The 479399-nt window shown below is 41.4% G+C and overlaps 26 protein-coding genes and 1 long non-coding RNA gene across 42 annotated transcripts; 14 read left to right on the forward strand and 13 right to left on the reverse strand.

Annotated features, from left to right (window-relative positions):
• Positions 1-2390: 2390 nt before the first annotated feature.
• On the reverse strand, positions 2391-16422 carry LOC135495885 (WD repeat-containing protein 89-like). Of its 4 annotated transcripts, none has more exons than XM_064784887.1 (14): positions 16396-16422; positions 15700-15879; positions 15345-15442; positions 14840-14924; positions 14544-14593; positions 14142-14256; positions 13807-13870; positions 13482-13613; positions 12983-13069; positions 12709-12753; positions 11421-11503; positions 11099-11204; positions 5811-5888; positions 2391-2595 (listed from the first exon to the last, which is right to left on the reverse strand). In XM_064784887.1, exons 2-14 carry the CDS (start codon positions 15822-15824, stop codon positions 2521-2523), a joined length of 1143 nt encoding a protein of 380 aa, XP_064640957.1. In that variant the 5' UTR covers positions 15825-15879; positions 16396-16422; the 3' UTR covers positions 2391-2520. The 4 variants fall into 4 exon arrangements, with proteins under 4 accessions (XP_064640957.1, XP_064640958.1, XP_064640955.1 ...); XM_064784888.1 differs by having other exon boundaries at positions 15700-15871; positions 16396-16415; XM_064784885.1 differs by having other exon boundaries at positions 16313-16413.
• A 244-nt stretch (positions 16423-16666) lies between these two features.
• LOC135495826 (partitioning defective protein 6-like) lies at positions 16667-26021 on the forward strand. The gene is made up of 3 exons (XM_064784799.1): positions 16667-16824; positions 17587-17812; positions 22248-26021. The coding sequence occupies exons 1-3, from the start codon at positions 16759-16761 to the stop codon at positions 23066-23068; spliced, it is 1113 nt and encodes a 370-aa protein (XP_064640869.1). The 5' UTR covers positions 16667-16758; the 3' UTR covers positions 23069-26021.
• Positions 26022-26829: 808 nt separating this feature from the next.
• Positions 26830-39896, reverse strand: LOC135495639 (GA-binding protein subunit beta-2-like). Of its 4 annotated transcripts, none has more exons than XM_064784456.1 (10): positions 39821-39896; positions 38834-39163; positions 38475-38599; positions 37873-38038; positions 37551-37649; positions 36114-36575; positions 35523-35751; positions 35038-35172; positions 32851-32952; positions 26830-28935 (listed from the first exon to the last, which is right to left on the reverse strand). In XM_064784456.1, exons 2-10 carry the CDS (start codon positions 39045-39047, stop codon positions 28689-28691), a joined length of 1779 nt encoding a protein of 592 aa, XP_064640526.1. In that variant the 5' UTR covers positions 39048-39163; positions 39821-39896; the 3' UTR covers positions 26830-28688. The 4 variants fall into 4 exon arrangements, with proteins under 4 accessions (XP_064640526.1, XP_064640528.1, XP_064640525.1 ...); XM_064784458.1 differs by lacking the exon at positions 32851-32952 and adding an exon at positions 30372-30404 and having other exon boundaries at positions 39756-39888; XM_064784455.1 differs by having other exon boundaries at positions 39756-39888.
• Positions 39897-40432: 536 nt separating this feature from the next.
• On the forward strand, positions 40433-44289 carry LOC135495670 (NADH dehydrogenase [ubiquinone] flavoprotein 2, mitochondrial-like). The gene is made up of 9 exons (XM_064784507.1): positions 40433-40564; positions 41037-41096; positions 41403-41465; positions 41760-41850; positions 42179-42278; positions 42588-42691; positions 42844-42953; positions 43245-43321; positions 43648-44289. The coding sequence occupies exons 1-9, from the start codon at positions 40526-40528 to the stop codon at positions 43739-43741; spliced, it is 738 nt and encodes a 245-aa protein (XP_064640577.1). The 5' UTR covers positions 40433-40525; the 3' UTR covers positions 43742-44289.
• Positions 44290-44955: 666 nt separating this feature from the next.
• LOC135495634 (cytochrome c1, heme protein, mitochondrial-like) lies at positions 44956-52804 on the reverse strand. The gene is made up of 8 exons (XM_064784448.1): positions 52688-52804; positions 49720-49764; positions 48973-49121; positions 48440-48566; positions 48114-48284; positions 47766-47913; positions 47436-47536; positions 44956-46497 (listed from the first exon to the last, which is right to left on the reverse strand). Exons 1-8 carry the CDS (start codon positions 52757-52759, stop codon positions 46396-46398), a joined length of 915 nt encoding a protein of 304 aa, XP_064640518.1. The 5' UTR covers positions 52760-52804; the 3' UTR covers positions 44956-46395.
• Positions 52805-52861: 57 nt separating this feature from the next.
• Positions 52862-59467, forward strand: LOC135495633 (glycosylphosphatidylinositol anchor attachment 1 protein-like). The gene is made up of 13 exons (XM_064784447.1): positions 52862-52949; positions 53549-53750; positions 53961-54045; positions 54544-54649; positions 54907-55066; positions 55343-55444; positions 55773-55969; positions 56369-56568; positions 56853-57006; positions 57134-57250; positions 57543-57733; positions 58021-58197; positions 58570-59467. Exons 2-13 carry the CDS (start codon positions 53579-53581, stop codon positions 58853-58855), a joined length of 1947 nt encoding a protein of 648 aa, XP_064640517.1. The 5' UTR covers positions 52862-52949; positions 53549-53578; the 3' UTR covers positions 58856-59467.
• Positions 59468-61033: 1566 nt separating this feature from the next.
• On the reverse strand, positions 61034-64560 carry LOC135496299 (H(+)/Cl(-) exchange transporter 7-like). The gene is made up of 7 exons (XM_064785555.1): positions 64470-64560; positions 63681-63858; positions 63328-63413; positions 62860-62983; positions 62457-62621; positions 62028-62110; positions 61034-61849 (listed from the first exon to the last, which is right to left on the reverse strand). The coding sequence occupies exons 2-5, from the start codon at positions 63792-63794 to the stop codon at positions 62595-62597; spliced, it is 351 nt and encodes a 116-aa protein (XP_064641625.1). The 5' UTR covers positions 63795-63858; positions 64470-64560; the 3' UTR covers positions 61034-61849; positions 62028-62110; positions 62457-62594.
• A 30363-nt stretch (positions 64561-94923) lies between these two features.
• LOC135496362 (uncharacterized) lies at positions 94924-101154 on the forward strand. Its single transcript, XM_064785650.1, has 2 exons — positions 94924-100628; positions 101095-101154. Exon 1 carries the CDS (start codon positions 94926-94928, stop codon positions 99462-99464), a length of 4539 nt encoding a protein of 1512 aa, XP_064641720.1. The 5' UTR covers positions 94924-94925; the 3' UTR covers positions 99465-100628; positions 101095-101154.
• Positions 101155-111033: 9879 nt separating this feature from the next.
• LOC135496126 (E3 ubiquitin-protein ligase rnf213-alpha-like) lies at positions 111034-175138 on the forward strand. 2 transcript variants are annotated; one of them, XM_064785266.1, is made up of 78 exons: positions 111034-111171; positions 111489-111680; positions 112127-112329; positions 112508-112812; positions 113404-113660; positions 113938-114186; positions 114500-114701; positions 115085-115161; positions 115469-115811; positions 116360-116458; positions 116755-116859; positions 117228-117411; positions 118385-118723; positions 119152-119738; positions 120112-120262; positions 120485-120702; positions 121215-121355; positions 121726-121899; positions 122122-122725; positions 123091-123286; positions 123763-123884; positions 124128-124202; positions 124356-124462; positions 124580-124721; positions 125087-125270; positions 125459-125681; positions 125830-125979; positions 126452-126563; positions 127025-127160; positions 127358-127657; positions 128181-128378; positions 128643-128886; positions 129142-129380; positions 129690-129912; positions 130310-130396; positions 130670-130816; positions 131373-131557; positions 131689-131914; positions 132203-132373; positions 132512-132687; positions 132894-133188; positions 133725-133798; positions 134198-134330; positions 134859-135241; positions 135585-135711; positions 136042-136239; positions 136724-136854; positions 137016-137220; positions 137488-137664; positions 137841-138056; positions 138410-138590; positions 138872-139019; positions 139330-139670; positions 140082-140254; positions 158216-158443; positions 158993-159180; positions 159365-159473; positions 159730-159830; positions 159943-160122; positions 160462-160828; positions 161148-161660; positions 162030-162143; positions 162774-162827; positions 163066-163392; positions 166304-166401; positions 166925-167075; positions 167549-167720; positions 168209-168303; positions 168712-168769; positions 169043-169236; positions 169603-169741; positions 170035-170118; positions 170421-170601; positions 170929-171220; positions 171579-171770; positions 172242-172331; positions 172778-172968; positions 173240-175138. In XM_064785266.1, the coding sequence occupies exons 2-78, from the start codon at positions 111538-111540 to the stop codon at positions 173403-173405; spliced, it is 15090 nt and encodes a 5029-aa protein (XP_064641336.1). In that variant the 5' UTR covers positions 111034-111171; positions 111489-111537; the 3' UTR covers positions 173406-175138. The 2 variants fall into 2 exon arrangements, with proteins under 2 accessions (XP_064641336.1, XP_064641334.1); XM_064785264.1 differs by lacking the exon at positions 166304-166401 and adding an exon at positions 166457-166554.
• Positions 175139-176244: 1106 nt separating this feature from the next.
• On the reverse strand, positions 176245-184263 carry LOC135496129 (glucose-6-phosphate isomerase-like). Its single transcript, XM_064785271.1, has 13 exons — positions 184108-184263; positions 183725-183824; positions 183146-183283; positions 182752-182886; positions 182318-182461; positions 181954-182025; positions 181405-181503; positions 180962-181102; positions 180558-180804; positions 180106-180311; positions 179355-179430; positions 179049-179115; positions 176245-178629 (listed from the first exon to the last, which is right to left on the reverse strand). Exons 1-13 carry the CDS (start codon positions 184242-184244, stop codon positions 178506-178508), a joined length of 1686 nt encoding a protein of 561 aa, XP_064641341.1. The 5' UTR covers positions 184245-184263; the 3' UTR covers positions 176245-178505.
• Positions 184264-185305: 1042 nt separating this feature from the next.
• LOC135496127 (DNA replication licensing factor mcm4-A-like) lies at positions 185306-195110 on the forward strand. Its single transcript, XM_064785267.1, has 16 exons — positions 185306-185344; positions 185883-185999; positions 186338-186379; positions 186552-186713; positions 187409-187578; positions 188015-188462; positions 188681-188923; positions 189854-190192; positions 191276-191378; positions 191699-191875; positions 192172-192265; positions 192604-192758; positions 192980-193097; positions 193406-193647; positions 194018-194231; positions 194352-195110. Exons 2-16 carry the CDS (start codon positions 185912-185914, stop codon positions 194445-194447), a joined length of 2691 nt encoding a protein of 896 aa, XP_064641337.1. The 5' UTR covers positions 185306-185344; positions 185883-185911; the 3' UTR covers positions 194448-195110.
• A 2300-nt stretch (positions 195111-197410) lies between these two features.
• On the forward strand, positions 197411-201812 carry LOC135495872 (sodium-dependent organic anion transporter-like). Its single transcript, XM_064784869.1, has 3 exons — positions 197411-198103; positions 198874-199045; positions 200659-201812. Exons 1-3 carry the CDS (start codon positions 197417-197419, stop codon positions 201393-201395), a joined length of 1596 nt encoding a protein of 531 aa, XP_064640939.1. The 5' UTR covers positions 197411-197416; the 3' UTR covers positions 201396-201812.
• A 265-nt stretch (positions 201813-202077) lies between these two features.
• Positions 202078-242929, forward strand: LOC135496128 (H(+)/Cl(-) exchange transporter 7-like). Of its 3 annotated transcripts, XM_064785268.1 has the most exons (22): positions 225125-225748; positions 229904-229936; positions 230964-231197; positions 231524-231637; positions 232026-232091; positions 233026-233158; positions 233723-233832; positions 234223-234366; positions 234896-234979; positions 235330-235423; positions 236055-236119; positions 236415-236525; positions 237411-237465; positions 237747-237955; positions 238479-238572; positions 239155-239324; positions 239628-239804; positions 240086-240171; positions 240644-240767; positions 241006-241170; positions 241517-241600; positions 242019-242929. In XM_064785268.1, the coding sequence occupies exons 1-22, from the start codon at positions 225689-225691 to the stop codon at positions 242196-242198; spliced, it is 2592 nt and encodes an 863-aa protein (XP_064641338.1). In that variant the 5' UTR covers positions 225125-225688; the 3' UTR covers positions 242199-242929. The 3 variants fall into 3 exon arrangements, with proteins under 3 accessions (XP_064641340.1, XP_064641338.1, XP_064641339.1); XM_064785270.1 differs by lacking the exons at positions 225125-225748; positions 229904-229936 and adding an exon at positions 202078-202214; XM_064785269.1 differs by lacking the exon at positions 229904-229936.
• An 89-nt stretch (positions 242930-243018) lies between these two features.
• LOC135496125 (E3 ubiquitin-protein ligase rnf213-alpha-like) lies at positions 243019-295866 on the reverse strand. 2 transcript variants are annotated; one of them, XM_064785262.1, is made up of 83 exons: positions 295731-295866; positions 293976-295502; positions 293425-293712; positions 292130-292336; positions 288732-289609; positions 288160-288257; positions 287525-287716; positions 286918-287114; positions 286435-286742; positions 285809-286065; positions 285175-285426; positions 283180-283375; positions 282726-282805; positions 282158-282500; positions 281713-281811; positions 281380-281484; positions 280983-281160; positions 280400-280738; positions 279455-280047; positions 278909-279059; positions 278467-278684; positions 278099-278239; positions 277553-277726; positions 276727-277330; positions 276166-276361; positions 275583-275704; positions 275268-275339; positions 275008-275114; positions 274749-274890; positions 274199-274382; positions 273788-274010; positions 273401-273550; positions 272817-272928; positions 272220-272355; positions 271723-272022; positions 270967-271164; positions 270460-270703; positions 269889-270127; positions 269357-269579; positions 268874-268960; positions 267960-268106; positions 267220-267404; positions 266863-267088; positions 266404-266574; positions 266089-266264; positions 265588-265882; positions 265091-265164; positions 264531-264663; positions 263620-264002; positions 263167-263293; positions 262629-262826; positions 262034-262164; positions 261668-261872; positions 261152-261328; positions 260760-260975; positions 260224-260404; positions 259794-259941; positions 259137-259477; positions 258540-258712; positions 258061-258288; positions 257036-257223; positions 256742-256850; positions 256386-256486; positions 256094-256273; positions 255379-255754; positions 254547-255059; positions 254067-254180; positions 253313-253366; positions 252746-253072; positions 252047-252144; positions 251527-251677; positions 250883-251054; positions 250302-250396; positions 249839-249896; positions 249375-249568; positions 248871-249009; positions 248522-248605; positions 248041-248221; positions 247401-247692; positions 246853-247044; positions 246290-246379; positions 245742-245932; positions 243019-245466 (listed from the first exon to the last, which is right to left on the reverse strand). In XM_064785262.1, exons 2-83 carry the CDS (start codon positions 295477-295479, stop codon positions 245301-245303), a joined length of 18117 nt encoding a protein of 6038 aa, XP_064641332.1. In that variant the 5' UTR covers positions 295480-295502; positions 295731-295866; the 3' UTR covers positions 243019-245300. The 2 variants fall into 2 exon arrangements, with proteins under 2 accessions (XP_064641332.1, XP_064641333.1); XM_064785263.1 differs by lacking the exon at positions 252047-252144 and adding an exon at positions 252200-252297.
• A 403-nt stretch (positions 295867-296269) lies between these two features.
• Positions 296270-402552, forward strand: LOC135496064 (leucine-rich repeat and coiled-coil domain-containing protein 1-like). The gene is made up of 27 exons (XM_064785176.1): positions 296270-296339; positions 296937-297238; positions 297770-297987; positions 298346-298450; positions 298838-298884; positions 299042-299191; positions 299503-299580; positions 299769-299850; positions 300144-300267; positions 303891-304032; positions 321164-321263; positions 362212-362330; positions 362925-363059; positions 364856-364995; positions 366444-366560; positions 370143-370227; positions 377162-377275; positions 394519-394590; positions 394832-394906; positions 395591-395690; positions 396398-396486; positions 397899-397973; positions 398715-398828; positions 399666-399760; positions 400500-400637; positions 401085-401220; positions 401869-402552. Exons 2-27 carry the CDS (start codon positions 296952-296954, stop codon positions 401992-401994), a joined length of 3063 nt encoding a protein of 1020 aa, XP_064641246.1. The 5' UTR covers positions 296270-296339; positions 296937-296951; the 3' UTR covers positions 401995-402552.
• Positions 301014-393134, reverse strand: LOC135496065 (FMRFamide receptor-like). 3 transcript variants are annotated; one of them, XM_064785178.1, is made up of 5 exons: positions 392689-393134; positions 344307-344443; positions 333918-333944; positions 318239-318312; positions 301014-303088 (listed from the first exon to the last, which is right to left on the reverse strand). In XM_064785178.1, exon 5 carries the CDS (start codon positions 303052-303054, stop codon positions 301717-301719), a length of 1338 nt encoding a protein of 445 aa, XP_064641248.1. In that variant the 5' UTR covers positions 303055-303088; positions 318239-318312; positions 333918-333944; positions 344307-344443; positions 392689-393134; the 3' UTR covers positions 301014-301716. The 3 variants fall into 3 exon arrangements, with proteins under 3 accessions (XP_064641248.1, XP_064641249.1, XP_064641250.1); XM_064785179.1 differs by lacking the exons at positions 318239-318312; positions 333918-333944; positions 344307-344443; positions 392689-393134 and adding an exon at positions 307840-308304; XM_064785180.1 differs by lacking the exons at positions 318239-318312; positions 333918-333944; positions 344307-344443; positions 392689-393134 and adding an exon at positions 304264-304341.
• A 2037-nt stretch (positions 402553-404589) lies between the features above and the next one.
• On the reverse strand, positions 404590-409914 carry LOC135495630 (uncharacterized). Of its 2 annotated transcripts, none has more exons than XM_064784441.1 (2): positions 408646-409914; positions 404590-406533 (listed from the first exon to the last, which is right to left on the reverse strand). In XM_064784441.1, exons 1-2 carry the CDS (start codon positions 409809-409811, stop codon positions 406314-406316), a joined length of 1386 nt encoding a protein of 461 aa, XP_064640511.1. In that variant the 5' UTR covers positions 409812-409914; the 3' UTR covers positions 404590-406313. The 2 variants fall into 2 exon arrangements, with proteins under 2 accessions (XP_064640511.1, XP_064640512.1); XM_064784442.1 differs by having other exon boundaries at positions 406392-406533; positions 408843-409914.
• Positions 409915-411531: 1617 nt separating this feature from the next.
• On the forward strand, positions 411532-414490 carry LOC135496168 (uncharacterized). The gene is made up of 3 exons (XR_010448624.1): positions 411532-411575; positions 411767-411896; positions 412458-414490. It is a non-coding gene; the product is annotated as an uncharacterized LOC135496168 (long non-coding RNA).
• On the reverse strand, positions 413918-416809 carry LOC135496166 (programmed cell death protein 5-like). The gene is made up of 5 exons (XM_064785318.1): positions 416736-416809; positions 416247-416370; positions 415800-415897; positions 415568-415639; positions 413918-415031 (listed from the first exon to the last, which is right to left on the reverse strand). The coding sequence occupies exons 1-5, from the start codon at positions 416802-416804 to the stop codon at positions 414990-414992; spliced, it is 405 nt and encodes a 134-aa protein (XP_064641388.1). The 5' UTR covers positions 416805-416809; the 3' UTR covers positions 413918-414989.
• Positions 416810-417010: 201 nt separating this feature from the next.
• Positions 417011-418547, forward strand: LOC135495903 (cytosolic iron-sulfur assembly component 2B-like). The gene is made up of 3 exons (XM_064784918.1): positions 417011-417140; positions 417476-417727; positions 418026-418547. The coding sequence occupies exons 1-3, from the start codon at positions 417011-417013 to the stop codon at positions 418121-418123; spliced, it is 480 nt and encodes a 159-aa protein (XP_064640988.1). The 3' UTR covers positions 418124-418547.
• Positions 418548-419059: 512 nt separating this feature from the next.
• LOC135496106 (ankyrin and armadillo repeat-containing protein-like) lies at positions 419060-428976 on the reverse strand. Of its 3 annotated transcripts, none has more exons than XM_064785243.1 (7): positions 428436-428976; positions 424164-425809; positions 422452-422696; positions 421544-421700; positions 421094-421241; positions 420504-420623; positions 419060-420062 (listed from the first exon to the last, which is right to left on the reverse strand). In XM_064785243.1, the coding sequence occupies exons 2-7, from the start codon at positions 425737-425739 to the stop codon at positions 419759-419761; spliced, it is 2550 nt and encodes an 849-aa protein (XP_064641313.1). In that variant the 5' UTR covers positions 425740-425809; positions 428436-428976; the 3' UTR covers positions 419060-419758. The 3 variants fall into 3 exon arrangements, with proteins under 3 accessions (XP_064641313.1, XP_064641312.1, XP_064641311.1); XM_064785242.1 differs by lacking the exon at positions 428436-428976 and adding an exon at positions 428308-428355; XM_064785241.1 differs by lacking the exon at positions 428436-428976 and adding an exon at positions 427202-427783.
• Positions 428977-429417: 441 nt separating this feature from the next.
• On the reverse strand, positions 429418-441180 carry LOC135495776 (mRNA (2'-O-methyladenosine-N(6)-)-methyltransferase-like). Its single transcript, XM_064784687.1, has 14 exons — positions 441081-441180; positions 439704-440062; positions 439200-439396; positions 438735-438889; positions 438335-438566; positions 437934-438033; positions 437502-437664; positions 436952-437124; positions 435004-435090; positions 434410-434594; positions 434085-434178; positions 433623-433723; positions 433367-433447; positions 429418-433137 (listed from the first exon to the last, which is right to left on the reverse strand). Exons 2-14 carry the CDS (start codon positions 440022-440024, stop codon positions 432933-432935), a joined length of 2094 nt encoding a protein of 697 aa, XP_064640757.1. The 5' UTR covers positions 440025-440062; positions 441081-441180; the 3' UTR covers positions 429418-432932.
• Positions 441181-442122: 942 nt separating this feature from the next.
• LOC135495508 (protein amnionless-like) lies at positions 442123-449000 on the forward strand. The gene is made up of 12 exons (XM_064784227.1): positions 442123-442387; positions 443626-443786; positions 444167-444263; positions 444416-444636; positions 444972-445127; positions 445377-445473; positions 445765-445844; positions 446027-446159; positions 446730-446816; positions 447182-447284; positions 447515-447650; positions 448021-449000. The coding sequence occupies exons 1-12, from the start codon at positions 442354-442356 to the stop codon at positions 448114-448116; spliced, it is 1401 nt and encodes a 466-aa protein (XP_064640297.1). The 5' UTR covers positions 442123-442353; the 3' UTR covers positions 448117-449000.
• LOC135495510 (cytochrome c oxidase subunit 4 isoform 1, mitochondrial-like) lies at positions 448345-451067 on the reverse strand. Its single transcript, XM_064784229.1, has 5 exons — positions 450980-451067; positions 450327-450463; positions 449861-450031; positions 449370-449501; positions 448345-449168 (listed from the first exon to the last, which is right to left on the reverse strand). The coding sequence occupies exons 2-5, from the start codon at positions 450460-450462 to the stop codon at positions 449035-449037; spliced, it is 573 nt and encodes a 190-aa protein (XP_064640299.1). The 5' UTR covers position 450463; positions 450980-451067; the 3' UTR covers positions 448345-449034.
• A 52-nt stretch (positions 451068-451119) lies between these two features.
• Positions 451120-455564, forward strand: LOC135495511 (protein SYS1 homolog). The gene is made up of 4 exons (XM_064784230.1): positions 451120-451224; positions 452014-452272; positions 452698-452765; positions 453230-455564. Exons 2-4 carry the CDS (start codon positions 452111-452113, stop codon positions 453468-453470), a joined length of 471 nt encoding a protein of 156 aa, XP_064640300.1. The 5' UTR covers positions 451120-451224; positions 452014-452110; the 3' UTR covers positions 453471-455564.
• Positions 455565-456420: 856 nt separating this feature from the next.
• Positions 456421-464171, reverse strand: LOC135495851 (vacuolar protein sorting-associated protein 35-like). The gene is made up of 14 exons (XM_064784835.1): positions 464163-464171; positions 463240-463344; positions 462509-462605; positions 461958-462264; positions 461436-461646; positions 460968-461161; positions 460560-460656; positions 460210-460358; positions 459675-459882; positions 459331-459486; positions 458879-459181; positions 458052-458291; positions 457725-457868; positions 456421-457561 (listed from the first exon to the last, which is right to left on the reverse strand). The coding sequence occupies exons 1-14, from the start codon at positions 464163-464165 to the stop codon at positions 457382-457384; spliced, it is 2394 nt and encodes a 797-aa protein (XP_064640905.1). The 5' UTR covers positions 464166-464171; the 3' UTR covers positions 456421-457381.
• A 67-nt stretch (positions 464172-464238) lies between these two features.
• LOC135496046 (origin recognition complex subunit 6-like) lies at positions 464239-470828 on the forward strand. Its single transcript, XM_064785154.1, has 7 exons — positions 464239-464303; positions 467253-467385; positions 468002-468165; positions 469282-469374; positions 469724-469839; positions 470264-470341; positions 470710-470828. Exons 1-7 carry the CDS (start codon positions 464239-464241, stop codon positions 470826-470828), a joined length of 768 nt encoding a protein of 255 aa, XP_064641224.1.
• Positions 470829-479399: the final 8571 nt, after the last annotated feature.

Genomic DNA, 479399 nt, shown 5'->3' on the forward strand with positions numbered 1-479399 from the left:
CAAAACGAGGCCGGTCCACTGCGTCCGGAGTGCAGATTGTTAGATGTTGGTACGGTGCCCTGTGATGTGCCTCCCCTTCTTTCCGGGTATCTTCCAACCAGTCTATCACAAGTTTGTTTTGTCATTTTTGATGGACTGTGCATGACCTCTAACTGTGACCCGGAAAGGTTGCCGGAAGAAAATATGCGTAGTCTATTTCTGTCACGAGAAGGGCTTTTAATGAGTAACAATCGCCATTATTTGGTGATAAATAGACGCCCCGGGGACACTTCCTTCAGACGCCCACTCAGACGTAGGCCTACTCAACCTATAATCCTGTGTAGTCCATTTCGTCACCATCGATCAATAGTCTTTTCCATCACGCGCGACAAGACGAGGCCGGTCTACTGCGTCCGGAGTGTAACTAAACCTTCCGGCCGTGTGTTCTGACGTCACGATCGTCTGCTCATGTTGTAACCAGGTCGGGTTGTGTTGTTCTTGGCAATAAAATCCTCATGACGTCTTAGATTATTACTATGTTTTTGTTCTCGAAATCTGAACCAAACCTCAAACCAAACTCTCCGGCACAACCACAGACAACGTCAGACACATTAGTGGTCTCGACCAGCTAACTGATAATGTCGGTCACAATTATCCTGACAACGTTGGTTACACTGTCACAACCATATCTCTGGCGTCAGGCTGGTGGTGACCATGTTCATATATCTGATGCATCTGGCTGTGTGTGACCAGCCTGATAACGTCAGACACATGGTGAATATCATCCTGATAACGTCAGATACATGGTCACAAACAGTCTGAATGCCTGATAACGTCAAGCAGCCTGATGCAGATACACTCAAACCCTCTCACAACCATTGGCAATGTCAGAAACATTGTCACAACTAGACTGATAACATCAGCCACACTGTCACAACCAGCCTTATAACGCCAGATATGGTCACAACAAGACCAATTACATCAGCCACATTGTCACAACCAGCCTTATAACATCAGATATGGTCACAACCAGACTGATAACATCAGCCACATTGTCACTACCAGACTGATAACATCAGCCACATTGTCACAACTAGCCTCATAACATCAGATATGGTCACAACCAGACCAATTACATCAGTCACATTGTCACAACCAGCCTTATAACATCACATATGGTCACAACCAGACCAATTACACCAGCCACACTGTCACAACCAGCCTTATAACATCAGATATGGTCACAACAAGACCAATTACATCAGCCACACTGTCACAACCAGCCTTATAACATCAGATATGGTCACAACAAGACCAATTACATCAGTCACATTGTCACAACCAGCCTGACAATGTCACATACAGACTAACAACATCAGATGCGGTGTCACAACCAGTGTGCCTGATAAAATCACAACAAGCCCACCTGAGAATGCTACAACCAACTAGCAAACTAATGGTGGTGGTCACAACCCTTGTAGTGGACTATTGCAGGGATCAATGCCATTAACCTGCCTTGAGGAGATAGTCACAACCATAACAGTTGCTCCAACAGGTATCGGGAGAGAATCTAACCTGTGACTGTGTAGGAGGCCAGTGTTATCAATACAGTGGAACCTCCCTTAGCGGACACCTCTCTTATAAGGACAACCTCTCTATTAAAGACACTACTTTTGGTCCCAAATTGGTCGTTTCCATTCAATTTGACCTCTCTAATCAGGACACCTCTCTATTAAGGACAGCCCTTGTCAGTCTCGAGGATGTTCTTAATAGAGAGGTTCTACTGTATATCTCATTCTTTGAGATCTGTCCATTTAGATGTAGAATTCTTCATCCTGAACTCAGTATGTCAGCTTTGGTCTGGTCAGTTTCAATTTGTTTCTCATGCAAATAATAGCATCTCGTCTCCGGCACAACCATGCAACCCCCTTCGGCTGTTTGTGCAACAGAGCTTCCTTCTTTTATATTCTATTAATATGACCATTTTCCCACGTAGTAGGTTCAAAAGCCACAGAACTCAACCTGCGGACAGGACAGAAACACTCTAGGGACACCCAGTACAAATAAGTGAATTTTTCTCCGTCTGATATTTGTTTAGATCAGCATAAAATGATCTGTTTCATTGTGAGTGGAAAACTTGAGTAAAGAAAACCTTTTGTCCCGAGAGTAATTTTAGTGCAAGTAAACTATCTTGTATTACCAATGTATGACCCGTTGGGCTATAAGCACGACATATCATCTTGTCTACAGGGTGTGACATTAACAAAATGTCTTCAATTTCAATGGCCCAGAACCAGCAAATGGTCTTATCATTTTGAAATAAGAGGTATGTATTCATTGCTGTAAGTGGGACCATGGACAGAATAGAATGCAAATAAGAGAACTTCTTCTTCTTTTTATATAAAATTTATTACATAAAAATAAATGCAGTACAATTACGCATATGATTTTCAATCTCAGAGTCATAGCAATTATTATTTCATAGGCATATGGCCTGTACAGAAGTCCTCCAGAATAGTAAGAAGCAATTCATTCTGCACATCAGTAGGGTTTATCCCGCTGCTTTTTACCTCGCTCTTTTTTCTTTGATTTAAGTTTTGCTCCATCCTCCACTTTCTGAAAAGATAAAAGCAAGTAGAAAGATGAGTACACAGTCATACATATTTTCAGAGGATTTTTTGAGAAGTGCTGCAATTCCCAGTCGCTGAAAAAAGGCAGCAATGTTCAGGAATAGATATGGTACTCAGAACAAAACACCCTGAAAAACTGAAAATGTTGTCCAGAGAACTGCCCTTACTTGCAATAAGAGGACTCTAAAATGCTCATTTTTTGTCCGATTTCAAAACTTCAAAGGTCAACTGTGAGCTGAGGCATGAATCTTTCCTTTTTTGCTGTCAACTTAACCCTTTTATGAGCTGAAATAACAGAAATCTTCAAAAAATCGAAAATGTCACATCCCTTTATGTTTACTGCAAACACAGTCAGGTACAGTCAGTCACATCCTTCAAGGTGGCAATGGGTGATATGAATAAAGACTAGCAAATGCTTTTATCTAAAACTCCATGTACAATTACACTAGGCCTTTCTGTACAAAATTGAAGTAAAAGCATTTGCTAGACTTTATTCATATGAGCCCTTGTCTTGGAATGTGACCATCTAGAAAGTCGTGATGGCTCCTGACAGATATCGCAGTAAGTTTTCATTTGGAAGAAAAATGCCTCTTCTGAGCTGAAAGATCAGATCAAAGCATTAGTCCAGGCTAGTCATTTTACTTTCTGAGCAATGTGTGTATTATAAAATTACCATATCATGCCAACGGCAAGAATCCGGAAATTATATGATGTGGATCATTTTGAAACGATTGAATTTCAAATTAGAGTCCTCCAAATGTAAGTAGGCCTACAGCCTTAAGACTATTCATAAATTGCTTCTTGCTGTTTTTATGAGGTTCGGTCATTTGTAACAGTGTGTATCAGTGTGTCTACTGGTTGACACGAATTATTGACAAGTCAATGCCAGTAAGGCCTTCTTCTTTTGAGGAAAAAAATCAATGACAGTTTTCAGGCAGCAGCTCAAGGATTTCACATTTCTTTTTACTTGCAGACACTGTTGACAGTGATGCTGATTGGTTACAAACACATTTTGAGATAATGGGTTTTGGTGACAACCATGATGAAAGAAAATTTATAACACTGAAAAAAGTTTGTTTGTTTGTTTGTTCTGTGCATTGGTGACCCAGACCATGTTTTCATTCAGAATAACAAATAAGGAATGAAGTTTTTATTGAATGGTAGATAAGATGATTAAAATGATCCTTCACACAATGAAATAAAATGCATTGTCCAATGTACATTCCGATACGGTTAATCCTTAGATATCAAGTAACATTGATGTTACATAACACAGGACAAACAAGCAAGTAGAGCAAGCATCTTAAGTAGACAATTTTCTGGGACGAACATGGAAGTTACACAACAGGAATAATATAAACATGATAAATTCATACCAGCAAATAAGAAGGAAATGACACTCGGAAATCATGAACTGATACAAAAAGGACATTTCATCAACAACTGGTGACACCAACTGGCCAGATCCCCCTTCCCACCCATCAAAAAATTAAATAGAATATGAAAAGCATGGACAGTAATCATCTCGAACCCTCAATGTATTGATATTGCTAAGCTTTACAGATAACGCACGTCCAATATAGGCGAAGGCAGCACAGCTGGAAGTTCAGTAATGAGCCATCCTCTTTTAAACGGGGACTACAACACGACATTGAGGGAATAAGTATGCATTGAGTGACATGGCCTGATATTGTCAGGGTATTAATGAGCTAGCCAGCTAACCAGCTCAAAAAGAAAAAAACATGTTCTAGTATACTCATTATACTAAGTACCACAGTATCAATTTATGAAAACCTTGCTTTGATCACCACTTAATTTTTTATACAAAGTAGTTGAACAAAATAACCTTTTCACGCATTCCTTTTGATCTCAACCAGTTCGATTAGACAAACTTGACATACTCCAGAGAAGGAAAATTGCTAATTGAACTTTGGACTGATCAACTTAGGTGGCACACCTGTTATTGACATTCATATATAGATCATTGATAAATCATATTTCGTTGACACTTTTGGGGGCAATCGGCACGATAAATATAGGACAATTAGATGTCTAATACAGTACCTAGTTGAAATAGACACTCGGTATGAGAGATGACCAGGTCTGTGGCCCTATCAACTGGACCACTTGAATAAATTCTAGAAAATTTTTTAAATTTTAAATTTAAATTTTTTTCACCAATTATGGAAAAAAAATCGTTTTTTCAATAATTCATCATTTTAATTTTTGCGAATTTGATTATTCGTGAAATCCACGAAAATAAAAATAAATTTTCACAAAAAATTGATGTTTACAGCATAGGGTTCACACAATCATCCAACATACATCCCACTACTTTCAAAATTATCGAACAAAATTGTGCAACAGTAGGTGAAATAAATATCATCATCCAATAGAAATATCAGTATAGATTTTGATATTGAAATTTCAGACTGGGAAGGTAAGAATCTAAATACAGCTTTGAGTGTCAACAGATAAGGCCTCAAGTGGGAAGGTCTACCTCAAGTGGTGGCAAACAGGGACAGCCTAAGTGGACATGAGAGAGTTGAGGACATCAGCACTGGACAGGTTATCACTAGACAATTTAGCCGTGGAATGATACGTATCAGCGATTGTCAACAGGGATTCCCTGGACTACTTTTTTACTGATGTAACTGCCTTACCGCATTTTCAGAGCATGGCAAATAGACCTGTCTGAGTGATAAGAGAACTATAGGACATCAGTACAAGTAGATGTTTAAAATTATTTGATGTGTAACTTGGGAGAAATAAGATATGAAAACAGAAACACAATTTCAAATCAAAAATGTATTTCATCATTGCACAATCAATACAAATTACATCGAAGAACTGTACCTTTAAGTTACCAAATAAATTAAAATCGATGCACTGGATTGCCCCTCAAAATGAAGTAAAACAAAACTCAAACTGTTAGTTTCAATTTGATCTCAAGTCGGATATGTCAATCAAAAATGACATTAAGTGGCCAATCCTTGATTAACTTAAGAGAATGTCAAACATGAAAGAGCATGAATTTAGAAAAATGACACAGACCACATTCAGATATTTACTCCCGATAATCGATGGGCAAGATGGCAGTCACACTGACAGGAACCTTGGCAGTGGCAGATGTAGGGGGTGGCCAATGAGGAATCCCCCCCCCCCCCCCCGAAAAAAATCATCAAACTGATTCAACCTTACCTTTTTTGGTGAAGTAACTTGATCAGATTTCCAAAGACAAACCATAGAATCTTCACCTCCTGTTACAAGGGTCTTGGACTGAAATGATAAAATTATGAAAAATGTGGTGAATTTCTCACATCCAGGATAATCATTTTTGGCTAAAAGTATAGTTTTACCGTTGTAACGTTCAGGTCGAACATAATTCAGAATTGAACAAGAAACATATTAACAATTGATTTGGCCTCACTGGATAGGTCAAAAAGGATGATCAATCTCCATGTGATTCCAATTAAATTTAGGTCAATTTACATCTAAAAGATGATGATGAAAGATAATCAATTGTCTTCTAGTGTCAACTGTCCTGTGACACTTCAGATAACCGCATCTCAAGATACTAGTGCTTTATGGGAATTGAAGTGAAAACGTCATCACGATCGCAGAAACTCCTTACTTGCACTCCTGCACAAGAGATGTTGCGGGCTGCCTGCTGCTGCAAATTTCCTAGAATGACCAGATATTTATTGCGTTGAGCTTACAGCGAAAACTCCCTGCGTGAACACCTCTGTTAGCAGGAGAGACTCTCAAATAAGAACATTGATTCTGCACCAGAATCCTTTCCATTGAATTCTGCCTCTGTAATCAGGGCACCTCTCTTTTAAGGACATTATATGTCTGTCCAACAGGTGTCCTTCATAGAGATGTTCTACAGTATTTTAGCACAGAGCATAACATAAACTTATGGACCGGTGCGAGAGTTTGTAACACCCTGTATAACGACATCCCTCTGCTATGCCTATAATTAACATGGTATTCCTAGAATAACCACATGGTTGTGGTACAGAGAGTTAAAACTTTAGCAGCATATTTCTAGATTCTGGTTTGTGGTGTCCACACCTGTAGACTGTCTGGCTGCTCATATCTCACCGGACAAACAGTGGAGAGGCTTGAACTCGGTGCAAATCATAGTGCACCACTAGAAATGATAATGGGTATGCAGCCCCCCCCCCCGCCCCATGTAGCAAGTTTTTTTGGTCAGTGGCAGCAAAACACTCTTTTTTGCTTCCTCCAGTCTTCATATTGGCCAAAATCTGCATGAAACACTTGCTGACGGGGAGGGGGGGGGGGCTGCACAGTCTGCAGGTTTTGGTGATGACGAACCTCATTCCAACCCTGAAAGATGAGGGGGGGGGCAAATACGGTAATAAAAGTGCCTTGACAAAGATCAAGGCAATATGGTCGATTCTATTCTCAAACCAGCATTTCTCATATCATAGGTGGCACAATAAACAAACACCTCAACAAAATGTAATTTTCACACAGAATGGGTATGATACGACAAAATCATACTTTCTTGATAAGCTTTTCGTTTGCTGGGTCGGTTGAACCAACGAACGGCAAGCAATCCGCCAACAGATCAGGTGGTCAGGTAAAACAGTAAATTTGATGAGTGGAAATTCCTAGTTGTTGATCTAGGCAGTGAGCACTGGGCGAGGTATTTGTGTATCGTGTTTATTCTGTCTGAAGGGAGTGCATCTCGGCCCAATCATTAATACCACAATCAGCGAGGACTACGGCATGGGATGTTTTCACCCCCCTCCCATTGGAAAAAAAGGTTAAAAACGGCCCTGCATGAAATAAGACAGCTCTGAAAGAGTGTCTATTCGGCGGTGTTTACAACAGGGTGACCCTCAAATAAGAAAGCTAATCATAATTTTCCCCGAAGGTCTCAACCTACAGAGCTTGTGATAAACTCGGAAAGTAGTCCACACAATGACAGCCCATAGTAATGACCCCCTGAATAAAACCACGAAAACATTGCGTAAACAATGTTTAAGAAATGAGGCTCACATTTAAACTGAACTCCAAGTGTGTGTGCTTGTACTAAAACTATGCAAGGTTTAATGTCAGAACATACTGAAACCCTCACTGGTATCTCACTTTAGGCCCAATTCTAAAGGCCCGTGTGTACAAGAACTAACTCATAGGGGCGGGTATCTTGTTAACCCTGATCACTTGATGTTATTAAAAACATTTTTTACGCTGTTTTGACTATCTCTAAGGCATTCTCATGACACAAGAAGAGACGACTCAGACCAAAGCATTGTTGGACTACAATATAATGATCAAAAGACTAAACACAGTTAGATTTGAACAATCTTTCTATTCAGCACTTAAAAGCCTAGTGACTTTTCAGCTTGACATTGAAATGTTTGTGTGTGGAGCAAAAACAGTCTTATGCAATAACTGTTTAGTATCAAACAAAGTTAGGAAATATGTTTGAGTGCTCCCCAGGAAAAGGGAGGAAATGTTAGCATTTTTCAGTTGAAGTATTCTAAGAATTTCAAACTTGGCAATTAGCAATGCTCTGGTCGTAGTTGTTGATGACTGGATGTGGGGAATGCATTTGGTGCAATCTCAAAATCGTCAACACTTTCAAAAAACATCCTTTGGGTTTTGTTTATCACAATTCTTCCACTACGCCAAGCCCACGAGACTTTACTCCATACGTGATTGTCCCCCTCCGAAACTCACTCATGAAGCAAAGTGACTGTGTTCAGACCATGAGGCAATGAAAGCAAAGGAAATTGACCAAGAGGACTAGGGCCACTACGCTCATGCTTCATCAAAGTGAGATGCCTTGGATGGTCTGGGCATGATACTCAATCTTGAATCTCTAAGGGTCATTGGTGGCCAGAAAATGGTTCAAGGGATAAGCAGACGGACAGGATCGAGTAGGCGAGATGGCTGGATAAGGTGGAGAGACAGAAAAGATATAATAATCAGGTGCCTGAATTTGCCGAGCACCATACGACCCACAGGAAACCAATAAAATGCTTTATAAATATCAACAATCTTACCACATTTCACATGAGTCAAAGCAAAGAAACCATATCTCATCATGTTCTTACTGAACCTTGGTGCCAATGAGGCCCGGAGCATTTTACTTTTTTTCAAAAACAAAGATAAAATTTTACTTCTTTTGACAATGAAACTACCAACACTTTTTGCCAGAGAATGCATATTTGTTGAAATATCACAGTGTGTGGGATAAATCCCTTTATAAGGGGATATTTTTAGACACAGACAAGCAAATAATCAAATATGTAGGTTACTTAAAATACTCTTCTCGCAATTAGGGATTTGGCAAATATTGAATTGGCATTTGTTAACTGGTATTTTGAGGTCTTTAGCAAATTCTCAAGAACACTTCAATCTTCGATCTAATATAAATCATCTATAGTACAACAACATAACAATGTGTTACCAGGGCAACAAAATATTCAGATAGAAATGGTGCACAAGAATCTTCTAAAACGAACTCAAACAGAGAGTTGGCTTCAATATTTAGCACAATTCTTCTACAAGGTTTGGTTCTGCCTTTGAATTATACAGAACATTAAACTTGATATTATCAATTTATTTTGGAACATAGGGCAATTTGCTTTTTTGCGAGGTATTGTCTTGTAACCCGTTTATGAGTGGAATATTATGCTTTCATGACTGTTAAATGAATTTATACATGCATTCTGGTTGTGACTTCATCCTCATCAGACCTATTTCGGATGAATATTTGCATGGGGGAGAAGGCCACTAAAAGGCCAGACCTCCAACCTGCCATGCTAACCTAATAAAAAGAAGTTGATTTGATATGAATTTAAACTTATGACCCCTTCATTTTGTCTTTTTGTCCAACAGTTATTTCAAAGAAAGGAATTTCAAATTAAACAAAATGATTTTTAAATATTTTCCACGGCATAAGAACCATTATGTTACTTATGTTGGAAAATATTGACATTTGAACTGCATTGTGGCCAGTTATGTTTTTCTAATGTATTCAGAGATAGACAGATATTGCAGAGTCATCTTGGTTCACTTCACAGGTCAAGTCAACAGGAACTACTTTTCCATTATCAATTTGAAGCTGCATTGATTTTCATGGGTTTTTATAATCCGAAGGTTTTTTTCTTAGGGGCCTGGAACGGGAAAAAACCTTGTCCCATTAGTTGTTACTGGGATGTTAATGATGTAAACAACCTGGAATATGATTCCTGGGGACAGGGTTTGTAAACTTTGATATTGCAGCTCAGACTGTGTTGACATCGCAGATTAGTGATTTACACCCTCTTCACGGGAGTCAATCAGTGCAGCGCAAGTGTGCCAGAAATTTCAGACCAAATTTTCGTCAAAACAAAGGTATACAATACCAGGTCAGCAAGAGTCAGATCACTGGTTGTGGTACTCATGCATAGGAGAATTATTGGTGAATTTTAACTCCTTGTATTGAAAAACCCAATTTAAGAAGAATCTTCTCGGTCAAAAATACTGAAAAAGTTTATTTTGGCTTTTCAAGTACCAAGGGCGATCAATGGCATTGCGGTTAGAGTGGGTCATAATCAGGAGGTTGTTGGTTTAACTCTAGGAAGGATCGCCGGTTTCATCTCGGTGTCCTTGAGCAAGACACCTAACCCTGCCTTGCTTCTCTCAACCCAGTAGAAGATGGGTACCAGTTCAGATTGGGGAAGTCAACCAGTGTTAGACCAGCATCCTATCCGAGGGAGTGATACTCCTAGTCGCTTGATGTTAGGGAATCCAGGATAAGCTCCAGTCTGATCGGCCGTGCCTGGCTAGGGCTATAGCCCAGCAGGCTTTATCTTTTATTTAAACTTTCTAATACCAAAAACCTGCCATCTCCACCTTGGCGAATCAATGTCATACTAATTAGCCCTCCACAAGGAATCCAAGAGGTTTCTTTACAGACACTTGAGTTATAAATAGCGACAGACATGTTGTGCTGAGGAAAACAAGTGTCTAATTAGCTTGGGTTGGTAGCCTATGCATAGCAGGCTCGACCATGGTGAAGGACCCTACACCCACGTTATCGTTATAACATACTCTAGTTTCACCATTCTAAGACCGGTTCTGAATATTTAATCCAAGCTTGATATCACGCACATATCTGTTCGATGCACTTCAGCATGTTCAGTTTAGATAACCAATTGGTTGACGACACCAAGTTGTCCGATTGTCATGGCATAATGATCCCACGTGGCATTTTTTTCGTTTTCCTGGTACTTAATCAACGGGTCTTAGATCTGTGAAACAAGAGTATGCTTGATATTTATCATAATGCAAGCATAATATGCAGTGAAAACAACATTACCACAGAAAGTTCTCTAATGCTTTTAACCCTGAGAAGTCAGGAAATAAAATGACTGTGGAAACAGTATTTACGGGTTTCCAGTATTAGACATTTTCTACAACAAGGGTTAAAATGATGCAGAGTTGAGTAATGAGTTGAGCCCTACCTTTTGGTCCCATGTCAAACATCGCAGTGTTGCTTTGTGACCCTTCGACAGACTATGAACGTGTGGCGCGCTGTTACCATCGACTGAGAAGATGTGGGTGGAGCCACTGAAAAAAGAAATAAAATAAAGAAAAAAATTGACATTCTCAATAGGTTGATGCAATTTGAACTATCCATCATCGCAGATGTCAAGGGATGGGGTTTGCGGATGAAATCCATAGTGTATGAATGAAATATCTACTCAAGGTAAATTACCTTAATTGCTAATGATAAACAAATTCTAATATATTTAATTCTGTCCCTGTGACAGGGGTCTTGCTTACCTATGGTCTCCAGCAACAAGATACAAGTTGTCCGCCTCGTTGTCATAGAAACAGTCAACAAGATAGTCAATATGGTGGCTCTCCTGAAAGGCAAAACTTTTAAAAAATGTAGGGGAAATTCTTGGGCCTAACATAAACAAATCTTTGTAACATTACTTTGTTCATCATCTGATGGATGTCAGACACTGCACTATCATATAGACTCACCATACCGGTGAGCAAAAAATTAAGAGTACAACTTTAACAGGTTCAACAAGAACATTCCTATTTTTTACAAAGTATAGCACTGGGCAAGACATAAGAGGTGAAAAGCGCATTGTACCCGAGTTCATATCATGCAAACTTTGTTTTCCCATTATAAAAAGACAGCATGCCCAGGGGGCAGGCTTTGACGCAAATGATATGCGACGTGGTCCCACCTCATTGTAAAGCATTAAATAAGATCGCAGAGCCTAAATAAACATATCTTGCCTTGACATAGACAGTGTGAACTGACTGCACCCAGAAAGGTGTGGTCATCCCCACTGGCCACAGGGAACTCATTTTCATATTTAGGATTACCATCGAGAGTGATATATATGTACCATAGATAAGTTTTGGTGCATAGCAGCTGCTCCTTGACACACAAGGGCGCACCCTGTGATGCCAGGAGCACTTTGAGAAGGGTTGACTTGAAAAAGTGCTGTAGAAATGCCAAAATTTAACTTTAAGAGGCACAACAAGTTCAAAATTCACAGATTCATTAAACTTTCAAATATTTACAATCTTATAACCAATTCATTTGATACTTATAAGTATTTTACAGGAATACCCTCAGTTCTAAAAAAACTTTGTTACCCTAAGACACTGCATTTGTATGCACCACTTTTGTATGAGAATTAATCTGTTGAATAAGTGGTTATTGGCAGCTCGAATTTTCCCTCAGAGACTATGATCACAGATCAATTAATAATACCACATATTTTGCAGTTATAGCATTCCCTGCTAGATGACAGCACCTCCTGAATCAAATTTTCTTGGGCTCAACCAAAGGAGGAGGGTTATGCCCGAGGTATGAAGTGCGAGTTGACAGAACATGATTGCCAGGTTGCAATGGTGGAAAAACGTTGGGGAAAGCTGTCCTGTCACGAATATAAATAGTGGGTAATGAGTTTGGGGTGAATTCCATGAGGCATGACCATCAGACAGTTGGAAACCACTGCCACCTTGGCCAAATCTCTGTGGCGATGAGACATTTTGTTTGCCGCGGAGCCAACCTGAAAATCTTGTATTGGAAATAAACACCTACCTCATTATCTTCTCGCAGGGACTTCAAATCACTCAGCATATCTCCCTGAAAGAAGAAAGACATTTGAGGGAGTACTGATAATGACCTTTTGGGTATGCCCCGAGATGGGGCTGAAAATTGCTGTGGGCACTTGACTTGGACAGGCCAGGATACTTATTGTAGCAGGATTAAGGATGAGTGGCAAGTTTCATCTGGATTTAGCAATAAAAGCTCTGACAGAATGGCATAAAGGATATATTATTCTTTTTTCCCCTCCATCACACTTTTTTCTTACCTCTTCATTCCATACATACATAGTTTCAATACTGGTTGTGCAGTAGATGCTGTCCATGCCATCCCGCTTACACCAACCAATTTGATTCTGAAAAGAGGATCACAGACAAATATGAAAGTGTACTTGCCAGAACTTTCGAACTGTTTTCATAAGAGACAGATACTGTGACAAGATGGCAGTACCCAGGACTGGAGGACAAGCTAAAGCCCTGGCTTTGCAAGGACACTTACCAAAAACAAGCCAGTACACCATCTTCTTCCTTGAATTTGATTTTCTTCAAGGCTGTATGCTACAACAACAGGCCTATGTTCTATGTCCAAGAGCTTTCTCTGCATGAATAACTGTTCAGTCATGGCTACATTGTTGGGCCATGTGGCCAATTTCTTAGTTTCCTAGAGTGGGCAGCTTTGCTTTGGTGTGGCCAGTCCACCAATCTCACACAAGACTCCACAGCCAAAACAGATAGTTTGACTTCACACAAGTCAACTAGTTTGCTCACCACTGAAGACTCTGCATTGAGTATCTGTGTTATTGCATTGTCTTCCCCCTGTTCTCTCAGGTCGAACAGGCAAACGAGGCCATCAACGGATCCACTCGCCATCTTGTGGAAGTGAGAGGGGTGGAATCTGACCTACAAGAAACAAGCAATTTATGAGCAGAATCTTCTCATTGTGTTCACTTGTCATGACGACAAGCAGTTGTTTTATTGTCTCAAAGCTAACAAGTCCATGAAAAGCAATACACTTGGGGAATCTCACAACAGATTCATATGTTCCTGTTTGGCCTGGCCTTGAGACTCTGGTCATGTCAACAGTATAACTTACTTGCGTTATGTGATCAGAATGTGAATCTGTAAATGTTCCAGTGGCATTTTTCATCCGCACATCCCTAAAATCAGAAATAGAATAAATTGGTAAATAGATACATATAATGTTGGCTGGTTTTAAGATGCCTTTAACTGCTATTGAGATTTAGTCACATACCATAACACACACAAAAATATATTTGTTTATGCTGCAGCAGATTTGTTTTCTCCGACGACCCAAGGCTAAAAGGAATGCCAATCAACCCTAACAATGACATTCAAATTTCCGCACCTTTTCATAAAAGCCTGAGGGTCAGGTCATGTCCCAGACCGATCATACACATTTTCACTTACCAGAACACAATTAGAGCATCTTTGGATGACTCATCACACTCTGTGCCAGCACACAGCAACGCATCCATCGCACTGATATCACAGCTTAGGAATCTATTACCCGAAGACTCATACCCTGGAAGATGGAACGAAAGGGGGTGAATCTGATTCAATGCATGGCAAAAATAACATCAAGACGCCCTGGACAAATCTGGTGCTGAACATCCGGCCGTATTGGGTGACCTATGCCTATTCGGTTCCCTAAGATAACAAAACACTGCACTGCAGATTTGCGTCTACTCATGCAAGCGTAATAGTTTTCTCCCAGTCGATTTCATCAATTGGTGGTGAGATAACTGACAGCTTTGACTCAAATCATGCAAGAAGACTTCATCAAAGTCCAATAAGAAGACCATGATTTACCTTTGAATATTTGAGCTTCTTTTTTCCCTTTAATTCTAATATCCCAGCATCTGTAAGTGAAGAAACAACAAAAGTCAAGGTCATATGAACCTAACAATCTAAACCTTATTCCTGGAAAATTTTGAGAAGGTAGTATGAATTTGACCAAAGAGATTTTTGGATTTGGTATCACAGATTCTAAGGCAATTTCACTTTATCAAACTTCTCATATCCTTCCCATGTCACAAAATACGGTCTGTCATATTTATTTCTGTCACATGGTGACCGCAATTTTTGAGGGAAAAGTTGTGTTGTACCTGATTGTTTCATCGATAGAAGATGTATACAGAAGATTGGAGTCAGTGTGACTGAATCGGATATCAGTGACGACATCAGTGTGACCTGCAAATTCAAGGCAAAGATGCATTTTCCAAGTTTCCCTGCGAACAGATTGTGCAGACGCACAAGATCTGACTTTAGCAGTAGACATTTGTCAGATCGCTGTAATAATCCAATGTTTCTTTAAAGCAAATTGCAAAAAATTAGATGAAGAAATTTATTCACTAATTCTATTTGGCGGCAGATGGAAGACTTTTCTAAGGAGTTAGATAGAAAATATATTGGTCTTATTTTTCTATTTTTATCATGTTAGCTAGGTCTATTGTGCATCACAACAGTTGGGATGCCAATTAGGATTATTTCTTAGTGACTGCATCTTCAGCCAGGGAGAGGCATTTATCACAAGCTATGTAGCTAACTGAGGTCAAATATAATGTGAGTTAATGAATTAGATCATTCTTAGCCAAGGTGTCAATCACTCACCTGATAACACTTGGAAGGAAGCGAGGTTGGATCTGTTGTACAATCTTACACAGTAATCGGACGTTGTTGCAGCAAGGATCGGTGATGAATCTGAATATCTGCGAAGACAAGTTGGTTTCTTTATAACATGAGAGATAATCTACTGTGCCAGCGCCAGCCACTTCTTAAAGGGGGACTATATGCAGGAGCAGCGGGGTAGAATAGGCCATCTGCGGGTGACTACCGGTAATATGCAGAGTAAAGGCACTTGGTCATGTTTTATTCACCACTAAATATATCCCTCGTCAAGTGTGGATAGTTCTGACGTACTCTGAGGTAGGAGATACCTCTATTGGGGACGCTGACTTTGACTTACTCTATTGGTGATGCTGTATGTAGCACATATTCAGGCTCCTTCTCTTTCAATGACACTGATGATTTGCCGGACAAACACAAGTCAGAGAGACGCCAAACCATTTCTGTCAATTCCTCTGCCGTCATGGGTTGTGACAATAGTTTGTTTCAACTTCAGCATCAGTTATGAACACCTGAAAAACTAACAATGATAAAGCTTTTATTCTATCACTTAAATATAAGATGTGTCATCTGTCCTTTGATTGAAGTGTAGGGCAGCAGTCTTCGATCTTTCTTATTGTTGTTGGTATTTTTTTCACATGTCACTTCACTTCAGACTCTTACTCTTGGCTAGCTGGAATACAAGCGTGCGGAAAGAAGACATGAGGATAACATTGCATCAGTCTTTTATAGGTGAAGAACAGATGCTCATAAACAGAAGGTAAACAGCCCGGCATGCCGTACAATAACTGGGCTAGAATCTGAACAGTTACCAGTACGTAAACTAAATACTAAATGGCAGCACCAGTCAATGTCCGAAAAGGCCAATTTTGAGCTACAAATCAATTTCTTTGGGGTTTGTCAAGGAGTAGAATCTTACACAAGTACGTAGAATAAGAACTTTAAACACATACGAACAACTTGGTTATCAGAAAGCAAATGAATAATTGTGATTATCGAGAAAATCGAAGAAAATAAGCAAAAAATCGTGCCCTACTTCAACGTGTTGTGACAAACGTCATCAATTTTGCAACTATTACCTTATACTTAAATATCCTGTATAATATTCACTAAATTTTATCCGAAAAAATATAGAAAAACTTTTCCGAATGATTTAATAGGCGATATAATGATGTAGAATTAATACTTTAATGAAATAATTATTATGATGTAACACTTCTGTTTTTGTGATTGAGGTAAATTTCTAGGAAATGTTTTCTTCGTCACCACAAAGTGTCTTCTACGTCGCGCGCACCTGATGCCCTCGATTCTGTGTTTTGAGTAGAAATTAGGTCAATCAACTTCATCAGGTTGCTGGTTTCCTGCATTTCTGCCCTTGGATAGGGCTTCTTTCCAAATCATGTCGTTTAAGAACGCCAAATCGCCTCCTAGAGGTCACACAAATATCGTAGAAGTCAAAAGCAAGGTAACAACGCAATTTATTTCTGTTTGAAGAGGTTACGCCTAAAGTTTTAAAATATCTTTTTCGTGTGTCACCAAGTTTGTGTACATTTTTATACAAACAGCAGTACATTACTACTCTACTGTACATGGATTCACCTCAGTATGTTGAGTACCGTTACACAGACACAGTGTCCAGTGACACTTTGATACATGTATATCATTGTCATGAAGCATGATGACTGACAGTTGCCGTATGTGGGTTGGTAGCAGGCTCGGCCTTGTGAATGCGATTCATGCGGAGATTCAGTGTTGCAAAATCGTGCTCATGATGAACTGTCGAACTGACAGTGACATACCCATAAGGCTTAAGGACAAGAAATTCGAGGAGACATTTCGCCGTGCCATCGGCCATGTCTTTCCTTTGCTCTTTTGTTGGGATGATTATCGCCCAAATTACATTGGGGGATTAACATGATGCATGATGACACCCATGATGTGGCAGACGTGCTAAGACCTCTCCAGCCATTCTCCAAATCTAAGGAACCACAAATGTCTCACCTTCTGTTTTTGCCGCTTCATAGCCAACGTTGCCTTCTATTTTTGCCACATTAATAGATTTCATAACGAATATATTATAAGTCGGTGACAAATGCTGAAGAAAAATAACTTTTGGAAACATTTCCTGAGATCTCTCATGGAGGGTTGGCAGGTCTGCCATACATTCAGTTCCCAAGCTTCAGTTCAACACTTTGACATTCATTAATGTCCCTTTTTCAAATTTCAGCTTGATGCAGAATTCCGTCGATTCGCTGTAGACAAAGAGAAAGATACTTCATTTGAAGCCTTCCAAACAAAATTAGAAAAATTGCACAAACTAGAAGACATTCCATTCCTGATATGCTACACTGATCCGGTCCACCAGGATTTGTTACCTGTCAACAATGATGTAAACTTTAGCAAGGCACTTTCTACTTCCAAACCTTTACTGAGGATATTATTGCAAAGAAAAGGTAAGAATGATTATCTCGATGTTCAGGAACAATTCTCAACTAATAATAACTGGATGTACATGCCTCCAACGACCTATATATTACTAGGTCATCGCATAAACCTTGAAAACCAGTCTGATCAATTGCATTATTAGCCGGAAAGAACTAAAATGATCAGTCACTCTAACGCTACATGAAGTATCTCATAGCTCAGTGGCCAACTTTGTACATACCCTTTCAAAGCACAACTAGAATTGTCTTATTTACAAGACGTTGGAGAGGGAACACTTCGAGCAAGGAATAAGTTTCCATGGAATTGCGCTGTACAGATTCAAAAGACTCATTATATTATCGTTATTATTTATATTTTGTGCTGTTAATCAGTCTGGCGATGTGAAGATGTAGATTGTCTCACCACCTTATTGTCCCCAATTTGAAAATAATGGGATGATGATGACCTAATCGAGATTGCATGTAAGATATCCTTTTCAGGCCGGTGTTATGATGGCCTGATTGTAACCAATTATTCAATTATAAGAACAAAGTGTCCATGAGAATTGTGGATCAACAGCAAATCATGTTTTATCTCAATCTATTAGTATGATCAACTAAATTAAGATTTTTTTGTTTTTCTGCACTGTCTGAGCTATCTGGATTGTACCAGATAGAATTGATGCAGTATTGAATAGAAGACTACTTGACACTCGTGACGACCAAGTCCTGTAAAGACTGGCTGTACCATATAAATATTTACAAATAAAAAACTTAACTTTTGATTGTATCGGCATCCTGTTTTCGGATGTTGAAATTAAAATAATTTTTACATTGTTGCTATTTCATGAAACTGCTGCCAAACCCTTTAGTGCCTACTGCTGTACTGACTAGTATACATGTACGATTCATTTATTTGACAGCATCCCGAGTTGATTTCACCTCAAGTTAGGGAGAGATTCCTTCACATTGCCCAGCACAATTTAATATCAAATCCACTGACACAAACTACGAGAAACAATTACATTCCTTGGCTTTGGAATGTCGATTTGATATTATCAAGTTTCATAGTAGAACACTGTTCCACCTTATTTCCATTTAGAACTGAATGCTAATTATTGCCATCAAGGCAAGCTGGACTGGTTGTTTTACAATAGGTTACTTTCAATATATTATGCACATGTTTCATTATTATATTAGTCTCTCTGAGTCCAAATTACAAATGAAGTGCATCTAACTAAGGAACCCAAAGGATGCAACACTTTGTTGCTATGCATCAGCATCTTTGGTACATGTCCAATAACTACATCTTATGGACATGAATTGCGACTCGACTGTTCGTTCTTGGTTTCTGTTCAACCAAGTTGTCTTTATACATACATAATGTAAGTTAGAGCTTGCGCAAGTCCTTGTCACAGTGTGCATGATAGATGTGCACAAATTGTGGCAAACGTAAGTGGTACTCCCAGAAACACTTGAACCCTGTGAATTATGAGCTGTTCATTATGGTCCTACAAAGGACCTGGCATATGCCAGAACTGGCGCTTGATTGCACTGGTCCTTTGGTAAAGCACTTTACCATATTATAATACATCACATGCATAAATGATGCAGGCCTACCCTTGGAATGGAAGAGCTGGATTGTATCTTTCAAAAATATGCTTAAGTCAGTTTACTAAATCTTTATTGTACATCACTTAGCCTAAACATTGCATTGTGCTGGTTAAAATGATGAGGCACAGGTCTAATCTACTGTGGGGATCTTTGATCGAACTACATTCATGGCATTCCAGAGCCAATCTCATTGAGTGTTCCTGCCGACTGTCAGGATCCTTAGTATAAAAATGTAGGCCTACATTGTATGCATACAACGTCCTGATCAACGAGATTGATCCAGGCCTGTTGTATACATATAGGCCTATAGACAAGATTATTTGGTTGACAGGAGGGCCTATCGTTCCTCGGTATTCCAAGTCTCTTGGCCATTCTAATCACAGCAAATCCACGAGTATTGTTTACATAACAAATACAATGAGACCTACTTTATTTGAACAATTTTATGCTGTCTTTGTGAAGTGCTCAGTTGGTAGTGAAATCTTCTGTCTAATTTGCATACATAACATGTATACTGATTTTGTCTAGTGTAACCAAATGAAAATTCAAGTGGTACTGTTTCTTTGCTCTGCTTTGAGTGTGATGTTAATCTCGTGGTCGGAGCCATCGCTGCACTTTCTAGAAATAGTTTTGGCCCCATGTCTCCAAAATATCGGCCGGTTTTCAAAGTTGTGTGGATGGCTGGTAACACATTTAGGCCTACACAGCGATGGGTTCTCTGTGTAACATCAGGATTTGGTGGGGTGATCAAGTCCGGTAACTACACAACAACATCGTCAGTGTAGGTCCTATCTTAAAGTCGAACATGCCAGACCACCCACCTTGCTCGATTAATATTGATAATCAAAAATTGAGGCTTATCATGTTTTCACTGCAGAAAGTTTGTGATAAGTTAAGATACAGACATAATGTATGTAGTGAAACTGAGGTGAACACTGAACTCCTTGGTAGAGAAGTACAATGTAACAAAAAAAGTCAGTCTGTTTTTAAAATGGATTTCTTTCACTCCTTTTCGTTGTCAGTGAAGCTCTGCAGGCTTCAATTCAAACTCAGTTGATAATGTTTGATCTACCTTGATTTGGTAAATCAGTCCTCTGGCGAGAATAAGACATGGGAGTGGGCTGTGTAACACTAACAGCTACCTTGGGGCAAGTCAGCAAAGGGTGTGGTTGGCGAGACGGAACCAACTGAATGCGTAAATGTCAAATTATTCAGAGGGAATAGATTTTCTCTTCACATTTTTGGGTTGAGTCATTGACATTGTCTTGAAGAAATATTGGAAGGCATGACAGTCACACTCACAGGGCTAGATTGAAAAACTAGACTCAATTCTCAGCCAAATGATGTGTTTAGACCAAAAGAGGCTGTTGGTATCAGGCTGATGGTTTGGTATGGGATGGTGTTCTTTGAAAATGAAATCTGACAACATCTTGGCAAACATTCCTACCGATTAGATTTTGTTGAATGTTTGAACTTCAGGCCGCCTTTATTTGTATTGTAATGTCAAAATGTTGGAACAGTGGTCGCCACCAGTGATCAAATTAGGTCAGATTGCAATGGACATTGCACTACACATATACGCAGTTAAGATATCAAAGTATATGATTCACGAAGAACATGAGAAAAAAACACTTTTTGACCAGGAAAAACTGAAGTATTCTTCTTCTAAAGGTACTTTAAATAACTGATATTCTGCTCACTCTTCAAGATGTGGGTTTTTTTGGGAGTTAACGTTCCCAAGTTCTTGGAAAAATGGTGATGATCTATAAACCAAACATGACAGTTGATTCCTCTATGATGACGCTTACTTTGTGTTCCACGGCCCTCTATGCTTGGACAGTCAATTAACCAGCAATGGCTTGTGCTAAATTGGTGTGTTTTATGGTGCAGAACTAATTAAAAATCACTAACTGTTCAATTGATATGATCAAGTTATTGATTGTGACTAATTAGATAGTGGTTATTTTTGTTGCACCTGAGTCTAGCAGCATCCCACAAATAATCATTGCTTGTGATGAAATCTCCCATTTTCTCTGGTAAACGTAGATCCCTGCGACAAAAATCAGTCGCTGCCGATGAGACCTGGGATAAAGATCAAACTAAAACAACCAACAGCTGATTGGCAATGATAATATCCTATGACTGGCAGTGCTAAAATCAAAATACATTTTCAATCCTATTTTGACAATCAAACCCAAAAAACCTTGGCACATTAACTACATGTATACACAGCAGTATGTATTGATTAAGGTAACAGAAATACCATGATTCAGACCGTTCCTGGAATATTAGATCAGATTGGTCGGCTTGTTTTCATGTGACGACTCCCGTTCATTGTTATCAGCATTCTTCAGAGAAATAATTGGTACTCTGATATCTGTGTGAACATCCACTTGAGATTTTGTTGAACTTTTTTTTAAAATCAACACTTTGAGTGTCAGCATGACACTTCTCAAAATTCGGTCTGTTTCAACAGTGTTCTTAAAGGTTCTGCTGTAGTGACCTTTCTATGAATTTCTGTGTGTCCTTTAAAACTTGCTGGGATAGTATAATGATTTGATTGACCCAAAAAGTTTTTTGACATTTTGATATTGATTTTGCTATGCTGTGTTCATGTATAAACACAGTTATTCTTATCACAATGTTATAGAAATATGATATGGGCCTACCAGTTTTAAATATCCTTCAAGTCTGTGATAAAAGTGTATATATGTACACAGGAGATGAGTGCATTATCAATACATTGACAGTGGAACGTCCATTAGCAGACATCTTTGTAGCATATTGTTGATTATCGCATTTAATCTGACATGACTTAATGATATTTTCATATCGCTTGTCTATTTTTCAGGCGAGAGCTACTTTGAAGTGAACGGATATGGCGCTCAAATCGTCAGAAAACGTAACCCAGTCATCAGTCGAATCATCGGCGAAGAGGTCAAAATGCGCCCGCAAATACGTATCAGTATGCCAGAAGACTTTCGTCGAGTGTCCGCCATTATTGATGTGGATATTGTCCCCGAGTCGTGTCGGCGGGTAAAACTTATGAAAAATGGAACAGATAAGCCGCTAGGGTTTTATATCCGTGATGGTACGAGTTTGCGTGCCACGGCGCACGGGGTCGAAAAAGTTCCCGGGATTTTCATATCAAGATTGGTACCTGGTGGTTTAGCCGAGAGCACAGGATTGATTGCGGTTAATGATGAGGTCCTCGAAGTGAACGGTATTGATGTTGTGGGTAAAACCCTTGATCAGGCGACCGATATGATGGTGGCTAACAGTAGCAACTTGATCATTACTGTCAAACCTGTAAATCAGCGTAACACGCTGGCTGGGCCACACCGAGGTGGTCATCGCGGGTCTGCTATGTCGACCTTATCAGCGAGTTCATCGCAGTCGAAAACATCGGTGGATTCCGACGATGTTGTGGATTATATGAATAAGGAGGACGAGGAAGACGAAGACGAAATTGAGGATCATCAAAGGACGGAATCAGAAACGTCACCGTCCGAGTCGCGGAAGGACGATTCTAAAACAGACACTGAGCCCGATGTGAAAAGTGAGACGTCAGATACGAAACCCGAATCAAATCAAGACAGTTTAAAATCTGAAAATATAACCAAGATTGATTCTGAAACTGACAAGAAAAAAGAACCGGTGGCGACTTTGTAAACAGTTTCACCCTAACCTGAGCCTGTTGTCGTCTGTCATGTCTGCAGTATCGTGTGGTTTGAGTTAGGGTGGAGAGAATGTTGATATTTTTCTAACTTGTAAGGATGCAACTGGTCAGTGGGCTAAAATGAACCAAATCTGCCCGATATGGGACTTGGCATACTCGTTGGACTTGGAAGACTCGTCCATATGCAATTGCAAGGATCTGGTTAACGGTAGCCCGATGAAAGCAAGGATAACTTTATTTGTCCTCCCACGACTCAGGATCAATATGTTTGATCAAGTCGCCAGATGTTGCGAGTGTGATTTTATACATATCATTTTTATTTGACATGAATTCAGTGGTTGTGTCGATTGAAACTGAAGATTAATATTTGAACACTTCAGCATGCCAGCGTGAGTGTGACATTGAATATTTTTGTATTAATGCAGTCATAAATGGGATTGGATTGGAAGAGGTTTTTGTTTATGTGGGTGACCAAATGGATAATATGATAAATTTTTCAAACAAATTACATGTACAATGCCAAGATTCTTGTAAAGGTTTAAAAATGCATGTCACACGATCATAAAAACAGTTTGTATTTAACGTATAACTCTTATTACTTTCAGTATGCATATGGTATCAAACTTATATGACAAGCTTGCTACTTGGACAAATTTCTGATGGTTTCTAACATGATATTGATAATGATATGGAAGTAATTGAAAATTTTAACTTATCACGGTCATCAAATTTTACAGTGAGGGCAGCTTACTACTGTCCAGGATGTATTCATGTAAAGAGGCTGTGTGTTTTAGCCTGGTAACTGCAGCTAGTAAGAAGATGCGAACGCCTTGCCTCTGATACTATGAATTTCTGGCCATCTTTCAAAACACATTCCTTTTTTTTTTGACAAACTTGATTCGATAATAGCATAATAATATTGATATTTTCAAGAATTCATGAAGACTTAGTCCTTATGAATTCTTGATATTATTTTTTGGTTGGGATTTGATTTAGGGTTCTTATTTTAAATTGTAGTATGGTTATCATAACTTGTTACATTTTGTAAATTTAGTTAGAAGTACATGTACATGTAATGTGAAAATCATAGTGATAATTGTAGATAAATGGCAGAGTAATTTGAGTGCTGGATTTGGAGACTGAGTTGCCCAGTATTCAAGGTTGAGGGAATGTGGAATGCACATCAGGTGTATAATTTGTATAACAAGCTCAAATGGTTTGAAAATGGACTTCATCTTTCTTTGAGAAGTTGCTGTGCCATAACCCAAATCTATGCAATATCCGACAACATCTCTGATCGAGTTATTCACTTTTTAACATAGGTCTGTCTAAAGAATTAGGGGAGGGGTGGGACTGTCTTTTGAACACTTTCATTCTTAGTGTAGCTGACTCAGTAAAATTTTTAATAGGATTGAATTTCTTTTAACCGATGGGTAAAAAAATGACAAAAGTTGCCTCCCTCGTGTGCAGCAATTTTGCACCAATCATGCCCTGTACATGTATGATGTGTTATGTGTACATGTATGAGTAAGGGAAGATGGTACAATTATAGGCTGGGTGTACAGTAATGTGTCCTACCAGCTGTGCTCTACACTGTAGGGACTATATAATTGCACCACTTTACCTTACAGTGTGATTTACATGATGAAGTTCTGCGGTTGGATTAAAACAAATTTATGAAAATTATGCATAGAGGCTGGGAACATATTCCTGTGAACTTTTTGGACATTTTGTGATGTTTTACATTGAAATTGATGTGCTTTTACAACTACGGATCACACCAGGAGTTTACGGTTACAAGCTGTCGACTCTTTTTGGGATTCACTTTTACTTATTAAGAAGAAATCCTCGGCTTTATCTATTATATCTATAATCTTTATGTATTTGTGCTACTTTAGCTTATATGTGCAACCACTCATTGAGTGTACATTTAGAAGGACACTGTTGGAGCAACACTGTGTTGCTTCAACAGTGAGTTGGTTCAACATCGTAACCAGATTGTTCTAGATTTGTTTTTAGGCCTGGTTTTAGATGTGACAAGGCAAGAGTATGCAACCATACCCCAAATGCTGGTATATGTGATCCCCAAATCATGAGGTGAACCTTATTTCCTTGCATGTGTATGTGCAGTGTATTCTCAATGAGTGGTGCATCTAGCACCTCTATCTAAAAGCTACTTCACACTTTTTGTGGGAACAATGTTCTCAATGTCTTTCGCCATTTTCTATGTCTTTTCACAATATTCCAAAGTTTGACTTGACAAATGTAAATAATTCCAACGGAATCTGTGTTTTGGTTGTGTTTATTTATGAAGGAGGGGTAAGATAAGTCTGAGATGAGGTCTAGGAAGTTTTTATATAACACATATCATTATGCTGCATCTAACAACAGTGGTTTGTAGACCTGGCTGTCTCTTTCAAGCAGATTAATTTACTTACCAGACATGAGACAGCTTGGTGGGCAACTATGTTTTACCAGACCAACTACATGTACAATGTACCATGTTTGCAGTATCTACCAGTCTAGCTACATGAACCAAGGCCACGAGTTCCTTGCCACCAGATGCCAGGAAAAACCAATGTTAGCAACTAAACAATGAAATCATGTAACCTTCTTATCTGCCTATTAGATTTTGCCTACCTGTTAGTCTGATCTGTTGATATACAAGGTAGATGAGGAAAGATCTGAGCCAGTGGTTCCTGGTAAAACATGGTTGAATATCTAGACCTCCTCCCCGATTTGGTCATCGTCCACACCAACCACTCCACAGATTCCTGTCATATTATAAGGGCTTCAATGCATTGTCACTTTACACAGCGACTTGTTACGATTTTTATCATATTTTACTATCAGTATATAGATGTAGCCACTTTCCACATCTTGGGCTTGCATCCTTGTTGTATATTGTGTATATATGCTAATAAAGAAATCAATACATGAAAACTATTATTCTCGTCTTTTATCTCTTTTTGAATGTGGGCCCCCCCCCCAAAACACATCCAACTATCCCGGGCCCAAGGCCCAAGACAAGAAATCCATGTCTCCGAGGAGAACGGTGTGAGCAGACTTGCTAACTCTCGTCCTGCGCGGAGGTCTTTCATGTCCGTCACATGCAGGCCTATCTAAGCGAGCACAAATTCAGACCACGCCCAACTACCAACAATGCTATCTGGACCCCTCGCAGCAAAATGTTGCACAGAAGATGAGCCCAAATGACACCAGGAGATAATGAAAGGAATTGATGTATCCGGATTTCAGAGAAGGTCAACCACAGTGGAATTATCGACCAGTCTGTCTCAACCTGCCAAGCTCAGAGCAACATGCACCTCGTTTTGTTGTGACGTGTCATGTATGGGGAACCGAACAGTAGACATTCCAGGTCTTCTGTCGCCTGGCACATATTGAGACAGTTGAATTGTTGTCGATGGGGACAGGTTAGTCTTTACTTCAGATGGGCAGTTTATGACCAGAATTCTTTCTCCCAGGAACCAGAAAATATCCAGTCCAATCCACCCATCAGCCATTGTGGGCTCAATTTGTTCTCAGTACTGGAAATTGTAGGTAGCCATGAGATAGGCAACACTGCCAATAGCCCTGGTTCTACTGTTAGCGTGCTGGACTTGCCCACGGAATTGACTTCACCTTTATGGACCGGTCACATGACGTAATTTGTCCAGGTAGGTGCGGGAATTCGTGAGTGTCAGGTGATAATGCCTCTTTGACTAGATAACACAAACTGTACTAGAAGAAAGTATTTGAATCCAACAGTTTATTTCAACATATTTTCATTGTTATCACAAAGAGATTGAGTAGTTTTTTGACAACATCACCGTAAAGTGGCTAGGTTATTCAACCAATGCCCCACTTCACCAACTTGAACATTTTAAGTGTCGGAAAAATAGATGTGTTGGAGAGGCCAACTAGATCACTGATCAGACACAAGAGGGCAGCACACTCTCCCTGATCTTTTCAATTCATTGGAACAAACTTCAAAAAGACCTAGATTTAAATGGTTTGTTACATATTGAACGTGGGATAGACACTGGAGTAATAATCATAGGACGGATAATTTGAAAAATCTTGGCACTGGAATGTATTTTTGAAATGAATCATATGAAATTAACTTAGAATAGATGAAGATAAGCATATAAAAATATCCTTATCACAATCACGGACGAAATTAGATTTATAATATACTGGTATATAATAACGATAAAGACTTTTTATATAAGGAATGCCTGAATAAATGAGTATTTACAGCTTCTATTGAGATACAATGTACTGTATACCAGACAGAACTCCTAGAGAGTTCATAGTTTTGATTTTCGCTCAACAAATGCCTAATCAATACCAGTACTAAAGCCAAACAAATCATAACTAAATACTGGTCTCTCACAGAGCGCAGGCCGTCATATGTAAGTTAAACACATGTCACCTCTAAAGAAGTTTGATAAGGTTTGAAATAGGATTTGACCCACTTGACAATGTTGGACTGGGTTCCCTGTTCAGTTCATCATGCGAGTCTCTGCTGCTTCGAATGCTGACACAACACACAACAGCAGTCAATCCTACCCAGAGACAAGTTTCATAGCAGAGCAAATTGGTTAATGCCTTTATTTATATGTCAACTTCAGAATTTATGCTTCAGAGTAAAATTTAGAAGCTTTCCGTCATCTGTTTTTCAGGGTACAGGCCAAACATTCCCTGAGAGGGCACTGAGCTCTGATGAAAGACCAGATCGACAGCTGTGCAAATGCAACCTTACCTGAAAACACCCAACACACCAAAAACACATATGTACAGAAATATAATCATTATACATCAAAGAATTTGAATTATCACATTGACATTATGACGTGTCTTACAATAATGGAGAAGCACATTTTGACACTTTTCAATAAAACCTGTCATAAAATTAGCAGAATGGCCAGCCTTAGTTCATCCCGAAGAAATCAGGGGTTAATATTAGGTGCAGGACCAGCGAAGTGAGTGTTAACCCCTGATAGTGGCCTTAGTGAGGAAAGGGTCAGTCACTGAGATCTTCAATAGATGTATCATGTACCGCTGAGTATATGAAGTGAATTTCAATCATTCTAAGTCTTCCATCTGGCCAAGGTCTGTAAATGTCACAATGCCAAATTTATCCCACACATGGCAACACTGCAAGTTCAAATTAACAATCCCTGACCGAAAATGGCGTGGTTTGATCAATATAACTATGAATCCTTTGACCAATGATACTGACACTTTCTGACTAGATAGTACATTCAATATTCATAGTACCAGTATAACTATCAGTATATGACAAAATACTTCATCACAGAATACAAAGCAATTCATTCAGAAAGACCTCTGTATACGTAACAAGTTCTGCTTCAATCCTATAAAGTCGTTCATGGGATGGCAGCAGGTTCCCTACAGCTTCTGTCAAATCATCTGGCCATACGGGTCATGTGCTCCAAGCTACTGCTTAAGTGCACAAAGACTTTGAATAGCGACAGAAGTTTTTTAAGCCGAGTCTAGACCTATTGGACGTAAAATAGGTCTTTTGTACAAGTGCTCATGAACCAGCTTAACTGCATCGGCACAGTATCTTTTGATACTCCATTGAACTCAATCCAACACTGCGACCTTCTCCAACGTTTCCACTTCCTTTCTCATCAGCCACATATCGTACGCCGACATTTCCTTATCTGCGTACGATTTGAGTAAATTCCGAATCCGTCCTGTCACGTCTTGTTCGTCTTCACCAGTCGGTACCTTTTGTCCGGTCGCTGCAGCAACCCTCGCCTTCTCCGCAGCCTCTTTCTGAGCCATCCAATTGTCGTATGATTTCTTCTTGGCACTATCCGCTCTTTTTCTGAAAAGGTCAATTTCTTGAGATGAATGGACGACTTTGAAAAAGATGCCACTGAGAATGACTAAGGTATTTTCAGCTTGGGAAATTATGACAGGGTCAACTAGGGACCCCCACTACCAGTCAAATCGGATACCACATAGTCGGAAGCTTATCTCTCCAGCAAAGGCCACAAACTGAAGATAAAAAATACTTCATCACCTTCACTTCACCTTAATTACAACTTTTTAAGAAATTTGTGATATGTTTTGATTAGGCCTTTTATGGGACTACTTGTTTTCCTATACATGTACAGTAAACAGTACAGAAACTTCAAATTTGACAGCCAAATTGACTTAGCAAATCACAAATCTGAATTGACATGCAAAGCATACAAATAGGTAAGAGCAAGAGTGTCTGTGACCATGCAGATTCAACAATGTGTTTTTATAGTTAGGAAGCATCATCAAGTTTTATTGGAGTTCAAATTTCAAAAGCTGGAGGTTTTACAAGTCTGAAGTGAGTGTTTCTAAAAGTCTGCCAAATGAGTATAAGGAGCAGTGTGATTTATGTGATTGGAAGCTGTAAGATGCTTTTCAAATCTGCTTGATTTTAAGCCACAGCAACGGTGTATGGAGGCAGAAGATGAGAGAGGTCAGCCCTGTCAAAGCTGGTAGCCTTCCCCAACAGGAGACAGAGGCTCACATCGACTCATGACAGAAATGACACAGATTTGCGATCAACCAAGCGAAGCAATGAGAAAGAATAGGGGCTGTTTACATGCTCAAGATAAAACAGGTTAGATATGTGGAGAACCAATGGCAAGTCGATGATCAATGCAAGATCTTTAAAAAAAACAAAATTGTCAATTCATCAGTGTTTTGGTCAAAGTGGTGAATTGTAACAATTTCACTTTCATTGTCAGCGACTTCGTAAGAAGATAAATGAGAAATTTTGAATATAAGCCACTTTGATATTCCATGAACTCTTAAAAGCTATGAATAGATTCTTTTGTTTTAAGACTTTCGAAAGCATAACCATGCTATCTGCCCTAAAACAAGCATGATAATGTGAAGAGGGTCTCCGAACAGAAGTCCCGAATTCCTTCTCAAGAAGTGGCAAATGGCCATCAACTTCATTGGTTTCTCATAAATGGACAGTGCATAGCGGATTGCTTTCAACTGAATGCAATACAAACATCTCCTCCAAGTCGGGATACATGTAGGGGATTTTGAAAGCGTCGTCGCTGCTGAAATAACGAAATGATGGCAACATAATGAATGGGAGCATGCACACATTTACAAACTCTGCTGGACCTGAGGAGCAAAACTGATAAAAATTACAAATACACAAGAAACGAAAAGCAGGATAAGAAACAAAGACAACAGAACAATCTAACATTATACTGGGACATTTTGAAGCAACTTTGGCGATTCGTTGAGAACAGTTCTATCACTTACACTTTCTCAGCTTCCAGCTGTTTAATTTCTTTCCTGTAAGAAATACATGCTCAAGAGTTTAGAAATACATGTACAGTCAAAACTAACAAAGATGAGGTGTTCGCGACACTAAGTTTCTTTTGACAACTGCTGTAACCATACTTTGATACATTTTAGACTTTAATTCAGTTTTGTCCTGGTAAACAGCAAACTCTGTGTGGGCACTCTAAGATTAAAACCATTACTGACTCCACAAATCTGTCCGGGTGATTACCTTTTTGTTTGGGTGCTATTAATGGAAAGAATTATTTTGTTCAGGTGCTTCACCTGGACAGAAAGAACTTTGGAGAATCCTGGGCCATCTATAAAAAAACTTGAAAGTGTCAAAAGAAGGATGTTTCAATGTTTTCTTTGGTATAAAACCTAGCTATACCTTGCATTGTTGGTTCCTCCAAAGTGTACGTCCCATTTCAGTACACAAGTAGAACGTCTATGCTATCAAATGACCGGTTGGTCCCTATTGCAGGTTCTAATACAGTTACTATTGTGTTTTATATGTACATGTAGATGCATAGGCCCCTGAATGCTAATTAGCGGGATTATCGGGCTAAACAATTTCCTAGCTAATCCCATTGTTTAGCCCGATAATCCCGCTAATTAGCATTCAGGGGCCTATGGTAGATGTGATTGCATTGTTTCACCGAATGACAATATTGGCAAGTGAGTTAAGATGAAACTGTAAGTTTTACTCTGTGTTGTGGTGTAATGTATTTAAGTACTATGTAGTAACAACGTCACTGCACAGTGGTGGCGCTAAGAGGGTACAATTGGAAAAACATTGACGAACCAACCTTTTCTCTTGATCATCATGCATATTTGTAAACATGTGTAGAACAATCAAATAAATAATAAATTGAGTATATGTCATTTAAAATAGAGTAAGAAATCGCTAGCCTAAGGCGTGACATACAATGACAAGGCATACGAGTGGCAAGTGATGATTCGATGATTTGTAAAATGCAAACTGTTTTTACTAATTTAAATCATGTTTTCTAGTTTGACTGTTGATCTAGAGTGTTGTGTTCAGATGAAACGATCGAGTGAAAAAAATTCACAAAAAAGTCCAAAGTTGAATCAAAGAACTAACTATTCGAGGTGGTGGCATGCAACACTTCATCATAATGACGTTTGTAATACCTTAGAACCTCCCACAACAAAGATGGTGGCTTGTTGGAATGGTGTAAGCATGTGGCACAGCCGTACCGCCAGCGAAGCCTTATAGGCCGAAAGAACAGAAGAGATAAAGATTATGTTATAATCATTGGTCCATGATGGGTGTATGCAGACTGTCTACTTGTATGATGTTGATGATGTTTCTGCAACTGTCTAACAGTAAACGTTTGATTGGCAGATGATGTAATAAAAGTGACTTGTCAAAGGTTTCAAGCAATGTAGTCTATAGTGAATATTGAAATCAGGATGTCTGGATCATAAACCTGACACTGTTTTAGAAAACCACAACAAGCAGACAACCTTTAATAATGTGTGATCACATCTATTCATGAAGTAATATAAGTTTGATGGGTTAATATGATCACACCAGGATTGCTGTGCGCATTCTGAAATATTGATGCATTCCTGATGATAAAGCATAATGTCACTTTTAACACCTTCAGCGCCGATCACGTAGATCTACGTGGCCCAAATCCCCCCTCTTTGAGCTGGTTATCGAAGTCTCACGGACTTCATGGAAGAACTACGCCATCGCCATCTTCAGGGCAAGATAGGAACTGAAAAGACCAAACGGTATTTTCAATTCCTACCATGCCCTGAAGATGGCGATGGCGTAGTTCAGAACGTAATGACTTCATGAAACTACGCCATCGCCATCTTCAGGGCAAGGTAGGAACTGGAAATACCTCTTCTTGTCTTTTCAGTTTCTACCTTGCCCTGAAGATGGCGATGGCGTAGTTCTTTCATGAAGTCCATGAGACTCCGATAACCAGCTCAAAGGGGGAGGGGATTGGGCCACGTAGGTTCGGCGCTGAAGGTGTTAACCTGTAATGAATATGGTTATCTTATCAATGATTGATATACAGATTTTCCACTGCAATGCAAGTCAAACAGCTGAAGTAACAGTGCTCAGTCTTCAGGACTGTAAAAATTGAAATACTGCCCATGGTTACCAATTACCGGTACACAGTATGAAATGAAAATAGCAGTGAAATTGGTGCATGTGCAGCTATCTATTAAGACTATGCTATGCATCCATTTTGGACATCAACCCATGCCCTAGAGACCCTACTGTCATCACTAACAGAGCGGCCCAAATGTGGATGGGACGTCACCACAGTTCAATACTGCCATTATTGAGCTAATGACAAAGTGTGCCAGGTGGATGAATGTCGTGAATTTGATGTCCAAAATGGTGCCTTGCTGTGCTGAGGTCATCTGCATGGCCTCTATTAGGCTCATGCAAGTGGTATGAATGAATACCAGCCTTTCAGGAGGAGGATCGGGCTTAGGTTGCGCAGGAGGGACAGATACTTCTGGTGAATGTTGCACAGGAGGGAGAAGATAATCAGGATGGTCAGGACACTCACTGGAATGAAATAGTTGAATGACAGTAGCAAAGCTTTGATGTGAGGGAAGGAGAGTTTGTGATAGTTTGTTGGCAAGATCAGAATCAATCTTAGCAACAAATTGTGAATGTTTTTAAACTCAGAAATGAATTTTCAATTCGAGATTGGAATGAATATGTGTATAGACAGGACTGCTAGGACAGGTGGACATTTTAACAGCAATAGTTGAAAAGACTAAAATTCAAAGAAGAAAAGGAAACTAGTACAAAAACCAAGCCAGGGTGTAAGGAAACTCTTTAACACCTTCAGCGCCGAAGCACGTAGATCTACGTGGCCCAAATCCCTCCAACCCCCTTTGAGCTGGTTATCGGAGTCTCATGGCCTCAATGAAAGAACTACACCATCGCCATCTTAAGGGCAAGGTAGGAACCAGAAAAAGTATTTTCAGTTCCTCCCTTGCCCTGAAGATGGCGACAGCGCAGTTCTCTCATGAAGTCATTTAAAGTTCTGAACTACGCCATCGCCATCTTTAGGGCACGGTAGAAACTGAAAAGACCGTTTCCTTGCCCTAAAACCACAGTAAACTTCATACCTTTTGACAGATGGATGTCTAGCAGACAATATTTAGAGCAAACATATGATATCGAGACCGGCCGGTGGCGCCCCAGTTTCTAATGGTTTTGCCATTGTGGCGTTTTGATGAACTAGCTGCGTGTGATGTGTACGGGTTTGTTCATAGCGATATGCTATACAGTGAGACCGGCCGGTGGCGCCCCAGTTTCTAATGGTTTTGCCATTGTGGCGTTTTGATGAACTAGCTGCGCGTGATGTGTACGGGTTTGTTCCTATCGATATGGTATATATCGAGACCGGCCGGTGGCGCCCCAGTTTCTAATGGTTTTGCCATTGTGGCGTTTTGATGAACTAGCTGCGCGTGATGTGTACGGGTTTGTTCATATCGATGTGGTATATATTGAGACCGGCCGGTGGCGCCCCAGTTTCTAATGGTTTTGCCATTGTGGCGTTTTGATGAACTAGCTGCGCGTGATGTGTACGGGTTTGTTCCTATCGATGTGATATATATTGAGAACGGCCGGTGGCGCCCCAGTTTCTAATGGTTTTGCCATTGTGGCGTTTTGATGAACTAGCTGCGCGTGATGTGTACGGGTTTGTTCCTATCGATGTGACATATATTGAGACCGGCCGGTGGCGCCCCAGTTTCTAATGGTTTTGCCATTGTGGCGTTTTGATGAACTAGCTGCGCGTGATGTGTACGGGTTTGTTCCTATCGATATGGTAAATAGCGAGACCGGCTGGTGGCGCCCCAGTTTCTAATGGTTTTGCCATTGTGGCGTTTTGATGAACTAGCTGCGCGTGATGTGTACGGGTTTGTTCATATCGATATGGCATATATCGAGACCGGCCGGTGGCGCCCCAGTTTCTAATGGTTTTGCAATTGTGGCGTTTTGAAGAACTAGCTGTGCGTGATGTGTAGGGGTTTGTTCATATCGATGACCGCCCGGTGGCGCCCCAGTTTCTAATGGTTTTGCAATTGTGGCGTTTTGAAGAACTAGCTGCGCGTGATGTGTACGGGTTTGTTCATAGCGATATGCTAAATATCGAGACCGGCCGGTGGCGCCCCAGTTTCTAATGGTTTTGCCATTGTGGCGTTTTGATGAACTTAATGAAAGAACTACACCATCGCCATCTTAAGGGCAAGGTAGGAACCAGAAAAGGTATTTTCAGTTCCTGTCTTGCCCTGAAGATGGCGATGGCGCAGTTCTATATTTTTGTATGTTTTTAACCTGCTCATCATCATGTAAACAATGTATATCCTCAATGTACCGCAATATGTGGTTTGAGTGCAATAAAATTCGTAATTCGTAATTCATGAAGTCATTTAAAGTTCTGAACTGAAGATGGCGATGGCGTAGTTCTTTCATGAAGTCATTTAGACTCCGATAACCAGCTCAAAGAGGGGGAATTAGGGCCACGTAGATCTACGTAGTTCGGCGCTGAAGGTGTTAAAGAGGGTTGGAGGGTTTGAAGCACCCAGGAGTACTACAAAGTCATGTTATCATTTCTCTTCACATGACATCACTTACTTATCGTCCTCATTTTGTTTTTTCTCATCATGCTCCGCCTTCTTAATCTCAGCAATCCTCGCTTCTCGATCTTTTTTCTGGACCAACCAGTCATCAAAAGACTTGGGAGTAGATTTACGTTTATAGCCATAGATCCTACAATAAGAAAGGAAGAAAGAGCTCTGTGACAGATGGCTTGAAGTTGGATACTCCTAGATACAAACAATCATTCATTTAGTATTCAAATGTATGCGTGAGTACGTACTGAAGAAACAGCCTGAATGAAAGTACCACTACCGCGGTTAGAATGCTGGGTAAGTCTGGTGCCATTGGTGTACCTGGACAGATTCATAGAGGAGCGATGACTAAGGAGAGATATAAGTCACTTGCATGAGGACACAGAGACATGACGTAATTCGTGGTTACAATCTTTCATGATCATCATATCCCTGCCACCACACGTACAACTTTCCCAAGAGAAAACAAAGAGGATTTAGGCCACTTACATATTATAAGCTTTTTGTCTACCAAATCTGCTCGCCCGAAGCTGTTCCTTGGCAGTTGGATCATCGATATCGACTAAACCATAAAGCTCCGTATCATCAGGGACCTGTTTCATCCGTAACACCTTGTTAGACGCCATCAATCGCCGAGTGGCCGGATCAGCACTGAGAGGCGGCTCCTCCTCAAGATCGTCTAACGTTGCAGTGGCTGTTGTTGCCCGTGACTTTTTGTCTGAAGAAAATGAAACATAAACGGTCTACTTCTTGTCCATTCGCTGACATAAGTTGCTATAATTTTCCACCAGGTGTTATCCCTGCAACGAGAGACTTCAGGCACTCTGTGGATTAGGTGTCACCAGCGTAAAACTCTATTGAAACTGCTGCCGTCTAATTTAATTGTTTTGCACAGCCAGCACAGTCTTGCCACCAGTAGAAATGAAGTCCCTCGTAGCTGTCTGCTGATGGTAGCAGAATCCAAGGGTGGAAAATTATGAAATCGGCGTCATTTTGGCACAATATTGTCCAGTTGCAGGAGTGAGTCAGCGAGTGCAAGCTAGACATAAAGAACATTTTATATGACTGACCGATACTTACTTGGTGTTTTTGTGAGCAGCGATGCCAGATAATGTTTATGTTGGTTGGCCTTCTCGTCCTCCTTCTTCACTGCCATTAACGTCTCCTTCCCAAGCTCGACTTGGACGTTCTCTGCCAAAACTTTCTTCTTACGTACTCCCTTCCCCTTCTTTCTCTCCAACGGCGCAGACGACGGCCGATGACGCCTCTTTGGAGAGTGGAAAACAGTACCTTCGAATTCACCAGGTGGCAGTATTTGCGTGTAGTAAATCTGAGTTTGCTTTCCATCCAACCAGACGGGGAATTTCGAGTCGCTGTATTGATGGGCCATGCGAGGAAGGTTCTGGAATTCTGGTTTAAGACTAGCGGCACGTTGTTGCCATTGGAAGAGGAAAAGATGGCGCTCACAGTCCTTGTGGCCCATTTTGCTGGCAATGTTAAGAGCTGTGTTCCCGTCATTGTCAGTCTCATTGATGTTAGCACCTGACAAAGTCAAGAAAATATACAAGTTTGTCACTATTTCTGGGCAATGAGTTTTAGAGTTGAAGGGTTTTCCAAGTGTAGGTAAGCCTATCAAGACAGTTAAGGGTTCCTGTATAGACAGCAACCCTGACAAGATTTCTTAAGGACAGGTGTCATACATGTACAAAGAACTCTTTAGCTTCATTCAATCCACACGCCGTTTACCAAACTAAAAGTTTCCATAACTGTGGAATAAATTCTCATTATGATACAAGGACTTCCCATTAAAGATTAATGCTAGTTCTATCACAAACATTCAGAGTCACCCCAGGCACAACACAACAATTTGTATAGACCAATATCCATCACAATTAACTATAAACTCTTTTATTGAAACCTGCTGATAAGCTTCTCACACTCAATTGTGAATGACATCTTAATCAATCAAGAGCACAAAGACTGTTCTCAAATCATACTTTAAAATATTTATGTATTATGCCAGTGCCATATGACATATAAAAAGATCGTCGCGCTTCGCTAAGTATTAGAATATCGCTGAAGGCGGTTTCACTAAATATGTCCTCATTCTATGGGAATCACTTAAGAGCTTTATCTTAAGGATCAACAGGAAAATGATTCTTCTTACGTTGTTTTGCACTTGGATGAACATCACTTGAAAAAATTATTATTCAATAATTTAAAGACTTGACCAAAGACACGTTACGCTCAGACAACTGTACTGTAGGCCTATGCAGATAACCTAAGAATTTCAAACCAGAAGTAGATATTTGTATAAAATATCACAGTTTGGGTATGGTGATTTAAAAGGAACCGCTTAAAAGTATGATTGGTGTGAAAATACATTTTGACCTGTAAGTTGTGCATGACATATTTGATCACATTTAAAAGTGTGGTTATTTAGAATTGGAGGCTCAGTGCTTGAAGCGTTGTCTTTGAGTGACACTAACCGCTCAAAAAATCGACGCATCCACTCACCCTTTTCTAGCAACAGATCAATGATCTTGCCATTGCCCCTGGCAGCAGCCACGTGTAACGCTGTCCGCCCCATCGGTGTTTTGGCATTCACATCAGCACCTAAAATATGGAGAGGAGTAAAGTAGCATGAGCAGTAACTGAGATTGAACAAAGGCGATGATAAAATTCATCTGATCTTAAATGGCCACCATGCACACTTGGCCATGCACACTTTGATTCCAGATGAAGAGTAAACCTAGATTGTTGCAAGACACCTCGCTGCGCATTCAACTGGGATTTACCAAAATTCTGCTTCTACCCATCATGAACGGTCTACTCTTACCTGCAGTAACCAGCTTTTCTACCATTTTCATATTTCCTCGATGTGCAGCCATGTAGAGTGCAATAAATGCCCTCTCGGCCAACCACACCTGCCTCGACCTCATCGTCATGTAATCCAGATTTGGAGTTCGATAATCGGTGTCCTGGGTAACACCAAGCTTGAAAACCTGGAAATGATTTTAAAAGTTTCAATTCGAGTTTCTCCACTGAGTATGTTTATTCATTGCATGTATTGGAAATGACTATGAAACAATATTGATTTTAAAAGTGATGCCCCAATTGACCAAGGCATAATTGGTCCAAACTACAGTACAGACTCTCTGAGAAATTGTGCTTGTTTAACATTTAAGAACTTCTTTCAGTTCTTTCTGCAACGAATATACTTGCGCCAACCAAATCTTTAAAAACACATGAACAGTAACACAACAGTTACCATGTCTCTACGATGGACCATTTTGCAGTGCAGTGTGTCATGAAGTCGCCACGACCTTTGATGATGCCAAACATTGCATCAAGTCATGACCTTATAAGGCCACAAGTGCAGTTTGAAATCAGCGGGAACAAATTTATTTAGTTACGTAGTCTAAGAAGGGCGTGGCTTACCCAGTCGACATCATTGGCAGCGACAGCATCAACAAGGGTCTTCCACATGTACCACACCTCCAAGTGAAGAGTAGCACCAGGAACAATATCATTGTGGCGAATATCCGTCAAGTCAAGCAGGTCACCTAGTGTGAAGTGTAAATCATTTTACAGTTATTTTTCTGATCATACAAAAATCTTAAAGGCCAACTGCAAGCCATTTAGTAGAGGAAAATTGACATCAAAATTTGATGCATTGATATGATGTCCACCCTGCTATGTTACCAGATGGACTCGTGTGGGGAATTGTTGTCTAGGATCATCATGGTTTCTGGAAACAAGGAAGTAAAAACTTTGCAAGAAATTTCTTTTTTACTTACCATCATCAAGGTAATGAAGTTTCTGAAGGTGATAAGGTATTCCACAAGCAAACTCCACCTGACCCTTAAGTTCACTGATTTTCATATCCGAGGAAACATTGTTCACATGAAACACTTCATCCGTGTGTAGTTTCACTTTAATTTTGAAAGCTTTATCCTTCGAGTATGAGTATGCTCTTGGGCGAAGGAAATGGGGTGGCGGTCTTCCTTTCATTTTGAATTTTAGCACTCCAAGTCCAAAGATATCCTCACATTAAACAATTTATGGCAAGCCAACCGCACAACTGTCAGGCTTCTCTAGCATGGTTTGATCTTGGGTGTCACATAACTCTGAAAATTCAAAATGAGTAAATATAATTAAGGTAAAATAATTTTTAGAATGTAAATTTTTCAGCTTCAGGCGCTGACCTACCTTCCATTCTTCAACTTCCCATGTTCTATGAATGATAGGCCTAATAGACCACATTTGAAAGTCGGTAAGCCAATTGGGTACATGTCATAACAAAGGCTCAACCTTCAATAATACTACACAGGCCACACCGTACTGTGTGTGTCAGTGGCAATCCTGGCATGATCATCCATGATCATGATGGATGGCATACTCTAGTGTCTACTGATCACTATCAGTCAGTGAATGTGTTACTGTTAGCCTAGGCTAGGCTGTAGGCTAACGTGAGTAAAAGATGCAACAAAATTAGAGTGTGTCAGAGTCAGTGCATTGCAAATGCCAACTGCAATGCCAATGAATGAGATGTCACTGCCCACTGATAGTGATACTGTCATGTAGCCTAGCTGTAGGCCTACATTATTTATACATAGCAGATAAAGCTAAATGATTCCCCTGGGCCTGCTGCTCACCGAAAAATAATGTTTTGATGAGCGAAAATCCCAAATTTGAGGAAAACTTTTAGCGTATACAGACCTGTGAATCAGTTAGCTTCTTTTTGGTTTACAAAATATGCAGAATTGATGATTGACAAGACCTACCAAAGCAGTTTTCTGAGAGAAGTTGGAGCTACAAAAAGTTGTAGAACCATGGAACCGCCATGTTGTTTACATCGACCACGTGACCACCCTGGCAACATTTCAGGTCTCGTTAGGGAGTTTTTCCCGAATGTACGCGATGATGACGTGCTCCATTAACAGGACGTAACATCTATTTTAAAATGCGTTTCCAAAGTGATTGCATGAGGACAACCCATTTGTGTCGTATATCACTGGAAACGCCTGATTCCCCTGATTCTGCAGGATGTTAAATCGGGCATTTTGTTTCTTTAAATAAGTTATAAGCGTCGCATTTACTCCTTGGAAACGCATTTTATGATAGATGTTACGTCCTGTTAACGGGCACGTCATCATTGCGTACATTCGGGAAAAACTCCCTAACGAGACCTTGGGAACAGGAACGATTCCCAAACGCGTTCTCGCCTGTTCGACTTCTTCGAGAACACCGTCATGTTATTACATAAAAATACGCTTATTGTCATGATTGTGAAGTTTTATTAAATCACATTTTTCAATCGTTTCTTGTCCAAAATATCAAAATTATGACCAATGGTCAATAAGCTTAAATTCACCTATTTTGAAACAGGAAGTCAACTGCGGGACCAAAGTTAAAAAGCCCGGATATTGAAAAACAAAATTTGCCCTTGATTTTGACCATTTTCTTGCATAAAAACGTTTCTTTCAACAATGTTGACTACTTTTGCAAAAAGATGCATAGTGTCTGCAGTAAGATTAATCACTATTCTAACAAATTCAATACTTATGGACTCTTTTGCACTGTCAAGACTAACTCCACAGTGACTGGGAGTGGGTTCGGAGACCAGCTGAGTCTGCTCCAGCTCCAGCATCATGATGACGATGATCTGATTGATCATCCATCGGCCACGTCAATCGCCATTAGTCACTTGCAATGTTGCATCAGTGGTTGAAAGCATGACTGTCAACGTATGCATGCTGCACCTGCAAATCACAGCTTATCAGGACTGGAGTTTGGTTTAAAGGCGTGATTGTGACCCAACCGTGCCACCCCCCCCCCCCCCCCCCCGTGACCCAACCTACCTGCTTGATCCTACCCTCTACATTAATCCTGACAGAAACCCTAGATGATGCTGATGACGATGAACTGTACGTTCTACAAGAAGTAAGAACCGGTAGGCCTATGACATGAAGGATCTGATCTATATTTTATGTATTCCAGGGTCAACAGCTGAGAGCCTTGCACAGATCAGCACCAGTCCTTAGCGACACACTGGCTGTGGTAAGTAGGGCATTACCCCAAGAATGTTAGCTCAGCATACTTCAACATAAGACTGAGAGAGTCAACTTTAAGAATGTGAGGAGGATTTGCAAATGCTCTCTTATTGATAGAATGATAAGATTTTATGTAGGAATGAACTGTACATGTACATTGAACTGATTTTAGAGTATCCATTGGCACATGTACATCGTGTGCATTGCAATTTCTAATGGGTAACAAAGAGGTAATGAGGGCCTTTACAATATCTTAAATCTTTGAAGCCTGAAACAATTATCATTCCAATAATGTTACTTTTTACTTTTACAGCATAGAGACACTCCTGAAAATAACCCAACTGTTAAATTTGAGTTCACAGCGGAGAATCTGAAGGTAATTGAAGCAACGAAAATATCTGTCTTCATGAATATTGTTGGGTACTACATCTACCATAGTGGATGAGTTCAGTACCAGTAGTCTACTTTTTATATCACTCTTTGATGTGGTGCCTCCGTAACATGTAAATCAAATAATCAACTTGAAACTAATGAAAGTTTATTTATCATCAAAGAATTCCTGGTTTATTTAGTTGAAGTACACAGGAACGCACTCTGCAATACTTTTTCTCGAGTTCAGAATGCTAAAGACAAATCAGTATGTAAAACAAAACCAATTGTTTCTTTTCAGCGTGCCAATGACATCATTGCCAACTATCCAGAGGGCTATGAAGTGGCAGCAGTCATCCCTGTTTTAGATTTAGCTCAGAGGCAACATGATGGTATGTGAACTCTCAGTTTTCTCCTTGAAAAAACCCAGCAGTTCCTTATGTTGAGCAGGGTATGCATGTCTGTGTCCGAGTTTTGGGTGGCAAAGGTTGCAAATTCCTATCAACTTGGCAGGCTACACCAGCAGTAAAAAGCCCCCATTCAGTGTAGCATTGCCTGCAGAAGCCTTTGGAATTGCTGAACCTACCTTTTTCGGCACTAATCTTTACCAAAAAATGCACTGTTACACCGTTACAAATGGGCAATGCAACATCGTTTGCTGCGCCACATTCTCGTTCACAGATCAAAATTTGAACCTCTCTATCATTTCAATATCTGCAGGTTGGTTACCCCTGACCGCCATGCACTATGTTGCTGATCTCCTCAAGATGCCTAGGATGCGAGTGTATGAGGTTGCCACGTTTTACACCATGTTCAACAGGTAAGTAATGAAGTCCATTGTTGTAAGAAGCCGCTGGGGTGAAGTGGCTCGGACTCTCAACTAGCGGTCCAGAGGTCTGTGGTTCGATCCCCGCTGTCAGAATGAGACAAAGGAAGGTATATCTGTCTAACTTGCCTTACTCAACCCATGTTGGGGTATGGGTCCCGGTCGAAATGCTCTGATTGTAACTTTTCAAACCCAATGATTGCAGAGGACTTGCATACATTCTACAATACTGTTGGGATTTTATTAGATGACCCTGTGCTGTAATCTGACTTACACTCAGTAATGTGGTAACTCTTTTTCTAGGAATCCTGTTGGCAAATACCATGTTCAGATCTGTACTACAACACCATGTATGCTTGGTGGTATGGGCAGTGATGTCATCTTGAAAACCATTGAAGACGAACTAGGTAAGCTTAATTAGTTTTAATTGAAATCATTTAGGCAGTTTGTAAATGAAAAAAATACATCGTCGCTTCCTTTAGGATGTCTGTTATTGCACAAGCATCACTGCCTGTTTTGAATCCTTGTTTCTTAAAGCAGTTTCAATGTACATTTTCAGGTATCAAACCTGGTCAGACGTCAGGGGATAAGATGTTCACACTGACGGAGGTTGAATGTCTCGGAGCTTGTGTCAATGCTCCAATGGTACAGATCAATGACAACTATTATGTAAGTTCACATGACAAAATGTCCATATTTGTGAATCATGAATTCTGTTAAAACGAACTTGGGGGAAAATTCGGCTTGTCATGGAGGGCAGGGATGAAGCTGGCTTTGTCATAGAAATCAGGAGTTGAATCGAATTAGGAATTGACCAAATTTGCACAATGAGACTAGAACCAATTTCTGTTTGGCGCTTGGATATCTTCATCCTTCGGAGGGGGAGACAGCCTAGTTTAATGTTGATTGTCAATTCACCTTATCCTACAATGTGAATCATGCTACCCTATGTTTTTTCAGGAAGACTTAACCCCTGGGGATATGAAGGAGATACTGGATGATATCAAAGCAGGGAAAACACCAAAAGCTGGGCCGAGGTAAGACGATATTTCAGTTTTTAGGACAACGTAATGTTTAGAAGGTATTTCCAGGAAGGACAATCTTATGTTTTCCTCAATCAAGACTGCTTGTGAAGATCGTAAATTACGTCCAAAACCCTGGGCTGGTGCCTCAGGTTTTGATCTGCATTTTGGCCTCCCTGAGCACACTTGATTAGACAACTTTTCACCTGGGAGAGACATGCTGTCTTTTAGGCATCGACACCTTTTCAACACAAATCACATCCAGAGAATCACTTAAAGTACCAATGTCGTTTATTATCAATCTGAACTTTATTCAATGCAATTGTTTGTCTGCTTTTCAGGACTGAGAGATTTGCGTGCGAGCCAACGGGAGGGCTAACAAGTTTAACCGAGCCACCAAAGGGACCTGGCTTTGGCTGCATGAGTGATCTATGATCTCTAGGATTGTGATAGGACTTGTTATTATACATATGAGTGTAAATAGTCAATAAAGATGTGCACACCCACTTAGCCTTCAAAAGCACGATTCGGATGAATGGCGATGACTGTATTTTTGCTACCGGGTGCAAAAAAATTCTGAAAGGGTATCCTGAAAAAGTTATCACAGATGTTCAAGTACATGATTTTCATGAACATTGTTTAGCTTTCCCAGCCATTGCACCCACTGGATCTGGTAGAAGAAAGTACATCAATTTGGTAGGACAAATAGATGTTGACAAAGGCTGGACTCGATGTGAACAACCAAGAGAATGTTCCTGATTTCATTGATATAAAGTTTGGAGACTTAGTCTGTTGAAGTACATGTGACCCTTCTCAGTTCCATTGTAGTCCGGGTGTCCTTTTGTCTGTGGATTACTGAACAATGCTTGACTATTGTTTTGATAGATCATTTGTCCATTATTGTCAAGAAGTATTGTGTGTTGTTACATCATTCTATAATGTGCAGTACTTGAATTAGTGAATAAAAGTACATCTATTTGTTTTTAAAATGCGGTCTTCATTGTTGTTTCAACCTACCACAAGTGGTGTTACACGTTATAAGGCCTGCTTATATATTGGTCAATGCAGGCCTGTTTGTCTGCAGTGAGTTGTTCTCATACAAAATGTATGATTGCCATGAGCATAGCAATGATCCAACACTTGGTAGACAGTCGAGGATAATCACATCCCATAAAAGACAATCATACATGTGAAACCTTACCTACAGGACTGACGATCAGTCCTCATACTGCCTCCAGATTGGGTTCCCGACAAGATTGCCTGGTTGACCCTGGCACTTGGCATTCAGCAGAGGCTGCACTGCAGTTTGAGCAACCAACTGGAATTGCCCTTTTGAGAGACTGCTCTGTTAACCCTGGACACATGGCACTCAGCAAAGAATCTGTACTCCTCATCGAACTCCCAACTGGAACTGCCCAATTGATACTGCACTTGGGAGGTGCAGCTTCTTACTGAAGTGATATGATACACATATCGGAAGTTTCTCCTAATGACAACCCCACCTTGTCGACACCCAGGCTCCAGGGTCAGCCCCCTTCATTGTGCATTCCACATGAGAAATTTGCTGCCCTTTTGCATCTGAACTCTTCTAGGCCAGAGATCAAAGAGGAGGTACAGTTGAGTCGTCACCATATAATGAACAAAAAGAATTACAATCCAAAAGAATTTTATTGATATTTAACTGTACATTGAGTGACTCAGCACTACGAATCTAACACACAAATTATGGTCAAGAGAGCCGATTTCTTGATGGCCATGACTTAGTTCACAATTGTGCCACTATGGCTGTGCACAATCTTTATTTCTCATGTACGAGCGTCTGGCCGCAACCTGAGGCCTTTACAGGGTGAGCAAAGGGTATCTGACTGAAACCAACAAGGGACCGTTTCTAAATATTTATGAAACAAAGTTAGTGAATACGAGGTACACCATTGCAACTATACAGTAATAGCAAGGACCCATATACACAGGATCAGCGACTCGAGGTGATGATGTCACAATCAGCGTCATTAGGCTTCCTATTAGCTCACTAGTTTGACCACGAGACCTGAGCAAGATTTCTCGTTTGGGACATTTCCTCAAAATCTGCTACAAATCCACAATAATTGTCGTTGGACACTGGAAACAATAGCTGGGAGCCATGTTGCCAACCCTGTGTATATACAGGTCCGTAGTATCAGTGTGCACAAATGCTATAACATTATAAAAAGATATTTTTATCAACGAAGTCCAAGTCACAACACAAGTCTTTACAGTGACGATTCAAATTAGTATACCGGCAACAGGCAACTACAAAATCGCCGGAATCATTATGACTGGTGAAGTTGAGGGGCAAAAGTAACTGAAAGAGAGCTATTGACTCTTTTAATAATCCTCAAAAAATCCAGCCCAATCTATTGTGGCCCAGAACTGGTAACTAATTTGAATCAGTCACAACTGATGGTCACATCAGGACTTGGCACATTTGTTGGTAATTGGACTCCAGTTGACCAGAACAGGTTATCTGATGTGAAACAACTGCCATAATCAAAAAACTAGTTATCCAGACCTAAACATTATATAACCTAACCATGAGGTAATGCAGTGCAATATGTGCCCTAACTCAAATGGATCAATTGATAATAAAACACTCATAATGTTATTGTGCAGACAGACCAGTATCGATAATTCACAACAAGTTCATGTGTCCAATATTTTTCCAGTTTTCAAGGCTGCCTGGGAATCAATCCCATATAAAAAGTGTTTAAGGAACTCAAGATGACCATGAAAAGACCACACATTTCCATGAAGCATTGAACAGTGTCTTCCTTAACCATTGTATCGAAAATTCACCCTATTCTCCGCAGCAGTATATTAGAGGCATCATACAACTGGTGCACTGAAATCAACTGAAGGCGGACAGTAGTACTTGAAGCATATCTGCAGTTATAGGAAGATGAATGCTGCAACTAATACACTGCTGGTCTGAGGGATAATAACTTAATTGCTATTCTGGATGAGGTGTTAACTGTCCACTCCAGAGAAGTTCAGGTCACAGAAGTCCACTCTGCAGGCAAATTGTCCTATAATTTCCTATCATGTTATTCAAGTTATCGCGGCCGGTAAGCGAGCTTCCTTGTTTTGAGAGTTGACCACTTGTGGCGCTTCATGTAGTAGGTCAAGGCGCATAGAATGGGGAAGAACATCAGACACTGAAGAGGAAAAGAATCAGAGTTAAAAAACCTGCTTGATAAAAATAAGAATTATGAGAGTTTATATAGCGCTGAGATGTTCAAAGCGCTTCAGAAGGAAATATTCAAATCCCAAAGAGTTACATGCAAAATTAATAAACTTCCATAATTGAGCAAGGCAAGCACTTTCTTTAACTAAATGGGACAAAATTGATAATTTACACTGCATGCTCTGCACTAACCCATGGCATTGTTGGCAAACATAAAGTTGGGATGTTGATGTGTTTCTCATCGACGAATGGGCAAGTGCATGTAGAATATGTTTGCAAGAAGTTTTACAAAGCCCGCACCAGTGACGCAGACCTATTTAAAACAGCGTTTAACTACTGAATACACAGATTCTGGCCCTTCATGTGAATCTTCACAGAATATGAATAGGCCCTGAAACTGATTAGAGAGAAGTTGTACATGTCTAACCCTTAAACGCCCTTTGTGAATTTGGACCATTGACTTTGAACCTTCAAGTCATAAGTTGTGGGAGATGATGAGTTTATGCAATCCAGCTCAAGCTGGCAAAAGTGCAAATTCAGTGAAGTCGAAGTTTAATGGATAGAAAGTGCATTGTTAAACAACGAAGTTATAATATGAAGTTGTTGTGAAGTTATTGGTTGGACTCCTGTAAGAAAGAGAAAAATCATTGATATGGAAAGAATGTGTCATCACCAGTAAAGCCTAACATAGAAATTTGGCATCAACCCAAGCCCAAATTCGACACAAGTCATTTTTCACACCTTCCATCTAAACAGCCATTGTTCGCTTTATAATGGTCACCATGTATAACTTTTAGACTTGGTTAATCAATAGCCATTTTTTCTGAATAGTGTCATTTGAGTGACTGAGTGACTCCAAACATCATGACGTGTAGCCCACTGACTGCGCCGTGGGAAATATCAACTTACTTTCAGTCCCAACTTTTTTCTTTCATCATGTTCAGGTTCACCAGCCCATTTGAGAAAGACGGTTACATCCTTAGCCAGTTGACTCTGTGTAGCAGGGGTACCTGCAGGAAAGGTAACAAGAATGGTACGATTAGCAGGTGACAAAAGTATTGATATGAAATGACTTGACTTTCGAACACATCACTCAAATAACAGATAACACAAATCACCATTACAAATCTTCAAGTGGCTCAGTCAGCCATTTCCCAGGGGGTGGGGTAGTTCACTCTTGGAAAGTAGGCCATTCTTGTCATGACATCAGAAGAATGCAACTAGAACAATCAAACCTACCATCATCATATTCAATGATCTCATTGTAGAGCGCCTGGGCCATACCAATAGCTCCACCAGGGAAATATGGATTATAGTGCTGTTCTTCGGCCATCTTTACACCCTCTGGTGGATCACAATACCCGGTCAGTAAAGAGAAGATGTAGTCCTGAAAGAGGCAATTTAGGATGTTACAAGTGAAGCATATCACCATTACTCCTGAAGCAGTTCAGTGATTGACTGAATATTATTTAAAGATGTCAACAGAGTAACTTAACACGCATCTGAACTTTTGCAGCCAGGTTAACGGTTCAACCAATAGAAGTCTTTAAGCACATTGCACCAGAACACCAAAAAAACTTTTCTCACCTCTCCACCATGCCTTGCCAGGGCGATGTAGCTTAGATCTGGTGGCAACGCTCCATTGTTGGCACTGCGGGCCGCCTCATCATTGGCGTATGGCTTGGGGAACTTGTCCGAAAGTTTGCCAGGACGCTCAAACATGTGCCCTTCCTCATTAGGGCCGTCCATTACCAAGACCTAGAATAAGAGGACGTGAAATTTATATGATTGATTATATGAGGAACACAGGAAAATTTGACATTGCCTTGAAATCTCTACCATTCAAAATCTGACATATCCCATTTTAATGATAGACGTCAAGAGTCAATTGAATTAAAGGTCACAAAGTTTACCTCCTCAGCTTCAGCCTTGGCCTCATCCTCAGAGTGGCTCACTCCGACCAGATTCCTGTAGCATAGGTAGTCCATGCTGTGACACGCGGCACACACTTGTTTATAAACTTGGAAACCACGACGAATACTGCAAACAAGAATAGCAGGAGAAGGTGTACATCGTTCAAAATGAAAACATGATCACGATATTGACAACTTTTTGAAAAGTAATCACCTCTATGTATTGATAAGAAAATATTCATAGCCTACTCAGCAGCTTGAGGCAACAGCACCAGAAACAAGAAGGTGCCAACTCGGGGCTTCCATTAGCCACTTACCAACGTTGATACCTGCAGTGTCTGGAAAAAGGGTTCTTATGGCCAACACAAAAATCTGCAAATTTCTTTCATACTTCATTTTAGAAATTCAAAATCTTATAAGGATACATGGCTAACAAAAATTCTTGCCAAGCGAAAGCCCTGTTATAGACCATGTTCCACTCCTAATCGTCTCCGTGATAGGGTTGACAGAAAGTACAGCAGTTGAAGACTTACGATCCATGATCTAAAGCGCTGAACCATCCATTATGTGACCATGGGAAGCTGGGAGGATGAAGCATCAGGTCACGGGCATGCACTGCCTGGTTCAGGGAAACCACCACACCGACACCTCCAGCAGTTGCCACACCAAGGGCACCAAGAGCCTGAAACATGAACAGTTTACAACGTACAACTCAGAACCTCGTATATTCATCCTTTTCAAGGTAAAACCTTTACTGCCATTCCTTTACTGATGGAAGCAAATTCATGAATGTAGTAACGTGATATGTCCTCTCTAAATTTCACTGTTTTAAAAACAGTCATCAGCTTCACACTGGTTTAAAATGTTATTCATTCATTGAGAGAACATCGAAATGTATGCTTTATTATATTACTACAAGGCAAACTCAGAGGGACAGGATGCTCAAAGATGACACAATTTGCACATTTTGAGCCTTGCCAGTCGGGGCTGAAAGCAGCACACTCAATCTGAAGAATTCCTTCTTGTCCACACGGCAACCTCTTTACTCAAGTAACTTGTCAATCAGGTAATTTGGTGATAACTTGGTTTCCCAGGGCAAGTGGACAAGTGGGAAACGCAAACTCTGTAAATCATCATCATCATTATCATCAATGTCAATGGCAGAACGATCCGTTTGGATCCTTGTCCCTTAGTACAAGCTTTGATTTTATTATGACTTTTTTTGTCTGTGTTCACGCCTGATGTCACCTATACATGTACACAAATACATGTTTACTTACTATTTTCTTTCCTTTTGAAAGATTTCTCACTGTTGATAGATTTGCCTGCAAGATAAGAAAAGTACACATCACGTCAGCTCTAATCTGTATCTTACATCGCCAACCAAACAGGCAGTGTCGAAACTGACATCTAACATGTCCCAGTCAGTTTTTACTTGACAGCTGATGATACCAAGATCTGATATCTAAGATTTCTTTTATATATGCCAGTCTCTGCCAGTGATGACTTCCTGGTTGAGTATTAAAATACACCGTACTGACATGACAGGAATGAAGGATTTTACTTGCGCCACTGTTTAGGTGCTAATTGGGTTTATTAGCCTAGCGACTCTGTCTTCAGTCAGAAGGCAATATGATTGGCCTAGCAAACTGGAAATTCTGAAAGGCACCACCTATTTTTTGGAACTTTCAATTCAACCAAGATTCAGATATTTCATTGGTGAATCTCAAAAATAGTTTTTATAATTTTCTCTTTTGGAAGAGCTGGAAAAAAAGATCAAGCTAGCTGTCACACACTTGCTATGAGATAATCCCTTAGCTTTGGCAGGACTCCGGACCTGATGTTCAAGTTTTATGTAAGGGCCACGTACATAACACACAGGAACGTGATGCAAAATATGGGTTAATATGGTAAAGACAGGGTCCAGGGTGGGCAGAGAACACATCCCGGGGCCTAGTTTGTGATAATTTTACAAATTTACAGCTGTTGCACTTTGCACAGAGATACATGTAGCCCGGACAAAGGCCTATGTCACAGTCACAGATGCTCAAGGGTCATCAGTCACATTTTACCCAACGTGTGGCTTCCTGAAATGTCCTGAGAGCGTAATTGGTCAATCATGATGTATTTGGCTGTCCTGGGCCCCTCGAGATGTGTAGCAGCTGGATGTTAAAAACAGGGTTACTCCCCAGTAGTCACACTCTGGTCCTCATTGATTCTAAATCACTGTCTTCACATCATATAATTTTTTTCATCAGACTCTATAGTTCGTCGTGATATGACGTTCAATCAGAGACAGAGTCGATCGAGGCGGGGATGGAACCTTATAATCTCAATGGGTTAGAATTTACAATCCCCGATCGGAAATGACAAAGTTTGATCGCATTCATTATTCAACTATAATCAATTGTGGCATTGAATGAATAGTGGCGCTTCTTTACAAGTCAACCAATGATCTTTTTTTGGGCCGTTAACGGGGATTGTAAATTCGTTCCTCTCAATGTACAGTAATGTTTACACTGTCCGGAACGAGTTTAGAATCCCCGATCACACCCCAAAAAAAGGTCATCGGTTGACTAACCAAGCACCACTGTTCAATGGATTTATAGGGAGCTCTAGCGAGCTTTATGGTTAGAGAGTGTGTGTATACCATCAACGAAAAAAACTTGACCCGGAACCAGAAAACCTCCACACCCAGGTGACATTTTTGCACGCGAATCGTATACGCTGATGCACAGCAATTTACCTGGGGAGAGATTTTCTTTTTCCAAACAATTCAGCGGGACGCTACGATGTTTACGCACAGAAGTTGCTGTTCGGTTGAAGATTTCGTCAAAACAGGGCCGAATCAAAGTGTAACGATACCCTGGGGCGAATCGAAATGCATTAAACAACAAGCTGCATCGCTGCCAGAGATTATTTTTCTCTTTCCGCGAAGAAATCGTGCTTTGAACTGGCAAAATTCCGCAAAAGATTTTCCGTCTGCTAACTTTTCCGTAGTTTCAAGCGCACCAACATGATCAGTCCGGGGCTGCCCGTTTCGACGACGATTTCGTCAATATAATGGGGTGGGACAATATGTCGACGGTCTGGTTCCATTAATAATGCAATAATCTTGAAAGTACATTGGTCTCAATGTCTATTTCCCCGTTTCCATGTCAAAATCCTACCGTGAAACCTGAAACCACTCGTCCACAACACTGGCCATTTTAATTTTCCGTAGAAAGCGCATGCGCACTTAACTCAACGCACGCGCTACCCTCAGGTCTCACAAGCCGGTGCGGAGGCCAGGCCTACCTGCCTCCAAAAATGACGCGACGTCATTTCATGCATACCCCTGTTCCAGCGGCTGTAGACTTGGCAGTACGTTACTCTCACACAAACCAATACATTTCTGAATAGCATGTCTCTTGTATTGTAGAATACATCTGACCAAGTTTGACCAAGTGATCAGGTGTTAATCTTGAAGTTATATGGCATAGAGGTGAATTTTTTTCAAATTTGCGTTATACAGGGTGTCTCATGCATTGTGCTACATCAGTCTATGCATGACTGTATGTCTAGGCGACGTTGGTCTTTTTGAATTAGAATATAAATCTTAATTACACTTGGGTCTTGGGATCATTATGCTTATCTCCGGGCAAAAATACCTATCCTTCTCCTGTTGTGTTTAGTTTCCCACATTCTCCCCACTTATTTTCTATACTGCGACAGCGTCTATTGGGTCAACTGCCATGATGGCATCATCCTAACTATATCCCCCCTCTCCCACCCACCAACTACTCGCCATCAATCATTGACATTGTGTGCTAGCCAACTGCTTCTTCGGTAAACTGCCATGCTAACTATATAACCCCCCCCCCCCCCCCACCGAGTCTTCTCGCTCACCAGCCCTATTAACGAAGAGCTCCCTATCAAGGCCTGAGCCTTCCTCATATTAGTTGAATGCGATCAAACTACGTCATTTCCGATCGGGGATTCTAAAGTTTAGCCCACTGTCCTCTTTATGTCAATTTCTTAATTCATACAGCAAAAATGCAAAGAACGGGTCAAGGCCAAACAAGGACAAATGACCCATGCGAATACATAACGAAATGTACATAAAAATGTACAGCAGATAACACTCAAAATAACCGATCCATAAATGGTCGATTTAAACAGATCGTCGCAGTGACCAGGTCAAGATCTTCACATCAAACGAAAAAGAACGACAATGTGTTCAATACTAAATGTTGCCTTTTAACTTACCTGCGATATTTTGACCGTGGAAGGCGCCCGTAAAAGGGCCTGTTTCGTCGCTCCGCCAAGTAATCCGGCCATTTTTGCTTACCACAAATACTCGTGTCCGATTGAGATCGACTGAATCGAAAATGCACTGTTACGAAACGCGGATAGGAGATTTTCAGGTATGGGGTAATCTAGTTTTGTAATCGTCATCTGCGCATAGTATTTGCGCAGCAAGATAAACTTCCGGTGCCGGGTAGCCAAATTTTTCGAAGAACACAAATTTGTAAGCGAATAAATCTTGTTTCCAAATCAAATTTGGTAAATTGACAAATGCAAAATCTTAACTGCAGTGTTTTGTAACGATACTGTGATTTGCAGTATTCTGTGACGCACAGTTTTGCTGCAACTAGTCGTTCAAAACGCCCGTTGTCCGAGTTTAGATATATTTTTCACACAATTATCTCTATGATTTCAGTTTATCGGACTGTGCATGCATGGTCTATTTATATGGTTTGGTTCAAGCCATCATCCTGAACGTGGTTGTGGTACAGGTTATACGATACTTCAGAACTTTGGTCCTGGATATCTATGTTTGACTGATATGACAATACTGATGGTACGTTTTGCGCATAAACTCTAAAACTGACAATGTCCTCTAGCTCTATATACGAGGCTCTATCGCTTATCTCCTTCAAAGAAAACACTGTAACTGTCTGTGTAGTGTGTGTTGCGCTCAGCTACAAATCATGCATAATCAGGTGCGCATCACAGTGTTTTCTTTGAAGGAGGTATGCGTCAGAGGTCTTGTCAGTTATACACAAACCGTACCATCTAATGATGCCCAGGGTGGTGACAATGGCCTTAATCCTTTTGGTATTTCAGCTGTTAAAGAAGAGTTGATCGTCGGAAATCATGGGCTTTTTGACAGGAACCTCAAGTAGGGCCCGTATCGTCAGAGTGGTCCTTAAATCTCACCGGATCTTGACCTTCCTGTGTTATTTTGGAGGAATTGCTGGCTTCTTGGCGATGGCATATTTTCCTTTCAACAATAGGACATATTTCTCGGAAAATGCTTTGCTACAAGGTAATTATGTGAGCTGTTATAGTTGGCTTTTTTAAAAGATGAACATTTCCTTAGATATTTATAGCACTTTGAAACCCCTTAAATGTGGCAAAGTTTGACTCTATGTTCGATAGTTTGGACCGAAAACTTCCTGAGGTTTTAGATGTACAATTGAAGGGAAATTTCTTGTTTTATCAATGAATACTATTAAACTTGTGAATCATTCTTCAGGTCTGGTTGATGATAACTTCAATCTCCCTGCAGATGCTAAGACCTACTATGATCAGTTCATGGAGGAGGTCAAGAAAACTGACAGGTAATCAACAAATACTCAACAGTTTAAAGCATTCCATTTGATAATGAAAGCATTTTGGTGTTTTTGAGACATCTGTTAAGTAATTTCCATGTTGCTGTAGTCACCCTGGAGGATTACTTCCCAAACTGACCATGAATCTTACCTTGGTCTTCTGTATTCCGAGCAGGCCATCTTACTTGCTGAGCAGCCTGCCCTGGACAAAGTCCTACATTGTGCCTGGTAGAGTTCTGGGAAAATGTGTGATCGCAAGAAAAACATCCATATTGTGTGCTCATTTGTTCATTTTCTAAAATATCCTTTGTCCATCTGGTAACTTGGACAATATCATTCTTTCTCTATGAGACACAATTGGAAAAGTTCTCTATCATGTCGCATTCATGGACTGTAGTGACATATAAAAAGGTAAAGTTCATTTTGAATGGGGAAAGTCACACATGACGTACAAACAAGTCAGATAACTACTTCAATAGAGTAACTTTTCTGTTCTCGTGTTTCTAGCGAAATCCCGCACAAGTGGCTGAAATCAAAGTTCCGGGAAATAGGATTGGACACCTACACTCAGACATACCACTTTAAATTCCCATATGGGATTTATGGGGCACAGGTAAGAGCGTGGCTGTGGCAGAGGTGAAACCTTTGATATTTCGTACTGCTGTGCAACTCTGAACCAACCATGTAAAGATTTCATGATGAGTCCTTGAAATTCTAGGGTGAAAAAGTATTGTTGAAACATTTCAATGATATTTTTCCCAACTGAAATATTCATTCTCACTGTAATTTGTTTATCATCAATGCAGTTATTACTTTGTACTTGTGTTTGTTTATGAAATTTGTGAAATGTCTCTTGTTCTATATTCACAGATGACAGAAGGCTATAATGTCTATGGAATTCTCCGAGCCCCAAAGGCTGCCAGCACAGAAGCCGTAGTGTTATCTGCCCCGTACAGAAGACCAGAAAGTGCTCTTCCCCCTAATTTTGCTGGAGTGGCCCTCATGTATGCCTTGGCAAAATATTTCAGAAGTGAGTTGTTTTACATATATTCTTTTTGACTGTTTATCTCAGATTTCAGCGACCCATTGCATGAAAGTCAGAGATACCAAAGAAAGTTTTATGAATTTTATAGACTTTGGAAATTGAAATTTTCAGATTCAAGTCAATGTGACTCACATGCGCTGCTTCTAATAGCCAAGTGAATTGTGAGACTTTGTTGTCTACATGACAATATTTTTATCGGAGTAATCAAAACCATCACAGCAACCAGCTTTTTCGACTAAACACTGTCATTTCTTTTCATAGGGCACACATACTGGGCTAAGGACATCATTTTCCTGGTGACTGACCATGAGCAGATTGGAATGCAGGCTTGGTTGGATGGATATCACAATACTGAGAATGAATGTAAGGAAAACAGTGATGCGTTGTCTTACATGTCCATTATCCAACCAATTGTCTCCCCTTCAGTCAAGTTTGTGGTTGTCGTTGTTGTTGTGGTCGTTGTTGTTGTTGACAATGTCACAATGATGATGATGATAGTGTTCAAAATGACTGGCATTGCAGCCATCTTCAATTTGCTTGTTGAATCCATACATCAATTACAACTACTAGTTGCTGATTTTCTTAAGACTTGGGCAGGTCTTTTTTTAATAAAATTATATCAAATAAATACCATGTACTATACCGAGAGCTAAAATAAAACCATAATTATAAATCAACTTTCCTTTTCTAGACATCTTCCCTGGAGAGTTCAAAGGTCACAGTGGATCCATCCAAGCAGCCATCAATCTCGAGATTCAGACACCAAACATCAGGAATTTCGACTTTCGTATTCATGGTCTGAACGGGCAACTCCCAAACCTGGATCTGGTCAACTTAGCTATCTATCTTTGTGAGAAACATGGTGTGCCTCACACGCTACACAATCGGGTGAGTCATGGACCATTTGATCCCTTTCTCTAGAGGAGGACTTGGCATGATGTCTGGAAGCCTTTCACAGCTCTGTTACAAGTGAGGGCTAATACAAGTACCTAGTCGATTCTGACGGACCAATGAGCAACTTGGCATTTTTCAAACTTTGAGAGCGGTTTAGGTTATAGCTTCTAATATTTCTGCTTGACAAGTTTATAGTTGTCCAGAAAAAATGATGCTGACAAATAGTAATGGCCCTAAATGGCATGAAATCTGATGAGTCTGTAGGATTTCATTGTAGATGTCTTTATATAACTGAATTTCTGTTCAGACGGCAAGCTCATATAGAACTAACATGTTCGGCACATTTTCCGTGAATGAGACCCGAAATATACATTGGTCTATCGTCTGCTTCAGGGTGACCACAGGAACCCAGTCTCCACCAATGGCTACTTCCATTCACTGAAGACCTACACGCTGATGATGTGGAACCAGGCCCATTGTGCTCCATCCGGTAACCATGGCTTGTTCCATAGATACAGAATAGAGGCCTTGACCTTGAGTGGGATCAAAAATGATCGAAGGCGGGGAGGAATTGGATTTGCTAACATGGGCAAGTGAGTAGATTGGCGTAGTGGTTTATCCGATCTGCAAGGGGGTACTATGATTTGTGTATCATTTCAAGGCTAATAAGGAGGTCAGTTTTAATACCAGGAAGTCAACAAACTAGGTCAATGACAACAGCGAAAAAGGCCTGGTCTTTTAGCATCTGGCTTTAGTACCACAACAGTAAGAGTAGGGTCAGGATCCAAGACTACTGCATAACGCCTTGTGTGCTGTTGTCTGAAGTCAGAAACTCGATGGCCATAAACCTCATCTGACACTGTCTTCCTGCTTTCAGGGTTATTGAGGGTATATTCCGCAGTTTGAACAACTTGTTGGAACGATTCCATCAGTCGTTCTTCTTCTATCTCCTGCCAGCTTCGCATCGTTACGTCTCCATTGGCAACTACATGCCAGGTTTTGGAGTTCTAGGTGCTACAGTTGTCATTGAGGTATCCTTTTGTACTGAAGTGAACACGACCTACATGTTAATAGTTGGAAATCATGCTGGCTGTCTTCTTGTGCATGTACTGTTAGTGTTGAAATCACCCTCCTTGTTGCAAACCTTAACGTGACCAGGCATTCGCTATGTGGCTCTCGAGTGGTGACATCGAAGACAAGCAAGGCAAAGAGAATGGTGATGGAGACAAGAAGGGCAAGAAGGAGAAGAAATCTGAGGTCGCTGAGGACAACAAGGTGGGTAGAAAAATTTGCTCAGAAATTGTCAGATTAAATCGCTTCTTTAAACCATTGGTATCAACAGATTAGGCCCTGCCCAGTGGTATTAGGTTTTGACACATTTTGAAAGAACCTTTTCCCAGGTTTCTTACATCGTGTCAGAAATGTCTGACTGATGATATTGTATGAATTGGTCAGCATTGATGACGGCAAGGGCCACCTGTAATGATGCACACACCAGTTTTATTTGAGTGTTATTTTTAATGGGGCAGACTTTCTGTTTTAAAATATGTTATATTTTTTATTTCAGGAGTCCCCAACTCTCTTCAACCTCATTCCCACTGTCCTTATGAGCCAACTATTCGGACTGGTTGCCTATTTTGGTCCTAACTTTGCGGTCTGGGCATCGAAGAAGCTACAATTGGCTCCGGATGAGGGACTCGCATTGAGTGTGACAGCCCTGCAGGCATCTGCCATGATGTTTCCTTTATTGTTGAGAAGGTAAGGAAAGAGCAATATCTCAGTTAAAGAAAATCTGTTGAGGCAGACGTTTCAGTTTGATCTTGAGCAAATCACATTGTAGCTTGCGTTTGTCATCACTATGTATACATGCCGTGAAACTTGCAGGGCCCAGCAGTAAGTACATCCTGCTCCATGTTCCAATTCTCCTCCTTCAAAACCACCCATGATCTGATCATTCAAGACAGATTTTTGCATATCAAACAAATGGTTGCCACAAAGTCGGCATCCACGATTATTTCTTCAACTGTTTGTCTTCTGCATTCTAGGAGAGCTAATAAGAATGGCATGGCACCCCTGATAGGATGGAGGTTGTTAAAGTCTGTAGCGCTGCTCTTTCTCGGCGTAATACTCTTCTCGGTGTCAGTCATGAACATATCGCTGGCGTTCTTCCTGGCCGTCACAATTATTCCCGCTGCCATTATTGTCAGGCCTTGCCAAAGCAGGTAAGTTAATCAAAACTTGGTAGGTCAACAGATTTCGAGCTACATGTACCATGATGACAGATTTCGAGCTACCAAATATCTGCCAAGGCTGGGGAATGGTGTTGCAGCTCGTGCGACTGGAAATTAGGGAAACCGCCAATAATAAAGTTGTCTGATTGCTTGTCAACAAATACCTCTTGCCTGGCAATGGCAGCCTCTTCTTACATTGCCCATGCAAACCCTTTGCACAGTGATCAATTAAATCAATATACCGGTTAAGGGCCAGACAATACATTGTCCTAGCAAACTGGCTGGCAGGAGGTAGGATGCAAAGGCACTTTAAAAATATTATTCGGAACATGTTTTTAAAAATTATCTCCTTCTTTATTAAAGGATCCTCCTTGTCCTCCAAGGGCTGTTCCTCCTTCTGTCATCACCCGTTGTGCTGATATTCCTCGCCAACTTAATCCAAACAGCTCTGACCTTGAACCCTGTGGCGGCGGCAGCTTTACGACCAGATGGAAACCTATTCACCGAGGCTTGGCTCAGTTTTCAACACGGTGTGTTCTGGACAGTCATCGATGGACATTTGTTCGGCAACTGGTTGTTTAGTTTAATGGTGTTTGCCGTGTTCCCGTGTTGGTTGCTGTTCTGGGCAGTACTGTGGGGAAATGTTTAGATACGGTAATGATTCTATTGTTTCACTAGCAAAAAGGGCCGTTTGTTATCAACAAGGGGAAGACCAAGATATGCACTCTTCGTAACACTAGAAGCTGCACAGGTGCTTGTTCATGCACATGTGCTTGTTACATTCTAAAAAAACCTGTGGTTTAAGAATGGGGATACAACATTAAGTGAAATACTTCAAAGGTCACATGTCCTGTTGGAATTTGCCCAATGGGTTTATTCAGATTCAGATTTAGATTTTGTAAGTGGTGTAGTGTCCACAAACATTGAACAACAGACTTTTTGAAAAGTTTTCACATGCATTTCTGCCTGGCTGTGTAACATGAACGAAAAAACTGCCTGGAGGGAGTAGCTTCAAAAGCAATATCTTTATTGTGTCATGATCTACCTTTCTAGTAAGTGGGATGAATCAAATTTGAAATGCTTGTAGGGTTTAGGTTAGCTTTAAATTTAAATGATAAAATATCAAAGTCGGACTTGATATAGATTTGAATTGTAGAAATCCGTACCTGGTTGTTCAAAAGCACTGGTCTTGTAAGATGCTGTTTTTGTTTGACAAAATGTACATTCCTTATTTTGTTATGCCAATATCTCTATATCACGTTTTATAATAAACAATTTATATGATGAAATCATTTCTTTCTGTTCGTTGTGTTCAAGATAAGCAGACGTCTTCTTTTTAATTACGTTCATGCAATTCAAGGACAGAGGAACTTGCTTCATGGATTGGTGTTCTCAAAATGTGTAGTAGTGACCCAAAGATGATGATCCGTAGTCCATAGACAGACCCGTTTCACAATCCTAGAAAGGGGAAAGGGGGAAAGGGCTTCTGGCATACATTGGTCCATTTGCTGCGTATCCATAGACTGTTATGAACATGATTTCAGCCGTCTCAATACACGTAGCTTATCCCTGGTGCAACCAATGGGAGCATTCAGTAAACTAACAAAGTTTCATTATTGGGTCACAAGCTGCTAAAACTGAACAAGAAAAGACTGCACAAGCAAACAGGCTTATAAATAGGCCAAGGCTGCATATCAATAGATGGCTTGCGGTGTCTCCCTGTTCCATGTTTGCTGGTGATGCGCCAGACAGCCGACTTTCCTTTGGCTCTGCTGCTGCTAAAATTCTGTCAAAGCCTCCCCAACGGCTTGGGATTTTGCTACATTTGAGCTCACCCTTGAGGGTTTCAGCATCGAAACGATGACTGGACGCCAGGGGTAAAATTCCTTGAAGCTAATAACACCATTTGCCATCGCAGAACACTCAGACTGATACGTTCGTCACCAGAGAATGTAGGATCAGAAGAGTTAGATCTACATGGACATGAAGACTTATCTTTTTGAAATAAACAAGAAATTTCATCTTTTGACCAGTATTGCATCCATTTTATTATTATTTTGACTATACATCAATCAGTATTCCATTTGACAACAATACTCCTTGATAGCGTAATACGTTGCATACCAACCACTACCACATGCACCAAATGAAATACATACAGTTTTTAACGGTTTATGCCTGTTTCGCCTATTCCTGTTTCGCCTATAAAATTCCTGTTTCGCCTATTCCTGATTCGCCTATTCCTGTTCCGCCTATTCCTGTTCCGCCTATTCCTTTTTCGCCTATTTCCTGTTTGGCCTATTTCCTGTTTGGCCTATTTCCTGTTTGGCCTATTCCTGTTTCGCCTACTTTCCAGTACCCCTACAATAAATCGACTCTCCCACGGGGAACCTTAGGGATGCATGTCCATTTTATGGGGAAAATGTGAGGGGACAATTGGATGATGTTAACGATGTGATGACAATTTGACTAATCAAATGCCATCAACTTTGTTAACAAACCATGTCATGACCGTTTTGAAAGAGTCACCTTGAAAGCGGGAACAGTCCGGGACTTATTTGACCATAGGACCATAGGACCATACTGACACACAGTAAAAACTAATAGATTAAGTAGAGTAAAGCAGTCGTTTATTTTATGAAAACTGAATTCATGAGTTATTGATAAAAATACATAATACTGTACATTCTCATAATTATTTGATCAAAATCAGCTGTAAAACCCATGTCATAATATACATGTAGGTACAGCACATACACAGCACAAACAAGGTGGAAAATACATATCATGATATTATGTCAGACAAGGTAACTGATGGCATCAACGTAACTCATTATGTCCCTCTCTCCATTGACGTATTGTTCTTTGAGGCGTAACATGCGTTCGTCAATGCGTACATATGTGGCTCTCCTCGGGTTTGGTCGGTCAGTCAGGGACGGTTCATATTCCTACGTCTGTGGGGAGGTTAGCAATACATTTGAATAGGCGAAACAGGAATAGGCGAAACAGGAATTAGGCGAAACAGGAATAGGCGAAACAGGAATTAGGCGAAACAGGAATTAGGCGAAACAGGAATAGGCGAAACAGGAATAGGCGGAACAGGAATAGGCGAAACAGGAATACACCTTTTTAACTGTAAACAATATTTTGTAAATGTGTATCTGTAGACAATATACACCCTACTTCTATACAATTCATCAGTACTTATCTTATGTGTTAAGTACACATCCGATGTGTATGTGGTCTACATGTAACTTCAAGTTACACATTTACTCCCTATGTTAGATTCTTAACCTGCCCTGGTACGGACACTCGTTCAGGTGCAGAGAATCTTTGAGATTCTGATACTGCCCCCTATGTATGAGACTATGAACTAAGCACTGCACACTGCTTCCCCAATGATCCATGGCAGCCTTTAGGAAATGACCACCAGACAACTAAAATCCCTGTTTTCGTGAAGAAGCTAGGAGTCGATGATATCTAATTTGTCAACTTCTTGTCCAAGACGGCGCGTGATCTGCCGATAACGTGCCAAGTCTTTCCGACTGACGATTCTGACGACTTCATTGTCTTCATCCACAACCACAAGATGGCGGAGGCCAAGACCTCGGAACAACTTGATTATTCTTGGTAGCGAAACGTTCTGGAACAAGAAGATTTTTATAGGAGTCAATTATTTCATTATCATATGCACGGCTAAAAATTAATTGCTTACAGAATCCACCATCCGACCTCTCAGTTGGACAAAGAGGGAATTGCATTGGAATTGACTACATTTGCCTGTAGGCTACCTTCAGGTATGAGAAATGATCAGTCATTACCTCTCTGGCTGTGTAAGGCACAGGATTCATGTAGGTGTCAAATCAATTGTGTAGTCACGTTCCTCCTCTTTTATAGTGATATCCTGAAAGAGCGGAATAGAAACGAGATCATCAAGCTGAAGACTTGGAGATTTCCTATACCTCCTCTCTCTCTCTTGCGGCTGTTTTTCCTTGTTGAGCCAAACCCCATGCATCACTACCAACAAAGTTTGTCAGCTTTCTGATTTTAGATTTTCATGACCATTTTATCCTTCTGTTGTGCATCTAAGAGTGGTTGTTTGTACCTGATGGCCAGCTTCAGTTGGCATAGGTGTGGTCAAACCCTGAAGCAACAAAACATGGCAGGCCAGCCTGAAAGTCTGTGCAGAAGAGCAGTCTCACTTGGCCGTGTCTCTCGGCACTTGCATGGACAACAGTAATTCAACTTACGCTAAGTTTTGTATGTCTGGGATAATCGTCCCTGAAGTTCTGTGGCTTCAACTCCTTCTTGAGGAAGCATTCACCCTCGTGATTAGTGAACGCTCTTTTCTTGAGCAGGAAGGTCAGCTGTGAGTGCAGAATAAAACCTTACAACTTCCCGTAACTTTCATCACTCTGAAATTGAAAAATTCAGAAATCAGAAGAAAGATGGGATATAAACACAGTTAACCCCTTGGAGACGACTGAACGTCTCTTGTTGCAATTAACCCCTTGGGGGCTGCTGAACGTCTGTTGTTGCAATATTCTGGTCATAGGTATCACTCTAGAATGGTAATCATTGCATCCTTTTCGATAATTCTTTCAGGTTTTAAATGTTTTATTGTTTTTAACCTGGCAAAACTGGACCACTTACTATATCTGACTGTATGACCTGTACAACTGGGAAACCATTATGTGTGACCTCCAACAGTGTATCAAGGATATTCCCCACCAACTCCGTCTCCTGGAATGCTACCACGGGCATACTCATGATTTTTCTGAAAGAGACGATTGAGGTCAGGAATGAACATTAAAGGGGGACTATAGGCAGGAGCTCGGCGGTCAAATTGGCAGTCTAAGGTGGTTAGTATGCATAATAAGGAACTGAAGTTGTTGTTCTCAGCAAAATCATATTCCTCATACAAAGATGAATAGTTTGACGTACTCTGACTGAGGAGAGACCCCTATCAGCCACCTCTACTAACTTAATCTGTCCTACCTGGCTCATGCCAATTATAGTCTCACTTTAAATTCACTCTGGAAAGCTACGCCTGCCTGTTGAACAGAAGTCTAGGACAGGTTGTCCTTGTCCGAATAAGACTGGTTGTGGTTGGATACTTACTCAGAAGTAATGTTTGAAGACAGCTCTGGTGGGTCCCATGGCAATATTGGAATACCCAACAGCTGAATATGCATATCATAAAGACCCTGAAATGATAACGTGGATAAATTTGAAAAAAAATCAAACTTCCTAGACAAATAATGACAGAACTGACAAAAGGCTAGATTTACAGACAGGTCAGTTGATAATGAAGATATTATGTTTTTTCTGTCCCTTTTGGAAAATAAATATGAACCCACACTTTGTTGTTTAACAAAATTACTACGGTTTACACTACAGTACAAGAACATGGGTTAGCTGGTTTGAATTTGTTCCCAAACTCGAGAGGATTATAAAAACTCTAGACAACTTACCTGATTGAAGAAATCACCAGTCCATTTGGCTATAATGAGCACCATCATAATAGGAAGGCCGAATCGAATGTCTCCGGTACACTCGACCAAGATCACAGTCAGGGAGATCGTCATACGGACTATTCCACCAAGCTGACATGCTGCTCCCAATCAACGCATATTTACCAATATTATGGGACTGAAATAACAAAATGAATTTCAGGAAGGCCGGTGGGGCATAGTTGGGGAAAAGGGCAGGACCAAGTTTTGTAAGTCTTGGGATTCAAGGCTTGAGATCGTGTATCCCTTCTGTGATCTCTCAATCAAGACGTCTTATATGTAGGTGTAAGATGGTTTTATTCTGATTATCATTCTGCTAAACAAAGTTGAGAGATATACCCTGGGGAACATTTGAATTCCATTTGTGACTTTCCCAGGGCAGGAAACAGAGCTTTTTCATTTGAGAAGCATAGAGTAGCTTGTGATGTACTCCTGAATCCTGCCTAATGGCAAAGACCACAAAGACACTGGGTTGGCCAAAAACCCAAAATGAATACTGTAGTTGCATTTGATAAATGTTCATCACGGAAAGTGCAGAGAGAGAGGGAAACTGGTCTCAATCAGTGTGGAGAAAGTAACTGGTCTGATACAAAAGAGCCAGAGAAAGTAACTGGTCTGATACAAAAGAGACAGAGAAAGTAACTGGTCTGATACAAAAGAGACAAAGAAAGTAACTGGTCTGATACAAAAGAGACAGGGAAAGTAACTGGTCTGATACAAAAGAGACAGAGAGAAAATCTAAAGCTATACCTAGAGGATCGTGGAGCATGATTTTCAGACTTGATTCGGGAGATCTAAGGAGGAGTCTGGAAAGTGTGTTGTAGTGACCTTCAGGGCAGAACATCTGAAAGAGAGTCGGCAGACGGTAAGCAGAGTGGCATTGAGCAATGAGGAGTTTCACTCCATTGGACAAAACTCACATCAAATGCTAAAAATTAACATTACTGGTAATATTTCAAGACTGATCTTCTCTGTGAATAGGTGTAGAGTGTAGAGTCGATAAACAGTTAACTTCTGGTGTCTAGCGCTCCTTTTATACCCGACTGTGTACTGCCTGTTCATTGCAATTCTGTCCAACGCTTTCATCGGGCGGCAATGAGTATCGACTTCGATGTTGAACCACTTTAGTTTCCGTCGCCCGCTCTCGGCTATGTTATGGTTCATTCTGTGGGCTGCTGAATGGAAACAGGGGGTTGAGTTTCTGCTCCTGGTCACAATCTTCAGATCGCTGGCCCACAGACCTCGATTCTTGGACTCGACTCCCTGGGTTGTCACTCCAAGACTCAGCTGTCGCAACGCTCCTTTACCAAGACATACCTCCAAAACGAGATGTACCAAGTTCTTGTCAATCACTGTCATTTTAAACTTGGGAATCTCACCGTAAGATGACAATCTTTTTGATTCGTGCCACCAAGAACCAGTTGTGCCTGAGCACAGTGAGAATTCGTTCTGTGGACAACCAGTGCAGTCACCACCATAACAGTTCACAACACAGGCAACAGTGTCATACAGGTATCCCATGATCCTGTCGAGATCACCGTTGCAGCGCGTGAATAGAGATTGCAAAATCTTGGATGACCTTACCCTAAGATCATTCTGAAAAGTTGTTTTTAACAGTGTCCTCTCCTCTGCAGTACGTCCCAGGAACATATCTTTACTGAATTCAGCTCTATGTCCTGCACGCGTCTGGGCTTGATGCAAATGTATCGAGTCAAGTTGATGCTTCACCATGAACAAGCCGAAGAGCTTTTTTGTTGCATCGGTTAAGCCTTTGAATGAACTGGAATCACCATCTGTAGTCAAATGTTCCACATATAGGCCCTGTTTCTCAAAAGTCTCGGCAAATGCAACCCCAAGATCATATTCTCTGAATGCATCTGCCTCAGGAAAGTTAGCCGTGCACTTCGAGTGTCGTTCGTCAACGTTTGTGCCAGTGGCACCACATTTAACTTCAAAAACTTTCGCCCGCATTGCAGCCCCTATCCAGCAGAGTTTTCTTTTAACCTCAATGTCAATGATTTTGTGTTCATCTGTCACATTTTCAACACATAACCCAGTCATTGTGCTGGAACAACAGCCCATCTTGTTCCTCGAAGTGAGGTGTAAACTATTATAGCGTCCATCAGCTTGAACGTTGATTCCTGTTTCGTCCTGGTTTCTTAGCCGCAGTATCCTTTTCAAGTTCTCGCGTATGTCTGCCATATCAGCCACATTCATTTTAACTGTTTCTTCACCAACTTTATTTGCCTGCATTTGCATGATACTCTTACAGGGGGGCAGGATTCCCATCATGCTCAGTATGTAACTCATACTCTCGTTGCCAATCATTGTGTCCTGCAACGCAATCTGTAATGCAACATTTGGAAGAGCGGCTTTTTGTCCGCGCTTGCCAGTGTCTATGTCCTCAAAAAGTTTTTACAATTTCGACTCAAAACCACAGTTTTTACACACCATAGTGACTGAACAACACACCCCCTGCTTACGTACCTCTCCATATTTGAATATCGGGTGACAGTTCACGTGATATTCACTATGGGCCCTGTTAACGTCGTTGAGCACATCCATCAGTTTGGTTGTCTGAACAACGAAACTCTCGTGATCATGCTCCATGGTCTCATCTGGTATCTCCATCTCATCATCAGTGTCGTCTTTCATGTTGACCCGTAGTAAGTTCACATTCTTGGCAGTACGGTTATTAATGTCTGGTATATGTCTTTTGCCATCGTGTCCCATCGTTGTGACCTGTCCGTACTCCTGGGGCGTGAGTCGTCTCCGTGCGGGTTGTAGGCCTACTTCTTGTTCGTCGTCGCTCACCACCTCGACACCTCTGCTCCGCACATGTCCACTCTTAAACATTGTTCTCATTGCTGCTTTCGATGCCCTATGGATGGCACCTCCTGCAACTCCGTTTCTCTATCAACTTCTTCTCCTTTGTCCTCATCTTGTCTTTTCGTAACTTGTCTTTCTTTGCTTAGAATCGTACTCCTAGCAGATGTCTGTTTTGGGATGCTTCCTTCAACAGACTGAAAATACACAAGAAAGGACAAGAGATTACAAAAGGGTGGATGTTGAAATAACGATGACAATAGCTGTGACAATGGTTGCTGCTGTGGACGTGTCAGACTTGGATGTGACAGGGAGATAAGATATGGGTTAATCTTTTTGTCATTTCACACCTTACTAACAAGCCTCCATGCTTATTATGCATCATATATTTGTTGTTTTTTCAAATTTCAGACAGAGCTAATATTGTTCGATTTGAAATTTTGACATTTTGAGCACGATACCACTGTCACAACCTTGGAACATCCTTAAAAAAGACAACTTTTTTCAAAAAAATTGAAATTTTTGAATATTTGTCATGAATTAAAATTGTTTCAAATTCCTATTTCAGATTGACTGAAGACCACTGGTGATTTGTCGAAGATTCGGTACCATTCGATAAGAATTTTACGAGTTAATGAGCTTAACTTGAAGACAGTCTGTAAACAATTTGAAGACGAAATATAAGGTAGGTTGTCTGTATCGGACAACATTTTAAAACGTTAATAGCTCGCTCAAATCAAGTTCATTTTTGATGAAACTTGTTCATGTTAGTCAGGACATCTCAAATGCTTGGGAAAAAGCATATTTCATTAATATCTCAAGATGATCCCTCTTCATTGAGACAAGACCACTAATGAATATTCATAGGTTGGAGGGTCCAGGGCTATCAATTAGACGAGTGCATGTTTTTAACTCTCAAGTACATATTTGGAGAGCTATTGAAAAAATATTTGCTGTGGCAAGTCTACAGATATAAATAGTTTGGTAAAAAAATTAATTTTGAATTTTGACAACCTGGCCATAGGGGGTTGATTCAAATTTGGAGTGAAAATGGCCGAAATGGGTAAAAATGTCCACTTGTGTCATACTTGTCAATATAAAAAAAAAATTTCCGTGATCAACTACCAGTTTAAATCGCACCAGTTACTCCCAAGACTAACCTGTATATCATATCCGAATTTCAGTTTCACAACCCCACGCAGTATTTGATGGCGGGCATTTGAAATAACTGGAAATGGCTTGGAAAATCAATTGTGGTCTTGTCTCCATCACACTTGTCGGTTTTTGCGGTCTCGTGAGAATCAAGACCAAAACCAATCACTTGTGTGTAATATTTTCACTCAAGGCTACAGGGAAGGAACCTGAGTGCTGCCATCTACATCTGATACATAGAACTGAATGAGTGCTGAACAAACGGTTACTTTCCACTTTCTATTCAAGGGGATTTTCTTCATGGGCTGGACCATAACCCAAAGACAGATGGACACCAGGCCTCAGTTGTAGCCGAATCCATTGCTAATACAGCAACTATATCCTACTTCTGGGCTGTGGCCAAGGACTGTCAAATACGCTTCGGCAAAAGAAAACATACATACCTCGATTACATCAAACCTGCCTCTTCTCACCGCTCCCCTCTTACGTAGTGTTTTCCACTATTGGTCTTTAAACATCAAGTACTTACATTCCCTTTTAAGTGGTGCTTTCCACTATTGGTCTTTAAACATCAAGTACTTACATTACCCCTTTTAAGTGGTGTTTTCCACTATTGGTCTTTAAACATCAAGTACTTACATTACCCCTTTTAAGTGGTGCTTTCCACTATTGGTCTTTAAACATCAAGTACTTAATTACATCGAGTACTTAGATTGCATCAAACCCACCTCTTATCAGTGTTCCCCGTTTTCCTCAGCGTTTTCCCACCAGCCGTTTTTTCCTGGGTGTTCTACTCGGGCGTTCTTTCCTTGGTATCAGATCATCATCACTTTCATCCGAGATGGCTGCACCTAGAAAGAAGTGAGAAATTGGACTCAGTCTTGGAGCATTCTGTGTCTAGCCACCTGTACCAAGTCAAGTCATAAACAAACTGGAAACTAGACTTGGTGTCAAACATTTCGAGTCACACTGACACACAGGCAGTCACTACCTGTACTTAGACAAGAAACAAGACCAGACAACTTTAGAGAGCATGATTTCAGATTAAAGTTTGCAGGAAAACCCTATCAAAACATCCCATTTGTAATATCAAGAACAGACTGAAGTCTAGTAATTCTTGGTATAGATATATACTGTGACTAACCCTTTTTATTTGCCAATTTCGTCTTTGTGGTTTTCGTCCCTTTTACGGATCTTGAGCTTGTGTCACCATTAGACCCAGCAGACTGTAACAGAAATAAGTATAGATGCAAAACTGGAATTGAATGATGTTTTTACTGAACCCTTAAAATCCTGTTTGGTTGTAAACCACAGATCAATCAAACTTCAAAGAAACTTGGCAGCAGTTTGCACCCCACAGCCCAAAACATTGCAGACAAAGAACAAATGAATAATCTGCAGGGGCTCAGGCCTACTGTTGTATTTGCACAGGTTACAAACGTAATAAGTCCTGAATTTGCCTTCTAACGTCCGGATCCTTTATTCTAACACTGCTTCACAAAATTATACACACCAAAGTCATAATTGATAAAATAGTTCGTCGGGATGACGATTCGTGCACGTGATTATAAAATACTCGGGAGACTGGAATAACTCTCTATCGCTCTCTTCTCTCTCTCTCTCTCTCTCTCTGCCGAGAGCGTGCGGACAGCTGTTTTGTATTCACGCGCAGCTTTGTCTGCACCAATCAGGGGGCAACGTTGATGCGTCTCCATCCAATGAGGAGCCGCATCAATGCTGACGTAATTGATCACGCTGGGGAGAATGGAGGATTAAAAGTAGACCGTGGTAATTTTCACAGGTATCTTATCTGAACCCAATTCCAATAATCCCGCACACTTAATTCCAAGAATTACACATTACAGTGCTACTCATAAGAAAGGTTTTACAATTACTATACAACATCCCGCGGAACTGGTAAAATATTTTACGAAGTTAAAATATTTTTTTTTAAAAACAATTAGAGGAATATGACTTTGGCTTAACACATAGTATTGTTGAATGGGGTACAATCAATGATAATAAGGCTTTAAACGAGGTGTTCATGCAGCGAATGAACTTAAATTACATCATATGGTTCGGGGTTCCCAACAGTGTTCAGCCAGCGGCCGAACTTAGTTACAATATATGTATTTTGTTCCACTTACTAATGAATGACCACTTCATTCATGACAAAGTATGAGCATAAGGTTACAATATAATTATACATTGAATCATTAATCTCATGCTAAACAGCAGGTTAAAATATGCAATGATACAATGAAGTGTCAAAACCTCTGCTGGGAATATTGCAAACTGACTGGACCGGTCGACGAGGCATCTGAAAACTGTGGAAAATAAAGTTTAACTCGAAGAACTTCTGGATGACACGCGTATTTACAAATTTCAACGAAAAAAAAAATGTTGTTGTCACAAAAGTATCCAAATTGCTTAAATCATACACTATTGTGTGAGCTGTCTCGAAACAGCAATTGCCACAAGCACTGCTTGGAGACAGAAACCCATCACGAAAATAAATCAGTCCCAAGACTGATGAGAGTTGGCTTTGCTAACATGTAGCCGTACAAACATCCAATAAAATAGAGTATTGATAATAAAATACTCAAACTGGAAAACTGTTCAATAGACAGATTACTGTTGCACAAAGCTTCATTGAAGACAAGTAGAAAAAAATATCACATCTATAGCTAATAGATGTTTCTACAATTATCCAACTAACAACTCACTAGCTTTTATAAAAATAGCAATGAGGGTGAAATAATTATTCTCGTAAAGATTTGTTTTGATAAGCAATATAGTAACGTCTTGTTGTAAACACCAAATGACATCATTACCATAACAACGACAACAAGAAACCACTTGAGATGTTTTAAAAACAAACCATATTCTCAATAAATTGTCGTCTAATCACTTTTCTCTTGGCTTTTCGCCAAAATATGTGACTTATCATGAATGGTCTTATCTTTGAACATTTTTAACGGGTTGGGACACCCTGTACATCTTATATCCTTGGCACTTAACACAAACTGGACAATGTTGACAACATGTGGTTCAAATTGAGGTGACCACCAATAGCTAAACTGTTTCTGCCCAAAAGGCACAGAGAGCAAGAGTTCTAGGCATCCATTTTTGAAACGCGCCCGTTTCAAAGTGGTGTAATCAAACTCTGAGGGAGATTGCCAAGTGAGCCGAGACAAATCATCCTGTTGCTTAGTGGACAACACAGAGGGAGCAATCATGCCATGGTTACCCTCGGCATGAGACAAATGAATATTGAAATCACAAAGTTCAGCCTGTGAGGCATAGATGTCGCCTCTATAGGTGGTGGATTCATGAGCAGAACCTGTCTCATCAGTGAAATCCAAAGCATAAGCAGCATGCACAGCTTTCTCATCCTGTGCCTTGTCTGCCTTATGAAGCAAGTTTTGCAACTGCTGGAGATGGGCTACATTTTTCTGACCTGTGGCCCTCAAAAATGCTGGTTTCAACCTTGCAAAATTGAAGATATCAGGAATGATGTTTCCCTTCAAATCTGCTATAATATAGTGTGTCCTATCCAAAACCTGGTGTATAACAAATGGGCCAACCCAAAGAGTCTTAAACTTTCTTGTGTTGGCCGTCATCCCTGTAGTGTTGGGTTTATGTAGATAAACCAACTGACCTTCAGCATAGATGGGAGATTTCTGAAGTTTGTTAGCAATCTTGGCATTTTGAGACAGTTGCTGGTGCTCTTGGAGCTGCAGCATACATTTGGACACATTCTGAAATTTCTGTCGCAGATGTTGGACATACTCAGCATGTGACCGTGAGAGACCTAGACATGGTTTGAAATTCAAAGTGGACAAATCAGCTGGTTCACGCAAGAAGAGCAAATAGAAAGGAGAGTAACCTCCCAAGTGAGCACTTGAAAATGAATTGTATGTGTACACTGCTGTGGACACGAATTGAGTCCAAGAAACACCATACTCAAGGAGATTTGCTTTGATGAGGTCGGCAATGGATTTGATTTGCCGTTCAGCCATAAGACTACCATGGTTTTCTACAGAGACAAGCTTCTGTTGAATGCCAAGTGTCGCACACAGTAATTCAACAAGATGACCGGTGAGAGATGCTGCTGCATCTGACACAATTACAGATGGGACGCCAAACAGAGTAATCACCTTCTGGAGAAGGGCTTCACAAACAGTGGGGGCGTCAATTGTCTTTAGCGGGACGGCCACAACAAACCTGGTCATGGCACATGTCACCACTAGCATATGACGGTAACCTGATGGAGATGTGGGCATGGATTTGAAATCCATACTAATGGTCTGGAATGGTTCAAAACTGGCTGGAATGCGTTCATGAAATGTCCGCATAGTATCAGACTTTCCCTTAAGTTGTTGACACCTATCACATGATTGAATATACGAGACAATGCGTTGGAACATAGATGGAAAATAGAAATTTTTCCTAATGGTGAGATAAGTTCTGGTACATCCTCCGTGTCCCAGAAGCAAACCTGAGCCATAATGTTGGCCTATGATGGTATCTATATACTTTTCCGGAACTGCTAATTGAAAACAGAAATTCTCAGAATTGGTGGGAAAGAAAATCCTGAACAGAATGCCATTGAAAGTCAGATACTGCTCAGATTTGATGCTAACGACCCTAGCAGCTTTCTTATCTGCTGGCAAGATATCATGGACTAAGTAATCATAGATGGGTTTAAAATACGGAGATGTCTGTTGTGCGGTACTAAGCTGTTGTGCCTCAATAGGGAGATTGTAATCCCGAATCACCTTGCGTCTGATGATCTTCAATACCTTATTCAGAGATGCCTGATCAGGGACATGCTTGGTATGCATGCTATCAATCCTTGGAACCAATGGTGTGGGTCTAACCAGGAGATCTAAAATATCATCTGAATACTCTTCAACGACAGAAGATGGAGGAAGAGCGGAATCAATGAGCCTAGGTTCATCAGCAACCTTGGTTGATGATTGAGATTTGTCATTCTGTTGGAGAACAAATGGAATCACTGACACTGGTGGTGCCACTGTTGATGTAACAATGGGCACACGTGGAGCTTTTGGTAGTATAGATACTGGTGGCACATTGTTTTGAATGCCATTAACAAGAGGAGTGTGTGTAGGTGCAACAGACACTGTCTGCTGACAAGGAACATGTGTTCGTGGTTTGGGAATTGGTTTTGGCCTATGCAGAAGAGGCACAGGAATGTTCATTTTCTTTGCATATGACCTGGTAACAATCTTTTCAGGAAGTGGCAGTGTATAAAATGCATGCTCCTGAACAGGGGTTGAAAGAGACTCTAATTCATAAATAACAGGTGATTGTGCCTGGAACGCGATTGGCATAATCCTATCTAACTCAGTATCATCATCTAGAGGAGCACGTGACAAGAAATCAGCTAACACAAGTTCTTTGCCTGGCATGTACGACAACTGAAAACTATAGGGAGACAGTCGCTCAAGCAGCTTTTGCAACCTAGTGGTCGGTGGCTGCTTCTTTGACTTTACAATCTGAACCAAAGAAGAATGATCAACAAAAGCCTGGAAAGTCCTGTCTTGTAACAAATACTGAAAAGCTGTTACATTGATGAGGAGTCCAAGTAATTCAAGCTCACTAACAGAATAGTTCTTTGCCGCCTTTGGCAAGCGCTTGGAAAAGTATGCGATGATGCGTTCTTGCCCATCAGAGTATTGAGCAAGATATGAACCTGTAGCAATACGTGAAGTATCACTATACAATCTGAATTCACCTCTAGTAGTGGGTGCATTCAAGACAGGTGGCTTGATGAGTAAGTCTTTGATAGTATGAAAAGCTATCTCATGATGGGGTTGCCAATGGAAATGCTTAGATTTGCGTGTCAGCTCATGTAAAGGTGTAAGCAATTCCTGCAATCTAGGTAAATATTGACTCAAATATGACACAGCACCGACAAACCTTCGGACCGCTTTCTGACATGTAGGGGTCTTCATATTCCTAATAGACAAACACTTGTCATTCATAGCCGAAATTTGAACAAAACCATCAGGAGAAATGGACAGAACATGACCCAAGTAAACAACTCTAGTCTGAAACAAGCGACATTTCTTAGGAGAAATCTTCAAGCCATTGGCAATCAAAGCCTGGAAAATTTGTTGCAGATGTACAGTATGCTCTTTCTTATCTTTACTGAAGATGAGAATGTCATCATGTACTGCACAGCAAAAGAGATTAGAGTTGGGAATATTAGAAAGGATATCATTGATTTTCTGAGAGAAAATGGACGGAGAAATGGACAAACCCATTGGAAGTCTACGATAGTAAAAAGTTCGACCACCGTTGTAGGCAGATATGCCGGTGTAGGCCTGTGCCCTACGAGACAAAGGTAGACAATGAAAAGCACTTTTCAAATCTATGACACTCAAGACTTTACAATTTGACTGACCGATTCTAGCTAAGATGGTTTTCAAAGGAGTGAAATCTTGATTTGCACAATGAACTCGACTATTTAAAAACCGAAAATCTGTTACAACGCGCTTCTCAGTAGAATCCTTCTTCTTGACAAGCAAAATTGGACTGGAATATGATGTATGTCCTTGATGCAAAATGCCCAACTTGACTAATTTATCAAGTTCCTTATCGATGAGAGGTTTGTTTTCCTCAGCGACCGGATATGGTCGGATATAGAAAGGGGTTTCATCCTTGAGATGGATGTCCACCTCAAAATTGGGACAAGTCCCAACCTCACCTCGAAGACTAAATGCTGGAGCATGGTTTTCCAAAATATCATACACACTGGCCTGTTCTGGCGTAGACAGAATACTATGGTCTAATTTAACATCTCGCCTTAAAATGTCCCTAGCTGACAAATGCGAGTCTTGATCATCAACAGGTGGTTGTGACGGAGCACAGGCTTGATTTTGCTTGAGGCAGCTTGGAGACAAACTTTGAGTTACATGAATAAAATCATCCAAGTTGGTGAAGACAATAGGCTTGTCAGACCGAATATTGACGGGTTTACGAGAATGGTTATAAATACGAATAGGAGCTAAACCGTGTTTCAATTTGACCATCATGGTTGAAGGACAAAACCTAGACAAATGAGACGATGAATTCAATATGAGTGCCGAGTTTTTCATGTGATGGGGCAATTTGCCTTTAACATGAATGACTCTAACCTGACCTGGTCTAATGACAGTATTGACAGTAGGACGTAACCAAGCCTTCTTTGACCTGACCTTGAACGAATTTGTAATGAAATCCAAAGAACCTTTGAGTTCCTTCATGGTAGATGTACCCAAAAGAATATCAGGACCAATGAAATTTTCAGCTATGACACAGTATACATTGAAATGGTTCCCTTGAATAGTAAGTTTAGGCTTAATGGCCTGTTTTGCAAACAAAAATTCTCCATTACCAATACGAAATTTGATTGGTTTAATATCAACCTTGGGCAATTTGGACAAATAGGGGGAGTCCCTTACAGTTTCCAAACCAATCAGAGTCTCAGTGGCTCCTGAATCAAATAAAATGACCAAACCTTGGCCTGTGGGTAAATAACCTTTGGCATAATTCCTAGAAGTGAGCTGAATGTCAGCAGAGGATTCACCAAGATATTCAGAATGTGGATTATACGATGAAGAGAAATGATCACTAGAATGTTGATCACCAGAATGCTGAGCAGAAAATAGAGTCGGAGAGGCATCTAAGTGGCAGTTAGTGCTTCTCCTATCTAAAAATTTTGCTGTTGTGGTCCAGAGTACTGATCAAACCTAGACCTGTTATCTGGCTTATAGGATTGGAACGGGTAGGGTTGAGGACATCGAGTGTCCTGACGAAACTGTTGACCATTATCTGATGGCTGATAATGGGACGGAGAAAAGGGTGGCGCTGGAGGCCTTACGGGCATGAAAGTAGGGTTCATCCCACGACTGACCATGTTCTGGTAAGTATAACAGTTTCTCCACACATGATTGGGTTTGTGGCAGAAATAACAGACAATGTTGGAGGTGGCACGACGGGGAGAGTTACCAGAACGAGAAATACCATAGGAACCCTGAGAACGACGACTGTCCCTACATGGGGATCTGCTGGATAAACGATGACTATCTGAATAGGAACGATAACGGTCTCTAGCCGGACTACGACTAGGACGTCTAGACTGATGACTCACAGGAGATGGCGAACTTGAACGGTAGTTCGAGCTATATGTACGAGCACCAGTATCAGAGTTGGACTGTGGTTGACTAAAATGAACCTGAGGTTGAGTCCTGACCTCTATAGACAAATCTTGCACTTCTGTGCGAAGAGCAGCAAGTTGCTCAGTAAGCCTGTCAACTGCACAAGCACTACTGTTAGTGGATGCACTAGCAGTGGTCACATGGACCTGATCAGTGATAAATGATACCTGCTTATTAGCAGTAGTTGGCCTGTCTGGCTCAGAAAAATCTAAATATTGTTGAGCACGTTCAACGAGAACTGCCACGTCTGCATCTGCAGGGGCAGCCATGATGACTGCTGCCTGACAATTGGTAGGCAAAACCTGTAAGAATTTGTCCCGAACCTGGACCTCATTATAATGAATACGCTGGGCTGCTAAGCGTATCTTATTGAGAGTCATTTCGGCTGAATCGCCTGGGGTATGGGAAAGAGAATGAAAATGCTTGACATTGGCAAAATTTGAATGGGTTGGACTGAACCGCTGCATAAACTGTGCTCTGAGATTAGCGATAGTGGGGAAAACTTTTCCCTCTGCCCACAGACGTGCTTTGCCACGAAGTCTAGCCTTGAACAATGTTATGATATGAATCATCTCTGCAGCATTTGCTGGCTCGTGGAGATTGTGGAAGTGAAGGTAGTCCATAAACGATAAGATATGTGCATGACAAATGTCATGGTCGATCACTTCACCATCAAACAAAGGAGGTAGAAAATCGGTGCCCCTGAAAGCAGGTGGTGCTGGATCTGCTGGCCCTTCCATTATTACTGTAAAGGGGTAAAAGTTAGTTATGAAGGAATAAAAAGTCAGGTATTTGGGAAGCAAAAGTTAATTTCTTCTGAAAAGGAAATGCAACATTAAAGGTTGGGTTGGTCCGTTGTCTATCTTGCTGTAACAGGGCAAAGCTAAACAAAGTTCATATTATAGATATACAGTTGTCAAAATCCTCGGGGTCCGGTTCCAGTCAGTTTGCAATAACGAGTGAAAATTTAAGATTAAATGCATTAAATGCTATGAATCGACTGATATTGCAAAGTATTGTACTATACTCTGCCAAAATTGAAATGATGCACAAAAATATTGTCCTATTACTAATTAGTTTATAAAATGTCTTTCAAAACAGTTAATATAAATGACTATCAAAAAGTTTACAAATGTCTCTCAAAAGTTTATAAAATGTCTTTCAAAAAGTTGATAAAATGTCTCTTTTAAAACTGCAACACTGGATCAGCTGGAGCCTGGAACGGTATCGGATCTCGAGTAGACATCAGGGCGAATTGAAGAGTATTCTGGCTGCTGGGCACATCATCCGTGAACGTTATAGCACATGTCATGATGTAGAAGTTGAATAGTTCGGTACACACAGAGATAGACGTGTACTATGCGTACTGACGAAGACGGTGTCCGTCAATCGATTAAAAAATGCTGCGCTCACACTCACAGTGATTCATGGCGATCACAGTGATTTATAACAAAAGTGACGATATATAAATATAATGAAATTCGCACTTACGTCACGAACAGTTTAGAAAAAAATTCACGATTTTATAAATATTATATTGACAAACGAACGTCACTATTCTGCCTCCCGATGAAATGAGCGAGTTAGAAATCACGTAGGTGTACACGTAATGTACATAATGGACTGCAGTAGCACTAGCACGTGGCGTGAAAAACGGAGTCCTCGGTTAATAGAATCTGCTCCAAGACTGAAACGCATCCGGACTCACTGTCACGAATTGAAGATCCTGGGAAGGTCGCCATGTTGTATTTGCACAGGTTACAAACGTAATAAGTCCTGAATTTGCCTTCTAACGTCCGGATCCTTTATTCTAACACTGCTTCACAAAATTATACACACCAAAGTCATAATTGATAAAATAGTTCGGGATGACGATTCGTGCACGTGATTATAAAATACTTGGGAGACTGGAATAACTCTCTATCGCTCTCTTCTCTCTCTCTCTCTCTCTCTCTGCCGAGAGCGTGCGGACAGCTGTTTTGTATTCACGCGCAGCTTTGTCTGCACCAATCAGGGGGCAACGTTGATGCGTCTCCATCCAATGAGGAGCCGCATCAATGCTGACGTAATTGATCACGCTGGGGAGAATGGAGGATTAAAAGTAGACCGTGGGAATTTTCACAGGTATCTTATCTGAACCCAATTCCAATAATCCCGCACACTTAATTCCAAGAATTACACATTACAGTGCTACTCATAAGAAAGGTTTTACAATTACTATACAACACTACCTTCTTTTTGGCCATTAGCTCAGCCAGCTGCCTCTCAAGTTTCTCAAGCCTCTCTGCACTCTCTCCTCGTAAATTGACCTGAAGAACCAAAACGTATCCGTTGTTATTTAGAAGTACCAATACCTCAGAGTAACAGATCAGGAATCCAGACAGCAGTCACCGGTCTGAGAACAGATGCCAGCGTGCATTAGCATTATATCAACAATAGAAAGAGACCCTCTATGCTTGGCATCATTTTGTAAATGTATGACAAACCAATAAGGACTCTACAACGATATGACAAGGGGGTAAGGATCTACAACTAAGGCAAATTCTTGCAACAAAATGTCCTTTCCTGAAAAGAAAAGGTGGAGCAAACCATACTCCTACCTCCTCTCTGGGAATAAGCCTCGTCGGAGCAGTATGTTCCTGGTCGGTGGTTGAGGTAGTGGTAGTATCGGACATGATCACTGGTTCGTGCTTGAACTTCTCAAGGGCAGCGTCGATCCGCGGGGTAGCTAAGGCAATTGGGTTCACATCCTGAAATGGAAAACAAGCACTAGCTTATAACCTCCCAAGACAAAATCTTTTATACATCCATGAAGTCCCTTGGACTTACTAAGTTGTCAAAGGCCCTCATCTACACAAGTATATCTCGATTATCTTGTCCATGTTGATGATAAGAAACACTACTTACTGAAGTTGACGTGGATGATATCAAGAATTCCATGTAGTCCTCCAAACCTGAAATAAATAAAAAGACTTTAAAAAGAGAAGAAGACTTTTATTGTTATTGCTAAGACAGTTTCCCTTTGCAAGACAGCTTTCTTACCACCACAGGTACAGATCAGGTAATTCTCAAGGACTTCAGTCGTCTATAAAAGGAGGGCGAGTAGAGTTAGCCTGACATTCACTCCTATAGCACCATAGGTAAAGGTTCTCATTGTGCATCAGGCTTATGCATCATGGTATAGTAAGCACCTTGGATCAATCAATCAATCAATCAATCAATCAATTTTATACTGTTTAACACCCATCATGTGACTGATAAAACATAAACATGACCATTTAGACTTCATGACCGAGTTAGACCTGTTGAGATACCAGAAAATCGTTCATCAGTTAGAATTCTCACCTGGAATATCCGAGAGGTCATCCGACTTGATCAGTTGTCCTCAGCCTGTCAAAACCATCCAGGCTCTGCAGTATTGGGAGGCTCTTTAGGAGGTTCATGCGATAGCCTGGAGGTAAGACGAGGTTACTCCCGAGGATAATGAACAGTTAAAGATCAAAATATACAACTATGTGTTGCCTGCAGAACATGGAGATGGCTAAATCTCGTCACTGCCTGGAATACATTCATCATTACAACAGGCCGTAAAAAATTTACATCCTCAAATGTTCAGAATTTTCTAAGATATGTTACTTTTTAGCAGAAGATTTTTACGAATATCTAAGAGATGGCTGAAGCTCAAGAACACAGACATCTGCACCATAAGTCATCCAGAACATTTTTAGAATTCAGACAGTTAACGGTTTCTTGACAGTTTTAGTTTTTGAACTTCGATTTTGAAAAGAAATCAGACCTTTTGAACATTCTCTGCACCATCCTTCGCAAATATCAAATGTTTTAAGTTGGCGCATCCTCTGAATGCATCAACGACAGCTTCCTGCGAGACAATCTGGTTGCCGTGGAGCTCAACATGCATCAACATGTAAGAGTGGCCTTGTAGGAGGAGAAAGCCAGCCAGGTTGTGGATCTGGTTGTAGGAGAGGTTTAACTTCACAAGATTTCTGAAATAAAGCACATGATCAGCTGAAAACAGCAGAAACCTTGTCTCTGACCAATCAACTGAAATTCGATTAAACGATCAGGTTATATTTCATGCAACATCTCGACTGGTCCCTTCTCTTGTCCTCTGCACTGAACAATTTCTTTCTGCATGCAATAGGAATCTTGTGCAGTCTAACATCTTGACCCCAAGACTGATATCATTTACATACAAACTAAGGGAGCCTTAATGGCTGTTTGGATCAACTCAATTCAAACAAAGTTAGTGTGAAAAGTTGCATCTGTTATCTAGTCTGCCATTCTCGACCAAGTGTGACAGTTAGCTGGGATGTTTTCCGGATGCAGAAGCAGAAGAAGCTGGGATGTTCAGGCCAGGTTGGTTCAACAAACATCATGAAGCTGCCAAAGTCAGCTCCATCATGCCTGTTTCTTATCAAAACAATTGAAAGTGAAATCAAGACTTCAGCCTTTTTCAATCTAGCACCCTTTAGGCCTTACCTAAGATTTTCAATACTCTTGACAACTCTGATATTGTTACAAGACAAGTTAAGTGTTTTGAGCGAGACAAGACATTCCAGGCCCTCAATAGAGTTGATCTGATTGGAGGAGAGATCAAGATGCAATAGCGAGCGCAGCATGTGAAGATTTTCAATCTTCCTGATGTAGTTGCAGTGAAGATTCAAGACCTGTAACCCAGGATGAAGAGGCACGTCTTTCAGACTTTGGACGCCCGAGTCCAGGATGCACATCTCGGTCTCAGCATTTTCAAAGGCATCCGACTCCATCCCTTATGTTAAATCCTGAAATATATACAATCTTTATGGACCAAGAAATATATAACACTGTCATTAAAGCAGGGCCAAAGCAGAGCATTATTGGCCCTTCAGAGGTATGGGCATCAGCAGGGGTAAATAAATTATTGTCTCTTGGCATCAGCCTTAAAGGAACACTGTAGTCTGTATACAATTCAAAATTAATAGCTTGGCTATTTGTGTTGCTATAAAATATTAATAATGTGCCTAATTAACATGAGAACACAAATGAGCGAGTAGGCCTACTTGATACCGATTGGCATTCTTCACAATGTGCTACACTGCTAACAATCAATCAATCAATAACGGAGCATACAAGCCACCCCACTCTTTCTTGGCCTTCCTGACTCCTGTCAATCAAAATCTTATCCCCACAAATTCCCAATCACCCTAATTACAAACTCCTAACATATAGCACTAGCTTGGCTATTTGTGCTGCTAATAATGCGCCTAATTAACACTAACAGACTACCAAATATGAGTGAGTTCAATTCACCACTCTCCTTTCTTTCATCTTTAATCAACATTCATCATTCAGTGTCTATTCATCAGCATGGTTATACCAGGTTACACATGACCGACCTGGACTTTGCTGTTAATTCTATTCTACACACATCACCTAATTGTTTGATAATAACTGTGACAAAGTAACAATTGTCATAAAAGCACATGAGTCAAGAAATAAAGACCTCCTGTTGATGTAGCTGGCCTTGCCAAAATAAAACAAGAATAAAACCTTGTTTAAAATCAAATATGGCGGTACATTCGGGTGGGTCTAATTTTCATAATTTGCTGATAATGTGATATTTCGTTGTCATACGGTTTTCTGCTGACTTTTCAACAATATTGGAAGTACTGGAATCTGTATTGCTAAAGAATTATCAATTCACATCACTTATCGTTTATAAAATAGTTAACTACAACCCAGATCGGGGTATACTAGTATACTATAACTAACAAAAGATTCATTTGTGGTGATGAAATATCAACCCACCGACTCCTCCGCCTGATAATCCTTACTTAGACTTGGGCCTAAAGCGAAACTGAAAGTTACAAGTGAAACTGAAAGTAACAAGTAACTTGCATTGAGTAATGTCGTCTGAGTTGCTGACTCCGAGTTGCTATTGGCTTTTTAGCTACATTAATTGACTCCTCCGCCTGATAATCCTTACTAAATTCGAGAAAAGTTCGTGTGTTTGTTTGTTTGTGCGCTCATATCTCCCAGACCGAATGGCTGAGCGACCCCAGATTTTGCATGTAGCATTTAACGGGTCCCGAAAGTGTCCTTACGAAGCCCGATTTTTGAATTTCCAACTAACATCCGATATAACGCCGTTTATTGGTTTTATCTAACGTTATTCAGCTTGCCCGCGCGGCGATTTTGCCTTCGCGTCATGCCCGTCACGGGCGACGTCACTCCCGACACAGCCTGATCGCGTCACGGCTCCGACGTCAGGATGGGTCTGCTGACGTCATGACGTCACAATGCGACGTCTCGAGCCCCGTCACTTCAGTCAAAAGCTTTTGCGCGTTCACACACAACTTGGTGATCGATTTTTGTTCGGAATCAAATTGTGAAAAGAAGGTTTGTATTAAATGTATATGACGAATGAAAAAGATTGATGATAGGCCTACTGCTGGCCGGTGGGCGTGTTAAGTATCGGCCTTTTGTGTACTGTTCCATTGGCCCACTTACATCTCACTTCTCATCGGTGACTTCACTCAGTGGGCGACATGACCGTCTCTAACTGATACTTCTTCCGTCTACTCCATCAATCAATCAGTGGGGGACATGACCGTCTCTATCTGATACTTCCTCCTTCTTCTCCATCAATCAATCAGTGGGGGACATGACCGTCACTATCTGATACCTCTTCCGTCTTCTCTATCAATCATTCAGTGGGGGACAAGACCGTCACTATCTGATACCTCTTCCGTCTTCTCTATCAATCATTCAGTGGGGGACATGACCGTCACTATCTGATACCTCTTCCGTCTTCTCTATCAATCATTCAGTGGGGGACATGACCGTCTCTATCTGATACTTCCTCCTTCTTCTCCATCAATCAATCAGTGGGAGACATGACCGTCACTATCCGATACCTCTTCTGTCTTCTCTATCAATCATTCAGTGGGGGACATGACCGTCTCTATCTGATACTTCCTCCTTCTTCTCCATCAATCAATCAGTGGGAGACATGACCGTCACTATCTGATACCTCTTCCGTCTTCTCTATCAATCATTCAGTGGGGGACATGACCGTCTCTATCTGATACTTCCTCCTTCTTCTCCATCAATCAATCAGTGGGGGACATGACCGTCACTATCTGATACCTCTTCCGTCTTCTCTATCAATCATTCAGTGGGGGACATGACCGTCTCTATCTGATACTTCCTCCTTCTTCTCCATCAATCAATCAGTGGGAGACATGACCGTCTCAATCTGATACTTCTTCCGTCTTCATTTCTGAGTGAGGCACTAGCCTTCCTTTTCGTTCGTGCACATTAACATTGTAAATAACATGTACAATGTATGCTCAGCCTACATGTACATTTCTTTTTTGTCCAATCATGTCCATGTAATAAGACCCGGCTCCGTTTTTCCCTGTGATAATTTATTGATTTCAAATCAACTTACAGATACCTTCAAATAAACTTGAGTTTTTGTTATTTCTTTTCATTTATCAATACATCACTTATAGTACACTGAAACTCTGATGATGGCGGCCACGGGTACAGTGAACTGGTTAGAATAAATACCGCGAATCCATTCCAGGAAATGGGGATTTCCCATTCCTATCTTACCTCGTTTCCAATTATCTTTCTCTATATCGTTTGTATGGAGAGAGTGCGTGAAAATGAAAGCTGGATACCAGTAGACCGAAACTTATGACGTAATTGGCACAGTGTGTCATTTTGTGATGTTTGCAGAACATTTCCGTCTTTAAATCACGATTAAGTTACTTTATTACTCGCAAAGATAAAATAGTTTTGTTAATACTAACAATAGATTCATTTGTGGTGATGAGATATCAACCCACCAACTCCTTCGCCTGATAATTAGAATAAATACCACGAATCCATTGAGGAGGGAATTGGGGATTTCCCATTCCTATCTTACCTCGTTTCCAATTATCTTTCTCCATATCGTTTGTATGGAGAGAGTGCGTGAAAATGAAAGCTGGATACCAGGAGACCGAAACTTATGACGTAATTGGCACGGTGCAAAGTCACTTTGTCTTGTGATGTTTGCAGAACATTTCCGTCTTTAAATCACGATTAAGTTACTTTATTACTCGCAAAGATAAAATAGTTTTGTTAATAACAAGCTTAAGGAATCCAAGCATCATTTGGATCAAGGGTGAGTAGGCTCAAGTGGTTCACGATATGTTAAAAAGTCTGATCTGTTGTTGCAGAGTTCATTAATCAGATTTTAAGACTTGGGCCTAAAGCGAAACTGAAAGTTACAGGTGAAACTGAAAGTTACAAGTAACTTGCATTGAGTAATGTCGTCTGAGTTGCTGACTCCGAGTTGCTATTGGCTTTTTAGCTACATTAATTGACTCCTCCGCCTGATAATCCTTACTAAATTCGAGAAAAGTTCGTGTGTTTGTTTGTTTGTGCGCTCATATCTCCCAGACCGAATGGCTGAGCGACCCCAGATTTTGCATGTAGCATTTAATGGGTCCCGAAAGTGTCCTTACGAAGCCCGATTTTTGAATTTCCAACTAACATCCGATATAACGCCGTTTATTGGTTTTATCTAACGTTATTCAGCTTGCCCGCGCGGCGATTTTGCCTTCGCGTCATGCCCGTCACGGGCGACGTCACTCCCGACACAGCCTGATCGCGTCACGGCTCCGACGTCAGGATGGGCCTGCTGACGTCATGACGTCACAATGCGACGTCTCGAGCCCCGTCACTTCAGTCAAAAGCTTTTGCGCGTTCACACACAACTTGGTGATCGATTTTTGTTCGGAATCAAATTGTGAAAAGAAGGTTTGTATTAAATGTATATGACGAATGAAAAAGATTGATGATAGGCCTACTGCTGGCCGGTGGGCGTGTTAAGTATCGGCCTTTTGTGTACTGTTCCATTGGCCCACTTACATCTCACTTCTCATCGGTGACTTCACTCAGTGGGGGACATGACCGTCTCTAACTGAGACTTCTTCCGTCTACTCCATCAATCAATCAGTGGGGGACATGACCGTCTCTATCTGATACTTCCTCCTTCTTCATCATCAATCAATCAGTGGGGGACATGACCGTCACTATCTGATACCTCTTCCGTCTTCTCTATCAATCAATCAGTGGGGGACATGACCGTCTCTATCTGATACTTCCTCCTTCTTCTCCATCAATCAATCAGTGGGGGACATGACCGTCTCTATCTGATACTTCTTCCGTCTACTCCATCAATCAATCAGTGGGGGACATGACCGTCTCTATCTGATACTTCCTCCTTCTTCTCCATCAATCAATCAGTGGGGGACATGACCGTCACTATCTGATACCTCTTCCGTCTACTCCATCAATCAATCAGTGGGGGACATGACCGTCTCTATCTGATACTTCCTCCTTCTTCTCCATCAATCAATCAGTGGGGGACATGACCGTCACTATCTGATACCTCTTCCGTCTTCTCTATCAATCAATCAGTGGGGGACATGACCGTCTCTAACTGATACTTCTTCCGTCTACTCCATCAATCAATCCGTGGGGGACATGACCGTCTCTATCTGATACTTCCTCCATCTTCTCCATCAATCAATCAGTGGGGGACATGACCGTCACTATCTGATACCTCTTCCGTCTTCTCTATCAATCATTCAGTGGGGGACATGACTGTCTCTATCTGATACTTCCTCCTTCTTCTCCATCAATCATTCAGTGGGGGACATGACCGTCACTATCTGATACCTCTTCCGTCTACTCCATCAATCAATCAGTGGGGGACATGACCGTCTCTATCTGATACCTCTTCCGTCTTCTCTATCAATCATTCAGTGGGGGACATGACCGTCTCTATCTGATACTTCCTCCTGCTTCTCCATCAATCAATCAGTGGGGGACATGACCGTCACTATCTGATACCTCTTCCGTCTTCTCTATCAATCATTCAGTGGGGGACATGACTGTCTCTATCTGATACTTCCTCCTTCTTCTCCATCAATCATTCAGTGGGGGACATGACCGTCACTATCTGATACCTCTTCCGTCTACTCCATCAATCAATCAGTGGGGGACATGACCGTCTCTATCTGATACTTCCTCCTTCTTCTCCATCAATCAATCAGTGGGAGACATGACCGTCTCAATCTGATACTTCCTCCTTCTTCTCCATCAATCAATCAGTGGGGGACATGACCGTCACTATCTGATACCTCTTCAGTCTTCTCTATCAATCATTCAGTGGGGGACATGACTGTCTCTATCTGATACTTCCTCCTTCTTCTCCATCAATCATTCAGTGGGGGACATGACCGTCACTATCTGATACCTCTTCCGTCTACTCCATCAATCAATCAGTGGGGGACATGACCGTCACTATCTGATACTTCCTCCTTCTTCTCCATCAATCAATCAGTGGGGGACATGACCGTCTCTATCTGATACTTCCTCCTTCTTCTCCATCAATCAATCAGTGGGAGACATGACCGTCTCAATCTGATACTTCTTCCGTCTTCATTTCTGAGTGAGGCACTAGCCTTCCTTTTCGTTCGTGCACATTAACATTGTAAATAACTTGTACAATGTATGCTCAACCTACATGTACATTTCTTTTTTGTCCAATCATGTCCATGTAATAAGACCCAGCTCCGTTTTTCCCTGTGATAATTCATTGATTTCAAATCAAAATACAAATACCTTCAAATAAACTTGAGTTTTTGTTATTTCTTTTCGTTTATCAATACATCACTTATAGTACACTGAAACTCTGATGATGGCGGCCACGGGTACAGTGAACTAGTTAGAATAAATACCGCGAATCCATTCCAGGAAATGGGGATTTCCCATTCCTATCTTACTTCGTTTCCAATTATCTTTCTCTATATCGTTTGTATGGAGAGAGTGCGTGAAAATGAAAGCTGGATACCAGTAGACCGAAACTTATGACGTAATTGGCACAGTGTGTCATTTTGTGATGTTTGCAGAACATTTCCGTCTTTAAATCACGATTAAGTTACTTTATTACTCGCAAAGATAAAATAGTTTTGTTAATACTAACAATAGATTCATTTGTGGTGATGAGATATCAACCCACCAACTCCTCCGCCTGATAATTAGAATAAATACCACGAATCCATTGAGGAGGGAATTGGGGATTTCCCATTCCTATCTTACCTCGTTTCCAATTATCTTTCTCCATATCGTTTGTATGGAGAGAGTGCGTGAAAATGAAAGCTGGATACCAGGAGACCGAAACTTATGACGTAATTGGCACGGTGCAAAGTCACTTTGTCTTGTGATGTTTGCAGAACATTTCCGTCTTTAAATCACGATTAAGTTACTTTATTACTCGCAAAGATAAAATAGTTTTGTTAATAACAAGCTTAAGGAATCCAAGCATCATTTGGATCAAGGGTGAGTTCTCAAGTGGTTCACGATATGTTAAAAAGTCTGATCTGTTGTTGCAGAGTTCATTAATCAGATTTTAAGACTTGGGCCTAAAGCGAAACTGAAAGTTACAGGTGAAACTGAAAGTTACAAGTAACTTGCATTGAGTAATGTCGTCTGAGTTGCTGACTCCGAGTTGCTATTGGCTTTTTAGCTACATTAATTGACTCCTCCGCCTGATAATCCTTACTAAATTCGAGAAAAGTTCGTGTGTTTGTTTGTTTGTGCGCTCATATCTCCCAGACCGAATGGCTGAGCGACCCCAGATTTTGCATGTAGCATTTAACGGGTCCCGAAAGTGTCCTTACGAAGCCCGATTTTTGAATTTCCAACTAACATCCGATATAACGCCGTTTATTGGTTTTATCTAACGTTATTCAGCTTGCCCGCGCGGCGATTTTACCTTCGCGTCATGCGCGTCACGGGCGACGTCACTCCCGACACAGCCTGATCGCGTCACGGCTCCGACGTCAGGATGGGTCTGCTGACGTCATGACGTCACAATGCGATGTCTCGAGCCCTGTCACTTCAGTCAAAAGCTTTTGCGCGTTCACAGTCACACACAGCTTGGTGATCGATTTTTGTTCGGAATCAAATTGTGAAAAGAAGGTTTGTATTAAATGTATATGACGAATGAAAAAGATTGATGATAGGCCTACTGCTGGCCGCTGGGCGTGTTTAGTATCGGCCTTTTGTGTACTGTTCCATTGGCGTACTGACATCTCACTTCTCATCGGTCACTTCAGTGGGGGACATGAACGTCTCTAACTGATACTTCTTCCGTCTACTCCATCAATCAATCAGTGGGGGACATGACCGTCTCTATCTGATACTTCCTCCTTCTTCTCCATCAATCAATCAGTGGGGGACATGACCGTCTCTATCTGATACTTCCTCCTTCTTCTCCATCAATCAATCAGTGGGGGACATGACCGTCACTATCTGATACTTCTTCCGTCTTCTCTATCAATCATTCAGTGGGGGACATGACTGTCTCTATCTGATACTTCCTCCTTCTTCTCCATCAATCAATCAGTGGGGGACATGACCGTCTCTATCTGATACTTCCTCCTTCTTCTCCATCAATCAATCAGTGGGGGACATGACCGTCTCTATCTGATACTTCCTCCTTCTTCTCCATCAATCAATCAGTGGGGGACATGACCGTCTCTATCTGATACTTCCTCCTTCTTCTCCATCAATCAATCAGTGGGAGACATGACCGTCTCTATCTGATACCTCTTCCGTCTTCTCTATCAATCATTCAGTGGGGGACATGACTGTCTCTATCTGATACTTCCTCCTTCTTCTCCATCAATCAATCAGTGGGGGACATGACCGTCACTATCTGATACCTCTTCCGTCTTCTCTATCAATCATTCAGTGGGGGACATGACTGTCTCTATCTGATACTTCCTCCTTCTTCTCCATCAATCATTCAGTGGGGGACATGACCGTCACTATCTGATACCTCTTCCGTCTACTCCATCAATCAATCAGTGGGGGACATGACCGTCTCTATCTGATACCTCTTCCGTCTTCTCTATCAATCATTCAGTGGGGGACATGACCGTCTCTATCTGATACTTCCTCCTTCTTCTCCATCAATCAATCAGTGGGGGACATGACCGTCACTATCTGATACCTCTTCCGTCTTCTCTATCAATCATTCAGTGGGGGACATGACTGTCTCTATCTGATACTTCCTCCTTCTTCTCCATCAATCATTCAGTGGGGGACATGACCGTCACTATCTGATACCTCTTCCGTCTACTCCATCAATCAATCAGTGGGGGACATGACCGTCTCTATCTGATACTTCCTCCTTCTTCTCCATCAATCAATCAGTGGGAGACATGACCGTCTCAATCTGATACTTCCTCCTTCTTCTCCATCAATCAATCAGTGGGGGACATGACCGTCACTATCTGATACCTCTTCCGTCTTCTCTATCAATCATTCAGTGGGGGACATGACTGTCTCTATCTGATACTTCCTCCTTCTTCTCCATCAATCATTCAGTGGGGGACATGACCGTCACTATCTGATACCTCTTCCGTCTACTCCATCAATCAATCAGTGGGGGACATGACCGTCACTATCTGATACTTCCTCCTTCTTCTCCATCAATCAATCAGTGGGGGACATGACCGTCTCTATCTGATACTTCCTCCTTCTTCTCCATCAATCAATCAGTGGGAGACATGACCGTCTCAATCTGATACTTCTTCCGTCTTCATTTCTGAGTGAGGCACTAGCCTTCCTTTTCGTTCGTGCACATTAACATTGTAAATAACTTGTACAATGTATGCTCAACCTACATGTACATTTCTTTTTTGTCCAATCATGTCCATGTAATAAGACCCAGCTCCGTTTTTCCCTGTGATAATTCATTGATTTCAAATCAAAATACAAATACCTTCAAATAAACTCAAGGAGGATACCGCGGTGACGTCACGGCTTTTCCAAGATGGCGCTGCATATTGTAAACAAACTCGATCCACGGCCAAGGGAAAATCAAGTCATCACAAAAGTTAGATTTTTCGCATCAAATCAGAGTTATCAGTACTTTTCTGCTTTGAAATAAGTCTTCAGACAATAAGCTATCATTTGAATAATGAAAAGTGCTGTTTTGATGGGGAAAAATAGGGTTTTTTAAACCAAATAGCCGGCACCGATCTTCCAAAATTAGCGATGGTTTCAAAACAGTCTCCCAGATATGGGGCAATCTCTTCATTATCATAATGGGATTTGGAGGCATGTTTACAGATTTTACAAGTTCGAGACCTGTAATACCTAAAACTCGCATAGATCCCCATAGATCCCCTCTATTTGTCGAGTTAGCGCCCCTGTAAGATCATGCATTTTCGGACACTAGAACGAAATCTTCCTGCGGATATCGCGGTTTCGGTGATGATTTAAGGAGAAATTGACTGTTCTTAGAGTTGTATGGGACAGAAATGAGTTCATACTTCATGAATACATGAATATATTATGATATGGGCGGGCTTCTAAGTCAAAACAATAACAAACTCAACTGCATCTCTACCGTGTATCGCGTAGTGCATTGCCTAGTGTATTTCGTAGTGTATTTTAGCGGAGACATTATTTCCCATTATATCCGCACTTTGGCCACGGCAAACGTCTTTTTTATTCGTGGAAGTTAATCTGCTCTGTAAATTTTATTCTACACAGGAAGAATCCATACTAGGTATTGCAATATTTCATGTCTATTGGTGTTTTTGTGTACAGGAGCGCACCAGACAGTGAGACGTAGAGACGTGTTCAGCGCTGGTGCTGTCAGTAGACTGATCTGATTGGCCATAGCGATCACTAATATGGGTCGGGATCACGTGATGTGACGTCACCGCGGTATCCTCCTTGAAATAAACTTGAGTTTTTGTTATTTCTTTTCGTTTATCAATACATCACTTATAGTACACTGAAACTCTGATGATGGCGGCCACGGGTACAGTGAACTAGTTAGAATAAATACCGCGAATCCATTCCAGGAAATGGGGATTTCCCATTCCTATCTTACCTCGTTTCCAATTATCTTTCTCTATATCGTTTGTATGGAGAGAGTGCGTGAAAATGAAAGCTGGATACCAGTAGACCGAAACTTATGACGTAATTGGCACAGTGTGTCATTTTGTGATGTTTGCAGAACATTTCCGTCTTTAAATCACGATTAAGTTACTTTATTACTCGCAAAGATAAAATAGTTTTGTTAATACTAACAATAGATTCATTTGTGGTGATGAGATATCAACCCACCAACTCCTCCGCCTGATAATTAGAATAAATACCACGAATCCATTGAGGAGGGAATTGGGGATTTCCCATTCCTATCTTACCTCGTTTCCAATTATCTTTCTCCATATCGTTTGTATGGAGAGAGTGCGTGAAAATGAAAGCTGGATACCAGGAGACCGAAACTTATGACGTAATTGGCACGGTGCAAAGTCACTTTGTCTTGTGATGTTTGCAGAACATTTCCGTCTTTAAATCACGATTAAGTTACTTTATTACTCGCAAAGATAAAATAGTTTTGTTAATAACAAGCTTAAGGAATCCAAGCATCATTTGGATCAAGGGTGAGTTCTCAAGTGGTTCACGATATGTTAAAAAGTCTGATCTGTTGTTGCAGAGTTCATTAATCAGATTTTAAGACTTGGGCCTAAAGCGAAACTGAAAGTTACAGGTGAAACTGAAAGTTACAAGTAACTTGCATTGAGTAATGTCGTCTGAGTTGCTGACTCCGAGTTGCTATTGGCTTTTTAGCTACATTAATTGACTCCTCCGCCTGATAATCCTTACTAAATTCGAGAAAAGTTCGTGTGTTTGTTTGTTTGTGCGCTCATATCTCCCAGACCGAATGGCTGAGCGACCCCAGATTTTGCATGTAGCATTTAACGGGTCCCGAAAGTGTCCTTACGAAGCCCGATTTTTGAATTTCCAACTAACATCCGATATAACGCCGTTTATTGGTTTTATCTAACGTTATTCAGCTTGCCCGCGCGGCGATTTTACCTTCGCGTCATGCGCGTCACGGGCGACGTCACTCCCGACACAGCCTGATCGCGTCACGGCTCCGACGTCAGGATGGGTCTGCTGACGTCATGACGTCACAATGCGATGTCTCGAGCCCTGTCACTTCAGTCAAAAGCTTTTGCGCGTTCACAGTCACACACAGCTTGGTGATCGATTTTTGTTCGGAATCAAATTGTGAAAAGAAGGTTTGTATTAAATGTATATGACGAATGAAAAAGATTGATGATAGGCCTACTGCTGGCCGCTGGGCGTGTTTAGTATCGGCCTTTTGTGTACTGTTCCATTGGCGTACTGACATCTCACTTCTCATCGGTCACTTCAGTGGGGGACATGAACGTCTCTAGTCTAACTGATACTTCTTCCGTCTACTCCATCAATCAATCAGTGGGGGACATGACCGTCTCTATCTGATACTTCCTCCTTCTTCTCCATCAATCAATCAGTGGGGGACATGACCGTCTCTATCTGATACTTCCTCCTTCTTCTCCATCAATCAATCAGTGGGGGACATGAACGTCTCTAACTGATACTTCTTCCGTCTACTCCATCAATCAATCAGTGGGGGACATGACCGTCTCTATCTGATACTTCCTCCTTCTTCTCCATCAATCAATCAGTGGGGGACATGACCGTCTCTATCTGATACTTCCTCCTTCTTCTCCATCAATCAATCAGTGGGGGACATGACCGTCACTATCTGATACTTCTTCCGTCTTCTCTATCAATCATTCAGTGGGGGACATGACTGTCTCTATCTGATACTTCCTCCTTCTTCTCCATCAATCAATCAGTGGGGGACATGACCGTCTCTATCTGATACTTCCTCCTTCTTCTCCATCAATCAATCAGTGGGGGACATGACCGTAACTATCTGATACTTCTTCCGTCTTCTCTATCAATCATTCAGTGGGGGACATGACTGTCTCTATCTGATACTTCCTCCTTCTTCTCCATCAATCAATCAGTGGGGGACATGACCGTCTCTATCTGATACTTCCTCCTTCTTCTCCATCAATCAATCAGTGGGGGACATGACCGTAACTATCTGATACTTCTTCCGTCTTCTCTATCAATCATCAAGTGGGGGACATGACTGTCTCTATCTGATACTTCTTCCGTCTTCATTTCTGAGTGCGGCACTAGCCTTCCTTTTCGTTCGTGCACATTAGCATTGTAAATAACATGTACAATGTATGCTCAGCCAACATGCACATTTCTTTTTTGTCCAATCATGTCCATGTAATAAGACCCGGCTCCGTTTTTCCCTGTGATAATTCATTGATTTCAAATCAACGTACAGATACCTTCAAATAAACTTGAGTTTTTGTTATTTCTTTTCATTTATCAATACATCACTTATAGTACACTGAAACTCTGATGATGGCGGCCACGGTGTGTCGTGTCTACTTGCTCAGCTATGTCACAACCGGTCCTCCTGGAATTGGTCCTGGAGGAGACTACTTTATGTAACAACGACAACAGACACACATTTATCGGAAAGCCAAGGGGTTTTCCTTTTTTCTGATGCTGTATAAGACAGCTTAATTTGAGGCTCCTGCATGAAAGGCATGCATTGTTTATTAGCGGGTTGAGGAGCAAAGTGATGTAAGTCATTTTGGCGGTATTGTTAAATGTATATTTACACCTCGGATGAGGTGTTTTTGCCTGCCAAAGGGGCAGCGGTTTCATGTAAAAATGGTGTTCGTCTGTGTTGTTCCCGGGTTTTAGTCACGTGCTTCGTGCGAACTGATTTGTCATCTGTTCGGTCTTTATTGTCTAAATACCTCTGTTAGTACATTGATTAACATAAGTTAAACCATAGATCCTGTAATTGGAGGAAGTTCCTCTTGTTTTTAGGCTCAAGTAAGGGCACAACCCCTGTCCAATTTCTATCCTGTGTTGCATGTGCACAGTACAGTGTACATTGTTATAGTGCGTGGTGTTTCTCGCAGGTGGCAGCACCGTATGGTGTCTTCAAGACGTCCTGTCTTCAGGTTGTGACTTGATGAGATTTGTTTTTTAGTTGTAGTTTAGAGATGTATTGACGCTGTCATGTTATTTGTCTTTACAGTTTCACCTCAGGCAATAGAGGTAAAATACAAGAGTTTACCAAATGAGAGTTATCTTCCTTTATAATCCTACGAGACCCGCAATAACGTCGTGAGCGGACGTTACAGTGAAAATCACTCCATACGAAGGGTGAAGAAGAAGATTGAAGATGGCGACCGGCAATCCTCTGGATCTGCTCACGCGAGCTGCTGCCCAGGAGATGGAGCGGTTGGATAGAGAAATAGCTGATCTAACACGTGAAATTACCATCAGAGATGTTAGTCCCATAGTTGCGACACCAGGACGTCGGAGACCAGTACGTCTGGAAGAGGAGGGGGTGGTCGCTGAACCACCCAACTCAACACGGAATGACGATGCTGCGACTGGAACAGCTGCATCACCAACTCATCCAGCTCCTGCGAATGAGGCGGCTGCAGGGAGTGTTCCTGCTGCCGAGAACGAGTTGTTAGTGGCAGTAAAGGAACTTTGCACTATGTTGTGTCAGACTCGGAGAACATCCGGTAATGTCACAACCAGAGCAAACGAAAGCATGACTTCTGCAATTGAGCAATTGACACTAAAAAGTGCACTACCACCACTTGAGGTAGTTAAGTTTACCGGGGATGCTACCGAGTATTTCCGCTTCATAACAAGATATGAAACGATGGTTGGGTCTCAAAACCTAACTGAGGCTCAAAAGATGGCGAGACTGTTGCAATTTGTTGATGGGCGGGCCAAGCGTTCCATAAGCGGTTTTGATGGTGTCCCAGGTGGTCTTGCCCAAGCATTAGAGACTTTAAAGAGACGCTTTGGTCAACCACATGTAGTGGCCGAGGCCTGTGTAGAAAACCTGATCGGGGGACCAAACCTTGATACAAACGATGTGCAGGGACTCTGTGACTTTGCTGATAAGTCGAGAACCCTGTTCGAGACTCTGAAAGGACTCAAGGCTGTTGGTGAAATGAACATGTCTAACATGCAGAAAATGTCCAGAAAAATGCCCGTTAGGCTGCAGGTGAAGTGGCGTGATGAGGCACAGCGTGTAAAACGAGACACGGGCAAGCTGCCTGGTGTAGAAGTCCTTGTCAGGTTCATCGAGAGGGCGGCGGAAGCTGTGAGTGACCCCGTCTTTGGTAAGATTGCTGACAATCGGTCAAATAGTGGTAAGCCGAAGACGACACAAGGAAAGCCGACATTCGGGGGTAAACAGGACAACGCTAGACCTGTTGCCTCTACGTTTGCTACCAGTACCAGCACCTCCTCATCACATCTGAAATGCTATGATTGCGGAGACAACCATAGGCTGGGGGACTGTGAAGTTTTCAAGGCCAAGGACCTGAAACAGCGTGCCACTTTTGTTAAGACACACAACCTGTGTTTCAACTGTCTGGGAAGGTCCCATGTATCCAAGGACTGCAACGTTAAGGTGCAATGTCAAGTTTGTGGTAAAAAACACTCTACGTTACTACATCGCTACCAGGTGAGCGGAAATGCCAATTCAACTCAGCCTCAGCGAGTACAGCAACCAGTGAATGCCAATTCTACTGGGGTGTGCACTATAAATTCGAACGTCCTGCAACGCAACAGTGGGCAAGTGGCCCTTCAAGTGGTTCCGATAAGAATATACGGTGAAAGTGGTACAAGTCTTACTACTCTGGCCCTGCTTGATTCTTGTTGTCAGGACACATTTGTCAAAAAATCCCTAGCAGACAAACTACACCTCCACGTTGCAAGTTATGAGCCAATTGAGATTCAGACAATGACTGGCATTGGTACGGTTCTCAGTGGACATGTCGATTTTAGTGTAGAGGGGGCAAGTAACCCCATGAGAAGAGTTCAAATTCGAGGCAGGGCAGTAGAAGGCCTGACTGTTAACTCTGTTCATCCTGGTGACCTACAGAGGTGGGACCATCTCAAGGATATCAAAATGGTGGACGTGGAGATTCCTGAAGTGAACCTCATCTTGGGCGCCAACATCCCTGAGGTGTTGGTGCACATCGAATCCAGACTTGGAAGAAGTGGTGAACCATCAGCCGTAAGAACGATCCTTGGTTGGAGCGTCATTGGTCCGACGGGGAATGGTAAACGTAGTACATGCAGTGTGAACTTTGTAAGTAGCACACGCAATAGTTTTGCTGTCAGGACTGAGTTTGAAAAGGACAGTCAGTTGTCTCAATTTTTGGAATTAGATAGCCTCGGTGTCAAGGAGAGCCCTGGGATGTCTGTTGAGGATAGGAGAGCCCTGAACATCCTACAAGAGAGCACCAAGCTGGTTGATGGCCGATTTGAAGTCGGGATGCTGTGGCGAGAGAAAGACTTGTGGCTCCCCAACAATAGGAGCACCGCTGAAGCCAGGCTGAACTCCCTAAGGCGCAAGTTGGGAAAGGACCCCGAGTTGAGTAAGAAGTACGCAGAGTTCATGGCTGGGCTGATAGAGAAAGGCTATGCAAGAAAACTTACCGTAGAAGAAACACAGACTACCACTGACAAGACTTGGTATTTGCCGCATCACTCGGTTGTGAATCCAAGAAAACCTGGAAAGGTGAGAGTGGTCTTCGATGCAGCCGCATCCCATCGCAACGTCGCCCTCAATGACCAGCTAATGCAGGGACCGGATTTGATCAGTAGCCTATTGGGAATCTTGATACGGTTCAGAGAGAGACCGGTGGGTCTCGTCGGAGACATTGAGGCAATGTTTCTCCAGGTGGCTGTGCCGGAGGAAGACACCGATTCGTTACGCTTCTTATGGTGGCATGACGGTAATGTGAATGGCCCGGTGGAAGAGTATAAGATGCAGAGACACATCTTCGGTGCCCGAGACTCACCGGCATGCTGCAATTTTGCGTTGAAGGAGACAGCAAAATCATGCACTGGCTTTAGTGAGGGAGCCCGTGAAGCCGTCTTGAAGTCGTTCTATGTTGACGACAAGGTAGGATCTGTAGACACTGAGGACATTGGCATAGCTAGGATCCAAGAAGTTAGCGAAATAGTTGCTACTGGTGGGTTTCACATTCGAGGATGGATAAGCAACAGCTTGGCTGTCATGAAGTCCGTACCGGAGTCTGTTAGAGCAGGATCAGTGGTCAACCTGAACTTTGATGAGTCACCAGTAAATAGGACACTAGGCATGGAATGGGAGGTGAGACGAGACGTCTTCAAGTTCAGTGTAACGCTAGCTGAGAAACCAGCAACAAAGAGGGGTGTCCTGTCAACTCTCAGTTCCCTCTTTGACCCCATGGGACTCATCTGTCCTGTTGTCTTGAAGGCGAAAAACATCATGCAGAATCTCTGGAGACTGCAGATTGGTTGGGACGAGGATATTCCCCCAGAGGCGCAGCGAGTTTGGGATGAATGGAAAGCTGAATTGTCCAATTTAGCTAAGATAAACATCCCCAGATGTCACCTGTCACAATCCATGGACCACCTGCTGGAAGTATCCCTGCATATCTTTTCCGACGGTTCCACCATTGGTTATGGGATGTGCTGTTATCTCAGAATGGTCTATGAGGATGGGACCATTCATTGTTCTCTCTTGTTGGGGAGAGCCAGGTGTGCTCCAGTGAAGACAACTTCAATACCAAGATTGGAGCTACAGGCGGCCAGGCTAGCAGTAAGGATCTGTCAAACCATCCAGGATGAGATAACGTACAACATCAGCTCCCTGGTGTTTTGGACTGACTCACAAACTGTCTTGAAATACATTGCCAATGACAGCAGACGTTTCAATGTCTATGTTGCTAATAGAGTGGCAGAAATCAGAGATGTGACGAGCGTTGATCAATGGAGACATTGCCCAGGAGTAGAAAATCCAGCCGATGACGCCTCCAGGGGACTGAGCCCTATGGACATGAACATGCAGCATCGTTGGTTTCGCGGACCGGAATTTCTATGGATGTCAGAAGATAGCTGGCCCCAGAACCATGCCGATGTGACAGACCTTTCAGCACAGGATCCAGAAGTAAAGCATTGTACAGCAGTCCATGTGACCAGTGTGACTGAAAACACTGAAGGAGAGGCTGTCCTGCAGTTGGTTGAAAGATCTAATTCCTGGCAAGAGCTGGTACAACAAGCAGCATTGGTCATGAGAATGGGACAAATATATGCCACCAAAGACGAGTGTACGCCCGAGACTGTGAAAGAAGCCACAGAATGGATCGTCAGAAATGTACAACGCCAATATTTCGCCGAGGAAATAAGAAGACTGCAGGAAGGGAATAATGTGAAGGCTAGTAGCAAAATTCAGAGCCTAAGTCCGGTGTTGGTAGACGGCATTCTACGAGTGGGCGGGAGATTGGAAAATGCGCCGACACTGACTTCAAACGAGAAATATCCCATCATCTTACCCAAGGATAAGACTGGTCGATTGGTAATGCTTGATGCTCATCAGAGGCTGGCACATGCCGGGAGGGAACAGACCTTAGCAGAAACAAGAAAGGAGTTTTGGATATTAGGAGGACGTCATCTGGCTAAGAACATTATTAGAAACTGTTGCGATTGTCGTCGTAGAAACGCCAGACCAATGAAACAGGTGATGGCAGCGTTACCAGAATTCAGACTCGTTCCCTTCCAACCAGCTTTCACCACGACTGGATGTGACTTGTTCGGTCCCCTAGAGATCAAATGGGGCCGCAATACGGCTATCAAGAGATGGGGCTGCCTATTTACGTGTTTGGTTACCCGAGCAGTGTATTTGGAGATGGTACAGTCTCTAAGTAGTGATGATTTTGTGCTGACACTGAGACAGTTTATCAGCAGGAGGGGACCTCCAGAAGAGATTCGATGTGACAATGGGTCAAATTTCACTGGCGCAGCCAAGGAGCTGGGGAAGGCCATAGAAGAGTGGAATCAGCAGCAGATTGTGACGGAGATGCAACAGAAGGGCATTAAGTTCATATTTTTGCCCCCTAATGCCCCACATATGGCCGGTGTATGGGAACGTCTGGTTAAGATTTCCAAGAGACACCTACAAGCACTTTCTGGTGGATATTTGCTGACAGACAACGGTCTTCGAACTCTGTTAGCTGAAGCTGAGGCCATCATGAATGGACGACCACTGTGTCCAGTATCAGAGGACCCAAAGGACTTTGAAGCGCTCACACCCAACCATTTTCTTGTTCAAAGAAAATTGGTAGGATTACCTCCAGGAGTTTTTGTCAAGGAAGACGGTCTCTTACGTAAGGAGTGGAGAAAGGTCCAGTGGGCAGCAGAGCTCTTTTGGCAGAGGTGGTTAAAGGAATACCTACCGTCTCTTCAGCACCGGCAGAAATGGAGGACGACTCAACGAGATGTACGTGTTGGCGACCTTGTCCTTCTCGTGGAGGATGGAGTAAAACGAGGTCAGTGGCCCCTGGGCCGAGTCACCAAGGTTGTATGTGGCCAAGACAATCATGTCCGATCGGCATTTGTGAAGACCGAGCATACTGAATTGCATCGTCCAATCGTCAAAATGTGTCTCCTGGAAGCAGCTGAGGACGATTCTTCCAAGGATGATTCTGAGTAGGAGCAGTAATTATGAGACTTAAGACGATTCTCCGCTAGACGTAACGGGAGAAATTCATTCATTCTGGAGAAAACGTCATTGTGTTCAGAAACCTGTGTTTAGAAAGTTGTGTTTGATATTCAAGGGTTAAAATTATCTCTTTTGCATAAGCTCATGTTGCAATTTGAATCCAAGTTGACACCTTTAAGCCTTGCCTATTCATGGGATGCACATTTTTAGGGAAAACTGTTCATTCACTCAATATCAGTCAATAGTTGACTGTTTTCTGGGCGGATTCAATCTGTTAAAATTTGTCTATTGTCAAGGTTACAGGTTGTCAGTTTTGGAGGCAAATAGCACTCATGAGTTTTAGACTGTACCAGTGATCATTTGGTGATTTGTGAGGGTGCAAGTGAATTACTGCTCTCTATTTGAAATTCAAGGATAAAAGTTGCGGATTTACAGTAGTGGGATCAGTAACTGGAAATTCAGTACTTCAGTTGCGTAAATTGACTATGTTAGGGTGTAGGCGGATCGCTGCCCTCTTCATAGTCTTGGTGTTTGTTTCATGGTTATAATGTTTTATAAGTTCACCAATTCAACATGTTTGCAAGTGACAATTTCGTTATCATATATATTAGTGGACAATCAGCCGAGACACTGCCTTGAAGTCTGGATGTTTTGAGGCAACTATTTTATGGACAGTGAATGAAAGGATTCACCTGTTAGAGACCTAAGTTTGAGTAGCCTTTTCGGAGGCAGGTCATACCTGTAAGCTTCATTTGAACTTGTGTGATTCATGATTTGGATTCTAGTCTACTTTGAACTTGTGTGATTCATGATTTGGATTCTAGTCTACATTTTGAAATTACTCTAAAGTCACTTATATAAGGTTTATTGTGATGTTGGTTTTACAGACACTCCTGTTTGGTTTAACAAGCTCCTATAAGGTTAGTTCGCTTGTTGGGGCCGCTGTGTCGTGTCTACTTGCTCAGCTATGTCACAACCGGTCCTCCTGGAATTGGTCCTGGAGGAGACTACTTTATGTAACAACGACAACAGACACACATTTATCGGAAAGCCAAGGGGTTTTCCTTTTTTCTGATGCTGTATAAGACAGCTTAATTTGAGGCTCCTGCATGAAAGGCATGCATTGTTTATTAGCGGGTTGAGGAGCAAAGTGATGTAAGTCATTTTGGCGGTATTGTTAAATGTATATTTACACCTCGGATGAGGTGTTTTTGCCTGCCAAAGGGGCAGCGGTTTCATGTAAAAATGGTGTTCGTCTGTGTTGTTCCCGGGTTTTAGTCACGTGCTTCGTGCGAACTGATTTGTCATCTGTTCGGTCTTTATTGTCTAAATACCTCTGTTAGTACATTGATTAACATAAGTTAAACCATAGATCCTGTAATTGGAGGAAGTTCCTCTTGTTTTTAGGCTCAAGTAAGGGCACAACCCCTGTCCAATTTCTATCCTGTGTTGCATGTGCACAGTACAGTGTACATTGTTATAGTGCGTGGTGTTTCTCGCAGGTGGCAGCACCGTATGGTGTCTTCAAGACGTCCTGTCTTCAGGTTGTGACTTGATGAGATTTGTTTTTTAGTTGTAGTTTAGAGATGTATTGACGCTGTCATGTTATTTGTCTTTACAGTTTCACCTCAGGCAATAGAGGTAAAATACAAGAGTTTACCAAATGAGAGTTATCTTCCTTTATAATCCTACGAGACCCGCAATAACGTCGTGAGCGGACGTTACACACGGGTACAGTGAACTAGTTAGAATAAATACCGCGAATCCATTCCAGGAAATGGGGATTTCCCATTCCTATCTTACCTCGTTTCCAATTATCTTTCTCTATATCGTTTGTATGGAGAGAGTGCGTGAAAATGAAAGCTGGATACCAGTAGACCGAAACTTATGACGTAATTGGCACAGTGTGTCATTTTGTGATGTTTGCAGAACATTTCCGTCTTTAAATCACGATTAAGTTACTTTATTACTCGCAAAGATAAAATAGTTTTGTTAATACTAACAATAGATTCATTTGTGGTGATGAGATATCAACCCACCAACTCCTCCGCCTGATAATTAGAATAAATACCACGAATCCATTGAGGAGGGAATTGGGGATTTCCCATTCCTATCTTACCTCGTTTCCAATTATCTTTCTCCATATCGTTTGTATGGAGAGAGTGCGTGAAAATGAAAGCTGGATACCAGGAGACCGAAACTTATGACGTAATTGGCACGGTGCAAAGTCACTTTGTCTTGTGATGTTTGCAGAACATTTCCGTCTTTAAATCACGATTAAGTTACTTTATTACTCGCAAAGATAAAATAGTTTTGTTAATAACAAGCTTAAGGAATCCAAGCATCATTTGGATCAAGGGTGAGTAGGCTCAAGTGGTTCACGATATGTTAAAAAGTCTGATCTGTTGTTGCAGAGTTCATTAATCAGATTTTAAGACTTGGGCCTAAAGCGAAACTGAAAGTTACAGGTGAAACTGAAAGTTACAAGTAACTTGCATTGAATAATGTCGTCTGAGTTGCTGACTCCGAGTTGCTATTGGCTTTTTAGCTACATTAATTGACTCCTCCGCCTGATAATCCTTACTAAATTCGAGAAAAGTTCGTGTGTTTGTTTGTTTGTGCGCTCATATCTCCCAGACCGAATGGCTGAGCGACCCCAGATTTTGCATGTAGCATTTAACGGGTCCCGAAAGTGTCCTTACGAAGCCCGATTTTTGAATTTCCAACTAACATCCGATATAACGCCGTTTATTGGTTTTATCTAACGTTATTCAGCTTGCCCGCGCGGCGATTTTGCCTTCGCGTCATGCGCGTCACGGGCGACGTCACTCCCGACACAGCCTGATCGCGTCACGGCTCCGACGTCAGGATGGGTCTGCTGACGTCATGACGTCACAATGCGATGTCTCGAGCCCTGTCACTTCAGTCAAAAGCTTTTGCGCGTTCACAGTCACACACAGCTTGGTGATCGATTTTTGTTCGGAATCAAATTGTGAAAAGAAGGTTTGTATTAAATGTATATGACGAATGAAAAAGATTGATGATAGGCCTACTGCTGGCCGGTGGGCGTGTTAAGTATCGGCCTTTTGTGTACTGTTCCATTGGCCCACTTACATCTCACTTCTCATCGGTCACTTCAGTGGGGAAAATGAACGTCTCTAACTGATACTTCTTCCGTCTACTCCATCAATCAATCAGTGGGGGACATGACCGTCTCTATCTGATACTTCCTCCTTCTTCTCCATCAATCAATCAGTGGGGGACATGACCGTCACTATCTGATACCTCTTCCGTCTTCTCTATCAATCATTCAGTGGGGGACATGACTGTCTCTATCTGATACTTCCTCCTTCTTCTCCATCAATCAATCAGTGGGGGACATGACCGTCACTATCTGATACTTCCTCCTTCTTCTCCATCAATCAATCAGTGGGGGACATGACCGTCACTATCTGATACTTCTTCCGTCTTCTCTATCAATCACTCAGTGGGGGACATGACTGTCTCTATCTGATACTTCCTCCTTCTTCTCCATCAATCAATCAGTGGGGGACATGACCGTCTCTATCTGATACTTCCTCCTTCTTCTCCATCAATCAATCAGTGGGGGACATGACCGTAACTATCTGATACTTCTTCCGTCTTCTCTATCAATCATTCAGTGGGGGACATGACTGTCTCTATCTGATACTTCCTCCTTCTTCTCCATCAATCAATCAGTGGGGGACATGACCGTCTCTATCTGATACTTCCTCCTTCTTCTCCATCAATCAATCAGTGGGGGACATGACCGTAACTATCTGATACTTCTTCCGTCTTCTCTATCAATCATCAAGTGGGGGACATGACTGTCTCTATCTGATACTTCTTCCGTCTTCATTTCTGAGTGCGGCACTGGCCTTCCTTTTCGTTCGTGCACATTAGCATTGTAAATAACATGTACAATGTATGCTCAGCCTACATGCACATTTCTTTTTTGTCCAATCATGTCCATGTAATAAGACCCGGCTCAGTTTTTCCCTGTGATAATTCATTGATTTCAAATCAACGTACAGATACCTTCAAATAAACTTGAGTTTTTGTTATTTCTTTTCATTTATCAATACATCACTTATAGTACACTGAAACTCTGATGATGGCGGCCACGGGTACAGTGAACTAGTTAGAATAAATACCGCGAATCCATTCCAGGAAATGGGGATTTCCCATTCCTATCTTACCTCGTTTCCAATTATCTTTCTCTATATCGTTTGTATGGAGAGAGTGCGTGAAAATGAAAGCTGGATACCAGTAGACCGAAACTTATGACGTAATTGGCACAGTGTGTCATTTTGTGATGTTTGCAGAACATTTCCGTCTTTAAATCACGATTAAGTTACTTTATTACTCGCAAAGATAAAATAGTTTTGTTAATACTAACAATAGATTCATTTGTGGTGATGAGATATCAACCCACCAACTCCTTCGCCTGATAATTAGAATAAATACCACGAATCCATTGAGGAGGGAATTGGGGATTTCCCATTCCTATCTTACCTCGTTTCCAATTATCTTTCTCCATATCGTTTGTATGGAGAGAGTGCGTGAAAATGAAAGCTGGATACCAGGAGACCGAAACTTATGACGTAATTGGCACGGTGCAAAGTCACTTTGTCTTGTGATGTTTGCAGAACATTTCCGTCTTTAAATCACGATTAAGTTACTTTATTACTCGCAAAGATAAAATAGTTTTGTTAATAACAAGCTTAAGGAATCCAAGCATCATTTGGATCAAGGGTGAGTAGGCTCAAGTGGTTCACGATATGTTAAAAAGTCTGATCTGTTGTTGCAGAGTTCATTAATCAGATTTTAAGACTTGGGCCTAAAGCGAAACTGAAAGTTACAGGTGAAACTGAAAGTTACAAGTAACTTGCATTGAGTAATGTCGTCTGAGTTGCTGACTCCGAGTTGCTATTGGCTTTTTAACTACATTAATTGACTCCTCCGCCTGATAATCCTTACTAAATTCGAGAAAAGTTCGTGTGTTTGTTTGTTTGTGCGCTCATATCTCCCAGACCGAATGGCTGAGCGACCCCAGATTTTGCATGTAGCATTTAATGGGTCCCGAAAGTGTCCTTACGAAGCCCGATTTTTGAATTTCCAACTAACATCCGATATAACGCCGTTTATTGGTTTTATCTAACGTTATTCAGCTTGCCCGCGCGGCGATTTTGCCTTCGCGTCATGCCCGTCACGGGCGACGTCACTCCCGACACAGCCTGATCGCGTCACGGCTCCGACGTCAGGATGGGCCTGCTGACGTCATGACGTGGTTCATGCCCATTTCGCCTTGTCTTTTTTCGCCTTTTCCCATTTTGCCTTTAAAAAATATACATTTCGCCATCTCCTATTTCGCCTTTTCCAATTTTGCCTCATCCCAATCCGCCTTATTCTATCTCGCCTTTGTCTTTTTTCGCCTTTTCATTTTTCGCATTATGCTATTTTGCCTCTGTTTTATCTTGCCTTATCACAAGTTGCCTTATCCATTCTTGCCTTCGTCTCAGTTTGCCATTGTCTTAATCTGCCTTCTCCTATTTCACCTTGTCCTAATTTACCTTTGTCCTAATTCGCCTTCATCCTATCTCGCCTTTACCCGCCCCGCCTTTGTATTATTTCGCCTTCTTCCCATTTCGCCTTCTTCCGACTTTGCAACAAACTTGGTGTCTTTACCCATGTTTGTTGAGTCAATCTTTCATATGAAAGTGTCTTCAACAGTGTTGAAGGGCTTCTAGGGTCCATTCGGGGGTACCCGCAACCAAAACCCGGTGGACATTGCCAAAATTACAAGTGTAGATAACTTCTCAGCCATTATAGTCATATTACATTACATACCATATTACAAAAGACTTTTGTCTCTTTTACCCATGTTTTACCCATGTTTGTGGGGCCAATCTTTCATATAAGAGTGTTTCCACGAATAATGTTTTGGTACCCTACCCAAGGCTGTTGCTAAATTACCAATATTTTCAAATCTTCATAACTTCTGAACCATCTACATGTAAGCTTACATGTATCTCCAAAACCAACTTTTGGATTGATAAAAGGCGAGGTGAGATATGGCGAAACGGGAGAAGGCAAAATGGGAAGAAGGCGAATTGACATAAAGGTCAATCAAGAAAAGGCAAGATGAGATAAGGCAGGATGGAACCAAGGCAGAATAGGACAAAGGCGAAATAAGAAAAGGCAAACTAGGATGAGGCAAGATGAGAGGAAGGCGAGTTAGGAAGAAGGCCAATTGGAACAAAGGCGAGATAAGACGATGGCGAAATCGTAGAAGGCGAATTGAGAAAAGGCAAGTTAGGAGAAGGCTAAATGGGAGAAGGCAAAATTGGATAAGGCGAATAAGGTTAAGGCGGAATGGGCAGATACCCATGACGTCACAATGCGACGTCTCGAGCCCCGTCACTTCAGTCAAAAGCTTTTGCGCGTTCACACACAACTTGGTGATCGATTTTTGTTCGGAATCAAATTGTGAAAAGAAGGTTTGTATTAAATGTATATGACGAATGAAAAAGATTGATGATAGGCCTACTGCTGGCCGGTGGGCGTGTTAAGTATCGGCCTTTTGTGTACTGTTCCATTGGCCCACTTACATCTCACTTCTCATCGGTGACTTCACTCAGTGGGGGACATGACCGTCTCTAACTGAGACTTCTTCCGTCTACTCCATCAATCAATCAGTGGGGGACATGACCGTCTCTATCTGATACTTCCTCCTTCTTCTCCATCAATCAATCAGTGGGGGACATGACCGTCACTATCTGATACCTCTTCCGTCTTCTCTATCAATCAATCAGTGGGGGACATGACCGTCTCTATCTGATACTTCCTCCTTCTTCTCCATCAATCAATCAGTGGGGGCCTGACCGTCTCTATCTGATACTTCTTCCGTCTACTCCATCAATCAATCAGTGGGGGACATGACCGTCTCTATCTGATACTTCCTCCTTCTTCTCCATCAATCAATCAGTGGGGGACATGACCGTCACTATCTGATACCTCTTCCGTCTACTCCATCAATCAATCAGTGGGGGACATGACCGTCTCTATCTGATACTTCCTCCTTCTTCTCCATCAATCAATCAGTGGGGGACATGACCGTCACTATCTGATACCTCTTCCGTCTTCTCTATCAATCATTCAGTGGGGGACATGACTGTCTCTATCTGATACTTCCTCCTTCTTCTCCATCAATCAATCAGTGGGAGACATGACCGTCTCTATCTGATACTTCCTCCTTCTTCTCCAGCAATCAATCAGTGGGGGACATGACCGTCACTATCTGATACTTCTTCCGTCTTCTCCATCAATCAATCAGTGGGGGACATGACCGTCACTATCTGATACTTCCTCCTTCTTCTCCATCAATCAATCAGTGGGGGACATGACCGTCTCTATCTGATACTTCCTCCTTCTTCTCCATCAATCAATCAGTGGGGGACATGACCGTCTCTATCTGATACTTCCTCCTTCTTCTCCATCAATCAATCAGTGGGGGACATGACCGTCTCTATCTGATACTTCCTCCTTCTTCTCCATCAATCAATCAGTGGGAGACATGACCGTCTCTATCTGATACCTCTTCCGTCTTCTCTATCAATCATTCAGTGGGGGACATGACTGTCTCTATCTGATACTTCCTCCTTCTTCTCCATCAATCAGTCAGTGGGGGACATGACCGTCACTATCTGATACCTCTTCCGTCTTCTCTATCAATCAATCAGTGGGGGACATGACCGTCTCTAACTGATACTTCTTCCGTCTACTCCATCAATCAATCAGTGGGGGACATGACCGTCTCTATCTGATACTTCCTCCTTCTTCTCCATCAATCAATCAGTGGGGGACATGACCGTCACTATCTGATACCTCTTCCGTCTTCTCTATCAATCATTCAGTGGGGGACATGACTGTCTCTATCTGATACTTTCTCCTTCTTCTCCATCAATCATTCAGTGGGGGACATGACCGTCACTATCTGATACCTCTTCCGTCTTCTCTATCAATCATTCAGTGGGGGACATGACCGTCTCTATCTGATACTTCCTCCTTCTTCTCCATCAATCAATCAGTGGGGGACATGACCGTCACTATCTGATACCTCTTCCGTCTTCTCTATCAATCATTCAGTGGGGGACATGACTGTCTCTATCTGATACTTCCTCCTTCTTCTCCATCAATCATTCAGTGGGGGACATGACCGTCACTATCTGATACCTCTTCCGTCTACTCCATCAATCAATCAGTGGGGGACATGACCGTCTCTATCTGATACTTCCTCCTTCTTCTCCATCAATCAATCAGTGGGAGACATGACCGTCTCAATCTGATACTTCCTCCTTCTTCTCCATCAATCAATCAGTGGGGGACATGACCGTCACTATCTGATACCTCTTCCGTCTTCTCTATCAATCATTCAGTGGGGGACATGACTGTCTCTATCTGATACTTCCTCCTTCTTCTCCATCAATCATTCAGTGGGGGACATGATCGTCACTATCTGATACCTCTTCCGTCTACTCCATCAATCAATCAGTGGGGGACATGACCGTCACTATCTGATACTTCCTCCTTCTTCTCCATCAATCAATCAGTGGGGGACATGACCGTCTCTATCTGATACTTCGTCCTTCTTCTCCATCAATCAATCAGTGGGAGACATGACCGTCTCAATCTGATACTTCTTCCGTCTTCATTTCTGAGTGAGGCACTAGCCTTCCTTTTCGTTCGTGCACATTAACATTGTAAATAACTTGTACAATGTATGCTCAACCTACATGTACATTTCTTTTTTGTCCAATCATGTCCATGTAATAAGACCCAGCTCCGTTTTTCCCTGTGATAATTCATTGATTTCAAATCAAAATACAAATACCTTCAAATAAACTTGAGTTTTTGTTATTTCTTTTCGTTTATCAATACATCACTGATCGTACACTGAAATTCTGATGATGGCGGCCACGGGTACAGTGAACTAGTTAGAATAAATACCGCGAATCCATTCCAGGAAATGGGGATTTCCCATTCCTATCTTACCTCGTTTCCAATTATCTTTCTCTATATCGTTTGTATGGAGAGAGTGCGTGAAAATGAAAGCTGGATACCAGTAGACCGAAACTTATGACGTAATTGGCACAGTGTGTCATTTTGTGATGTTTGCAGAACATTTCCGTCTTTAAATCACGATTAAGTTACTTTATTACTCGCAAAGATAAAATAGTTTTGTTAATACTAACAATAGATTCATTTGTGGTGATGAGATATCAACCCACCAACTCCTCCGCCTGATAATTAGAATAAATACCACGAATCCATTGAGGAGGGAATTGGGGATTTCCCATTCCTATCTTACCTCGTTTCCAATTATCTTTCTCCATATCGTTTGTATGGAGAGAGTGCGTGAAAATGAAAGCTGGATACCAGGAGACCGAAACTTATGACGTAATTGGCACGGTGCAAAGTCACTTTGCCTTGTGATGTTTGCAGAACATTTCCGTCTTTAAATCACGATTAAGTTACTTTATTACTCGCAAAGATAAAATAGTTTTGTTAATAACAAGCTTAAGGAATCCAAGCATCATTTGGATCAAGGGTGAGTTCTCAAGTGGTTCACGACATGTTAAAAAGTCTGATCTGTTGTTGCAGAGTTCATTAATCAGATTTTAAGACTTGGGCCTAAAGCGAAACTGAAAGTTACAGGTGAAACTGAAAGTTACAAGTAACTTGCATTGAGTAATGTCGTCTGAGTTGCTGACTCCGAGTTGCTGTTGGCTTTTTAGCTACATTAATTGACTCCTCCGCCTGATAATCCTTACTAAATTCGAGAAAAGTTCGTGTGTTTGTTTGTTTGTGCGCTCATATCTCCCAGACCGAATGGCTGAGCGACCCCAGATTTTGCATGTAGCATTTAACGGGTCCCGAAAGTGTCTTTACGAAGCCCGATTTTTGAATTTCCAACTAACATCCGATATAACGCCGTTTATTGGTTTTATCTAACGTTATTCAGCTTGCCCGCGCGGCGATTTTACCTTCGCGTCATGCCCGTCACGGGCGACGTCACTCCCGACACAGCCTGATCGCGTCACGGCTCCGACGTCAGGATGGGTCTGCTGACGTCATGACGTCACAATGCGATGTCTCGAGCCCTGTCACTTCAGTCAAAAGCTTTTGCGCGTTCACAGTCACACACAGCTTGGTGATCGATTTTTGTTCGGAATCAAATTGTGAAAAGAAGGTTTGTATTAAATGTATATGACGAATGAAAAAGATTGATGATAGGCCTACTGCTGGCCGCTGGGCGTGTTTAGTATCGGCCTTTTGTGTACTGTTCCATTGGCGTACTGACATCTCACTTCTCATCGGTCACTTCAGTGGGGGACATGAACGTCTCTAACTGATACTTCTTCCGTCTACTCCATCAATCAATCAGTGGGGGACATGACCGTCTCTATCTGATACTTCCTCCTTCTTCTCCATCAATCAATCAGTGGGGGACATGACCGTCACTATCTGATACTTCTTCCGTCTTCTCTATCAATCATTCAGTGGGGGACATGACTGTCTCTATCTGATACTTCCTCCTTCTTCTCCATCAATCAATCAGTGGGGTACATGACCGTCTCTATCTGATACTTCCTCCTTCTTCTCCATCAATCAATCAGTGGGGGACATGACCGTCACTATCTGATACTTCTTCCGTCTTCTCTATCAATCATCAAGTGGGGGACATGACTGTCTCTATCTGATACTTCTTCCGTCTTCATTTCTGAGTGCGGCACTAGCCTTCCTTTTCGTTCGTGCACATTAGCATTGTAAATAACATGTACAATGTATGCTCAGCCTACATGCACATTTCTTTTTTGTCCAATCATGTCCATGTAATAAGACCCGGCTCCGTTTTTCCCTGTGATAATTCATTGATTTCAAATCAACGTACAGATACCTTCAAATAAACTTGAGTTTTTGTTATTTCTTTTCATTTATCAATACATCACTTATAGTACACTGAAACTCTGATGATGGCGGCCACGGGTACAGTGAAATAGTTAGAATAAATACCGCGAATCCATTCCAGGAAATGGGGATTTCCCATTCCTATCTTACCTCGTTTCCAATTATCTTTCTCTATATCGTTTGTATGGAGAGAGTTCGTGAAAATGAAAGCTGGATACCAGTAGACCGAAACTTATGACGTAATTGGCACAGTGTGTCATTTTGTGATGTTTGCAGAACATTTCCGTCTTTAAATCACGATTAAGTTACTTAATTACTCGCAAAGATAGAATAGTTTTGTTGATACTAACAATAGATTCATTTGTGGTGATGAGATATCAACCCACCAACTCCTCCGCCTGATAATTCGAATAAATACCACGAATCCATTGAGGAGGGAATTGGGGATTTCCCATTCCTATCTTACCTCGTTTCCAGTTATCTTTCTCCATATCGTTTGTATGGAGAGAGTGCGTGAAAATGAAAGCTGGATATCAGGAGACCGAAACTTATGACGTAATTGGCACGGTGCAAAGTCACTTTGTCTTGTGATGTTTGCAGAACATTTCCGTCTTTAAATCACGATTAAGTTACTTTATTACTCGCAAAGATAAAATAGTTTTGTTAATAACAAGCTTAAGGAATCCAAGCATCATTTGGATCAAGGGTGAGTAGGCTCAAGTGGTTCACGATATGTTAAAAAGTCTGATCTGTTGTTGCAGAGTTCATTAATCAGATTTTAAGACTTGGGCCTGAAGCGAAACTGAAAGTTACAGGTGAAACGCTGTGTCAGCTTTATTTGCACCAAGGTGCTGGCTCCTCAAACAGCCAATTTAAATGCCCGATGTTTTCATGTGGCAAAATTTCAGCACAGAAATTTGGTCAGTGGTGATGGCTTTTCCAAATAAACTGTATTTGGAACAATTTAGAATGCAATCTAGTGAGTGAATGGATATTGAACTGACAGATTTTTATTCCTTTCAGTAAAGCCAATGAGAATTCAGCTATCCACCAAGAATCGCATGCCAGAACAATGAGAAAGGTCACATTCCATCTAGTAGTGCACAAAAACTTCAAATTTGATGAGATGATGGATGACATTGTCATCAGATTCAAACATTCTCATCTTGGTGGATTTACCGATGCTACAAACAGACATTGCATGAAAGTCATTCAGTAAGTACATGTAAATTATAATTTGTTCCTCTTTTTGACTCATTTATATACGATATCACCTGGGGGCCAAATCGGTAAACCTTGAAAACAAGATACAACTTATTTCATATCATGGGTACATGTACATCGAACATGTCCAGCCACCATGCAGTATATGTCTCATAAGTTTTTGATTTGACCTACTTTTCATTTCAGCTCTAAACTATGGCATGTTTCCTAACCAGCATGAATTATTAATATGGTTAGCATATTGGCCCTGACCTTCATTTTTTGCAGGGATTTCGGAGTTGAACTTGTTTCATCTGATTCAGGCATGTCTGTTGATGATTTGTTTCTATATTTTTGGAAGAGTGAATTAGAATTTGGAATTTTTATGTCATTTCATAGTTCATTTTGCATCTGGGTACTGTGTGCGCGTAATTGCTGGTACTTTTCCATCTTTGCAGGAAATACAGCAAGGGCTATGTCCTCATGGAACTGACTGTTGAAGTTCCTGATGATATTTATGACACCGAATACAAATATGTTTATGTGCATAAATTCGACAAGAAAGAGCCAAAGTATACATGGGAATGGATGCCAATGGCTGATAAATACCATCAAGAAGGAACCAATAGATGTTTTCTTATTGATCACAAGGATGCGAAAGGTAGTGCCTCTAGTCTTAAGGAATTCCTGTTCACATAAAATATTCACTGTGACGATAATTGTGGTTCAAAGATGCAAGAAACGCCAGGATGAAATCCTAATATCGTTATCATGATGAAAGCTAAATATACTAGTAAAATCTTAGTTCCTTATATGTTAATGTTTTCTTTGTGCTTCAGCTGCATTTGAGTTGTACGATGGCTTGATGTACCCACCACCAGACAATTCCGCATGGACTCAAGTGACAAAATTTGGGAAAAGATTACTTGGATATGAAAAGATGGAGTTGGTTAATGAAGTAAAAGAAGCTGCGCTTGCCATGTTACCACATTGGCACATGTTCTTCTTTGAAAAGAAAACTGGTCAAAAGATGGATCATGCAACAGCAGAAGAGGCCGTTTGTAATACAGAGAAGGTGTTCACGTACATGGAACGATCACTCCGTGATGTCGGCGAAAGATATTTCAAAGAAGTTTGGATTAAGGTATGGATGTTCTGCTCTGTTTGCCTTACTGAAAGTCAACTTACTGGAGTAAGTCAACTTACTGGAGTAAGTCAACTTACTGGAGTAAGTCAACTTACTGGAGTAAGTCAACTTACTGGAGTAAGTCAACTTACTGGAGTAAGTCATCTTACTGGAGCTCTGTGCCCTCATGGGCTGTCGCTAAATAGTAATATGTCTTCCATACTGATATCATATTTTGTTATAAAATAACCTATAAATCTGTGTGAAAAACATCCAAGGCTTGATTGTATCATTATCATCATCATATTTGTATAAAAATTGTGATTCACTTACAAAGGATATAAACAAAATGCACATTACAATGCCTCATCACAATAATATCACAACAACCTGTCAGGACCTCCTACTCCTGCAGATAACATATTGTTGTACTCGTACCAAAAATTCATCAGCGAGCTCGCCATATATATTTTTGCTCATACGTAAAGAAGTAGATATATTTTGTGTTTGATCCCCGGTGTATGTTTGATTAGGGATGGCGAAGATATTTTGTTACTACCCTTTTTTGGGTCCAATCGCAATAATGATGTTGGTGCCATTTTAACTTAGGTGCTTTGGGACTATCTCTCATCCTGGCAGTCAGCCATGAAATCCCAAATCCAAGAGAACAAGTCCAGCCCAGAGGCCTTGGAAACCCGACTTGTATCAGCACTATGTGTTCTACGACTTGCCCACAAGTTTGATACCATCCTTGTCTCTAACGAGCAACTTGACCTGCTGTGTGATTGCCTTCTGTTGAGACCGGACAAAGATGGCAAGATTCTGGATTTGATGCCAGTGCTAAATAAGCACTTCGAAAACCCAAAGTAATTATAATTCCTCCTGAATGTTTGTAAAATTGTTTTTAAATCTCCTTGAATTATGACCAGGAATAAAACTCAATGTAAATGAGAGCCATTTAAGTTTATATCTTCTAGTGGTTTATGAGTACATGTAATGTACCTTTATCTAAAGAAGCTATTGTTTTGTTGCCTGCAGGTTTGGCCTGGACTGTTTCTTTATATTTCCCTTTCAAGTTACATTAAGATTGTCTCCCAGTATCATACAAGGTTTAATGCAATAAATATACTGCTTTCGATTCAGATTTTTGGTGACACAACTTCTCTTCCTGTGCGAGCGAATGACAATGGATACCTATAGAATGGATGAAGAGACCCAGCACAAGTGGCTATTTGTTGTTCCTCTTTTGCACTTTCTACATGGACTCACAACCCCCTATGAGCAGGCCTGGGACCAAGGTGTAGATCATGAGAAGCAACTTTGGTGGGGCATAAGTGTGTTCGTTCGTCAACAAGCAAAATTCAAGAAGAATGTGAATCTGCAAGGCAAACTGTAAGATTATTAAAGACTGCTTGAGTTGATTTGTGGAGTTAAGCATGCTATATAGGCCATTGACCAAATCCCAAAAGCTGTTGTTCTTGATAATTTTGGGGCAGATTAAAAATGCTCTTATGATGTATTTGGTGATAACATCACATAATTATGAAGCTCCCACCAAAATAGTCTATGTTATCAGGTTGTTGTCCGTCATTGATTCACCTAAATTGTTATTTCATTTCAGTTGAGTCTTTGTTTAAGGCTAACTCTCTTTCAAACCTTACTAATTCACCTGTTGGAGATTTCAGTCATAATCATATTCTTTCAGGAAACTAAAGTTTCTGTTGAGGCATCTGGCACCCCTCTTCCATTCGGATGCACTGCTTCCAAGAACTGTAATGTCAGTCATTAGTTGGCGTCACGTCAAGAATGCCTATTCCGAGGATGCTTTCCCACTGGATTGTATGATCGCTAACTGCTACTTCTTTGTAAAAGCAGGGCCAGATTACAGTTATGTGTCAGATGAAAGCGTAAGTTTAGAAGATGATTTTCATATGGTAAATTATCTTATTCAGACTTTTGTCATTTTTCTGCATTTGCTCAATTAACCCTGTGGATGCTTTTCCCAATCCAGGCGTGTAAATGGGTTTAAATTGTAAAGTTGGGTTTAAATCCGAAAGGAGCAAATGATGCATTGTTTAAGAAGCTCCTTGAGTGATTTTGAAAGTTTCAGCAGAGACTAGGAAATGTTAGTAGGTCCAAACTGCTGTGTACATCAGGCTGCGATCTTTATCTATTTTATGGCTGGGTGTCAAGAAGTTGACTAATTTTGTCTATAGAAAGTTGTTGATAAAATTATACCACTTATTATTTACATTCCCTCCCTGAAAAAGTTTGTTTCACCATATTTCAGATTGAAACCCTGCAGCATTGCGTCACATTAATTCTTTCGAAAGCTGAACAAACCCTCAGCACTGATGGTGTTGAAAAGTGAGTAAAACTGCTGTTTATGGGTACTGGTTCAAAAGCAAGTTCTGGTTTCCCTTTTTTTATCCTCATTGGAGAGGTATTTACCATTGTCCCGGAACTTTGATTCCAGTGGCGTAATGAGAATCCTTGCACTTTTTGTGTTCACTTTTGACAGTGTATTTGCAACATTCTTAGGGTTTATGATTCATTTGTCAACCGAAAAACATAAGTATCCAATAATGGCTCTGCATGTCCAGGGAACGATGCCAAGATTGATGATGGTCATGAAAGCCAATCTGATTCTAATGGTGTCATTATCTTCTTACAGGAGCAAGCAAGACTCCTTGATGAAAGAGGTGATAATTGTCGAGACACTGGCTTGGAATTTTCTCAAACTCGTCCTGAATGCTACAAGGCCCAACTCTCTTTGGAAGAGGGGCTCGATTGTGGTCCCTGTTGCTCTGAATCTGATGGTTACCATTCTCAACGCTCATTTCCGTATGATTGAGTGGATTCCTAAGGAAGAGCAGAATACTGTCCATGCCCAACATAAGGTTGTTACTGACTACATGAATGAGATGAAGAATGGTATCATTCCTTGGCTTAAGTCAGTGCTGACTTGGCCCCTTGCGGCTACTTATGGTGTATTCCACGTAGCAAAAGAACCTCAGGTGTGTATTTATAGACTCGGCGCTACCATACATGTAAGAGTACAAAGCTATATAGATGGATTGGTTGAATACAAATGATAACTCTTCAGCAATATAGATGGATTGGTTGAATACAAATGGTAACTCTTCAGCTATATAGATGGATTGGTTGAATACAAATGATAACTCTTCAGCTATATAGATGGATTGGTTGAATACAAATTATAACTCTTCAGCTATATAGATTGATTGGTTGAATACAAATGATAACTCTTCAGCTATATAGATCGATTGGTTAAATACACACGATAACTCTTAAGCTATGGATGGATTGATTGAATACATGTGATAAATCTTCCTGCCATAACATGAGATAAAGTGGTAAAGCAGTTTGTACAAATGCTGGCATTTTAATTGAAATCTATATTGAATACATATAGTTGACTGTGTTTTATGCCCCTGTGGCCAAATAAAGGGCTGGGGGCCCCTCACTTTATAAAATGAAGCAACTATGATGTCAAGTGTAACATACTTCAGATATCAATCAGTGGTATTATATTTCTTTACAGCTTTGGAGCCAGTTGCTCACAGTTGAATTTTGCACTGAACATGCCAAGACTCTTTGGAGGAAGACCTTGTTGAATGCTCTGGAAAGGAGGATTGCTGAGGTGTGGATATATTTGTATAACACATGTTCTATGATGAGGTTCATGTATGAACTGAAGGTTGTTTCAATGGAAATGTGCAATGGAAAGCAATGTGCAGTCAAAAGCACTAAGATTAAGAAGCAGTAAAGAACGTCGTAATGTTGTTTTTGAGTTTTTATGTACATGAATTTCCATGTGAAATCTTATCAATTGAAAACTGATCGAATGAGCCTGCAATAGATACACTACAGACTGCGCCATGACCTCATTGACTTCTTACAAGCTGCTTAAGTAAGCTTTCAATCGATCTATTTCAGCTGCCTCTCGCCACACAAGTAGAGGTGTACTGTGGAAAGACGGACTTCAGTTCTTATGATCCAGGTATCGATGAAACATTCAGCAAGATGGCCTTTGAAGCTGTGGTAGGTACTGCCTTAAATTTATAGCCTCATGAAAGCAAAATATGATTGTATTCTGTAAGCATGGTTCTTCATGTCAAATTGTCTGTCTGAGAGTATTGGTGGGTTTGCCTTAGAAAGTGAGTTCATTTCTTTTAGTTATATTGGGGGTTGGGTGACTTTGAAATAACTTGCAGTCTAATAAATTGAAGTCATGTCTTCCTTGGACTTGATATTGATTAAACTGGATGTCTTCTATGAATCTTGTCTGCCCCATTAATATCCATTGTTGTTGACACATTTTTTTAGATCCCATTCTGTTTTGTTTTAACACTGTGGTTCAAATGTCCTTGCATTTGTTGCTTTTTGTAAGCTGGGGCATTTTTTTTCAGAAAGAAGAGGTGAACATCCTGAACATTACCAGCTACAACAAGGACAAGTATAAAAGGCTTGTGTGCCAAACCTTTGAGGAGGCTTGGAAAAAAGCAATCGGAACTGACCAGAACATCAAAAAGATCATGACTCACCTGCTGTCATGGCCATCATTCTCGAGGTGTTTAGAGATATTCAGTACAGGTACTTGAAATATTTCTTCACCAGTTCTGTTCTGCATGAAATCGTTTATTTTTCCTTGATGTTTTCCATGTTGTCAGCAACTTTGTTCACAGGTAGTATATTCATTAAAGAATACATTATATATGTACATTATATTCATTAAAGAATACATTATATAGGTACATTATATTCATTAAAGAATACATTATATAGGTACATTATATTCATTAGAGAATACATTATATAGGTACATTATATTCATTAGAGAATACATTATATAGGTACATTATATTCATTAGAGAATACATTATATAGGTACATTATATTATATTCATTAAAGAATACATTATATAGGTACATTATATTATATTCATTAAAGAATACATTATATAGGTACATTATGTTCATTAAAAAAGTACACTATATGGGTACATTATATTCATTAAAAAGTACATTATATAGGTTCCTCTATTTTGTGCTGTTTCGAAGATGGCCCTACTGCACAACACTTTACAGAAAAGCCAATTAAATGCACTGAGCTAACTTCACCTTCAAACTAATAAAATGTATTTAAATTATGTATAAACCATTATTCAATTATGTTCACGAATAAAATATTTAGCAGTCAAGTCCTCAAAGTATGTTTTCGTTGGGAACAAAATGTTCAAGTGTGTCACTCAGTAGATGAAATTTTTTTCAATTTTTGAGGGAAAGAGCCAGTTCCCTGACATGTTATGTCAGATGAAAATCGGCAGATTTGTTTTTTTCACTATATTTTCTTTTAGTCATAACATGTAAATTTCTCTGAACTAATTCATCGGACAGCTGCTGCTTCGTTCAAACTGGTTTTTGTTTCGGGGTGTTATTTTTGCGCTGAACAGCTATCAAAACGAGTTTTATGGTGTTCATGGCAATTTTGGTTTGTCAGCATATTTGTGTATATGGTATGAGCATTCATAAAACTGCTATCTTACTTCATGAAAATCTATTTCAGACAAAAGAAAAATACTCTTTGATGATATCTGTGTCGAGCACATCGCCACAGCCCTATCAGTTCTCTCGTATGAGAAGAATCTGCTCCTGAATAACAGCCTCTCAGTGGCTGACTTTGAACTTCTCACCAAGCACCAGGAATCGTTCATCACGCTCTGCTGTATCGAGGCTGCTCGTGAAGATGACACCAATGATCCTGAGGGAAAGAAGGCGAAACAGGAGCCTTTGCGGACTCACTTGACACAGTTCTTCCAGCTGAGACAACAGGAACTGGAGTACTTCAGGTGGATGTCCGATAAGTACCTCATTCTGCTGGGACACTGTAAAGACCTTCCATGCAGTAAGTCTCCATTTGTTAAGCATTTTGATACTCCACCATTCGAAGTTAACAAGGTTACTTTTTTTGTGTCGTTTGATCTCAAATCTTTTGCAAAAAAGGTGGTGTTTGAGCAGCTAATTTAAGCTACTGTAAAACAGGAAATTTTTGTGGCTGTTTAATTTTCTCAATCAGCAAAATCCGCAACAAATAAAATGCCGCGGACAACAAACTTGAACTCAATTACTGTTAGTGTCCTCAAAACGCTAAATCAAAACTACCCCAAAGATGCGATTTCACAAAACTGTGAACAATGATAGCCATGAATATTTCCTGGTTTACAGTATTTGAGCTCTGAAATCTTGGAAAGTAGGATAAATCAAAAACCTCTGTGTATGTAAAAAATGTATGGCAATAGCATTCTGACTCTTGGTTGTATTGTCTACTTACAGATGTCCACACGGAGTCGCTCTCTCGTCTGCTCCAAGGAGATCTTGGTAAGAGAATCTTGGGCGAGATAGTTGATCCAGCCAAGGCACCATACAAGGATGGACGCTTACCAAGGATCACACTCTTTGGGATCTCGGACACAGTCCTTCGCATCCTGGACAAGGTCAGGGCTCTCTCAACGAGCATCATTTTGAATCGGCTGTGGGCGTATTTTGGACAAGTTGAAAAGGACGAGATGGGAGCTGATGCTATTGAGCTGCGGCTAGACGAAGCTGTTGAAAAAGTTTGGGAGCCATCATGGAACAGATGGTCTCAGCTGGTCCAAAAGTTGAATGTTGGAAATGTCACCTTGAATCAGATTGATGAGCACTTTGGTTGCTTTAAGAAGAAGATGTCAGACATAAAAGTCGAGTTGGAATGCATGCGTGAGTATGTGGAGAGTACCCTCAATTTTGATGAGATTTTGAAGCAGCTTGACCTCTACTACAAGTTGGATGGTTACACCAGGGGTGCTGTGACCATTCTCAAGGTCAAGAAAGAGATGGAGCTGACAGGAGACTTCAGTCAGGTCGAGACACTGGCTTATGTGGTAGGTAGCAGTTTGTACAACCTCCTTGATCTCTTTATATTACCGTATGTGATGATAATTATTAGTTTGGCTAAGTTCAGGTGTAGTTCTTCTGCATTCTGCTCGGCTATGATGAGCCTGCAACCGGTAGCACCGGGGGTCATCCTGGGTCCATCAATAACGCCGTAATGGTGTGGAGTCCTTGAGGCAAGGGGTCTGGTGTCTTCCTCCCTGGCTGTGAGAGGAACAATGAAAAGTGTTCAAAAACTGTCTTTGAGCATAAGCGTTGAGATGGAAGTCAGAAGTAGTTGATTTGTCGCTTTCCTTTAGCAGCAATTTGGGACTCGGAATAAACCGATAAAAAACGTGGTCGTCCACCTCTTGTTCATTTCAGACTGAGCACAAGCATAAACCACTCAGGAGCATGAACAGGAACCTGCTGACGACAGGAAAGATCTTGGAAAACATCACAGTCGAGCAGGTGGAGTGTCTGAAGGCTGTGGCCAAGTGCAAGGAACTTGTGAAATGGTTGAAAGGCATTGGTGGTAAGTTGATGAGAGTTTTTGAACATTGTTGATTTCCTTGAGCAGAACACTTTTGCCGAAGTACTTCTCCTGATTTCAAAGCTTAACTGTATGTATGTTGTCTAGAGTCACCATTAGAATATTCTTGTAAATGCGGATGTTTGAAGGTGCACTGGCTCTCGTCTAGTGATGATAATTCTTAACTCCTTCGGCCCTGCTCTTAACTTATTGCTATGTCTGCAGGTACAAAGGAGCTAAAAGTATTTGTTGATTTGGCGAGTACGACCGCTGGTGAGGGAGATATGGACCTGGATCGCGTCTCCATGCTCCATGCTGTGGTGACCGGCTATGCCCCACTCATCTGCGACCTGAAGAAAGATGCTTCTGCCGAGGTTTTCTTGGGCCACTGTAAGATGGTTTGGCGCGCTTTGGAGTCGGATAATAAGCTTACAAGCAAATTGGTAGGTACTTGTACTGAAGTTCTTACTACCTTGATTCACCAGGTGGAGGTTGTAATGTTTGAGAGTAAAGTGCTCAATGATTCGAGGAAGAGATTCGAGATATTTAATTTCAAAGAATGGTGGACAGTTACTTCATATTCTAAAAGGCCTTAGTCACAGTATATCATTGTTTCTAATACAAAATACATTACGCCTCGTTTTGATCGGAGCGGTCTTGGTATCGTAACCAATGACCGCCTGGGTGCGTGACGTCATCTTCACAAGGATCATTCTTTGACGAAAACGGAACATATATACCTTTCAAATCGTATTTAATTTAAAACCCTCGGTGAAGCGCCTCGGGTTTTGGACAGCATTTTCGGTCTACCCGAGCGGTCTTGATTATACAACCAATGACCGCCAGCTCGGTATTAATTCCTTAAGCCTTGGCTTTGGTTGTGGTGAGGGCATTGAGCTGTCTGTTTTTATAAGCACTTTACCCAAGGACACAAGTTTACCGCAATCTTTTGCAGCTGGACACCAAGAGGCACATGGCCAGGCTGAAGTTCATCAAGGACTCCCATGGGTCAGTTGAAGTCTCTTCGCTCAGCGAGGTGGACGCCATCAACGGGCGAGGTGTCTACAAAGTTGGCAATCTCAAGAAAGGACACAAGGTATTCATACAGTCTAAAGTTCCTGTTCTCTTCTCGATCTTATTGTACTGCTGGGTGATGGTTCCACACGAAATGCTCCTCAGGAAATCTCTAATAGAATTGTTTGAGGAAGAAATCCTTATTTGCAGATGGTATCTTTCATAAATTTACATGCAAATCAAGCTGGAAACTTTCATTTTCAAGAGATATTATTCTAGGGGTATTCACTTTTTCAGTAGACTTGAGGTGAACTGGGATGGTATCATTTGTTGGCTTGTTGTTGAGTAATTGAGGACAATCATGAGGTGTGGGTTGGAACCCCAACTGTTTGGTTTAAAAGACACTCATTTTACCAGTTTTGCAGATTAGAATATCCTTCGTTTTTCTTTAGGACATCCGAGATGTCATTCAGTTGACGGTGCCTACATTGAAAGACGATCCGAAGAGAATGTACAACATTGATCAGCTGAATGAACTCCAGAGCAAACTGATGTTGATGTCGTCTGGGAAGAGAGGTAACAAAGATGAGGGTGTGCAGCACAGCCAGATTGACAGATTCACAGAGGTAGGTTGAATTTTGTCCAACACCGACCTCACTCGCATGCGTACAATAGAATGAGTGGGGTATGGCTAAAATGTGGACACATGTCCTCTTCAACATTTTTAGTAAATGATTGATCCGCAGTCTGTTAAAAGTGCTGCTTGTATAAATCACCTTACTTTTGCTGCTTTAGGTTGGTTTCCCTCCCCTTCCGTGTCGTTCAGTGTCACCTTTTCCACATTTTAGATCTTTGAAGGTGTGACCAGGCTTGCCAAAGCCTACATCAGAATATGTTCTGCTGGAAATATCCTCTTCCAAGATTGGGTGTCGACACTGATTTGCAAGTTGACAACGAAAAACAATATCCGGGTCGACTTCCATCTGAAGAAGGGAATATTGATGGAGAAGAACCAAGGTCAACTGACACAACAGATCCACAATCTGGCCGACTTCATGGAGTCTTGTTTACAAGATTGGCAGGAATATCTCGTCAGGCAGCGTGGGAAGTATCCGCAGCTGAATCATTTCACAACGGCACAAATTGTCCTACTTCGCAGTGAGTTTGCCACGGTCACTAGTGCAGACGTCAAAAGCTTGACGTATAATATGCTTCATAGCGTCAAAACCAATGCCAGGAGAGAGGATTTGATTGGGGCAGTGCGAGCTGCTCACAATTATCTTGAGGCAAAGGCATCGCCGCAAAAGGAAGAGGAGGACACAGAAATGCCTGAGGAACCATCAGAGAACTTGCTTGATTTGAAGGAGCGGCTAATCGGAGCGGGCTTCAGTGAGAAGTTGGCGTGTCTGGCTATCCGGGAGAATGTAAGGGTCGGCTACGATGAGGATAAGTGTAAGTGTGTTTACCTCCAATAATTTTGAAAATCCCGTTCGGAAATAATTGAAGTACCTGTGGTCAAATGCAGGCAACTGAGGTTGTCTTAATGAGCACTTTTTGCTAGGTAATCAGAAAAGGGAAAGGGGTACAGTTATAGCCTCCACAATATAGAAAACAGCTCGGCCCATTGTCATAAAGTGTGTTACCTAATAACATCATGTTGACAAGTCATTTCATCAGACTGTGCAGTACGCATTAATGAGTACAGAGGCTATAATTGTATTTGGCCATAATTGTACCACCTTGCTTTACATTCGTGTAATTTCCTGAAAATGCACCCAATGTTACCCTGTGACTGAACCAAATTGAACTTCGTTCAGGTATGGTCTGGTGTTTTGAGAATCGGGACAGAATCGACAATGCCAATAGTGATGATGATGATGATGAGGATGGGGATGTGACGATGGGCAATGATGGAGAGGCTGAAATGATGAGAGATCTTGATCGACTGCAGCCAACCACGTCGATGAATACTGTGACATCAGAACTGTTGGGTCAGCTGGATAGGCATGAGAAGTATGTCTGGCATCTGATTCGGTTGAAAAAGATTGTGCCGTGTATTTACTTCTTACTGGGACTTCTTAGCTGGTTGAGCAATCAGAAGAGCTCTATCATGCTTGTTCGGCCCAGACAGCCTCGGCAATGGGGTTTACAGGGCTTCTGACTGGGCGGTACCCGAGTGGAAGGCCCACATTCTTGCTCGGGAAAGTGGCAATCTCAGCCCGCTCATTGATATTGTGAAAGTCATGAGACAGAAAACGAAACATGAGTCGAGTTTGAGACCAGTGTCATGGACGCAGCAAGCTTGGGGGGCTGAAGTTGTCGAAAAAGTGTGTTTTTGACCATGATTTTCGGCAAAAGTTCTGCGAAACTTTCATATTGCCCCCCCCCCCCCGACCAAAAAGCTAGCTATGCCCTGGAGTGTTATTTGACAGGGGTTAAGTTACTAGTGCTGTGGAGTTTCGGCTCATAAACTCCTCGTTCACTTCCAGGGCCCTGTGTGATCAGCTCAAGGAACTCTGGGTCAAGTTTCTCAGTTCGGTCTCGATGAGCGTGAAGGACTACCGCAGCGTCGAGCATCTCGGATTGATTCTGGACCGGCTCTCAGACAGAGGTAAGAGAGGCAAAAAATCTAGTCTGAGAACTTCCATGTAAAATTAAACCTATCTTCATCATTTTAAGGTTTACATGTCAGCTGACTTCAGTTTGAATTTTCTGATTTAGGTCTGTTTCCCTAGCAACTGGGAAGAATTGTTTTCTTAAAATTTGATGAAAAGTGTGTATTGAGTGTAGTTTGAGGTCACTCATGTAAAATAACTCGTTGACTTATTTCATTTTTCAACCTCTACTCTTTCAGAGGGCAGAATATTACTTAGGACCTTCCCACCATTTCTGAGATCAGGGCGACCCAACTTGATTGTCTGCCCAGAAGGTAGGTGGCCGTCTGCTTGAAATCTTATCTTTTTCCTGACCTAATCTTATCCGCTAGTATTTCTACTATTGGCTAATAACTGATAGTTGTCTCAGTCAAAAACGGTTCCAAAAAAGCTGAAAGCATAAAATGTAACCCTGCTCTCTTTTTCAGCTGATATATACAACATGGTACTCAGCCTTTACATGGATGACCCCAAGCTTCCTCTACCAGATGATGAGGAGATCCTTCTCTGTACAAACTCAACTACCACAGAGGAAGTAAGTGACTAGGTTTCTCCACTATGCTTTTTGTGACTGGTGATGTGTCCTACTTTCTGGCCGAGAGTTCATTTTCTTTTTTGTTGTCATCTTCTTATTCCAACTCCTCCTTGGTAGGTTGACTTGCTCTGGCAACGAGCGACTTGCGATCAGATGAACCAGGGCAAGATCTACTGCCTGGTGAACGCCGACAGACTTGACTATGATGTCAGCGATAGCGTCGAGAAGTCATTGGAGAAGCACATCAAAGGAAAGAAAGGTAACAGGATTTTTCTGCACTTTATCTTGATCTACTCTCGGGGAAATTGCTAGACAACAAAAACTACTCATTGTCGATTTCTCCCCTGGTGGCACATTGGATGCATGTAAAGTATTGGGTTTTCGCTACAAAGTTGGTCAGTTATGGCTGCCTTAAAGTTTCTTATGGATATATCTCTGAATAGTCTGCATGTCTTCCTTGTCTATTTATATAATGAACTATTTTTCCACATTGCACAAAAACCAGAATACCATAGACTGTAGACCTGTCAACCCCATACAATGTAAACATTGCAGTCAATGGTAGTGTTTTTTATTTCTGTCAAAGTTGCAGTCAACTGTAGTGTTGTTATTTCTGTCTTGCAGACTATCGCCTGGTCATCGTCTGCTCGTCAGAGCGAGAGGACAAATCCCGCATGGTTACGGCACTTGACCGTGACAGATGCAACCTGCTGATCCGTCCCACAGCCGAGATCAGTGAATACCTGAAACAGCAGTTCAAGAGAGATTATCCCGGGGACCAGTCAGCACCAAAGTTAGATTACGATAAGTAAGTTCATTTGGAAAAGTGCTTTGTGCAGTGAATCTGCCTTGAATTTAGTCCTATTGAAGGCTCATCATCACTATCATCATTATGGGACTGGAGTGCTAAGATATTGATTTCAGATGATTATGTAATGTTATGTGAGTTTGGCCCAATTGTAATTTGTGATTAAGCATAACACCAAATTTTTTCAGCTGCTCTGTTCGCCTTGTGAAATCATTCACTGCGGGGGTAGGCAAGACCCTGATTGCCACTAGAATGAGTGCAGACTTGAAGAAGGAGCATGGTGCGACTGTCAGCATCCCTCTTCACGAGAGATACGTTACAGAATCTGACCTCGTTGAAAAGCTGATCGTTCGAACAGAAGCTGGGGGTCGGAATGTTGCCAGGTTGTTTCACATAGACATCGGACACGACGTAAGTTCATGTCTGGCTTTCTATAGTTCATACTGTTGTTGATTTCATTAAGATCGTCCTATCAGATCAAGTTGGTTTTGACCTTGGCGTCGAGATTGTTGTTACTTGTAGTCTCATCGAAGGCTCCGACTTTTTGCCCATATTTCAGGTTGTGGATGGCGTGGACCATGTCCTGTTCAATCTCCTTGTCCTTCGCTGCATCAAAGATGCTTCTGGGCAATGTTGGAGGCGGTCGCCTGCTGACCTCTACCTGATTGAGAATCTGCCCTTGCTCAAGCGAGAGGTCCAGAGAACAAATGTAAGCCTCAGTGTTTTGCGGTGTTGTGGTGATTGTGATGCGATTGTTCCCTTGAAAATAGATTTGGATTATGTATCGCAAGCATACCCTGCTATACAGACATGAAGATCAGTCCAATGGTTACGGCCTCTGTTTTTTAGGGTAAACGGGCACATTTAAGTGCATCTGGTGTATAGCTTATATGAAAATACCCCAAGAAACAAAGAATATGATCAATGGGCTCGTCTCCTGGGGTGTATAGCCTGGTATACTCGCACACAGTGGATTAGAACTTGATCATTTACAAGTTACTTCAACTAGAGGATTAATTGATCTTGGGGGAGAGGGTTCAGCTAAAATCGGATAAATTTGGCCTCGTAAAAACTGGATAAAATCTCGAGTAGCACTCTTCATTTGTGCCTTTTCAATGAATGATAAAATACATTTAACTTTCATTTGCTTGGCTTCCATCTTGTTTCTTTCCTATCTTCAGCAAACAGAAAAAGTTCAGTTCGTTCATCGCATGCTGAATATTCTTCCAAGTGTAACCTGCCGACCGCCAAAGGAAACGTTGAAGATATTGAGGAATGAATATCGACCAGAAGGTAAACAAAACAAACCTGGCCACAGCCGAAAAAGAACTGTGCTAAATTCATCAATGAATAATCGGTTAAAAGGAGCTCAACTCAGCTGATTAATTCGATTATGTCTCTTGAACTCTGCCAAGAAACCCTCTACTCAATAAGTATCATACCTGGAAAAGCTGAAAGTTGGAAGAAGTTATCCTCCCTCTTCTACTTTATTTGCTCTCTTTAGAATCAGGGTGTCCTATCAAATGCTGAACCGTGTTTGTTTTGTAGATTTTAGCCAGGATGACCCCCCTGCTGCATGATAATATATGTACTAGCAAAGAGTTTCAGAGACCGTACATATACTTGAGGGACTTGACAGCCAGGAGACCGGCTGTTCCCCAACCAGAATTGATGAATACGGATAGAGTTCCAGAGCTAGAACTGCTGCTCAGGTTCAGCATAACTTTCAGCTAAAGTGTTGTGTCCTGTTTTAGATTTCAATCGTGATGACCCGCTGCTTCACAACGACATCTCTACCAGCCAGGAATTCCAGGGACCGTACAGATACCTGACGGAGTTGACAGGACGACAGGACACTCCTCCGTTCTTTTGGCTGGACTTGCTCCTGAGGTATGACATGATTTTGTCCTGGTTTTGCAAGACCGAAAATCTCATAAAATCAATGGAGAGTATCTCTGTTTGAAGGGCAGCAACAAATGTCACTGATTGACATTTCAGACCACCGATGCAATACATTGTGGAAGGTTTCCTGTTTAAATGCTTTGATAATAGGCCTAATGGCTGACCTCAATGCTTAAACATTTCAGATACTGTGGGGTTGAAAATCCGTCATGGGCCGAACTGCGTCACTTCATCTCGTTCCTAAACATCCAACTCCACGACTGCGAACATTCCGACTTCTGCTCAGACATACTGAAAGACGTTTTCCCAGGATTCACAGCGTTCGTTGTCAACTTCATGATTCAGATGTCGAAGGATTTTGCCACTCGGTCGTTGAAGATGTCGGAAGAAACGCCCCAGTTACAGCAGGACATGAAGGATGAGGCTATGGAGGAAGAGGAGGAGGATGAACTGCCCATTGCTCTTCGCAGGACGTGGGAAACAAGGTACGTCAAGTGTCGTCTGCTCAGGGCTTTTGCATGAGCTGGTGTCTGTTGATGTTTACTCCATGCTGTTAAAATAGGTGACGTCTGCTCCTACTGGCTGTTACGTCTGCTCTAGGCTGTTGAATTAAGTGACGTCTGCTCCTGCTGGCTGTTGAAATAGGCGACGTCTGCTCCAGGCTGTTGAATTAAGTGACACTATCTCCAGGTTGTTGAATTAGGTGATGTGTGCTCCAGGCCTTCAATTTAGGTGATGTGTGCTCCAGGCCTTCAATTTAGGTGATGTGTGCTCCAGGCCTTTAATTTAGGTGATGTGTGCTCCAGGCCTTCAATTTAGGTGATGTCTGCTCCAGGCCTTGGAACTAGGTTTCATCTCCTCCAGGTTGTTGAATAAGGTGTCGTCTTCTCCAGGACTTTCAATACGGTGGCTTCTGCTCCAGGCATTTGATGAGGTGACCTCTGCTCCTGGCGAACCAATGGGCCGACATCTTCTCGTAACTTATTACTCCACTATTTTCAATTTCAGCCCCCATCCATATATTTTCTTCAATCCTGACCATCACTCCATTACATTCCTTGGCTTCAACATTGACAAGGAGACGGGTAACTTGATCGACCACCAGACGAAAGCCGTTCTGAAGGAGAAAATCATGTCAAAACAACTGTTCGAGGCACTCAACAGACAGGGTGTGAACCTTTTGGAGAACTTTGATAACCTAACAAGGTCAGTTTAGCTCCTTTCTTGTTTTGTCAGCTAGAAACCAGGTGGGACTTAGATTTTCAATTGTTTGATTGGATGTAACATTGATTTTGTGTCCAGGGTTTTGATTTTGATGAAATCGTCGAGATAGATGTTCAGTCACTTTTCTTTATCCTAAAAATTGATCTAATTGATGTTACATGTAGATTGGTGGATGTCCCTTGTTTGGGTAAAATGGCAAAAAAAATGTCTTAGTCAGATGTCAATGTGATGTTGTTCATATTTCAGGGCTGAAAAGATCACCAAGCTGTGCACAGTGATGGGAACTGAGATGGTCCACGACCCAGATGAAACGTACGAACTGACGACGGACAATGTCAAAAAGATGCTGGCAATCTTCATGAGGTTCCGCTGCAGCATCCCAGTGGTCATGATGGGCGAGACGGGATGTGGTAAAACGAGGCTCATCAAGTTCATGTGCGACCTTCAGACCCAGCCGGGGGAAGAAGTCAAGAATATGGTGCTCATGAAGGCGAGTATTTAACTTATTTGAGAAAAATTGAGTGTTTGTGGAACAAGTACTTTCTGTAGCATGTTTTGAAGAAGGTTTTTTTGCAACCTACCACAGTTAGGTACAAGATTGGATCGTTCAATGGCTTATCTGTTTCCTGGTTTGAAGGTCAAGGTCAGTCAACAGCTTATCTGTTTCCGGTTGTGGAAGTGAAGGTTGGTCAACAGCATATTAGGTCGCTGTTGTGAAGTTCAAGGTCAATCTGTTTTTCTTCAGGTTCATGGTGGTACATCACATGCAGAAATCATTGCAAAGGTTAAAGAAGCGCAGATGCTCTCGGCCAATAATCGAGCAATGTTCCCCAGAATGGACACCATCTTGTTCTTTGATGAGGCGAACACGACTGAGGCGATCGGTCTGATCAAAGAGATCATGTGCGACCAGAGCATGAATGGTGAGCGCATCAACACCAACGCAGGTCTTAAATTCGTCGCTGCCTGCAATCCTTACAGAAAGTAAGTAGTTTTGTTGTTTTTGGGAGAGAGCTCTTTTATTATGGGATGCATCTCCAACCAAATATCTAAGTTATCTCTTGTGTTCATTTTGAGATGCACATATTTGGAAATTTAGCTATGGTGGAACTAAAAGGAGACACAGCTGCTGCTTAGAGTTTCAAAATTGATGTCTTATGCTGACAAGGTGAGCTCTCACTGGTGGTCTTTTGACACTGATTGGTTGTCAATTTCCCCTTAATTGAATTCCTTCACGAACTCGAACATATCAGATAACATTTGCCTGACTATGTTTCGATGTACTTTTTCTAGGCATTCACAAGAGATGATTCACAACCTTGAACAAGCAGGTCTCGGTTACAACGTCAAAGCCGACAAGACGGCTGACAAACTCGGCCGCGTTCCCATGAGGCAGCTGGTGTACCGGGTGCAACCTCTGCCGCAGAGCATGCTGCCTCTGGTCTGGGACTTTGGACAGCTCAGTGATGAGGTGGAGAAGATGTACATTAGACAGATTGTACAGAGATACATCGAGGTAAGTGTAGGGCAGATATTGGATTCAATTTCTTGTAGTTCGGTTGCTTGAAATGGAAACTTGAGATGGACCACAAGTCTTCTTTAAGCACCTTGAAGGTACCCTAGAGTACCATTAGTATGTTGAATTGACGAAGTTTGATGAGAGGGTTACTGTGTACAAGTGGTTTACTTCAAGACATCCCACAGCATCTGTACTACTTTCTGTGGCCTCTTTCAAGGCAGTGATGTTACATGCCATCATATTATGCATCATGCATGAACCATAATTGCATCATGACACCATAAGGCCGGTAGCCAGTATTGCTGGCTTTCATAGCATGCGTAAATGCCTGTGACTCTGGCAAATGTTGTAGAAACCGATATTTTGGCGTTGAATTTGTTATTTCGTTTTGCAGCATGGCAAGCTACTAAATTACCCCGGACTGAATGCGATCATCACAGACATTTTGGCTGCCTCACAGGACTTCATGAGACAACAGAAGGTAGGCGGTTGATTAATGTTCAACTTCCCTTGCTCTGATATAAATTCATGGTCACACAAGATCCCTATCTATGATTCCCCATTGAGGTTGCCTTGACGTACCTGACTCGTTACATGAGCTTCTCCTTTAAAAAGGAAAAGCTCTTATGTGATTTTTGTAGCATTCACTTAGCTAGGGTTATGATGTTGGCTGCGCTTCTGACAGGTTTGCTGATACGCTAAAAAGTGATCTAGAATCTAGAATTTCAACTGTTTATCGTTTTCCCCTCTTCAGAATGAGTGTAGCTTTGTGAGTCTGCGAGATGTCGAGCGGTCGATGGATGTGATGTCATGGTTCTGCAGCCAGCGCAGACGCCTCTACAAGCTGATGGATGAAGATGAGGCGGGGAATACGGAAGACAAAGATGAAGAAGAAGAAGAGGTAATGAACTTGGTCAGACGGTTTATTCAATCCAATTGCCGCGAGTTTATTATCCCCAAGCAGAAGAAAGAGGGACTATTTCTCAACAAGAAACTTATTGAGAAATTCCTCAGTTCACTTTGCTGAAGCCAAGTTTGAAGTGCCTGCTCTCCCCGACAGTTTGGTCTCCTCTGAGTTCTCCAGTCCCTTCCTACATTACATTACAGATCACTGAACATGGTTATAGAGCTGCTGGTGTAACGTTTTTGAGTGTTTGCCTGCATTGGCTAATATTTATAAAGACTAGTAAATGCTTTTACTACAGTTTTCTTCAGAGATGGCTAGTGTAAATGTACATGAAGTTTAAAGTAAAAGCATTTACTAGTCTTTTATAAATATCAGCCATTGTTAGGGAAAGCTGAAAGATAGATTGACATGTTCTCTCTGTTTGAAGTCATGGTCTCTCTAGGTGTATATTGTAAGGAAACACTTAAATATGATAAACAACCAAAAAAAGTTACACCTCTCTTCAATACTTTCCGGCCTCAGCTCATCTCAAGAATTTATTTTTCATCAGACGGAAGAAGATGAAGAACATTGTGATGACGTGACGCGGTCGTTGATCCTTGCTCTTGGCGTCTGCTACCACGCGTGCTTACAGGAAAAGACTAGGGTCGAGTACAGAGATCACATTGCTAAGTTTTTCAAGCAGCCGTGTGTGTTACCTAATGGATCGGAAACACTGCGGAATGAAATCACAAGGTAGATCATGTTAAAAGTCTGTTAGTTCCTTAAACGAACAATTACATTGATATAGCCTTACTTGATGTTGTCATTGTTTGGAATGAGAGGGTTGTACAGTTTTATTGAATTGGCTTCATTTCGTTCTACAGATGTCAAGATGTGTTCCTGGAGCAAGTGAAAATCTCGGAGCCAAACATCGCCCCCAACCAGGCACTGAAAGAGAACCTCTTCATGATGGTCGTCTGTATCGAGCTACGCATACCGCTCTTCTTGGTCGGCAAGCCTGGCTCATCCAAATCGCTGGCAAAACTCATTGTGACTGATGCAATGCAGGGAGAGACTGCGAGGACACCTTTATTCAAAGCATTGAAACAGGTAGAGTTTGTTTCGTCACTGATTAGCCAATTTTCAGACAAACTTGGTCAAATTCTCTTGTTCCTAATCTGCAGATGTGGTGTGTGACAACAGTAGAAAGAAGCCTCCGATAAATAGTGCAGAAAGTTAAAATAAAAACCTTCAGAAGCTGACAACTTAGATGGAGATGTACGTCTGTCTATGTGCTCTCTTTGGCCTTTTGATTTGCACCAATAGCATAGCATGACAGTTTTGGCAATCTTAGCTTTAACATATTTTCTCGGCAAACTCTTTCAAATTCCATTTCAGGTCCACATGGTGTCGTTCCAATGCTCTCCCCTGGCGACCCCTGACGGTATCAAGGGTACGTTCAGGCAGTGTGCCCGGTTCCAAAAGGACAAGAACCTCGATCAGTTTGTCTCAGTCGTGGTGTTGGACGAGGTTGGTCTTGCTGAAGACTCTCCAAGGATGCCTCTGAAGGTGAGTGGGCAGTTTTGAATCATCTTGTCATCATCATCATCGTGTCCCGGAGCACTGCTACCGCTGGGGCAACCTGCGCATTTGACCAGTTGAATCTGATTGAGCGATTGATTCACCTTCTCCTTTTGATGTTTGCAGACTCTGCACCCCCTGCTTGAGGATGGGACATGCGGCAGTGATGATGAGCCTCTGCCCCACATGAAGGTCGCCTTCATCGGCATCTCCAACTGGGCCCTAGATCCGGCCAAGATGAACCGGGGCATTCTGGTCCAGCGTGGCGTACCAGACGAAGAGGAACTCAGAAAGAGTGCTGAGTAGGTTTAGTGGATGTTTTGCACCTTATAATGTAACAATATCACGAAGCCTTTTTATTGGGCGTCTTTGGTCCCCTGGTTAACTGGATTTACATCTTAAAAATTACTCAATCGGGTTGACAAGTCTTGATCTCACCATTTACCAGGTCATGGTAAACTGGACCTGTTAATCACAGATGATTATGTTATAAATTGTTTACTTCCAGGGGTATATGCTCCACCGATGTGAGGGTCCTCACCCACATCAAGGCCATCATCCCCAACATGGCTAAAGCCTATCTCCAGCTTTACAACTCTGCGTTAGAAATCAGGGAATTCTTCGGACTTCGAGATTTCTACAGTCTCGTCAAGATGGTGTATGCCTTCGCTAACCATTCCTGCCGACCACCCACATGGTACGAACTCGAGCATGCTGTTTTGCGTAATTTCGGTGGATTGGAGAAGGCGAACCCCGTGCAAGTGTTCACCGAGCATTGCAACATGCTGGGACATCATGAGAAGGTGAGTGATCAAGTTTCTGAAACATTCTACGATTATGGTGATCTCTGTGTCGATACGCTGTGTGATATTTTAACAGCCAAATTTTATCATTGTGCTATCATGCCCTATAAAAGGTGAGTGATCAAGTTTCTGAAACATTCTACGATTATGGTGATCTCTGTGTCGATACGCTGTGTGATATTTTAACAGCCAAATTTTATCATTATGCTATCATGCCCCATAACAGGTAAAACAAATTGAATAGTTGAATACAACATTGTATTGCCATTGAAGCCAACATAACTCTATTGATTCAAGAAGACCTTGTCTTGGAGAAGATGTTTCAAAAGAACTTTTGCAGCAATCTCTAATACTTTTTTTTCTCTGGGGATCTGAAGAGGGGTGTTGGGGGGTGAAACACCCGCCGTGAAGGTGTTAACATATCACAATGATATTGAGTTCCACATTGGTCAGTGACATCATTTGACGTCAAGCTGGGCAGTTTTTCTCTGATGATGTCATGTGCACAGTCGCTGTAGAATATGTTCTTGTTCCAGCGTGGTCGTGGCGACCCAAGGTGCGACCCGACTGGATTGATTGAGGCATGTCTCCTTGGAAACGAAGTGTACAGGTAAGGGTTTCAACCAATGAGTACCAAGTTCTGAGGAATATTTCCCTTGGTTTTTTGTGCTGTTCTTGACTCATTCCAATAAGAAAAATGATGAATCTGGTTGGCTTACTCAATCTAAAGTACAATTCAACCTCTCCATTAAGGACACCCTTGGGACTGACAAATGCTGTCCTTAACAGAGAGGTGTTTTGTTTAGAGAGGTCGAATTGAATGGAAACAAACAATTTGGGACAAAACTTGTCTGTAATAGAGATTGTCCTTAATAGAGAGGTGTCCGCTAAGGAAGGTTCCACTGTACTTCTGTTCAAAATAGCAGAGTAGCAGAGAAAATGTTTGAAAGTGTCCGATTGTAATAAGTACTGGGCATACGAATAAACGAAAGTTTTCTTTGTATTTCAGAGAGAGTCGCTACCTGCTCATCCTGACTGAAAACTACGCAGCATTAGGAATCCTCCAGCAACATCTTCTGGAGATGCAGGACACCATCATCATCTTCGGCAGCAGTTTCCGTAGCGATCAAGAATACACTCAGGTGAGCGGTTGGATCAATTTTTCGACTGTCGTGGCCAGACTGAAAAAAAACCCATAACAATTCCGTGCGGCTGGGAAATCTCCCCAGACGCACAGAAAGAGATAAGTCTGATTCTGCTACCTACCTCATGACGTTATTTCTAGTGAAATTGTGGCGGCAATTCGAAACGATGATGTGGTAAATGCAATGACTGAATGTTGATGACATGTTGTGCTCTGTTGATATGAGAACGGGTTTTTGATGCTGCTTGTCCAACGGGTAAGACCGTTGTGACTGAGGTTGTGTGAGATCAGAAAAAGTATCGTTGGTGTGTCCTGACGTCTTGACGTCCCCACCTTATTGGTGTGGCGTCAGATGTCCCTTGTGACGTCACCCGTGGTGGTGAGGATGCACCGGTCTTGACATGTGTGGTTGTCAAGGGTTATGATCTGTTGCCTTTTTTCACGTCACAATTCCAAAATGAACATAAATGTTATATGACTCTTAAACAAATTAAGATGTTTGACCCCGGCTATTGTTTCTCTTCAGGTGTGTCGTAACATCAACCGCATCAAGAAATGCATGGACACAGGAAAGACCGTTGTGCTGCTGAATCTGGAGTCGCTGTACGAGTCGCTCTATGATGCTCTCAACCAATATTACGTCTACATGGGTGGGCAACGATACGTGGATCTGGGACTTGGAACCCATCGCGTCAAGTGTCGGGTGGATGAACGATTCAGGCTCATTGTTGTTGCAGAGAAGGATGTTGTCTATGAGAAGTTCCCTATTCCCCTCATCAACCGTCTCGAGAAACACTTCCTCGCCATGACGACTGTTCTCGACGAATCACAGATCAGAGTTGCTAAAGAAGTCGAGAAGTGGGCGACAGACTTTGTTACAAGGTCACAGCCAGTGATGTTTGGTTCAAGGTGAGAGCAAGTTGATCATTTTATCACCAGGGAGTGGGGGGGGGGGGGGGCTTTTAAAAGTACATGTAGGTACATGTGAAAAGACTCGAGAAAACGCAGCTTTTCTGCTGAGAACCTTATAGAAATATCTTATTACATGAGCTTCAATAGTATTGTTGTGGTTTGCAATAACACAAAATTGTATTGAGGTCCAGGGTACTGTCAGCTTTCAATAGTTATCTCAGTTATCTTCAGTTACAATATTCGTGAAGCACCAATGTTTATTTTTACTGACAGCACTTGTCAAATATTTGAGTTCTCTTGTTAACAAGTTTATTCATGACTAAAATTGTTTTGGTTCCAGGGTTCAAAAGCAGCTGAATCCCGGTGATGTATTCTGTGGCTTCCATGCCGACACAGCCGCGTCAATCGTCCTGCAGATCACTAAAGCCCTGGGAACTCCTTCTAATACCCCTGGATGGGCAAGAAAAGTGCGTAGACTTTGAATGAAATTTTTTACGTCTTAACTTAGTCATCGGATCGTCTTGGCCTTAGCTAGTCTGTGACGTCCTGACGTCAATCAAGCTGAAGTGACGTCTGTTTGGCTCAGATCCTCAAGACCCAAGTTACTGGACAGTTGTGGGTTCTCTGTGTGCTTTGATTGAAACAGCCGGAGAAATCCTTGGAAAGTTTGGAAAAACCTGGCAATGTTAAACAGGAAATCTTTACAAAGTGTTTTAAAAACTGATATAAAAAATCGGCCCATTCAGGGAAAGTAACTGTCGATATTGGTATGCTGACCCGCCAAGTTTTTTTCACAGGTTTACACCAGGTGTAAGGACATCCTCCTGGCGTGTGCCACCCCGGACTCCGTCTTGAGGCTCAAGAACACCAGCCTTATAGCAGAAGAGACGGAACTGGTTGAGAAGTACTTTAAGGACAACAAGCACCGGAGCCTCCAGGATCATGTCAGGTATCTCCTGAAGGAATATAAAGCGAAGGAGGATGTTTTCTTGGAGGTGAGTGAAATTGGTTTACACTACCTGTGACACGGTACGGTTATTGACTTGAGTCGAGGGTGAGCTCCAGCCGGCCGGGAGGCGATCTTTTCTGTTGTACGTGTGTGTCCAGTGCTGGATAAAACTGGACTAACTCAACAGAATGTGAATGGTCCGATTCTTCCAAACACCCACCAGTGGCACCTCCGAACAAACTAGTCATGGGCATTTGGTCTAACGTTTGTGTGGACTAGAAGAAGCCGTGGGCTTTTGGTCTTACATATGTGAACTGACAGTGAGTAGATTGTAGCTCCCAGCTTCATGCTTTAACAGGAAATGACTTGATCATTTGAATAACATTGATTTTTGAACTTTGCTTGTGGTTATGGAAACTTTGGACGAGATTAAACCAAGCTGATTAAACCAAGCCAAACCTATTTGGATTTAGTTAACTGTTGGTTGAAGAATCATGTTTTAGTGATTTTTAAAACATCTTTGATAACAGGTGACATCGCGATCCCATCTTCTGGCCAAGAAGGATGCCAAAGCTTTGGGCGCATTCTTGAAGATCCCCCACTGCCGTCTGCTTGCCCTACAGGCCATGGACACCAAGCAACAGTTCTCAAGGGAATTAAGGTAACTATTGTCGACCCTTTTTAGGTGTTGTGAGTACATATTTACACAATTGGAAGCTTTCAAATTCAAGTTCTGTTTTCAAACTTTTGAACTGATAGTAATTTGTATAGTGTGTTATTTTATGATGCATGTAGTTGACAAAGTCTGTGGTGTCATTCTAGGGAGTTCTTCAAGCAAGAAAATGACGAGCGTGTGATGTTGCTTCAGTGCGATTCTGGTGACCAGAACAGTAATCTGATCGCGTGTGCGCGTTATCAGATCATGGAGGAGTACAATGAGGTCAAGCCGACCATGCAGGGACGCGCCCATTTCGTCTTTATCGTTCAAATGCCGAGAGTCGTAGCTGGCTCGTTTGTCGGATTCCAGGTGAGAACAATCCTACTAGAAAACCACTATCAAAAAGAGGTGTTTCAAGTCCGAAATTATTGTCAGTTTTTAAGTGCGACACATGGTTGTATCCACCTGGAGCCCATCATTTATTCATATGATGGACGTCTGACCCAAGCAGAAGCAAACCGATGTTAAGAGAAGTTGGTTAGTATAGACCAGGCTGTAGTTCACTGCCAAATGAAAATGCCCAAATTTTAGCTCCTCAAACATGTCACGGTTTATAGTTTACATTCTGCATTGTAGGGTGGAAAGTGGCACTCGGTGCACTTGGATGACCTCCGACCCCCAGCGGGGACCCAGCCGTCTGTCATCAACATGAAACAACAATCGATCAGCAGTCTGATCCACGATGCGGTGGAGAGACTCGCCATGCCCAGACAAGAGATGGGTGAACGACAGGAGACCGAGATGGAAACTGAGGTAAAGTTCAGATTAAGAATCCCATAGCTGAATAATACTTAACCTAAACATTGCTGTCTGTGGCAATCCATCAGTCGTCTGATAAAAGAAGCGGGATTGATTCTCTTCAGTGGGCTTATACAGAAAGGAGCTGGTAACAAAAGTTGCATCTATTGATGAGTTTGTATTTGTTACAGTCCTCTCTGCCGCCTGGCACCAGCACCCCAATGCCAATGGAGGTGTCAGAAACCTCCCTTGACATGGAGCAGATCAAACTCCTGGGTCTTGATAAACTGCCCCGCGAGCCGTCCGCAGATGAGTTGAGACGGGTTTTGGAGATGTCGATTGGGAGAGCACAGGTGGTTGAAGGCTGTGCTGGCACGCCGGAGGAGGATGGAGGCATGTCAGTACCGGTAAGCTTGATTTCTCTGCGATATTCATAGTTTGTGGTGGTGTCGTGCCAGCTTGGTTCATTGGTTCAATGTCCTCCGAGTTCTCAACTGCATACAGATTTTAGGTAAGATTATTTCACAGCTTGAGACATTTAAACAAGGTCCTCCTCAGTTGGCATTTGCATTCGTTGGACCATCTTTGCTAAAACAAAATCTTGTGATGTCCAAAAATGTATCAGAACAAGTCAAAAACGCCATCTTCAAAACCACAATAAGCCTTGCACTTGCAAGATGGAAAGTGTAGGTATAAGTGCATTATCTGATTACAACCAGCTCTTGTGTGTAATGATATGCATTCTGTCCTTATGTTTCAGTGTCCAGGCCCACAACCAAATCGGGTCTTTGACAGGACCCAAGAAGTTCTCGATGTTGACGGTTTAATACACGCCTGTCTACAAGGGTCGGGTGCGATGATAAAAGATCCAGACACCGTCGCGGCAGGCAGGCCGACAAGACGTCTGCAGATCCTGTCAAAGGAACTGTCAAGACAACATGGTGAGCATTTTTACCGATATGGGGCAGAGGTCAATATAAACCCTGTAACCCGCAAGAAAATGTGGTGAATTCCTGACAGTTGAATTCAAGGCCAGGGGAATTACTGTTGAATTGTGGCCCTAGAAAAAAATGCAAAGTGTCAACTATAAGAGTCAATTGCCTGACTGTGTCTGTGTGTGAAGAATCTTTTTTACAAATCTTGGTTATTCGCAAAATCCATAAGAATAAAACGCCCCCGACTCGGAAAATTTGGCATTTGACAGTATCTGTCTCTCACCTAGGTGTCACATTGATGGGTGCTCTGAGGATCCGTATTGATCAGCTGCTCACAGAGAAGGAGAATGCTATCATGACCCAAAGCTTGGACCAAGATTGGCTGAGTAAGGACGCCGCTGCCCCCGAGAATATCAACAGAGCGGGAACATTCAGGTAAATAATGAAGATTTGAGAGCTTATTCTAACGCAAGCAGTTTTCAAATGTATGCTGAAAATTGGGAATACATGTTTAACATTCCAAATATTTGGAATACATTTCCCATTGCATCAACTCCTTGACTGGTACTTGGATGCCAGTGTTGATATAATATTGCTGTAGAAGATTTCTTAAATATAGGTGAATTCGAATCTGGTCTAGATGGGAATCAAGATCAGGACCTTCTGATCGCTCTGACTGTGGCCTGTGGCTGGTCAATTTCATTTCTTAGTTAGCACGGGACAACTTCTTGACCTTATTTTTCAGCCTAGCCATACATATGATAATTGAAGGGAAAATCATGCCAACTCTGGCTGGTCTTATAGCGTACCTCGACACCAACAGTAACCTGGATATCCTGCAGCGACAGAGGACCGCACGCGATAAGTGGATATGCACCCTGTGGCTAAAGATGCTCACAGATGTTCATGTGACGCCACTGTCATACGAAAAGTTGCTCCTGTCGCCGAAGTCACGTGCAGAACTGACGGAGATGATCGCACAGCAGACGGCCGCCGGACGTCAGACATTCCAACCACAGTTTCCGTTTTCGTGGGAGGTCTATGCGCAGATGGAAATAATCATCCAGACTGCAAAGACGATGAAAGGTAGATATTCCTAGCGTTGGGGCATCATTCTTGGAGCGTACTGGGTGTGTTTAATTCCTATAATTTTGCAGGGGACGAATGTCATTTATGTGAATATAGATAGCCCATACTCATACACACATGTGGAGAACATAACGCAATATCTCAGTTAAGTTTAGTAGAACCTCTCTACTAAGGACACTCTTGGGATTGACAAATGCTGTCCTTAATTGAGAGGTGTCCTGATTCCTATGGAAATAACCAAGTAGGGACCAACTATGGTTTCCTTAATAGAGAGGGTGTCCTTAGTAGAGAGGTGTCCGCTAAGGAAGGTTCCACACTGTGTGACATTAGAATGATATTGTGAAGTAATGGACAATTCCTTAAGAAGCACAGGCAATCTAACTCCTGATATATTGTGGACTTTTTCAGAGGAAGGCCTTGAAAAGATCTGTCAGAGGTTGTTCAGCGACAGTGCTATCGGAATGTTCTTCAGGGACTTCTTGAATGATAAACCAGAGACAGTGTATGATGAGATGTTGGATCTCTACATATCCGACTTCATCCACATGAGTGTGCGTTGTGGCCAGGAGGGGATGCAGGAGGTAGGTTGGCCCAAGGGGGTCACAGTTCTAAACCCAATGCCGATTATCGACTAATTTTCTAGCTGGTGATGTATAGTAACCTTTCTTATGAGTAGCACTGTAATGTGTAAATCTTGGAATTAAGTGTGCGGGATTATTGGAATTGGGTTCAGATAAGATACCTGTGAATAATCGTGGAAAATTCCCACGGTCTACTTTTAATCCTCCATTCTCCCCAGCGTGATCAATTTCGTGATCAATTACGTCAGCATTGATGCGGCTCCTCATTGGATGGAGACGCATCAACGTTGCCCCCTGATTGGTGCAGACAAAGCTGCGCGTGAATACAAAACAGCTGTCCGCACGCTCTCGGCAGAGAGAGATGGAGAGAGAGAGAGAGAGAGAGAGTTATTCCAGTCTCCCGAGTATTTCTAGTCACGTGCACGAATCGTCATCCCAACGAACTATTTTATCAATTATGACTTTGGTGTGTATAATTTTGTGAAGCAGTGTTAGAATAAAGGATCCGGACGTTAGAAGGCAAATCCAGGACTTCTTACTTTTGTAACCCGTGCAAATACAACATGGCGACCTTCCCAGGATCTTCAATTCGTGAGGACAGTGAGTCCGGATGCGTTTCAGTCTTGGAGCAGATTTTAACCAAGGACTCCGTTTTTCACGCCACGTGCTAGTGCTACTGCAGTGCATTATGTACAGTACGTGTACACCTACGTGATTTCTAACTCGCTCATTTCATCGGGAGGCAGAATAGTGACGTTCGTTTGTCAATATAATATTTATAAAATCGTGAATTTTTCCTAAACTGTTCGTGACGTAAGTGCGAATTTCATTATATATCGTCACTTTGTTATAAATCACTGTGATCCCCATGAATCACTGTGAGTGTGAGCGCAGCATTTTTAGCTCACCTCTTAGCAGAGGTGAGCTTATCCCATACCGTGGCGTCCGTCGTCCGTCGTCGTCGTCGTCGTCGTCGTCGTCCGTCGTCGTCCGTCGTCCGTTAGCAGGGCACGTTTCGTAACTGTTAGAGCTATTGAGTTGAAACTTGGTACACATGTACCCTTATGTAATGACACCTTGGAGACCAAGTTTCGGTCCGATTCGTTTCATGGTTTGGCCACCAGGGGGCCAAACGTTAAAAGTGAAAATATGCAATATCTCCCTTAATAGTAGTCGGGAAATTTTGAAAAAAATATGGTAGGTACTTCTAGCAAAGGTGCATCATATATCCTCCGGGTTTTTGATTTGACCTCCTTTTCAAGGTCACAGAGGTCAAATGGTGTAAATTGGCCATTAGGATGTAACGATGGCACGTTTCTAAACTGCAATGACTATTGATACCAAATTTGGTACACATTTACCCCTTAGTCAGGTGATCTCAGGGACCGAAGTTTGGTCCAATATGATTCACCACTTGACCACCAGGTGGCAAAATCCAAAAACCTTAAAAATGTGATTATTCCTTAACTTCTTGCCCGATTGCCACCAATTTGATATCATGGGTACATCTAACCACCATACAGTATATGTCACACAGGTTTTTAATTTGACCTTCTTGTCAAGGTCACAGAGGTCAAATGGCGTAAATTCGCCGTCAGGCCGTAACTATGGCACGTTTCTTAACTGCAATGACTATTGATCACAAATTAAGTACACATGTACCCCTTGGTCAGGTGATCTCAGGTACCGAAGTTTGGTGCGATCTGATTTGCCGTTTGGCCTCCAGGGAGGGGGCCAAATCCTAAATTCTTCAAAATGCCATTATTTCTAGTAATGACTTGCCCAATTGGCACCAATTTTATATCATAGGTACATCTAATTCTAACAACCATTCAATGTGTCACCCGGGTCTTCTTTGATTTGACCTGCTTTTCAAGGTCACATAGGTCGAATGTACTGTAAATTGGCCATTTTGGGGAAATTGTAATTGCTTGGACCTACATCAAACCTAACACTACATGACACAATACCATGCTCTTTATCCATCTTTCCTCCACATGAGGTGAGCACAATGGCCCTGGCCATTTCATTGTTTAATCGATTGACGGACACCGTCTTCGTCAGTACACATAGTACACGTCTATCTCTGTGTGTACCGAACTATTCAACCTCTACATGTTCTATAACGTCCACGGATGATGTGCCCAGCAGCCAGAATACTCTTCAATTCGCCCTGATGTCTACTCGAGATCCGATACCGTTCCAGGCTCCAGCTGACCCAGCGTTGCTGTTTTAAAAGAGACATTTTATCAACTTTTTGAAAGACATTTTATAAACTTTTGAGAGACATTTGTAAACTTTTTGATAGTCATTTATAAACTTTTTTGAAAGACATTTATAAACTAATTAGTAATAGGACAATATTGTGCATCATTTCAATTTTGGCAGAGTATTTGCAATATCAGTCGATTCATAGCATTTAATGCATTTAATCTTAAATTTTTACTCGTTATTGCAAACAGACTGGAACCGGACCCCGAGGATTTTGACAACTGTATATTTATAATATGAACTTTGTTTAGCTTTGCCCTGTTACAGCAAGATAGACAACGGACCAACCCAACCTTTAATGTTGCATTTCCTTTTCAGAAGAAATTAACTTTTGCTTCCCAAATACCTGACTTTTTATTCCTTCATAACTAACTTTTACCCCTTTACAGTAATAATGGCAGAGCCAGCAGATCCAGCACCACCTGCTTTCAGGGGCACCGATTTTCTACCTCCTTTGTTTGATGGTGAAGTGATCGACCATGACATTTGTCATGCACATATCTTGTCGTTTATGGACTACCTCCACTTCCACAATCTCCACGAGCCAGCAAATGCTGCAGAGATGATTCATATAATAACATTGTTCAAGGCTAGACTTCGTTGCAAAGCACGTCTGTGGGCAGAGGGAAAAGTTTTCCCCACTATCGCTAATCTCAGAGCACAGTTTATGCAGAGGTTCAGTCCGACCCATTCAAATTTTGCCAATGTCAAGCATTTTCATTCTCTCTCCCATACCCCAGGCAATTCCGTCGAAATGACTCTGAATAAGATACGCTTAGCGGCCCAGCGTATTCATTATAATGAGGTCCAGGTTCGTGACAAATTCTTACAGGTTTTGCCTACCAATTGTCAGGCAGCAGTCATCATGGCTGCCCCTGCAGATGCAGACGTGGCAGTTCTTGTTGAACGTGCTCAACAATATTTAGATTTTTCTGAGCCAGACAGGCCAACTACTGCTAATAAGCAGGTATCATTTATCACTGATCAGGTCCATGTGGCCACTGCTAGTGCATCCACTAACAGTAGTGCTTGCGCAGTTGACAGGCTTACTGAGCAACTTGCTGCTCTTCGCACAGAAGTGCAAGATTTGTCTATAGAGGTCAGGACTCCACCTCAGGTTCATTTTAGTCAACCACAGTCCAACTCCGATACTGGTGCTCGTCCATATAGCTCGAACTACCGTTCAAGTTCGCCATCTCCTCTCCTGTGAGTCATCAGTCTAGACGTCCTAGTCGTAGTCCGGCTAGAGACCGTTATCGTTCCTATTCAGATAGTCATTGTTTATCCAGTAGATCCCCATGTAGGGACAGTCGTCGTTCTCAGGGTTCCTATGGTATTTCTCGTTCTGGTAACTCTCCCCGTCGTGCCACCTCCAACATTGTCTGTTATTTCTGCCACAAACCCAATCATGTGTGGAGAAACTGTTATACTTACCAGAACATGGGCAGTCGTGGGATGAACCCTACTTTCATGCCCGTAAGGCCTCCAGCGCCACCCTTTTCTCCATCCCATTATCAGCCAACAGATAATGGTCAACAGTTTCGTCAGGACAATCGATGTCCTCAACCCTACCCGTTCCAATCCTATAAGCCAGATAACAGGTCAAGGTTTGATCAGTACTCTGGACCACAACAGCAAAATTTTTAGATAGGAGAAGCACTAACTGCCACTTAGATGCCTCTCCGACTCTATTTTCTGCTCAACATTCTGGTGATCAACATTCTAGTGATCATTTGTCTTCATCGTATAATCCACATTCTGAATATCTTGGTGAATCCTCTGCTGACATTCAGCTCACTTCTAGGAATTATGCCAAAGGTTATTTACCCACAGGCCAAGGTTTGGTCATTTTATTTGATTCAGGAGCCACTGAGACTCTGATTGGTTTGGAAACTGTAAGGGACTCCCCCTATTTGTCCAAATTGCCCAAGGTTGATATTAAACCAATCAAATTTCGTATTGGTAATGGAGAATTTTTGTTTGCAAAACAGGCCATCAAGCCTAAACTTACAATTCAAGGGAACCATTCCAATGTATACTGTGTCATAGCTGAGAATTTCATTGGTCCTGATATTCTTTTGGGTACATCTACCATGAAGGAACTCAAAGGTTCTTTGGATTTCATTACAAATTCGTTCAAGGTCAGGCCAAAGAAGGCTTGGTTACGTCCTACTGTCAATACTGTCATTAGACCAGGTCAGGTTAGGGTCATTCATGTTAAAGGCAAATTGCCCCATCACATGAAAAACTCGGCACTCATATTGAATTCATCGTCTCATTTGTCTAGGTTTTGTCCTTCAACCATGATGGTCAAATTGAAACACGGTTTAGCTCCTATTCGTATTTATAACCATTCTCGTAAACCCGTCAATATTCGGTCTGACAAGCCTATTGTCTTCACCAACTTGGATGATTTTATTCATGTCACTCAAAGTTTGTCTCCAAGCTGCCTCAAGCAAAATCAACCCTGTGCTCCGTCACAACCACCTGTTGATGATCAAGACTCGCATTTGTCAGCTAGGGACATTTTAAGGCGAGATGTTAAATTAGACCATAGTATTCTGTCTAAGCCAGAACAGGCCAGTGTGTATGATATTTTGGAAAAACATGCTCCAGCATTTAGTCTTCGAGGTGAGGTTGGGACTTGTCCCAATTTTGAGGTGGACATCCATCTCAAGGATGAAACCCCTTTCTATATCCGACCATATCCGGTCGCTGAGGAAAACAAACCTCTCATCGATAAGGAACTTGATAAATTAGTCAAGTTGGGCATTTTGCATCAAGGCCATACATTATATTCCAGTCCAATTTTGCTTGTCAAGAAGAAGGATTCTACTGAGAAGCGCGTTGTAACAGATATTTGGTTTTTAAATAGTCAGGTTCATTGTGCAAATCAAGATTTCACTCCTTTAAAAACCATCTTAGCTAGGATTGGTCAGTCAAATTGTAAAGTCTTGAGTGTCATAGATTTGAAAAGTGCTTTTCATTGTCTACCTTTGTCTCGTAGGGCACAGGCCTACACCGGCATATCTGCCTACAACGGTGGTCGAACTTTTTACTATCGTAGACTACCAATGGGTTTGTCCATTTCTCTGTCCATTTTCTCTCAGAAAATCAATGATATCCTTTCTAAGATTCCCAACTCTAATCTCTTTTGCTGTGCAGTACATGATGACATTCTCATCTTCAGTAAAGATAAGAAAGAGCATACTGTACATCTACAACAAATTTTCCAGGCTTTGATTGCCAATGGCTTGAAGATTTCTCCTAAGAAATATCGCTTGTTTCAGACTAGAGTTGTTTACTTGGGTCATGTTCTGTCCATTTCTCCTGATGGTTTTGTTCAAATTTCGGCTATGAATGACAAGTGTTTGTCTATTAGGAATATGAAGACCCCTACATGTCAGAAAGCGGTCCGAAGGTTTGTCGGTGCTGTGTCATATTTGAGTCAATATTTACCTAGATTGCAGGAATTGCTTACACCTTTACATGAGCTGACACGCAAATCTAAGCATTTCCATTGGCAACCCCATCATGAGATAGCTTTTCATACTATCAAAGACTTACTCATCAAGCCACCTGTCTTGAATGCACCCACTACTAGAGGTGAATTCAGATTGTATAGTGATACTTCACATATTGCTACAGGTTCATATCTTGCTCAATACTCTGATGGGCAAGAACGCATTATTGCATACTATTCCAAGCGCTTACCAAAGGCGGCAAAGAACTATTTTGTTAGTGAGCTTAAATTGCTTGGACTCCTCATCAATGTAACAGCTTTTCAGTATTTGTTACAAGACAAGACTTTCCAGGCTTTTGTTGATCATTCTTCTTTGGTTCAGATTGTAAAGTCAAAGAAGCAGCCACTGACCACTAGGTTGCAAAAGCTGCTTGAGCGACTGTCTTCCTATAGTTTTCAGTTGTCGTACATGCCAGGCAAAGAACTTGTGTTAGCTGATTTCTTGTCACGTGCTCCTCTAGATGATGATACTGAGTTGGATAGGATTATGCCAATCGCGTTCCAGGCACAATCACCTGTTATTTATGAATTAGAGTCTCTTTCAACCCCTGTTCAGGAGCATGCATTTTATACACTGCCACTTCCTGAAAAGATTGTTACCACTGGTCATATGCAAAAAAAATGAACATTCCTGTGCCTCTTCTGCATAGGCCAAAACCAATTCCCAAACCACGAACACATGTTCCTTGTCAGCAGACAGTGACTGTTGCACCTACACACACTCCTCTTGTTAATGGCATTCAAACCAATGTGCCACCAGTACATATACGGGTAGTTGTAAAACAAGAAACACAGAAACGAAACAGAAACACAGAAACACAGAAACGAAACGCAGAAACCAGTCTTGTGGCGAATTCTGGTCTGCAGACTCCATCTTGTTGCCATGGTTGTGGCCGCGAACGCGGGTGTAACTAAAACTGGTATTCAGTCGGAATGGAAGGAGGAATGCTCATTTCCCAATACCCCTTTTAGCCTCATCAACGTGTGCGCAGATTGGCAGCATCCGGCCTTGATCGTGCCAATACACTACATGTATGTACTACACGGCGTAAATAGAAAATAGTCCTTCGAATAGCGAGTCCTGTTCTTTTGTACATTCCATGGCCTGTGCACGACACTAGGCTGAACTTCCCTACTGCAACCTCATTAACATAAACAGATATTTAAAGGGACTATTTAAAGGCAGCAGCTGGGCAGGCAAGATTGAGTTACTCCAATTCCAAGTCTAGTGCCCGCCCCCCCCCCCCACTTTACTCTATTCTAGTCGCCAAAGTTGGTCTCTCACGTCTCACATAACGTCGAAATGATTCACCCATGTACTGGTACCGTACCTTGCATTTAGTGCTGCATCAGACGGGATTTGTAGGATGATCCTGGTACTTCATGTAAATTGAACACTACAAGGCAAGATGTTGCACTGCACCTTCATTTAAAATTACATGCTGTAGGAATCGAATCGAACCTACCAAAGTACTACACCACCACCTCAAAAGACTTCACCCATATCGTGCCGCCCCCTCCCCCCCCAAGTTGCTCCATGTATCCCCTCAACAACTCTATTGCATTCCGGCTGGCCGCAACCCACCAACCTCAGATTTTACTTTTAAACGACAATAACAACGGATTGGGCAAGGAAAGTATCGGCGTGCCGCTTGATTCCAACTTTTATGAAAACCCGTTTGATTTTCGTTTCTGCGTTTCGTTTCTGCGTTTCTGTGTTTCTGTTTCGTTTCTGTGTTTCTTGTTTTACAACTACCCTACATATACTTCCAAAAGCTCCACGTGTGCCCATTGTTACATCACCGGTGTGAAGGTTCGCACGGCCAAGCACCAGGCTTATATCATCATAATCAAACTATATCAAACAGCCTAGAAACCAGGCTTATCATCCAAATCACAATATATCAAACAGCCTAGAAACCAGGCTTATCATCCGAATCACAATATATCAAACAGCCTAGAAACCAGGCTTATCATCTGAATCACAATATATCAAACACGAATACAATGTTAACTTTTGAACAAACTTACCCCACAACTTCGTTCTACCATAATATACATCCTACCATTCTAAACTCCACCCTAATACTGACTAAAGCTAAAACTCCAACCTTAAAACCTACTTAAAACATATTTACACAACAACGCACTCACCCAATAACTCAGTCACACAATAGCACCATTCAACTCTTAAAATTACCCTATATACACCATTCAACTATTACAACACCATAATTATTCACCATGGTCGGTCATCGGTCAATTCGTTACATATCCCCCATCTCAGGGGAAAAAAAGGGGATCTCAAAAAGATTCAACTTTTTCGCAGAATTCAGATTCGAGACAGTTTCTCTAAGTCCGACTAAGGTAATCAGCTCCTACGTTGTCAACCCCCCTAATGGCTCTCACATTGAACCGATAGGGCTGCAACAACAGTGCCCACCTCATGAGTCTACTGTTACTAGCCTTGTTTCTTTTCAGAAACGTCAGAGGTTGGTGATCTGTCTCCAAAATGAACTCAACTCCATATAGATACCTGTGGAACTTGTGAACACCCCACACCACCGCTAAGCACTCCAACTCAACAGTTGCATAGTTCTGTTCTCTGGGCAGTAACTTTTTACTGGCATAGGCAATGGGTAACGTCACGCCATCCACTACTTGCAGCAGCACAGCACCAAGTCCCTTGTCAGACGCGTCTGTCCGAAGAATAAACATCTCATTCAATGCTGGTAGTCTCAGAATGGGCTTTGAACAAAGCGCCCGGGGTCGAACACTGTGATCTGGTTTATCCGACGAAAGTCGATGCAAAACCTGTTGCTCCCGTCTTTCTTCTTCACGATCACGACTGGTGATGAGTAAGGTGAATCACATGGCTCGATTACTCCCATATCCAACATATTCTCGATCTCATGCTTCACAACCTCAACCATGCTAAATGGAATAGGGTAGGGGCGAACTCTCACCGGATCTGACGTGGTCAATCGGACATCATGACTCAACACTGTAGTCCTCCCTGGTGAATCAGTTAGTACATCTTGATAGCTACACAGTATCTCCTTTACCTCCTCAATCTGTTCTGGCCTCAAATCACCACAGATGTGGACATCTTCCATGGTTTCACCCACTTTGTCTACCACTTGGTCCTCTAACCTTGGTAGCTGAGTCTCTACCTCTGGGGGTTCTGCCTCAACACTCTCTAAAACCACAGCGTACTGCTCTTCTCCATCCTCCACTACAACTGCAACTTGATCTCGTGCACGTGGAATATATTGCTTCAACATGTTTATGTGGAAGGTCCTCTCTTTCCCATCCATCATCAGTCTATAGTCCATGGCATTAATCTTCTTAACAACCTTGTAAGGGCCTCGCCATTGCATCAGCAGCTTGTTGGCGTTAATGGGTAACAGTACCAACGCCTCATCACCCTCACTCATCTGGCGTACTCTAGTGCGCTTGTCAAAATACTGCTTCTGTTTCTTGGCTGCCCCCTTCAGATTGTCTTGTGCCAACTTCAATGTCTCCTCCAGACGGTTCCTCAGATCGAACACGTACTGGTATGTAGTTTTCACCTCCTGGTCCAAGTCCTCTTGTGACCATAACTGTCTAAGTATAGACAGTGGTCCCCGCACTGACCGTCCGTACAGGAGTTCAAATGGGGAAAATCCGGTACTATCTTGCGGAACTTCTCGGTAGGCAAATAGCAGAGGGTTGATATATCTATCCCAATCCTTCGGACGCTCAGCACACATTTTCTTGAGCATCTGCTTGAGCGTTCCATTGAACTTCTCCACTAAGCCATTACACTGGGGATGGTATGGTGTAGTTGTAGTTCGCTGGAAAGATAGTAGTCTGCTCACTTCCTTCATCAAATCAGCGATAAACTGCGAACCTAAGTCGGTCAGTATTTCTTCAGCCACACCCAGTCGACTGTAAATATCAACTAAAGCCTCCGCCACCCGTTCTGTCTCAATCTTAGGTAGTGCGATTGCTTCCGGGTACCTGGTTGCGTAGTCCATGAATGTAAGGATGTAGCGGTTGCCTCTGTCAGTTGGCGGAAACAGGGGTCCAATCAAATCCAGAGCCACACGCTCAAAAGGTGAACCCATCAACGGCATCTTTCCTAGTGGCACCTTTAGAACCCTGCCCTTCGGGATAAAGCGCTGGCATAGGTCACAGGAACGGCAGTAACGAGTCACTTCTGACTGTATCCCAGGCCAGTAGAACTCGTCCAATACTCGATGATAGGTCTTCCTGCGGCCTAAATGCCCTGCCATGAGAGAGTCATGGGCCAAGTACATCACCTTGACACGGAACTTCACTGGCAGCAGGAGCTGAAGATACTCCTTTCCATTGTCCACTCTTGGCGAAACAAACTTTCGATACAACAGCGATTTCTTATATCTGTAAGATGTCACCGCCCCATACTTGTTCCGCTTTTGCGTTCCATCCTTTGGATATTGGTGGAACTTGGTAAGTGAAGGATCAGTTGCCTGTTCGATCCGGAATATTTCCTTGTCTTCCAGGTCACCAACTATTTTCGGTACTCTAAGTGGCTTCAAATCCATCTTCTCACGCTTTTTCTGTGCTCGAGTCAATACCGCTGCAACTGTCCAATCGAGATCCGGGTCTCCGGGTTCCCTTGCCCCTTCGATGTTACCAATTATGATGTCATACAACGGCTTCTCCATGCACATCGCCTCAACCTTCCCCTTATAGAAGGGTGTGTCAACGGCCACTGCAGCCATCGGAACTGTCAAGGTCGATCCATCTATGAGGGTACATCGCTGAGTCGTTCCTAAGTAACGGGCCGGATCAACCAAGTCCTTCCTAATAACAACTCCACTGCACCCAGTGTCTCTCAACACCTTTAGCACCGCGGGATGTCCGTCAATTTTCCCTGAGTGGACCGGCATACTATTCAGGCCACCACCTGTGTGAGTAATTGACGATGAGCAGTTTGTGGATATGAGGGTTGGGTTCCCACCAGTGACGGAATTGAGAACTGAACCCGTCGTTGGAGTCACTCCCATACAGTATGACACCTCATGATCAGAGGCTTCACCCCCGCTGGAATCCATCTCAGTAGGCTGTCCCTCAGCTCTCATACTTGCTGCTGCAAGTCGAGTATGACAAAACCTGGCTATGTGACCAATTTTACCACAGTAGTTACATTTCCTCGTATCCTTATAAAAGCTACCCTGTTTCTGACCAAATGATGAATCTGATCTGTTTCCAGCACTGTTAGCAGTTGGAGTGTTCCTCAAAGAGACCTGCTTTACTTGTTCAGGCTGCCTGGGATCTGGCCCGAACGTTGCTCTAGGCCGGTAAAGAATATTCAGGATGTTACCTCCCCTTGCCTCTCTGTACTGATCAGCTAATATTGCCATACCCTTGACAGAGTTTGGGACTCTCTCCCGTAAGAATAGCTTTAACTCTGGTGCACAGACACGGAGAAACTGTTCTCGCATAAACAGGTCAACGATTCCCTCAAAAGTTGCACTCGCTTTCGCCAACTCCTGCCATCGGTCTAAATAGTTCCTTAGGCGAGTGGTAAACTGTCCAAAGGTTTCCCCTGCGTCTGGCTTGGCTGACCGAAACCTCTTCTGAAAACCATCCACGGTCAAATCAAAACGGACCAACAGCGCCTCCTTCAACTTCTGGAAATCCATGGCCTCAGTCGATGAGAGGCGGGAGTAGACCTCTAATGCTTTTCCCTTCAGCAGGGCCCCAAGATTTACACCCCATTGGTCTTTGTCCCACGATTGGGCCTCTGCATAACGCTCAAAACGATGAAGATAGGCATCCATGTCATCCTTTGTCTCGTCAAATGTGGGAAGTCTCGGAGTCTTTGGCGTAACTTTGGTGGTGCTGGTGGTGGTCTTAGCTGTTGACACTGCCAGTTTCTGTTGCTCCTGTAATAATTCCAACCGCCGCTGATGCTCAAGTTCTCGTTCCTTCCTATCTTCCTCACGCTCACGATCCTTCTGCTCCCTCTCTTTCTCTCTCCTCTCAGCCTCTCTCTCCTCTCGTTCTTTCTCCCTCTCGGACACCCGTTCTTCTCGCTCAGCATTTTGCTGTTCCGTCACAAATGCCTTCAAATCCTTGGCGGTTAACCCCATCTCTTTTCCCAACTGGGTAAGCTCCTTCAATCTTTCCATCCTTACTCGTTACACCCAAACTTTAGAACAAAATAAATTATATCTAGTTTAAGTGGAAAAAACAATACGACCTGAAACACAATGACCTGGAATATAATGACGTGCAGTGTAATGACCTGAACCAGAACACTCAAACCGAATTTATTCCCTACTTCAAGTTACCCTCGCACTTTCACCAACATCCGCACTCGCTTCCACTCATCATCCGACCTGTACTATAATATCACCACAATCCTGGTAAACATTCAACTCTAGGACCAATACAAACTCATAACATCTTCAAACTCTATAGTATAAAATGAACATATATACATACACCAATAATATCTTCAGCAAAACCACCTCAACTCTACCCCACTTTCAAAATTTGTAACTAAAGATGTGGGTTCCTCTTAACACACCAACATTACATAAATAGCGTACCAAATTCAAATCAAAACGCAGGGTGGTCACGTCTTTCAATCTCCAGTTAAAATAGTTTTAAATATATGCAGCAATTATGAAATATTATACACCTCTCTGCCCCAATACAAACACATACAAGATGAAATAATGATATCACACGTTATAACACACCATGTTCAATCAAGGACTACACAATTAGGCACAGTCTGATCCTCCAATGTCCGGCCAACCTCCGAGTCCTGCTGCATCCGTTTCAAACCTGATGTACTATTAGCAGATGTTAACGATATCGTTGCGCGCGCTTAGGAAGCCAGCACCCTCGAGGTCACCGGTTACTGAACTCCAATCATAACACACTGTGATCGAACACTCCGAACTTGGACCCTTGCCACCGTAAGTTGTGATCGACTCGGAATCCTGATTTGCATGTATAAAGTGATACGTAAGCTACTCCTCATATACCAATGACGTGATGTAGCCTATTGTCGTGACCGCATGGTGTTGACATCGCAGAGAGATCCTGGGAAGGTCGCCATGTGAAGGTTCGCACGATAAAACAGACTCGACACGTTCAGTCAGGTACAGGTGTCTTTAATAACTCAATGGAGGAACTGCAAATATAATAGAAGTGGGATTACAATTCAATCAACATATCTAACACAGATCAATGACTCCACACTATATCATCCTTATTACAATACATCAAACAGCCAAGCACCAGGCTTATATCATCATAATCAAACTATATCAAACAGCCTAGAAACCAGGCTTATCATCCAAATCACAATATATCAAACAGCCTAGAAACCAGGCTTATCATCCGAATCACAATATATCAAACAGCCTAGAAACCAGGCTTATCATCTGAATCACAATATATCAAACACGAATACAATGTTAACTTTTGAACAAACTTACCCCACAACTTCGTTCTACCATAATATACATCCTACCATTCTAAACTCCACCCTAATACTGACTAAAGCTAAAACTCCAACCTTAAAACCTACTTAAAACATATTTACACAACAACGCACTCACCCAATAACTCAGTCACACAATAGCACCATTCAACTCTTAAAATTACCCTATATACACCATTCAACTATTACAACACCATAATTATTCACCATGGTCGGTCATCGGTCAATTCGTTACAACCGGTGGCACCACCAGTGTCAGTGATTCCATTTGTTCTCCAACAGAATGACAAATCTCAATCATCAACCAAGGTTGTTGATGAACCTAGGCTCATTGATTCCGCTCTTCCTCCATCTTCTGTCGTTGAAGAGTATTCAGATGATATTTTAGATCTCCTGGTTAGACCCACACCATTGGTTCCAAGGATTGATAGCATGCATACCAAGCATGTCCCTGATCAGGCATCTCTGAATAAGGTATTGAAGATCATCAGACGCAAGGTGATTCGGGATTACAATCTCCCTATTGAGGCACAACAGCTTAGTACAGCACAACAGACATCTCCGTATTTTAAACCCATCTATGATTACTTAGTCCATGATATCTTGCCAGCAGATAAGAAAGCTGCTAGGGTTTTAGCATCAAATCTGAGCAGTATCTGACTTTCAATGGCATTCTGTTCAGGATTTTCTTTCCCACCAATTCTGAGAATTTCTGTTTTCAATTGGCAGTTCCGGAAAAGTATATAGATACCATCATAGGCCAACATCATGGCTCAGGTTTGCTTCTGGGACATGGAGGATGTACCAGAACTTATCTCACCATTAGGAAAAATTTCTATTTTCCATCTATGTTCCAACGCATTGTCTCGTATATTCAATCATGTGATAGGTGTCAGCAACTTAAGGGAAAGTCTGATACTACGCGGACATTTCATGAACGCATTCCAGCCAGTTTTGAACCATTCAAGACCATTAGTATGGATTTCAAATCCATGCCCACATCTCCATCAGGTTACCGTCATATGCTAGTGGTGACATATGCCATGACCAGGTTTGTTGTGGCCGTCCCACTAAAGACAATTGACGCCCCCACTGTTTGTGAAGCCCTTCTCCAGAAGGTGATTACTCTGTTTGGCGTCCCATCTGTAATTGTGTCAGATGCAGCAGCATCTCTCACCGGTCATCTTGTTGAATTACTGTGTGCGACACTTGGCATTCAATTCAGAAGCTTGTCTCTGTAGAAATCATGGTAGTCTTATGGCTGAACGGCAAATCAAATCCATTGCCGACCTCATCAAAGCAAATCTCCTTGAGTATGGTGTTTCTTGGACTCAATTCGTGTCCACAGCAGTGTACACATACAATTCATTTTCAAGTGCTCACTTGGGAGGTACCTCTCCTTTCTATTTGCTCTTCTTGCGTGAACCAGCTGATTTGTCCACTTTGAATTTCAAACCATGTCTAGGTCTCTCACGGTCACATGCTGAGTTATGTCCAACATCTGCGAAAGAAATTTCAGAATGTGTCCAAATGTATGCTACAGCTCCAAGAGCACCAGCAACTGTCTCAAAATGCCAAGATTGCTAACAAACTTCAGAAATCTCCCATCTATGCTGAAGGTCAGTTGGTTTATCTACATAAACCCAACACTACAGGGATGACAGCCAACACAAGAAAGTTTAAGACTCTTTGGGTTGGCCCATTTGTTATACACCAGGTTTTGGATAGGACACACTATATCATAGCAGATTTGAAGGGAAACATCATTCCTGATATCTTCAATTTTGCAAGGTTGAAACCAGCATTTTTGAGGGCCACAGGTCAGAAAAATGTAGCACATCTCCAGCAGTTGCAAAACTTGCTTCATAAGGCAGACAAGGCACAGGATGAGAAAGCTGTGCATGCTGCTTATGCTTTGGATTTCACTGATGAGACAGGTTCCGCTCATGACTCCACCACCTATAGAAGCGACATCTATGCCTCACAGGCTGAACTTTGTGATTTGAATATTCATTTGTCTCATGCCGAGGGTAACCATGGCATGATTGCACCCTATGTGTTGTCCACTTAAAGCAACAGGATGATTTGTCTAGGCTCACTTGGCAATCTCCCTCAGAGTTTGATTACACCACTTTGAAAGGTGCGCGTTTCAAGAATGGATGCCTAGAACTCTTGCTCTCTGTGCCTTTTGGGCAGAAACAGTTTAGCTATTGGTGGTCACCTCAATTTGAACCACATGTTGTCAGCATTGTCCAGTTTGTGCTAAGTGCCAAGGATATACGATGTACAGGGTGTCCCATCCCGTTAAAAATGTTCAAAGATAAGACCATTCATGATAAGTCACATATTTTGGCGAAAAGCCAAGAGAAAAGTGATTAGACGACAATTTATTGAGAATATGGTTTGTTTTTAAAACATCTCAAGTGGTTTCTTGTTGTCGTTGTTATGGTAATGATGTCATTTGGTGTTTGCAACAAGACGTTGCTATATTGCTTATCAAAACAAATCTTTACGAGAATAATTATTTCACCCTCATTGCTATTTTTATAAAAGCTAGTGAGTTGTTAGTTGGATAATTGTAGAAACATCTATTAGCTATAGATGTGATTTTTTTTTCTACTTGTCTTCATTGAAGCTTTGTGCAACAGTATTCTGTCTATTGAACAGTTTTCCAGTTTGAATACTTTATTTTAAATACTTCATTTTATTGGATGTTTGTACGGCTACATGTTAGCAAAGCCAACTCTCATCAGTCTTGGGACTGATTTATTTTCGTGATGGGTTTCTGTCTCCAAGCAGTGCTTGTGGCAATTGCTGTTTCGAGACAGCTCACACAATAGTGTATGATTTAAGCAATTTGGATACTTTTGCGACAACAATATTTTTTTTCATTGAGGTTTTGTAAATACGCGTGTCATCCAGAAGTTCTTCGAGTTAAACTTTATTTTTCACAGTTTTCAGATGCCTCGTCGACCGGTCCAGTCATTTTCGCAATATTCCCAGCAGAGGTTCCGACACTTCATTGTATCATTGCATATTTTAACATGCTGTTTAGCATGAGATTAATGATTCAATGTACAGTGGAATCCCGGTAACATGACCACTCATGGGACCGTGGTCTGAGTGGTCGTGTTACCGGGGTGGTCGTGTTAGTGAAGTTGGGAATCCCCAGACGAAATACATGATTATTTTTCCCGCCAAAATTGCCGACTGCATGGCGTGTGTACGCTGTACTACCATAGCAACGCTGCCTGATTGAGATTATGCACGCTCCAAAGTTTTGTTATCATGCCTCGCAAGAACAATAAAATTACATGTTACATTCTCAGAATGAGTTAGAAAAGGTAATTTTGTAACTCATACCGGCAAAATCACATTGTATTTTTTGTTTTCATATGTATTCCCATGGCCATTGTCCCCGTCTCAACAAAGCTTGGCAGCGAGGTGCTAATTACTATGCCGCGGTCGCGACCGATTACGGCAATTAGGCCTGGTGGTCGGGTTAGCGGGGTTGATTTTCAGTTTGGGACCGGCCAAGCCAGTGGTCGCGGTCGGGGTACCGGGGTGGTCGTCTTAGCGGGGGTCTCTTAATGGTAATTAGAGAGGAAACCATTCGGGACCAGAGAATCGTGGTCGCGTTGGCGGGGTGGTCACGTTACTGAGGTGGTCGCCAACCGGGGTTCCACTGTATAATATATTGTAACCTTATGATCATACTTTGTCATGAATGAAGTGGCCATTCATTAGTAAGTGGAACAAAATACAAATATTGTAACTAAGTTCGGCCGCTGGCTGAACACTGTTGGGAACCCCGAACCATATGATGTGATTTAAGTTCATTCGCTGCATGAACACCTCGTTTAAAGCCTTATTATCATTGATTGTACCCCATTCAACAATACTATGTGTTAAGCCAAAGTCATATTCCTCTAATTGTTTTTAAAAAAATATTTTAACTTCGTAAAATATTTTACCAGTTCCGCGGGATGTTGTATAGTAATTGTAAAACCTTTCTTATGAGTAGCACTGTAATGTGTAATTCTTGCAATTAAGTGTGCGGGATTATTGGAATTGGGTTCAGATAAGATACCTGTGGATAATCGTGGAAAATTCCCACGGTCTACTTTTAATCCTCCATTCTCCCCAGCGTGATCAATTTCGTGATCAATTACGTCAGTATTGATGCGGCTCCTCATTGGATGGAGACGCATTGACGTTGCCCCCTGATTGGTGCAGACAAAGCTGCGCGTGAATACAAAACAGCTGTCCGCACGCTCTCGGCAGAGAGAGATGGAGAGAGAGAGAGAGAGAGAGTTATTCCAGTCTCCCGAGTATTTCTAGTCACGTGCACGAATCGTCATCCCAACGAACTATTTTATCAATTATGACTTTGGTGTGTACAATTTTGTGAAGCAGTGTCAGAATAAAGGATCCGAACGTTAGAAGGCAAATTCAGGACTTCTTACTTTTGTAACCTGTGCAAATACAACACTGGCTCACCGAAAATAGTTGAGGGAGTTTTTTATCATAGCCTAAATGAAACCACAATACATGTTCACATTTCTGGTGGTAGTATAAGGCTATTTTTGTTTATCATTTTCACCACTGTCACGTACCGTCTGCTAAAACAGCTAAACATTATTGAATTGATATTTGATTCATTTGATGAAATCTTCAGATCCTAACAAAAACGTTGAAGGCCGCCTTCCGCGAGACTCGCCGCGACATTGACACAGAAGGTAACGACCTCTATGGACAGCTGACGATTCCAAAGCTTCATCTGACATTCATGAAGTTCCATGAGCGCTTCGAGCACTTTATTCAGGCGTGCGTCGTCTGGAAGGAATGTGTTGCTTGGCTGAAGAAGGAGCCGGGTCATGAACTGAATACAACCCGAACCGAGATGGTAGGTTTCTGTCGATCCCGTGTGTCAATCTGAGTAATACATGTAGCTATTAGCTGCATTATGATGTAAGGTGTAATGTCCCAATAGGGCCGTTTGGATGGACCAAACCCATCTAGATGATCTGGGTTGGTCTAGACTGATGTAGGCACGCACGAATGTGATCTGGTCTGGTTGGATGTTCATACTTACGTTGTTACAAGACCTACGTCAATCATGACGCGGTTGGCGATGTGATCTGGTCTGGTTTGTTTTGGTCCTTTGTAAACGATCCTAATGACTACATCTTTGACCCAGAAGAATTACGTCCCAAGCTACTCAGAAGGAGTCTTTTGCTTGTCAAGGATCAAATACCTGGGTTTATGTCTCATTCAAAGGACACAACAAGAGCAATAAGGGAGTTGTCCAAGGCCACAAGCAATGTGATGTGTCCATTGTTGAAATTACAATGTTTGGATTATTAGTCCAACAGTTTAGTCACAAGAACCTCCAGCCCCTTGGCATTGAATGAGTTTCCTGTGCTCCACTGATCAATGATCTGCCTCTTTTCAGACACTTGATGTGAACATTCTTGTAAAGATGGTCGACTACATCAGTTCGTTGGATGAGAAACTCAACTCGCTCAAAGGCCGCCAAGAATGGAGCGAAACCGTCAAGAAATTCAAACCTGTGATTGACAGAATCCTGCATTCTAAATATACAATTGGTCCAATCAGCCAGCAGTACATGCAAAAGTACAGGTAGGCCTTCTGAACTAGATAGTTCATTGATTTGATCTCAAACTAGAGAGTGTGACCAAAGTTGAGGCATGATATCATTGGACCAGTATTTCGTTTCAGGAGGCTTGCATCATGACGCTTTGGACTTATTTACCAGTCCGCCATTCTGAAATTAATGATCCGAATTTTGTCTTTTCCTCTGTAGGCCTTTATGGATGCGTATTTGCGTGATTCAGCTGTTCATAGACCACGTCTGTCCTCCCCACATCAAGGAAGAGGAGGGGCGTGTCGATTCCATCAGGCCACTCTGGATCGTAAGCTTCATTCACCTTAACATTTGCAGTTTGGAAATGTATTTGTGCCACTTTTGCAGCAACAGTGTTTAAATTGAATTTCACACTACCAGCGATTATTTCCACTCATGCACAGGTCTGGTCCAGAATTTGAAATATCATTGTGTAGATGCATGAAGTTTATCGGTATTTGAAATTTGATGATTATTTCACAGTCTCCATTTCACAGCATTCTAATTTGACTTTCTGGTGACTAGTTTATATTTCAATATTTCAGTTCCTCAGAGAAGAGGTGAACTTCCGTACGCCAAAGTCACTGACGAAGGTAGCTACGTTCTTGAGATCCTGCAAGTTCAACGCAGTCAAGAAAATCTACAAGTATGTCTCTTAAACGAAATGTCTTGTGCTCGTTTTATGGAATATTTTCTCTTTAACTAGCATTCATTTTGTCGTTAGTTGCCTCATATTCCTTCCGTCCTTTTTCCTCCAGGATCAACTCAAAATGTATCGCATGTGAAGAGCCAATGAAGGACCCTATGATACTCCCCTGCAAACACGACATCTGTCGAACATGCTTACAGGACCAAATCGATGTTGACCAAAGGGAATGCCTCAGATGTAAGGCAGTTATACCTGAAGACTTCGTAGCTCCTGAGAGAGGGGCAAATAGGTAGGTTGACACCTAGGTTAATCTTATGTTTGCCTGGTTTTGTAACAAGATTGACTTCCATTGAGCGTTTCTACTATTCGTCTTGTGCTTATTGATAATATCATTGGCTTGGTGATTTTCGGCCGGAATGCTTTCAGGGTTTAGGCCGCTCTCCTTGGTTCCCTGCCCTCAAAGTTAAAAAGCCGAGCTCTATCATACTGATCTCACTGGCGTTATTTTGCCCTCCAAGTACTCAATCATAAAACCTTGCAGACGTACTATAGAACTCAGCAGACGCTAAACACAGCAATGTTTGGCTTCCCAAATTTACCTTTGCAGTGTTTCTCTCAAACTTTTCAGGAAGGCTGACGAATCCTACAACCGATATATCTGCGCCTGCAACGAGTTCTTCATGGACCTTGTCTCCCAGCTGTGTTTTGCCGAAGACCAACCGCCAACCCAGGAAGTCATCAAAATCCTCATGTCATACGTCATCCACGAGCCCAAACGTGTCGGGATGCGTTCACATACAAAGGAGTTGACTGTTTACGGCGAGTGCATTGACCCAACCCCCGTGCTTCGATCGCTCCTGTTACAGCTCTTACTCCGATACAGCTCGAATGACGTCTGCGATCACCTCCAGTACTTCTTTAAGCGTTCTCAGGGTCTCCTGAAAGATCCGGGACATATCGTCGAGTTGTCTCTCCTCTGTGCTCGCTGCTTCGAGGTGAGTCTGTTTATCATAATCTCGGTGAAATTTGTATTCATTGCTCGGTTGTTGAAGGTCGTGTTACTTACTTGGTTACTTGGTAAGTGTATTCCTCCTCTTAGGCCGGAGAAGCTCTGTACATTTCCCAGTAGGGTAGTCATTCTTCTTCCCTTTTTCGTTAATTTCCAAGTAGAACTTCATCAACAGGAGAATACTTACTTACTTAGTCCTCTTCGTGCCTAGAGGGCAGTGGGCGCATAAGGCTTCAATTTTCATTCTTCACCTTGTCTTGTGAAAGTGCAAACTTCATTATATTTACATTTTTGCCTGATTTCAGGATTCTTATCACAGCCACTGTGGCTTGCAGCCTGGGAATGCCTTGAAGACCAGGGTCGAGTTTGCCACAAGATGCATGGAAGCGGCTGAAAAAGACATTGGCACCAATGCCCTCGACATTAGAAAGGTCGAAGCAATCGCCAAGACCAGATTCGGAATGAGCGTGGCTGCCAAAATGATGAACAGGATTCATATATTGAAAGAGGAGAATCATGACGTGCACGCTGCCAGACGACTGTGGGATGTGGCCAAGCGACTCTCGGAATCAAGCAATTCAAAGTGGCCGAGGTTGTTTCTCGTGAAGCAGCTCTGCAGAAATTATGGGATGGAGAGCTTGGACACCGTCTCGCAGCTCCGCCATCTGGCCTGGGTGATGCCCGATGAAGCTCGGGGCAGAGATGATAACGGGGTTGATAGGTTCATCCTGTTTGGTGCACAGTACAAGACCATACGTGACGAGGTGGCTGCTGTCATTTTAGGGGGCTCAGTTGAGGATTTTAGGGGGAAATGTCAAGTACGTTGTTCTTCTTCTCATTAGAATACTTTAAGAAGGTCTCTTGCAGAAACGTCAGAAGTGAAAATTACCCTTGGTTCGACTACCGGTCGAGTTGCTACTTGGTTCCCCTACTGGTCGACTTCAAAAGAGCATCTTCTGGTTGCTCCTTGAAACCCCTGATTGATTTCTGTGGAGAGCGAGTAATAATATGATATCCCAAAAGCGCTTTGAACAGGGAAACATGGAGAAGCACTGTATAGGAACTCAATATCATTATTGATATTGATATTATTATTACCTACTTTTGAGTAAATGTGGTTAGTTGGTTGTTAAAGCTAAACCTCTACTTCTTCTTTTGCATTGTTTCTTGAATTTCGGTTGTTACAGGGATTGAATGGCAACAAGCAGGTTAAGGAGGTCTCCTGTCTGTTGGCCCTGCATCGTGAGGTCTACACGCGCAACTTGTTTGAACCGAATGTTGCCCAAAGAATTACAGATCAGGTATGTCTTTTACAGGGTTTTTTCAGGTGGGTGAGGTTTTGCTGACAAGATGGGTGAGGTTTTGCTGACAAGATGGGTGAGGTTTTGCTGACAAGATGGGTGAGGTTTTGCTGACAAGATGGGTGAGGTTTGCTGACAAGATGGGTGAGGTTTTGCTGACAAGATGGGTGAGGTTTTGCTGACAAGATGGGTGAGGTTTTGCTGACAAGATGGGTGAGGTTTTGCTGACAAGATGGGTACGGTTTTGCTGACAAGATGGGTACGGTTTTGCTGACAAGATGGGTGAGGTTTTGCTGACAAGATGGGTGAGGTTTTGCTGACAAGATGGGTGAGGTTTTGCTGACAAGATGGGTGAGGTTTTGTTGACAAGATGGGTGAGGTTTTGCTGACAAGATGGGTGAGGCTTTGCTCGAACTAATGTTAATGTTATTCGATGTTACCAAGCCTGGTATCAGGTTCCTACAAAAGATTGGTTATGTATTGTAACTTTAAAGGTTTGAATAAGAATGGCTCTAGAAGTTTAGCAGATCATTTGGTGAATATATCTCGCATGATATTGGGCAATTTCTTAATGTTTGCATCAATAAAGGATGATGTTTGAGTTATCATTTCTCCTTTTCTTTGTCTCAGACCATCGACAACATGCAGAATGTGTGTATGAACCAGGCATTCATAAACAACAAGGTATGTCTTCTTCCAACATCGGGGAATGCCCAGCCTCACTCCATCAAAGTCGTCATGTCATCAGACACCTTCTTAGTCTTAATTTGTGTTGATATGTCTTAAATCAGCATGCTTTTCTATAAACTTCCCCCAAAAAAGAAGTAAAAATCAGTTGGTTTTCATCTTTAAAAGTCAGAAAAAGGATAGGTAATTTCGAGTCTTGGGTACCATTTTGTGATTTTTCCCTCTCACTTTCCAGCAAGCAGTGGTTGATACCCTCGAAAAGGTCAAATCAAACAAAATAGGCCCTGAACCAGTGGAAGCCGACAAAATGACAAAGGATGTGTGGGATCTCTTGGTGCAGACGACTCTGGTCATGCAGTCCTTGAAGGAGACACCCCTCCTCAAGCCCTTCAAGGTCATGGCCTCCCAGGCCGGGAGGATGAAAGATGCGTTTCTGCCGGTGATGCCTCATGATCATCTGGAGGAAACTCGTGCGGCTCTGCTTGCGGCCACGAGAGGTGGTGGCGATGAAAATCCTGTCTTCTACTCCTGTAGTCGAGGTCACCCGTACGTCATTGGAAATGTAAGTAATATGTGTAGAAGCTACTGTAAATGCTAAATTTAAGGTCTGCAGAATTTTTTGTCGCAGCAGTAAATGAAATGAAATGTATGTTCTTATACAGTACTTAGTACTGTACAAGTGTTCTGTCTCAAGTGGTTTATAACTATTTGAGAGCTGAAAACCAGAAGCCTTTCTGTTGAAAATGTGGAGTACACATTTTGCACTACTGTGCCATCAAAGTTGCCACAGATATTTCTGGCTTTACAATATTAACCTTTTTACCAAAATGGTGATTGTTGTTCAGTGTCGTTGCGAATTACAACATGTTAGTTATAAACATCTGCTCAAAAAAAAGCTTTTTTCTGCCAAAAAACCCTCAAGCTTGTAAAGTTATACGCAAATTTGCATGAAAAATATTCAGTTAAAGATGGTGCTTGGGATGAAAATGTCTTTTCTTTGATTTTTGGCTCACCGTAGGGGAGTCTATGTAATACCGCAGTGTCCGTCGTCGTCCGTCGACCGTCGTCCGTCGTCCGTCGTCGGTCTTCCGTCGTCCGTCGTCGTATCCTATTTCAAAAACAGTGGCACGTTTCTTAACCGCTAGGGCTATGAACTTGAAACTTTGTACACAGCACCCCCTAGGTCAGGTGACCTCTGACACTGAATTTCAGTCCGATCTGATTCTCAACTTGGCCACCAGGGGGCCAAATGTCGATATCTAAAAAGTGTGATATCTCGCTTATTAGTGACTTGTTTTCGATGAAACTTGTCTTGTAGCAAATATACATCTTATATCATACGGATTTTTAATTTGACCTACTTTTCAAGTTCACAGAGGTCATATGGCATAAATTGGCCGATAGAGTGTAAACTATGGCACGTTTCTTAACCACTAAAGCTATGAACTTGAAACTTAGTACATATAACCCCCTATATCACATAGCCTCTGGTGCTGAATTTCAGTTTGATCTGATTCTCAACTTTGCCACCAGGGGGCCAAAAGTGGATATCTAAAAAGTGTGATATCTCGCTTATAAGTGACTTGTTTTCGATAAAATTTTTATGGTAGGTACTCTTAGGAAGAATACATCACATGTTTTACGGGTTTTCAATTTGACCTACTTTTCAAGGTCACAGAGGTCATATGGCGTGAATTGGCCGTTAGAGTGTAAACTATGGCACGTTTCTTAACCAGTAAAGCTATGAACTTGAAACTTGGTGCATATAACCCCCTACATCAGATAACCTTTGATGCCGAATTTTGGCCTGATCTGATTCTTTATTCGGCCACCAGGGGGCCATAATGGAAAAAGGAAGAAGTGCAATATCTTGCTTATTTGAGTGAATTGTTTTCGATAAAATTTTTATGGCAGGGACTTCTAGCAAGGATCAATCAATCAATCAATCAAATATGACATTTCTAAAGCGCCCAAATTTGGTGAAAAATTTCACCAACTCTCAGGCGCCTTTGAAATACACTGGAAAAAGGTGTGCTTTTATCATCGTTCCAAAAGCTGCCTTTGACTCCGCAAGTCTAATGTGTGTGGGCAGCCCATTCCATAGGAGTGGCGCCGCCTTGTAGAAGGATCTGTCACCAAAACGTATGCACTTGGTGCGTGGCTCCTGTAGAAGGAAAGCGGCATCAGCCCTGAGGGAATAGGCTGACCCACGTCGGCGTTGTACCACATCAGTCAGGTAAGCCGGTGCCGCTCCATGGACTGCCTTGTAGGTGAGCAAGAGTATCTTAAACTCAACCCTTGCCTTGACAGGCAGCCAATGGAGCCGCATCAGAACCGGACTGATACGGTCAAACTTGGGGATCAAGCATGTAACCCTGGCTGCAGCATTCAAAACACGCTGCAACCTACCATACTGCTGTTCCGTGATGCCGTAGAGGAGAGCATTGCAGTAGTCCAAGTGAGATGTAACAAACGCATGCACCAGGGTTTTGGTGGTGCCGACAGTCAGAAACCCGCGAATCTGACGAATCTTGTAGAGGCCAAAGAAAGCTCTAGAGCAGACTTTACTGACATGAGTTTTCATCGACATGTGTTCGTCAAAAAAGACACCCAGATTTCTGACTGACGTACTGGTGCTAACTGTCGAGTTCCCCACCCTGACTCCGTCAATGCTCACCTTCCCAAGCTGCTGCCTGGAGCCAATCAACATGCATTCTGTCTTAGTGTCATTTATGCAGAGATGGTTGTCAATAAACCATGCGCGCGCATCGCGTATGCACCGAACCACTGTCTCCACAGCCCCCTGCACATTTTCGACTGTGACTGGTCTGAATGACATGTACAGCTGGTTATCGTCAGAGTAACCATGAAATCCAGGGGCATGTAGAGCCAACAGATGGTACAGACGTGATAGGTAAAACAGAAAAAGGACTGGGCCCAGAGAGCTTCCCTGCGGGACACCACATGTCCTACGATTTTTGGATTTGACCTCCTTTTCTAGGTCACAGAGGTCAAATGGCGTAAATTGGCTATTAGAGTGTAACTATGGCACGTTTCTTAACTGCTGAAGCTATGAACTTGAAAGTTGGTACATGTAACCCCCTACATCAGATAATCTCTGACACCGAATTTTGGCCTGATCTGATTCTTGATTTGGCCACCAGGGGGTCAAAACTGAAAAAGTAGGACGTGCAATATCTCGCTTATTAATGACTTTTTTTCGATGAATTTTTTATTGCAGGGACTCTTAGCAATCACACGATATTGATCTTGTTGATGTCATAGACAATTATTGGTTGGATCATAAACTTATATATACTGCCCTGTCTTATTACTTGACATCAATACACATCTAAAAAAAGTCTTCATGCCTGATTGTGTTCACCATATTCACCTCTAAACTAAGCATGATCCTGCCTACTAAAAGATGTATACGGTGAGCACAATGGCCCCTGGCCGTTTCATTTTGACAGTGTGGTCGTCCGTATTATACCGGTCGATGCTGGTGTGGGTCAGATATTGGAGGTCAAGGACACCATCTGTCAGCCGGCAATGTCAAACTGGATCATAGGTAAGCTATGAGACAAGTCCGCTTCTTAACTCGTTTGCTTCCATCTTTTTCATAGTGTGGTCACCCAGTTAAACAAGGAAAATGTCAGTGTGGTTCGGATATCGGTGGCATTGATTACCAACTGAGAGAAGGCAACGCTAGAATGGATCATAGGTATAGTATCAACCAGAATGAGTAATGATGACATATTATCACCCAAAATATTCATTGGGAGTGACGTCAACTGCAATAATATGCACGTCGGTGATACTATGTCATTTGAAGTCACAGCCTCAAACTTTTCAGAGGATTTGCGTTGGTTCTCACTTGTACTTTGGAGAATCTGGACCATTTCTGAGAAGTCCAACCTCGAATCAAGGAAGACATACTAGAAAAGAGAATCACTTTCAAATGCTAAGTAGATGCATAATATGGTACTTCAATGACATATTTGGTTTGCAATTATCCACAAAAAACTCAAATTGATACGTAATGATATGACTTTGCAAACGTCCATCTCAAACTGACGCTTTGAATATTTCAGGGACAACACCCAGAAGGGTTATGTCCTTAACGTCGCTGATATGAAGAACCTCACCCCCATCCCGGAGAGAAGCATGTCTCCAGCTGCCACGACTATCGTCCGTCTGCTGCTGCATCTCTCCATGCACATTGGGATCGAGAGTGACCTGCCGGTGAGATGTTTGGACTATATTTTATAGATACTTGGTGTTTATTTCGTTTTATGAACTACGTGATGCCTTGAACCTGGGTGGAATTGGGTGAATCAAGGAATCGGAGAAAGGGAGAGCACCGTTGAGAAAAGCGGGTACCCAGAGGGTATTTATGGTGCATTTACCAAAATTACTGGTTAAATTCAGAATACTTTCCCAAATATTGGGGGAGGGGGCTTGCTCCCGATGCCCCACCCCCTTGTCAAATCAAATACTAGCATAAGAATGACAAGATGGTAGAATTGCCAGATTGTGTTAGGAACACTTAATAAATGGCAAATATTTTGCCAGATTTATTTCCATCGGCACCAAATTTTCCAATTTTTTAATTCGCTTACGATTTTGTCAGTATTACACACAACAAACAGGATAATTGACAGGATGTTGAAGTTGTTGCTCTCGGCACCAAATTTTCGATCGCATCTTCACTACAGGGTGTTACTGCACTCATCCAGCCACCAATCCCAGCTGACCAGGTGCGAAGATTCCTCCTTGATCACATCCGCCACGACATCCAAGTCCTGGGCCGAGCCATCAACAAGTCCCCCGACGACTGTCTGACGCTCGTGACCATCCTGATTGAAACATTCATGGAGAATAAGAACAGTTAGTGTTGGAGGAGTTTTTAATTGACACCTCTTGCATCTAGGGTTAAGTCCTGGGTAGGAGAGATAACTTCAATAAGGTTTATGGAACATCCCCCTGATAAGAAGTCTGGCAAAAAAAACACTATTTGAGATGATCAGGGTTGAGGCTGAGGTTAAGGTTACAACCGAATTTCACTCCTACAGACCTGAAAATTCTGTGTTGTCATTGGCAGCTTTCAAATCTCTTATTTCCATACGGACCTGTGTTGCGATGAAGTGGCCAAACTTCGCCAGGGAGTGAGGTCAGTGCCGTTTATGTTGACATCATGACTGCCGTAATATCGAAAATATCAAAGACACACCAGAGGTCGGCCGTTTAGTTTCCCACAGCAATGCTGCACAACTGGGAGAGCTGAAGGAAGCAAATTGGGGCTTTTATAGTTCCATTTGGGTTCATGTTTGCAAAAATTACGCAGAAGTTGTTCTGAATTGGTTTTCTTCTTGTAGGTGATGCGCACGTCAATGCTGATCTTACCACTAAAGAGGCACGTGCTGCCTGGGAGAAAGCTTTCACCGAGGCCTATGTCAACCCACTTCTAAATGTAAGTGAGTCGTGATACGAGGGCAGAGGGAGGTCTCTCTAGTCTAGATGCGTGAGGTGTGGAAGATCAGTGACAGTCCTAACTTACTTACTAAGGACTCCTCAGTACCGAAAAAAACAGCACCAAGGCATCCACTCAGGCCCGCCATCCAATTCTTGGCCAGTTTGGAGATGGTTTCCAAGGTCTATCCTTAAAACTTTATTCGTAAAAGATTTCACCAAGTTCTTCATCAAGGTTGGGGGAGGGGGGGGTTCTTTGTGCCAACTGCTGCCCCCCTGCCCTTTCTGGACCAAAACTTTAACTCGTTTCTATTCCCTAAGTGCCCACCAGTGGCAGTTTATTCCAAACTTGTCACATGAAGTGTATATGTATAAGATCCTATAATTTTCAGTATGGCTTCATTTTCAGGATTTAGATGCCATCCTGAACAGAGCAAACGCCGCGCTGGTGAATGACGATCGTTTGAGTGAGTAGTCCTAGTCATTCTTTGAAGGCATTTCTTCTTCGGAAGAACACTATACGGCATGGATGAGGTGTTGTAAGGCTCTAAAATAACCACTTTGTGGAGCCCTTTTCTTCCCTGTGTTTATTTTTGGGTGGGAGTGCATATTAGCACAGTGTTACATATTATGGCTGGAGGTGTTGACTTGGCTGATTTTGCATTGTAACTTTACTGTCGGAAGAAATGTTCCTACAACTAGGTAACACTTTGATTGAGAGCTGTTCAACCCCATTTCAGGTAACAACCCGCTGATCAAGATCGTACACGAGGTAATCAGCCTCGGGGACCAGGTTGATATCAGCCAGATCCATGACTGTCATCTGATGTGGCAGTTCCGCAGCCGTGTCACGGTGGAGCACCTGACACAACTGATGAATGAGCATGCGGGCGATAAATGCCCTGCTGAGACCCTGAAGCTGTTCATTCGTGAGGTAAATATCGGCTCAAGATTCATGCAGTTTGACTCAAGAGGTCAAAGTAACTTTTCTGTTTCAATGAAAGATTCAAGAGGAAAACTTACACCCAGTGGTGGCAAGTAATAATGGGTACAACCAAGGCAGACGATACCAGCAGACTGGAGAGGGAAACGGATGTGGCCATTTTCTGACTGAGTCTTGGACATTTCCGCATCAATCAACACCTGAGAAGGCTGGGCCTGCTCAATGCTGATATCTATAAGTGCGGGTTTTGGGTGTAAGGTTTCTGTCCATCAGTTCTTTGGCCGAATGATTTTGTTCAGTGGATTGTTTAAACTTGACTCGGATGAAAATGATTATTTGCGAATCTTTTTCTTCAAGGAACCCCACCTGCGTCTGTTGTCACGGTTACCTGACATCATCCGGCTCCAGCAGCTGTTAATCCAGCATTACCAGCGTCGTATCACCCAGGCTGAGGCCAGGACCACATCGATCAAGGAACTGCTCCACTCACTCACTCGTAAGTCATATTTTTCTACTTGAGAAACTTTGATAAAATTAAAACATATTTCAATTTTCTGACAAGTGCTGTCCTTAATAGAGAGGTGTCCTGATAACAGAGCTGAGGTCAAATCACACAGAGTGGATCCATTTCGGACCAAAATCACTGTCCCTAAGAAGACAGTGTACTGCTAAGAGTGGTGTCCTCGTGGGGAGGGTCCACTGACCTAAGTTAAGCACTGTACTTGAACTGACTCGGCCAGTTGTGTTTCAAAACAGATTTCTTAACAAGGTTACTCTAATCCGTTGCAGTACAACAGCGAGGGGAATGGCAACGTCTCGTGGACGTCTTCACCGATGTTTGGAAGAATGTCAAAGATAAGCTTGTCGATTACAGTAAGTGCTATATCTGATTACTGGTACATGGTCAGTTTGTGATAATGACCAATCCAATGATTACAAGTATTCCATTCCCTATCAAATGGACCACTATCACAGACACCATAAAACTGTTCAGAGAAAACCGTCAGATTTTGAGGCATTGTTCGAGGAAAAAAGGTCCCCCCAGAAGTCAAACAAAAACGTGCTTTTGACCATGATGTTGGCCTTAAAAATTCAAAAAGTGTGATATTGCCCCCCCCCAGAGAGATTACACCCCTTTTCATCACTCAAAAGTTTAACCATTTCTTCTCTTTCAGGCGCAAGTGGCTACACCCTCCCTGAAGAGATGTGTAAAATGACGGTCATCCCCAACACCCCCATCGCCATGCTGATTCCAAGCTCCAGGGGCCTGGGTCTGTGCTCCATGATGCTGGTCGAGTACCTCACCAGGAGACAGAACGACTTCATCATGGCGTATTGTCGACACAGAAACAAAGAGTAAGTTAAAACATGGACAAAGTAAAGTTGAAGTTTGTTTATTGGGCCAGACAGAATAGGCTTATGAAGCACTCTTTACTTCCAAACTCAGATCAATAATGCCAGGCCCCTGGTGAGGAGGCAGTCTGTTCCCTATATTCAATTGGCAGCTAACCAACCTGCCGCATCATCGGTGGGGCCGAAACCTTTCTTTTGACTTTTCTTTTGTTAGTAAATGTAGTTCTGCTTGGAGATCCTTTAGTTTAAATGTCGAGAGCATCATGCTGAAACTGATGGGGAGTGTATCAGATGCAAGGAATCTATACCAATGCAATCTTCTCATTCCAGCTCCAGAGAGCTCCCCAAGTTTGGTGTGACAGAAGCTACAGCCGCTCACCTGATCTACTACGACCCTGAGAAGGACCTCCTCCCCATGGTCCTCGCTCACTGTAACTACTCCCTCGAGGTCGGCAAGGGCACTGTCATCAGTTACGACTTCGTTCGCCTGGAGCGCGAGCTGGAGGAGAGACTGCTACGTGGCAAGCCCAAGCTTGTGTTCGATGTGGCACCCATGGTGTTCCAGACCGAGTATCGAAATGCGATGGTCATATTTGGTGCGTTGAGAGACAACATAAGCCAGGTAAGAGATGTCTCGGATTCATGGTTGGCTCTGCTAATGAACCAGACCTCCAAAATTCCTCTCTGCTCTGATCACAGGAAACTTCCTTTCGATGGATGTGCCATGAGGCCTTGTGTAAAGTCTCTGTATTCTCAGTGGTTGGTTAGTCAAGCTTTGCCTGTCAGAAGTATAGTCAAGGTTGATATCTATCTGAAGTTCTGTATAAACTAAAGGCATCTGGACAGTTTGCAGCAGGCTGAGGCTCTCCACATTCTTGCCAGTTTAAACCTTTTGCCTATTTCAAAACCTTTCAATATGATGTTCTCCATAACAACCCATCAAATCACCTTCCCAATAACATCTTTCCAAATATTTTCAGGAGCCAATGAGTCATGCAGTCAAGGCGGAGATTCTGCTAGAGAACCGTGTCTACCAAGATCTCTGTGAAACGATCGCCAGCCTGGACATCACGATCGCCTGGCTACGCGACATTAGGCGCGAACCTGAAACTAAGCTTGTCACCTTCATGCACAATACGCTTGAAATGGACAAGGAGATTCTCTCACCGCAGGTCTGTTTAACCTTGCTCTTGTTTTCAGAAGTCTTCAAATAAAGTTTAAAGTTAAAAAAGATCTGACTTGAAACTTTCCCTCGGTGTATCCTGAAAGTTTTCAGCAGACCGCAGCTGTTAAATCAGTAGCGGGACTGGCACCTGAGCATTTCTGACTGGTACCTATTTACATAAACACGCGATTCAGGAAAGGAAAATAAGACAAAAGGACCTGCCTAGCACCTCACACCGACTGTGAGGCTCAAACTGGGGACCTCTTGACCACTAGCCAATAGCACAAGCTGCAAGTCTTATGGTTTCGCAATCGTAATTTTGCCTCCTTTGTTGTTTTCGGGTTTGAAAACCGACCTTGTCAATGAGCGCTGAATTGGCACGGTGCGACTTCACCCCCAGCAGATTCGTCTAACTACTACACCCAACCGAAGCCTTCCTTATCAATCGGTCATATTCTACCAATCTCCTCCATTACAGATCCAGCAGCATTGTTCACTGATGCATGTCCAGTCCTTGTGGCTCTTACTCACCATGGAGCGATCCAAACAGCTCAAGTACTTCAACCAGGTAAGGCACCATTTGTTAGAATGTTGCCCATCAAAACACTCCTTAGCCAGCTGTTTCACCCACATTCGGTCTTTACTTCCTGGTTTATACCAACTGTGCATACAAGGAGGGTATTCTTGACCTCCAATGTACAAAAGTTTGATCATTGTTACTGCAAAAAGAGTAGCATCTGTCCAAAATTAACTGTTTTAAGACTTTTGGATGCCGAAGAATTGCAGTCATTTCTCTGTCTGTGCATCCTAACTGGAACAATCTGGACCCTGATATCCTGAAGTGCAACCAGAGTTCAAATTGTTACTGAGACTGGCTACCCTAAAACACATCCACACAGAAGTTGCCTGAAATTCTCTGCCAAATTAAGTTGTTTCGTAGGTTTACGAAACATTGAAACTGCTCTCCACCTTGCTTCTGGGCACCGCGTAATCTTGTTTATTCCATTTTCCCAGGATGCATTTGAAGACGTCTCCGAGGAGTATCATGAACCATTAGAAGGCGAGGCCCCCTTCGACATCGAACAAGCCTTGCAGCACCTGAACATTGACAGGTTTGTGTCGGAACTCTACGAGTGCATTCTACTTAACATCAACCTCCAACGAACACCCAATGATGAAGATTTCCAGGACAATACCGAGTACATGTGAGTATCGACAATTGTGCAGGCTCTGATGTAGGTTTTTCTGTTGGGAATCCCCGAGAAGGTGATGTTCTTCATTTTACCAACAAGGTTATTCAGCAAAAACTTATCAGTGCTTTGAGAAATATCTATTCCTCTTTGTCAATGATCCTCAAAATGAGGCTGTAGAAGGGGTACCAGCTGTCTCCTAGGCTGTGACTAGTTTTGCTGTGGAGGGTGACGAAGGTCAGTAATGGTGAAATTCTAACTGAGTGATACGTGTGTTCCTTTTCAGCCTTGCCGATGTGATGACCGAATACATCAGCTCGAAAGACCGCACAGAGATTCTGGCACTGACGAACGGCGTCTTCCCCAAAGAGGTCAAGGTCAAACATGCTGTGGCCGTCTGGACGGAGGCCATCAAGGTGCAGCTCAAGGAAGAAAAAAAGAGACGACATTAGATTCGTTCCTTCATTGCATTCTAAATCCATTGACTTAATTCGAGTGTTGCACTCAGAATCACACAGGAACAAAAAGAGATATTGGATCATTATGGAAAGTATCCAATTGATGTGATTGATAGATATCAATCCTGTGAAAGTTGAGAAAATGCTTAGCTGATGGAACGGGTGAGGTCAAAGTCAAGTGATAGTTCAGTGTTAGATGTTGAATTTTTTATTTTGGAGGTGAAACTTGGCAATTTCAATTGTTCAAACTGTCAATGAATACAGTGCCTTTGACACTAACAATACAGTACTTGACTTTGACCCCTCTCAGATTGTTGGAGAGAGGTCTACTTCACGAACTTCTCAGCTTAGTCTCTTGAGTGCCAAAGTGTTATAGTATCCAAAATTATAAACTGTTGGAAAAAAATGCCATATTGCCATGCTTTTTGTTTTCATGTACTTATAGACTGTGAGAAAATGATTGCTTACATGTTAGAACAAACTACTCAGTCCTGACCTGTTCAGCCACTAATTGGGCCTTGATTGAGCAGTTTGTACTGCCAGATTTTTGGCACGTTCTCAAATATAATATTCCAGACAGCATCATTAGAATTTCTCATGTATAAGAAGTCGTTCTGTGTCAAATGAATTTGATTGTGATTGGTGGAGGACTTTTTTTGTGTTCCCTCATTATGCTGAACTTAACTCTGTTTGTGTGATCGTGTATTTTTGATTGAGTCTGACACTATGTTGTACTCTATTCTTCTAGGTCACAGTTGGCTGATGTTATTGTTTTGCTTGCACTTACAAGCTTGTATTTCAGTCAATGTACTCAATGTGCTGTGAACTTTTTGAATTATTTTCTCTTATATGATCATTATCATCTGATATAATATGTGTTCATCTTAGCAGCTGTATAATCACACATGTATACAATAGGAAGATGTCAATGTGCTCAATGCAAGTGCTGTGAAGTTGCTGCTTTGAATTATTTTCTCTTATATGATCATTATCATCTGATATAATATGTGTTCATCTTAACAGCTGTATAATCACACAGGTATACAATAGGAAGATGATAATGTGATCTCCTGAATATAGGACTGACTAGAATGATCATGCAACTTATCTCCGACTTCACACGGATTTGCATTTTCGTCATTTGGTCCTGGTGCTCATAGATATTGACACGGCCTAATGTGATTCAAATTGAGAGGTGCTACTTTAGGCCGGGACTGTTTGGTTGTTTTCCGCCATTTAAAAAAATTGCGGGGCAGCAATGTTTTCACAAATTATTCGGGTTTTTCAGTGGAGGGATATTGGCCAGGATTTGGGATAAACCCAGTGGCTGTGTTTGTGCAATTTTGGTTATTTTTGCATTTGATGGTCAAGTTGCAAAAAATGTTGATTGGTGTACCTCCAGAAGATACTGATAAGAATTGAAACAGATGTAAATAGAACATAAATATAATTCATTTTGAGGGTCAAAAAAGCCATATTGCTGAGAAGAAGAAAAATGTTGATTGGTGTACCTCCAGAAGATACTCATAAGAATTGAAACAGATGTAAATAGAACATAAATATAATTCATTTTGAGGGTCAAAAAAGCCATATTGCTGAGAAGAAGAAAAATGTTGATTGGTGTACCTCCAGAAGATACTCATAAGAATTGAAACAGATGTAAATAGAACATAAATATAATTCATTTTGAGGGTCAAAAAAGCCATATTGCTGAGAAGAAGAAAAATGTTGATTGGTGTACCTCCAGAAGATACTCATAAGAATTGAAACAGATGTAAATAGAACATAAATATAATTCATTTTGAGGGTCAAAAAAGCCATATTGCTGAGAAGAAGAGCTGGCAAAACCAGTCAGGAAAAAAGTGAACCACCCTTTTTGCATATGGCTAAAAGTTTTATTATAATAAGACTGGTGTTGTAAGCAGAGGTTAGAAAACCGAAAAATTAGTCGCACTGTACATGTATAAGAAATTTTGTAAGAGAACTTTAAATGCATGTTAACTGTTCTTCATATGACAAAGATTTCATTGTATCCCATTTGCAGTACTGGCTGTGTGATGTGCAGCGGGATCTGTAATATTTATTTCTCTGCTTTGCGAATCCTTAATAACCAAATTTGATTTCTTCATTCAAAACTATTAAGTCTAACATACATAACGATGCCTTGCTGTAATTTTGTAATCATTATTAAAGTCCAATATCATAATTTACTGTGTTGCTGTTCTTTTGTCCTGTTGAGTCTCCTTGGTAGAAAGCGGTGGTCTGGGCTTTCTGTCCTCCAATGATGAGAAAAAGGAACAGACGTTTAAATACAATTGATAGGCAACGATTCCACACAGAGCGGGTTAATTTTGAGAGAGAAAAAGGTATATCCTTCTCATAAGGCAGAAATTTGGATAATGTATGCACAGAAATGCAACTTCACGCAGCCATTTTTATTCTGTGCCGTCATTATAGAATAATGCCATACAATAGTAGAAATTATCACATGGTCACGTGGTACGGAATAACGCGCTCCGATTGGTTCACATATTAATGAAGTTTGTAAAAACCAAGGATTAATGCATACTTGATATAACTAACTAACCCTCAAAGAAACAGGATTTTATTCCAATGATAAATATAACATAACCATTTATACTTCACAAACTTTCAGCTAGGGGCGACTTTTCCGATGAAGTTCAGTCCTAACCATGCTATACACATATCACAGGTTTCCCTCCTGCTTGCTGCTCACGCGACATATTCGATATTAACATATTTACGATTTACAAAAGCACATATACAAATCATAACAATGCTAGTAGAAAAGTCCTCGTATTAAAAAACAAACCACAGATTTTGGAAAAGGGAATATCATACGCTCCATGTCACCCTACCCAAACCAATAACACACACTGTAGATAATAGAGTAGAGTCACAATGGGGTTTAAGGTGAAAATCACAGATCTAGACTTACCCTCCAAGTCCAGTCATTCCTGAAAGTGCACTTTGATTATGAATTGCATAACACTGTCTTCATTATCATTCAGTCTGATCATTTTAAGCTTCGCGGCCCATTTTCAGATTGTTGCAATTAGATTTAGTTACATGTTTTATTTCCACAGGTTACAAAAGTAAGAAGTCCTGAATTTACCTTCTAACGTCCGGATCCTTTATTCTAAAACTGCTTCACAAGATGTAACACGCCAAAGTCATACATGTAGTTGATAAAATAGTTCGTCGGGATGATGATTCGTGCACATGACTAGAAAGACTCGGGAGACTGGAATAACTGTAATCACTCTGATAACTAACTCTCTCACTCTCTCTCTCTGCCGAGAGCGTGCGGACAGCTGTTTTGTATCCACGCGCAGCTTTGTCTGCACCAATCAGGGGGCAACGTTGATGCGTCTCCATCCAATGAGGAGCCGCATCAATGCTGACGTAATTGATCACGTAATTGATCATGCTGGGGAGAATGGAGGATTATAAGAGGACCGTGGGAATTTTCCATGATTATCCACCAGTATCTTATCTGAACCCAATTCCAATAATCCCGCACACTTAATTCCAAGAATTACACATTACAGTGCTACTCATAAGAAAGGTTTTACAATTACTATACAACAATGTATAGCACATCATGAAAATTAAGTAGCACATATTACTGACGATCGGCTTTTACTTTTGACAGTACAATTTAGTTTAAGATTATAATTTGATTAATGCAAGAACCGAGAAAACATAACTACATGTATATGGCACCTATCATTTCCAAATATTTCATCCCCCTGAATAGCCTTGGGCCTTGTTTCATAAGTGCCGTAAAATAATTTAACTCTATTGGTGCTAAATTAAGCAAGACTTCAGTACAAGCGATATAACTTAAGAAACTTTTTCTTCATGGCAAACTAATCCAGGTAGTCGTCATGTCAACAGAGTAGAAAGCGACATTTTGCGCCGTCGTATTCCGATTTGACTGGTTAGTGGTGAAATCTGCTTTTACTTTTGCAAATTAACATATTCGTTTTTCTAGTTCTAACGTTGTCTGAATTAAAGATGCTTTCCCAATGCTTGACTGGTCTCGCAAGAGGCATTGCCAGGAAAACGTGACGTCATTTTGGCTATTCTTCTTACCGCGCGCCCTCCCTCTCCGTAAAACTTCCTGACATGGTGTGAAGTGGGAGGGCGCACAATGGGAACCACACTGCCGCGATGTTAATAGTTTCTATTTATAGAATTCAGCGGCAGAGATTTTAAGCACGGAAAAAGTAGATTAACTCGGCTGATCTCAATGGATTTTACCCAGGAATGTTTTCAAGGCGAGAGAAACATCTGATTTAAGTACTGCGCTTATTAGATTTCATGTTCATGCCGAAGATTGGCCTCAAACGTGGACGAATGAGTGCATTATCGAGTGTTGGAGAGGTCACGTGATTGTACGAGAAACCTGAGCGAAAACAATACTGACTCCAACTGAGGAGCTGGAGTCATAAAAACGCATCTAAAGCATCGGGAAATATTCTGAATTTTGAAAATTTTTGCGATAGTCCATGAATCGAATTGGGTTTCTTTATAATACCATCGTCCCATCGCTCGACCAACTCCTGAGAATAATGACGTCATTATGACGGGGCGGAGCTTATGCTAATGTATCAGCGTCTCGCCTCTGCGCATGTCACAGCGCATGTCAGATTGAATCGCGGCTTCGGCATGTTGGGAGAAGACGATCAGACGAATCTCAGCAAAAAATGCTTCAAAAGTATCGAAATACTCAGGATTTTTAAAATACTTTTGCGATAGTCCATAGATGGAATTGGGTTTGGTGGTGTAAGGGTGATTGATTTCTGGTTTATTTAGCCGTTTTGCTGGACTACCGCAATAAATGTGTTGGTGGAAGAAAATAACAGTTTCGAGAATTCCAGTGATAACAATATAGTCCCCAGACGGGATCTGGGGCCTATAATAATAACAAATAACATGAAACTCCCCAAAATAATTAGTTCGAGCAGCTGTAGCATAGTTCCAATGCAAAAATAAACAATCTCTTAAAACAGTATGAGGTCAGGGGTCACTCCAAGATGGTAGATTTCATAGCGGGGCCAAAGTCTTTCATTTGCGATTAGCCTTGATGAAGTTGATGAGACCGTTTGTTGAGGCGTCATGGTTCTTGACTGGCGCATCTCCCTTCAGATCTGCATGGACTTTCAGTGCAAGTTCTTTACCAAGCTCCACACTGAAATTGAAAATAAGAATTTAACATTTGTAACAATATAAGAACTTTACACCTCGGGGCAGCCATGTGATAAACAAAAGCTCTTTCCTTTTCAACATGTACTGGCATGAATCGATACAAAGAAGTGAGAAACCAAAATATCATTGTAATTGGCCTACCGGGTATCTTGTTCACACTGAGTTTACAAGTATTCACCGAGTCGTTTGTGACGATAATTTCAAGTCGGAGTCGAGTGGAAAGCTGATGTATAGCCATCTGAGCAATCCAAGGAAGTTTGTTGACGCCACTCTCGGCTCTACAATGGTTAAAGTTAAATGAAACTGAATGGAGAGCAACTGTTTAATCATTATGATAACACTCAAAATATTCGTGGTCCTGTCGGTGCTTCATTTGATCATGACAGTAACAACATCACCTACCCCCACTGATCGTAAGAGTTGACATCCCAAATGACTCCTTGGGTGAAAATCTTCTGTTCATACATTGCTGAAAAAGACAACTTTCTAATGAGATTCCAATCGATAAGTTTTGCAACTTGAAGGACAATACTTATACAAACTATCAGAGAATATCAACCACGATTCTGCGTACAAGTCAGTGTGCAATGTTTACGAATATCTTTTAGGTGACAACTAGTGAAACAATATTTCAACGGAAGACAAGAGACTTAAGCAATCTGCAGTTCGAACCTGCCGAAGCAATTGAAGAAATGCACATGACCTTACCTAACAATGCTCCAAGCATAAAGGGTGTTAACTTGTTGAAGAGGATCGAATTGCTTGGCTTATTTCCTGCGAAAACCTGCAAGAAAGCATAAGATCATCAAGTCTTTTTTCAAATCTTCTTTGGATTTGCTGAAGAGTTACTCCAATCTTGAAGAAAAATAAATTGTCATTTGGAACTCCTCTTAACACCTTCAGCGCCGAACCACGTAGATCTACGTGGCCCAAATCCCTCCCCTTTGAGCTGGTTATCGGAAACTCATTGACTTCATGAGAACTACGCCATCGCCATCTTCAGGGCAAGGGAGGAACTGAAAAGACCAACAGTTCCACCCTTGCCCTGAAGATGGCGATGGCGTAGTTCTCTCATGAAGTCATTTAAAGTTCTGAACTACGCCATCGCCATCTTTAGAGCAATGTAGAAACTGTTGGTCTTTTCAGTTCCTACCGTGCCCTGAAGATGGCGATGGCGTAGTTCTTTCTTGAAGGCCATGAGACTCCGATAACTAGCTCAGAGGGGGATTAGGGCCAAGTAGATCTACGTGGTTCGGCGCTGAAGGTGTTAACACAGCAAGCAAGTTTCCTTAGCGTTGCTCAATTCTGACAGATGCCTGTCTTTAGACATCTGATCAGGATGCCTTCCTGTCATGGGTTCTGCGTCACAGGGGTGGAAGTCTCCAATTTGGGTATGACCTCAGAACAAGATCAACGAACATCTTACGATGTCGATGTCACGAGAAGAAAACAGGCAAACCTTGTGGGGTAAAACTCTAGAAATGAAATCCTGATCTTTGCCAGCCTTTGTTAACTCAGCCTCGACCACATCTCGCGTCTTGCCCAACATGAGAGCTTCAGTCTGAGCCAGGTAGTTCGAGAGCAGGAGCTCATGGTGTAGGCCATTCTGTACTGGGTTGTGGGTGTTGACTGGGGCGAGGAAGTCACACGGGATCAAACGGGTACCTGTGGGAAGAAATACATGAAAACTTCAGAGTTTTTTTCAGATCTATCTAAATCTGTGCATTCTTACTTGAATACATTGCTCTGTGGTAGGAACTGAACAATTTCTTAAGTTCGTAAGTCTCAGTGATATTGTTTTTGAGGTCTTAGACAAAGTTATTAACCCTTTAAATGTGACCATACTGAGTGCCAGCTTCTATTCTAATTACCAATATAGAGAGACAAGTGTCTCACTCAAGGTCCTCTTACCTTGATGAATGAGCTGGTAGAATGCATGCTGTCCATTTGTACCAGGTTCTCCCCACACTATCGGTCCAGTATGATAGTTGACATTCTGACCACTTCGCGTGACGGACTTGCCGTTCGATTCCATGTCCCCTTGTTGGAAGTACGCAGCAAATCGATGCATGTACTGGTCGTAGGGCAGCAGGGCATGGGTCTCAGCCTTGTGGAAGTTAATGTACCAGACGCCTATCACTGCCAGCAATACTGGGATCTAAAACAATAACAAAGCATCATACAAATAAGGCAGCCATGAAATGTTAAAGTGTCTCACAAATGAGATATTTTAGTCATTTGAACTCTCTCATGCCCTGTATTATTTCGTTACCAAAAGTTCAAAGTTTTACTCCTAGGTGAGCAAGACAACTTACATTTTGTTCAAGAGGTGCTGTCCTGAAGTGGTTGTCCATAAAATGGGCTCCAGCAAGCAGACGTTCAAAGTTATCCATGCCAACGTAACAAGCTATGGTTAGACCAATGGCAGACCAGAGGGAGTAGCGCCCACCGACCCACTGGAAGAGGAAGGTGCAACTAATTAATTGACTTAATTGGCTGTCAATCACTTGCAATTAGTTTGAGTAGAAATCTAGAGGAAGAGACCCATCGGCATCAAATCCGATGGCCGTCGGATTTTATGCCGAAAAAGATCCAAAGGCCTGCTATTGGAGGGTGATTAAGTGAGAATGGTTTGGACAAAGATCTAAGTCCAGCTGACTTTGTATATCAATTGTAGGCCCTATGTTAGCTGGCCACGCATGACACAATGTAAGACTAGATACCCAACAGAAAAGTAGTCATCTTAACTTATACTCACATCCCAAAACTCAAACATATTTTTCTCATCGATGCCAAAGTCCTTTACTTTGGGTCCGTTAGTCGAGAGGGCCACGAAGTGCTTGGCAACATGGGCAGGCTGAAGAGAAGAGATAACTTAGATGGTTACGATATCACCGGAAATGTACTGTTGTTTCTAGAGGCTCCACATAGCAGATGCATATTTCTGCTTGAGAACTAGATTGGCTTCAAATCTGATGTTAAAGGCCGAGTGGTGTATTCTGTTAATGGTGCATGCACCGAAAAGGACCCTTGGATTCTTAGCAAAGAGTACGGGAATCTCCCCATTTACAGGGCTTCCTTCTTGACACTGGCGTCAAACACCAGTACCATTCGGCCAGCAGTGTGATACGACTCACGATGAGTCTGGGCAAGAGCATCACCCACTGCAGGATTCCTCTGGCGTAAACCAACCAAACCTGATAGTGATAACTCACAAAATGCCTTGGGAAGTGGCCTGTTGTTAGTGAACCAATGAACACAACAGAAAAGAGAACAGTCCACAGACTGAGACCAGTCAACAACCTACATCTTTTGCATGACCTAAGAACCACTGCTTTGCTGAGTTGGCATTCGTGATCGTCTCCAATGTTGTGAACGTCTGAAATAGAAAGGACAACATAAGCAAATAGGTGCGACCTTCTTTGAAACATTAGGTCTCCACAACATTAGAAGAACACTTTGAAACACTCCGTGCAAGTACATGTATAATTCACTTCGAAGATGCAGTGCTCAAAAAGTAGGGTTTTTTTGTGAATGACTACAAGAAGCAGAGATCCCAATCAGGTTTACTGACTTGGCCCTAACTGAAAAGGACAGGGATTACTGCCCGGTGTTTCACTGACTAGGCCTTTTTGATAAATAAGCACCCAGCCTTGGGTTTTAAATCTTACCTTTGAGGCAATGATGAAGAGTGTCGACTCGGGTCGAAGATTCTTCAGTGTCTTGGCGATGTGCGTCCCATCCACATTGGAGGTGAAGTGTACTCTGGGCCCATCTCCGTAGGGCGTAAGAGCTTCAGTCACCATATATGGACCCTGAATCATGATCACACAAAACTTACTTCAGCAACATTTTTTCCAAACCTCCTATATTCATTAAGATTTTGAAGACAAATATTTCCTAGCACTGCATCAGTTTAGATTTGTTTAGACTTGATCATCATATCAATTCCTGGGAGGCAATCTAAGAATCTTTCCATTGATAATTTGGCAATTTGCACAGTCAGTGACAAATATGGCAAAGGTCTGTATCTGTGAACCAAGATGCCATCTATGATGATGATGATCATCATCATCAAAACTCTTTAAAATATACATCAACATACCAGATCTGATCCACCAATACCAATATTGACAACATCGGTGATTCTCTCACCAGTATATCCCAACCAAGCACCACTTCTCACGCTGTCTGTGAACTCACGCATCTGTTTTAAAACTTTGTTGACATCTGGCATCACCTGGAGAAAAATGAATTACTCGCTACACAATCGGAAGTATGATTATCCATTATCCAATAACAAGCATTATGTGGACCTCGAGGAGACAGTCCCCAAGTCATTTAGAGATGGGTGTCTCTTTGATATGCGCTCTCTCAGGAGTCCTAGCATTCCTATCTTGAGATTATCCTCCCATCCTTGCCAGAGAATGGATATCCAACTTGGAGGAGATGGTCTAGGATTCTGGAGGAGCCGACACAAATAAACACAACAGACTTACATCTTTGCTGTCAACGTGAGTGGCTGTGTTGGACCTGTTGCGTAGCGCTGTGTGAAGTACTGCTCTCACTTCAGTGAAGTTGATTTTTTCACCGCTGAACATCGCATCCCTCATCTCTGGCACTTTACGCTCCCTTGCCTACAATAACATTAAGTATTTTTGGTTTGCTGTGGTTATTAGTGGTTATTATGGTTTTCTGGATTTCTACACAGCAACCAAGAAATCTAGTTGTCTGTTTTGGATGAACATTGCCCTACAATGTTCACATGTTGTGATTCGAGGTGTTGGCTATTCTTCATGACCCCAAAGTGTCATAAAAATGATGTGATCATATTTCACTAAGACAGTTAGGATTTGTACCGTCAGGAACGGTCAACAAATCCTATAAGAAATGGGAGAATGAAAACCTGTCCACGAAAAAACTAGTTTTTTGTAAAGTTCGAGATTCAACAACTCTAATTGACAGACAATTACAAAAGGGTCAAGTATAGCACTTGTGGCAAGGTCATCATTTCTGAATAAAGCAATGTTATACTGTGCCATGTACTTGACGACATGACAACTAAAATTTTTACCCACCAAGTTCAAAAGAAGCTTGAGAACTTCAGCATCGATGAGGTTCTTGGAGAAATCGACAAGCAGACTTCCTTCATCTTTCTCACCAGTTGGTAGATTGACACTGAAATAAGGAAATTAAATGGAAAGGATGGAATGTAGCCTATGGCTATGGGACCAACGCCATTTCAATTCATGAAATAATTACATTCAAGTGTGGCTCAAAAGAAAGCTTTCCTATGAGAAGCATAAACTGAACTGAGTGAAAGGGGGCGTGGCACCCTGGATTACTGTATAAGCATAGTGTAGTGCATTGTTGTGCAAGATGAAAGCATACTAGAGATATGTCAAATCAAGGTCGTCACTTTGAACGATGTTTATTCAAAATTTCGACAGTGTCTTTTTACCTAAACTGATTGAACCGATTCGGATCACTCTGAAAGAGCTGTTGCATTTGAATCGTCATCCCATGCTTGTCATAGTAGTCGGACAACGCCTTGAAAGACGACTCCGAAGTAAGATTTGATCGCTTGATATCTGCCATCTTGCCAAGGGGTGCAACCTCATGCCCAGGTTTGGCCAGATGTTTGAGGTAGCACTACACAGTGCGGAGGACGATGTCAAGGGCAGCGTCAAATAGGCCCCGGGCAACCGACACGAGGTATATGTTGCAGTGTCGCTTACAGCAAAAACAATACGAATATGCGACAGTGGCGCCACATAACGGAAATTGTTTGAACTGCTATCGCTCACGAGATAGTAGCGCCACATAACGGATTTTTTGGAACTTCTATCCCTCACGAGATCTATCACTCACGGTTCTAGAACCTGCAGACTCTGGAGCTCGCGGTATCTATCCCTCACGACGATTCTAGGAAATGCAGATTTTAGAAATTACAGCTATATATATACGCGCCACGAACTATAACGCCTCATCGGCTTCTAGGAGTCACTTGCTATCCCTCGCGCGTTGGTGAATATTTGCGGCAATAACCACCCATATCAGCTAGCTGACAGATTATTTGGGTCGAACATGTTGCTGAGATGTTTTTGAAGAGATACTTGTGGCTGTTGAAAAGACTTCTTGTTTAAACAGTTCCATCTGCCCCCTCTTAAAGGCATTCGATGGTAACTGTTGAGCCCAAACTGGGGATTGAGACCCGCTTCAAATGGCACAGATTCTAGGCTCATAAAATCGCCAAAGATCCCTCTACACATAAAAACTACGACCAGGGCGTGAAAATAAATAGTATTTGGAACAGGTTGGACCCATTCATGAACATGGAAACGGCCTGCGTCTTAAGAACTACATTTCTCTGGGGGGGGGGGGGACAAAACGGACCCCGTCCCCACTGTGTAGTGCCACCTGAGAGAACTTAGAAATCGTTATTCACAAAGGTTTTACACGCTTGATTTATCAGTATGACTTCAATGTTCTTAATGATCTTATACATTTCATCCATTGTCTAATCAAGTTGAGATGTAGCTCAGAATAGTGGGATTTGATTGTTGTTGTCCAGATGAGTTGTCCTCTGAATTTCTCGTTTCATTCCCGCCAATTTTGACACGTGATTTAAAGTGCCTTGTTCGATTTCAGTTTTGTGATTATTCCAGTTATTTTCACCATATTTGTGTTTTGTAGAGGTACGATTGCCAGTTATCACCATTCATTATATATAGCTTCTTATGCACAGTAAATTGTCTTGATCTAGAAACTATTGATTAAACAATGAAAACCCCTTCCTCCAACAAATTATAGGCCTGGACATTTCTTCTGGTGAATGAAATGAAGTCATGTCAAAATTTATGAATGTGTTTTCATATAGGGCCTAGGGCCTAGTGGATGTAGTGCGTTCGATTTTACGCAGCAGATCTCATGCCCGAAAGTGCTTGCCTAGTATGGTCTGAAAGCAAACCCTCTTGCGCCAGGCCAAGGAACAGCAATGCAATGTTGTCTGAACACACGGCCTTAGTTGGCCATGTCAATCGGCTTACGTAAAAGGAGGAGACGCCACCAGTGGCAGTGGCAAAAACGGCGCTGTGGTACCTACTTGCGCTACGCTTGTAATCAGCAAACGTACTTGAATTCAGCCTCATTAGGCCAGTCTTGTCCAAAAGGGAAGGACAGATGTCGTTAACCAATACAATATAGGCCTATGATATTTCCAATTATCCTTTTCAGGTCTTGGGTTGACTTGATCAAACACTGCCATGTCATCACCAGCACCTACCACACCTGGACGCCGCAGCAAGCGAGGACGCTCCACTGAGGAGGACAAGGAGACCGATCCAGTTACTCGTAAGAAAAAGTTCTCTCAAAAACCAGAGATGGCCTCTTTTGGGGGGGGGGGATGAAAAAATCTTGCTCAAAAATCTGAAAGAAACCTAAAATATCACCTTTGGATTTACCCATATGTTGGCCCAGGAGCATTACCATTCAGTTCAGGAACTATTAGGAAAATAGGGATATCCTAACAACTGATACATCTTGCTTTGTTAAATTGTTGATGGACCATTGAGTTTTTGGGGTTTTTAAAGTCGAAAGTAGCTGCGGACAAATCACTCGATAGGCGTGTTTATTTTTTCGTAGGCCTATATCTCTTAAGTTGTTTGTAATTTATATCATCTTTCCTGCAGCATCAAGAAAAAGTGGCCGTTCAACAAATGCTGGTGCAACACGTAAGTATCTTGTGACCAGAACTTGTCATATATGCTGTGCCATCCTTTCATTCCGAATGCAGTGGAATGACATGAAGTTACATTTAAGAGTCTTTGAAATTAATTCCTTATTCTCGTGGCTCTCGTCAAGTTTTAACTGAAGTAAAGCCTTTCATGTCTTCATCATTTCCAGCTAGGAGTACTCGTAAAACTCAGAATGAGGGGATACAATCGCCCCCCACACGGCGAAGGAAAATTGACCCGTCTTCTCCGGGAATGGACCTGCCAGCAATGCCGTCATCTCCAGCTTCCGTTCAGCAGCAAGAACAGGATATCTCGCTCACGGGGAACTTAGGTAATACTTGACTTGCCAAACTCAGAAATGCAGCGCCACTCGCGGACAAAGATAGAACAACTCGACATTTTTTTCACCGGTTTTCGCTGCGCATGCGTACCAGCCATCCGGAAACTAATATAGTAATAATGGCGGCAATCTGAACTTGTTTTGTGTAAGTTTTTGAGAGTTCAAGAAGTTCTTTAAGGCTCATGATTTAAGATAATTTAGCAATCTGATAACTATTACGTGTTAAGAAACAGACGTACCACAGTTATAACCAGTTTACCTGTGTGAATTTGCTTTCACTGCGTGTAGAACAGTTGTTTTTCTCGTCCGTCGCCGCGAAAGATGACGGCTGGTACGCATGCGCAGCGAAAACCGGTGAAAAAAATGTCGAGTTGTTCTATCTTTGTCCGCGAGTGGCGCTGCATTTCTGAGTTTGGCAAGTCAAGTATTAAGCTCCATACTCAGGTTAAAGTTCAACTGTCGGAGCGCGACTCTGATCAGGTCTCTTTGTCTTGCACCACCTTACCCAGATGTGTCAATCGGTACAGTCAAAAATGTTCAGGTTGTGGCACTGATAGAGCTGCCCCTCGGAGTCGTCAAATGTAAAGTTGGATAACCTCTACCAGTGTTGATATCGGGCTACTGTTTTTGGTGTTTATGGGGTATTGAAAAGCAAAGATTACTCATTTCGTCCTTTTTACTTTCAGGCACAAGTGAGATTGATCTAAGCTCCCCACTCAACTATGGTACCCCAAGTTCAAGGCTGGGTGTGGGTACCCCCAGGACACCAGGAGGCACACAGATCAGAATGAGAGCAGATATAGGCAGCACGAGGAAAATCAGACAGGTCAATCTGGGATCAGATCCAAGTGGAATGGTGCGTCTTTTGGTATTTTAATAGATTATAATGTAGAGCCCTTAGTACCAGGCAAAACTGAAGCACCTTCCAAGTTCCCCTTTGGCCATGGAATTTATAGGGTTTTAGTAATAATGATGCGTCAATTAGAAGTAGGAAAAGAGCGACATCCATCTTAATAAAATAATCGCTTTCAGGATTATTTGGCTGGGTACTTCTCCTGTGTTGCTCAGATTTTTGGAGATGATCGGTCAGTTGGTTTTTTTCGGTGCCATAACGAAGTCAGCTGTCCTAGAGTGTTCTGCCTTTGAGACCCAGAGTTTTGTGGCGAGGGAAGTTTCCTTTGGCCAATATTCCTCTATGGCTTATTCCAGTGTTGTAGACTTAAAGGGAATGCATTCAAAACAAAAACCTTTCGTCGATTTGAGGTCTGAATTACTTCGTTCTTCTGTTTCAGGACACGTCAATGAGGGGCGTAAGCAGTGAATTGGGAACGGATCCTAATGCAGCGCCACAAATGGTCATCTGGGGAACCGATGTCGTTGTCAGCCACTGCAAGGAGAAATTCCGTCGATTCATCGAACGTTTCGTCCCAGAAGACATTGCCGATGACGAACGATTTGAAGGAATGGACATCGAAGTTCCAATCTATCAACAGCGGTTGGAAGAGATCAATCTGATAGGGGATCCATTCCTCGACGTAAACAGCGGACATTTGAAACAGTTTGATGCCGATTTGTATCGTCAGTTAGTGAGTTATCCGCAGGAAGTGATTCCAACGTTGGACATGGCCGTTAATGAACTATTTTTCGATAAATACCCCGACACACAGCTGGAGCATCAGATCCAAGTCCGGCCATTTAATGCGGAGACCACCAAAAATATGAGGTCGCTCAACCCTGAAGGTGAATATAACCCTACTTAAGAGTAGCCAGCTTTCGTTCCTACTTTAAGCCAATGTTTTCTCATAAAAATTCAAAATCTGAGCTCACACAAAATTGGCGTGTTATCTGCTCTGTGCTGTGTGGGAAAGTCCAACCCCTCTGGTCCTTTCCTGAATTGATTGAATTAGGATAAAAAATCGTTTTGTTTCTGAATTGATAGTCTTGAAATCTCATTTTAGATATTGATCAGTTGATCACCATCAATGGTATGGTCATCCGAACGTCCCCGCTGATCCCGGAGATGAGAGAGGCATTCTTCCGCTGTTACGTCTGTAATAATAGTGTTACGGTGGAGATCGATAGGGGGCGCATCAGTGAACCGACGCTCTGTCAGAACTGCAACACAAATCACAGTTTCGCCATGGTTCATAATCGTTCACAGTTCACGGATAAACAGATGGTCAAGTTACAAGAGTCACCAGGTAGGTCATCGTTGACACGTTCACTGCCTGTACAGAATTTTCAGGATGTACCGTATTTTGCTGCGTATAAGGCGCAGCTTTTTGACCCAAGAAAGCCCTAAAATCGGGGGGTGCGCGTTATACGAAGGTGCGTGTTATCTATGGCCTAGACCTAGGAAGCCACCGAATGATCACAAGATTTTTTCCATCAACTCATTTCTTTTGACGGCTTTTTTGGCTCGCAACCAAGTCGGCGCATTTTATATTTTTGCACGAAAGAAAAATCGGGAATATCGATGCACTTTGCATAGTTCACCGATGCTAACTCGCCTGTTCTGTACGCAATACATATTAGTATCCTCATTATCATTTCAGTTACTTCTATAAATGTTTTTGAGGGTCCTTAGCGGCAATATTCAGAGCGTAGATGCGAGATAAATCCAAATCGATAAATCAGCTGATCGTGTGCCGCCATGATTTTTAAAGCCTCGCTTTGATGTTAAAACATCAAAGCGAGGCTTTTACGAAGGAAAGATAGGCAGGGGGCATTTCAGAAGTACTGCGTGTTATACGTAGGTGCGCCTTATGTCTGGATTTTGTCTACGGACTCAATGGGTGCGCTTTATACCCCGGTGCGTTTTATACGCAGCAAAATACGGTAATGGCAGACCCGACTTTAGGAAAGGTGTTTATGTCAAAAACAGAGCTAGATGTCAGGTTGGAGGGTGGCATGCCATGAGCAGGACCTTTGGTTGGTGCAAAATGGAAGTAGCCAAAGAAGTCAAAATCATAAAAGCGGTACCAAAAGCGACATGGTTGATTTCCTGTTTTTAAGTAAATTCTGTATTTCAGAAGTTTTCTCGATCAATCTGAAATTGGTTTTCAACCGTCCCGTCAGTCTCACCAAATGATAATCATCTACATGTTTTCAGTTTATCTCTTTGTTTTCAGAGGACATGCCAGCTGGTCAGACGCCGCACACTGTCTGTGTCTATTCCCATGGTGACCTTGTGGACAAGGTTCAGCCTGGGGACAGGGTCAAGGTGACTGGAATCTACCGAGCGACCCCGCTGCGTGCGATGCCACGTGCAAGAAACGTCAAATCCGTCTACAAAACTCACATCGATGTTGTCCACTTCCGTAAGGCTGATCAAAAGAATATCCGGGATAGTGATAATGATGATAATACGGATGTGACAAAGGACATGCGATTCACGGAGGAGAAGATTAACGCGTTGAAGGAGTTGGCGAAGAAGCCTGATCTGTATGAGAGACTGGCAAGGGCACTTGGTGAGCTGACGATGATTTGTAATATACCGTACTGATTAACCCTTAAAGCGCCGAATTAACAAAATCATATTACCCCTGAGCGCCGAATTAACCGAGCATTTTTGAAAATGATTAATAACAACGTTATTTTTGTTACAAACACCATGGAATGTACTGATGATTTTATACAAATGGTAATTCCCGTCGATTTTTGTGACATTTCCCGCCAAAATTTACTAATTAGGGGTTAATTAGTGCAAATACCCATAATCAACAAAAATATGGCCAGAACATACCTCCATCAGCTTTTTATACCTCCCTTGGTATTTTAATATGAAGTCTGGGTCTAAATACATCGTTTCCATCCGATTCCTGGTCGAAGCATCCGTCTAATTAGTCGTAGCAGCGCTAATTACTCCTGATGACGTCATTCCCGCGAAAATGGGGCTTCAAGTTTTTGATAAAATACTCAAAAGCTTGTATAGAAACTTGAAATTTGTTCGATGCCATTTTGTGCTAAGCATCACTGTCGAAGTACCAAAGAGCGTACATGCACACTCACTGCCATCTCTTAGCAGACAGGTGGAACTAAATGTCTGCTGTCGACGATCGTCGCCTCTGGCGCTTTCCCCCTTATGTCGACGATCGTCGCCTCTGGCGCTTTAAGGGTTAAGTATGATGTTAAATGCTTTCTTATTTGGTGACAAAACTTCTCTGGTCCTGGTTGCCAGGGGCTGTTCTCACTCCTTCGTTCCAATGAAGTGTCTTGATGGGATTTTCCAAGTTTATGGTATCATAGATACTCAATTTTTCAAAATATTGACAAAAGCGTTTCATGTTAAAAATTATATCAGCATGAAGTGTTTGTTTTGTTTTTGTTTTTGTTTCCTCTCCGCACTTATGGCTGACCCCTTGCGCCGTCAGCCAGGCCCAGGTGCGCCGTCAGCCAGGCCCATACCTGGGCCATGATGCCATCGATGATGATGATGATGATGAAGGATCACAGTTCAAAAGCAGCTCGAGATTTGTGTATGATCTTGTGAATTTGATTTTACTCTTTCAGTTGATTGACATTGATTGTGAAATTATTCACCTATTTTCCAGCACCAAGTATCTATGAACATGAGGACATCAAGAAGGGGATTCTGTTACAGTTGTTCGGCGGCACGAGGAAGGACTTCACCAACGCTGGACGGGGGAAGTTTAGGTGAGCGAGGGATCTCGGTGCATCTCCCAACTATGCTGTGCTTGAGAAATGGCTCATAGAAAGCAATGTCTTAGGTTTTGAGCTGAGATTACTAACGAAATGAGTAAGGCTAATGCCCTAACTCTTAAGTTGAAACAAGTTGTCAGTTCACAAATTGCAAAATCAGCCTGCAGAGTGTTGTTGTTTTTTCACTTCCGTCACACTCTTGATCTGGTCAGTCATATATTAGCATGATGTGGATATCGCAAAATGCAACAAGCAATAAAATTTTATTATGTTACTATTTCCTAGTAGGTAAACCACTTTCCTAATCTCTGTAGGGCTGACGTCAATATTCTTCTGTGCGGAGACCCGGGTACTAGTAAGTCGCAGTTGCTACAATATGTGTTCAACCTGGTGCCAAGGGGACAGTACACATCTGGTAAAGGCTCCAGTGCAGTTGGTTTAACCGCTTATGTAACCAAGGATCCAGAGACTAGGCAGTTGACTCTTCAAACGTGAGTAGAACTCCATATTTCTAAAAATTTCAACCAATGGTTCATGTCAAAGTGTAAATCTTGCACACCATTCTGTGAATCCTGTTTGCTTCTTGTTGAGAGCCTTTGGCAGGAGCGACCTAGGGCAGATTCAGTTTCACCAAGTCCCTGATAGGTGTCTCTGCTATCTCACAGTACTTTGGCACCACCCCAATGTGGAGACCTCCCCCCATTGCTCTTGCCTTTAGTTTCCCTTTGAGTTCCTGGTGATGATTACAACCCTGTATCATACTGACTGCTGTCCATTTTCTTTCCAGTGGTGCCCTGGTACTCAGTGACAATGGTATTTGCTGTATCGACGAGTTCGACAAAATGACCGACAGCACGCGGTCAATTCTTCATGAAGTCATGGTAAGATCCTTCAAACTGCATCAGATCCAATTGATTCCATGTATGCTTTCTCTTCAGTTCATTTTGTAGTCAATTTTATCCTAACAGAACTCTTTTCAAAAATCTTCGATTTTGATTTTGATCTGACTGTGCCCCAGTGCTACCAGTGATGCAGGCAAACCCAGCTAACGCGAATCCTCGCCGTGCACAAAGAGATGTTCGGGGAACATAGTGTACCAGTAATGTCTTATTCAGTATATGCTTTGACGATGGAACACTATTTCACCTCAATAAGACTTGTTCTTATCATGCAGTCCTTTACAAACTTCCTAATAACCTTCCTCGTTTCTCTATGACAGGAACAGCAGACGCTCTCTATCGCTAAGGCTGGTATCATCTGTCAGCTGAACGCGCGAACCTCCATTCTGGCTGCCGCTAACCCCATACAATCTCAGTGGAATAAAAACATGACTATCATCGACAATATACAGCTGCCGCATACACTTCTCTCCAGGTATGCAAGGGGGTCAGGGGGGTTGGCGAACAACAGCACTTTCCAGGAAAATGTTTCAAGTGGACTGTAAAAATTACCAATGCTGTATGATATCTTTAAATTTTGATGCTAACATCCCTTAATTTTTGGAAAACGCTCCCTCAGGTAAAACAACTTCCTCTCCAGAAGTTTTTGCTAGGCTTGTGACGATGATGATGATGATGTTTTTGTCTTTGCTTCAGATTTGACCTCATCTTCCTCATGCTTGATCCCCAGGATGAGACGTTCGATCGTCGCCTTGCCAACCATCTTGTTTCCCTTTATTATCAGGGAGAGGATGAAGCAGTGGATGAAAATTTGGTGAGTCGTCTGCTTGGGAAAAAATCGATGGGAAATTTGGTTTACTTGGGAGTATCCTGGCACTAGCCTCACAGCCCTCCTCAAAATGCTGACCAGTGTGTTCTGGAAATAATTGTGCTGTACATGTACCTTGCAAGTATTTAACTAGACTGGCCAGCTTTTTTTGTCGGTTACACATAAGATACGTTTTTTTACATCACCAACAGACTCGAGACTCAGAAGATCTGTCTGTTGTATGCGAGTATCCGGTTTATACCTGTCCAATATATGCAAGGTTTACGTTAACTAAACTTTGGCTTTTATTTCAGGACATGAGCCTTCTCAAAGATTACATTGCCTATGCGAGGAAATACGTCCAACCCAAGATAAGCGATCACGCTTCCCAGGCCTTTATTGAAGCGTACGTCGAGGCAAGGCAGGTCGGCAGTGGTCGAGGTCAGGTGTCCGCTTACCCGCGACAGTTGGAATCTCTGATCCGATTGGCTGAGGCTCATGCCAAGATGAGGCTGCATGAGACTGTCGAGATCGATGATGTTCAGGAGGCTAGAAGGTGAGCAGTCGATATTGATGTCTGAAAAAAAAATTTGCATCCCATATTCCAGATTGGATTGAATCCCAGTTGTGCGAACTCCTGAAGAGGCCTCAACTTCAATGAGAACTGCGCCAACAATCACTCGGACCTGCTTGAAAGAGCTGTCTGCTGTCTGCTGTCTGCTGGGGTAGTTGTTAACTGTCCATTGTCACACTTGTATGTCTGGTCTGGTATCCCATTCAGATTTTCGTTGTTTGAATGGAGAACTGATGAACACAGAGTTAGTGAGCCAATGTCTCGCTTTAGACAATCTAGTAAGGTCTTGATACTCCGTAGTTTATATGTTTCCAATAGATGTCTTGGTCCCTTATGAAAATTTTCCTTTCAGACTTCACCGTGAAGCCCTGAAGCAAGCGGCTGTGGATCCTTCTACCGGGAAGATCGATATCTCCATCCTGACCACCGGTATCAGTGGCGCCGCCCGCAAACGCCAGGCCGAAGTCGTCAAGGCGATCGTCAAGATCCTTGAAGAGAAGGGAAAGAAAATGCAGACAATAAAGCATCCAGTTCTGCTGGATGAGGTCAGGGAGAGATCAGATATTGTAAGTATGCAAGTCCCCCTTCTCGTGCAAACTCCCATCTCTTGCATATCCGCTGTCATTTTATTTCCATGTCCACAATGTATTCCATGTAATTCACTGTACTGATTGTGTATTTTTCAGTCTATCACCAAGGATATGTATGAAGATGCATTGAAGGAGCTACAGGATGAAGAAAAAATTATGCGCACTGGGAATATTATTAGAATTCTTCGCTGAACATTCACAACTGATCGTGCTTCGACCAAGAAGTCAATACCATGAACTCTCTCATACATACTTGATTGTTGAAACTCCAAGATTTTCTGATATGTAACTTAAAATTGGACATACTCGTACTATGTTTTCAGGATTGTTGGAATTATTTAGTTGCAGAATTTATTGCGATGGTGAGAAAGGCAACATAATGGGTTTCAAGACACAATTTTGTTGGAAGATTAAATAGGTCGTTTTGGTTTCTATCCATTTCAAATCCAGCCTTTGGTACCCTGAATTCTCAAGAGTATAACTTCAGGATATAATCATGCACGCTTATGTACTATGAAGCACTGTTTTTCTTAGCATTATGTTTGTATATAAGTATTTTGCTGCAAAACCTCTTTATTACTGTGACATGCCTTGAGTGAAGCAAATCTGAATGATGCCTTTGGTTGCAAGTCCAGGTGATGTTTTGTTTGTGTGGCAAATTCAGTTGACCCAAAACTTCCTTTTCTTGGTCTTTCTCATAACATTATTGTCTGTTCAATGAAATAATTTTTATTATTACTATCAAAATAGGACAATTCATTGCACGTTACTTTATATTTTGTATTGGCTGCATTTATCATGTTTATACATTTTGTTACTGCATTTAAGAACTCTGAAGCCATCACTGAATTGTCTAATGGCTTTCAATAAATATGTACATGATTGTACCTTCAGAAATGATGTATTTCCTCCATATGTTCGTGTGCACCAAAATAGAGACAGGATGTGACTTTGTCTCTCTTTGTTGAAAGCAATACTATGTCAAATTGCACGGGCTGAAGTTTCCATCATAACGTCTTTGATGGTCACTCTCTGTCTTAGATACTATGATGGACAACTTGCCTGTGGAAGGATTCAGTTTTCTTGTGTCCCAAAGCCACTTTGTCACAAAGAGGTTGGTGGTGATCACATCATATTGTCCTAGATTTGAACTAGGGAGCATATGCTACAGAGATGCGATTCCAATCTTGAATCCTTGTCGCAATCGGCTGTGAATAGCAACGATTGGGTAGATCTGAAGCCAATCTACTCGTCTCGCACTGTTGATTTGGGACACTGGAGTGTGGTGATGTCTGCCAGTCTTGTGCCCCTCGGGAGGCAGCCAAACAATAGATACACACAATCTTGAGACACTCGGACCATCTCTCTACAATGGACAGTCTTATTGTGGCATGGATGATGATGTCTTCCGAATGCAGACAACCTAGAGACGCTCGGACCAACTCTCCACAATGGACAGTCTTATTGTGACATGGATGATGATGTCTTCCATATGCAGACAACCTTGAGACGCTCGGACCAACTCTCCACAATGGACAGTCTTATTGTGACATGGATGATGATGTCTTCCATATGCAGACAACCTTGAGACGCTCGGACCATCTCTCTACAATGGACGGTCCTATTGTGACATGGATGATGATGTCTTTCATATGCAGACAACCTTGAGACGCTCGGACCAACTCTCCACAATGGACGGTCCGATTGTGACATGGATGAGGATGTCTTTCATATGCAGACAACCTTGATACGCTCGGACCATCTCTCCACAATGGACGGTCCTATTGTGACATGGATGATGATGTCTTTCATATGCAGACAACCTTGATACGCTCGGACCAACTCTCCACAATGGACGGTCCGATTGTGACATGGATGAGGATGTCTTCCATATGCAGACAACCTTGAGACACTCGGACCATCTCTTCACAATGGACGGTCCTATTGTGACATGGATGATGATGTCTTCCATATGCAGACAACCTTGAGACACTCGGACAATCTCTTCACAATGGACAGTCTTATTGTGACCTGGGTGACGTTGTCTCCCGTATGCAGACAACCTTGAGACACTCTGACCATCTCTCTACAATGGACGGTCCTATTGTGACCTGGGTGACGTTGTCTCCCGTATGCAGACAACCTTGAGACACTCTGACCATCTCTCTACAATGGACGGTCCTATTGTGACATAGATGACGATGTCTTTCATATGCAGACAACCTTGAAAAGCTCGTACCGTCTCTTCAATTGGCGGTTCTAATGTGACATGGATGACGTTGTCTTCCATATGGAGACAACCTTGAGACGTTCGGACCATCTCTCCACAATGGGCGGTCCTATTGTGTGACATGGCTGATGAATGTCTCCAAACCTTGAGACCGAACAATCTTCCTACAATTGGCAGTCTAATTCTGGCATGGATGTCTCCTAATGCAGACAACCTTGGGACACTCCGACCATCACTCAACAATGGGCCCCCAACAGCCGTGCGCCAGTGGGATGTTTTCTTATGGTTTCCATAGGTACCAGAGTAGAAGGAGAAAATGTCCCCCTGGGAAAAGTGTCCGGCCCTATTGTATTCCAACAGATTATGGTATATGGTTCTCAAAAGCCATGACCATCAATAGCTCAGAGACTCAAACGCATAAAAGTATCCTTTGTTCCCTGGACATACCATTCAAGGACATGTCTAACTTCTACACTGGTACGCATGTTGTGATATCACAAACTACATGAACTCGCGCCTTTGCAGCCTCGCCGTGTGTTGTGCTTATCATTCCGCATTAAGTACAGAATCGTCGATATTGCACACTCCGGACGCAGTGGACCGGCCTCGTCCCGTCGCCGGGAGATACGATTAGGATGACGAAATGGACTGCCGCGGAAGTCCACGATATTTAGGTCAAGCAAATGTAGAACTCATTAGTATCACAGGCTTTTTAAAATAATTTCTCTCGGCAATTTATTGGTTTGATTATATTCTTGACCTGGGATAATGTAAACAATCTACATCCATAAGTCACGATCTGCAAGATGATGATGCTTGGATTGTAATCGGTGATCGGCGGCAAATACTCGCAGCGCCCAGGTTGTTCCATTTCAATCAATACATCATCCAGGGATGTCGTCAAACTGACAATGTTATCCGGTGATTACTCATGTCGTCTGCAGCGATGAAGATCACCATTCTCCTCGCTGTCGTCTGCTTCTTCTGTCTCACAGTCGCAGAAGGTACAAACAACCCAGGAACGCTGATTTCTGTCAATGTGACCAAAGATCAACCATTTCTGTTCCTAATTGCTCCACCTGCGCTGACGTTAGACCTGCACGGCGAGGACACCTTGTCGTTCTACTACAAAAGGACAACAGATGATGGCGGGAAATTGGTTCTGTGGGCTGTCTCTGTGGATGAGACAATCGCTTCAGTGAAAACAGCATCGGTCGAGTTAAAAGAGTTGGATATTTTACCTGATGCAAACACCACCCTTACCAACGTTACAGCCAGCGGCAATATCACTTTACGTGGAGAATTCTTAGGATATACTGAACTCAAATTCTACGTCTGTGACAATTCCTCAAGGGAATGTAATGGCAGTTCGTCTTATCAACATGGTGGCGTTTTAGCAGACGACGTATGGCTCCTCCTTGAATTCCAATACGACGTGACTGTTATCCGTAAACATCGACTCGTGGATGACATCTTCAGGGCGACAATCGCCATTTTGGTTATCTTTATAAACGTTGCCATGGGTTGCAAGGTCCAGCTGGATATTGTTAAGGAGGTCCTGAGGAAACCTGTGGCGCCAGCTATCGGTTTCTGTTGCCAATTTGCTTTCATGCCCGTGGTAGGTAACCTTTCTTTTTAGACCGTCAGGGTATGTCGTCACCCTCCCCAATAATTGCCTAACTCATTTTAGCTACTTTTGAGAAAACAAGAAAAAACTAATTCTATTTCAGTGGAACAAACAGGATTTTTGCATCGTTCTTTTGCTCCGAGATGTTTTTGCGACTGATTAGAATGTTTCTTTCCAGTCCCTGAAACGATGTAGCAAAATGTAATGGCATTCGGCCGAGGCTAAAGTTTAGGAATGAAGACAATTGCACAATCGGGCATCTAAATATTTTCGGATACAAACAGTTACTGTTGCTTTTGATATCCGGGATAGAAAAGGAAAATAAATTTGTGGTCATCATACAACATGATGTACCTCGGCAGGTTTCGCTACCCTTACGAACGACGAAGTAGCCTGGCTCCCACGAAATACGAAGGTCTGTCGGGTCTTCAAGTCCTTCGCATTATTACGCGAAACGCAGTTACGAGGAGGCGGGGAAATCGTTTTCAAAGTCTTCGATAAAGTACATTTACATGCTTTCTACTTCGTCGTTCGTAGCTCTTCGTAAGGGTGTCGAACCTCCCTAATGACGAATTAAATTAACCGAAATGCATTTTGCGAATATTACTCCACTTTGCTCGACCTAATTTTTCAACAATCATAGAAATCGGGTTATGCAAAGTGCTGACTCAGAGGTAAATTGAGTTGAATGGTACATGAAGGAAGCGCCCGAATTGTTGTATGTATTAGTATAAAAATAATGATAAATCGTATATTTCCAGCTGTCGTATGCTGTTGCCAAGTTAGCTAGCCTGTCCCCAGGAGAGACCATAGGCGTCTTCACTCTCGGTTGCTCCCCTGGTGGAGGAGCCAGTAACATCTACACCTACCTCATCGGTGGAGACGTCAGCCTTAGCATAACGATGACTCTGATCAGTACCTTTGCCTCATTCGGTAAGTTGGAGACGATTTATAAATTAGTTCACTTTTTCCGTCGCAACTGGTCCCGAGATCCGAGGGGGGGGGGTCGTGGTTGGTGTGAGGTGAGAGGGGGCATCCTGCAATAACATGCCAGTCCAGTCGCTACAATAAACAACTCGCATTTTTAGTGACAGCCACACCCGAAATACATCCCAGTTTGCCCTGTGTTCGTTTTAAAATGACAATGAGCCCATTGAACTGCTAGTGAACCGTGCTGAATTTGTACTGGCTACCGCTCTCTCCATCATCACCAACGGTATGTGCCGGTGCCGGTCGTGCGAGGGCGTTTCAATGAAAAGGACGCACGCCACTGCCGTACCGGTACCTGATAAAACGTGCCGTTTTTAGTTTGAAAAGTTTGGGTGCGGGGTATATGATAATGATAATAATGAAAATTTTGACATCTGTGCACGGATGATTAGATAACAAGTTAAGGAAGAAGCAAAAAAAGATAAAAATGAATGGATGATTAGATAACAAGATAAGGAAGAAGAAGAAAACAAGAGAAAAATTACGGCAGATTCACCGGGAGTCGAACCCGTGACCAGCCGATCCACAGTCATTCACCCTTAGCGCTGAGCCGTCAAGGCTGTCATGCTGAAATGGAGGATTATTTGCATCTTATATGCGATATGCAAACGAGCGCGCCGCAATTGTGACAAGGTAGCGCAGGTGGCAGAGTGATTGACCGAAATAGATCCAAGTAATCGTATATTTCGATAGTTGTACAGATTTTTCTCAACATATCGCATCTATATACCTCAGTGATATAAAAGATTATCTTTGCAATTGATTTGACGTTTGAATGGCCTTTTTTAAAGTTTTTAAAATTCGAGGTCAGCAGGGTCAAAGTCATGAATCAATGACTGTTGGTGTGAGGTGATAGGGGCCATCCTGCACTAACATGCCATACCAGTCGCTACGATAAACAACTCGCAGTACCAACCACACCCAAAACCCATCCCAGTTTGCCCTTTGCTTTAGCTTCCTGACTACAAGGCCGGGCCACTGCGTCCGGAGTGGTGGTGTGAATCTGCGCGACTGTACTCGTTACACTTCGGACGCAGTGGAGCGGTCTCGTCCTGTCTCCATAAGGATGTCGAAATGAACTGCCCCACTGAGAGTCTATTAATAATAATAATGATGCGTCTTATATAGCGCAGTATCCAGGCCGTTTGCCCGCTCAAAGCGCTTTACATTATTACCCCGGTCTCTCCTGAAACCTTTCAGTAGAACTCAGAAAGGCTGCCGTCAATTCAGCGCACTAGCTGATCATTCCAATCGGTACCCATTTATACACCTGGGTGGAGAGAAGCAACTGCAGGGGTAAGTGTCTTGCCCAGGGACACTGAAACCAGTATTGTGGTTCTAACCGGAGTCGAACCCACGACCTTTCGGTTATGAGTCCGGCGCTCTAACCATTACTCCACTGATTCCCCATCTCGTCAGCAACTACAAAACTAGAGGCCCGAGGGGCAGTTTATGTTGTGTGATCTGATACAAACTTAGAAGCAGAGTACACAGTGTAATCTAGGCGGTAGCCTTTGTTTTGGCTTATTTCAAATATTTTTTCCATGTATTTCCAGCCATGGTGCCACTCTGGATGTTCACCTTGGGTAGATACATCCTGGAGGATCTCGGCAGAGGTGAAGTCAACATCCCGTACACCAACATTATTGCGACATTGGCGGGAATTCTCTTACCAGTTGTCATAGGAATAGTAATACAGAAAAAGGCGCCAAAGGTTGCGAAGTATATCAAGATGATCATCAGGCCATTCCTATTCGTTTTTCTCCTTTTTATGTTCACCTTTGGAGTTTGGGTGAATTGGCCACTTTTCCAGTTGTTCAACACAAGATTGGCCTTCGCAGGGTTTACATTGCCCTTATTTGGATTCGCCAGCGGAGGGATTGTAGCGGCCATCTGTCGATTGTCATGGAAACGGGTCAAAACTATCGCCTTGGAAACTGGAATACAGAATACAGGGGTGGCAATAGTTATGCTTTTATTTTCCCTCCCAGCGCCCGAGAGTGACTTTTCGATCATTGGCTGTATTGCGATTTCGACTTGTACTCCTATAGGCCCACTCTCAGCTGCCATCTTTTATGAGGTTAAGAGAAGATGTGAGAAAAAGAAGGAAGAGAAGGGCGGAGACGGTGGCGCCACCGACGGAACCGACGGCGATGATGAAAATAAAGAAGGAGAAGAGGAAATGAAGGATGTCAACAAGGCAGCAAACGGAAGTGCAAATGAGGACGACTCGCTTAAAGTTGATCGCCAGCATTATCGCCGAAGGAGTTCTCAAGTCATTTTACCATTTTAAATAATCTAATTTACAATTTGCCGCAGCCGAGTTAAAGGCTATGTAGCCTCTAGTTTAGTGAGAAGCTGCCGCGGACCCGGCAGCAGCGTAGTTTTATAACTCTGCCAGTCAAGTCAACATGACTAATAAACCTCTAGTTTAATTTTGCGTTCGGCTATTAGAAATAAGGGGCCCGGTGGCGATGGTCAATTTTCTCTGGGCAACACAACCACCTTTAATGACTTTTATGATAGTTAGGATTATGTTTATTGAGATATAATTTAGAACAGAGACTACATGTATTGAAGAATTTACGGAGTCATTATAGTCATTATCTAATTGTCGGGTCGATTAATATGGTTGTCCTGAGATTGTATGCCTGCACACCGTCCGCGTCCCGGCGGTTGTCTTTGCTGAAGAGAGTGTCCAAATGTTTAAATAAAGTCCATACTGTATCTTACAAATAAAGTTTCTTGTTCGATGTCCGTCTGATTTCCGTCAGACATCAATTTATTTCCATGATGATATCACACAGTGCACTCGGGCTCAGGATTCCAGTATCAGCGTGGGCCCGTCTGCTTCTTTGACGGTTTCTAACCGAGTTTACAGCAGGACATACACTTTTTAGTACTGCTGATTCGACTTGGTGGTAGCACCAATTCATGAATTGAATAGCAGAAGACACATGCATGCAAATGCCAGTTTCTTATTTAATCTACAGTCGAATAACATTGCCTTGTACATAGGATAGGATAATCTGATGAATAGATAAATTAACTGTGATATCTAACAACAAATTAGGCAAATGCATATGACATGTCCGCGGGAAGTAAAGTTAGGGTAAGTGTTAACAATGTATCTTTTTTCCATCCATCCCATCTCCTTGTACAAAAATATCAGTGTGCTACCAAGTGAAGTCAGATCCCAATGTGATGTGAGAAAGGGAGCCTTCTCCGAAAAACACTTTCATGCATGTCATGTTCATCCCCATTTCGCCTACACCCATTTCACCTATTACCCATTTCGCCTATTACCCATTTCGCCTATTCACCATTTCAACTACAAATGTGCCCATTTCGCCTAATCACCATTTGCCTATTACCCATTTCACCTATTACCCATTTCGCCTATTCACCAGTTCGCCTACACCCATTTTGCCTATTCACCATTTTGCCTACAATCAAGATTTCTTGGTGCTTTACTCAAATTTTGTCATTTTGTAACTAGATCATTCATACTTCATATTCATATTCATCATTGCTGATTTCTCAATAAAATATCTTAGAGCCAGTTTTTATAAGAACCAGAGAGATTTCTATTAGAGGGTAATATATGTCTCCACCAGACTTGTCCCAACTTTTTTTAGTGATAGGGTAGTACTTTTTTACAGGTTAGGATAGGGTCAAAACAGGCCTAATTGACAAAATAACCAAAACTGGGTTTTCAAATGCCAATAATTTTAATAATTTCCGAAAATTTTGATGACTGACTAACTGCTCAGCCCATAGGTGGCACTCTAAATCACTACATTTTACAATTATGTCCCTTTGCATGGTACCCCCCCCCCCCAAACCTTTCCCAGGGTTCAAGAAAACTTGGTTTTCTAAGATTCAAGGTATTTTGGATAAAGTATAGGTTTCTTGTTTTTGTAAAACATTAGTTTCACAATAAAAACCTAGTTTTATTGTAAAAAAATTAAATGGGTGTAGGCGAAATGATGAATAGGCAAAATGGTGAATAGGCAAAATGATGAATAGGCAAAATGATGAATAGGCAAAATGATGTATAGGCAAAATGATGAATAGGCAAAATGGTGAATAGGCAAAATGGTGTATAGGCAAAATGGATGTAGGCAAAATGGTGAATAGGCAAAATGGGTGTAGGCAAAATGGGTGTAGGCGAAATGGTTAATAGGCGAAATGGGTGTAGGTGAAATGGGTGTAGGTGAAATGGGTGTAGGTGAAATGGGTGTGCACCATTTAATCCATACTTGATGATATGCATCTTACTAAAAAAATGAGATGTTACTCAGAATAGACTAAATTTTCTGCTGGGATTGTTTCATATTGCATAACAGGCATGTGAACTAAACTGGGTCAAAATGAAGCTGATGTAAGTGGATATAAGGCTAACAAAATTCAATAATCTTGCCCAAAATATCTTAAAACCAAAAAGTTTTATTGTAATTTAATTGATAGAAAGGGTGAGGTTTGTCTATGACTGGGCATCTTGACACACAATTAAGGCTTCAAAAGTCCCTTTGCTGGATAGTCCAATTCCACCTTCACAACAGTCCAGGGCTTGTTAAAAAGGGCTGTGCAATCTCGGGGACTGGTGTGTCAAGATGCAGTTTTAAAAAACTGCTTATATGCCTTTTGAAATGACAATTACAAGGTGTATGCCTACCAAACATCCTCAGGCACTTGGTAAATCCGCCGCAGCAGACTTCGATTATCAGGAATGCTGTGCCTACATTCTAGGATTTTCTTCCTAAATACTAATTAGTGAGGAAGTGGTTTGAGAAATTCTGTTTTCTTTTTAAAGGAGTGTTACTCCTCCAGATAATGCTGGACCAGCACTTCCTGTATAGGAGGCACTGCAGATTCACATCCAAAAATGTGCATAAAACAGTTTTCAGAATGAATGGTTTTTGAACATTTCCTGATGCTTCCCAGAGTGAGAGCTGCCCTGTGTATAGGAATTTAGTAAACTTCATAAGTTCAGGGTGGAATTATCTCCATCAGGACACTCTTCCTTTAAGTGAAACTGATACCATTGTTTACCTATCTCTGGCTGCTGTGCACGGCAAATAAGAATAGCAATAGGCCTAAAATATACCTGCCATTCTTCGTTGGTTTGAGGTTGATCTCTTGAAAAAAGGTGCAATTTATATATTCATATCGGCAATCCCACAGCTAGTTTTTCATCCCATATTCACGGAAAAGAATGACTGACAGTGCCAGGTATCTGATGGAGTCCCACTTCCACCTACTCCTGAGCATGTATTGTGCTACTAAGTACAAAATATCTCGCTAATAGGCTTCAGGAGCTTGCTTGGCTTATTTTACCATACATCAAAAGCTTGTCATATCTGGATACCAGCCCTTGTAACAAAGCCTTCCTTTAATATAAAAAGTTTAGTCATAAAAATATAAAATATTTGGTTGCTTTTTTTCTCATTTACCATTGAACTAAGGTAAAATCAAAATATGATTTTGCCAGAGACAAATGACATACTCTAAAAAATGAAAAATAGTAGGCCATGACTGAATCACTGCATGTACATATTTTATTCACAAACACGTTTTGCCACTGAGAATGCCTCATCAAAAAGTGTGAAATATCAAATATTTACTTTTTGTCGGTGGTGTCCAATAAATTTCTCTGCGGTAGGTATGCCTTCATCAGCTCATATTTCAAAGGAAAATAATGATTTTTCATTCTGCACGGACATCATTCTATTGCCAAATACATTATCAAGCAGGAGTAAATATTCGCCTGGGAACTTCAGCAATATATGCTTATACCAAACACAAATAGACTACTTGACAGGACATCTCTAAGATGTGCAATATTTTATTGCACAAAGTGATTTCCATCTGATTGTCCAGCCAAGTCCTCGTGTATATGACATAGGTTCTTTGCTTGCAAAGTTGACCCAATGGTTGTACGCAACTTATATTCTGCCGAGTTGTTGTCCTCTCTCCATGCAATGGGTGATATGAATAAAGAGTAGTAAATGCTTTTATCTAAAACTCCATGGACATTTTCACTTGGCCTTTCTGTACAAAATTGAAGTAAAAGCATTTGCTAGCCTTTATTCATATCACCCAATATCATGTCATATGCACCAAGAGGACATTTTGTCTCATATTCCCAATTCTGCCTCATTTCAATATTTGACGGAGAAAATAAAGAGGACTACTGTACATGTATTTGTACAAGTCTTGAGAGATATGTCCATTGAAAGCTGCACCGTCCATCGGGAAGACTAATTGCAAGATCGTTTTATGCTGTGACCAGAATTAATATGCAAGTTTCCTTGTCATTCAACTAATAATTTCAAAATTGTTCGAATGGGCAATTCCCTCGAAAGTTGATAATGAAATGCTTAATGAATCTGTAATGGTTACAATGATATTACATGCAGCTTATATTACAATTGCTCACAGGGGAACTAATTGCTGCTGATAGTCCACTTGATAGCATCATAGTCCAATGTTGGAGAGGAATTGTTGTCAATGTCCCCATCCTCACATCTTTCCGTGGAATGGGACTATCAAGACTGATATCAATGTTATCTGGGCCAAAAATAAAGACATCATAGGCCACACTCTCCTTGCTACCTACAATAAAATCGAAGCTTAAATGGGCAGCGGAGAACACTGGGCTGATGTAAAACATGACGTTTGACCAAAATTCAATATTCCTCAAGAACTGGTCTATCATCCTGCCTCTCAAGAAGCCTTACAACACTTGGCTAAATTGATGTCTTTATCATCCAACCATGGCCAGGGAATTGAATGAGTCTTTTCTTATCTGCTGTAAGTCTAAATTTAAATCAAATCAGTTTGATACAGTCACACAAATTTAATCTAAAAACTGAAGGAAATGAAATTAAACACAGATAGCTGGGGAAGATAAATTCCTTTCATTTCATCTTAGGATCTTCAGCGGAATCTTTAATTCCTAGGGTTTTGTGTCTTTGGAGGATTGGAGTGGAATTTGGTTATGTCACTCCGATTTTTCATTGTTGTGGAGACTCTTCCAGGGCTGCAAATGTCTTTATCTTTGCTGTATATTGTATCTCAGCTTCCATGTATAGGCATCCTGAACCTCAGGCCAACACTTTGCACTAAGGTATGCAAGGGGAGGAGCATACAGTTGACTCTATAGTGTACGAGGATGAGGTATAGGTAGACTTTCTGGAAGTTTCCGGAAAAAGAATGATTTCACATCCCTCTAGTAGGATGTCTTCACCTAATAAACATGACTTAGCCTTTGATTATCTGTGAATACTATGCCATGCAAATATTGACGGCAAGGATCCTTTACAACTCCAGGGTAAGTGTGGGGTTTCAACGATGGTAGGCCGAATCACTTTACACACGCTTGTCATCAGGACTATCAGACAAGTGGGTGTCCCCGGCCAGTCTTTCCTAATTAACTGAACATATCAACAAAGTGCATAGTTTCTTAAGGGGCATGACTTGAATATTCAGAAATTGTCTTAGATTGGTGAAAGTAGAGTATATTCCTTGTACTTGTACATTTCATCTGATATTGTTATCATTTGCAGAATATGTTTGGAACTTTGTTGGTGGAGCACAACTATTTAGAACTTTTTTATTACATACTTGTGTATTGCAATTAGTGGATACACCTTGGCATATCAGCCTATGATGAAAGTTACATGTGGGGCAGTTTGATGTTAGAAAGTGTTTGTTAACATCGTCTCCAGTCTGTATCATGCTGTCTCTGATTGATTGACCTGATAGCAGACGTCATCATCGTTATCATCTACCAATACTGGTCTGGCACAGTACTGCGGGTAAATGACCAAGTGCGGGTTTGCACATCTCATAAAGACGTCCCAAGGTTTGCACACCTGCCAGCTACAAATCGTACTGTTGTTATTAAGTGGAGAGTAGGTAGGTGATGAATTGAGTATGTATTTATGTTTTCTTCCCGATGCTTTGAAAAGGTCAAGGAGATCGTTCACTGGAAATGGTAGACGGGAGGCAATATACATAGTTTGTCCACCTTTAAATGAGTACGCCAGACATGTTTCTACTGGTAGCTCTGGAAAACAGACAAGCATGATGCCATAACGCAGTTATTATACATGCAAATTTGCTGAAACTTGGTATTTATAGTGTTGGACAGGTATAATGAATTGTCACAGTCAAGTCATAGGCCATCACCACAACTTGGAATAGAGTCTAAAATTGGAAAGCCCCCAAGTCATTCAGCGAGAATAAATATTGAATTACCTATAGTTCATCCAATCATTCCCAGATGGCTCCGGAGTTTTTCATGACATTTACAGAAATGAATACCCCATCTACATGTTTGTTTAATTCTCCTCGGTGTACATGCCTACTGTACTTTTTTTCCACTTCAGCACCTATGAATTTAAATCATGATTGCATTATAAAGTATCAGACCTCGATATAACAAAACTTAGGTATGGTTCAAAAGTTCTCGAAGTTCGTAAAAGCCACCCCTGTATTCTGATTCGGTGCCAAGTCCCCATGTCTGCATAACCTTTAAATAAATTATGAAATCCATCCCCTTTAATCCCTTTTCTCGGCAAGAGGGGAATAATTTGATATGTTAGGAATCTAAATCGCATTATTCTCATAAGGCCACAACTATTTGATATTTTTAGTACAACAGATTTTTCTTGCTTGATGCTGGCAGTAAGAAAATTAAAACATGCCATGCTCGGGGAAATGAATCATTTTGGGATTAAATGTGGATGTCTTAGAGAGAAGTCCTTCTGACGGCTGTCCATAAACGCAAGAAAGAAAGCTTGGTAAATTGTCAAGTCAGACGAGAGTGAGTGGGTTGAACAGTGCATCGTATGAATGGTAGTTGTCTTTCTCCAGTATGACAATGCCTGCTGCTACTCTACTGGTGTGAGAGACCGCCAAATTGTTTTCACTTTGACTGAATAGTTCAGGCAGTGTCTTGGGATTTTCGAGATTTTGGGGTAGGTTAAATCAGTTAATACTAAAAATGCAATGGCTTGGCCTAATAAACGGTATGACCGGTTACATGGAATAATATTTTTTAAAATAGGGCCTGGTACTTTGGCTTTTGTACTGTTGATATAGGCCTGCAGTAGTGTTATTTTATAAAACAAATGCAATATAATCCTGTGATATATAGGCCTACTTTGATTTGATCAACGGAAGGGTCTATATGAAGAGTCAACGGTCCTGACATGACGTTTTTCTCGAATTCCAAATATTTCTTTTTGTGAGGTGAAACCAGACCTTTTTTTCTTTTTTTTCCTTTTCTTTTTTTAATATGATTTTTTTTTACAAGCTATCTACTAAATGAATAAAAGAAGCAAACCACTTATTTTCTGGATTTTAAAGTATCCTGAACACGCAAAACATATCCTGGATTCAAACCCAACTTGGATGAGTGTCAAAATTTGGGAAAAACTAGTTTTTTTAAAATCTGGATTCGGTTCTTTTCTAAATGTGATAGATGACTGAAGATAAAGATGCCTAAAAAGAAAAATAGTACGTCTGAAATTCCGCTTCTGCAGCGGTCAGTGTCAACAACTTCTGATCCAGAATTGGTCCCGGGGGATACCAGTACTACCCCAGGCAACATAATTCTCAAAGGGTCGGAATCAAAATCAAGCAATGGCAATTTGCCCTGTGACACTGATGGAGTACAGCCAGGTCCTACAGCAGTTCCAACTCAAATACAAGTAAGGAAAGAGTTTGAAAATGGTACCAAGTGTGAAGCAGAAGTGAAAGATGCCATACGTCTCGATGGGTCAGAGCAAGGACCGAGCAATGGCCATTTACCCTGTGATACCGATGGGTTAGTTCAGCCAGGGCCATTGAAGGCAATTCCAAATTGGAATGGGTGGAAAGGATCTGGAAATGGTACCCAGGCTAAAAAGCAGGTCAAGGTGAGAATTTATTATCAATTATGAGAAAATGTGTGTCTTTTTCAGAATGATATCAATAGTGTTGTCATTCCTGCTTTTCTACAGATTGTGATATAAGGAATGATGTCATGATTGTGCTCTCACGATGGGTATTATGGCCATCTTTGAATTGGGATGACTTCGACATTGCATCCTTCCCTATTTTCTCGGGCTGTTAAGCAGCGTTATATTCAATAAATGTTTGAAACGGTGCATCTTATTGGGTTATACACAAGTATTTTGTGAAATTTCATCCACCTGATGATTGCTTTTTGGTCGGCAGAGCAGCACAGCAGGCATAATCAGTCGGAGGCTCAATTAGGAACAACCTGTAGCAGCATCTTGTCTTGTTCTATTATCGTGAAGCAAAGTCGCAGCAAGCATACTATATTGTTGCCAACCTCAGCAGCGTATTGCACATAGTGTTCACCTTGTGTAACTAGACTCACTTCTGCCCACCTAGATGTACCTTCTGTTGTTTATTTTTCATCATGCATATTCCTAGAAGGTAAAAAATGCTGTTGATCTACATATCATATTCAGTCAACCTGTTGTTCTAGTCTTGCCAGCGAGAAATGTAAATACGCCTACTGGCTCCTCTTTCTAGAATTATTCAACCATGTGCTTCAAATAACATCCCATCGGATCTTCCCCCTGTTTGTGTAAGACTTTTTGCAACCTTGACACTAAAAATGCTAATTTCGAACTTTACAATTTGTAAAAATTTCGTCACTGCGAGTTTGGGTGTTTTGGTCATCCTGATTAGATATGCTAAGGAAATCCTGATTCCTGTTTTCATACATTTCAAAATAACTCTTCCCGAAAGCACCTCAATCCTCATTTCTTCCAGACAACTTTTTCTTGGTTCCCAATCTCGACAGTCACTTTTTAGCAACCCTGGCGTCCAGAAAAAGACCATTCCCCCTCAAATACCTGGCGTGAAGGTGAAATTCGAAGATGCATATTTCAGTTTTGGCGCTCTGACTTTACAGACCCATTCGGTCATCGATGGCTATTCTAATTGTCCAGTATGTAGCTAGCTGGTGTTCTTAGTGCGAAAGTGCCAAACATGCCTCCACGAGTGTGCTCCATCCATCAGCATCTATCAATAGCATCATAAGCACCTATTGGCCATTCCGCACCACAAAGCAACTCTCCAGCAAAAAGGTTAATGAGCACAGAAATTATGCTATGGAGAGTTATCATTGATCGCTACGTCTGTCAATTACGGTCTCTCGATGATTGATAGATTCTCCGCGCGAAACTGCAGTTTTATTGCAACTTATTTCCCAGATGATCGCCGAATACTTGTACTGATCTTCTTGGCTGGAGCTTCATTCTATGTACGAATGATTGGATGATCTGTGGAGGCAGGTATTGTATAAAGCTCGAATAATTCTTTTAATTCAGCAACTGGCCGGTGCAAGTGACATTTATCGTGGTCAGCTTTTGCCAATTTCTGACTTGTGGTTAAATATTTTCTTTGGATTCAGATGAGATTTTCTGACAAACTTTGTGAAGAATTATGCATTTAAAAAAATGATGGAACTGATGGATTTCATGTAAGTCGATTTAAATTTTGGTGATGATTGAAGACAACTTTTGGAGGTCATGTGAGCAGGAACATTGGACGTATAATTTCCCAAATGTCACTTGCATTAGGATTACAACTTAGGAAAGTGGTGCCAGGGGCACTTTTCAGCAACATCCTGTAGTGTATGACCGATTTTATTGGATATCGAGCTTGGCTATGAAAAGGCATTACCTGCCAAGAATTCTTATAGTAATCCTTGCTCAGACCACTTTGGGGTCACCATGCAGGATTAGACCATAAGGCACATATCGACCCAAGTTTTATTCTTGGTTTCCAAACTCATATCTAATATTAGTTTTCGTAGCTTAGCTTTACGACGGCTTTCATATTAAGATATCAAAACCTTTTTATTTGTAAGCTAAGCCATTAAAAAACATGAGACCTTTCTACTATAACTTACCTTTTTTTCGACCATCATCGTTAGATCCATGAAAGGACTATATCGGCCCAACCCCTATTTTTTGCTACAAACCTTGCCTGACTTAGACTATTCTCAGCTTAATTTGGTTTGGGCAGTAAATGAATAATAGAGGACTCGGCCTCGCACTGATTGAGACCTTCGTTAAGGATGGCATGACAATTACGGGAACGCAATCAATATTAAATGGTCACTGTAAACCAACAAAGGATTTTATCATAAGTTGCACGAAATCTTAATTTCAGAGCTCTAAAGTATGTTGGTACAGTTACAGCCCAGTAGAATGAAAGTCCACTAATGGACTATGAATGTGCTGTGGCTATAATTGTATCACTCTACCTTGCCCTATTCGACACAGTACAAGCTCAACTTGGTCACTTCCTGCCATCCCTTTTTTGGGAAGAAAATTATGGGTGGTTGGCCACACTTCCTGATGGTTATAAAAGTGGAAATTGCAGTCCTGAACCTAGCTGTCTTAATGGGAAAGTTGGTCACATAATGCGCCAACTCCATTTATTAGTCTATTTTTAGGATGTAACTAATGGCTATCTCTGGTTTTTGGACAGTTAGGTTGGACAGTCAACCCACCTGAGTACTGGAACTGGTGCAGAGATAAAACTAAAAACAATCCTCGTTGATTCAGATGTTCATTACAGCCTACTGGTAACAACATTTGAACTTGTAATTGACCTTCAAACATACTTGTAGAGACTGACCCTCAGGTCCCCTCAGAGACCAGATTTTGGCCCCACCCAGTCCAAACTCGGGATAGTTAGGAGACCGCATGCAATTTCCCATTTTCTAGGGAAGGGTATCTTCTGCTTCATGATAAGCAGTTTTTGCCTGAGAAGTTATTGTCTTAAATCAGGTACGGTAAGCTAATTTTTCAACACATCCAGAGAAATTTTACAAAAAGGAAGTCTTTTTTGCCAGGTTCCCTAGCTGAGTTCAACTTTCCATCTATAGGACTTTCATTACATCTTTACATACAGCATAGCAAACATGGTTTACAAATCTACTTCCCTATTAGAAAGTAATTGCCTGCAACAGACAGTTTTTCTGTCTTAATTGTTACAAGCACTTTCCATTTGCTCACAGCCTCGTCACTGCATCAATAGTTGCACCATAGCTGTCCGACAAGTATTGAAGGAAGTTAATTAGTCAAAGCAGATCCTCTTAGGGTAAATAGTGGAAAAGATTAGCAAGACTGGAGCTAAAGAAGGTCGTCAGCCCCAAAAGGTCAGAGGTAGAGCAACTATCATTAACATAACTTAAGTGTTTTGTGAGTGGTTGAAAAAAATTGAAATTCAGTACTTTTCGATGAGAAGAAGCAAAGTTGCACTTTAATAAGTTCATCTACACACATCTTGCTTGTTTTAAGTGAAATGGACATGCCGACAAAGCTTGTCAAGTTTGACAGTAATGTTTAATAATGATAGTTTGATCCCTTTTGAAATGTCAAAAAATCAATATACATGTACATTTAAAGGATAAGTTGGCAGGATTAAGAGAAGGATTTGTTTGCCAACTCTCCAGAGTGGAAAGATATTTTGTGTCAGTTTTAAGAGAAGTTATCCGGTTTGTGGTGCCCGTTCATCCTAGATGGGAGGTAGGGTACTGTGATAAAATGTGGTGTCTCTCAGCAAAAGTGCTTCAGGTTCGACTCTGTACTTTGCTCACCATTAAATGGAAGGGCATACAATGACAATGACATGTCTGGTTGCTTCTTGATACTGATTGACTACTTGGTAAAGTCGGGACAAAAGGCCCCTGAGGTCAAAAGTGTGTTGAATTGTCAACAAGGAGGTATTTGGCTAACAAGGAATATGTCATTCATCATTTAGTGGTACAGGGAAACCCTCTATGTATAGATGGTTGAAATAAACAATGTAAGGGGAAAATGTTCAGCTGTTGATTAAAATATTTGCGAGTTCAAAACTATTTCTCCATATTTTCAGGGTCGATTTCTCTATGGAACTTCCAAAGTGTACTGTTGCAATGTAGGATAAACCAGTATGAAACAAACCTTTTGGCTAGAATATGAAGAAATACCAGGTGGACCTCAACTCTAGCACGGAGAGTCTGTTACCAAGTATAAATGATGAGATAGACTCTGGCAATGATCCTGGATGTTTTGAGGGCATTCCTAGCACACGGAAGGACCACCGTCTGGGATCCGGAATGGTTACCAGTGCAAAGGAGTTTGGCATTGGTGGTTCAAGCAGGTCAGGGTTGGAGGGAGACCGGTGTAATGAATCTAATTCTTCCATTGATATTCTGAAACATCCCATTCAGGGTTTGGATAAGGCCCAAAAGTGTGACAGTGCATGTAAAAGTGCTACAGAACTGTGTGTCTATCAGGATAAGAGCCCTTCGCCGTCAGGCCAAGGCTTTGGATGGGCAAAGGGATCAAACCATGTCAGCCCACCTGGCCAAGTCTATGGCAATAAACTGTGCAGAAGCGCTATAGAGCTTGGTGCTGTGAAAGACATGGGTCCTTCCAGGACGGGCAACATCAATGTACTCGACAACCCAATGGACAGCCATGAAGGTATCTTCTTGAAAAACAACCAAACTAGTAATAAACACTTCAACAAGCACTTCTGTGATTCAGATAATATTAGAAGTCAGTCCCTGGGTATTCTACCATATGCAGTTACTGAGCGACTGCTCAATGACTACAGTAGGAGAGATATGGATCATGAACGTCGCAGCTCTCATGGAAGTTTTAATCCTCCTCCTTCAAATTTGGGGGCAGGATTTCCAAACTGTGTCGTACCCCAGATTGCTGATAGCCACTGTGATTCTGAAAATGCTTTCAACAGCAAAGACAGCTTTGTGACTGCCAGGGACCGATTGAGCTCTGATGTGTCTGAGTGTGCCGAATATGGATCTTCTTTGCCCATCTCAGGGTATGGTACCCCACTGGCAATCTCCGATCCTTATTTGACCTTGCCACCCGGTAGCAACTACAATTCCTTTCCCGAGCCTGAATCAGCTGACATTAAATCTTGGGTCACAGTTTCTGAGACGATCCCCTCGAACTCTTTTTCAAACAATTTGGGCAACATGTCTTTAGAAGTCATCTCAAGCAATTCATTTATCGATGACTTCGGGAAGTCCACAGCTGTCCTACCAATACCAAGTCTCAGTACTTCACATCAGGATAAAAGTTTAAGATCAACCAGCCCGCAGTCTGCATTTGGAAGTCAATATGGAGAAAACTGTGATAATGACATTTCTGGAAAAAGCGACGAGGTGATGTCCCATCTGATGCCTGACAATGACTCGAGACAAGTTGACATGACACTGATGATTTCAGATGAAAGACGGGGCTCAGAAATTTCTTGCCAGAAAATGTTGTCTAGGAAGTGTACTTTGATAGACCTTGGGGACCAAGTCCAACAATCGACCTCCGAACCGGTACTCACCTTTGAGAAACCACAAAGACCGCCGGCAAGGAAGAGGTATGACTCGGTCAAAGAAACGGATTACGAACCGACAAGAAAGGGATCTATCATTTTACGTCGGAAAAGTCGGGACAGTCATGGCCTGGATCAGGATACTGTGATGATGGAACTGACAGGCTCAAACACGGTAACTGATAATTTCGATCGATGTCGTAGGCTGTGTTTTGTTGGCATGAGAAGAATCCACGCTATAGATCATAGTGTTAACATTATTTTATGGCTAATGCAATTGTTGTCTCCTTCTCAATATGCTTCTGTCCCTCTCAGCTGATCTCGATCTGTGTTGTTTTGTTATGCATGCTGTCATTGCCGGACACACTGTAGTGATGCACTTCAATATCAAAATCACCTCATAGTCACAGCAGTTGTATTGTAATTTTGTCAATCTTTCTCATTTTGGCTTTTAGTGTCAAACGCAATTGTGACACACCAGGGGCTAATCGCGTAAATGGACAGCCTACTGTTTGGTACAATTTACTTCGACTTTAGCCAAGTGCGGCTAGTGTAGTCCCTTGAGGTGGTCAATAAGTGGAATAGATGTCACTGCAACAGGGGATCTTCAATAACGCTCTCGTTGAGGATGAATGAATGCATCAAGCTCGCAGGCTATGAAATCTGTTAAGCCTAATTAACACTCTCGGTTAACTGAAATGTGATGCCAGGGGTAATTATATTGGACTTCTCAATAAATGATGCACGAAATGTTAGCCTGATAATTAAATCTTTTCAGCAGTAATTTACCAAACGATAATGAGGTCTGTTCGTTCTTTACCCATACCAATCTCTTTCTATGAATTTTTCGGCATGAAAATATTATTGGTCAGCCTTTCAGCACTTTCCACTGGGTGAGTGGCATCAATATCAGTATCGATGTGTACAAGCATGGCAATAAGAAAGTGTTTTTTTTATAGTCTGATATCAACAACAGAACGTCGTCATCTACACCTTTCAGTAAAACTCTGATGAGCTGCCCTTTCGGCGCTATTCAACAGAGCATTTGCAAAGGGTATCCATTGATATACATCTGGATGGATTAAGGCTTGTGAGGCAAAGAGACATACTTAGAGTCTCTTGCCAACAGTGGGGATCGAACCTGGGACCTCATGAGAGCTAGTCAGAGACTAAAGCCACTGCACTTCTGCAGCTCCTTTACAGGACAGGACGCCTGTGGACCAAAACAGATTTGTTGTGCAGACAGACTGTTGAAATAGTTCGTGCAAAATCGCTTGCGTGGAAATTGTTACACACTTACATTTTGTGTAATCCTTAGATTGCTGTGAGACAGGAAAAACCATGAAAAATGTATTCGAAGACATAAAAAAACCCAAACAAATGTGTCCAGGACATGTTAATGCTTTTAGAGGACAACGTACGATAAATCAAGTTTAACTAATATTGAGTTGTGAGAGGATTCCGGATCATTCTAAATGATTGATCTGCTCAGTAGGCGCTAACTGTCATGCATACTAAGTTGCCATGGACAATGATTTTTTGTTTTTCTGTCGAAATGAGTAATTCTATAAGCATCGCTAGCCTGAGTTAGCGTGAGAGATTGTTGACGTACTTGATACTTGCATTTATCCAGCAGTGCAAGGCAGGGTTCCTGTTTTGTTGTATTTTTCATAAATACAGTTATTAGACATGTTCTTTCAGCTACAGAAAGGTGTTCTCCATTTGAAGATTTCACCCATCATTTGATTAAAATTTACAGGACAAAACCTTAATCGATGTTTTCGTGATGATTATGGCAACTAGTTTAAGAGATATGAGCATTTGAAATTGCATTTTTGTCCCAAAAGTTACCCTAGTGTAGGGCGAACAACAGTATTACACTTGTGTGGCCATTTTCACAGATTATTTTCCATTTGGCTACCAGCAGAAGGCCAGGAGCCCTGGATGATGATGTGATGTGATAGTTCTCAGTGATACTATGAGATGTCTCTACTGGTATCAAAATTGTTTGAGGCTGGATTTTGCTTGAGCCACTTGTTTTGTTAACTTTGACATTCCACTCATTATGTCCTAGGGAGTATTAATGGAAAAGCAATTAGCTATAATTACCAATTGCAATGAGAAAAGGATAAGCGGACTGGTCATAGGAGGACGATTTTGGAATAGTATGGCAGTTAACTTTGAATTTATTGTATTTGAAATAAGCTGCACTGGATGATATATTTACAAAATCTTACTACCTCTTATCATTCAGATATAGATCATGTCAAGCAATCACAGGCAAATGATCTTCTTTTTCGTCTTACGTGCTCTAATGATAATTGGCACCTAATGGTAGTGGCACGTAAAAACGCTCATCCCGCCTTGGAGGAGGAATACTCCCTTGAGAATAACATCTCCAATTGCAGAGTGAGAGTCAAAGAAGCAGCAGAAGAAGTAACCACTGTGTACAGCTGAGACCAACACCACAAGGCTTTGGTATTGGCATTCATCGAATCAGCGGGAAGTGCTGAGGCGGGAAATTGATGGTGGGTTGTGCGATGCATATTGAATGACAGTTTTATAACAATGTTAGCGCGGGTGAGGTTACCTATGGATGGTGTCAGATAGTAGAGCCGGGAACCATGAGGTTGAGTTTCGTGTTGCCCTTAAGGATTTTAAATGTATCCAGCATTTCAAATACCCAAGGGTGTTTCTTTGCAAATGAATTTCACGTAATTATCGGGAAAACATGGTCTCTCCTTTGGGAAATCTTAAGATTTGTGGAAGGATGCAGGCAGTGGGTACTTTCACTAAATCACCTACGCAAAGAATGTTATCAGTTATCTTCATGGGAAATCTGAAATCAGCTACTGCGAGAAGTTGGATAAATTCTCAGTACCACCTCACAGATAGGAGGGTGATGAGATGAAGTTGTTTATGGCAGAGAGAAACTGATATGTTTTCATTGCAACCACAGTGTAGAGTTGGTCTCGAAATTGGAACAGGACCATAAGTGGTGTGAACTAAAATGTAGCGAACTGCAATATTCTGTAGCAAAGCAACCGCAAGCCTTTTAGGAATCAAGCTACATTCCCTTATTTTTTATTGAATTTAGCAATGTTGGGCAGAGTTCCAGCAGACCTTTTATGAGTATTAGCTCCAGACGATTTCACATCATCGACCACGTTAGGTATTGATGACCCATCTGCAGGGAAATCGTCCGTGATCCAAAGGGCTATGCGTGTTGCATTATTCAGGGAGGCTGGGTTTCGGTCACATGAAATTGGAATATAGAATATTAGATGATCCAGTGCATTATGGGCAAAAACGGCTTTAGAATTGGTAACCAACTGCTGGGAGAAGCAAATATCATGTGAACTGGTAACCAGCTAGAAGAGGCATACAGCTTGAGAACTGATAACCAGCTCGAAGAGGCATACAGCTTGAGAACTGATAACCAGCTAGAAGAGGCATACAGCTTGAGAACTGATAACCAGCTCGATGAGGAAAAACAGTTGAGAACTGATAACCAGCTTGAAGAGGAAAAACAGATGAGAACTGATAACCAGCTAGAAGAGGCATACAGCTGGAGAACTGATAACCAACTAAAGAGAGGCAAATCCTTTGAAAAGGTCTGTACATGTAGTGGGAGTGCCCTATCATCAAAATTTCTCTACTTAACTCCTGAGCTCAACACCAAGATACTAGGGCCCTTATTTCTCAAGGCAATGAGAGAAAATGTGACTCGCTCTACCAAAACTAGGCGCTTGTCGCATCTGAACTTGACAGGTTGATACGGACTTGTTGTTCATTTCCCTATTGTAGACCTTTTGTGAAATCTATTACAAACTGATTTGGTTACATTCCACAAAAGGTCTACAATAGGGAAATGAACAACAAGTCCGTATCAACCTGTCAAGTTCAGATGCGACAAGCGCCTAGTTTTGGTAGAGCGGGTCACAAATATGAGATTTTGATCTGAGGATGAGGTGGCGTTTTGTTGATGGATATTACATTTCCTGTTGAGAAAAAGCGTTGGTCTTTAATGTCTGGTATACCTAGAAACATCAATACAAAACAATCAACTCGACTTTACGTCGTCAACGAGAGAAAAATCACCTCGTTCCGAATCAAAATCTGAACGTCTCAATTGGCTTGATGGCTACTTCTAGAGCAATAATGATGTTGCCATGATTGTTGGGATGGTTACAAATCACTAGCGGGTGAAAGGAGCAAAGATATAGGTGACGTTATAACTGATTGATGCCCGACACAACTACCTGATGAGACTACCTAAGGATGATCCTTTGATCTCTGCGTGTTGCTTGCATTTCATATGGAGATTGACCCATTGTGGACCACAAGAGGAGGAAGATTGGATCTTGTGATCTCACGGTGGGTATCGGTTTACCTTTGCAACACAATAGAAACAAAGCTTCCTATGACAGTGTTGGAGAGGCCTTATGGAATATAAATAAGGAATGCCAGCCTTAGCCCCTCAAAATGTACTATTAAGTTTGCCTGTTTCTTTTTTGTCGTCATTTCCTCTCTATGTAAGCACAAGGCAAACCGATACTTTTCCCCACCGTGGATCTGATGTTGACAAAACATTTGGCTAAATTAGGCGTTAGATAAAACCATCAAACCAATTCCCCAGAGCCAATATTGAAGACAACAGATCATAGTTGTTCTAGCTCTATCACATGTCATCGCTTTTAACATGTTTAATGTAACATGACCTCCTTGTTTGCTGCTTAGTCAGCTGAGCGACAGGCTAATGGGCCTCTTGTCTAAGAAGTCATTTTGAAAAGAAATGGTCTTATTTCATCTTGTATGGTAGGCTCATCACTTTGATTACTCTATAGTTGCAAACCAGGCCTTTGCAAGTTGCTTCATTCCATGCTAACATCAGCAACCTGTTTCTCCTGCTGGTTTGCAGCCCGAGTTTTCTCATTTGATCTGTAATGTAACCTCTCTTGACACCAATGTCTGAGACATGTGTCTCCTCCCGGTTCACAGACAGGCTGTCAATTGGTATGCGGAGCAGTCCGTCGCACACTTGTAATAAATGGCTTGTCGTCCGTCGGCAAATCCGTGACGATATATTGAACAGCATATATCTGTTTGAGCTGCCACGGCTGGTACTTTTCGTAATGTTAATAGGATATTGTCGATTTCATCTTTCTTCTCGTAGTGGAACTTTTAGACTATTGACTACTCGTGGATCAATCAGTTTGGAGACGTAATTGTGATCAATGTTTAACTTATTCTATTGATTGGTTGTTCAGCAGATTTCAGAGATTCAGTCTGGCTATTTTGACAGGATGTGTGAAGAATTCAAAGGCTTTTTTAAGCGATCCATATTTGACATCGATTTGGCCACACTCCCATTAAAAGAAATCGGCAGGGGTGCATTTAGCAGGGGGACAGAGTCTACTGCATCTCCCAAAACATGTTTTCATGCAGATTTTGTATAGTAAGGAACGTTCTCCATCCCCCACCCCCCTACAAAGCCTATTGCCCCCAGCTGGCCAAGGACCAATATTTTCAATACAGCCCTCCCTGTTCTACATACATAGCTATACTGCATGGTAATGGTCCAGATACCAGATACTGGAACCTAATCAACGATGCTACTGATTTTCTGCTGATATGAAGTAATCTTTCCTATTCTAATTGCAAGAAAAAATTTGAAATTTTTCTTCAGATAAAGGAAATATGCTGGATGATTAGTGCTAAAGATTGCAAGTTCGCCTCGATCTTCCAATCAAAATTTTAAAAATGTTCGTTGATGTTTGTATATACATGTATTCATAATCAACTTTGGCAATTCATATGCTTGTTTATGATACAGCTGTCTATCACCTATCTATAGCTTCAATTACCAGCTGTCATTACCATAATTGAAGGATTCAGGAGATGTGATTGGTAATCCGTTCTTGAAAACTTGGTTGGCCAATGAATATTGTAATTTGTATGTATTTGTTGATATCCCTTTAATTAAAGCTTGGAGACGACGGTATGTTTCTGGTCACAGTGGGATTCCATCTGAATTTTGGAAAGAAGCATTCTAGTAGAGATATGGTCAACAAAGATTCCTACTTCTTCTTCTTTTGCTTTCGGAATTTTCGAGATGCATGCTAGACAGTCATTCCGAGCAAATATATCTTTTTCTCTGGTCATTTGTCATTGGTCATTGGTCTCCCCGTTGAATCAACAACAACAATCCCCTTTGTGGGTTTTCCCTCCGAGTCAAGGCTATAACCACCTGTACTTGCAAATCCAACCTCAGATCAGAAGCTATACCTCTACCTCGGTTCTAATCCAAGAAAGACAACATCATCTTACCGTCAGGTCAGGCACTTGTGAAAACGGCGTACCCCGGCCCAACAGAGAGTGGTTTGACGTTATAGATCATGTTGAGATGTCATGCAATGAAAATGGCAGCCTCCATTGACCAGTGATGGTTTATGGCAAGAATGGCCAGCCAAACATACATGGGCCATCGCAAACTTGCGCAGCATGATCCTGTTTCTGTTGACATTTTGCCTGGTGAAAATCCCAACTGCTTCTCTATCAAATTTTCCATTTGAATAACATACAGGTTTCAAGTTCCTCCTAGCCGTCATCAGATTTCATATTTGTTGATTATTATATTGTTCGGAATGATATTATTCTGAAATTGGATATGTTCAGGGATTTCAGCTCATTGCCTGTTTTTGTTTCACCAACAACAATTGCGTTGTTTGCCGTGAACAATTATACCGAATTGCTCGTGTTAACAATGTAATACCCCTTGGTACAGTAATTGCCATCATCAAATTCCACAGAAAATGGAAAATATTTAAAAAAACCAACGAGTCATCAGAATTATTTGAACCACATTCTGAAATTTGCAAAATGAAAGGCTATTTGTTATCATAGTCAGAAAAACAGCTCAGAGCTAGCTCTGTGCAGTAACCATTCATTCTCAAAGATTGGTAATTTCACAATCCACCAATTTTCACTTCAGCCATGAGAAATTCATGTCATGATTTAAGATGATACCACTGCTAACTTGCCATTATTAACTGCTGTATTGTTTTTCAACTAATCATGCGAAAATCAATGAAATTGATATCTGCAGTTCTGCTGAGAGTGGGTTGAGCATTATGTTGATTTGTTTGCAGTCTTTCATAAGCTTGGAGCATATTAGAATCGCTCGATGTTATCTATGCAGTCCGGGAAGCTCCTTTATTAGAAATGCCTTAAATTACCAATAATCACCCATTGCCAATGCAGCCAAATAAAAGATGCTGTAAAAGAAGTCCAATAACAAAATTCGGACAGTTGGCTCGGGATGAATTATTGGCTATTATGTGGGACCAGCTGAAAACAACTATGTTTGCAGAACACGTAGGGGTAGCCAGAGGGAGTCGGGGTTGAGTATGACACTTTTTTGGTGGAAAAATCATTGGACTTGACTAAAAAGAGCACTTGAGCTGCAATTCATTTTCAAAATTGACCATGAATCACAGGCCCTTTTTTCTGGAAAATGACTCCCTGTTAGGAAATTCTCGCTCCGCCTGTGGAGCAAATTCTGATTGTTGAAGACAAACAAGAAGTAGTCTAAACTTCCCAGCTTTGTGGTCGGGGTATGTGTCCATTGGCCAGTGTTCCTCTCTATGATTCTTCATCTCTATTCTTCATCAGGGAGCAGGTCTAGCACAAGAGCTGGAGTCTGAATTCAAAATGGCTGAAGACTAATAATCGACTTTGGTAAACATACAATAGTCTCCACATAGCCTAACCTTGAATAGCTATGAAATCAATGTTTCTAATGGCAATAACAGAAATGATATAAAGCTGACAATAATGGAAGGAATCTCAACTTAGTTACCATTCGCCTGTTCTGTTAGTCGTTAAGGTAAGTCGCCTTGTTATGGTGATATCTCGCGCATTATGGAAATAGCCCTTCCTGTTTATGGCAACATTAAATGGAGACATGTCCAAATGGACATGAATGCAAATCAACAACTCGTGTCAGTATAGCAACCTGTTGCAAGCACTTGGGTATGTTGATGTTATTTCGTAATCAGCCATGGAGAGTGAAATAATCGAATCAGATAATCAAATCAAACAGGAGTTGGTTCAAATGGTAACCGGAAAAACGCCGACCGACCGACCGACCGACCGACCTACTTGCCGACTCTGACAACCTCACTTACGGCATCCCATTCGCGCCTCATAGCCCGGTAACCGGAAAAACGCCGACCGACCGACCGATCGACCGACTGACCTGCCAACCTACCGTCATAGTGCAGTATCCCTTTCGCTTCTCTATAGCACATGTATCTGTGTAGTGCCCAGCGCAATGGACGTGATGGAGTCCGACGTGTCTGACAGCAGCATCTCCAGTCAATTATACCGGGAAAACGAGCCCAAGCGGTAAGGAACTGATAACGATAGTCTCTAAAGATATGCTTTGTCTACATGGTCGGTGGATATAAAAACATGATTTGGGCCTAATCTATGCACTGTAGTTTTTCTACTCGAGTGTCTCGACCGATGCAATGCATGAACTGCAACGCGCAACATGCATTTGTTGTCATTTGACCAGCGCACGTGCGCTTGTTTACAATTTCATTTCACGTGACCTGCTATCGTGGATTGGATATATCACATTGACTTATGAGACCTGTGACTCAACTACGAAACTCCTTGGGTTGGTAGGTCGGAAGGTTGGTCGGTCAGTCGGTCGGTCGGTCGGTCGGTCGGTCGGCGTTTTTCCGGTTACCGGTTCAAATAGTAGAATTACTTCGAATATGTTGATAAACTTGTTTAAGTCCATACTGGTATACCAGTCATAACAGCTAGCTATAGTTTCCAGTCCATTGTTGATGTGCCCACTTCCAAGTTTTTTGCCCTAGGCCTTCAGAGCAATAATACTAACTGTTACCATGGATATCATTACTAAAGGTTCGAATGTAGCATTATTAAGAGATTGGGTGAAGCGTTTTTACAGTGTGACTAGGCGGTGTTTGATAGCTGGTTTCAAATTTCATTTGGTTCGATCAGAATTGGGAGCGAAAGGTCACTTAAATAGAGTTGGAAAAATACTTGTCAGAATCATTGGCTATTTTGGTACCATGGAAGGAAAAACTTACTGTGACGAGATTAGAGCCAACACTTTCAAAATAGATTTTCTGTCTCCAGGCATCAGTTTGCTGAGTATGGATTACTTACATGACCCTGGGTTGAAATATTGTCAACAGGAGTTGAGTTGTATTATCGTTTGTCTTTGGGAAAGCAGCAGCTGTAAGGATGCTAGTTGTTATGGCTATGTTTGGAGTAACTTGCTGTTACGATTTAGACCCAGCGCTTTCGAAACAGATTGTCACGTCTCCAATCATGAGTTGGCCAACTATGGATTTCTTACTTGACAACGCTGGGTTTAAATCTTGTCAGCGAGAATTGAGCTGAATTGTCATTCTTCTTGAGGAAGCAGCTGCTATCGGTCTCTAGAGACGACTGCGAAGGAAAAACTTTGCTGTGAAGATTTGCATGGCTTACAAAATAGATTTTCACGTCTCCAGGCATCATCAGTCATTTCAGTGTGGATTTCTTACTCTGAGTCTCAGCTTATTTTCACTACAGGAAAATCAGTACTTGCGTCTGTCTTGGAGAAAGCAATTGGTGTTTGGGCTTCAGTGGTTATTCCTGTTTACCAACTCACGCAAGAGTTGTTGACAATTTTAGATTAATCCTCATCGGATTGTGGAACAAAGGAGTGGACCATTGGCTTTGCCTCTCGTTTGTGGATGTACCACATGATCGAATGATATACTCTGTTGTTCTTGTTCTGCGGACTTGGATGGTATAGGTGTCATTTTGGCTTGCAGGATTTGCTTGGCCATGATCACCAGTGCCGCTTCTTAAAGATCAAACTAACAATATTGGGTGCTTGACCAGCATCTCTGATGCTATACATTTATGTCTGATGTAGCTTATCCCAGGATTGACTTGTTGTATATTCTGAAGTTGGGATCATTGTTGACTGTTGTTGTCGTATCTGGATGGATCATGAATTATTACAACATGGAATGTCTCCATCTTTCATCTTTCTACTTTAAAACATTGATTCAGTTTCTTCTTTAACTGGAAGGTTCTATTTCTGCATGTTCAAGTTTGAATTGGTGATATCAATCCTGATATTATTCTTGATATATTGATCTGCAAGGACATAATGGCAATCATGATGGAACACTGATGTCTACAAAAAGAAGTTTTCTCTTTGTGGGCAATGACACACGGCCTGTCGGCAGACCAAAGGCAGATGTTTGGAACGTTGCATCTTGATCACATTCGACCACCGGAGTGTAAACAAGCAATTTCGATTGCTGCGCCCTGCAATTTAAATCACACGTGATGGTAATTCTTCATTTGCACTGGTCATCACAGGTTGCAGTGACCGGCATTCAATACCAATCCCGGGGACTACCGGTTTTACCCAGAGACAGGCGATCCATTCATGTCACCCACAGCAGTGATTATATACGCAGGATAGCTGTGATTAGAATTGCTCGCTTGCAGTGCACTTAAGAAAAGCATTGCTATTTTAATTCGATCGATCAAACCTTTGGTTGTGTCTGGGTAAGCCTGTAGCATAAGAGCATAAATTCAAAATGATATAGGATTCTGCTTGAGAATTCGGTTCTATGGGATTTTTTCCATTTTTTTATCTATTGGATTTCCCGTTGTTCAAGTCGAGAAATACTATGGCTTATTTCACCCACTGGATCTGAAAGAATTGGAAATCTGGAACTGCGTCGATATATTGATATTTCCGTCAGGGTACTAAAGTAACTGTATATGTACTGAGTAGTTTGAAAAGTTGGCCCTTAGTATTGGATTATCTGTGTAGTATGGATCGAATTGTCGATTAGTTCGAGGCCTGGAGGGGGATGTGCACCATGAACAGAATCTGTGCTCTCCAAATCGCTGGATGTCTAATCATGCTTTCGAGAGTCGGGAGTTTCAATGCAGGACCGTTCCGGAGTTATTACATCATGTAAATTCTAATTGCGACTTTGGAATTATGCAGTTCATTTAAGATATTTCACGAAGACACCAAGTATTTTTTTTAGAGCTTTAACAAGGTGCCATGATGGTGACAGTGTTGAAAATATCAATTTCTAGTAAAAGGATACGTTGTAGGTGTTTAGACTAAAAGCGATTATAAAGATGGATAACCCAGCTTTCCAGGAAGATCCAGGGGATCCGGCTGATGATGATCGACTTGAGGTTTGTATCCAAGTTCAATTCAAATATTCTTATACATAAAAATTGCTCTTAATAAACCATTAAAATTGAAGGCCCCACCTTTCCCATTTTGAAAAATATGCATCTATTGGCATTTTGAAATGCTTTTATTGGTTATTCGATTTCAACTGGGGATGGAGTGTGAGAATTGAACAGCTAAGTTGGTGAAATCATTGATGGCATTTTCTCCCATATTACTGGACCAGTCAATCAGTTTTTTACTGATGGTCGTTAGAGATGAGTACGGTATTGAGGTCTTACTTGATGTGGGTACAAATAATTGTCACTGCCCCTGCATTTGTCCCATGATTGGTTTGGTTCATTGTATGGACCTATACCAATCCCTATGACCTAGTGGTTAAGGCATCCACCTTGTGAACAGAAGGACAAAGGTTCGAGGCCTGCGGGCAGCTCCTTCCGATGCAGCAGGTAGAATATAGGGTACAGACTGCCTCTTCTCACCTGGCATTTGAGTTAAGAGTTTAGAGGTTAAAAGCATCTGATGAGCCAATTCTGGCTGGCCCTTTCAGTAGAGGAGACACTAGCAGTAATTATTACCTTTGATAATCGCTACAGGCCTCTAAGCAAACTAAGCCCCCATTCTCTCTGTAGCATGTTCATTAATCAATATTGAATGATAATCAATCCACTTTGTGCAGTATCAGTGCAGAGCAACTCAATCGATTTTACAAATGCAGTCAGTAAATTTAGAGATAGTGCGCTTGGCTGCTCAGATTAAGAGCTGGTTGCAAACCTAAGTGTTTATATATCGAGTTTCATGATGCGTAAATGAATGCGAAAGTGAATTTAGGAATTTCTGCGACTACACATTGATTTCCCTTTGGGCGGCTGTCAATATCCAAAGTATGAAAAGTTAAAGTTCTGCATACTGTAGCACTTTTCCAGGTCAGTCCTTCTCAAAGCACTTCAACATCTGGAGTGCTTCCGAGGATGTTGTACACTATCAGAAAAGTACAAATTAGATGGCCGAAAAAGACACTCTGTCTAGACATGAAATGTTACATTCTCATCAGGCTGCATGCCAGACCATACTTATCGATCAATCATATCCCGCTTCTGTCCAAACCGGATCTTGCGGGCTTGATCTTTTCTTTGGCTTGCCCCAGAACATGTTCTTTCCCGTCGGGAACTAATTCCCATTAGCTCGTTAAGCCCATAATCGATATAATCCATTTATTGGTCATCAAACTCTCAATGCCGCACGCCAGGCTAATTTTTTATCGCCCACTTACTTTTAGAAGACGTTCTGATTATGGATCTGTCTAAACGTCTGTCAGGTCACAGGGACTGTTGGCACAGTAGTAGACGACATTTTCTCATCGAAACGGTAACGGTATTTTTCGGGTCGGCGTCATAGACCAAGGTGACTTCTGGGATTTTGGGATATACACCCATATTTGTATTGCGGTTTGTTAAAATTGCACTTCAGTTGAGGGGCTTTTTTACAAAAGTACGTCGGCATGGTTACCCCTTTTCTCCCCTCTCTAGTATCACTCAAACTGAGTTCGCGTTTCTTTGGCAGACCATAAAGTTCACAGTATATCGGCAGGGTTGTAGTCTATGAATAGTTTTCTTCAGATACTGAGGGTTGAGTGACATAATCAATATAATCCATTCGATGGTCATCTATTCTTTCGGACGCATGCCAAGCCACTTTTTGTATCGCGCTCGCATTGTAAAGACAATCTATATATAGATCTGTCTGTTGCTATGTCGGGTCAAAAGCGCTGAACTTTAGGCAGGGAGGATGACATTTTCACATGAAAACCTCTCATTACTTCCCTGAACATGATTTGTCATAGTTCTGATTCTATCGATCAGTTATTTATAAAAAGTAAAATATCAAGGGTTGGGTTACAGTCTGCCCTCTGCACATTCTTTTGCTCACGTCTCAACATCTTTGGAAGTGTCCATTAATTGGTTATGGATTATTCAATAAAGTTCTTACTCTTTCGGAATCATACAGACATGACAGACAGTAAAGCACCTCGCAAATTAGTGATTTTTGTTGCGGTGATCAGCGATAGTTATCACATGCCTAAGTTCACTTGTACTGGTACCTATGGGAAGAATCTGTTGTCACTCTGACCTATGACAAATGTCAAGTCTATTACCATCAATGTTCAGTTTTGTCAACAGATAATCATTTTTCCATGCTCATCACAGTAATAATTATGTCAGATTGCGGTGATAAAAATCTCTTGTTAGGTGGATCTACAATGCTAAAGCAAATTGTTTAGTATCATCAGTCAAATGATGAACTAACTAGCTATCGCCCAAAGCTTATCCTGCGCTAACCTTGATCTACCCAAGTTTGTTTACGGTATTTATCATTTTGCCACACCCATATAGTCTTGATGTATCATCAAGTCTGTTTAATCAGGTCCTTTGAAGTAAAGACAGAGGCAAATTTGCAAAAGATGAGCAATGCAATGTTTGCAAAGGTCATATTGTGGTTGTCTGAGTATTTTGTACATTTGACTCGGGTTGTTGACTATTGACCATGTACTCAGCTCTTCCTGTTCTAGTTTCCAGCAGTAGCTATAGGTCACTTTACTGCAAGCAACCGGCCACTTCCATGAATAAGGGTGGTGTTTTTTGGGAATGCCGGGGTGGATAAAAAATCGCTGGAAATATTTGGGGTTGACACAGGAATTGGGTTGAACAATGAATTGCCCTGGGATTTTGCTGAATTGGTTATTGGGACTTTGGACAGGGCTTTTTTACAATGGGTTTTGGAACGGGTACACTCTTTCCCCCTCCCCTACAGCTAAGAAAATAACCAAATCAAACATGCCTGGGACCATGAGGACATTTCTCCACCCACAAGTATTATTTGAATCAGTCAGCCAGCTTTTATTGTTTTATTCCGAGCCCAGCAAACACACTTCTTTCCCTGCGTTCTTCTTTCTTTGTGTTTACTCAGCACTTGGAGGTGATATTCTCCAGGGAGTATTCCTCCTTGAGCATGGGATGAGCACTTGTGCCTGCCAATATGATTGGCACCAGTTGGGTTTATTGGCCTAGAGATTCCGCCTTCAACTACAAGTAGAGTCCACTCTGCAAGTTTCTAACTTGATGGGGGTCCTTTACTTGCCCTTCTCACAAAATTACCAGGTAGGCACAGGGACTCAAAAACAAAACAGTGAGGATGTTTCCGAAAGTCAAAACCCAGGACCTTCTAAAGATGACCCAGCACTCTAACCACTATGCCATTGATCTCCCTCGGAGATCAACAAGGTCAATGCAGACATATTTATCTACCCGTCAAAAACTGATATCATAACGACTCTGTAACATTTCTCAATCTGCGATGAAATCATCGACTTGCACTCAATCATTGATATTTCGAATATTGACTGATTGGCGATCTATAGTGATTAGGTGTGTCTGTATTTAGGTAGTCTGGGAGTCATGCAATGTTCCAGCGATGTTGCATTGTGTCAGCTCGTTCAACCAAATTGACTCCGATATTTTTGCGTAACTTAGTCATCAAGGGAGGATACCATTTAACTTATTCCGAAACTGAAATGAAACCTACCAACCCAGTGTTTACGTGGAGTTATTTCACTTTAGCACATTAGGATGTTTGTTCCTGGCATTCGTTCTTGATTCTTAAGTGATGCAACTTAAAATCACTGCTGATTTCCCTAAGACAAATCCATGGGAGTGAACATTTGGATAAATTTTATACAGAGCTTGGAACACTTCTCGATTATAAATTAAGATTATATTTGTAACTTGGATTATAAATCTGGATACATCATCTAATTGGTCAGTTGCTGGTGAATGAATGAATAGTTGACAGTGTTGATGAGATGCTTAACCTCATGGATTTCTGGGATCCTAAGAAGGATACAAATAAGGTAGGGGTGGTGCTCAGGGTTCAAAGGGTTAAATTCTAATAAAATCAAATTACAGCCAATATGCATTTGGTTGATATACATGTACATGGTTATCACCCAGCATAGAAGAACTTAGGTTTACACACATTTTTAAGCAAACTATCCACAGTTTTGGAATTTGATAACAATTTGGCATTGCAATCAGCTCACCATAAGTTGTAATCAGTCCTTCCTTGATGTCCAATATGTTTCTGTTTCTTGCTTCCTGTAGCTGGTGCCTGTGCGTGATGGATTCTATGTACAGGTTGGTGCAGTGTTACTCGAAAGACGTCGTCGTGTATCCATGTGTGTATTGCTGTGGTGTTTTGTTGTTCCAATTATGATCGATTCTTACTTAGCCTTTTGAGCTGTTAGGCCAATGGGAAGAGGAGACGTGTGGGTTCCAGCTTCATGACCAACTTGGACATTGTTGGTTCAACACATGGCAGAACCCAGACTGTTTTCCGTAGCATGCAGCTTGCTATGGAATCGGGGATAAGCTTTGGCATATGATCTTATCGACTCAGGCAATATACGACTCACATGATACAGTGGCAGACAGTGTCAGAAAATGGGCCGTGTTGCTTTTGACGTCTGTTGGTATCCCATCATTCCAATTTCCTAACGCCACCAGCCATTATGTCCTGTGAGTCACAACAGCCCAGCACACATTAACTTGACTTGACTTGGTATCAATATCGAAATAATTTAGCCACTCTTGAAGATCAAAACCAAAGATAGCTCAGACTGACAAAGCAAAGGGAGATATTCTGGGGCGAAGATTCACCCCTTTCTTTGATAGCTGTTGTTATTGTGATAAATGTTGTTCTTATTGATGTTACTTATGGTACAGCACCATTTGTCTTATCTCCAGCACAATGGAAACTATCAGCCACACTTCCTTCAATTTATCTACGGAAAGCCATGTTTCTTTCATGAAATGTAGCTTTTTGTTCAATTCTTTTACCATTCATTCTGCCACTATGAAACTAGTAAATGATAATGATTCTTTTCCCTCTATGTTTGTGTTTGATGTTAGAAATACTGGTGTGCAAACTGCCAAATAAACCAATTTTCACTCTATCCGAAGAATGTCACATTCTGTTATGTATAGCTTTCGTTTCATCAATCTTGTGCATGGTGAATGGAAAATTACATCCTGATCCGTCTTGGGAATCATCATTTAAGTTATTTAGCAATTGTTGGAATCTTGACAGAAAGAACAGCAATCGGAAATCCTGTAAAGCCATTTCGATAAACTTGACTAATTTTCCTTCTTCCTCTCATTCCAGTTCACAGTCACCCCAGCCACCCTTGACATCGAACCCGATGCCAACCACAGTCGGTCCTCCCCCGGGACGCCCCTTATTCCATCGAGGTCACTATCCGTGCCGGCCCCCAATAGACACAGCAGCAGCACAAATAACCTGACGTCTCTGCTCTACCCGTCGCATATCTTAGAAGAGGGCGATTCGGACTCGTTGACACAGACCAGTGTTACCCGGTTGCTGGGCAGGAAGTTTCGGGTAAGAATATATCTCTCCAGTCTGCAGCGCGGTTCCCAAACGAAAACAAACCGGTAATCGTTGGTTTGATCTTGATCCCAGGTTGCCGAGAGAACTGATTCTTGTCACAAACACCTGCACGTACTACTGCTTATGAGCGATTTTTATCACATGCAATCATGATTGCAAGTTGCTGTCCAAGTGAAGTGATAGTCTAGAGATTTTAAACGAATGGCTTCATAAGGATCAGTGTACAGGATCCTGGTATGAAATATACAATGGCTATAGACTAAGAAAGTTTTGGGACTTGAAAACTCACTGCAACTCAACTGATATTGCTGTTTCAGAGTGCTGCCAATTATGAACTGCTGAAGATACAGGAGCAACAAGAACAAGAGAAGAGAGAGAAGCAGAAACTAAAGCGGGTTCGGCCAAAGAAGAGATTGGTCTCAAAATTTGAGGTACCACTCGTAGACAAAATGCTTTCTTGAGCCCATATGTATGAATTGATGTTACTAATGTACCATTTGTTGAATTACTTGGTCTAGGTAGCTATTTTTAAGAGCCAAATGACGCACTTCAGTCAATCTTCTACTATTACCACTGGTGACACTTGTATAGGGAACTGGTAGCATCTATACCTTTACCATCTCCTTTTCCATTCCTGGAACATATAGCAGTGACATTACAACTACTGCTACCGATATCAATATCAGTTGCACTACAACTTCCATAACCATTCTTATCAGGACCGCCATTGCTCTTTCTGTTACCACTTTGTTGTCTGTAACCATTGACATTTCTGTAACGTTGTCAGTACCATTACCATGATTACCATTACCATTCCAGAGTTTAGACTACGATATCTGTGAGAACAAACTATGGCAGAAAGAACAAGAAAAGCTCAGATCCTTGGTAAGGCTAGTTGAACAAGCCATTTGAGACTTGCCACAGCAAGATGAGGCGCATGTCATGCAGAAGATGAGCCTAAATGACACCAGAACATAATGGAATAAATTGATGTGCTCAGATTTCACAAAAGGCAACTAAAAAGAACCAACCAGTCCTTCTCAGCCTGCCAAGCTCCGAGCAACCTGTGCCTAATTTTGCTGTGACTCGTCAGATTTATGGCTTTGCCTAGAGCTTTGGGCAAAGTTGGTAGTGGTGCGGGCCAAGACGGTGCCAGGCTATAGAACATGCTGATAGCCACAGCTGCCTAAAGAGAATAAGATGCAGTCCCACAATCTTTCAAGATTGATAACTGGATTTGTACTGTTTTGTACTGACTCTTCTTCTTCCCATTTGGTGGGCCAGTAGGCAGTCACTCCTGATGATGATGGAGTCAGCTGTCCTTAGGAGCTGTTGTTTGCCGCCACAGTTAGTCGTGTATTGATAAAGATGAACGAATCCTTTGGAGTGAATCTCGTGTCTTCCTGGCAGTTGATAAATGGCTTAATCACAAGGCATTCAGCAAAAAGTAGAAAGTTGCTTCCATGTTCGAGAGAACAAACAGGTCTAATGTGAATGCATTGATATGATAAATGGGATGCTTAGAAGCTAATCTCTTTCTGGGTAATGATGAGGTTGCCTGATGTTTAAGTCACTTTCTGTGAAGAATGTTTTGTCATGTGAAATGATCCATCTAAAACTAATTCAGTGGCATCCACCTCCTATCCCAGTGCTTTGTATCACTGTATTCGTCCGCAACCGAAAACTTTGAATAAGCAAACATAAGTTGTGCTTTCAGAGCCATGAAGGCCAGGAATGATCAAGTGTCAACAGGTCAAACTAACACTTTTGCCTTCTATTTCTGTCATGTTTGTTACAAGTTTCTTTTGTTTGATTGCAGAAGGTACAGCGAATCTGGTTAGCACGCTGGTTTGTGATGGTCCTGGTTGGATTCTGCACAGCTGGTGTTGCGAGCTTTATAGAGGCGTCCATCCACTTTATAGCAGATTGGAAGTTCACTGCGATAACTTATTGTATCCTTCAAATTGAAACTGTACGACATACAGCCTACAATCTTGTGAGATGATTAAACATTCAAGTCTGGTGAAAGTAAAATCTTGTCTTGGTGTTATACTCCAGGAAGTTTTCTCCTCCGAGGTAGGATGAGTATTTTTATTGCCCAAGTGACTCTGTTTTACAAGAGTTAGAGTCTATTGCAAGCTGAGGCATGTGGGGTCTGTTTTTCTTGCCCTGGCAAAGACACCAGATACAAGGAGCATAGATTTTACTTCTCATTTGAAGGATGAAGCAATTTAGGGTTGAGTATCTTGCTCAAGGATACAGAGGAAAAGCCCTGGTGATCTTTCTGAGAGAGGAACTCACAACCTCCCGCTCATGAGCTTGGTGCTCTAACTGCTTTGCCACTGGTCTCCGAAAAAAAAGGACACTAAAGTATAAGGGCCTACCGTCACTGTGGACCTCCATGTCAATAATTCAGTGCCTTATACACTGAGCTAAGAAATGATGTATCCCTCTAGCTCAGCTGGAAGGAACATGTCAACTTGTTGCATCTTCTTTTCCTTGACCAATTTGCCCAGTAATAGAACAAACTATAGAGAAATCCACTTTAATCATCCCATTGTTAGTCTGGGCAGCAATCAACATGGCATGTGTGCTTCTAGGTTCATTACTGGTCACTATAGTAGCTGTGAGTACTCAACTTTTAGTTTTACCCAGTTCTTTGATTGCCAGAGAAGATACTCCCACCTTAAAACTGGCATTCACTTTGTTTCGAAAGAATTCTAATTGCTTTAGGATTTTAAGTTCTGGCCAGAATGGTGGTACAGATGGTCACCATTAATCTGTTGTGCCTCAGATGTTGACAAGAGGCTGGAATTCTTAGGTTACTTCAGAGAATGCAGTCCTACTGATCATAGGGTACGACTCAATTGCACAGAGTGATACAACAAGTTTTATTTCATAAACCTAAGAGATAGATTTCCTAATCTATGGCAGTCAATACCATTATCGTTTCGAAGAAACAAATCATAATTTCATAAATGAGTTTTCTATTAAAAGATAACATGTCATTTTTCAGCCTGCAGCTACTGGTAGTGGTATCCCGCATATAAAGTGCTTCCTAAATGGCGTTAAGATAAAGGGTCTACTCTCGCTGAAGTGTCTGGTAGCCAAGGCTCTGGGAGTCGTACTTTCCATTGTTGGGGGCCTTGCTTGCGGGAAGGTGAGCGCTGTTATTAGCATGTCGTAGGCTAGCCTATGGTCCATCATATTCGTGGCTTGCCGGGCAAGATATTGGCAGCCATATTGTGGAATGGCCGCCCTGCAGGAATAGAGTGTTTTCACAGCCAGCCATGTTTGAGGGCAGAAGAACGATTTATCATGCCGGACTTAACAGAATCAGATGCTGTCATGGTCATTTGGACTTGCTTTCTTTTGTCTGTCCCTCCAGCATGGCAGATGATGACGTCATGTGAAACCACTCTATATATCATTTGGACAATTTTCCCTTGACATTGAGTGTTATGCATACGTCATTGTCTTTTATGATTTTTGGCGCTATTCCCAAGGTTGCATCTTCAGCGAAGGTGTCAGGATATTTATGAGATATCGAGGCATTACCATAATTGAACACCACTGACATGCATAATCAGATACATGAGAATTATCAGTAGACTAGTGTAGAGATGAGATTATACTATGTTTTGAGGACTTGTGACAGAAATCATAGTCTGATCTTGTATATGTTTCAGGAAGGTCCCATGATCCACTCGGGGGCGATTGTGGCGGGTGGTGTCTCTCAAGGTCGATGCAAGCTATGTAACGTAGACTTCAAAGTAAGTCGGCCCAAAATTAGCAAGAATTTGCATTTGGATTATCGTATCCTATCATTGCTGTTGTCATAAACCTGATTTTTCCCGGTGGTGTGGAGTCCACTAAAGGCTTCTGTTCACCTATGTGGGATCTTTTACTTGCCCTGTCTAAGACGCACAGGTACAAGGGGCCACGGCTTTTAGTCTCATCCGACTGGAGTACCAGGAATAGTGTTTCTGTTGGTACATCCAGTGTTGCCACATTGGGTCTCACCAGGCTCTTGTATGTAGAAAACCCACTCTTTGGACAATGTTCCATCAGTTGGCCCCATGTCCTTTCTGTTTCCTAACCTTTTGACAACTTTCCCTTTCAGGTATTTGAATTTTTCCGCACAGATCATGAACGACGAGATTTTATATCTGGGGGCGCTGCAGCTGGAGTAGCCGCAGCTTTTGGTGCACCTGTAGGTGAGTGAAGTCAGGGGTTAAGAAGTCCTTGATTATGCATTCTGAACTTCTAGGAGTACTCCGATCATCATAACCTTACTCCTGGAGTCTTCTAGGAGTACTCTCGTCATAACCTTACTCCTGGAGTCTTCTATGAGTTCTCTCGTCATAACCATACTCCTGGAGTCTTCTAGGAGTACTCTCGTCATAACCTTACTCCTGGAGTCTTCTAGGAGTACTCTCGTCATAACCTTACTCCTGGAGTCTTCTGTGATGATGCATTTTGAACTTCTAAAGGTTTTCTTTCCATAACCTTACCCCTGGATCACGGAGTCCTCGATTGTACATTCTGAACTTCTAAGAGGTTTTCTTTTCATAACCTTACCCCTGGATCATGGAGTCCTCAATGGTGCATTCTGAACTTCTAAGAGGTTTTCTTTTCATAACCTTACCCCTGGATCATGGAGTCCTTGATGGTACATTCTGAACTTCTAAAGGTTTTCTTTTCATAACCGTACCCCTGGATCACGGAGTCCTCAATTGTACATTCTGAACTTCTAAGAGGTTTTCTTTTCATGTTCCTCACCCCTGGAGTAATTTTGCCAATATTGGTGATTGATGATTGATGATAAGATTTTCGATCCTTTTTCAGGTGGACTGTTGTTTAGCTTAGAAGAAGGTGCTAGCTTTTGGAATCAGTCTTTAACCTGGAGAATAGTAAGTTGCTTATGACCATTCTTTGCATTTTTGTCAAAACACGACTGAATTGTATTTAAGAGCTCGTCTTAACTAGAGGTCTGACAGCCAAGTGTCCTTCACTGTAGTCGAGTAGGTCAGCATCATATCTTTCTACGAATGTCAATTATGCCCATCGATTTCATCAAGATGAAACTCTGCCATCATCTGACAAGCTCATAGCAGTCTTGAATCTAGTGTGAACCTGTGAAATATTCGACACCGTTTCATTTTGCGGTTCGGTGAAATTGCAATTTTCGCATACTGTTGCTTTCAGGTGGTGTCATCCATGATTGCCACGTTTACCGTCAATGTGTTGCTGAGTGCCATAAATGGACATGCTGGTGACCTCACCTACCCTGGCCTCGTAAGCTTTGGCCTCTTCCCAGTAAGTAACATGATGATTTTTATAGTAAAGAGTGAAGCGTCTTTGGAAGGCTTCTTAATGGGATCTACTGACTGTGACGATATCTTTCAAACTCTAGCATTGTCTAGGCCTAAGTTGACATTTATAAACTCTAGTAACTTCTTCTTGAACTTCATTAGACGACACATGAATGTGAGAACTTGATATAAATGACAGCTTATATAATTTCTCCATAGACAACCAGTGATGCTGATGAGGTAGCTATCTTATATATGATTTCTGTGATGGTGTGATGTTAACTATTGTCATGTTAGCTTTGGTACAAGATGTCAAGTTAATTTTTTTCAAAATCTGCAGACAACTCCTCTGACATTGTCAGGCAAACTTGCACAGGTTGGACAGTTGTTGCCTCTAGCAATTGTCATCTGCCCCACTCTGCGCATATGTGTAGTTTGTCATTTTCCCACTTGTCTTTGCCATTGTCACTGACACAACTAAGTTTTCGTTGACTGCACACATCAGGGACATATCGATGCAAAACAAAGCTTTTCCGCAGTTGGTTGGGATCCACTGCAGGACCACATAGTTACTTGTGAGATCTTTCAGGTGTTCTTTCAGATACCTGACTCGATGATGTGTGACGTTTGGGGTATCATGGAGTGAATAATCTTTGTCACTCCATGCTAAACAAGGAAACAATTCTGTATTATAACACAGTATATAACACTCTGTTATAACACTGTATTCTGTATTATAACACAGTATAAAACACAGTATATAACACTGTATTATAACACTGTATACTGTATTATAACAGGAAAGCCAAAAAAGGAGCGTCTTTTGAGAAACTGTGATGATATCATCTTTTAAGAAACTGTGATTATATTATTGTGTTAATCTTTTCAGAACATCACATATCAGATTATAGAACTTCCAATATTTCTTGCCATGGCTATCTTTGGTAAGTTGACATTTTAGTACCAGGGTGACTGAATTGTGTCGTAGCATTGACACCTAGCAAGTCTGCGACAAGCTAATAATGATACAGTAGAACCTCTCTATCAAGGTCACCCTCAGGACTGACAAATGCTTAACAGAGAGGTGTGCTGATTAGGGAGGTCAAAGTGAATACAAGGGAGACAATTCATTGGCAATGTTCCTCCTTTGAGAAAATTTCAACCAAAATGACTACCGGTCAACCATTGTTAGGTTGAAGTTGAAGATTTCGTGTTCTTCTTACAGGCGGTCTGACTGGAGCGCTATTTAACTACGCTAACATACAGTTAGCAGTCTTCAGGAAGAGGTTCATCAACAAGAACGTGCTAAAGATCGTCGAGGCTGTGGTGGTAGCCGGTGTTAGCGCCATTGTATCTTTCATCCTGCTTTACGCCATCAACGACTGTCAGCTTTCTCACTTTGAAAATAAAACGGAGCATGAGCATAAGACACAGGTATGTTGAGTATAACTATACTATATTAGAGAGGTCAAAGTGAATACAAGGGAGACAATTCATTGGCAATGTTCCTCCTTTGAGAAAATTTCAACCAAAATGACTGCTGGTCAACCATTGTTAGGGTGAAGTATATATATATACGCCATCAATGACTGTCAGCTTTCTCACTATGAAAATAAAACGGAACATGAGCACAAGACACAGGTATGTTGAGTATAACTAACTGATCAGTGATTGCCCTTTTCCCACCTTGGAGGGGGAATACTCCCTGGAGAATGACGTCTCCTAGTACAGAGGGGGGAGGAGGGGTGGGTTGTGGACTTCTAGTCTGTTATAGGCCTTGGGTAAGGCACTTAACTGTTTATCGACTCTATACTCCACGCCCATTCACAGAGAAGATCAATCTTAAAAGATAACAAGTAATGTTAATGTTCTGCATTTGATGTGAGTTTTGTCCAATGGATTAAAACTCCTCATAGCTCAATGCCACTCTGCTTACCGTCTGCCGACTCTCTTTCAGATGTTCTGCCCTGAAGGTCACTACAACACACTTTCCAGACTCCTCCTTAGATCTCCCGAATCAAGTCTGAAAATCATGCTCCATGATCCTCCAGGTATAGCTTTAGATTTTCTCCGTCTCTTTTGTATCAGACCAGTTACTTTCTCTGTCTCTTTGTATCAGACCAGTTACTTTCTCTGTCTCTTTTGTATCAGACCAGTTACTTTCTCTGTCTCTTTCATATCAGACCAGTTACTTTCTCCACACCGATTGAGACCAGTTTCCCTCTCTCTCTCTGCACTTTCCGTCATGAACATTTGTCAAATGCAACTACAGTAGGCATTTTGGGTTTTTGGCCAACCCAGTGTCTTTGTGGTCTTTGCCATTAGGCAGGATTCAGGAGTACATCACAAGCTACTCTATGCTTCTCAAATGAAAAAGCGCTGTTTCCTGCCCTGGCATAGACACCAGGGACAAGGCCTCTTGATTTTACCTCTCAATCAAAGGACAAGACTAAATGATGGAAAAGTAACTTGCCTGAGGTCTTGTGCATATGTCAGCACTAGCTGGGTGAGATGAAGTCAGTCAATAAACCACATTGTTACACATTAGCTGCTTAGTCAGTGGAAATTGACATGCATGCATATTTATAAGATATTGTCTGTTTCCCCTGAACCATCTCATCTTGACATTTCAGAAGCTTACAGTGTATTAACCCTCTCCATCTTCATGATCCTGTACTATTTGTTGGCCATGTGGACGTATGGCCTGTCTGTATCCAGCGGCATCTTCATTCCGTCTCTCTTGATAGGAGCCACTTGGGGGCGACTTGTAGGGATTGGTATCACGAGTGCATTCCCATCCATGGTGAGTAACCAACGCCCTTCATTGACCATTCTAGGTTTTGCCATGGTCTCATCAGGCCAAAGTCTGAGAAAGTCGCAAATGGAATTCAAATGTTCCCCAGGATATATCTCACAACTTTTTTTAGCAGAATGATAATCAGAATAAAACCATCTTACACCAACATAAGACATCTTGATTGAGAGATCACAGAAGGGATATACGATCTCAAGCCTTGAATGCCAAGACTTACAAAACTTGGCCCTGCCCTTTTCCCCAACTAGAATGCCCCACTGGCCTTCCTGAAATTTCATTTTGTTATTTCAGTCCCATAATATTGGTAAATATGCGTTGATTGGAGCGGCGTGTCAGCTTGGTGGAATAGTCCGTATGACGATCTCCCTGACTGTGATCTTGGTCGAGTGTACCGGAGACATTCGATTCGGCCTTCCTATTATGATGGTGCTCATTATAGCTAAATGGACTGGTGATTTCTTCAATCAGGTAAGTTAATTCTCAGTTGTCTAGAGTTTTTATAATCCTCTCGAGTTTGGGAACAAATTCAAACCAGCTAACCCATGTTCTTCTACTGTAGCGTAAACCGTAGTAATTTTGTTAAACAACAAAGTGTGGGTTCATATTTACTTCCCAAAAAGGGACAGAGAAAACATAATATCTTCATTATCAACTGACCTATCTGTAAATCTGGCCTTTTGTCATCGTTACTGTCATTATTTGTCTAGGAAGTTAGATTTTTTTCAAATTCATCCACGTTGTCATTTCAGGGTCTTTATGATATGCATATTCAGCTGTTGGGTATTCCAATATTGCCATGGGACCCACCAGAGCTGTCTTCAAACATTACTGCTGAGTAAGTATCCAACCACAACCAGTCTTATTCGGACAAGGACAACCTGTCCTAGACTTCTGTTCACAGGCAGGCGTAGCTTTCCAGAGTGAATTTAAAGTGAGACTATAATTGGCATGAGCCAGGTAGGACAGATTAAGTTAGTAGAGGTGGCGGATAGGGGTCTCTCCTCAGTCAGAGTACGTCAAACTATTCATCTTTGTACGAGGAATATGATTTTACTGAAAACAACAACTTCAGTTCTTCTTGTGCTCCTAAGACTGCCAATTTGACCCCCGAGCTCATTGTATTGAACGCGCCGGTCACCGATCCTCAACGTTGCTTAACTTCCACTCTGGGGCCAACGCGCCAACCACTGGGCCATGAAGGAATTCCCTCAGGGTTAAGCCGTGCCCATATACCTGGGGGTACTATACACTCCTGCCTATATAGTCCCCCTTTAATGTACATTCCTGACCTCAATCGTCTCTTTCAGAAAAATCATGAGTATGCCCGTGGTAGCATTCCAGGAGACAGAGTTGGTGGGGAATATCCTCGATACACTGTTGGAGGTCACACATAATGGTTTCCCCGTTGTACAGGTCATACAGTCAGATATAGTAAGTGGTCCAGTTTTGCCAGGTTAAAAACAATAAAACATTTAAAACTGGAAAGAATTATCGAAAAGGATGCAGTGATTACCATTCTAGAGTGATACCTATGACCGGAATATTGCAACAGCAGACATTCAGCAGCCCGCAAGGGGTTAATTGCAACAAGAGACATTCAGCCGTCTCCAAGGGGTTAACTGTGTTTATATCCCATCTTTCTTCTGATTTTTGAATTTCTCAATTTCAGAGTGATGAAAGTTATGGGAAGTTGAAAGGTTTTATTCTGCGCTCACAGCTGACCTTCCTGCTCAAGAAAAGAGCGTTCACTAATCACGAGGGTGAATGCTTCCTCAAGAAGGAGTTGAAGCCACAGAACTTCAGGGACGATTATCCCAGACACACAAAACTTAGCGTAAGTTGAATTACTGTTGTCCATGCAAGTGCCGAGAGACACGGCTAAGCGAGACTGCTCTTCTACACAGACTTTCAGGCTGGCCCGCCATGTTTTGTTGCTTCAGGGTTTGACCACGCCTGTGCCCACTGAAGCTGGCCATCGGGTACAAACAACCACTCTTAGATGCACGACAGAAGGATAAAACGGTCATGAAAATCTGAACTCAGAAAGCTGACAAACTTTGTCGGTAGTGATGCATGGGCTTTGGCTCAACAGGGAAAGACAGCCGCGAGAGAGAGGGAGGAGGTATGGGAAATCTCCAAGTCTTCAGCTTGATGATCTCGTTTCTATTCCGCTCTTTCAGGATATCACTATAAAAGAGGAGGAACGTGACTACACAATTGATTTGACACCATATATGAATCCTGTGCCTTACACGGCCAGACAGGTAATGACTGAACATTTCTCACACCTGAAAGTAGCCTACAGGCAAATGTAATCAATTCCAATGCAATTCCCTCTTTGTCCAACTGAGAGGATGGTGGATTCTGTAAGCAAAATAGGACAAATGTCAGGGGCGGATCCCGGAGCACTGCATTTCTCTTCGAAATGACTGATGTGTTCCAAAAGTTCATGGTCAATTTCAAAGCTTTTTGTGGCATCTGGTTCACCCCTCCCTTGGATCTGCACCTGTAGAATGTGATTGTGGAGTGCACACTTCTCTATATCTTCATTGAAAATATTGATATGACAAGACCAGCTTACAATATGTGTTTAAATTCTTCAGAAGGAGTCCTCAGTTTAATTTTTGAGCCCTACAGATGATAATGAAATAATTGACTCCTATAAAAATCTTCTTGTTCCAGAACGTTTCGCTACCAAGAATATTCAAGCTGTTCAGAGGTCTAGGCCTACGCCACCTAGTGGTTGTGGATGAAGACAACGAAGTCGTCGGAATCGTCAGTCGGAAAGACTTGGCACGTTATCGGCAGATCACGCGCCGTCTTGGACTAGAAGTTGACAAATTAGATATCATCGACTCCTAGCTTCTTCACGAAAACAGGGATTTTAGTTGTCTGGTGGTCATTTCAAAAAGGCTGCCATGGATCATTGGGGAAGAGGAGCAGTGTGCAGTGCTCAGTTCATGGTCTCATACATAGGGGGCAGTATCAGAATCTCAAAGATTCTCTGCACCTGAACGAGTGTCCGTGCCAGGGCAGGTTAAGAATCTAACATAGGGAGTAAATGTGTAACTTGAAGTTAACTAAATCTAATTGCAACAATCTGAAAATGGGCCACGAAGCCTAAAATGATCAGACTGAATGATAATGAAGACAGTGTTATGCAATTCATAATCAAAGTGCACTTTCAGGAATGACTGGACTTGGAGGGTAAATCTAGATCTGTGATTTTCACCTTAAACCCCATTGTGACTCTACTCTATTATCTACAGTGTGTGTTATTGGTTTGGGTAGGGTGGCATGGAGCGTATGATATTCCCTTTTCCAAAATCTGTTTGTTTTTTAATACGAGGACTTTTCTACTAGCATTGTTATGATTTGTATATGTGCTTTTGTAAATTGTAAATATGTTAATATCGAATATGTCACATGAGCAGCAAGCAGGAGGGAAACCTGTGATATGTGTATAGCATGGTTAGGACTGACTTCATCGGAAAAGTCGCCCTTAGCTGAAAGTTTGTGAAGTATAAATGGTTATGTTATATTTATCATTAGAATAAAATCCCGTTTCTTTGAGGGTTAGTTAGTTATATCAAGTATGCATTAATCCTTGGTTTTTACAAACCTCATTAATATGTGAACCAATCGGAGCATGGTATTCCGTACCATGTGACCATGTGATAATTTTTACTATTGTATGGCATTATTCTATGACGTCACAGAATAAAAATGGCTGCGTGAAGTTGCATTTCTGTGCATACATTATCCAAATTTCTGCCTTATGAGAAGGATATACCTTTTTTCTCTCAAAATTAACCCCCTCTGTGTGGAATCGTTGCCTATCAATTGTATTTTAAACGTCTGTTCCTTTTTCTCATCGTTGGAGGACAGAAAGCCCAGACCACCGCTTTCTACCAAGGAGACTCAACAGGACAAAAGAACAGCAACACAGTAAATTATGATATTGGACTTTAATAACGATTACAAAATTACAGCAAGGCATCGTTATGTATGTTAGACTTAATAGTTTTGAATGAAGAAATCAAATTTGGTTATAAAGGATTCGCAAAGCAGAGACATAAATATTACAGATCCCGCTGCACTACTGCAAATGGGATACAATGAAATCTTTGTCCTATGAAGAACAGTTAACATGCATTTAAAGTTCTCTTACAAAATTTCTTATACAGTGCGACTAATTTTTCGGTTTTCTAACCTCTGCTTACAACACCAGTCTTATTATAATAAACTTTTACCCATATGCAAAAAGGGTGGTTCACTTTTTTCCTGACTGGTTTTGCCAGCTCTTCTTCTCAGCAATATGGCTTTTTGAACCTCAAAATGAATTATATTTATGTTCTATTTACATCTGTTTCAATTCTTATCAGTATCTTCTGGAGGTACACCAATCAACATTTTTTGCAACTTGACCATCAAATGCAAAAATAACCAAAATTGCACAAACACAGCCACTGGGTTTATCCCAAATCCTGGCCAATACCCCTCCACTGAAAAACCCGAAATATTTGTGAAAACATTGCTGCCCCGCAATTTTTTTAAATGGCGGAAAACAACCAAACAGTCCCGGCCTAAAGTAGCACCTCTCAATTTGAATCAATCACATTAGGCCGTGTCAATATCTATGAACACCAGGACCAAATGACGAAAATGCAAATCCGTGTGAAGTCGGAGATAAGTTGCATGATCATTCTAGTCAGTCCTATATTCAGGAGATCACATTATCATCTTCCAATTGTATACCTGTGTGATTATACAGCTGTTAAGATGAACACATATTATATCAGATGATAATGATCATATAAGAGAAAATAATTCAAAGCAGCAACTTCACAGCACATTGAGCACATTGACATCTTCCTATTGTATACATGTGTGATTATACAGCTGTTAAGATGAACACATATTATATCAGATGATAATGATCATACATATTATATCAGATGATAATGATCATATAAGAGAAAATAATTCAAAGCAGCAACTTCACAGCACATTGAGCACATTATCATCTTCCTATTGTATACATGTGTGATTATACAGCTGCTAAGATGAACACATATTATATCAGATGATAATGATCATATAAGAGAAAATAATTCAAAAAGTTCACAGCACATTGAGCACATTGACTGAAATACAAGCTTATAATTGCAAGCAAAACAATAACATCAGCCTACTGTGACATAGAAGAATAGAGTACAATATGGTGTCAGACTCAATCAAAAATACACAATCACACCAACAGAGTTAAGTTCAGCATAATGAGGGAACACAAAAAAAGTCCTCCACCAATGGGGAGAATCACAATCAAATTCATTTGACACAGAACGACTTCTTATACATGAGAAATTCTAATGATGCTGTCTGGAATATTATATTTGAGAACGTGCCAAAAATCTGGCAGTACAAACTGCTCAATCAAGGCCCAATTAGTGGCTGAACAGGTCAGGACTGAGTAGTTTGTTCTGACATGTCAGCAATCATTTTCTCACAGTCTATAAGTACGTGAAAACAAAAAGCATGGCAATATGGCATTTTTTTCCAACAGTTTATAATTTTGGATACTATAACACTTTGACACTCAAGAGACTAAGCTGAGAAGTTCGTGAAGTAGACCTCTCTCCAACAATCTGAGAGGGGTCAAAGTCAAGTTCTGTATTGTTAGTGTCAAAGGCACTGTATTCATTGACAGTTTGAACAATTGAAATTGCCAAGTTTCACCTCCAAAATAAAAAATTCAACATCTAACACTGAACTATCACTTGACTTTGACCTCACCCGTTCCATCAGCTAAGCATTTTCTCAACTTTCACAGGATTGATATCTATCAATCACATAAATTGGATACTTTCCATAATGATCCAATATCTCTTTTTGTTCCTGTGTGATTCTGAGTGCAACACTCGAATTAAGTCAATGGATTTAGAATGCAATGAAAGAACGAATCTAATGTCGTCTGTTTTTTTCTTCCTTGCGCTGCACCTTGATGGCCTCCGTCCAGACGGCCACAGCATGTTTGACCTTGACCTCTTTGGGGAAGACGCCGTTCGTCAATGCCAGAATCTCTGTGCCGTCTTTCGAGCTGATGTATACGGTCATCACATCGGCAAGGCTGAAAAGGAACACACGTATCACTCAGTTACAATTTCACGATTACTCACCTTTGTCACCGTCCACGGCAAAACTAGTCACAGCCTAGGAGACAGCTGGTACCCCTTCTACAGCCTCATTTTGAGGATCATTGACAAAGAGGAATAGAGATTTCTTGAAGCACTGATAAAAAAGTTTTTGCTGAATAACCTTGTTGGTAAAATGAAGAATATCACCTTCTCGGGGATTCCCAACAGAAAAACCTACATCAGAGCCTGCACAATTGTCGATACTCACATGTACTCGGTATTGTCCTGGAAATCTTCATCATTGGGTGTTCGTTGGAGGTTGATGTTCAGTAGAATGCACTCGTAGAGTTCCGACACAAACCTGTCAATGTTCAGGTGCTGCAAGGCTTGTTCGATGGCGAAGGTGGCCTCGCCTTCTAATGGTTCATGATAATCCTCGGAGACGTCTTCAAATGCATCCTGGTTGAACGGAAATAAACAAGATTACGCGGTGCCCAGAAGCAAGGTGGAGAGCAGCTTCGAATGTTTAGTAAACCTACGAAACAACTAAATTTGGCCGAGAATTTAAGGCATATTCTGTTTGGATGAGTTTCAGGGTAGCCAGTCTCTGAAACAATTTGAACTCTAGTTGCACTTCAGGATATCAGGGTCCAGATTGTTCAAGTTCGGATGCACAGATAGAGAAATGACTACAATTCTTCGGCATCCAAAGTCTTGAAACAGTTAATTTTGGACAAATGCTACTCTTTTTGCAGTAACAATCATCCAACCTAAGGAGCGTTTTGATGGACAGCATTCTAACAAATGGTGCCTTACCTGGTTGAAGTACTTGAGCTGTTTGGATCGCTCCATGGTGAGTAAGAGCCACAAGGACTGGACATGCATCAGTGAACAATGCTGCTGGATCTGTAATGGAGGAGATTGGTAGAATATGACCGATTAATAAGGAAGGCTTCGGTTGGGTGTAGTAGTTAGACGAATCTGCTGGGGGTGAAGTCGCACCGTGCCAATTCAGCGCTCATTGACAAGGTCGGTTTTCAAACCCGAAAACAACAAAGGAGGCAAAATTACGATTGCGAAACCATAAGACTTGCAGCTTGTGCTATTGGATAGTGGTCAAGAGGTCCGCAGTTTGAGCCCCACAGTCGGTGTGAGGTGCTAGGCAGGTCCCTTTGTCTGATTTGCCTTTCCTGAATCACGTGTTTATGTAAATAGGTACCAGTCAGAAATGCTCAGGTGCCAGTCCCGCTACTGATTTAACAGCTGCGGTCTGCTGAAAACTTTCAGGATATACCGAGGGAAAGTTTCAAGTCAGATCTTTTTTAACTTTAAACTTTATTTGAAGACTTCTGAAAACAAGAGCAAGAGGTTAAACAGACCTGCGGTGAGAGAATCTCCTTGTCCATTTCAAGCGTATTGTGCATGAACGTGACAAGCTTAGTTTCAGGTTCGAGCTTGATGTCGCGTAGCCAGGCGATCGTGATGTCCAGGCTGGCAATCGTTTCACAGAGATCTTGGAAGACGCGGTTCTCTCGCAGAATCTCCGCCTTGACTGCATGACTCATTGGCTCCTGAAAATATTTGGAAAGATGTTATTGGGAAGGTGATTTGATGGGTTGTTATGGAGAACATCATATTGAAAGGCTTTGAAATAGGCAAAAGGTTTAAACTGGCAAGAATGTGGAGAGCCTCAGCCTGCTGCAAACTGTCCAGATGCCTTTTGTTATACAGAACTTCAGATAGATATCAACCTTGACTATACTTCTGACAGGCAAAGCTTGACTAACCAACCACTGAGAATACAGAGACTTTACACAAGGCCTCATGGCACATCCATCGAAAGGAAGTTCTGGAGATCAGAGCAGAGAGGAATTTTGGAGGTCTGGTTCATTAGCAGAGCCAGCCATGAATCCGAGACATCTCTTACCTGGCTTATGGTGTCTCTCAACGCACCAAATATGACCCTCGCGTTTCGATACTCGGTCTTGAACACCATGGGTGCCACATCGAACACAAGCTTGGGCTTGCCACGTAGCAGTCTCTCCTCCAGCTCGCGCTCCAGGCGAACGAAGTCGTAACTGATGACAGTGCCCTTGCCGACCTCGAGGGAGTAGTTACAGTGGGCGAGGACCATGGGGAGGAGGTCCTTCTCAGGGTCGTAGTAGATCAGGTGAGCGGCTGTAGCTTCTGTCACACCAAACTTGGGGAGCTCTCTGGAGCTGGAATGAGAAGATTGCATTGGTATAGATTCATTGCTTCTGATACACTCCCAATCAGTTTCAGCATGATGCTCTCGACATTTAAACTAAAGGATCTCCAAGCAGAACTACATTTACTAACAAAAGAAAAGTCAAAAGAAAGGTTTCGGCCCCACCGATGATGCGGCAGGTTGGTTAGCTGCCAGTTGAATATAGGGAACAGACTGCCTCCTCACCAGGGGCCTGGCATTATTGATCTGAGTTTGGAAGTAAAGAGTGCTTCATAAGCCTATTCTGTCTGGCCCATGACGTACGGGCGACACCACAATAAACAAACTTCAACTTTACTTTGTCCATGTTTTAACCTACTCTTTGTTTCTGTGTCGACAATACGCCATGATGAAGTCGTTCTGTCTCCTGGTGAGGTACTCGACCAGCATCATGGAGCACAGACCCAGGCCCCTGGAGCTTGGAATCAGCATGGCGATGGGGGTGTTGGGGTTGACCGTCATGTTACACATCTCTTCAGGGAGGGTGTAGCCACTTGCACCTGAAAGAGAAGAAATGGTTAAACTTTTGAGTGATGAAAAGGGGTGTAATCTCTCGGGGGGGGGGCAATATCACACTTTTTGAAATTTTTAAGGCCAACATCATGGTCAAAAGCACGTTTTTGTTTGACTTCTGGGGGACCTTTTTTCCTCGAACAATGCCTCAAAATCTGAGGGTTTTCTCTGAACAGTTTTATGGTGTCTGTGATAGTGGTCCATTTGAGGGAATGGAATACTTGTAATCATTGGATTGGTCATTATCACAAACTGACCATGTACCAGTAATCAGATATAACACTTACTGTAATTGACAAGCTTATCTTTGACATTCTTCCAAACACTGGTGAAGACTTCCAAGAGATGTAGCCATTCACCTCGCTGTTGTTCTGCAACGGATTGGAGTAACCTTGTTAAGAAATCTGTTTTGAAACACAACTGGCTGAGTCAGTGGACCCTCCCCACGAGGACACCACTCTTAGCAGTACACCATCTTCTTAGGGACAGTGATTTTGGTCCGAAATGGATCCACTCTGTGTGATTTGACCTCAGCTCTGTTATCAGGACACCTCTCTATTAAGGACAGCACTTGTCAGAAAATTGAAATATGTTTTCATTTTATCAAAGTTTCTCAAGTAGAAAAATATGACTTACGAGTGAGTGAGTGGAGCAGTTCCTTGATCGTTATGGTCCTGGCCTCAGCCTGGGTGATACGACGCTGGTAATGCTGGATTAACAGCTGCTGGAGCCGGATGATGTCAGGTAACCGTGACAACAGACGCAGGTGGGGTTCCTTGAAGAAAAAGATTTGCAAATAATCATTTTCATCCGAGTAAAGTTTAAACAATCCACTGAACAAAATCATTCGGCCGAAGAACTGATGGACAGAAACCTTACACCCAAAACCACACTTATAGATATCAGCATTGAGCAGGCCCAGCCTTCTCAGGTGTTGGTTGATGCAGAAATGTCCAAGACTCAGTCAGAAAATGGCCACATCCGTTTCCCTCTCCAGCCAGCTGATATCGTCTGCCTTGGTTGTACCCATTATTACTTGCCACCACTGGGTGTTAGTTTTCCTCTTGAATCTTTCATTGAAACAGATAAGTTACTTTGACCTCTTGAGTCAAACTGCATGAATCTTTAGCCGATATTTACCTCACGAATGAACAGCTTCAGGGTCTCAGCAGGGCATTTATCGCCCGCATGCTCATTCATCAGTTGTGTCAGGTGCTCCACCGTGACACGGCTGCGGAACTGCCACATCAGATGACAGTCATGGATCTGGCTGATATCAACCTGGTCCCCGAGGCTGATTACCTCGTGTACGATCTTGATCAGCGGGTTGTTACCTGAAACGGGGTTGAACGGCTCTCAATCAAAGTGTTACCTAGTTGTTGGAACATTTCTTCCGACAGTAAAGTTACAATGCAAAATCAGCCAAGTTAACACCTCCAGCCCTATGTAACACTGTGCTAATATGCACTCCCACCCAAAAATAAACACAGGGAAGAAAAGGGCTCTACAAAGTGGTTATTTTAATGCCTTACAACACCTCATCCATGCCGTATAGTGTTCTTCTGAAGAAGAAATGCCTTCAAAGAATGACTAGGACTACTCACTCAAACGTTCGTCATTCACCAGCGCGGCGTTTGCTCTGTTCAGGATGGCATCTAAATCCTGAAAATGAAGGCATACTGAAAATTATAGGATCTTATACATATACACTTCATGTGACAAGTTTGGAATAAACTGCCACTGGTGGGCACTTAGGGAATAGAAACGAGTTAAAGTTTTGGTTCAGAAAGGGCAGGGGGGCAGCAGTTGGCACAAAGAATCCCCCTCCCCCAACCTTGATGAAGAACTTGGTGAAATCTTTTACGAATAAAGTTTTAAGGAAAGACCTTGGGAACCATCTCTAAACTGGCCCAGAATTGGATGGCGGGCCCGAGTGGATGCCTTGCGTGCTGTTTTTCGGTACTGAGGAGGCCTTAGTAAGTAAGTTAGGACTGTCACTGATCTTCCACACCCCACGCATCTAGACTAGAGAGACCTCCTTCTGCCCTCGTATCACGACTCACTTACATTTAGAAGTGGGTTGACATAGGCCTCGGTGAAAGCTTTCTCCCAGGCAGCACGTGCCTCTTTAGTGGTTAGATCAGCGTTGACGTGCGCATCACCTACAAGAAGAAAACCAATTCAGAACAACTTCTGCGTAATTTTTGCAAACATGAACCCAAATGGAACTATAAAAGCCCCAATTTGCTTCCTTCAGCTCTCCCAGTGGTGCAGCATTGCTGTGGGAAACAAAACGGCCGACCTCTGGTGTGTCTTTGATATTTTCGATATTACGGCAGTCATGATGTCAACATAAACGGCACTGACCTCACTCCCTGGCGAAGTTTGGCCACTTCACCGCAACTCTGGTCAGTATGGAAATGAGAGAATTGAAAGCTGCCAATGACAGCACAGAATTTTTAGGTCTGGTGGAGTGAAATTCGGTTGTAACCTTAACCTCAGCCTCAACCCTGATCATCTCAAATGGTGTTATTTTACCAGATTTCTTATCAGGGGATATTCCATAAACCTTGTTGAAGTTATCTCTCCAACCCAGGACTTAACCCTAGATGCAAGAGGTGTCAATTAAAAACTCCTCCAACACTAACTGTTCTTATTCTCCATGAATGTTTCAATCAGGATGGTCACGAGCGTCAGACAGTCGTCGGGGGACTTGTTGATGGCTCGGCCAAGGACTTGGATGTCGTGGCGGATGTGATCAAGGAGGAATCTTCGCACCTGGTCAGCTGGGATCGGTGGCTGGATGAGTGCAGTGACACCCTGTAGTGAAGATGCAATCGAAAATTTGGTGCCGAGAGCAACAACTTCAACATCTTGTCAATTATCCTGTTTGTTGTGTGTAATACTGACACAATCGTAAGCGAATTAAAAAACTGGAAAATTTGGTGCCGATGGAAATAAATCTGGCAAAATATTTGCCATTTATTAAGTGTTCCTAACACAATCTGGCAATTCTACCATCTGGTCATTCTTATGCTAGTATTTGATTTGACAAGGGGATGGGGCATCGGGAGCAAGCCCCCTCCCCCAATATTTGGGAAAGTATTCTGAATTTAACCAGGAATTTTGGTAAATGCACCATAAATACCCTCTGGGTACCTGCTTTTCTCAACGGTGCTCTCCCTTTTCTGATTCCTTGATTCACCCAATTCCACCCAGGTTCAAAGCATCACGTAGTTCATAAAACGAAATAAACACCAAGTATCTATAAAATATAGTCCAAACATCTCACCGGCAGGTCACTCTTGGTCCCAATGTGCATGGAGAGATGCAACAGCAGACGGACGATAGTCGTGGCAGCTGGAGACATGCTTCTCTCCGGGATGGGGGTGAGGTTCGTCATATCAGCGACGTTAAGGACATAACCCTTCTGGGTGTTGTCCCTGAAATATTCAAAGCGTCAGTTTGAGATGGAGGTTTGCAAAGTCATATCATTACGTATCAATTTGAGTTTATTGTGGATAATTGCAAACCAAATATGTCATTGAAGTACCATATTATGCATCCACTTAGCATTTGAAAATGATCTACTTTCTAGTATGTCTTCCTTGATTCGAGGTCGGACTTCTCAGAAATGGTCCAGATTCTCCAAAGTAAAAGTGAGAACCAACGCAAATCCTCTGAAAAGTTTGAGGCTGTGACTTCAAATGACATATTATCACCGACGTGCATATTATTGCAATTGACGTCACTCCCAATGAATATTTTGGGTGATAATATTTCATCATTACTCATTCTGGTTGATACTATACCTATGATCAATTTTGGCGTTGCCTTCCTTCAGCTGGTAACCAATGCCACCGATATCCGAACCACACCAACATTTTGCTCGTTCAACTGGGCGACCACACTATGAAAAAGATGGAAGCAAACTAGGTAAGAAGCAGACTTGTCTAATAGCTTACCTATGATCCAGTTTGACATTGCCGGCTGACAGATGGTGTCCTTGACCTCCAATATCTGACCCACACCAGCATCGACCGGTATAATACGGACGACCACACTGTCAAAAAAATCAAAGAAAAGACATTTTCATCCCAAGCACCATCTTTATCTGAATATTTTTCATGCAAATTCGCGCATAACTTTACAAGCTTGAGGGTTTTTTGGCAGAGAAAAGCTTTTTTTGAGCAGACGTTTATAACTAACATGTTGTAATTCGCAACGACACTGAACAACAATAAATTTTTTGGTAAAAGGGTTAATATTGTAAAGCCAGAAATATCTGTGGCAACTTTGATGGCACAGTAGTGCAAAATGTGTACTCCACAGTTTCAACAGAAAGGCTTCTGGTTTTCAGCTCTCAAATAGTTATAAACCACTTGAGACAGAACACTTGTACAGTACTAAGTACTGTATAAGAACATACATTTCATTTCATTTACTGCTGCGACAAAAAATTCTGCTGACCTTAAATTTAGCATACAGTAGCTTCTATGCATATTACTTACATTTCCGATGACGTACGGGTGACCTCGACTACAGGAGTAGAAGACAGGATTTTCATCGCCAGCACCTCTCCTGGCCGCAAGCAGAGCCGCACGAGTTTCCTCCAGATGATCATGAGGCATCACCGGCAGAAACGCATCTTTCATCCTCCCGGCCTGGGAGGCCATGACCTTGAAGGGCTTGAGGAGGGGTGTCTCCTTCAAGGACTGCATGACCAGTGTCGTCTGCACCAAGAGATCCCACACATCCTTTGTCATTTTGTCGGCTTCCACTGGTTCAGGGCCTATTTTGTTTGATTTGACCTTTTCGAGGGTATCAACCACTGCTTGCTGGAAAGTGAGAGGGAAAAATCACGAAATGGTACCCAAGACTCGAAATTACCTATCCTTTTTCTGACTTTTAAAGATGAAAACCAACTGATTTTTACTTCCTTTTTTGGGGGAAGTTTATAGAAAAGCATGCTGATTTAAGACATATCAACACAAATTAAGACTAAGAAGGTGTCTGATGACATGACGACTTTGATGGATTGAGGCTGGGCATTTTCCCGATGTTGGAAGAAGACGTACCTTGTTGTTCATGAATGCCTGGTTCATACACACATTCTGTATGTTGTCGATGGTCTGAGACAAAGAAAAGGAGAAATGATAACTCAAACATCATCCTTTATTGATGCAAACATTAAGAAATTGCCCAATATCATGCGAGATATATTCACCAAATGATCTGCTAAACTTCTAGAGCCATTCATATTCAAACCTTTAAAGTTACAATACATAACCAATCTTTTGTAGGAACCTGATACCAGGCTTGGTAACATCGAATAACATTAACATTAGTTCGAGCAAAACCTCACCCATCTTGTCAGCAAAACCTCACCCATCTTGTCAGCAAAACCTCACCCATCTTGTCAGCAAAACCTCACCCATCTTGTCAGCAAAACCTCACCCATCTTGTCAGCAAAACCTCACCCATCTTGTCAGCAAAACCTCACCCATCTTGTCAGCAAAACCTCACCCATCTTGTCAGCAAAACCTCACCCATCTTGTCAGCAAAACCTCACCCATCTTGTCAGCAAAACCTCACCCATCTTGTCAGCAAAACCTCACCCATCTTGTCAGCAAAACCTCACCCATCTTGTCAGCAAAACCTCACCCATCTTGTCAGCAAAACCTCACCCATCTTGCCAGCAAAACCTCACCCATCTTGTCAGCAAAACCTCACCCATCTTGTCAGCAAAACCTCACCCATCTTGTCAGCAAAACCTCACCCATCTTGTCAGCAAAACCTCACCCACCTGAAAAAACCCTGTAAAAGACATACCTGATCTGTAACCCTTTGGGCAACATTCGGTTCAAACAAGTTGCGCGTGTAGACCTCACGATGCAGGGCCAACAGACAGGAGACCTCCTTAACCTGCTTGTTGCCATTCAATCCCTGTAACAACCGAAATTCAAGAAACAATGCAAAAGAAGAAGTAGAGGTTTAGCTTTAACAACTAACCACATTTACTCAAAAGTAGGTAATAATAATATCAATATCAATAATGATATTGAGTTCCTATACAGTGCTTCTCCATGTTTCCCTGTTCAAAGCGCTTTTGGGATATCATATTATTACCCTGGTCTCCACAGAAATCAATCAGGGGTTTCAAGGAGCAACCAGAAGGTGCTCACTTGAAGTCGACCAGTAGGGGAACCAAGCAGTGACTCGGCTGGGAGTCGAACCAAGGGTAATTTTCACTTCTGACGTTTCTGCAAGAGACCTTCTTAAAGTATTCTAATGAGAAGAAGAACAACGTACTTGACATTTCCCCCTAAAATCCTCGACTGAGCCCCCTAAAATGACAGCAGCCACCTCGTCGCGTACGGTCTTGTACTGTGCACCAAAGAGGATGAACCTATCAACCCCGTTATCCTCTCTGCCCCGAGCTTCATCGGGCATCACCCAGGCCAGATGGCGGCGCTGCGAGATGGTGTCCAAGCTCTCCATCCCATAATTTCTGCAGAGCTGCTTCACGAGAAACAACCTCGGCCACTTTGAATTGCTCGATTCCGAGAGTCGCTGGGCCACATCCCACAGTCGTCTGGCAGCGTGCATGTCATGATTCTCCTCTTTCAATATATGAATCCTGTTCATCATTTCGGCAGCCACGCTCATTCCGAATCTGGTCTTGGCGATTGCTTCGACCTTTCTAATGTCGAGGGCATTGGTGCCAATGTCTTTTTCAGCCGCGTGCATGCATCTTGTGGCAAACTCGACCCTGGTCTTCAAGGCATTCCCAGGCTGCAAGCCACAGTGGCTGTGATAAGAATCCTGAAATCAGGCAAAAATGTAAATATAATGAAGTTTGCACTTTCCCAAGACAAGGTGAAGAATGAAAATTGAAGCCTTATGCGCCCTCTGGCCTCTAGGCACGAAGAGGACTAAGTAAGTAAGTATTCTCCTGTTGACGAAGTTCTACTTGGAAATTAACGAAAAAGGGAAGAAGAATGACTACCCTACTGGGAAATGTACAGAGCTTCTCCGGTCTAAGAGGAGGAATACACTAAATAAGTAACCAAGTAAGTAACACGACCTTCAACAACCGAGCAATGAATACAAATTTCACCGAGATTATGATAAACAGACTCACCTCGAAGCAGCGAGCACAGAGGAGAGACAACTCGACGATATGTCCCGGTTCTTTCAGTAGACGCTGAGAACGCTCAAAGAAGTACTGGAGGTGATCACAGACGTCATCCGAGCTGTATCGGAGTAACAGCTGTAACAGGAGCGATCGTAGCACAGGGGATGCGTCAATGCACTCGTCGTAAACAGTCAACTCCTTAGTACGTGAACGCATCCCGACACGTTTGTCCCCACGGGGCTCGTGGATGACGTACGACATGAGGATTTCGATGACTTCCTGGGTTGGCGGTTTGTCTTCGGCAAAACACAGCTGGGAGACGAGGTCCATGAAGAACTCGTTGCAGGCGCAGATATATCTGTTGTAGGATTCGTCACCCTTCCTGAAAAGTTTGAGAGAAACACTGCAAAGGTAAATTTGGGAAGCCAAACATTGCTGTGTTTAGCGTCTGCTGAGTTCCATAGCACATCTGCAAGGTTTTATGATTGAGTACTTGGAGGGCAAAATAACGCCAGTGAGACCAGTATGATAGAGCTCGGCTTTTTAACTTTGAGGGCAGGGAACCAAGGAGAGCGGCCTAAACCCTGAAAGCATTCCGGCCGAAAATCACCAAGCTAGTGGTATTATCAATAAGCACAAGACGAAAAGTAGAAACGCTCAATGGAAGTCAATCTTGTTACAAAACCGGGCAAACATAAGATTAACCTAGGTGTCAACCTACCTATTTGCTCCTCTCTCAGGAGCTGTGAAGTCTTCAGGTATAACTGCCTTACATTTGAGGCATTCTCTATTGTCAACTTCCATTTGGTCCCGGAAACATGTTCGACAGATGTCGTGTTTGCAGGGGAGTACCATAGGGTCCTTCATCGGCTCCTCACAAGCGATACATTTCGAGTTGCTCCTGGAGGAAAAAGGACGGAAGGAATATGAGGCAACTAACGACAAAATGAATGCTAGTTAAAGGGCAAATATTCCATAAAACGAGCACAAGACATTTCGTTTAAGAGACATACTTGTAGATTTTCTTGACTGTGTTGAACTTGCACGATCTCAAGAACTCGGCTACCTTCGTCAGTGACTTTGGCGTACGGAAGTTCACCTCTTTTCCGAGGAACTGAAATATTGAAATATAAACTAGTCACCAGAAAGTCAAATTAGAATGCTGTGAAATGGAGACCGTGAAATAATCATCAAATTTCAAATACAGATAAACTTCATGCATCTACACAATGATATTTCAAATTCCGGACCAGACCTGTGCATGAGTGGAAATAATCGCTTGTAGTGTGTTTTCCCTTTAAACACTGTCGCTGCAAAAGTGGCACAGATACATTTCCAAACTGCAAATGTTAAGGTGAATGAAGCTTACCATCCAGAGTGGCCTGATGGAATCGACACGCCCCGCCTCTTCCTTGATGTGGGGAGGACAGACGTGGTCTATGAACAGCTGAACCACGCAAATACGCATCCATAAAGGCCTACAGAGGAAAAGACAAAATTCCGATCATCAATTTCACAATGGTAAATAAGGTAAATAAGTCCAAAGCGTCACGATGCAAGCCTCCTGAAACAAAATACTGGTCCAATGATATCATGACGCAACTTTGGTCACACTCTCTAGTTTGAGATCAAATCTATGAACTATCTAGTTCAGAAGGCCTACCTGTACTTTTGCATGTACTGCTGGCTGATTGGACCAATTGTATATTTAGAATGCAGGATTCTGTCAATCACAGGTTTGAATTTCTTGACGGTTTCGCTCCATTCTTGGCGGCCTTTGAGCGAGTTGAGTTTCTCATCCAACGAACTGATGTAGTCGACCATCTTTACAAGAATGTTCACATCAAGTGTCTGAAAAGAGGCAGATCATTGATCAGTGGAGCACAGGAAACTCATTCAATGCCAAGGGGCTGGAGGTTCTTGTGACTATTGGACCAATAATCTGTTGGACCAATAATCCAAACATTGTAATTTCAACAATGGACACATCACATTGCTTGTGGCCTTGGACAACTCCCTTATTGGCCTTGTTGTGTCCTTTGAATGAGACATAAACCCAGGTGTTTGATCCTTGGCAAGCAAAAGACTCCTTCTGAGTAGCTTGGGACGTAATTCTTCTGGGTCAAAGATGTAGTCATTAGGATCGTTTACAAAGGACCAAAACAAACCAGACCAGATCATATCGCCAACCGCGTCATGATTGACGTAGGTCTTGTAACGACGTAAGTATGTACACTCATGGTCAAAAGTTTATGGACACCAGTTTTTGCAGATTTTCTCAAAAACGGCTTATCCTATTGAACCCAAATTTTCACCAATGGTGGAGAATCTTCTTGGCTATCGAATGACGTGATAGTTGATATCAGGACCAATTGCATAACAAAGTTATTACATAATTCGATAGCCAAGAAGATTCTCCACCATTGGTGAAAATTTGGGTAAAAAAGGATTAGCCGTTTTTGAGAAAATGTGCAAAATCTGGTGTCCATAAACTTTTGACCATGATTGTACATCCAACCAGACCAGATCACATTCGTGCGTGCCTACATCAGTCTAGACCAACCCAGATCATCTAGATGGGTTTGGTTCATCCAAACGGCCCTATTGGGACATTACACCTTACATCATAATGCAGCTAATAGCTACATGTATTACTCAGATTGACACACGGGATCGACAGAAACCTACCATCTCGGTTCGGGTTGTATTCAGTTCATGACCCGGCTCCTTCTTCAGCCAAGCAACACATTCCTTCCAGACGACGCACGCCTGAATGAAGTGCTCGAAGCGCTCATGGAACTTCATGAATGTCAGATGAAGCTTTGGAATCGTCAGCTGTCCATAGAGGTCGTTACCTTCTGTGTCAATGTCGCGGCGAGTCTCGCGGAAGGCGGCCTTCAACGTTTTTGTTAGGATCTGAAGATTTCATCAAATGAATCAAATATCAATTCAATAATGTTTAGGTGTTTTAGCAGACGGTACGTGACAGTGGTGAAAATGATAAACAAAAATAGCCTTATACTACCACCAGAAATGTGTACATGTATTGTGGTTTCATTTCGGCTATGATAAAAAAACTCCCTCAACTATTTTCGGTGAGCCAGCTAGGAAATTAGTCGATAATCGACATTGTGTTCAGAACTGTGACCCCCTTTGGGCCAACCTACCTCCTGCATCCCCTCCTGGCCACAACGCACACTCATGTGGATGAAGTCGGATATGTAGAGATCCACCATCTCATCATACACTGTCTCTGGTTTATCATTCAAGAAGTCCTTGAAGAACATTCCGATAGCACTGTCGCTGAACAACCTCTGACAGGTCTTTTCAAGGCCTTCCTCTGAAAAAGTCCACAATATATCAGGAGTTAGATGGCCTGTGCTTCTTAAGGAATTGTCCATTACTTTACAATATCATTCTAATGTCACACAGTGTGGAACTTGCCTTAGCGGACACCTCTCTACTAAGGACACCCTCTCTATTAAGAAAACCATAGTTGGTCCCTACTTGGGTATTTCTATAGAATTCGACATCTGTCATTAGGACACCTCTCAATCAAGGACAGCATTTGTCAATCCCAAGAGTGTCCTTAGTAGAGAGGTTCTACTAAACTTAGCTGAGATATTGCGTTATGTTCTCCACATGTGTGTATGAGTATGGGCTATCTATATTCACATAAATGACATTCGTCCCCTGCAAAATCATAGGAATGAAACACACCCAGTACGCTCCAAGAATGATGCCCCAACAATTGGAATATCTACCTTTCATCGTCTTTGCAGTCTGGATGATTATTTCCATCTGCGCATAGACCTCCCACGAAAACGGAAACTGTGGCTGGAATGGCTGACGTCCGGCGGCCGTCTGCTGTGCGATCATCTCCGTCAGTTCTGCACGTGACTTCGGCGACAGGAGCAACTTTTCGTATGACAGTGGCGTCACATGAACATCTGTGAGCATCTTTAGCCACAGGGTGCAGATCCACTTATCGCGTGCGGTCCTCTGTCGCTGCAGGATATCCAGGTTACTGTTGGTGTCGAGGTACGCTATAAGACCAGCCAGAGTTGGCATGATTTTCCCTTCAATTATCATATGTATGGCTCGGCTGAAAAATAAGGTCAAGAAGTTGTCCCGTGCTAACTAAGAAATGAAATTGACAAGCCACAGGCCACAGTCAGAGCCATCAGAAGGTCCTGATCTTGATTCCCATCAAGACCAGATTCGAATTCACCTATATTTAAGAAATCTTCTACAGTAATATTATATCAACACTGGCATCCAAGTACCAGTCAAGAAGGGGGGGTTGATGCAATGGGAAATGTATTCCAAATATTTGGAATGTTAAACATGTATTCCCAATTTTCAGCATACATTTGAAAACTGCTTGCGTTAGAATAAGGTCTCAAATCTTCATTATTTACCTGAATGTTCCCGCTCTGTTGATATTCTCGGGGGCAGCGGCGTCCTTACTCAGCCAATCTTGGGCCAAGCTTTGGGTCATGACAGCATTCTCCTTCTCTGTGAGCAGCTGAGCGATACGGATCCTCAGAGCACCCATCAATGTGACACCTAGGTGAGAGACAGATACTGTCATATGCCAAATTTTCCGAGTCGGGGGCGTTTTATTCTTATGGATTTTGCGAATAACCAAGATTTGTAAAAAAATATTCTTCACACACAGACACAGTCAGGCAATTGACTCTTATAGTTGACACTTTGCATTTTTTTCTAGGGCCACAATTCAACACTTATTCCCCTGGCCTTGAATTCAACCGTCAGGAATTCACCACATTTTCTTGTGGGTTACAGGGTTTAAATTGACCTCTGCCCCATATCGGTAAAAATGCTCACCATGTTGTCTTGACAGTTCCTTTGACAGGATCTGCAGACGTCTTGTCGGCCTGTCTGCCGCGACGGTGTCTGGATCTTTTATCATCGCAGCTGACCCTTGTAGACAGGCGTGTATTAAACCGTCGACATCGAGAACTTCTTGGGTCCTGTCAAAGACCCGAGTTGGTGGTGGGCCTGGACACTGAAACATAAGGACAGAATGCATATCATTACACACAAGAGCTGGTTGTAATCAGATAATGCACGTATACCTACACTTTCCATCTTGCAAGTGCAAGGCCGACTGTGGTTTTGAAGATGGCATTTTTGACTTGTTCTGAAAACAAGTTGGTACATCAAACGATTTGGTTTTAGCAAAGATGGTCCAACGAATGCAAACGCCAACTGAGGAGGACCTTGTTTTAATGTCTCAAGCTGTGAAATAATCTTACCTAAAATCTGTATGCAGTTGGAAACTCGGGAGGACATTGGGCCAATGAACCAAGCTGGCACGACACCACCACAAACTATGAATATCGCAGAGAAATCAAGCTTACCGGTACGGACATGCCTCCATCCTCCTCTGGCGTGCCAGCACAGCCTTCAACCACCTGTGCTCTCCCAATCGACATCTCCATAACCCGTCTCAACTCATCTGCGGACGGCTCGCGAGGTAGTTTATCAAGACCCAGGAGTTTGATCTGCTCCATGTCAAGGGAGGTTTCTGACACCTCCATTGGCATTGGGGTGCTGGTGCCAGGCGGCAGAGAGGACTGTAACAAATACAAACCAATCAATAGATGCAACTTTTGTTACCAGCTCCTTTCTGTATAAGTCCACTGAAGAGAATCAATCCCGCTTCTTTTATCAGACGACTGATGGATTGCCACAGACAGCAATGTTTAGGTTAAGTATTATTCAGGTATGGGGTTCTTAATCTGAACTTTACCTCAGTTTCCATCTCAGTCTCCTGGCGTTCACCCATCTCTTGTCTGGGCATGGCAAGTCTCTCCACCGCATCGTGGATCAGACTGCTGATCGATTGTTGTTTCATGTTGATGACAGACGGCTGGGTCCCCGCTGGGGGTCGGAGGTCATCCAAGTGCACCGAGTGCCACTTTCCACCCTACAATGCAGAATGTAAACTATAAACCGTGACATGTTTGAGGAGCTAAAATTTGGCCATTTTCATTTGGCAGTGAACTACAGCCTGGTCTACACTAACCGTGACATGTTTGAGGAGCTAAAATTTGGCCATTTTCATTTGGCAGTGAACTACAGCCTGGTCTACATTAGCCAACTTCTCTTAACATCGGTTTGCTTCTGCTTGGGTCAGACGTCCATCATATGAATAAATGATGGGCTCCAGGTGGAAACAACCATGTGTCGCACTTAAAAACTGACAATAATTTCGGACTTGAAACACCTCTTTTAGATAGTGGTTTTCTAGTAGGATTGTTCTCACCTGGAATCCGACAAACGAGCCAGCTACGACTCTCGGCATTTGAACGATAAAGACGAAATGGGCGCGTCCCTGCATGGTCGGCTTGACCTCGTTGTACTCCTCCATGATCTGGTAACGCGCACACGCGATCAGATTACTGTTCTGGTCACCAGAGTCGCACTGAAGCAACATCACACGCTCGTCATTTTCTTGCTTGAAGAACTCCCTAGAATGACACCACAGACTTTGTCAACTACATGCATCATAAAATAACACACTATACAGATGACTATTTGTTCAAAAGTTTTAAAACAGAACTTGAATTTGAAAGCTTCCAATTGTGTAAATATGTACTCATAACACCTAAAAAGGGTCGACAATAGTTACCTTAATTCCCTTGAGAACTGTTGCTTGGTGTCCATGGCCTGTAGGGCAAGCAGACGGCAGTGGGGGATCTTCAAGAATGCGCCCAAAGCTTTGGCATCCTTCTTGGCCAGAAGATGGGATCGCGATGTCACCTGTAATCAAAGATGTTTTAAAAATCACTAAAACATGATTCTTCAACCAACAGTTAACTAAATCCAAATAGGTTTGGCTTGGTTTAATCTCGTCCAAAGTTTCCATAACCACAAGCAAAGTTCAAAAATCAATGTTATTCAAATGATAAAGTCATTTCCTGATGAAGTGTGAAGCTGGGAGCTACAATCTACTCACTGTCAGTTCACATATGTAAGACCAAAAGCCCACGGCTTCTTTTAGTCCACACAAACGTTAGACCAAATGCCTATGACTAGTTTGTTCGGAGGTGCCACTGGTGGGTGTTTGGAAGAATCGGACCATTCACATTCTGTTGAGTTAGTCCAGTTTTATCCAGCACTTGCACACACGTACAACAGAAAAGATCCCGGCCGGCTGGAGCTCACCCTCGACTCAAGTCAATAACCGTACCATGTCACAGGTAGTGTAAACCAATTTCACTCACCTCCAAGAAAACATCCTCCTCCGCTTTATATTCCTTCAGGAGATACCTGACATGATCCTGGAGGCTCCGGTGCTTGTTGTCCTTGAAGTACTTCTCAACCAGTTCCGTCTCTTCTGCTATAAGGCTGGTGTTCTTGAGCCTCAAGACGGAGTCCGGGGTGGCACACGCCAGGAGGATGTCCTTACACCTGGTGTAAACCTGTGAAAAAAACTTGGCGGGTCAGCATACCAATATCGACAGTTACTTTCCCTGAATGGGCCAATTTTTTATATCAGTTTTTAAAACACTTCGTAAAGATTTCCTGTTGAACATTGCCAGGTTTTTCCAAACTTTCCAAGGATTTCTCCGGCTGTTTCAATCAAAGCACACAGAGAACCCACAACTGTCCAGTAACTTGGGCCTTGAGGATCCGAGCCAAACAGACGTCACTTCAGCTTGATTGACGTCGCTAGACGTCAGGACGTCACAGACTAGCTAAGGCCATGACGATTCGATGACTAAGTTAAGACGTAAAAAATTTCATTCAAAGTCTACGCACTTTTCTTGCCCATCCAGGGGTATCAGAAGGAGTTCCCAGGGCTTTGGTGATCTGCAGGACGATTGACGCGGCTGTGTCGGCATGGAAGCCACAGAATACATCACCGGGATTCAGCTGCTTTTGAACCCTGGAACCAAAACAATTTTAGTCATGAATAAACTTGTTAACAAGAGAACTCAAATATTTGACAAGTGCTGTCAGTAAAAATAAACATTGGCGCTTCACGAATATTGTAACTGAAGATAACTGAGATAAATATTGAAAGCTGACAGTACCCTGGACCTCAATACAATTTTGTGTTATTGCAAACCACAATAATACTATTGAAGCTCATGTAATAAGATATTTCTATAAGGTTCTCTGCGTTTTCTCGAGTCTTTTCACATGTACCTATATGTACTTTTAAAAGCCCCCCCCCACTCCCTGGTGATAAAATGATCAACTTGCTCTCACCTTGAACCAAACATCACTGGCTGTGACCTTGTAACAAAGTCTATCGCCCACTTCTCGACTTTTTTAGCAACTCTGATCTGTGATTGGTCGAGAACAGTCGTCATGGTGAGGAAGTGTTTCTCGAGACGGTTGATGAGGGGAATTGGGAACTTCTCATAGACAACATCCTTCTCTGCAACGACAATGAGCCTGAATCGTTCATCCACCCGACACTTGACGCGATGGGTTCCAAGTCCCAGATCCACATATCGTTGCCCACCCATGTAGACGTAATATTGGTTGAGAGCATCATAGAGCGACTCGTACAGCGACTCCAGATTCAGCAGCACAACGGTCTTTCCCGTGTCCATGCATTTCTTGATGCGGTTGATGTTACGACACACCTGAAGAGAAACAATAGCCGGGTCAAACATCTTAATTCGTTAAAAGTCTTATAACATTTATGTTCATTTTGGAATTGTGACGTGAAAAAAGGCAACAGAGCATAACCCTTGACAACCACACATGTCAAGACCGGTTCATCCTCACCACCACGGGTGACGTCACAAGGGACATCTGACGCCACACCAATAGGGTGGGGACGTCAAGACGTCAGGACACACCAACGATACTTTTTCTGATCTGACACAACCTCAGTCACAACGGTCTTACCCGTTGAACAAGCAGCATCAAAAACCCGTTCTCATATCAACAGAGCACAACATGTCATCAACATTCAGTCATGCATTTTAATACCACATCATCGTTTCGAATTGCCGCCACAATTTCACTGGAAATAACGTCATGAGGTAGGTAGCAGAATCAGACTTATCTCTTTCTGTGCGTCTCGGGAGATTTCCCAGCCGCACGGAATTGTTATGGGTTTTTTTCAGTCTGGCCACGACAGTTGAAAAATGGATCCAACCACTCACCTGAGTGTATTCTTGATCGCTACGGAAACTGCTGCCGAAGATGACGATGGTGTCCTGCATCTCCAGAAGATGTTGCTGGAGGATTCCTAACGCTGCGTAGTTTTCAGTCAGGATGAGCAGGTAGCGACTCTCTCTGAAATACAAAGAAAACTTTCATTATTCGTATGCCCAGTACTTATTACAATCGGACACTTTCAAACATTTTCTCTGCTACAGACACATCAAATTCTTCCTTCTCTTCATTATTTTGAACAGAAGTACAGTGGAACCTCCCTTAGCGGACACCTCTCTATTAAGGACAACCTCTCTATTAGGGACACTAGTTTTGGTCCCAAATTGTTTGTTTCCATTCAATTCGACCTCTCTAAACAAAACACCTCTCTATTAAGGACAGCATTTGTCAGTTCCACGACAGTCCTTAATGGAGAGGTTGAATTGTACTTAAGATCGAGTAAACCAACCAGATTCATCTTTTTTCTTATTGGAATAAGTCAAGAACAGCACAAAAAACCAAGGGAAATATTCCTCAGAACTTGATACTCATTGGTTGAAACCCTTACCTGTACACTTCGTTTCCAAGAAGACATGCCTCAATCAATCCAGTCGGGTCGCACCTTGGGTCGCCACGACCACGCTGGAACAAGAACATATTCTACAGAGACTGTGCACATGACATCATCAGAGAAAAACTGCCCAGCTTGACGTCAAATGATGTCACTGACCAATGTGGAACTCAATATCATTGTAATATGTTAACACCTTCACGGTGGGTGTTTCACCCCCCAACACCCCTCTTCAAATCCCCAGAGAAAAAAAAGTATTAGAGATTGCTGCATAAGTTCTTTTGAAACAGCTCCTCCAAGAAAAGGTCTTCTTGAATCAATAGAGATATGTTGGCTTCAATGGCAATACAATGTTGTATTCAACTATTCAATTTGTTTTACCTGTTATAGGGCATGATAGCACAATGATAAAATTTGGCTGTTAAAATATCGCACAGTGTATCGACACAGAGATCACCATAATCGTAGAATGTTTCAGAAACTTGATCACTCACCCTCTCATGATGTCCCAGCATGTTGCAATGCTCCGTGAACACTTGCACGGGGTCCGTCTTCTCCAATCCACCGAAATTACGCAGAACAGCATGCTCGAGTTCGTACCATGTGGGTGGTCGGCGGGAATGGTTAGCGAAGGCATACACCATCTTGACGAGACTGTAGAAATCTCGAAGTCCGAAGAATTCCCTGATTTCTAACGCAGAGTTGTAAAGCTGGAGATAGGCTTTGGCCATGTTGGGGATGATGGCCTTGATGTGGGTGAGGACCCTCACATCGGTGGAGCATATACCCCTGGAAGTAAACAATTTATAACATAATCATCTGTGATTAACAGGTCCAGTTTACCATGACCTGGTAAATGGTGAGATCAAGACTTGTCAACCCGATTGAGTAATTTTAAAGATATAAATCCTGCTGACCAGGGGACCAATGACGCCCAATAAAAAGGCTTCGTGGTATTGTTACATTATAAGGTGCAAAACATCAACTAAACCTACTCAGCACTCTTTCTGAGTTCCTCTTCGTCTGGTACGCCACGCTGGACCAGAATGCCCCGGTTCATCTTGGCCGGATCTAGGGCCCAGTTGGAGATGCCGATGAAGGCGACCTTCATGTGGGGCAGAGGCTCATCATCACTGCCGCATGTCCCATCCTCAAGCAGGGGGTGCAGAGTCTGCAAACATCAAAAGGAGATAGGTGAATCAATCGCTCAATCAGATTCAACTGGTCAAATGCGCAGGTTGCCCCAGCAGTAGCAGTGCTCCGGGACACGATGATGATGATGACATGATGATTCAAAACTGCCCACTCACCTTCAGAGGCATCCTTGGAGAGTCTTCAGCAAGACCAACCTCGTCCAACACCACGACTGAGACGAACTGATCGAGGTTCTTGTCCTTTTGGAACCGGGCACACTGCCTGAACGTACCCTTGATACCGTCAGGGGTCGCCAGGGGAGAGCATTGGAACGACACCATGTGGACCTGAAATGGAATTTGAAAGAGTTTGCCGAGAAAATATATTAAAGCTAAGATTGCCAAAACTGTCATGCTATGCTATTGGTGCAAATCAAAAGGCCAAAGAGAGCACATAGACAGACGTACATCTCCATCTTAGTTGTCAGCTTCTGAAGGTTTTTATTTTAACTTTCTGCACTATTAATCGGAGGCTTCTTTCTACTGTTGTCACACACCACATCTGCAGATCAGGAACAAGAGAATTTGACCAAGTTTGTCTGAAAATTGGCTAATCAGTGACGAAACAAACTCTACCTGTTTCAATGCTTTGAATAAAGGTGTCCTCGCAGTCTCTCCCTGCATTGCATCAGTCACAATGAGTTTTGCCAGCGATTTGGATGAGCCAGGCTTGCCGACCAAGAAGAGCGGTATGCGTAGCTCGATACAGACGACCATCATGAAGAGGTTCTCTTTCAGTGCCTGGTTGGGGGCGATGTTTGGCTCCGAGATTTTCACTTGCTCCAGGAACACATCTTGACATCTGTAGAACGAAATGAAGCCAATTCAATAAAACTGTACAACCCTCTCATTCCAAACAATGACAACATCAAGTAAGGCTATATCAATGTAATTGTTCGTTTAAGGGACTTACAGACTTTTTACATGACCTACCTTGTGATTTCATTCCGCAGTGTTTCCGATCCATTAGGTAACACACACGGCTGCTTGAAAAACTTAGCAATGTGATCTCTGTACTCGACCCTAGTCTTTTCCTGTAAGCACGCGTGGTAGCAGACGCCAAGAGCAAGGATCAATGACCGCGTCACGTCATCACGATGTTCTTCATCTTCTTCCGTCTGATGAAAAATAAATTCTTGAGATGAGCCGAGGCCGGAAAGTATTGAAGAGAGGTGTAACTTTTTTTTGGTTGTTTATCATATTTAAGTGTTTCCTCACAATATACACCTAGAGAGACCATGACTTCAAACAGAGAGAACATGTCAATCTATCTTTCAGCTTTCCCTAACAATGGCTGATATTTATAAGACTAGTAAATGCTTTTACTTTAAACTTCATGTACATTTACACTAGCCATCTCTGAAGAAAACTGTAGTAAAAGCATTTACTAGTCTTTATAAATATTAGCCAATGAGGGCAAACACTCAAAAATGTTACACCAGCAGCTCTATAACCATGTTCGGTGATCTGTAATGTAATGTAGGAAGGGACTGGAGAACTCAGAGGAGACCAAACTGTCGGGGAGAGCAGGCACTTCAAACTTGGCTTCAGCGAAGTGAACTGAGGAATTTCTCAATGAGTTTCTTGTTGCGAAATAGTCCCTCTTTCTTCTGCTTGGGGATAATAAACTCGCGGCAATTGGATTGAATAAACCGTCTGACCAAGTTCATTACCTCTTCTTCTTCTTCATCTTTGTCTTCCGTATTCCCCGCCTCATCTTCATCCATCAGCTTGTAGAGGCGTCTGCGCTGGCTGTAGAACCATGACATCACATCCATCGACCGCTCGACATCTCGCAGACTCACAAAGCTACACTCATTCTGAAGAGGGGAAAACAATAAACAGTTGAAATTCTAGATTCTAGATCACTTTTCAGCGTATCAGCAAACCTGTCAGAAGCGCAGCCAACATCATAACCCTAGCTAAGTGAATGCTACAAAAATCACATAAGAGCTTTTCTTTTTTAAAGGAGAAGCTCATGTAACGAGTCAGGTACGTCAAGGCAACCTCAATGGGGAATCATAGATAGGAATCTTGTGTGACCATGAATTTATATCAGACCAAGGGAATAATAGTATAACTTGGAGAGGGAGTCCAGATAGCGATACAACCATATATACGCAATGAAAGTTGCTAACATCTTCATGATGTAGACGTTTATTTACACTATATACATATTCCACGATCGATTTCGGTTCGCTCGAACCCTCATCAGGCGGTATACAAGACTGAATGGATTGCATAATGTATAATAGTATGTATGTCACCAGTCTATGGTTCTCATTCAGTCTTGTATACCGCCTGATGAGGGTTCGAGCGAACCGAAATCGATCGTGGAATATGTATATAGTGTAAATAAACGTCTACATCATGAAGATAAGCAACTTTCATTGCGTAGCCAACATCATAATCCTAGTTAAGTGAATGCTACAAAAATCACATAAGAGCTTTTCTTTTTTAAAGGAGAAGCTCATGTAACGAGTCAGGTACGTCAAGGCAACCTCAATGGGGAATCATAGATAGGGATCTTGTGTGACCATGAATTTATATCAGACCAAGGGAAGTTGTACATTAATCAACCGCCTACCTTCTGTTGTCTCATGAAGTCCTGTGAGGCAGCCAAAATGTCTGTGATGATCGCATTCAGTCCGGGGTAATTTGGTAGCTGGCCATGCTGCAAAAGGAATAACAAATTCAACGCCAAAATATCGGTTTCTACAACATTTGCCAGAGTCACAGGCATTTACGCATGCTATGAAAGCCAGCAATACTTGCTACCAGCCTTATGGTGTCATGATGCAATTATGGTTCATGCATGATGCAAAATATGATGGCATGTAACATCACTGCCTTGAAAGAGGCCACAGAAAGCAGTACAGATGCTGTGGGATGTCTTGAAGTAAATCACTTGTACACAGTAACCCTCTCATCAAACTTCGTCAATTCAACATACTAATGGTACTCTAGGGTACCTTCAAGGTGCTTAAAGAAGACTTGTGGTCCATCTCAAGTTTCCATTTCAAGCAACCGAACTACAAGAAATTGAATCCAATATATGCCCTACACTTACCTCGATGTATCTCTGTACAATCTGTCTAATGTACATCTTCTCCACCTCATCACTGAGCTGTCCAAAGTCCCAGACCAGAGGCAGCATGCTCTGCGGCAGAGGTTGCACCCGGTACACCAGCTGCCTCATGGGAACGCGGCCGAGTTTGTCAGCCGTCTTGTCGGCTTTGACGTTGTAACCGAGACCTGCTTGTTCAAGGTTGTGAATCATCTCTTGTGAATGCCTAGAAAAAGTACATCGAAACATAGTCAGGCAAATGTTATCTGATATGTTTGAGTTCGTGAAGGAATTCAATTAATGGGAAATTGACAACCAATCAGTGGCAAAGACCACCAGTAGGAGCTCACCTTGTCAGCATAAGACATCAATTTTGAAACTCTAAGCAGCAGCTGTGTCTCCTTTTAATTCCACCATAGCTAAATTTCCAAATATGTGCATCTCAAAATGAACACAAGAGATAACTTAGATATTTGGTTGGAGATGCATCCCATAATAAAAAGAGCTCTCTCCCAAAAACAACAAAACTACTTACTTTCTGTAAGGATTGCAGGCAGCGACGAATTTAAGACCTGCGTTGGTGTTGATGCGCTCACCATTCATGCTCTGGTCGCACATGATCTCTTTGATCAGACCGATCGCCTCAGTCGTGTTCGCCTCATCAAAGAACAAGATGGTGTCCATTCTGGGGAACATTGCTCGATTATTGGCCGAGAGCGTCTGCGCTTCTTTAACCTTTGCGATGATTTCTGCATGTGATGTACCACCATGAACCTGAAGAAAAACAGATTGACCTTGAACTTCACAACAGCGACCTAATATGCTGTTGACCGACCTTCACTTCCACAACCGGAAACAGATAAGCTGTTGACTGACCTTGACCTTCAAACCAGGAAACAGATAAGCCATTGAATGACCTTGACCTTCACTCCAGGAAACAGATAAGCTGACCTTGACCTTCACACCAGGAGACAGATAAGCTCTTGAATGACCTTGACCTATAAAGATCCAATCTTGTACCTAACTGTGGTAGGTTGCACACACATGCTACAGAGAGTACTTGTTCCACAAATACTAAATTTTTCTTAAATAAGTTAAATACTTGCCTTCATGAGCACCATATTCTTGACTTCTACCCCCGGCTGGGTCTGAAGGTCGCACATGAACTTGATGAGTCTCGTTTTACCACATCCCGTCTCGCCCATCACGACCACTGGGATGCTGCAGCGGAACCTCATGAAGATTGCCAGCATCTTTTTTACATTGTCCGTCGTCAGTTCGTACGTTTCGTCTGGGTCGTGGACCATCTCATTTCCCATCACTGTGCACAGCTTGGTGATCTTGTCAGCCCTGAAATATGAACAACATCACATTGACATCTGACTAAGACATTTTTTTTGCTATTTAACCCAAACAAGGGACATCACCAATCTACATGTAACATCAATTAGATCAATTTTTAGGATAAAGAAAAGTGACTGAACATCTATCTCAACGATTTCATCAAAATCAAAACCCTGGACACAAAATCAAAGTTACATCCAATCAAACAATTGAAAATCTAAGTCCCACCTGGTTTCTAGCTGACAAAACAAGAAAGGAGCTAAACTGACCTTGTTAGGTTATCAAAGTTCTCCAAGAGGTTCACACCCTGTCTGTTGAGTGCCTCAAACAGTTGTTTTGACATGATTTTCTCCTTCAGAACGGCTTTCGTCTGGTGGTCGATCAAGTTACCCGTCTCCTTGTCAATGTTGAAGCCAAGGAATGTAATGGAGTGATGGTCAGGATTGAAGAAAATATATGGATGGGGGCTGAAATTGAAAATAGTGGAGTAATAAGTTACGAGAAGATGTCGGCCCATGGGTTCCCCAGGAGCAGACGTCACCTCATCAAATGGCCTGGAGCAGAAGCCACCGTATTGAAAGTCCTGGAGAAGACGACACCTTATTCAACAACCTGGAGGAGATGAAACATAGCTCAAAGGCCTGGAGCAGACATCACCTAAATTGAAGGCCTGGAGCAGACATCACCCCCAATTGAAGGCCTGGAGCACACATCACCTAAATTGAGGCCTGGAGCACACATCACCTAAATTGAGGCCTGGAGCAGACATCACCTAAATTGAAGGCCTGGAGCACACATCACCTAAATTGAAGGCCTGGAGCACACATCACCTAATTCAACATCCTGGAGATAGTGTCACTTAATTCAACAGCCTGGAGCAGACGTCGCCTATTTCAACAGCCAGCAGGAGCAGACGTCACTTAATTCAACAGCCTGGAGCAGACGTCACCTATTTCAACAGCATGGAGTAACATCAACAGACACCAGCTCATGCAAAAGCCCTGAGCAGACGACACTTGACGTACCTTGTTTCCCACGTCCTGCGAAGAGCAATGGGCAGTTCATCCTCCTCCTCTTCCTCCATAGCCTCATCGGTCATGTCCTGCTGTAACTGGGGCGTTTCTTCCGACATCTTCAACGACCGAGTGGCAAAATCCTTCGACATCTGAATCATGAAGTTGACAACGAACGCTGTGAATCCTGGGAGATCGTCTTTCAGTATGTTTGAGCAGAAGATGGAATGTTCGCAGTCGTGGAGTTGGATGTTCAGGAACGAGATGAAGTGACGCAGTTCGGCCCATGACGGATTTTCAACCCCACAGTATCTGAAATGTTTGAGCATTGAGGTAAGCCATTAGGCCTATTATCAAAGCAATTAAACAGGAAACCTTCCACCATGTATTGCATCGGTGGTTTGAAATGTCAATCAGTGACATTTGGTGCTGCCCTTTGAACAGAGATACTCTCCATTGATTTTATGAGATTTTCGGTCTTGCAAAACCAGGACAAAATCATGTCATACCTCAGGAGCAAGTCCAGCCAAAAGAACGGAGGAGTGTCCTGTCGTCCTGTCAACTCCTTCAGGTATCTGTACGGTCTCTGGAATTCCTGGCTAGTACAGATGTCGTTGTGAAGCAGCGGGTCATCACGATTGAAATCTAAAACAGGACACAACACTTTAGCTGAAAGTTATGCTGAACCTGAGCAGCAGTTCTAGCTCTGGAACTCTATCCGTATTCATCAATTCTGGTTGGGGAACAGCCGGTCTCCTGGCTGTCAAGTCCCTCAAGTATATGTACGGTCTCTGAAACTCTTTGCTAGTACATATATTATCATACAGCAGGGGGGTCATCCTGGCTAAAATCTACAAAACAAACACGGTTCAGCATTTGATAGGACACCCTGATTCTAAAGAGAGCAAATAAAGTAGAAGAGGGAGGATAACTTCTTTCAACTTTTAGCTTTTCCAGGTATGATACTTATTGAGTAGAGGGTTTCTTGGCAGAGTTCAAGAGACATAATCGAATTAATCAGCTGAGTTGAGCTCCTTTTAACCAATTATTCATTGATGAATTTAGCACAGTTCTTTTTCGGCTGTGGCCAGGTTTGTTTAGTTTACCTTCTGGTCGATATTCATTCCTCAATATCTTCAACGTTTCCTTTGGCGGACGGCAGGTTACACTTGGAAGAATATTCAGCATGCGATGGACGAACTGAACTTTTTCTGTTTGCTGAAGATAGGAAAGAAACAAGATGGAAGCCAAGCAAATGAAAGTTAAATGTATTTTATCATTCATTGAAATGGCACAAATGAAGAGTGCTACTCGAGATTTTATCCAGTTTTTACAAGGCCAAATTTATCCGATTTTAGCTGAACCCTCTCCCCCAAGATCAATTAATCCTCTAGTTGAAGTAACTTGTAAATGATCAAGTTCTAATCCACTGTGTGCGAGTATACCAGGCTATACACCCCAGGAGACGAGCCCATTGATCATATTCTTTGTTTCTTGGTGTATTTTCATATAAGCTATACACCAGATCCACTTAAATGTGCCCGTTTACCCTAAAAAACAGAGGCCGTAACCATTGGACTGATCTTCATGTCTGTATAGCAGGGTATGCTCGCGATACATAATCCAAATCAATTTTCAAGGGAACAATCGCATCACAGTCACCACAACACCGCAAAACACTGAGGCTTACATTTGTTCTCTGGACCTCTCGCTTGAGCAAGGGCAGATTCTCAATCAGGTAGAGGTCAGCAGGCGACCGCCTCCAACATTGCCCAGAAGCATCTTTAATGCAGCGGAGGACAAGGAGATTGAACAGGACATGGTCCACGCCATCCACAACCTGAAATAAAGTGTGGACTCAGTTATGGTATTCATATTCACAATTGCTACAGTTGCACCAATGACTACATCTGCATTTGGTTAGCTGAACGGCCAAATGGGCAAAAAGTCAGAGCCTTTGATGAGACTACAAGTGACAACAATCTCGACACCAAGGTCAAAACCAACTTGATCTGATAGGACGATCTTAATGAAATCAACAACAGTATGAACTATAGAAAGCCAGACATGAACTTACGTCGTGTCCGATGTCTATGTGAAACAACCTGGCAACATTCCGACCCCCAGCTTCTGTTCGAACGATCAGCTTTTCAACGAGGTCAGATTCTGTAACGTATCTCTCGTGAAGAGGGATGCTGACAGTCGCACCATGCTTCTTCTTCAAGTCTGCACTCATTCTAGTGGCAATCAGGGTCTTGCCTACCCCCGCAGTGGATGATTTCACAAGGCGAACAGAGCAGCTGAAAAAATTTGGTGTTATGCTTAATCACAAATAACAATTGGGCCAAACTCACATAACATTACATAATCATCTGAAATCAATATCTTAGCACTCCAGTCCCATAATGATGATAGTGATGATGAGCCTTCAATAGGACTAAATTCAAGGCAGATTCACTGCACAAAGCACTTTTCCAAATGAACTTACTTATCGTAATCTAACTTTGGTGCTGACTGGTCCCCGGGATAATCTCTCTTGAACTGCTGTTTCAGGTATTCACTGATCTTGGCTGTGGGACGGATCAGCGGGTTGCATCTGTCACGGTCAAGTGCCGTAACCATGCGGGATTTGTCCTCTCGCTCTGACGAGCAGACGATGACCAGGCGATAGTCTGCAAGACAGAAATAACAACACTACAGTTGACTGCAACTTTGACAGAAATAAAAAACACTACCATTGACTGCAATGTTTACATTGTATGGGGTTGACAGGTCTACAGTCTATGGTATTCTGGTTTTTGTGCAATGTGGAAAAATAGTTCATTATATAAATAGACAAGGAAGACATGCAGACTATTCAGAGATATATCCATAAAAAAACTTTAAGGCAGCCATAACTGACCAACTTTGTAGCGAAAACCCAATACTTTACATGCATCCAATGTGCCACCAGGGGGAAAATCGACAATGAGTAGTTTTTGTTGTCTAGTAATTTCCCCGAGAGTAGATCAAGATAAAGTGCAGAAAAATCCTGTTACCTTTCTTTCCTTTGATGTGCTTCTCCAATGACTTCTCGACGCTATCGCTGACATCATAGTCAAGTCTGTCGGCGTTCACCAGGCAGTAGATCTTGCCCTGGTTCATCTGATCGCAAGTCGCTCGTTGCCAGAGCAAGTCAACCTACCAAGGAGGAGTTGGAATAAGAAGATGACAACAAAAAAGAAAATGAACTCTCGGCCAGAAAGTAGGACACATCACCAGTCACAAAAAGCATAGTGGAGAAACCTGGTCACTTACTTCCTCTGTGGTAGTTGAGTTTGTACAGAGAAGGATCTCCTCATCATCTGGTAGAGGGAGCTTGGGGTCATCCATGTAAAGGCCGAGTACCATGTTGTATATATCAGCTGAAAAAGAGAGCAGGGTTACATTTTATGCTTTCAGCTTTTTTGGAACCGTTTTTGACTGAGACAACTATCAGTTATTAGCCAATAGTAGAAATACTAGCGGATAAGATTAGGTCAGGAAAAAGATAAGATTTCAAGCAGACGGCCACCTACCTTCTGGGCAGACAATCAAGTTGGGTCGCCCTGATCTCAGAAATGGTGGGAAGGTCCTAAGTATTCTGCCCTCTGAAAGAGTAGAGGTTGAAAAATGAAATAAGTCAACGAGTTATTTTACATGAGTGACCTCAAACTACACTCAATACACACTTTTCATCAAATTTTAAGAAAACAATTCTTTCCAGTTGCTAGGGAAACAGACCTAAATCAGAAAATTCAAACTGAAGTCAGCTGACATGTAAACCTTAAAATGATGAAGATAGGTTTAATTTTACATGGAAGTTCTCAGACTAGTTTTTTTGCCTCTCTTACCTCTGTCTGAGAGCCGGTCCAGAATCAATCCAAGATGCTCGACGCTGCGGTAGTCCTTCACGCTCATCGAGACCGCACTGAGAAACTTGTCCCAGAGTTCCTTGAGCTGATCACACAGGGCCCTGGAAGTGAACGAGGAGTTTATGAGCCGAAACTCGACAGCACTTGTAACTTAACCCCTGTCAAATAACACTCCAGGGCATAGCTAGCTTTTTGGTCGGGGGGGGGCAATATGAAAGTTTCGGATAATTTTTGCCGAAAATCATGGTCAAAAACACACTTTTTCGACAACTTCAGCCCCCCAAGCTTGCTGCGTCCATGACACTGGTCTCAAACTCGACTCATGTTTCGTTTTCTGTCTCATGACTTTCACAATATCAATGAGCGGGCTGAGATTGCCACTTTCCCGAGCAAGAATGTGGGCCTTCCACTCGGGTACTGCCCAGTCAGAAGCCCTGTAAACCCCATTGCCGAGGCTGTCTGGGCCGAACAAGCATGATAGAGCTCTTCTGATTGCTCAAGTCCCAGTAAGAAGTAAATACAAGACACAATCTATTTCAACCAAATCAGATGCCAGACATACTTCTGATGCCTATCCAGCTGACCCAATAGTTCTGATGTCACAGTATTCATCGACGTGGTTGGCTGCAGACGATCAAGATCTCTCATCATTTCAGCCTCTCCATCATCGCCCATCGTCACATCCCCATCCTCATCATCAGCATCATCACTATCGGCATTGTCGATTCTGTCCCGATTCTCTAAACACCAGACCATACCTGAACGAAGTTCAATTTGGTTCAGTCACAGGGTAACATTGGGTGCATTTTCAGGAAATTTCACTAATGTAAAGCAAGGTGGTACAATTATGGCCAAATACAATTATAGCCTCTGTACTCATTGATGCGTACTGCACAGTCTGATGAAATGACTTGTCAACATGATGTTATTAGGTAACACACTTTATGACAATGGCCCGAGCTGTTTTCTATATTGCAGAGGCTATAACTGTACCCCTTTCCCTTTTCTGATTACCTAGCAAAAAGTGCTCATTAAGACAACCTCAGTCTCCTGCATTTGACCACAAGTACTTCAATTATTTCCGAACGGGATTTTCAAAATTATTGGAGGTAAACACACTTACACCTATCCTCATCGTAGCCGTCCCTTACACTCTCCTGGATAGCCAGACACGCCAACTTCTCACTGAAGCCCGCGTCGATTAGCCGCTCCTTCAAATCAAGCAAGTTCTCTGATGGTTCCTCGGGCATTTCTGTGTCCTCCTCTTCCTTTTGCGGCGATGCCTTTGCCTCAAGGTAATCGTGAGCAGCTCGCACAGCCCCAATCAAATCCTCTCTCCTGGCATTGGTTTTGACGCTATGAAGCATATTATACGTCAAGCTTTTGACGTCTGCACTAGTGACCGTGGCAAACTCACTGCGAAGTAGGACAATTTGTGCCGTTGTGAAATGATTCAGCTGCGGATACTTCCCACGCTGCCTGACGAGATATTCCTGCCAATCTTGTAAACAAGACTCCATGAAGTCGGCCAGATTGTGGATCTGTTGTGTCAGTTGACCTTGGTTCTTCTCCATCAATATTCCCTTCTCCAGATGGAAGTCGACCCGGATATTGTTTTTCGTTGTCAAGTTGCAAAACAGTGTCGACACCCAATCTTGGAAGAGGATATTTCCAGCAGAACATATTCTGATGTAGGCTTTGGCAAGCCTGGTCACACCTTCAAAGATCTAAAATGTGGAAAAGGTGACACTGAACGACACGGAAGGGGAGGGAAACCAACCTAAAGCAGCAAAAGTAAGGTGATTTATACAAGCAGCACTTTTAACAGACTGCGGATCAATCATTTACTAAAAATGTTGACAAGGACACGTGTCCACATTTTAGCCATACCCCACTCATTCTATTGTACGCATGCGAGTGAGGTCGGTGTTGGACAAAATTCAACCTACCTCTGTGAATCTGTCAATCTGGCTGAGCTGCACACCCTCATCTTGGTTACCTCTCTTCCCAGACGACATCAACATCAGTTTGCTCTGGAGTTCATTCAGCTGATCAATGTTGTACGTTCTCTTCGGATCGTCTTTCAATGCAGGCACCGTCAACTGAATGACATCTCGGATGTCCTAAAGAAAAACAAAGGATGATATTCTAATCTGCACAACTGGTAAAATGAGTGTCTTTTAACCAAACAATTGGGGTTCCAACCCACACCTCATGATTGTCCTCAATTACTCAACAACAAGCCAACAAATGATACCATCCCAGTTCACCTCAAGTCTACTGAAAAAGTGAATACCCCTAGAATAATATCTCTTGAAAATGAAAGTCTCCAGCTTGATTTGCATGTAAATTTATGAAAGATACCATCTGCAAATAAGGATTTCTTCCTCAAACAATTCTATTAGAGATTTCCTGATGAGCATTTCGTGTGGAACCATCACCCAGCAGTACAATAAGATCGAGAAGAGAACAGGAACTTTAGACTGTATGAATACCTTGTGTCCTTTCTTGAGATTGCCAACTTTGTAGACACCTCGCCCGTTGATGGCGTCCACCTCGCTGAGCGAAGAGACTTCAACTGACCCATGTGAGTCCTTGATGAACTTCAGCCAGGCCATGTGCCTCTTGGTGTCCAGCTGCAAAAGATTGCGGTAAACTTGTGTCCTTGGGTAAAGTGCTTATAAAAACAGACAGCTCAATGCCCTCACCACAACCAAAGCCAAGGCTATGAAGTAACTGTCCACCATTCTTTGAAATTAAATATCTCGAATCTCTTCCTCGAATCATTGAGCACTTTACTCTCAAACATTACAACCTCCACCTGGTGAATCAAGGTAGTAAGAACTTCAGTACAAGTACCTACCAATTTGTCTGTAAGCATATTATCCGACTCCAAAGCGCGCCAAACCATCTTACAGTGGCCCAAGAAAACCTCGGCAGAAGCATCTTGCTTCAGGTCGCAGATGAGTGGGGCATAGCCGGTCACCACAGCATGGAGCATGGAGACGCGATCCAGGTCCATATCTCCCTCACCAGCGGTCGTACTCGCCAAATCAACAAATACTTTTAGCTCCTTTGTACCTGCAGACATAGCAATAAGTTAAGAGCAGGGCCGAAGAAGTTAAGAATTATCATCACTAGACGAGAGCCAGTGCGCCTTCAAACATCCGAATTTACAAGAATATGCTAATGGTGACTCTAGACAACATACATACAGTTAAGCTTTGAAATCAGGAGAAGTACTTCGGCAAAAGTGTTCTGCTCAAGGAAATCAACAATGTTCAAAAACTCTCGTCAACAATTACCACCAATGTCTTTCAACCATATCACAAGTTCCTTGCACTTGGCCACAGCCTTCAGACACTCCACCTGCTCGACTGTGATGTTTTCCAAGATCTTTCCTGTCGTCAGCAGGTTCCTGTTCATGCTCCTGAGTGGTTTATGCTTGTGCTCAGTCTGAAATGAACAAGAGGTGGACGACCACGTTTTTTATCGGTTTATTCTGAGTCCCAAATTGCTGCTGAAAGAAAGCGACAAATGCTTTGTCGCATCAACTACTTCTGACTTCCATCTCAACGCTTATGCTCGACGACAGTTTTTGAACACTTTTCATTGTTCCTCTCACAGCCAGGGAGGAAGACACCAGACCCCTTGCCTCAAGGACTCCACACCATTACGGGGGTCTTTAGCGTTATTGATGGACCCAGGATGACCCCCGGTGCTACCGGTTGCAGGCTCATCATAGCCGAGCAGAATGCAGAAGAACTACACCTGAACTTAGCCAAACTAATAATAATCATCACATACGGTAATATAAAGAGATCAAGGAGGTTGTACAAACTGCTACCTACCACATTAGCCAGTGTCTCGACCTGACTGAAGTCTCCTGTCAGCTCCATCTCTTTCTTGACCTTGAGAATGGTCACAGCACCCCTGGTGTAACCATCCAACTTGTAGTAGAGTTCAATCTGCTTGAGGATCTCTTCCACATTCAGCTCTTCTTCAACATAATCTCGCATGCATTCCAACTCCATCTTTATGTCTTCAAACTTCCTCCTGAAGCATTCGAAATATGCATCAACCTGTTTCAAGGAGATATTGCCAACGTTCAACATTGAGATCAGCTCACACCACCTGTCCCAAGATGGCTGCCAAACTCGATCAACTGCATCATCAATCTGTAGTGGAAGCTGAGTTGCATCATGACCAGTTTCCTCCTTTTCGACTGTGCCGAATTTGAGCCACAACTTTTTCAGAATGATGCTTGTTGACAGGGTCTTGACCTTGTCTAGAATGCCCAGCAATCTGTCGGATAGCCCAAAGAGTTGTATCTTGGGGACGTTCTTTCCCTCATATGGCCCCTTGGCTGGAGCAACAATGTCAATCATCGCTCGTTTATTGTTGTTTTCACGGAGGAGAACAGCAAAGGACTCTGTGTGGACTTCTGAAAGTGAACAGCAAAACCAGAAGTGAGTGAGGGCCATGAGCCAAAATGGACGTGGGCCAAAATTCAAAAATGGCCAGTATCCCTGGCAATCAGGGCCTCATTCTAGAATAGAGGGGAAAACTTTTATTATGGTGGGAAATTCACCAAAAGCTCATTAATGGCAAAATCTACCAAGACGTTACAGTCTTGTTCAGAATTTTTTCTCTCCAAGAACAGGCCCACCTCTGTTTATCAAAAAAGTTTTTTAGTTCAATCACCCTTGGTTGTGCAGCGCAATACATTAAAAACCTATTTTCAAACACAACTGGCAATTCACCAAATGAGAATTACTGTTTCAATGACAACTTACTGCAGGGAAGTTCAGCACAATGACCAAGTAGAACTCGAAGCTTATCACACGTCCGCCTGAAGTATTCCAACTCATATTGTCTCAGCTGGAAGAACTGTGTCAAATATGAATGCAAGGAATCCTGTTTCGCCTTCTTTCCCTCAGGATCCTTGGCATCATCTTCACGAGCAGCCCCGATACAGCAGAGCGTGATGAATGATTCCTGGTGCTTGAGGAGAAGTTCTAAGTCTGAGACCCTGATCTCGTGCTTTAGAAGCACATCTTTCTTTTCTGAGAGAACGGACACGGCCGCAGTGATGTGAGCAATGCAGGCATCGTTGAAGAGAATTTCTCTCTTGTCTGCAAATGAATAATGCAGTATGGAATAAGCCATTTAACAAACAAACCTTTGATTTTTCTCCACACCGAGTCGGATAAAAAGGTTTCAGGATCACAATGAGCGACAATGATTTTCACGAGGGTATGACGTCAAAAATCAGACAAAATTTACCTCCTCATGAAAAGGAAGCAATGCTTTCAACAAAATTAATAATGTCTACAAGAAAAGGGGAAGAGAAAACTGATAATTATGGATTCAGTTTACCTGTGCTGAATATCTCTAAACACCTTGCAAAAGATGGCCATGACAGGAGGTGCATCAGGATCTTATCACGGTGTGTCCCCACTGCGTGGTTCCAAGCCTCCTCAAACATTTGAGACACAAGCCTCTTATACTTGGCCTTATTGTGGCTGGTAATGGTCAGAATGTTCACCTCTTTGCTCTGAAAAAAATGGTTCATCATCCAAGAAATATCATCACAACTAATTCACCAAGTAAAATACACTTAGTCCTCCCTTGCTGTCAGCATGAGTTAATGTTAACAACAATCGCTTCAACAACAAAGTTTCCAGATCAAGGGCCAAGATGCCATCGTATAGATGATGACATAAAACATAGAAATGAAATGAACATGGTCAAAGACCATTCATTAACCACCTACCACTACGTCAAAGGCAATCTTGCTGAATGTTTCCTCAATTCCCTTGTCATAGCGGCTGAAGTCTGTCTCTCCACAGTACATCTCTACTTGTTGTATGTGAGAGATCTAAAAATATAATGACCGGTGATTTACCTCTGAAGACTTACCTTGAATGATTGGCAATTATTTTTAGGGTGCAGACTGACTGCTATAAGTTAATTTACACAGAACTTTCGAGGCTTATTTTTTGTCGATATTTAGTTTGGCGTGCATTACAGTACACATACAAAGGTACTTGATCAGCAGTTGTTGAAAAATTCTATTGAAAAAAATATTGTGATCAAATCAACATACTTCCCCTATCCTGTTCTCCAGTGCCTGCAACAAGGCTGCCCTCCATATGTTCCTGGGTCTGTCTGTGGCGAACTCTATTTTCAGCAGGTTGCTCCACAGCTGAAAATATGTATGAATCGTGTGCAAGTTGACATTGAATTTACTGTGTGAAGAAAATGTAATCCCTGATTTAGGCAGTTCGAGAAATTAGCAGTAATTTCCTTTAGTAGGACTACTCCATTTTCGGCGACCAGAGTTAACAAAGACATGGCCAACCACAATCTAAAGCTGTAAAAGACCTTGCCAGGACTACATCACTTCACCATTACCCTGAAACTGCGATGTCAACACGGGGAAATATCAAGTGCATGCTTCGTAAAAGTTGACAGGCAACACATCAGAATTGAAAAAGTAAAATTTCCTTCTTGATGTTGGTTGAACCGGTTGTCATGCTTTCTGTTCCTACCGTTGGTTCCACAGCATCAGCAAATTCACTCAAGCGATTTGCTATTGGCCATTTTAGAACTCCGGATAGGTAGGAAATAACCGATGCCTTCAACTCGTCAAGATTTTGCATCAAACTTCTATGGTGCATCGCGATACAATCCTGCTGGTCCTTTGGTATCCAGTCAAGCATTCGAAAATGAGCATCAAGCAGGCAGACAACGAGCTGCACACCAATCGGTACCATCAACTTCCCCTTGTTCCACGCTGCGCTTGGTTGAGTAACACGTAACAGAAGTTTCATCATATCCCTTGCAAGTTTCTCAACAAATGGGATTTCCCTCAATGCCAAGTCTTTTTTCTCGCTGAAAATAGACACCTAGAATTAAAGAAGTGAGGCAGAAAACAAAGAAGAACTGGTCTAAATAACCTGTTATCACAGGCTGACCTGCCAATCGCTATCAGCGAACTCACAAGCAGTGAATAAATGTATAAACAAATCAGAACAGGCAAGAAAACTGGGCTCCAACGCCCAAATCATTGTGACACTGAACACGCCTTTTTTTCCATATAACAAAAGATACACTTACTCAGTAGTCACCTTGTCAATCGAGTAGGTTTTCTTGGCTTTCTCCAGCACTCTGCCAAGACACTCCATCATGTGATGATGCTGAAAGTCAGCAAAGAAACACATGAGCAAATGGATTTAAATTCCTATCCAAATCATCAACTCTGTGCTGAGAAAATTTTTCATGGTATCAAAAACTAGATTAACGACCAGAAATAATGGCAAAAAAGCTACAGAAATCTCGTGCGGGTTGTACTGTACCCCCAGCTATATGGCACGGCTTAACCTGCCGGCCATAGAGGATTTCCCTTCTGGCCAAATGGTTGGTGCGTTGTCTGCAGGCAGATAAACGTTGGCGTGGTCATAACTTGGATGGGTGACCAGCGCGTGGGCAAAGTGAATGCCATAAAGAGCCAACAGACAATAGGGCTTCATGAGATTGATTTTCATTCGAGCAGAAATAAAGCAAAACTCACATCCTCATCCAAGATATAACCTTTTCCTGACTTGATGAAATAGAAGCAGTTGGCAATGCAACAATCAAGGGGAAAGGCATCCCTCGCATACGCAAACTTGATGTGACGTTTACTGAGAACACACATGAGCGTTCTTGGCAGGAGGTAATCAACTTGGAACAAGGGGCTGAGGTGCTTCACGAGGAACTCAAGGTCTCTGAAATATAATTTAATTGACGGTGCTAAGCATCGTTCTATCTATCTCAAAGGGTACAATGGCTGCTCAGTATGACCAACAGAGGACAATAATACATAACTTGACTTTCAATGAAATGGCCAGGGCCATTGTGCTCACCTCTTGGGAAGGGAAGATGGATGAAGCATTAGCATGGTTTTAAATGTAAGAAAGAAATGAAGTAATGTTTTACAATGAAATTACATGAGAGATACGTGCCGTCATTGTAAAATGGCGGTGCCATAGGAAAACTTTGACCTCTGTGACCTTGAGAAGTAGGTCAAATCAAAAACCCACATTTATGAAATGTATCCTTGCTAGGAGTACCTACCATAAAAATGTTATGAAAATCAGACCACTATTAAACGAGCAATCAAACATTTTAACTTTGGACATTAAATTTGGCCCCCGGGTGGCCAAACTAAGAATTTTTCAAGATGCCCGCCTGGCACCCATATTGGCTATCACATTTGATAAAAAAACAAGGATTTAGTAGAGAGTACATAGATATACATCCAGATCAAATTTGGTTGCAATCCGATCATTAGTTTCGGAGTAATAGTACTGTGTTTATTTTTCAAGATGGCTGCCTGGCGGCCATATTTGATGTCCGAACGGCCGAAATTTTAGAGGTGGAATAGAGAATCCCCAGATACATGTCCACACTGGTTTAAAACCTTCTAGCTAAAATAGATAGGAAACATGCTACTGTTCAGTGAATCAGCAAACTTTGACCTCTGTGACCTTGAAAAGGAGGTCAAATCAAAAACCCGGAAGATATAAGATGCACCTTTGCTAGAAGTACCTACCATATTTTTTTCAAAATTTCCTGACTACTATTAAGGGAGATATTGCATATTTTCACTTTTAACGTTTAGCCCCCTGGTGGCCAAACCATGAAACGAATCGGACCGAAACTTGGTCTCCAAGGTGTCATTACATAAGGGTACATGTGTACCAAGTTTCAACTCAATAGCTCTAACAGTTACGAAACGTGCCCTGCTAACGGACGACAGACGACGACGACGACGACGACGACGGACGACGGACGCCACGGTATGGGATAAGCTCACCTCTGCTAAGAGGTGAGCTAAAAACCAAAGAACAAGCAGGTTGAAGCAAAACGCTGTAAACTTTCCTCACCATTTTAAGTTCTATTTTGTGCAGTGTCAAGAACTCGTACGTGTATCAGATAATATTCAATTTCCACTCACAATAACACTGCAAGTCAGTTCTTGTGTTGTATAGTAATTGTAAAACCTTTCTTATGAGTAGCACTGTAATGTGTAATTCTTGGAATTAAGTGTGCGGGATTATTGGAATTGGGTTCAGATAAGATACCTGTGAAAATTCCCACGGTCTACTTTTAATCCTCCATTCTCCCCAGCGTGATCAATTACGTCAGCATTGATGCGGCTCCTCATTGGATGGAGACGCATCAACTTTACCCCCTGATTGGTGCAGACAAAGCTGCGCGTAAATACAAAACAGCTGTCCGCACGCTCTCGGCAGAGAGAGAGAGAGAGAGATAGAAAGAGAGCGATAGAGAGTTATTCCAGTCTCCCGAGTATTTTATAATCACGTGCACGAATCGTCATCCCGACGAACTATTTTATCAATTATGACTTTGGTGTGTATAATTTTGTGAAGCAGTGTTAGAATTAAGGATCCGGACGTTAGAAGGCAAATTCAGGACTTATTACGTTTGTAACCTGTGCAAATACAACACTTGATAGAAAAAAGTTATTTTATGAAAAAAGGATAAAAAGTATTCTTCTTACAGAATCCTGTAGCCATCCACTTTTCTTTGAAAATGTGCCTGGTACTGTGAGAAAGTTTTTATTCCCCACCAAGCAGGATCCTCATGATTTGTACCATGTGTATCCCAGATCGGCTCATGTATAGCGGCGTCTCCATGCAGAAGGTGTAACAGGGGTACGAGAAAAAGCCACTTGTGTTGTATCATCTCATCCACATCATAGGCATCAACAGTAAGCTTCTTGCACAGCATCAGAAGGTGAAAGACAAGGTTCCTGCAGAAAAGTATTTTCATGTCATTTTCAAACTAACAACAGCTACTTGTTTTTTTGTAAATGGAGCAGGTCAACCCAACCCTACCGCTGCACTATTTTCTGATATTTGACCTCCCCTATTACCACTTTCCTCCTAAATCAATGATGCACAGCTCATTTAGCTTATTCTGACTATTCTTAGTATGACTAAAACACTGGACAAGGCTACATGTAGTTTAAATTGTGGGCAGGACACAGACTGACTTATCCTAGATGCTTATCACAAAAAAATGGTAACAAAACTATTTTTCAAATAAAAACATACATTCTTAGTTCAGAAGTAAAGTAAAATCATATGCTTATTTCCAAGTCTGAAATCGTAATGAAAGGTGAAAGAAGTTACCTTGGTTTTTCGAAGTTTTTATTCAATATCTCAAAGAAAGGCAGTATCTGTCCATCTTGATCAGGTCTCAGGAGCAGACAGTCGCACAGTTGGTTCATCTGTGTTTCATTGGCCAGCAGTGTATTCAGCTTCACAATCAAGCGAAGGACTGTCAAGGCTGACACCAAACGCATCTCCAATACATCTCGTGTCCACTTGCCTGCACTATTTTGCATGCTGACAGTTGCCTGCCACTCGCTCAAATAATCCCAGAATAGCTGAATAAAAAATACACCATAAAAAAGCATGAATAATTGGATAATACTGGAGGGAGAAAATTTTAAATCTTTGTCTGAAAAGGCAAAGGAGTACATCACATTATAGACTATGCACATGTTTACTATTCAAATACTGAATGTATTCTACTGATTCCTTTCAGCGCATGTGTTTGAGGCATCCATTGCTCACCTGTGATGTCTCATGAGAGTTTTACAAGAATAATCTAACTAAAAAACAATGCGTTTTCGCCGAGTTGCAGTTTTTTTGCGAAGGTTTGTAAAGGGGGAGAGAATATCTCTCTTTCTCATGGCATGCACTGCCTTCTGATTTCAATTTAACCAACAAAAGATAACTTTTTATTTCATTACCTCACTCCAGACTTCTCGCGGTGTTGCCTCACCCAAATTTGAGAATGAATTCTGTATGTAGTGAAACACCGAGTCAACTTTATTGATGACTTCTTCAGCTTTTCCAAAACAGAGACCCTGGCCAGCCGCAGTTTCAGAACAGAACCAGTGCCACTTTGGAAGCATGACCATCGTTGCATCCTTTACTTCATCTATTATCTCTTTCTTTTCATATCCAAAAGCTTTCCTGACTCCCTTCTTCACTTGTCCCCAAAAACCACCGTTTTCAGGTGAGGGGTACATAAGGCCATCATACTGATCGAACTCGACTGAAAGAAATTAGAATGAGAAATTAACAAATATCTTTGGAATCACTGTAAAGTAAATTTCATGGAATGTAACAGGGTTAATTACGGTTACCATTCCAGGAACTAGATGGTTAATGTGTGGACCAGTTCACACTTGTACAATATATGGAGAGACACACATATAATTGTTACTCACTCTGTTTCTCCTGCATGTAAGGAACCTCGAATTTACGATTGATCATGTGCTGGACGTCCTTGCTATAGTTAGGCAAATATTCCCAAGAGAACTTGTTCTTGCCGGGTCGTGAAAAGATGTACTTGTATTCAGATCTTCTTACGTCTTCTGGTATCTCCATCTCCAATTCCATGAGTGCATACCCCTTGTCATACTTTCTGGAAGCAAAAAGAAAATAAATTCAACTTTTTCCGTTTTTCATCACACACATAATAACCATCAAGGACAAAATCTCAATGTAGCAGGAACAACATCACTGTCAGTGAGACCATGGTGATATTAGAAATTTGGACAGAATATATAAAATCCACAAGTGATATGCACAGACAAATGTTGGTCTTAACAGTTCTCATTTTTTAAATTGCAGCAGACCATTGATCTAAAAGGTCTTTTAAACTGCCAAAAATACCTGGATGTGGAACAAAGAATGATAACTCTTTGATAAGGAATGCCGTATGTCAACTTCCCCACTAGTCCAGTTGATATCCTACTTACATAAATATTCAGTTTCTACTAATAAATTGCTAATTAACTTAGTATCGAGCAAAGCTATCTTATTATAACTTACTCCACCAATTTCATTTTGTGTCTGTTCTCGTTCCAGCCGCCAAGGAAATGATGCCCAAATCGAATGATGATCTCATCAGTCTTCTCATCAAACTTGAAATGCCTGTGGACAACAACGTGGAATCGGATCTTCCTCATTCTAGTTTGTTTGCTCTGTGCACTCGTCTGCTTTGCTGCATTTTCCGCACCTTTCCTGAAATAATAAACCATGTCATATTTGTTACTAAATGACTAAAACAAACCGGCCTCATATAGATCTGAGTTACTAGCAAAGAACCGAATGGCCAATACCAGTCAAAGAACAAGAATATGTCCTCCAAAAAAACATCCAGACCAGGACCAGCTACTTCAGCTACTTCAGCTAACCTACCACAGTGCACTTTTACCTTGAGGAACCAACCGTCCAATTTCTTAGCTTTTGGGTTGCAAATCAGTTGGCCTAATATCAGATTGCTTCACTAAACAATTTACAAATCTAATTTTAAGAGTCAATGACAGACAGATTTCTGGTTTGATTTCAAAATATTTTCATTGCGAACCATGTCATATTTCTTACTAAATGACTAATCTGAGAGTCAATCAAGCGTGCAATGCAGCACTTGAAATCATACAAGTCCAGACAGGATGTATATTTACGTTTTCTTGTTCTTGTCCTGTGATCTCAGGTTATAGCCTTCTGGAGGGTTATCCTTCTTCTGGTACCAAGTTCCTCCAGCAGCTGCATCCTTTGATTTCTACAAGAAAATTAGACGTCACATCTGATACAAAAACATGGTAAAATTTGAAAAAATGTGCCATTGTTTTCCATGGATATCTTAAGTCCAACATGATTTACTGACTGTAGATTGGTAAGAGAGAGCCAGTAGGAGTCTTTTATATTGGGAGAGAAGGTGTGATCAATAGTCGTTCGAGGATTCAACTTTTGAGAGACAATTTTTTTGGACAATGACATGTTAACCACATTTTATTAACAAACAATTACCAGACTTAATTAATTGACATACAGCACTCACCACAGGGTTACTAAACATGCTGAAAGATTTAAGATAAGTGCAACTGTTTCCATGAAGTCTCCCAGTGTAAACACATCTGTGATGTGATAACACATCTGTGATGTGATAAAGGAAACCAGTCCTCATATCACAAATCTTTCTTTTCACGTGACACTCAGAAATTTGCTCCATGTACAATGTAAAGGTATTGCCTACCTTTCCACCAATTTCAGAAGTACTCTCATGCGAGCCTTCTAACTCTCTCTTGCGCCGAGGTTCACCTGATGTTTCCATCCCCTCATCACCACGGTTCACCGCTGTGTCCCCATTGGAAGCAGACACAACACCATCGTTGCCATTCTCACGATCAATATGGGCCAGAGGGTGATCATCACCAGCACCACCCTGGGATGCACCACCCTGAGGTGCACCACCCTGGGATGATCCAAAGACTTGATCAGCTGGAGGGGTACGTGTCTCACCAATCTCATCAGGCCGTTTATACAAAGCAACAGCCATGCTTGATTGGAATACACCAGCATTGACTTCATCAGACTTCTGGTCCTCGTCACTGGGTCTCTCAGACGACTTCCGGGTGGATTTGGCCCCCAACAGTTTCTCTTCAGCGATGGCACTATCTTTTGGAATGAGCTCTCTAACTTTACACTGTTCTTTAGGAGTTGATTCATCTGAAATGGTTTGCTCAGCAGGATCATGGTCACTGCTCGGGCTCTCAAGATCAGCACGGGAGACTTTGCCCCCATCACCGTCACCCAGCTCCCCAGAATGATCTCGGTTGGACTCGGAAATTATGACATCAGCTGAAGACACCGAGTCGAGGCTAGACCTTCCACTGTTTTGACGCCTTGCTTCATCATTCCCTGTCAGTCGGGAAGGTGAATCATCAGACTGGTCTCTCTGCCCCAGGTCCATCAGACAGGGCTGGACTTCCTTTACCAATCTGCTTTTAGCTGCTTCAAGTGGTAGGTCAGTGCGTGCATGCTTGCTGTCAGGCTTGGCTCTGAGCTCCGTCTCTTTGACTGGTGATTGCACCTTTTCCTGAGAGACCGGCTTCTTGGATTTCGGTCTCCGGCCTGATATTGGCAATAGAAAGCTTAGTTTAAATACAGAAGGTGGTTAATAAAATAAGCCTAGGACGGAAAGAACTTCCACTTTAAGCTGGTAAACATCTTGAGGATGCTTTGGGAATAATATTTGCAGTTCCTCTTCTGAATTAAAGAATCTGTAATTTTACCGGAAGGCCAGGCTCAGAGCTGCTGTATGGAAAGATGTAACAAGAGGCCCAAGGGCCTGGCGCTCAGCTGGATATGACCTAATAACATAGGACTGAGGGTATAAAGTAGTAAATATCGGCTTTATACTACTGTTTGAAGGTCAAGAGAACACGTTATACCACTAAAATTTCCAATGCAGAGCTGCCAGCTGGATGAAATATGATTGAACTAATCAGCCATGGTATGTAAATATTACAGGAGGCAACGGAAGATATCCCTAGTTCAGTATAGCTTTACAGAAAAAATGGGAGTAACATTATTGTGTTGCTTAAAACGTCTACTTTTTACGCATGTAAGAATCGTAGTACTAATAATAACTTCAACTTATTTTCCAGTTATGATAACACAACACGCATCTTCATGATCATGATCTTTCTCAAACTAACTGAATGACCTATTAGTAATCGCCTTGGACGCACAACCTAACCACATATCAATCCGCCCCGACGATCGACACATCCATTCGATTCGATAACCGGGTAACCCTCGATAAAGTTTGATAAATAAACTAGAACTGAGATTTCACAGGAGCACCTGTGAATTCATGACTCCAGGGTTGTTTTGAGGGCGATATTGTAAGAGTTGGTCTTGAGTACGTGAAGGTCCGTGTGAGGCACCTGGGGAGAGAAGACTAGTTGAACGATGGGATCATGGAGGTATAAATAATTATTTATACCTCCATGATGGGATCTGACACGGACACTACTATTGATCTCATTATATGAATACCATTTAATTACAAAAAAGTGAAAACAGATCATAGCATATTCCTTGGGATAAATTAAAATAGGAGTGCGGGAACAAGGTTTTTTAGCAGGAGGAAAGCGAGAACATTTTGTGCCGTCGTATTCCGATTTGGCTGGTTAGTGGTGAAATCTGCTTTTAATTTTGCAATTTAACATATTCGTTTTTCGAGTTCTAACGTTGTCTGAATTAAAGATGCTTTCCCAATGCTTGACTGGTCTGGCAATTAAAGAGACATTGCCAGGAAAACGTGACGTCATTTTGGTCATTCTTCTTACCGCACGCCCTCTCTCTCCGTAAAAGTTCCTGACATGGTGTGAAGTGGGAGGGCGCACAATGGGAACCACACTGCCGCGATGTTAATAGTTTCTATTTATAGAATTCAGCGGCAGAGATTTTAGGCACGGAAAAAGTGGATTAACTCGGCTAATCTCAATGGATTTTACCCAGGAATGTTTTCAAGGCGAGAGAAACATCTGATTTAAGTACTGCGCTTATTAGATTTCATGTTCAGGCCGAAGATTGGCCTAAAACGTGGACGAAGAGTGCATTATCGAGTGTTGGAGAGGTCACGTGATTGGACGAGAAACCTGAACAAAGTTTTCGTGCTTTTAGCTGTCAACATCAATGGCTATAATATACTCCTACGGAATAGTAGAACTAATAGAACTAATTTCCGAAGTTTCCAATAGTTTGAACACAAATCAAAACATCGCCCATCAGCTGGACTCAGATCTGCATAAATTACGATAAATAATGTTGTCGTCGCTTCAATTTCGCAAAGAAAGTTGACTCCATTCGAAGGTTGTTTTGACCAAATTCTGTTGAACTCATCGTTATGAGGGCATTTGAACACATTCTCGTTGATCTTTTCTATAAACGTGTGAAGTTTCGTACCAAAATACGTTTCCGTAAAGGCTTAAAAAAGAAAATTTGTCACTTACAAAATCATCGCTCCGGTAGAAATAAAAAGGTCACCGCCATTTTCTTGATGATAGTACTCCAGGTAACCGGCGGGAAATTTAAAGCGGGGTCATCCGGGGTCAAACAACAGTTTTGCTCACTACCGCCAACTGGTGATATAAATCCACACTAATCTATTTTATATCAAAACTTCTGTATCATGAAGACCTTTTCAACTTTATTTCGAGCTTTTATCTGCTGGAATAGAGCGTCAAAAAATTGTTTTTTCATTTACGCATTTTGCCCCCTGGGGAGCTGAATTTGAGTCGAATCGCCCAAATTTTTTTCCGTAAGCAACATTTTCTGCGTTGTTTATAAGCAAGACTAGATTTGAAGTGCCTCGGTTGTATGATTACAAAATGCCCAACTTTGCCTACAGATGGATGGATGGATGGAAGGATGGCAGGATGGGTGGAAGGACGGACACCAATCGAATAGCTATTTGACTAGCTCCGCTGACTTTGTCAGCTGAGCTAAAAATGACCTTCACCAGTAACGACTAACAGGGCATCTCAAAATTGGCATGGGTAGACACTATTATGAACATTGCATGGATACCTGCATTCATCCTTAAATAATCAGACTTCTGAAACAAACTTCATGAAAACTCACCAACGGCAACTGTTCGACATACAGGACAGTTCCTTCCCGGTACAACAAACCACTTGCACAACGATCCATCTCCATTTGGTCCCTGGCACTGGACATACTCGTTTCTATTTCCACACTTATTGCAGAACCTCCATTGGCCGATGGGTTCGTTACAGGGATTGCCCTCTTCATCCTTGCCATCACAGACTGGGGGCTCTGGAGGAAGAGCTGCACGAAAAGAATGGAAATTTTACAACTTCATTCATTTGATTCCGGGAGTTAACTATTGCATGCAACAAAATTGCCAAGGCTGAATAAAAAATATGAAAAGAACCAACCAATAAATCACAAAATTACCAAGGGAAATTATTTCCTGATTATCGGATGCACTCATTGCATGGTCTTTGTAATACTGTTATAGTAATATGATACTATTATAGTAATAGTATAGTAATAAGTATCAAGATAGACTGGAGTTCGATTATAACTGACGTCTTTTAAAAACCTATCACAAATAATTCAACAGCAAAAAACAATGAAAATGCTCCTTGAATGTTGAAATAAGGCAAAACCCAGATTCAGCGAATCACACATCAAAACAGAAAGAAAAAAATCCCCACATTGCTAATGTGATTCACTGAAACCAGACATTGTGAAAACCTATGACATCACTGATCTCCATCACCTGGCCTGGGAGAGGATTCATCGAATCTGTCTGAGATCAATACAATGGAATATCAGCACTTAACGATCAGCTGACTTATACAATACCCCATACATCTAGATCTAGGCTACATTTTGCAGTAAATGTACATCAAAAATGTAGACTATTACTTCAAATATATATAATACAGTGATAAGAGATTGCTGTTTTTAGCAACAACAAAATGAAAATGAATGATTTTCAAATCTTAACCTCGGCTGAGCTAATCTCCAGCAAAAGCTTACAGGAAGAGATATTGAAACTGAAATGGGCTGTAAGTTTTACTGAGTAAAAGCTTCAAGAAGTCGTCTCATTTCCTGATTTCTTCTTTTAACGCTATACGATTGAAAAAGTGGCAAACTTCCCACACGGACATGCACGTTTTTGTTTACCTGCACTGGGTAGCAGTACCATGACAACTGCTATATTAGCGGAGAAACTTCAAAGCACCGACACGCTAAAAGTCAATAAAATGGGGAATGAAGCTAAAGCTAAGATGATGATAAAAAAGATCAATTGGAACAATCTTCCATTTGTTTCAAGATATCGAGCACCACAGACACTCGAAAGTTTGATCTGGACAGTTAAAAGGGTAAAAAATACTTATACTGACCCTTTGCAGCTGTGGCAGCTTTGGCAGCCTCACAACAAAGGCATGGCTTGCCTTTCCTCATGAACAGCATACAGGCAGTCCCGTCATCATGGACTTCCTTGCATCTGACATACTTATTCCTCTGGCCACAATTCGAACAAAAAATGTTCTCAGATAGTGCTACATTGCAGATCTGGCTTTCATCTGAATCGTAACCATCGCAGAGTGGTGGCTCGATGTCACCGTGACACATGATGTCTATGGTGTCAGGATTGGACAGAGCCTCCTCCACTGACTCAACTTTGGCAACTGGAAATGAGACACAAAAGTAAACCATAACCAACCATGAACAAGCTGGGTGCTGTCTGTCTACTAGTCATCAATCCCAAACCACAACCAGTAGTCACATGCGTTGGATGCCATTTCGCTACCTGAAACATCATTTTCATTTTGAACTGTAGAATGGCCCAAAATTTACCATCTATCGAGCCCCTGTATATATCTTGCCAGAAATTTTTAGCATAGAATTCAGTAGCGACATCATTTTAGATAGAAATCACAATGTCACTAACCCTTTGCCTTTTCTGCAGCTTCACAGCATGGACATGATCCGCCTCGCATGATGAATAGCATGCAGGGTGTTCCGTCATCGTGGGGTTTCTTACACCGGACAAACTTATTCTTCTGGCCACAATCAGGACAGCGCTTTGATTCGGATACAGGCTCATTACAGGTACTCTTCGAATCTGAATCATATCCGTCGCAGAGTGGTAGCGGGATATTCCCATGGCAGAAAAGATCTGAGGTGTCCCAAGTGAGTGACAACATTTGGTGATACAATGAAGTAAAGGATTCAAGGGGCATATCAGTTTCAATGGATTCCATTGGCACGTCATCAATAGTAGCCCGTTCTGGCTCCTGTGACAGCGTTACTGGAACCGATTCGTCCAATTTTCCGTCAGCAGAATGATTCGAGGCGCTGTCATTTGACTCGATGATCCCATAGTCAACACTACTGCTCCTTGACTGGGTTTCTTCACGCATCACAACATCTTCATCCATCGCCCCATCAGTCGTCTGGGTTACATGGACTTCCTCTGCCACCTGCAACTGTCCATCAGTTTCTCCGTCACCAGAATCTCCTGGCGAATCAGCTTTCTCCACATGCAGACCAGAAAACCGCCTTTCTAGCTGCGTCCCATCAGACAAGTTGTCCTCAGCGTCGGATATATTCATTGGCATGTGAGCCTGATCTTCAGTGGTGACCTCATCTTTGCCACCTCCCCCTGGCTGCTTCTCGGGAGTTGTTTGGGCATCATCTTTCTCCTCAACAGCTCCTTCAACAGCCATTCCATCCTGATCCATCTTCACCTCAGCCCCGGCAATGACATCGATCTCTGAATCCAATAACACATCAGATTTCCCACAAACATTCTGATCACAGTCACCAGGCGGCGTTGCCACCTCAGAATGGCTGACCATCTCCCAGGTTGGCATCGAGCTTGAATCAGAGGATTCATTCTTGGAATCCCCTTCATCGACTTCATCATGCTGGTTTCTCGCATCTGCAAATATGTCCTCTTCACTTCTGGCATCGCTGTCTGCACTCCCAGCAAAATGTTCTTGGTCAATGATGGCGAAATCTTCACCAGCACCAGAGTGCCCGGAATGTTCTTCATCAGAACCCTGTTTTGACCCTTCATCAGAGGCAGACGCACTTGCAATATTACATGTCTCAAGATTCCTCCTTGAATCCCGCAAGTCACCTGTCTGTTTATCAGGCTGTACTATATCAGATTCCTCATTGGCGTCAGTCACACTGGTTTCTCCACTTGTCCCTCGACCCTCCTCTTCTGTTTGAGTTTCCCCAGATGAATCAAATGACTGGACCGCGTCTATAAACTGTACAGGTGAACTCCTAGCCTCACTAGGACTTGCACCCCTCATGTCATCATGGCCTGGGTCACTCTTCCGTTCGATCCGGGTGTCGCACTTGGGGCACTGGTCAACCAAGTTCTCAACATACTCTCCACATCCAGGGCAGGAGAAACCCTCTCCTCCTCCATGGGCAACCATCACTACTTCAGCCCTCAGGTCACCTAAGAGATGCACGAAAACACGGAAAACATTGAAAGCATCAATTAATGTAGCTAAAAAGCCAATAGCAACTCGGAGTCAGCAACTCAGACGACATTACTCAATGCAAGTTACTTGTAACTTTCAGTTTCGCTTTAAGGCCCAACCCCAAGTCTTTAAATCAGATTATAATAAACTCTGCAACAACAGATCAGACTTTTTAACATATCGTGAACCACTTGAGAACTCACCCTTGATCCAAATGATGCTTGGATTCCTTAAGCTTGTTATTAACAAAACTATTTTATCTTTGCGAGTAATAAAATAACTTAATCGTGATTTAAAGACGGAAATGTTCTGCAAACATCACAAAGTGACATTGCACCGTGCCAATTACGTCATAAGTTTCGGTCTCCTGGTATCCAGCTTTCATTTTCACGCACTCTCTCCATACAAACGATATAGAGAAAGATAATTGGAAACGAGGTAAGATAGGAATGGGAAATCCCCATTTCCTAGAATGGACTCGCGGTATTTATTCTAATTATCAGGCGGAGGAGTCGGTGGGTTGATATTTCATCACCACAAATGAATCTATTGTTAGTTATAGTATATACCCCGATCTGGGCAAGGTTGTAGTTAATTATTTTATAAACGATAAGTGATGTGAATTGATAATTCTTCAGCAATACAGATTCCAGTCATTCCAATATTATTGAAAAGTCAGCAGAAAACCGTATGACAACGAAATATCAGCAAATTATGAAAATTAGACCCACCCGAATGTACCGCCATATTTGATTTTAAACAAGGTTTTATTCTTGTTTTATTTTGGCAAGGCCAAGCTACATCAACAGGAGGTCTTTATTTCTTGACTCATGTGCTTTTATGACAATTGTTACTTTGTCACAGTTATTATCAAACAATTAGGTGATGTAGATGTGTGTAGAATAGAATTAACAGCAAAGTCCAGGTCGGTCATGTGTAACTCAATGACCTCAGACCTGGGGCTGGTAACCATGCTGATGAATAAACACTGAATGATGAATGTTGATTAAAGATGAAAGAAAGGAGAGTGGTGAATTGAACTCACTCATATTTGGTAGTCTGTTAGTGTTAATTAGGCGCATTATTAGCAGCACAAATAGCCAAGCTAGTGCTATATGTTAGGAGTTTGTAATTAGGGTGATTGGGAATTTGTGGGGATAAGATTTTGATTGACAGGAGTCAGGAATGCCAAGAAAGAGTGGGGGTGGCTTGTATGCTCCGTTATTGATTGATTGATTGTTAGCAGTGTAGCACATTGTGAAGAAAGCCAATCGGTATCAAGTAGGCCTACTCGCTCATTTGTGTTCTCATGTTAATTAGGCACATTATTAATATTTATAGCAACACAAATAGCCAAGCTATTACTTTTGAATTGTATGCAGACTACAGTGTTCCTTTAAATATTTCAGGATTTAACATAAGGGATGGAGTCGGGCGCCTTTGAAAATGCTGAGACCGAGATGTGCCTCCTGGACTCGGGCGTCCAAAGTCTGAAAGACGTGCCTCTTCATCCTGGGTTACAGGTCTTGAATCTTCACTGCAACTACATCAGGGAGATTGAAAATCTTCACATGCTGCGCTCGCTGTTCCATCTTGATCTCTCCTCCAATCAGATCAACTCTATTGAGGGCCTGGAATGTCTTGTCTCGCTCAAAACGCTTAACTTGTCTTGTAACAATATCAGAGTTGTCAAGAGTATTGAAAATCTTAGGTAAGGCCTAAAGGGTGCTATATTTAAAAAGGCTGAAGTCTTAATTTCACTTCCAATGTTTTTGATAAGAAACAGGCGTGATGGAGCTGACTTTGCCAGCTTCATGATACGGCCATGTCCTGGACAACGTGTTGAACCAACCTGGCCTGAACATCCCTTCTTCTGCTTCTGCATCCGAAAAACATCCCAGCTGACTGTAGCACTTGGTCGAGAATGGCAGACTAGATAACAGATGCAACTTTTCACACTAACTTTGTTTGAATTGAGTTGAACCAAGTTAACTGCCATTTAGGCTCCTATGGTTTGTAATTGTATGTATAATATTCTAAATGATGTCAGTCTTGGGGTCAAGATGTTAGACTGCACAAGATTCCTATTGCATGCAGAAAGAAATTGTTCAGTGCAAAGGACAAGAGAAGGAACCAGTCGAGATGTTGCATGAAATATAACCTGATCGTTTAATCGAATTTCAGTTGATTGGTCAGAGACAAGGTTTCTGCTGTTTTCAGCTGATCATGTGCTTTATTTCAGAAATCTTGTGAAGTTAAACCTCTCCTACAACCAGATCCACAACCTGGCTGGCTTTCTCCTCCTACAAGGCCACTCCTACAAGTTGATGCATGTTGAGCTCCACGGCAACCAGATTGTCTCGCAGGAAGCTGTCGTTGATGCATTCAGAGGATGCGCCAACTTAAAACATTTGATGTTTGCGAAGGATGGTGCAGAGAATGCTGTGTGCTGTTCAAAAGGTCTGATTTCTTTTCAAAATCGAAGTTCAAAAACTAAAACTGTCAAGGAACCGTAAACTGTCTGAATTCTAAAAATGTTCTGGATGACTTATGGTGCAGATGTCTGTGTTCTTGAGCTTCAGCCATCTCTTAGATATTCGTAAATAGTAAAAGTTAACTTCTTCTGCTAAAAAGTAAAATATCTTGGAAAATTCTGAAGATTTGAGCATGTAAATTTTTTACGGCCTGTTGTAATGATGAATGTATTCCAGGCAGTGACGAGATTTAGCCATCTCCATGTTCTGCAGGCAACACATAGTTGTATATTTTGATCTTCAACTGTTCATTATACTCGGGAGTAACCTCGTCTTACCTCCAGGCTATCGCATGAACCTCCTAAAGAGCCTCCCACTGCTGCAGAGCCTGGATGGTTTTGACAGGCTAGGACAGCTGATCAAGTCGGATGACCTCTCGGATATTCCAGGTGAGAATTCTAACTGATGAACGATTTTCTGGTATCTCAACAGGTCTAACTCGGTCATGAAGTCTAAATGGTCATGTTTATGTTTTATCAGTCACATGATGGGTGTTAAACAGTATAAAATTGATTGATTGATTGATTGATTGATCCAAGGTGCTTACTATACCATGATGCATAAGCCTGATGCACAATGAGAACCTTTACCTATGGTGCTATAGGAGTGAATGTCAGGCTAACTCTACTCGCCCTCCTTTTATAGACGACTGAAGTCCTTGAGAATTACCTGATCTGTACCTGTGGTGGTAAGAAAGCTGTCTTGCAAAGGGAAACTGTCTTAGAAATAACAATAAAAGTCTTCCTCTCTTTTTAAAGTCTTTTTATTTATTTCAGGTTTGGAGGACTACATGGAATTCTTGATATCATCCACGTCAACTTCAGTAAGTAGTGTTTCTTATCATCAATATGGACAAGATAATCGAGATATACTTGTGTAGATGAGGGCCTTTGACAACTTAGTAAGTCCAAGGGACTTCATGGATGTATAAAAGATTTTGACTTGGGAGGTTATAAGCTAGTGCTTGTTCTCCATTTAAGGATGTGAACCCAATTGCCTTAGCTACCCCGCGGATCGACGCTGCCCTTGAGAAGTTCAAGCACGAACCAGTGATCATGTCCGATACTACCACTACCTCAACCACCGACCAGGAACATACTGCTCCGACGAGGCTTATTCCCAGAGAGGAGGTAGGAGTATGGTTTGCTCCACCTTTACTTTTCAGGAAAGGACGTTTCTTTTCAGGAAAGGACATTTTGTTGCAAGAATTTGCCTTAGTTGTAGATCCTTACCCCCTTGTCACATCGTTGTAGAGTCCTTATTGGTTGGTCATATGTTTACAAAATGATGCCAAGCATAGAGGGTCTCTTTCTATTGTTGATATAATGCTAATGCACGCTGGCATCTGTTCTCAGTCCGGTGTCTGCTGTCTGGATTCCTGATCTGTTACTCTGAGGTATTGGTACTTCTAAATAACAACGGATACGTTTTGGTTCTTCAGGTCAATTTACGAGGAGAGAGTGCAGAGAGGCTTGAGAAACTCGAGAGGCAGCTGGCTGAGCTAATGGCCAAAAAGAAGGTAGGCCTGAGCCCCTGCAGACTATTCATTTCTCTTTGTCTGCAACGTTTTGGGCTGTGGGGTGCAAACTGCTGCCAAGTTTCTTCGAAGTTTGATTGATTTGTGGTTTGCAACCCAACAGGATTTTTAGGGTTCAGTATAAACATCATTCAAGTCCAGTTTTGCATCAATACTTATCTCTGTTACAGTCTGCTGGTTCTAATGGTGACACAAGCTCAAGATCCGAAAAAGGGACGAAAACCACAAAGACGAAATTGGCAAATAAAAAGGGTTAGTCACAGTATATATCTATACCAAGAATTACTAGACTTCAGTCTGTTCTTGATATTACAAATGGGATGTTTTGATAGGGTTTTCCTGCAAACTTTATTCTGAAATCATGCTCTCTGAAGTTGTCTGGTCTTGTTTCTTGACTTAGTACAGGTAGTGACTGCCTGTGTGTCAGTGTGACTCGAAATATTTGACACCAAGTCTAGTTTCAAGTTTGTTTATGACTTGACTTGGTACAGGTGGCTAGACACAGAATGCTCCAAGTCTGAGTCCAATTTGTCACTTCTTTCTAGGTGCAGCCATCTCAGATGAAAGTGATGATGATCTGATACCAAGGAAAGAACGCCCGAGTAGAACACCCAGGAAAAAGACGGCTGGGGGGAAAACACCGAGGAAAACGGGGAACACTGATAAGAGGTGGGTTTGATGCAATCTAATTACTCGATGTAATTAAGTACCTGATGTTTAAAGACCAATAGTGGAAAGTGCCACTTAAAAGGGGTAATGTAAGTACTTGATGTTTAAAGACCAATAGTGGAAAACACCACTTAAAAGGGGTAATGTAAGTACTTGATGTTTAAAGACCAATAGTGGGAAACACTACGTAAGAGTGGAGCACTGAGAAGAGGCAGGGCTGATGTAATCGAGGTATGTATGTTTTCTTTTGCCGAAGCGTATTTGACAGTCCTTGGCCACAGCCCAGAAGTAGGATATAGTTGCTGTATTAGCACTGGATTCGGCTACAGGTGAGGCCTGGTGTCCATCTGTCTTTGGGTTATGGTCCAGCCCATGAAGAAAATCCCCTTGAATAGAAAGTGGAAAGTAACCTTTTGTTCAGCACTCATTCAGTTCTATGTATCAGATGTAGATGGCAGCACTTAGGTTCCTTCCCTGTAGCCTTGAGTGAAAATATTACACACAAGTGATTGGTTTTGGCCTGGATACTCACGAGGTCGCAAAAACCGACAAGTGTGATTTTATGCTTATCACAAGCCTCTATTCAGAAGTAGTTCAAGGGTTTTTTAACTCTATTCGGTGCAAATTTCATTCCAAAATCCAAGGTCGAAGTGCACCTTGTGGCATGTTGACATGACTCAACGAAGCCAATGACATAAAATATAAAAGAAAAGTTGGGTAATTTTAAATCAAAAGTTTATTATTCAAATAAGTAACAATATAATACATGTATGTCAATTAGTTGTACCAGTGCTCAGATATTCTGATTTGATGTTCCAATAAATAATTTACCTATTATTACATGTTTGTAGCATTATCTGAGAGCTGAGAAGCATATATTTTACGATGATTGATGCTTGGTCATGAAATGAAAGATGTTATATTTTAGGCAGTGATATTTTTCGAAGCTACCAAATCACTTGTGAGTTGCTCGTGAAATGAGATATCACCAGTGTTGATCAGGACTATTTACACAGTCAGACGCTAAAAGTCGTATGGCGACTTCTATGTGTATTTCTGCATCTAATAAAAACAACCTCTGGCAAAAGCGGTTTAACAGATTTTCCCAAAGGATATCATAGTGAGGAGAAACATATTTCCAGAAATGATCGCTAACCGCAAAAATAAAAATGCAAATTTGGCGATTCACAGTAACTCATTGATCTGAGGACCAGATCACGGTGTCCGATAAAAGACAAGATTATTTTTTGGTACGCGATATCGCTCAACGCATAACTAATTTGGGTTGTCGTATTCGCAGTTCATCTGGCAAATGGAAGGGGTGACGCTGTTACCCCAGCTGCCTGCCTGAACAACTGCAAAAGTAATCGCCACGATAAGTTACGCATTAGTGAGTAGCATACAAATAAGTTTGTCTTCGATTGGAGACCGTGCAGATGCCTTGTAACATTATTCGCTTTCGGTGACGAGTCTCTGCGTGGAATCGTCGATTGTATTATTTAGAGCCTGCGGTGTGACTGGCACACCCTCATACTCTGATTGGTCTATCAATCCGATGCTCAGTTCGTGATCCTCAGACTCCGGTGTCATGTCTATAAGTTTTGTATGCCCGTTCATATGGTTATTATTCCGATGCCGATTCCTACGTCGATCGCTCTGTTTCCTTTGTGATGATATCAGCATTGGGTGATCTGGACGGGATTTCGTTTGTTTGTCATTTTCAATGTTGCGTAGCGACCGGTGGGTGATGAGTTGTATTGATGTGTCGAGGCGATCAGACGCTGCCTTCCGACACCAATAAATATGAAGGAAAACTTTCCTGAATTTGTTTCCAAAGACGCAGTAAAGTAAGAAGTTGATCGCCGAATTCAAACACACCATATCTGTGCTAATCCCATTGAATCTGATAAAGTACTCGTTCGTCATTAACTGAGCATGGGGAACTGTTGTCAGATAGATATTATCAATCATTGCGAGAATTTGACAGATTAGGAACACGAGTACCACGACGATCACCATTATAGTGAGGTTATTTTCTCGCGAAGTTCTTGCGTTCATTTCGGCTCTAGTTCGTTGGGATTTCTTGACGGCGAGTACAAGAAACACATTGAGGACCGAGAGGATGAAGAAGGGGATGAGAAATATTACAGGGACGTACATATATGAGAGATAGACTTTCTGGAAAATCGGGTCGGCGCCAAACGCTGTCGTCTCATAGGACGCCACAGTCTCATTCGTCGCAGGGTTCGTGTTATAGCTGTTACGATATTCCAACATGCGCGGAACGTTATATAGAATGGAGCACAGTGTTACAAGAAGAATGACTCGAATTGCTCGTCTCGGCGTGCACATTTTTGAAGCTTGTAAAGGGCGGCATACGGCGATGTAGCGTTCTACAGTAAAAGCCACTGTTGTGTATATTGTCCCTGTTTGCGCTGTCAGGGAGGTTGGGTATGCATATGGATGAAGATAAGGGTAGAGAGTCGCGTACGCCGTGGACACCACCGGCAAACCGAAAAACAACATACTGCAAATCAAGACGATGATATCGAAGACGGCTTGGGCGATCAGGTAACATGACGTAGACGATCGCATTCGCCGATGACGCAACACAGTTATTGCTAAAATATTCCCGATTATTCCTAGAATTGCGAGTGTGTTTAATGCAACACCCCACGTCCAGAATTGAAACGACAGTAGTCCGGTCATGTCGGCGGAGTATTCCTCATAATCCGTACCGTCTGGATGTGACGCATTGCTGCCCAATGTTTGGTTTGATGTGACCATTGTCACTCTCCCATAGCAAGGTTACGGCACCCTCCTGCAACGAGACAAGAATAAAGTTGTGTTACTTCATTTATGAACAGTAAAAATCTCAACAGCACCACTCTTTATTCTTGCTGACAGTACGTTCCTGCAATGAGACAAGCTCATGTTCCATTAAATCAGCTGAAAGAGATTGCTAAATCTGAACAAAAAATGAAAAAAGTAACTATAAGGAGTTGGTCCCTAATTGTTCTGACGTACATGTACTTGACGGCTTAGATCTGACTGATGTTGAGGCAAAGAATGAAGAAAGGGCAATCAAATGTGATTGATATGAATCCTGTCTTGGTGTTAATGATCGACTCTTCCCATTTTAGTGAAGTTGGGCTCTGGATGTGACTTAAGTGTCGGGCAACTTTCCCCCTCCCCTCCCGGGCGTAGGGTGAGGACAGGGCGAGAGGGTATCACTGCACAGACTCTCTGCTTCTCATTTCAGGGAAGTTGACTTGGGTCCTGTGCTCAGTGTCAGGCAACTTTCCCCCTCCCGTCCCGGGCGTGGGGTAATGACGGGACAGGGCAAGAGGGTATCACTGCTTAGACTCTCTGCTTCTCATTTCAGGGAAGTTGACTTGGGTCCTGTGCTCAGTGTCAGGCATCTTCCCCCCCCCCCCCTCCCGGGCGAAGGGTGAGGACAGGGCAAGAGGGTATCACTTTTAAGACTCTGCTTTTCATTTCAGGGAAGTTGACTTGGGTCCTGTGCTAAGTGTCGGACAACTTTCCCCCCCTCCTGGACGTAGGGTAATGACGGGACAGGGCAAGAGGGTATCACTGCTCAGACTCTCTGCTTCTCATTTCAGGGAAGTTGACTTGGGTCCTGTGCTTAGTGTCAGGCAACTTTCCCCCTCCCCTCCCGGGCGTAGGGTGATGACAGGACAGGAGGGTATCACTGCTAAAGTTGAAGACGAAAAGAGGAGGGATGAAATACAATCTACTTATCAGGTAGGGTATCCAGTTGAGTTTCTTTGAGCTCGAAGATGCTTTTTGACTTGTGTGTGTTTGTCTTCCAAGTTGCAAATACAAAATAGACATTACCCATTGCCCAGTACAGAGGACCAGATAAGGAGGTTCCCTTTCAACCAATTATCCCTTTGTCAATCAAACTTCAAATGACCCAACCACAGAAAGTCGTGAAAGTTAATTGGTCACCGAGATAAATTGTCGACTACTTACGATAATGTCGGCATTGGATTTCGCAGCCATGTATCACTATCATGTTATCAGGATGAAATGGCTGTTGGTCAAACCTCAGGGAGTACTTGTGTTGTAATGAGCTGTTCTTTATAATGGTAAACCAGCAACAGATTTGTTAATGGTCATGATAAAATCAGACAATCGTCCTACTATTTGACGGCTTACTTTCCTCTGTTAATGACGACTGTTTACCCAAGATCCGATCTTTTAATGTTGAGATAAAAGCAGACAATTGTCTGACTGTAAAAAAAGATCAGATTTGTAAAAATGTAAAGATGAAATCGGACGATTGTCCTACTATTTGACAGCTTGCTTGCCGTCGTTTATGACAACTGTTTACCCAAGATCTGATCTTTTAATGTTGAGATAAAATCTGACAATTTTCTGACTGTAAAAAGACATCAGATCTGTAAAAATGTAAAGATGAAATCGGACGATTGTCCTACTATTTGACAGCTTGCTTGCCGTCGTTTATGACAACTGTTTACCCAAGACATGCAAGATCAGATTTGTTGATATGAGAAGATAAAATCGGACAATTGTCTGACTGCAAAACTGCCTCCAGGTGAGTATATTGTTTATTGTTGTTGAAATTCTGATTTTTGAAACGTTGTGTCATGAATGCTAACTGTGATTTTATCTGTGTTTTGTTCTCAGATCTTTTGATTAAATTGATTGATGACCGCGGCTACAAATCATGGTCATAGCTGATATCACCATGATATCGATTTTGCATCAAACTTGATTTGCAATATTAGATTAGAACCAGGCCTCGTTAACGCGATACAATTCATTGTCTACTAAAATAAACAAAAACAGCTGCACAAACCATTATTATCATGGCACAGAATAACAAATTTGTTGATGAAATTAATCAAATATAGCAATGTTGTGATCAGTAGCCAGCCTTTCATTCAATACATGTATTCCTTTCCACCTTATAACTTATGAGCCAATTCTTGGTCATGTTTTTTCGCTATTCAGCCTAACTCGGGGAAATTTTGTCATCACAAGCTCTCAGTGGCCATAATTTGAAGTACTTCTCTGATATTGCTATCACCACCAGTCCCCCCCGGTAAAAACGCCTGCCGGAAATTCGAAAATCCAGGCTCTCCTGGCTGCCAATGTCTCATTTTAACTCCTGTACTTTTTCTGATTTGATTGATCAAGTAAGTATCAGTAATTTATCAGTGGAGTTAGCTGATGGCATTGTGTGGTGCTTATATTGTGGCCTTGGTTAACAGACAATGATATAGAATTTATCGATACTTGGGGGCCCATCCAATTTATCTGGTATTGATTAATGAGACGGGTTCTGGCAGTTGGCACTTCTGGTATCAGCTGATAGTATCGCCGAGCATCGGCGAGTTACGCCTATTTGGCTAATTGTGACAGTTTTTCGCTGATCTGACGACCTCGATTCCCTATACTATTGGATTTGTTTAGCACAATGAGTGACTTCACTGCACTATCCACGCTGGGCCCTCTAGTCTAATGAACTTGCCAGGGAAAGAGATTATTGGAAGCCTTCAGCAAATAAGTTGCTCCTTCAAATGCTTTTCCTCATTAAAAAAATTGTCTGTAAACAAGGTTTTCTCCTTCGAATTTGAGAGAATGGTAAAGGGTAGTCAATCATCAAGGGAGATTGTCATACCAAAGATTAATCACTAGTAGTTCATAATATGCAAGTAAACCAATAACTCATTTTCAAGAATTTTACCCCACAGCCTCCTTCACCAAAGTGGGTCAGAAATTCTGCTATTTATCCCTCCCAAGGGACGCAACATCCTTGAGTTTCATTACTATGAATAAACAGATGTTGTTGACGGAGATCTATGATTTGTTGAAGCAATTCCATCTGCCTTTGTTATGACTGGACTGCATCTAGTTGTGACATTTGCAAATTCAGCAGGATTTTGTGGTGGTTAAGAAAACAAGCCCTTCGGCGGCAGTGATTCACTTGGTAAAGGGAGTGGTGGAAAAAACTTAGCAAAGTTCAGAAATGAATTCATTGGCCCATGCCAGTGCCTTCAAGAAGGATGGTTTATGAAAAGGACCTTTTGTGACCAGACAAAAAAGAAATTCTACTCGTTTGAGAAACGGGGAGCTAAAAGCTATCGATAATCTGGACCCAGCAAGCCTGGAGAAAGGTTGAATAAGAATACCAAATATTGCGAACACAGTCCAACACAGAGAGGACTGGAATCAGCAACAATCTCTTGTTGATCACTATGCATGTCTTGAGAGAAGTCGACGTTGTCATTCTGTCAGTCACCATTGTCAATGTTTCATCTATCTGGTGACCAAGTTTTAGTATGCTAGACATCTTCCTATCCCGCTGTCAGTTGGAAAATAATGTCTGGCGCCAACTTTCATTAGATAATGCATAGTCAATTCTGAAACTTTAAAAGTAATTCTGAAATTGAATTCACCCAGTGAATGGCCCAAGTCTTCCAGCAGACATGAAAGGATTGGAGTTCAGGCCAATCTTGAGTGCTCACTTTTCATTTCTTGAAAATCTATCCTTTTAGCTGTCGTCATTATCTGGGTGTTTTGTCGCAAGGGATGTAAATTTCTCTTCTCTGAGATGATCGAGTGATATTGGGCATCTTCCCATTTAAAAATGAGTTCGATAGATTGTCTGGCGCCAACTTTCATTAGTCAACACAAGGTCAAATCCGAAACTTTCAAGGTAATGAGTGGTCGTATTCAATCAGTGATTGGTCCAAATCTGCAATCAGACATGAAAGGATTGAAGTTGACAGCAATCTCCTGATGATCACTTTACATATTTTGAGGGTCCATCGTGTTCTGTCGATATGGTAGTTTGCCTGGCGCCATTTTTCGTCAGATTATACAAAGTCAAAGTAGAAACTTTCAAGGTAATCAGTGGTTGACTACACTTTGTGAATGGCCCAAGTCTTCAAGCAGACATGAGAGGATTGAAATTGACAACAATCTGTTGACGATCACTTTACAAGTCTTGAGGATCCCTGATCTTCTATCGGTCATCATTGTCAGGGTGTCATGTCACAGGGGTATCAGATTCTCCTCCCCCAGGTGATGGAGTGTTCGTCTATGAGACATCGTCTACTCTCGATGTAAGTTTGATAGTCGGCAGGTGCCAAATGAATTCGAGGATTTAACTTTTGTCCAACTGAGAAGCTGATTACCATAATTAAAGTAAAATCTGAAACTTTCTTAAATGTCATTATTCTGATTAATTTAGGCATTTGTTTTGCAGTTTTGTGATGATGGAGAAAGGGTTGGCTTGTATGGAGCTCTCAGTTTTGTCCCAAACTCGGGACTTGAATATCGAAAACTGTAAATCAAGAAATATTCGTGGCTTTTATATTTCGCAGTTTTGCATCTTAAGTGAAGTTTTAATTCAACGGTTTGAGAACATTGGACCAGTAATTTCAAAATTTGTTGCTGTTTTTTATTTTTTTGAATTTTGTTGGTCGCAAAATCTGTGAAATACAGACCCTTTGAAACACACCATGCAACTTTTTATATAAAAGTTAAATACTCTCAAAATTTACAACAAGAACTTACCACTCGGCTAGACATGATTATCCCCATCTTGTTTACCCTAAATGTAATCCCTAATCAGTGAATTTTGTTTGTTATATTTGATTTTAAGCAGAGAATTTCCATTGAGACATTTCCCACTTTCAGTCAGACAGTCAATAATGTATCACTTTAGTCCTCTCCTGAAATGTTTGCCTCCTGAGTATTTTTGAAAAAACACATTTGACACGTTTCTGTGAATCCAGTTCTAATTCTTTGCATCATTGATCCAATCAACGAGATTATTTTCCCGGTAACAAGCAAAAATTAAGTTGTTCCCCACAGAATTTCCAGTACTTATACTTGGTACAATATCCGTCTCCTATTCAGTATAATATCACACTTGATATAATGTTCCAGAAGTAATTGTCAAAATCCAACATACAATTTCAACTACTTCAGGAGCAACCCGGCCCGCCCCTCTTCACCAGAGACCAGTTTTACATGTAATGAAATAAAAACCCTCCCCAACACCCATTTGCTGCTGAACCAATTATTGACACTCCCGCCTGACAGAGCGTAATGGAGCTGTCGTCCTAATCGGCAATCATGAGATTTGCTCTGGTTTGATAGGGCAGCATGTTATGCCATCGATGATGTCTCATCGTAAAGCTCCATAAAGGTCATACCGCAAACCACAAACCTTCGCTTCAGTATATTTTGCGATTGGCTAAAATTTCTAAAGGTTTTTTTCAAGGTTTTTATTTTGGCCTATTACATATTTTCCTTCCGTTTTTCCAATAAATTTTTTTTCGTGATGCGACAGAATGCAAAAAGTGTCACAATTGCCCGAGGCCTAAGTTAGCAAGTCAATCAAGGTTTTTTTCGCAGTTTATCCACTTTTTTTCTTTAATCTTGAAGCAAGTGCTGAGAGTATTTGATGAGAGTGTATTTTATACCTGGGGCTATTCTGATAAAAAGCGTCACATCAAGTGTACATGATGTCACTCCTTGAGTAGCGCTGTATTTTGGCGTCCATAGGAGTATCTGAAACAATCTAGATTACTTTTTTTTGGTATCATATGAAGCAGGTCCTTTGCATATGTCGAGCCCCTGCGGATTTTGATTTTTCTCAATCCAACATTATGAACCTGGGAGAAGACCCTCAAATGAATATGCCAAAAACATAGCTAAGAGCCGCAGCTTTATTAAGTCTCAACGAGTGTGGAAGTTTTCTAATTCAATTACAAATTTCAAACAAACAGTGGCAGTCTTTAATATTCAGATGCAAGTTTAATGAACATCCTGTGGCCGGATACTGTCATTGCATCATTACCTCCATGTTGGATAGGAAATGTTTGGGCATTTCCTGCTTGAAAAAGTGGTACTATAACTAGGCTCACTTCCGTTTTAGTATTCGACTGCAAAAGATGGAAGAGCGGTATGTTTTTAAAATTGATATCATGGTGGATGGATATGTCCGTGTTCTCCTACTTCTTGAGGAGGAACAAGTTGAATCAATTCTGAAAATACTGTTGATAGTTCTCAAGAGTGCAAGGTGCTTTTGAGTTACGCATTATAGTTCAATACACAGTCAGGAATAAAAACGTTTTTTTTGTGATGTCTGTTTTTCTGGACCAAAACTAGTGTCCATAATAGAGAGGGTGTCCTTAATAGAGAGGTGTCCGCTAAGGGAGGTTCTACTGTAGATGTTTTGCTGCAATCTGCTATAGTGGCAAAATAAGTCCTTCATCGACCAAATTTAGTGAAACACAAGTCCTCGCTCAATATACTCACAAATAATAAGTACTATCGTGATGGAAACCTCATCTGAGTTAGTCTCCTGAGTAGCATGTTTACCAGAGATTTGGCCATGAAATGTAGCATGTCGTTCCGATAAGAATAGCAACGGTATGAACAATTCTATTTGATTAGCTTGTCAATCAAGCTGCCCCATCGGTCAGCAATTTGTAATCTACTTTGAGGGCCATGTTCACTTGATTTCGTACTAACTGGAAGCTCTTTCTACAGTAGAACCTCTCTATTGAGGACACCCTTGGGACTGACAATGCTGTCCTTAATAGAGAGGTGTCCTGATTAGAGAGGTCGAATTGAATGGAAGCAAACAACTTGGGACCAAGACTAGGGTCCTGAAGAGAGGTTGTCCATAGTAGCGAGGTGTCTGCTAAGGGAGGTTCCACTGTAGTTGTCATAAGAAATCAGGGTAGACTAAGGTAGAGCCAGTATTATTTTAGCTGTGATATCACATCATATGAAAGACATTTTTGACTGGCCCTTTGAATCTGTTAAGTTTAGATGGATGAGATCAATTTCTCATCCCTCTGTCAACAACAGTGGCACATTTTCTCACCATTAAGTCTGCAAAGTCGAAACTTGGGATGTTGATGTCTTATGACCACATGACTCGATATACAAAATATCATCGCCATTTGACCATTCTCATTTTATCGCTTGCTGACTATTGCCGCCCACAAGTAAGATTAGCATGACGGTCATACATCAATATTGGCAATTCTGCTAATAGCCTGTCTGAAGATGGTATCATCTTGCCGGAATTTTGACTCACAAGATCCACATCATGATAACGTGATCCCTTTTTTGCCCTCTCGTGTATTTCAGGTCGCTATTCTAGCAGATATATGACAGGATGATGTATATTTGCAGCCCTTGGGTTAAATTTTGGGTTGTGGGCATATATTTTAGGAAGCATCTCTGGTAAGGAGATTGAAATATCTCTTCCTAAAGTCGGCACTGTGCGAGAGTTATTGCGATAGGGAAGACATTACTGAGAGGAAGTTTCCATCCGGAGAAATGGACTATAATTGCTCCTTCAGACCAATTAACGGCCATATTCGTCCAACTCCAGTGATAGATGCAGGGTCAAGGTGCAGAGAGTTCGATGCCTCCTCCCCTTCTTTGAAAAACATCTTTGATATTGAGCATGAATTTAGGTAAATGATCATCAAATCAGACAGGAAGGCCTGCCCCCTCTTTCTCAAAGATGCCCTGTCTTTTTCATGGTTCTGAATGCGAGGCTGAATCAGAAACCAAGCTGGTTGATCTTCCTTGAATGTGATTGGCCAGGACTATTGGAAACCATGCAAGCTGGTTGAATGTCCTTGAATGTGATTGGCCAGGACTATTGGAAACCAAGCTGGTTGAATGTCCTTGAACGTGATTGGTCAGGACTATTGGAAACCAAGCTGGTTGAATGTCCTTGAATGTGATTGGCCAGGACTATTGGAAACCAAGCTGGTTGAATGTCCTTGAACGTGATTGGTCTGGACTATTGGAAACCAAGCTGGTTGAATGCCCTTGAACGTGATTGGTCTGGACTATTGGAAACCAAGCTGGTTGAACATCCTTGAATGTGATTGGTCAGGACTATTGGAAACCAAGCTGGTTGAACATCCTTGAATGTGATTGGTCAGGACTATTGGAAACCAAGCTGGGTGAACTATCTTGACCTGATCAGTTCCTGTGCTCACCAGAAATCATCTCTGTTTTCTGATCAACCCAGAACGAATTGAGCTTCTCCGGAAATTTCCAACATTACCTTCCGTGACATATGAGAAATTAAGTCGCCGGCTACATATCTCCAGATTGCATGGACATGACGCAGACGATATTGGACCTTTTATCCCAAATTAGCAAATCACTGCCCATATCAGCGATGAGGTAGTAATGATATATCAATTGGCGAAAACCACATGTGTCATAATTCTAGGATGATGCTTTGACAGTTCAAGATCATCATTACTGTGAACCCCTTTTCTCTCGTGAGCCAAGTATTTTCGCACGGAAGTTTTGCGATCTACGGTATGAAAAAGAGAAAGGCTGATGATGGGAACTGGCCATCTGTTTGTCTTTAGATCTTTGATTCCTCTTGAAAAAATGCATCACTTTCATTATTTGCAGAAATCAAATTTCCTCCATTTTAATGGAAGCAATTACTGATGCTTTAGATCAAAATTGCCAGGCTCTTTCTGCTTGCGTGACAAAATAATGGCCACAGAAAAGTAGCATTGCGTTATTACCGTCATGCTACACAATAACAAGCATTGTAATTGGCTGATTCCTGATCGGCCATTGCTGAGAACACAGTCGATGGTCCTAATCTATCACACGACACTTTATGATAGCACTATCATATCACTGGCATCATTAGCTCGGGATGGGCATTATGAGAAACGAGATTCTAGTATGTAGTGATGGAACCAATTACAATGGAAGAGGGAGGGTAAAGTCTGGGCGCACCTTGTATTTCTAAGTATAGGGCTCTTTTATCATGGCACAGGTTTTTTTCATTGTGGCACATGTAGAAAAAAGATTTTGCCCCTTCCAATTCTGTCACTGATTGGAGTTTAACATTATTATCAAGACAGTTTGGATGCCTCCACAGAATTGGAGATTATACCGTGTCTGGGCCACTCAAGCACTTAGAGCTTAGACATTCTAAGGAAGTCCATCTGAAAGAATATCCAGAGGCCAAATGAGCCAGAGGCCAAATGATTTGGTGTGTTTTAAAGCCATCCTCATAACTATCTCTTCTCTGATGTATGAGACCTTCAGGACACAGAAATATTGGCAGCTGTCTAAAAGGGAATTAGTTGATTCGGTCTCTTGGCGCACTGACCAGCATAATAAAGCGGGTTTTGGCAGGCGGCATTATTTAATTTAACATAACCTTGCTTGTGATAACAGACCCGTTTGAGTATATCAAAGTGAACTTGGTACAAGCAATACAATGCCCTTACCCTCAGTCGGTATCAAATCAACTGATGCATGACATCAAGTCATACACAAATTTCTGAATGGAACCCTTTTGCAGGCCATATATGGCCGCATTTCCATGGGTTATAAAAAGTCGGAAAAACATTGGTCGTGCGAAATCGCCTTTAAACCAAGCTGATAAACTGATTTGGTGGATCTTCATCACAAACACATTTGTCAGTTTTTAGTTCTTAATTGGCACTTCGACCAAGGGCATGGCGATACATTGCACCTCACAACGAAAAAATCACCCGTTTCAGGCGGGTAGCATTATTTCATTTGTTGTTTTTTGCGTTAAACACAACTTTCCTTATGACATCAGACCTGTTGGACTCCCGGGGATCGAGCTGACGATCAACCAAAAAACACATTAGTCAGGTTTTGTTCTCTTGACACGCAAACCAAGCACACAGCAATATATTATTCTTTACAACAAAAAAATCTACATGAAAAGTTGTTTTTTGGCAGGTTACATTATTTCGTTAGATGTTTGTTTGCATTAAACACCAAAAAACTTTTTGTTTGCACAAACACCAAAACACGTTTTGTTTGCAAAAACACTAAAACACAACTTTGCTTGTGATAATAGACCCTAAGGACACTATCAAACCGAGCTAAGGGACCAATTTGAAAGCGACAATAAACACATTGTCGCTTTCAGATTGATATTGTTTTGGCCATGCGACGAATGGAAAGCTATTTGTACATGTTATAGTTATAAATCACAATCTTTTAGTGTCTAATATTTCATTGACATGCATTAAAGGACCCGGGGCGAAATAATGAATTGTGATAAATGGTTCAATATGTCATTAACTTGGGACTGCCCGGACTGCCCCAGGATCAAACTATTTATCCTCTATTGCCAAAGTTAAATACTGTTGGCCGACACAAATCTGTTCATATTCGATTGAGCTCGAATAAAACCATCAATCTACTAGGAATAGAGAGTCCAGTCCCTTAAATTCGTACTGGCTGCAGTTAACTCTTGTTTATTATTGCAACCAAGTACAGTTGACCTCCCTTAGCACACACCTCTCTAGTATGGACAACCTCTCTACTAAGGACACTAGTTTTGGTACCAAAGTGGCTGTTTCCATTCAATTTGACCTCTCTAATCAGGACACCTCCCTATTGAGGACAGACCTTATAGAGAGGTTCTACTGTATATGCCCCTGAAAGATCAAAACTCATCACGATACTGTAGACCCTGTATTGTTTGTAACTATTCAATTTTCATGATTCGGGAGGCAAATGCAAACATAAATGACCAATACATGGCACGACACTGCATGATGGACTACAACAGATCGTCTTGAGATCATGCCACATCATTTATCTTGTCTTCTGATCAGTGGCACCAAACCAATATAGGAAGTTTGCGTTGTGGAATTAAGTTCCTCAATAGATGTCAGGGGTCAAAAAATCGTTTGACTAGTCCCAAGCTGTTAATCTCAAAGTCTGGACTAGCTCTTTCAGTAAATCCTTATAGTTTGCCTGATGGTAGGCTAGACCGGCTATCAAAGTCACTAGTCCAGGGCTAGGGACTAGTTGATTTTTCGACCCCTGGATGTTCTCATTAGCTAGCAACACAACCAGCAAAGATTTCTGTAGTTAGACGGAGGTGACGATTGAGTGATGATCATGTCCTTGGGACATGGCGCTCATGTTATGAATCCTTGGCTCATGCCCTAAGCGCCCTGCAAATGAGAGATTTCTATCGCGGAGACATGTCTTTGTGATCGCAGTGATGAACGACAAGAATATTGTTTGTCTTTCTGAAGTTCAAACATGTCAACATTGGGTCTAGGTTGCGTGATAAACGATTCTATTGCACACTCCTGTAACAACCAACGCGACATGCAATCATCAACGGAGGTTTCGATGATGAAAATCTCCATTTGTGGGGTGCTTTATCCTTGGCCAAAATATGAAGGGTTTCATTCAGATAAGATCGTTGATGTTTGATAATTGTCATAACTTGGTCACCCAACAATCCGGTATTCGTCCTTCAGCTCTGCCAGTTGATTAGCTGGAGTTGTTATTGATATAATCAGGTTTCTGTGGACTTGTTGAACCCCAAGGAGGACACCACAAGGCCATCACGCCAAGGCCAGTCAGCGTGCCTCATACCTATCCATTACCTATGTCTAAAATCACCAAAATCCAAGCGCCATTTTGCCGGGAGACTGTAATCAAATGCCAGTTAAAGAAAAACGATAGCATTTGTTGCGATGATTATTTGAATTAAGTTTGATCTCACCAGGAGGATCAAGGACAAGCCACAGAAGATTTCAAAAGAAAACGTTCTGTATTATTCGTTGTTTTGCTTTTGGACACGACTGATGTCGTGCGTAACTGATTCACAAGGAGGATTAGGGTACCATCGAGATTCGAGCACTATAACTATATTGGGCCACATCACGCCAATTGGTCTTGGAGCTGGACGTAAAATGGACAATTTGTCACTGTGTCTATGAGAATTTGTGTCTTTATGACCAAGAACAGGCACGCAATTTGGCCATAACTCTTCAGCGGACTGGGCTCAACAAAGAATAAAAGGTTTTGCTCTCATGTCAAAAGGGTTTCGGCCTTCTGTTTGATTTTCTTTCTGTGTGATGTTGCCTCATTCATATCAAGAATGAATAAAGACAAGTTGACGTCATATTGCTGCCTGACTTTTGACCATATTATTAGAATCGACACACCAGGGGATCTAGGAGGTAGAAAAATAGGGGGCGTGCACTGCATTTCTCATTAAAATTTCTGTTGTGTCCAACAGTTTCATGGTCAAATTCAAAGATTTTCATGAATTAGGGGGGCAGCCTCTGGTGCGCCCCCCCCCTTGGATCCGTGCCTGCGCACTGCCTGAAGAGCTTTGACTTCCATGTTGGATCTGGCTCTGAAATCATCAGCAATCATTTTTCTGATAGTAGAAACTAGAAAAACATAAGAGATGATGTTTTGTCCATCAGTAAAAAGAAGAACACCACAGGGCTGTCAAAGTCTCGTCTCACAAATCTGTGGTGTTCATCCGATGTCATTTCCATTAAAACTAAGATTGAGTGATCGACGATCATTTTCCTATCATTTTTCGTATCCGTATGGTCTGCTGCATTTGGCGTGAAACACAGGAAGGGTCCATGTCGCCATGGCAATTTGTAAATCAGGAAGGCTCAATATCCGTCATGTCCATCCTAATCAGTTCAGGGAAAATGGAGTCTGAACATGTTGAACATGGAAATGGAATATTTTTGCAGATGAAATTGGGGGTGAGAGGTTCCAAAAACGGCCTGATGTCTGTGAATGGCCCAGCAGACAGGATTTCATCAGAGCTGCGCACAGCATCGGGACAAAACCTCAGCGATATTGGCTTGCGGACATGATCATGTATACATAAATTTCTGTGCATGTGGTCCGAGCCTGGAGGTCACCCCGGTGGGCCTGATCAGGTTTTTCCCGGGGAAGCTCAATTAGTGTAAAAGACATCTGCTCGGGTAATAACATACGATAATAGAATGGCAGTTTGATAGCTTTTCTGTGGAAACCATTGATGTGCTCTATCATAGCAATGGATACTGCCGGGTTTTTCCACAAATTTCTTTGGTTTGGGTCTGTAACCGCATTTTGACCCAATTCAGACTTCAATTCAGTTTTTTGTGCGGATTTGGCAGCAAAAGAGACAAGCCACATATATCTTAAATGAGTTTTCAAACTATATTAGGCATTTATCTGGTACCGGTAGTTCACTAGGCCAGGCTGAAAAGTTGCAGCTCCGACATCTATTTGTACCATCAATAAAAGTTTAAAAGAAGCGTTGGACCAGAAAAATGTTTTAATTTTTACCTGGCCTATACCCGTAACTCTTCATTTCACGTATGGAGTTCAGATTTTCAAATTCATCCTTCTCAGATCAAAATGAAAACGAATTATCATCACAGGTAAGTGATTCACTCTTGATTGAAGTAGTAATCAGATTGGTTTAAATTAATCTGGAATAAACCATTGCCAATTCATTGCCCAGGAACCATTTGCATCCCATTATTCCATTAAAACTCAATGATTTAGATTCTATTGGTTATATGTCCTTGGGAAAGAAAGTGGTTTAAATCACCTGGTCAGTCACACTGAATCACAAGGTACAGTCTTTTGCATAAGTAAAGTCTTAAAATTATCTTGGATAGTTTTGATATATATTGAATTTCGTTGGACCTTTGTTATAGGAGTGTCACTTGTTGTCTTGGGTATAATGATGACATCACACACAGAAATGTGTCGATGATATCCTTCCGAACATCCTAAAATCTAAAAAAAATGCGTTTGTCCACATGTTGAGATATCATCAAGATAAAAAGGGATTTTTGATCGGTTTTCGCTAGGTCTTAGAATTGGTCATATACTTTCATACATGTCGGTGTTTCTTTGAAAACTGATACAGCGCAAGTTGCCTATACTTAGGTGCATGTGTCATAGAAGAAAAAAATCAGAATTCTTAAAAATCAGGAGGGGGAGCCCAGCTAGTCATTCATCACCACACAGCCCTGGGGCTCAATATATACCAAATTACCCCCAGTCTTCTTTATACCTGATGAAGAAAGTTGGATTTTTTCTGCTTCAGTTCTTACAAATCAGACTTGTTACTTGAGGGAATTCAATTTATCTAATAGAATGAAAAAATCATTAGTCTTCTTTTTCTGAAGGTCTTGGGTTCAACGAAGTTTTTTGCAGATCTCATAAAATGTTTTCCAAAAATCCATGTTTCCAGTTGAGGTTTGGATATGAAATACATGTATATTGTTATCAGCCAAAAAATGATGGGATCTGCACAAATTGTGTTGCCTTATTGGCTTTAATGCTCAGTGATAGCTGTAGCCTGCTATGAAAAGAAACGTCCAGGAGGACAAGAGTTGAAAAACAAGGGGGTTACACAGAGATATATACGATTTTCAATTCTGAATTTCTCGTCAAAGTTTCAAAAATAAAATTCAAGCTAAGATTCCTGGGTTTACAGTAGATGCTCACAAAAGTACGACAGTTGCCAACCCGAATCCGGGGCGGGGGGGGATCAAACTTCAGGGGGCAGACAATCTGCCAGATGAAATTAAACACGACACAAAGTGTCAAGTAGCTTTCAACAATCCTGTTGATGTTGTGATTGCCTTGGGACATTTAGCGAGGGAATAAGTAGCCCGTGATATTCAAGTGGCTTCTGTGGAACAGTGGCTTCGTTATCCGATAGTGTGTCGGAAAGATGTGCCCATCGCAAATAAGAAAAGTGCCTTAATGTTGAAGGAGTGAGCAGTATTTTCAAACACTGGTCTTGGTGATTGGTAATGCCACATTGGGAATGTTCACTTCAAGACGTTTTTGATACTCGTATCCATGACTATTTCTCGACCTCCCCAACACAAGTATAAAACCTTAAACAAAAACTTCATCATGTTGTTAAAAAGCATTTTGACTGGACAGTGGAACCTCTCTTTAAAGGACACTCCTGAGACTGACAAATGCTGTCCGGAGTAGAGGATGTCCTGGTTACAGATGTCAGATCTTATGGAAACAACCAGTCCGGGACCAAATTCAGTGTCCTTAATAGAGTGGGTGTCCTTTATAGAGAGGTGTCTGCTATGGGTGGTTTTACTGTACTTACGAATTAAAATGTTGTGTAATCCTAGAATCGTATTTGGTTAATCCATTAGAAATATGAGTACTCCAAATTATGACCTGAAATGGAGGAAGAGAAGGCAGGGTTACAAGAGACCAGTCTTACATGGTTCCTATGGTATTTTGTTTGAGTGCCTTGCCGAGGAACTTCAATGAACTGACTCCAGATGTGGTGTTGAATATTGGGTTCAAAATGTGTTCTTTGTTGTGGAACTCGAGCAAGAAGGTTTGGTTGGTTTTTGGCTTTCTCCTCTGTAAATTTTGTATCAAAGCAGGTGTTAGCAGTTAGAAATGTACTTCGTGGGGAAAAGTCGGTTAGAAAATTTAAGTGGAATGCTGCGTTCACACTGAAGTCGGTTTGAAACTGTTTTTCATAGTTCGCTCTTCAGAAAACGCTTCAGTTTCGAAACGGCTGCGCCACAAATGGCCTCATGCACGCATGTTCAAGTCTATCTGAAAAGTGCCACACTTGTTGCGTAATATAGCATCAGACATTTCTCTTTTTCATACCTCATTAGTATGTGAACCAATCGGAGCGCAGTATTCAGTACCACGTGACCGTGTGATAATTTTTACTATTGTATGGCTTTATTCTATGATGACGTCACGGAACAAAAATGGCTGTGTGAAGTTGGCAGTTCGGCAGTGGTACATCAAATCAACCAAGTGATTTCGTAAAATAACCATCGCACTTCAAGCCAGGGAAAAGTAAAAATTATTCAATGGTGAGAAAAAATGTGACCCGCCATGACAAAACAGGTCGCATGGTGCTCTGAGCTTGACAGGTTGAGACAGACTGGTTGTTCATTTCACCATTGTCTGCCTTTTGTAAAATCGGAGCATATCAATTTCTTCTATTATGTCCTGGTGTCATTTTAGGCTCATCTTCTGTGCGACATGCGACTCATTTTGTCGTGGCGGGTCACAAATATGATTCCACGACCTACGGTAGTGCCAAACCGTCTTAATTGGAGATTTCAGATGGTTTCTAAAATACAGTAATTATTGTTTTAACTGAAAATACGAACTTTGAACTATCTCATCTGTTTGCCGTGGCACAGGCTAAGGACCTAGTTAAGTGTTTTACACCTTATTCATAGGATGAAGCAATGAAGGGTTAAATGTTCTGCTCAAGGACATGGAGACAAAACAGCAGTGATTGTGTCAGTGGAACCCATGACCTCCTCACTGTGAGCTCGAACATCTTAGCCATAGCAAGCTCACTAATAACCCGGTGATAACGTTTGCTGGAATTCTTATGGATGGTTTCCTGACTATTACTTTAGTGAAAACATTCTGATTAGAACAGGTAGCTTTCTGTCACATAGATCAATAGAGATGCCTTCCTACTCATGTTGCCGCTTCTAAGAGAAACTTTACAACCGAGAGAACCTGTTGCCAATCAACTTTTTAAGATTCTTATCTGTTTCGGCAAAAAATTCTTTACTTACTGTTTATCTAGAGTGCGGAATAATTCATGAAACGGGAGAAGGGAGGTAATTGCAATTTGTCCATTATCTAAAACATTCATTCGCACAGAAATTGGAGCTAATGCTTTCTCATTTAAATATCTGATTAGTAGATGAAGTAATTAGGTGCTCTCTGGTGAGATGTGCGACTGGTTTAGGAGTAAAAGCCCAAACTATTAAGCTGGTGTGTTCAAATTGAAATGGTTTATAAAAGCTTTGGGCGGTTTGTTTAGTACCTGCTTAGCCCGATTTCCCAATGTGTTTCAGTAGCCCTCCCCTCTTGTACGCATGGCTACACTGAAGCCAAGACTCCCACTAGCGGAGGTATGCAAGAAGATCCTCAGTCTATGATGGTGTAAAATGTTTGTTTTTATTGTGTCACCTACTAAAAGGGCCAGACAGAATATATCATTGCCATGTCGTGCATATTATCACTATTCATCTAATTCGTTGATTCTCGATAAAGATATGACGATAATACCCACAACCTCCCGACGGCTTGGCAATAATATGTCATGTGATGTCAGCAGAGAAAGGATGGATGATCGGCGGACGGAGGAGTTAACAATTGTTTTGAGATGCAGATCCTGAACTTTAATACTGACCAAGTTACCCCAATCAATCTGCCAATAATAATAATAAGTTAATGGGTTTCGCTTGTGATCTCACCATTCTGTCGACGTGATTTAAAGCCCTATCTGAGTGGCCCGAGAGGAATCATTAATGCCTTCGTGGATTTCCCCAGGTACTAATGGCGCCATTTGAATGATTTGTGACCTGGTATTAGGAACCATTTGTCACCGTAGAAAACCACTGACTGGGTCATTCTTATTCTTCTCAGAGAAGACAAACATTCTTATGACAGAATCAATGAATTTAATCCAGTTCTGCTGTGATTTAGGCGAGGGTCAAACAATTTCAAGCAGTTTCTTCACCAAAAAGTGATGATTTCTGGGCTTATCCATTGACTCGACAAAAACTTTACATTGCCTGAAAGTGCCAATTGAGAAATCAGTTGAGAGTGCTTGCAAAAACCATAACTTCATTACCAAGTCTGTTATGACCAGCAGCTCACAACAGCTAATATATCTGAGTACCTTTTGACTTTTTCAGCAGAAATTCAATAGAATTCCCTGGAAAGTCATGAACAACTCTCATTCCTGTTGGTCAAAAATCTTGTGCTCTCAGTCATTTTTCCCCGGTTATCGGTATAACTTTGAAGTATGAGTTTTATTGTTACTGTCAAACTTTTACCCCAGTTGTAGGAATGAGTTTTGTTACTGTCAAGCTTGGTACTCAGTCATTTTACCCCAGTTATTGGTATCATCTTGAGTATTGTTGCTGTCAAAGTTGATTTTGAGAACAGAAACAGGTTTAAGGGGCCCATCTTTCTGCCGTTGTCGCTGGCTTTCAAGGTCGTCTTTATAATTCTCTATTCGCAGCAACTGATGCAAGAATTGGAAACGGAACGAGAGCGCCGATGGAAGGCCGAGGAGGCAGCAAAAAAGATGGCCGACCACATCCGAGGTCTCCAAACAAAAGGTAGGCAAAACTTCTGTTGTGATAGGACTAGCCTACTTGATAGTGGTGTACTTGCCAGAGATACTTGTCACAACGACCTGGATGAATTGCATGCGATAAAAGTTTGAAGTTTTTGTTACAAGTGCCTGCAACAAAAATTGTATCACTGTTATACAGGAATGATGGTTTTTACCTGCAGAAGAGCAATAATGTTGTCATTCATCCCAGTGATAATTATCACATGCCACAGCCATAAAGATCTCGCTTGTGTGCTGGTTGCATAAGTCATAGACTGGTTTCCAGCGTGCGAAGTTTGTCCACGAATGAAGAAGAAAGTGATGATTTAGTATTGTGGAGGTGTCTGGTGGGATTTTCTCTTTAATGAATAGATTCTGATGCCGTCATTATGCAAAAGCCATATTGGTGTATTTTTATGGCGCTGATGGTTGAGACACCATCGGAATAATGATAAGTGCATGGTCAGCTGTCAGATGCAGGCACGACAGGAGACTCTAAGCGGTAAAATATTTGCCAGCAGTTCTTTTTCGAACGTCAGCTTAAAAACATGAAACTTTCAACCTGGGGTGCAATTACCTTTGCATTTTTATCAGCAAGCGCGATATTTAGTCTTCCGTCAATTGAAAGTTAGAAAATTCACCAACTTTTACCTTTACAAAAATTTCACAGTTTATCGAATCCGTATTCAAGTGGTCTTTAACAAAACAGGGGGACAGAACATCCAAGTTTTCTTCTCTAACATGTCCATGTGGCAAATCCCGACATATAGGACATATCTAGAGTTGAGACCATTACATGTTGCAACATCACAACCTAACTGAAAAATTGAAAACCTTACGCGATTCGATTACTGAGAAAGGAAAAACTGATTGGTCAGCTACGGAATTGAAATCGACAGACTGTAAATCCTTGAAGTAGCGCTTCGTGAGCTTTGAAAACTGAATTCAAGATTATCCCTCTTGAATTCTAAGTGGTCATGTGAATGGAACCAGCTGAGACTGTCCATGATAATTATCTGTCTTTCAACCTGAACCAAGGACGTCCATATTCACGGCATGACGCTCTCAACTTAGGAAATCCATTAGAAGTATACAAACTTAATCTCCGGAGACTTTGGCCATTTGTGGACCGCGATTTCGAGGATTCTTGGACTTTTACAAGAATGTCTGCAGGAGTTAATAATAAAAATGATAATGTGATGCATTTATATAGCGCTCCTCAGTAACGTAACTGTTAAAGCGCTGTGGGATATCATATTATTATCATATTACAGAAATCAATCAGGGGTTTCAAGGAGCAACCAGAAGGTGCTCACTTGAACTTGACCAGTCGGGGAACCAAGGAGTGACTCGGCCGGGAGTCGAACCCACGACCTCCTGATCATGAGGCCGACTCTCTTCCACTGCGCTACCGCTGCCCCTAAAGTTGGCAACAAGTGTTCATCTCAGCAACAGGAGAGAGCCACACCCCTGTACGAAGGACCTTCATGAATCGGATATCTTTTTCAAATCGTGCTTTGTTGCACCTGCACTGTTTTGTAGAAAACATCGCCAACCGCTGTGTTTTAATGACACATTTCCACTCCTTTGTCCTCGTTCATTAATTCTCGTCATCAAAAAGCATTGCAGAACGCTGTAAGCTAGCTTTTTTTCCGCATTCCCGTCCTTTAGCATAATGGAGAAAAAATCATTGGTTAGATGTGAGGCAAACTGCTATAAAAGCTATCCTGTCATACTTTCTTTATTAGGGTCATAATCTGGCGGTGCCGGGTTGGAAGTGGGAAGTGTAATCTACATTTTTGATTCATGGTCACCACAAATAACTCATTGGTTACGAGTGCCATTAATTTCTTTGCAATTATTTGTGTGCTCTATTTGATTTATCGTTTAGATTTTTACAGAGTTTATTATGATTACGAAGAATTTCATCACAAAAGTTATTCCATTTTGATGATAGTTAGCCTTATCTGTCTCCTTGCAGATATTTAACGAGACGGGGGGGGGGGGGGCGAAGTTAACTCTAGGTGGCAGAGTTAGCATGATGTACCGTCATGTGGTTATAATTCTAAAAATTTCAAAGAGTTATTCTTATAAATTGTCACTTTGAATTTTCCCCTTCCGTACGTGATGAAGCATCAGATTTGCCAAGTTAGAAGGTTTTACCTATTGTAAAACATGAATGCTCTCAAGACAAAAACTATAGCTCAATCTCCAAATCTTAACATGGTTATAAATATAAGTCCTGAAACTCGCTTCAAATCCTATTTTACAAAATAGATGCCAACAGTCCAGCCATCCAATCAAGGAAACTTGATGAAATAGTGCTTTTCATATCACCATTACCATATACTTCACCATCGTTGTGAAAAAATCATGTTTTAATAACTCAGGTCAAAGGATTCTAAGAATGCCATTTGGTGCAACAAGAGCCTTCGCTTAATAACCGGTTGTTATGCCGGATGGCAAAGTGGAGGAGAACAGGTCTTGAGAGCCGTTTCTAGCTTGATGCATCATCATTCATTAAGCTAGTTCTGGCATGACGTGGGTTGAATTGAAATGTTGTATTAAGGTCACTGACCATTCAATACGACTTATGAGTGGAAACCTCGCTCATTGGTTTGCCATTCTGTGACCCTGACATACATGTGGGTTTGCCAACTGTGACCTTGGACATTGGTTTGCCATTCCATGGCCTGGACATTGGTTGCCATTCCATTGGTTTACCATTCCATGACCTTGACATTCGTTGCCATTCCATGACCTTGACATTGGTATTCTATTCCATGACCTTGACATTGGTTTGCCATTCCACGACCTTGACATTGCTTTGCCATTCTTTGATGACCTTGTCCTTGGATTTTCATATCAACTCAAGGAGGTCGTCAATGTAGATGAAATAATTTCATCTGAAAACTAAATGAATGCTCTGAGCATGACATTGCTTTGCCATTCTTTGATGACCTTGTCCTTGGATTTTCATATTAACTCAAGGAGGTCGTCAATGTAGATGAAATGATTTCACCTGAAAACTAAATGAATGCTCTGAGCATGACATTGCTTTGCCATTCTTTGATGACCTTGTCCTTGGATTTTCATATTAACTCAAGGAGGTCGTCAATGTAGATGAAATGATTTCATCTGAAAACTAAATGAATGCTCTGAGCATGTGAGATTGCAGTTTCAGCTATTTTCCACAATTGTAATAAGCCAATTATTGCGTTTGACCCGAAGAAAACACAGTTAGTGGTTGTGAGATGAGTTTTCTCTTGAGATTGCCAATTAGGAGAGAAGAATGATCACTTTTACATTCTTGAGTGTTATGGTTGGTAAGGCTGACATCTTGTGTTGGGCTGGAAGAAGAAAAGGGGGTAGCTATGCACTCTTTGATACATCTACCTAATGTCATGATGGTCTGGAAAGTTGTATGCCTTTTCATCACATGTACTAAAGTTAAAAAGTTGGCCATTAATCGTGTTTCTAAAGCATTTTCCCAAGTCGGCCCTGCCCCAGGGATGTTCAAGGTCAGCTACAAAGTGCATCACATAACCCATGAACTCGTGTATGTAGAAAGAAGAAAGTGTCTCGGAAGGGATTTGGACCCACAACCTCCTGGTCAGAAGACTTGCACTCTAACGTCTACACCATTGTGCATCCTATATTCAATTTGATGAGCAGTATTTTGCTTCAAGTAGCACGCTCATGGTGATGTAAAGCCCATTCTGCCGAAGTAAATATTTTTAGATACACTGCCGAGTACCGTTTTTGTGAATGGACATTTGCACAAAATGGCTATCAACAACTCCCTTTCTTCACGGCATTATTACCGACCAATTTCCAAATTCCGGTTTTTGTTATGATCATTGAGACGCGGAAATGACTGTCTGGGAACGTTTCCTTTTAATCTAGAAGGTGGCTTTATCTCATGACCACCTAGCGATTTGTATTCTTTGCAGAAATATAGCCCCTCATTACTGTGCAAAATATGCAACACACGATCACTGCCTTCCTTTGCGCCATTTTAGATGATGACCAATCATTTTCTCAAATTCCTGTTATTTGTTTTGATTTTTAAAACGGAAATGGCTGTCAGGAACATTTCGTCCAATCTCACTGATGCATTATTTAGAAGGAGGCTATTTTCTTGTCCTCTCTCAACAATAAGGCTTTTCATTATAAAGAAACAGGTATAACTTCATTAGTTCTAGTACTAGTACAAGATATTCTACTGATAAACACTCCCTTTCGAACAGCATTTTAGAAGAAGCCCAACCAATTTCCAGATTCTGGCTTACAATGGTTTACAAACATGGGAATGACTGTCTTTGAATTGTCTTTCAATCTTACTGACACCTTATCTAAAGTTGGCTGTTTTCCTGTCCTATCTACAATTACAATAAGACGTTACTCGGAAGCGAGAAACGCGGAAGGACCTGTCAAGAAAACTTGTTTCCAAGTGGTGGAATATGGCACCAGAATCGCCAATGACTACTGCACAAATGCTTTAGAATTCATAGAGTGTTTGATGGTGGAGGGGCACCACTAACATTTAGGCCACAACTTCTGACCTCAAGCCTTCAATTGCTACCTTTTTATTTGCCTTTTGAAGTTCAAGGAATTGATCAAACTGGAGATATTGGTTTGAGGAATTCGGTATCAATTTCTATTCTAAAATATCTCGAAAAAAGTGGTTTTTGATGCTTTTTGACAGCTTCCACATTTTGCACCAACCCAGGCAGTTATGGTTGCCTAACCATTTTCATTGTTTTATCCCCCCTTTAAATGTAATTGACATGATGTAAGAGCCTTTGTGGCAAAGATGCTTCATTACAAGCTCTTGGTGTTATTCTCTTTGAAATGTCGGATGGAGTATGATTAGCTTTTCAAAATTTTTAGTTAGGAACTCAAAAAAGATAATTAGAAATTTTCCATCTCAACACAATGCAGTTTCTGCCTTACATCTTTTTTTCATTTCGTCATAACCATAAACTTCTGGTGTGTCAGTTATATTCCCTGCATAAAATGAAAAATTCATAAACCCATGCACATTTATGATAGTATTCATAAATCACGATAATTGGAATCGTACATCATCGCTAATCAGGTAATGGCTTCGTGTGAGTCTGCATCGAATGTAAGATGATGAATAAGAGGTCGTCGCCCTAAGGGCCACAGGCAATCAACATCTACCCAGTAGTTTTATCTATGTACGACGCGGGAAAATGGTTGATTTTGCTAGGGACACACCAGCAAAATTCGATGCCAATTCGAACGGGGTTGGATTCTGTGTTCACTTCAGTACTACCGGCGCATAATTGACGATTTTGAAGCTTTTGAACAATATAAGCGCGCTGAGTACAGATCTATATTTAACTTGCAAAGACCATCATCCACGACTTCAAAACTTGTTGTGTGAAATTTGGTTACGTTGGGTGAAAGGCGCTAATATGAATGTTGTGTTCCTAAAGAAAAGCTAAGGAAATCTTTTGGGCCTACTATTTTCCCTTTTCTCTACATGCAGTCAGCACCTATGTTTTGATTGCTGCAACCTGCGATAATTTTCACATGAGATAAAAATCTGTTGTGCCGGTGCTCGTGACAAGATTTGGCTGGTTCTATTCACAAATGAGGGAGATCTTTGTCCCTCATGGCAGTAATACTTTTGTAAAACGATCAACCTCCTTAGGGAAACCTGTTCTCATCAAGAAACCACTGCTCATTCCTCCTCATGCCCTACCATCCAATTACACGGTTAGGTTTTTTATCAAGTCCCTCCCAGCGTTCCTAATTGCGTGAAAAACCGACTGAATTGATGGCCTTGTCCATGGTTAATAGAACAACGCTGCTCACATCCACTTTTCTGACATATTTTTTCTTCCGTCGATAACAGAACGGGTCAAGTATCGCCGCAGGAAGGCTTCCACAGGGTCTCATCACCATTCTCTGCACTGATATTTCCTCATGGGAATCATAGAAATGACTGGTTTTACGAAAGTGACCTTCAATTCTCTCATTGACAAAACAAACTGCTTGTTGTTCTTCTGGAAAGTGCTACAAGAACTACTAGAAGACCCTAAAGTATCAGTTCTGGACCGACCCAAAGTTGTATTTTTCAATTGGGGGAAAACTATCAAATCACCTTACGAATTCAATATGAAGCATTCGCGTAATTCACCTGAGTTCTGGTGAAGTGGTGAAGGGACATTTTGTCACTTTTGGGATAACATATTATTCATATTTCATTTTCACTACCAGTGACCCATTGCTGATCGCTGACTAGCCTAGAGTATCCCTGCCCCTGCAAGCAGGACTGCAGATATTGTCAGCCATTCCTGACATGTTCAGAGCCTCGTCTTTTAATGAAGCATGATCGACATTCCCGCCTGGTCGTCTCCACTTTCCTGCCATTTCCGTCCGTGGTCATTTCATCTGCCTTGTGGCATTTCCTTCTTGCTCACGGTCGGGTTATGTGTCCGGCTTTTCAGACGATGTGGTCAGAATAATCAACACATCCAGGGGTGACAACTTCTTTACACCAATCGGGTGGCGTGTCCTGCTGCCAATTTTTAAGATGGTCGTCAGGTTTCACATTCTACGGAAGCATTCCGTCGTATGCTGATAAAGAAGTAGATAATGTCCCCCTGGAAAAAGTGTCTGACCCCATTGTATTCTGACGGATGGGTTCTGTAGAGGCCATGGCTGTCAATAGCTCAGATTAAGCGCTAATCGAATAGTTTGCTCCCCAGACATTCTATCTGAAGACATTTCAATCTTCTTCACACGGTTGATAGTACAAAATCACTTTAAATATTGCTTGCTCAATGGATATTTTGAGGACTAAGGTCACAACCATGATGCTAGGATGAAATCACTTTAAACTTTGCTTGCTCAATTGGTGTTTAGAGGACAAAGGTCACAACCATGATGCTAGGATGAAATCACTTTAAACTTTGCTTGCTCAATTGGTGTTTAGAGGACAAAGGTCACAACCATGATGCTAGGATGAAATCACTTAAAACATTGCTTGCTCAATGGATATTTTGAGGACTAAGGTCACAACCATGATGCTTGGATGAAATCACTTTAAACTTTGCTTGCTCAATTGGTGTTTAGAGGACAAAGGTCACAACCATGATGCTTGGATGAAATCACTTTAAACTGTGCTTGCTCAATTGGTGTTTAGAGGACAAAGTCACAACCATGATGCTTGGATGAAATCACTTTAAACTTTGCTTGCTCAATTGGTGTTTAGAGGACAAAGGTCACAACCATGATGCTAGGATGAAATCACTTTAAACTTTGCTTGCTCAATTGGTGTTTAGAGGACAAAGGTCACAACCATGATGCTAGGATGAAATCACTTTAAACTGTGCTTGCTCAATTGGTGTTTAGAGGACAAAGTCACAACCATGATGCTTGGATGAAATCACTTTAAACTTTGCTTGCTCAATTGGTGTTTAGAGGACAAAGTCACAACCATAATGCTAGTATAAGATCACTTTAAGCTACCAGCTCATGACGTTATCTGCTGATGATCTCTTCTGACTCAGTCCACTTGTTTTCATGATGGCATTTGAAATAACATTATCATAAAGATTGGATCCCATCACATTACTCTTCTTGTTTTTCTCACAGAGGTAGTTAAAAGATGATAGTCTCATCAAAGGAAATAAGCATTTTTAACGGGGTGGATATTTTCTTGTGATCTTGAAGCTTTTCGTTATTTTCGACATTGACGACCTTATTATGACATGATTATTTTCTGAAGTTGGCCTTGAAATGCACAATCAGAACAAATCAAAGAAGCTTAAATGTTATATCGACGTGCACCTGTCAGTTAGCCTTTTCTAGTTGATGCCGTGTTCCAGTTAAAAAGTGCTCTGAAATCAGCTTTAACCTCCTTGGTCAGTCAGATGCGTCGTGTTCCAGTTAAAAAGTGCTCTGAAATCAGCTTTATCCTCTAACTGAGTTAGCGATCGCATGACTGATGATGAGATTTTACTGTTGAGTTGACACAGATTGAGTGGATCAGGGAAAGTGTTGCATGACATGATTTCTGTCAGTCTTGCTGGGGAAGAAGAGTTGCATAGTGGTCAGGGCACTAGGCAGTTCATTAGGAGGTCATGCATAACTCTTGCATGACTGATGATTTGTTGTCAGTCGTGCTTGGGATAAAGAGTGTCATAGTGGTCAGGGCGCTAGGCTCATCAGGGAGTTTTTGGTTGAACTCTTGAAGGCTTGTCAATGTAAAAAAGGAGCTGCCTGGGAAGTTAACCTGGCATTCTGTCCAGGGAGAGTGATGCTCCTACTCTCATCGGGAATATATCCTAGAGGATTAGGTGCTTGAAGGATTTGCATTAGGGCATGTGTCAAAATCATTTAAAAACTCAGACACATGCAACAACCCAGTCAGTGCGGCCATTTCAGGCCAGTTGAAAGTACCTTGTTGGCACTGGCCGAGAATCAAGCCAGTAACGAGTCTCAAAGGCCAATCCTCAAACCCTCACCTTTCCTTTCACAAGTTTACCTCTCTTCCACTGTCTCATCCATCCCCTTGCCTAATCCTGACATTGATAAAGCAACTGTTGCTATAAAAAGTAGTCTGCTGAACAAGAGGACAACTTTTTTACAAGTTCTCCGCTTCTGTTAATAATTGATTCTTTGTAAAAAAAAGTCATCAGCGGATTATTGGGATTGTCCTAGGAGTATTTGTTGAAACTTCTCGGAAGGGTTTTTTAAAAGGTTTTCTCTTGTTTCATCTGGTGACGATGCATCTCAAAGGTTGTAGGTCAGATTTATCTATAAAACCCTATACCTCCGCTCCACTTGTACTGTATAGAGAGGTTATAAAAGGTTTCTGTCAAGTTCTCTTTCATACAAGAAAATGTCAATTTTCCATTTGTCTTTGTAATACATGGCAAAGTAAAAGTTGAAGAAGGTGTCACGAGATAGGCCTACTATGAGAAATATCAGAGGTATATACTCGACCTTTGAATCTTATACATGACTAATATAGTTGTCAGGTCTGTGGAGCCTCATAACCTAGTGGCTAACACTGCTGGCTACCACGCCTTAGGATCCCAGTTCAATCATGGCGAGAATGCAGGATTGCTATTCTGGGTGAACTAGCGTGGCTTTCAATTCAGTGTTATAGTTTTCTATAATGCATATGTGACCTGCTCTACCAAAACTAGGCGCTTGTCGCATCTGAACTTGACAGGTTGATACGGACTTGTTGTTCATTTCCCTATTGTAGACCTTTTGTTGAATGTGACCAAATCAGTTTGTAATAGATTTCACAAAAGGTCAACAATAGGGAAATGAACAACAAGTCCGTATCAACCTGTCAAGTTCAGATGCGACAAGCGCCTAGTTTTGGTAGAGCGAGTCACATGTATGGTTGTTTGATACTAGTCAACATATTCATGCAGTTTGGATTGACTATGGATGGGCGGTACCAAGTTTTCCGATGGTCATGATACGTCCATGCTCTGACAGACCCTTGGGACAAACGGCTTCAGAAATGGTGCTGGATTGGTGAAACTAGCATATATCATATGTGACCCACCACGACAAAATGAGTCGCATGTCGCACAGAAGATGAGCCTAAAATGACACCAGGACATAATAGAAGAAATTGATATGCTCCGATTTTACAAAAGGCAGACAATGGTGAAATGAACAACCAGTCTGTCTCAACCTGTCAAGCTCAGAGCGACATGCGACCTGTTTTGTCATGGCGGGTCACATATGTGATTTAACTAAAGTACAAAACCATAGAATGTGTCTTGTGATGATATGCCCTGCGGTTTCCTCGTAACTTATAATCTGAAACCCATCTACAACCCTCCCCGCATCCGGTCAATTTGCTGTTTATATAGTGTCGTATATCATATATAAGCTAAGTATAATTCCGCAGAGCATGTCTGTGACATGTGGGAGATGATGTCCCCCATGATTTTTCCTCGTAACTTGTAATCTGAGACCATTTACGACACGACCCAATCATTTCAACATTTTCATAAAACAACCTCTGTCCAAGATGGTAGTCATCCATGAAATTGATCAACTATAATTTAATCACTTTTCTCCTTTCTGGCTTGTATTTCATTTTCATTGCAGTAAAAAAAACATGTAATTCTGGTAAATCACCCCGCATCTTTGATTAAGTAGGCGTGCCTGCAGATCAGATCTCTACAAGTTCTTCAGACATGGCAAATTGTGATTTCTTAACAGGAAACTAAAGTGTATTGTTCCTTGTATGCGCATTAAGGATTGCTGGTCTTTGGGGTAATTCAAATTAGGGCCAGTGATGTTGAACCCCTGCTAATTGCAATTTTCCAAAGCCTCACTAGCTTTTCAGTTTTCTGGTGGGTGAACTACAGTAGAACCTCTCTATTAAGGACACTCTCGGGACTGACGAGTGCTGTCCTTGATGAAGAGGTGTCCTGATTAGAGAGGTCACATTGAGTGGAAACAACCAACTAGTGTCTTTAATGGAGAGGGTGTCCTTTGAGGGGTGTCTGGCAAGGGAGGTTCCACTGTAATGTCAATGAATTTGTGTTTTTTCAACAGGAAAATCAAGGCTTTACCGATAATGAAAGATGAAAGTTAAAGGAAAAACTTCACACATTTTCTGAAAGTTGCCAACGATAACCATGAAATGAAATTTCATCCGCTGCCAGTTTCAGTAATCCGTATCAGTGAATCCATCATTTTAATTGCGCATTGCACATTGTTCAATGTTCCATTGCCAAAACTTCACATCAAAGACTTTTCTGCTTTTGTTAATTAAGTCGGAATCACATTCCATCATACCACGATTGTGGAATTTTTCACCAATGCGATAATTAAATTCCGAACATTAGTGAATATTGTCCAGATATTCCACGTTTCATTCTGATAATCCGCTCACGGCTTCTGTTCGTAATGAGGCCGTTAGCTTCTCACTAATGTAATTAATGCATTCCTTTGTCTTTGACTGACCTGTCTTCCATGCATCGTGGCCTAATAAAACTGCTTGCTAATTAGTTTACCATCTTTTGTCCATGCTGTAGTAATGTCTTCCAATGTCTAAATTCATTTCACACCGCTGAAATAACTCTGGTGCTTTTAATGGACAAGAATTTTGAAAATGTAAAAAATCTTTGCAATTTTCACTTTGAAGATTTTACAAAAGATGTAAGGTTATTATTCTATATTTAGATTATAACGAGAAGGATTTTGCGTTTGTGTGAATTTGGACATTTTGTTGGCTTTTGTGAGTAAAAACATGTGATAAAAATCATAGGTTGCTGCATGTGATAAATATCATAGGTTGCTGCAACAAAAATTGCCTGTCTGCTGACCCTTTTACATGTTCTAACATCCCTGTTTTGCCTCTTTCTTTTCCCTAAGAAAGCCTACACACTTTCAGAACTTTGATTATTCAAATCCGTTGAAGTTTTTGATATGTTTTTTTTTGTTGATGAAAATCTTTCTGATGTCGTCCAAGTCAAAGCAGTTTGTTTAAACTTTTGCATTTGGATTGATCATTTAAAGGCGCTTAGATTCATAACGGGACAGATTGCTTTTTCATTAGATTTAAGCGTTTAATTCTAAATGACACATTATCCTTCTGAAAAGTTCAACTAGTGTATTTGTACTTGAAAAGTTTCTTCATTGCATCTAAATGAAAATTTTCCTGTAAAGTTTGCAAAATCATGGAACAAATACTGTTTTGCTCACTATAAGGCTACGTAGGTAGGCTTATACTTTTAATATTGTGACTTTTAAGTATATATCTTAGGCTCAGAATTATTCTTTCCAAATCTTGAACTTTGATGCAATGCCTTAAACATCAAAGTGGATTCGAACAAGTTAACCTTAGTTTTGTAACCCGAGGCTGATTTTCAAAATGGGCGTATGATATGCTTTTCGCATCAAATAATGACGTTTGTGAATCAGTTGGTATTTCAAAACGAAAGCATCATCTTTCTTGCATATGTCTCGGGGTAATCTCTGCCTTGTAAATCCAGGTTTCGCACAGATTTACCCGTCAACAACCCTGCGATAATTCCAGGAAATTCTGCAGCAGGCTGTGCCTCAAACTTGTTATTTGGCGTTAATTGGAATTCAATTTCGAGCATCTTGGAGCACTTAGTTCCACTCTGTCACTTTCAGCTCTAGTTTTAAGTGATTTTCCCAACTGTGACTCTCCTTCGTGCTTCAAGGAGACTCCTCTCAAAACGTTTGAGGGTCTTTAAGAGATGTGACGAGACTTGAACGAAAGGATGTAATAATGTCATACGCCGTGTTGCCATGTTGATTGAAATAGAATGAGTCGTAAGCAGATGACGACTGTGATGAGGTTGTGCAGGTGGCAGCGTGGATTGGCAATGAAAACGGCGTAAATTGGCCATTGGGGTGGTGCTGTGGCTCATTTCTTATCAACTGCGGCTTTTTACTTGAAACTTTGTAATCTATGTATTGAGACCTCCTATAGCTAACCCCAACCAAAACCTCTCTTTGAAGCATTTGTCAGGGATTCTGCAATCAAGCCGAGACCTCTGAAACCCGTTTCCAGTACGACCCAACTCTTTTAGCGCCAGGGGGCCAAAACAGTTAGAGCTGCAAAAAAGCCTCATCGTTAAAACACAGCATTGATACAAAAGTAACTCACCTTAGAAGGGGAGGCCGGGGCACATCCCTGAAAGATAGAAAGAAATATTTATAGTAATGGGCTTGTTACCATTTAGTTGCACTTTGACACCGGGTCTAGATTACATGAAAAAGGCTATTAAAATACCAATCATTTAGTTGAATTTGTGCTCATATTTAGGAAATGGTCGTCAATATCATCAGCTTGCCTGAAAGAAATTCTCAAGAAAACGGACACTAAATGGTGGTCAAAAAGGACATTTCATCAGCACACCAACCTTAAGATGCCCCAGGCTAATTCAGTAATGTTTCCTCATATAAAAATTGAATAAAACCTATATAATCCAAAATAGAAGGAGGTCTTTTGAAGACTCTCATTTTCACACACTCTCCAGCCCATAGCAAAGCCTGGACTGTGCCCCCACACCAGTTGAAACCAGTTGATCAAAATGTTTGGCAAGTCATGTGACCCAAGCTCCTTCATTCTCCTGTATTGTCTAATCTGTCATGGCTGATGTTAATTGTCTTGGGTAACAAACTTATTGGTCTGGTCATTGTCTTGGAAATAACCTTGTAAAGATTAATCCATACTTAATATAACTCATGCATTTCACTTACCAGTAAGAAAGGCTATACACAGTCCAATGCTTTTTCTACAACCACATGTGAGTTGTGTGCCATGGTGTGTTTTTGGGGGGTGGGGTGGGCTGCAGTTGCATAGTGATACAAATCTCTTTCAGACCCAAGTGCAACCAAAGAAATGGCTAAAAAAATGCTCACAATTAGAAATGTTGGTTGCGGGCAGCAAAGTTCACCATACAGTAGAACCTCCCTTAGTGGAAACCTCTCTGTCAAGGACAACCTCTCTATCAAAGACACCAGGTTTGGTCCTAAATTGGTTGTTTTCATTCAATTCGACCTCTCTAATCAGGCCACCTCTCTATTAAGGACAAAAGCTGTCAGTCCCAAGGGTGTCCTTAATAGAGAGGTCCTACTGTTGTATGAATTAACTGTTGTAAAAAATCAATGGTGGTCTTGTCTCAAGAGGCCGGGTTGGAATGATAAAGTATGGTAAAGTTTAACTGGGAAATATACCATAATATAAAGGAAAAAAACCAAGCTCAACAATTCGTAAAATTGTTCAAATGTCCAGCGCACACCACTCTTTTCCTTTTTAGTAGGCGAAATGGTGAGTAGGCGAAATGGTGTGTAGGCGAAATGGTGAATAGGCGAAGTGGGTGTAGGCGAAATGGTGAGTAGGCGAAATGGGTGTAGGTGAAATGGGGGTAGGCGAAATGGGGGTAGGCGAAATGGGTAATAGGCGAAATGGGTGTAGGCGAAATGGGTGTAGGCGAAATGGGGATACACCGTCTTATCAATTCACCCCGTCTATATTTAAAGGGACTATTAGACCATGAAGTTCTAAAGTCACTAAAGTTCTGGTCAATTCTCTTCAAATCAGTTCTAAGTTGCAGTAGGTTTCCCCAGCTATCCGGTTATCCGTCTCACACTAAGCAGAAGCATATTCCTTGGAAATGTCTGATGCTTTGAATGTAAATATGCTTGTAAGATGCAATTAAATGATGCGTTACTAAAATTCTATTTGAATTCAGTTGCGTCTTGCAATAAGTTCTGCTTGGTAGCCTTTGATGGAGTCCCTAATGGACCCACCCACAGTGGAAGTAAGGCAAAAGAAATTTATGATACTTTTTTTCTTCTTATGAAATATCGTGAATAGATGGAGAAACCATTGAAAATTAAGATCCATGAAAATCAAAATATCGAGAAATAACATGTTGGGGGTGGAAAAAATCTGAGGAAAATTTTGTGTCCGCAAAAATGAAATGGTTTTTTTTGAAGAACTTCTGCTGGCAAATCTGATGTGGCATAAAAGTTTGGCAGTTACAGTTGTCCAGGCTGACTAGACACAAACAATACTAGATGACAAATGGTCATGCTAATATACCACTCTTCACAAAAACAATTTGGGGATTACCACGGAGTTGGGGAAAAAACTGAATGCCATTTATCTTGCTGTTAGTATATTTGTGTTAGATTTTTCCTGTAGAAGGTGAAAGTGATTGATAAGCGCTGGCTGCGTAAAAAGGCATCAAATCGTCACCCTAAAACACCATTGATTATTCAGAAGAACTGGTGATTGTAACTCTGTTTTACTTATTGACGAATTGCATTTAAAGTAAGAGAAGACCGGTTTGTTTTATTGTTTTGTGGCCAAGCAACCCAAGACAGAGCAGGGAGAATGGGGGACAAAGTTTTAAAATTTCACTGGTGTTAAAGCTGAGAAGCTTGCGTGGACTCAACCTCTCGCCGAAGTCAGATTCACTAGGCCAATAAAGCCAATTGGCGTCTAACTGTGGTGCCACACAAAAACGCCCACCCCCTGGAGGAGGAATACCCTGTGAGAAAATCTCCTCAAAGTGCTGAGCGAACGCTGATGAAATAAGAATACATTTTTTCTCTGATAGAAATGTATAAGCGAGATATGGAAAGATGTTAAATCTAGTGGAAAGATTGAGCACAGCAAGCAGATGAGGATGCAGGTTTTTGTAGCGAGTTTGTCACCAGTTATCTTTGGTCCAGTTGGCAGGGAAGAAGACGGCTAATGACTTGGGTGGAAAAAAATTGGTATTTGCTGAAGAATATGACTGTTGGCAAAAAGTATCTCGGGATTCTTGGTTCCTGTTTGACTAATTAGCAACTGTTTTCCATATCACTGCTCTGGTAAGTGGTATTGAGGAAGAAGTATGATAATAAGTGAAATGATATGATTGTGTTGAGCTGAAAGTGGTCCTGTTCCTGGATTTCGGTTTTGACTTCGTCGTGTAAAGACCGATTCGGACTAACGGAAAACACACTCAAACATCACTCACTAAATCTATTCTGAATACAATCAGCTCTGTTCCAATCAGGCAGCACAATAAAAAGACATGGGCTTCTTTAGTAAACCGTAATGAAGACCTGTCAGCATACGAGAGATTTTTTTGAAGACAAAGCAATGAAATGACAATGAAGCATCAAACAAATGATTCAAACCTGAGGAAACTGACAACAGACTTGTGCTATGGCTTTTGCCATTGTGAGAACACATGTGCCTTCCTTGCACGGACTAACTCAAATAGTCTAGTTTCATCGATCTTAGACCGGTTCCTTACATGGGCTTATGATACATAGCAGAACAGTGAAATACTGGAATGACAGAACGTGAATCATAAACATTGAGCCATTGAATCACACTGTCGCTTACAACTCAAATACTCTAATTTCACCAATCTAAGACCACTTTATTAATTTCTATAAAATCGACAGAAAGGCCAAGCTAAAACATGACATCATGACTATCAGATAATGGATGTCGCAAGCCAATTGTCTGTCCAAACTGATTGACATCAAATATTTTCAAGCCAAACTTGAATATTCAGAAACCATCTTAGATCAGTGAAACTAGAGTATTTCATCTTTTTGGAGCTGACAAGACATCTAATCAGTTCTGTTCTCATCAAGCAAGCGTAATAAGAATCAAGTTCTTTTTGGTAATCTATAATTTTACATCAAGAAAACGTGTCAGAATACAAGGGGATCTTCGAAGACGAAGGAATGTTAAGAATAACAATGAAAGAACATCAAACAACTGAGCCAGAAATGTCTGATCTGACAGCAAATGTTCTGATGGCTTTTGGGTATGACCTGGTATGAATTGGATTTTCTTTAATCCATACTTTGTATGACTTAGCCTAAGTGAATGTGTTACATTGCGACAAGATGATCACTCTTTAGTTGGATGAGGGACACATGAGTCTATTAGGGAAGTTATCTGCACTCTTCAATACCTGCCTTAAAGATGAACTGTCGTTTTCAACATTTTGTCATTTGATGTCATAATAATGATAAACAGTACACTAACAACTGTCAAGCTGCCCTGCCTGACGTCGTCACCCGGGAAAATGACGTCAGAACTACATGAAGCACCGAGCAGAATGCCGCGCCTGGTAAACATGGAAGACGAACATACTTGAAGCCAATATCTTGATAATCCTTTTGCGAGATGCAGGTACATCACCTGGGGTTAGGAAAACATCTGTACAGAACGTCTTCGTAGTCAAAGAAGCCAGACAGTGCCTCAAGATCCATTGTGATTCTCTTACAAATTCGACCATAAAGATGTACTGTAAAGATATTTCGTTTACCTGACCTCAAGTGGTGTATGCGTGTCCAGCTCGTTGACGAACTGACTGAACCGTCTTGGACACAAGGCCACCAAAGGACGCAGATCAGGGAAAAACTGCACAAGCAAACAATCTATGGATATGTTGCCTTATATTTCTCCCCTTTGATCATGGAGCGTGTTGACATCTTAAACCACTCTGACATTCGCAAACTGACTCAACCGTCTTGGACGTGGCTGAACTACAAAGCTAAAGTGATGGCATCATTCTCTCTTGTAATCATCTCAAACTAGCTGGGTAATTGTGTTTTGATGAAAGTGCCTGGGGGCTAGGCGTTTAAATCATGATCGTTATGACATGACAATCAAATGCTTGGCTGTTGCATGGCCTCTGGGCTGCGTGATTTAGGGATGTCGTACAAGAGGGACGTCTCAAATAACCTTGGATTTGAACCCTCTACCGTTCGGTCAGAAGTCCTACGCTCTCGCCACTACACCAAGCGCTTCCCAAAGAGTTTCCCCACGAAAAATGGTTTCTTGTTTAACAAGTTTTTTCAATAACAGATAATTCTGCCTATTGACGTTGCTCTTCAACATGGTTTGTTTCTAATAAGACCGTAGGTGGTAAAGCCATAAGTTAGTTTTGTTTATGATATTTATATGATTCACACAGGGCCCGCAGAGTGCTAGACAAATGTTCTCGTCAATATTCTTACAGCTTGCTTAGGACCCACCTGGCAGTTCCGTTGATTAGATAGTTAAATATCATGCCCACAAATAAGACAACTGCTTTTTACACCATTGGCATTTTTAAGGTATCAAGTTGGCAATCTGAGGCCAAATCTTTTCACAAAAACAGATGTGTCACATTCTGTAAAATTTGTTCTTGCTAGCTGCGTATTGGCATTTATTCTCAGCCACATGTGATTTTGAGATGCGGTTTTTGCTAAACCTAACGGGTCTTTCCATGTGATAAAGACTTGAGATACAAGCACCAAATGGTTTATATTACTGCATTTGCATTTATCAGGGCAGTCCAGTCTATTGCTTTGATTTAGTTAAGCTGTATTCTGACCAAGAATAAATCAGACAATTAACATCTCCATCCAAATCCCAGATCAGTCCGGCGCAATCTCTTCCCAACAAAGACACAAAGACTGCACCAAGATAAATTCTCAGTGAGGGGGTCCTTAATGTATTTGCTCTCATCTTACTGGATGGCCGGACCATTTGACTGGGGCATTTCCCCCAGGAGGCAGTATCTGAAATCGATTAGGCCATATCCAGACGGGATTATTGTCATCATACTTGGCTGATGATCGCCCATTATTGTCCTGGCTGGCGTTGGGCGAGAATTCAAAAGAATAGGACGTCATGTTACAGTCTATAGGATTGGTACTCGAATGGACAAGCAGGAAATGAACTTGGGTCTGGGCTTCTGTTATTTGGGACACACCCTGCTCTATCTCGGAGATTAAAGAGTATTTCCTATGATGAATGTAATGCCCTTCCCACGCATCAGTCAGTGTCAAGGCAATTGGGAAGATCAGTGGCGTAGTGGTTAGAGCACCGGGCTCATAATCAGGAGGTCGTGGGTTCGATTCTCGGAAGGGTCACTGCTGTTTCGTCTTTGTGTCTTTGAGCAAGGCACTTAACCCTACTTGCTTCTCTCCACCCAGGAGTAAATGGGTACCTAGCTGGCAGAGTTGGCACACTATGAATGTTAGTCCTGAGCGCTGTATAGCTGCAGCTCGGACCTGTAATACTCCCAAGGAGTAGAGCTTGAACCACGAATGTACAGGCCAATAGCTAGGGGTAATAATGTGAAGTACTTTGAGCGACTGAAACCAGTTGAATTTCGCGCTATATAAGTCTCATAATTATTAATTGATGCATCATCAGGTCATACGCAAGCTGCTGGATGGGACCCTATTGCAGACCCTATTGTCCACATGTTCATCAGGCCTAACTGATCTGCACTGGACTTTTGGATAGGAAATAAGAAGGTTCATTTTCATTTCTCGAGAAATTGTAAAATAGACTGAATCGGTGGTGGTGAGAAATCCCCTTTAGGTCAGAGAAGGAGTCGAAAGGACATGCAACCTCTTCAATGTTGATGAAATTCCTGGAATCGGATGCTGGCGGATGTTCTGATTGAGCTGTTCATTCCCGACGCCTGCAGCATGTCTGAAGGGTGTTCTTTTCCACGTTGCGATCCATCCCCTGGAATACAATGATGTCTTCTATGACAACACTTGATGACACATGCTGTTCCATTTTGATGTTCAAAAGGAAAATCTAAAGTAAAAAGGACAACTAAGAGTATCCCTGTGAAACTCTAGCACTGAAGGTGTTAAAGCTTTTAAACCTCCTTCTCCTGTGCATGTCATAAGTATTTGTAAGAAATGGCAGCGGCTTAAACCCAAAAGGGTTTCTTAAGTTGACATGATGATGATGATGATTATATAGATAACAGTCATCCCTTATGTGGACACCACAGCTGGTAATGACACTGACAGGCATCCACACCTTTTTAAGTACTTGGGGACATTTTCTGGCATTGGTTTATCAAAGATACCTTCCCTATAAATCTGTTAATAGGTGTCACTGGCCAGCATCGAGATGAAAAATTTATTTCAACCATCATTTCTAAGGCTACTGGGTTTGCAATTCTTGTTACCTGCAATAACCACACGAATGAGTGATTTTTATCACGTATGCTCATGATCACGGGTCGCAGTGATCTAAATCGCTCATTTGGGAGGTATTCTGGACTGCTTCTTTGGCATCTGATGCCTCAAGCCTATCCGGTCTCAAAGGAAATCCACCATAAAAAAGAAGTTGCAGATGGACAGTTATTAGGTAAAGCTGCTAGCTTGGCTTTTTGATATTAGCCCCGTAAGCAAAGAATACGGAATCGGGTTTCTTGGTCAATCAGAAATGCCTAAAGCGTGTTCTTGGGATAACCAATAAGTGTTGTCATCAGTCTCATGAGATGGACATAGCCACAAGACGTAGATCGATGAAGAGCCTTGGGCACCAAGAGTCAGCCTCATGTCAGGTTGGTTAGGGCCCGCTGTAGAAGTATGACGACCTAACGCATGATGTCCAGACATCTTCTACACACAAGAGCCCAAGGCACCAAGAGCAAGTAGATATATTCAGAACTTACGCGTATTGTTCAGGTATTTCCAACAACTTGGAGAAAATTAACTCAAGTCAAATCTCCACGAATCAAGCCTGTCTGTTGTGACAAAACATCGAACAATTGATCAAACGACAGCCCCAAGTACCTAGACAGCTAATGGGGTCGGCTCTAGATATATGTAGACATCCAGGTATTTTCCGCATCCTAAGAGTATTGGCTCAAGTCATCACCGCAAATCAAGTTTGCCTGTTGTGACAAACATCAATCAATCAAGAGCCACAGGGCTTAGAGTTTGCCTCATGTGAGTTTGGTGCGGGTCGGCTGCAGACTCTTGTAGAACTTAAGTTAATCTCCACAGATCAAGCTTGTCTGCTTTGATAGAGCTTAGATCAATCCAGAGCCAAAGTTACTGAGATTTGGCCTCATATCAAGTTGGTTGGGGGCTTGCATAGATTCATGTCGTACTCACTCATGATGTACAAGCAAGCGGGTTCTATTCCAAGTCGGTCAGTCCCAGCATGCTCGTGTGATAGAGAGGGTGACTCTATTGTTTATAGAGCTAATAATCTCCTAGTTGACGCTCAGCTCTGAATGTACGAGACAAGTATTGCCCTCATCCTATGTGAGTCATCTCCTGTCACCTATCCCCAAATCAAGCTACTCTGTTGTGTTGAGGAACCCTTGGCAATGGCCAGTCACGAGTGCCTGTTACCCTCAGGCAACTAGTCACACCTTGTCTATTTGGAAACGGAGCTCCAGCCATGGCTGCCTTCAGGTCTTCACTAACCAAGCTTGTCTGTGGGGTCCGATAGTTTAGGAAGGGCAACTCTTGAGGTGCATGCGTGACATATGGCCAGTAGAGGTGGTCTTCAGTGAAGGGCCACAGGTACTGGTCTGTCGTCTTGGCGATACCGAAACAAGGGTAGTTTCCTGAGGTTATAATGAAGCCTATCATGGGCAGAGCTTGAAAGTGTACTTTAGAATGTTCAGTGGGAGATTGGTATGACGGACCTGTTCATGTTGCTGATGTCATCCAAATTTTGGCAGGATTTGCTTAAGATTAGGTCAGTGGTGTGTGAAAGAGCTGGTGTACCTACTGGTTGGTGCACGAGTCATAATGTGGATGATCTCACTATTACCCTTACTACTATGCCATTTACAACAAGTGCAACCAAACAATGATCAATCTCATCCTGTCCAAATCTACAGTTGAGCCATACAGTGACAACGTCTCAAGTGTACAGACGAAGTTTTGATTATCACAAACCGATGTCAATCTAAACTGATGAACCTCTTTGAATCCAGAAATAACCATGAAATCCTTGAGAAGACTTATCATCAAGGAGCATCAACTTGGTACAACACTTTCTTCAATTTGATTTACAATGATTACAAAATCTTTTGATCAAACATGTCAAATGATCGATCAAATGTCGCCGATCCAGATTGGCAATCAATTTTCGTAAAAAAAAGTGAGTACTTCCGCATTCCCGTGGTTATCCTGCGCCGAATGGCCAACATTATTCATGATAGAAAGAAATCTCCGACAGGTGATCCGATAAGAGTATTGTTTAGCATTAGTTATTCTGGTTGTCCCGTCTAACTCCCATCTTTCGCTGCCAATTGCCCACCAAATGGGATCATGATGTGATAGATGGCTCAGCTTCTTGGCCATTTCTTCTTATTCGTGTGATTATGAGCGGATGAAAACGAGCGTTTGTCAACTCACACGTGTCCTGATCGGGACAACTGCTTAGCTGTACAAAGTACGCTGAATGTCGTCGGCTGATGGACACTGTAAGCCCATTTATTTTCACGAGCATGATATTTTGATGGAGGGACTACAAATTTTGAACTTGAGGGGGCGCCAGCGTGTTTGGAAAATCTACCCACTGTACTTGATGGTACTTGATAGCTTGCTATCTGTATCGGATATTAGTCACTTGAAAAGCGTCAATTTGACACACAAGCTACTGTCTGCCCTATTGGCCCCTTTTAATGTTCTTCCTGGGGGAAATCAACCAAGCTTCTCATCTGTGAAGTGTTTCCGACATTGTCACACGTCTAATAATACCTCCTGACAGATGCATCGTTATCCTTTAGGGTGTTTCCACCCCTCTGAGGAGAGAGCGTTACAAGATCTGCCATCTGAACGAGAGATCGTCACAAGATCGTTCCGTCATCTGAACGGGAGATCATCATAAATAAGACCTCTCTGTCTTGGCTCTCAGTCACTGAACCAGCCAGAGGTATAGTCCTTTCAGGGTCTCTGCCAGAGGTTGAGTTGGGTATGTTTTATGCAGCCTCAAAGAAGTTGGAGTGTACAGACAATAGATGTATGTACTCAAAAAGAAATCTTAAAAATTTGTCCGTAATCTTCTGAACCGCCAAATCAAAAATCCTGAACATTTTATTTTTTTGCGATATTTTCACTATTTGCGAAATCAAATGAAGTTTCCACTTTACACCGGCCTTGAAAGTGTTTATCATGATAAAGATTTGAACAAAGGTGTGCATTCTCAGAATTTAACTCAGGGAAACACAAACACCTGACCACAATTTGCTTTAAGATTTGAAAAACAAATCTGAGGTTAACCTGTTCTGTGTTTGATTGTTATCATACCTGTGGGGTTTTAATTCAGTATCAACTTCATTCATGTGGAGTATGCACTTGAGTTTGTTGTTGATGAGATACCAAGAAATTGCTTTCTCAATTACGGTATACTCAATTCTAACTCTCGATGAGGTTCATGTGAGTATTGGTATCGAATGATGGGGCTGCGTATCCGATCTGATCCTTTGTGACCTTTTGCCTCGTCCCATGTTTGCTTATGACCTCATGATGTGCCACACACAAAATGAACGTTGGCTTGGCTTATTTGATGTTCCCATTGATGGCACCAGGGAACATCCTGTGGCGACAACACCACAAGGGAACAGTCGATGGATACGCAGCTTTATAATTCAGTTTAAAATTACGAAGTGATTGTATCTAGGATGGGCTCGATATGGATGCGTTTACCTATACAGACTGTTTAAATGAATAAACAAATTAGAACTTCTAACGAAAACGCACTTACCTTAAAAGCTTTACCAATAAAGGCTATGAAAACCAGTTGTTAGAGCAGCAAGTATTCCGTTTAAATCTCTCCTCTCTGGCTTTATAGATTTCTAACAATCAGCAAGCATTCCTATCGGAGTTGGTCCTCCATTACTCCTGGAAAAAAAGAACGTGGTTTTGGTTTATTTAAAAAGATTTATGAAGTAAGAGCAGTTTCGTAAGGTTCATTATCCAGTCTCCAGGTGTTTTTTGATGCAGGTGTTAGACTCACGACTATGTTAATTAAGCTCGCTAGTTTATTTCTCAAATTCCTACAAAGAAAAAGTAAAAGTAAGGTTTCAGAGCAATTTATTTTAACAGTTTTATTTTTTAATTTTTCTGCCAGTCGTTCTCGGCCTCACTCGGGGAAAGTATATTTGACCCGTTTGATTTAAAGTACATGGCAGCGGCAACCTTGTCTGAACCCAGAAAGTTATATTAGATAGTTGATAATATCTAACATGTCCCAGTAATCCTTTGTCGACTGTTATGAGGTAGAAGATGTTATTGGTAGCCTCTTGGTGCCTCTATAGCTTATTCATTTGACAGCCTCATCTGCCTTATAAGTACATATTTAGTGGCGATTTCCATTCATATGTAAGAAACACTCGCAGAGAATTCATGGAATGTGTATCACTATACCATGACCAGTCCATCGAATGAGACTTATAACTGAGGTTCCTTGTATCTGGTGTCTATGCCAGGCAGATTAAAGACCCCACCAAGCGAGAAACAGGAGTATTTTGTGTGGACTCAACCTCTCGCCGAAGTCGGTGTCACTAGGCCAATAAACCCAATTGATGCATAACCGTAGTGGCACGCATAAACACTCATCCCGCCTCGGAGGAGGAATATACTCCCTGGAGAAAATCACCTCCAAGTGCAAAGTGAAGGCGGAAGAAGAAAAAGTAGAAGAAGAAAAAACTGTATCATCATCTTCTTCTTCAGTGTTTGTATGTCTAATTAAGTGAACGATTTCAAAAGATGAATAAACCTAGCGAGCTGCATGCGATCTCCCGACAATTATTCCGATTGAGGGATAGGAATATGAATAAAGCTATTTGCATACGCTCTATTGGCCTCATTCATATCAAGCAGTTAAAGTAATGGAAGGTAATGGAAATGTGTGATTCATACACTTGTCAGGAACCTTCTAGCTTATCGTGTAAATGAAAGCGATGAAACAATGGCAGGCTGAATCCAAATATCAAGGGAGCTTTTAATACGGGCTTCTCCTTATTAGTGCTGTGCGATGAAAGGAAATTGATTCGACGCTGGCAAAAGATCAATGAAGGTTTAGAAACCTCGCTGTTGATAACTGGCTCACTCAATAATCGTTGCATGAAGTGGGGTAAAGTTGGCCCGGGGGGGGGGGTGATGACCCAACTCCCAAAGTCTTAATCTTGCTAAAGTATGATAATTTTAGCAAATTGACATGATTGTGCAATCTTTTAACATCTCTTTGTACAGTGAAATAGAAGATTTAATACCATGTATTGTTCAAGCTGGGGATGGAAAATGTATGGGACTATTGGGCCACGGTCACCCCACTCCACTTGGGCCACGATCACCTCATCCTACAGTAAGCTTTTTCGTTTTCACCAATTTGGGATTTCCATTTCAACATAAACCCTCTTTTCAATTACTTAATGTAATCCCAGAAGAGTACATTGCACATCAGACATGTGATTGGCCTCCTCTGGGTGTGATATTGACAACAATTTGTATTGCTAAATCTTATGTGAGAAGTAAATGTTCTTGTTCCCGATATTGATTTTGAACTTCAAGATAAATTTAGCCTCACACAGGCATGTCTAGATCTGGAACAAAGCTTCTTCCCTCTTAAAAAAAGGAATCCAAGATGGAATCCAAGATGCATTTCGCTCTTGAGACTGATACGGGGCCATTTGTGACAATTTGATGGTCTTTTGGGCGAATGGTCTCAAATTGATCAACACAAAATCTCAAGGTAATTTCAAGTCAGTTATAAACGAAGACTAACATTTGAGAAGGGGATTGGTCTTTCTTTAATGCTGGGTTGCCCCAAAATGACAGAATTTCGAAAGAGTAAAAAGTTTTCCAGATAATGATGGAGCCGTCAAGACGCAGGATTTTCAAAATATGAAAGACGAGAATCAGTATCTTCCCTTGACGGTGTGGGAAGGGCATTGTCTTGCTTGTTTGTTTAAAAACCGAGCAAGCGACATGACGAACAGGAAGTTTGGCTGCCGATGGTGTCAGAGTTGTGGCATTTCTATTCTTGGGACAAAGACACTCCAAAGATTGGCAACGTATAAAGTTTTCCAATATTTGACGATATGTCTTCCAACATTCCTACGCAAAACTTTATGGTACACGTGTTAAAAAATCATTTTCATTCGCGAACCTCTCTTCTTTATTGGTTAATGTCACCTATGTGTGTCCAGGTATCATATATCTCATCTTGTGATATAACCACTTCATGCTTATTATCCAATATTTTTTAGCTGAAGGAGAAAGAAAGGTGAAATGAGTAGGAGAAGCAAAGAAGGAGTGAGTTCCATTATAAGATTCTGAACTAGTTCGGAGCTCATCTATGCTTTCAGACGTTTACTAAATATCTTGCCAGATTGGACAAATATATACAGTGTAGCAGACTTCTCTCTATTAAAGTCACCCTCTATTAAGGACATTAGTTTTGGTCCAGAATTGGGTATTTCCACTCAATTCGACCTCTCTAATCAAGACATCTCTCTATTGAGGATGGCACTTATCAGTTCCGAGGGTGTCCTTAATAGAGAGGTTCTACTGTATATAATTGTGGGCCTCAAAGGTAGGCAATTTTGAAATTTGAATTTGAATTTTAACCATTTCCAGGTGGGTAAAGCTTTGATAACATCGTTCTTATTAGACTGATATACAAAATACTATAAATGCCAAGTTTCAGCGAATTTGTGTGCATAGTATCTGACTATGGTAATTTTTGTTTACCTGACTCACAAGAAAATACAATGAACTCGAACAGAAGCCTTTAAGAGACACAATCAGAATAAGAATTCTATCCAAAAACCAACTTCAAACGAGTGTGTGGCTTCTGTAATTATAATCCCATCTACCGAGATTAAAATGAAGCTGGATTAAATTGGTTGTGTTTTGCTGCGGTTGTAATTGCATCGAGTGAGGAGGATGTGGTTACGTGAGATGCAGTTGTTAAGAGTCTCATCATCTTGGCAAGGTGATGTTATCAAGTACCCATTGCTCTCATCTATTTTCTATGAATACCTTGTGAATGTTCCAGGGTTGAATATCGGCAGTTTGTTGCCATGAGGCGCTCTCGATCAAAGAAAGATGTCATCATTTGGATCAGATTTGACAATAAGTCCTGATGAAGATGCGTATGGTTTGAATATCTGAAATGTGTTACCATGAAACACTCTCTTTCTCTGCCGAAACATTTGGCATTCAAATCGGCCGTTCAAGAGGCAAACTTCTTGGCGCCATGAGTTTTGGCAAAATGATGTCATACCATGTCAAATTGTTGAAAGACGTGATCTCGATTTGCCAAAGTTTGGGCACCCGGTTTCAATACATGAAATGTCACTATGAACTCCCCACCCCTCTACTCGAGAAAGGTACTATAAAGTGACTGAGTGCCATCTCTAACTTCTTGAGACACTTCAATAGCCTCGTTCACCGAATCCTACTTGGTGAAATTGTCCTAATCAGAAACATGACCAGTTTTGAAGAGCACTACCAAGGACAAGACAGGAATTATAATTCGAGTGGATGGCATGTCACATGCACTTGGACACATCCCCAAACAGTTGTGTTGTGATGTTATAAGGCAGTTCACTCAGGTAATGATGAATAAATGTCTCAATGGATGACCCGGCAGGGCGAATGATTTTGATACAAGAAATCCTACTTCACCGGAAAAGAAACCTAAAGTAATTCACACTTCACCGTCTTACAAGAAACCTGAAGAAATTCACACTTTACCGTCTTACAAGAAACCAGATGTAATTTACACTTCACCGTCTTACAAGAAACTAGATGTAATTTACACTTCATCGTCTTACAAGAAACCTAAAGGAATTCACACTTCACCGTCTTACAAGAAACTAGATGTAATTTACACTTCACCATCTAAATAGAAACCTAAAGTAATTCACACTTCACCGTCTTACAAGAAACCAGATGTAATTTACACTTCAGCGTCTAACAAGTAATCTAAAGTAAATCACACTTCACCGTCTTACAAGAAACCAGATGTAATTTACACTTCAGCATCTAACAAGAAATCTAAAGTAATTCACACTTCACCGTCTTACAAGAAACCAGATGTAATTTACACTTCACCGTCTTACAAGAAACTAGATGTAATTTACACTTCATCGTCTTACAAGAAACCTAAAGGAATTCACACTTCACCGTCTTACAAGAAACTAGATGTAATTTACACTTCACCATCTAAATAGAAACCTAAAGTAATTCACACTTCACCGTCTTACAAGAAACCAGATGTAATTTACACTTCAGCATCTAACAAGAAATCTAAAGTAATTCACACTTCACCGTCTTACAAGAAACCAGATGTAATTTACACTTCAGCGTCTAACAAGAAACCTAAAGTAATTCACTCTTCACAGTCTTACAAGAAACCAGATGTAATTCACACCTGATGACAGAGAAAACTTTGTTATCAAAACTAATCTTAAAAGACTTACATGGATCTCAGTGCTTGGCTCTCCTGTCCAACTATACAGCCACACCAACAAAAACCATAATAACTTTTCAAATACTCCAATAAAAATCAGTCTCCAGGCTTAACAACTTTTTCCTTTCTACAGAACAGTGAAAAAAATAATCACTTTTTCCTTTGTATAGAACAATGAAAAAAACCAATACACCTATCACAAAAGAGAGAAAGTTTATTAATCCTGTTACGACTTTTCGCCCCTTTTCACTGCCTCCGTGTTAATTTGTAATAGCGAGCGTCTATCCCCGAAAAAATTCTTGCTCATAATCCAGCTCTTATCCTTGAAATCAATCATGAAATCGTGCGCACCATTGTCAGTTATAAATGACGCTGCATCGAATAAACTAGTCCTCTCTCTGTCTTGCCAAATCGAATAATACTTGGGGTAAATTTAGAAAAAGCTAATCCAATTGTATTGTACAAGAGTTTTGAGAGGAAGTAAGGCGTTTCTGTCACTTTTTCTGAGTTAAAAACGCGAGTCACTCTTCTGTTCCAGTATGGAGTATTCCGCAACTTTCAGTTTCTTAAGTGCACACCTTCTACCCACTCGCAGAATCAATGGGGAACCTGTAAGATTGCGGGGACCATCTCGAAGATCTGTGATATCTGATGGTACAGTGATCTCACCAAGTATGTATGGAAGATCTCATCTATACTTAATATCGCGTTGGTTAGTGCTGAAGTACAAATGGTCGCTCATATCTGTCTCCTTGTTCCCCAGAGAGATGAGAGCTCCATCGCATATTCATGAGGTCAGGGCGTCCTCACCTATCATATTAAGGACACGTATAAGTACATATATGATGAGGTCTTCCTGAGATATTTGCTGAGAGAGATGTACTGGAATAAAGGAATTATTTGATGAAAAATGTTTTTAATAGTTGCCAACTTGTCACCAGGAGGTGTTGTTCATCCTTGTGATTCAAATTAACTGTAACGGGTCAACAATCAATCAACTTCTCTCATACTTGTACCTCCATCCCAAAGTCTTTATTGTCATCATCTCTTAAAATTGCACCAGTTATCCTCGATAGTGACCAGATCATGTCAGAACTTCAGACTCAAAGCTTTGCCTATTGGTATGTGCTGAGGAGACGCAGTCGAACATTGTCAAGTTGACGATTCACAGCATTTAATAATTTGATGCTTATCGTCTTTTGTGAAACGATTAAGACACAGGAAAGATGGTGGGTGTTATTTTTTAACCATATTTAGGAGAACAAAAACGTACTGGCTCATCATATTTTATTAAAATTTCAAAAAATAACAAAAATGACTCCCTTTCAAGCCAGCAACCCCAACCCGCTAAAAGTATTCCCAACGTCAGATGTGCTTAACAGTCTTGATATATGGTGAGGTGGAGTCGTCAAATGCCAGGTGTCTTGACTCAATTTGAGGGAGACAATACTTTGTCGGAAAATAATTGGCAAAAAACGATGCTGCGTCTCATATTTGAACTTGTGAAACTCCATCATCGAAACAACTGTCTCAGGTTGCACCAGTAGTTTAAGGAATGTAATATTGGATTGTCACATATTGCGTTGTGTGTTGTGAAGTTTTCGTAGATATGGAATTGTACCACAACCTTAATCAGTGTGGCTAATTTACAATCTCACACCCCTATAACATATTGGACAATAGATGGCATGTCCACAAACCAGGTCACAGGCCTATGTTAGAATATTTTGAAATTATGCGATAATCTACGAATAACGATAATTTGCAATCTTTATATCAAACTGAAAATACTTCCATCTGGAATAAATAATGCGTAAGAGCAAGTTGGCTGAAACATTATGAAACACTGACAACACCAAATTTGTTTGCGTCCAACTGAGGATCTGAAATTATTTTGCCAAAATTGTTTCATTTGCTGTCTGGAGAATTGTATTGGTTACCAGAAACGCACAGTTTTTAAGGTATTTTCTCAACTTTTTCTGTCCAATTTTCGGATTCCTGTGCAAAGCATATTTATATCTTCACAAATGTGGCAGGTGACTAGTGTGACATCGATTCACCAGGGTGTTGATTTCCCTGATGTCGCCCCCGGCAGCCCCCAAGGGGGTTCTAATGAGATTGACTTCGGTTAGAAATGATAGTATCTGCAAATACAATTACCGACTTCCGGCGAGATATATACTAGTCTGAACCAATTATTGGCAGAAATGGAACCCAAATTGAATTCACCATCCATGTCTAACACGACTTAATGAAATTCTAGGATCAAAAGTTGTGAGGCTAGTAGCATTATGGTTTAGTGATTTGAAAATGGCAAGTTTCATCATTATCTTTAACACTTAGAGAACATACACAGTATGGTGAAGGCAGTTTATTACCGTACTGTGGCGTACAGTGACACACATTACGGCCTTGCTATTCTGGTCTCTTGGGAGACAATTGCCAACCAAATGAAATTTATACTTTTTTTTCACCAATCGTGACAGATTTACAGCCCTGGACAAGAATTTAGACATCCAGGGGGAGTAATACAATCCTCGTCACTTAATGCTATGGAAACCCCTATCAGTTCCTGCCGGATGAGCCATTTGCGGCTGGTGCAATCACCCAGCCCACTAACTTTAACAAGGATTTATAACGCGCTCGCCAGTAGCAAGGACACATTTAATCTCGTTAGCAAAGAAGACATCACCAGCTTTATAGAAAATTTGCTTCTCAAAGATTAGGTTTTTGAACCACTTTGGGGTATATCGATTTTTCTGGGTTAATGCAAATCCGATACATTCTCACTACTTCAAAACATTTCAAATTACAATCTTGCAGTTTCTCTAGGAATATTATCAGCCTGAGCCTAATCCGGAAACCGTTCCATACAAATGAAGGAGCTCACTTCCTAGACTACACTTGGCCATTTCATGCCAGTTGAAATAAGCGAGAGCACTGCTAGCCATTCCATGAACTCACTGTGACAAGTTTGATGCTCTTCCGCTATGAGTCCTGATGAATCGAATTGAGATTTTGTCGCCAATATGCCCTGAGACAGCACTGCTGCCTGAGACATGGTTATCGGGATGTGGTCATGGGTTTTAGGTTACCATACAGGTTCAACAGTATCAGAGTCTTTTTTCCTTGGTAACATGAGATGAACGACTTACTGGCCAGATATTGGAAATGGTTCACTTTCTCCAAGTATGTATTGACAATGCCATGCGAAAGGCTGCTGAACAGTAAGGTCCTTATTAATGTCACAATGCAGCTGTGATACCCTCGTAATGTTAGGATTACCCAGGGTTTTGACGGCTAATTTTGCTCGCTACATGTACGTAACCTAATTAGCGCAGACCGCTGATAGTTAGAGTTGCAGGGAATTCATTGATGACAAGTCTGGCCAGGATTCGGGATGTCCAGAGGACTGCTTGAAGTGCCACGCAAATGAGCAATTTAGAACCTGCCTGCAATTATAATCGTGACTATGTTGGACAAGAGGATCTTTCATCTGCAGGTAAAACCAGTAATCGCTGGGTTAGATATTGATTCATAGGTTGCTGACCCCCCCCCCCCCCCCCCCCCGATGACCACAACAAACAAGCAATTGTCGTTGCCTGCAATTTAAATCGCAGGTCATAGTGATTTGAAAGGCTCCTGTGGAGGGCCTTACTACACGCTCAATTCATAAGAAAAGTTGCAGAAGTGATTGCTGAGAGGTCATTCTAAAATGACAAATATAACTTTGAGATGTTTCAAGAACTGCTACAACCTTTGATTAGGTGAACATTTGACATTATCATTACAATAATTTCTTATGAAAAGCACTAGACTTCATTATCCGCAAAGACACAAAGAGCACAAAGCTTTCTATATTGTCATCGGTTTCCTCCACTTTCCGAACACTTCAAAATCGCCATCAAACAAGTTGAGATTAATATCAAGTCAATCGCTATACTTTCACCGAAGCACTCAGCCGACTTGAGGACTTGTACGGTTTCCCTTCGGTAGCAGATTAAAGCAGTTTGAATGAATAGTTTATTCAGAAGTGATCAATATAACCACAGTTGAAGCCAGTCAAGCCCGTCAGACTCTTTATCTGAAATAATTTGATATTTTCTGAACGATAAGAAATTAATCATTTACATTTGGGTGGTCGTTGGACCGTGGATAACCAATGGTGATAATCTGTATGATATAAGTAAAATGTTTACCACGACTACTGATGATGGTAGCATTTACCACAAGTAGAGACAACTGTTGCATTGACAAAAAAACACACCTATTTGTGATGCTAACATTGACACACCATAACTACTGATGAAGGTAGCATTGACAATAGTGAAATTATTGCAAAATTTAGTCAAAGGGGAAATTATTTTGATGCTCCTTAAGACATTAGGAAGAAAAAAAGATGGATGAGAAGTTATTATTCTACCTGCATACAAAAGATTGTGTTAACAATGCGCTGACAGAGAGTCATAACTTCGGCTTATTTAACAAACTAAAAAAGATGGATGAGAAGTTATTGTTCTACCTCTGCATCCCAAAGATTATGTCAACATCGCGTTGACTGAGAGTCATAACTTTGTCTTATTTTACATTTATAACGTAACATGATATTTACCTTCGTGTGTTGCAAAGAAAATTATACCACTCCTACCACCTAAAAACAGGAAGTTTCATAGTCAGTGTGTTTACACTGTGGCATCTCGTTAACTGCCTTGCAGGAGCACTGCTGTGAGAAGGCAGGCAAAAAAGACAGTGCCATATTCGCTGTGCTATGCCTCTGGGGGATCGTGTCACAGAATCAACTCGAGCTGCTGTGGTTTTGAAAAAACTTTCAACCATTTTAGAATATCCCTGAGGTATCGTCATGCACCTGAGTATTCAGGGCTTGCTAATCGAGGTCATGCAAGTTACCCAGTGATGACGAGCCTGGCATCACATTATAACACCGGAAACAACTTCCCCTGGGATCTTCATGCACCAGTATTCCAGTCTCACTTCCCAATGTCACGACCCCTACCCAAAGATGACGAGCCTGGCATCACGTAATAACACCGGGGACATCTTCGTCAGGGATCTTCAGGTATCAGTATTCCTGCCTCACTACCCTCGAGGTCACATCGTCTACCAAAAGATGATTCAGCAGGCATTGCGTAATAACACCAGGGAAAACTTCCTTGGTGATCTTCATATACCAGTGTTCAAGGTTGACATTCCTCAGGGATCTTCATGCACCAGTATTCCAGTCCCACTACCCCAAAAGCTCACGTAGTCTACCCATAGATGACGAGGCAGGCATCACGTAATAACGCCGGGGACATCTTCGTCAGGGATCTTCATGCATCAGTGTTCCAGTTTCACTACCCCAAAAGCTCACGTAGTCTACCCATAGATGATGAGCCAGGCATCGTGTAATAACGCCCGGGACATCTTCGTCAGGGATCTTCATGCACTAGTGTTCCAGTTTCACTACCCCAAAAGCTCACGTAGTCTACCCATAGATGATGAGCCAGGCATCGTGTAATAACGCCCGGGACATCTTCGTCAGGGATCTTCATGCACTAGTGTTCCAGTTTCACTACCCCAAAAGCTCACGTAGTCTACCCATTGATGATGAGGCAGGCATCGCGTAATAACGCCGGGGACATCTTCGTCAGGGATCTTCATGCACCAGTGTTCCAGTTTCACTACCCCAAAAGCTCACGTAGTCTACCCATTGATGATGAGGCAGGCATCGCGTAATAACGCCGGGGACATCTTCGTCAGGGATCTTCATGCACCAGTGTTCCAGTTTCACTACCCCAAAAGCTCACGTAGTCTACCCATAGATGATGAGCCAGGCATCGTGTAATAACGCCCGGGACATCTTCGTCAGGGATCTTCATGCACTAGTGTTCCAGTTTCACTACCCCAAAAGCTCACGTAGTCTACCCATGAAGGTGAGGCATCGTGTAATAACGGCGGGGACATCTTCGTCAGGGATCTTCACACACCAGTGTTCCAGTTTCACTACCCCAGAAGCTCACGTAGTCTACCCATAGATGATGAGGCAGGCATCACGTAATAACACCATGGAAAAGTTAATCACCAGATTATTAAAAACATTAGGGACGTGACTGTTTCATTCCTGATCTACGGTTTGCATGGCTCGTCATAATAGATGGGATTTCGATAACATGAAATTTGACACTGCAACTTTGAGCACAGATAACAAGACTCATAATCGTGGGGTCGTGGGTTTGACCCATGGAAGGATTGCTGCTGTGTTGTCTTCTGTTCTTGAGCAAGACGTCAAACTCAACATGTCCTTCAAATGAGCCAAAAATGGAGGTTCCTTGTAGCTCAACCTATGCTGAGAAAGCAATATACCCCGTGCAAGTGGACTTATAGCTTGAGATGGAATCCTTTCCCAAGTTGGAGGCAAAGTCACCGGGCCAATAGATCCAAATTGTGCTCCAAAGTTGTGGCATGCATAAGTGATTTCAAGTCTAGATAGTGTAGTTCTCCTTGGAGAATGATGCCTTCAGGCAAGCGATCTTGGTGATTGCCCTTAGTCTGAACTATGAGAGTGTCCTATGGAGCCTGTCACATCCGTGTTTGTCATATGACCGCAGTGTCAGCACCAGCTGATGTCATTTGCCCCTCGCTGGGAGGGTCATTCTCCTCTACGAGGGTCATCAAGATTCATTCCCCTTACCTGCCACCACAGTGACAGCAAGGACCATCAAATTGGTTACTCAGTATACTGTTAACTGATAAATTTTTGCAAAAAGATATTTTTTGATTGGAAGAAATTTCCTTAACGCTTACAACACACATCACAGAATACTTAACATACACATCACTTAACATTGTAGACCATAGACAGACGATCTATGGCAGCAAACACTCCTTAAACCAACCTGCACAGACCAAAGCACCTTTTGCCAAAAAATGCAACTGTGGCCTTCCCCCACATCAGAATACTAGTGGTACTGGTCATATCCCTGACCACTCCCCATCACAACCTGATCATACGAAAATTGCAATGGTAGAGTCCTATCTTAAGTCTTCTTCTTCTTCTTTCGTTCACCACGTTTTAGACAGTCAGTCCGGATTTTATCATAAAGTCGGTAGCCTGCGTAGCTGCTGGAGATCTCTATATAACTGGTCATGGATTCGTGCTCCCTCTGGCCAGGTCTCCTTCCTCAGGTCTGCAAAACTTGAGCATCTTCCCAGTATGTGCTCAGCAGTCATGGGCTCTTGGTTGCATATGCAGGTGTCGCTCTCGCCTAACTTAAGTAAGCTTGGCACGTTGGTCTAAAAAAGGCTGGGTGCTTTAAGATGTCGTCATCCCACTACTAGTGTTATAAATTGTGATCTTTTGCGAGGATATCAGCTTATGTCACCTGTTTTCCAGATTGCTACCAGTATTTGCCAGCAGCTCACAATCGGGAAAATGATTTTTCTGGTATAGTTTTGGGAATACTGAGTGGTGATGGAGACATAAGTTGGTGTCAATTGGAGACTGCTGACAATCCCTGGGTGGAACAAAGAGTTAATCAGTGCCAGGTCAGACTTTATGGTTGTCGATGAAACTTATCAAATGGTTGGCGGTCCAGACCTAAGTCGGGTCAATGACATCTCTTGGAAACTGCTGGCAGTCGCTTGGTGCTAAACCTTGATGGAATGAAGTGCTTAATATCAGTTCCAGCAACATCAACCTTTGTCTCAGACTTAACGATTGTCGATGAAACTTATCAATTGGTTTGCGGTGGAGACATAAGTCAGCTCAATGACCCCAGTTGGAGAGAGTGCTGATAGCTACTGGATGCCAAATCAAGCTAACGGAATGAAGAGCCAATCAGTGCCAGCAGCATAGAGGTTTGTGACAGACTTGATGGTTGTTGATGAAACTTACATGCATCAACTGGTTGGCAGTGGAGACATAAGTCAGGTCAATGAAGTCATTTGGTGACTGCTGACAGTTACTGGCTGCCAAACCACCTTGATGGAATGACGAGCAAATCACTGCTGGCAACTTTGACATTCGTGTCAGACTAAACGATTGTTGATACTTATCAACTGATCGGCGGTGAAGACATAAGTTGGCATTAATGACCCTGTTGGAAATTGCTGACAGTCGCTGGGTGCCAAACCCCAGCCTGACCGAATGAATGACCCCTGTTGGAGTGACCCAAGTTGGAGGTTTTTGACTGTCAGGGAGTGTGTAAAAAAGTTTGAGGGCAAAGGAACGAGCACTATTCATCCCTCCCTGGACCCCACCCCCTTCTCTGGAAAGACGAACATGACCATCTTCTGTTGAAACACCTCCTGTTTTTATTTGTTGATCCAAAAATATATATAAAAGATGAACACATGGTGTCATTTTCTTTGGCCCCCCTCCCCGAGATGAAAAGTTCTTGGTTGTTGTTGCTTTGTAGCCATTTTAATATGCTCTCTTCTTGGCAGTGGCCGAGTTGGAGATGGTGTAAACTGGGAGTTACTTGGTCTGAATAATAATGGCTAATGAAGTACCCATCATTCCCAACAACACTGACATTTGTATTAGATTTTATGAACGTGATGAAACTTGCACTGGAATAACAACCTAATAAAAAATTACGATGTTCTGATCTCATCCAAGTGACATGCTCCGTATGTGGTACTGTATGCTTAATGAACAGCAATTTGGCATCATCCATCTTGTTGACGGGCCGTTTATTCCCCTCAGCGCCCATGTTTATTTCATGATCAGTGGTACCTGCATCGTTTACACAAGGACTAACCTGTATGATACTAAGACGGAACGGTCTCATGAAAAACACGTGAAAAAATAATAGCTGGATTAATGGCCATCGTGCCTGATCATGGTCTGTGATAAAAACCGGACCATTATAGATTGCAGCCTGAGACCGGTTCGTTTATTCTGAGATGCGGCTTGATGAAGAAGGAGGATAGCCTGTAGAAGTCATGGCGTAAGTTAGGCGCATGAAAAACTAATATCTCCATTACGAAGAATAAATGAATGAAAAAGCGACATCCTGAAATTATGGCCATTTCATTGAGGATGTGCCTAATTGTACAAACGTTAGAAGATGGAGCAATTTTCCCTGTGTGGGTCTTGCGTCTGATGCGCTGTAATGGGTACCTTCTGATAATTGATTTGAAGGAGATTGCATTAACGCTCAGGAAAAAGTGGTGATGGTTGAGCTATAATCAGGCAAGCACTGGGTGCAGTTTCTGTAAGGATAGCATCATGCAGAGTACTTGCATTTTGGTCATGTTGTCAGAAGTCGTGTTCCAAAGGCAGAACATATTAGTCAGATGTTTGGACCTCGCCTGCAGGTTATGGCAGCTTTTAGCAGTATAACCCAACGCACCAAACCAATCATCTTTAGGCACGCCACCAGGACTCTCGGTACAGCTGTTATCACCCATGATCAAAGCTAACTTCGTCATCAAAGCTGTTAATGACGATGATGCCATGCTCCATGCACCAATAGGATGATGCTTTATCATGTGAATGGAAGTTAGATGTGGTCAGTGACCAATTGATCCACTATGACAGTTCTGCCTCAGTTCGGAATGTAAGGCTGATGTTACATAGGAATGAGCTACTCACGCCACATTTTTCATCGACTCACGGCTCATTTTCACGTGTCACTCCTCATTTGTCACGAGTGAACGCGGCGGTTTACATACAGATCATTTTTCGCTCGTTCATTTGTCACTTGGATTTTCTCGGCGACGCACATGGACTCAGAAGAAGAAGAGATGGCAGCCATGCTGCTCCCGATGGAGAATAGAAAACGAAAGCGGAGGCGACGGACGAGAACAATGTGGTACATAAAAGTGCTGCATTTTTGCATTTTTTGTTTCTCATTTCCAATCGAAATTAGCTATTGTATTAATGTGTAAACTAATGAAAATGCCGAAAAGTAGCTATACTCACAGTTTCGAAGGCGATATCACTACAAATGCACATGGACGTCCACTTTCTTTGCCAGCTCATTTCACAAAGAATGAACATGTCCATTCATCGCCTCACGCGTGAAATGACATGAAATGACGTGAGGCGACGAATTCGGGCAAAACTTACAAAATTCACTTCAATGAGAACAGGTCAATAGGTTTTCCAATGTCCATTCATCAGCTCACGAATGACGAGTGACAAATGAGTCGTGAGTCGATGAAACGTGAGGTCTATGTAACTTCAGCCTAAGAGACATCCAACCATTCATTTTTCCACAATTCATTAATCAAGCGGACAGATTTTACCTTCAATTGTAATGAGTGGGCAGCAAGTATATTAGTATGGTGCCCTTGATTCTCCAGTTAGTTAAACTTGTTACCCCAAATTCAATTTGAAAAACCAATCCCAAGACAATGTTCTTCCAGGCTCATCTTGACTTATGTATACTTCTGAAACATCACATATTTATTTATTTTTTCACAATCTTGCTGATAGCATCTGTAGGGCATACATTTATCTTGTTATTCAGAATCATGTATACCTCCGAAACAATACATGTTTATTGTTTTTCTCCGCAATCTAGCCCATAGCATACGTCTGTCATTCATTTATCTTGTTATTTCAACGACAGAAAAACTTCCCTCAGGTTTCTCTCTGACTTGCAGTTACATGTCTCATGTATTTTTTTGGTATCGGGAAAATCCCCCTTGAGGGGTGTTTCATCATACTTCGGTGATATGAGAAGATGGGTACTTAACATGACACACTGGCTTGCCATCTGAGCTGATTTCTTTGTAAATCAATGCATAACTTGACCAGCCTCTCTGCACTTAGTTGTGATGTCAACACTTGGGAATACTTCGATGCATCTGCCATTAGTCATGGCTTGACGTTTTTTTTGTGTTGACTGCAAATGTGTCTCTCGGGTCAAAAAGCCCGGAGCATTCTCTGTTTCTCTTTTACCTCTACAGATATAAAACCATTATTGGTAAGCCTTAGGTGCATTCTGCTATCACATGCCAAAAAGTTTGTAACGTCTGCTGTAAATGTTGGCAAAGCGGAAGTCCTGGTGTCACTTGAGTGTTGCTCTTGCCTCCCTATAAGCATCATTGGAACACTTTAGGTCCAGCCTGTTATCACTTGCTAATAAGCGTGGCACTAGAGTCTCTGAAAGTCTCTGCACAGTTAGCCGCAGTGCTCTTCATGACATCTCTCTTTTGCCTGAACCAATATTGCCCGATGCGTTTAGGAGATCGACGTAAATAACGGTAGGATTGACACAGGATTTGAGGATGAAACAGATGTCACATGGAGGAAGATCAATGCAGGTCGATGCTTGATCCTACCAAGGTTTTCTCCAATTCCCCGTTGATTTCCAAATTTTATGCTTACACTCAAGAATGACCCAGTGGTGTGCCCTAAGGGACATGGTCTCCTGTTATCGTTGGCATCCTTGAAGTCCCTACACAGTTAGCTAAGTGCTCTTCACAATGTTTGTTGTTCACCGAAACCAAATATTGCCTCATGGGCTGAGGTAATCAATGTAAATTATGGTGTATTGGGATTGACAAAGGATTTGTAGGAGAAACGAATCTAACAGCAGATGTTGAGCAAAACAGATCGATGCTAATGTTTTGGGTGTCTTCTGATCTTATTCCCTGTTGATTTCTCGATTTGGTATAAAAAAGAGATTGTTCTTATGATTGCCATCACCTTACTAGAGTGTTAGGGGTCTGGTGTTCTGGCTCAGCTCTCACCTCATGAAGCCCTTTTCCTTTAGTTATACCACACTTCTGGAATCATTTACTTCCCTCAGCTAGTTTCTAAAGATGACTCCATGTGAGAAAAGTTACATTTCTAAAAGGCACTTTCACATATGTGACCCGCTCTACCAAAACTAGGCGCTTGTCGCATCTGAACTTGACAGGTTGATACGGACTTGTTGTTCATTTCCCTATTGTAGACCTTTTGTGAAATGTGACCAAATCAGTTTGTAATAGATTTCACAAAAGGTCTACAATAGGGGAATGAACAACAAGTCCGTATTAAACTGTCGAGTTCATATGCGACAAGCGCCTAGTTTTGGTAGAGCGAGTCACATATTGTCTTGATCAGAATCTTGGATCAGAACAGTAGCAGACACCAATGTGGTGATTTAGGGATGCCCAACTAATGTTAAAGTAAATAATACTGGCTCTACCATAGTCTACCGTGATTTCTTATGACAACTACAGTGGAACCTCCCTTAGCGGACACCTCTCTATTAAGGACAGCACTTGTCAGTCCTGAGGGTGTCCTTAATAGAGAAGTTCTACTGTACTACTTATAACCTTTCTGTCCTTAACAGATGAAAAATGTGATGAAGTAGAGAATGTCATATCCTCGGGCATCGAGACTCTCCTGAGGGCTTAGACTACGATAGTATTGATAGTACCATGCTCCTCAGCTTTACGGTCCAGTTACACATTGTGCCGATGGTGATATGTCAAGATCTATCCAACGGTGATAAGTAGAGTTTCCAATAGCAGGAAGTTGTCCGTCCAATTAGAGCAAGTGGCAATTACAAATTGTTGTGTTACATGAAAAACCTCTCAGCTGAGGCTTTTCTCACCTGAGCGAGAGAAGCCATTCAATATGAAATGACATGTCACACCTGATATTTCCATAAGTAAAACCGTGTCTGTGTATGGTTTCAATGATATGTGTACTGTAGACCCCTTAGTTTTCACTAGCTTAATATTTTTGCAAGGAGGGGTACGACTGGGAACTTTAGGGGGATGAAGAAATGTTTACTGAATGGTTTTATCATTGGGAAATTGAGCAATTTGCTGACCTAAATGGGGTTTTAATATCTGATAATGATGAGTTCGCAAACAACGTATAGAGTCGCAAAAATCAAGGGGTTTATTGTAGTCGTATTCAGCAAAAAAGGAAACAGAAATAGACATCACTGTCTTCTAGCTTGAAGCAAACACTGGTTAATTCATTGCAAGTTTTGTGACAATTCGTTGGTCTTTTTCTTCTTGCAGCTAAAGAGGATTTACGATACTGCTATCCAAATGTCTTCTGGCTTAAAGTAAGCCAAGCTCTGCCATGTCTTAGCATGCAATCTTTTTCTGCTTCCTGCTAAGGAGGAAACTTAAATGCCAAACATTGTTATCCATCTGCATTTAGGTTGAAAAAAGTCCTGGTCTATTTTTGGCAAATTTTATGAAAATCAGTGACGTTTTCTACTTGTAGCTAAAGAAGAGACGGAAATGCAAGACATTGCTATTCAGGCATCTTCCAGGTTGAAACAAGCTTTGATGAAGAGTAAAGAGATGCAGGGGAGGTTAGAGGAAGAAAATGCAAGCCTCAAGGTCAGTCAGCCGGTAGTTTCTGGTGCTGCATATGTTGGACCAGATAAAAGAGACTTTGAATGTTTGACGTAATGTTTGTGTTAAGTGATGACAGCCAAACATCTATGGTTGAGAGAAATAATCTATAGCCTACTGCCTGAGAGTCACGTGCAAGCAGTCAGTCATCAGATAAATGACAGAGTAGTTCTTTTGTCTTACTTCTTGATTATTATCCGAATATGAGGAATTGAAGGGTTTCATCACAAAACGTGATATACCCATCCTTGTCATTTTGAGAAAGGATTTATTTGATAAAGAGATTTTTAATATCTGTTCACTGCTGGCCTGATTTCTTAAAATATTGAGTTGAGAGCATACTTTGTCAATTGTTTAGCTGTATAGACCATATTAAGGCTGGTTGTACTGTAGGAGGAAACTGGGCATCCCGGAAGAAACTTACACTGTCGAAGAGTCACCCTCTCTCTCAAATGAGTCTACCAGAATCAACTGGATATCAAAGCAGGGACATCAGATGTGACAGGCGATGATGTTTCCATTGTGCCCATCCGATGGCCCAACTTTTTGATTCTCTTTCTTTTTGATTCCCTCTTCCAGGAGGATTTGTTAGATTACCAGCAGCGGTTGGAGAAGTCCAAGGAGCAGGAGGAAGACCAGAGGAGCACGTTGCGAACTTTAGAGGGAACGGCGGCCAAGCTCGAGACTGAGAAAATAAAGCAACATGCACATGAGGTAAAAGATTATTTGTCAGTTGTTCTGCATATTGATGAAATCAGGCCTTTGTATTCACTGTCAGGTCATTTGAGAACAGTGAAAGATACGTGGACTGTGGTCTTGCACCTGACTGGAACAAGAGTAAAAGGAATATACTGTTATGGGTGTCCGACATCGGTTCCTTGGCATTTGCGAACGCATTCTTGAGTAACGCCATGCGGTCTTGTAAAAAAGGATAACTACTAATTATAATAGCTTGCCTTATATTGGTATTTTTGATGAAGCTTATAATAAGTTCAGTGACCCCAAACAAAATCTTCACTTTCACTGCCATTCCCATTAGTTACCAGTTTTCATGCCGATCTACCCGCACTGTTCGTATATCCATCTGACAGGAGGAGACTTTAGGATTGACTTACACCGCCAATAAGTTGGCATGCGTAACATTGGGTGCAATGATCTCTGCGTAGCCTGATCTTAAGAAAACTGCTGTTAATGCAAAGCTGTAAAAATGTCAGGTGCTGGTTAGACAGGTTAGAAAAAAACGTATCCATCAGCTGAAGGTAACTTTGAAAATCTTCCTTCAATTTGGTATGAATGAATCTGCTGCTGTGTTCTAAAAGCAATTTTGGATACCGTCCAGTTTCTGATACCTTGCTTTTCTTGAAAACGACCCAGTGGTTAATTTCTTTAGATGGTTAGACAAAGAGATCCAGTTGTGGAATGTGATAGTTATCTTTCTGTATTGGTTACAGTGAAGGAGAATTCCAACCGGGATCTTGGAAACTAGCGGGTGCCCATTAAAAGAACAGGCAGACTTCCCTAAATGTATAGGGCAAGTTTCAAAGAGTGAATTCTGTCTGAACCTTTTATGTTAAACTTCAGTAATCTATTCACTGAAGTCTTTGAATGTCATGTTACATGTACAGTTACATGTATCATAGTTCTCACAAAAGCGATATTTCACCAACCGCCTCAGATAATTGATTTCTGTTAAGACTACTTTTAAGTTTCTATTCATATTAAATATGATGCATTTAAAAGCTTCTGGTTGGTTTATAAATTGGTTATGACACTTTTGAAAAAGGCCCTTGAACTTTGTATAACAAACAACCTTTACGATATTGAGAGGAAAGAGCCCATAGTCACCTTGGCTTTCGCGGGAACGAACATGCAATGATTAAAGTTGATGAGACAAACTGAAACCTGACGTTGATTGAGGGTTGCCCTTATAACATTACAGATAGTTATTGGATAATGGAACCCCTCTACTGTTGGTATGCCAATATCTGCCAAGCTTAAACCACTTTATTGAGGATGATGGGTTGATGGAGCGTGGGTTTTCATTTGAAAGTCTCAATTTGATGAGTGCTGGAATGAATAACTTATTATAGCTGCATAGCTGATGAGTTCATTCTTCTCAAAATGTCCAACCGAAAAAAGAAAAATACCATTCATCATTATCGTTATCATTACCGGTGCCGCAATTCTATTGGGTTTTTGCCGGAGATATGGAGGCCACTGTAGGCAACTGTCCACCTATGTGAGATCTTTTACTTGGCATAGACACTAAGGTTCATGGGACCATGGCATTTAGTCTGATCCAACAGACCCTTGAATGTCTATTTATTGTATGTGGTGTGAAGAGCAAGGAATTTAAGTCCCTTGAAAGCCGCACCAGTTCATCCAGACATACAGTCCTGGGTTCTCCCAAAGATCGAACGCGGGTCCAGCAGTGGTGTCCAGCAGTGTTAACCACTAGGCTATGAGGCTCCTCATTTTCCATTCTCCATCACTTTCATAAATGTTTTCAGTCCAAGTTGACCCAAGAGTCTCAGATGAGGTGTGCCGCCATCAGTCGAGAATTAGAACTTGTGAAGAATCAGCTGAAGACGACCAAGTCCCAGCTTCAACAACTACAGGAGCTGCTTGCCACACGGGAGCACGAACACAGGTAAATGAAGAGAGAGTTGGGCCAAATCCAATTTGTTATTCCTGACAACATTTTTGGGCCAATGTAAAAATGTTCTGGTTTGCTGTGGTAAGTGCAACAATGAGTTTACCACTGGCTGCTGTAGTGCAGTCGGGCCTTGTTACTCCTTGAAGAATGATGCCTCAAATATCTAACTCGGGAGAATGAACCCGGCAGTCGACAACCTGATGTGTTCTGAGTTATTCAAAGAACAGTAATGCATTGGCTGTCACAAGCAGCTTATGAGCCATGCCATGGAATCATGCCATTAGCTTTTGGATGGTTACAACTAATAACAGTGTGGACATGCCAGTAACCTGGTAGAGATGGTGCTGGTTATGTGGACAATGACTGTCATTTCAAACAATCAGCTCTGAAAACATCACTAATCTTCTCCAATGGCAAATGAGGGAGAAAGAATAGGTTTCTTTCACACCAGGAACTCTTGCGTGAAGAGTTATCGCTGGCCATCGATTAGATGTGTGTCAGCGTGGATGGAGCTGGCGAATTGACATTGCAACGAAAAAAAGGCGCAGAGAAAATCTGACGGGAACATTGCGTTGATTATTGACAGGTTTGTCTGTGGTGTAAACTGGTTCACGATAATGGATGTAAAGAAATCAAGCTGACTTTTCCCGCTTTGATGCTGGGTATAGCCAATGTACCTTAATGTGGTATTCTTGCAGCCGATTTGTTGTGACATTTGTCCTCATTGGACCAATCTTGGATGAATAGAAATAACATCGTGTAATGGATTGGTATTCTATTCATATGATGGAGGTGGTATTGGTAGGAGCCTTGGTCATATTACTCGGCCATAGTTTGCTTTGGTGACTTGACAACGCAAGGCCCATGCAGACATCGCGCTGACAACACTAGCTGCTGATAATGTAAATGACACTGTACAGTGTCACATGGTACCACTAACCAGCTAACAGAGCCAGCATGACAACAAAGCCCCGAGTGACTGCACCCCCGGTTGATTCAATAACCAACTAACAGAGCCAGCATGACAACAAAGCCCCGAGTGACTGCACCCCCAGTTGATTCAATAACCAGCTAACAGAGCCAGCATGACAACAAAGCCCCGAGTGACTGCACCCCCAGTTGATTCAATAATCAGCTAACAGAGCCAGCATAACAACAAAGCCCCGAGTGACTGCACCCCCAGTTGATTCAATAACCAGCTAACAGAGCCAGCATGACAACAAAGCCCCGAGTGACTGCACCCCCCAGTTGATTCAATAACCAGCTAACAGAGCCAGCATGACAACAAAGCCCCGAGTGACTGCACCCCCAGTTGATTCAATAACCAGCTAACAGAGCCAGCATGACAACAAAGCCCTAAGTGACTGCACCCCCAGTTGATTCGATAAGCCACAAGCTCACTCTCAAGTTGTGCATTTGATGTTACCTTTTTTTCGTTCCAGGAAAGAGTTGTCGAGTCGTTATACCTTAGAGAGTAATGAGCTTCAAGAGCTTCTCAGGAAAGAATCTGCCAGGATCGAGGAAAGGTTCCAATGCGAGATCCGGGCAAAAGATGAAAGGTGAAGTTGATGTTTCCATGTGAGAATGCACTGTACTGTCTTTCCTCATTTCCTCATCAAACATTTTAATGATCAAAAATAGTTCAAACTCCATCGTGTCAAATTATAAGTCTGATCAAACTGATGCCAAACCGGGAATATTTCATGTAAAACCCAGCTCCATTTGATTAGCTGTGGTCGATTCCCTGCTGCACGTATAATGTCAGAAAAATCGCACAAACCACTGATAAAAGTCATTGATTTCATGCACCTGATGCCAATGTTGGTTCATCAGACAATCCGATGCAACACACACGTGCCAGTTTTGCATCTTTCACGTAAATTATTCACTTCCTTATTCGCTTCGTCAGTTTAAATCATATCACGATACCCCATTTTTGTCAAATGACTATAAGATTTATAAAAAAAATTCAATCACTTTCTGCCGAGTATCACAGAGTGCTTACACAAGCGTACGTTCTATCAGATAGCGGTAAATTTTTCGACCATTTTATTGAGAAGATGGATAAAAGTTGTGTGTTTTTTCTCGAAATGTCAATAATGATAGACATCAAGAGAAGGTGGAGTTTGTTTTAGGTTTCATTCAAAAAAACAGATTAAGCATTGAATTTTGAAATTCAAGTGTTTGCTGACTAGATTTGAAGAAAATTCGATTGAATTTATTGTTATATGAGGATTATACTTCCTCCTTGACTGCCCGATTTTCCAAAGGAATATTTGGTGTAATCTGTTCAGATTTTGTCCCTTGCTGGCTCCTGTGACGGAGCTTGACATAAAGTTTTAAAAATATATTCATAAGATAGATTTCTATCATTAAAACCAGGTAAAATTGATCAAGGGTTAAGAGTCATTCTACATTATCATTTGAATGGTTTCTTGTGTGTGGGTTGAATCCAGTATCAAAATTGATGTAATCAGTTTGGAATTTGTCCCTTGTTGGCTTCTGTGGTCGAGCCATGAAAACATGACAAGCGATTTTTTTAGTCACTTTCTAACCACAAGCGTAATGATGTCATTTCTCTGTCTTAGATTGCAGTGACTGAAATTGCTTGTTTGTGCAGCACTTAAGAGCTCAAAAAGTTTCAAAACTTGCCATCTATAAAGGCTTCATTTGTTTCCTTAGTTTAACCATTGGTTGCGTTGTGTGAGATAACTTTCAGATTAATGCTGGATAGTGGTTCCGCGGCATATAAGTCACTCTCTGTCAGCAGTGGATTCAGTTTAATGAAGCTCACTAACGGGAGATGCGATCATTAATAAGTTGAAGTCACCCAATTTCAACTCTCCTTAATGGTTGATTTGGCAAGCATGATGAGAATGAATATCTTACTTATGTTGATGAACTTGAGAAGCGGGTGACGTAGTGGTTGGAGTGACTAACTTCTGAGAGGTAGTTGGTGTGAATCCAAGCCACTTTGTCCTCTCCATGTTAGGGTCTGAGGGTTAAGTAATACGCATGCTTCAAAGCACTTTGGTAGATTTGTAAAAGCATGAACAGATTTGTCTGTCCTGCTGGTGTCCTTGATAGTGAGTGTCTACTGTGGACAATTCTACCTGCAATAGCTGGTAGTTTATCATAGTAAAAAACGATATTCTCGATATTTCTTGGTGTAAAATTAGCGCAATTACTATCAACTATTTTAAGATGTTTGGTGTGGTTGTTAGATTTTTACTTGGCTTTGATGTTGAAAAGTTTACTAAGGTTCTCAGTAGGGTGCCATGATATAATTGATGTTTTGTTGAAGCAACAAATCTATATTTGTCGCTTTAAAGATCGAGTTGATTTTAATAGATATAAGGTTTGGGATCATTATTTTTATGGAAACGTTTAAAGCAAGACTTTGCGGAAAGAGCAATTGTCAGGAATTCTCTGAAAGGCATTTTAAGAAAGGCCTTATGACGGTTGTTCACTCCACATTATCATCAATTAGTTTCGGCGCTTTTAGGCCTGTCTGAAACATCCATTAGTTTTCTCCTTGCAGATTAATAAATGGTAATAAAACAAATCCTGCTTTCATCACCCTGATCCTCAACACGAATTCCAACTATAAAGTGCTCCTCAACATTTGTTAATGATGAAGTTTGAGAAAAAAGTTGTCCCTCAATGCGAAACCAAACATTTGTAAGATGTATTTTTTGGTAATAGAAAGATATAATCTTCCAGAAGTAAATGCTAGTCATTGAGCACTCAGTATAATGTCTAAGATCAGTGATTTTCTTGATTCTGAAGTTTTAACCAATTTAGTCTATGCACTATAGCTCATCCATTACTAACCTCTGATTTCTATCAATGAGATATAAAAGAAGAATAAGCTGATTCCAGTGATATAGCTTCTCTCTTCGCTAATGAAAACAAAGAAATGGTATTGAGTTTAAGAAACTTATACAGAGCTTGAGGTTCTTGGTTGTCTGAGACCGCTTTGGTTAAACGAAAATGTTGATCTAAATCCAAGGCAGCAGATTGGATGTAGTTTGAGGTCTACTTGAGTGGTCTCAATCAGACATGTCAGACAGCCTAGGACATACAGCGTGCTATCAATTTCTATTCTAAGAGGGCTCAAAATGAACACATGCTATCGAATTAAAACCTAGAGGTCCTTGGTTACGATACCAAGGACCACTCTTATCAAGACGAGGCTTAACTCGTTTCTGTTACAGTCATTGATATCCTGTGAGCAAGGCTGCTCCTCTCGTCCCTCAGGTGCGCTAAAACCAGTTTCAGCCTCTGCTTTGTTCCTGCCTTCAGTTTCCCTGCAAGTGCACCAGCTTAAGCCACTGCTCAGTTCCTGCCTTCAGTTGCCCTGCAAGTGTACCAGCTTAAGCCACTGCACAGTTCCTGCCTTCTGTTTCCCTGCAAGTGTACAAGCTTAAGCCACTGCTCAGTTCCTGCCTTCAGTTGCCCTGCAAGTGTACCAGCTTAAGCCACTGCACAGTTCCTGCCTTCTGTTTCCCTGCAAGTGTACCAGCTTAAGCCACTGCTCAGTTCCTGCCTTCAGTTGCCCTGCAAGTGTACCAGCTTAAGCCACTGCACAGTTCCTGCCTTCTGTTTCCCTGCAAGTGTACAAGCTTAAGCCACTGCTCAGTTCCTGCCTTCAGTTGCCCTGCAAGTGTACCAGCTTAAGCCACTGCACAGTTCCTGCCTTCTGTTTCCCTGCAAGTGTACCAGCTTAAGCCACTGCTCAGTTCCTGCCTTCAGTTTCCCTGCAAGTGTACCAGCTTAAGCCACTGCTCAGTTCCTGCCTTCTGTTTCCCTGCAAGTGTACCAGCTTAGGCCACTGCATAGTTCCTGCCTTCAGTTTCCCTGCAAGTGTACCAGCTTAAGCCACTGCTCAGTTCTTGCCTTCAGTTTCCCTGCAAGTGCACCAGCTTAAGCCACTACTCAGTTCCTGCCTTCAGTCTCCCTGCAAGTGCACCAGCTTAAGCCACTGCTCAGTTCCTGCCTTCAGTTTCCCTGAAAGTGCGTGAAAATAGAATGGGCCACTACCTATTCCTTGACCATTGGATGACTACAGTAAACTGACATCATACTCTGTTTTTTCTATAATCTTGTATTGGTATGGTTATACCTATCTTTTACTTCAGATACAACACTTTATTGAGCCAGTACAATGCTTTGGAAGATGAATTTAAGATGGCGCTCCACATCGAAGCTGACAGGTTTAACCAGGTAAGCAAATATTGTGCTGTCATTGCAGTCCTTACTCCTGAAATTCTCTGAAAGAATACATTTATGAAAAGCTATGTACAGTGATGGTATATAAAATGTACAGCAGATTTAATCATAAACAGAACCCTTGAGGCATGGTCCCAAGAACCTACCTGCCACCTAATCTCAGAATCATCGGAACATAATCCGCAAGTAACATTCTCGTAATCCATTATGCGACTTGATCATGATGCTATTTTTTAGCCATTTCCTTTCAAAGTAAAGTGGAAAACAGATATCTGATGTTTGCCTGAGGCATTGAGCCGATTGTTACATACATCAGTGTTCTGGGCCATTTCAAAATCACCTCGAGAGATGAAACTGTCTCATCTCTCTCAAAATCAGAGAAAAATAGAAAAACTATCACTTTGGGCCTAAAAAAGAAGTACCGGTATGAAAAGTGAAAGTGCAGTCTCAAACGTTTTTGATATGCATTCGAAAAGACACCAGGCTTAGTATGGTTAGCCTGACATTCACTCCTTGTCTACCATAGGTTGAGGTTCTTGTAGTGCATCATGCATTATGGTATAAGTAGAACATGTTGAAACCAAAAGGTGGATTTCCGCCCCCGCCTCCAGGTGAAACAGTCATCTCGTGCCCTAAACATATTTTGATATGGTCCCTGAAAAAGCTGCATCACCAGCTGTATCTCCTCATTCCTGGCAAGATGTTTTCTCCTATTGATGAAAAAATACTTGAGTGGTTTTGCTTTTCTCGTATATTATTTTTGCTTTGTTTGATTATTAATAGCCCTGCAGATACGTCACCTTACCATTATCTTCCATTTTCTTCTCGTTAAAACTTTGTCTTTGATGAATAAAGTGAATCCCTGGGGTTGCTCTCTGCCAAAGATGGAAGGAAACACGGCAATATTTAATGAAATATTCACCCTCATGCCTCATTAATCCCGTATTGCACACAATATTATTGTGCTGTACGTTTTTACATTTCATGTCGCAAACTTCCATCTGGTACTGTTCCAGACTTAGTTGAAAAATTTTCATTTTGGTGAAACTTTCACATTTGGATGAAAATTGACCCTTTGTTGAAAAATGTCACATTTGGATGAAAATTCCCATTTGGGTGAAACTTTCAAATTTGGATGAAAATTCACCCTTTGTTGAAAATGTCCCATTTGGATGCAAATTTCACATTTTTGATGAAAATTTCACATTTTGATGGAACTTTCACATTTGGGTGAAACTTTCTCATTTGGATGAAACTTTCACATATGAAACTTCTATAACATGCAGTTTTCCGTGGTTGAAAGCAATATATTACTGGTACTGATGTTTTCATTGTGGAGTTCTTTGAAATGTCACCATTTTGTTTGGAGAATGCATTGAAAACAAAAAGAAAGCCTTTCATGTGTTGTGCCCATTGTAGGATCATGTTTGGCGATGTTCTGTCGGAAGTGCCGAAAACACACTGGTATTAAAAACTGGTCTGAGCAAGCATTAATTTTAAACTGTGTTATCTTAATAACTAGTCGATTCATCATTTTCGGTAATTCCAAACTGTGTTATCTAAATAACTAACGACAAATTGATACATGGTTTCGACAAATCTGCTTTGACGTCTTAAAACTTGCTGGAAACATGAGTTTACTTTAAACATCAAAAGCTATTCCATCTCAAGGCAATTTTTCATTTTCTATTCTTTCATTGCTCTTGGCCATTTCAGATGTGTACATTTCCAGCAAGATTTCTGTTGATCTTATTTTCTTATTGACTTGCCATCATAAACACACAGTTACCTCTCCTATTTGCTGAAGCAGTGAAACATGTGAACCGCTCTACCAAAACTAGGCGCTTGTCGCATCTGAACTTGACAGGTTGATACGGACTTGTTGTTCATTTCCCTATTGTAGACCTTTTGTGGAATGTGACCAAATCAGTTTGTAATAGATTTCACAAAAGGTCTACAATAGAGAAATGATCAACAAGTCCGTATCAACCTGTCAAGTTCAGATGCGACAAGCGCCTAGTTTTGGTAGAGCGGGTCACACATTGGTGCTTCAAGCTAGCTGCTAGTTCAAAACTTTCATTCTTTCCTATTGTTATAGTTGTTCTTTTAACATGTTTGGTCATTTGAAATTTGTACATCAGATGCCATATCCAGCTATTTTTGTTTTTTGCTATCAGAACACAATACCTTGGTCACCATCTATCTTGCCCCTCAAATTTACCAAGAAGTTTTATTATTTGTCTTCGATTGTCTACCTAGTTTCTCATAACACGCCAATATTTCGTCCACGGCAGCGCCCATGGTCAAGATGATTGTCCATATGTTGTCAATACTATTCGACACTTCAAGAGAACATCACGAATTTACACAACTTCAACTGGTATTTGTAAAGCCCCAAACTACCGGGTGGAACAGTTTGGTTTGTTCATCAACCTTGGAAGATGTTTGCAATCTGTTGGTTCCGGCAAACATCCCAGTAATATTTGTTATGCAGTTGTTGTCAACATTTTCGTGGCTTTCTTTTGTTTTGGTGTCTATTTCAAGAAATATCAAGGTATAAAAGACTGTAAAAAAGATGTTATATTCTTTCCCCGCAAGACTTACGTTTCCATAACTTACTTTGTCATACTTTTATGTACTAAAGTGAAGCAAAGTAATGACTTTTCAATGATATCTGTTTAATTTGAAGTCACTTTCATCTTCCACTTCAATATATGTGCCCGTTTCTTTGAGTAATAGCATCAACAGTAAAGTGGTTGAAATGCAATTTGTCTCGTGGTAAAAATGTCATGGTTTTGAACGATGCTCGAATCTGTTCGCTAATTTCTATAACTTGAACTGATTTTTAGATATCTTAAGCTTTGAGTTTTATGTGTTTTGGCTATGATTGAAGAGTCTCCCAATCAAATTGATCTGTTCGTGACTATCTATCGCATGCCAGCTTTGATTTATCATAATAAAAACATCGTGTAGCACACCAGAAGATCTTCTCACTATCTTGAGACAAATTTAATCATGATCATATGGCGACACAGGGCTTTTTATCTTTTTCTCGTTTTCTTCCATTTTTGAAGATGTCTTTAAAGAGGGCATTTCGCTGTTTTTGACACTCTGAGAGGAACATGGTGATATATGCAGGCGATTTATTACTTTTTGAGATTTTTTTGACTCGCTTATTAACAAGACGGATTGTGTTTTCCCACACATAAATATCAAACTTTATCGGTCAGTTCTTATTTACAACATTCTCCTTCCAGAACATCTGCTTTTTACAGCCAATAAAAACCCTTATCTTTTCAACTTTAAGATGAAATAGGAAGCTGCGAAACACGCCGCAAGTTATTTTTGCTCCTTAGAACTTCTGGTTGGTTTGGTGTTTTTAATGTGCTTAGAAAGCAGAAGCCTTACTTGTAAATGTTATAGCAATACTGACAGATGTTGTCCTCTCAGAAAAGATGTTGTCCTCTTCGAAAAAAACACTTTCTACTGTTAACCACAAACATTTTCGTGCTTACTTATTACTGCAATTCATCAACATTTTGGAAAAAATGAAAATTTTCACGTTTTGTATTTCACCTTATTACGAAATATCTTAATTTTTTTCCGCAAAAAATATTTTTTTGCAATTTTTATTTTTCGCAAGTCTAGGTCATTTGCAAAGTCTGTAAAAATAAAATGACCGCAAAAAATTAGCGGTTTATAAAAATCAGCGCATTATATTAGCCATGTTGTTCTGGTTCATACGTGTAGCATAGCTTTTCGCTAACATGTGCACCTTTCTTATCTTTCTTAGCAATGTTTTTCAATACCTATTTCTGTGTTCTTCTTTAAGTGATTCATCATAACTACAGACCGCAGATAGAAGCCTTATAATCGTCTGGTCATCTCCCAAGTACCAATAACAGGTTTCATCCATAAAAAACTGGATGCGCATGTTTTTCTTAGAAGCGATTTCCCATCATTTACTGTGACATAAATGAATACTTAGTAGTTAGTCTAACTCTAAAGTTAGGGCTCAGTACTTGTGATAAAACATACAAATGAAATAACATATATAGATTTTATCTCTTTCACTGCCAGACACATTTTGTAATTGCTGTAAATATCCATCGCAGAACGAAACATGTATTCATTTTTTCGCTACAACACTAGACACTTGGTGATAATGTATGAAGAATTCAATAGGTAGCCTATGTGAAACTTACTAGCGTCTCAGCTCTTGTTGATTTTTATCAACTCCGAATGGGTATTTATGCCTAATGGTTGTAGATATTTGTCATTTTGGGGCAAAACAGCAAAAAACACTTTTTCTCGGATAATACCACAGGATATACCACACATATACCAACAAATGAGTTTTTGATACCAATTATTTCATTGTGACAAATGTGCATAGTTCAAATCTAGTACGGTTGTCCCTGTGGGGTCAGCCAGATGGTTCTTTTGTCACAGCTTCCCTTACAACTCCGGGGTGGGGGGGAGGCTGCCGTCAATTAGATGGACCTTCCCTTGGGTAGTATACAATTGAGCTCCTTCCTGAGAGAGGGAAACATGTCAAGATTAGCTTTTGTAGGAGATGCCTCGGGTACTTCCTACGTCTAGAGTTCCTGCCGATGAGCTAAGTAGGAAGTTGTTGCTCCCATGATGCACGCAGCCAAGGAGATTGATAAGGACTATCATTCAAGACTCAGTAGTGACTGGTCTTTATTCAGTCTTGGCGCAGCTTATAGAAAAAGAAATTGAGAGCAACAGACATGTTCTGGAAACATTCTCTGAGCTTATCTTCTTCAGCTGTCTCTCTTTTCTACGTTTTTTCCTTGCATTAAAATATTAGCAAAAATCTTCGACGGATTCTGTAACGTCTCAACAGATCTTTAGCCTGAGGCGTACATTAGGGAATGACAGACGTGTGTGTCTGTCGTTTGAGTGATTACATAGGGCAATTGGTAATCAGAATCACATCCTTTTTAATAAAGTTACAGCTACGGATGTTGTGCAATATTAAAGCCTCATAATCATGTTACTTTAAAATCCAAATGCCTCAGATGGGATTGCTTTTGGCCATAAGTTCCTTCTCATAGCAACCATCTTGCCATTATACTGGTGCCATATCTGGTATGGATAAAGTTTCCGCTGAGCGCCAGGCCCTTGGGCCTCTTGTGTTATCAGTCATCAATGTTTTACAAGTCAAGTTTTCACTCTGCAGCGCGTTTAAGATCTGAGGTGTATCATGTGGGGAGCAAGGCCTGTTTTTCAAATTTCCGGAGTATACTAGAGTACTGATAAGCGGACACCTCTCTATTAAGGACACCCTCTATCAAGGACAACATTTGTCAGTTGCGAGGGTGTCCTTAATGAAAGAGGTTTTACTATATATTTATGAAGGTCCTACACTGCCATTATTCCTTCTTTCATTTTTGTTGAAAATTTTTCGGGAATAGCAAAAATGAAAAGTTTGCAGCTTAGAATATTGGAGAAGGACAGGTGCTTGAAATGGCCAAGTCAAGGAAGCTGAATCATTATTGAGATGTTGCAAGTAATCCTCTTGCTCTATCACTCAGAGTGGTCAGTCATCAGTCTCGGTTTATTCGGATAGTGCCCTTATCAATCAAACTTATGACCCGTCCTATAGTATTGATTTGCTGAAGGGCGCTGAGTGACTTGACCTGTGACTGTCCGAGTTGTGTGGTTTTGATGTTTGATAGAGTTATTAGTACTCTGTGTATATACAATATACTTAAATGTGTTTTACCAATAATGTTGTTGCCCTTGGTCATGGTCCCAACTCCTCATCCTTAGGCAGCCCTGTGACTGATGATATGGACAATTACGACATATATAAGCTCCCAGCAGTGTTCCTCTAATATTTGGACATGTATATTTTATTGATTCACTTGTGATGATTAAATCCACGCCAGTGTGCCTCGTATTAAATCTTTGTCAAGCTCTGCTCGGCGTTGGATCAACAAACGTGGTACTGGAGGCATCAATCAGGGTTTCCGCCAGGAATTTACGTTAGGGGGGTCACAATCCAGGAAAAAAAAATTTTTTTTTTGGCTAGATGCCCGGAGAATGCGTTTTCCGAGCATTTCAGAGCCAAAAACTCACGTGCAAAAACACCGACGCCGGTTTTCCTACATGAATTTTTGAAAATCGGCAAAAGAATACATAGATAGTGATAAATATATGTCGTTGAAATGTTATGAAAATGCAGCTGATGAATTCCCTCTCAAGTAGTCTGTTTGATACTGTCTGACACATCCCTGATGTTGTCAGTAACTGATAAGGACATTATAGTGATTCACACCTTATCTTATCTCTTTCATTTAGCTTAAAAAAAGAGATATTTTGAAATCTGCATTACTCAACTTTGCTGAGGGGGGCTAGTGCCCCCCTTGCCCCCCCCCCCCTCTGGCAGAAACCCTATCAATGTGTTGCCAGTGATGGTAAGTGATGTCTAGGGAAATGATAACTGGACAGAAATGTGCTTTTTTACTGTTTTTGTCATGTGACTTCTATGGGTGTCACAAGCAGGTTGCAGCGGTGTTGAATGTTTATACCTGTATACATGATAACAAAGTTCTGTTGAAAGGCCAGCAGAATGTGTCACTATCAGCTTGGTGAAATAATCCATGTTTGAATTCCTGGCCCTATTCAAAAGTCTACTCAAAAAGTTTATTTCAGTTGCCAGGCATGGCAAAGCGGGCAGAGAGGTGGAATTTCAGATGCCTCACAAAGACAGATTTATTGGTTACCTTAGACCGAAGAATCAGGAATCTCTGTATGAAGGAGATTACCTAACTGTAGCTTGATCACATTCAACTGTAAATCCATCGAACAATTGCACTAATATTTCGTCACTTGATGACCTTTTTTCGGCTGTGATCGGGGATCGTAAACACCTCCCCAAACAATTTTTTCTCTCCAGGTCCAGCAAGCATTTGAACAAGTGAGCGAGGAGTCTTCATTGAACAAACAAGCATTGGTAGCAGCCCAAAGAAAGGATGAGAAAATGACCAAAACGATCACAGAATTGTCAGCGGTAAGTGTGATTAAAAAAATCAGAGTTGATGGTGTCAGATCACTCTTCATTCTTCTTTACATTTATCTTTCTCATCTTGCCTAACAGTTCATCAGCATTACCAGGGTGCTTCGAATTTGTCCGATGAGTGAGTCATGAAGGCTGAAACGTTGGGCCACGGCCCTTTTAGGCAATATGTTTTCGTTGGGTTTGACGTTGATTGCTGGCCGCTGTGATCATCGATTCAGTGACTCTGGTACCTGCAATGACCACAACGACAAGCGGTTTTCATCGCATGTGATTTAAATTGCTGGTAGCAGCAATATAAATCCCTCGTTTGAACGTTGCTTAAACACTAACGGGGTAATTGGACACGCTCCTTACAAGGTCTGCTCTTCTCGAGCGCAAACGCTCGTGTTCGATGACAGTCATGAGATTCAACCAATGAAAGATCAAAGATCACCTTCACGATCCAAATGCCTAAACTCTCATTTAGCTTATCCCGAACTTGATATCTTGTCTTTGGCGCACATTCTCTCACTACAAAGCAGCAGATAGCCCGATATCTTAATAGGGTGATTATCACGTTGGTGATAGTTGAATAGTTCTGTCATACAAATCGAGTGAGCAGATTTTGACACCAAAGAAAGTCAAAGTGACAGTTCGGCTTGGTAAATGGTGAGGTGGTTCTCAGATCTGTCCTGCTGAGAAGGGGATCGGAGAAAGTGGTCATGTTCTCAATGACAGCAAGGTTGCCAGTGGGATTGACAAGGCCATTTCTTTGTCGTATTATTGAGTAATTTCTCTCCGAGTCGACGGAGAATGGCTCGAATGCACCTGAGTAGCAATATTCCCCCAATAGGAAAAAGTGTTATGGAAAGGTTAGTTCAACCTTTTAAGGTCTTTGGGGTGATTCATAAACCAAATGAAACTATGGTTTTCTGCTTATCAATCTCATTAAGCATTGTAGATTCGGTGACGAGAGGAGGCGGAAGGGCCTTAGTGGCATCATGCCGAGGGAAGTCATTAGCTCTTATATCACCGCACCTCTTTGATAGGGGATTAAGCTGAGAAAACGTGTCTGGGCATATACTAATTGGGAGCGCAATTAACTGAGTTCATTCACCCAACCCTCCGCCCCCACGCTTTGACATTGCCGTTTCTTCACCACCATCTGTAAGGAGAGTATTTGTAGCTGAGAAACCTCGAGTGGGCGCTGGGCGTTGATTGGGAACAATTGGGAAATGACCATTCCAAAGTATTGCCTGCTTCTTATAAAGACAGATTTCTGAGTCAGATTCTCGGCACTTGTTCCACAAATTCGGAAGCGAGTATGGTATCACATATTCATCATGTTTATGCATGATTTTTATTGCTCTCTCCGAGTGATTTATGTTATCTATATTGATGTTGCACTGATGGTGATAGCGGTCTCCTGGCCATTACCACATCCGCTGGGGTGATCATTAAAACGTCTGGTCAGAACCGACCTCATATATTCTGAGCCCTATGTGGTCAAGAACCTCATCCAATTCCCTACGCCACCTGCAGCATCATATTGACAAGTGAGAAGTTCCCGGCCCTGGGCGAGTTGTTACGATAATTCTCCCCGGGTTGGAGGTTACAATGGGTAAAAACAAGGCAAGAATTAGAACAAATTGCAATAGAAACAAACAAAAGGACAGGTTACAATAAACTGCATCTCAAACACCATAATAAAAGGAATAAGTTACTAGCCCGATGAGGTACCATCATAAGCATTACTCTTACAGTCTGTGTCTACGAGTAAGAAACCTAGGGATTTGAGGTACCATCATAAGCATTACTCTTACAGTCTGTGTCTACGAGTAAGAAACCTAGGGATTTGAGCTATTGATGCATCGATCAGTGTAGCACAAGTTCATCAATGCATTGATAACTAGTTAAGCGGATCGAACCTTTGATGACATGTAATACGACTGTGGTAGTGCTTGTCATTGATTTGACCATATGTTATCTGACATAGATTAAAGATCGGAATAACTGCGTTCCCGGGATTAGGTAACAGCGAAAAGCTTTATCGATGTGCATCTTTTCTGAAAGGAGATCGAATATCCATTGATACGTTTGGGAGATAAAAGGCTTTGGCATTTCTCATTTTACGATCATCACTGCGGTTCATGGCCAAGCATCATCTATATTTTCTACAGAATCTCAAATCCTTGGTTTTCTTATTGAGTACACATGCTTTTCCTGCCCTTGGCATGACGCAGACCAGCTCTGGGCGCACTTTGTCCAATCTCCAATAGACTCCCCTTTATTGTCAACAAAACTGGTCATGACGGTGTCCATCCTAACCAATTAATTGAAGCACCACAGGTGCCGTTGCTCTGTCAATGGCTATACGACTTGGCAAGTCGCTTTCAATGGACCTCTTCATTTGATCCTATCGAACTTTCTGTTGATGAGGCAAAGCAAAGTTGTTTACTTGGGGGAAGAAGTGGTGTTCAATTGACATCTTCACAGTCTCAGTCGCTGTGTGCCGGGTTTCTCAATGGGCACTGGCAGTAACCTTGTCATTTGGTCCTAGCGCTACTGCTATGAATTAAATAAACTGAGGAGATATATTTAAACTAATGCTTGCATTTGTCTCTAATGCTGATTGGGCAACGTGGCCCTTTCATTTACAGCAGCAGCACAAGGCAGATATTGGCAAAAATGTTTAAGGCAATTGCGCTTTTATATTTTTAATGTTGGCCTCTATTGTAAATCATGAACTTTTTATGAGCGTTATTTTTCTGATTTTCGCAAATGCACTGCCAACATGAAGTTGAAAATTATGAAAATTTCAACTGTAATGCATCAAGCATTGAATTTCGGCAGCAAATGCAGTATTGAGTCTATCGAGCGCTGTGAGAAGTCTGTAATGGAGATCCTTCTGTTGCCAATAATTAGATTGTGCCGTTTTGTCCTTCAGCAGCAACAAGCAATCTACCTCGTCTTCCTCTGCTGTACCCCCTGCCTCTGTCCCATTAACTCCAGCTTTGTATCGCTAAACCCCACCACGACGCTTCATATAATTGTCACAGTATCACAATAAAACATGATTTCATGATCACCTCGTAGAGTAGCATATCGATTGATTTCATCTACCACGCGATGGAATGCGGCAATTTTCACTGGTACTGCTGTTCCATTCTTGTCGATACGTGATGATGACATTGTCACTGTGTTCGTTTTGTGTTCCATTCTTGGTGATATGTGATGATGCCATTATCAGCATGTCCGTTTCGTGTTCCAATGTAAAGATGTCCAGATCTGGCGTCTAATTTACCACCTTTCGCCATTAGTGGTCGTGCGCGTCAAATTCAAAATTAACACGTCACACGATCTGCGGCTATCCTGTTAGAAGGTAAGGCAGTGTAAACCAAGCTGCCGTTCGTGTCAGTTGTGATGAGCATGTTCGTTAATTGACTCTACACAAGTATTACGTGATGTATGACAAAAGGGCGAAAAGCGATATCCTTAGAGTGAACTCTCTGTAAGCCTGGCCTTGGGGTATTTTCAGTTCGCCAGCCATGTCGCAAACTAACCAGCCACACCTTGGGTATTGTGTTCCTCTCTCAAATCTATAGAAATGACTTGTTCGATCTTAAAGTGAACTCTCTGTAAGCCTGGCCGTGGGGTATTTTCAGTTTGCCAGCCATGTCGCAAACCAACCAGCCACAACTTGGGTATTGTGTTCCTTTCTCAAAACTACAGATTTCTAGATAACATTGCTAACAATGGCAGGAAACACGCAAGTCAAGAAATAATTTGATAATTCACTCATGGGTTAATTTAAGTAGAAAGCTGCCCTGGCAAACAGCACAGTCAAAGGCTGAAGGGTCCATTGACATTTCTTGATATTGATTTCGTTTTAATAACTCCATGCAGAACATGATCCTGTTACTGAGCTCGTCTCCTTCACTCTCGTTTGATATGACTTTGATTTTTTTCTGGGTCATTCAGCGCTGCCCTTGGTGACTTCTTTTATCACTTCTGTCGGTCATCAGAGAGCGCAACTCATTTTCTAGTTCAAAAGGGCGGTTATGATTATGATTAAGTTATGTTCATCTTCCTTACTAATGTGACCACTGGATTGACATGCGCTGCCACGAAAGAGCTATTTCTAGCTTCATAATGCGTCCATTCTGCTTCCTAGCCTTGTATTGAAGCTGATCTTTCCTCCTAACTTTTTCTGCCCCATCGTGCCTTAGTGCCACCTGCCTTTGATGACAGAACCTATCCTCCAAGTAGAGAAAAACTCATTTCCTTTTTCGATATGCATTGTCCATCGATGGACGGCTGATGAGTAGGTATTAATTTTCAGGTTATATCCGTATTCCTTTTATCCCAGATTCGATAAGTTCGAGTGTGGTCATTCAAATTGATATACCAGATACAGGCCCCCGGAAATCGTCAAGAGAGTCAACAGAATCCTTTGTTGGTTGGTGAAATTGAGGGGCAAAAAGAAGTAATCAGAATGCCTTTCAACTATTTTGCCCCCTCAGCTTTCCAGCCCACGAAGCATTCCATTGAGTACTGGCTATTTCCAGTGCATCGGAACTGATATCTTAATTGAAATCGCCACCCTTTCTTGGGACGGAACTTTATACCGACTGACAGCATTCTTGTTAGTTCAGGCATAGGGGGCATTTTGTGTCACTCTATAATAAAAGTATTGGTCAGATTTTGCTATCCTCAGCATCTAGCATGTGTAAGTTCTGCTCCATGGACCTATCCACATCTCTGAAGGTACCATGGGATCTTCTTTGTGTTCGGCTGGTCTAACTTTCACTCCGTTGGTCCTCAAGAATGTGGTAGTGTGACGCAAATCTGCCTCTGTTCCCCCGAGCTTTACTTGGAGAGACTGTTGACTCCGCCCAGGCCTCCTCTCGTTTGGTAATCAGAGGACATTCTTCAATATGATGCCGTGTCCCGGCATCTGTTCAGAGAAACCACATTCACAGATGGCAGATTCACACATGCCCAGTTTTCTCTCAATAAAACCATGGGATGAGGAGCTTATCTTGATTAGAAGTTGCGTATTGCCACTGATCACCGAACATGCTTACAACTGATTGAATGTATATTTGTACGCATTGTCTATCCCCTCTCCATTGCCAGGTCATTTTCCTGCCCAGTCCTTGCCATTAGAACAAACAAATCAGCAGACATTTTGTGGCTTTAATCAGAACCTGTCCAACAGTGATTATTTCCTAACCCTTTCCCAATACTTGTAACCCGAACCCCCTAATCATCTTACCAGTTCCTGGACCTGTCCTTGCCACAATCTACCCCAGCCATTAGAACAAACAGATCAGGAGATATTTTGTCGTCTTAGTCAAAACGTGTCCACCACTGATTATATCCTAAGCCTCAGCCAATATCTACCAAACCCCCCAATCAACTGGCCTATTCCTAAACTCAGATGTCCCTGGATAAGTCTACTCCTAAATTAGACGAAACAGATCAACGGATGTTTCGTGGTCTTCATTAGAAGGAAGCTACCACTGATCATATCCTAACCCTTATCGAATATCCACTGAATATCCACTGCCCGAACCCTCCAATCATCTGACCATTTCCAGGAGCCGTCCCTGCACTGAACCGGAAGACAATTAGTAGTTAATAGATATCTTGATGGGAGCGTGTCTTTGATCCTCACACCATGTGTAATCCGCACTAAATACCCAATCATTGGGCTCGGTCTGGTATACCGTTATACTCATCTAACCTGGCGTGCAGTCGGCTTCTTGTTAAAGGCCTACGCCATTCGTTAAAAATTTGAAATTTGTTATAGAATTCGAAAATTCCGTAATTATGTACTGAATAAATTTCAACACTGCTGATGTGTAGATAGATATACAAATACTATACATACCAAGTTTCAGGAAATTTGCATCCATACTATAGCCTTGTTTATAAATGCATTTCTCCGTTTTCCTTGATCACCAGTAATTACGAACGGCATACCCGTTTAATTCCGCCCTTCTGCTGTAATCTTTGCTTTTCAGTCTTATACACGTTGGTAACTGGTGCTTGCAGGCAGGTCTTCCCAACCTCATCACTGGCGCTGTTCCTCTTTTTTTCGTCCTCCAAAGACGTACCCGGTAGTATGGATGAACAGAAATTAAAATCAAAACCGCTTATTCTCTGCCGTGCAGAGCATAATGATGATTTGTTTTGTCTATTAGTACAACGACAGGTGTCATAATGGGCCCATTTAGCCTAAAACCTCTGCTAACGAGCTACATTTTGAAATATCATCCATCGACTGCACATGAAACATGATGATAATTCACTTTCCAGACATCGTTATAAATCTTTGTCGGCTCTAACGTGACGATATCATAATCTGTCTTCATCCGATTTGAAGCATACTCGCATGACTTCTGATTCTTTGAGCAGTGAACCGAATTAAATCATTTTAAGCAAATGAGTTGTACCCTGAGGGTGTACCAGTCCTAATTGAAGACGCTGAAGACCTTTCATCTCGTTATCTGGTCTATCCACATATCGAATTAGCAGCCTGGAAAGTTATCAGTCTCCGTGGATTGATATGTCAACTTTCTGCCTCAAATTAAAATTGAAATTTTAACTGAGATTGATATTCAGTTATGACGAGGCAATGTGTTCGTTTCTTTGAAGTAGTACGTCTTGAGTATGGGGAACGTTTCTGTCCATAGATTAGAGTCATTATACCAGACAGAGGGTCTACCAGGAGACGAGATTTGGGTACAAATACCTTTTCGCGCTACCATATTGAAAAATTTGACCAGGAAAATCTACTTGCTGGTCATTTAGATTGTAGCAGCCTCCCATATTTTGTGCATGATGTTGAAATTACTGCCAAGCTGTTCTCAAAATGCTTAATTGAAACTGCGCCAAAGAGCCAATTTCACAAAAGTGCTAACTATATATAATAGCCACAGAAGATATTTCCTGGTTTACAGTAGCCACATTGTGGTAAGTAATGGCGGTGACAGAAAGATTCCCCAATCTTGGATTTGACAGAAAGTCGGCATTAGTCCAACAAAACTCTTTTCGTTTCTGATGGAAGCGATCTATTCGATTGACAAATTATGTTGCAATTACTTAATGTCTTGGCTGATCAGTTAAGCTCACTGTAACAGGAAAGGCTAATGGCAAGGAGAAACCTAGAGATAGATCTGATAGAAGCAATAAAGCGATGTCAGAGTCAGATTATACGCTGTATAGCGTGTTTAGTTCAATTGGGAACTTGATTGAACTAGCAGTTCATTGTAGAAAAAATCGTTGGGGGAACTCATGGACCATTCCTTAAGATCATTGAGATGATGTCAATTCGTTCCCTCATCTCTCAGTATTGGGGGACGTCCTTGCTGAGTTATTGGTGTCCAGTGGCGTTTGATGAATAACGGCTCATATCAGTTCATATATTGATCTGTCTGATCATAGAGGAAGCCAGCTTCACTTGAATGTCACGCAGTCGTGGAGGATGATTGATGGACCAAATTTCCTCTCGTGGATTTTCCCTTCCTCTTGGTCTACTCACGAAACGATCCCCAGCTGAACTTCATGTCAACTGTGTCAAGTGCCGAAGTTTGTCAGGGTTCAAGGCAGTATTTAGTGGGGGAGTTGGCAGGGTGGGCAAATGCCCCCAAGAGTTCTCCAAAAATGCATTTTCATGTAGATTTGGGCCTTTTTCTGATGAAAAGTGGAGTTCTCCCTCCCCCTCCCAGGAACAAAAAGACATCCCTGAGGTTCCATGTATTGTTAAAGCACAAATTTAAAAAACAAATTTTTTCTTATGGATTTTGCGAATTATAACCACAATTAGTGAAATGCAAATCACCCAAAAAAATGGGGGCAAAAACTGATTGAAATTTCGCTGTCTGTCAAAATCAAAATAGTGAATTTTTTTCGAAATTTTCGCAAAGGGCAAAATGAATAGACGCAAAACCTTTACTGTTGATAGTGTAGTTAGTATTTTGGCGGTGTGTTGACTCAAGCTACACATCCCTCATATGTCAGAGGAGGTGGTCTGTGAATTATTGGGCATCCTGCTCTCATTTATCAATAACGGCCCATATAAGTTCCTTTATAATTCAGTATGAATAAAGAACTACTAGCTTAGCTGGAACGTCACCCCATTCACTGACAATGATCGATGGACCAGCTTGGGCCGGATTTCCTAGTGGGGCAATTTCCCTCCCCGTGGTCTACTCACGAAATGTTTCCCAGTCGAATTTCACCCCTAAACTGTCATAACTGCCAAGGTAGGTTGAGATTTCTTGTCTTTTCGACTAAGATTAATACTTCAGCATGACTGTCATCCGCCAGTAGTGGGGAGGTTGCACGTGAGGTCTTGGCGCCATCTGTTGACTACAGCTCGTCATCGGTTCATTACGGCTCATATAACGTAGCACGTACCAGTTTGGCTGGAATGTCAGCCGTTTATTGAAAATGATTGATTGAATGAACCAACAAGCGGACCAGTAGGTGCCAAATTGCGTTTTCCATGCAGCTGGTCATGACACAAAACGCCAATTGGATTGCCAATTGAACTTCACCTATACTATAAGGGTTCACGCCTGAAACTTCATCATAGTCTAGACGAGACGTTTTGTGGCAAAGTAGAAAATATTATCTTGGCAAATTATATCCGTTGTGAAATTGAACTAAAACCTTTGGTAAATTATTTCATACTGTCAGAATATTTCTGAAAAGAGAGTTTAAAGGCCTATGACGTTTGTGTACATTGTTTTTGTCTGTGGCACAAGTAAATTGAAATAAACATTGCCGCTGTACAGATACGGATATGTCAACGTGATGAAAAATGACCTATAGATTAAATCTATATGATTTCCATGTGCATTTGTGTTCAATTTGTATTTTAACTTTTGATTAAAAGTCTCAAATTCAATTTAAAATTTTGGGCGTACAGAGTGTATGGCTTTAACTCAGTCATGTCAGCTCTATATCTAGAGTGCATCAACTTAATATGGTCGACAGATACATCTATTAGAGAAAAGTAGTGGAGATGAATCCCATTCCATTTAGGTTAGACCATTTTGAGGTAAATTATTGAGCGAATTAATTGGCCTTCAACTTTAAATCTACTTCAGTTGTTGAAATGAGCACGCTTCAGCTCGATATAATTCGTGCAAATATTTATCGGTAAATATGTCTGAGCAATTTGACATCTATCAATAGGATGATCAAGGCTTGCCTGGACCGGTAGCTAAGCGTCCAGCTGGCAAATCGGATACCCACTGAATTGTATCGAACTTCGAACAAACATAGGCTAAGCTTGTGTGGTCCAATACTGGTTATACTGAAGTTATCGTGATTTCTCTATCGTTGAGAGTAACCACCCAGTAGCTTCATATAAGATGTTAAACAAAAAAGATGTCAACGCAACTACTGCCATACTGTAAATCACAAAATATTCTTGCCAATTTACTTTTGCAATTCACAAAAATTTCTTTAAAAAACCTGGAATTTTGGGTAAATCATAAACCTTCAATTTTTTATTTTTGCAAATCATAGTGATTTGTGAAGTCGGTGAAAATAAAACTAAATTTAGTGTTTACTGTATATTACTTCTTGGACAACTTGGATCATACCCAGCTTTTACAATAGATTCAAACTATGATAGATATTTGATAGATATCTAATAGATAGACATCTAATCAAACATCTATCTAACGAGATATCTGAGAAACATCGTCAGATTAACCCCGTGTAACCGCTGAACAGCAAACCAATTTCACCCAGCACCTTACGCTAATGGAACATTGTTGTTAATTTGATTAGAGAGCATCGAACCAACAGGTTGTGGTGGCTCAGTTGGGTAAATTATTGATGGCAATTAAAATCTCATTGCTATGCTGAACAAATATCAACAAGGTTAAATTTCCCGGGGACAGAATTATTGTGGTGTTAACCTCATTGGGATGTGTCTGTGAGAAGGTAGAGCAGCAATTCTAATGTGCTTATTGCTCTACTGAATATGAAATTTACAAATGAGCCTTATGATCGATAACTATACAAGTTTGGCTTCTGCCTTCTTCACAGTAGATCTTTGAAGTTGGTGCTGTTGGTACCTCAAAGTTGGTACATGGTGCAGTTGTTACTTCAATGTTGGTGCAGTTGGTACCTCAAAGTTGGTGCAGTTGTTACTTCAAAGTTGGTGTAGTTGGTACTTCAATGTTGGTGCAGTTGGTACCTCAAAGTTGGTGCAGTTGTTACTTCAATGTTGGTGCAGTTGGTACCTCAAAGTTGGTGCAGTTGTTACTTCAATGTTGGTGCAGTTGGTACTAAAAAGTTGGTGCAGTTGTTACTTCAAAGTTGGTGTAGTTGGTACTTCAATGTTGGTGCAGTTGGTACTTCAATGTTGGTGCAGTTGTTACTTCAAAGTTGGTGTAGTTGGTACTTCAATGTTGGTGTAGTTGGTACTTCAATGTTGGTGCAGTTGGTACGAAAAAGTTGGTGCACAAGGAAACACCATTGTAAAAATTGTATTCATTGAATGACAAAGAAGACGGATATATTTGTCTTTTTTTTTGGAACATCCAGAAAAATAAATTCCGCTTTGGTAAGAAATTCACTGGGTGGAAAAGGGCTTATTTTTGCCTCTGTGGGTAAAAATGAATAAATGTTGGCCAAGAAAAGGCGTACAATAGAAAGATATCATATTGTGGATATCATTGCCTGAAGATATACTGGTAAGATTTCTTCCATAACAAACCATTGTTCGGTATCCTCTTACAGCAAAATGATGGGAATTCAGATGGCTAGGAATAGCTAACGGATATCCTAGCATTGTTGTGCCGCGCTAAGGCCATCATGCCTTTCACACTGGATGGATGCGAGAATATTTCCAAATGGGTGTTCTTCCTGAAAAGAATCCGCCAGAGTAATCCTGAAGGCTCATATCAGAACATCCTTTGAAGGATCATTAAATGCGTGTGGCACAACTTGGCTTCTCGTCATTTTTGGGTGGATACCAGAATATTTCTCGACGATCGTTGAAATAGAATCGGCCGCGGTTTCGGAGGTTTAGGCTGAACATCCTTTGCAAGATTATTCAATGCACATGACACTTTGAGGGGAAATTCCTCCCTCAAGTTACCTTGGTGTAGGCATGTGGTCAGGATATGGTCGTCTGTCGTTAACACGATGTTGTCACAAACATGTTATGATTAGGCCCGAGAAGCAATATCATTATTTGTCTTTTCATTGCTTTCTGCCAGGTCCATAAAGTTCTTATCTTTCTTGGAGAATCGCACCTGCCTTGTCTGCTTGTCTCAACACGCAATCAGATGGCAGGACTTCGAAAAGCCAATGAAACAAGACATTTTATAGCTACCACTTGCGACAATAATCGCTGCAATAAACTGATTGCTCAGCTGGAGGTAAAAGTGGTTATTGCTGTGTTTAATATCTGTCACAGGTGGCGCGAAGAGCACTTCTTGTTACTGGCACCAGCAACAACAGCCTATGTGGGAGACTATTGTAAGTCGCGGTGATAAAAATCTTTTGTTTGTTAAACACTCAACATGGCAAGGTTGGCAAATGTCAATAAACAGTTGCAAGAAAAAGTTTAGAAATTTTCTCCAATGATCTTTTTGTTTTTCGTTTATTTTGCCTAGCTTTTGTAAACTTAAATTGACAATCGCATTTCCCTGACTGAACTAAGCTGGTTATCTTGAGTTTATTAACACAAACTTTCCAAAACGTCGTTAAAGTACACGCAAAAGCACTTCAATGAAATAGTAATTTTAACTTGTTCAATAAACTAAGCGTAAAGGCTGGGGAGTTTTAACAAAAAGTGCAATTTGATTGCTGAGAATGTACGGATAAATGAAGGGGGGAGGATATTTATTGTCTCAACAGCCCATTATAAAAATGGAAAATTGAGTTGCGAGCGATTTTGTCTGATAAAAATGAACTTTACGACAGTAACTCAATCTCATCCAGATGTGTATGTGTTTTTAGCGGTGCAGACGGAAATTGGCATTTAAAGTGACTATAGTCTGCTGTTCAATCCCTAATGGTGCCAGGGGATGTATCAATTACTTAAACAGATCTTATCTACTTACTTCCCCATTGTCTGATGACCATATTTTCAAAGTGTCCAAACTTTTTCTTCGGTTTTCCATTCAGAAAATATTTTTCTGCAATTTTTGTATTCACAGAATTAAGTTTTCAGAAAATCTGGGAAATAAAACTCCGGAAAAAAATTATAAACATAGAGTATCATTAAGAAACCTACCCATTCCCTCAACTTATGCTGCAGGCAATGTAAACCCTGTACTCCCCTCAATAATCTGGATGGGGTATAGGATCTACATTGACCACTGCATTTAAAATTGAAGAAAAAACATCATGAAAATATATTTTTCTATTTTTGTCGTTTAATGGCTGAACTTAGTGAACTGTTCTCCCTGCAAATATATCAGGATATCTAGAAGCACTTTTGCAATTAAATTTCTTCAAAGTTATGTTTCCTTCCTGACATTAACTGACAATTTTAATGGAAGATTAATGGAAGTACTTTCCTCCACGCCAGCTTTGAGGAAATTGGGTAATTGGCCAAGTCAGCTAATTAAGTCTATCGCATGCTACATGATCTAAATAGAAATATTAAAATTTATGAACAGATTTGAAGAAGAAAAAAACTCACTGTCTCTAGTCTAAGCAGTTAAAGTGAATTTTGTAGGCGCAATATAATGCCCTTGCACTGTCTCTAGTCTAAGCAGTTAAAGTGAATTTTGTAGGCGCAATATAATGCCCTTGCACTGTCTCTGGTCTAAGCAGTTAAAGTGAATTTTGTAGGCGCAATATAATGCCCTTGCACTGTCTCTAGTCTAAGCAGTTAAAGTGAATTTTATAGGCGCAATATAATGCCCTTGCACTGTCTCTAGTCTAAGCAGTTAAAGTGAATTTTGTAGGCGCAATATAATGCCCTTCTGTTGCCTCAGTCGGTATAAAAAAATTGATGCATCATCAAGTCATCCAGGAGTTTCTGAGATGCACCCTATTGCGGGCCACTTCAATCTAAATGTCCGTTTTCATATGCGACTTTACTCATGCACAACAAGTCGTTTTCACTACATTTGCATTTGAAATTTTCGAATTCAAGTTTCGAAAATTTTCAACGAACGGAGTAAACCTTTAACATGTTTAAGGGCAAATAGGTTTAAAACCTGCTCTATCCAAACACTTGTCATAACCATAATCTGAGTGGACTGCTCGATTTTTTATTTATTACCGCTTCTTTTCAAGACGGCTAATTCATAATCGCTTTTGTCGCGTGCGTGACAGGTAAGTCACGGATGATTAGTCAGAATTGATTTTCTATTAAACTTCTATTAGATTTGTATTCAGCACCTTGTACGGTCAAATTAGATTAAATCAACTCGGCAGCAGATTGCATCGCTGATCAAATCAACCTCGTCCCTTGAGAGGGATAACAAGGTTGGCTGATCCATACTGTTCTTAATTGGGCAGTCCCTTGGTAGGTTCAGGAATCTGTGCAGCTTATTTGAAGCGAATGTAATTTTTCAAGATTCGACAACAATCGTGGTATCCAATTGAAGACGAAATTGTCTAATTGAACACGATTTTGCCAATGGAAAAGTAATCAGCTTCATGCAGGGGGTGGTCCCCAATGCCTCCCTCTATCTACGGCCATGTAATATTTGAGAACATCTTTTTAAATGGACCATGAATTTTGGTATGACCATGAATTTTGGTATAGTGTTGTAAAAAATGTGTCTTTCTCAGACTCTGGTCCAGCCCCTGCAGTGACATGCATACAAGACTAACACGTGTCCTGTCACATCCTTGATATAAACAGCATGACTTAAATCAAGCTTCCTTGTAGAATTAGCACGTCACGTCACTGGTAGCCTATTGTGGCACATCTCAAATTGATCATGATTGATTGTCAGGAGGTTACACTGAAGCATCCGATATGTGACCACCTGATGATTTTACTGACTCCATGACAATGAAAATTGCCTCAAATTCAGTCACTTGGGTCTATTACCAGCAGGTTCCAAAACGATTATTGACAGCAAGGCAAGTAGGTAATGTAAGCCAATTAAATGCTGAGATGTGAACGAATTTCAAATCAGCAATTAGAAACGTTGCCTGTAATTTGCACCACTGGGGTAATCGTTAAGAGGAAACTAATCTGATCTATCGGCCATTTCCATTCAATTTGACCTCTGTAATCAGGACACCTCTCATCAATGTTAGTCAGTCTGTTGAAATTATTTTGACAATATGAATGAAATGGTCCAGGGACCATGTGCTCACCTCGGGTAATGTAATGCATGTCATTTGAAGTGGATATGGGGAGAACAGTTTCTGGCTAGTTTCACCAGTTTTCGATTCCATTGAATAATATAAAAACTACAGTAGAACCTCTCTATTAAGGACACCCATGGAACTGACAAGTGCTGTCCTTAATAGAGAGGTGTCCTGATTAGAGAGGTCAAATTGAATGGAAATAATCAATTTGGGACCAAGACAGGTGTCCTTAATAGAGAGGTTGTCCTTATTAGAGAGGTGTCCGCTAAGGGAGGTTCCACTGTATATGCTGAGGCCAGTCGCAGGGTCAGACACCTTGTAAGCTGTGCAAATCTACACAGACCAATTAATCAGGATCTTAGCCAAAGCCTCGCCAACTGAAATGTCATTAGTTTCAATCTGATGACCACCATGACAGATCGTCACCACCCACAGGGGATATCTACTCGTACTCAGTTGACTGTCGTAGAGGCTGCGATACATCATTTAAGACCTCCCAAACCGCCAGGGAGCTTTTCCTATCACGGTGCAAGGTTGTGCAGTATGGTCTCCCTGGAGAATCAGTTCCCCAACTAACCGAGAATGTTATCTTTAAACCTTGTTTATTCAAGGCAGACTTTCCAACTTTCCGTTTGGTCTACAAAAGTACCAACCAATTGCAGTCAGAATCAAGCATTGAATCTGCCTGAAAACCTTTTCCATTACAATGGTAATGCTAATAGTAATGATTGACTAACTACTGTACCAACCAATTGCAGTCAGAATCAAGCATTGAATCTGCCTGAAAACCTTTTCCATTACGATGGTAATGCTAATAGTAATGATTGACCAACTAATGTTCCAACCAATTGCAGTCAGAATCAAGCATTGAATCTGCCTGAAAACCTTTTCCATTACAATGGTAATGCTAATAGTAATGATTGACCAACTAATGTACAAACCAATTGCAGTCAGAATCAAATACTGAATTGAATTGAATTGGTTGTTAGCAAGACCCTCTGCATTTAGAAAGAGGCTGATGGATTTCACTTGAAATAATGATGGAGATACCAAGGTATTTTAGAATGAATGTCCATCTACTGATCGATATAAACAAGTCTTCCTACCTTTATTTCACCCAACTTGTATTGTTAATCCTGACGATAGTCAGAGAACGTTCCTGTCTCCGTTACGAACCGGGATACACCAAGTAAAGTAGTAAAAGTTCCTCTGATTGATCGGTATCTGGGTAGCAGTTGTCGCATGCAGCGTATTATCGGTAAGACTGTGTTCCTTTCTTAGTAGATGTTATCCGTTCTCAGATAGACCCGCAGTCGGTTAACTCCGTCAGTGATCAAAAGTAGTGTAGCTATCATTAATCTTTGTCCGCTGCTTGGCTGACCTCGGCTCTAAGATTTACGGTCGATTGTTCAATCATTGCGCTCCTTTCCCACTAGAAGTTCCCCGTTCTTAGACACGCTGTCAGTCAATTTCTTCAACATCAAACAAAAGCAGTGAACACTTGGTATCGATCTGTATCAACCACTTGGTAATGGTTATTCCTAGCTGTCAGATGCGAGGTCGGTTAGTTTATTATTGGTAACAGTTTACACCTTCCCCGCTAGTAGTTCCCTGTTCTCAGATGAGATGTCAGTTGGAACAAAAACAGTGAACACTTGTCTTATTGATCTGTATAAACGACTTGGCCAACAGTCATTCCTAGCTCTCATATGCGAGATTAGTTAGCTTGTCATTGGTAACACTTGTCCTTTCCCACAGAAGGTCGGTGTTCTCAAAGATGCTGTCAGTCAATTTCTTCAATATTGAACAAAAGCAGTGAACACTTGTCTTATTGATGGTATCAACAACTTGGTAATAGTCATTCCTAGCTGTCATATGCGAGGTTGTTTCATGTATCGTTGGAACACTTAGCTATTTTTCCACTAGAAGGTCGCAGTTCTCAGAGGTGCTGTCAGTCAGTTTCTTCAATATTGAACAAAAGCTCTAAACACCCCTGTTAGTGATCTCTGCCTGCAACTTAGCAACGGTAACCCAAGCTCTCAAGCTGAGGTTCTTCCAACGTGTTTAAGGAATTGATACCAAACTGGAGGCATTGGTTGTTTCACCAAACACCAGCTGTCCAACCAAACACCACAATGGTGAGGCGAAAATGTAGGCCTAACCCAAAGCGGCAGCCAAACCTTTGGGCAAATTACAGCTTCATCCGAGATATTAAGAGCACCCCCCACTTGTCAACAGTCCAAACTAAACTTTGATTATTCCGGTCAATCTTGAATTGTCTCCTGAATAGGAACATTTTCGGGTCATTTTGGAACTGTGATGCGCACGTTTCCCAGGGGTTTCTCCCAGGAAAACTACTCTGTAAGCTGGAAAGCCTTTCTTGAAAACGCATGATTCCCGGCAAGTTGGAAATTGATTTTCCCAGGTGATGGTTGGCATGGGCCTCAGGTAGCGCAATGGCCATAAAAGCAATCTAAGCCCGAGGTAAGTAGAACCGACTTGGTTACTTAAATCAACCTTAATGCCACGGAGGCAAGATTGACCGGAATAATCAAAGTTTAGTTTGGACCAGATTGTTTCTGCTTGGATGCAGTGTCTACTTCATTAACTTCTTACTTCAAAGTGACTTTGCCCGAGGGAACTCGCCAAGTAGGTTGATTCAAATTAATTAACGATACGGGTTACGGGCTGCTAGATTTGAGAAGAATTGACAATAGACCGGAATCCTTAGCGGGCTGGTGGAAATGAGGTACAGTAAGGTTGAATGCACTTTACTCCTGGACAAATTCTTTCCCTACGTAATTTCACCAGTCAACAGAGAATTCTGGCAAGTCTGAGGTCGACTTCCACTGGCCCTTAACCGGTTTATTGATTTGAATAGCCACACTGTCCATAACATAGAATTATTATTACGATTTCACGTTTTATCTTTCTAGTTGGTGAAAGAGCAGAAGGGTCGGTTGTCCGAATTGTCGAGGACAAAACATGACCAGATTATGGATCAAAAGGTTGGTACAGTAAATTTAAAGCAGATATGAACAGCATAGGCACTCTGGAGAATCAATTCCCAGGCTTGGGGAGAATCAGTCGGGCCTTCCAACTTGCTGAGCTGGCCTGTCCTGGGAGAGGTTGGCCACCAACCCCCGACTTCAGTGACAGCACAGCAAGCTGAAGAAAAACACTTGTTTTCGGGTCGAGTTTAGAAAAAGTTGACACCCTGGTTCCAATTTCTCTCTCTGCCACTTTCAGGAGAGGATTGAGACACTGGAGGCCCATCTGGAGGAAGCGCGCAAACGGATGGTGCAAATGGAACTATTGAAACAGGTATGCAGACTCGTGAAATATGACGACATAAAACGGGGTTCCGCCCGTTTCCACCAGGTGGCACATCAGTGCATTATCCAACTCAGTTAATGCCTTTTCTATACTACTTTGATTTTTCACGCCGTCTTCAATTACCGAGGTCCCCGGTTACTTTTGCCGCTTGATCTCATTTCCTCGGGGAAATGAGGAGATCAGTTAACCCTTGATGGGGCGTGATGGCGTAACAATCAGTCATGGTGTCACCCGTGATGAATTGTAATGGTGTAACAGTCGTGATGGTGTAACCCCTTATGTCATATGGCGTGAAGTAATGCTTTGTAGCTTCAAAGATTCATGCTTAGATCATTAGAGTTGGCCTGCAGAAAAATGTCAAGTTGAGTTTAAATCTGAGGTCTGAGACATTTAGAACCTGAAATTTAATAAACTTGGGCTTAAAGTTAAAAACTGGGGTTTGAAACAAGAAAGAACATGGCATATTAGCACCCTGTTGAACCTCTCTATTGAGGACATCCACGGGATTGACAAGTGCTATCCTTAATAGAGAGGTGTCCTGATTAGAGAGGTCAAATTGAATGGAAACAACCAATTTGGGACCAAAACTAGTGTCCTTAATAGAGAGGTGTCCGCTAAGGGAGGTTCCATTGTAGTGAGTGTCTTCTTTTATCAACTGTTGTGACTTTTCAGGAAAAGAACCGACTGCAGTCTCAAGCGGAGGCGCAGGAATCTGTGATCGAGGGCCTAAGGAGTGAACGCAAGCTCTGGGGACAGGAGCTAGCACAACAAGGTAGCAGATGCTTTCTTTCTTTTCTGTTTTCATCGCGTCTCTTGCATGGAGGTTGACAAGCTGCTTTATTATGAGGAAGAGAAGGAATTGTAGGAAGGGGGCGAGTTCTTTATGTAAATTTTTCAAAATTCATGACTAATTTAAGATAATTTTCTTATGTAAGGAGGAGGTGTGTCCAATGTGCAACCTCCTTTATCCTGTTGTTTGCGGGACTGCTTGGCCTAGGTTGATAGCCTCTGCTAGTACCAGGAATGATAAAATTAAGTCTTCATTTAATATATTACAGTTTTAACCCCAATCATATTGCAGTTTTAAGCCCAATCATATTGCAGTTTTAAGCCCAATCATATTGCAGTTTTAACCCCAATCATATTACAGTTTTAACCCCAATCATATTACAGTTTTAACCCCAATCTTATTACAGTTTTAACCCCAATCATATTACAGTTTTAACCCCAATCATATTGCAGTTTTAACCCCAATCATATTACAGTTTTAACCCCAATCATATTACAGTTTTAACCCCAGTCATATTACAGTTTTAACCCCAGTCATATTACAGTTTTAACCCCAATCATATTGCAGTTTTAACCCCAATCATATTACAGTTTTAACCCCAATCATATTACAGTTTTAACCCCAATCAAATCAAGCACAATCCTGGGCAACTTGTTCTGGAGTAATCAAATTTGATTCAATTTTGATAGGTGCATCTCTAGCTTCTGATAGAGGTCGCCTGGAGTCGAAGATAGAAGGCCAACAGCACGAAGTCAATTATCTAAAGAAACAATTAGAGGTGAGGAAACTATTGCGCTGGAAAAGAATCTGGTTATGCCAGAAACAAGTTCTGTAGAACGGGAAATATTCACAGCTTGTATAGTTCGCGGTTTTGTGAATTGGAACTTGGCAGGTATTTAGACAAACCTGTACATTACATTACTTTAATTAGGTTTTCATTTTTGCTGCATTTGCATTTTTTAAATATTTGTTGAAAAAAGCAGTAAAATTAAAATAAGCACGGAAATTTCCCTGTGATTTTTTCAAGGCTGCCCGGTTTTGGCGATAAGACAGAACTTACATTTATTGGCTTGCTAGGAGAATTGGTTCCCCTCATTGGCACTTTGATAAAGACATCATCCATTAAGGCCAGCAGCGGTTGATTACATGTTGATAAATCGAGGTCATAAGCGATTAGCAGAGTGAGAGAATGGAGGAAAACTTTTTTCGTGCCAATTTCCTACTCCAATTAATTATGCTGAAGCAAAGTGTAGGGATAGGAAGTAATTGACGTGAAAGATTATAATGGGTTGTAGAAGTGTCCTCTATCATCGATCCATTGAACATTGAACTTGAAAGGTGAAAGATAGCGTTTTACCCAAAAGACATCTTGTGGTCAGAGTGGTTAAAAATGGCAATTTGAGTTAGAGAGGTTGCCAGCAAAAGGGTTAACTCAATCCAATGATGTTGGAGTAGGTTCGTTTGTGCAATTTGTATCTGACGGACGGAGACTAATCTTCCTTTGATACAGTAACAGGAAATCAATGTTGCCGATATCAAATAATCATTTCAGCCAGGCTGATCTGATACCGTTAACGGATAAATTGGTCATGATCGGGCCCTGGTCACGGACTACCGTAAAGGTACTTTTGTGAGCTGTTTGCCTTCAAAGAGGTTGTCTGGACAAAGGAGGTTCTCATGAGGAACCTTGATCAATCGGCACTTCAAAAGCAAAGCCCATTTTGTATCCAAATCATTATATTGTGACAGGCCCATAATCAGGAGGTTGTGGGTTTGACTCTCAGCAGGATCACTGCTGTTTCGATGTCTTTTCGTCCTTGATCGAGACACTCGACCCTAAAATGCTGCATCCATTGAATGAGATGCATACCCAGGGAGCGTTGTCCCTGGCGTCTTTGCCAGGGCATGCAAACAACCCAAAAAGTGAAAAAGATGACCTGCTTACAATGGAATCTGACCAAAGATGGTGTCGCTAGGCCAATAAACCCAGTCAGCCCCTAACCCAAATGGGGCATAAAAACACTCATCCCGCCTTGGAGGAGGAATATTCCCCAGAGAATAAACACCTCCAAGTGTAGAGCAAACACTGAAGAAGAATTGTAACCGTGCAAGTCTGGGAGCCTCTTTTGATGATGACAGCTGCTGGTGGGAGTGAGGCCTTTACTCATGTATTCATCTGGTCTATTTCAGCGGGAGACAGACTCTGTCCGCATCAAATCTAAGATGATAGAAGATCAAACAGAGACAATCAAGAAACTGAAAGAGGTATGACACAGTTTGGGAAGGGCCCAGGACTTCTGACCGAAGGCTGTGGCTTTCCAGTTCGTCCCAAACCACTTAGTTCTTTCCACGTCAAGAGTTTGATGATTAAGTGAAATAGTTTCTTAGTAGCTGCTTCCTGGCCTTCCCCTGGCGCATTCTGGGATGCCGAAAGTTAAGAGTTAATTCAGCAGAGTTAATTCAGAAAGCGCTGTTTTGTAAGAAGCTCTTCAGAGCCCTCTGGAACATCTGAAGCGCTTTTAACAGGGTTGACTCACAAAGCACTGAATAAATGCTGGACTTAACAACTGGCCTGGCCAAGTTCTAACCACTGGCCTGGCCAAGTTCACGAAGAGTGAAGAATGGTTTATGAAATTTTCATCAGAGAGCAGCAGTAGCTGGATGTAGGATGAATCCATGACAAGTGGACTACTACAATAGAAGTGTTTTCGAGATATTTGCAGTAAATGATCATGGAATCCATGACAAGTCGACTACTACAATAGAAGTGTTTTCGAGATATTTGCAGTAAATGATCATGGAATCCATGACAAGTCGACTACTACAATAGAAGTGTTTTCGAGATATTTGCAGTAAATGATCATGGAATCCATGACAAGTCGACTACTACAATAGAAGTGTTTTTGAGATATTTGCAGTAAATGATCATGGAATCCGTGACAAGTCGACTACTACAATAGAAGTGTTTTCGAGATATTTGCCGTAAATGTTCCTGGTATATTTCAGGCCGTTGTCGACCGTGATAATGAGATCAAGACCGCAAGAGAAGACGTGTTGAAGTCACAGAAGAGCTTGGAAGAGCAGCTGGCTGAGGAACAGGCCGCTTTCCAGGATGCACAGGTAATGCAACGATTGAGGCCTTGGGCAGGGCTCTTGCATCATTTCATCAAGATTGTTGGAGAGAACTATGTAGTTTGTTCATTTGTCACATGATGGCAGCAGGAGATAGGTGATGCTGTGTTTCATAACGTTTTATAACTTAGTCTTATAAGTAGTAAATTTGTTTTAATGATGAAATTATAATCAATTTCCAAGGTAATTGACCTTAATACTTCATCAAAATAAAATTGAACCTGTTGTAAGCTCTGCACTTTAAAAGGAATTACACAAACACCATGAAACTTATATGCAAAATGTTGACAATGCGATTGGTGTTCTCAGGCCGAGTTGCGTAGAAGTTATGTTTCATGGATCACGATTCATGCATTAACAAATGAAATTTCGAAGCGACATATGGATTCTTATGTAAACCCAGAACTTTGGAAATGAACAATTCTTTCATCAGTTTATGCGTGACTCGTGACACGTGACTCATGACACTTGACTCATGACACATGACTCATTAGTCATGACAAAGTGACTCTTCTATGTGAACTCAGTCACAGACTGCACACATCTACTAGATAGGGCCTAGTTGTTAGAATCCATGTTAGTTAATTGGATATGACACGTGACTCATTAGTCATGACAAAGTGACTCTTCTATGTGAACTCAGTCACTGACTGCACACATCTAGTAGATAGGTCCTAGTTGTTAGAATCCATGTTAGCTCATTGGATCATGTTGGGTGAGATGTCAAAATCAAGTTTGACTCCAAAACTCAGCAAAGGGCAACCATGCACTCTGCTGCAGAAGGCAAATTGGATCATTGTCAAAAACGAGCTTATTGTTTTTCAGGAGAAGATTGATCATCTGACGGAGAGGAAAGAGGAGCTGAAGCACCAATTGGCCGACCTGCATCAGGAGTTGGAGGATGAGCGGGAGGGGAACAGGTCAGTTAAGCCCGCTACACACGAGGGATTTCTCACCAACTTAGTTGGTTTTAAAATTAAGAACAGGTGCACAGGTGACTGGAAGTTGAGAGTCGTTCACCCACTCACACGAAAGACATAATCCCAGCAATATTTAGGTCCTGCACTATATTTAGTCTATAAAGATAAAGCGTCAAAATATGGCCCAACTATGTTGTTGACTGAATCACACGGGGAAATTTCTACCCCACACTCCTTATATAAACAAAAAAATCCTTATATAAACAAAAGATGTCGTCGAGAAATAGAACAAGTCGGTAGTGCAGCCAGCAACTCCAACCAATCGGGCAAAGTATCAGTTACCTGGTCTGGATTCCTGTTATGAATTAAAATTCCAACTAAGTTGGTGAGAAGTCCCTCGTGTGTAACGGGCTATACGTCAAATATATAAGTGATGGGATCAATCTCCTAGTCTTTACCATGAAACAGGAAGGTTTGCCACCACCCTATCGACTCTATCATCTTGAATCTATCTATCGATTCTATCAACTTGAATCTGTGCAAAGAAGGGTGTCATTGCGAATGAAATCTGCTAGGAGGCGCAGTGAGTGACGGTCATTTCAGGGCTCTTACGTCATCAGCTTTTTGTTGTCATTGCGAAGTTCAACCGTCTTTAGAAGGTATGTGACTCACTGCGCCATCTAAAAGGGATTTATCAAAGTCCACTTTCTTATTGTGTGTTCTTTGAATCATGTTTCAGATCAGTGAACCAAAAATGGAAGGAGAAGTCGGCCATGATCTCGAATCTCGAGGAGCAGGTGACCCAGATGAAGGAGATCTGGGAGAATAAGGAGGCAAGGCTGATCGAGGAAAAGGAGAAAGCTGTTCATGCCGCAACGTAAGCAAGACTGTGGTTATTACTCTTATTGGGGCTGTCAAAGATAGTAGAATTTGTCTTGTGTTCCCTTGGTTGCATATTCTAAAACGCCTCGATTTATGATGAACCAAAGTTCCACCTCGATTTTGGCCAACATTTTAGCTCTACCCTCACAGTTCTGGTGAGAAAACCGATTACCTCTAGGTTGGTATCAAGTCCTTGAACTGGTCAAGCAGCGTTCCATCCACAAGATATCTGAATTCCCTTCAATTCCCTGTTGTAAGACGGAAATTGGCCGGGGAAAATGAACCATTCAAGAACAGCTTGCCTTGAGGATGGGGATGTTCTGAAAATAAGCTGAGGAAGTATTAGCCGGAGTATTTTTCATTGAAATGGTCCATTCCCTGGCCTTCTGACCCACTGAGTGTTTGAGGTAATTGTTCGATATTTTGTCTTCTCTCTTTGCAGTCTTGCCATTGAGAAGTTGAGGAGTATGGACGATGCGTTTCGGAAGCAGCTGGACGGCAAGGAGCAAAGTCACCGGGAGGAGGTGTCGCGTCTGCTTCAAGAGAAACAGCAGGAAGTCGATGAACTTCAACACAGGGTAAGAGTCTGATCAACGAAGATACCACTTTCACACAGTTGGGCCCTGCTTAGTGAAATGATGTCTAAAAAGTGAAATTGGTCCCTGGCTGACCTTTTCGGAACATAATGCTTAGCGCACATGCTGCAATTTTTGTTGCACATCAGGTGTCCAACCCTGTAGATATCTGCAACAAAAGTTGCAGCCAACCCATCAGGTTATGTCCTGGCCTGTGCCAAAAATTGTAACCATGTGCACCTGTTGTAATGTCGTGTAACAAAAAGAGCAGCGTATGGACTAGGCATAAAAAAGTCAAGACACTTCTTTGTCAAAGTCTTAAGTTTCATATAGAGTACGATATGACAGTCTTCAGACAATGGCTAATGTTTATAAAGACTAGTAAATGCTTTTACTACAGTTTTCTACAGAGATGGCTAGTGTAAATGTACATGAAGTTTAAAGTAAAAGCATTTACTAGTCTTTTATAAATATCAGCCATTGACAGGCTGCTGAATTCATGCAGTCCTTGGCAGTTTAGCAGATGTAGCCATATCATCAGAAAGTGTTGCAAAAATATTCACAAGAGACATCTATCTTCAGAATGTTCAAGCACAAATTTTAGATGCAGTCAAGATCTTACACATTGAACCTTTTCTCCTTCTTCTACAGATTGTCGAAGTTGAAGACGAGATGAGGATACTGCTGCAAGAGAATCAAGAAAACAAACGAGCCATGGAAAACCGGCTACGCAAAATGGGGAAGGTGTTCAGTGAGCTGCAGGAGGGCATGATATGATCAAGATGATTTTAGGCAATGTTTGACGCTGTGGACTGTAGTAGTGAAGCAGTGGGAGGACTCGAGGGACTGGTTACAACGATAGACACATATCAGGCCAGGTCTACATAAGATTCAGATACGTACGAGGCCAGGTTTACATAAGATTCAGATACGTACGAGGCCAGATTTACATTGGATTCAGATACGTATGAGGCCAGGTTTATATAAAGTGACCTGTGAGTGCCTTTGCATCCTACTTTTGAAAATGAGTTGTTTGTTCTGTGTGAATTCTTTGTAAACATCCCCTAAGGTGTGTTTGTGAACTTCATGGAAGCGTGGACTCATATTTCAGGTTTTTTACTAGGGAACATTCCATGACTAAGGTCTGTTACTGTGGCATCAGCTGGACTGATGTAATTACGCAATACATTCAGCGATAGTGTATGAAGAGAGGAAGGACTCTCATGCACTTATCCTGTAGTTTTAGATTTGTTGAGCATTTATCCATACATTGAATGACTCGAGGACTTGTTTTATATGATTTTAATTGCATGTAACTATTTGGTTTTATGGAAAATAAAGAGTGTTTGATATAATCAGTGATGGCTGATTCTTAACGGCCTTTAAACTTCACCTCCACAGATGGAAAATATTTTCCTCAAATGATTTGTTTTGAGTGTGGCTGTCAGTGGCAGCTGCTTTTTCATGCAACAGTTCTCATAACAGGCCAGGTGCCTGACCTAATTTCAAATGTTGTATAGTGGTTCTTCACGAGACGTTTTGACGGCCACCTGCCATTGCATTTCCTTTATGTCGTAACCAATGTCGGCCAATATGGCAGTGCAAAACAATTGGCAACGTCATTATGTGACGTCAGTGAAGAAGGACTGGGTCAGGCCTAGTTTTCTAGGCCACCTGTTTCATCAGTTATGTATGTGTTGTAATTGGGGCATCAACTGATCACTGTAGGTTTTAAACACAGATTTGGCCGTCATCTAGGATAAATATTGCTCAAACAGCAATTTTGTATTGCAATATCTTGAGGTCATCAAGGATGCTGGGGGTGACATTGTCCCCGATAACTTGTGGGAATGTCAATTATGTCATCAGTTGGTTCTGGTGACTCTGGTGCACACTATAATTGTGTTGAGATTAGCCCTGACCTGGCCAATCATTGGTTCAGAGTTCACCAGGGTGTGTGTTGTGATGTCTCTAGTACATGTCTTTGAGTTGTGGAACTGTCCAAGTTGCTTGTGAGAAGAATGCTCATTTCATCATGTCTCTGGTTCGTGTCGTCTTTGAGTCTGGATGTGACATTGTCTCTGATTACTTGTGAGCATGCTGGTGTCATCAATTGGGAGTGATAACACTCCCATTATAGACAGAGTGAATAGCATACAGGCATACAACATCTTAACTGAGATTCAGCTAATCCCCCTCTAAGAAAACTATCCTGCTGGGCACTTTGGTGTAACAGGGAAAGTGTCACTTGGTCTCAGTTTGTGGACAATGTCACAACCAGGGTTTGTGCTGGCAGGCATGTTGGTGTAACAGGGAAAATGTCACTTGTCTCAGCTGAAGACAATGTCACCACTAGGGTTTGTGCTGCCAGGCATGTTGGTGTAACAGGGAAAATGTCACCTTTTCTGAGCTAGAAGACAATGTCATAACCTGGGTTAGTGTCTTAACAGTTTTGGATAGAAGTTGAAATCTTCAGTGTTTGATTAGCCTCCCTAATCCATATATTCAGGTATCACATCTCGTGAAGAGAACAAGAGCAATTTGAAGTGCTTTCAAGTAGCACTGAGGTAGCTCCCAGGTAGTGCTTCACAACCAGAACACCTGAAACATATATGCTTCTATTTTACCATTTGTCAAATGTCAGAGGTCATAAAGAGAACACACATGGACCGCATGAAGTTGTGCTGTCGGTAGAAGCAGCCCCCAAGTAGCTACACAGATCATTGTGCCATTCCTGGAGTGTTATATCTCGTTGTAGAGAATGAGGACATACCAAATGGCTTCAAAGTATCATCCAGGTGCAGTTCCCAAGTAGCTTCACAACCAGAACTTTTAAGACAGCTATAGGTCTTTGTACAGTTCCTGGCATGTTTGGTCTCAAAAGTTTCTTACTTGGATCTCAAATTCTCTACTTGGAATTGAGTCTGTAACAAGTTAGAACAAGTCTTTGAGTTTGGATGTGACACAGTCTCTGGTTACTTGTGTGCATGCTGCATGGGGCACAAGAGAGAGCAAGGAGAGAGTAGGGATGGGGTCCCTACCCAAGGATGGTTTATTGCGCCAAGAGAGAAAGGGAAATACGAGAGCACTCGGGGACATGCAACTGCCCCACCATTTAGTCCAGGAGTGTTGGATATCAAGTATCTACTTGGATACTGCCTCGTGTGTTGGGAGCACCCAGGTTTCTTCACAACTGGAACATTCAAGACAACTGCACCTTACAAAAGGCCATCCTCTCTACTGGTTATTAAAACGATCCCTCCTTTTCAGACGGCAGCAACAACCAATCAAAGCTTTCTCTTTCTCCTGTTCACATGATGCAAGGTCCATCGAGTTTTCATCTCGAAGCAGGCAGCAAGGAAAACAAAAGGGTTTCATTTAAAGACGACTTTATTGAAGCAATAAACTGCTTTTACAACACCAAGATTAGGGCCTACTATTGCCGTGTTCACACAACGCCGGTTCAACAACAGCAAAACTATATCTTGCACAGGCTTTGCGGTCACGCTACAATTGCCGAGCCAATAACTTGTCTCAAAATGAATCCAATTTTGGTTTCCAGCAGTGTACGAAACTGAACTTTGTGCAACATTGTTAAGTCTCTTTAAAGCAGTCATAAGTAATTACCTATATCCATAAGCTTTTACCAGCAGTCATCAGCAACGACTTCTATCATACCTAAGCTTTTACCATCCCAATTACCAATTTACTAGCCAAACCACACTATCATTCATTCACTCTCATTATAGACAGATTGAATAGCATACATGCATACAATATCATAACTGAGATTCACCTAATCCCCCTTTCAGAAAACTATCCTGCAAGGCATTTAGGTGTAACAGGGAAAGTGTCACTCGGTCTCAGTTTGAGGACAATGTCACAACCAGGGTTTGTGCCGAGAAACACGCTGGTGTAACAGCGAAAATGTCACTTGTCTCAGCTGAAGACAATGTCACAACCAGGTTTTGTGCTGGCAGACACGCTGGTGTAACAGGGAAAATGTCACTTGTCTCAGCTGAAGACAATGTCACCACCAGGGAAAATGTCACCTTGTCTAAGCTTGAAGACAATGTCACAACCTGGGTTAATGTCTTAACAGCTTCGGTTTACCAAGCTACACTTTTTCTCTCTTTTCCAAGTTAACTAGAAGTAGAAATCTTCAGTTTTTGATTCTCCCTAATCCATATATTCAAATTTAATACATGTTTTGTTTATGAAAGCATTGTAGTTTTCATATATTCTGCTCAAGATTTTTAATTAGCACGTCATAAAGCTATTTAAAACATGATCGTGTGCCCTGATCATTTATAGTTTGCCTCAAACAGCTGAGGACTTGCTCCATATCATAGGCTACTGTCTACAGTAGAACCTCTCTGGTAAGGGACTGTCCTTAAAACAAAGGTGTCCCAGATTAAAGAGGTCAAATTGTATAAAAGTTGCCCATTTGTGACCAAAATCATTGTCCCCAATGGACAGGGTATACTGATAACCGAGGTGTCCTCTAATGGAGGTTCTGCTGACACTGTACCTGTCTGTTACAACAGCTGGCCAAGAAATGAGTAAAGGCCTCAACAGCCCACGCATATGGTAGTACGCCAACTAATACAGTTTGTATAGATCAATAGTTTCAGCATAACAAAGTAGGTTTTGTATTCATAGATATGATTGTACGTACACTTGCCGCACATGACCTAAGCAAACTTTAGGCTTACTGGTTACATGTGGGGTAAAAATTCCATTCATGCAGTTTCACTGGCTTTCTCTTACAACACAAAGTTCATGACAGTATCCTTAACACAGAGGTCAACTTTAATCACCTAGCATAAGCATAAAAAATTTTTCAGGCAATAAAACCCATATTTTCACAGCACTGCATTGTAAAGCAAGAACAGACTCTGCAACAAAAATACAACACAATTTATCTAATAGCATGTAACAATATATCTCCATGGGAATAATTGGAAAAAATTTACAATGTTTTCAACAAGAAGTATAAGATGTATTCAATATTACTGTGACATAAGGTCCTAGACATTATTTTTAAAATGTTTTTTTTCAGCTAATGTTTTTGGATACAATATCACAGCCAGTGTCTATTTACTAACAGCTTTCTTCACCTTTAGGACCCCTACTCGCCGAAGGTATCTCACGATAAACGGTGTCGCAGTTAGAGTGATTCCAATCCGAACTGGAGCAAAGACTTTATGAACAGCGTAGGCAACAACAAACGTACTAGTTCCAGCAGCTAGTTTTGATTCTAAGAACGCTTGTCCTACGCCGAGTTTTCCTAGGATTCCAACCACGTCAATCCCGCTGAAATGATACAAGGGAAAAGATGGATTAGGATACTAAAATACATGCAGGCAGGTGCAATAACACCGCCATATTGGATGGCCAACACACATGGTCTTGGGCGGTAAGACCACGGACGATACGTCAGCTCAACAGTACACTGCTCTGTGACTTCACCAAATTACACAGCATAGAGTTTATGTGTCACACGTGGTATTGCACTGACCTTACCTTATATGTAGCATTTGACATGTATTCTCATTATAGTTTTATAAACAAATAAATTCGCCAGCCTAGCCAATACAAACCTGACCCAATTTATAATTTCATCACTCAAAGGTCTTCTTAAGGGTAATGTTGTGAAGTGCCAAAGCAAACATGATAACATAATCAATAGCCATGAACTTTTGTAACCACATGCCTTGCCCTCAGCCATATATCAACCATGTCTTAATCACATGGACACTGACGTCAGCAAGACAGCTGTTTTGTAGGCCCAATTCAACAATATTATTGATTTTCACGGAATATACATTGCATCAGAAGAAAAATAATATTTTGTAAATTTACCCTTCTGGGAAATCGTTGAAAAATTTATGTAAACACAAGCAATGTTGTGTTTTGAGTTGAGCATCAAAATCACCCAAAATTTTTGGAGGCCTCAAAAACAAATGCCAAACTTCTGGACTGATAAATCATAAATGTCATCATGAAATGGTTTACTTTTCTACGGGGCCTAACCTGTCAGTGCTGTGAGGGTGCGAGTTCATCCCCCCCCCCCCAAAACGTTACATGCAGGTAGACCTGATTTGTGAACATTACCAAAATGTTATCCGTCACTTAGCCTTCGCCAATAGCCCTTACATTCTGAGGTCAACTGAACATTTCAATAACAACATTGCATGTTTGGGGCTGAACAGGTTACATGTTAAGTATGATTAAATATGGATTTGTAAGTAGGCGTTATTCAACCAATCTGAGGTCAATTTTTTCTTTATGATCATTTTCTGAGCACATGATAGGCCCCTACATTTGATGACGACTGATAATCTGGCTTAAGTTCTTCCAAAGTGAGCCAGCTGCAACCACAATGAGTTTATCACAAAACAGGACCAATCCTAAAAATCCACGTAGGCTAGATCTTTTTACATCCGTAAAAGGAAAATCTATGCCATCCAATTTGAAAATCTGAGTTATCTTGAATATTTCTAAGACATCACTCAGTTGGTCAGAAGGCAATTGAACAATAAAATGTCTAGACCATGACTGCCATGAATGAGTTGTCATTATTTCAGTGTTATAAAATCTATTTGGGTCAAAGTCATTGGCACCTGATATTCCCAATTAATCACATTGAAAAGCCTTCCAGGTTAATTTGACAAGTTTTAAAAATGATTCTCATAGATTGTTTTGTGTAGTATTGTTACACAAGGGGCACAACGGCTGTCTTCGTGACTACATACTGATATAACTCAAAAAATGCACTGAGAGTTTCCGAGTAAAAGTTATGTAATAAATGTACACGTTCAAGACTAAACCAACCTGTTAATCATAACCATAAGCCCCAGTACAACTACAAATTGAACTTTGTATGATGACAGTGGAAAACCCATGTAATTGGATTGGAGTATCTTTAGGACACCACCTCATGCAGGTCAGATTCATGCCTCGACATTTCGAAAACAACCACCTGATAGTGACGAGATCAAGATTTTAGACAGATGGACCTTTTCGTAACAGTTTCGGCGCTGACCACTCATGCGTTTCACCTCGAACAAAGGGTCACAGTAGCCTATGGCATTGTCCGAAGTTTGCTTTGGTCTTCTGACAGGTTTGGAGTGTGCGCATTTGTTTTGTTCAGGCCCTGATTTGTCTTTGTCGAAAAGGTCCATTGAAATGATTATCTAGAGGTGGGGGATGCAAGAATGAAGAAGTCTACGTGTCGATAGAAGATTTTAGATGGTCTAAACTAAAAAGCCACCAGTACCTCAACAGGACATTGCCCAGTTATTCAAAACAATTTAGTCACCAACTTGGCATCAACTTTACCTTGGAGTCTTTCCTGATCAGCCAAGTGCAAAGTTGGAGATAAATTTGTTTTGAGAACAACTAGAGACAGCACAAAAAAATTACCTTTGAACTAAAGCATAAAATCCAGCAAGAGACATAATAGAAATTCCCACATGAAAGACTATAACTGTGGACCCATAATCGCGAATCGCCATTTTTAAACGCTGACGTTGACTTGGCGGTTGTTCAGGTTTCTCACCACCACTCTCAGAATTACGGGTACTAATACTAGTAGCACTAGGGGGCGTGCCCGCACTTACAGATTGTTCAGGCAGTGACATTTCAAGTTTTTCCGCTGCCAATCTGATCTGTTCATCTTGTTCATCAAAGATCTGCTGAAGCGTTTTGCGACCACTCCTTACGGCGTCTAGCTGTTCAGTACAGTCACCAAACTGACCGCAGTTCTTCATCCAAAGTGCAAATCGTGCATCGTTCTCACCCTGAACACCTTGTGGGGAGGGCCCACCCGATACTTTTTCGAGGCTTTCAATGTCACCTTGGACACCCTGCATATCAACGGATGCATTGAGAATACGATACGTGGAGAGGTTCCTTGTTATTTGCTTTCTGTACGCAGCTGAAGTTGAATGGTGTCGAGACTGATGCAAGTCCAGTTCGCGGTCATTAAGATACTTCAGTGTCATTTGGTGGCCTCCCCCTGGCATATTCACATGGGTCGGCGCAGTGCTGGTTGGCTGGTAGGGCTCCGGGACCATACTTTGCATCACACTGTGAAGGCTCACAGACCCTCTGCAATCATAGCTCTCAACCTGTTCCATGGCAGTGGAGTGAACAGAACTTGGTACGCTATCCGACGCAGCCAGCACATTTTGGTGAATGTTCAAGGAAAGGGGAACAGACTGGTCAACAACGTCATCACTCGGCAATGTATTTTGGTAATATTCGACCGTCTGAGAAAGTTCCCTGCTGCGATCGCGTTCAAACTCGTGTTCACCAGCAACTAAATCTTCGACAAGTCCATCATAAGGATCTTCTTCCTCCTCAATGAACTTCACATTTGCCAGAGGTGCATCTGGGGTGCTGGACGTCTTGAAGTTTGCAGAAAGAATCCCTCCAGCCCACACACGTGCTTGTTTGTTTTGGTTCTGGGGGTCAGAGGTCAACAAAGGGGACACAACACCACAGAAACCCTCCTTCAAAACGGACCGATTTCCAAGGCCCATACGCGCAAGGCGCTGGCTTTGAACGATTAGTTTGTGTCCTAACATATTCACAACATCAGAAAACTACTTATATCATGTACTCATTCCTTGAAAACGGGTCAACAACTGAATAAAGAGAGGCCAACGCGGTTGATGTCAAAATGTGAAAATCCAGGCGGTGAGAAACAGATACGTTATTCAGTAGCAGGATCTGGGTAGGTCTAATTTACTGACGATTTGGTTTTAATCAGCTGATTCTTTCAGATTTCTAAGTTCGTCAATACTATTAAGCTTTTTTATCATAATTTGAAATGTATTTAATTATGTAACTAAAAACACGTGTTAAAAGTATTAAACCTATAAAATATTTTAGTTTTAAGGGTAAATGTCTATTTTTTTGCTAACTTTTTAGGCACACTCATCTGTTCCGCCGCGCAACAACCTTGGCCGCGCAATTAGCAATGTTACGAGGATGCTGTAAGTTGGTATAGGGACCGTCCCGACTTTGACGATGCCACGCGGAAAGTGATGGTCGGTTGTGATTAGTTGTGAGCGAGCTTTAGATCGGCCAGGTCCTTCCTGCCAGCTCATTTCATCTGCCTCGGCGGACTAAGCGAGCTTAGGCCTATGCATAGTGACATTTGTGGGGGCCAGCGCCGGTCGCCCGAATAATACCTCCATGGTCTAACTTATTTTATGGCTATGCAGAAACGTTGATTCCCGAATCTAAAAAACCTAATATTTATGCCGAAATATTCATAAGATCAATAATAGTTTGTCTATAGAAAAAGGCGATGTAGGCCTAGAGCGTCAGAAGGCTCTGATCGGCCTATTTGTATTCATAGGCTGGGTTCGCCGAATAGGCGAATAGTGTCCTTCGCAAAATTTCATCCCGGGGGTTGTAGATAGATTAGATTCGACGGGGATTCGACGAGCAGCAAAGAGCAGGATGAAGATATCCCGATTTTTTATGAGTTCATTGCATCTCGTTGTTGCGACATTATTCACTCTTCTTTTGATGGAAGATAATTATCGCAGATTCCCGGGAACAGATGACTTTTGAAACTCCCGAGGGAGATTATCCAGATCATCGTTCTTAGTTCCTTCCTGGTTAGGCCTACTAGTCGATCTCGGGGTAGCCTATATAGGCCTACTTCGTCAGGAGACAAGACCACAATTGATTTTTTAAGCCTTTTAGCAGTTAAATTGTCAATGTTTGACCGCGACGCATCAAAGAACGCGTCAAGTAGTGAAACTGAAATTCGGATATGATATACGGGTTAGTCTTGCGAGTAACTGGTGCGATGGAAATTGGTGATTGACCACGGAAATTTTTTTATAATCGACAAATTAGACAGACTTTGATATTTCCACTGTTTTCAGCCAACTGGCAGAAAAAACTCAAAACACGCCCCCTATTACCCAATTAGCAAAATTCGAAATTAATTTTTTCATCAAATAATTTCTTTATATCTGTAGACTTGCCACAGCAAATATTTTTTCAACAACTCTCCAAATATGTACTTGAGAGTAAAAAACATGCACTCGTCTAATTGATAGGCCTCGACCCTCCAACCTATGAATATTCATTAGTGGTCTTGTCTCTCAGTACCAAAGAAAAAGTTGGCTTGTTATCTCGGAGTAAAGTAGCCTATCTTCTGCTCGTCATTTGCATGAACTTTCACTTCCTCGCCGGGACGATATGTATTTTGTAGGCCTATTTTTAGCCATACTCTGACAACTCTCATGGTCTTAATCATAAGCTTGGTTGTCATCTTCTGTTTACAGGGATTGAAGAATGCCAATCCGCAACAACAGTCTGCCCAGAAGGTAAGACTCATAAATGTTATCAATGAACGTTTCAAAACCCTCTCGATGTCCTCGATGACGGACAAATTATGCTTTTTTCCATGATTTTCACGTTGCCACGCCTATGTAACGGCCCCTAGCCGAGTTTACAGTACCTATCGATAAAAATATAGGGCAATCAATACCTTAAATCCTAATGCCCGTTTTTTCAGATTTCAAAGATGTTTTTTCTTGTCCGGGACATGGTGACCCTGATGATTACACCTCTTGCTGTAAGAAATATGGAAATAGCACCTTACCACTGTCTTACAGCTGTTGTCCAGAGGGAGAGTTCTCTTTTCCGTAAGTTCTCTGAACTTTCACCACATTTACATGCGGACAGTCTGGTGTAACGAGAATAAATGTCTCCTGGGAAAAGTGTCCCATCCTGGATGACATGGCTACAGGAACCAATGCAAAGCTACATTGTATGTAAGGTGTTTTTGTGGCATTTTTCTAATCTAGGATAACTTTTTTCTGGGGACACTCCATCTCAGCGGTGGCTTGCCAGACGCAGTGGCCCCGCCTCGTCGCCTGGTCCAATCAGAATGGACTGCAGCGGAGTCTAGCCACACATCCGGGATTCTGCCCTGCGCACATTTTGCTATAACATACAAGTGAAAAGACCACATTTCACGTCAGGGCCAACTATAAATTTAAGTAGGCGTCGTTGTAAATTGAGTTAGTAGTCTGGTTCCTGACTGCACTCTGGGGAACCAGGCAAGAGACCTTGCATCCCTCTAAGTGACAGAACAAGTATTGTCATATAGAATATACTCGTGCTGCCACAGAGACAGTTGCAACGGCTCCTAGCTGATCATACAGTATATTGTTTATAAATCAACTCGTTTTTCTCATTTGCAGGCCATGGGTATCACCACTGCTGATAGCATTAGGTTCTGTTGCCGGAGTTTTACTTTTCTTGTTCTCAAGCTGTTGCTTCTTGGTTTGCAGTCGCAAAGGCAATACTGTCGGAAAGGGATATCACATGTTTTAATTGAAGCGCCAACGAAAACACAAAGAAACCTATTGTAACATTCTATAGCTGGACTAATCTATTACTTGGATATGTGGATGTGACTTTGTCCATAAAAAGCCCAGCCTAGGAACTGTCATTAGCGTAGTTTATTATTAGTCTATTACTAAAATACATGGCTGCAACTTTGACCAAGGAATGCCCAAGCTCCACAAATGTCATCAACAGAGCCCTCTGTCTCTCAATACACGTATGTGACAATGTCCATGGAACACCTTAACTTCACAACTGTCATCAGCATAGCCTGATGTTCACTACACTATATGGATGTGACAATGTCCATGGAACACCTTAACTTCCCAACTGTCATCAGCATAGCCCGATGTTCACTACACTATATGGATGTGACAATGTCCATGGAACACCTTAACTTCCCAACTGTCATCAGCATAGCCTGATGTTCACTACACTATATGGATGTGACAATGTCCATGGAACACCTTAACTTCCCAACTGTCATCAGCATAGCCTGATGTTCACTAATCTATATGGATGTGACAATGGTCATGGAACACCTTAACTTCCCAACTGTCATCAGCATAGCCTGATGTTCACTACACTATATGGATGTGACAATGTCCATGGAACACCTTAACTTCCCAACTGTCATCAGCATAGCCTGATGTTCACTACACTATATGGATGTGACAATGTCCATGGAACACCTTAACTCCCCAACTGTCATCAGCATAGCCGGATGTTCACTACGCTATATGGATGTGACAATGTCCATGGAACACCTTAACTTCCCAACTGTTATCAGCATAGCCTGATGTTCACTACACTACATGGATGTGACAATGTCCATGGAGCACCTTAACTTCCCAACTGTCATCAGCATAGCCCGATGTTCACTACACTATATGGATGTGACAATGTCCATGGAACACCTTAACTTCACAACTGTCATCAGCATAGCCTGATGTTCACTACACTATATGGATGTGACAATGGACGTGGATTGCCTAGGCACCTAAACTGTCCTCAGTGGCCTCATATCTACTAAACTGACCATGGGTCTAGATACAAGGCAAGGCCACGCATATAGCTAAAGAGCCAAGACATGCATACTTAGGCCCCTCAGTTATGCGCATGGCCTCGCATCTACTCCAATATGGATGTGCCTTTGTTGATGGAATCACTCTCCCCCCCCCCCCCCCAACTTTACTGTCATCAGCCTGGTGAAAGAGTTTACTTCAATACAAGGATGATTACTCCAATACAACAAAGAACAAAAGCACTATCATTGACATGATGTCTCGGATGAAAAGAATTTGTTAAGATCAAATGTGGTTGATATAAATGTATTTCAAAATTTTATCACACAAACAAAAAGATAGGACTTGGCCAATGCACATAGGATTTTGATAACAACTGTTAGGTTAATTTAGTTTTTACAGTAGACAGACAATACTTTGTAATGTCAAATCCCCTCTAGCTCGCTGTCATACTATAGCAATGGCACTCCTATTACAAACTAGTTAAGCAATTCATCTAAATCTAAGATTTCGCTCAAAGAATTTGAAAAACTCCCGAATCTTACAAGAATCAGTTGTGTTAGAATGGGGTAAAAATATTACTGGCTAATGAGCATATCAAACTACATTATTTTAGAAACTGATCTCATAGAAATCAAAATCCAACGATAACGATGCCTTACTTCGATCAAGCAAGTAAAATTAACCACATTTCGTGGAGTGCACTCTTATCAGAAAATAACCTGTTTTTGTCCAAGAAATATTGTCACCACAAATTGTCCTATTTTCTTGTCAAACTGAGATTAGTAAAATGAATTGTACAGAGTACATATGTATATGTATTCATCATTTATCATTAGTTCTTCAATTAATGGACCATCACACTTCTCCCAACCAAAAAACTACGGCATATAAATAAGGTTAGCACATTTGCTGTTTGCTGCAGTATAAAACGCCAATATCTGTGAATCACAGAGTGAATATCATATTTGGTAAAGAGCAGACCATCTGATCTCGTCTCAGTTGCCACAACCATCGAGTAAAGACCACATAATCATCTGTCAGCAGCCAAAACAATCCATTTGAAAAGACCATCTGATAATGGGTGATATGAATAAAGGCTAGCAAATGCTTTTACTTCAATTTTGTACAGAAAGGCCAAGTGTAAATGTACATGGAGTTTTAGATAAAAGCATTTACTACTCTTTATTCATATCACCCATTGTGTCAAGTGTCACAACCATCCGACCACCTGAACGTTTTAGCCAGTTGTGACATTTTCAGTCTGAAGTCACAACCATTCAGCTTAGACCACCAGGGCTCGTCAGCCTAGACTGCCTGGTCTTGTCAGATAGTTGTCACAAGTATCCGATGTAGAGTGCTTTAGTAGTCATCATCATCACTGTCCACACGCCTCCTGTTAAACTGCAATGAAATTGCACAAAGATAAAGGTTAAGGAAAACCTTGAAATGAATTGTAAACACATTACGAACACGTTCATAACAAGATGAGTACCATGCAATGGTTCTGTCAGTAAAACAGACTAAATTTTACAACATTTGCAGGTTTTCTTCTCACTAACTCCTTGCTCCAGAGAATGAAGGAATTCAAAGCCACTGGTGGCAGGACTGTGCTTACGGTCAAATAAACACTGGTCTCTATGGTATATCTATGGTATGAAATCAACATACAGTTGTTCAACACTTTCAGTAGATGTTCATAAGGGGGCGACACTAAAATCGAGATTGGCATAACATTTCTCATTTCTTCCTCTACTTCTGGGTTCAGAGGTGTTATTCTCCAAGTGGTATCCTTCCTCCAAGACCGGATGTGTGTTTTTATTTGCCACAATGGTCAAGCGCCAATTTGGGTTTGTTGGCCCGGTGACTCTCTCATTGACATAGCAATAAATGCTGAGCTTCAGCTGCAAGTGTCGAGACAAAAACCGAATACTACATACCTTAACTGTTGTGCACTTCTGTGTTCGTTGACTCACTTCTGTCAACAACTGTTTTAACTGGTCATCTTTCAACTGCAATCCAAGAGGTGAAAAAAATCAGTGTTAGGGCCGAATGCAATTTGTTAAAAATTTGAAGTTTTGGAAAGAATTTGAGATTTTTCAAATAGGTAAATACACATTGAAGCTGAATCATAGCTAACAATCAGCAGCAAATGTCCATGACTGATGTTACCTTATTAGCAGGAGATATCTGTCCAGATCTGGCCATTTGTATCAACATGCCTTCTACAGCTCTTGCTTTATCTGGTTTAGTAACAGCTATGGTGTTTACTGAAAATGAAAACAGAGAAAGTAAAAAAACAATCAAACAATGTACTACAATACAGTTATGCAGAAGAACATTTCTATCAAGTACCCTGAAAAATTCTGTCCTCAAGGCCAAGGAAATGCAGATAATATCATCACTGCAAAAGAAAAACAAATGAAGACATTATCTGGCCATGGCATACTCTGTTGGCAAAATCAGCAGGGTCAAGTGCACGGGTGGAAATTTTCATGAAAACCTTGTTTGCAAACAATGCCACATGATGTCATATGCGAAATCATCAGGATTCTGCTATGAATACGACAGGTCGATCTAGTTCCACTTTGTGAAATAACCCAAGGCATCCTCACTCACATCTAGCTCTTGCTTCTTGAACTAATACTTGAGAAAGAATGGAGTTCTTCTGATCAGTGGCCTGCCTTTGCATTTCCTCTTGCTGCTCGGGTGAAGGCCCTCCCTGCCCTTGGCCTTGGCCACCCTGAAAGTGAAACGTCAAGTCAAGAAGTTAATAGTTTGATCATTGACATTCATTGTAGGGAACTGATGATTCTGGTACGGCTTTGTGGGAATACAATAATGACATGTACTTCATATATGTGAGTAACAAAGCTTAAATAACAATACCATCCATACTGGGACAAACAGTTCATTTTTTGCAGATTCTCTTGGAAGGTATTTTTGGAACACACTGTCCTGTGTGGGTTGGGGCGCTGGCGAAATAAGGTTACCATTTTAGGTATGTAAATATCCCCCCCTTTTCTGAAGAATCTTGTGTGAACTGGCGGTGACTTAGGTAACATTAGGATAGTTGTTGAAATAATAAACAAATTAAAGATGTCTAACCCCGTAGCCCTGACTCTGGAGCTCAGCAAGTCGTTGCTGTCGAATCGCATTCAACTCGGCGTCATCCATTTTTTTTTGGTATCGAACGTCCGAAAACCCACTAGCTCTATTAATAAAAATCTGATGAAAACAAGATCAAAAATTACATGAAATTGTAGTCAATATTTATTTGTTTAAGTGTATGTGTTAAAAAGTATTTTGTTTCACTAAAATGCCTAGAAAATGCAAATCGCACTAATATGTATTGGTGGTTTGCGAATAAACTAATAGCAAACATGGCGCCGGTGGCTGACAACTTGGAAAATGCCAATCCAACAATTTACCGTCAGACAGAAAAAAGAACGGTGACAGCCGAAGATGAAGACGATCAAGTTGTTGACAAGATCGATTCTCGAGAGGTCTTTGGTATCCTTTCATTGTAAAACCATTTGGAATTGCGACAATGGGATCACAAAAAAATATTGGGGTAAAAAGCAATGCATAGGCCTATGCAGTATTCATGTATTGCATTTGTTGCCATTGGCATGAGGCTGATTAGCTTTTGCATGGGAAGCCATTCTGTCGAAATCTTTGTTGGCAACCCAGGTGAGTCTGAAGTATTTTTGAATAGTATCCTAACTTCCCACATGATTCCAACTCGGACAACTTGCACTACAGCGGGTCGATCTAATTTTCCCTATTTCTCCTTTGCTCGTACCCTATACTGCTTGGCCTTGGACGTCTTAACTTACTTTCATCAGATCTCATCCGTGATATCAACGACCCAGAACATCCACTCTCACTAGAGGAACTGAATGTTGTGGAGCTGACAAAAGTCGAAGTTGACGACACTGCCAATAGAGTGGAGATCCTATTCACACCCACAATTCCACATTGTAGTATGGCCACTCTGATTGGTTTGTCTATAAGAGTCAAACTGCTGCGGTCGCTACCTTCCAGATTCAAGGTTGATGTCAAGATCACCCCAGGGGCGCATGCATCTGAACATGCTGGTAAGTATACTCTGAAAGATTAAATCTGTAAAGACCTTGATATTTAAGCAAGTTGGGTCACAAGAGTGAGCAATAAATTGCAGTTCATCTTACTAGAGAAATCCTTGGATTTTTCAACAGACTAACAATATAACATGCATGCATGTAATTTGTCCGCTGAGAGACGCAAAGGTTATTCAATTGCAATCACCTTGGCTGGATAAAGACGACAAAGTCCCATTGCTTAATGTTAGCCAGTACTGCAGTCCATCATTGAATGTGCTTTTCTCTGACTTATATTGTCCATTTCTTTCCACAGTGAACAAACAGCTTGCAGACAAGGAGAGAGTGGCTGCTGCGCTGGAGAACAATCATCTCCTGGAAGTGGTCAACCAGTGCCTAGCAAAAAGGGGTTAACTATGAACGCTTTCTGGAGGATAGTATTCAAGACGATACTGTGTTCAGCATGTATGTGATGTTAGCTGTGCTAGTCACAAGAACGAAATAATGTCCTTTGATCACTAGAGACAAGACTGTGTTCAGCTTGTGTTGAGAGTTGGTTGTGCCGCGGTCATGTTTTTTGCTTCAATCAACGTGGACAGACATTGGGTGATATGAATAAAGACCAGCAATTGCTTTTACTGAAAACCCCATGTACATTTACACTAGGCCTTTCCGTACAAAACTGAAGTAAAATCATTTACTAGTCTTTATTCATATCACCCATTGTCAGATTTGATCTGGTTGTGGGCAACTTAACTATGTCCTTGTATAGTTTGCACCTATGTCCATGCATATTTTTATTTGATGAACAATACAGCTCTTTTCTATGATATCAAAATCCATTGTTCTAGTCAGTGATTTTACAGAGGGTACTTCTTTGACAAGAGGACATTGTCACAACCTGATTTATCATGGTCTTGTCTTGCCACTGGTAGGATTTCGTCCCAATCTTGTCATTTTTACGACACAATATAGTAGGTAGTCATGACAGCATAGCAATATGAAGAGGATTTCATTCAAGTGGATCATGATTGTCCTTTTACATGCCCAAGGTCAAAACTTGATGCGAGAAGTCTTGGAACATCATGTGCATGTATGTAGAGACCAACCCAGCCAGCAGAATTTCTAAATGGCCACCAGATCAAGTCGGAAGCCCTGGCCTGCTGTACATATGCACCATCTGGAGTTGTTTCTTTCAATAAGCCTGATTTCGTGGCTTGTACGAACGTCAATTATTTTACTAGGAACGTCCTTCTCAATAAGCCAATTGTAAAAAAGAGAGTTGATACTTTCTGAGTGTTAAAACAGTGAGGCTCTGAACCAGCACCACAAATTAAGTTAAGAAGAATCTCACCAAATACCTTTTATTCCCAGGGACGGCATTCTTTCTATCACAGTCGTGTATATTGTATAAATACAAACACATTTGGCATCATGTTCACACTATTTATATACACTAATGAAAATATACAAAGTCAACGTTGTAAATATATATCTGGTTGAAAAATTAATATACAATTTAGCATAATCGATTTGGCATTATCACTGACATCAGGTACAATTTCCTCTAATAATGAACGATAGACAACAATTTTTTGTACAATTGTACAACAATAGTGTCTTCTGTACATGACTGTATCTTCTGTATCTTCTAGTATCTTCTGTACATGACTGATCTGTACATGTACGATCGTTACATTTTGGCCCGGGTCCCACCTCATAAATGGCGGCTAAAGTTTAGAGCACCAGCAAGCAAACCATGGACACTGTTGATTTTGACAGGATGGCAACGGGTAGAAACCGCACAGAAACCTTCAAACTATTTACTGGTAGGCATGAATGATATGTTTTTTGGCAATGTGGGAAAGCCTGCTTCCTATTGGCACCTTTTGGAACCACAAATGTAGACATTTTAGTTGAAACATTCCTTGAAATACAGTATCATGGACATCCTCGGTTCTGCATGAGAAATACAGCCCCTAATGATACAGGCTAACATAGCTAAGGGAGGTTCTACTGTAGTTTGATTCCACTGCTAACAGTCCAGTTTCACCCTTCCGCAGCAGTGACTTCATTCACCACCGATGCAGGATGTGACTTTTGACTTCCTGTAGTGTTACTGCGATGCAGTGCAATACTATGACTCGTCCCCCTCGATCCCCGAGACAAACGTCCCGTTAAATTTGTTTGTTGTCCGTCATCTGGTATCTGCCCATTCATTAGATTCGTCGGTGAACTTTGTAATTTGGTGCTGCCATCTGTTTCGTTGAAGCTCATGATGGTCAGAGGGCGTCCTCCGACATCCTTCATGTACTCAACGCTTTTCCTGGCAACAAGACTAGGTCGTCCCTCTCTGAAAATTGCAAAGAAACATGATTTTAAGAATGGTTTTATTCAAAATTCAGTCGAGGACTTCTTCTTAGCTTTTGATTTTCCCTTATGGCTGTATAACACAACCAGGCCTATGTCTCCAATGAACCTTGGCATCATCTCTTGTTCCTCCCTTGATCCGCAGAGTCTCCAACAGGACTACAAATTAGCTGGCCACAGGTAAAGCTGAAAGTAGCTTTTATGAGAAGTTAGTCGCCCATTTGAGCAGCTGAAGCTGTGATACATGCGCACAAGATGGAGTCGCTGGGACAACATGGTTGTGTTAATCTAGTATGAACTCACAATTTAATGATTTTTTGGTTAGCATTCCTTGTACACACGTGTACCACGATTTACGACAATATTTTTTTCTTAAACATGCTCATCTCTCAAATGATAACTGATCCAACATGCTTATACTTACTCAATAGGTGGCAGTCCAACCTTCTTGTAGTGTTTCCAGCTGTCCACGAATGACTGTGCGACTCGTCCCTTCTTCGTATAGTGAACCATCACTTGCATGAGAAATGGATCACTGCGGCACCTGAAAATAGACAAGAATGAAATTACAAGTATTTCTAAAGACTTAGGTCATTTTAAAAACAACAAAGAAAATTTATGCTTGAGGCAGCTTCTTGATACTGCAAACTCCATGATTATCACTGCCATATATGTTCGCAGAAGCATTCTTATCAGATTTTGCCGCCATTTATTTCTGCGAATGGATTACTTTTCCGACAACAAAACAAATAAGTTGAACATTATTCACGTCTCTGAAGTTCACAATTGTGCCCCCTCTCGTGAAAATATCAGGTTCATGAAAATACAGAGATTTGCAGTACCCAAGAGTGGGTCTGTGCAGAGGAGAAATCGGTAAGAAACTGCAGATACAACGTCACACTCATCCTTCAGCTGGGAGGACAAAGTGGCAACCAGACCAGGATCTGATCAGCCGCAGTCTTCAACAGTGCACAAGCCTGTTCCACTCATCATGTTACTACCAATAGTACTTGCCTGTTCAGGAGTTGTCTTTCAGCGAGATGGTTGTACGAGAGATATCCGAGCGCGATAGCAGCACATCCACGCACGTTTTCATTGGGAAGGGTCATCAGTCGGCAGAGGTCATTTACAGCATCTATGGACACGATGGCAGCTGGGACACCTGAATAACAACACTTGTTGTGATTTTGCAAACAGCAGCCTAAGGTACAATATAGCTGATTACAACTACCAGCCCTCTGCAAAGGACCCCCCCCCCCCCGAGATAAATATCTTTATTGGAAAGGTTTCTTGATACAGAGCACAAATAGATACACTCTGACCTAAGATCTGTATCCCAATAGAGGCAGCGTCCTACTACGTCCTCTGAAGCAAGTTCCACGGAAGGGACTCCTAGACTGCCAAAACGAAGACGAACTAATTGTCTCCACAGTCGCCGATAAATGGTATTCAAACCCTCTTTACCTGCTCTTGTATGTGCAAGTCTAGCTACACAGTCACAGGCCAAGGATAGGATCTCATCACTCCTCGAGTCGTGGAGGAGGTCCCCAATCAGTTTGATACCAGCTGCTGAAGACATGGCTTGTTCATAATCGGGGATGATTCGGGCTAGCACAACAACCTGCAAGAACAACAATGGTCGCCGACTTAGATCGAAATCTGGACTTATAAGTCCGCTATCAAATTGCAATAAGATACAGTCCACAACAAAATAAATGCGTGTAAAACAAGGCCAGTTGCTGCAGTACCCATGCGGAGGCATGCTTTCTGTAACCAATGCCTGTTCTTTGGCCATTACCACTACCAGTATTTGTACTGGTTTTTGTCCACTTCTGGTACGAGGGCATAGAAAGGTCTCACTCAATATTTATATTTTTAGTAAGCATACATGGCAAATTGGTTTAAAATCTCCTAGACTTTAATCCTTTATAACAACAAAAGATTATGATCGAACACCATAATGAACTGTGCAAGCACTAAAGTTGGTTTTAATCAAAATATTTCCAATGAATTGTAAGACATGTTGTAACCTTCTAATAGCAAATACCAGGGGGGCAGGCATACAGTATGAGATATCCGATCCTGCAATAAAGCACCCTGCAAATGAACGATTTTTAAATCGTTCATTTGCAGGGTGATTTAAAAATTTAAAAATCACTGTGACCTGCCATCATGATCATTGCAGGTGCTTATAAAAAGTGATCTGTGACCACAGCGACCTAAAATCTACAGGTGAAAACTAGTGTCCTAGAGAGGGTGTCCTTAATAGAGAGGGGTCCGCTAAGGGAGGTTCCACTGTACTGTGATGCCATAATTGGCAATAGTACAAGTAGGAGTCCTGCGGCGGAATTAGCAGGTGAGATGTAAATTACCTGATATGCAGCATTGCATCTGTAGTACTCATCACTTGACTCGAGGAATGGAATAAAGCAGCTGAATCGCACTCCGCCCTGTTCCGCGATCTCTCGCTGCTGACTGATGTTGTTGTATGCAAACGTGGCCAGCGCACTCCCTGCCATCAAACGCACGAGTGGTTTTGTGTGATACATCATTTTTAGGATGCGAACATAACTGAAGTCGACACTTTTGTGTATCTCTTCTAAGTTTTCTGGATGACCTGGAAGCACAAACGATGATAAATGAAAATAACCATTTGCTACAAATTTGCTTTATTTACAGGGGGTCCAAATGTCAATATTGCTCTGTTAAAAAAGAGTGGAGCACTTGGCATGTCGAATCGGGAATTTTTTGGAGGGTTGTGTTGAAAAATGAGACTCCATGGTGATCACAAATTGGTCTTACGAGGACAACGTCACATTTAGATTGAGGAGGTCGGTAATAAAAACTTAGCGATATAGATATGAAAACATTTTTTTACTTCTTAAATCTGAATGTATGTATCTCTCTCATACAAGATGTCTTAAAATCCTTGCTTTTTTTCGAAAATATGAAAATGCTTTTTTATGGATTTGAAAGAGACAAGTCTGTAATATTATAATAAAAGACAGATTAAATAAAACTCTCTTAAAAGCTTCAGGGAATAAGCGTAAGTATTATATCTGCCCACCTGGGATATAATGTGTTTATATTTTTACAATATGAAATAACAAAAAGACTGTTCTAAGGCTAGACCTCGAGTGTAACTAGACAGGATTAAAAGATTCCTATAATAGGATCACTAAGAATGCTTTGGTGAAGAACCCTCAGGATATTTTTGTAAATATTCGCCTTTGAAAAAATTGTTTCATTCAATGTTGTTTAATTGTGCCAATCTCTGGGGTGTGAGGTATCGAGAAAACAGACGAACATGGTCATAAAAGAAACTTCAGCACAAAACGTCTTGGTATTTAATCTAGTCTTGTTATCAACAATATTTGATTGAGGATGACACGTTCAAAGGTCCAAGGGAATCTATCATCCTAAATCAAATGCTAGTAAATCACTGACATCAGTGACAACATGACTGTGTTCGAGATAGCAACATGCATTCAGTAGGCCTACATAATGTGGAAGACTGCCCATTCATTTATTGCACAATGCATTTTACGACATGAATAAGGTTTACGGTTTACCTCAATAATGGAATAGCTAATTTTTTACCCATTACTCTATACATTTTCGAATTGCCCGATTGATTCCATACAGAATCATCCGTAATAAATCATGACCACTCAAAGTAACACAGAACGTTCTATAACCCCTGGAGTTTTCAAAGAGTTCGTCTGTGAGTAGAGGCACCCACCATGAAAATTGAATCAAAACACAACATTTGGTAAAATGACTTCTTCAAGTCAATATACCAATCAAAGTGTTGCCCCATAGAATTTGAGGAAAAAAAGAAAGTCTTCTAAATGTCTGAATTGATTACGGTATAACGGACAACACTTATTACAGCAAACCAGGCATATATGCGACTCCAAGACCAAGTGGACCAAAAATGTATAAGTTTTTCTTGATGTCTTACATGTACCTGCTCCTTTGCTACAAAGCCGACCAACAAGGAGAGATTACTGGCCTAAATCATGGTTTCTACCAAAGCCATGACCAAGATTCCAATCGTAAAGCTTTTCAACACAATACTTACCCAATGCGACACACCCCAAGGCCAGTGCAGACTCAACCTGTATCAGCTCATCTCTTGAATGGACCATCAGCGCCACCAGGAATTTGATGCCCCGCGATTGTGCTACCGTCGACTGGTTCTTGTTGTGTGGAACATTACCGACTCCGACACACAGATACCGTAACGATCGAATGACGCTTTGCACAATATGTTCCTTGTCTGCACGCAACAGTCGAACAAGGGGATGAATCCCGTTGGCAGTGGCAATCTTAGTTTGTTGATTCTCCGGCCCCTGTCCCAAAACACCCAACCCCTCTGAACCAATATAGTGAAGTTCTTCAGACATGGAGCTCAAGAACTCTATCAGAAGCTGCACACCCATCATGGATGCCATGTTACGCCGCTGGTCCATGTTATTTCCTGCAAGAGCCCAGAGCGCACCTGCTGTCTTTTCTTGCACGTTCTGCGCACGACTTTTCTTCAGGAGTTGCATAAGTGGCAAGACTGCCCCATCCTCCAAGATGACCTTTTGAGCGTGGTCGTTATTTTCTGCGAGCATGTGTATACAGTCAACAGCGCTCAACTGTAAGTCCCGTTGTTTCACTTTTGTCAACATGATGACATGAGCTGCGACACCTTCATTCACAAAAGCATCCTGGTTATTCGCATATCCTTGTGCAATTTTGGCAATACTTTTTGTCAGGGCCATCAGCAATGGTTTGTGCACGCAGTCCTCGAACAGAGCGACCAATCCTGGTATACTACCCGGCGTGCTCCCGGCCAAACTTTGGTGGCCCTCGTTTTTGTAAGAAATATTCCCCAAAGCTTCAATCACTTCAACCAAGACTTCCACCTCGCCGACACTTTTTATGACATTGACCAAGTTCTGTATTGCCGAGTTCTGTGATGCCTGTTCAGCATACTCTGGAACCAAAGCTAATTCTTTCAAAGCTGTAGCAGTGATTTGTATCAGGGGACTGTTGGATGATTTCAGCAGACGCACTAACGGTGGGATTCCCCCCAACGAAGAAAACTGCTGCTTCACTTCGAGCTTTGTAAGAATGTTATTCAAAGCGTGTATGCTTTGGGCCTTTGCTTCTTCTGCAATAGTACTTTTGATAACTTTTACAATTGTCGGGACAACCCCATTTGTGTACATGGGTTCCCAGTTAGGACTGATCCCGTCCTCGGTAGGGTTGGTCAATATGCGCAAACACTTCCCTGCACTTTCGCACTCTTCGTCAGAAACAGACCCAAGGAAAGCTATGAGGCGCTTCCAGACTTGCAACTTCGGGTCGTTCAACTCGACGAAATATTCCAGCAATTGGATGAACTCTTTCAGTGCACTCAGCTCCACCACTCCGTGATTCTGCGAGTTTGTGGCCATGAGGTTTGCACCGAGTTCGACCAGACATTGAACAGATTCCAGATTACCGCTCATGGTGGCCAGCAAAAGTGGCGTAGAGTGAACATCATCACCAGTTTCGAACTCCAGCTGTTCTTCGTTTGCCTTGACAAACCTCTCGATCGATTTGACGAAGCCTCTGAACGCCGCATGATGGATGTGAGCCCATCCGTTCTCGTCAAGCTCGTTCATGCTGTCAAGCTCCGGGTCGTTGTAGACGAGCGTCTTGTGCACCCTCTGGAAGAGGACGGATTTCTTGATGCTGCAAACAGAAATTGAAAATTTTAGGAATTTTTAACAATTGCAAGAGTGGGATTTCAGGTATGCCAGTATGGAGTTGCGAATGTTTTGTTTTGCATTTCTGTGGTCTGACAGTGTCAGGCACTATATTCCTCTTGAATGTCAAAGAGTGCTGAGGAAATGAGACATATTCAAGAGACATATTCATAAAAGATCCTTTCAGGGTTCACATGTGAATCATGTGCTCAACACAGAAATGTAAGCGGCATAAGGTAAGGTGCATGTACTTGTCGCATCTGAGCCACACACAGTATAATATTGCAAAGATATGCACAAATTAACCAATCAATTAATCAATTATAATAAGGGGAAATTAGGCAACTATAAACAAAACATATCGGCTTAATTTACAATTGAAGATTAAGAGATCATTATATTATTTCATTGCTTCAATACCAGACAAATATTTCATGCATTGTGAAAATACCAAGCAAAAGTTTTCAGGGGCCAAAAAATACAAAAGGAGAAGACCACTGTCATGTCACCACTAACTGGAAAGCCAACTCAACCCCAATTTATCATCATTGTTTAAACCTACTGCATGGGTATATCCCTGTACCATCAACTTATCTCAAATTTTTTACAAATCCAGAAAAATTGCCAACATGCTCTTCCATTTTTCAACTTCAACATTGATTATGCGGAAACAACAGAAGTCACTTATCTTGTAGACAAACATAAAAACTCCATGGTGACATTTCCTTACTGTGACACTACAGTTAGGTGAAACACACTCAGAAGTGCAGTGAAGTCTCCAACATAACAGCAAAGATAAAGAAAGTCTAAAATATACTTTTGATAACATGCAATCCCACCATCATGCATTCCACTAACTAATGACCATTACTTTTTAATATGTGAAGAAAAAGAATTCTCCAATTGTCAACTTTTATCAAGATTGACCCCAAATGGTGTCCTGTTGATAGGAAATATGAATTAGTTGTTTGATAGACAGCTGTGCTGGGATGAGCCAAGGCAACGAAAGACAGAAAGAAATGGAGAGATTGCGTTGTGGACGTAGGTCCCACCAAGGAATGGATGATAAGTAAGCAAGTAAGTTGTTTGATACCAGGCCATACAATCCTTCCACCAAAACCGATCGATTGTCTAGTGCCTATCATTAAATGAGAAGCCAGAAATCATTCGAACTAACTATATGCAGGGCTAGACATAAGAATTTATAGTAGGCACCATTCTACTTTCTGTGTAGAGAAAATGTGAGAGAGATCTTTGAGGGTACCATGCAGCAGTGCAGGGATGGCCTGGAGGCCAATGGCAATGGCCTCAGTGCCTTTGGCTTATGTCTTGCCCTGTATGGATACAAATTCTCGGAGCCCAACACCATTTAAGCTACCTGCGCGCAGCTTTATAAAAATTTCGCTTCGGGGGAGTGGTTTGACTTGTGCTATTGGCTGACACATGAGTTGGATCAGACATGCTGCAAAAGAACATCGCAGTTACTCGGACATGTAAAACACAAGGCGAAGGAACTCTAGACATGACATACTTTCTAACTCTAGTGAAGATTAGCAACGCCTGCTACATGTGGGATGCTGACACCCTATTCCATTGCCCATTTGTAATATTCATGCCCAACACTGTGATTTAGCGAGGTAATAAAGCGAGCCCATTCATCTCATGTCAATGTTTATATAGCCATGCAGTATCAGATCGGAATAGAAAATGATTACCAAGCGAAATATGTTGTTATGACAACTGAAACCAATTTCTTGTCAATGGCAATCGGATGGACAAGGACAGCTACACATTTTCACATTGGCAATTTATGGTGGTTTTATGCATAGAAGTTCCTGGTGACGGTGATGAATTATCGTCAGGAATTAAAAGTACATTACTAAGCTGAAAGTAACTTGGCAAACATACAATTCATGTAAAAGGATCCTCTACCCCTGCACTGAAGTCACCTCATGACCTAAGGGGGGGGGGGTTGTTGGGGATTTGAGATTCAGATTGTTCAATTGTTGTACCTGCCAGAAGAGGCCTGTCAAAATCTCAGGGTAGGATGCTCTACAAGTGATTGGAATGGAAGTGGCCGCTGGCCTGCACCCAATGAATGCCCCCACTCGACAACAGTCATTATTTTCAACTGAAAATATTTTGTGAGTGAGAAGTAAGAAGAAGGTGTGGTATCCTGAAAAATTTGGAAAAAACTATCAAAACCATCCACTACCAGAGTGACAGACGCTCAGTGTCACACGCGCGCCCCGTCAGACAACAGTCTGAAGTGAACAGACAGTGACACTGTGAAAAATAAAACAAAAGGAAAATATAAAGCTTACATAAATATTGTCATAAAAGTTTGCGCAATACTTTAGTTCATCAAAGCTATAGGAAGAACAGGACATCCCAATTTCAGATCAGCACATCAGAGATGTAGAGAGAAGTACATGTACACAACACATGGATTTATACAATGAATGACTATGCATAGTGACTTACACTTTTCTGAACATGGTCAACTTCAATCAGTGTTATCCGACCACAGAGTTAACACAAACTAAGCACAATCAAACAATGAACACAACAAGGTATATAAATGACTAATTAATTATTTAATATGTACCAACCTTGTTAATATTTCACGTTTTATCGATCAAAGACTGCCCTCAGTCAGTTAGCAACCAAGCAACGAGAAGAGTGGCTTCCCTGTACAACCAAAACTTAATTGGTTTCAGCGAAAAAGTGGACTCACGGATACCTGTTGGTTGGCACGGCGTAGGCAGTAAAAACGGTTTAAACTGAAATAAACTGAACTAAAGTGACATATTTCAATCGAAAAAAAGAAGATAATTGTTGTTCTTAATACTTTGTTTAATTCTAACTGTGTTTTTGCTCTTAATATATGGAATTATATCAATTTAAGACAACCGACGTCCCGGGCCAATCAACCCAATCCGTATTTTATACCGACTCAAATCTTTAGCAGACGATATTTCTTAGTAACTTTTAAGTTATTTTTTCAGAAAAAAATTCAAAAATGTTGACAAACTGTAAAGAAATATTGAAACTGTCCTGACCCGGACAGGGCAATCTTTTGACAACCTTGAAAGAGATAACTTACCTGTCCTATACTTTACTTACACAATCAGCGGCGACACGGAGATGTTGAGAAGATGCGGGTCCAGATATCCTGGGAATGCGATTCAGGACTCCTGCCCGTACCCAGTGACTGGTGTTGATCCCAGAAGATGCCCATGGGGCCTTGGCTCATAGTGACCAGATTATGATAATACCATGTATTTGGATAACAGCTTATTTCTAGGCCAATCTGATCATTTTCTTATCCATTGGCAAAGTTTCAAGAGATTTACCAGGTACTCCTGAGACCTCACTGGCAGACAATGATAAAAGACACATTTGCAATATTTTATTTTTTTCGGTAGTTCTCCCACTGCAGACTTTTCAGAACATTTCCATAGAGAGGAGATACAAAAAATACTTGTGACAAACCTTGTGAACCCCTTTATTTTTGCAGCCCCAGATTTTCGCAAGAACATCCGGATCCCTTTCGGTGAGCCAAAAATCTTAATAAATAAAACAAGGCATTGCTTATAAAATAAGTACATCTACATGTATTTATATCAGCTTTTTTCTGGTCATAATAACTGGTTATCAACAGGATGAATGTTCAGCTACCACAGGCTAGGTAGAAAATGAAGAAAACTACAAACCATATCATACACATTTCATGGATATGACAAAACAACTGCTATTGGGAAAACACCACCACGTCACAGGCCAACTCAATCCTGGTCTGAACTGCGGGAAAACGATTAACGTGACCCTGTCTCAAAACCAAAGGTTAAGTGACTGCAAACAAACATTTAAAGATGGCCTAATGTATACAATAAACCTCCGAATTTCATGGGTGTTATGTTTTCGCAGATTTGGCAAATGAGCTCGATCCAAGAAAATTTGAATAACGAAAAATATTGCAAAAACTGGAAGAAATTTTGTAATATGCCAAATTAAAAATCATGAAATCTTTCTAACCAGAAATTTTTGCAAATTCCAAAAATAAAGAGGGGCCGAAATTCAGTGGTTTACAGTCCATGTACAGAAAAGGCCTTGGCTTTAAATCCCAGTTCAAGATCTTCACAAAATAGATTGAACCAACTTTTCGTTTTAGCTACCCATCACTATTAAGCAGTATATTGCACAAAGAGCAGATATTAAAATAGACTTTTCACAAAGTCTTATTTAGCTTTCACATGCATCATTGCATGTGCCATTAAAATCTATTTACAAGTATACAAGTTAAGACCATATTTACAATTTACTTCATAAGAAAAGTTCCAAAATGGAAAATAAAATAAATAAAATGCTGACTGATAAAATGTATCAAATGTACATATGTTATACAATATAGTAATAGGCTCTTCTATAAAAAATTACACTAAGTCTTAATCCACACTTGCTAAAAACTACAACAGTTCACCAGAAACAATCAGCAAAAACTTCTGCACTTGCCTATTATTTCAAGTCCAGGCGTGGATCATGGATTGAGCAAAATGGGGATGCCCAGTGCAACACAGCAACAGTCGAGATCAATCTCTAAGATTCTTTTCCAAATTTCCCTGTCATGTTAAAGGCCACTCGATGGTCACTCGATCCCGGATCCATGCCTGGAACCTTCAGCTTGACTAGCATGCACAGCATTGTAATATCAGGACCAGAGGATATGCAGCTATACACGTTATCTTTACGAGAGCATGAAGTCACCATAACCGTAATTTCAAACATTACTTGAGATGTATGCATCTTAGCTTACATAGCTCTGATACCCCTGTCCTTTCACCGTTGACAATCTTAAGTCATATTTTAAAACAATGGACAGATACAGATGTCTTTTCTCCCACAAATATCCCACATGCAGCTACAGACAAAGTAGTAATTCACAAGTATCCACAAAACGACCACGTACAAAAGACTAACAACCCGAGCATGCAGAAGAGCCTAACCTACAAATAAAAAAAACCAATCTCCTGAGGTGAAAATATTTTGCAAGGTTCAAACAGTAATTAACTGCATTGAACCATCCCATGTAACCGCACAGTCATGGGAAATGCAATTCCCACATAGACCACTTCTTAAAACATAACTGTATACAAGCCCTTACACTCATAAGTCCAATAAACATTACATTGTCCTTCTGGTATTCAACTACATGTATGTATAATTTCGTATTGTGATCTTTGACACATTTTTCATAATTACGGAGAGGGACTAATTACTACATGATTATGATGACAAAACATGAAAATGACTTGACAGAATTGATATGAAGATGCCATGATAAGAACAACTTACATACACAATCGACACTGATTGACTTTTCTAACAAAAACAATATCAGTTCGACAAGAGATCAACTCTCCAGATAATATACTATGTACAACACACCAGTATTTAGTCTTTATCTATTCTTCATAACACCAATCAGATGGTTTGATCTGACAAACAACAGCTCAGAACATATCTCAAACTTACTACAGCCAAGAACACCTCAGAACAGTAGAATACTTTTACGTAACTTCTAATAAACAAGACACCATCAGTTACACTAACCTGACAAGTCACTGAAAGCGTATTCGATGAAAAGTATGAGATGTGTCAACAGAAATCATCATCAATTTAATGGATTTTATTCACGAATGGATACCGGGTAGAACATATAATAAATTCAAATGTACGCTGCCTTTCCTTATGACTTTCATGATTATTTCATTCGACAAGAAAATTCTGGATGTTTTTGATGGATTTATATACAAGCACTTCAACATACATAGATGTGGGAATTACCTCACGATGACACCAGTGTCAAAATCTAATCAAAAGACATTAGCAGTCTTTGTCCAAATGCTCATGGGCACCGGACGCTTGGCCACATGGTAAGGTCCCATGATAAAATCTTCTTTGAATGAAAACAAATCAGTGAAAGATGAGAAGCTGCCTGATGACTCTAAATCTCACAAGTTGGAGAAAATTCAGTAAACCATGAAAGTGTTTTATTTTTTGCAAATTTCGTGAGCAACATTCTAAACGAGTAAGATACCGGTATCGGAGAAGAATATTTTTAGCAACGATAAACTGTTTACATGAAAATAGGATGGATGGGGGAAAAGGGAACTGCACAGAGTAGAAAAATACAAAATAAGTTGCAACTCAAACATTCAAACAAATTTACCGGTATACAATAGCTTAGATGGGAATTTTGTGTGTCTCAACTCTTGTGGAGTGAACAAGATGACAAAATGATATTATGCAATTTTCTACGACACACTGAGGTCAAGTATGATGTTAATGAAAGAAGCCATTCATCTGATGGTCTCGAGACCAAATAAAGCCAGTCAAAAACGAGGCTTTTGTCTTTATTTTTGTCCGAACAGGTTAAATTACCTAGAATTACAAGTATTGTACATGGACATTCTAATAAATAATGATGGATGAACTTATTTTAATGCGGGCACATGAATTCCTCACTTTTTCTCACGTACACTTAAAACATGACATTTCTATACAGCAACACTCAAATGTTCAGACACACCATTGGATTTGAATCCACATTTTATATCTACATTAGTGTGCGGGTACATACATGTTACGTGTGTATATGTACTCAGCGAACAACCCATTTCTTAGAATTTCAATAATGGCAATGAATAAGGGTCCATCTATAATTTGGTACCTCGGGCCTGTTCGAAGACCTGGATGACGCACACATAATCTGACTGCCAAAGTCCATATTTTAGATGCCAATCTTGATATACTCCGTTCACGAGATGCTGTCCATTGATTTTTAGATGGCGCACGCAGCTTAAGATGCCGTATTTGAACAGGCCCCTATCTCAGCTCTATTTTAAGTGGTGCCATTTGCCTTGGAAAGGCAGTCAATAGCACCACATGCCATTGCTTTGATTTGGATGAGGGGACATGGCTCAATATTTCTGGCTTGACCACTCCCCAGTTGGGGATTTCTAACATCTCTCCACAGGAGGAGAAAAGTCAGTTACATCACTTTGAGTACTTCGCTTCTAACCACAATAATGTTTGAAGTACGAATCCTACGTCCTTTCACTATCTGTTTTTGCAGGTACAGGGTCTTTTGGAGTCTGATTTATCTGATGGTGAGGAGGCGAAGGATCTCGAGGCATGAACGCGAGTCGTAGCTCCTTCACTCGTTCTGGTGTTGGTCCCCACTTCTGGTAACCGGCCTCATTCTGTAAGAACACCACCAAAGTGCCATGGGCAGCTTTCACATTCACTTCACTGAAATAGGAACAAAAGGTTTAATTTGTAATGCTCAGAAAAGTGAGATGAACCCTCTGGAAACAACATTTTTGAGAACACATTGTGGTCTCTTTATCAAAACTGGAATGAAATTGTAAAAGTAAACACAATTGCAACTTTGGCCAGCTTTGAAATTTCTACAATATTTTGCCAACAACTTCCTCTGTCCTGGTTCCTTGTACACCTTCTAAGAAGCATTACAACTCACCGTGTATTTTTCATAACATGCTGAAATCCATGTCTGTACTCATGGTCGAAGGCAGGAATTACAGTTTGTTTTCGTTTGAATCTGTAAATACAGAAAAATATTTATTTGTTTATTGTGTCAGAACTGCAGCAGAAAGCATTGGCGTATTACCCACAAATGAAGACAAAGGCAACAGACTTCATAGCCAGGATTTACCAATCCCAGCCGGAGTGACGTGCATAGCCAGGGCTACCCAATCAAAGCAGGAGTGACGTACCTGCTCGACTCAAGTCTGATGAGGGCTTCTGTGGGGGGGTCTCGCCACTCTGGGATGAAGACTATGAATGACAACGGTTCCTGAGACTCTTGTAATAAATTCTGAAATTAAATTTTCTGACACATGAATAAGTGATAAATGGCACTGTTGACGAGGTGACGATGAACGCACTGATGACAACCAAGATCACAATGTTGCCGAAGGTTATTAAGAATGCTTGCTGTGGTATTGCCAAACTAGATCTACTTGCTAGTTCTCTCAGGCATTCCGGGCAAATTGACACTATTACCCTTTGAACGAGATGCCATGAAACGGGTATTTCATGCACCAAACAATCGGCTAGTAATTACTTCGCTCATTGCAAGATCTGTAACTATGAGAAAACAGCCCATCGGTAATCATGTAACTTTAAGATGGCAGAAGTTTGAATATATCCATATGCAGGAACGAGAAGATTCTCACCTCGAAGTGATCGACCATAGCTTCCATGAGTTCCTCACAGAATGGCGGATTACATTCAAATGACCCAGTCAATGGATGAAAGTGTAATATCGTCCTGAAAAATGTATACGTTTCTTTACAACTGGATCATGAGAGCATAAATCCAAAAATAAATCAGCTTGATCTTCCAATTCAGTTTGCCAGCGATTGCAGCTTGCTACAGTATATCAATTCATATTCCTTCAAAATGCTTTGAATGCACACTTTTCATTTTTTTTTACAACTAAACAAATAAGTCACCCAAACAAACAGTTCAAAGACAAGTTGATATTTGAATTCAACTTACCCCCGAGAACCAAAGTAGCTGTCGGTATCCGGGAAAGCCGAACAGAATTGTTTAAAGAAGCAATTGAGTGGTGAAGCGAAGCCTTCGAACGTCACACCAAATACCCGGTGCAGACACTCGAAAACGGCCACAGGCAGTGCGCCCTGGAGACCAGCCCCTTCGTTGTTGGATGAACCAAACAAAGTCTGAAATTAAAGGACAATTGAGTAACATGTACACTTATATTTATCTTTCGGTGCAGACAGGACATATCACCAGAGTGCCCCCGAGAGGAAGCTTAACCCTTCAACTGCCACCGTCGCCGAAATTGCGATGAGCACCTATGCGTTATTCATTGAACTCACTCGATGGCAAGCCCAACTAGTCTCATGCAACAGTCCAAAATTACTGTCCATAGCTTAAGCCATATACCACAGAGTCCGATGTGAATGATGCCATGCTCACTGGATACACCTAGTCCCTTGCTTTACATTGATGTGATCTTTGGATCATGCTCCCATACAATTATGCAGGAATTTTGAGATACAGTTTTGTGCAAGACAGAAGCAAAGACATAGACTAGGATCATATCAATCAAAACAGATAGTTTCTCACCTGATATCTTCTCAGAAGACACCACACTCTCGTCAAAAAATTGTCAAATCTCGCATCATCTTTACAATTCCATCGGTATAATTGTTCCTAGAAAAAAGTGTGTTGTTTGAGGATTTGAAACAGAGTCCTTGTAATATGACTATTTCCAGAAAACCTTTACTCCTAAGTGAAATATAGGTTTTGGGTTTTTCCCAGAGTGGTGGTGATAAATCAAGTCGTAGAAGTTCGGTTGGTAAGCTGAACTCTGAACTGAACGATTTTCAACAATGGATACAACAGTCATTTTGAGGCTGGCTGCTCACAATTCAAACAAAGCGTATTGATAAAACTGAAATTCTCAGTACTGGTGGCTATCCCGAATAGGGCTAAAGATCCAAGTCACATGAGACATGTGCAGAATACCTGAGGTCTTGCAGTCACTTGGTCAATTTGGCCACATCTTGGAGCAAATGAAACGGCCAGGGGCCATTGTGCTCACCGTATACATCTTTTAGTAGGCAGGATCATGCTTAGTTTAGAGGTGAATATGGTGAACACAATCAGGCATGAAGACTTTTTTTAGATGTGTATTGATGTCAAGTAATAAGACAGGGCAGTATATATAAGTTTATGATCCAACCAATAATTGTCTATGACATCAACAAGATCAATATCGTGTGATTGCTAAGAGTCCCTGCAATAAAAAATTCATCGAAAAAAAGTCATTAATAAGCGAGATATTGCATGTCCTACTTTTTCAGTTTTGACTCCCTGGTGGCCAAATCAAGAATCAGATCAGGCCAAAATTCGGTGTCAGAGATTATCTGATGTAGGGGGTTACATGTACCAACTTTCAAGTTCATAGCTTCAGCAGTTAAGAAACGTGCCATAGTTACACTCTAATGGCCAATTTACGCCATTTGACCTCTGTGACCTAGAAAAGGAGGTCAAATCCAAAAATTGTAGGACATGTGGTGTATCCTTGCTAGAAGTCCCTGCCATAAAAATTTTATCGAAAACAATTCACTCAAATAAGCAAGATATTGCACTTCTTCCTTTTTCCATTATGGCCCCCTGGTGGCCGCATAAAGAATCAGATCAGGCCAAAATTCGGCATCAAAGGTTATCTGATGTAGGGGGTTATATGCACCAAGTTTTAAGTTCATAGCTTTACTGGTTAAGAAACGTGCCATAGTTTACACTCTAACGGCCAATTTACGCCATATGACCTCTGTGACCTTGAAAAGTAGGTCGAATTGAAAACCCGTAAGACATGTGATGTATTCTTCCTAAGAGTACCTACCATAAAAATTTTATCGAAAACAAGTCACTTATAAGCGAGATATCACACTTTTTAGATATCCACTTTTGGCCCCCTGGTGGCAAAGTGGAGAATCAGATCAAACCAAAATTCAGCACCAGAGGCTATGTGATATAGGGGGTTATATGTACCAAGTTTCAAGTTCATAGCTTTAGTGGTTAAGAAACGTGCCATAGTTTACACTCTAATGGCCAATTTACGCCATATGACCTCTGTGACCTTGAAAACAAGGTCAAATTAAAAACCCGTATAATATAAAATGTATATTTGCTATGAGTACCTACAACAAAAGTTTTATCGAAAACAAGTCACTAATAAGCGAGATATCACACTTTTTAGATATCGACATTTGGCCCCCTGGTGGCCAAACAGAGAATCAGATCGGACCGAAAATCAGTGTCAGAGGTCAGCTGACCTAGGGCATTCTGTGTACAAAGTTTCAAGTTCATAGCCCTAGCAGTTAAGAAACGTGCCACTGTTAGGATACGACGACGACGACGACGACGACGACGACGACGACGACGACGACGACGACGACGACGACGACGACGACGGACACAGCGCTATCGTATAGACTCCCCTTACGGTGAGCCAATAAAGAAATGAAAAAATTCCCTGACCGAAAGGAAAACCTAAACATATACTGACCAGTTTTTGAAAATGTATGGAGTTGATCTCAATTTGATCTCCCCTATACCGTAGCACCGTCGTTTCACCATCTACTTGATGTTCCGTGACAGGAAGCCGTGGACATGGCACTGCTAACTGGATAGGATAGCACAAGACCTTACGTAGAGGGGGCTTCTGGACAGCAAGAGGCTCTGCAACGAAGATAATTGAGGCTTTTAGATCACCCTCTGCTTGTGAAAGCATCTTTTGGACCTCAACAGAGACAGGACAATGCAACTGAGTCTTTTACATGTCCCTCAGCTGATGAAAGCATATGTGGACCTTGCACAACTAGGCCACCTGAACTAGGGGAGCTGAGAGAAATCATGTGCCTCAAAATAGGAGCGGTTGCCTTCCCAGAATGAATGAACTCGCCGCCTGTCATTAAAGTACCACCACTCTTTACATTCCGAGTATGATAAACCATGCATGTCAGACTTGACTAGACCAGCACTTTTATCAATCAGCTTTACATCTCACAAACAAACTTGGGACTTGAGGTAGGGGCTTGGAAGACCTTAGAACTTACGGTCAATTCCACATTGTTTCAGCATTTCCCAATGCTGCGCCAATAGTTTTTTCACATAGTCACAAGAGAAGTGATACATTTTCGTACAGATGCCTTCCACGGAGTCCTTGGCAGTTTCTGTCAGGTGAGGCTGGCACTGCCGCTTCAAATGGGCAAGTCTTTCCTAAAGGAGAAAATAGATCTTGTATTTATGTTTGACAATTTCAATTATCTGAAATAGGGAACATCATCATGATACTTTCACCGATTCAAAACATTCAACTCTGCCAGGAACAGAAGAAGTTCCAATTCAAGCAAACATCGACCAATACAGTGATTCATTTAAATGCTCCAGAACAAGTGTACCAATACCCACACTAGGGAAAACGAAAGTGAAACTAACACCGATGCTAGATTACACCTAAGGTGGTAATCAACTCATTTAGGACTTACCAAGTAGTCATCAAATGATGCATTACCCTGTTTCCGTAACCAACTGAACGTGTCTTCAGCATTCCACTTCACTATTTTTCGACTCTCGGGCGTGGCAGTTCTGAAACCACACACAATGTCTATAAATATTCATCAACATTTGCTGCTCCATTTCTTGACTAGGCCAGGAGAACAATCGGTCTCATTGCAAGTGTTTTCTAATTTTCAACATGGTAATTGTAGCCCAAATCCTGTGCAAATAACTTTTCACACCTTTATATTATTGTACACCAGGACTAATAATGGACACTCAACTGCAGCTGCCCAGTAAACACCAGTCACTTTTAAAAGTGTATAATTTTCATTGATACATTCTGTATGGGTGCAAAACAAGGATACCAACCAAATACAAGAATACCAACCTATTCTCTATCATTTTCTTAGCGGATTCTGCATATTTGAACAGCTGCCTTCGTGCATCACTCGAGTATTTTGGTTTGATCAATTTGATCGGGATATCGTTCATGATTTCTCTGTACATTGACAATGAGATCTCGTTAGCACAGTCTGACGGTAACATCGGGTCTTCTCCTCTATCAACAACCTTCCTTTCCAGAAGCCATCGACTGAATGACTCGTGTGGAACTTCAATACCTAAAAACATACATAATATTCTTTTAGGACCCCGCATTTCCTTCTGTTTGTTTACTGCAAATGTTTTTTTTGTCATAAGTTAGCGAGATTAGAAAGGTATGCGAAGTATAAAATTATTGAACAGAATTGAGTATAATCCAGTTTCACCATTAGAGGGAGAAACCATACCTTCTCTAGTTTGGCAGAGCTCATGATAATGTCCTCTCAACTTTTTCAGAAATTGTCCCCGCAGTATTTCCACATCAGGATGTGGGGGTGCCATCTTTGTCAGTGGCCGCTCATAAATCACCACATTACTATTGATTTCAAAGTTCCAAAATGGCCTGGAAACAACAATATGAAACATTGGTTTTTGTGAATTTGCATCTTTTACGTAGTTTTCAGTTGGCTTTTTAAAGACAACTCCACAATAGGCATTTAATTTAGATCTTCTTTACTCCTCCATATATTTATGTCAAAATAACAGGAATGCAACTATTTCTGTTTTTACAGTATTAATTTAACGACTCCTCAAGATGCTTTTTCATATTTTGTACTTTTTTTTCTTCTATAATACTGGAACAGTATGAGATTTCCAAATATCAGTGTGAAGCAAACATCTAATGAACAGTACTTCTGAATAATAATCCTTACCCAATACTGAAGGCAGCTCTTTTAGGTGGAGTTCCAAATGGGTCCTCACTAGCCTGCCTCTTCATTCCTGCATGTGGAGATGGTATGTCCACACTAGCTCGCGAGAGCCTGATGTCATGTAAGTCTTTCGGTGGGCCTGCGGGTCTGTTGATGCCAAGGGGATCACTGAGGGGGTCAGGTTGAGAGGCTGGGTGTAGCTGTAAGATATAAGATAAGGATGCAACAGTAAGCATTACAAGCATGATTCAGATCAATGCCTTTCATGTCAAGTACTTACTGAAATTAAAGATGTTCGAATCAATGCATGGCTATGAGGTTGTTAGTTTCTGCTACAAATTCAATGGTTTCCCACTTTAATACTTGGCAACATACATGTAACAGCTCAAGAAGGGCATCGACCATCCTGAGTTGTAAATTCTAACGTAAATTGCTACAGTCAATGTTGAAATAGCACAAAGCTACAAGTACATGAAGTAGGGGGTGGAGCAGAGGGAGTCAACTTACCATAATATGTGGCATATCCCAAGCAGATTCATTGGTAATCTTATTGAAAAAGTATGGTCGATTTTCTCTGCGACTCCAAAACTTCCTCCAACCAGCTTGTAGTAGTTCAATGGGTAGATCATGAACTGGGTCCGGTGAATTGCCAGCATTCGGCGAGCCTATAAATGGCGGTGACGTCCCAGGGATACCTTGTTGATTTGCTCCTGGAGGTGGCATTCCCTTATGATTGTTGTCTATCTGGTTTGGCGGCGTATCAGATGGGGACGTTGCAGTTGCGGGAGACCCAACTGAGCTACTGTCTGATTCTTGTTTATCTCCCATCTTATCTGATTCTGAAGATGGGGACAACACCCATGAATCTGGAAAAGCATTTAGATTTATGCAATTGAAAGCAGGTCAAACTATTCTAAGCTAAATGTTATGACTACCTTTCAGCCCTATCCTTTCCTCAAAGTCAAATCCAACATGGCCACGGACTGGGTGGTGGACACTGGTACATTTTAGACAACTCGCTCATCTAGCAAATGTCATGAAACGATCAGGAAATGTGGATTATTTCCTGCTTATTTTGTTTATGACCATTAGATTTTATTTTGAGGATATGCTTTTAAACCTGGTGGATGCTGTTTAGAATGACCCGTTTAGGATGACCGCTCAGAACAGGTCAAAAGGCCTAGGCCTGCCCTAGGGCTAAGCAGCTGACTTCGGACAATGCCTGCATGCCTGCCAGCAATCCTTTGTTCAGGGCGAAAGGCATGACTGGTCAGCACCAAAACAAACGGCTAAACTTTAGAATCCCCGATCAGAAATGACGTAGTTTGATCGCATTCAACTATGAATGAAATCCATTGAACAGTGGTACTTGGTTAGTCAACCGATGACCTTTTTTTGGGGTGTGATCGGTGATTGTCAACTCGTTCCAAACAAACTTCTTTGTATTCATCTGTTCCACTCTCTGCAGTCACCTGGACTCAGTATCCGAAGAGTCAGTCAGTCATGAGTGTGATCAGTGTGAGTCCGACTCGGGAGTGTCTATCAAAATTTCTGATTATGTTAGCCAGCTATAGTCCAGTGATTTTGCCTGGCAATTTGACCTGCAAACAGGGAGAAGTGCCCTATCTCACAGCAGCACATAGCTCGCAGGTAGCATCTCTATATGTCATATAATGATATATGTCAGTATGTGTCTATTACGTAAGCGCGAAATGCTACAACAAATGTATGGGAAAATGTACAGCGAAATGTACAATCAATTTTTCAAAACAAATTGCCGACGAGCACGAAGATTTGAATGGTGACTGCAAGAAAAGTAACTTTGCGATCATCCTCAACTTAGACTATTTAGATGCTCTAGTATCTAGTCTAACTTATGCATACCAATCAAGACAAGAAGATAGCAAATAAAACAAGTTTTATGCGTTTGTTTACACCAAAGTTACAACTGACGCGAAAATGCTTCCGCCATTTTGTCCCTTCGATGCAGCGGGAACGCTGTTATTGGCCAATATTGAATGAACTTTCAGTTGTAAGATTGTCAGCAAAGATATATTAAAAAATTGTTCAAAAGTGTTTTGCGTGTAGAAAAAAATAACTTTATTTGCGCGTAAAAAAATTAACTTAAAGTCAAATTAAGTCTAGGCATATTGTGACCACTTGAAGACAAGAAATACATTCTCTTCATTCAAATATTTTGGCGCCAAATTCAAATCGAAACTGTGAGTGGCGCGACTGGCGGGATGCAAGTTGCCTCATAAAGTCATACTACACGTGTCCAGTGCGGGGTCCAGTGTCACGATCCGCGGGTCTTGATCGCAATCAATTCGAATAATCAGTTATTTCGAGTTGTGTGGTTTCTGAACACATATGAACAGATCTATGGCCAAAATTTGTCGGATTCCGTGTAGCGCGATAAAAATCGCGCAAAGACGGACCATGACTATGTGAGTTTGTCTCCCGGGTCCTTACCCTAGTGGCGGCATTCAAACGCTGTCTCTCCTTCCGTCCGATTCTGTCATCTTTATCACTGCCAATCACTGCGCAAGGAGTATATGGCTGCGTGGGAGAGAGCAGAACAGGTCCCGCTCAGCTTTCGGTCGTCGAATTCATAACAGCTTACCTGCCTCTTTAGCAGTTTTATATTTTGCGACTTGTAACCTATAATATTATTAGACTCCCCAGGCAGTCCATCGTCTCTTTTTCATCTCTCCTCGTAGGGGGGGGGGGGGGGGGGAGACGAGTGCGAGCTATGCGTCCGGGCCTATACACTCTCCAAAACAGACAGCCTAATATTCAAGCATAAGCAGTTTAGGTTACTGCTTCATCACATTACTATCACTGCGCAAGGAGTATGGGGCCTTGGCCTGTAGGCCAAAAACCCTACTTACAATAACGTCGCAAACAAATCTTCGTATATGAGTGCAAGCCATCGAAGTCGTGACGGCTCCAAGCTCATTTTACAGTAAGAGTGACAGTGGGTGATCGACGCCGCATTTGGTTAATCCAGAATGATCAGGTTTACCTGCCTTCGTTCTATTTATAGGCCTAACCCAAGCATCTAACGCATCGCGCAAGGCATCTAACCATCGCTCTCCTCCGCCTGGCTTACCGTCTGTACCATTGTCTTCAAGATACGCCCCCTCTCATTACCGCCATGAAGAGCTTTGTCTTATTATTCGTATTTTTCGGTAAGTAATGAACTTTCTATTTACAGTGTTATTGAGGACTTGTCTTTATTTTCGTCAGGAGCTGTTTAACCTGATAACTTAAGAGTTTGTCTTGAAAATTGCTGTGAAATCTCCCATATCAGATCGAAATCCAAACGGCCGGTGTCACAACTGAAGACAAGTCTGACTCTCTCTCTCGTTTAGAGACCACTTTATATAGCCCGTTGCGTTGTATGAGACTTGCGATGTCAGTGTAAGCTATAACTTGCACTGTGACTGAGATGGATGTGTGTCTTACGAATTAACCATATGGTTTGGTAGTCAAGTTTGGGTATAGGGCCACCTTTTTCGTTTGAATTCCATTTCAATAAAAACAGAGGAACATTTAGCTACCCTTATGGTTACTCTAAGTACCTGACAAAATTCCTTGGGATGAACATGAAAATATATATACCCGAGTGCGCACATGATCATCTCATCTGATCTTTCGCATTGCCTAATCTTCTTATCTGGGCTAATCCCTGTGAGACAGATTCTGGTAATCCTTTCAGCTGCTCAGACTCAGTCTTGGAGTCTGACCAAGGACAATCAAACTCGTCGAAATTTATCAGAAGTTACATTGCTTTAGTGTGGATATGAATGTAACAAGAAGTTTATCAAATCTATTCTTTAGTGGCCCGATATAATAAAGGATGTTGTACAATGTACATCCACTAAATAAACAGACTATACTTCCCCGACGAGCAGTAAAGTGCTTGACCCATTTCCGTCCTAAGAATGGTACATGTATGTCTTTGTTTAATCACTTTGCCTTCAGCATGTTATGAATTAGTATCAACAAACCGGAGGTCAACTCCGACTTTGGCCTAAAAGGGGGCCATCTCAAAAATTTGTCAACCGTCGCAAAGCAACGAGGTGTGCATATAAGTCTATAGCACTCTACAGACGCTCTTATTCACTGACTGAGACTGGCCATCATCAAGAGGTTCGAAGTCTTTGAGGTTTGAGTTCATCACGGACGTTTAGCTTTAGTTCTAAAAGCCTTTCATAGCCATCATTGCCTTGGTGCCATTTTTAAAGAATGATTTAACTTCTTGTATCTTCATAAGTGTTTTGGTGAAACAAATGAAACTGATAGTAGCATTGAAATCATTTAAATATCATGAAATATATTCTTATGGATTCGGTTTGGTGAGTTTCTGTTTATTATCCTAAATATTTGGTTTTCTTCTTTCCACTGACTACTTAGACTGTTTCAGCTGCGAGTGATGCCGCCTACAAACGATGGTTACCAAACCTCAACTACGGCAACCCAAAGAACTGGAACATTGGAAACCCACCATGCCCAAACGACCATGTCCTCATGCCAGCGATCGCTCCTATTGTCTACATGCAAAGCAACTCGACCGTCTTGGAACTGGTAGGACGTCTATCCCTCTTACATTTTAGTAATATAAACCAGTTTTCGCTTTATCATAACTTAAATCTTAATCATTTGACACTCCTTTTCGCAATGGCAAAATAAATCGAGATGGATAAAAAAACCTGCGCCATAGACAACATCCTGAGGAGAAGCTCATCCTCGAAAAACTACACTCCGGAAGCAGTGGACCGGCCTCGTTCCTCACCATAAGGAGACCAAATTAGGATGACGCGGTGGGCTGCCCAGGGAGTCTACGAAAAACCAGAGTCAGTTGTATCCTCCTCCCCTCGCACACGTTCGGTCGTTAGTGCCTAGGGTTGGCCTGAAGCTAGGATGGAGAGGCTGCGTTCATTGCATTGTCCTCACCTTCCTTCCAGGTTCTTCCAATGAATGGTGAGATCATTCTGGGTTCATCCATGTCTTTGACGTTTCCCGCCGCGCCCAGCCTCGCCCCGGAAAACTGCCCAGGAACAGGTGAGAAGACGCTTGATAGCCCTACGTAGGACTATTACCTTACAGTCAAAACGGCTCCTGATCGACTTCACAGTATATGGCAATGAAAGGTATGAAGGATTGCCCCGTCAATAAACACGTCCAATATACATGTATATATATTTCGTTTTCAGATGCCACGTTCAACAGGACAAAACCTGAGAATTGGTTCGACCCAAAGAACTGGTGCACAACTCAGTCAGAGACAGGTCCGTGTGAAGAACCAAGTGACCTCGACCTTGAGCTGATGCCTTGTGCCCTTGACCAGGTCATCTTTCCAGAGAAAAGCTCCTTTCTGGTTGACCTTGACACTTCTGACCCTATCACTGTTGGGATGTTGAAAATAAGAGGAAAGGTGTGGTTTACTTCATAATTGATCTAAAGGTTCACAAAAAGAATATAGTTCATCACAATAAATGATGAGACGGTCGTGATGTCCTTGTCGCAACTTGACTCGGAAAGAAAAGTGTACGAGGGAGTGGCAGCCTTTTCGGCTATAGCTTTTTCTATATAAGTGCCACCTATTCAGAGCATCTTTGGCAGCGTTCGACGAATAGCTGCAACAGACGCAAAGGATTTCCTCACACAAAGTGTACTTGTGTCTGTCTAAACAGCCGAACATCATTGTCTTCTCCATTTGTTGTCACCAGAAAAAGGCGTCATTTCACTGTGACTTACTTCCCGTTTCAGGCATACACCACATCAACCTTCAGGCAGTTCATTAGTGGAAAGGAGGGCAAGAAGGAGTTTGTCAGGACCAAGGGAACCGTCCTTCCCAGGGTGAACATCCAGCAAGAGTCGTGCGATGATGTGACCGGCTGTGCCTGTGGAAATGACAACTTCAAGGTATGGGCCGTAACCGTATCTTGACTAGACTCCTGAGGCAGTCAACTGTCATTTTAAACATAGTCTTTAACGAGCGAGGGACGAGGCCGATCTACAGCACCTGGAGTGTAGACTTGACAATTTGTCCAAAGACACTGAATACGGCGGAGACACATCCAATCGCCCATGAAAGTTTCGTACACAGACTAGTGTCCTGGTATTTGTACCGTTCTATTGCCTCAATAATGTAGATTTTAATTATGTTTGCAGATAAAATCCAAGATCTGTGCCCTCCAGAAACCTCTCTGTCGGGCGGTGACGTGTCAAAATATGATAGAACCTGAAGGATCGTGCTGTAGACTATGTGGTGAGCAATTTCGGGATCTGCACGAAGCGCCCTGTTGAACTGTCTTCTTTTATATCTTAGTCACAACTGAAAGCTATCTGTGTCACAAGGTGTCATTTCTACATGGAGCTTCAGGACGGAACAAAGGGCCGACTGGGGGGCTGGTCAGCAGGTCATCTATTTGATCTTGTCCGCTGCAGCAGCTTCAAATGTCCCGTCTGTAATAAATGAGGTCGGACCGAGTAGTTAACCTTCTATTGAAGAGGAAAGGATCAGAACTTATCAGATAAATGTCATTGTTTGTTATTTCAGGAACATCGCTTGAGTTGGAATACACGTTGGGATTCAGCATAGCTTCAATTAAGAAACTACTGAAGGAACACTTCGGAAAAGTAGGTTTTCTTCAAGACTGGCGATTCCATCAAATCATAAAAAAGGGATGGCTTGGGGCTTTGAAATGCCCCCTCGGCCAGTTGTACCAGAATATGCTCTGAGATGGCCATCTCATAGATGGACTGAAGGGGTTGAAAACCCCCTCTGAAAAATAACACGTTCATACTTATCTTATTTTCAGGATAAATATAACACCACGAAGACGAGTCTCACTAAGATGGCCAAGGGTAATGTCATGATCCTGATCACAGACAATGCAGATGGAGATGATGCGGTCATGATGGGGAAAGATATCAATGATTACCTCATGGAAGGTACAGACATAACTGGTTGCACTGCTTTGTGTTGCAGAAGAAGAAGTGTCCAGAAAGATAGGCGTCTTGTCTTCTTTGAAGATAGTACAACACACGGTGTATCAAAAAAAGACCAAACTTTCACTTGCTTGAAGTGACGTCATCCTCGCATTCCAGTAGTGACTGTGTCCTTGTAAGACCAATAGGGATGACAGCAAAAAATTATAAAAAAACACCACATCAGAACCTGCTGAAGGAACTGGAAGTAATGTCAGTCCACGGAAATCCCGAAAATGTAATTTTTCAAAGCAATCGTTAATGATAACTTATGCTTGCAGTCAGGTTGTGACTTTGTCTTCGAAAGACCAATTTGGGACAAATTGTAATTCAACACCACAGAATCTTTCTGTGCAACACAGCAATGGAAGTTCGACTTGTTGGGTCTCTCCACGGACTGCTCTCCATTAAAAAAAAAGGTCATTGGTTAGGCATATTGTTGAAGGAAGTGGTTTGGTACATTTTCACATCCCACGAAAATGCACTTTTGTGGAATATTTGAAAAGGATTTAAAGACCCTTTAATTACTTTCAGACCAAGAGAAGGACCACCGTTATGGAATCAAGACAATCATAATCAGGTCATCAACTTCACTGAAACCAACACCAAGTGCCAGAAAAAGTAATTTTTGATTCAATAGAGGGAAGGACTGTAAAATCGGTCAGGAGCTGTTGGTAATTCGCCAGACGGCTGCTTGACCCTGACAAGATTTACTGCAATGGCCAATCCAAAGGACACTGAATGAGGATAATTTTGACTTGCCATTCGAGACCAATATCTGGCACAATGAGACAACCTGTCACATCATTCTAGACACGTAGTCCCAGTAATCCACCACATGAATTGACTTGCATGAAGACACATCTTTGTTGGTTTCATAGATGATCACGGGGACATGGATGTGCTCAACTGACAGCTCATTTAACCAATATCTACATTTCCTGTGAGGATACCATCAATGACATAGTTGTTTCTTTCGATTTCAGGTGGTCTGACCTGGGACAGAAACATCCTCATAGGAGTCATCGTAGGAAGCATAATCTTGGTCCTCCTGATTATTGTGGTCACATTTGTGGTTATCAGAAGAAGGTAAGAAGACGAACCTTCTCCTATCCTGGTCATAAAACCAAGGGACAATTTCACCCCTTACAGAACAGATCCTTTACCATTTTCACAAGGATGGAGCACTGACCATACCAGTGGAGGGACAATTTTTCCACAAGGAATTTTACTAGTAGGGAATTCCTCATTTGACAATACACATTCCTTTGTTTATCTTGTCTATCTTAAACACAGAACATATCAAATCATACTTTCAGGCGAGGCTTGTCTGGATTTGACTTCCAACTCTTCGGCAAGAAGTCGGACGATGGCATCCAGTCAACCAGTTTCCAGGACTTTGGCCAGGACACCACCAGAGGATTTGACAATCCATTGTATGACAACCCACTCAAGGTTGGTACTGAAAACATTTTGTAGTATCAAATAAAGACAGACTGGAATTGAAAGACTGTGACTGGTCTGTCCCTTAATATCCTAAACTTGTTTACTAATAAAGCCAATTTGACCAAGAGCTAAAAGATAGGGAAAATTGCCTAGGATAGGATAGCAAGATTTGCATACAAGATGCACAGCTCGGTCCACAATTGGCGGTGATGATATCTGTATGCCAGCCAAAGAAGGCTTTGACAATTTTAAAAGTAGTTGTTTTGATTTGGCCAACTTTAATCCATTCCAACTATCAATTACCACCAGATGATAATGTACATGAAATGATTTGGCCAACACAACAACATATACTGATCATATCTTCAACTTCTTCCAGGAGGACTATTACCAAGACCCAACAAAGGTGGATCCCGTCCTGAAGTTCAACCCTGTATTCAGTTCAGAGGGAATTGAGGAAGACAGCTCTATCTGATCTAAACACGGACAAGGACGATGTATGGCTTGCACCCACCTAAAATCTGACAGAAAACTTTGTCACAGGGATACAATTCGACATGAAGCAGCTTATTAGTACAGTATAACCAAGTATAGAATACTTGGTATAACTTGTAGTAGTTGCTTTAGGAATCTCTCGGGACAGCTTGATTACTGTCAGACGTAATTTGGTTATATCTGACCAAAATATGACACAACAATAATAGAAAGTTCACATCTAGTTCAACACACTTTATTTTAATACATATGTTAAAACTGAAAAGAAATCACCAAAGATCCGAGGTAAAGGTTAATGAAAAGGAGCCCTTGGTCTAGTGTGTAGGCCTATTAAGGAATTTGCCTGTTTTTTCTGGAATGAAGAAATAATTGTGAACTGGGATTTCATAATCAATGAACATTGTGACTTGGGATGGCTTGCAGTGTGCTGCAGGTCCTTGGTTATCCGACCAAGACTGCTCAGGTTGACCACAAATTGCGTCCAAAACACTTTGGCTAACGCCTCAGGTTTTTGTCTGATTTTCAGTCTACCCACGTGGTCTTAATCAGGCAACCAAGGACTGCCAGCCTGGTATTAATTCCTTAAACGAAACCATTTATTCTTCAGATAACAAAAGTAATTTACCAATGAGGCTACAACAACACTGTCCATTTGCTAAATAATGCTGTTAGTCATATATATTACACAATGTAGTCACTTCATGGTAGAACCAAGACTATCTGTATACAAACATAATAGGTGCTACACAGTAGCACTGGTTCTAGTATGGCCAAAACGCACACTTCAGTCCTCAATCTTTCATTTCAAATAAATCTATGCACATTGTCGTGAATTTACACATTTCCTGGATAATAAAAGATTGATATTTTGTAGAAAAATTGCCTAAGTTCATGTTATTCACTTCCAATCTCCCTTTTCGTAGTCGAATTGAGAACTGAGGCCTTCAATGGCTCCTTGACGCTGTGCGATCATTTTCTTGACCGTATCTTCCTGCCATTCTTTTGTAATCGTGTGAGGCAGTGGTGGATAGACTGAAACAAAGGAGAGAATAATAAGAAATGACAATTTTTCACACCACTTTGCCAAGAAGCATTCTTTGGGGTGCAAGCTGACACAATAGAAGAACGCACAACATCTGAAAGTGGTGGCTTCGCGGTCTGGCCAGCGCCACTCTATCTTGCGTTTGTATTTTCCGGGTAACAGTATTCATATCACCCACTGAACTTCCTTACCATAGATTTTCATCCACAAGTACAGCCATCCAGTCACCGCAAGTCCTGCAATGACGGCAGCTACGACTGACTTCCATTCTCCTGTTGGAGCTTTCATCTCAGCATAGGTGGAACAGAAGCTGGCACGGTACACTAAAATGATGAAAGGAAATACAAGTGACTGGGATGCAAGCTTTAGAGAGATGCCTCTTCAAGAAATTAGCACGATCAAGACTTACTAAAGACTAGTCTTTATTGATTCTTCGTATGATGTAAAAGATACAGTTCCCGACCTTTCATAACAAGTATCACCACCGTACTCTTTAAACGGATTCATCTTATCACTATCAGGGAATTTTTATCAGGCATTCAGATATATTCAATGCCTCATCCAAAATTGCTTATAAATCAAGAATCAGGGGCCTTTTTTATGATGGGACAACATGACAGGTGCCTCCTCCCCACCCCCACATAGTGATTACCACAAACTTTTACAGTGTAATCAAACTTACAGGTCTTCTTCTCTGCAATTGAGAGGTTTTTCCAGTCTCCCATTTCTTTCTCCCTCAGGGCCATAACGTCAGACGAGTTTTCACCAAAGCGGATGCCTGGGCATGGGAATTCCACTCTGTCCATGTAGCTCCCAGTCCCATTGAAACCATAGCCAACCACATCGCGGTTACCTGGAAATATGCATTAAATATAAATTACAGTACAGATTTCATTTCGTTAGATAATTTTGTTTTCACTATAATGGATAACTTTCCAATCACTGTAGAAGAAACTCTTGTTCAACAAGTATCCAGAACTGAATGAAACAAATAGTGATTGATAGTTAGCGAGACAAGCAAGTACAGGAAGGAAACAGGAATTAGAATGTCCAGATTTTGAGAATAATTTGTTCGAATCCAATTAACGCAACATGACAAACGTAATTGGATGATTACTGCAACACGATTTATAAAAGAAGCCACTTGCCTATTCTTGGGTAGATTCTCTCTTTTTCTGCAGGTGTTAAAGCAACATCTGTAGATCTAGCTGCAGTTGTTGACAGCGCTCTCTGGGAAATAGACCGGGACTGACGCCCAACAACGCGTATCATGTTGCCTGCCATCCTGTAATCAGAAACACGAAGTGTTAAAATATGCTACTGTGTCACAAATGGATCGAATCTTGGATCTTGAAATTGAAAGAACCCTGCCACTCGTACTCTGTTCGGTATCTACACTACAGACTACAGTAAACAAGGTCAAGGAACCGTTTAGCCCTGCTGAATTCATGAACTGTACAGTACCCTCAAAGTTGACCCAACGCAATGCTAAATGGGGGTTTGACTAGGCCTATGATTACCTTTTGTTCAGAAAGAATCAGGGCCAACAGATAATCAGTCAGTCGGTGCAGTGCACTGCATCATGTACATGTGACATGCACGCGTGTACACACAGAGAAGAGGTCAAACTCAAACTTGCCGGTTTCATAAGTGGCATTTCTTTCCCAAAATCTCGGACACAACACAATTCCTACTCAAACTCTTGCATTTAAAACATAGTTGAGATATCAAATACAAGACTTGATGAGTAAATTACGCATAAACAGACAACATTGAGGTGAAAATACGAAATGAAACTTACACCAAGTACGACCTTGCACTTCAATGCCGGAAAAGAAATGGCACTGTTGGGCCCGAACAACCACCTCAGTGCACTTACTGTGAATGCATTGCGCTGGAGTCGAAGTTCGGCTTTCAGCCAAACGGAAGTGACGCAAATTTTGTAAACATGGAAGAAAGGACGAAGCCGATTTCTTGATTTCTTGATCAAAACTCGGCATAAAAAGCACAATAGACAAGCTTAGATTCGGCTGAAATTCTGCCTAGGTGAGCATCACTGTATCCGTATCATGTAAAGACATGGAAGGTTGGCCAAAAATTATCGTAGTAATATTTCTCGCTCACTAAAGCTGGACTCAAAAAGTGCTCCCACTTTACATCTACAATGCACGGTCAGTGCATACAAATGCATTGCAAGATTAGCATTTTGATGAATCACAATCTGACAATGCTGATAGTGGTGATATGATGACATTGAAACTTGTGAGCATTTGTCATAAGCGGTAAATTTTTAGTAACCACGGTTTTTTAACTACTTTGCTGTATTCATTGGACTACGGCGGGCCTACCCATGTCCCATACTATACTAAATTACTATTACCGTAACGGATGCCACTGATTACTTTCGCTCCACGGTCAACCATGTCCACTTGGCACTTGTAAATTAAGCAGGCTCCATAGGATCAATTGCACCAGTTGGTGGCAGAATCAAGCATCAAATGATACCAGGTACAAGGAACCTCCGTTTTACATCTCATTGATTTAGGGACGGTGCTGTGTGTAGAGACTTCCCACTAGGGAATGAAGACAGAATGGCCCCGATCCTTAGGAAGATCAAACCGACGACCTCCTGATTATTGACCAATTGCTCTTTGTAACTACTACGCCACAGTTTCCTGACTGACAGATTTGATTTTGATATCTGCCCAAAAGTTACTGTACTCTTTCAACAGTCCTTTCTAAAATTAGGAAACATAATGCGTAAAACTAATACACAGTTATCAATTCAACCTTCATTTCACCAATGTGACTTAATTTCTCTTCGTTCATTTTCAGGGCTCACATTCACAAACTAAACCACGCTAAGTGAAAACAGGCATTGTACATGGTGAAGAACTGAGACAATCTTAGAGGTGCAAGTTCTGAATAAAAAATGAGTTCATCTTTTCGTAGCAGTGTGTGGGACCCAGTCCACATCATTTTTCAAATTCTGACAATGCAGTCAATATATTATGTGTGGTTAGGTGTTTGGATTTGCATAATGGACTATATAGCAGGGACAGACAGATCTTTGGATCAAATGTTTAGTTATCAGGTAAGTTCAATTAAAAAGTTTGTGATTCAAGACCTAGATCTTAATGTTACACAGCAAAAGATATCCGGGGCTAGAAATTGACAGAGGCAATGGAGGCAACACACTGCGCTTTTTATCTTTTATCAAATGGGAGCCCTGGATATCAGAAGGTCTCCAATGGCAAAGTTGAAATGTCTCGAGATTTTGTTAGGCTTTTGTTATCAAGCAGACAAAAACTTGTACTAAAAGTCGGCCTGTCCTTAACTAAGAAGGTCAGTCATTCAATGTTGAGGCGAATGTTTTTTGTTAAGATATAGATGACTGACTCAGATTGAATAGTTTTGGTGGGTGGGTAAAGGCCATACTTACTTAACTTGAATGTTGCTCTTTTCCACCATTAAGAAAGACATCATATCATAACATACATGTACCATTTTTTGTTTCAGGCTCTGATATTTAAAGATTTAAATGGTCGATTAATAATGGGGAGCTTTGTTCTAAATGCATTAACATGGTAAGTTTTAAGTCTATGGGTAATCAGTGATTCTTAGTACAAATTGCAATCATGGCAAGTCAGCCAAAATTTGCCCAAGGATACTGACTACCACCTGCAACTTGACAATTCTATGTGAATTGTGGAACCACATCCCACCAGGTATTACGTCCTGAGCTTAGGCGGTCTGTGTGAGCACCTCTCTTGCTATTCTAACACTCGTTGCATCACTTGAATATTGATACAATATCCATCTAGCGTGTCCGATATCATTGGGCCCAAGAATAAACTGATTATAATTTAAAAAACTGATCATTATAATATTTCAAAACATTGTTTTGCGGTAATTATTGTCCCAATTGCAGTAATCATTGTCCATCTCTGAGAGACAGCCCTGTAGCAAATTAGGCAAAATATGGGCAAGTTGACCCTGATTTGACAATAACTCACCTAGATTACTTCTAACCTTTCTATTTGTTTTTCAGTGCCATTGGACTCTGGTATATCATAAAACGGACAAAACAGTGTTTAGATTTCACAATAACAGTCCATTTTGTCCACCTCCTGGTGTGTTGGATTTACAATCACACCTTTCCGGCGACGGTATCGTGGTGGTTAGTGAACATCATATGTATTGTTATCATGACTGTGCTCGGTGAATTCTTGTGTATGAGAACTGAATTGAAAGCAATACCCATTTCAGTCGGACCAAAGGTGGATTTATAGTGGAGGGTGAATGTGCGGTGACATTCTGGATACCTGTGTTGCGGGTCGTTGAAAGTGTCAGAGGATAAGAGAACGTGTAAGGACCAAATTCAGATTGATATGCCCCTTTTATGCACCAACCTGTACAATGTATCGTCATCCACATGTATAGAAAGAGTGAAATGAAAGCCATTCAATATTCAGTGGGGGAAGAAATGAGAGAACACCTTCATGTAGGCAGAGTTGGCAGAGTTTGGGTAGTAAACTTCTCATGTGACCGACTTGATCAAAAACATTTCAGTCTTCAGAACTTTTTGATTATATTGTGTACTGGTAGTGCAGTTAGCTCTGACGTAAGCTTGAAACGTGCGTTATTGTGTTAAAACGACAAACTATACTTTTAAATATCAAGTACCCTGTTTCATATTGTGTACCATACTACATGTTCTATACAATGCTACTGTGTCATCATACTGTACGCGTGTGGTATCTTTGCTCTCCAAACCCATGACATGTTGTGAAAGACTTTCCTACTATACAAACAATAATAATCATTGCTTAAAGATGTATATTTTACTGGTAATTGCTAGAGGGAGTCCTGGGAATTGATCTTACTGAGAAAAGCTGAAATTCATTTTCGAAATTGACCATGAATTGCCCTTGATTTGGTGAAAAACAATGCCCTCTGGAAAACCTGGCCAGTGCTTGTAGATAGATGTACTCTTGGCTCATGTCATCATTGTCGTTAGGTTTGGAGAATTCGGCCAAATGCCAAGACAAAATGCCTCATCTGTTAAAGGTGAATTCATCACCATAGTAATGGAATGGGATGGGATATATTTTTGAGTTTCATCTAAGAAAATTGGCAAAGAATTGAAACAGTTAAACTCCCCCGTCTTGTCAAGTTCCGAGTTGTTAGTTGTGATAGGAAGTTTTTGTGGTCTCTTTGTCCGCTCCACTTCATCTTTGCATTGTGTACATTTATAACTTTGTTGTAAAATGTGCTTCTATATTTAAAAAAATACATTTTATCGAGTAACGATTCACTCCAAACTCATCTCAGTCCTGTCAAGTTGGCTGTCTGAAGAAAGTTTCGAAATAAGAAACGGTGAAAATTCTAAGCAACTTCTTCAACAACAGTACTGGTATTGTGGTCAATTATTGTACACTTGTTATATATAGGCAGGAAGAGTCCATTGTTGTTTGTTATACAGGGGTAGCAAGTGCATATGCTAATGTGGCTGAGATATAACCTTACTTCCCTAGCCAAGTGGAATGGGCCGCCCTCAATAACATAGAAGATGGTGAATGGACTCTTCTTTCCTGTAATAGAAGAAGTGTACCATTTTCCCTGGGGCTATTGACTGCCCATGGTACAAGACAGAGCTGGGTTGGGAGTATTTTTGGCTTTGGTATATATTTATTTCTTTGATGTTCATGACATTTGTATAAATCGGTTTCTCAGCAGTGCAGTAATATCACTGTGACTGCTATTCTAGATCAAGAAGAAAAAGCAATAAATAGTGTATCTTTGCTGACTTTGGGTCATGATGTTATAAAACTAGAAGACATCTGCCTTAGTTTTGCCATGGTGTGATAATGGGGACAGTGGTCTCATAGTCAATTGCATTTCAATGTTAGAATGTCGTAAACCTGCACATCATCATTCACAGTTCATAGCGGGCACATTGAAAACATTTTATGAGAATCTGTACATGTAACTTCTTGAACACATAGTGGAAGGTGAAATGCAACAGTTTGCATTATGATTTAAAAGAATGTGTTTTCATTTCTGAAGAAGTCTCCATTTTTGAAGTCATTTATGCCACGAAGTCTAACTGAGGAGACTGCTCAAGAAATATTGACCTTGGTCGAGGTTTACAAAAGGTTTATGCTTGATTGTACGCAAATGGGGACGAGAGTTTTGGCTTATTTGATTCAAATCAGTTGAAGTTGACAAAGGGTAGGTTTTTCTTGAACCTGTGGGAGGGCTGGGGGCTGTGAGTACTAGTCTACTTCTTCACTAGCCCCTCTTATATTTTTGTGAGCAGGTTCAAACTGCTTTAGTGATGTCCATCTCTGTACCAAAGTTTTTGCGAATAAAATTATTTATTTGAACAAGTTCTCAGCCTTCTTCGTTTCAACTTGTGATGTCTTCTGTTGTGTGACTCTAGGTTACATTGGTTGTGACATCAGACGACAGTGGTTACACATATTCTTCACTTGTATGTAAGAGCTATTAGACGACAGTGGTTACACATATTCTTCACTTGTATGTAAGAGCTATTAGACGACAGTGGTTACACATATTCTTCACTTGTATGTAAGAGCTATTGCATTCGGGCATATCAGGTCATTTCACTCAATACATACTTACTCCCTCATCCCTCATGCGTAAGGAAGAGTCATGTTGAGGCTCTATTTGCAAGAGGATGCAGCCATTGCAAGTCTCGAAGGTTGTTTCCAATAGGGCTCAGAAAGGTCACTTCCAAGATAAAGAAAAACGTTTCCTACTTGAAGACATTTTAAGGGCATCAAGGCCAAGGATTGCACCAAGACATATCTGTGACTTTCAAGCCCTGGGCATGGCTCTTAGTGCAAAGTGCATGGTGCTTTGGGCATGGCTCTGGATACAAGACGTTGGTTGTGACATACAGGACTGATATGTTCCAATGCCCTCGGAAGACATTTTTTGGACTGGATGTCCTGTTGGGAGATATAATTTTCTCGGAGCCAGATCGTTCTGGAGCAAAATCATGTCTTTGCCATGGATCATCTTGCAGTTCTAAAGTCTGTTGTTGATAGTCTTCAACAAGAACTTTTGCAATCAAAATTCTTTTCCATATCCCCTTGAAAGAGGTGCTTTTGTCTTGGCTTTTTTGGGGTCTATTGAATAAGACCATGCTTCACATGGGACAGACCAGTGGCCATCTCTTTGACCATCAGAACAACCAACCAAGAATTTTCTCAATATGTTTCTTTCATCAATTACACTTTATTTTCATTTTAAACATGCATTGTACAAGACTTTTTACATTTGAGACTTGATATCGGACAACAGGTACCTCCCTAACATTCATCTACTATATTGTGGCATTAGCTTGAGAAAACAAATCGAAGAATCTTACATAATTGTAATTGGAAATTACTCAAGGATATTTGTACGTTCCAAGACAACATCAATGCATGTAACCAAAGATAAAGCAGTACATATAAATACTATTCTACTACACAGTGTTTGAATTAGGACTATTTACATACTATATACAAATAGCCAATAGCCAATAGAATTGGTGGGAAATCAATCCTTGTAAAGGCCCGTTTCTCACACCAGTAAGGGAAACCACATACTTTTCACAGGCATTCAATTAATTTTGATGTCAGTTACTAGTTTTGTATTTGCAACTGACAACAAAGGCCGGTAAAAGCGGAAAAACCATGACAGTAACTGGCTGTAGTGCCAGTGGAGACAGGCCTTTACACCAACTGCCCTGGAACGATGGAGAACTTCCTTGTTTTCATATTTCGAATAAATTGCATTATCCACAGCACAGATTACGGTACAAGAACACACTTGACTTTTGGTTAACCCAACCATATGAATCCCTTTCTATGCACCAAATTCAACTCCCCTAAGTCTGGACCTCTTGTCCTGGCAGCTCAAAACAATGTACAATTCAGGGGCAACACAAAACTGTAGATTATTTCAGGGGCTTAATAACGTAATTGGTCCGGCCAAGAGATGAACCCATGGCCTCATGGTTAGGAGTCTGAAGCCTTAACTTGCACCTGACCAACCCGAGCTGAATGCATCACAGTACCTCCAGTGTCTAAAATGACGCGTACCTTGGTCCAGGAGTGAAGGAAACTTCCCCTAGAGACTCTGCTTCACATTGCTTCCAAGAAAACCTCTTTAAAAATGCACCATGAATCTATAGCGTTAGTCCATCATAGGACGGTCCCTCGCCCTCTGGACTTTCCATACGGTTTCTCAAATGTTCAATTGTATTCTGGAAATGTTTGTTGATTTGTTCCGTTTCTTCATTAGCTTCAAGATTTGGCAGCTCCTCTCTTATTTTCCCTATCAGCTGATTCAAGACCTGTATCGTCACCTGGAGAAAAGGGAAAGAGAATGTACCAGTGTAAACTACTGTAAACCTACTGTAAAACTGCCAAGTTCTGCAGATATTGTGAATAACCTCGACTCTCGAAAACATTATTTTTCTTTGGAAGTTCGGCATTTTACAGTTATTCATATACAGAAAAGATACCAACCTGATCATTCCCCTTCTCATAGAAGTATATATAGTGGTTGAGAATTTCTACAAACAACTGAACTTGCACAGAGTTATCCATACACTGGTTAGCTATTCGTAAGCCCTTCTTCAAGCACTCCATCACACGTTTGCCATCATGCACCTAAAAAGATTGAAATCAAACATCAGAACATCTGATGATCCAATTGGTGATATTATGAATGAAGACACTTCTACTCGAGTTTTGTATAGATTAAGGGTTTGCGTAAGTTTTATTGACCAATCATCCGAAAGCTCTGAACAAATGCAGATATAAAGAAAGAATGATAGCACTTTGCATACATACCTCTTCTCCGTCTGATTCCCGCGTCTTTCCCGACCAGAACAAATGCGAGCAGACACAGACCCCGCGACACTGGTCCGGTTTCTTCAGAAGTTTCGATGCGGCAAGTGCACACTGCGTTCTAAGTGGTTCATGATTCTCCTCGCCAAAACAAGACATCCTCTCAAATGTCGAAATGATCAAAGTTATTGCAGCTAGCTGGGCCTTGCTGTCGCTTATCTCATCTTCATACAAAGAAAATGCCTGGAACAAGACAATGGAGGATGACATAACTATTGAAATGTATAATGACGAGAGATAGAAAAGCACAGATATTACACTAGTCAAGATTAAGCAGCCCTGGTACATGTTCTTACATCAACATAGAAGTAACAAATCCAAGATTAAGCAGCCCTGGTACATGTTCTTACATCAACATAGAAGTAGCAAATCCAAGATTAAGCAGCCCTGGTACATGTTCTTACATCAACATAGAAGTAACAAATCCAAGATCAAGCAGCCCTGGTACATGTTCTTACATCAACATAGAAGTAACAAATCCAAGATTAAGCAGCCCTGGTACATGTTCTTACATCAACATAGAAGTAGCAAATCCAAGATTGAGCAGCCCTGGTACATGCTCTAACATCAACATTGAAGTAGCAAATCCAATTTTGCTGTCCATAGCAATGCGCTTACCATACAAAATTATGGCACTAAACATAATCTGTAGCCCTTGACAAAACCGATCCGGTGCAAGAAGAACATAACCTAAGTTATAAGCCCCTGCTTGCACAAAATACAACAGGTTAAAATCTTTGAGTGCGTTAAATCATCATATGAATACTGACCTGTGACATGAACTCGTATGCAACAGTCTCCTGGTTCTCAAACGGAATCTCTCCGGCCGTCAGCGCCCCTTGTAAGAACAATCGTAGAGATATTTCCGCCAACTCCGCTTTGATCAGCGCTACGATGGTTTGGTGGCAAAATTGGAAAATCTTTTGGCACTTTTTCTCCCATTTATCATCGTCCTCTTTGGCATCTCGATATCTAAAGGCTAATTTATACGCCGAGAACACCAACGGAGGAAGGCTGTATTTCATTCTTCGCTCACCACCGTTACCAAAATGTTTCCTCGCAGAATTCAAAATCTGAAAGTAACAAATATTCAAATTGATTCATGATTTGAAAGTTTGGGAGGGGGGTGTTCCTCAGTGATTACAATAGGCTATTTACAGTACAATCTATTGCACCTGGCATGAAATTGACAAGAGTTGTGTTGTATTGTATAGCTACTTACTAAGTAGTGTTGATCTAAATCGTTAGAGTGCAGGAGGTTGATAAACCTCCCCATCAGGCCCTGCTCCTCGGCAAAGTCTTCTGGGTCCTCGTCTTCTGTTGGCTGATCGCTCTGATCCTGGACTAGTGGCGCCGCCAGTGTCAGGATGGAGTCCACCTGGAAACGAGCATTCGAATAACTTACGATATTTAGTTTTAAGAGTCAATGGACAAGAATGAACTCTATATGATACTTTATTTGGCACTGCAAGCAATTTGGCATTGCAGTGCGCAAGATTATGAAAGAAGAATAAGAATAAATGACATCTCAACAATCGTTTGCAAACATTTGGAAATTCACCTCACCTGTTCATGTTCTGGTATTAACGTCTCATTCTCCACAGCATTGCTGATGATGTATGCGCTCATCACCTTCCTCGCCTGGTAGTCGAAATATTCAAATAGCGGACCGAAGTGTTCCAGCTTGAGCACGGTGAGAATGTTGTTGTACATGTCCACGGGTATCTTCATCAACTTCATCAGCTCTTTGGAGACTGGACTGTTGTTCTCTAGGCTAAAGATAGAATGTGAAATTTCAGAATGAAAGTAGGAAATAGATTTGCAGAAGTTGAGAAAGGGAATGTGCTTTCTATACAGGGGTACTTCCAGCCGGGACAATCCATATTCCAGATAGGGGAATTCCGAGCAGTGCATGTATTGCACTGAATGAGAACTAGCTTAGGTTGCCCTATTGGGTCATATGCTTTTTTTCACGACCAGGCCATAAACACGACCTGTTCAAAATATGTTGTGGGTCCCGACCAAAATCAACTTTTGTAGGAGTCCAGCGTTAGCCCTCCTAAAGTGGAAGCAAGGTGTTTTTTCACACCCCAACACTCACTGGTCTAGATTCATTCGGTTGAATATATCCTCGGTTGTCTCCAGGACTTTATCAACATAATCCACTCGATCAGGATAACACTTCAATGCCAGGTTGATGATGGCAACTTGTAAAGAGACTATGTCCTCTGGTGCCATATCGGGGCGATTCTGGAAAGGAAATCAGAATAAATATCCCCACAAGGTATAATATATCTGAGGGAACATGACCCTGTCTCAGCATATCACAATATTTATGATTGATTTGTTGTATCAAATTCTTATAAATTTTCAAAACTTTTGCCTAAGGGGAATAGGCCAGTGCCATAAACACCTATCATAGTCAAGAAGAGAACAACATATTGTACTAACCTGAATGACTTGTGCAATCTGCTGTGAGAAGATATCAAACAGCTGAATATCGTGGGGAATTCCAGTGCCCTCCTCTTTCTGAGAGAACTGTGCTAACCTGAAAACAGATGACAAAGATTAGTCTAAGATCACGACAAATAAATTTCGTAGCATACTGTAAATGGTATGGTAGTACCATCAAACCAGCAACCCCCGTTTTGTTCAATTTTAGGAATGTTGCAAATCTAGATCCTATTACTTATAGTATAAGTGTACTATGTCAAAGATTAGTCTAAGATCACGCCAAATAAATTTCGTAGCATACTGTAAATGGTATGGTAGTACCATCAAACCAGCAACCCCCGTTTTGTTCAATTTTAGGAATGTTGCAAATCTAGATCCTATTACTTATAGTATAAGTGTACTTACCTGTCAATCAAGGCAATTATGATGTTTTTGACATTGACATGTTGATGAAGCTCAGCACAGGCTCGGAGGAAGTTGTTCAGGGTCTGGAGGTGGAATTCGTCAGGGAAAACCTGTATGATGCATTCCATCAGGTACTCCTGGGCGATGGCATCTTTACAGCTGACACACTGCTCTAGGATCCCAGGGAGAACAAGCTGAAATGGAGAGATTCAGAGATAACACTATGACCAGAGAGATCATCCAAAAGACCAAAATGCTGCACTTTACTGTTTTCCAAAAATCCAATAAATGTTTAGGTTATTTGATGGGAAACATAATTCTGATGGTCCCGAGTACATTATACATCATGTAACAGTTACAGACAACATACAGTCTACTGATTTTGCATTTTCTCTCCCAGACTGGTTGCCGAAGAGGCCAGTCTCCCCAAGTGTAGAGTTCACCCATGAATAAAGCTATCAATTGTACCTTCTTATACTTCTCAATATCGACCGCCTCCAACTGACTCAGTCTGACCAGATTCGTCCCGACCAAGATCCGTAGTTCTCGCCTCTCCTGTTCTCTCTTCTCTCGATCACGTGAGTGCCCCTGGTGCTGCATGCGCACCCACAACTTGTTCATCTCGCTGAAGTTGAGTTGGATGAAGTCGATGGAGTCGACCACTGTTCCGTTGTCTTCGCTGGAAAGTGAGACTAATTTGTCACAATCATGTAACGTTCCTCTCGTTAGAGGACAAGTCTGATACTCGTAACAGCTGAAACCTCATTCTGATCTACTCTACCAAGTGGTTTGTATTCAAGCAAACAGAAGATTGTGCAGGGTCAGTGTTTGGCAAACTTGGATGAGAGCTTGAGATAAAGTCGTCTTCCGCATGATAGCTTAGTCTCTGATAAATGAAACCATTTCAAACTCATGGCTCCCAACATTACTGATGAAGACATTTCCTGAAAGGAGACATCGAAAATTGCGAGTAAAGTGCTCGCCACTCACTTTTCATCCGACTCGACATCAGGTAAGACGTTCCTTGTACACTGCAAGAGATAGTTACGCAGGAAGAGTCCTCTCAGTGGGTGCTGCACACCACGGCACATCTCCACCAAGTCCTTCAGGATGTCCTTCCTCGATAACTCATTGGATTTAATGTAGACCACGCCTACAGTGATCAGCAAATAGAGCCTGGGGACGATGTTTCCAGCATACTGCACCAACTCGTAGAGGTCGGAAACTTTGCGCCCTTTTTGGAATTCATCCACCAGGTACAACTCCAGGTGGCGTAACTCATCAGAGATAGCCATGTCTGATGTGCAGTTAAGGGATCTAAATGGATACCATTAGGAAATTAGGACCACTAAGGTATAAAATAATGAAATATAACAAAGAAAGCTTTGCAGGAAAAAAAAGCCAAGAGTAATGAGCTGTAATCAGTACAAAGCTTTTCGAGTCAAACATTTTTAAAGAGGGCCCAATGAAAACGAACATGAAGACTTCCTATGATCTTTCATTTCAAATCACCTGGGCCTGGGACAATGATAAAAGGATACAGAGCTCATAATAGCTCTTGGGTGAGAGCATGGATGTCCTCAGTTCACTCAGCATGTTTGAGGCATGCTTCAATCCATCCATCAGCTTTCCTTTGTCCTGAAAATTAGTTTTTAATGAAATTATATTGACAAGTACACAAAAATGATGTTGCCTTCTTGATCTTATGCTCATCTTTATGATGACTGTTACTAAGGGTTGTCCTTTCCAAACATTTGTTTCCAAAGAGAATAATCAATTCATAAGGTGGTCAGCACTCATGACAATAAGAGTAATTTTCTCAGAAATGCTCTCCAAACATTACTCTTCCCAATTCTTATGAGTGAGGTCATTGAAAACAGCTGACCACCACATGCTGAAGATGGCAAATCCAAGTTTCAAGGGAAAACCCCTGAACAAACAATTCAGATTGCCAAGCCATCAATACCACCAAAAAGCCAAGCCTCCTTATACCATCATGACATACTGCAGGATAAGTAACATAGTAACAATTCTGTAATTAACTGAATAAAGACTAAACACTTACTGGCATTTATGAAATTGGAAACAACTCTATTAAATACATGTAACCCAATGCTTCTCAAAATCCAATCACTTGGCAACATGATGGATAGGATAGGATTAAGAGATTTTGTTTTGTTGCTTAAGGACACCAGGAAACAGTGAAGGGCTGAAACTTTGTCCTCCTGTTAACAAACAGGCCTGGCACTTTAAACTTGGATCCTCTACTTACAAGACATCTTTTCATCTGGAAGGACTGGACCTTGACCACACTGGTGGCCTCCTCCAGTAACTTCTCCTGTTCCTCTTGGGGAGATAGGGAATGTGGTGTTGACGGCTAGAAATAAAACAAGGAGCATTTCATTATAATACATGTACATGTGTTCGACTAAAATCTTATGATAGCATAAATGTTACTAGATTTGCCACTCTACATTGTACGACATGTCACAGACAATTAACGGTTACATCAGTTTCCCAATGTTTGATCTGCTTCTTCATTTGGTTCGACCACCAAAGATATCAACCTCTTCATTGGTCCAGACCGCGGGCTCCCACAGTGCCGTTTTTTAGCACAATACAACATCATATTAGCAGCGGCAATGTCATCTCTGATTGGCAGAGATGTTAGTGGGGTCATTTTTTATACTTTTCTAATGTATGCCTATGTGATGACTGATAGTCTGATCTTGGAGGAATTATACTTGATTATACTTATACTCAAGTATAATTCCTTCAAGGTCTGATGTTAGCGATATCCGGCCAGGCTGCCCTTCGCCTTGCAATTGGCTTCAGGTTGGAGATTGCATTGTGAGGTACAATCTATTTTTATCTTTAGATAACCCTATTCCATTCTTAATCACATTACTCAGAAGGGTATACTTTCATGACTTTTTGACAGCTTTAGCTATATCTCAATGATCTGGATTTGTCTGTAAAAATGCACTACAAAAATGTACAGCGATATACGCCTCCTTCGATGATGACCACTTTCTGGTCAAATTACAAGATTAATTAGAAATATCACATCATTTATTGAAGAGGCACAACTGTTAGATAATTTCTGTACTGGGAATAAAAAGAAATATCGCTTTATTTCGTTAATAAACGCATAAATGTTTCAGAAATTTTCGGCAAAACCAGGAAGACACCCACCATCTTGAAACCATGTGACCACTTTTCAGATTTTCCCATCATACACCGCTTTGCTTACTTCCCGGGAAATTCGAGCATGGATCAAAAACTTTTGAATACTTTGGCTCCAAAACTCAACATAAAATCACCAAAAGTTATCGGGTAATTATCTATACATAGCAATCAAAGTTTGAACTACATATTCATTTTCCAGATAATCTGATACGGGAGAAATGACACGTATTTGTAAAGAAGAAATTGTCATTTTAAAACAAGGTCATTTTTCTGCCGTTTTGCAAAAAGTTGTCACTGGCGTGCATTGCATGCACTACGCACAGTACACCGGTACACCAGTACACCAGTAGTACACAGCAATCCCATTTATCCAGGCATGACATTATAATACATGTTATATTCTTTTGTGAAAGGCATGATATACTGACGACAGTGATTCATTAGTTACTCACTGACATTTGAAGGTCTGACGGAGAAAAATAATTTATTTTTTCAACGTTGATCCATTGCGATATTGACATTGTTTGTAGTTGTATATCGCCAATTCTGCATTGATTATTGCCATGGCGTTAATTAAAAAGTGGCTATATAACGTACAATCTTCTCACGACATGGCGATACAGTACTTTTTAGCTAACGCATAGAATTAAAAATCATGAAATGCATGCCAAATTTTGGTTTTAGGCTCTTCACCCCTTGTTATAATTTTAGCCTTAGGTGTAAAATTGTGAATATAGGAATTCTGGAAAAAAAGAGGTGCTCTCTACATTTTTACCTTGACATTCTGTCAGTCAGAGATTTTGAAAAATCACATTAACACCTTGTTGTCTTTTTGCTCAGGGAAGCATTCTCATTCATTCAATTAACACCTTGTTGTCGTTTTGCTCTGGGAAGCATTCTCATTCAATCAAATACAAAGACTAAGTCCCAGATTTGTTCTTTCTTTCTATTATTGTTTTCTGAGAAAGCCTGCCCCCTTACCAAGCATCAGCAGGACTTCTATTCATATCCAATTACCTTGGAACGCTTGATTAACCCAATCTTCTTAACAGTGAATTGTTTTCTAAATTTATGTTCAGACTAATTAGAGGTTTCTTTTAAGAGACAGAGCAGTAAATATTTGGTGGTGATAAGTGGAAGATTATCTCTGCATTGACCAGTGACACTTTACTACTTCGATGTTATTGGTCAGATTTGAATCACAACCTGCTTACTTTTGGTTTGAAATGCTTTCCTTTTCAAATAAGCAGAACTATTGGTTGCAATTTGAGTGTTGAAGAGAAGAATATTTGCAAAAAAACTTTTACTTCTGGTGCTTTCACTTCTACACAAATACAAACATTAGAATTTGTAAAAATTCACTTCAATTTATTAAAATCCATAACGAACCAAATAAGGGCTAGTACAGAAAGGTATGCATGACCTTGTGTCAGTATTTTTTAAGCCATTTGTGTTTGAACACTGAAACCTGCTGCAGTGACTGTTTGAAGTGCAGAGTGATCATTATGGAAGTTTTTACTACAATTTGGAAAGTTATTTCCTGGCACAAGTTTGCTAACCATGATTACATTAAAACTTAATCAGTGAAGAAAGAGGTGTGAATAATCATGGGCAAAATTAGCTGGGGGATTCTTTATAATACAATCCAATCAGTTTGAATGGGTCAATTGCCTACAGGTGCATCAAGGACAGTGGTCTTCTGTTAGGACAGTGAGGGTTTATCAGGTGGTGGCCAAGTATGCAACACTTAACTAAACATTTTGATTGTTGCATTTCTAATGAAAGTGCCTTTAGAATTCTTCTTGAACCTTCTTTGAGAGTTCTTTTTCATATGATACTGTTGCTAATGCTGACTGATAAAAAGAAAGAAATACAGAAGAGTTCAGATCAATCAAGTTGCCTTGACTGGGATTCAATGAACTTTAATCTATTGTGGTTTCTTTCTTGTAATTTCTCTGTAGTTTGCTGTTCACTTGAATTTCTAACTCAGTTTATGATCAGTTGATCTGCTGAATATAGGGAATGGTGCTGAGGATGAGGATGATAATCTATCTGTCTGATTTCATCTGAACTTGGATTAACACAACCTGATCAGGGATTATCCTTATCTCCTTTATTATTTGCACACTCCTGTCAGCTCTGATCTATCATCAGGCTAAACATACAGGTAGTCCAGAATGTATTTTAATAGGGACAAGCTTGGCTTGAGATATGTTGGGGTCTAACACAAAAAATATCTTCCTGCTGGACCATGACTTCTTAAAATAAGAAAATTGAACCATTCTTAGACTGCAATTTTTCACTGTAACATAAATGTCCCAGTGGGTTATGAAATTTGCAAGCAGTGTGGAAAACTGCCTCGCAAGCTAAACACTTGTGAAAATCATCTGTTTGGATTATATGTGGTGGTGCATGGTGGCAATTAGAGGTATTATTCTCCAGCCACCCGAATCCCATGCCCAAGGTGCCCCTTTATTTTAAAGATGAAGTTAGAAAGTGTGGACCAGATCTCCTGTGTCAATCTCGGTCCAATCTGGCTGTGGCCTTAATACCTGTGGCATGGCTTTAGTGCAAATCCACATGCCAGATGCCTCTAACTGACTTTCCCAGATTGTTTCCCACACCAAATTCTTCATCTTCAATGGGGAATGCATACATAAACTCAGCCACCTTGATCCTGTATCCAGGGGGCATGGGCTTAGCACCTTCAGCACAAAAGCTCTAGTCCACACTTCAGACTTGTTAGTGGGTTCACTGGCCTGGAAAGCTAGGCGGGCCACCTTTTTTGCTGGGAAGTTTAAGGCCGGGCGCACATGGCAAGTACAGCTACATACAGTACAACTATAAACTGCTGGTGCAGCCAAGGCTGAAGAAACAGGCTAAAACTACTTCTTTTGCGGAATATTTTGCTCTCTGGGACTTTCAATTCTTATGAAATGGACTATTCTTTTACATGAAAAAAAACCTGCAAATTTTGTAAGTGTTTATTTTTTCTGATCTTGTTGTCTTTCTGCTCTTGTATTGTAACCTCCAAATTGTTTAGTGTCTTGTCCAACATTTCTTTTCTGATAACGAATGGTACCTCTAATTTTTCAGGAAAGCTGTTGAATTGATGAGATTGGCAGAAGCCAAGTCGCACACATCTGCCGGCCTTCAATTGACTGGATCATGTAGAGCTGTCGTCCTGCTGGATCTTGCGGCCAGTGCCCTTGGTGAACCCATTGATAAGGTTAGTACATCTTTGCCTTACAATATCCAAAATCACGAGATGTTGCTGTCTCTGAGCGTTTTTCCAGATCTATAATCTAGACTCGAGGTCATGATGGTATAAGTTTACCCATGCCGACTTGTCGGCGGTGAACATCAGTACTAAAGTCTTCTCCTTCCACGACGATGGATTGACCGGTTTTCCGTGGGGGCAAAATGTCGATCGCACCTCCCCTGTTGTATTCATGAGGTGTACCTATCAGTCTGATGCAAGTTAGTACACCACTGTGCAACAAACTTCAGTTCAATTCCCATGAAGTCTTTCTGCTGAGCGATGGACCAAGGAACTGCTAAAAACACAACGCTCCTCTATTCTGTGTGGTCATTTGGGCTTGAAGCAAGGTAGTTACACTACCGTGGGAGATGGGATAGTTACCAATAATAATTAGCTGAATTATAGTCTAAACTGTGAAAAACATGACTCTAAATAAGAGGCACCAGGGTCCTGTCTTTTATCAGTTTCCTTTCACTGATGATTTGCTTAAGACTTTTTCCTATCGCTGAAATGTAATTGTTACAACTTAAAAATTACTTAAAAATTGAGTTCATTCATTAATTCTTGATTTTTATGGTTTCAGACATGTGCTGTCAAGTTGTCTGGACAGAACAAGCGTATCTACACCAGTTCACATAAGGCGTTAGAATGTCTTCTGGACATGCAACCCAAGATCACCATCAGGGAGATGGCAGTCCAGTTTGGCTGTACCGGAGCAGTAGAGCTCGCTCATAATGTTCTCAAAAGGTATGTTCATTCAATTTATGCTTTCAAACGTTCTTGAAATTTTCTTAAAGGGACCAGTTGGGCGTGAGATATGTTGGTTTTCCATACGAAGATGGCTTCCAGTTTGGATGTGTCTGTCATTCCATCGAAAAACTGCAGAAAACAGTGCATTTGAACAGAATATATTCATAGTCCTGCCTAATATTCACAAGTCATGTCGTCAACTGTCTTGCAATACAAGCGATTGTGATTTATAAGAGGTCAGCTTGAGTGTAATACTACAGGTGGTGGTGCAGGGTGGCGAGCGGCGAAATTATCCAGCATCCCCTTGCCATTGGCCAGGAACTATTCAAATTTCGGGTCCAAATTGCGCAATTACTAGAAGCAATTACTGAAACATCTGGAAAAATTACAGGCTTCACAATTCCTTATTTATTGTAAAGAACAATTAAAACTGACAGCAGACAAATGGAGAAAATAAGATTTGTTATGCAGTCAATTGTCATTTTGTTGACCAACTGCTAAATGTCCTCCCTTGGGCCATTTAATTACTCTGTCTATATACAATAAATTAGTGTGCAATTAGTGGCCGAGGTGAAAGCACCATAGACAATGGGCCATATTGTCTACCGAAGGTAATCAGATGACATCTGAATGGATTTATGGTTCTTCACACAGACTTGCTAATTGATAACAATGGCCCACTGGGCTAATTAGCAATGTTTAATTATCAGTCTTTGGTCTAGGGGAGTGGTAGATGACCATTGGTTATCAGCCTTACTCCTGGATTTTGATTGGTCAGTTTGTGATTGATGACTGATGATAATAGACCCCCTCCTCCAGGCATCACTTGCATTTATCCGGTTCACCAGCTGATGTTCTTTATACATTCTGGTCCCAGGATTCAGGCATGGTGTGTTGGTGAGTTAGTCGACTTAGAAAATATTCCGTTCTTCCTGTTGCCTATTCATACTTTGGAGCCTAAAGTTCTCTTACTTCAAACTTCTATTATTTGCATTGAATTCTTATTTCAGAGCCCTTTTCTAGGAATTCTGGTTAATTTTGTACTTTTTGAAATATTTTCAGCAAATTTTGACGCAAATTTTTATGAATGCCGTCTGTTTCTCTCTCTTTCAGTTATCAAACTTTACAAGAAGATTCAACGGCAAATGACGATATGGATTTCGATCGGCCGCTGTTTCAAGGCGCAGCACTTTTTGCTGCTTGTAGGTAAGTCATTCTGTCGAGTGGATCGAGTAGTCTAATACTTGTTTCGTATTTTTGCAAGTAATTTGATCAAACGGTTTTTTAGTGCAAAAGTAAAAACCGTAAGAAATTATACCGACGTATTTGTTCTCTAACAACCATGTCACCAAATAAAGTCAGATTGAAAGGCTAAATTTAGTATACTCCGTAAATTTAGCAGTCATTAAATTTTTCCATGATGCAAAATTCAGCTCATGGTGACCTGTTCACTTAGTGTTTATGAAGGTGTAAAAACATGTCACTTTGAAACGTCAAAAATATAAGCCGATTTATTTTTGACAGAAACATTTTGAACCGAATTCTTCTTTTTCAGAAAAATGAAGGTGAAGATTGAGAAGACGCGTCTTGTGGAAATGGTGGGCACCAAAAGGACAATATTCGATAAACTAGTTGCTGTGATGGAGGGGCATGTCAACAAAATAGCTGAAGGTATGCATTGCTAGATAACGTAGTCCCTTTTCAGGGCAAGGGGGACAGCAGGACTATTGTTGTTGCTCATTGTTTTGGATTCATTGTCAGAAAACTGACTCCGTACTTTTTTTCTCAATTTGGGTCGTTTTAAGTTGGTTTCTTTTCAAATATCAAAGATGGGACATATACGACAATAAAGTGTATGGTGCAGTTGTCAAAATGACATCCCACAGCCACAATCAGTCCTTCACATTAGACTTGGGGTACCTGTTAGTGTTATGCACAATGTGAAAACAAAGTCTCAACTTGGGACAGATCTCCATATGGGAGAGATCTTATCTTTAGATAGTCACAATCTGGGAAAGGTCAGTCACAAACCTGGGAGCCCCAAATACAATTTAAATTCCAGAAGTTTATTGAGTAGATCTATTTACCTTTTCAGAAAAAAAGAAAAAGCAGGAGAAGGGACCAAGCAAACGTCCTAGGACTTTCCTGGAGCAGCTCGAAAATGCTGTTATAGGTATGTATTGTAACTTTACAATCAGCAGGCCGACTCTACCCAGGATTTGCAGCAACTGTCAAGAAGTTCTCAACTCTCTGAGAAACCTTTCACAGCAAAAAATACAGCTTGCATAATTTGTTCATTTGGGTCATCCCAAAGAGCGTCAACTTGGTTTAAAAACCTACACCGTTCGACGGTTGTTTGAAATTTGTAATTGAATTTGAACATTTCGAATTACGTAAATAATCGACCAGCCTCTTCTTCGCTTTCAACGACGCCAACAAATTCTTAGGTCGGTGTTGTAACGAATCAGGCATGAAAAGCCGTGCCACATCTGTTGCTGTCCTTATTTCTTGGGTTTTAAACATGTGCATTTTACTTTCCAGAATCTGAAGTGACCAGCCACCAGCAGGAAGTTGACGATGACTTAACTCGCGAAGACTACGGCGCGTGGAAGAAACGTATTCTCGAAAATGCTCGCAAATCCTTGAAGGCTGGAAAATGAAGACAAAGACCGAAGTCATTTAAGGTATTCTTTAAAAGATGATTGGTTCATAATGTAATGAGGACTTTAATGTTGTCGTGTTGAAAAGTTCAATTACCCAATTTGAACATTTGTCAACAAAAATGTAATGTGCTACTTAAATGCCCGTTTCAGGAATGTTAAAACGAGTACAGGAGAAAGTTGATTGCTGTAAACCATGAAAGAGTTAAAAGTTTGCCAAGTTGCTTTTTAGCTCACCTCTTAGCAGAGGTGAGCTTATCCCATACCGTGGCGTCCGTCGTCCGTCGTCGTCGTCGTCGTCGTCGTCGTCGTCGTCGTCGTCGTCGTCGTCCGTCGTCCGTTAGCAGGGCACGTTTCGTAACTGTTAGAGCTATTGAGTTGAAACTTGGTACACATGTACCCTTATGTAATGACACCTTGGAGACTAAGTTTCGGTCCGATTCGTTTCATGGTTTGGCCACCAGGGGGCCAAACGTTAAAAGTGAAAATGTGCAATATCTCCCTTAATAGTAGTCGGGAAATTTTGAAAAAAATATGGTAGGTACTTCTAGCAAAGGTGCATCATATATCCTCCGGGTTTTTGATTTGACCTCCTTTTCAAGGTCACAGAGGTCAAATGGTGTAAATTGGCCGTTAGGATGTAACGATGGCACGTTTCTAAACTGCAATGACTATTGATACCAAATTTGGTACACATTTACCCCTTAGTCAGGTGATCTTAGGGACCAAAGTTTGGTCCAATATGATTCACCACTTGACCACCAGGGGGCAAAATCCAAAAACCTTAAAAATGTGATTATTCCTTAACTTCTTGCCCGATTGCCACCAATTTGATATCATGGGTACATCTAACCACCATACAGTATATGTCACACAGGTTTTCAATTTGACCTTCTTGTCAAGGTCACAGAGGTCAAATGACGTAAATTCGCCGTCAGGCCGTAACTATGGCACGTTTCTTAACTGCAATGACTATTGATCACAAATTAAGTACACATGTACCCCTTGGTCAGGTGATCTCAGGTACCGAAGTTTGGTGCGATCTGATTTGCCGTTTGGCCTCCAGGGAGGGGGCCAAATCCTAAATTCATCAAAATGCCATTATTCCTAGTAATGACTTGCCCGATTGGCACCAATTTTATATCATAGGTACATCTAATTCTAACAACCATTCAATGTGTCACCCGGGTCTTCTTTGATTTGACCTACTTTTCAAGGTCACAGAGGTCGAATGTACTGTAAATTGGCCATTTTGGGGAAATTGTAATTGCTTGGACCTACATCAAACCTAACACTACATGACACAATACCATGCTCTTTATCCATCTTTCCTCCACATGAGGTGAGCACAATGGCCCTGGCCATTTCATTTGAATTGGCAGCAGACTTGTTTGCTGTCAAAATGTAATGGTTTTATGCATAAGAGTTGATATTTTCTGATTTTTGTGTGCGCTTGACTCTGCATTTTGCTTTTGAAAATTTCATGGTTGACAGTATTGGACTTGGAGTGGAAAAACAGTTATCTGTATTTAAATCAGGTGATATGAATTACGGGTATCTCAGGATAAAAATTTTGTCACGTTTGGTGTCCTCAAAATATCATACATTTTCTTTGATGTCCCCGTTGTCACTTTATGATCAATTTGTAAGCCTAGAGAACCAGACTCAGGTACTAATGTTTGGAAATCTAATTCAAATCTTCCAGCTGATCATAAGTTCGGCCGAGTAAATGGCCGACTTCAAATTTATCTCAAACATTTAGAACTTCGAAGCTCGAGAAATGGGCAAAAAGTGATAATTTTGCTGTTTAAACTGGTCCTAAAGGAGTAATCTTTAGACCCAGTGGCAAATTGTAAGGGTATGGTTCACCTGTTATCTGGTTCTCCAGGTAAACTTACTGAGGTGAGAAATTAGTTTTGACCTTATCAACGAGTGAACTAACTGGTTGAAATTTATCTAAATGTATGATATTTTGATGATATGAATGAACAAGGTATGTTTCGGCATTTTGCCATGAAATTAGGAATTTTTCTGTCATCCTAGATTTTCACATTTTGGAACATTTTGCTCAAAATTTAGCTAACTTTTAAAACCCTTTAGTCGGAGGAGCATGATATGCGTCTGTCTAATAGGAGAACAAATGGTTGTGTCACCTCATTGGTTTTCATACTTTGAGACACTTTGTGTTTAATTGTAAGTACTACGAGTACTGGTGATGCGATGTTTTATCCTTGGAAATGCTAAGTTCTTTGAATATGCTTACAGAAGTTAACAGTGTGATAATATTCTGGGCATGACTTAAAACCTAAAATTCGGAAACCCTTTTGAAAAAAATTGGAAATTTTCAATATCAATGAGCCATTAAGCCTCAGGAATAAAGATTAAATGGTCAACCCTTGCTATAGTTTAATTCAAACTGATATAAAATAAATTGCTGGTACTGGGAATTTACATGTAATCATAATGAATCAGAAACCTGTGGTTGATTTCCTTTACACGAAGATTTACAGATTATCAATTCAATTCAATTCCAAAACATTTGTGTCACGTCAAGATCAGCAGCCTTACAACTGTAACATTCCAAAACAAATTTCGAAATAAGTTTTTTTAAATTATCAATTCAATACAGGCTACTTGTTAGCAGTCTCTGTATGACATTATCAATTCAATACAGGCTACTTGTTAGCAGTCTCTGTATGACATTATCAACTCAATACAGGCTACTTGTTAGCAGTCTCTGTATGACTTTATCAATTCAATACAGGCTACTTGTTAGCAGTCTCTGTAAGACATTATCAATTCAATACAGGCTACTTGTTAGCAGTCTCTGTATGACATTATCAATTCAATACAGGCTACTTGTTAGCAGTCTCTGTATGACATTATCAATTCAATACAGGCTACTTGTTAGCAGTCTCTGTATGACATTATCAATTCAATACAGGCTACTTGTTAGCAGTCTCTGTAAGACATTATCAATTCAATACAGGCTACTTGTTAGCAGTCTCTGTATGACATTATCAATTCAATACAGGCTACTTGTTAGCAGTCTCTGTATGACATTATCAATTCAATACAGGCTACTTGTTAGCAGTCTCTGTATGACATTATCAATTCAATACAGGCTACTTGTTAGCAGTCTCTGTATGACATTATCAATTCAATACAGGCTACTTGTTAGCAGTCTCTGTATGACATTATCAACTCAATACAGGCTACTTGTTAGCAGTCTCTGTTTGACGTTATCAATTCAATACAGGCTACTTGTTAGCAGTCTCTGTATGACATTATCAATTCAATGCAGGCTACTTGTTAGCAGTCTCTGTAAGACATTATCAATTCAATACAGGCTACTTGTTAGCAGTCTCTGTATGACATTATCAATTCAATACAGGCTACTTGTTAGCAGTCTCTGTAAGACATTATCAACTCAATACAGGCTACTTGTTAGCAGTCTCTGTATGACATTATCAACTCAATACAGGCTACTTGTTAGCAGTCTCTGTATGACATTATCAACTCAATACAGGCTACTTGTTAGCAGTCTCTGTATGACATTATCAACTCAATACAGGCTACTTGTTAGCAGTCTCTGTATGACATTATCAATTCAATACAGGCTACTTGTTTGCAGTCTCTGTATGACATTATCAATTCAATACAGACTACTTGTAACTTGCAGTCTCTGTATGACATTATCAACTCAATACAGGCTACTTGTAACTTGCAGTCTCTGTATGACATTATCAACTCAATACAGGCTACTTGTTAGCAGTCTCTGTATGACATTATCAACTCAATACAGGCTACTTGTTAGCAGTCTCTGTATGACATTATCAATTCAATACAGGCTACTTGTTAGCAGTCTCTGTATGACATTATCAATTCAATGCAGGCTACTTGTTAGCAGTCTCTGTATGACATTACCAATTCAATACAGGCTACTTGTTAGCAGTCTCTGTATGACATTATCAACTCAATACAGGCTACTTGTTAGCAGTCTCTGTATGACATTATCAATTCAATACAGGCTACTTGTTAGCAGTCTCTGTATGACATTATCAACTCAATACAGGCTACTTGTTAGCAGTCTCTGTATGACATTATCAATTCAATACAGGCTACTTGTTAGCAGTCTCTGTATGACATTATCAATTCAATACAGGCTACTTGTTAGCAGTCTCTGTATGACATTATCAATTCAATACAGGCTACTTGTTAGCAGTCTCTGTATGACATTATCAATTCAATACAGGCTACTTGTTAGCAGTCTCTGTATGACATTATCAACTCAATACAGGCTACTTGTTAGCAGTCTCTGTATGACATTATCAATTCAATACAGGCTACTTGTTAGCAGTCTCTGTATGACATTATCAATTCAATACAGGCTACTTGTTAGCAGTCTCTGTATGACATTATCAATTCAATACAGGCTACTTGTTAGCAGTCTCTGTATGACATTATCAACTCAATACAGGCTACTTGTTAGCAGTCTCTGTATGACATTATCAATTCAATGCAGGCTACTTGTTAGCAGTCTCTGTATGACATTATCAATTCAATACAGGCTACTTGTTAGCAGTCTCTGTATGACATTATCAACTCAATACAGGCTACTTGTTAGCAGTCTCTGTATGACATTATCAACTCAATACAGGCTACTTGTTAGCAGTCTCTGTATGACATTATCAATTTAATGCAGGCTACTTGTTAGCAGTCTCTGTATGACATTATCAATTCAATGCAGGCTACTTTTTAGCAGTCTCTGTATGACATTATCAATTCAATACAGGCTACTTGTTAGCAGTCTCTGTATGACATTATCAATTCAATACAGGCTACTTGTTAGCAGTCTCTGTATGACATTATCAATTCAATGCAGGCTACTTGTTAGCAGTCTCTGTATGACATTACCAATTCAATGCAGGCTACTTGTTAGCAGTCTCTGTATGACATTATCAATTCAATGCAGGCTACTTGTTAGCAGTCTCTGTATGACATTATCAATTCAATGCAGGCTACTTGTTAGCAGTCTCTGTATGACATTATCAATTCAATACAGGCTACTTGTTAGCAGTCTCTGTATGACATTATCAATTCAATGCAGGCTACTTGTTAGCAGTCTCTGTATGACATTATCAATTCAATGCAGGCTACTTGTTAGCAGTCTCTGTAAGACATTATCAATTCAATACAGGCTACTTGTTAGCAGTCTCTGTATGACATTATCAATTCAATACAGGCTACTTGTTAGCAGTCTCTGTATGACATTATCAATTCAATACAGGCTACTTGTTAGCAGTCTCTGTATGACATTATCAACTCAATACAGGCTACTTGTTAGCAGTCTCTGTATGACATTATCAATTCAATACAGGCTACTTGTTAGCAGTCTCTGTATGACATTATCAACTCAATACAGGCTACTTGTTAGCAGTCTCTGTATGACATTATCAATTCAATACAGGCTACTTGTTAGCAGTCTCTGTATGACATTATCAATTCAATACAGGCTACTTGTTAGCAGTCTCTGTATGACATTATCAACTCAATACAGGCTACTTGTTGGCAGTCTCTGTATGACATTATCAACTCAATACAGGCTACTTGTTAGCAGTCTCTGTATCAATTCAATACAGGCTACTCTCTGTAGCAGTCTCTGTATCATTTCAATACAGGCTACTCTCTGTAGCAGTCTCTGTATGACATTACTTACTCAATACAGACTACTCTGTAGCAATTTCTGTATCAACTCAATACAGGCTACTCTCTGTAGCAGTCTCTGTGTGACATTACTTACTCGAAACAGGCTGCTCTGTAGCAGTCTCTGTATAACTCAATACAGGCTATTAATTAGCATTCTCTGTATTACATTATCAGTTCAATGCAGGCTACTTGTTAGCAGTCTCTGTATGATGGTAAACTTTCAATTCAGTGCAGGCTACCTCAGTAGCAGTCTCTGCATGATGACAAACTTTCAACTCAATGCAGGCTACCTCAGTAGCAGTCTCTGCATGATGGCAAACTTTCAACTCAATGCAGGCTACCTCAGTAGCAGTCTCTGCATGATGGCAAACTTTCAACTCAATGCAGGCTACCTCAGTAGCAGTCTCTGCATGATGACAAACGTTTAGTTCAATGCAGGCTACCTGAGTAGCAGTCTCTGCATCATAACAAACTTTCAACTCAATGCAGGCTACCTCAGTAGCAGTCTCTGCATGATGACAAACTTTCAACTCAATGCAGGCTACCTCAGTAACAGTCTCTGCATGATGGCAATCTTTCAACTCAATGCAGGCTACCCCTGTAGCAGTCTCTGCATGATGACAAACTTTCAACTCAATGCAGGCTACCTCAGTAGCAGTCTCTGTATGATGGCAAACTTTCAACTCAATGCAGGCTACCTCAGTAGCAGTCTCTGCATGATGGCAATCTTTCAGTTCAATGCAGGCTACCTCAGTAGCAGTCTCTGCATCATAACAAACTTTCAACTCAATGCAGGCTACCTCAGTAACAGTCTCTGCATGATGACAAACTTTCAACTCAGTGCAGGCTGCCTCAGTAACAGTCTCTGCATGATGGCAATCTTTCAACTCAATGCAGGCTACCTCAATAGCAGTCTCTGTATGATGGCAAACTTTCAACTCAATGCAGGCTACCTCAGTAACAGTCTCTGCATCATAACAAACTTTCAACTCAATGCAGGCTACCTCAGTAACAGTCTCTGCATGATGGCAATCTTTCAACTCATTGCAGGCCACCTCAGTAGCAGTCTCTGTATGATGGCAAACTTTCAACTCAATGCAGGCTACCTCAGTAGCAGTCTCTGCATGATGGCAAACTTTCAACTCAATGCAGGCTACCTCAGTAGCAGTCTCTGCATGATGACAAACTTTCAACTCAATGCAGGCTACCTCAGTAGCAGTCTCTGTATGATGGCAAACTTTCAACTCAGTGCAGGCTACCTCAGTAGCAGTCTCTGCATGATGACAAACTTTCAACTCAATGCAGGCTACCTCAGTAGCAGTCTCTGCATGATGGCAATCTTTCAACTCAGTGCAGGCTACCTCGGTAGCAGTTTCTGCATGATGACAAACTTTCAACTCAATGCAGGCTACCTCAGTAGCAGTCTCTGCATGTTGCCAATCTTTCAACTCAATGCAGGCTACCTCAGTAGCAGTCTCTGCATGATGGAAAACTTTCAACTCAATGCAGGCTACCTCAGTAGCAGTCTCTGCATGATGGCAAACTTTCAACTCAATGCAGGCTATCTCAATAGCAGTCTCTGCACGTTGGTAAACTTTCAACTCAATGCAGGCTACCTCAGTAGCAGTCTCTGCATGATGGCAAACTTTCAACTCAATGCAGGCTACCTCTGTAGCAGTCTCTGCATGATGGCAAACTTTCAACTCAATGCAGGCTACCTCTGTAGCAGTCTCTGCATGATGGCAAACTTTCAACTCATTGCAGGCCACCTCAGTAGCAGTCTCTGCATGATGACAAACTTTCAACTCAATGCAGGCTACCTCAGTAGCAGTCTCTGCATGTTGCCAATCTTTCAACTCAATGCAGGCTACCTCAGTAGCAGTCTCTGCATGATGGCAAACTTTTAACTCAATGCAGGCTACCTCAGTAGCAGTCTCTGCATGATGGCAAACTTTCAACTCAATGCAGGCTACCTCTGTAGCAGTCTCTGCATGATGGCAAACTTTCAACTCATTGCAGGCCACCTCAGTAGCAGTCTCTGCATGATGACAAACTTTCAACTCAATGCAGGCTACCTCAGTAGCAGTCTCTGCATGTTGCCAATCTTTCAACTCAATGCAGGCTACCTCAGTAGCAGTCTCTGCATGATGGCAAACTTTTAACTCAATGCAGGCTACCTCAGTAGCAGTCTCTGCATGATGGCAAACTTTCAACTCAATGCAGGCTACCTCTGTAGCAGTCTCTGCATGATGGCAAACTTTCAACTCATTGCAGGCCACCTCAGTAGCAGTCTCTGCATGATGACAAACTTTCAACTCAATGCAGGCTACCTCAGTAGCAGTCTCTGCATGTTGCCAATCTTTCAACTCAATGCAGGCTACCTCAGTAGCAGTCTCTGCATGATGGCAAACTTTCAATTCAGTGCAGGCTACCTAAGTAGCAGTTTCTGCATGATGGCAAACTTTCAACTCAATGCAGGCTACCTCAGTAGCAGTCTCTGTATGATGGCAAACTTTCATTTCAATGCAGGCTTCCTCAGTAGCAGTCTCTGCATGATGGCAAACTTTCAACTCAATGCAGGCTACCTCAGTAGTAGTCTTTGTATGATGACAAACTTTCAGTTCAATGCAGGCTACATTGTAGCAGTCTCTGCACGTTGGTAAACTTTCAACTCGATGCAGGCTACCTCAGTAGCAGTCTCTGTATGATGGTAAACTTTAAACACAATGCAGGCTACCTCAGTAGCAGTCTCTGCATGATGGTAAACTTTCAGTTCAATGCAGGCTACCTCAGTAGCAGTCTCTGCATCATAACAAACTTTCAACTCAATGCAGGCTACCTCAGTAACAGTCTCTGCATGAT

The sequence above is a fragment of the Lineus longissimus genome, chromosome 11 (genome assembly GCF_910592395.1).
Source record: "Lineus longissimus chromosome 11, tnLinLong1.2, whole genome shotgun sequence".
Lineage (NCBI taxonomy): Eukaryota > Metazoa > Nemertea > Pilidiophora > Heteronemertea > Lineidae > Lineus > Lineus longissimus.

Bases quoted from the DNA above. Each gene is read 5' to 3' on its own strand.
- LOC135495639 (XM_064784456.1), bottom strand. From the start codon at position 39,047: ATGAAAGGAAGACCGCCACCCCATTTCCTTCGCCCAAGAGCATACTCA. The intron at 37,650-37,872 runs GTAAGAGTAGAC...TCCATATTTTAG, and splicing joins AGAAAAGCTGGTTACTGCAG to GTGCTGATGTGAATGCCAAA. The intron at 35,752-36,113 runs GTAAGTATCGGT...CATTTTCTTCAG, and splicing joins GCTGCTCACAAAAACACCAA to ACAAAAAGTCACGGGCAACA.
- LOC135495508 (XM_064784227.1), top strand. From the start codon at position 442,354: ATGAAGAGCTTTGTCTTATTATTCGTATTTTTCG. The intron at 442,388-443,625 runs GTAAGTAATGAA...AGACTGTTTCAG, and splicing joins CTTATTATTCGTATTTTTCG to CTGCGAGTGATGCCGCCTAC. The intron at 445,845-446,026 runs GTAGGTTTTCTT...TCTTATTTTCAG, and splicing joins TGAAGGAACACTTCGGAAAA to GATAAATATAACACCACGAA.
- LOC135495885 (XM_064784887.1), bottom strand. From the start codon at position 15,824: ATGACGGCAGAGGAATTGACAGAAATGGTTTGGCGTCTCTCTGACTTG. The intron at 14,925-15,344 runs GTGAGTGATTGA...TTGAATTTGCAG, and splicing joins TTCCTTCCAAGTGTTATCAG to GTCACACTGATGTCGTCACT. The intron at 13,614-13,806 runs GTAAGTTATACT...TGTTTCTTGTAG, and splicing joins ATTCTGATCACATAACGCAA to GTCAGATTCCACCCCTCTCA.
- LOC135495851 (XM_064784835.1), bottom strand. The intron at 462,606-463,239 runs GTAAGTAGAGGA...ACTAATTTTCAG, and splicing joins TCCAGATGAAAAGATGTCTT to GACAAAGGAAAGCTGATGGA. The intron at 459,487-459,674 runs GTGAGGTGAATT...GCTCGTTTCCAG, and splicing joins TAATACCAGAACATGAACAG to GTGGACTCCATCCTGACACT.
- LOC135496299 (XM_064785555.1), bottom strand. From the start codon at position 63,794: ATGACGATCTCCCTGACTGTGATCTTGGTCGAGTGTACCGGAGACATT. The intron at 62,984-63,327 runs GTAAGTATCCAA...CGTCTCTTTCAG, and splicing joins TCTTCAAACATTACTTCTGA to AAAAATCATGAGTATGCCCG. The intron at 62,622-62,859 runs GTAAGTGGTCCA...TTTCAATTTCAG, and splicing joins AGGTCATACAGTCAGATATA to AGTGATGAAAGTTACGGGAA.
- LOC135495634 (XM_064784448.1), bottom strand. From the start codon at position 52,759: ATGGCCGGATTACTTGGCGGAGCGACGAAACAGGCCCTTTTACGGGCG. The intron at 48,285-48,439 runs GTAAACTTTGTG...CTCTTATTCTAG, and splicing joins CCAAGGCTGAAGCTGAGGAG to GTCTTGGTAATGGACGGCCC. The intron at 47,537-47,765 runs GTAGGTTTGATT...CCTTTCCTGCAG, and splicing joins GATCATTGAATATGATGATG to GTACCCCTGCTACACAGAGT.
- LOC135496129 (XM_064785271.1), bottom strand. From the start codon at position 184,244: ATGGCAGATATCAAGCGATCAAATCTTACTTCGGAGTCGTCTTTCAAG. The intron at 182,462-182,751 runs GTATGTTGATGT...ATCATGATTCAG, and splicing joins GTATTGGTGGATCAGATCTG to GGTCCATATATGGTGACTGA. The intron at 179,116-179,354 runs GTAAGGTCATGT...TGTCTTTTTCAG, and splicing joins TATGCTTGGAGCATTGTTAG to CAATGTATGAACAGAAGATT.
- LOC135495633 (XM_064784447.1), top strand. From the start codon at position 53,579: ATGGGCTTTTTGACAGGAACCTCAAGTAGGGCCCGTATCGTCAGAGTG. The intron at 57,007-57,133 runs GTATCCTTTTGT...TAACGTGACCAG, and splicing joins GTGCTACAGTTGTCATTGAG to GCATTCGCTATGTGGCTCTC. The intron at 58,198-58,569 runs GTAAGTTAATCA...TCTTTATTAAAG, and splicing joins GTCAGGCCTTGCCAAAGCAG to GATCCTCCTTGTCCTCCAAG.
- LOC135496125 (XM_064785262.1), bottom strand. From the start codon at position 295,479: ATGGTTGCCCATGGAGGAGGAGAGGGTTTCTCCTGCCCTGGATGTGGA. The intron at 267,089-267,219 runs GTAGGTCATGTA...TTCGTTCTACAG, and splicing joins CTGCGGAATGAAATCACAAG to ATGTCAAGATGTGTTCCTGG. The intron at 249,897-250,301 runs GTAAGTGAGTCG...CTTCATTTTCAG, and splicing joins ATGTCAACCCACTTCTAAAT to GATTTAGATGCCATCCTGAA.
- LOC135495670 (XM_064784507.1), top strand. From the start codon at position 40,526: ATGTTGACTACTTTTGCAAAAAGATGCATAGTGTCTGCA. The intron at 41,097-41,402 runs GTAAGTAGGGCA...TTACTTTTACAG, and splicing joins TTAGCGACACACTGGCTGTG to CATAGAGACACTCCTGAAAA. The intron at 42,954-43,244 runs GTAAGTTCACAT...ATGTTTTTTCAG, and splicing joins AGATCAATGACAACTATTAT to GAAGACTTAACCCCTGGGGA.
- LOC135495630 (XM_064784441.1), bottom strand. From the start codon at position 409,811: ATGTTAGGACACAAACTAATCGTTCAAAGCCAGCGCCTTGCGCGTATG. The intron at 406,534-408,645 runs GTAATTTTTTTG...GTATCATTTCAG, and splicing joins TTTTATGCTTTAGTTCAAAG to CGGGATTGACGTGGTTGGAA.
- LOC135495903 (XM_064784918.1), top strand. From the start codon at position 417,011: ATGGCGCCGGTGGCTGACAACTTGGAAAATGCCAATCCAACAATTTAC. The intron at 417,141-417,475 runs GTATCCTTTCAT...TACTTTCATCAG, and splicing joins CGATTCTCGAGAGGTCTTTG to ATCTCATCCGTGATATCAAC. The intron at 417,728-418,025 runs GTAAGTATACTC...TTCTTTCCACAG, and splicing joins GCATGCATCTGAACATGCTG to TGAACAAACAGCTTGCAGAC.
- LOC135496064 (XM_064785176.1), top strand. From the start codon at position 296,952: ATGGAGTCGGGCGCCTTTGAAAATGCTGAGACCGAGATGTGCCTCCTG. The intron at 297,239-297,769 runs GTAAGGCCTAAA...GCTTTATTTCAG, and splicing joins AAGAGTATTGAAAATCTTAG to AAATCTTGTGAAGTTAAACC. The intron at 362,331-362,924 runs GTCAGTCAGCCG...TCCCTCTTCCAG, and splicing joins AAGAAAATGCAAGCCTCAAG to GAGGATTTGTTAGATTACCA.
- LOC135496128 (XM_064785268.1), top strand. From the start codon at position 225,689: ATGGATAACCCAGCTTTCCAGGAAGATCCAGGGGATCCGGCTGATGAT. The intron at 234,980-235,329 runs GTAAGTCGGCCC...TTTCCCTTTCAG, and splicing joins TATGTAACGTAGACTTCAAA to GTATTTGAATTTTTCCGCAC. The intron at 241,171-241,516 runs GTAAGTTGAATT...CCGCTCTTTCAG, and splicing joins CCAGACACACAAAACTTAGC to GATATCACTATAAAAGAGGA.
- LOC135495776 (XM_064784687.1), bottom strand. From the start codon at position 440,024: ATGGGAGATAAACAAGAATCAGACAGTAGCTCAGTTGGGTCTCCCGCA. The intron at 438,890-439,199 runs GTAAGGATTATT...TGTTGTTTCCAG, and splicing joins AGAGCTGCCTTCAGTATTGG to GCCATTTTGGAACTTTGAAA. The intron at 438,034-438,334 runs GTTGGTATTCTT...GTGTGGTTTCAG, and splicing joins AAGAAAATGATAGAGAATAG to AACTGCCACGCCCGAGAGTC.
- LOC135496126 (XM_064785266.1), top strand. From the start codon at position 111,538: ATGAGAAAGGTCACATTCCATCTAGTAGTGCACAAAAACTTCAAATTT. The intron at 127,161-127,357 runs GTATGACATGAT...TAAACATTTCAG, and splicing joins TGGCTGGACTTGCTCCTGAG to ATACTGTGGGGTTGAAAATC. The intron at 137,221-137,487 runs GTGAGAACAATC...TCTGCATTGTAG, and splicing joins GCTCGTTTGTCGGATTCCAG to GGTGGAAAGTGGCACTCGGT.
- LOC135496127 (XM_064785267.1), top strand. From the start codon at position 185,912: ATGTCATCACCAGCACCTACCACACCTGGACGCCGCAGCAAGCGAGGA. The intron at 191,379-191,698 runs GTGAGCGAGGGA...TAATCTCTGTAG, and splicing joins GCTGGACGGGGGAAGTTTAG to GGCTGACGTCAATATTCTTC. The intron at 194,232-194,351 runs GTAAGTATGCAA...TGTATTTTTCAG, and splicing joins TCAGGGAGAGATCAGATATT to TCTATCACCAAGGATATGTA.
- LOC135496065 (XM_064785178.1), bottom strand. From the start codon at position 303,054: ATGGTCACATCAAACCAAACATTGGGCAGCAATGCGTCACATCCAGAC.
- LOC135495826 (XM_064784799.1), top strand. From the start codon at position 16,759: ATGTCGTTTAAGAACGCCAAATCGCCTCCTAGAGGTCACACAAATATC. The intron at 16,825-17,586 runs GTAACAACGCAA...TTCAAATTTCAG, and splicing joins TCGTAGAAGTCAAAAGCAAG to CTTGATGCAGAATTCCGTCG. The intron at 17,813-22,247 runs GTAAGAATGATT...TCTATTTTTCAG, and splicing joins GATATTATTGCAAAGAAAAG to GCGAGAGCTACTTTGAAGTG.
- LOC135495510 (XM_064784229.1), bottom strand. From the start codon at position 450,462: ATGGCAGGCAACATGATACGCGTTGTTGGGCGTCAGTCCCGGTCTATT. The intron at 450,032-450,326 runs GCAAGTGGCTTC...GCATATTTCCAG, and splicing joins GAGAATCTACCCAAGAATAG to GTAACCGCGATGTGGTTGGC. The intron at 449,169-449,369 runs GTAAGGAAGTTC...CCTTTGTTTCAG, and splicing joins CTTGTGGATGAAAATCTATG to TCTATCCACCACTGCCTCAC.
- LOC135495511 (XM_064784230.1), top strand. From the start codon at position 452,111: ATGAGTTCATCTTTTCGTAGCAGTGTGTGGGACCCAGTCCACATCATT. The intron at 452,273-452,697 runs GTAAGTTCAATT...TTTTTGTTTCAG, and splicing joins ATCAAATGTTTAGTTATCAG to GCTCTGATATTTAAAGATTT. The intron at 452,766-453,229 runs GTAAGTTTTAAG...TTTGTTTTTCAG, and splicing joins GTTCTAAATGCATTAACATG to TGCCATTGGACTCTGGTATA.
- LOC135495872 (XM_064784869.1), top strand. From the start codon at position 197,417: ATGTCGTCTGCAGCGATGAAGATCACCATTCTCCTCGCTGTCGTCTGC. The intron at 198,104-198,873 runs GTAGGTAACCTT...GTATATTTCCAG, and splicing joins AATTTGCTTTCATGCCCGTG to CTGTCGTATGCTGTTGCCAA. The intron at 199,046-200,658 runs GTAAGTTGGAGA...ATGTATTTCCAG, and splicing joins CAGTACCTTTGCCTCATTCG to CCATGGTGCCACTCTGGATG.
- LOC135496106 (XM_064785241.1), bottom strand. From the start codon at position 427,347: ATGTCTAGAGTTCCTTCGCCTTGTGTTTTACATGTCCGAGTAACTGCG. The intron at 421,242-421,543 runs GTAAAGAGGGTT...GTTGTTATTCAG, and splicing joins ACTTGCACATACAAGAGCAG to GTGTCCCAGCTGCCATCGTG. The intron at 420,063-420,503 runs GTAAGTATAAGC...TGCAATTTTCAG, and splicing joins GTTGGACTGCCACCTATTGA to AGAGGGACGACCTAGTCTTG.
- LOC135496362 (XM_064785650.1), top strand. From the start codon at position 94,926: ATGAACATGTCTAACATGCAGAAAATGTCCAGAAAAATGCCCGTTAGG.
- LOC135496166 (XM_064785318.1), bottom strand. From the start codon at position 416,804: ATGGATGACGCCGAGTTGAATGCGATTCGACAGCAACGACTTGCTGAG. The intron at 416,371-416,735 runs GTTAGACATCTT...TTTCACTTTCAG, and splicing joins TCCAGAGTCAGGGCTACGGG to GGTGGCCAAGGCCAAGGGCA. The intron at 415,640-415,799 runs GTAACATCAGTC...CTTGGATTGCAG, and splicing joins AGATATCTCCTGCTAATAAG to TTGAAAGATGACCAGTTAAA.
- LOC135496046 (XM_064785154.1), top strand. From the start codon at position 464,239: ATGGATCAAAAACTTTTGAATACTTTGGCTCCAAAACTCAACATAAAA. The intron at 464,304-467,252 runs GTAATTATCTAT...CTAATTTTTCAG, and splicing joins AAATCACCAAAAGTTATCGG to GAAAGCTGTTGAATTGATGA. The intron at 467,386-468,001 runs GTTAGTACATCT...TTATGGTTTCAG, and splicing joins TTGGTGAACCCATTGATAAG to ACATGTGCTGTCAAGTTGTC.